At 37.4% G+C, this 510,298-nt stretch overlaps 7 protein-coding genes and 1 long non-coding RNA gene across 25 annotated transcripts in view; 4 read left to right on the top strand and 4 right to left on the bottom strand.

Moving 5' to 3' along the window:
• Nucleotides 1–12,513: 12,513 nt before the first annotated feature.
• Nucleotides 12,514–15,492, top strand: MYF6 (myogenic factor 6). The gene is made up of 3 exons (XM_034402889.2): nucleotides 12,514–13,320; nucleotides 13,590–13,680; nucleotides 14,861–15,492. The coding sequence occupies exons 1-3, from the start codon at nucleotides 12,742–12,744 to the stop codon at nucleotides 14,977–14,979; spliced, it is 789 nt and encodes a 262-aa protein (XP_034258780.1). The 5' UTR covers nucleotides 12,514–12,741; the 3' UTR covers nucleotides 14,980–15,492.
• Nucleotides 15,493–17,027: 1,535 nt separating this feature from the next.
• On the bottom strand, nucleotides 17,028–21,314 carry LOC148112822 (uncharacterized). The gene is made up of 2 exons (XR_015728945.1): nucleotides 20,039–21,314; nucleotides 17,028–18,939 (listed from the first exon to the last, which is right to left on the bottom strand). It is a non-coding gene; the product is annotated as an uncharacterized LOC148112822 (long non-coding RNA).
• A 5,478-nt stretch (nucleotides 21,315–26,792) lies between these two features.
• On the top strand, nucleotides 26,793–34,634 carry MYF5 (myogenic factor 5). Its single transcript, XM_087874067.1, has 3 exons — nucleotides 26,793–27,654; nucleotides 32,337–32,412; nucleotides 33,576–34,634. Exons 1-3 carry the CDS (start codon nucleotides 27,130–27,132, stop codon nucleotides 33,770–33,772), a joined length of 798 nt encoding a protein of 265 aa, XP_087730193.1. The 5' UTR covers nucleotides 26,793–27,129; the 3' UTR covers nucleotides 33,773–34,634.
• Nucleotides 34,635–53,561: 18,927 nt separating this feature from the next.
• LIN7A (lin-7 cell polarity scaffold A) lies at nucleotides 53,562–83,623 on the bottom strand. Of its 5 annotated transcripts, XR_015728942.1 has the most exons (8): nucleotides 83,168–83,623; nucleotides 75,664–75,782; nucleotides 65,319–65,390; nucleotides 65,168–65,244; nucleotides 63,038–63,140; nucleotides 62,236–62,445; nucleotides 57,646–57,861; nucleotides 53,562–56,365 (listed from the first exon to the last, which is right to left on the bottom strand). XR_015728942.1 is itself a non-coding variant. In XM_034403673.3 (6 exons), exons 1-5 carry the CDS (start codon nucleotides 83,211–83,213, stop codon nucleotides 57,646–57,648), a joined length of 663 nt encoding a protein of 220 aa, XP_034259564.1. In that variant the 5' UTR covers nucleotides 83,214–83,455; the 3' UTR covers nucleotides 53,562–56,365. The 5 variants fall into 5 exon arrangements, 2 of the variants coding, with proteins under 2 accessions (XP_034259564.1, XP_034259563.1); XM_034403673.3 differs by lacking the exons at nucleotides 63,038–63,140; nucleotides 65,168–65,244 and having other exon boundaries at nucleotides 83,168–83,455; XM_034403672.3 differs by lacking the exons at nucleotides 63,038–63,140; nucleotides 65,168–65,244; nucleotides 83,168–83,623 and having other exon boundaries at nucleotides 75,690–75,771.
• Nucleotides 83,624–117,505: 33,882 nt separating this feature from the next.
• On the top strand, nucleotides 117,506–168,859 carry ACSS3 (acyl-CoA synthetase short chain family member 3). 2 transcript variants are annotated; one of them, XM_060694647.2, is made up of 17 exons: nucleotides 122,605–122,700; nucleotides 123,718–123,807; nucleotides 131,623–131,767; nucleotides 137,718–137,906; nucleotides 140,348–140,482; nucleotides 140,988–141,128; nucleotides 143,386–143,466; nucleotides 143,547–143,642; nucleotides 145,774–145,925; nucleotides 150,523–150,626; nucleotides 158,898–158,993; nucleotides 160,548–160,611; nucleotides 162,701–162,782; nucleotides 163,429–163,551; nucleotides 166,205–166,304; nucleotides 166,473–166,648; nucleotides 168,772–168,859. In XM_060694647.2, the coding sequence occupies exons 2-17, from the start codon at nucleotides 123,791–123,793 to the stop codon at nucleotides 168,838–168,840; spliced, it is 1,770 nt and encodes a 589-aa protein (XP_060550630.2). In that variant the 5' UTR covers nucleotides 122,605–122,700; nucleotides 123,718–123,790; the 3' UTR covers nucleotides 168,841–168,859. The 2 variants fall into 2 exon arrangements, with proteins under 2 accessions (XP_034259504.2, XP_060550630.2); XM_034403613.3 differs by lacking the exons at nucleotides 122,605–122,700; nucleotides 123,718–123,807 and adding an exon at nucleotides 117,506–117,944.
• Nucleotides 168,860–173,445: 4,586 nt separating this feature from the next.
• PPFIA2 (PPFI scaffold protein A2) lies at nucleotides 173,446–392,348 on the bottom strand. Of its 13 annotated transcripts, none has more exons than XM_034402808.3 (33): nucleotides 391,953–392,314; nucleotides 377,579–377,829; nucleotides 300,383–300,445; nucleotides 269,840–269,941; nucleotides 266,527–266,691; nucleotides 258,541–258,615; nucleotides 246,170–246,286; nucleotides 240,801–241,022; nucleotides 238,967–239,113; nucleotides 237,140–237,274; nucleotides 231,277–231,363; nucleotides 230,773–230,856; nucleotides 229,323–229,454; nucleotides 228,353–228,415; nucleotides 226,963–227,054; nucleotides 224,874–225,009; nucleotides 223,318–223,538; nucleotides 221,576–221,813; nucleotides 220,829–220,858; nucleotides 219,646–219,776; nucleotides 214,176–214,330; nucleotides 210,101–210,194; nucleotides 186,950–187,031; nucleotides 185,577–185,777; nucleotides 184,000–184,062; nucleotides 183,041–183,070; nucleotides 181,436–181,611; nucleotides 181,064–181,161; nucleotides 180,228–180,403; nucleotides 180,067–180,135; nucleotides 178,856–179,015; nucleotides 177,844–177,940; nucleotides 173,446–174,970 (listed from the first exon to the last, which is right to left on the bottom strand). In XM_034402808.3, the coding sequence occupies exons 2-32, from the start codon at nucleotides 377,825–377,827 to the stop codon at nucleotides 177,882–177,884; spliced, it is 3,852 nt and encodes a 1,283-aa protein (XP_034258699.1). In that variant the 5' UTR covers nucleotides 377,828–377,829; nucleotides 391,953–392,314; the 3' UTR covers nucleotides 173,446–174,970; nucleotides 177,844–177,881. The 13 variants fall into 13 exon arrangements, 9 of the variants coding, with proteins under 9 accessions (XP_034258699.1, XP_034258701.1, XP_060550624.1 ...); XR_015728940.1 differs by having other exon boundaries at nucleotides 174,858–174,970; nucleotides 184,000–184,657; XR_015728938.1 differs by having other exon boundaries at nucleotides 174,858–174,970; nucleotides 184,000–184,233.
• Nucleotides 392,349–498,724: 106,376 nt separating this feature from the next.
• On the bottom strand, nucleotides 498,725–505,122 carry CCDC59 (coiled-coil domain containing 59). Its single transcript, XM_034403698.3, has 4 exons — nucleotides 504,848–505,122; nucleotides 503,346–503,568; nucleotides 502,065–502,164; nucleotides 498,725–501,718 (listed from the first exon to the last, which is right to left on the bottom strand). Exons 1-4 carry the CDS (start codon nucleotides 504,984–504,986, stop codon nucleotides 501,557–501,559), a joined length of 624 nt encoding a protein of 207 aa, XP_034259589.1. The 5' UTR covers nucleotides 504,987–505,122; the 3' UTR covers nucleotides 498,725–501,556.
• A 106-nt stretch (nucleotides 505,123–505,228) lies between these two features.
• Nucleotides 505,229–510,298, top strand: part of METTL25 (methyltransferase like 25) — a 32,631-nt gene continuing 27,561 nt past the window's right edge. Inside the window, exons 1-3 of the mRNA XM_034403697.3 lie at nucleotides 505,229–505,534; nucleotides 507,454–507,612; nucleotides 508,700–508,806. Of these exons, the coding sequence (XP_034259588.2) occupies nucleotides 505,243–505,534; nucleotides 507,454–507,612; nucleotides 508,700–508,806 (558 nt within the window). The 5' untranslated portion in view covers nucleotides 505,229–505,242. The remainder of the gene's footprint in view (nucleotides 505,535–507,453; nucleotides 507,613–508,699; nucleotides 508,807–510,298) is intronic.

Below are 510,298 nucleotides of genomic sequence, written 5' to 3'. Positions count from 1 at the left end.
AACAATTGAACTTTCTTAGTTTTTTTTCTTTTAGCTTCTCATCCAAGAAGTGACCTGGATGTTTGAGAATCTCCATGGATATTTACCTCACATTAACCTATTATAGGTAGATATCAGAAGACATATGCTTGATTTATTTTTAAAAACACACACACACAATTTGATGTCCATTAGACAACAGCATTTAATCTTTGTCCTTGATAAAGATTAAATGCTATTATTAAAAATAATTTCAATAATTGTTCCAAATTCTTGTGAAATGACTTAGTTTACTTTACATCATATCCAGGCCTTATACACAGTGATAATAACTGACAGTGACAACTGACTAATGGCAAGAACAATTAATCAATGAAATGGCTTACCTCTGGAAGGTAAGTGGGTGCTCCATCACTGAAGATTTTCAAGAAGAGACTGAGCAGCCATTCAGAATAAGATAAGGTCTCCTATCTTAGGAGAGTGCGGCCGCACGGGTGGTGACGGGAGCGACGTGGCGCTCCCATGTAACACCTCTCCTGCGCGAGCTGCACTGGCTCCCGGTGGTCTTCCGAGTGCGCTTCAAGATTTTGATTATCACCTTTAAAGCGCTCCATGGTTTAGGACCTGGTTATTTAGGGACCGCCTGCTACCACCAATAGCCTCCCATCGACCAGTACACTCCCATAGAGAGGGGCTCCTCCGGGTGCCGTCGGCCAAACAATGTCGACTGGCGACCCCCAGGGGGAGAGCCTTCTCTGTGGGGGCACCTACTATCTGGAACGAGCTCTCCCCGGAGATACGGAGGATCCCGGATCTGCGTACCTTCCGTCGCGCGCTCAAGACTTTCCTATTTCATCAAGCCAGCCTGACCTAAGTCTTTCCCCTTTTAAATGGAAATTTTAAATTTGGTTTTAAATTATTGGGGTTTTAAATTTGTTCAGCCAAATTATTTAATTTGTTTTAGTCTATTTTAAATTTTGTATTTATATGTTTTATTCTATGGCTGTTCACCGCCCTGAGTCCTTTGGGAGTAGGGCGGTATACAAATTCAATAAAATAAAATAAATATTTGAGCAGAGGGTTGGACTAGAAGACCTCCAAGGACCCTTCCAATCCTATTATTCTATTTTCTACGTTCTATACCTTAAAATACTTGTATTCTTGTTATGTGTCCCACTAGCCATAACTTTATATAGAAGATATTCAATTATTTTGCTTTTGTTTTATACATTTATTAAGAGTTTTTCCATACAATAAAAACAGAAAAAAAAGAAAAAAAGAAAAAAGTATAACAAATAAAAATAGAAAAGAACTAAAGTTAAGAAATATTATGACTTCTAACCTTCTTTTAAATGTATAGTTACAATGTTATAATCACTCCTCGTTCTTAGATATTTTACAATAAGTCAATCAGCCCATCAATTAGTCCAAGTCTATCTTAATTTTCTAAATGATAAATCATTTCATTTCTTTCTCTTTCAGCAAAAAGTCCATAAAACTTTCATAAAACTTTTGATCTTTCAAAAAAAAGTTTTTGTTGTTGTTTTCTGACCAAACAAGTTAATGTTGGAATTGCTGCATATTCTAATATTTTCATAATCCATCCCACTGGATTTCATCGTTCTTCCATCATTGTGCATACAGTAATCTTGCTGCAGTTACCATATATAGTATGGTACCTTAACCCACTGAGTTTGATTTCAAATCCTATATTTGGATTTATTTTATTTTATCTAAAAAAGTTTCCTTGTAAAGTAAATACTGAACTCTGACAACTATTTTATTTAGCATCCTTCTTCCGAACCGAACTGAACATTGATATAACATTGGATTTATTTCTTCTACTGGACTAAAAATACCTTGTAAAAAAGTATTTTCTTGCAAGACATGTCATAAATACTGTAACTCTGAATTAGTCCCTGTTAAATTTTCTAGGAAAAAAATATTTTTGAGCAAGATTTTATGAACAAAAGAATTTTTTACAAATAGTAAAGTCACAGACAGTAAGTTTCTTCCCTCCCACCATCTCTCATCCCCATATAAGATGGGTTTTGTCCTTCAAGATGATCACCCTATTCACATAGCACACTATTTAAAAAGGTTAACATGAATGTGTTTGTTGCCATGCTACCTCCGAAGTGGCTCTCTAATTACAGTGGTGGTTTTCAAAGGCTGAGTATATTGTCTGAACCTGGAATAATTTCTTTTCCCATTTAGCAGTGACCAAGATGTGAAATTAAACACTTTTTAATGTTTTAAACTTTTTGTTTTAATATTTTAATGTTTAAAGTTTTAAACTAAAAACCTGAATTTGAATTTGTCCAATCTGAATTGTGACTGCTACTTATCCACTAGCACAAATGCTTTTAACCTAAAATATTTGCCCCATGTTTTATTAAAAACTGTGTGTTTACTTTGTCATGGTATTGTGAGTTAAGAGCGTACTGGAAAAAAAATGATCGATGCATTTTAAATATTCTTCAGATGTTTCTGTCCAGTCTTTTTACCTTTCATAATATTTTATAAGTTATTATTATAGATATAACCCTATTAGGTTACGGTACGTGTTGTATGGTCATGCCCAATTATTAGGGAAAGGCTGCAGTCATATTTCACTGGGACAAATTTCATATCAAAGTCACACATAATAGGAAGCTTGTCCTTACTAGTTACATGCTGGCATGCAAAAAGACAGTATAGATTTGGCAGAGATTCAAACATTTCTGAATAATCTGAAAGAAGAAGCACCATCCTACAATTTGCAATAGAAAGTTATTTTTTATATATATAAACATGAAACTTATGGCATGTTTCAGGTATTTTGTGGGTGCAGAGGTACGTATGTGTGTATGAAAATACAGTATACCTGCTTAAAGAAAATGGTATCCATGTTAACTAGAAAAATAGGTAGGTTCATTTAATAATAACCAAAATAGTTATTTCTAATAACATTGTTAAGTACATTTAATATAATTCTGTGAGGCAATGAAGCTGGGGTTGCTGTCCCCTTTTGGGAAAAGCAGTTGCAGCCAGATGGAAATGCTTCCAACCCATTTACCCACCCGTTCCCCAAGGTTCATGCTTTTTCTCAAAAAGCCATAAATGTTTACAGCTCCAGAAACTAGTGAGAAGATGAATTCATGGATTAGTGAATTCATTCGTTTGTTTGTTTGTTCATTCATTCATTCGTTCATTCCCCACTCACAGTTTACTACCAACCATCCATGCTGGTGTCACAGGTGTCTAGCTAATTGAGTCACACCCCAGCATTTTTAGGAATATGTCAACATCCATAGGTGGCCTCACTTGAGTCAGGCTGTTAGTCTATAAAAGTGTGTGTGAGTTGGAGAGAAAAGCAAGAAGACAACACTTAGCAGCCAAGGAAGCAGGAAGCCACATTTGGATTGTACAACTATTACAAAAATCTAATAGCTATTATCAAGCTATGGTAAGCAGCATATCCTGATGGGATTCCTGCTTAGACCTTAGCAAAGAGCTTGGCCTGGAACAAGGTAGCAACCAGAAAATGGAGCAAACTCATTGAGACAACACCTCATCCCAATCAGAGCAACACATTTTGGAAGAAGACAAAGGCTGCAGCCATTTTATAGACTTTGAGATGTTTATTTGTTATAAAGACTAACCATCAAAGATTTATTTATGTGGCTACATCAGCTTGCAAAGTTTAGGAAGGTTGAGTTAATCCAGAACATCAGGAAAGATATTTGTTACAACAAAGTACTTTGTGGAGAAAATAGGAAGAGAAAGGGGTATTGATACTTCTCTCTGTATATGTGTATATGTATGTATACTGTATGTATATGTACATGTAGGATCATAATAAACAATTATCAATACAATAAAAGTCTGGATAGTGGCAGTACCTGGAGACAGCAGAAGAAAAAAAAAACTGGAGATAATCCCAAAATACAAAGTTCTGCAAATAGGTGTAGAATGATTACTGCAAAAGAAAGCAGATGTTACCAGTAATAATAGGTGCCTTGGGTATAATCCAAAAACATCTGGATCACTGGTTGAACACTATTGGCTTTTGCAATTGCAGTCAATTGCAAAAGGCAGCTTTACTTGGAACAGCTTACATCCTGTGACAATACTTTTAACACCGTCGAACAACATCTGCCTATCCCAGATCCTTGGAAAGAATATGTGGATAAAAATGCCAGTCTAAATATTTGGTTGACAGTGCAACCAAATATAACAATAATGCAATGTTTTAATTCCATTATCTTTAAATAATGCCAATCTCTAGATACTGGTAAGCATTTTCAGCTTAATATCTGTGGTTCAGTCATCCAAGTTATCCTTGTCTCAAAAGTTCTTTTTTTCAAAAGGCAACAGGACTGTTTTTTCCTTGAGAAAGAAGACATTTTTTTGCTTCTCATGCTAGAAGCTTTATCAGTTCTGATAGCGGGTGGATAGAAGGATACGAAAAATAGGAAGGTTAAGTAATTCCTTTACATCTCATATGCAAATTTTATCATTTTCAGATATAAAATATTACAGTATTGTCAAAAACGAATTACCAAATTCCTTAAAATCCCAATATGGTGGTCTTCTAATCCAATCTCCTGCCCAAGGCAGGAGTCCTTATACCATCCCAGACAAATGATTATCCAAAGTTTTCTGGAAAATCTCCAGTGATGAAGCATCACTGAAGTATGAAGATGTTGAAGAGCACTGAGCCCAACACAGAACCTTAAAGTTTCCCACTGCATGCTTCCTCCATGTAGATGGAGATCCATTGAGGACTACACACTAAGACTGACCAACTGCAAATTCATCTGGTGGGGGTACTATCTATTCCACATTGCACTAAGAAATAGGCTGCAGTATAGTTTATCAAATGCCTTACTAAAATCCAAGCATACAATATCCAGAGCATTTCCCTGATCCACTAATTCTTTATCAAAGAATGCAATAAAGTTTGTCTAGTATGTTCCATTTTAATAAACCCATACTGGCTTCCAGTAATCACCTTGTTCATTTCTAGATGCTCACAAATCCATTTGCTTATCTTTTCCAGGATTTTCCCAGGTATTGATTGGTCTTTAGTTTCCTGGAACCACTTTTTAAAATCCTTTTTGAAGACTGGAACTGCATCAGCATTTTTCAATACTCTGGTGGTTCCCCATGCTCCAAGAGCTCTGAAAGATAAGGCAACTTTCTACATCTGCTGTAGTTACATGGTTTTTAATAAGCTTAACAGTCTGGTATAGAGGTTAGGGTGCTGGCCTAGAAATCAAAAGACTGTGAGTTCTAGTCTTACCTTAGGCATGAACGGTGGCTGGGTGTCATACTCTCTCAGCCAATCCACCTCACAGGGTTATTTTGTGAGGGAAAAGAGGGAGAGAAAGAGAAAGAAATATTAAGTATGTTCACTGCCCCATCAGTTATTTATAAAGTAATAAAGTTGGGATAAAAATCTAATAATTGAAGAAATAAACTTATTTTGCACCGACTATATGTCAAAACTCAATTTTATTTGTTTTTTCATTGAATTCACTTTTTAATAACTGACTGAATCAATTAAGAAAATTAAAATAAGGTTCATAGGTCCAAACATATTTATTAGGATTACAAAATTATATTCAAGCTTTAAACTTTTCAAGAATTCATCAGAAAAACTGTACAAAAGTAAGGCAATGGAGAAAATAGCAGGAACAATGCAAACAATGGCTTTTATATGATGGCCATTAAACCAGGGGTGAAATCCAGCAGGTTCTGACAGGTTATGGAGAACCGGTAGCGGAAATTTTGAGTAGATCGGAGAACCAGTAAATACCACCTCTGGCTGGCCCCAGAGTGGGGTGGGAATGGAGATTTTGCAATATCTTTCCCCTAGGGGTGGGGAGGGAATGGGGATTTTGCAGTATCCTTCCCCCAGGAGTGGGGAGGGAATGGGGATTTTGCAGTAATCTTCCTCTGGAGTGGGGTGGGAATGGAGATTTTGCAGTATCCTTCCCCTGCCACGCCCACCAAGCCACGCCTACCAAGCCACACCACATCCACCAAGCCACGCCCACAGAACTGGTAGTAAAAAAAATTAAATTTCACCTCTGCATTAAACCTGTGAGAAAAAAGGAAAAATTAAATTTGAATAACTCATTTGATTTGAAAAATTAATCCAATATAATTCAGATGTTCTAATCAAACTGAATGAGATCAATTCAGTTCACTATTTCTGAATTTCTTTGGAAAATTTATTTCACTGTAAATGCAGGAGCATCAATTCAGTTATTTGATTCAATCTAATAGTAGTTTTGACATTCAAGTTCAATCAGTAATCACTTTATTGCATTGCCTTTAAATCAAAATTCCAACTTTTTTGCACAACCTTAGCGATTGTGTGTGTGTGTAAATATTGGCTTTGGGACTAAACATATTAGTCACCAACAGGCACTGTAAATATATTATACCTGGGGTCTTAAGACTGATAACACTACACCACCACTCTAACACCAGTTCAAAATAAATAAATAAATAAATTGGGTTCCTTGTCTGTTTAAAGAAAGTTGTGTGCATAGAATCTGATTAAGTGAGGAACAAAAATGAAGTGAAATGTCTATTTTTTTCCACTGAATTCCAAAACATTTTGGCCTTTCAAATCCCATAGGATTCTTGATTTGTAGTAGGGTTGGCTGTGAAGTTACTGAACTCTTTAACTCAATGTGTTGGATACTTCCTTGTGAAATTTAATTTTTAGAATCTGTGCCAGGATAGGTCAACTTACTGAAAAGTAATCTACTATCCCATACTGGAAATGTCATCACTCAGTAGTGATGAAAATATAACCTGATCTAATAACCCTTCTCAGATTTCTCCTATCAGACAACAGTATAGTATTTTTTTTTCAAAAGAAACATCTCTTAATTAAACGTATTGGATGGCATATGTGTAATACACAAAACAACCTCAGGTATTATTGGTCCTTCCTTGAACAAGTAATGTGTCCTCTTCTGTTTTAAGAGCTGAGATACAGTTAGCAGTTAAATAATTGTATACAAGTAATAAAACAATGCTCCTATTTAGCCCTTCCTAAACTCTTCTCCAGATATGTTGGATATTAACATCAACAATTCCATGCTAGCAGAAATATTTGGCTGGTTGAAGCAATAGTTCAACATGTATTAAATTCATGCTTATAATTATATAAATTACCTAATATGTTCTTAATAAGTAAGTAAGTAAGTAAACAAACAAACAAACAAACAACTTGAAGAAGATTGCACTCAAAGGTAGAACTGGATGCCAATGTCTCAAGTATATGTTTACATTAGTTATTCTTCTAAATAAATACTGGTGTCAATTTGACATTGATTGATGTGCTCCATCTGCTCAATGAGAGTAGTCTTCATGATTATCATTCTGAAGGATAATTTTTTCTTCCACCTCTGAACTTTTGCTTTCCACGCTGAATTAAATGTTATGTTAGTACATAATAATGTGTGGAGGAAATCAGACCTAAAACTTGTGGGGACCCCAGGGGCAGGAACTGGAGCACAATGTATTTTGGGGGGTGGGATGAGGGAGGCCCTGGGAGGGCCAGGGCAGGTATTTTTCACATTTCTGAACCACCCATTTCCCTCAAAGAGTGACTCTGGGCAATGCACAATAAAATATTATTATTGAGTTTGAAATTTTTCATATGGCTTATGTACTCAGATGGACTTGATTTAAGGGTTTGATGTTGATTGAAAAGATCCACTTGCATGAGAGGAACATTACTCTGTTTATATTCTGAATTGATAAAAAGACTTCAAGATTAGACATTAGAGGGCACCAGATGCCTACTTTAAAAGAAACTTAAGTGACAGAAAGTTTTTGAATTATTTTAACATTTTACTAGCATCTGCTGGTATAACTACAGAAGATTAGGCTCCATTGAATAAAATTGAAATTGATTTATGGGTGAAATTTTAAAAAATTAGCTTACAAGGAGATGGAAATAATGAATTTACAAATGAAGGATGATTCTTATTAATTCCAAAATCTTATTCCAACATGCTATAGCACGTTGGGGGGAAAAAAATTTTCTTTCCTTACTATTGATTTTTTGTATTGATTTTTTTTCCTTTTTGTTATTCTTTAACAATAAAAATATAATAAAAAATTTAAAAAAAAACAAAATCTTATTCCAAATCCATCTAGTCCCTTAGTTTACTTGTAATTTTTCAAAATCAACATTCTAATTGCTCTTTTGCTGTTTATTAAAAAGATTTTTTAAAGTTAAACTTAAACTTGTATTTAAAACTTCTTAGTGAAAGAAAGGAAACCCACTCAGTGCTATAAAACATATTGTTCCAAAATTTCCTAATAACTAAAAAGGAAGTAAAAACCAGTTTCTGAAAGTGACTAACAAATGAGATTCAGGGACTCCTCCCTAAGATGCCTGCTGGACAGTAAGAGGTTTTTTTCTCTTTCTCCTACCAATGATCTGCTAATATTGCTGCCAAAACTGATTCTCTGGCAGTGCTGCTCCCTGAATTTGAGTACTTAGGAATGACTCAAGACAGCTTTTGGATAGTCATGGATCCATCTGGGAAGGAGAGTCTTGAAGATTCCAGTTCCATTTGGGAGCGATCAGAAAGTCATTGGTCATCCATCTTCCTTTCAGCAGTTTATCTTCTTAAGCATACCTGAGTTTTAACTTCAGTTTTTGAATTTTCTGTTTTAATCTGCTTTTTATCTTTCAAAGTTGACCATCTGGCTGAATACTGATTTATTTTAACCCCTTGCTGGACTCTACCTGTTCTCTTTTTTCCTTTGATTTATGCTGTTTTGAATAACTTTCATTTTCTGTAAGGAAACACGGCATATACTTGGATGGTGAAAGTGCTTTCATTTGATTTACATTAATCTTGGACTCTCACCACAGGGCTTTTTCATTTTTTAAACTTGCCAAATACTTACTTTTTCTTTTCATTTAACCTTGGATCAAAATATCCAGAAAACATCTTTCCTGTTTTTTTTCCTGCTTCAGTGTCCTTTGTTTCCTGGCTAAATTACACAGAAAAACAGTGTATCGGATTACAGACAAGCAAGGGCTGATATCCAGAAAAAGTCCTTTAGGTAACATGCAATTTTTAGTTGAAAGCTTTTTTAAAAAAAAGTTTGATGAAATGATAATGGCTGTAGAAAATCTTCAGATGCATGTAGTTCTGGATAAATTAATTCACAAAAGGAATGTGATTAAAAAGCTGCAAACCATTGGAAGGGTGTCAGCAACCCGTGGCTCCTGAGCTGAATGCGGCTCTTTGGGCCCTCTGCTGCGACTCCCTGTCCCATCACTGGCTCGTCCCGCCCTTTGCCTTCCCCTCCCAGTCACTCCTCACCTGGCCCAAACACTTCACCAGGTTTTGTGGCTCCTGGTGGTTTTTTTTCTGTGGGAAATGGGTCCAAATGGCTCTTTGAGTGTTTAAGGTTGCAGACCCCTGCATTGGAAAGTCTGGAAAAAGATATGGACTATTCAGACATAGAACCTACTGAGCAAGTTGCATACCCCTCTCTAAAAGTTCAAGCCTGCATTCTTTTACAATAGCAGAAGCCTGTGTGAATGGAGATGTGATAAATTGGATTTTTGGAGAAGGACTGAAGAATTTTGGGGAATGGATGTGTTATATTTAATCAGAAACCACTTTCATCTGGATTTTGTTGGGAAGATAGACCAATTGTGGAGACTGCATTTGATATTTAATTGGTCAACAATTGATAAGAGATGTTATTAAGAAGCAAACATGGATATTTGTTCCAGTGTTCAGCTAGGGAAGATAGTGTGTGTGTGTGTGTGTGTGTGTGTGTGTGTGTGTGTGCATGTATGTATGTATGTATGTATTGAGGGGGGTGTTAGTACACCTTTTTTCAATGTCGTGTTTATGTTTTTTCTTTTTTATATGTTTATTGAAGTTTTGTATTTTAATTTCTCTCAAAATGAGTTAGAAAACAAATGAGGCTCAGCAAACCTTACCCCCTTATAGGTTGCATTAGGGCTGGGAGCCTGGTTGAAATCCTTCCACTATCAATGTTTAACTCATGAGCTGACAAAACCTCAGTTTTTATAATGCAGTGATGGTGAACCTATGGCACATGTGCTGGAACTGGAACGCAGAACCATCTCTCCGGGCACACTAGCTGTCGCCCGTTGCTCTTCCGGGTTCCGGTACTAACATGCACACAGGCTAGCTGATCTTTGCATGCATGGGAGTGCAGGAAACCAGAAGAGCAAGAGTCTTTGCCATCCAGTATTAGCTACCTAGTCATCAATCTCCATTGCAATGCTGTCCCCATTCCTTCAGGGACATTTAGTTCATCATGAAACCTCACTAAAAAGTCTCCAGTGTAATGTTTTTCAAGCATTTGTTGCTGAAAAAGGCTATATCATTTTAAATAGTTTTGAATTTTTAATCATTCAGGTAGGAAAAAATATCTTTGTATCATATTGAATTAATTTCCATATATGTACACATTTGAAGATAAATATGTATTAATTATAAGATTAATGTGTGTATTACAATCAGTTGATCATAATACCAGACTTCAGGTATATTTCAGCAAGGCTTGTAATTTAGATCTAAGAACCATAAGCAACATTTTGAAAACCAAATTGAGTCCCCAACTATTTGGGTGTGATTAGTATTTCTATGTGGCAGAACAAATTTTCTCTATAACACATACTGCTTTTATGTTTGTTCTTTGCTAGCTTAACATGACTTTTCAACTAGTAGTCTGAATCAGATTTCAAAATACATTTAACAATAAATTTATCTTATCTGTGACCATTCATAATCCAGGAAACTTTAACCTTCTTTTCTAAGAAAAAAAACCATTACTTTTGACTTAATACAATCAATATTGTTATAATTCAGAAGCTGAAAATCCAGGGCCACCTGCATCTCCTAAAACTTTTTGGATTACTGGAGTTGTCTTTGACTGTACCGCCATAATTCAGCATTCAGATGGGCTTAAAAGAAGAAAAGCTAGAGCCCTGTGCATAATAAATAATATGAGGAGGAAAATACTTCTACCGTTTTGTTGTCTTCCGCAACAAGATAATAGAAAAAGTTCAGCCCCCAGTTGCCAACTACAAATTATTAGTTTTCTGATTGCAAGGGCACTACTGTAAAAGCTAGTTACTTCTGCAGGGACATTTTCTGAAGTGTCTTGATCACTTGATCCCTCCCTGATCAAAGAAACCAGACAGACTGTTTGGATTCCAAGCTGTTTCACTGGAATTAATGTTTCTATCTCTATGCAGTAGAGTTATTTGTAACATGTACTTGCAACTCCTTGAAACCAAGTTTATACATTTATCTAAGGAGACCTTTTTTTCATGAAGGTGAACAACAAGGTTATCTTTTACAATGTTTGGTATGTTATAGGCGCTTAATAGGCAAAGTACAGAAATTGGTCATGCAGATTTTGGCTTCAAACCATTGCTTTCACCATTCCATCTTCCTATTCCTAAATTGTTAGGGAAAAAAACGTGGCCATCAGAAACCAATCCAACTAGATGTGTCACTAAGCATATGCATTATGTATATCAAAAACAGGAAGCAGTAATTTTTATTTGGTCTGAATCAGAGTCCAACTGTATTGTTAAAAACTACACGTGCAAACAAGTAATTGCTACTGGCTTCAAACCCGGGGTCTGATTGAAAATCGGGCAATCTGGCATATATGGCACACATATATCTACTGAATGCACATTCACTGTATGCCAACAGAGTCTTATGAATTAGCCCATGGATGGATGGATGGATGGATGGATGGATAGTAGATACTCTTGGACCACGCCTAATTGGTGTGGGTCATAGGAATCCTATGCTGAAAGAAAAAGCCAACAATAATGCTCAGCCCAACAAAGATACTGATTTGCTCCTTTGCTGGTATAATCTTCAGGCCTACTTTGGGGATCTATACTTAGCCCTGGGCCCACAAGGATTCATCCCTGTTTGGGATTGAAATTGATTGCAGGTAGTCCTTGATTTACAATAGTTTGTTTGAAGTTATAAGGGCACTGAAAAAAGTGAGATGGCCATTTTTCACACTTACGATCATTGCAACATGATCAAAATTCAGATGCTCAGCAGCTGACTGATACTTATGATGATTGCAGTGTCCTGAGGTCATGTTATCACCTTTTGCAACTTTCTGACAAACAGTCAATAGGGAAGCCCGACTCACTTAACAACCGTGTCACCAACTTATCAACTTCCGTGATTCACTTAACAAATGGGGCACAAAGGTTGCAAAATGGTGCAACCAATGTCTCACTTAGCGACAGAAATTTGGGGCTCAATTGTGGTCGTAAGGCAAGGATTACCTGTACTCCTTTTTTCCTTCACACCCCACCCCACACTTACACCCAGAAACAAGCAACTCAGCTTTGTCATTCATTCTCTCCCCCCACCCAACCTGGTTTTTGTTTTAATGGCTCTTGAGTTTATAATTTGGGGGAGTGGGGGGTGGGGGAGGGGAGATGTGTCCTTTCTGCTCCTCCTTTCCTCCTGGCCCATCAGAGTCTCCGGCTGGCACCTCGAGCTGGCTTTCTGCTCGGCTCCTAGGAGGGTGATGCGTGGCGACAGCTAAAAGTTGGATAGAGTTTCAGGGGCTACTATATATAAAGCAGCCCAGGGCTCTTATGTCACCGCGCTAATTAAATTCCGTCGGGCCGCTTCGCCGGCGCGCCTTCGGCCAGCCCCGCCCCCACCCCCGGGAGGCCCAGAGGCGACCCGCGAGCCCATCATGATGGACCTTTTCGAATCCGGCTCCTACTTCTTCTACCTGGACGGCGAGAATGGAGCCCTACAGAGCTTGGACATGGCCGAGGGGTCGCCGCTCTACCCGGGCAGCGACAGCACCCTGTCGCCCTCGTCGTGCCAGGACCAGCTGGCCCCGGAGCCCTGCGGCGGAGGCGGCGGCGGCGGCGGCGACAGCAGCGGCGAGGAGCAGCACGTGTTGGCGCCGCCGGGCTTCCAGCCGCTGCACTGCCCGGGCCAGTGCCTGATCTGGGCCTGCAAGACGTGCAAGAAGAAAGCGGCGCCCACCGACCGGCGCAAGGCGGCCACGCTGCGCGAGAGGAGGCGCCTCAAGAAGATCAACGAGGCCTTCGAGGCCCTCAAGAGGCGGACGGTGGCCAACCCCAACCAGCGGCTGCCCAAGGTGGAGATCCTGCGCAGCGCCATCAGCTACATCGAGAGGCTGCAGGAGCTGCTCCAGCGCCTCGACCAGCAGGACAAAGGCCACGACCTGCTCCTGCCCGTTGGCGATGGAAGCGCCGGGGACAACGGCGCTTTCGGCTTCGGCGGCCCCAAGCGCGGAAACGTAAGCGCGGCTCGGCCACAGACACTGCCCGGACACCCTTCTCTCCACTTGGCCTTGGCCAGCCGGGGAAGAGGGCTGGGCGCGGCAGTGGGGCGGGGCGGGGCGCTTGGAAGTGGCTGGTGATCGCCTTCCCCTCTCCCCCACCTTCCTTCCTTCCTTTCCTTCCTTCCTTCCTTCCTTCCTTCCTTTCTTTCTTTCTTTCTCTTTCTTTTTCTTTCTTTCTTTTTCTCTTCCTTCCTTCTCCTTCTCCTTCTCCTTCTCCTTTTCAGATGGCCACCCCCGACTACTTGAGCACCTGCAGCTCCGCCTGGCCGAGCGGCTCTGACCATTCCCGGACGCTGCCGATCAGCGCCAAGGAAGGTAAAGCGCGCTTCAATGCTGGGCTGGCGGGTTGTTCGGAGCGCATTTCTCCGCCTCTGAGTTAGCTGGGGAATCAGGGCCCCGGCCAGACATCTGTCCTTCGCAGGTTTGGCCCGAATTGGCTCCCAGGACAGCCCAAATCCTTACAAATCCTTCGAGGGCCACAATTAATAAAATGGAGTGGCTGTCAGATGACGAAAAGAGCCTCAGCCAAACGGGATTTTCTGTCGCGTCTGAGAGTTGCAATGAGCCATCAGGGAGCAAGTGCTGATTTCAACAGGATAACTAAGCAGCCTAAAATTGTGTCCGGGGTTTTATAGCTAGAATACCGAGCGCCGCATCTGTTTTCCGTGTAGTTCAGGTCCAGAATCAAAACAAGCGTTTTGTACAGCCGGGTCTTCCTTTTTTTAAAGACTCAAGGCAACCGGCATGTTAAAAGCTGGCTTCGAATTTTAGAACTCTTAAGTAAAATGCCTATGGGAACATTTTCCTTCCGAAACAGCTGAGCTTTAGGATCCAGTTTTATCGGTGGAGCTTTACAGACGATTCGGAGATAATAAATCCCACTGAATGAAATGGAAAAACTTGGTTTCAAAGCATAAGTTTAAGTCGCCTATCTGGCCCTAAATTTGATTGAATGAAAATAACCGAAACGTCTCGGACCATTTGCTACGGCACAAGTTTTCCTAGACTCCCGGGGTTTTGTAATTCAACGCAGCGAGTTGCTGGGCCAGCTGCATGTGAGTCACACCGTCACATTGTGCACGTAGGCTCACATTGTGCGCTTACCTTCTTCCTTGAAAGAAACCAAAAACGTTCAGAATTATTAAGGTCAAACTACCTTGGAATCGAACTTGAGCCCCCCGAGGATTTCATAAGGACCTTGAGAACTGCATGGAGGTCATAGAAGCAGCTACCATTTCTTTTTTTGACAACGGCCAATCAGTTCTTGTATCACACCCGACTGGAGGTGCATATGATGGTGAGATTTTTAGATCCCGAAAGCCGGTGCCGTCATAAAAGTCTGGAAGGTGCTAACCAGCAGAATGAGGGTGATTAAAATATGGGGGGGGGTGAGGATAGCTCTTGGGTGACGCGTTACAGTGGAAAGTTGGCTTCCTTGCTGTTGACTCTCACTGGGTCCTGGATCTTAAACGTTTTCCCCTTCTTTCCAAAACAGGAGGGACTCCCGTGGATTCTTCAGCCTCCAGCAGCCTCCGCTGCCTTTCCTCGATCGTGAACAGTATCTCTTCCGAAGATCGCAAAGTACCCAACGGGGAAGAAGTGGTGGAAAAATAGTGGCCCGGTAGTGTTTTTGAAAACGGGGCAGTGGAAGGAACTGCTTGAGTTCGCACTTTGAAGCGAAACCTCGAATTAATTTAATCTTCTGGAAATTCTAGAGGGGAGAAAGGGGGCAACGCAGCTGAATAAATGAATGTGCACCTTCTTCAGAGGAAGCTTTGCCCATCCGATAAAGAAAACCGCCCCTCTCTGATTTAAATTCTATTTTTTATTTATCTCTCAACTGTTTTATAATTAATATATTACTTTGTGTTTGGAGAACAACTTCCTTGAAACCTCGTTCCTGTTGGAAGGACGCTTATGATCCCGAGATCTTGGTTTGTGTGTATGTGGGTGTGAGTGTGTACGTGTGTCTCTCTGTGTGTTATAAAATGACAAGTATATAATTTTAGTACTCCCCCCCTTTTTTTTAAACAGAATATCTATTTAAAATGTGGGATGTGATCTTGTATATAAGAAAATGTAGGTAACATTCCCAAGGCTGTAAAATAAATCTCTTTGTGTACAAAACTCTTATCGCGAATATTTTCATCTTCCTGTGGGATTCAGTTAAAAACTGGAAAGAAAAGAATAAATGAAGGAAAATCCGGAAATCCCTCCTCCTCTCCCTTCCACCAAGATCGACATCTATTTTTCCCTTCAAGTGTTTCTGTTACTAGTAAATGAATAAAAGGAGCCGGAATTCGTAACTCTTCTTGTTCCTCAGCTCAAAGGAATTCCGTCTTTGGAAGTTTCTGAGGCGGCCCTCTCTTCTCTTGGTAGGTACCTGGCTAGTGTTGGATCAGTTGAAATAAATCAGTGTTTCTCAACCTTGGCCGCTGGACGATGTGTGGACTTCAACTCCCAGAATTCCCCAGCCGGGAATGGAGATCGGATGGACCCTGGGCGTTAAACTGGCTGGTTTGATTGCCTTTGGGACCCCTCTTGACAGTCGAGCTTTCGCTTTCCCGCCCCTCCTCCCCCAACGCGACCTTTGTTCGAGACCTCACCTCGTGCGTGTGCCGGAACCGTTTCCAGCAAAACTAAAATATGAACGGCTGGATGAGAGTAACGCCCTATCTATCGCGCGTTGCTGCAGAGTTCCCAAACACCACTTAGGGTTATTTGACTGGGATCGGATATCAGCGCATATGTGCCAAGGTTGAATCACAGCTTTCATTGTCCCACCAGCGCTCAACCTTGTCAAAATGTTTACAGGCGTGCCGCCCCCCCTTCTTTTTAAGGTGGGGGGGGAGGCTTTGGAACGGACTTCCCGTCAGCAAACTTTCTAGCCGGGGATTCCGGAGTGCGACAAAAGTTGGCCAAGTCCCTGGTGATGGGCCCCCGCGGCAGAGGTTAAGGGGCAGCGGTGGGGGGGGAGGAGGGGGAGAGAGAGACCGGGACAAACAAGACTCCCCTTCCCAATTAAAGCTCGTAGAAAAGGCAGCGACTTCTGAGGCTGTGCAAGACGGCGCTCCAAGTTGTCCCAGTTTGTTTATCAAAGGGGGGGGGCAGGGAGGGACGACCACCAAGGAACACTGGCATGGCCGGCGCCTTCCCTCCCCTGGCGCCCCCACCTCCAAGACAGGGGATTTCCATGCTGCAACTACTGGCGACGCTGCTTCGCTCCGGACCCTCAGAGGAACCCCTGGCCCACTTTTCTCCCTCGGGAGTAGCCCCCTTGGAAGGATTCCTTACTTCGGAGATTTTTTTTTTTTAAAAAGGAAAAAGTTATTTTCTTCTCACGACTTATTCAGAGTTAACCAGGGAGAGGGAGGGAAATCCACAGTTGGCAATTTCCTCTACAATAATTCAGATCTGGTTTATTGGTAATGCAGAATAAATCATAATTGTAAAAGGAATGATGACCTATATCAAAGGATTGCACTTGTAGGCTTCTTAGGTGGGGAGAAAATTCAGGGAATACTTCCTAGGAAACGCGTCCCCAACTTCAATGTTCGAGTACCCGCACAAGAGTCCCGAAAGGTTTGCAAAAGTGTCCTGGTCTTTATCTAATATTGTCTCTCTTGGGCGTCCACTTCTCTTCGGAAGAGAGTTACAAAGAGTCTTTTTTTTTTTTGCCCGCCATTCACACAGACTTCTTGGCGATGGTTATTTTGAGGGCGATGCAAAAGCCTTCAACTTATGCACGCCCCAAACACCGAAGACGTTTTGGGTGCCACCGCTTTTGTGGCCTATCCGTGGCTTGCTCTGCAGTCTCCTACATACACCCATTCCTAAAGGCTCCTAAGCCTTTTGAGTTGTATACGCTGTTTTGCCCCGTTAGTAAGCGTGCTTAGGATTCAACTGTGAACGTGTATATACAGAAACCTCTGGTTCTTATCCATTAGCGTTGCTCCTTACAATTCCCAAATGTAAAAAAATTGAACAACTTTGCAGTTGTGCGTTAGAATAAACATACTTGAGGAGGATCGAATGTTTGTATCCTTATGGTGTACTATTTGCTTAAGACTAGTTTTAGGTGATGAAGATTTTTTTCCCCAATAATAAAATATGCATTCAGGAGAAGGCAGAAGCATTCTTTATAAATATTTTTCCTAGGTGAAGGGCCATAGTGGCAGGGCTAGGTGTGAACTAAGAACGCGTAGAAGCAAGAGCTACCATATTGAACGGCTCCTCCTAAGGCAGCTTTCTCTCCCCCGCCCTTCCTCCCAGTCTCCCTGTGTGAGATACGGTCTCCCTCCCCCGCCCTCGTTAGCAAAGCAGGGTAACGTGAGAAATGGTTTGGAATAAGGGATTTCAAGGTTTCTCATTAAGGAGGAAAAATAATTTTTGTTCATTTCTCTCTCCCCCTCATACACCATTGCCCACAGATTGTTGGAGGCAATAAAGAGCCTTAATAGTACAGTGGTCTAAGCACCCTGTTATTAACACAGCTGCCTGCAATTTACTGCTGGTTCGAATCTCTCCAAGGCTCAAGGTTGACTCAGCCTTCCATCCTTTCTAAGGTAGGTGAAATGAGGACCCAGTTTGTGGGGGCAATAAGCTGATTTTGTATAAATATACAAAAGTATGAAGGCTGTTGCTTAACACATTGTAAGCCTCCCTGAGTCTCCGGAGAAGGGCGGCATATAAATCAAATTTAAAAAAAAAATGCTGACCGTAAACCACTGAGAAAGGGCTGTAAAGCACTATAAAGCAGTATATAAGACTAAGTGCTATTGCTGCACCATCATCACCCATCCAAGCCCCCCCCCAACCAGTGGTGAAATTCAATTTTTTTTACTACCGGTTCTGTGGGTGTGGCTTGGTGGGCATGGCAGGGGAAGGATACTGCAAAATCTCCATTTCCACCTCACTCCAGGGAAAAGATACTGCAAAATCCCCATTCCCTCCCCACTCCTGGGGGAAGGATATTGCAATCTCCATTTCCACCTCACTCCAGGGAAAGGATATTGCAAAATCCCCATTCCCTCCCCACTTCTGGGGTAAGGATATTGCAAAATCTCCATTCTTACCCCACTCTGGGACCAGTCAGAGGTGATATTTACCGGTTCTCCAAACTACTCAAAATTTCCACTACTGGTTGTCAGAACCTGCTGGATTTCACCTGCCCGTAACCATCAGGTCCCCCGCCCCTTGAAGCCGAAAGGTTTGGAATGAAAGTGTTTGCATTCAATGTCAATATTTATTCGAGTCTAAAGCCAAAGACCTCACAATGGTGGTGGAAGCACAAAACCCTAGAGGCTGGGGCTGGAGACAGTTAAGTCTGACTTTCACTTGGTTTTTTTTTTCCTGCACTTCCTTCAGGAAGAGGGCGGATGCGGAGGTCTTGCAAAGGGATCCGGGACTTTCTCTGTTGCACTTTCCTTGAAGTGCTCCTGAATCTTCTTTTGGGCAACGGGGACGGAGAGAACAACTGAAGCATAACAGCATCAGGACAGAGGAATCCTGGGCCTTGTAGTTCCGCTGGGGTGGGGGACCGAGGAAGGCAGGTTCCTCATCCCTGGAAGGCTTCTATTAAATTAAAAGTATTCTGTTAAATTTTTCGGGACCTATCCCATTCACTCTGTATAATGGTTAATTTAATGAATTTATTATACTATGAAGTGTGCCTCAGTATCAGTACATACCATTAATTAATGATTTAATTAATTAATTAGTCCCCTCAGAGTCACCCTATTAATGAGATGGCATAAAAATTCAATAAAATTAATTGCTTTCGTTTAATGTCTTTAAAATCTCATTGATTGGCATTTGCCCTAGTCCCACCCCTGCCTTCTTTGCCTCAAAGGAAGCGCTGTTGTGAGGTACCATGAAGAAACCTTTGATTTGGCAGGTGAGCTCACCGGTGGCCCAGCCTTTGGATCCAGAGGTATCTGACAACCTTTCTCCCCGGAAACGCATGGCGGGAGAGAAAGTTGAACACCTTTCATATGCGCTGTCTCTGACGAATTCTTGGCATCACCTGGCAGGACAAAGTTCCAAATAGTGCAGTCTTGGAACGTGCTGGAATTTCTAGCATGTATACACTATTGAAACAATGAAGTCTAAGCTGGCTGGGGCATGTCGTGAGAATGGCTGATGGTCGGATTCCAAAAGATCTCCTGTATGGAGAATTAGTGCAGGGAAAGTACCTCAGACGGAGACCACAGCTGCGATATAAGGATATCTGCAAGAAGGACCTAAAGGCTCTGGGAATGAACATTAACAACTGGGAAAACTTGACCTCCGATCATTCAGCTTGGAGGCTAAAGACGCAGCATGGCCTTCTCCAATTCGAAGAGACACTTGTTGAGCAGGCTGAGGGAAAGAGGCAGTTCTGGAACCAGCGAAATCTGGGGGCTGGGCAGGGGACAGAATGTATCTGCCCTCAGTGTGGAAGGGATTGCCACTCTCGAATTGGCCTTTTTAGACACACCAGATGCTGTTTTAGGGCCTCTTTCCAGAGCACGATACCATATTGTCTCTTGAGACTGAAGGATGCCAACGCTTCTTTCCCCCAGATGAGTATGGCTGAGAGGGGTGGGAAACCCGGTTGATTGGGATAGCGGACAAAAGGAGTCAGAGCAGAGCAAAGGTCTCTGTTCCTATTAGGAAACTCACAAGCACCCACCTTTGTGGATCCGCCCAGCAGGTTCCCATAATTTTCGGCTATCTTCCAAATCTTTCATACTGCAGGTCCGTCGTGAGAGGCGTTCCAGCCCTTAAAACAGCAAGAGAACGCGGAGAAGGAACTCAAGGTCATCAGCTCAGTCCAGCTTTTCCACAAACTGGAGGCCTTTTTTTTGGCTGCAAAGTGGCGTTCCTCGCCGGAGGACTAAGCCCCGGGCCGCTTGACCTCTTCCAGCCGACCGCTTTTGATCTCGCCCAGCCGGAGCCTAAGGCGATGGCTTCTGCAGCTGGTGGCCCAGCCCCAGCCCGAGCCCGCCCTTCCCTGGAGCAGGTAGGGCTGTGTTGACTTAGGTGCGCGAGTTTGGGGAAGGGAGGACCCGGGCGCGCGGGTGGGGGGGGATGCCAAGAAGCTGCGGCCCCTCCCCCGCTTCGCTCATTTGGGTGGCTGAAAACTGAGCTCCAGTGGCAAATGTCCCAGAGGAGAAGGAAACGCAGCTGGAGGTTTCCTTGGCTGCTGGGGAATAGCTTTAAGACCAGCCCGCCTCTCATTTTCCTAAATCTCGCCTCCTCCACTCTTGTCATACTACAATGCCCATCAGGACTGAGTGACGGAAGCTGAGGGCTCCGATCATAGCTTCACACGGGTACACAAGTTGAGACGTACACATTTGGTCTACCACACTTGAACTTCACTTCTCAATTTGACTTTTTTAAAAACAAACAAACAAACACCACCTCCCCTTCTAATTGCCTCCAACAACTGACAGTCTTCAAAGAGCCGCCTCGGAACTCGCGCTCCCTTCGATTCTGCAAAGCTGCACCACCGAGACAGCCGCGGAATCTTCAAGACATGGACTTTACTTTTCATCTGACCCGTGTTTAGAAACAGGGTGAGTTCATACCACTCACTTAACTTTATAGGAAATCAACCGGTTCTCTGGTTCCGTGCATTTGTTTGTAACCCTACACTGACTTAAGGCATACAATAGATTCGCGCAACGAACTTAAAACCACCACCGATCTATCCAAACTTAGGATGTTGTGCGAATACGACCACTAGGCATCCCTTGACCGAGTTAAGTGTGGTTCCGGGGCAACTGCACGTGAAATATTTATGGGAAGGGAGTTTCAATTAACATGTAGTTTAGGAACTACGAGGCGCTCAGTGAAATTGCAAAATCCCCATTCCCTCCCCACTCTTGGGGAAAGGAAATTGCAAAATCTCCAGTGAAACAAGGCGAAGAACTCGCCGCCGGGCGGGAAAGCTTGCTAAGCCCTTCAGTCTTCCAGCCGCCGCCGTGATCAAAAGCTTTCCCTTCTCTGCCCCGCCGCTTGCCCGAAGATCACTTGCCCTCCTTGGCTGGCCCAAGACATTTCTGGCAGCTGGGTCGAAAACCCCCGGCAAGAGAGGCGGCCTTCCTGTCCCACAGATGCATCCGCCGAAGCAGGATCTGGCGAGGATCCTCTATTAGCACGGGAACACGAAGTGGAGGCCCCGCTGGTTGGGGACGATGGGAAATGTACTCAAAGGACATGTCTATGGAGATTCTCAATCATCCAGTTCATGGTTGTCCCAAAGGGGCTTTTTCCAAAAGGCAAGTGGACTTTCTTGGTTCTTTTCTTTTTCTTTGAAAACGTTTCTTCTCATCCAGGAAGCTTCTTCAGTTCTGACTCAGAATATTCTATATTTAGTTATAACTGAAGAAGTTTTATTGGATGAGAAGCGACCCGTTTTCAAAGGGAAAGAAAAAAGAAAACCCTATTGCCTCTTGGAAGAAGCACCTTTACGACTTATTCGAAGGACAAGTGGACACCACCGGAGCAGGGAAAGCTGCCATAAGCAAGCAAAGGGTAAGGCATTGAAGGGGCTTTCTGTTGCATCCAGGGGTGTCCCTAGGGTGTGGGCAAAAAAAGTTAAGGTGGCGGCCATTTGTGTGTGTGTGTGTGTGTGTGCCGTGCCACCTTGACTTTTTTGACCATCCCATGCTGACACGCCTGGATGCAACCGATTCCCATCCCTATGGTTTAAGTGGCGGAAGACGCCAAGTGCCAGAGCAATGCCGGAGTCTCCACTCCCTGGGAGGACTTCGGGATTTCCGGCCTCTCTCGGTTGAAATCCAGCAGGTTCTGACAGATTCTGGAGAACCGGTAGCGGAAATTTTGAGTAGTTCGGAGAACCGGCAAATACCAACTCTGGCTGGCCCCAGAGTGGGGTGGGAATGGAGATTTTTCAATATCCTTCCCCCAAGAGTGGGGAGGGAATGGGGATTTTTCAATATCCTTCCCCCAAGAGTGGGGAGGGAATGGGGATTTTGCAATATCCTTCCCCCAAGAGTGGGGAGGGAATGGGGATTTTACAATATCCTTCCCACAGCAGTGGGGAGGGAACGGGGATTTTGCAGTATCCTTTCCCTGCCCACTAAGCCACGCCTACCATGCAACACCACGCCCACAGAACCGGTAGTAAAAAAAAATGAATTCCACCACTGGTAAGGACCCCAAAACGTTTTCACCCGAATGCTTTCAGCCTATTCGTGGGGCAAAACACACAGCACAAATCTTTACAATGAGCCGGGCTAAAAGTAAAGATACAATGAAAGCATAAACTTTTGGGCGGAACGTGCACAGATAGAGGAAGACGCAGGTCGGCCATTCAACTCACTCCCTTGTTCAACGCTCTCCCCATCTTGAAAATGCTCCCCGGCTTCTTCAGTTTGGAGATCCCGACAAAAGCAGGAGAGCGAGCACCTTCGAAGTCCCATCGGTCCCGGTCAACGTTGCTTTGGAGTTTGCGTCCGGCAGGACCTGAGAAACAGAGGCTCTTCTTGGCCCGTCATCAGGCCATCCAGTGAGGTCACCTAGAACCAAAACGGAATGAAATCGTTTGAGCTCGAAGACGAATTAATTAGCCGGAGAATGAACTGTCAGATTGGAATGCTTGTGAGGCAGAGGATTGGCTTGGCTTAACTTTATTTCTTTTTTATTATTTTTATATGCCGCCCTTCTCTGGAGACTCAGGGCGGCTTACAATGCGTTAAGCAATAGCCTTCATTCTTTTGTATATTTTATACAAAGTCAGCTTATTGCCCCCACAAACTGGGTCCTCATTTTACCCACCTTAGAAAGGATGGAAGGCTGAGTCGACCTTGAGCCTGGTGAGAATTGAACTCGCAGTAATTGCAGGCAGCTGGATGTTAAATGCTGCCTTAGTAGGAGGCATTAGCCTCCTACGCCACTCAGGCTCCTCTGGTTTAACCCTGGTTTAAGGGGAAAATGGCAACTGCAAAGGCGGAGGCACTATCTTAACGTGGGGACTCGCGAATAGCCCTAGCCAACAGGGGTGATGCACCTGATGGGCGGTTGACTTTCAAAAGCAAAGGCGGTTCCTTGGAAGCAAGTTCAGAATAGCGCGATGGTAGATTGACTCAGTGGGTCCCTTTGAATTTAAGGCTGCTTGTTACTGAGTGGACTTCCCTAGCCAGATAACCTGCATAAGGAGCAGACGGAGAGCAAGGAAGCGAGCTTTTATGTCAACTTAGGACAGGGGTCCCCAAACTTGGCAGCTTTAAGACTTGTGGACTTCAACTCCTGGGAGAATTCTGGGAGTTGAAGTCCACAAGTCTTAAAGCTGCCAAGTTTGAAGATTTCTGCCTTAGGAAAAAGTCCCGCTATACAACGAGGGACTTGGGGAGGGGGGGGGGTCGTGTGAACTAGGATTGTTTGGGAATCGGGTATTGTGGGAAGAGACCTGTGATAAGTGTCTGGTAGCCCCAAATTAGAAGGAGCCTGGAAGGCGCATTTCAGTTTCATTACAGAGGATAAACTGGGAAGTGGGAGAGGCCAGAAGAAAAGGCAACGCTGGACAATGTTTTGTGAAAGGCCCTCGTGTAACTGAACTGCCACTGAGGAAGCCCCTCCCCCTGCATTTTCTTTCGCTTTCTCTCTTTTCAGTGCCCCCCCCTCCGCCTCCGCCGCCCGGGCACCCACTCCCCGGATTACGCGACGTTCAGCACAGCAATCTTCCTATTGGGCGCAGTGCCTCCCCCCAACCCAAGACCGTGTGCCATTGGTCAGTCTCGAACGTGCCCCAAGGCTCCTGGTGGTTGTTGTTTTCTGCAACAGATTAGCCCGGCTGCCCCTCTGGCAACCGTAAAGAAACAAAAGCAAATTGCCCCACCGTGGGCTGTCAGGCTTCTGAATGGAAAATAACTTTACAACAACATAGTATGATTAACTTGCGGGCGACGCAAAGTGCAATAAGGTCACATGGTGTGGTAGGGTTGTGTTTGTTAGTAGGATTCATTGGGTTAGGGATTCCCCTCCCCTCCGTCTTTCACTGTGAGTTGTATTGAGTTGGGGGCGGGGTGAAATGCTCCCGTTTCGAGGCAGGTGGTTTGGAGAACCAGTAGCAAAAATCCCTGCCCCTCCCCCCATGCCCGGCTGAACCGCAGGATCATCAGAGGCTTTCTTTTTTCTTTTAAATGCCTCTGCCGATCAGGCAACTCAGCTTGGATTGTCAGAGGCATTTAAAAGAAAAAAAGCCTCTGCCGATCAGGCAACTCAGTTGGGATGGTCAGAGCCTTTTGAAAGCATTTTTTACAACCTCTTCGCTGAAGAGGTAGAAAAAATGGTTTTAAAAGTTTTTTAAAAATTGGCCACGCCCACCCAGTCATATTACCACCTCCCCCCAGAATTAGTAGTAACAAATTTTAGATTTCACCACTGGTTGGGGGTGGGGGTGTGCACGAAGGAGGCTCAGCCAATCTCATTGTACACACGTTGTACTCTGACTTTGCATTGAATTATTTTTTTTTTTATTTTGATTTATATGCCACCGTTCTCCGGAGACTCAGGGCGGCTTACAAGGCCTAAGCAATAGCCTTCATACTTTTGTATATTTTATACAAAGTCAGCTTATTGCCCCCACAAACCGGGTCCTCATTTTACCTACCTTAGAAAGGATGGAAGGCTTGAGCCTGGTGAGAATTGAACTCGCAGTAATTGCAGGCAGCTGGAAGCTAAATAGTAGCATTAGTCTGCTGCGCCACTCAGGCTCTTTGAATTTGAGGGGAAGCCGCTTGTTTTCTTAGGAGGATCCCACGTGACCTTAAGGGCTAAAGGGTCCCGGGACTTTGGCAAGCGCTGCCTGCTAAATGTCTTATCATTACCCACTAATGACCCCCCAACGCCCCCTCCCTCTTCCCTTCATTGCCTGGGCCTCCGGGAAGCTTCTGTAATGTTCCTTAGAGGTTGCGGGACTAGAAATTGCACACCGGGGGCGGAGGCCGCGCCAGCAGCTGGAACACATCGGTAACGGTGCAAATTCAGAGTTTGCGCCTTTTCACAGAACTGCCTCTTGGCAAACTGCGACGGCACAAGAAACGGAGAGCGGACTGTGGGCCGGGGGTGGGAGCGCAGGAGAAGCTTTGGGGTTCCAACGCCTTGTCTCGGAACTAAAGGACCGGGCAGCCCTGTCACTTCCCAGGACTCCGGGGCAGCATGAACTCCGTCCTGGCCTGCTCAGGCTCTGAAAGTCACTTTAGGGCTGAGCAAGTCAGAATGGAAGTTCTCGGAAGTCCTTTTGGGCTGCGGTTCGCACCACCCACCAACTCTGGTTTATTAAGCCAGCTTTGAATTTGCAGTCCAGCCTCTGTTCGACTGCGAGAGGAGCTTCCAGGGATTCGTTTCACTCGTCCGCTGTCCTTAACTTTTCGTTTCGCTCCGCCTCCAGAAAGAACAAAACGTAATTTTTTCCCCTCCTGCTTGGAAAATTGCTAAATGGGTCCAGCAATAGAAAGTTAAACGCGACGTCTACTTCTGTAATAATCTCTATATTAGTCGGGATAATAGTTCTGTCTTTTTTATGGAAGGACCCTGTTCAATTACTAATCAATAGTAATAGAAGGAAAAGAGGAGGGGGGAAAATCATTGCAATTATTTGCTATGGATTAGCCGTTTTTGTTTTTTAATTTTTTTAAATACATTTTATTTCTTTAAAGAAGTACAAACAGATGATTTGTCGACAAATAGATCACGGTGAGAACATTACACAATACATAACATTCAATCTAAATAAACAGATAAAAAATAAAAGTCTAATCTAGCATTGTCCTCTTTTTATTCTGTTATCTAAGCAAACATACCATAGGTCCCAGCATTGGAAATATGCAGTCTTTTTGATCTCTTAAAATTTTAGTTAGCCTATCAGCTTCTGCACATTCCATGATTTTCCATATAATCATATTTTCAGAGGGTAGATCTTTACCCTTCCAGTTTTGGGCGAGGCATATTCTAGCCGCAGTTGTGATATAGACAATCAGATACCATTTGTTAGTGCCTATATTATCTGGCCTGATGTTTAATAAGTAAAATTCAGGTTTCAGTTGTAGTTTGTAACCAGTAATTTCTAACCACCACCTCTGAATGAGTTTCCAAAATTCAGTTACTCTGGGACAGGTCCACCATACATGGAAATAAGTACCGAGCTCCCCACACTTCCAACAATTTGGGAAGAGTCCAGGAAACATTTTGGATAGTCGGGCGGGAGGAAGGTGCCACCTGTATACCATCTTGGATTAGTCTTTTTTGGATAAATTTTGAATTCCTTTCTTTTTAACGGACCGAGGCGATCGCTTGGCTTTGCTCACGGCCGCCAACCAGTTTCTTCCTTTTACCGCGGAGTAGTATAGCCGGGCGCCAGGGAGGAGTTTTCGGCTACTCTTCGGATCGCCTGGCTTTTTTTGGGGGGGGGCGGTGGAGTCGCTTCAGCACGTCGAGCTGCCGGAGTACGACCTCGCCTCTCGGTTGCGCTTTTGTGTTTTTCTTGCTGCTGCTGTTGCTTGTGATCTTTAAAGTGTTACTAATTGCACCTCCTGGATCCGCGCCTTGGCAAAAGGCAGCGGCCAATCCGCGCCAGAGGAGCGCAGGGCCCCTTGAGAGAGAAGCGGGGGGGGGAGAGAGAGGAGGGTCGGGGGACTCCCCTCGAGCAGAGGTCGTGACGGTGCTGCTAGCGAGGCTGCCCACCCGGGATATAAAGAGTGGCGAGCCGCTCGGCCGGTTCCAGAGCGCCGATGCCCCAGCCCAGCGTCGAGGATGGAAGAGAGGATGGACGGCTGTCAGTTTTCGCCCCCCTCGGGCGGCTTCTTCTACGGCAGTTCGCCCTTCGCCCCTTCCCCCGAGGAGGAGGAGGAGGAGGAAGAAGAGGAGGATTTCGCCCAGAGGATGCTCCAAGAGCCCTCGGCGGAGCTTCCCGGGAGCTCGGACGGCGAGGAGCACGTCCGCGCCCCGACGGGCCACTCGCAGGCCGGCCCCTGCCTGCTCTGGGCTTGCAAAGCCTGCAAGAAGAAAGCGAGCCCGGGCGACCGGCGCAAGGCGGCCACGCTGCGGGAAAGGCGGCGGCTGAAAAAGGTCAACCAGGCTTTCGAGGCGCTCAAGCGCTGCACCTCCTCGGCCAACGCCGCCCAGCGCCTGCCCAAAGTGGAGATCCTGCGCAACGCCATCAGCTACATCGAGAGCCTGCAGGAGCTGCTGCGGGAGCAGGTCCAGCAGTTTTACGGCCTGCCCGCGCCCGGTTCCTCCGAGCCCCCCAGTCCCAACTCCAGCTGCTCCGACGGCCTGGTAAGGAAGGTCGGAATCCCGGCCCTCCGGAATGAGAGCAGGGGACCAGGAGCAGGTGAGGCTGCAGCGAACGGCCCGGGGTTCTCTGGGAGGGGCGGAGGGGGCTCCCAGAGAACCCCGGGCCGTTCGCTGCAGCCTCACCTGCTCCTGGTCGCTCTTTTTTAAAATAGTAGTGATTGTTTTCCGTCCCATCCCGGGGCCCAGTCCCAATCGCGGGGTGTTTAGCGAAGCTTTCCCGGGATTGAGGCAGGATTTGACATTCCCATAATGCAACGCAGGGCTGCCTGGTAGGTTGAGGCCGGAGCCCAGAGGCAGATTTGTTTCTGATTCTGGAAGCAGTTCCGAATGTTTGGAGGTTGCAAGGAGGAGTAACCGTGGAGGATGGAGTTGGCCCCTACAGGAGCTCCCATGGGAGGCCAAGCCCTTAGAATTCTGAGTCCAGTGGAAATCGGTGGTGCTGAGTTGCTTTTCTCTGGCTCTGTAGCCACCTTTGCTGATTCCACGGTATGAAAAGCTTTAGTGAGTAGCCTATATGGTAACTTTGATTCTAGTAAGTGGGAATAAGATTGTGCTATTTGTGTGGTAGATGGGCAAGACCACCGTGGTGGATCACAATCTTTTTATTTCGATGACTCTCTTAATGGGAATTTTTTGGGGAAAAAAACATTCTGATATTTCCTTTCGACAATTCTCTGAAATGAATTGTTAGCTGCTGGTCCATGTTCTGCAAATGGAAAATGGAGACAAATTTCCAGAGGACTCTGTTTGTTCTGTGGCTTAGCATGTTAATTGTCCCATTAAATGTCCCATGACATAATATCTCCATATGCTGCATGTTACTACTGCAATGTAAGATTATTCATTCGAAATTTATGGTACAGCAAAATTTTGTTTTCCTATTCTGTTTGCTGGATATATGATCAAAACGTAATTTAGGCATCCTTCCACAATTTAAGACAGCCTTCCTGGATACAAAAAGAAGGAAGAGAACAATTATGAGGTTAACCCGTTACATTTTTTTTTTGAATAGATTGAGTTGTGCACTTGAGTTACAAGTGTACCTTCTGAACATTTATCTAATGCAGGGCTTCTCAAGCTCATCGATTATAGGATGTGTAGACTCCAACGCCAAAGCTGGCAGGGGAATTCTTGGAGTTGGAGGCCACAAATCTTAAAGTTCCTGAAGTTAAGAAACACTATATACGGTAGTCTAGTCTAGCTCATACTCCTGAGGAAGAGCTGTAAGGTTGCAGTGTAAAAAATAATGGTTGGGAGGGCAAGCTGTTATCCTTCAAATTTCCTTGTGAGCAATCTTATCAAATGGCAAAGTCTTCAAGTGACTCTGGGAAATTCTTGTACTAATTTCTCTGGGAGTGAACTGCACCGCACCTCACTGCATACATCAGTTTCCTGTAATTCTGCACTAGATTTCCCTGTTTTCCCAGGGGAGTTCACTGGATGGGGGTAGCTAAGTGATCCAGCCAGATCCATCAAGGATTAGAGTCAGATCTCTTGATTTAATATTCAGGGCCATTGACCATAAACTTGTTTATTTAAATCTCAGAGGTGTTCTGATTCAAAGATGTGTAGGTAGTGATTATTCTAGGCATATTGAGGTTGCAACTGACAGGCTGTGGTGGGATTTTCCTTGGTGGGATTTATTCAGATTGTTCATTGGTAGGATTGTGTTGTTTGCTAAAGTTATAGATCCCTGACGGCAAGAGCTTGACCCTGAGTCTGTTAAAGTGTTTGCTTTGAGGTTCATGACATCACCAGGTTTTCCTGTTTGAGCTTGAGTGAAACACCAGTTGTGTTTCAGTTTAAGTGCTAAGAAGCCGTCTGCTTCAGTTCTAAAGTGCCTCTGATGGGTCTTGCTCTTAACTGTTTCAAAACTCTTCTTCAGAAAACTCATTAGGCCAGGATGAAGCATGTGAAAAATGCAGAGAGCACAAACAAGCCATAGTAAAGTTTACTTGGTGTTCAACCATGAACACCTAATCTGAAGGCAGTTCCCTCACTCCTTTGTAACACCACTTTGGGAAAGTGTCACTTTCTGATCTTAAATGTTTACCCATGTGTATGACCTTTGAGTAGTCCTAGTAACAATATTTTCTTCACATGCATTATTTTTGTGGATGTTTTAGTTATACAGTTGTACGTAGGTGTTGATACATCTGTACATTATTATTTTTCAGAAAATGCAGAAATTACCTTAATAGGAATTTAACATCAGATTATTATAGTCCCAACTTTAGATTTAGACCCTGCCCAAAATTAAGATGATTCTGGCTAGATAATTTAATTTAAAACAAAACAGCAATGCTATATAGAAAATACATGATACAAAATAATGCATATAAGATCAGATAGTCTGAACTCTCATATACCGTGTTTTCCCAAAAATAAGACCCTGTTTTATATTTTTTTGAACCCTGAAATAAGTGCTTAGCCTTATTTTTTTGGGGGGGGTCTTATTATTTTGGGATGCTTGGAGCAAGATGGAGCTCCTCTTGCCATCTTAACCTGATTTCCAGCTCTGTCTGCCTACCCCTAACCAGAGGAAATGGCAAGGACTGTCTGCGCATGCGGTTAAATCCTTTTCAGGGAGGACTTATTTTCGGGGAAACGCGGTATCTGTATCTAACTATTATCATCTATTTGTCATCTATCAACTATCATTTTCGCACTCCCTAGCGAAATGCAATGCATGCAACAGTTTAAAGAGTGAAAAGACTAGGCTTGTCCCAACTTTGATGGACAAAATGTGCATGTAAAAAACAAGATATGGTCTCTATGCCATGTTGTTTTCAATTTTCTCTGGAGATGCCAGAGAAATTGACATGCTTGCATTTAGCAAAAACCCATTTTTTCTTGCTATGCTCCTTTTCTTGCCACAACTCTTGCCAGCCCAGAGTTTGAAAGCATGCAAGTGTGAATAGATAAATAGGTACCACAGTATAGATAAGCTTGGTTTGTTATCTTATTACACAAAGGAGTTTTCTTGGCATGGCTAGGGTAGCTAAATCTTGGGAAGTGGGCACATAAATATATGGGCTCAGATTCCGCTCAGTACAGTTCCTAGCATGTTGTTATATCTGAAATGTAATCATGCAATAGTAATAAGGCTACTACTATTAGTAGTAATTCTTAAGAGGTCTGAGTTCCAGACCTAATCCAGCATTAACAACTCCACTCGTGTGGTTGATAACTGGGTTTATTAAGCCGGACTCAGGCACACAAATGAGTTCCAAAAAGCAATAAGCATGAAACAGATGCAATCCGGAAATAAAGTCAGCGCTGGGAGCATCCACCTCCCAGCGCAGTTATGTCGGTGCAGGCCTTTTCCAGAAGACAGCTGTGTCTCAGATCAGCCATTTGGATCCTCACCTGGCTGATCCACGAGGCTTCACAGCTGATTGTTGGGCCGATACCTTTGCCTCCTCTCACAGCTGATCATCGGGCATTCCAGTTGCCTCGTGCTGCACCGCCACCCAACTACGCAGCTGATTGGCGCTCCAGTGGAGGTTCTCTATAACGCCGCTGCAGCCACTGGCTTCATAAACCCCCCATACATCAGGAGCTTCCCTCCCCCCTCTGATAAGGCAAACCCCCGAGGGAAAATTGGGGTTTGACAGGTGGCTCCCCTCTTACCAGGGCCGCACCTGGAAGATAATAAGCAAACTTAGTGAGGATACATAGCAAAAGAGTACTACACCCGACCTCCCGTATTTCCCCCCCCCCCCGGTTTGTGGAGCTGTTCCCCATGGAACTTCCTGAGCAGATGGGCTGCCCGTATGTCTCCGCTTGCTACCCAGGAGGCTTCTGTATTGGGATATCCCTTCCATCAAACTAGGAACTGCAGTGGACCCCAGTTCGGGAGTCAGGAGTCCAATATCAGTCAATCTCGTAATGGGTCCCCCCTCCCACCTCCATGGGACATGGGAATGGATGTGGTTGAATGGAGGCCTCACCTACTGGTTTTAGCAGATTACTGTGAAATACAGGGTGCACCTTTCCTAACAGTTGGGTAGTGTCAGTTGTTTGATGGGTGTTATTAAAAAAACATACAATTGGTAGAAATTCAATGCAACTGTGAAATGCAATGAACGTATTTTACACAGCGAATCATATCTGATCTGTGATATGAAGCTGTACTCATATAATGATAGCAAAAATAAGAAGCAAAGCATAAGGTATTGAAACTGAACCCTATTATAAGATTTTAGTTGTTCGAATAACACGGCACAGTGGTTAGAATGCAGTACTGCAGGCTCCTTTTGCTGACTGACGGCTGCCTGCAATTTGGCAGTTCAACTCTCACCAGGCTCAAGGTGGACTCAGCCTTCCATCCTTTTGAGGTCAGTAAAATGAGGGGGCAGTAAAATGTTGGGGGCAATATGCTGACTCTGTAAACTGCTTAGAGAGGGCTGTGAAGCACTTATATAAGTGGTATATAAGTCTAGATGCTATTGCTTTGAGCCACAGTACATAAAACAACTGCACAACCAGAAAGCATCCTCTGTGAGACTACATTGGACTACATTCAGCCCTGTACTTAGATCCATCCAGATATTCCTGATATCTGTCCAAGTTCTTTCCAGATATTCTGGCAAGTGAAATCCAATTGACAGTGCCTTTAATGTATAGAAAGCCCCAACCTCATGACTTCTTGTTTATTTCAGACTGAATGCAGCAGTCCCTTGTGGTCCAGAAGGAACAGCACTTATAGCAGGAGTTACTGCTCTGATCTCCAAAATGGTAAGGCTCACAGATCTTCACTCTCCAAGGATGGCATTAAGAGCGTAAAAACGGAGGTACTCAACTAGATAGAATAATCCAGTAGCTGCTCTGGTAATATCTGGCAGCACATGGTAGACTTTGAAAAGAGAAATTCAGTTACCTTAGATTCGAATATCTGTTAGCTATCTTTCTCTTTAAAAGTGTACCGAGTGGAATGCATAAATAATATACAATATTTTATGCAGCTATTTTATGTAATTTCTTGATTACATGCAGCTTGATTTATGCAGCTACAGTATTTTATGTAATTTCTTGATCCAAGTCCCATAAACAAAAATGGAAAGAACTGTGTATGCTTAGGTGGGAGAAGAAATAATTAAAAGACAATGATAGCAGGTTTCATATATATGAAATGTTGACACATTCGGGTTAGGTTTTTCTTTCTAAAGGGTATCTTACAGAATCCCTAATCAGTTGCTGACTCTTCTGACTAATTGTTCCTAGAACTGTAATACAAAACTTTGGAGGATGTTGGAAGAACTGCTCCAGAGGATAGGCCTAACCAGTGGCTTCACATAACAAACAGAACATTGTTTCCTAAACATTAGTCAAATTTGCTCCAATAATCATTGGGTGTTGTAATGTCACCTCAATCATCAGCGTAAATCTAGGCAGTTGAATTGAAATGATCGGAAAGGACATGTTTCCATGCATTAGCAAAAGCTGACAAATAGCTTGAAGGAGAGAAATAATGGATTCTCCCAGTGGTGAAATTCAAATTATTTTACTACCGGTTCTGTGGGCGTGGCTTGGTAGGCATGGTGTGGCCTGGTGGGTGTGGCATGGTGGGCATGGCAGGGGAAGGATATTGCAAAATCTCCATTCCCACCTCACTCCAGGGGAAGGATATTGCAAAATCTCCATTCCTTCCCCACTCTGGGGCCAGCCAGAGGTGGTATTTGCCAGTTCTCCGAACTACTCAAAATTTCCGCTACCGGTTCTCCAGAACCTGTCAGAACCTGCTGGATTTCACCCCTGGATTCTCTTTTATTAATGGAGATGGCAGACTTGAAGGAACACGTGACATCTGCAGTGGCTGGTTTAGACCAACTCAGGAAGTATCATCAAACTTTGACTCTGTATCTCTTTCCACTAAGTGCTGTTTTGTCTTTCCCTCTCAGCCTACCCCTCAGAAGCAGCAAGCACTACCCTCTCCAGCCTGGACTGCTTATCCAGCATAGTGGATAGAATCTCTTCTTCAGATCAGGAAGGATTCTCTCCCCAGGACGCTGTTCCCCTTTCTCCTATTGCCAGCCCTGAATCCCAGCCAGCCTCTCCTGAGGCGCCTCATTCCAACCTCATCTATCATGTACTTTGAACTGCCTGAGATTTGACACCAGCTGGGCCAACGATTGGGTGCTTCTGAGAATTCCCAACATCAACAAGGAGATGCTCTCTTGAAATATGAAGCTCTTGGAATTCTCGTGGACCAAAAGTATGCATACAAAGAAAAAAAAAGTCACTTTATATTGTCCTAGCTTCCCTTTTTAGAAAGCAAATGACATCTTTAATCAAACTGCTTTTTAATACTATGTACTACAATTATATGCTGACCTTTAAATTGTATGACATCACTATCTTAATTATTATAAAGAATAGAAGTCAAATGTGTGGATGTAGATCCATGTTTTGAATTGCTATATGAAAACACAGGATTAGTTAAATTATATTTCATAAAAGTACTTTTAATTAAAAAAAATACATTAGCTACATGATCTCTTGTTTTTATCTATAATATTATAATATGATAGTATCTAAAAATAATAACCTAGGATCAACTCTACAACTAGCTAGGACAAAGCAGCGTAGCTCAAAAGGCAGGTGTTTGGCTTAGGCTACTGTGTATTGCTCTCTGCTTATTTTAATGTTTATTTTACCACTAGGGGGAGACATTTATATTTTCTTAAATAAACCTTGATTCAGGTTTCCAATTGCTACTACCGCTTTAGACCTACAGTATTGACAAAGACCTGTGGAATGCAATAACATCTTATCATGTTTCTGTTACTCTCTTTTTCTCCTGCAGCCAGGGTCTCTCAGCCAGTATTAAGCATTGAGGTGCTTTGGTGAGCCTCTTGTCATTTTAAATTTAGGAAATCAAAGGGGAAGGCAATAAAGTTCTGGTTTTATTTTTTTATAGTTATGCTTTTGATAATAACAATAAAAAGCTTTACTGATTATTTTTATGTGAATTTCTATTCAAAGTATGTAAACCGATCCTTGGCGTAGGATTTGATGATAAGTAATTCTTTAATGTGATATTTCCATTCTTTAAATTCAAAAGACTTGTAGCCTAATGTTTGAAAACACTTTTGATCTCTATGCAGCTCAATGTCTGGAGTTTGCTTTCATGTTTTGTGATGGACAGCTGTTCCTCAGAGGCCAACTGAGCTAGCCTGTGCCAAAAACTGGATGTTATACATACAAACACACATAAACTATGTAGTGCTTAGTTGTTCTAAGTCAGGGGTCCCCAAACTTGGCAGCTTTAAGACTTGTGGACTTCAACTCCCAGAATTCTCCAGCCAGCATAGCTGGGAGTTGAAGTCCACAAGTCTTAAAGCTGCCAAGTTTGAAGACCTCTGTTCTAAGTTATATTGAGCTGTTGATCCTATGTAACACAATAATAATGTTACCTAAGTAACATTTTAATTAAATCTAGTGTTTGATAGAAGAAAAAATAGTTCACATTTCAGCCTGATATATCTGTAGCTCTAGGATTTCCACACTCAAATCCCCTTATTTTGCAGCTGGCTCACTCAGTAGTGAATTTAAGGCATTACTTGACGGTGCGGATTCTTTACTGCAGACAAAAATGAAGTCAACCAAAACTGAACATCTGCCTACTACAAATACGTGTGAGTGTGTGTGTGAGAGGGAGAAAGAGAGAGAAAGAGGGAGGGAGGGAGGGAGAGGGAGAGAATTCCAGATATCAAATTTTGATCTTTTCCATCCTACCTTTGTGGAATAACAAATATTTGACTTTCTCTTCAAGATCATGGAAGGCAGCTGGGATTTGTTAATATAATAGTTTACATTAGGTTAAAACAGCAACACACTAGAAAAAAAATAGGTATTTTCTCAAAACATTCATTATGTAGATCCTTAACAACTTGTTATTTGTAAGCAGTGATAGGAAATCCAGATAGTCAACAAATTTTTTGCAGGATTTAACCAGAAGAACTTATTCTAGCTAGAATTTCTCAAACTTGGCATCTTTAAGAAGTGTGAACCAACTTTCAGGATGGCTGGCTGGGGAATTCTGGGGATTGAAGTTCACATATCCAAAAGTTGCCAAGTTTGAGAAACACCACCCTAGCCTCTAATGTAGCCATTGTGATTTTATTTTACCTACTATGCTGTGATTGCAGATATATTAATGGATTTATGACCTAGTTCCCCAACATCATTTATTATCCCTTTCTTAATTTTTCTTCCTACCACTCAAACAATATATATTTTCCTTCAATCACCTCACCATATAGCATTCAACTATTTAAAAGGACATTCCCAATTTGTACAGATTTCTTGAGTTTATCCTTATCAATTGTTTGAAATACAGTACATGAAATAATGTCACATAGATATTATGTGTCTATGTGATACATAATGTGTCACATTATGTATCACATAGGCACATTCCAGAATGCAGAATATGGAATTTGAGATTTAACTTACAGGAAGACGGGCATGAAACTGAAATGAGACAAAAAACTTGCTAATATTAAGAGCAGTTTGATGTACAAAGGATTAGAGCTGTCAAACTTGCGGTCTGCGGGCCAGATGCGTCACGCACTGGCCACACCCACACCCAATTTAGTGAAGGGGGAAAGTCTCGATACATCACGATGCTGCTGTGACAACGCGAGTTTGACACCCCTGGATTAGAGAGAAGACAGGCTGTCTCTATTTCAGACTGCACAGCTATTTATTGTATTGTTTTAATTTGGATTGTTACTCTAAGTAGGACATAATAATCTCTTCTGGTATTACAATTCTAAGGTAGTGGCATGTTGAAACTGCCACTAAGTCTGTGGAAGGGCCTGTTTAATGAAAATTGGATGCAAATGATTAAGCATTGCAAGAAAGGCATATAAAAGCTTGGGATTTATCTATACTAACCCTGAACAATCAGAAAAATTGTGAGTAGAACTCCAGCTGGATTCTTTCAAAGCCTGATATGTGCACTTTTGGCAATGCAGGAATTTTTTGCATATTTTTTTTTAGAACAATTATAAAAAAGCGTTCAACATTTGAAATTTGAAACTATGATAACAGTATTTTAATGAGTAGTTTTAGCTGTGTGACCAAAGCCTGTGCACCTGGAGATTCTAAAGCAAAGCAAAACACAAATGTGAAGAAATATTGGACAACTCACATTGGTGGTGAATTAACTGATTAATAACAACTTAGTATGACAGTCATTAAAATTAATGTTTTCAATTTGTTCTTTTCTGTTTTTTTCAAGTTTTAGGAGCAGTTGTATTTCATAAGACTGGATGCAACACTGAAAACATTTTTAATAGCCTATTACCTTGTTTAGGTATCATAATGCATGTTTGATATAATCATGACTCTAAAATATCACTGAAATGAACATAGTAGCATTTCAAAAATAAATTCAAAAAAGCTCTAATTTATTTTTAAATGTTGCAATGATTTATAAATATCATTAACTTAATATATAGACTCTCAAGAGCACGGGTGTCAAGCTCACTGCCTGTGGGCCAGATCCGTCATGCGCTGGCCACGGCCACACCCAGTTTAGCGAAGGGGAAAAAAGTCATGATAGTCACATGATGCTGCCGTGACATTTGACACTCCTCAAACACACCCTTCCAGGAAGAGACAAAACTAATTTGGTGTTAAAGACTTGATAACGAAGCTCTAGTCGAGAAAACGACTACAGACTCTATGAAGTATGATCTTCTGTAGCCAAAGCACATATTTAATAATTTTACTAGGGTTGCCAGGTGTCCACTATTTGAGCGGACAGTCCACTTTTTTCACATTATGTTCACTATTTTTTTTCACAAAATAGTGGACATTTTTTTTATTCAAAAGCTTTATGATGAAATTGTACGTAATCTAAAGCTGTAAAGTCTAAGAGAATAAGGATAGGAGAATCGCGTTTTGTCTTTTTTTTCATAAGTTAGAATGAGACAAAGATTGAATGCTCATTGCAATAATCACATTTTACACAACAGCGCAAAAATGCATTAAAGCAGTTATCTTTTGATATCGAAAATGTAGTGCTGAAGGTTTTTGCCGAATTTTCGAATTCTGCAAAGAAACGAGAAGAGTTGAAATCATTTTTTGAGTTTTGCGAGTCAGAATTCCATGAAGTTTTGCGCCATGTTCCAACACGTTGGTTAAGTTTGTTTAAAGCGGTCGAAAGACTTCTTTTAAACTGGATACCTCTAAAATCGTATTTTATTTCTCTTGGATCTGATGAGTGCCATAAGGTTATCTGGAACCTTATTTCGGATCAGGAAAATGAACTCGCAAAGGACGATGAACCAACAATTTCAGAATTGTATTTATATTTCACGCACTTCTTCATGTCAATAATGCAAGACACTCTACTGAAGCTGGAAAGCAAGAAAATTCTTGCATGTGATCTTCACATTATCATGTGTAAGCTGCGTGATTCTTTGCAAAAAAAATACGATGAGCAGTTTTTTGGAATGAAAATTTTATTTGCCTTATGTAAAAAACATTTGCCTGAGAATCCCATGCAAAAGTTCAAGAAAGAAGCCATCAACGTGTATCAAAGAGCCATTGCGTACCTAGAAAAGTGGTATAATTTCACCAATTCAGTATATGAGACGCTAAGTTGTTTCAATCTAATTGATCGCAATAATCCTCCAACTTTAGAAGAAATGACGAACATCTGGTTATTATCACCATGGCGAGAAGAACTTCCACCCAACACTCTCTTCGATGAAATTTCTGCCTTAGAAGAAGTTTATGTTCATCTGCAGGGCGATTCATCCCTTGATAAGTGGACGTACTTTTTCAAGAAAGAGCCAGCTCCGAGTTTACTGAAACTGTTCCAGTATTGTGCATCAATTCCGGTATCAAATGCAAACGTTGAACGAATTTTCACCGTCATGGGAAATTTGTGGACTGACGAACGTAACCAACTGCTTGTACCATCGGTTCAAAGTGAACTTTGTATATTTTTTAATATTTCTCAACGTTGTACTGAAATTAAAGAATTATTCCTTAAACACAAAGAATTGATCAAAGCTGCGCAGTCAAATAAAAAATACACACGACAGCAAAGTAAAATGTAATTTAATATTTTACATATTATTATATTTGATGTTTTGAATTTTAAGTAAAGTTTTGAAGTGATTATTTTAATACGTGTTAAAATGTTTGTAAGAAAATATATAATTTAATTGTAATTTTTTTTATTATTTTTTTACTACTTAACACCCCCCCCACTTGTCCACTATTTTTTGGAAGCAGACCTGGCAACCCTAAATTTTACAAATATTTATATACCCCTCTGCTGCATCCCAAGGGGCTTGTATGACTTACAAAAAATTCTGATCAGCAACAATAAAATTCAGTCTATCAATGGCATCTTAAACACTAGCAATATAGACAATATCACACAAAGGCTTGGATAGCAAGATAACAAATTCATGTTTATTGTTTTATTTTCTCTTACTTTGCTTTTGATTAAGTGTTCTGCATAACCCAGAAGCTTGCTCAATATTTATGTCATTTTGGTTTGTGCTAATAATATATTTCTCCTAACAGGATTTTACTGGTTCAATTGTTTGGAAGTTCCATGATACATTAGGTTAAAAGTTCACTAAAAGTCTTAATGTAAACCCAGCCATTTTCTGGGTGATAGTAAGTAGTTACCAGCAATGTTTAAGACTGCCGATCCCTGTCTTGAAACACCTGGAGAATATTACATTGAAGACTAACATATTTATAGAATGAAAGAAAATACAGAAAAGAAGTTAGCAATTTTAAGACAACGCTGGAATTACTTGGCAGATATTTGTCTCTGCCTTTAAAAAAAAAAAAGATTTCAATCATTAAATTTATACAGGAGGACATCTGCTGGAAAAATCTGGTACTACATTTTATTGCCAAAGAAAAGGCAAAAGATAAATGTAGAATCTATTAACTCTTTGGGTTAATAAGCATTAACCCGGCCTGGAACACATTCTAAATTTTCATTTCTGTAATTTCAAATAGAAACAGAAATGTTTAAATGGAGTTCTGAAGACCACAATTTAAGTTTTATTAATCAAATACTGTCTTCCAATTTCCCCCAACTTTTTCTCCTTTTGTAAAAAAAAAAAAAAAGGCTTTTGTTTTCTATATTATTTTCAGGGCATTTTCTAATGTCTTTCATCTATTAACAATTTTGGGGTTTTACAGTCATTTGAATTTTATGAGAGGATAGAGGAACTATTGTTTTCTCTCAAGCACTCTGAAGCCCTCCCCCAATGCCTGTCAGAGGCGTCCACAAAGAGAGGGTCAAAAAAGTCAAGATGGCCTATGCAACACATTTTAAATGAAGAGAGCTTGTGTCATGTCCTTGTGGCTACCATACTGACTTTTTTGAATTCTGCCCTCTGGTGGCTGTTCTTGCTACTCATCTGCTCTGATTTAAACAAACAAACCAACAAACAAACTTATATGCCGCCCATGTCACTGTCAAAGTGACTCTCAGCAGGTTACCAAATGATAAAAAGGCAATATAAAAACTGTTAAAATTAATAAGGATTAAATAGAAATTAAAAACAAAAAAAAATACTGTGTGCTTTTACAGGGAACCAGGAAGGCTCTAGATCAGCAGAGAGTTGGCTGAGACAAAATGAAGAACACAATATCCACGTACACCTTGTAAATATATTTTGTTTAGGAATTTTATTTTACTTTTTTTTTTAAATGAAGCATGGAACCAAGTAAGAACTCTAAAATGAATAAGGACTTGTTATAATTTATATTATAAATATAAATTATATAGACATTATTAAATTATAATGTCTATAATTTAAAAAGCAACAAGTGCCATGTAAAAAATACAATGTCATTTTAATGTATTAATTGTATGCAAAAATGCAGATGAGCATGGTTATCTTGAAGAGGTAAGAGAATTTCCAGTGACCAAATAAGGCTTGTTTTTAAATTAATAACAGCTGAATTGATGGAAGAACTAACCTCTCTTTTACTTTTAAGGAATAAGTTCGTCTTTATGTCTTCTGGCACACATCATGATAAATTATCATGCTTTAATTATGCATTTCCCTACAAGCTCTATGTTCTTAAAAGATTGATAGAGCTCAAATCTCTCCACAGGTTTGTGTGCTGTGGGCTTTCAACATTTGGAAGCCTTTGTCTCTTAATTTGGGCAATTCCACTGAGCATCCCTCCCAAGTCATGCAGCAACAGGAAGGAAAGCAAAAGTCAGAAGATTTGTGACTTCCAGATAAGAGTCAATTTTTTTTTGAGAGAGAGAGGGAGGGAAGGGGTGGGAGCATTCCTTCAAGTTACGATTAGCAGTATTTTTAAGAAATAAACTTCAGTTCTCAGTTGAAAAATAGATCTGCACATGATAGAAAAGCAAAAATGCTTTATAATTTATAATTCAATAATCTTTCAAGAGCCATCCAGCAACTCATCAATAAACAAAATACCTCAATTATCAATATTGAGGTGACAGACATACAGTATAAGCAGGGTTGATTGCACAAATTTTAGAGTGCTATTTTCTTTTGGAACACTAGATGGCTTTCCTAGTTTTAAATCAGGTGATAACATTTTACAGGGTGCTTGTTATTCTGCCTGCTAAATAGTTCTCATTAAAAGATAAACATGTCTTTTTTTTAAAAAAAGACAATTATAATATTATTTAAAATATTAACTATCCAAAATAAATCTATATCATGATAAGTTGTAAGAAAAAGAAGGAAACAAAGGGGAGAAAATAACATCTTTCTATATAAGCTTTTCATTCATTACTATTATTATTTCAAATCCACATTCTATTGCATCACATAAATAATTGTAGTAATTAAGACAGTTTCAAATATATATTTGTCATTTTGATCGAATTACTTTTAGAAATCAATCAATCCTTTTATTAATAAAATTAATGTAGGTAAGCCACTAATGATGTTATCCATAATAATTTGGTTTTAATACATTCTACTTTTAAAAGTAATTAGGCAACCCATGCCCCATAGGACATCGTTTCAGAGATATTTCCTTGCCTAAACAGAGAAACAGAATTATCATGGGTGGGCAAAAAAGCAGTGGGAGGAGAAGCAGCTTCCGACCTCCTATCAGCTTCCCTATTCAGTTTCCTGTGGGAAGCTGGCAGAAAAAATTAGAAATCTTCCTTCCCTTCCCTTCCCTTCCCTTTAATATATAGTTCCTGCTGGATGTTAGAGGGAGTGAGGGATTGCAAGATTGGCTGGGAAACTGTCATGGAACTTTGAAAATGAAGATCATGTGATGGCAGCAGCAGCTCTACAGCACAGCAGCAGCCAGTAGCATTGAAACAGCACAACTTCCCCAAATTTTATTCCCTGGGAGTCATGGGTCCTGCATTTTGGACACATTCTGTAAATTAGCCCATTTGAGATACTTTGGTTAAAAAATATTGTCCTATGATGCACCATTTTGCCCAGTTAAAGGATATCATGATAATGAGAATTTTGGAAGTATGCATAGATTCAGTATTCCATTTTCTTGAAGAACAATAATTATTCATTTCAGCTCCAATGAGATCGGTCAACATTTAGCAATTGTTTGGTGAGTTGAAACTAAAAAAATTGCACTAAAGACTGGTATTTTTTAAAAAAATTTAAACTCGAATACAAATATAAAAGTGTGATCGATGAGTCCTGTTTATTTGTGATTGGATAGCTCTGAATCTTTAAACGTCCATTGCTTCCAAATGAAATTATATCATGTATATCCCCCTCATTTTGAATCCTTTCCAACATGGTTGAAAGGTGATTTGCTAATGTAGGCAATCCAGACTTTTTGCTGTCAGCAAATGTTCACATTCTGTTAGAAATGTATGTTTCCTCCATATGCCCCGTCCCCAATGATTCCCATGACTTGGAAAAAATGAAATATGTAACTGCATAGCCTTTGATCTTCTATTTCTAACTGGTTGTCTGTCTGTTGAATATTATATTGTTTTATAGGGATAATTTATATCAAGCATGTTATTGTCTTATTTTTTTAAAATGTATTTTTGAGTTTATTTGAATTCCAAATGCCAAAGGAATGGTCAGAATGTAGAATAGTGAGGAAGGTTGATAAATATCACATTTATCTGATTTTTATCACATTTAGCTCACATTTACCTGATCTTGGGGTAATACCACATTTTCAGATCTAGCTCCATTATTCTATATGCTCTCTGCTATGTCAATTAATTGTTATTCCAGATGTTAATTTAATGTCTATAGATTCAGTTTCTTTGCTCCAAGACTGGGTATTTTTTGTTAGATTCTTCTTTAGATCCGGTGCAAGATTTATTCCTTGAATACACTAAATTTTCTTGCTTTCAACATCATTTTTAACAGGTTATATTTCTTTTATTACTCTTTCTAAGGGCCATTGTTACTGCAGATCAATAGTGGCCATATTTTCCATTAGTTTAAAGGATTCTGCAAGTAGATTCTTTTATACGCTTTTAAAGCTTCTGATACATCCTTACTTGACAATTAAATTTGAGGATAATTTATAGCCATGATCAGCTAAAATTATAAATAAATCCAAGAGAAATCATAGTTTTTAAATAGTCCTCTATTCAGTTTTATAGCGGTGATAATGAGGGTATTTTATAATTGTAATTCACATCCTGCTGAAACCAGATTTCAATGAGTTTATACCATAATGTGTGTATGTTAAAATACAACCTCATCATGTATTCTGCAAAATATGCATTTGGATATTGAAAGGGCTTCCCTGTTGATTCCCTTTCATTGTCAGATTATTGACCTTCCCCATAACCTCTGTGCAAGGTACCCTACTCCCCACCTTTCCAGTTTTTATCTTTTTCACCTAGCAAGGTAAGCACATTTCCAGACAAATCGCTGGACTGCGGTCAACCGACCAATTCCCTTTGAAAAATACATCTTGGCATAAAAAATGATGCTAAAGGATGTCAAACGCCCATTTGTTAATTAAAAGAGTTGAAATGTATTATTGAAAAGTGTAGAGGAGCAGGTTGGGAAAAGGGAAGAAGTATATTAGAGACAATGGGTACTATGATACAGACAGGGAGTTAGATTAATCCAATCGTTAATATATTAGTTAAAGATGTCAAGCGAATATGTCATTATTTTCAAAAGAAGAAAAGTGAGGATTAGTTTCAATAGGTTCGTGAGCATTATTAAAATTTCTAGATCAGTACAGGTAGTCCTTGATTTACAACCACTTGTGACTTATGACCATTTTTTGCACTTATGATCATTGCAGCATCCCCATGATCAAGTCATCAAAATCCAGATGCTTGGCAACTGGTTTGTGTTTATGACGGCTGCAGTGTCCCAGGATCATGTGATCACATTTTGTGACCTTCTGACAAGCAAAGTCAATGGGGAAAACCCAGTGGTGGGTTGCTACCGTTTCGCACTGGATCAGGTGAACCGGTGGCAGTGGCAGGATGCAGAAGCGGGAGGCGGCAGGGGGAGGCATGCGCAGAAGTGCTGTGCGCATGCACGAGCAAACCAGTAGCTTAACAATGCATTACTAACTTAACAACCACAGTGATTCACCTAACAACAGTGGCAAGGAAAGTTATAAAATGGGGCAAAACTGAATAATTGTCTTGCTTAGCAACAGAAATTTTGGGTTCAATTGTGGTCATAAATCAAAGAGTACCTGTATTCACTTAGACCAGGCCTGCACAATATACAGCCAATGAGTTTCCTGTGGCCTTCAAAGCTGCCTTGTGCAGCCTGCCAGCATTTTTTTTAAAAAGGTCAATAAATTCACTGCCAATTCTCTGCTAGCCACCAAATAATTAATTGCTGCTCCAAATATTTCTTTGCAGCTTGCAATTATTTTTAATTTATTCATTTGGCCCGTTCATCTCTGCAGTTGTGCAGAACTACTGTAGCCCATCAATTGTTACTTATTTTAAACATCCTGGAGAGGGGGTTGGTATTTGATTATTTAAATATTTGCCACATGTTGAATTGTCTTCATAGATGGAAGATGGAACTAAAGAGAATCCTTCTTAATTTTATTCAGCAAATATATACATATACATAGACATTTACTTATACATATACATATACATACACATACACATACATACACACACACACACCCTATTATTAGAGAGGTTAATTAAGCAGAAAACAATGTTTAGATCAAACAGCTACTCTAATTGCTTAAAAAAGGAAGTTGCTCTGGAAGGTTTGGAAACTGAACCATCCTAGATTCCTAAATTGCCAACTGAATCAGAGTTGGCAAGCTCAATGTAATCCCTTTATGTGTCAAACCATGCTTGTATTCAAACAGCTCTTCTTAATTTTGTACTGAGCTATTTGTGGATCAAATACATTACACAAGTGTACCATAAGTGCAGAAATATGCAAAACTGAAGCTGTGTAATCAGAACTGTCCTGGCAACAAAGTGATGTACCAACATTTCAAGGAATTCTGCATCAGCTATTTAATACCTTGGAGACATTTGTTGTCTAGTCTGTGTGGAAACGAAGCAGTGAAGTAGCTAGCACATTGTTCTGGGACAATCTAGACCAGTGGTTCTCAACCTTCCTAATGCAGCGACCCTTTAATACAGTTCCTCATGTTGTGGTGACCCCCAACCAGGGGTGGGTTCTAAATTTTTTTACTACCGGTTCTGTGGGCGTGGCTTATTTTGTGGGCATGGCTTGGAGGTCATGTGACCGGGTGGCCATGGCTATGTGTATAGGGACTACTCAGAGGGCTGAAAAAAGTCATTTCTGACAGGTCCTCGCACTTTTGACTGGTCCTCACACTTATGACCATCCTCACATTTATGCCCGTGCAGCATTCTTAACAACCATGTCACTCATTTCACAACTGCTTCTTTTCACCATGGTAGTAAGATAGGGCAAAAAACATAAAATGTGAGCATAGTCGTAAATTCGAGATCTGGTCAAAAGTGTGAGGACCAGTCAAAAATAACTTTTTCAGCCCTCTGAGTAGTCCATGTGCACAAAAGGACTACCCAGAGGGTTGAAAAAAGTGATTTCTGACAGGTCCTCACACTTTTGACCGGTCTTCGCACTTATGACTGGTCATTATTTATGCCCATTGTAGCATTCTTAACAACCATGTCACTCATTTCGCAACTGCTTCTCTTCACCATGGTGACAAGATTGGGCAAAAATGTAAAATGTGAGGACAGTCGTAAGTTCGAGGACTGGTCAAAAGTACGAGGACCAGTCAGAAATAACTTTTTCAGCCCTCTGAGTAGTCCATGTGCATAAAAGGATACAGCAATAGAGAGGGATGAAGGAAGGGAAGGGAAATTAGAGCAGGAGTGAGCGTAAGAGAGAGAGGAAGAGAGGAAGAGAAGGAGAAAGGAAGAGGAAGTAGGGAGGAGAAGAAGAGGGGGAGGAAGAGAAAGTAAGAAGGAAAGAAAAGAGAGAGGTGGTAGGTTTGAGGAGAAAGATTGCTGTACAATAAAAAAGATGAAAGGGAAGAAAGCCAACCCCAAACAAATATAAAGATATTAAGATAAAGAATGAATGGTTAAACTTTAAAGAATAAAAGAGAACAAATATGAATAAATAACAATAATTAGAAACACACATACAAACATACAATGTATTTTCTTTGAACAGAGTATTTGGCCGGTTCACAAATTTAAACAGTGTTTAGTCATTTCAATTAAATTTACAATTTCTATATTTCCTTTTTGCCATATTTATTCCTCATCTATTTTTGTAAAAAACCAATATTACCCTTCATTCTCATCTCTAATCTTAATCAAATTCAATTTTTCACTTCTATTCTATATTATACCCCTTCCCATTGTCATCTATTTTTATATCCATCCTCACATTGGTTAATTATGTAATATTACAGTTGTTTAATATAAATTCAACATTTTAATATAAATCAATTAGTTATATAACTACCTTTTTTGTATATTAATTAATATGAACATGAATATTCCAATTATTTCCATGCAATCCAATTTCTTACAAATCAATTAATTATATTTACCAATAATAATAAACCAAATAATTTCCCCCATATATTCCTCCAAATCACAACTTAACCATTTCTGCTTTCAACACAATATACAATTAATAGTATCTTAATTATTACAATTCCCTAGTTAAATAGAGCTTTTTTTCTTTTGTGTTTTAAAATCTTGAACTCTCCTCTTTTCCCCATTGTTTTAAATTTCCCATTGTTTGCACCTACCTTTTTTGGTGAGGAAAAAGAAAAGAAATCTGCCTGCCTAATTTTCCAACTTGCAGCAACAGCAAAGCAGTTTCAGTTTCGTTTGCAGCATAGCTAGGGGAAAAAAAATCTGCTCCAGCAAGCAGCAAGCCCTGAGCAAAACAGCTGAGAGCAAAACAGCTGAGGGTCGGGAGCCGATCTAATCAAGGGCTAATTTGCCTATGCTGAAGCTCCACGGGCCAATAAAATTACAAAAAAACACCGAACCATTTGTTAAATTGCTGGCTCGCCCGCCCCTCACCCACCACTATTTATTGGCAATAAATAGTGGTGCAGAGGGGCGGAGCGAGCCAGCAATTTAACAAAGCCCTGCGGTAAAAATTTAAACAGTTTTTTTTCCTCTAGCCATCAGCTGGGACTCAGGAGGCAGCAATAGATTGGGAGTGGGCGGGATAAGCGAACGGCCGGCGATCCAACAGAGCAGAGAGTGAAGGTGAGTGAAGGCATGGGGGGGCGAGAGAGGGCTTTGGCGACCCCTGTGAAATGGCTGTTCGACCCCCAAAGGGGTCGTGACCCCCAGGTTGAGAACCGCTGATCTAGACATTTCTGATCCCCCTCTGCTCCCTGGCAAACAGATCTCTTTGTAAAGGTAAAGGTTCCCCTCGCACATATGTGCTAGTCGTTCCTGATTCTAGGGAGCAGTGCTCATCTCCATTTCAAAGCCGAAGAGCCAGCGCTGTCCAAAGATGTCTCCATGGTCATGTGGCTGGCATGACTAAACACCAAAGGCGCAGAGCGCCGTTACCGTCCCACCAAAGTGGTCCCTATTTTTCTATTTGCATTTTTTACATGCTTTTGAATTGCTAGGTTGGCAGAAGCTGGGACAAGTAACGGGAGCTCACCCCGTTACGCGGCACTAGGGATTCGAACCACTGAACTGCCGACCTTTCAATCGGCAAGCTCAGCGTCTTAGTCACTGAGCCAACACGTTCCCTTTGTAAAGATAAACATGTAAATATGTGAGATACAACATAAAATAAAACAGAAAAATGATATTTCATAAATCATTAGGAAATTTAACGTATTACTTGTTTCTCATTGTAAAGTAAGATAGAAATACAAGGACAAGAACATAGTCCTTGAATTGGCTCTGCCTGTTTTTGGAACATATTAGAGAATTTATTTGTTAACATTTTGTTAGGTTTTAGGGTTAATATATATATGTGAAATTTGGTAGTACCTGTGCACTGAGATTTAAAAGAGGTATCTGAATTTTGAGCAATTCAGGGTAATGAGGCCCTACACTGATTAGCCTGAGCAAGCAAAGTGTGGCTTTTCACACACTTTCTACAAGAATACATCACATACTAATATTCCAGTTTCAATTTCTTTCTCACATTTTCTTCTAATTGTTATTTTCTAAGTCTGATGTTAGGTTTAAATATGGGTGACATCCAAATGAATGAAGACATTTTTAGTATTTAAGGGCAATATGTCACTCCAGAGTTGAGGTCCAGGTCCAAAGATATGGAAAGAGGAGGCATAATAAGAATAAATACATTTTTATTTCCTATTCCAAATGTTGCTATATCTGAAAGTCAGAATATACAACCAATAAATATGATGTAATATTCTCATTCTATGCAAGTGACTTTAGTTACCTAATTTCTTCCAGTGCTTCATACAAAATCTATTTTCCCCTTTTCCCCTTTCTCTTCAGTGCCGTCATAATTTAACGTTCTTTAGATTTCATACCCAAATTTAATCTGAAAAAGAGGAAGCTTTGAATTTCTACATTTGATCTGAAAGAGAGGTACTCTAAAGATTTCCAAGCACAATGCACAAATTCTTTAAAATACTCTCAGAAGGAAAATGTGCCATGCTTGGATATTTCTGTGTGGTATAAGCGTACTGATCAAAAGCAATTGAAACAGGAGAAGAGTATTCTCTGTAAATAATTTATTAAATCTTATGGTTCAAAAATGTTGATATTCACTATTTAGACAAGTATTTACATACTTTATTTTTTACAACAGCATTTATCTAACTTGTTCTTCTGGTGGAGTTTGAAACTGCATTACAGTATTTTCATAATATAAGAGATTTTTTTTTTTTATACAGAGCAGAAGTTGTATAGTAGTTACGTAATTCATCTGGAAAAGGAAACTAGTTTATATGTTTTCTCTCTCTCTGAATATATCTATGGATGTATATATGATGTATATGTGTACGTGTGTGTGTGTAACACACTTGCAGTGGGTTGATGGAACTAAGCATTAATGTTCTTCCTGAACAAAAAGCTACCCCTAGAAGCCAATTTGGCATTTTTTTTCTTATAGTTTGTTTTAAGTATGATATGCTATAGTGATTTGATTCAGACAACACAAAATAATATCATAGGCTTCAAAAATCATGTTGCTATGCTTTAATCAGAGAAGCCACAGTGTATGAATTCAATCCCAAAACTGAATTGGCTAGGCTAAAATGAAGAGAGAGAAAAAATGAACCAGGATAGGAACCTCTTCTGAGAATGAAACTCTATTCAAGTTAGCAAGATTCCCCAACTCACTATGTACCATTTAAAGGAGGAAGTTGGTAATACAAAGGCAGTGCTAAAGACGAAGGTGGGAAAATATGCTTTCAACAATCGCATTGTATACATCTACAATTTGACTAATCCAATATAGTTCAAATGTTAAATATTTCATGAGGTACAACACAGTTAATAAGTAAATCCAAAATATAACATTACATATTTAAGGCTGGAAAATATAGCTTACTTGTTCAAATACCATTGTAATAATATATAATTTGACACAATCATGAATTTTGTGTTAGATTTTCATAAAGCTAAAACATCTTATTAGTAATAGGATTGTGTATTTGGGTTTTAATAAACATTTCACAGTTTATGTATAAAAATGAGTGAATGAACTTTTTCTTCATATAAAGGAACAGGAAATCCCAATCTTAAAACCTCAATATTAGCTTACCATAACTTCAATTAATTATGGCATTTTATACTTATTAAAATTCCAGCATCAACTTTTAGAAATTATTTTAGGAAAATGATATTTTTAGTAGTCTTTCCACAGGACATTTAATAGTTTTGAATTTATAGGTACAGTAGTGGCCAAAATTGTGGAAACCTTTTGGGAAAAATGTATTTTCTAAAACTAGCTAGTAACACCACTTTTTTTTGGGAATAGTACCATAATGGAAATGGAAAGATAATTTTATCAAGAATGTAATACATCTTTTGGACCCCCATGATAATCTGAAATTAAGAAATGAGTTGGAGTTGCAGGGAAGACAACTGGATTGGTGGGCTTATGCCCAAATTTGCTCGAAATTTAAAAAAGATAGGGAACAAGATGGTATTAATTTGAATCAGCATGATCTGGACAATATCATTCTAGGAAAAGAGGACAAAATGTTATCAAGGATATATAAACTTTTAATAGACTATTGGATAGGGGATGAAATAGTTAAAGACTCTATGATTGCCTGGGGGAGAAATATTGGCTATCCAATTGATATGACAAAATGGGAAGAAATCTGGCTTAAACATATGAAATTCCTGTGGGCAACATCATACAAAGAAAATGTGTACAAGATGCTGTACAGATGGCACCTTCCACCTGCTCATCTTTCTAAAATGTATTCAAATCTTTCACCAAACTGTTGGAAGTGTGGGGAGATTGGCACCTATTTCCACATGTGGTGGACCTGCTCCAGGACGACTGAATTCTGGAAAATTATACAGGCATGGATCATGGAAATCACAGGTTATAACCTAATTCTGAAACCAGAGTACTATCTACTGAACATCAGACCAGGCAACATAGGCACAAATATATGGTGTCTGTGTGTATTTATCACCACGTCAGCAAGAATATGTTTCGCCCAACATTGGAAGGGGAAAGACCTGCTGGCTGAAGATTTGATTTTGGAGAAAATTTTGGATTATGCGGAAGCCGACAGACTAACTAAAGCATTGAGAGATCAAAAGGACTCCATATATTTCCAATGTTGGGACAAATGGTACGTTTGGTTGAACAACAGACGCCCAAAAAGTCAAGTATAACCAGGATTATGTTTAATATATGTTAAATCTGACTGAAGCCTACATACTGTAGAAAGTGTAAATATCATGTAAAGTTCCTGTCGCGATCATTTGTTTGACTATTTCTTTTTTTTGATGTATTGTTTTAAATAAATAATAATAATAATAATAATAATAATAATAATAAAAGAATGTAATGCAATAACTTTTATGAAGTATTTGCTTTTAGAATAGCAGTTACAGTATAAAGAAGAAAAGTGAAACACGTAGAAAAAACGAGATATATAAAAATTATCATGTCAGTTAATTTATTTTATTATTTATTTTATTTTGTCGCATTTCTATGCCGCCCAACTCCCAAGGGACTCTGGGCAGCTTACAACAAAGAATAAAACAATGCGAACAATCCCTTAAAAAATGTTAAAAAGAAAAAAAATTAAAACATTAAAAACTTTAAAAACATTAAAACACATGCATTCCAATTCGTGGCCGGGTCTCGCAAGATCATTATAATGAGATCAACGGCCCCAGGCCTGCCAGAAGAGCCAGGTCTTCACCGCTTTGCGGAAGGCCAATAGGGTGGGGGCGGTCCGGACCTCAGGAGGTAATTGGTTCCAGAGAGCTGGGGCAGCCACAGAGAAGGCCCTCCCCCATGGCCCCGCTAATTAATACTTAGTTGGGTAACCTTTAGCATGAATTACGGCCTTACAACATCTTCCCATGGAGTGAACCAAGTCTTTTAGTTCTGTAACTGTTATAATATGATACCAAGATTGAATGATTGCTTCTATTAACTGGGTTTTATTGCTGGGTCGCTTCTGACTAATAGGTTTCTTTAGTTAACTCCATAGATTTTCAATTGGGTTAAGTTTGGGCTATTCCCAGGCCATTCCAGCAGTGGAATATGATTATCTTGAAACTCCCCCAAGAAGTGGTGTTATTAGCCATCAAACCTCAAAAATACACTTTTCCCAAAAGGTTTCCACAATTTTGGCCGCTATTCAGTGGTGGGTTCCTCCCAGTTAGGCCCAATTCTCCCGAGCTGGTAGCGGTGATGATATGATGTCATTGAACCGATTCTGCCTCCCCGTACCTCCCACCCCCCCATCCCAGTTATTCTTACCTTTTATTTGCCCCACCCCCAATCTATTGCTGCCTCCTGAGTCCCAGCTGATGGCTAGAGGGGAAAAAAACTGTTTAAACTCTTGCCAGGGGGCTTCAAAGGGCCACCCTACAGCTGATCAATGTTAAAACAAATGAGTAGACCAGAGCCTGCAAAAATAAATGGGTAGACCAGTGCCTGCAAAAATGCATGAGTAGATCAGTGCCTGCAAAAATACATGAGTAGATCAGTGCCTGCAAAAATACATAAGTAGATCAGTGCCTACAAAAATAAATGGGTAGACCAGTGCCTGCAAAAAATAAATGGGTAGATCAGTACAGCTCTGCAAGCAGTTAAAAGCCTGGTAGACCAGTACCTCTGCTAAATCCTAAATAATTGTCACATGACCATTAAGCCACGCCCACAGAACCGGTAGTAAAAAATTTTAGAACCCACCCCTTCCGCTATTGTATATATTTTGATTTAAAAAAAAAACTATTACAATTCTATACATAAACACCACAATAAACATACAAAATCATGAACCTGTAAATATAAAACTAAACTTCTAACTTAAAAAACATATAGTCCATTTACGCCGTACACTTTCTTCATGGACCCAGTAACCATTTCTTATTCTTTTATACCATTGTAATTATTTTTTTTGTTATCTCCACTTATTTAATCTATAAAACCCTTTATCATCAAGCTGTTTTTCTCTACTTTTATACTATAATCAATAAATGGACTCATTAAGACACTGTGCTTTTTACTCAATTCTTCTTCTATAAACCCTAATAAATACATCTTCCCTAAAATCCTAAATTAAACTGGAATAGCATGTGAACAGAGGTCAAGCATTCTTTATATGCATAGGCACTACATTCCAAACATCAGGTGGTTGGATGAACAGATAAGCATTTGTCTGAAGCATTTCTTCAGCTTTTCTGCAACCTTACAGAGACGAGCACTTACTAGTTGTTTTATAGTTTTTAAAGCTCTAACCAATGGTGGGTTGCCCCCGGTTCGCACTGGTTCTATAGAACTGGTAGTAAAACTGGCGGGAGACTCCGCCCACCGACCCTGACGTCTTCTTCTTGCGCAGAAGAGTGCGCGCATGCGCGAAGCGAGTATGCATGGCCTGTTTGCGAACCGGTAGTAAAGGTAAGTAAAACCCACCCCTGGCTCTAACCATTATCTAGATGCTGTAAAGCTCAGCGGTTCAGTTGAAATTCCCTTGAATAGCCCCCACATTCCTTATTGTGTAGCAAATGTGATAGATTCTAGAATCTACTTGAGGCATACAGTATATTTGAGATAGGTAGGATTTTGTTGCTGTTGAATTTTTTATTTAAAATGGTCTCACTGAGTATTTAATTTCTATCCACTCTTGTTCTCAGTACAGAATGGCCTAATCTTGAGAAAGAGAAATTGAGCCTGGTGTTCTGAGTTTCCATCTCAACCATTGATTGGCTTAGATCTAAGAGAAAATGTTCAAATCAAACATGAGGTACTGATTTTCAATCAACAAAGGGATGTGAAGGACTTTTTATTCTCACAAACTGACAAATATGATAGTGTTATTAGTTCCTGGGCAACAATAAACACATTGCCCTCCGTGTTATTGTTATTAGAATTAGTTCTCACACAGTCAGTAAAGAATATGGCACCAATTCTGTCCCTACAAAACCCTACAAAAATAAGAGCACATAGAAATTGGCCACCCCAGACAAAACAGGAGTCTATTACATAAGGCAAGAATTAAAAAAAGGTGCAAAAGTATTTGAATGTCACTTCTATGTTCTGTGTAGCCCTCTCTAGAATTGTTGGCCCATGGTTTCCTAACTTTCTTCACTATTTATTAGGCATCTTGAATTCCTGTGAGTTCATTTGTTTAGCTCTGCTGGGTAAACGGGGAGGGGGGATTCTTGTAACATTGCAACAGAGTTAATGTATCCTTTGAAAAAAAAATAGCAATAGCTGACCACATCCTATTTCAATGTTCATTTTATACAGAGTATTGAAATGATTTAATTCAATTGACTTCATGCAAATGATTTAATACCATTGCTGAAAATGTATTGCTACATATCCAAGTAAGTCAGAGACTGTATGCATAAAGTAAATGATCAAATTTTATATGTAGGAATGGAGTCAGATACTGAACTAATCTACTTAACTAAAGATAACATTACATCAAAAACATTTGTGCCTCTTTGGTGCACATAACTTCTCACTTTGACAATAAAATTAGTTAATAATAATGTTTAAATCAATTATCCAGCTATAATCTGCACAAGAGCCCTGTATGCTAAATCACACAAGGTGGTGCCTTCCAGAAAAGGAAATATAGCCATATTAGCCAGAAATTTTGGGACTTGTAATGCAAACACATCTAAAGCATACCACATTGGGAAAGCTGCATTGTTACACAAAAAGAAGTTTCTGCTATATGTTTTAATACTAAATCTAACAACATCAGAAATAAATATATTGGAAAAATAGATAAAATTGTGAAATACCATTAGTTATTTTAACATCATCTCAAAAATGTTTGCAATATACAGAACCTACATCTGAAACAAATATATTATGACAACATATGCATATATATTAGATAATAATATCTCTCTATATATATCTTATCAATATACTGTATACTTAGTTTAGATTCAGGGATATAACTATAATAGATATAATAGGAATGCCTATGTTCAAAAATACAGTTTTCTAATTTTACTGCTCACAAAAGATAGAATTAAACTTGTGCCTGGTATTCTCCAGGAATAAGAATTTTATCTACAAATGGAATGGCATACAAATAAGAACTCCAGCAAATCAAAGACATTTTACTTGATGACTTGATTAATGAATTGATTACATCTGCATAACTTTTGCATATGACTTGCACTCTAATACTATAGGGTGAGGTTGTCCAAGTGTGAAAAGACTGATTAACTTTGTTAGTGTCGTAAGCTTGAAGCAGCCCTTTGAAGCTACTTCACAAAGGAACACGACCCACTTATAAAGAGTGGATTTAGGCCATCACATAGCTTCACTTTGAGTTGCATCTCAAATCCACCATGGTCCATTTATTAGCTGGAAAGATTATTATTCAAGCCTCTTTCTGGTACTGGGCATATAGGAAATCTGTGACAAAAAAATCTTACCTCAAGGCAAAGTGTGATTACCTGGCCTGGCCTGGCCTATTATGTGTATTTATTCAAAAATAAGTCTTCTTGGGTTCAGTAGGATTGTCTCAAAGGTATAGCAGCTATCCCCAATCAAACGCTCACCAAGTGTATTATAACTGAAATTTCCAGAATTTCCAGTCAGAAGGCTAAAGACAATCCTAACTCATCTGATGTGTATGATTCTGACCTCAGACCTACATATTTTTATGTAATACTACGTTTCATGAAAAAAGTCCAAAGCCTAAAGCTAAACAGCTTTTAAAAGAAATCTCATCTGTTTCAGACAGTTTAAACTTGTGACATAGTTTGCACTGAAGCAGAAGCATCATCATTCCTTCTTACTACCGGCATTTCTCCTTTACATATTCTTATGTAAGGGGGAAGATGGATTACTACTTTAGGATAGTGCCTACCACTCATGAGTTGATAAGTAATCACTTTACAAGTAATTAATAATCTCCTTTTCATCCCACACCTCATCAGCTCAATTGACTAATCAACAAAACATTGTAACTTTAGGAAAAAGAGAATTATGCAGAAGGAAAAATGGAAAATTATGTTAATTTGGATGCAACAATGCTATATGATTGTGAAACTATTATGCAAGATAATAACATGCAGATGTGGAATATATTTGTCCATAATGCCTTGCTTTTCATGGGAATGTACAATCTGATGGGCTTTGCTATATATATAGTCTATCACTTATATTTTAAAAGGAAGATTACAACTGCAAAAGGGCTACAAGCCCAGGATAGTCTTCATTCTTGATGGGGCCCATCTTACACTGTTCTGGCAAATTCTCATTTAAGTTTCATTGTAAAGAATACAGAATTGGGCCACACACACACACATACATAATGATTGTGTATTCTTGAATTTTGTTAACAAGTTGTCATCATGAGTACCTTACCATACAAAAGAAGACTCAAATAAACCTTTCATCCTAGGTACAATTCTGAGAAAAATCACACAAAGAGTTGATTATGCTGCTGACTTCCCAAACTGTTCTTATTGTAATTTTGCACAGTTTGCTGGTGAACACAGTTGCTCTTGCTCTTTATTGTAAAGTTGGAATACAAAGCACAGCTTTGCTATTAAGTTGTTACATTCTTGGTTTAGAAAGTCTTTCTTGATAGCCATCTATAATTAAACAACAAAAGTATATAAACCGTCAAAAGCATAAATGGACTGACATTCTCAATTGCTTTAATTTATCATTATTATTTTTTAAATGCATGTATGGGCTTATCTTACAAAACTTCAGGCAGCACTGCAGTAATAATTAAAGCAATTCTTTCTTTGTATTAATTTTAATATATCATATAGTTTGGCGTAGTGATTAAGGCATCAGCCTAGAAACTAGCAGTTCTAGTTCCAGGTTAGGCATAAAAGCCAGTTGGCTGATTTTGAGCCAATCACTCTCTTTCAGACCAATTTACCTAATAGGGTTGTGGTGAAAATAGGAGAAGGAAGAAATATTAGGTTTATTTGCTGCCTTGAGTTGTTTACAAAAATAATAAAGATGGAATAAAAATGGGCATTACACATAATTGAAAATTGTGGTTTAATTTCTAAAAGCCCTTATAATTATAGTTGAGATTGGGAATCTAAAAACAAAATCGATATGCATAAAAATTAGCAATATCAGCTTAATTAATATTAGAAACGATTTAAAAGGTTTTTTAAAGAAATATAATGCCTGGTTTTATGTAATCATATGCATTTATGTTTTGTTTCAATCAAGATTTCTTGAATTAAACTATACCGTCCTTATCTATATACTAGGTGAGAAATAATGCCTTATTAATTACAATAATTGATTATAAAATCATGCTAAAACATTAGGGTTAACACAGTGCATGGAATCAGCTACTGCCTATTTTCAGTTGATGCTTATTTTTTTAGACCGCATAGGCAGCTAATACAAGCCTTCCTATCAAGATGGACATTATGAAATCATTGAACAAATAACATGAATTATTAGGCCAATTATTATGCCAATTATAATCATGCCAATTATAAGTGGCATGAGCTGCATCACTGTATGGACACAAATAACACAATTTGTATCATTTTCACAATAATGTCATAATACATATGATATTATTTGCCCCACTCCCCCTTACAACAAGGAGGGAATGGTTTTTGCGTGCACGTGTCACTTGTGCAAATGGAGCTTCCTATGCTCACCCGCCACTTGTCCGGACTGGTTCCCAATGGGCTGTGGGCCGAGGTTTGGACACCCCTGTTATATACAGCAGAATAAACAATTAAATCAGAAACAGATATTTTAGTCCCTGAATTATTTATTATTTAGGATGTTGTGAAATGGGGGAATATATAAGTCTGTGAGGCAGATCAACATCTGGTAATTCAATTAAAGAAAGATTTAGTTGAAAATAAGAAAGACAAACACTCACCTATGACATATGATTCTGCTGTGCATTTTGCTGCTGCTGCTGTTGCTGCTGAATTAACAACTGTTGCTGTTGCCTACGCCGTGCTGTCCTCAGTTTTTCAAAGCGAGCTTCCATCTCATCTAAAACTTTGGGAGTGTAACGCACCACCAGCTTCACACTGTCCTTAGCAGCCTTCAGAAGTTCCACTGCTTTCTCATGATGTTCTCCTTCCACACTCTGGTTGTGGAATGTTTAAAAATAGCAAAAAGCAAGAGGCTTTCAGCTTTAGAACTATGAGTAAGAAAGAAAAAAACTATACCATGGCTGAACTTGGTCCCACTAGGTCTCCCCAATTATAGCTTTGGAGTCTGTAGTTAGGCCTGTCCCCGTCTAACATTTTAGATCCTAAGGAAGTAGCTACTCTAAAGTGTATCCTTGTTACTCTCCTTCTAACCACTGGTGGTGCAGTGGTTAGAATGCAGTACTGCAGGTTAATTCTGCTAACTGCTGGCCGGCAGCAGTTTGGCAGTTCGAGTCTTACTGGTTCAAGGTTAACTCAGCCTTCCATCCTTCCGAGGTGGGTAAAATGAGGACCCAGATTGTTGGGGGCAATATGCTGACACTGAAAATTGTTTAGAGAGGGCTATAAAGCACTGTAATGTGGTATATAAATCTAAGTGCTACTGCTATTGCTAGTGCTTTTCCAGTGGGAAAGGAAAAAGAAAGGCAAAATCAACTGAGCTGAAACTGCATCATCAAAATCCTCCAAGTAGAAAAAATGTGTGATATATTTACAGTGGGGCAAAAAAGTATTTAGTCAGCCACCTTGTGCAAGTTCTCCCACTTAAAAAGATGAGAGAGGCCTGTAATTGTCATCATAGGTAGACCTCAACTATGAGAGACAAAATGAGAAAACAAATCCAGACAATCACATTGTCTGATTTGGAAAGAATTTATTTGCAAATTATGGTGGGAAATAAGTATTTGGTCAATATCAAAAGTTCATCTCAATACTTTGTTATATATCCTTTGTTGGCAATGACAGAGGTCAAACATTTCCTGTAAGTCTTCACAAGGTTGGCACACACTATTGTTGGTATGTTGGCCCGTTCCTCCATGCAGATCTCCTCTAGAGCAGTGATGTTTTGGGGCTGTTGCTGGGCAACACGGACTTTCAACTCCCTCCAAAGGTTTTCTATGGGGTTGAGATCTGGAGACTGGCTAGGCCACTCCAGGACCTTGAAATGCTTCTTACAAAGCCATTCCTTCGTTGCCCAGGTGATATGTTTGGGATCATTGTCATGCTGAAAGACCCAGCCACGTTTCATCTTCAATGCCCTTGCTGATGGAAGGAGGTTTGCACTCAAAATCTCACGATACATGACCCTATTCATTCCTTCCTGTACACGGATCAGTCGTCCTGGTCCCTTTGCAGAGAAACAGCCGCAAAGCATGATGTTGCCACCCCCATGCTTCACAGTAGGTATGGTGTTCTTTGGATGCAACTCAGCATTCTCTCTCCTCCAAACACCACGAGTTGTGTTTCTACCAAACAGTTCTACTTTGGTTTCATCTGACCATATGACATTCTCCCAATCCTCTTCTGGATCATCCAAATGCTCTCTAGCAAACTTCAGAAGGGCCCAGACATGTACTAGCTTAAGCAGGGAGACACGTCTGGCACTGCAGGATCTGAGTCCCTGGCGGAGTAGTGTGTTACTGATGGTAGCCTTTGTTACGTTGGTCCCAGCTCTCTGCAGGTCATTCACTAGGTCCCCCCGTGTGGTTCTGGGATTTTTGCTCACCATTCTTGTGATCATTTTGACCCCATGGGGTGAGATCTTGCGTGGAACCCCAGATCAAGGGAGATTATCAGTGGTCTTGTATGTCTTCCATTTCTAATTATTGCTCCCACAGTTGGTTTCTTCACACCAAGCTGCTTGCCTATTGCAGATTCAGTCTTCCCAGCTTGGTGCAGGTCTACAATTTTGTTTCTGGTGTCCTTCGACAGCTCTTTGGTCTTCACCATAGTGGAGTTTGGAGTGTGACTGTTTGAGGTTGTGGATAGGTGTCTTTTATACTGATAACAAGTTCAAACAGATGCCATTAATACAGGTAATGAGTGGAGGACAGAGGAGCCTCTTAAAGAAGAAGTTACAGGTCTGTGAGAGCCAGAAATCTTGCTTGTTTGTAGGTGACCAAATACTTATTTTCCACCATAATTTGCAAATAAATTCTTTCCAAATCAGACAATGTGATTGTCTAGATTTGTTTTCTCATTTTGTCTCTCATAGTTGAGGTCTACCTATGATGACAATTACAGGCCTCTCTCATCTTTTTAAGTGGGAGAACTTGCACAATTGGTGGCTGACTAAATACTTTTTTTACCCCACTGTATATGCAGGATCCAATCTGAACTGGTCACCAGGACCAGAGATTTTGTCTTCTGAGCTTTTGGACTTGTCCTGGAGCCCATCTTCAGGAAACATCTCCCTAGCAGAGTGTATGCTAGGTTGTTCTGTGTGTGGTATTTATATGGTACTTGTTGTGTGTGGCTTTTTAGATATTACTTGGGGTATTGACCGCTGGCTATTACGTTGTTGGCTTTTGTTTGCTTGTGCTGTCAATCCCTGACCTCCCAAGTATTGACTGGATCCTGCAACATTATCCTAGGACATGTATATTCACCGTCATTCATGATATATTTATTTACCCTACTTATATGGCCACCTCTCTAGCCAATAAAATCTAAGTAACAAACAAAATAATAACAAAGAATTTCATTACAGCAAAAAGTCAGCTAAAACTGCATTGAAGTTCAGTAAAACCCCAACCATTAAACATTATTACTACTACTTCTACATTTCTGTTGGAAGCACCTACTAAGGCACTTCCAGGTTGAAAGGATTAGCCGGTGACATCACTGTTGCCACGGGGATGCCCGAGAAGGCTCCTTTCATGTCCCTGTTATTTTCCCTCCAACATGGAATCAACTCCCCCTGGGGTTCCGGTTGGCCCCTGACCTTTGCACCTTCTGCCGCGAATTAAAAACATGGCTGTTCAAATTGCCCAGCCTGGACTGATGGGGTTTGGATTATTTTAATATGTTTAACATGTGTTTAATATGTATTTTAACATGTTTTATTTGGTTTGATTTTAATTGTTGTGAGCCGCCCTGAGTCCTATGGAGATAGGGCAGCATACAAATCAAATAAATAAATTAATAAATTAATAATAATAATAATAATAATAATAATAATAATAATAATAATGGTACTGATTTATCTACTTGCATTTGCATGCTTTCGAACTGCTAGGTGGATAGGGGCTAAGGCAAACTGAGGGGGATTCATTCCGTTATGTGGCTTATTCCCAGGTTTCAAACTGCAGAACTGTCAACCTCTTAGTGGTCTTTTGAGCACTAAGCCCCCGTAACCCCAATTAAACAACACACACTCCTGCCAAAGCTCCCCCATTAACAACCTAACTCCAATGCTTGGGGAGGAGCCAGGCTTTCATAACTTTCCAAAAGGCTGGCAGAGTCGGGGTTGTCCATATTTCAGAGGGGACAGTATTCCATAGGACAAGTCATAGAAAAGAAGGTGCAAAATGACAGTGCTTTGCAGTGGCACTGAGAACATGCTCACTCTGGGATAGCATAAATCACTAGGAAGAGATGGTCCCAGAAGTAGCGGAGTGCAATGTTATGTAAAGCTTTAAAGGTGGCAACCAGCATCTAGCACTGCATCTTTGAGCATCATCTCGGTTTATCTTTTGGAATGAAAATGGTGTGAAGGCAGTTCAGTTGTCAATTTGTGATATGTAACTTCAAAATGTTTGAAGCATTGGTATAGGAATATAGATACAAAAGCTCCATGTATGTAAATAAATCAAAATGTGCAGCTGAAGTTTTGAGCTTGAAGCTGAAGCATCAAGCATTTATATCGTCAGAGACTTGTCATGACTTAAAGTCTTTAAGTTTGATGCTTCCTATCTCTCAACATCAATGAACCGAGCCTGGATGAGACTCAAACCATTTGAATTCCAGTACTTGCAAAATCTTTGTGCACAGACTTTGCTTGTTCAGGATCAATGCATTATTGTGAAAAAGGGTAAGGGATGGAGGCATTTAATATTAGTAACAGGGCCAATAGCCATGCTTCACTTTCTGTATGCAAAACATTCTTCTTATATACAATGGATAAAGAAGATTACAGTCTCTGAATTTTGCTATGATACCTTCTGTATTGGAAATAAAAACTCATTTCAACTAAACCATAAATAAAACCATATATTAATATATGCTAGTTGGGCAATTGCAGGATGGAACCGCCCATGGATTTCTTGTTGAATAATAGCCACTTGCAAACTAAGATGTCACGAGGAGACTAAAAAATTCTCCAAAGGTTTCTGAATGTGGTTACTTTGAAACAACACATTTGTGTCCATGTATTCTTTTGTATGCACACTAGAACTACCAGATCTCGGTTGCAAAATTCTGGATATTACTTAGAAGACAGCAAAAATACTGCAGTAGTCATCCAGATTTTTTTTTCAGTCTGAAGCAGTTTAAATAAGCAGAATTAATAAAATCGGAATATGTTCACATACCACTCCATTAACAGAAAGCAGCTGGTCTCCCCGTTTGAGTCCTCCATGCTTCTCAGCTACTCCTCCAGGAATTATGCGAGAAATATAAATAGGAGAATTTTGTTCTTTTCCTCCCATTACGTTAAAGCCAAGGCCTTCATCCGTCTTTGGCAGTTCTACCACTCGGGGATGAGAATGCCCTTCACTAGCTGCAAATGCAGCAACTGTTGCCTGGGGGGTGGAAAATGCAATTTTTATACATATTATGAACACGGTTAGGAGCACTTCTGCTCATTTGTTTCAAATATGTATTCATAAGAACGATGCTTTAAAATTTGTTTCTTTAATTGCTTCATTTAAAAAAAAAACTAATAAAATGTAATACTGCTGTACCCAAGAGAGCTGCGTAAGTTATATCCCAGTGGTGTTATTCTGACGATCGGAATGCTTAAATCTCAAGGTCTCCATTCCATGTACAGTATGCTCAGGTGGAACTCCTACATATGTGGTTATTTGCAATTATGTCAATGCAATTCATATCACACAATGGCTCTATGTTCTATATGTACAAGAATTTTTTGAAAGGGAAACTCAGGGGTAACAGTTCTTATGGAAACGTATGACTAGTTTTTTTCCCCTAACTACTTGATTAAGGATTATTTTTTATATTATTCATGTCGTCTTGTATTCTTGACAATTCTGTATTCTGTACTCTACTGGTGTTGAACTGCACCAGTAGAGGCTAAACCAATTTCGTTGTATACATGATGTACAATGACAATAAAGGCTTTGAACTTGAACTTAAATATTAGATTATTTTTACCTGTAAGTAGCTTTTACAGAGAAATGGAAATAATTCTATGTTCTCTAGGAGGTGATCCCCAATTCAATCTAGACACTAATACTTGCAACATAAATTTCCTTTTCTGAAAAGGGAATGGTATGATTAGTATGTATATATGTACTCAAATCCTTATTGGCTATTTTGAACACATTTCCTTCCAATGTAAGCAGATTTCAAAAGATGCTTTTCTTCTTTCTGATTTTTTTTTTTTACTTTTTATTGAACACTTGGTTAAGCAGAATGATGAGAAGCAAATCAAAGCAATTATTAAGGCTGAAGAGGCATATGCATACTAGAGTCCTTTATATTGCAGTGGAACATGCAGCGATATTATAAAGTTTAATTATCTTTTAAAATATGAAAGCTTTGAACATATAGCCAATATAATGTTAAAGGTTTCTTAAATTCTAATAGTAGCTAAAAGGATCAGTAGAAGCTTAACCTAAATACGGGTTTTAATTTAATTTAACTTTAGGGAGAGGAGTACAATTTTTAAAAACAAATTTAAATTGTGAAAATAGCAACTTTTTATCAGAGTGATCTAAATATCTGAGCACTTATTTGACTTATTGAAACATAAAGCAGAATATACTCAATTAACTCTTCCATTGATTTAAACAGGAGAGAGCATGTATACTGAACTATATGAGACTAGGCAGTATGGGTGTAAAGATAGGCTCTGATCCAATTTGACTAATTAATTGAATTTGATTTGATGATTTGAAAGTCAAATTGGTTCAGTTCAAATTTCTGTATTGAGCTGAATATGTTTTCAGAAAAAAATTGATCATTTTTTTATGATTTATGAACATCAAATTTTATGATTTAGTTCAAATCATGAACTCAGTTCAGAAAGTTCATTTGATTCTGAGAATTGATAAAGTTGCCTTCAAATCAAATGTGCATATAATCCCACTTAATAGTGGTTAATTTCAGCTGCATCATTTCCATGAGTCTTAAATCTCCTAGAGTAAAAGGATAGCTAAATTTCATTAGGATCCCATTTAATGAATGTACACTCTTAGTTACATATACAGTATATATTATCATGCAAAATTTGTCATCATGCATGCCAGACATAAATGCATAAGGAAAATGCAATGCAGACAGCCCAGAAATAACCAGGAAATACTGTAATATTGAAACATTGCTGTACAATCCTCCTGTTCCATATGAATAAGAAATGAGAATGGCAGACCTCCTTGAGAGTTTTAAGTACACCATATGATGACAATTTTTAACTTCACTATATTATATGAAGTTAAGCAATCTAAAAACATCTTTCTAGACTCAAGTAAATTAAAACTTACATATCTGTAGCATTTATATTAAGTCAAACTCAATTCCCTCTAGAATAAAAGTAATCTACCCAATAAGCAAATGAAAGAACATTACTTAAATTATTTTAATTACCTTCAATATATTTAATGTTAAATATACTATATGGCTTCTGTAACGTTCCTCCATAGCTTATCTCAATTTAAAATTAATATAATTCTGTTGCTGGCTGTAGTGTGAAAAGAAGAGTAACATTTATTATTCTGGCTTGCAAATAATGGTTGTTCTCTAGTAGTATGTATTTTATACTCCCCCAGTCCCTCACACAGAGAGCCTATTTGAAATTCATTCAAGTTTTATCAATAGTAAACAAGGGAATTGTTTCCTTGAAGAAATACCTATTTTGTTACTAATTTTTATTTCTGTACAATGCAAACTAGATTTCAGATTTATTTCATAGAATAGTATTTCTTTTGATGCAGAGAGCTTACACTCATTTATAAGGACCTTTACAGTATTTTAACCTAACATCAGATTTTTCAGGAGTTTCTGCTGCTATTCTGTTGAGGAAATACATGTTAAGCACTTCTGAAACTGGCAGCCGTATATTTTTGGCCATACTATATAAGTAGAATCTATTAGAGAAATTAGTCATAAGTGCTAATGGTCAGTATTTAATTGCACGTAAGTGGAAGCTTTGATTGGAAAGTGACTCCAATCCACTCCATTCCCTCACCCATCCCCAATAAGCCTCTTGGCCACATACAGCATTCTCTTTTCTTAAAACTACAGGAGTAGCACAAATGTTGAACTTGCCGGTATGATTGTTACCTGGGAAGTAGCACACTGGTTCTAGACTCTGGGCTGCCACTGATGTCTAAATGTTCTTATAGTGTACACACGAAAACCTGAAACATACACGCGCACAGTCAATTACTGGGCCATGTGGAGAATAGACCTCCTTAAACTACAAGTGTCTTACCTTGGCGGTAGCCCTGGCACGGAATTCGGGGCAGCCACTAACATTTATGGTTTCATGCATGTATTGATATACCTGAAGGTACACAAAGAGAATGATGAAAAGAAAATTAATAATCTGTGCAATCTCCACAAGTCAAAACATTTTAATTCTTCTTTTACCAATCTTTAATGCCCTTGAAGTTTCTCACTGCACTGTACCGTACAACACACCTACCTCCAAGGACCTTTCTGTATCTTTTGCTAATAATTTATTTATTTACCAGATTTCTACACTGTCTATGTCACCTAAGCCTGGGCGATATTTCTCCTGTACTAGATGTCTACCCTTAAGATATGGAAGAATTTCAATTTTCTAAATATTCAAACATTATTTAACTTAGGGAGGAAATACCTTCAAAATCCAATTCCACTGCAATTTTTAATTGCTGTGTGAAATGTACCCAATGAAACCCATTTGGTTCTGTCTTTCATTTTCCTTCATTTCTTATGCCATTCTGGAAACAATCATTTTAGCAACTGGTAAATGTTTGGCTTAGAGTCTCTTATTTTGCAAGGTTCATTAAATTGAAAGGTTAATTAGAGAGCAATTTATGTGGCATCATCCTTTGCTTCCAGGGTTGTCCAGTCCAAATCCATATATGAAAGGGAGAACAAAGCCCATGGACAGTATAAGATAATAAAATATAATCATCTTTATTAAATTTACATATCATCTGACTCCCAGTCAGTAGATCAACAGGCCTGATTTTTCTCATATTTTGATAATAAATATTATTTCCAGTATTTATCTGTATTGTATAAAACCATGGTTGCAAATTTTATGCCAAAAGTTGTCCTCTTTTTTGAGGCTATATTTTTCTGTTTTGGAGATATACAATTACTCACTCATTTTGGAGGCTCATATTTTGATTTATCTGCCAATCTCAGTAAGGGAATAGCTTTTTTTTTTCCAAGACATTTATTTTCTGAATACAGCAGTGGCATTGGATAGAAAGCAAGTCAAGTAAAACACAGACATTTGAAAATACTTCAAATATATCAAAGGCATATAAGTTGTCATTATCAGTGCCACAGGGAATACACAGAATAAACTGTCACAGATTATTTTTAATGCATGCACTATCTGGATGAAAATTTCCCCCATACAGAAAAATTACAAATTCCTATGGCCCAACAGTAACAATAAATCTGTGACTCCATAATGGAACAGTATTGTTTCAGTGCAGGATAATAAAACAGTGCACAAATTATAACCTTATGGAACATAATTGGCTTTTGATAGAGCCCTAAAATTCACCAGCCAGAGAAATGTGTAAAAAGGTGGCCCCAAAATGTTGAATCCAAACTGAAGATTCAGTATCAAGTTTTCAATAAGAAGATATCATACAAATCTTTTCGCAAATGAATCCCTAAATATTTCTTCCTTAAAATGTCCTTCATTTCCAAATATAATTTAGAGGGAAAAAACAAGAGGTGTTTTTGTTACTGCTAAGGTGTGAGATTTACCACTAGATTTATTCAAATCTAGTGTCTGCATATTTTTTGCCGTTATGTGACAAAACAAAAGATCATGATGTTTCTGTTTCTATAAGCTGAATTAATGCATACTGCAAACTATCATTTTGTAGCTGTAATCAAATGTTAAATAATTAATTCAGTCTTAGTAATTTCTGGTTTAATTTAATGTACCATAACTTAGTCATATGATGCATTATGATTGTATATCTTCATTAACTTGAATGTGTGCTTCAGGTAAAACAACATGCTGGTGTTCAGATAATTAGGAAGCCATCAACTAATTTTCAAAACATTTCAAAGTCTGCTTTATTATTCCTCAGTGAAATAGAACAGTAGGTTTGTTTTAGTCCTATAAGACAAAATGAGCCAGAGATTTCATACAGCAAACAGTGAGGACTGATATGGCAGAAACTTTTCTTGTCTCACCTCCCTATGCTATATTCTATATGCTATAAAGGTAATCCTCAATTTACAAGAGTCCATTTAGTGCAGGGGGATTCAAAAATTTTAGCAACCGGTTCTCTGCCTGGTTGCTGGGTGGGCGTGGCCATGGTGGGCATGGCCTACTTGGCCACCTGCACCATGGCAGGGGGCATTTTTGCCCTCCCCAGGCTCCAGAGGCTTTTCTCGGGTCTCCGGGATGGCGAAAATGGCCTCCTGCAGGCTCCAGAGCCACTCTGGAGGCTGGAAATGGCCTTGTTTCTGGACTTCTGGGAGGCCCATTTTTCACCCTCCCCAGGCTCTGGAAGCTTTTCTTGAGCCTCAGGGAGGGCAAAAACGACCTTCCCCGGGTTCCAGAGGCTCTTCGGAGGCCAGAAATGGAGATGTTTCCGGACTTCAAGAACAATCATTTTTCACCCTCCCAGAGCCTCCATGTGGATCCTGTACTTACCTGGCATCCAAAATGGGCCACGTGGAGATTCCTAGGAGGAGTGGGGCAGGGTGAGCAGGGTCAGTCAGTCCTTGCAACTATCGGTTCAGTGAACCAGATGTAAAATTAGCATCCGGTTTTCCCAAACCAGTCTGAACTGGCTGAATCCCACCCCTGATTTAGTGACTGTTTGAAGATACAATGGCATTGAAAAAAGTGACTTTTGACCATTTTTCATACTTATGACCATTGCAGCATCCCCATGGACGTGTGATTTACATCCGGATGCTTGACAACTGGTTCATATTTATGACGGTTGCAGTTCCAAGGGTCATGTGATCCTCTTTTGCAATCTACTGACAAGCAAAGTCAATGGGGAAGCCAGATTCATTTAACAGCCATGTTACTAACTTAACAACTGCAATGGTTCACTTAACATATGCGACCCAAAAAAATGTAAAATGAAGCAAATCTCACTTAAAATGAAAAGCCACCATTTTATGCTTTGCTTCAAACAGCAAAATGTATTGAACCATCCTTAAATGTAGGCAAAGTGTCTATGGAGATTCTCGGTCATTCAAGTCTTGGTTGTCCCAAAGGTGTTTTTTCAAAAGGCAATTGGACTTTGTTTTCTTTGAAGATATTTTGTTGGAACTGTGTCTTTCAGTGTGAAATAACTACTGGGTTATCGAATTTGGGCTAAGAAAATATTCAATGTTGTGAGTGTCATGAAGTTCACTAATTAAACTATGCAATTAATCAAATTATCACATTTTAAGTCCAATGATTTACATCATGCTATTAGTGTGTTTTAAAGCATGCTGACTTTGGCCTATTGTTTTAATAAGCATATTAGGTATGCTGTCTTTAAATCTTGGAAGTTTCATGTTGCTCTTTATTAATTAATAGGATAAATAAATAGCCTTCGTCTGCATACCTATTCTTTTGTTAGTGAATTATATTAGAATGTTCAAAAGGTGAAGCAGATACCATAATGCATCAAGTTTTTTTTTTTTTTTTACTTCAGAACCACTACTGTCCCGAGTATGAAAAAAATAGATATTTCTGAGTTGGATTCTGTGTTTTTTCTAACAGTTGTTATAATGAAGAGGGCAGGAAATAGAACTTGCTTTGAGGCATACAGGCAAGGATGCATTAAAGTAAGGAAGTGCATAATTATTAAAGCTGTGAACCCCAGGAAAATTAAAGTGATTAATCATAGGCACTTTAATAAACTAATGAAACATTACATAATATCTACAAAATAATGACATAATTTCAAAGACCATAAACTCCTTAGTTAATTTCTTAAAGGCTAATCTGCAGACTTTTGTGATATATATGGGTAAGATATGCTCAAAAAGGAATCTGGCACACCAATTATCATTTATTATTGATAATGATATAAAGTAATGATTTTAACAATGATTTTAAAGTATTGAGTATGAGACTTAAATGAAATATGTCCTATAAGAGCAACATAATAAATCAACATAATGAACAAAAAGAAAAGAATAAAGAACAAGAAAAAAATCTACAATAATATCTGTATCATTTTTCCCCCACTACTGGTTAGAAAAATGATAGTCCAATGAAGAACTTACACCTGGCTTGCTGAAGTTCTCCAATTCACTTCCTGATAACTCCAGCTAAAAAGACCACCCGTTTGGAACTCCCAAATAGCAGATATCTTCCAAAGATCTTAATAATAGATTTTATAATAGAAATGGTGCTTTATCTATTTGTGCAACTGTTAATGTTTCATGCATTTAAATATATTTGACCTCCAACCAAAGAAGGATTTATGAATAATAGAACCATCCATAGGCTCTTGATAGTCCACAGTTCAGCCAGAACATTGACAGTATCAACGTAGATGAAAAAATTTTAAGGGCATTGAACTATACAAACATATCTAATCCCTGGATCAAACCATTTTACCAAGTCCTTTGGTCCCTCAGATATTTTTTACCAGCCATCAGCTTTCATGGATAAATCATTCTCTGTTATTTATCCATGAAAAATAAAGTATATAATTTCAAATCATCAACTTCCTTGAAACATATCAAATCCATATTAGCTGGGATAGGATCATCACATATAATTTAATATCCTGTGCTGCTCCTTCTGTGGTATTAGGGTTCAACATATACTAACAGCATTTCTACAATGTCCCAATTACCCAAATGCAGCAGCGAATATGAATGTTAACATCTGATGGGACATCTGATTAGTAAGATGAAATTCCTATTTTAGGAACTCAACCTCCTTGCCATCCAGTCCTAGCCTCCTGATGCATGGACTAGCTCAATGAAGTCAGCTGCAGCAGATAAACCACCCTATTGTCTACCATCCAAACTACATAATACAAATCGAGATTAAGACTCTCCTCTAGGATTAAGATGGGACGTGGTGGCTTAGTGCCTGAGATGCTGATCTTGTCGATCAAAGGTTGGCAGTTCAAATCCCTAGTGCCGTGTATTGGGGTGAGCTCCCATTGTCCCAGCTTCTGCCAACCTAGCAGTTCGAAAGCACGTAAAAAATACAAGTAGAAAAATAGGGACCACCTTTGGTGGGAAGGTAACAGTGTTCCGTGCGCCTTTGGTGTTTAGTCATGCCAGCCACATGACCACCGAGATGTCTTCGGACAACACTGGCTCTTTGGGTTTGCAATGGAGATGAGCACCGCGCCCTAGAGTCGGGAACGACTAGCACATATGTGTGAGGGGAACCTTTACCTTTACTAGGATTAAATCCTAAATAATGGGTGTATTATCATCAACTGACCTAGCATTAAGAGGAGGACTGCTAGATTCAAGGAATTCCTTAGTTAAGCTGTAATGTGAAAAGGGCAGGTGGCTAGGTTTGTTTGTTTTTTTAAACACTTTCCAACTTTGCTGCCCTTTTAGTTTCTGTGTTTTAGGATTTTTCTGGCTTATTTTATCTACATTGCAATTGCTTTTCAATTTTATTTTAGGTACATTGTTCTGGAAATTCTTACCAAAATAAAAGCGAATAATTTTTGCTCAGTGGTAGACTAAGTTTCTTTATCCAAAAATCACCTGTGTCTTCTTTGAAAAGCTTTTACATTATGGCTGATGATTGGGAAGCAGCTCAGCTTGGACAGGGTTGCCAGGAAAAGTAACTAATAAAAAGCAAGACCAACCAAAAGATTGATTACACAGATTCAGGGGGTCTCAAGTTCCTAAAAGCTGTGCTGGAATTGTGGCATTTTTTTTTTCATCTGAAAAAAGTAACATGTTTTATTCAGGATATTGATAGCAGTCACCCCTGGGATGCAAACATCTACATTGTTACAACAGATGTTGGAACAATTGGAAGCTATGCAGTTAAGCTACGTGTCATCTTGCTTCATGCAGTGGTTATAATGACTCATTAACAATCCCAGACTTGCTCATGAACTCATGTAGCTCTTAGGAAGATTGACATTTTTAATTACAGGCCATATAATAGGAACGTATGAAAAATGAGTAAGTTAATACTTTTTTTTTCTGAAGGAATTTATCACTGTGTGTCTATGGGTATAGGTGTGGGCGTGAGTGTTTATGAATATTAGCTTCATTCTGAATTTAATTTCAATCCTTATATTTGGAGTTAAATATCCTGAAGCACTATTGTATCTTAAGAAAGATTACAGTACATTCTAAAACAGGTATAGATACTTTGTTTAAAATATCTCTTTTGACAAGTCGGAGTGTAACATCAGTAAAAGAAACGTGTTTTCCCCTACCACATTTTATACTTCGCCATTTAGCTTCATGAGAGAGAATTAAGTAAAAGTGACATAAAAGATGAACTATAATGGAGCGTTTCACTTAAGAATTATGGTACAGTAGAACCTCTGGTCACGAATGCTTCTGACCACAACCAAATTGCGTTCTGACCAAAAAATTCACATTTTTCCCCCTGCGGCCGATTTCCCCTTCCATGCCATTTTTTTTGTAAGCGCCAAATTTCCAAAATTAGGGTTGGGTCATGACCAAATCGGGTTGCGACCAAAGTTATGGAACGAATTATGGTTGTGTCCAGAGGTTCTACTGTATATAAGTACTGAATAGATACAAGGAAGGATGCCCCTGAACTGATTTTAAACTCTTTAGCCAATTCCTGTTCTCTCACAGAGCATATCTAGTATTCTATTCATCACAAAGTACTTGAACAAAATATTAACAAGGTTAATACAGTCCATTATGTACAATACAGACCAATTCTTAACTCACATTATGGAACATGTTACCCTAATGCAAAATGTACCAAATGAGAACACAACAGTGAATGAGCTAGACTACTTTTTAAACAGGACAAGGATGGGCAAAGAAGAGTTGGTTATATAAAAAACAATTAAATATATGAAGCTATGAGAATGACACCAATATATTTAAAAGATAACAATTGTGTCATTAATGATTACCGTAATAATTGTCAGCTGTGAAGCTGGCAAAGCAGAACATAAAAATAATTTCAATTTCTGGTATTTATCACTAGTAGGGTAATGTACACAATCTTGAAGACCCAGATCAATTCTCCAGATCAGCTTATACCTAGTACAATTAAGGAATTACACAGAGTCAATTTCTTACAGTTTCCTCCCTCCTCTGAACGCATGAATCTCTTCTTTAAGAGACCGGTTTCCTCTTTTAATGGTCTTGCTGTCCCCTCTGTGTTCCCAAGGACTGTTTGGCATTCCATCACAATAAACATTACTATGTATTTGCATTTCTGAATGAGCATATCCACATTCTCATGATAAGAACTTTTTTTTTTTTTTTTTTGCAATTGTCCTATGGAGAACAGCATCATTTATATGATGTAACAACACTACATTCTGGGGCATTACATTTATGCCATGAGTGCCAACAACATGCAAAATGTAATTATAATAGCTGTTTTAGACTTTCTGGACCAGAATATCAGAATATAATATAACCACAAATATTATGAAAAATAAGAAAATAAGAAAAAATAAGATTCCATGCTGTTCTGGTAGTTGCTCTGGAGACCAAAGACAACCCAAAACAGTATGGAGTTTAGAAGAAGAAGAATTTTACTTAGAAATCTCATAAAAAAAGAAACTCATTTTTGGACAGTCTCCAATGTTACTCATAACATGTATTTCACTTGTGGATATCCATCTGTTGCCTGATGTTATGATACCATATGTCTGGAATAAAGACGGGAGAATCAATTATAACTTTGGGGTTCAGAAATCTATCAAGCATGTTATGTACACTTTGTGATGATACTTTCTAAACATTTGTCTATCATGGCTGATGATAAAATGTTGATTAAAATGGATTCGGGTTTTTAAAAGAAAAAATATTTGTTTTCTAAGGAGAGTGCAAACTCTCACCATTTACTTGCACTAAAGTGAGCTTCCAAGTAATGATCTAAAAATTAATCAGTTACAACCATAAACTGATAATACAGTCATATTTAGGCACATTCTAGGTTTTTAAGTGTTTTTTTTTTTAAACCGTGAGCTAGTTATCATTATTCTATGAATACCAGAAAGTTAAGAGCAAAGAAAAATAATCGTGCATGCTGGTATGTTATTTCTATACATAAACTTCTCAGAATGCAATCATATAATATGTCACGCCGGTCCTTGGCAAAGTCTACAATGTTCTAAATAGTTCATAGGCTATATACACTTCCCCACAACATTCATCATTATCCTGGGAATTCCCAGGAGTTGACTGCCTTTTTGTAGGCAGCCATCAACTGAAAAACTATATGTAAGTACAAAATACAAACTGTGGAGTACAAAGCTAGTCCAAACTAACTTACATTTCCTTCCTCCAAACTAATAATCCCCACTGGAAAACCCAGACTGTCCCTTTCAGCAATATCACAGCACCTCCAGCCATCTATTGGAGCAGGGATCTCCAACCTTGGCCTGGAGGACTTCAACTCCCAGAATTCTCCAGCCAGCAAAGTTGGGAGTTGAAATCCTCCAGGCTTAAAGTGGCCAAGGTTGGAGACCCCTATATTGGAGCCTTCAGCTGCTAGTCATCAAAAGCTTACCTCTTACTGCCATAGAATAGAATAGTAATGCTATTCCATCAGCAGAAGTGGATTCTGCTGGTGGAGTAGACTGGGTGCTACTAAGGAATTCCTTAAATCTGTAGAATTCCAAACCCTCGTTGCCTAAACAGGGGAAAATTAGAAATTGATCAATTTCTGTAGTGGGCATTGTGATTTCCTTTCCCACCAACTTTAGAGAAATGGATTAAGAAAGTTAATAAACAGACTGAAGGAAAGGGGGAAAAGAGAATATGCATTTCTATATATATATATATTTGCAGTATTTCTAGTTTTGCAGAGTGTTCTGCAAAGATGCTTTTAGGTTGTTTTATTCCTTATCAGGAACAAAAAAATCAGCAGCCTGTAAAGAACAGTCAATTGTCCAGCTCTAGCTAAATAGCTTTTAGTTCATTCAACCAATAGCGAATATCAATTTAAGTAATTTCTGAGTTTTGCTATATGTTAGCTGCTACTTTTTCACATATAAAAATGAAAAAGTATCTAAGCAATGTCATTGAGATATTAATGCTTTCTGATATAGAGACCAACCTATATACATTCTGTCATCAATTTGAAGTCTTTGGTTGATTCAATTAAGGGCTTTATTATGGAATCTGCTCTAATATATTGAATAGTATTATTTATATTAGAGTTCAATACCTCTTCTATGCATGATGGATCAAAGAAGAATATAAAAAAAAATTACTATAAAAAGCAATGTCAAAATCTCATAAATCCACAAAATTACTTAAGAGTTTTGAAATTTCGCCACGTGATATTATAGGTTTTCAAACAAGAACAATGACATTTCATAAGAAATGTGGAATATAAATTATTTTAAAATGTTTGTTTGAATTTCCATGGATGCTGCTTATGATAGTAAAAAAGTTGTGATGCCCAGGACTACCAATTTTACATTTTCCAAGCTTTGAAGGGTTTTTTAAAGTTGGGAATACAATTTCAATCCATATATTGTATTTGCCTTGATTCCCCAACTTTATTTAAGTGAAAGGAGGGAAATGATTCTGTAATGAGCATGTGAATCATTGAAACCTTAATGCTTTGCCACTGACTACAAGTTGGTAAATTAGTAAAACCATAATTATTTAGTTAAAGCAATCAGTTTTAATTATTTGGGAAAAGAAATAAAAGAAAGTGCCTATATGTAGTAAAATATATCAGCATTGTTTAAAAATAAGGAAGATTACAATCAAAATTATATTTTTCATAGAAAACATTACAAATTTACGTATCAAATTCCTATGGGTTGTAATAGAAGAAACACCCTTGGTCTTAATAAATTCTATTTCCTAGTAAATGTATTTAAGCTTACATTGATAATCAGATTTTTCTGGGTCTATCAATCCAGTGACGTAGCCATCATTGATCTGCAAGCACTAACATAGTCAGTGTGTGCCTACCTTGATATTGAGGCAATGGTTAGGGGATTATTTAATTGGACTGGACTTTCCTGTTTCCCATCTTTAGAGAGCTATCTCCAATAAACACTGTAGGCTCTGCAAATCTCCCAGCATGCTAGAACAAAAGAATGTAGCAAGAAACTAATAATTACTACATCTTCATTGGATTGTTCTCATAATTCCTCTGCCTGCACTCCATGTGTGATGTAATGCTATCCCCTTAATCCCCAGTATAAAATATTTTGGAGGGTGGGTTCTGTTTATGTCAGACCAGACTTTATGTATTTTTATGCAAAAATTTATTTTTATTATTGCAGCATTGATTGTGGACACATGCCAACGATTTCCAGAAACTCCCTAGAGCAGTATTTATTTATTGACATGATACAGAGGTCTTTTCAATGGTATGTTCGCTCTATCTGCATTAACAACAGTGGGCTTTCCACTCACCAACTCCCAGAGAATGTTTTGCCAAAGATTTATTACCATACCTCTTTGATAGCTGTACAAAACTCACTCTGCAGTACTTTTTTAAGTGACTGTAGCTTGTGTCCTGGTAATTCTCCCGATTCTTGAAGTTTCTCTAGTAGTTCAATTGCTCTGGCAATATCTGAACAGATACAAATGAGAGGGAGGGGAGAGAGAGAGAAAGAGAGAGAGAGAAGAAGAGAGAGAGGGGAGAAAGAGGAGAGAGAGAGAGAAGAAGGAGATGGAGAAGGAGAAGGAGAAGAAGAAGAAGAGGGGAGGGAGAGAAGGGTGAGAGAGATATTGTTTCAGCTAAAATAGTATAAAGTGTAACATATAGTGAATTTTTACCATGCAGAATTAGTTTAACTTTTTTACTTTATTATGATACAGTTCAGTTCTGCAATTTTGTTTTTCCTACAGTTGCTTACCTAGATAATTAGTTAATTCTGTGCTGGCAACCTTCAAAATACTAAGCTTCTCAAAATCTAACTCAAGGCTATATATAAAACTATAATCTTCACCTGCATAGGACAAAACCAGGAAATTTATTCAGTGTGAAAAGAGAGTTGAAATACTTGGATGATGGGATATATTTCATTCAATGGGATGCATTACAGTCTTTCAAATATGTCAAGATTATTCTGAATTGTGATTTTTAAATATTTTTAAAAATATTAGCTAATCAGCTACAAATTTAATGAGCATCCCTTTTATTTCATCCTTTGGTTAATTCAAAGATGCCAAAAGGCACTGGGATGAAGAGGGAACCCAGAGTGATTACTTGACATTTCTTTCCCCAATGACCATTATTTGGATGCTATTACTTGTAGCTAGTTCACATATACCTGTCAATAGTAGTTGTAGTCTATATTTAGAAATTATCAAATATTTTACTGTGATCAAATACACTACATCTATAATACAGTATTCCTGTGATCTACTAATCCTGTCATTGTATAAAAATAAATAAGGGTAGACTGTCATGGCTTCTTACTGAGAATCCCACATTAGTTCCTTGTGATGATGGCATTCTTTTTACTCTTTTCTGTTTTGAAGATGTACTGCTTAAAAATCTGCTCTAGAAGCTTGTCCAGAACTAACTGGTCTGTAGTTCTGGATAATTCTGGTTTGCATTTCTAAATATTTGGTTAAAATTTGTTTTCCACAAGCACTCCAGTCACAATTCTAATCCCCTATATTTCCATGATACCTATCAAGTTCTATTTGTATTACTATGTAGGATTTAAGTTCTTCCTGTTTGCCACTATGTTCATTGCTATATAGATAATGAAGATGTGGACCGTTACCCTCTACTGGTCTCCCTAATGTCCTATATTGAGGATTTCTAAGTAATGTTTTCTGCCTTGACCTTCACTATTATGTGCAATCTTTATGTACCTGAATCAGTGCCTCTTTCTTTCATCCTATTTAATTGAAAGCTGTACTGTTCAGGGCGGTTTACAAGGTCCTTCCCTACTCTTGCATTTTCTCTACTTAATACCAGATATTCAGATATAAAACACCAGTCATTTCAGATATAAAACACATATTCAGATTTAAACACTAAATTGAACAATAAACCAAATACTGTAACCCTCCCTAGAACTTAACAGATCAACCTCGTCATTCATTCTTTTTGCAAAAGAAAAAAAAAAAACCCTGTCCTTGTTTGATCCCCTGTTCATTCATGCCGGTTGTAAGCTCTCAGCTGTCTGTTTATTTCTAAAAGATATTGGATAAATGTAATCAGTAATGATGTTGTGCAATATCACTCAAAATGTTCATCTGCTTCATTAAAGCAATGGAGGAAAATAACCATTACTGTCTCAAGCACTCCATGCTCCCTATTTGGATTTGCTCCGAGAAACCATAAGAGAAAAACAAGATTTTTTTTACAAATTCCACTGTCCTACTCCGATGTATTAATGCCTATATGGTTTACAATTCAATTCAATTCAGTTTATCATTTGTCTTTTGTACAAGTTATACATTTGATTAAAAATTAATAGACAACTTGATAAGTAAATAAGTTTAAAAGAAGATACAACTAATACTTGTAATTTGCTGGCATTGCTTTTCTAAGCAGCAATGTGGATGCGTGAAATTTTCACTGTTTTCATTATGTAACTTAAAGCTGATAGATATATATTAATGAACAAATGTATTTTTTCAAAGTAACTATCATTATATTAATTTCTCTGCTTTGTCTAATTTCCAGTTAGCCACGTTCTTTTCCTCCTCTCTTTTCCTGTTCACACTACATCTTAATAGCTAATTTGAAAGTTCAGTTTTAAATTGCATTTATGAAGCCATAACCTTATTCTGTACATAGCTGCACTTAATTATCAATGAAAAGTAGTTATTTTTATAAGGCTTTCTTCATAGTATAGTTTATAGTATGTCTAGAATTTCCCAATAAATCAGTGGTACTGTCAAATTAATGGTTCCTATACATACATTTTAGGACATTATGTTACACTACATTTGGAATGGTTCCAGAATTAGTCATGCTTAGAACAAACCCATTTAAATCAATGAGGCTAAATTATTACTTATTTCACTGACTCTCAACTAACGTAAATAATTTGGACTTAATACATTGATACTTAGTCAATGACTTTGCTGGCTGGATTGTGGCTACTTACATGTTTGCTATTCTCCATTCACAAAGCTCCTCTCTATTCTCAGTTAATGCTTTTTATATTCTATCATTCAGTCTTCTCCACTATTTGTCAGATTATTTTATGTATTCCAAATCCCTTAAACCCTGGAACATCCACAATTCAATCTTCTAGTTAATTGTGTTCTGCACGTTCCCAGTTCTGCCAGAATAGGGCTGTACAGGCTAAATGATAAAGCTTCTCAGATTAAACTGTAAAGTGATTAAATCTTCCATTATTTTGAAAATATATTCTACATAATAAAGAAATAAGTTACTTTGTGCTGCTTTAAGAAGCTCTGTGCTGACAAGAATTGAGAAAAGAAGTTCATGTGCTTGAGATTCAACTTAACCTACCAGTGAAAATTTCTCTAGTTTGAAATAATTTAATGCAAATTTCGGATAACATATATAAAGGTCTCTATTAATGGGAAAAAGGCAGTATAGATTGACAGTATCTTATCACAGGTGAGGAAAAATAGAATTCAAAAGCTTTACAATGCAATCTTATGAAGCTGCAGCTGTAAATAAGGACAAGGATCTTACTACATTTCTTACACCAGAAAAGTTTCCAGTGACGAAGTGACTGTGTTACATCATCACAATCTTAAACCAGTGTTACTATTTTAGTGAGATTCATTATGATATAGGATGTGAAGTAGATAGGTTTTGGAGGTTATGTGGGTTTTTCTCAGAGGCATGGTGACTGGGTTCTAGTCCAGATTTTAAAATATAGATCTTCTCTACATTTATGATAAAGTCTTGCATCCTGTTCTAATAAAACTATGACAGCAAATTATCATTAAAAAATACAAGAGATGATACAAGGCAAGAACATTATTTCCACAAATGAGATCTAAATAATGGTTGATTGCTGTAAAATATTTTGTAGCAAAGAGAAAAATATTCAATTTACTACATACTTGAGCATTCCATATTACAGTATTATATTAATATAATAATATAATATAATATAGCATAATAGAACATAATATAATATAATATAATATAATATAATATAATATAATATATGTGTGGATATATATGTATGTATGTATATGTATGTATATGTATGTAGTTCTACACACACACACAAAAACACACACACACACACATTGTATAATGTATAATATACATAATGCAATAACAGTATTAGTAACAGCTATTGGGAAGATAGCGTTTTGCTAAGTTTTAATCAAAAGCTAAAGTCTCTTAGCACTTAGACTAAATCATGTGCATTGTAAGCTGACTGAAACCTAAAAGTTATCATATTATATGGTTTCCAGTAATTTCTACATCCCCTTGATTAATGTTTGTATGAAAAATCTTGCAAATGATCTATATAAATAGATGATAAAAGAGTGGAAATATTGACATGTCTATAGGGAAAACTGTCAGAAGTTATTGATAACCAACCAAGGAAAGTGGACCAAGTTCAAAAGGAAAGAAAATCATTGCAATTATTTATCTATCACTGGTCCCAGTATCTGCAATTCTGATTAGCCTGGTTCAGTATTGTAGGTTGTCAGTGCAATTTTCCCTGTTCTTTTTTCATAAGAGGTTGTGGGATATAGTGAAACACATGGACTCTTTCCCACTGGGCTTATGTTATTCTACTTATACCATATTTCCATGTAGCTATCTGGTTTGAGTCAAACTCAACTCAACTCTTGGTAACGTCATACGGTAGATACATCCACGTTAGATTTTTTTTTTTTTGGCTGTAGTATGTAAAATGGTTTTCCACTGTCTTCTTCTGGGATGCTTGTTTGACTTAAAGGTACATCCCAGCATTCCTTGTTTGTCTCCTATCCAAGAACAAACAGGATGCTATTTTGTTTAGCATCTGAAGCAAGACAAAATTTGTCAGGTGCTACCACTACTGAAATGTAGTTAAGACAGGCAAAACATTGCTTGAGTAGGATACTGCCATGTATATCTATGAGCAGAAGGGACAGGAAGAGAGAAAGAGTGAGGACAAACAATGTAGAGCCAGGTCTCTTAGAAATTGTCTAAGAAATTGTTTAACTGTGCAAACAAAATGCTACCTCTAAATAAGTTCTTCAAATTCTTTTCCTCTGCCACTCTTCTTGATATTATTTACTTTGAGGAGCAGCATTTTCTCTTTTCTATTTCTTTTATGTTACATAGTTCCCTGTTAGTTTTGTTTTCTAAATACAAGCATCACCGTAACTGCATTGGAGGAATAGTTTGTACTGTACTGGATGTAAATCAGAACTTAACTTTTCCCTGTATATGCACATGATTTACTGGGTACCAAGGATGCTGACAGCATTAACATTAATAACATTTCTAAACACACAAGGAAAAGATCCAGTTGAATCATATGGACATTCTTCAGAAATGTTCTGACCTCTACCTATTAGGACTGTGAAGAGCATTCAGAGAGGGACTTTTCAATGTGTGCTAGTGAGAAGAATAATCTCTTTTTAAATTATTAGGCTACATATTTTGCAAGGTTTGCATGCCTATCTAAAAATTGCTCATAGCTGTTTTCATATATGAATGATTTTGTTTCATTTCACTTATGTGATAATTATTTCATTATGCAAATGCATTTATTAATGAACAATTATCTTCAGCTTCATGTGAAATGTTAAGTAGCTTCTAATTAAGTAATTAATTTTGCTTAATATAACATCGGTATTAAATTCTGACCTAAATAATATGTGAAAAGTTTATGTAATTTAAGGATAGGTTTTCACCCCTAGTATTTTATTTATTAATATTTGTACTCTACTTTTGTGTAGCTGATTATTTACCACTTTTGGTACATTCTCATTAAAGTTGTAGTTGCGAAATAAAAAGTTAAGAGTAATTTCAATTCTATTTAGTTTGTAAATAATAAAAAATATAAGTGCAGAGTGTAATGACTATAGTATGTGGTAGTCATACTTTCCTTGGAAAAAAAGATCCATGGTTCCTAATAAACTGCCATCTGTTCAACCTTTTGCTAAGAAATAATTTGTCTTGCTTTAAAGTAGTTCACTGGAATGAAACTGCAGATTACACACTGAGTTTCTAACTATTTGGAAGCAACAGACATCCTTTTTTGTCAACAAACTGCTACTACTAACACTCTATACTCTTTTCTCTTTGCATTAGCTATCATGATTTGCCCATTTCAGAAGTGAATTTTAAGTAAGGTTTGGCAACATATAAATTCCAGGGTTCTTCATTACACTCCAACGAGCTATTCAAATTTATACCGAGAATCTGAATTTTACACAGAGAATCTGAATTTTACACTGAGGGTAAAGCAGGAAATTGGGGATTTATTGTAATTCTTTAATTATTTAAAATTAAGGACAGTTTTAAGAGTTCCTAAGAAGCTTCAGTTATACTGTTTTTAGATTTTTAAATAAATATTTTGAGGCTCTTGAATATTGATTTATTAAAGTGGCCATATTACAAAGGAGTTCCAGTAAAATCAATAGAATTTACATCCTGGGTCACACAGGTAACAAGTAGTATCAAAAAGCAAATAAGAACGTAAACTTTTTTTTCCCTTTATATTCTAATTAACAAAATGTGATGTTTCATTTGGGCAAACAGAGAATTAGTTTGAATTAGGGGATTTCCGCCCCCCCTTCAAATCCAGTTCTATATTTGAACTGAAATTTCTTTTTCACACCTCTGTCTCTTCCACCTGCTCTTCTTTTCATTCCACTCCACTTGTTAATCTGGTGTTTAGTCTATCTGTCCCTCAATTTCATTATCTTTTGGAATTGTCAATCAACATTTTCTTCTAAAAAAAAGTATGTGAGGATTTAATTACAGCCAAATTGCTGTCTTCTGCTTTCATTCAGAAATATGGACTGCAAACATTCTGCTTTAGAATGTGTACATCTACATCAAGGCATCTGCATTCTGCAATAAACTGGTTATCAGTGGCATGCAATAAGGACTGCACCTCAAATTTTAGTTTTGCAAATCTATGAAATTTTTCTCATCTCAGATTAACATACTGAATGAAAAAGGAAAAGGGGGTTGACTCATGATCTCTCCCAGTCATGGACAAAACATAATCCATAGCATTTCTGCCACAGGGGATAACATATTGATAGAAAGCAGTTATAAATAGCAGTATAGGTGGGGATGCTAGCCCTTAGTGATTGTGTCAAAGTTATGGAAATCAGATTAACAAATATCTTTTTGCTCTACTGGGTGAAACAGTGATAGAAGTCCAAATGCTGTCCTTTCCCAATGTTCCCTTTTCTTTATGCATGGAACAAGCATCTCCCCCACATTACTAACTGCCAGTTGGGAGGGTGGTTGTATTTATTTGTAACTATAGTCCTCTGCCTTTGAAACCTGCCATGTTGGCATAGGCAATTCCAAGGTCTCCAGGAAATCTGATCTTGCTGCTGACTCCCCCCCACCCACCCCCACCCCGATGCCAAACCTCCTCCTCCAAACTGGCACCCGAACACCCAAAGCCTCGGAAATAAAGTTTCCCCGTCCTTCCCTTCTTGTTCACCACCGCGACCCTGAAGGTGGTCCCGTTCCGTTTGCCTCAAGTCCTCCGGGCTGATCCGGAGGCGCAAGAGCGGGTCCCAATCGGCTGGTGGCTTTGCCGCTGCGCTTCTTATAAGGGGCACGGGGCGAGGAAGAGACTCCGGGCAAGCGGCCGGGCGGTTCAACCTCCACATGTTGCCGCCGGCTGGGCAATATATTGCTCCCCCGGGAAATCGTCTCCGGGGAGTCAACCGTAGCGAAGGCTCTTGAGGTTGGCTCTGGGGAGACTAAAACCACATCCAGCCCCTGACTCTCTGCCACCGAAAAGGTGGGGGGAAAGCAAGAGAAGGCGGACGTCAGATCGCGGCGCCGAGCACCGCAGTACTTACCTCGGTCCAGAGTGAGCGGCTGGACCGCTGTCAGCGTCGTCGCCATGTCTGCTGATCGGCTGAAGCTGAAATGACGCCGGGCTCCAGTATCGGGCGGGAGTGTGATTGGGAGCAGGAGTGGGGGGGGGGGAGGGCAAGGAGGGGCTAAGGGGAGGACGGGGAGGGAGAGGGAGGAGGACGGGATGTGGGGGCAAGACCGGGAGATGCGTAAACGGTGTGTATGTGAGTGTGAAAGAGAGAAATGGGGGGGGGAGAGGTGGAAAAAGGGCGCGATCGAGGCTGTGCGCGCCGCCGCGGCACCACAAGGCAGCGGTCTGGCAGTGGGGGAACGGCCTGTTGGTAAAGAGCGGCGGAGGCGAGGCAGGGTCATCGCGAGGTCCTTGGCATCCCTGGGCAACGGCCGAGAGTGCAAAGGCTCAAGGGAACTCCGGGAAACCGAGAAGCTTGGAAAGGTTCTGCGGGTCTCCCTAGACGGAGGCATCCTTATTATGTAGGGCATCGCAGCAGGTGCTTACAAGGCAGAAGAGAAGAAGATCACCCGAGATGAACCAAGGAATTGGCCCAGCAAGCCTGATAAAGTAGCAGGGCAGCTCAGCTGATTGCAACCTGTTGCAACCCATTTCCTTCTATGTGGAGTCCTTGGCGCTCTCTGAGCTTAGTTGGTTGGTATCTTGCAGATGTTTTCCCCTATATTAGCCAGGGCAGGAGATGATGGGAGTCACCTATCATGCCTGAAGGTATCAAGATGATAGAAACTGGGGGAGCAAAAAAGAAGCTACTCACCCACCTCTTCCTGAAGTATTTACTATCCAGTGTGCAAACTAGAAACCCTGGAGACAAGTTATATATTAGAGGGCCTCAAGAGGTTGCTCTTGCCAGCAAGTTCACCTGTGACACTTCAGCACTGAGTGATCAAGTAATTCATTTCATCTGAGCCTGCCAAGAATTACCACAAGCTGAGAGCAGTAATGAACATCACAACTCACTCAATTGGAGGCATAGTCAGAGCAACTAATTCCAGATAACTCAAATTTATCAAGACAAGTGTACGCGCATACGTGCACATGTGTGTGTGTGTGTGCGCGCACACACTGAGGAGGTGGGATAACTCTCCCCATCTTTAAATCATGTAGGGTTTTTTTTAAATTATCTTTTTGGATTTGATATTAACATATATATGCCTATCAGTATGGATGGAATCTATCAGAAAGAAAAAGGATCAGAAGTGATTGGAAGAAGGGGCTAATAAGATATATAACCATACATATCTGAAAACATTAACACTTGACATATGTACCAGAAGAGCTGCAAATAATGAGCTACAACTTGTATTAACATAAAATGATATGGAGCAGGGGTAAAATTCAGCAGGTTCTGACAGGTTCTGGAGAACCGGTAGTGGAAATTTTGAGTAGTTCGGAGAACTGGCAAATACCACCTCTGGCTAGCCCCAGAGTGGGGTGGGAATGGAGATTTTGCAGTATCCTTCCCCTGGAGTGGGGTGGGAATGGAGATTTTGCAATATCCTTCCCCTGCCACGCCCACCAAGCCATGCCCACCAAGCCACACCAAATCACGCCCACAGAACTGGTAGTACAAAAATTTGAATTCCACCACTGATCAAATGTTTGTGTACAAGTACTCATAGATATCTAGACAAAAGTGGTGAGTCATTTTTATAGCTTTGTATTTAGTGTGGTTTGATCATGCAATTTAATCCATAGGTTGCAATGGATGAAGATATAATGCAGCTCATAAACTATAGTTTATAAATCAAATTTGTTGGGTTCAAAGGTTATGTTGCCATAAAAACAAAGACATCATATTGTTTCTCATAGTGTGTGAATCCAGCAACTGATGGAACAGTGAAGAGATTGGTGAAAATGCTTCCAAATGAGTGTATTATGCTGTTGTCCAGCTTTGTTCATCATACTGTAATGGCATCTCCAGTTTTTAACCTTTCCACTTGCTCTCCTCCTGTGTCCCCCTCTTAGTAGAAAATAAAACCTGTTAAGAAGGAAAACGGAATAATTGCAACATGCCCTCCAGCTAGAAGCATGACTGACTGATACCTATAATTAGGATTCTCTGAGTGAAAGAACTCAGCTTTAATGAAGGCAGCAAGCTCTCAGAGATTTCATTGAGACTTAGATCCATTTGTTTGCTTAATTTTTATTAAAGCAGCATAAAAAGACCTGAAAAAGAGCAAGCTTCCCTTTTCAGAGGTTGACTCCCCTAGCGCTACCTAATACTGAAATCCTATACTTATTGCCCAGAATTAGGCTAAGGGAGTTGCAAAGTAAGATTTTTCGAACTTACCAAAAATCAATGGCGTAGTTTCTCACTATTCTGAGGCATGAAATACATGAAAAATATAATACGAGTCCTAAAGTAGACAACATACGGTAAGTTTTAATTTTTTTTAAAAAAAGAGTAGCACGTCAAAATTTCCTCCAAAAACTAGGAAAAAATAGAAAATTCTGGCCCTGCCCATATTTGTGATAGAGTCTTGCCATATTTGTATCACTGCTGTACTTACAAAGGATCTTTGTGTTCCCTAAAATTTTAAATGAGGCATCTAGTTAATCAAAATTTATCAATCCACAATATTATACAATTTCAATTGTATTATATAATTGATATTCTATCAATACTTTTAAGGAGAAAGAATTATGAGGAGGAATTTCTTATTTATTCTAAAAGGGCTAAAGTCCATTTTATGCAAGGCACCAGTTTTGCAGGTCAGGGAAAGATAAAATACAAATTCTGTTTTCTTTAAACTATAATCCTGACTAGGAAAAGCACATTATCACAGAAATCCCCCCTTCTTTCCACCCAGACATTTATATAAGACATGCTGAAAGTACTATTCCTCAGATTGTTGTTCACCTGTTTTGCATTTTTCCCCAATTTAAAAATAATAAGTGCTTAGAACAAGAGGTAGAGTTCTTTGAGAAGATAGTCTTTTCAAACCTTCTATATCTGCTGTTAGTTGTATTTGAATATTATAAAACAAAAACAACCCCCCCCCAGCTGATGCCATTTCACCCTGGATGTATTTTTCTACACAACAGTCATACATTAATAGAAACCATAGTGACAATGTTAAGTGTATTGTATTAAGTTACTTTAAAACCAATGGATCTCATTGGGACAGAAGTTTGCTTAACCCTCATTACTCTGCCATCTGTGTATAAATGTATGTACCAAATAAACATTTGCTTTTGGTCTTTTTATATATCAGTTCTACACTTCTACTTTGGAAGCTGCAACTTTATAATATACAGTACTACAGAAACTGAAGTAGAATTATATGCTTGCCAAGTGAATCAGTCTGTCAAATATGTATCCCTTGCCAACAAAACAATCTTTTACATGAAAGCATCAACCACATTGGTTTATAGCAATCCAGGTTAAGATGAATAAAACCATCAATCCTCCAGAGCTGTCTCAGAACACATCTTTGTTTATTAAAGAAAAGAAATATATTTGTAGTCAGTAAAATGGGCTGCTGTTATACAATTTCAGGTGTCTTTGTGCCCTTGCAGATTTACATCACATTTTTGTGGTACATTTTAAAGGGGTCCAGAGTTGCAAAAGGGCACAGCAGAGATTGTATAATCTGTGTATAATTTGTAGGCCATAGGTTGCTCCCCTGCAATCTGCTAAAAAGACAATAGAATTCCAACAGATTGTTCCAGGTTTCAATGAAGACTGAAGAACGGTATCTATTGCCACTTATGCGACATCACTCTTTAAAAACCATCTGCTTAAGGCTCCTTAAATGCCACCGTTTTGATTAGCTCAAAGTTCACAGTAGAAGTTGTCATTTTTGCTTTTAAGTAGGGCCACATTCTGTTCTGTGTTGGAAAATAAAAATTCTAATGATTGCCAGTTCTGATTTATAATCAGAGGTTTCTCCTGATAGAATGTAGACAGATGAGTTCAAAGACTGCTCTTTATAGCAAATAGCTAGACCAATTTCACTGAGGAAAATGACATTCAGCATGGCAGTTTTAACCGCAACACCTAGTTTAGATATTAAACCTATTTTTAATGCTGCTTTTAAAGAATTAAAACATCAGTCCATTGGGGAACTAAATGCATATCTGTGTAGTTCTGCATTGTGTTGTGATATATGGAGATCTAATCAAGGTCATATTTTGTTTGGAGCAATTCATATATAGTTCATTGGCTAACAAAAAGTATGTTTTACTAATGGGAGATAATAGGAGACATACACCATACAAGTCCTGTACCTCCCCTCTGCATTTTGCATCCTTCAGTCAGTCTTGTCTCATGGTGACTAAAGGACAAGTCCTTGCAGTTTTCTTGGCAAGAGTTTTGGAAGTGGCTTGTTACTGCGTTCTTCCTAGAGATGAGAGAGAATTGTTGACCCCAAATCACCCAGTTGACTTTCTGCCTAATGTAGGATTAGAATTCAGATTTCCCCATTCCGTGTCCACAAGACCAAACTGACTCTCTTACTGAAACAAAAAAGCAGAAAAACGTTTAAGACAATAGCTGGTAAAAGAACAAATTAGGAAACCTCCCATGTCACTGCTGTCTTTACTTATATCCTGTCTAGTTAAATTTATTTAGCTCGTTATCAGTTCTATACATCAGTTCTATACATTCTAATTATGGACCTGCTTTCTGTAAATTATAGGGATCTATTATAGCTGAATTTTATGGAGGAATGGACAGCTTCTTTATTTCATTACTTTCACTTGTGGCTTCATTTGTTAAATTTATAGCCTACCTTTCTTTAAGAAGGCATATATAATATTCTGTTCTCCCATCCCTAAAACAACAACCTTGTGAAATAGATTGAGGTGAAAGAAATAACAAGTCCAAAGTGAGGTTTCACGGTAAAGTGAGAATATATGTATGTATCTATCAGTGGTGGGTTGCCTCTGGTTCGGACCAGTTCGCAAGAACTGGTAGTAAAACCGGCGGGAGGTTCCGCCCACTGATCCGGACGTCATCATAGGTGATCTGTGCATGCGCGCGCGGGCATGATACGAACCGTTAGTAAAGGTAAGTAGAACCCACCCCTGGTATCTATGTATGTTTGTTTATTTGTTTGTTTGTTTGTTCGTTCATTCATTCATTCATTCAGTGATTTGCCACCTACTTGTAGGACTTACCTACAAGTAAGACCTATGGATAATACTGAGTTAATTGGACAATAATCTTCTTTATGCAAGATTGCTTTGTAGTTTACCATATCACATTGTTTACCAGATCACATTGTCTTATAGCTTTGCTCTTCACTAAGACTTTGTATCTAGATGCAGAGATTTGTAACTTATTCGAGTAGCGTAGCCTATTATTATGAGCCTTTGCACAGACTAGTATTTTGGTATAGGGGTAAAGGTATTAATTTAGAAACTGGGAGACAATTAATTCTAATCCTGTTCCAGCTGGTTGGCTTTGGACTAGTTACTCTCTCAGCCATAGAATAGAATAGAATAGAACAGAACAGAACAGAACAGAACAGAACAGAACAGAACAGAACAGAACAGAATAGAATAGAATAGAATAGAATTCTTTATTGACCAAGTGTGATTGGACACACAAGGAATTTGTCTTGGTGCATATGCTTTCAGTGTACATAAAAAGAAAAGATACATTTGTCAAGAATCATAAGGTACAACACTTAATGATAGTCATAGGGAAACAGTCAATATAAATCTTAAGGATACCAGCAACAAGGCTGCAGTCATACAGTCGTAAGTGGGAGGAGGTGGATGATAGGAACAATGAGAAGATTAATAGTAATGCAGACTTAGTAACTAATTTGACAGTGTTGAGGGAATCATTTGTTTAGCAGAGTGATGGCATTCAGAAAGAAGAAAGAAAGCTGTAGAAAGAAGGCTGTGGCAAACCATTCTGAAATTTTGTGAAGAAAACTCCAGGGCCTTGCCAACATTGAGTCAAATGCACAACAAAATCCTAACAAGAATAAAAAACACAGAAGATTGCTGGCTTCATAACTGTTGGCTCCAGATAAACTGATCTCATTAAGCAGGCCTGGGAAGAACCTTAGCCTAATATTCCAGAGAAATCTGACTAATCAGAGGCAGCATATGGGTTAATGGTTTGACTTAGTATCCTTCATTATTTGTTGAATTTATATCCCAGGTTTCTTCTACGAGCATACTTCTTCTTATAGTCTTGAGAATAAAAACGAAATAAAATTCAGTCATAATCTTCATAAGGTCCCATAACTGTGGATTTAACTATAAGTGTTCTCAATCATATTTCAGTATCCTTTCTATGAATACCACACGTAACTTCATAATTTAAACTATGCTCATCTCACATTACACAACCTGAATTTATTCAAAAAAAATACTGTGAAGTTTCAAAGGCACAAGAAAGCTTCCCCCCCCCATCCACTGAGTGTTTCAAAGCCATCTAAAAATAAACTGTAAAAACAACAACATTTGAAACACTATTATGGTAACATCTGGAGCTCCTATGAAATGTTCAATTGATCTGAGAATATGAATATAAATGGTTCTCATCAATACAGAGGCTAATTTTATTTTAATATACAAATGAGATTTGGACCAAGTGCAGATTACAAATATATAACTTCAAAGAGCAGATGGCTTGAGACTTTATTTGTAGCAAATAGGATTTTTTATTCTACTGACTCAAAGTAGATTAAGGAAAGCAACATTATTCTTGTCATTATAGTATCTGAATCTGTAAGAAATTGATGCATTTGTATAAAACAAGGGTGGCAAGATGCAGCCAACTGATTGCACCAGCCTCCAGCTCTATTATTTGTGGTCTTCAGAGCCACACAACACTAAGCTGCCAAAATGCAGTATCAAATTGCTAAATAAATAATGACAGTATAATTTCTAATTTCCTTTTCCCAAAACTAAGTTAAATTAGTGATCTTAACATACTCAGGAGCATTTTTTTAAAAAACCCAAAATTAAAAAAAAACTCCTTAGTTTCATTTCTCCAGTCCTCCCAGTTATATTCTAGGTAGACAGGTAGGCAATAGAGAATAACCTATTCATATAAAAGATTATCTTTATTCCATCATTATCTTTTCTCATCAAGAATGTTCTGAATGACTTAGCTTTTGTTGTACCAATATGGTTTCTTGTGGGGTAATTACATTCTATTCTCATTGTTGTTCTCACTAGCTAACTAAATGTATTGGCCTCATGGGTGGTAATAGAAAGAATATTTTACTATGATGCTTGGTTGATGAACAGCCAATGCCATAAATTTTCAAGGCTGAGTTGATTACATGAACAGACTTCCCAGAAACAGGGGAGGAGATGTACAATACAGTTTATGTATCATGGTTCTGTTGTAGCTTAAGTTAAAAAAAAAGAGATTTCATGGTACACAAAGGCTGATATAAGACCATTTAAATCATGAGCTGGAAACAAGATAAGGCCAGTCCCATGTGCTTAAGGGAGACCATCAATGTAGCCTAGGTTTTCAACTAAGATGAAAACGGCAAGATCTATGTAGCTAAAGAATTAGTATAAACAGTGTTTGTCAAACTAAGTTTTAATATGAGTCCCACTGAATTGATTGAGACATTTTTCTGAATTTATATCCTAATTGATGGGTTAACAGCCAGAGTAATTACACATTGAAGGTGATAGCATAGCAATTGTGTACAACTGGGTGTGGGTACAGGGAAGAACTGACAGGTTACATATGTGAAACCAGACAAAGGATTAAAACCTAGCTTTGTATGTTATTTAACATTATTGTCTATGGAGACAAGATGAAGAATACAGAAAAAGTTGTTCAAGAAACAAGCACAAAAAGAATGGAGACTGGTCAGTGTCTGCTTAGAAAAAATATCTGTTTGTTTAAGCACAGATCACTTGATACATTCAGCTAACAACGGAATGAGTAATGACCTAAAAGCAAGATTAATTGTATTGTTCGTAATGAAAGATTGAGGTAATTATTAAAAATACAAGATTGAGGAGAGTTTCTGAATGTGGGATAAGCCATTTATTGATAGTGTCTCAAGACTGATCTTGAGTAAAAAATATAGACACAGAATAAAAAAAGAAATAAAGGAAATGAGAGTGAAAATAAAACTGCAAAGAGAGGAAGCATGTGTTCTGTATGAAAAATTATTAGAAGGATAATTTCCCCAATCTAATGAAGAAAGAGGGCTGGTATCTTACTGCCTTAGTGAATGGTTCCACACTGAGCAGGTAGTAAGATAAGGCTATCCCTAAGATTACATATATATATGTATATATATATATATATATATATATATATATATATATATATATATACATATATATATATATTATATATTATGTATATATATATATTACAAATAATATATGTAAACTAGGTGCTTCTGGTGATAGTAGGTATGTCTTGGTTGAGGACAGGGATATAGATATAATTTTATATGCAGATGAATTTGTATTGGCCAAGGACCCAATTATTTGCATCAAATATTGAATAGAATGTGTGATGTAAAAATGAACCTAAAATATTGAACATCAAGGTAGTTTTTGCCAGAGAAAATTGAATTAGAAATTATAATTGCTCTCTCTCCCCCCTCCCTCCCTCCCCCTCTCTCTCTCTCTGTAAAGCCTACAGCAGGTATGTAAATTTGTGTACCTTGCTAGAATGTTTAATAAAGCTGGGAAAAATAGAGACTTTTTAAGATATACAAATGCTTGCAGAAAGATGTTTACTGTTTTGATGACTGAAAGGAGTGAAAATCACTACCTAAAAGCGCATGCTTCTTTCCACTTTGTTATATAGAAGTGATGGTTGTGTCTATGAGAAGAAACATAAAAGTAAGTTGAGTACAGTGGGACTGAATTACTAAAAGTGTATGTGATGCTACAAGAAGAGTTAGGGTGAAGAGTGAATGTGTGTAGCATGTGACTATATTAAAATAGAAAAGTGATTATGCTACATTACATAAGCACCTTCCATTAAAAATCCATTTAACTCTTGGACCTAGAGGCAAATATCCATATTAGTAACTATTCCTGTTTTAATATCTCATCTCACCATGGGCGCTTCATAATATTGTAATGCATAGGAAAGGTGGAAGAGAGATGATCAGTTTGTAACCCAAGCAGTAAAGTACGAGAGAGATTCAATTAAAAGGACTTGTAAATCAATCTTGAAATAAACTCAAGAACTCGGATTTCAAAATGAACCAAATGATTTGGATAAAATATTACAAAGTACAGATGAGAAAATGATTACCAAAATTTATAGGTACCTATTAAAATACAAATTAGAAGAGGAAGTTGTCAAAGAGAATATGATAATATGGGCCAAAAATATAGGACATACTATTGAATTGGATAAGTGGGAGAATCTGTGGAAGATAAATTACAAGATGACATTGTCTATACCCTATAAGGAAAACCTTTACAAAATGTTCTACCGATGGCACCTCCCACCGGCGCGCCTAGCCAAGATGTTCCCAAATACATCTCCGATGTGCTGGAAATGTAAATCACAGAAAGGGACATATTATCATCTCTGGTGGCTATGCCGAAGGGCAAAACAATACTGGCAACAAATTAAAACAATGATTGAAGAAATCACGAAACAAAAACTGGAAAAGAGGCCGGAAACCTTTTTATTGGGAATAATCACAACACAATATACCAAAGAAATAAAATATTTGATCATCCATATCCTCACAGCAGCACGTATACTCTTTGCCCAACATTGGAAATCTGAACAGTTACCCACAGAAGACAAAATAATAGCTAAAATTACAGAATGTGCAGAATTGGATAAGCTCACAAAAGAAATACAAGAGAAAGATGATACTGATTACTATTTAATATGGCAAAGATGGTACAACTGGCTGGAGGCAAAAATAGGAATATAAAGATGATTTTCGAGCACTCAATAGAAATGTATAGAAGTAAATAAGGAGTCAATTATATATGTACATATATAACTAAGTAATTAGGTGACTGTAAATATTGATACAAATAGAAATATGAAAAATAACCCACCGTTGTAATATCTTCTAAGAATCAGTCATTGGACTGAATTGATGTGTGTTCGTTTTGTATGTTGTTTCAATGTATCTATGTTGGTTTTGTTTTTTTCTTTTTATTATTAATAAAAACTATTAAAAAAAAGAAAGAAAAGAAATAAACTCAAGAGCTGAGATAAATATTCCCAGTAAGGGCAAAACAGAATGTTAGGCTGGAGCAAATGTGTAATTTCCATCAGCTCTAAAACCAACATCAAGCTTTAAGACCGAAAGCATGCTCCAAAGGGGCTTTTTTGGAGACTTTTCAGAGATCAAATAGTTGCCCTGAACTTTATCACTTCTCCAAATTTAAAATAAAATAAATAAGAGTCACAAAACAGATGCTGATGGGCTGCACTTTTGCTCCCTGAGATAGAATGTATGTGCCTTCTTAGATGACTCCATGCAAACCTACTCTAATTCTAATTCTGGGATTGTTACATTAGTTTTCTCTCCTTTGTTCTGAGAACTCTACTTAGAGTTTACAGTCTTTTCATGCAACCATTTATTTTTTGCTTTCATAAAATGTCTTCATTTTGTTGCTGCTATTGCTACAAGTCAGAAATCCTACTCAAAACTACCCAGAGGTCTCTTTTGTCCACCCTATCTGACATCACCATGGTTTCTAGGTTATAATTTGTAACTCTCTGGTTATAACCAATTAATAATAATTTACATCAAACCGAAGTGTTTACTTTTCACTGGAGGCAATGATTATAAAACTATGCTAGAGTTTCTGAAATTAACTTTTAGAGGAGTTTAGACTCATTACTTTTATTTGACTATTTTCATAATTTTGCTTTTCCATCCTCTAAAACATATGAGTATTAATTCAGACTTTTTATATTTTTCATTTCACTCCCAGGCTGAGACTCTCTTCTATAGGCATCATTATATTTCATATTTCTATTTAGGCACATGGATGGGAATCTCCACTCTCTTCCAATGTATACATCTTATCTCTTGCATGCTAGCTGCCTAATCTCTCATTACAATTGCATTGTTAATATTCTGAAAGATAAATCTTTAAATTTCACTCATATTTGAAAACACGTAAAGCAGAATCTGGCAAGAAATAAGATTTGTTAGAATGCACTGTTATTTTGTATTATACATGGAAAAATATGTTGGAATCATGAGATACAATTTCAAAACTCTTTTTAATAGTGTTGTTTAGCTTACCGTATGATTTGCTAGACTACAAAGAAGCCTTTGTCTTAATGTTATATGTGCCATAAAAAGTTCATAAAATAGCAAAGCTGAAAAGTACAAAATATGCTTACCTTTTTTTTCTTTTTTTCTTTCTTTTTTTTTTGAAATAAGTAATGTGCTAGTTTCCTTGAAAATAAGACTCTGTCTTATATTTTTTTGAACCCTGAAATAAGGCTTGGCCTTATTGCCATGTGCTCAAAAGCCCGATTGGGTTTATTATCAGGGGATGTCTTATTTTGGGGAAAACAGGGTAATAAGATTAATATTTGACTTTAAAAGATAAATGTAGATTGGGGGCACTAAACAGAGCAATGGTTTTCAAACTGTCCGCCTATAGAAAACCATGCAGTATTTAATCTACCATGAACTCCTTGACATCTTTTCAAACAAAGGTTCATTTGATTTCAGTGGAAACCATCTCTCCTCATGCCATTTCCACCAAATAACTCACTCAGAATATAGGCCTCCTCTGTAACACCTTTTTCTGAATATCCTTTAGGCTCTAGCATTCTGATTTAGTACACACTCTGGAAAACACCATTATCCCAATTTGATGACTTTGTAAGTGAGCAATCAGGCCAGCATGACTCTCTAGAATGATTGTTCTTTTAAGGAATTTATGTTGAAGGTTCCTCAGAGTAAAATATTAGTGGTGGTGAGGCAATTAGAGCAATCAGCTTGCCTTGATGTCTCACTAAGTGCTGGCCCTGCTCAACTGCCCTACGCAGTTTGTTACCTCAGACAAATGATTTATACTACATCAGGTGTATGGCAGCTTTGTTTCTGGCCATGAATACTGAACTTTACACCCGTAGTAAAGTGTACTTTTCAATAAAGTATGAACATTGTTGGAAAAGATTTCTAGCTAAGGGGACTTTTTTTTTTCTACCAGGGAAGTTTATTCTGATTCTGCATGCGGGACAACAATCCAATCAACAGCATTTGTTAATGAATAAGATTATTAGGTAAGTGTTTCAGATAATTACATAAGCCAATTAACTTCACCTCATTCTCATTGAAGATTCAAAGCGGATTCTTTTAAATACTCTTTAACACCTGATATAAAGAAGGATTTGCGAGCTTGGATTTTGAAAAAGTCACGGCCAGTGTTATATTACTCTGCATATTATTCAAAATTAATCAGTTGCATTTCTTAAATGAATACTACATTTCACTTTCTAACCTTTTTTCCTCCTTCCCATAGAAGGGAATATGTTTAGCTCAGAGTTGAACTGAGGAATCCTGATGCCGTCTGGGTGTGGGAGAGGCATTTGGGAGTCCCAGGCAAGGCAGGCCTGGGTTTGCACTACAATTTCCAAGGCTTTGCCACCCGAGCAGTAGTGAAATCCTACTGGTGCACACCGGTTCGGGAAAACTGGTACTGATATAATCTACCAGTTCGGTGAACCGGTAGTGAAAAAAGCTACTGGTTGGTCCGAAACAGGATTTCCGATGATCAGCTGTGCCGCACGATTTATAGGATTTCCTGCTTTCTAGCGAATCTAAATCACGCGGCACAGCTGTTCCCCCATCACTGTTCTACTTACCTTCAAATGGCTCCTTTTTCCGTGTGAAGCACACGTTTGGTGTGCACTGCGCATGTGCGTGCAGCATGCATTTGGTGTGCACTGCGCATGTGCATGCAGCATGCATTTGGTGCACACTATGTGCATGTGCACATAGCATGCATCTGCCGTGCACCGTGCGTGTGTGGGCAGTGAACAGGTGGTGACTGGCGGAGGATTTCACCATTGCGCCCAAGGAATCCTGTGCTTCCCTTAATGACCCATGAGGTCACTTAACAAACACATGAGGGAAAGCATTAGGCAGGGCATGTCATTTAATGGAATGAAAATTAATTTTTGCAATTTTGTTCAGTGAGGGGTTCTGTCAGATGTAAATGCCTTATTCTCCAATGTGTAAATAATGTATATATGGAACATCAGAGGTTAACTTATTCTTTGGACTTTAATGTATTCATAACTTACCACTCCCATTCCTAGCTCCACCCCTTGTATATATAAGGAGCCACCCTCACCATTCTCGTTGCTTCTACCTCGAATATTCAGTGAATATAGAATGCCTATCATAATTAAAAAGAAATATATTTAAAGCTTTAACTTCTATTATCTTTATTGAGTCTGATCCTGAAAATATTGCAACAAGCTGGTAGCAGAGGATGGTTAATTGACTCAATAAGTAATTAAAAATGTCCAAGAAAGATAGGCCCAACACCAGGGCCTACAGCAAAGAAATAGAAACTGATCAAGAGATGATCAACGAATCCACCAATGCGATTTCGAGAGAATCCGAAGAATACACCACTGAAGAAGAAGAACTAATGAGTGAAAATAATGACCAGAAAGAAATCGAAATAGAAAATAACGAACTCAGGTCAGAGATATTAAAGATACTAAAAAGCCAAAAGAATGATGAAAGTCTCATCGCGGACCTCCAGGAGATGCTGAAGAACAGCGGAGCAGCGAGAGAGAAAAACGTCATTAAAGAAAAACCCAAAGATCAAAAAATCGTAAGTGAGATGACTACTGAGAAAATAGTTGTTAAAAAGAAAAGATGTGATCCCGCGCGAAATTTTGAATGGCAGCCATCTTGGTTTCAACGAACTTCAAAAGAGAATGGAGCAGAGCCAATCAAAACGCTCAGTTCAAAATTTCTGGCGCGAAAAACACTATCAGACGAAGAAAGTGAGAAAGAAGTCTCAAACTCTTCAGATGATCCAAAATCAGAAAGTGAAGACGATTTAACAAAATCTCAAGTAAAATCAGCAATGAAAACGCTTTTTGCTGCTTTTGGGCCAAGACTGAAAATTACCAAGACATCTACGAAGAAGCAAGAAATCAAACCGGCGACTCAAGACCTGCACGCTCCCATCCTGACTTCGAAAGCGACGACGCCCGAGCCCAGAGAGCCATGCCGATTTCGCCCTACACCACAGACAAAATCGAATACCAACGCACACAAAAAGAAGAAAAGAACCGTCACCACCACCAGAACCCCAAAAACCGAGCCAGAGACCGACTCATCTGAGGAGGAGCGGATCGAGAGAGCTGAAAGGGAGAGAACCTTCCACGACGCCACCAAAGAAGAAATGAACAACGCGCATGTGCGAAACTACGTAGACGACCCAGAAGGACTTGAACTGGCCAGAGAACCGCGCAGACTCATTGCAAGCATCCCAATGCCGTTCTGTAATTTCCTGCACTTGAGAGATCACGGACTGCCCCAGGTTGTAAGTAATGGACAGAATAATGTAGGTAACTTACCCAGTGACTTCCCAAAACTTAGAATTGATGGCATTAATTTACAAGAGTGGTATCAACAGCTTCAGGTTATTTTCATGAAAGAAAATTTACTATTCTTTATAACTAGCCCTCCAAGAAGACCTTGGACTTTAAAAATAGATTGTTTACATCATAGAGCATTTTTCATAATAATATCTAGCGTGTCTCCTGCAATGTATCATAGCATCAAACCAAACCTAACTGTATCAGAAATAATTCAATGCATGTTTAATCTATTTCACAGCGATAGCGTAGCTACAACCACAAGAATGTCTAAGGATTTCTTTTCCTCTAGAGTAAAACCAGGGGTTTCTATAAGTGAGCATTTGATAAATCTAAACAAAATAAGAGCTGAGCTACAATTGAGGGGGGAAGTGATTTCAGATCAAACAATGAAAAGTGTTATTATCAATTCACTTGATCCATCATGGGATAGCTTTATGTCACACTTAGATACCATTAATTTGGGATATTTATCCATAGAAAGTCTATCTAACAAATTGATAGCAGAAGACAATTCAAGAAAAAATCGATCCAGTAACCAAACAGACCACAAACCTTTTAGGAAAGTAGTCTTTCAAGATAAACATAATGAGGCCTTTAGATGCTACAATTGTGGATCCAGGGAACATAGTAGAAGAGACTGCCCCAAAGTCTCAAGAGAGAGACATAGACCAGAATATAGGAACAAATATAATTACAGACAATCTTCCACAGATAGACACAAATATAGAAGCCCACCAAATTACAAAGAAGGTAGAGGGGGTAGAGAAAATTCAAAAGAGAGGAAATCTGGGTCACTGAATGGGCTAAATAAACAAGACAGCACCAGAACACAGCAGGATGAGAATAACAATTGGCTTATTGACTCTGGTGCAACAAATCACACCACCAACAACAAAAGTATATTATCTTCATTTATAGAAGATAAGTTTGTGATAAAGGTAGCTAATCAAGAAAAGGTTCAAGTACTAGGCAAAGGAAATGTGACCTTGCCTGGTCTAGGGAAAATAGAGGGGGTATTATTAATCCCAGAAATACCTCACAACATACTAAGTGCCATAAAATTAAGCAGAGAATCTGATATCAATATAGTTTTCTCAAAGGGGAAAGCAACTATAGAAAAGAACAAAACAAATGTAGGTACTGTAATGATAAAAGGAGGTCTACCCTATCTGATAACTAAAGAAAGATGTTTACATAACATTGATTCAAATATGGAAGATTGTATTGAAGCAGATGATGAAAATGTCAGTAACAGTGACAATGATGAGTGTAGAATAACTCATGATCACAAAAACACATACAAGGAAAAGAAACCAAAAATAGGTAAACCAATTCATGATGAGTGTGCTCACATCTTACACAGGAAGTTAGGACATGCAAGCTTTCCTGTAGTACAAAAAATGACTGAACACGCAGAAGGTGTCAAAATAAAAAATTGTGAAAATTATTTGGAATGCTCAGTATGTAAGTCCACCAAACTAAAAACCAGTCCCAGACCAAAAAAATCTAACAGATCAACTAACAATATTTTTGATTTGGTACATATGGACTTAGTTGGTCCATTAAGTCCCTCAATTACCTATAGAAAACGTTACTTCCTAACAATAGTGGATGACTACAGCCGATATGGTTTTGTTTACACATTAAAGCACAAGGATGAAACATTTCAGAAATTTAAGGAATTCTACAAACGTATAGAAACACAACATAATATCAGAATAAAGCAAATTATGACAGATAGGGGATGTGAGTTCATGTCTAAAGAATTCTCCCAATGGTTAAAGGATAGAGGAATGTTACATTTCACGTCCAATCCTTTTTCTGCATTTCAAAATGGAGTTGTAGAGAGGAAAAATTCCACACTACAAACCATGATTAGGTGCACATTAGAGGATGCTGGTTTAGGCAAACAATTTTGGTCAGAGGCATTACATTATTCGAATTACACTCAAAATAGAACCTGGTCCAGTATTGTGAATAAGACACCATATGAGGTGATGTACAATAGAAAACCCAAATTATCACACATGCACATATTTGGAGTCACTGCAGACGTACACATACCTAAACAATTGAGGAGAAAGGGAGAAAACGTATCCAGGAGATTAAGATTCATGGGATACGAAACTGGAACCAAAGGGTACAGATTTATTGATAGTAATAACAAATTTATAGTATCCAGAACAGCTGTGTTCCATGAACAGGCCAATTGGTCAAAATTGCACCTTAATGAAATATTTCCTAATAAATGTAAAGATACGATATCTTGTGAGGAAGGAACAACAGAAAATCAAAATATTAACAAAAGTAAGAACAAAACCAAAACTTGGACTAATAGTCAGCATAAAATAAAGACAGACACATTAACAAAAAAGGAAGCTAGATATTTGCATGATAACCATAGCAAGCCTGAAAGAACTATTAGAAACAATAGAAACCAAATACCAAATAAATACAAAGATTACATAATGCATATGAATGGAGAACAAGTAACACCTAATACATATGAAGAAGTATTGAAACTTCCACATGAAGAAAGAGAAAAATGGGAACTAGCTATGGAAAAAGAGATGGAAAGTTTACAAGGATTAAATGTATTCACACCTGCGATCGCACCTAAGGATAAAACAATTATAGGTACCAGGTGGATTTATAAAATTAAGAACTTAGAAGGAGGCAATACCTTATACAAGGCTAGACTAGTTGCACAAGGCTATGCACAAAAATATCCAGAAGACTATACTGATACATATTCACCCACAGTGAGAACAGAGAGTGTCAAAACAGCCCTTGTAGTAGCATCTGCACTCAATCTGGACGTATTCCAATATGACATACAGACCGCATACTTACATGCAAAATTAGATAAGGAAATATATGTAAGAGCACCACACAGTCAATACACTAATAAGAACGAAATTTGGTTATTAAATAAGAGTCTGTACGGATTAAAGCAATCCGGCAAAAGATGGTACGATTGCTTGGTAAAAGTACTTAAGACCATGGATTTCAACGCCACCACTGCTGATAACTGTTTCTTTGTAAAAAAGAGTAATGATCATATTGAATTTGTATTAATTTACGTGGACGATATTTTATACATTGGAAAGCATAAAGAGAGCAGGGAAATCTTTGTAAATAAGTTAAATGAACACTTCTCACTGAAATCTCTGGGTAAAGTGAATAAATACCTTGGTGTGCAAATTAACAAAACTAAAAGGGGATTCAAACTTACACAGAAAGATAAAATCATCGAACTCCTAAACAAATGTAACTTAAATAATGCTAAAACCTGTGACACCCCTATGCAAACTGATTTTCTTAGAAACACTGATGAATCTTCCCCTGAGTTTAAAGACAACACATTTTACAGATCAGTTATAGGTTCACTCCTTTATATATCTAATTGGACTAGGCCAGATATTGCATTACCTCTCAATCTATTGTCAAGATATGTTAGTAAACCAACCTTGTATCATTGGGAAGCTGTCAAAAGAATTCTAAGATATCTGAAGGGTACATTAGATTTTTGTTTAATGTTGGAACCCAATAATGACAGAGAACCAAAAATTACTTGTTATGCTGATGCAGATTGGGCTGGTGATACAACATGCAGAAAGAGTACTTCTGGTTATGTTTTTCTATTGAATGATTGTCCAGTTTACTGGTATACTGGTAAACAAGAACTAGTAGCCACTTCTACTACAGAAGCGGAATATGTTTGTTTGTCCAAAGCTGCAAATAACCTTGTATGGTTCAATGATCTGATCACTGATGTTTGGAAGAAACCCACCTTACCATTTATTATGCATGAAGACAATAAAGCGGCCATTGAAATATCCAGATCCGATGCAATTGGACAAAGGTCCAGGCATATTGATATAAAGTTTAAGCATGTGAGACAACTGTCTCAAGACGGATTCATTAAAGCAATACATTGCGATACTTCTGAACAATTAGCTGACATATTAACAAAACCCTTACCTTCTAAACAACACAAATATTTAACTTCTAAATTATATGTATTATATTGTCCTGAATCAGAATGTAATTGGTGTTGTGTAACGAACCGGCATTTAGAGGGGGATTTGTCAGATGTAAATGCCTTATTCTCCAATGTGTAAATAATGTATATATGGAACATCAGAGGTTAACTTATTCTTTGGACTTTAATGTATTCATAACTTACCACTCCCATTCCTAGCTCCACCCCTTGTATATATAAGGAGCCACCCTCACCATTCTCGTTGCTTCTACCTCGAATATTCAGTGAATATAGAATGCCTATCATAATTAAAAAGAAATATATTTAAAGCTTTAACTTCTATTATCTTTATTGAGTCTGATCCTGAAAATATTGCAACAGGTTCTAAAAATGTGTTTTTACACCAAGAATTCAAATCTGCTGTTATTTTTGCAATTGTGCAATGTTTAACTTGGTATGGTAAATACACGTCTGATCATATACCTCAGAAATGCTGTTAACCTTAACTTCTCAAAATTACACCTTGTGCTACAAAAATTAAAGTTTTTTTCCTGCATGAATCTCATCTAGCTAAGCAAAAAATAATCCATGCAATCATATACTAACATCAGAAAGCAATTATCTGAGTTACAAACATGTTTAAGTGAGTTTCATCAAGTCTTGTTTTGATTCATTCTTTGACATCAGCTGCCAAATTGCTTCTTGGCCTCTGATATAAAACCTCACATTTTTCATGTGTATACACTCTTCTTGCTGCCTCTGTGACCTGCTTCACACCTCTCTCTATTGACTAGGCAGGACAGGGCCACTGTGGTACTTGGTTCATCAATGAACTTCTTTATTTCTGTTGTAGTCAATTTGCACATCAAAGGTGGTTCATATACATCTTCAGACCAATCAATCAGCACAATGGATGCTCTGGCTTGCCCTCCACCTAGTGCATGGCACCACCTTCAGAGCCAGTATTAACATTTGTAGAATCTCCTCCAATGGCCTTTAAGTTTTTGTCAATGCCCTTCTTCTTCATGAAATATACGAAATTATTTTCATTCACTTAAGAGCAGGTTTTCTTGTTTTTGAGCCTTTCTCTAGAGTGAAATTATATAGATATCTTCCACTCGGCTCACTGCACACAGAATAACATTCTTTTTCGATGAAACTGGCGAATTGCTGGTCTGAATTGTTTGCTGGGGAATTGCTAATCTGAAAAGTTATTGTATTTATGTAATTATTTACCAAGCACCTCTAAATTATATTAAAGTAACCAAAATATCTTTACATTTTACATTGTAGAATAGAAAGTGGATAATATTTAGATAAAGATATAAATGAGGACAAGGGATATGGTTATAAGATCAAAATAGCAATGTATGATAAGTAGTAATTATATTTGTTGTTATGTTAAAAATATGTATGGAAATGACAAAACCGTGAAGGTCACACTGTGTCCAATGTTTTTAATGTTTATTTAATAAAAAACTTTTTATAAAAAAAAAACCAAAAAACCCCCAAAAATATCTTTACATTCCCCAAGGCATGTCACAACTTTCAAGCACCCCTAATGTTTGGAAATTTGAAACTGAAAAATTTGACATCAGAACTTGTAACCATAACCGATAGGCTCGATTATGGTCCTAACTCGAGGACTACTGTACTTAATTTAGATATACATTTTCATGCAATTTTTGTTGTTGACTTCTGTATACTAAAATGAACATTTAAAAATATACATTAAAAAGACACCATCATTCTATCACAACACTCAAATCCAATGTAAATTTGATAATAATATAGTTTTTAACTGTGTGCTTCTCAAAATCTTAAAAAACTAACCAATCAATAAAAACAGGGATGTCAATATGTCAATATTTTTGAACAGAGTTTTTAAAAAACATTTAGAAGTTAGGTTTCTTAAAAACTTAGGAGGTTAGTTTGATTTTTAAATTTGCTTTTATGACTGATATTGGAGGCTTAACACTATATTGAGTTTTATTTTAAAAAAGAAAACTCATTAAAAACCATATTGCTAAATTCTGATGATACAGTCTGAGAGACCTCTATGGGATTGCTGGAGAATATATGTCATTCAATGGCTGTAGCTTATTCATCTCTGATTTAAATGGATATCAAAACATTTAAAAATCCATTTTTATTAAAAAATTGTAGCACCCAAACAGAGCAAAGCTCCATGAAAATCCTTTCATTACAGAAAATTGATCTACAGGTAGCCCTTGACATATGACCACAATTGAACCCAAAATTTATGTTGTTAAGTAAGACATTTGTTAAGTGAATTTTGCCCCATTTTAAGACCTTTCTTGTCACAGTTGTTATATGAATCACTTCAGTTGATAAGTTATTAACATGGGTGTTAAGTGAATCTGGCTTCCCTATTGACTTTGCTTATCAGAAGGTCACAAACGGTGATCACATGACCCTGGGACACAGCAACAGCCATAAATATGAGTCAGTTGCCAAGCACCTGAATTTTGATCACATGATCATGGGGATGCTACCAATGTTATAACTGTGAAAAACGGACACAAATCACTTTTTTGCAGTACTGTTGTAACTTTGAAGGGTCACTAAATGAACTGTTGTAAGTTGAGGACTCTTTCTATCTATCTATCTATCATCTATCTGTCTGTCTGTCTATCTCTATCATTTATTTCCTATTTATAACTGCTACTTGTTTTTTGATTATGTAGTGAATTTAATTTTATAATTTAATTTTGTTTCTTTAACAGTAATCTTTAGGGTTGTACTTTGGATTCATTCCCCATGCTATATGTTTTATAACACAGTAGCACATAGCACCTATGGCAGTGATGGTGAACCTTTTAGAGACCGAGTGCCCAAACTATAACCCAAAATCCACTTATTTATCGCAAAGAGCCAATAAGGCAATTTAACCTGAATAATGAGGTTTTACTACCTAAAATGATAAACAATGCAGAGTTCAGCTAATTGTTCTAAGAAAAACGTGATAAATGCATTTTTATGCCCCTTCATTTTTTTCCTGCTTTTGAAATATTACGTTTAGTAACAATAAAAAAGAAAAACTCTTGTAATATAATTTCTCTTTTCCCTCTCGCTTTCTCTCTCTTTCCCTCCCCCCTCTCTTTCCCCTGTCTTTCTCTGTCTTTCTCTTTCCCTCTCTCTTTCCCTCCCCCTCTTTCTCTCTCTTTTCCTCCCTCCCTCTCTCTTTCTGTCCCTCTCTCTCTCTTTCCCTCCCTCTCTTTCTACCCATCTCTCTTTCTCTCTTTCCTCCCTCTCTCTTTCTTTCTCTTTCCCTTGCCTCCCTCTTTATCTCTCTCTCTGTCTCATCTATTTATCCCTCCCTCCCTCCCTCCCTCCCTCCCTCCCTCCATCCATCCATCCAATCATCCATCCATCTATCTATCTATCTATCTATCTATCTATCTATCTATCTATCTATCTATCTATGCTCTCCTGTCCAGTTTCACGTATCCTTTGAATCCAACCACTTGGGCTGTGGAAGGGGAGTGGAGGCCAGCAGGCAAAGCAAAACATTAAGAGATCCACACAAAACGAGGCAACTCCAACCTGGATCCTGTCGGGGAGACCCCCCTCCTTCTCCCTCTCTCCCCCAGCAGAGGGGGCCCAGGCAGGGTGCTGGGTGGTGGGAATGACATCCAAAGGCCGACAAGCTCAGGAGCAGCGTGGCCATGTTCAGCTGGCTGGTGGGGAGGCGGGGCATCCCAACACAGGCAGCACTGCGGGAAAAGCAACTGCTTTTTTTTGCTGAGCTGAGACAACGCAGGGTCTCATTGTGGTTCTGCGTCATAGTGGGCTTCATGAGGAGGGGACCCTGTCTCCCCATTGTGAAGTGTGCGAGTGAAAAAGTTCACACAATCAATTCCAACTTCGCGAATTCTTTTTGAAACATGATGGAGAAATGCAATTGGAGCTGGGCTGGGATGACTGCGTGCATGCCCACAGAGAAGGATCTGCATGCCACATCTGGCATGTGTGCCATAGGTTCGCCATCATGGACCTATGACATCTCTTTAAAGCATCAGTGTCATTTCCTGGGCTCACACATGACTTCAGGACATATATAAGTGTTTTAATGAATTACAAGTAGATTCCATATTCATATCCTTCCATTCTCCAAAGGGCCTATTTGGAATTTATTTATTTTATTTATTTATTTCAAATTTATATACCGCACCTTCTCCCGAGGAACTCAGGGCAGTGTACAGCCAGCTAAAAACATACAATACAAACATAAAAACAATTAAAAGGATATATATTAATTTGGCCCCAATTTAAAATGACAAACCAGTTAAAAATGTTTTTAAAAAGTGTTACGTTAAGCCAGCCCGGCTTGCTGGAAAAAGAAAGTTTTAAGGGCACGGCGGAAGGCACAGAGGTCTTGAATTCTCCTTATCTCTGGGGCCCGCTGATTCCAGAGGGTAGGTGCCCCCACAGAGAAGTCCCTCCTCCTGGGGGTCACCAGCCTACATTGTTTGGCTGATGGCACCCCGAGGAGGCCCTCTCTGTGGGAGCGCACAGGTCGGTGGGAGATCATCAGTAGCAGCAGGCGGTCTCGAAGATAACTAGGTCCTATGCCATGGAGCGCTTTAAAGGTGGTGACCAACACCTTGAAGCGCATTGATCTGAAGAATTGAAGAATTGATCTGAATTGATCTTGAAGAATTGATCTGAAGTGCTGCATAGCCCTAACAATTTTATAAAACTCAAGGATTTCTTTGAGAATGGAGTGGTTCAGAGAGATGGATGGATCAATTGATGATAGATAGATAGATAGATAGATAGATAGATAGATAGATAGATAGATAGATCAAGCTTTATTTTTGGCCCAAGCCTAAGATAATATTTGTTTATACTTTATATACGTCCAGAACAAAACCACCAGACATTAATAGTGGGTTTGAATGCCCACTCCTCCTATATCTCCACATTGTTTTCTATATAACAGAAGCCTAATCAATAACATGCTACTCTTCATTTCTTTCCAAAAGATAAACTACGCCTTCCAAATTATAGAGTATTCTTCCTGTAAAGTGTAACATTCCATCTGCAGTTTACTTTTGGTATTTATGCCATTCACTGTAGAATGAATAAGCAATTTGATTCTGATTATTCACTGAAAATAATGACCCTACAGTAACGAAACAGCAGGCCCATATTTCTAACAGAAAGCATACCATGAATCTTCAACTACAAATACAGCATAGTATTTCTTAAACTAATTGTTTTAAAATGCAAATGAGCTGGAGAATAATCAATGATTGCACAAAATAAATGGAACTTAATTAAATAGTCATAGTCAACAAAGATACTTTGTTGGTCTCTTTTTGCTGGCATGGTAGGTTTATCTTCTAACTTTCTTTTAAGAAAATAATTTATATCTTTGATTATAGCTCAGAAAAAGGCCCTGGCAACAATAAATGTACAGTAAGATGTATATGTAAAATAAATGGCAAGAACAAATCTATTTATGGCTTCAATAAAAAAAAATCTACAAATGTTTGATTACTTGTGGACATTTTGTCCCATTGAACAGAAGCACACAATTCAAAGACATGGCATCTGTTGCCAAGCCGAGTTCCAGTTCTACTCTGGAAAGCAGCATCACAGCTAGGAAAACAGCATCATTATACATTGTCGCACATAGCATTACTTGGAAGTCATTTTGCCAATCTGCAGTGTTATTTGTTGCTATTGTTAGTTAGCAAAAATAGCAACACAATGGCTGTTTTGTATTTAGGTAACCTGTGCTATTCATTTGTATTTCAGATTATTGTATTTTGCACATTGAAGAAGAGAACACTATTATTGAGTTATAGTAATTGTGTTCTTGGCACTAGTACTCACTTATTTTGGGGAATGTAAAATATAGGTAAGGCTGCTACTTCTCTGATTACGAATCTGTGGAAAACAGCACAATCCTTTATAAACCAACCTGTCTCACAATGAGATATGTAATGGAGATGCATTTGGTTGTTGTTGAAGAGACAGTGATAAGTTGTTAATGTTGAATATACTTTCTGGGATGAAGGGGGAAATTTCTTTTTATTACTATTTCCTTTTCCGGAGAGGGGATGACTGTTTTTACACTTTTTAATATTTCTCTTTCCTTTTTTAAAATGCATTTTGTATTAGGTTCTTGTGTATTTTATCTGTTTAATATATTTCTTAATAAAATGTATTGAAAAAATAAATACCGTAAACCAGCCTGCCTCTCAAGCAATTTCAGAAAGTACACACAGTCTTGTAGTTCATTATAAGGTAAAGGTAAAGGTTCCCCTCGCACATATGTGCTAATCGTTCCCAACTCTATGGAGCGGTGCTCATCTCCATTTCAAAGCCAAAGAGCCAGCACTGTTCAAAGACGTCTCCGTGGTCATGTGGCTGGCATGACTAAACGCCAAAGGCGCACAGAACGCTGTTACCTTTCCACCAAAGGTGGTCCTATTTTTCTACTTTCATTTTTTATGTGCTTTCAAACTGCTAGGTTGGCAGAAGCTGGGACAAGTAACGGGAGCTCACCCCCTTTCGCAGCACTAGGGATTCAAACCGCTGAACTGCTGACCTTTCGATTGACAAGCTCAGTGTCTTAGCCACTGAGCCACCAGGTCCCTTCCGTAGTTCATTATAGCTGGTAATAAAGTCTTTTGTTAAACCAAGCATGCTCAGCAGGACATTTTTCAAGCTCAGACCAATACACATTTTCTTGAGCCAATCTTGGAACTTGTTTCTCAATGGACAATAGGATTGTGTTGTCAGATTTTTTTAAAGATTGCATTTTTCATACCATGTCCTCTTGAAACTCATTAAACTTCCTCTGTGTTTCAAACTATTTTCTCAGGCAATAATTATCTACAGTATAAGCAGGAATGCTAGTATAAATATGCCAGTAACACTAAAGAGAAACATTATGTTCATAGCTAATTAAAAAGGAAATAAAGAGAACAAGTGCTCTTTTAACTTCTGGCACTATTATATAAAGTGATTTGCTCATATTGTTGAGCATTAATTAGATTTTTTAAAAAGAAGAAACTGTGTTATTAGGACAGGCTGATGGCTAAATAGATTCTCAGCCATTATTTATATAGTTCAAAGTAGGCAACCTATTTGGACCCAATGTCCTACTTTTCTTCTCTAGATGGAGACAATAGAAGTCCTGGCCGTGATTTTGTATCACTGGGATGGGGAGAAAAATGTGGACCTTTTTTTCCTTTGGGTGAAGAGGGGGCCTTAAACCATGCAAGTATTTATTTTATTTCTTGATTTACCCAATGGAAAAAATGGGATGTCTTGTGTGTTAACCCTATGCAAAACTTTAAACAGACATTTGCTCCTAAATATAAATTCTTATTTTTCAGTTTAGAGTTCTTTTTGTATAGACTTTGAAAAATAACTTGATGAACAAAATGTTTGCTGCACTGTAATAGATCATATTTTAGTTATTTTTTTATTTGAAAAGTAGCTAAGACCATTCTTTGTAATAATCTAGTCCTCAGTGGAATTTAAATTCATGCTTTCTTGCTTAAACAATATTTGGTTAGAGAATTTGATATTTGGAATCGATGTGAATGTTATTTATACAATAAACAGACGCTACTCTTTATAAAGTATTTTTGTTTTCAATACTTGTAATTAGTGTTTTTATTATTTTCCATTTCTCAGTGCAATTTACTTTATTTCTGTGTGGATTTGCTAAAGCTTTTGAACATATTATTTCCATGGAAGAAACCCTGAGTTGCTGAAATGTTAGGAACTGATTTCTTCTTCTTAAAGAACAGATACTGTAATCCTGCTTAGGGAACATTGTTCTATTTCTGCTTGGAGTCTTGTCTGTTGTATCTAGTGCAATGGGAGTAAGTGTTCTGCAAGAACCAGTGTGGTGTAATGCAGGGGTGGTATTCATTTACCTTCGCTACTGTTTCACAAATGCGAGAGTCCTCTCTCTCTCTCGCTTCGATTGCACGCCCCACCTCCGTGCATGCGCAGAGCCTTCTGCGCATGCGCAGTGTCAAAAACAGGACGTGATGACGTCTGGGCAGGTGGGCGAAACCTTCCATAGCCACCACTACCGGTTCACCCAAACCGGATAGAACTGGCTGAATACCACTACTTGGTGTAATGGTTATGATGTTGTCCCAAGACCTGGAGACCCAGGTTTGAGTCTTCTTTTAGCTATGAAAACTCACTGGATGGCTTTGAGCCAATCACCCTATCAACTTAACCTATTCATACAACTCTGTTTTGGAGATAAATATGAAGGGAGATGCCAATGCCTTCAGATTCTGTAGAAGGATGGGAAATGTGTCAAATAGAAAGGTAAGCCAAATGTCTAGGAATCCACCTGTTCCTTGACCCACTACGCTATGTGAACTAAGAACGTGGCATAATCATTAGGTATAGTTCTTGGTTTTAAAAAAAACCAATCCTGGGGAAAAAAAAGAGGGTATCTGCAGATGTTCCATTGAATTATATAAGGTTTGCAAATCCTGGCATCTGTCAATCCTGGAGTTACAGTAGTACTTCAAAAGTAGTAAGGTTCTACATTTAGGCAAGGAAAACAAAATGCACAAGTACAGTATACTGTATGTGGTACCTTGCTCAATAGTAGTAACTGTGAGAGGGATTTTGGAGTCCTAGTGGACAACCATTTAAATATAAGCCAGCAGTGTGCAGCAGCTGCCAAAAAAGCCAACACAGTTCTAGGCTGCATAAACAGAGGGATAGAATCAAGACCACGTGAAGTGTTAATACAATTTTATAATGGAATACTGCATTCAGTTTTGGTCATCATAATGTAAAAAAGATGTTGAGACTCTAGAAAGAGTGCAGAGAAGAGCAACAAAGATGATTAGGGGACTGGAGGTTAAAACATATGAAGAACGGTTGCAGGAACTGGGTATGTCTAGTTTAATGAAAAGAAGGACTAGGGGAGACATGATAGCAATGTTCCAATATGTTAGGGGTTGCCACAAAGAAGAAGGAGTCAAACTATTCTCCAAAGCACCTGAGGGTAGAAAAAGAAGCAATGGGTGGAAACTAATCAAGGAGAGAAGCAACTTAGAACTAAGGAGAAATTTCCTGACAGTTAGAACAATAAATCAGTGGAACAACTTGCCTCCAGAAGTTGTGAATGCTCCAACATTGGAAATTTTAAAGATGATTTTGGATAACCACTTGTCTGAAGTGGTGTAGGGTTTGGTAAGCAGGGTTTGGACTAGAAGACCTCCAAGGTCCTTCCAACTCTGTTTATTCTATTCTATTCTGTTCTGTTCTGTTCTGTTCTGTTCTGTTCTGTTCTGTTCTGTTCTGTTCTGCCCTGCCCTGCCCTGCCCTGCCCTGCCCTGCCCTGCCCTGCCCTGCCCTGCCCTGCCCTATTCTATTCTATTCTATTCTATTCTATTCTATTCTATTCTATTCTATTCTATTCTATTCTATTCTATTCTATTCTATTCTATTCTATTCCTTGTTTAGTTACCATTATTGGGACCAGCAGGTCTCTCATTAAGCAAAATGGTCATTAAGTGAGAAGTCATGCGACGATAACTATACTTTTCTTTTTCTTGCTTCCTAATCTTTGAAAAGTTCATCCTGATGGTGTTGGGAAAGCTAGTTTGAAATTGGCAAAACCAATCAGTTTCACAACTTTGTTTTTGTTTGCCTCCTAACCGGTTCTCTGCCCTTTGGAATATTCACCTCTGAGCTGGGATAAATATCAAGAATGGAATTAACATTTGTATTTACATTCACCAGAGGGAAAGGGATTGCAAGACAGCAAAAAGGCATAAAATAGTAGATATACATCAAAAGTAATATGCTGGTGCCAGCAGCTGTAAACATGCTACCCAAATACCCTGGTGTATTTCCCACTGTGTGCCTGCTTATTTTCCTGTAATGCCTTCCTCTCCAATCTTTCTGTATTATAAGACTTGACTATTATAAAGTAAGTTAATTTATCTAATTTGTCCTTGCAATGGAACAATAAACTTGTTGAAGGATTGTAAGATAGGAGTTGAATACATTCTCATGAAACAGATGATCAATGTGAGATAAATTACTTTAGTGTTTAGCATGACATCTAAATCTACTCCCTGGGTGAATATCCGAAAAATAGTTTTTACATGATAGTTATGATATGTAATGCCACTATGATGCAAAAATCTTTCAGACAATTTCTGATTTGGTGGTTGCAAGTAAGAAACTCAAGCAATTGCAAAAGAAAAGTCAACTGTGACCAATATATCTGCAATGCAGGGCAGGGGGGGAAAAAAGCATCAACAGCAGATCTAGATTTTAGTATGAGTTAACTATTTTGCCAGGAAATGAATCTATGCTCCTTAGCTAATTAGCCTTATAACATTTAATAAATATGATAACATCTTTACTTACCTATGCATCTCACAGATTATTTGTGCATACTTGCATACAGGAAATTCCATGAAATAAATGATAATAATTGGAGGAAATTTGAAAGCCACTCTAAATGTTAAAGAGGAGATTAATCTGTTTCAAAGACTGTGGTTTAGTTTTCAATTTAAAATAGCAGTGAACTGATCCTCTAGTCAGTGAACTGTAGGTCACTCACAGCATTACCCTGAGTACAAAAAGAATGGCCATAAGGTCTACAGATACCAATGGAGGACTCTTGACCTCTGAAGAAGAGACATTTTATCCTGTGATAGCTTTAAATTATGAGGTTAATTTAATAAAAATGTAACTGCATCAAAATGCAGATCATTAACAAGAATCTTCAAGGTCTCAAAGCAGATCCAGAGATCCATTGGGGATGTCAACCTTGGGCCACTGCAAGATCAGCCCTTCTTTAACTGAAAGTTATTTTTCAGGGGAATGCACAAGTAACAGTTTCCTTTGGTTTTGTTTTTTCTTTTCTGGCTATGTTATATCACAAAGATGTAGCGAAGATGTGTATTGTTTTTTATTATTATTATTGATATTTTGTCTGGTGTCTAAAGACATTAGATCAGTGTTTCTCAACCTTGGAAGCTTGAAGATGGGTGGACTTCAACTTCCAGAATCACCCAGCCAGCGCTGCTGGCTGGGGGATTCTGAGAGTTGAAGTCCACCCATCTTCAAGCTACCAAGGTTGAGAAACACTGCATTAGATCAATCAATGGTTCCATTGCTACATGTTATCAATAGTGTTTGTATTCATCTGATCTTCTCACTATTTCTTTCCTGTGGCAAAGGAGTTAATTAACCCAGCTTCCAGGGCCACTTCTGTAATCTTACACTGTGTAGCTATTTCTATGGTTATGTAAACTACACCTTGTCAGAAACGATGTCACCATTGAATGCTTGCAGTTATGATCAATTGGCACATTGTCCTCGAAAGGAACAGTCTGGTTTTTTGAGGATAAATAAATTTAAAAAAGTGTTCCCCCCCACAACTGTGAAATAGACAAAGTGGAAATATTTGAAAAATATTCCAAAATGGTTTCATTTTAAATAGCATAGCATGAATTGTATATTAGCATATTCGAAGGTGATTCAGTAATTAATAAATCAATCAATTTATATCAGAAATGGAGATGACTAAAGAATAGAATACTTTATCAACATTCTCTCTCTCTGTGTGTATATGTATATAATATTCTAATAATATGTAAAATAAATTTGAATTATAAGATTATTATTCTTAGGTATCCTATCATTTTAGTTTGAAATATACTGTATGATTATCCATACAGTAGGGATATGCTTACAATGTGTAATGCTGGGGACTCTCTGTACTCAAATATTCCTTTTATGAAGACTGGAATTAGAATATTTGTCCAGCTTTGCACTACATTCTTATGGATATTTAGAATTTCTGCAAATTCTGCTAATTTATCTATGCATTTGAGCAAATGAAAGTCACAGGTCCTTTTATTCATTGAAGTTAAATGCTTGAATATTGAAAATTGAGCTTACAGTCTGTGCAGTCAATAAATGTTTCCTGAATAGATAATCTGTTATATTTTCATTTATGATTTCACATCCTGTCCTCCTTTATAAGAAGTATGTTTGCTAAGGGAACAGCAGCAACTTCATACAGAGAAGCTAGTGAAATTAGAGGTTCATTCTGTTGCTCTAATTCATCCCAATGGGAAGAGGATAACCAGAATATAAATGATATTGCTGCACAGCTGCAGTAAGCTTTGGTCATGTTAAATAGTTATCCAAAATGTAGCTATAATATCATAATATAGAGATTGTATATTTGTTATCCACTCTTGCAACAACTTTACTATCTTGAGTCTGCCTAATGATTTAAGAACAAAGTTCAAAATTAGAGAAGGCAAGAATCTCAGATAGGTATCACAATATCACTTGATAGATTCAGAACTAAATTCTTTTGTAATACTTCTCCTACAAGTAAAATACTAAAATTTAATGCCATGTACAAAAATGGCAGAAAACCATCCTCTTCAAACACACTTTATAAACTCAACCTGGATCTTATCAAATGATTTTATACAATTTAAATTAAAAGATCTAAGTTTAATGTTATATTATACTCATAGAAAAAATCCCCGATAACTTTCCAGTTAAGTACAATACTATGGAACTTTTATAGACCTATTGGCATCTATATTATTGCAGGTTTATAATGAATAATTTAATTTTACTACACTCCTCTGTTCTGTGCCATTTACATTAAAATAATATCAAAGCAGAGAGAGACCTATCAGACGTATAATATGTTGTAACATAATATGCATGCCAAAATATTTATTGTAACATTCACCATCCATATTTTTCCCCAACTCATTTATGAAATATAACCAAGTATCTGGTATTTGTTTGGTGACTGATGTTAGAATTGGATTTTTAATTTAAATCATTAAATATCCTTTGATGTAGTCCATATTGAGTTTATAAAGTGTATTTGAAGAGGATACGTTTCTGCCATTTTTGTGCATACAATGACAATGGTTGTGCTGGTTTATTTTTATATTCTTAGTGATCTCTTCTATTAGAGGACGTGGTGGCACAATGGCTTAATGACACTGGATTTGTTGGTCAGAAATGATCCATGGGATGGAGTGAGCTCCCGTCACTTGTTCCTAGCTCCTGCCCCCCTAGGAGTTTGAAAACATACCCTCTGCAAGTAAATAGGTGCCACCATTTTGATGGTGGGAAATGCATTCTGTGCAGGAACCAGCACTGGATTTGTCTGGATGCGATTGATGGAAGACTGGTGGAAGAAATCCCCAGGCGATCAACTCCCTCAAGAGTGTTGCTGGCCAGCTGGCGCAGAGCTAATTCTCTAACCTCTGGTAGAATGCCAGTGCAATAAAGGCACCAGAGACTGTTGGCTGCCAGAACTTCTGCCTTGTGTAAACATTGTAGACTCTCTGACCTTGTACACCATATGCCAGTGATGGCTAACCTTTTTGCCATCGCGTGCCAGGAGGGGGTGGGGTGGGGGAGATTCGCGCACGTGCATGCCCACACCCATAATTTTATGCGCCCTGCCCTGCGTGCGCAACCCCCCTCCCCCCCGCTCCTGGCACACGATGGCCCGGTAGGCCCGTTTTTCTTTCCCACCTGGCTCCAGATCCTCTCTATGCATCTGGAGAGGGCGAAAACAGCCTTCCCCAACCCCTCGGAGGCCCTCCGGAGGCCTGAAATGGCCCATTTCCCAACTCCTGATTGGACAGGAAGTGACATTTTCTGCTGTCCCCAGCCTCCAGAGTCTCTCTTTTCGCCCTCCCCAGATGCACAGAGAGGCTCTGGAGCCAGGTGAGAAAGAAAAATGGGCCTTCCCCACCCCCACCCAGACCCTCCAGAGGCAGGAAACATCCTGTTTCCCTACTTCTGGTGGGTCCAGAAGGCCCGAAAATCAGGTGACCAGTGGGCACATGCGCGCCAGAGTTGAGCTGGTGTGCCCACTGATATGGCTATGCATGCCACCTGTGGCACACGTGCCATAGGTTCGCCATCACGGCCATATGCTAAATAAATAATAAATAATCTCTTCCATTTGCAGATTTCCAGATGGAAATCCACATTCAAGATTATAGCAAGTGGGAGGAGAGGTTCTATGTCAGTGATGGCTAACCTTTTTGCCGTCGCGTGCCAAAAGCAGGGAAAGCGGGGGGGATCATGGGTGTGGGTACCCACATCCATAATTCAATGTGCCCCGCCCTCCCACACATGTGCACGTGACCCCCCCATACTTCCCCCTGCTTTTGGCATGCGATGGCCCGGTGGGCCCGTTTTTTCCCCTCCCCAGGCTCCATAGGCTTTCTAGGAGCCTGGGGAGGGCAAAAACAGCCTTCCCCATCCTCCCGGAGGCCTTCCAAAGGCCAGAAACAGCCAGTTTCCCAACTTCCGGTAGGACTGGAAGGCCTGAAAATCAATTGGCTGGTGTGCGCATGCGCGCTGGAGCTGAGCTAGGGCAACACTTGCATGCCCACCAGTATGGCTCCGCATGCCACCTGTGGCACCCGTGCCATAGGTTCACCATCACGGTTCTATGTGATAGGGAGAGGAAGAATGGACTGGTATGGTTTTTTGGTGTTGCCAGTCAAAGGGCTTTTCTTATTCCTCTTGTTCAGACCTTTAAGCAATTGTAAGCTCATTTTTTGAGAACTCCCCGCCCTGACACCACCAACATCCACCTAAATAATAAAATCCTTTTTTGTGTGGGTAAAGTCACACATTGTTCTCCACAGAATACTTCAAGCAATTTCAAAGTATTCAGTGTTGGTAATTTGGCCCTGAAAGACCAGTACATATTTCACTTCTCAGCTGCCTACCAATAGGCAAAACTCAGTCTTAAGACTTTGTTTATTCTGAGCAAAGGTTGCTTTGATCTGTGTCCAATGTAAATTGAATCCTAATTATCATTTAATATAGCATAATACTTTGCCCCTGCTTTTCAAATCAGGAAGTATACAGCTTCTTTAAAACGTAATCTGTAGGCATATTCCAGGAATGCTAATGTACTGCTAATAGTAATGTATTTTAAAAAGAATGCAGTAGAAGCTCTTAGTCACTGAAAAACAGAATGACTACAGGTAGTCCTCAATTTACACCACAACTGAGCCCAAAATTTATGTTGCTAAATGAGAAATTTTGCCCCATTTTATGACTTTTCTTGCCACATTTGTTAAGCGAATCACTGCAGTTGTTAAATTAGTAACCCAGTTGTTAAGTGAATCTGGTTTCCCCATTGACTTTGTTTGTCAGAAGATCTCAAAGGATGATCACATGACCCCGGGACACTGCAACCGTCATAAACGTGAGTCAGTTGTCAAGCATCTGAATGTAAATCATGTGACCATGGGGATGCTGCAACAGTCATCAATCAGAAAATTGGTCATGTCACCTTTTTCAGTGCCGTTGTAACTTCGAATGATCACTAAGTGAACTTTTGTAAGTCGAGGACTACCTGTATTCTGAGATTCTTATCCAAATCAGGATTAAAACAGTGGATTTTTCTAAATTAATGGAAGTACAATCTAGATAAACCTGAAGGACAAATAAAAACTAGCAGAATCTGCAACAAGAAAAATCTTGAAGGCTGAAGGATTACAAGCCACATTGGGACCGGCTGAAAGAGGAACGAAGGTGCGAGATTATGCAATGCAACCATTGCCTTTTTTTCAACAAACAAGGGGGAGGATTTGGGAAGTAAGAACAAAGCTCGGACTGGATTTTTGCAAATCACTGTAAATCTGTGATTTGCAAAACTAAGATCAACGAGCGGCTTTCCACGTTCAGCAATCCAGCTCCACTTTTTGTGTTGACTCGGAGAAAAAACTTGTATATTTTTAGTTTTACTGAAGGGGGCGGTCTTCCTTTAGTTGTACACATAGACACCCGCCTGCTGACAGGACGGGACCGGGCGTCTCCAGGGAACATGGTAGTTCAGGGCAAAAGGACTTTGCTGCAGAAAATTGTGCGCTGTAGCCGCCGCGTCTATCGAGGATCGACCGGCGGGCTCGGGTGTGTCACACAGGCAGGCAAAGCGCTTCCTCCGGGGCGTTTTCCGAGCTCCTGGGTAGGGGGGATTCCTCAAACTCGCCCCCTTTACGTAGCCAGCACTTTCGTCTCCCAGGCAGCCGCGCCAGCCGCAGGTGACTATGGCAGAGTTTTCAAGAAGTCGGTGGAGGAGCCGGATCAACTTTGGGCCGAAGCCGCTCAAAGCATCACGTGGCACAAGCCGTGGACTAAAACCATGGAAAGGAAAGATCCCTTTAGCACTTCTTGGTGAGTGGCTGGCGAGGCTGGCTTAACTTTTCCTCTGCCGACGTCATAAAAGTACCCGGGTTTCTTCAGCTCGTTGACCCGGTGAGAAGTTTTGTAACAACTGGGGAACTTTGCTGCGCGCCATTTAGTCCCCGGGTCTTTGGAAAAACGACACTTGCGGAGTTTCTACCGACCATACAGTAGCTAAGGCACGACATTCATGTCAGGAAAAGATGGTCCCATTAAAAAAAAAAAAAGGCAGAATAAGTATCATCCACAGGATTTGTCAGAGTTCAGTTCCGTTTTAAATATTGCTGGGTTCACCAATTGTGAATACATGTCCTATTGAAAAAGCTCTCATGACCGCATTTCCAGTACATATTGCGTTGAAACTTTTCTCCCTTCCCATTATATTATACTGAGGGCAGTATATGAATTAAGTACACCGAATTATTTATGCGCTTGAATAGATAGTTTAATGTGCGTCATAGGCATAAGATTAGACATGTATTTGTGTTGTGATTAGGTGTGAAATGCAAGATTATCTAAACCAATGATTTCCACTATACAGTAATGTTCTCTGGATATGTTTATAACACTTATTATCTACTAGCCAGAAGGTCATCCAAGAAAAGGTTGGTCTGATGTTCCTCTCATGGGGTAGATTCATCATTGGCATCCTTCAGTCTCAAGAGACTATGGTATCGTGCTCTGGAAAGAGGTCCTAAAACAGCATCTAGTGTAGATTGGAGTAGATTGTCCTTATAATATTAGCACAGTGAACATTTGTAATTGTAGGAAACTTGGAAATTAAAAATGGTTACACTGTGGACCAGGGGTCTCCAATTTTGGCAACTTTAAGACTTGTGGACTTCAGCTTTGCTGGCTGAGGAACTCTGGGAGTTGAAGTCCACAAATCTTAAAGTTGCCAAGGTTGGAGAACCCTGCTATGCATGATATCAGTATTTAATTGCCTCTTTTCTTTCTTTTTCTTTCTGCGCTCTAAAAACAGGTTTGTCCTGCTTTCAGTAACACTGTAATGATCGTGCTGATTGGCGAAGGTGGAAAAACCTTAGGCTAGGGAAAGTTATCCTAAAGTTTTGACCTTTCTGATTAGGGACAAGAACAGAGCTTCAGTAACCTGAACAGGTAGTTCCCCTATATTGATACTGAGTAAAATGAGCAAAGCATATTAGCTTGCTGGCATTTTATATTGAATTAATGTGTATTCAGAAATTATTTTTAATATGAGATGATTCACGGAGTATTACTGCCATTAGTTTGCTGTTTCTTGGAAATGCACTTTTCTGTTGACAAATGTAACAACCTAATTGTGTCAATAATTTCTGTGTTGACAGAGATCAAAAGAAAAAAAATGGCACTGCTGACCTGAGACTTTCTGAAAGCCTTATCATATACTCTGTTTTGCCATTTAAATGTGAAGTGAGGAATAATGTACAAAAGTTGTTGTTGCACTAGTTGTTGTTGCACTAGCCCTAAGAGGTTACACTTTCTTTTTTTTTCTGAATCTCTTTAACTCTTTTAGTGCCTTTGAGTCAGTGCTGACTCCTGGTGATTGCCAGGATTAGTCCCCACAATTTTCTTAGGAAGATTTCCAAAGTGATTTGCCATTGCTTCTTCCTAAGGTTGAGAAATAGTGACTGGCTTTGGTGTGGTGATATCAGACTAAAAACTTGTAGACTATGAGTTCTAGTCCCATCTCAGGCACAAAACAAGCTAAGTTGCCTTGGGCCAGTCGCTCAGTCAGTAATTGGGCAGGAAGAGTTGCTGTAGCCTGTACTCTCTCTCTACTCTTTCAATGGTGTTTAATCTTTGGGTGGGGCATATGGACTGGCGATTGTACCCACCCAGCCTGCCTGCCACCAACAGTCTCCCTTTATGAACTGGTGGGGGGTCATCTTCTAAAATGTTAATTCTGGGTAACTTTAGCATCCAGTCTAGGACTGGATGCAGGAATGTTCAAGCTGGTATGTCAATTGTGGGTCACCTGTAGCAGGTCATGTTTTGGACTATTTTTTTCCCCTTACTGGGAATGTCTGAAGATATTGTCTGTTGCATCTGTTGTTTTGTCAATCGTTACATCACTTGTGGTTGAGATTTAAATGATTTGCTGCAACTGTTTCTTTCTGCAATTAAGTGTGTGTATGTATTAGAGTCATCTGCCTATGGAGGATGATTGATTTCAATGGATTCAAGAAGTTCTGGAGCATTTTCCAAAGAGTTTGGTTGAGAACCAGTAGGTATTTATGTTAAACTACATAGCATTTATGTTGTGGAGTTATGCAGAGTTCTGTGTTATCCAGTGGTGGGTTTCAATTTTTTTTACTACCGGTTCTGTGGGTGTGGCTTAGTGGGTGTGGCATGGCTTGGAGGGCATGGCTTGGTGGGCATGGCAGGGGAAGGATACTGCAAAATCCCCATTTCCTCCCCATCAGCTGGGACTTGGGAGGCAGAGAATAGATGGGGCAGGGCCAGTCAGAATTTTTACTACCGGTTCTCCAAACTACTCAAAATTTCCGCTACCAGTTCTCCAGAACTGGTCAGAACCTGCTGAAACCCACCCCTGTTTTATCCCTCATTCTGTCCAACAGCTACATGAAACCACTGAGTGAGATGATTTCAAGATTTAGAGTAAAGTGTTAGTATGATGATGACATCCAGATTGACCTTTTTTTAAAACCTTGGATTTAGATGAGGCAATAAAATTGCTGCACAAGAACCTGGTTTGAGTAATAAGCTAAGTAACTGGCCTCTTTGGCAAGAAACATCTTTATCTAACATAAACTGGTACATCAGCTATGACCTAATTTGAATAAACCCTTCCCCGGTAATTTATTTCAGAATGTTGATCAATGATAGTTCAGAAATTAGTTTGTACAAAAATTGCAAGAATGCAATATGAACTTATATCACTTACTATTTTTACTGACACCCAGTTTTTTTCCAGTCTCAATTCAGAGTGCTGGTATTAATTGTAAAGACCTTGTACTGTGAGGGAGTGGAATTTCTGAAGGTCTGCTATTTTCATATAATCCCACTTATATCTTAAAGTCATCTTTGGAGGGCATTTTCTGAGTATCCTACTATGGAGTATGCCATGAGTGATTCTTCAGTTAATCAGTTAATTAACTGAATGGGTACTCAGGAGCAGACTTTTCAGTGTTGGCTTCCTGACATTGGAATGCTGTCGCCAGTGAGGTACATCTCACATCGTCTTTTTTAAGCCAGGTAAAGCATTTTTATTTTTGGAGACCTTTAAATAATGTATAATGCTGTTCTTATATTTTCAAGTTCTTACTGCTCCTATTATTTTTTAAGTCAGCACTTCTCAAGACTCTCTCTCTCTCCCTCTCTCTCTCTCCTTCCCTTCCCCCCCTCTCTATATATGAATAGAATAGAATAGAATAGAATAGAATAGAATAGAATAGAATAGAATAGAATAGAATAGAATTTTTTATTGGCCAAGTGTGATTGGACACACAAGGAATTTGTCTTTGGTGCATATGCTCTCAGTGTACATAAAAAGACAAAATACATTCGTCAAAAATCATAAGGTACAACACTTAATGATAGTCATGGGGTACAAATAAGCAATCAAATCATACTAGGAAAAAACATCAATATAAATCGTAAGGAGACAAGCAACAAAGTTACAGTCATGCAGTCATAAGTGGGAGGATATGTGTGTGTGTATACACATATGCAGAGTTGCATTTGTATCCCTTCCCATCTCATCAGTTTTAAAAGCCCCTTTAAACTAACCTCAAAATCAAAATGCAATTCCAGATTAAGTATTTATCACTTCAGGTGGGGGCTGAGTCAGCAAATAGGCTCAAGTCAGCCTTTTCTGACCAGACTATTAGATATGCACTAGCACAGGAGTGGACAATTGTGGCTCTTTTACAACCTGTGGACTTCAACTCCCAGAATTCCTGAGACAGCCAAGCTGTCTCTGGAATTCTGGGAGTTGAAGTCCACAGGTTGTAAAAGAGCCATAATTGCCCACCCCTGCACTAGCAGTTCATTGGCCAGAGACCCACTTGCCTTCAGTCCTGCTTTACCATTTCTAGCAACACTCATTTGGAGATGTGCTGAGACAATCTGCTGAGGCTGTTGAATGTGTGAAGTTGTAGCAAATTACCTCTGGAGCATTATGCATCTCCAACAGTCTGCAGACCAAACTTGGAGAATTACTTTGCTATAATATTTTATTATCTGTGTGTATTTTATATAATAATTTTATATATATTTTATATAATATATAAAAATTAATGCATGTTTTATTGATTGCTTTCATCTACCGTTTTTTTTCTTTTGTAAATTGCAATGAGACTTGTAAAATTGGAAAGGGTATGCTAATGTACTACACTATAAATAAACATATAAATAGCAATTGGTTAAGTATTTACTGCACACTTAACCATAAACCACTCCATAGGAGCACACTTTATAGTCATCATGCATGAATCACTTGTTGAAAATTAACTTGACATACATTAGCTTTTTAAACCTATAAATCTATTGACAAAGGGGCTAATGTAGAGAGAGTTTGAGGGATTCTTTCTTTCTCTAGAAAATTGGTTTTCCTAGTCTAAAACATCATGACTCTTATTAATGACACTGAGATTCTGTTGCCTGTCATTTCTTTTTTCTCCTCTAGTTATCTTTTTCTTCTGAGTTTGACTGGCGCTGTTCAGGTTCTTAATTTTTTTCTCTCTCTAATAGAAGAGAACGTGCTACAGATGCTTAGCTATAGGTAAGTGATTTAGGCTTTCTGCTCATGGTGTTGTTTCTTAAATAAAGCTTAGCTTTGTTTTCTTTTATGCAAATGCAGTTTCAAAAATACTTTCTTACAAGTACAAAAGTTGTACTCCTAACTTCAGTTTCTCCATATACCATAAATCTTTTATGCTAAGCAAAACCCTTCCTGACCAATATTCCATTATGTATGTATGTGCAGAAATAAAGAGGGTGGGGTGGGGTGGAGCTGTTTTTCCTTTGTAAGAATGGGAAGTAAATCGTGGGTTGTCCTTGTGCCTTGATATACGTAATTTAGATAATTCTCGAAAGAAGCTTGTGAAGTTTATGTATGTATTGAAGTATTAAAATTGACTAAGAAGGAGTGGGTACACAATAGCCTCTTGTTCAGTAAGCATGTCTGTACAGTCCTGTGAGGGAAGGGATAATTAACTTTTCATGGTGAAATTGAAAATAGATGCAAGGATGAGTGGAAGCTAGGGAGAGAGATATCAAAAGCTCAGAATGGTTCATGGTAAATAATAAAAAAAATGTTATTGATTTCTTTCATCAATTTAAAAGGCCAGCCATCTTGCAAACATGAGTTTAGTCAGTTAACGTTTTTAAATTCCACCCTCCCCCAAAAGCATATTATACTATATAGAAGTATACTATAACAACTAAGGAAATCAGCAATCAATTCAACTAATTTCCTATCCCATGCTTGGGAAAATAGCAAAGTCTCAATGGCTTTTCAAAAGGCCAACAGGGTCGTGGATACCTAATGTCAGGTGTTATGATGTTCCAGAGGGTAGCTGTTGTGAAGACAAGCTTTGCTATACACAGTGGAAGCAAATACCTCAAACACATAGGATAGCTGTCCCACCATCTATGTCATAACATCATTGCACAGATAACATGTAGTTTATGTAGTCAAGGAGATGGCACTGATGTATATTACATAACTGATGTCAGTTGCATTATGATCTCAAAATGAAAGTGACATTATTTGTGCCTCTTGTTGCCCTTATCAAAGTCTTTCAGTACATCAAAGAGCTGTTAAAGCAGTGGGAAGCATTGGGATTTCCTGATTTGGCCCATCTTGTCCTATGTGGAACAATCTAAGGTAAATTAGTTAACCTCTTCCTGTATAGGAAATTATTTGAAGTGTGAATGGTAGTTTTATTCAATTAATTTTAGGTGAATTTATTTTTAATTTTTTAAAATTGTTCTTTCATCTTGTGGTAACTTGGTGCCATTTCAGTTTTAACTTAAAAATTGATATTTTATGTTGTTAATTCTTGTTTTGTAGCGTTCACCTCTTTTGAAGGAAGATAAGGATATAAATATTTTAAGGAAATATTTAGGTGACCTTCCCACTCCAAAGACCTATGAAACAGTTTGTGAAGTTGTTGTTGTTGTTGTGTTTAATTTACCATTGATTCAAGCTGAAAAGGCACTGCTTTGCTTTGCAGATTTTCTGATAAAAATATTTTGATTCAGCTTTTGGTCCATGAATTACATAATTTGGCCACAAAAATACAGTTAGAGGTTTTCAATTTTTGTAGCTCCAAACAAAGGAATGTCTCAGTTGGTGAAAGCATTTTATTCATTGTATTTTGATCCACACAACCTTTCTGCATGATGTTTTATCATTAGTATGTCTTTTAAAGGACACTGCAGTCTTCTCTCCTATCACCAATTTTTTGTAACATGAATACAAATTGCACTTGGATATTAAAGTAAAGATATTTCAGGGATCTGCTATTCTTTTTTCCTTCAGATTTTACTTTCTTTGCAACTTAGGTTATTTAGGCTAAAAGATCCTGATTGTTGAAAAAAAAAACCCAAATCATCTTCAGCCAATAAAAATGAAGACTGTGAACCTTAGAGTTAATTATGGATCTTGAAATCTTTTTCTTCAAGAGCAGAGCTGAATATGCCATGTTTAATGCCGTCACTTATAAATAGATCTCCTACTGGATAACTAGGTTATATCCTGAAATTTTATGCCACAAAGCATAAATTTCTCTGTCACCTGTTACTGTGTCTCAGTGTATCTAAATCAGGATTCCAGGACACTTCCGGTTGGCGAGCTGCAGCGACATGGTGCTGAGTGAGTGATCGCCACTCCTCAACACTGTTTGTCACCGCGTTTTGGGGATCCCTTCGGGGGCGCGGGTCCTGGAGAGCCCCGCGGACAATAGAGAGAGCCGGGTGAGCGAGAAAGTGAAGCGCAAACACTTCTCGCAAAACCGGGCAGCTCTGTCAAACTGCCGCGTGTGAAGTCAGCCTTTCAATGGCTGACCTGAAGCTGTGGTAGCTGACAACTAGATGGGAAGCAAGGAAGATCGGAGGCTGCAGTGCCAAGATTGAAACGTGTCCTCCCTGCATACGTGAGATCGAACATCAGGAAGGGGTTGGCGGAGTCGGGGGAGAAGGGCTTAAATGGAAAAAGGCGGCGACGGAGATCGGAGAACAGTCTGAATGACCACGGAGCTCGACAAGCCGGCGCAGAGAATAAGAAACTGAGGACGCTAAATTGCCTGTGCAAGAAGAGGATCGGTGGGCATAGGGAGCAAGGAAACTAAAAGAACCCAGAAGAACTCTTTTTTACATTTGCTGGTGATAGCAGAAAGGTGAACTAAGTCGGAGATTGGACTCTATCAAATTTGTGCCAGAGAACAGGAAGTGCAGCCATTGAAGAAGCCTGACAGAGCAAACTGAAAAGGACAGGCATAGAGACAATCTAGCCTCGAGGCTTACCATAGAGTTTTGACAGTGGCAAAGTAAACGGAAGAAGAAAGGATTGGAGGAGACCGGTGGCTGAGTGAGAAAGAACATTACCCTTTTGGAAAAACTTTGCTTGTCCCCAACTGAAATTTGGATATTTCCCCCCCACTTTTTTTCCCCTTCTCTTCTGAAAATTCTTTTTATAACATTTTGATCCTTTGCATAATAATACTTTTATTAAGAAGAATTATAAATCTTCATATTAATTAAGTTCTGATCCTTGCCTATATACAAGATATATTTTTATAGAGTTTATTAGATTTATACCCACTTAATTAATTATTTAATTGTATTTAACTATATTCATTTACATCTATCTGTACTGACACTATTCTCATATATTTGACTTATTGACATATTGTTATATTAGAATTACAATATCTACATATATTAATTTATTGGTAAACAGCTATATAGGAATTTGAATTTAAAATCTTTTTAAAGTAGTAATTTAGATATAGGAATTTTAGTTATAGATTATAGATTTACCTAGGAGCTATTGTGTTATTGTGACTTAAACTATTAGGACTTGAATTAATTATTAACAAGTAGAAATAAATTCTTATCAATTAATTACTATCTATTATACCAATTAACTATAAATTAATTACAAACCATAAATTAATTCTTGTTATTTACTTAAATATTGATTGGAAGTGATATAGATTGGAAAATTGATATTGATTGAAAAATTTATCTAAGATACTGTTTGGAAGTGATATAGATTGATAAATTGACATTGATTGATAAATAATTTTCCTCCGTATCCTGAAGAAGTATAAAAAAGAGGTGACAACTAGTGTATGAAAATTTGGAGAAATATCGAGAAAATAATCAGAGAACAAAAAATAATCTTGGAAGAAATGACGAGCATGTCATCAACGATCCTGAAAACAGGAAAAAAGACCCCCTCAAATCCCACTATATTCATGACCTCCCCGGCTACCCAAAAGTCAACGGAAGGACTACCAAAAACAGACAAGGCCATAACAACACCAACATTACTAACAGTGCAGTCAACATTGACATTAATCCAAGAAACGATGATGGCCATGCAGGAAAAAATGTCCAACAACCACACCGAACTTAAAACAGATATCCACCTACTGGATCAGAAAATGAACGAGATTCAAGTCTCAATCTCCAACAACGAACAAAGGATCCAGAAGGCAGAGCAAAAAATAGAACAAAATGAGAAGAAACTGGACATGGTAGACCAGATGTTGACAATGCAAAACAAGGAATTAGAAGATTTATTAATACAATTAGAGATGGATAGGGCGTCGTTCTACCTGCGCTTCCAAAATGTGGAAGAAGATAAAGAGGAGGATTTGGGAGAGAAGATGGCGGAACTAATCGCAGAACTACTCCAACAAGATAAACGTGAGATCATCAGAGAACTGGACGACGTCTATAGAGTCCAAACAAATTATGCGAGGAGGAATAGGCTCCCCAGAGAAGTCCACATTAGGTTCGCGAGAAAAAAAGTAAAAGACATCCTATACAGTATGGCGAGGGACGGACAAATAACATACAGAGGAAAAGAAGTGATAATATTAAAACAGATTCCAAGAAGAGTGAGGGAGGTGAGAAAGGACTACAGATTTTTGGCTGTGCAATTGAACAAAAGAAATATATTATTTAGATGGCTCTTACCAGAGGGGATGTTAATCACCTGGCAGGGGAGAAAAATAAAAATAGATAGCCTGAGCACAGCACAAGACTTTCTTGATCAGTTAAGGGGTGCAGAAGAAGAACAGAGTAGTAAGGAGGAAATAGAGGCGACAAACTTAGAAGAGGAAGGAACCGCGGAGGAGAAGAAGACCGAAGAAGAAGCCAAGGAAAAAAGAACAAGACCAGTAAGAGCCGTAAGACTAAACAAAAACTAAGACCGAGCAAGGAAAACAAGAATGAATGACTTGAAATTAATCTCAGTAAATATCAATGGATTAAACGATAGTAAAAAGAGGAAATTAACACTTACAAAACTAGCAAAACAAAATATGGATATAATTTGCTTACAGGAGGTCCATATAAAAAAGGATGAGGGTAAATGTTTGGAGTATAAAAAATATGGTAAACTACCTCATTAGCAGAAAAAAGAAAGAGAGGGGTAGTAATTTATGTTAAAAAAGGAATTGAAGCAGAATTGAAATATAATGATACAAAGGGAAGAACTCTTATGGTCGAAGTCACGAGAGATAACACTAAAATGTTATTAGTGGGCATTTATGCCCCAAATAAAAAACAAGGAGAATATTTCCAAAAGCTTCGTGAACAATTAGGGAAAATGGAATATAATGAAATTTGCATGATAGGCGATTTCAATGGAATCGTAGACCCAGACAACGATCACAAAAGTAATAAAATGAACAAAAATAAAAGGGCGACTTTACCAAAAGCTTTTTTCGATTTGGTGAAGGAAATGAATTTAATTGACATATGGCGAACGTTACACCCAAGCGAAAGACAGTATACATTCTATTCCAATCCGCAACAGTCATGGTCGAGAATAGATATGGTTTGGGTCACCAGGATGTTGGGGTTAGAAATAGAGACAGCAGAAATTAGCCCAAACATCTGGGCAGATCACAACCCCCTGGAAATAAAATGGAGAAACATAAGGAGAAAGAAACAACAGAGATGGAGGCTCAATGCAAAACTACTATGCGACAAAGAGTGTGTAGAAAAATTGAAAGGAGAAATAAAGACTTTTTTTATAGAAAATGAGAACCAAGGAACATCCCGCGAAATAGTATGGGACACAATGAAGGCCTATCTAAGAGGGGTAATAATATCCTACTCTGCATATAAAAATAAATTAAAAAGGAAATCCCGGGAAGATCTCATTAAACATCTAGATGAAGCAGAAAGGAAACTCCAGAAAATGCCTGGAGATACTGTAGCAAAAGAAAATTGGCTGGTGTGAAGACATAAATTAAACATCCTAGATCAAGAGGAACTAGCCCAAAAAATAAAAAGAACAAAACAGTACTACTTTGAGAACGCCAATAAATCGGGCAGGTGGCTGGCCTATAAATTAAAAAAGGAAAATGAAAAAGGGACAATTCAGACACTAGAAGACGCTGAGGGAAATCTTTTAAATAAAGAAGAAGACAAATTAGAAAGAGCGAGAGAGTATTATGAATCCCTATACAAAGAAGAGGAGGCCTCGGAAGGAAAAATAGACCAAAATCTGGCAAATGCGGAGCTCCCACAAATAACGGAGGAAGAGAAGGAGATGTTAAACGCTAAGATAACAACTGAAGAATTCAAAAAAGCCCTCTCAAAACTCAAAAACAACAAATCGCCAGGCCCAGATGGATTCCCAGGAGAAATATACAAAAAATTGGAAGAAATTCTACAACCCAAATTAATGGAAATTTTCAATGAGGTTCTGACGGGCTCAAAAATCCCTGACTCGTGGAGGGAAGCACATGTTACACTGCTGCCGAAAGAAGGTGCAGACCCAAAAAAAATCCAAAATTACAGACCGATCTCGCTTCTAAACACTGATTACAAACTATTCATGGGTATAATGGCAGAAAGAACCAAAAAAATATTAAACAACTGGATTCATAAAGATCAAAATGGATTTCTCCCGGGGCGACAAATTAGGGATAATTTGAGAATTGTGTTAAATACTCTAGAATATTATGAAGAACACCCAGAAAAGCAGTTGGCCTTAGTTTTTTTGGATGCCCAAAAGGCATTCGACAATTTAAATTGGAACTTTATGATCAAGCAAATTAAAATAATGGGATTCGGGCAAAACTTTGAAAAGTTGATAAAGACTATCTACAACAATCAGAGGGCGAGCATTTTAGTAAATGGAGATAGGACAAGAACATTCCAAATCAAGAAGGGAGTAAGACAGGGCTGTCCCCTGTCACCGTTATTATTCATCCTGGCCCTAGAAGTTTTGCTATGAAAGATTAGAAATAACGAGGAAATCAAAGGCCTAAAAATTAGAAAAGAGATTTATAAAACGCAAGCCTTTGCGGATGACGTGGCGCTAATACTTGAAGACCCATTAATATCTGGACAAAAAGTATTAGAGGAATTGGGTAAATATGGAGAGGTGGCTGGCTTTAAATTGAACAAATCTAAAACCAAAATACTAACTAAGAATGTAACTGAGACCCAGAAGAAAGAGATAGAAGGAGCTTTGGGCCTACAGGTTGTCCCAAAAATAAAATACTTAGGAATCTGGCTAACCAAAAGGTGTTCATCTCTAAAAGAAGATAACTATACCCCATTAATTAAAAAATTAAAACAAGATTTGGATAGATGGAAAAAGATTAAATTGTCACTTATAGGTAAAATTGCGGCAATTAAGATGAACATCCTCCCCAAGATCCTATTTCTATATCAAAATTTACCAGTGACTTTAGAGAAATTTTTTTTTTCAGAATTAAATAAGAACATTAGGGAATTTGTTTGGGAGGGAAAAAAATCGAGGATCTCACTCAAAATCTTACAGGAAAAAAGGAATGTGGAAGGATTTGGACTCCCAAATTGGGAAACGTATTACAGAGCAGCAAAACTGATATGGATAAGGGAATGGATCACTTTGGAGAACAAGAGAACCCTAACATTAGAAGGCCATGACTTACAGAGAGGGTGGCATGCGTATCTATGGGACAAAGACAAGAAAAAGAAAACCTACTTCCACAGGCATAAAATCAGGGACTCCCTAATACAAACGTGGGCGGGGATTAGGCAGAGATATTATTCAAAAGTCCCAAATTGGCTCTCTACGGTAGAGGCATTGATTTACCCCAACAGGTGGGGAATGGAGAAACTGTGCAGATACAAAGACATTGTCGATGGAGGGGGAAACCTTAAATCAAATGATACCCTGAGAGACCAAGGTATAACCTTAGATTGGTGGATTTACCTGCAAATAAAATCAAGATACCAGAAAGATAAGGATGAATATGGCTTAGAATTAGGAAACAACGGATTAGACAAAATTTTGATGGGACCAGGAAAAAAAACATTGGCCAAACTATATAATTACTTATTAGATGAAGACAGAGATGAGGATACAATCAGAAACCAATTGAGAGCATGGGAGAGTAATATTGGGCACAGTTTGAACTTTAATGAATGGGAAGAGGCCTGGAATAAAAACTATAAATTAACTAGAGCAGCCACTTACAAGGAAAATCATTATAAAATGCTCCATAGGTGGCATTTAGCACCTGCAAGATTAGCAAAGATATTCCCCAATGTGCACCCAAATTGTTGGAAATGTGGCCATGGTCAGGGCACCTTCTTTCATATGTGGTGGACATGCCCCGAAGCAAAAAGATACTGGAGCAAAATTCGGAGATGGTTGAAAGACATAATTAAAGAAGAAATCGACTTGAATCCAGAAATATTTCTCCTGGGAATGGTAAAGAAAGGGCATGGAAAGGAAAAGGTCCACCTCCTAATACACATAACTACAGCTGCCAGACTGGCGTACGTTCAATACTGGAAAAAGAAAGACCTACCACCAGACGACCTTATAATCAGCAAAATATTAGAGTGTGCAGAGATAAGTAAATTAACGCATGAGATAAATGATGATGAAAATTCAGATTATGATACTGTGTGGGGAAGATGGTACGAATGGATAAATGATAGAATCAAGGAAGGAGTAAAAGGTGTAGAAATTAATTAGAAATGTATAGTATAAATGACACCAGATTTTTTTTTCATGTATATATGTACAAACACTGCGAATCCGATGTCAAACAGAATTGTTATTATATTTTACTTGTGTTAAAAAAAAACCCAATAAAGTGTAAATAAAAAAAAAAATCAGGATTCCAGGTTAACATCTCCAAAATCAGCTGTGAATCTCAAAATCAAATAATTATTCAAATCTACACCAACATTTTCTGCTTGTGCTTTAGCATAATATATACCTATTTCTGCACAGTAACCTAATTCTAATATAAAATGGGGTTGTTTTTGATATCTACATATTCTTTGGATATTATAAAGGAATTATAATTAGATTTGTTAATACTATATACTTGTAAGTGATGTTACACAAATCGGAAAAAATTAGGAAAGAAAAATCAATTAAAAATGTAATCAGGTGCCCACTATATTGGTATTTAATCTAATTTTCCAGTCCATTTTCCTTTTTTAGGTTTGTTGGAGGAGAGCTGAATATTTGCTATAATGCTCTGGATCGCCATGTTGAGAATGGACACGGGGATCAAATTGCTATTATCTATGACAGTCCTGTAACAAATACGAAAGAGTTTATAACTTACACTGAAGTTCTTGAACAGGTATGTTTTATATGAATATTCAAACTAAATGACAATAATGATAAAACATATCCTATCATAGTTATAACATTTCAAATAGAGAAAGTAGATAATTGCAAATACATACATTCTGTTAGAGTTTATTTGAAACAGATACGGTTGCTCTGTGTTGTCATTGAGTTTGTTCTACCACTGAGCCCCTTCTCTTGTTTGTTTTCTCATAAAATTTCCCTTGAGTTGAGTTTGACTCCTGATAACTGTACAGATACATCCATGTTTTCTTGACTATAGTAAATGTGGTTTCTCAATTTAATTTGCACCCCTTCTATACAAGTGCCCTTCATGTCTGACTTTTCTTAGCTTTTTGAGATTAGCTGAGGTCAGAGAGATGCTGCCCCCTGCTGTGGCTATTTACTATTTTTAATCTTTTCAGTTTAATTACATGTAACGTGATAGTGCAGTAGGTTAACAATTGAAAGTCATTAGAAGATTGTCTTTAATTATAGATTTTTACCAAAGAATAAGAGGATGTATAATTAATTTGTACTGAATATTGAGCTGAATGTCAATGTAATGTTTGTATAACCGAAGAGCTGTATGAGTTGAGATGATCAAACCACAAAGTGGTATACTGGTTTCTTTGTATAGTTTTGTATTATATAGATGAAAGCTTTTGTCTTCTATGAGCAGCTTTAAATGTGTTTTCAGACTGCATCTGTCTTAGTCCTATTTATAAAGATTATTGTTTCAATGAAGATTGACGATTGATACAGTGCAAAGGGTCTACATATTTATGCCAATGTGATATTTCAGTTTTTTCTTTTTAATAAATTTACAGACATTTCTAAAATTCTGTTTTCATTTTGTCATCATGGAGTACCGAATGTAGATTAATGAGGGAAAAAAATGAATTTCAACAACTGTAGAATCAGCTGCAGCACAGCACAAAATTGACAAAAGTGAAGGGGGTCTGAATACTTTTGAATGCACTGTAGACTGTAGGTAAGATTTGGAAAACTATAGGAATAGTTCTGTATAATAATCAGGTTTAGATCTAAATCCGGCAGATTGTTGATGTCTTCCAGATCTTCCAGTTCAGATAGCTCAATTTTGAAATTATTTGTGGTGTAGCAAATGCCATGTTAGTAAAATAACAAAGCAACAACCATCCATGAACTGATTCTGAATGAGTACTGATCTGGCCCATATCACAGAGGACTTATTTAAAGAAGATTGAGAAAGTGCATTTATGTAGTACAAAAATGTGGGGAAATTTCTAAGAAAAAAGCAGTTACCAAGTATAACTAATATTTGCTCTTCAGGCTCTTATGAATGGAACTTGGCTAAAAATAGTAACAGAAGTACCTTCTCAATAAATTGTGATTTTGTCATTCTTAAAAGAGTATTGTTCTCGCATTCCTAAAAGTGAGTTGTAAGAACTTTGTTTTAAAAGCCTGTTTGCTCTGCCGGGTTACATAATTTCAAAAGTCTCCAATTTTCCATTTTTGAATTAAATACATGATCATGTGCAGCATACCACTATATATGCAAGATAGAATCTCTTCCAAGTCAACATTTTGCCCATATGACACCAAGCAAAAGGTACCTGTAATGAATATTTTGATGCTTGATATTTCCTTAATTTATAATTATCACTATTTAAAGTGGTTTACTTTGTTATGCTGGTTTAGATGCCATTAGCTTACTGATATACAGATACAAAGATTAAAAACCCATTAAGATGAGACAATTTATTATTATTTTGTCCGGTTGTACTGAATTATTGGCTAACATATGTTATGAAATACTTTTTTTGAATGATATATTTTTTAGACCAGGTACAGAGTCAATTTAATCTGATTTTGAAAGGTAAGCAGGGATAAACCTGTTTAATATCTGGATGTGAGATCAAAAATTCCAGTGCATTAGGACGGGGGAATATATTCTAGAAGATGACAATGATAGAACACTTCTATATTATTTTCCAGAAAACAATCTGAATGTATTTATGAAATGAACAAATCAAGGTTGAAATCAGTTTTACAGGCAAGCTCCACAATAAATAAAATGGCATTCTTCTGTTTTTAATGTAGTGTAAGTAGACCAACAGTTCCTTTAATTCCTCTCTATTCCACAAATGCAGTGGAATTTGATTATTTTGGTGATTTCTTCAGTTTGGATTTTCACTCTTTATCCCCTAAATTGCCTTTTCCACTTTAATATTCTAACATAGATAAACCATTTATTCAAATTTATCTCCCAGGGCACCTATGAGGCACAGTGATATGCCTATTAATTGGGTTTATGTCTTTTCCTCAAGTCAATAGTTAGGATAAATTTTTGCTGTATTTTCTTAATAGAAGAATGCTATCCGCATCCCCCAGACAAGTAATTAAGTGAGCATTCTGTATGGCTTCACTTCTCAAAAGGATTTATTTTTCTTCTTCCTTCCTTCCCTTGCTTATATAATATACATCTAGAATGTACTTTCAGAGGAGGATAAAAATAAGCCTCTCTATTGCTTATGTCATGCCGAGCCAGTGGCTTGATTTCATGGAGTAATGCCAGCTACCTGAACTATTTGAAGAAGAATGGGGTGTTAACTCCTATGAGCAAGCAATCCAAATTAGGACTAGGGAAATAAAACTCCAGTCTCCTTCTTCAATCTACCTTTGAAACTTCACTGGCTACAGGCCAACTCTGTGAAAGAAGTTATTTTAGCTGGGATTCATAGGAGGAGAAACCAAAGTAACTACTTCACGAGCATTGCTTACCTGAAAGCTACAAGAAGAAAATGTTCCCATGGAAGAATCAGACTTAATAGAAAATAGGATGTTCCTCTAAATTATAATGATTGAATCCAAAGGTTAAAAGTTCCATCATTTTTTTAAAAAAGAGAGCAATTTTTTTTAAACAATGTCTTGTACCTACAAGGCAAGATATTGGATAGCTTGAGGGTTTTGTTTGAAATGGTGATGTTTGTACTCCAGAAGTAGGCAGGCTAGGACCGGGGCCAAGACCCATTCTGGAAGAAGTTTCAGTAATTATGCAGAGTGAAATAAATGTATTAAGTGTCTGCAAAGCCTTAGGTACCCATTTTGCCCGTTATTATCTCAACTTCTGATACTGGAAAAAAGTCAAAATGTTTGCTGAAATCCACCAGCATTCTGGGGGTCTTTGGGCCACAGAAGAAAAATTAGTGGATATATTTCTTATGCCCTTGCTATAAAACTTGGATAGGTTAAGAGAATTCTGGGGATTTAAGTCTAAATGAAAACATCCTGTGAAATATATAATAATAATAAAAAAATCAAACATACTGTTCTTGTAAAGACAGGCATGTTGCTGACCTCTGACTTAAAAGATTTCTAAGAATATTGTACTGCTTTTACTCATTATCTAAGTATTTATGTGGTTCTCAGCTTTTTTCATTTTACAGGTAAGTCTTTGAGTCTTAGTTTAGTGACTGTTCACAGTTACAATGGCACTGAAAAAAAACTTATGACCCCATCCCCATAGTCATGTGATCATAATTCGGATGCTTGGCAACTGGTTCATATTTATGACAGTTAAGTGTCCCAGAGTCATGTAATCACATTTTATGACCTTCTGACAAGCGAAGTCAATGGGGAAATCAGATTCCTTTAACAACCGGCTTACTAACTTAACAACTGCAATGATTCACTTAACAACTGTGACAAGAAAAGTGGTAAAATGGGGCAAAATTCACATAACAAATGTCTCATCAACATAAATTTTGGGTTCAATTGTGGTCATAAGTCGAGGACTACCTGTACAGGCCATTATACAGCTATAATATTATACAGATAAAAGCTACTGAACTATCTTCTTAGTCAAATGTGTGAAAAATGTTGGTTCACCCTGATGCCATACTGAAATCCTTCTGTTCAGAAAACGGTGTATAAAAGTTTATGTGAAGTTGAATTAAATTGCAAACAAAAATGCAACATTGAATATGATATACGGGTGTTATTGTTACTACATTCTCCTAGCTACCGGCATTAAGGTCTACAAATAGTTGGACCATTATTTGAGATACATTGAGTGATAGATATTAGAATGCCTTCTGGGCAAGTTACACAACTCCCTCCTTCTTTCCCCATTAGGTAGGATTTGAAAAGAACAATCTATTTCTTCAACCCATGCTTTGTGATTTTGAAAGGAATAAGTTCTATTGCACTCACTGCACATTTAAGGACTTCTTTCTTTCTGAAAGTATGTTGCAACTAATATTTTAAAACAGGAATAGCACATTTACTGTTGATCGGTTGCTTTTTTTCTGATATTGGATAGGGATATTTCGTTTTTCCGACAAGTGTTTAGAGACTCAGGGAGATAAAAAGTCAATTGCCTACATAAAATGCAAGTTGATTGCCTACAATAGAAATACAAGGGACTATATCAAAGGACAGATGAATTGAAATGCCTTTGGCCCTTGAAATATTTTTGTGTATTTGTTTGATCTTTTTTTTTCTACAGGAGCTCCGCATGAAAACCCTTGCATATTTAATATATAATATCATGAAATGCAAATTCTGTATTCTATATTGATGCTCATTCAGTTTTATTTGTAAGTAATACAAATTGAGAATATAGCCAAATACTGTCTTTTCTATGTATTTATAATGTGAATCATGTTTATGTGAATTCTTTTCAAATAATAATATTTTGTAGTATAAATAACAATCTTAGTGTTGTAAGAGTAGAGATACCAGAAATATATTTTAAGAGGTAAATTGGTCTGCATCAAGGAAATAAGCACATACATTATTGCAACTGGATTCATTTTTATTTTGGTCTAGTTGTAGCATAAAAATTTTTGGGATTACTCATAAATTACAAATTGTTAGTAGCATTTGAAAACAATCTAATCTAAATATCATATAATAATATTAATAAAACACACCTGTAATAATACCTTAAACCAGGGGTGGGCAATTGTGGCCCTTTTACAACCTGTGGACTTCAACTCCCAGAATTCCTGAGACAGCCAAGCTGTCTCAGAAATTCTGGGAGTTGAAGTCCACAGGTTGTGAAAGGGCCACAGTTGCCCACCCCTGCCTTAAAGTAATACTTCAACTACACACACACACACACACACACACACACACACACACACACACACAAATATGAGATTGAATGTGTAAAGATACAAGCTTATTACAATTCTTTATAAAGTTACAAAGAATGAATACTAAATACAGAAGCAAATTAAAATGAACCTCTAAGTATTAAACAACGTAAACCACGGGTGTCAAACTCGCAGCATCATATTGCTATCACGTAACGTTTCGTGATGTTTTTCCCCTTCGCGGAGCTGGGTTGGGCATGTCCTGCGTGTGACATATGTGGTCCACGGGCCGCCATTTTGACACCTCTGAGTCCTAAACTCTCCTGTTTAATTTTTCAGAATACATATTTTGCAGCAAATTTTAGTATAGTATGTACCTCTATATTCACTCCACCTTTTATATGAAAGGATGTGAAATGGCGGCAAATCAGGGGTGATTTGCTTCTGACAGGTTCTAGAAAACCGGTAACAGAAATTTTGAGTATTTCGGAGAACTGGCAAATGCCACCTCTGGCTGGCCCCTGAGGGGTGGGAATGGACATTTTGCAGTATCCTTACCCTGCCATGCCCACCAAGCCACACCCACCACACCACACCACGCCCACCAAGCCACACCCACAGAACTGGTAGTAAAAAAAATTGGATTTCTGCGGCAAATGGCATATACTCTATATTCTGGAAAGCTTGTGAAAAGTTTAGGTGGCTTTTACTATATGATTTTGTATCAAAGTGAAATTTACTCTGTACTAATATATACTGTAAACCCAACCTTATGGAATTACCTCTTTATCATATGGGTTCTTTTAATAAAGTCTAAACAATAGTTAATTCCAGATACTTTAAGTTCATATCAATAATTGTAAATTGCTACTTTTACAGGTTTCCAAGTTGGCTGGTGTTATGCTGAGTCATGGTGTGAAGAAAGGAGATTGTGTTGTCATCTACATGCCAATGATACCACAGACAATGTACACTATGTTGGCTTGTGCAAGAATAGGAGCTATACATAGTCTTATTTTTGGTGGATTTGCTTCGAAAGAGCTTTCTAGTCGCATTGATCATGCCAAGGTAATAAACATGTCTTTTATTCTGAGAGGAATACTTTAAAAATGAACTTTTCTTTCACAGATCTCTGCCAGCTTAATTGTGTGAGAAGATCAGAACTGATGCCATTTACATTGTTTATATATCATAAATAGCCAATACTGATAGGTATTTTATTACTCAGCCATGAAAAAAATGCTTACACTTGCTTTGAAGTAATTTCATATCTTAAATTTGCGCCTAAAAGAGCAACTTTCTTATAAGTAAGCTGACCTAGGCTTGAAGCAGAAGGATAATACGTGCATTCTTAATTCAGGCTATGTCTTGATTTTTCTGAATTCATGAGAACTTAGCACATAGCATGAATTTAGACAGAATTTAAATTTAGGACAGCATGCTCCTTTAGCAGAAGCTTAACTGATCAATATAACCTTTCAATCAAGAGTTCATTTTTTTTAGCATTGGACACGTTTGAACTATAGAGTGCATACTGTGACAATGCATAAAACATATATTTATTGAAAGGATACTCTCTATCGTTCCTTACCACCTCCAGCTTTCATGTCTTCTTCACTCAAAACTATTCTGAAGAAGTCACGTGAGACAAGAAGCCTATTAGATGCTAGATACTCTGACATATGCACACCATGTTGAATAAACTTGCTTTGAATGATGCTAGCTGGTTATTTTGTATGCTTTTGTCATCACATTGGTTCATTTTTTTAAAAAGTTATAATAGCAATGAATGGTGGGTTTTATCAGTAATGTTGTTAATAAGATTTCCTTTGATCTTCTAGCAATAAGTTTATTAAAGATAATTCCTCCATGCGTTCACTACAATGAACTTGTCATGTTCAGAGGCCATAGATAATTTGTTTCTTATCTTTTTTACAGGTAATATTCATCAATTACAGTGTTGAAAAGAAAGAATTCCAACTGCTTCTGCACTAGTGCTTGTCTGCTTTGCAGATGATTATGTTGTGGTTAATTCTTGTTTTTCTCTAGACTAAGAGTATTCCAAAAGTATAGTTTAAAGGTAGGAGTAAAAATGAATGAAATTTCTTTCAGATTCCAGAGAGGATTATTTGTTTGGGTATTCACTGCAGAACAAAATTAAACTTGGTTTCTTCATATTGTCGGTTTTTGTTTTTTCTAATCCAGTGAAATGTTGGAAAGAAAGGATGTAATAAAGCTTTTTTGCATCATTACTTTAATTTTATTACGTTTTACAAGCTCACTAAATGAAAGAAAACAAAAAAACCCCACCAACTTGATAGCGATCATGTAACACACTGACAAATGTCCTCCTCTCAGCTTCAGTACATGACATCAATTACTGAATCCTACTGTGATCTGATTGGCTCATTGCCAAAACAAGATGACACCTGATTGGTTCTCTAAACACTCATGCTCATTGGCTACAATCAAATGAAGGAAAGCTACCTGATATCAACCTAAGCAAGTTGTGCTTCCTTTTTCTGGTTATTTGGCTATAATTCTTCATAGAATACAGATAATAGAACAAACTTTCTTGCATTACATTCTTGATTAAATTATCTTTCCATTGATATATAATTTTATGGTACTACTCCCAAAAACAATGGTGTTATTAGCCATGAAACCTCAAAAATACACTTTTCCCAAAAGATTTCCACAATTTTGGCCGCTACTGTATATGTAGCCCATGCTGTATTTCTCTGTGCAGACTTGCAAAGGCAGTTTGAAGGGAAATACAGAGATACAACCAATATGCAATTACCCAGACTTTACATATACAGGCAACATGTATATATGCAACATTTTCACTGTAATAATATTTTTTGGGGGGGAACCATTTATACAGGGTAAGTTAGTCTTTAATCTTTCAGACCTTTTGGACTAACCTAAAGAAAGACTCAATGGTTGGTGAACTTCTGCATTAGAGGGTATGCCTAATAAGGAAGTTTCAAATTGTGATTAATATGGCATTACTGATTGAACAATCTAAATCTGTATTTGATGTATTGAGCAAAACTCCTAGGTTAGGCAAAAGATACATTGAGTTCAGACTTTGCATCAGGCTAAGAATCATTTAGTATTTTTAGTGTGTGGGGTTGCACTAAATATTGGGGGGAAATAAAAGTTTGTAATTTAAATTTAAAAACATATTTATGCCACAGGATGATGAATCCAAGACTTGAAACAACTTGTAAGTCTAAACATGAAAACAAGTCATTCTTTTGTCTTGCTGCAAATGCATACACATCATTTTTCTATTTAAACAAGCATTTGTGCATGTAATTATGGGGGAAAGATCCTGGGATTCTTTGCTGAGTGGATTCTTTGCTTGTGGAGAAGGAGGTATGATCTTGGTGCTTAATATGATTTGAGTTTGTATGTATATGCATGTATATGTATGTATGTATACGTATATTCATATGTATGTATGTATATATGTATATATAATATACTCTCTTTTTTTTTAGCCAAAACTGGTTGTAACATCCACATTTGGAATAGAACCTGGAAGAAAAGTGGAATATGTGCCACTTCTAGAGAAAGCATTGGAGATGATCAGTCATCAACCAGAAAGAGTTCTGATTTATAGCCGCCCTAATATGGTAATTATAGCAATTTATGTTCCTCATTTCTCTAGTCTTTTAAATCATATTTCTGTAGTTTAATTGCAATATCTCATTTCATTGGATTCTGGCATTTCATCATTTTAGTCTGAATTTCCTGTTCTTTACAGCCTTGATATGCACTGCTCAAAAAAATAAAGGGAACACAAGCAGAAGACATCCGAGATCTGAATGAATGAAATAGCCTTATTAAATACTTTGTTCGTTACATACAGTAATTTTGTGTTCCCTTTAGTTGTTTGAGCTGTGTATAAACTACTATATGTAAAGAACAAAGTATTTAATAAGGCTATTTCATTCATTCAGATCTCGGATGTCTTCTGCTTGTGTTCCTTTTATTTTTTTGAGCAGTGTACATTTATATGTGCTATTATATCTACTAAAATTCTTGCATAAAGAAGATTTTATTATTATTTTATTCTTTTCTCTGTGCGTGTACATAAATATGGTTTTGCAAGACATAATGTTAGTACCTTCTATACAGGGAGCTGTTCCTCTTAAGCCAGGACGTGATTTGGACTGGAATGAAGAAGTAGCCAAAGCAAAGCCATGTGAGGCTATTCCAGTAGATTCAGAACATCCACTTTATATTCTTTATACATCAGGAACTACTGGTACACCCAAGGTAGGTGTGTATTTCAATGGAAATACTTGTGATCAAGTTAAGTTCTACTCCAGATCAGGCAATATTTAATTAATTTCATTTTTTTTAAAAATTCCTCTTTAGTTTTCCCCTAGTTTTTTACAGGGGGTGGGTAGGTGTTGATGTTCAAATTCTGTTCATCCTCCTAACTTATTTGGCACAACTTTGCTTCTGTATGGAGTGCGGGACACAGGTGGGTTTCAGCAGGTTCTGACCAGTTCTGGAGAACCGGTAGCAGAAATTTTGAGTAGTTCGGAGAACCGGTAGTAAAAATTCTGACTGGCCCCGCCCCCATCTATTCTCTGCCTTCCAAGTCCCAGCTGATTGGGAGGAAATGGGGATTTTGCAGTAACCTTCTCCTGGATTGGGGAGGGAATGGAGATTATACAGCATCTTTCCCCTGCCATGCCCACCAAGCCACACCCACCAAGCCATGCCACGCCCACCAAGCCACACCCACAGAACTGGTAGTAAAAAATTTGGAAACCCACCACTGGTGCGGGATAAGATTAAAGGCCTGAGCTTGTGTATATTAGTGACATATGGTCAAAATCAGTGGAATATTACTCTGTGTGTAAAGAAGTAGCAACAAAAGTTTAAAAATTCCCATAAGAACAAGAGGAGAGATCATAGCAACGCAGCCACCTTCTGTAACAGAGATGAGAATGTAGAAAGGAAAGGTACATTGAGCTCTAAATCTAAGAGATAGAAAATGCTTATGCATCATAAAAAGCACAGGCTTTTCTACATATTTCCTAGTTGCCTAAAAAGATGTAGGCAGGCCCAGATGACCTCTAAAATCCATTTGTTATTTTATGATATATTCAGTCTTGGTGTAAATGGGTTGTTTGCGGAAAGATAGGAGACAAGTAGGAATAGGCTGAGTTTTTCAAACTTATCAGGTTAGGGATTTTTCAACATTTGGGAATGGGGAAGGAAGAATGCACTCCTGACTCAATTATTTCAGCTCTTATTCCAGTTATTGTTGAAATACACCTTGATAGACATTGTTGCTGTTCAACCTGTTCCAGAACCTTCTCTCCCTTTGTGAACATAGCTGCCTTTTTTGGGGGGGGGGAGGTGTCTTCTGCCCTTTTATACTTTCCCTTCAACTAGCCTATCCCTTTCTGTTAAGGAGCAAGGTAGGGCTCCCAGAGCAGTTATAGACACACATCCCTTAAGAAACAGTATGTTGTGAAACTAGCCAGCTGCAGACTCAGATCTGTGATTGAGCTGGGCCAGTCAGTCACTGAGTTGACTCTGAAGATTTGTAAGGGTGATTGGCTAATGCCAGGCAAGATTATCCATGCTGTTCTAAATATCTGGGGGAGAAAAGAAACTAACTGCTGGGATGTGCTGCTCCAGCATGCATTTTGGAAAGTGCAGGGAAGGCCAGTTTTTTAAAGCTAGAGTTCAACCTGTGCCTAAGCAACACTGACCTGGTCTTCTCCAGTGTTGTTCTGTGTTAAGTCTATTAAGCCATTGTAGCAGTTTCTCTGGCCGTGGGAGGAGCTGGTAAGCCAACAGTGCTAAGCTATGGGTGGCCTCTTTGAAATTGGAAGGGTATATGTGGGTTGGAAGCAACAGCTGTCTCATTGCATTGAATTGCATTCCTTTTCTGCCTCACATGCACACACTAAATTGAACAATGATTTGAACCATAAAATGTCCCTCCAAAAGATGCTTTCATCAATAAAATACCAGAAATGATGACTATGCCCATTCAAATGTGTGGATTTTCCAGCCTGTACCATTTCCATATTAAAATGGTATGGATTAGAAAATGGAAGCTATAAACCTCCAAAATACTAACTATATTTTGTAGTGATTCAACTGAGAACAGCTTATTTTCTTTCAATTACCTGAAGTTCTTCCTACATCTATTCATGGTCCGAAACAGGGATGTGACTTTCCACATGTTATTGAATTATATATCCATCTATTATGATCTTGTTAAAGTTCAGAAGTATCTGGAAGACTGCAGAATATTCACCATTCTTTAAAAAATGCATTTGGATTAACAACTGCAGAATCTCAATTTTTCTCCTGCCATTGTAGAATTGCACATTCCCCATATTGCATGTAAGAACTAGATTCTGAATAAAGAACAAATTCATGTAACTTGTAACCTATGCTTGGAAATCTGAAAGCTCTTAGAATTAAGTAGACAATATTAATTTCCTGCAAGTGTTCATTTAATTCTAATTAATTATTTAAACATCAAATTTCTTTCATTCAGGGTGTTGTCAGACCAACAGGTGGCTATGCAGTTATGCTAAACTGGACTATGTCAGCTGTATATGGACTTAAATCTAAAGAGGTAATTTCAGTTTATATAATATGTTTCAATTAAGAAAATATGTACCTATATTTTAATTACATTTTATATCTCATTTTTAGGTCTGGTGGGCTGCATCTGATTTAGGCTGGGTGGTTGGTCATTCTTACATTTGCTATGGACCTCTTCTGCATGGGAATACAACAATTTTATATGAGGTGATTATTTTTAAATTTTTAATTATTTAACTTATTTGAGTTGCTCTTCAGCAAACAGCAAATAGACACATACATTTCTGTTAATTAATGTGTTATCACTATTACTACTTTTAGTAATAGTGCTTTTCACCAGTCTCATATAGAATGTCTGGTTATGATGTGATTAGGAAGGCTCTGTCTTCCTTGGAGAAACATAATTTGTAGAGCCCTCTCATCTCTTTAGCAGCTAATGTTAGTCTAAGATAATAAAAGTTTCCTGCTATGTAAGCAAGCTACAGCAAGCCTGAAGTTTGCATGTTCCACATCTCTATATACTAGAGGTGAAGACTGGAAGCTTTTTCCTCTGATTTTAAATACAGTACTTTTTCCACATTATATGCCATCTGGAGAACTATATTTTATTCAATTTCTAAGTAGTGAGTTTTAAAAACACCTTTTTTTAAAGTACATGATGTGCGCTTTTTCTTTGATAATGTATATAGAAATCTTACCAAAGATGCCTGCAAGGCCCAGGCAGGTTAATAAGATAGTGATTTTCTCGAAAATATTAGCACCAAGTTATTAAGGAATTTAAAAACTTAGTTTTGAAACAGAAAGCATACCCAAAGTCAGCCTCTGAGCCACTGAGATAGCTTTATATTTGTAAAAGGAACAAAAAAAAAAAAAAAAAAAAACCCATTCATGGAAAGAGGAGAAGCTCCTTCCTCCCCAACTCAGGTGTTCATCATCACCCCATCCACCATGGTCTTCATTTGCAAAAAAAAAAAAAGGTATAGTCTCCATTGACTAAAAGCCTGCTCATACCTGGGTTTAAAAACTGTACAGGATTATGAACATAAATCAACCAAAACATATGAGAGAATGAATATGTCAATGTTCCAGAAAACCCGATCTCCAATTAAAAACTCCAAAGCAGGGGTGAAATCCAGCAGGTTCTGACAGGTTCTGGAGAACCGGTAGTGGAAATTTTGAGCAGTTCAGAGAACCGGAAAATACCACCTCTGGCTGGCCCCAGAGTGGGGTGGGAATGGAGAGTTTGCAGTATCCTTCCCCTGCCATGCCTGCCAAGCCACGCCTACCAAGTCACACCCACAGAACCGGTAGTAAAAAAATGTGGATTTCACCACTGTTCTGAAGCAAACATTTTCTCAAAGTTCCATTTATTAGAATAGGTATACTGGCATATCTGGGAAACCCCAAATCTGATAGTTCCAGGTTTTCCCTCAGTAAATCAAAACCCCCCAAACCATCCCCTCATTCATCAGTCGATCACATGCTCCAATCACCATCCGTCCCATCTTGAGACAGCACTCCAACCACTCATTCTCCAGATGCAGGATCGTCTTGACCTTGACCGAAAGGAAGAATGCTATTTTGTCTAAATACATTCCCTCTACTAAATCCCCCCTCCTACTTTCCCACACATGAGAAGGTGGCAGCGTGGAAGCTTCCGGCCTAATATGGCTTCCAAAACTGACAGAATAAGTGAGGCTCTGAGTTGAGTTCAATTTCAATAATTTTCATGGATACTTGCATGGAGTTTTCTTGATAACAATTTGGAAGGAGTTTAGTTTAGTGTATAGGTCTGGGATTTCCAAATAGTGCAGTGGTGGGTTGCCCCTGGTTCTCACCAGATCTATAGAATTGGTAGTAAAACTGGCGGGAGACTCCGCCCATCGACCCCGATGTCATCAAAATGCGCTTCTGTGTATGTGCAGAAGAACGTGTGTGGCCTCATTGCGAACGGGTAATAAAGGTAAGTAGAACCCACCCCTGAAATAATGGTATCTAGGCATGAGTCTGCTTGAAATCCAAAGAAGGTCAGCCTGGTTTTGTACCTACTGAGATGTGTATGCAATGTGTTAATAATTACCTGGTAACAATTTGATGCAGTACTTGCAAGACATGTTTTTTTTGTACCTCAGTAATTTATTCAGTGCATCACCAGACAGCTTTGACACACTAATGTGGCTGCATATGAATAATTTCCTCATGTTCGTACAAATGCATTTTAATCATTGTTTCAGTATTCTGCTGACAAGTTGATGCCATGTTGCAGTGAGCCCTTAAACTGAAAGAATTATGGAATACCTTTTACCCAATTACATTTTTAAAACTAATCTCTTTATAGGGAAAACCTGTAGGAACTCCAGATGCAGGTGCTTTTTTCCGTGTGCTGTCAGAATATGGAGTAGTGGCTCTTTTTACTGCACCAACTGCAATTAGAGCAATCCGTCAACAGGACCCTGAGGCTGTCCTGGGGAAACAGTACAATTTGACAAGGTGAATTTTGGTCTTTTTGCTTATCCTATTTGCAGATGATGCAAAATTGGGTATGATAGCAAAGCCCTAGAAAAGAGAAATAACATTAAAATGGGCCTTGATTGGACAAATGGCTTTAATAAGCTCCACAAACTAGGACAGCAAGAACAACGCTCTCTGAATGTGGCTTTGATCTCATTAAACTTGTTTTGTATTTATTTCTTCCAAATACTTCATCTGTGGCAGATGCACTTCTAATCTCATTTCTTTTATTCAGGAATCTATTTGAAAGATATTGTCAGATAACTTCAGTTACCTGATACCTTTAATTCTCTTTGTCTTTAGAAAACATCATCTTCTAAAACTATTGCCACTTCTCATTATTGTTAGGCCTATTCATATTATTTCATTCCTGAACTCTACCATATTAGAATTTGTTGGTGAAAAAAATATTATTTTCTATACTTCTACCTTTACACCAGATAGAACTGGACAATGAACTGGAGTGAATGTATTTTTAATTGAACAGGATAATTATCTTCTGCGATAATCCACTTTACTATTCTATTGTTTTGGCACAGTGGCTTGTTCTGAGTTTAAGAAGCTGATTCCACATGGAATCTCTCAGCAGGATCACCTTCTATCTAATTCACATTAAAGAAATCTGCTGCCAAGTCTTCTAGTCAGCAGGAGGGCTCTAAAGGATGATTTTCTCCTTCCCTCCTGGGACACCCAATAAGAAAAAATATATATAAACCTTTAGTTATGTAAAAAAGAAAAAGTGTACTACTTGCTTTAACCAAACAGATACACAGATACACAGAGACAAGAATCACTTGAGGAAACAGTTACGAAGTTCACTGGGAATGTGAGGCTTGCCTAGAGATAGCAGTTCATCCTCTCAATAGTCTGAGCACTCTCCTAAACAGTACATTTCAAAAGCACAATGCCTACTGAAAGTGCTCCCATAATAAAAATATAGCCACAAGCTGCTTTTGCAAAAATCTTTCAGAGTTGTGTCATTCTTCTCTTGGTTGCTTGATCACTCCTGGATCTTCCTCTTTGGCCAGTTTAAATCCTGTTTGCTTTGAACTGAAACTTGGCAGCTTCTATATTTCCCTCACTGGTTGATTGTGCTAATTAATCTGAATCTCATGCACTTAACCACAGCATTATGTGGCTGCAGGGAGTTGTGAGCCCTTTGAAATTGGTCAAGACGCAGTACAAAGACCACAGGAATGCCACATTATTGTTTGATGATATAATAATAAAAACTAGAAAGCCTGTCAAGTTTCCTTTTGCCTCCTAGTATGCCAGACAGAATTAAGGTGGAATTATTTTGCGTTTGTTTCTTATGCTTTATTTAATTTCCCAGGACTGTCTCTTACTTTTGATGAACTGTTACTGCATACTTTCTTCAAAATTATCTCAGCACATCTCTAAAGGAATGGAGTCCCAGCAGGGCACAGTACTGCAAGAAGAGAAACATTGTCCCTTGTTCCCTTTATCTCCCAGGCTGCCTCTTACAATCATTTCTTTTTACTAGCTATTGTTCTTCAAGATGAATTCCTTCTGCTCCTCTCTTTTGTCTTTATAGGTCTCTGTATGTGTGTCTATCTTTCACAGACACAACAGCATTTTTTTCTTTTCTTAATGAACAAATCTAACCTTTGGTTCTTCTCTCTCTATTTATTTTAAGCTCTCCATTCTGGAAAGTCACCTGTTCTGTTTTTCATCTGGATCAGTGGTGGGTTGCTCCCGGTTCGCACCAGTTCGCAAGAACCGGTAGTAAAAATTTGTAGTAGTTCAGAGAACCAGTAATAACATTGGCTGGCCATGCCTCCGAACTGGTCCCGGACCAGTCGCCACTCACTTACCCCACCCACCTCATCAGAGAGTTTTTTTTTTTTAACTTTTAAAACCATTTTTTCTACAACCTCTTCGGCCAAAAAAATGCTTTTAAAAGTAAAAAAAAAAGCCTCTGATGATCGCGCGGCTCAGCTGGGATTGTCAAAGGCTTCTAAAAGCCGAAGAGGTTGTAGGAAAAAAAATGCCTTTAAAAGCCTCTGGTGATCCCAGCTGAGTTGCCTGATAGTCAGAGGCTTCTAAAAGCATTTTTTTCTGCAACCTCTTAAGGTTGAAGAAAAAATGCTTTTAAAAGTAAAAAAAAAAAAAAAAAGTTGGCCATGCCCATCCAGTCACATTACCCCCCACCAAGCCACACCCACAAAATAAACCATGCCCACAGAACTGGTAGTAAAAAATTTTAGAACCCACCCCTGATCTGGATGTCATGCTGTCAAGCAAGAAATCTTTTATCACTTCTGCATACTTTACTATCTGATGGTTCTATTGCCTTTGATTCCAACTTCCATCCACTACAGACTACAGATCCCTAGCACTCAAGTTAATTTCCTTACTCTTCCTTGCAAACCTCTACACATTTGCATAAATTTACTTATTGTTCAGTATGTAAGTCTATTGTAAATCAGTACCACTATAATTGTAACAGCTGTAATAACAGAATCCTGCAAGTCTGAATCCTTCCTTTATCTTTGTGCTATCTAGGGAGGCACCTGTCTGAGCCATTTACTCATTTTACTATATTGGCTGAGACTTGCGCCCCTCTTATCTGACTACTGTGTTTCCCCGAAAATAAGACCCTGTCTTATATTTTTTTGAACCCCGAAATAAGCACTTGGCCTTATTTTTAGGGAGGTCTTATTATTTTGGGACGCGTGGAGCAAGATGGGGCTCCCTTGCTGTCTTACCTGATTTCCAGCTCTGTCTCCCCAACCCTAAGGTATTTTTGGGGAGGGCTTATTTTCGGGGGGGGGGCTTATTTTAGTGCATGCACTCAAAAGCCCGATTGGGCTTATTATCCAGGGAGGTCTTATTTTCGAGGAAACAGGGTACTGCCTTGGTAGCAGCTCTTCTTCAGAGCCATTCTTTTTGCTCTCTACATCTACACAAGAAATTTCCTTCATCTAACAATGTGCTGTATGTGTGTAATGATAGAAGAATCTTGTTTCAGTAGCATGTCATCAGCTACTTGAAAATTATGTACGTTTGCTGTGCAAAAGGAAAATGTAATAATCTTTGAACGAACAATAAACAATCAATCCAATTTACAGACATTATGCTAAAATAAACGTGTTTGTCTCAGGTTCTTTTGTTAGTAAACTAACACGATTACTTATTTGGAAATCCTTGTAAGATAGAGAATCTGAGGCTCTACGGCAGAGGTGAAATGCTCCCGGTTTGGACCGGCTCGGGCGAGTAGGTAGCGATGGCGGCGGGCAGTTCGGAGAACCAGTAGCAAAAATCCTTGCCCCTGCCCCCCATGCCCAGCTGTGCCCCGCGATCATCAGAGCCTTTTTTTCCTTTTAAATGGCTCTGACCAGCCAAGCTCTGACATCCCAGCTGAGTTGCCTGCTAATCAGGCAACTCAGCTTGGATCACCAGAGCCATGTAAAAGAAAAAAAGTTTCTTTTTTTCTCCCCCCCCCTCCCAGCCTCCAGCTTGCTTACCTTAGCTGCTGATCGCAAGACGATTGCAATCCATGCATCAGCAAGCAACTGGATCTCCCTGCCTGCAATCAAGCTCATTGGTGAGCAGCTCTTTCTGCCTGCCTGCCTAGACTTGTGGACTTCAACTCCCAGCAAAGCTGGCTGAGGAATTCTGGGAGTTGAAATCCACAAGTCTTAAAGTTGCCAAGGTTGGAGACCCCTGTTCTATTTGGTAAGTTTTTTTCCCCTTTGGGAGCTTTAAAAAAAATAGTTAATTGGAGTTTTTTTTAGTTGTTCTTTTTTTAGACCTAGACATTTAAAGTTTAGGAAGTTTTAAATTTAGCTGCTTTTATATAAAAATAAAAATAAATTAAAATAAAATAATATTTGTGCAGCTTTCTGAGATTTAGTGTGTTTCTGTAGTGTTTCACTCTAACTACACAAACACACAAAATCTCACAAAGCTGTATGTGGAATTTTGTGTGTGTAAAGTGTGAAAGTTGTTTTTTGGGGCTTTTTGTGGCTGTGTGAGGTTCCTGCTTGTTGCGGGGCCATTTTGAGTCTAGCACAGCTGCTTTTACATTGTGGGTGAGCCAGTTGTGTTGTGTTGTGTTTTGTAGGTTAAAAAAGGGCAAAGAAGTGACATTGACTTGGCCAGACCCACCCAGTCACCTTACCACCAAGCCACGCCCACTAATTAAGCCAAACCCACAGAACCGGTAGCAAAAAAATTTAGATTTCACCCCTGCTCTACGGGTTATCAGTGATCCTTAAAAATCATATTTATGAATTTGGAAACCTCCAAAAGTTGTTACAAATCATACTTCTTAAAGTGACAGGAGGATAATTGATAGTAATTGATAGTAAATAAATTCACTATAATTATTTTTCATTACCTTAAAATGTGAATATAATAAAGTCAGCTTGAGTTTTTATCCTGCCCTCACTGCTGGTGTAGCATTCAAATATAAAATGTAAAAAAAGTGAGTATCCCTGCTTTATAACTTTTCTGTAAGTAGGAAACAATACCATTCATAAATGCATCTGTTGTTATATTTTTATATTTCTTGGTAGGAAAATAATGTTGAAATTAATCCTATTTAATGTAGGTTTCGAACATTATTTGTAGCTGGTGAACGCTGTGATGTGGATACATTAGAATGGTGCAAAAAAATTTTCAAGGTACCAGTTTTGGATCATTGGTGGCAAACTGGTGAGTTGATTATACCTGTCTGAAAACAAATTCACATAAACAGTTTTACCTCTTTTCTGATTGAAGTTTGTATTTCAGATTAGTTCACATGTGGGGCAGCTTAAATAAGTTTGTATTTTTTCATTAATTTGGATTCCTTTTTATAGCTACTGTACTGTCTTCCCACTTTATTTTGATTTCTTTTACTATATTGGTACTTTTTATTGTTTTTTTAAAAAAATTTGATTTATATGCCGCCCTTCTCCGGAGACTCAGGGCGGCTTACAATGGGCTCAGCAATAGCCTTCATCCTTTTGTATATTTATACAAAGTCAGCTTATTGCCCCCACAACTGGGTCCTCAATTTACCTACCTTAGAAAGGATGGAAGGCTGAGTCAACCTTGAGCCTTGGCGAGATTCGAACCTGCAGTAATTGCAGGCAGCTGGTCTTAATAACCAGCTTAATAACAGGGTGCCTTAGACCACTGTACTACCAAGGCTCTTTGAGCTATTGTGTTTATCTAAGAATCATGAATTAACTGAATACTATTGTCTTGGGAAAACAAAAGACTGATATGCAGTTATCTATTAGAAAAAATATTTTTCTAATCTGTATGTAAAATGGGAAGGAATAGAGTAAGAAAACTCCAGCTATGTAAAAATTACATACAGTAGAAAAAAAATTTTTTTTTTTACTCTTAGATCAGTTGTAAGCAAGCAAGAGTTGCACATGAACCACACCCTCAAAACTGGTAGCAAAAGTTGGGAGAAAATAGCCACCATTTGCAATCTGATAGGTATTTGAAAAAAAAGTAGGGTTTTAAATGGGGAGAGCACTGACCTTGGAGAAAGTGTGTCTGCTGGTTACATCTCATTTATTTAACCCTACTCATCAATAGCCATTTGGATTGTTTGAGGGGTTGCAGAGAGCAAATTCATCATTCTTTGCCTTTGGTCCCAATATTGCCATGAGGTTGAACATATGGAGAATATAGAAGTGATGCAGTTTCCCTCATGCATTGAATCTTAAGTACTTCTTGAATAGCTTTGTTGTCATAGCTGTTTTCAAAGTCCACCCTGAAAGACATGGAGGCTAGACAGCCATTGTTGCAGCTGTTCTTTTGCTTCATACTGGAAAGGCCAGCTCAAATCGGAAAAAAAGCCCTGTCAATCAAACTCCAGCCATGTGTTTACTAATGATTTATCTATCTTCACTGGCTAGAGTGTTGATTTAACAGTAATGTACAGAAGCTTTATGTTGTCACGTTGACGACTGGACGATGCTAGAATAGGTTGTAACTCACCACTGAGAAATGACTATTGAGAGTCTCTTGTGAGATTGGCTTCATGGAGATGTTGCTGTCACAAATAAACAAGCTGGATGAAACTGAGTAGCAGCTGAAGTGCCAGTTATGTCTCGAATGGACTGGGTGGAGTCCCTCTGCTCTATCCAGTTATTCTCAGCTTATAAAATAAGTTTGGAAGTGGTTCAAAACTGCTGCTCAGGGCAGAGATACCTGGACCATCCCAGACTCATGGCTGTCCAATCTTTATTTGAAAACTTCCAATGATGGACCACCTATGATTCCAAGAAACAGGCTGTGGTACTGATTAATAGCTGCCATGATCAAGAAATTCATCCTGGTTTTAAGTTTAAATCTTTCTAAAGCTTTCACCCCTTGGTTCTTGTCCTGGTCCTCAGGCACTATAGAGAATAAATCCACATCCTCTTAAATAGATGAGCCATAACAACTGTCTCTAGAGCCATCTAAAATACCAAATGATCCCAATAAATAGGTATTATATTCTCTATATTTCTTCAATATATTAAAGTTCTTCCTTCCCTTCAGTTAAGTCAAAGCTTTCTTACTGCTATACCCATTATTATTGGTCACTGTAACTAATTTTATAGCATTCCTCAATGTACTATTAGCAGACAGAGGACAGTTCAAATGCTATTTATTAAAGCTGAAGTATCTGAAGGAGCTGCAGCTGACATTGAGATGTGAACAAGAATGTATAACAAATGGCAGAACTGGGGATTTTTTCCCATAGAGCCTAGGACAGTGTTTCCCAAACTTGGCTATTTTAAGATGCATGGACTTCAACTCCCAGAATTCCCCAGCCAGTATGCCTGGTTGAGGAATTCTGGGAGTTGAAGTCCATACATCTTCAAAGTGTCAAGTTTGGGAAACACTGGCCTAGGACATGAGAGGCAGATATGTGTGTAGTCTCACTAAGTGGAGGATTAAGTGAGATTACACTTAATTAAGTAGAGATGTTTAAGAATTGGAACTAATTAAGTAGAGATTAATTAGTATAAATTCTTAAATGTAGCAGATAGTGGGGAATAGCCAAGTCAAAGTGATGTTCAGGTTGGGAGTCAATCAATGTACAAATTGAATAAAACTGAATTAATAAAATAAAGACACATACATGCTACACTGCTATCATGTGTCATGCAGAAGAAATAAAAGGCATTTAATTTGAATCCCACTTTAAAAATAAAAGTGATGAAAAGGTTTGGCTAAATATAGAGTTAAAGGAGAAATTATGGAAATCATAGGGTTGGGTGGTTTTCATTTCTCAATTGCCCAAAGAAGATGGCATTTAATCAGCGAGAGAGGTCAGACTATTTTGAAAAAAGTACTACTAATGTCTTCATTTTTCTTCCTTTCTTCTGAAATTTTTAATAGTGATGATACAAATCTTACCTGTGAATCATCATTTACTTGAACCAGCTTTTCAAAATGCTGTCAAAATTAGAAAGATACATGTTCCTACCCCACCCCAAATTCAATACCTCTGTTGGTAGCCCAGCTTTATCCCTCTGAAAGTATCCCCACATGCATTTTCTCTCATTTCTTCTAATTTTGGAACTGCATATGTATGGCATCTCACTTTCTTCTGAAATTGTATGTGTTAAGCATGAATCCAGTGTTTCTTTTCAGGCTCCTTCCTTGCCTTGCGCAGTCCCTTGCTGATTGCAGTAAAAGAAAGACTAATCGAAGTCTTTGAGATTAGACATGGATCTAATCTCAAAGTAATTTTAAGGTGTGCTAAAGGGGAGAGAGAGAGATGATGGGGAAGTTTTTCCATCTCATTTGCATAAATGAGAGAAGCTCTGACTGCCATTAGCTTTATATGTTTCTCTGAAAATGTTACAGGTTGCTGATGTCATTTCTGTTGCCTAGCAACGGCTTTTTCCCTTGTTCTGTGACTAGGGTCTTCATTAGGTAACGTAGATATTTTTACTGATGGTTTGTGAATAGGGAACCGAGAGTTAAACTCCATGATTTTCTCTTATAGAAAGAATAATCCTTTGGTAGATTTAAGACAGCCCTGATGGATCTTTTCTTGGAGAAAGAGTACAAAAGGTTATGAAACACTAATCCCTGCTGTAGATGGTTTTTCTCATATTTAAAAATAGCAGCTGTCTGATATGTTCTCTTTTGACTGTGGTGGGCTACTGACATTAAAGCAGACACCATGCTTTTTTGGAAGCAGTTACATTATAAATGTTTAACACTGATATATGAGATTCTTTTGTGTTAATCATCTGCGTCTTGTCCGTTGAACCAGTACTTAACCAGTTGTTAAGTACCTTAAAGGTGGAGATGAGTAAGATGTTTTGATTCTATTCAAAAGTGGAAAAAATAAAGATTTTCATTAAAATGCCGTGATGTCCTGGTACACAAGAGAGTAAAAAGTACTGACAATAGTCTTCAAGTTTTTTCTGCCACTTTGCCTTAACAAGTTACATCTGTTTATCTTCTCCTTTCCAAAATACAATTGCCATTGTGATCCTTATTGCTTTCTTCTTCCTTCTGTAGGATGTGCTATGAAAGAAAAGTTTCTTTTTCAAAGTGGGAAATTAAATAAGTAAAATAACCATTTCAGCTATCTGAATTTTAAGAAGTAAATAATTCAATGACGCCACTCATTGTATGAAAAGCAAGACAAAATATCTTGATTGCCATTATTCCTATGAGTGCAGATTGTCCATCTTAATTAATAGAAATATGGTTCCAGATCCTTAAAAATTATATTCTTTAATGTTTTTCTAGATTAGCTACCATTAATAATAGAGTCTGTAATTTAGTCAACAGATATTCCTTTGGCTTGACCTTACTCTTCTACTTTTTCATATATTTCATTTAGTCCGTGGACCTGCTTGATATTAACTTCCAAGAATACAGCTGGATTTTTTGAGGGGGAAAGAGCATATGGCCCTCTGCTGGCCCTAACTCATGAAATTGCACAAATGCTCAAGTATTATGATATGTGGAGATGGGCATGTGCTTTCCTGCTAGGAATTATTTTAACACAGGGGATGAAGTTTGGATGTTTTTAATCATTGAATCTCTCTCTCTCTCTCTGCATGAGGGAGAGAGAGAGAGACTGAAATTTGTGTCCATGTGGCAAATTAAACGTGTTGCTTTTTATATATATATTATCTTTAAAAAGCATTTTCTCTGTTCAGAACATCATGTCCTTTTTACAAGAAATCTTCACGTATGCATTAGCTACAAGATGCTTAAAGAAATGTGTTAATACTTTGGCTGGTGGGTCAGTCAGGAGCCAATAGGTTCTTTAAGATTCAGTAGGTTCAAACCAGGCCAAAGAGGATTTGATTGAATAAATAGAAGAAAGTGAATATAGAAAGATGTAACAATCTACATCCCTTCAATATGCCAGGAACTCCAGGAATGGCAATGACAGATCCTTTGGAACTGACTGTCATGCAGGACCTTCCTGGGACTTTGGGTCCTTGTCAGGGTTCAAACTCTTTATGGGCTTTTGCCACCTTTCAGTAACTTTCTTAAGAGATGGGAAGTATAAACAATAAAATCTGGAGATGTCTTGGCAGCCCTTCTTGATCATAACTAGAGGAATCATTGCCAAGAATATTTTCAACAAAAAACAGATTCTTAGCCGATAGCACTTTTGGGCTGCCTGATTATGGGTTTCCTAATTACATATCTTGTCAATACCCTGAAAACCTTGCTGACTGACCTTATGAAAGCATTGTTTTTAGTTATTGTTCCCTTTTTTATTGGCAGATGTCTTCATTTAGGGATTAGATTAGGGAGCTGGTGTTGTCTTCTTTATCATAATAGTTACAGATATGGGGTAAACAAGATTAACAAGAATGGAATTGGCAAACATGTTAAATAACTTCTGAATTCATGTATGGGGGAATTTGTAACTCAAAGTTTGCCAAGTTTTATATAAAGTCATTGGCTGGCCAAAAAACCCTTTCTGAACATATCTTATATGTTCAAAGGGAAAAACTTGTCTACAACACTAACTGTTCACCAATCTTGTATGGAGCCTATGGAAGAAGCTGTCTACTAAGAAGAATGAATCATTGTACTTTTAAAAAATGATTCCGTCTGCTTATTTTTTTTGCAACTGTCTTCTGTTGTGCTTTGTTAAAGCGTGATAATGTATGAGAAATATGCAAATGAGCCAAAGTTCAAGGTTGTAAAGTGCAGATGTAATTTAATTCACTGAAAAATTAAATATATGCTTGGTTTAGCTATGGTAGCAGAGTCATAATAATAAATACCATGTTTCCCTGAAAATAAGACCCTGTTATATTTTTTTAAACCCTGAAATAAGCACTTAGCCTTATTGCCATGCGCTCAAAAGCCTAATTGGGCTTATTATCAGGGGATGTATTATTTTGGAGAAAACAGGGTACTATATAATTAGTGTGGTTGTTTTTGAATATTTGAACTTTTTTACCTTGACTACAACTGTTTTATACTATAATGCATTCAACTGCATATCTTAGTCATTCGTATTTTCATTACTGTGGCATGGCAGCTTAACTCCAGAATGTTCCATTTGTAGACTCTCAGATTATCTTCAGTGTTCATGTTTCAAAATTGCCCCCCAAATTCTGGGAAGATGTTGAGCATCCCTGCTTTGTAGCTCATGTGCTGAAGGATGTTCTAAATCTGGATTTATCTCCTCAGATGTAATCCGATAGAATGATTTTCATTATGTTTTATTTTCCTCTTTTTTTCTGAAGCTGAGGACTAACCTGGATCTGTTTGCTTCTGATTAGATTTTATCTATTTATAAACTTAATTTATGGCTTGTTTTGTGTTTGTTTGCCCTACTCCTAGACAGCTGGCTTAAAAAGATTTGCTGCATAAAGAAATATCAACTTAAATGTGCTCTTTTCTATACTTCTGGTGTTTGCTTTGGTAACAAGGCCAGTGAATAATTGTGAAAAAAAAACCCCATCAGTCACTGCCACTAACATGGGCTGATTGTAAAAGACAGGCACATTTTGACAGCTGGAGTTGTGAGTTTAGCTATGCAGTAAAATTTTAAAGTTTGCTTTAGAGAGGTCCAGGTCTACTTTATTTGGTGGTCTTAATGCTGCTGTTATTAGTGTAGGTAGAACAGAGCTCTTGAAATATTTAGAGAGTCCTTGTCCTACTTTTCTAGCAATAGCAATACCAGGATTGCTGGAGGAAGCACTAAGAATGCTCGAGTGATAATTTTCTCTTGTTATGTTGGTGCTTCTTTTCCTTTGGGTATTATTTCAGTCCAGTAGGAGAAAGCAGAAAGGCCATGAAGAAAAGTTAGCTATGGTGTTAATAGGTTTGCCTGCTGCAATCAAAAGCAACTGGTAGAGCAGGGCACATTCCATGCAGTGACATCACACATCATGGAAATAGCAAGGTTTGTTTTAGGAGGAGATGAAAAACATTACTTTTCTACCAGATTAGAAAAACTTGCCAGATGGCCTTGGCAATACGCATGGGTCATGCTGACATATCTTTTAAGAATAGTAAAAGTTATGAAATTGTGTTAGTGTGCCTCTGTTCTTGTCTTCTGGAGATTAAAGAAAAAAAGGTAAAGGAGTCCCTGTGGATTTTACTCTGTTAGTTGTTGCCAACTATAGGGGGCAGTGCTCATTCTGTTTAAAGGCCAGCGATGTCTGAAGACATTTCCGCAGTCATGAGGCCAGCATGACATCATGGAGTACTGTTATCTTCCCACCAAGTGGTACCTGTTTATCTACTCGCATTTGCATGCTTTTGAACAGCTAGGTACGCAGGAGCTGGGGTGACAATGGGAGTCCACTTGGTCGCATTGTGCTCAGGTGTAGAACCTGGTCTGCCTGCTTTCCAGCCGACAAGCCCAAGGTTTTAACCCCTGAGCCATTGCACCACCCCTGTCTTCTGGAGGTACAAGTTTCATTTTTATTGAAGTAGAATCAGCCTTATTTGAAGCAGTATCTTAAAAACTGCTTTCACCTGCATTATTTCTGCCGGGATATAACTGGTAGCACATATGAACTGAGTTTATTTATGTGATTTTTATCCTGCCTTTATTATTTTTATAGATAACTCAAGGGGTGAATATACATGATATTCTTTCCTTCTCCTATTTTCTCCAAAACAGCCCAGTGAAGTGAGTTGTGTTAAGAAAGAGAGAGACTGGCCCAAAGTCACCCAGCTGGATTTTCATGATCATTTTTGTTATTGGATCCATCATTCAAAGCATTTAGATAGCATTTTCTGAGAGCATTTTCCAAAAAAAACGGGCTGAAAAAAGCCTCGCAGGAGCCAAAATAGCCTCGAAAATGGCCTGAAAAAACCCTTGAAAATGGACCAACCCCCCCCCCAAAATGGCCTGAAAAAAGGCCTGAAAACGGGGCATGAAGAGGACAAAAAACAGCTGGTGGATGGGCATGCTTTCTGTACCAATTCTAACATTAGCAGAAGTGCCATATAAGGGACTGGACAGAATGTTCTTCAGTTCATTTTTTTCTCAGATACACTCAGTTAAGTAGGTTATGTTGAGCTATAATAACTGGCTCCACATCACCTAATGAGCTCAATGCTCTATTAAGGACATCTACCGAAGTTTGTTTAGTGCCAGTTCAAGAGTGCTTATTAAGTTTTCTTAGGTCAGTGCTTCCCAAACCTAATGGGAAGCACTTAAAACCTAAAGAAAATTACCCAAGATTGGGAAAAGTGGTTTTTCTTTGGGTAAATGACAGATGAATCCATTACCCAATCATAAAAGGGACATTTAAAGAAGGATTTTCAGATAAGCAGTAAAAAGTAAAAAGGACTTATTGGTATAAGCAGTTTTGGGGAAATGAAGGGAAATGTTTATGAAGCACTGTCTTAGGCTATTTAAATTCTAAAAAAAGAAAGTTTTTTTAATGTGAACCTCAAAGTCAATTAATTTACACATGAAAATAACTTTTAATTATAACATTACAAAAAATATTTAAAAACATTTTTTCTTAATTACAGAAACAGGCTCTCCAATAACAGCATCTTGCATTGGCTTAGGAAACTCTCTAACTCCTCCTCCAGGACAGACAGGAAAGTTGGTACCAGGATACAATGGTAAACTTGCAAAGTAGATGTTGTTAAAATTGTGTGTGTGTGTGTGTGTGAGAGAGAGAGGGGGGGGATTATAACAATTATAACAATTACATTCCTGACAAAAAGTAACAGGCAAACGATCTTTAAAGCTTAAAAATTGCTCTTTTGACAATTTAGAACCAACTTAACTTTGATCTTTTTTTAAACTACTTCAAAATTCCTGTTATCTCCAGGATGAAAGAAACCCTGCGAAATATATCTTTATGCGATATATTTATGAAATTGTACCATGGATCAATTGCTTTTTAAAGCTACAATAACTGTTTTCACTCTGACATCAAGGCACAACATAGTATAATGTGGCCTGTTATTGCTTCATCTTTTGCTTGGATTCTTTAGAGCAGAGTGTCTAATTCTGGCAACTTTTAAGACTTGTGGACTTCAACTCCCAGAGTTCTCCTGCCAGCCATCTTGAAGTCCACGAGTCTTAAAGTTTTGCCAAATTTGGACACCTCTGCTTTAGAGTATCCCAACCCATATAGGTTTTCACATGGGGCTTTCTTTCAGCACAAATGCCCAGGAGAATCGCTTACATAATGAATTGTATGGGGCAGAATGAATAATAAGTCAAAAATTAACTTATATGAAAACTGCCTCACAGAGATTAAATTCCTTGTGGGCTAGGAAACATATCTATCTCTGTCATAGCAATTTAGGCGAGAGCTGCTGATATTTCTTGAAGATCTATTTGGGAGAATGAATTTTGTAGGTTATAATGAAATCATGGCAATTGCCCTGCATTCCATGGGTCTTCCTGACATGTTCTGAACAAGATACTTTATATTGTTGCATTTTTTATATGTATATTACAGTATCTGCACTAACATGAAAGAAATCTTAAATCGAGGAGCTTTTGAGCTTGGTATTTGCATATTCACAATGTATCAATTTGGTAACCTCCATAAATATGTTTCACGATTCAGAAAATCTCTAGATAGAGTTCAACTTTATCAGGAAGGCTTTTATGAACTAGACATAAAAAGGCAATAGCTGTTTCTAATTTGAATGACAATTGAAAGAATAGAACAGGTGCAATCAAAATTAAAGGAGTAACAGTTTTCATAATGTGATTTAACTTTGAACAGCAAGGGATATTTTCTCTTAAAATATAATTAAAGCTAAAATTGTAAAATGAAATTATGAAATGTAGTGCAAGCTATTTTAATTATTTTATTAAAAATAATATTTTTTTATATAAAGGACGCATGGAAGGAAATGCTTTAAAATTTTTATATTCTCTTTTCTAATTTTGATAAGATGCATGGTGATGATGAAGCAAAGGAAAATTCAGATAATTATGACAAATGACTCATGTTTATTAACCTAGGAATAGATATTGGCTTGTCCATTTCTACTTCATCTTTCATTATTCTCAAGACTGTAAAATTTGAAAACAACGAGAATTTTCATTCCAGTTAACTTTCTGAAGTTGGTTAATGTTGAAATACTTGTATTTTAATTAAAATTGAAACTATTGTCTTTGTTTTTATGACTTGTGATGCTTTTTTGTTTTAGTTGTGATTCTGGATGACAACAAGCAACCTGTAAAAGTGAAGACTCTAGGAAACATAGTGGTGAAGTAAGCAATTCATGACTTCCTAAAAATTTACAACTGAGCAAAGTAAATAGAGATGGAGGGAAAGAGAATATATTCAAAATGGACAATTGAAGAATAATTTATATTGTTGTTATGGGAGATCCAGGTCTGTTGATAGGATATTGTAATTTTGATCTGCTACAATGTCTGTTTGCCAAGAAAATATTTGAAAGATAATCTCCATTTATGGAAAAAACCTTAATTGAAATAAATTAGGTTCATATACTGAAAGATAGAACTGTAGTCTGAAAAATATTAATTGCTACAGGTAAAAGTAGCTTCTGATCATAACATCTAGGTTATCATGTTGATTTAAAGATGGACACATGTAGCTAGCACAAAAAATGTTTTGTTGAATTACTTCTAAATATTGTAGGCCAGAATACCTTCCTGTTTATTTATGACAATGCATCAAGTACAGTCTATAGGACTTACTGCTTTCTCTGTGCATTATATATGATGTTGTCCAATAATCAAACCAGCTCATTTGTTAAATGCCTTAGAAAAGTTAACAATGAAGAGCCATAAATATTTGGTGAATAATCTCAAAATAGAATAAGAGACATCATTATGATGGAAACTTCACTGAGAAATCTGGATTTTCATATGACTTTTAGCAGATGTTGTATGCCAATCTATATATATAAAAGTGAAAACCACTCACGCCGTAATCACGAAATCTCCAGAACCGTAGAGCCTACAAACTTGAAATTTGCCACGTATGTTCCTCTTGGCTTCTAGGTGCTCACTAAGAAAGGATTTTTCAAAATGACCATCAGAGCTTTGGTATTTCCTATATTATTATTAACACGGTCTGATGCTAAGGACTTCTACTTCCCCTCCCCACCTGAAAAAAAATCTGTTCCAAATGCAAAACACAAGCAGAGGAGAGGAGTTTCACTTTCAGTTTTACTTTCACAGCAGGAAGCAGCTTTAATACAGAACACTTGAGCTAAGCCACGGCCAGGCTCCTTCCTGTCTCCTTCTAGCTCACACAGCAAATACTGTTTCACTTTCCAGACAGCCCTCTGATGCTAAGGAATTCTACTCCCCCTCCCCACCTGAAAATAAATCTGTTCCATGCTCTGATGCTAAGGAGTTCTATTCCCCCTCCCCACCTGAAAAGAAATATGTTCCAAATGCAAAACACAAACAGAGGAGAGGAGTTTCATTTTCAGTTTTACTTTCACAGCAGCAACCAGGGGATAGGATAGGGGAGGCTTCTGTGGAGCAAGCCTGAGGGAGAGAAGGGGATAGGATACGGGAGCCTTCTGTGGGGCAAGCCTGAGAAGGGGATAGGATAGGAGATGTTTCTGTTGGGCAAGCTGAGGGAAAGAAGGGGATAGGATAGGATAGGGTTCTGTGGGGCAAGGCTGAGGGAGAGAAGGGGAGAGGAGAGGCCAATCGTAACTACTCATTTTCAAGCTGTAAGTGTCGATTTATCAAGCCTGATCACATAGTTTTGTAGTGAAGCACAGGTATTCAGCTAGTTCCAGATACTGTAAAATCCCATCACAAATTCTTACATTTTCCATTTATTATTGCCTAAGCATATCTGTTGCAAGTCACCATTATGGTGACTTGCAACACCTGTTATGCTGTTCTATATATATTGTCTAGACACCTGTTGTTCTATATATATTGTCTAGACAAGCATAGAGATAGAAGCAAAGAAGAAAATAATACCTAGAATAAGAATCCATGGCCCAAGATATAGAGGTTGATTTACTTGCATAACACTTCACAATGTGCAGCATTACTCTCAGATGTTTACATTATGAATCATTTTCTGTTGCTATTTTGTGTTATCTCTTAGTCACTCTATAAGAGATAATTTTTTGTGTGAAATGACTAAAGATAAATTATCTTAAGGATAAGACTGTTATGATTAGAGGACCAGAGGTGGAAGTTCCTATGCTCAAAGTTGAGGAAAAAGTAACTATTCTAGCCCTGTATTTAGAAGCATTTTGAGTTTAGAAGAACATACTGTATTCAACTATTTTTGAGTTTTCTGTATTAATGTATTATGCAGTTATATAACCGCCCCACTCCCTTTTAAAATATACAACAGGTTGCCTTTGCCACCAGGAGTCTTTTTAGGTCTTTGGAAAAATGAAGAGCTTTATAAAGAATTATATTTCCAAAAATTTCCGGTAAGAAGTGATTAAATATATAAAAGTATACATTATTTAAAATGATATGAAATTCTCTATATTTTTCCTTTAATTTTGAACAGTGGCTATCCTCACATCCCTTATACTTCTTGTAAGAACATTTTTCATTTGGCTTTTGAATCCTAAAAGTTTTTCTTAGCATATGGAAATGTTTAATTTTCAATCTTTAAACTTGCTGACTGGTTTAATTTTAGTTAAAATATATCATCTTATATTAAAATATTTTACATGCTAAAAAAATCCTCTGAACTGACACACGCATGCACACACATACACACATATGTGGCATATTTAGTACAGCAAAAGGTTCAGTTATCCCAAATGTGCATTTTTCTTCCTCTTCCAAAAGTTTTTATTCAATAGGATCACATATAAGGTGAACAGCACCCATGGTAAATGCTTTTTCTGTGTGTTCCATATTGAGTTTATGTGGAAACTACTTTAATGATGTGTCAACCTGTCAACCTCCATGAACAGAACCATAAATTCTAGATTGGAACTTAGAACAAATGCCAGGGATCAAATGAGATACTTCTTTGGTAATGCATTGATTTAGGAGCAAAAATGTAATATTGTTGTATTTAATATTCTGAAGCATTTTTCATTTATCTACTTTCCTTCCTAGGGATATTATGATACTATGGATGCAGGTTATATGGATGAAGAAGGCTATCTATATGTCATGTCTCGTGTGGATGATGTGATAAATGTTGCAGGCCATAGAATTTCAGCAGGTGCAATTGAAGAGGTAAGGATAAAACAACCAGGAAAAATGGTACCTCAGTTTCAAACGCAGAGAAAGAGTGGAGGGGCTCTGTCTCAAAATTAAGGGGCAAAGATTTTCCTGGTGAGCCTCTTCTTTAGCAAAGTTTTCTCCATGAAGACTTAATGAATGAGTGGAGCAACAGGAGTAGTGCTCTTATCATTAACTAGGCTGCTCCTCTTACATACTCACTGAAAACCATTATACTGTATTAATGTCTGACAATATTCTAGAGTAGACTACTGCTTTATTCGAGACACTGAAGAAAAAATAAATGATGGCTTCCTGACAGCATTGATTGTAATGCAGGAAAAAGAAATAATTGTTTTTAAGACAGGGTAGAGAGGATGCATTGTTTAGCCTGGTAAGGGTATAGTGAAGCGTATCACTAAATTGTCATTCAGTATTCTAAGAAGGCATGATTTGATTTGAATTCAAGACAAATCAAGAAAAGAAAGCATGATTTGATGCAAAAACATCATCCATGGAACGAGGAAGCATTAAAATTCCTGCAGCACTCCACTTAGAGGCAGGCAGTAATGGATGAGAATAGCAAATCTAACCTCTGTGAAGGATATGAATCTGCCAAGGTTTATTGGATCTCATTGTAAATATTTGTTTGAAGTATTTCTCCACATCTTTTTAAAAATGAAGCAGTAAACATGAGGAAAGGCCTATATCATTGACTAGAGCCTATAGAGACTCAGTGAATTAATTTAGAAATCGTTCAAGTTCAAATTAAAAATATTTTAAAAAACATTTAAGGTTTAAAACTATTTTAAAATGAACTCATGCCAGATGTGATAGCCCCCCAAAACTCAGTGCCTTGACCTTTTGGATCAGGTAGTTTTGTCACCTCTGATCACTTGGCTTTCTAAGGTGCCAGAAAGAATGCCAAAACTGGTTGGCAAGTTTGCTTGTCCTGGAAAATATCTCCTCAGCATTGTGGGTAAGTTGGACAGGGCATATAAGCAAGGTTTGGCATTTCCTGAGCAGGACCTGGTTGCACCTTTCATTGCAAGTTGTATGGGCAGGACAAGGCATAGAAGTCTTATCGTTCCATTAACACAAGAAAGAACTAAATGAAAGTTTAGCACATTAAAAAAGCTGAGAATTGGGCAGATCAAAGCAACTCAAACTAAGGTTTTGCCACCCAAAGGAGCTCTTATCAGAGAATTTAACCAAATGAGAAAACAGATTGGTTATATAACTTAGTCCCTTGCATTCTCTTTCTGTAGAACTGATAATGCATCATATATTTTCTATAGCAGCTCCAGAGGCAGTAGATCATATATAGAGTTTATGAAATGTTTTACAGATAGTCCTCAACTTACAACCATTCATTCAGCATAGCATTTGAACTTTAACAATACTGAAAAAAATGATTTATGATCAGTTTTCACACAACTGTTGCAACATTCCCATGGCCACATGATTTAAAATTTGGGCACTTGGAAACTGGGATGCATTTATGACAGTTACCTGTCCTAGGGTCATGTGAGCACCATTTGTAACCTTAATTCACTTAATGACCACATGATTCACTTAACAACTATGCAAAATATTTCCTAAAATGGGGCAAAACTCACAACAGCTGCCTTGCTTAGCAACTGAAATTTTGGGCACAATTGTGGTCGTAAGTCAGGATTACATGTACAAGGCTAAACAGTGCTTTCATCCATGCATTTTGATTGAATGGATTACAGCAGGTCTCAGATTTAATTTGTGAATATGATTTGTTAGAGTGATTTGATCAAAGCTTCAAACTGAAATATCCTTGTGAGGTTTGGAGTATGATCTAACTCAAAGCCATGCACCTATTTCACTGAAATTAGACAAGCTTCTTCCCCACACAAATGCTTGGAAATTTATTCCTTGCTGTTTAACGAAAAGTTATATGTTATAACTATTATTTTTTTTTCCCATGCTAATCTTAAATTTAGGAGTTTTAATCATCTATTTTAGTGTTGAGGTCCAAGTGGAAATGAGCAGTCTACTCATATGTTGTGACTCCTGCACACTCCTTTTTCTACACATCGGAGCCAACCACCACATAAATTACCTTACCACAAATTCATTTATAATCACATACGATTTAGCACATATTAACTCCTAATCTCAGTCAAGCATAGCTGGGAAGCAGAGAGTTTTTCAGGCTACAGATTAAAAAGTTCCCATTAATGTTTGAAAGAGCCACCATATAATATGCAAATTAGTTTCTATTGCTACAGATTAATGAATGGACCATGACATCTAGATGTTCACATTCTCCAAGTTGGACCTTGAATATTTGTTCTGTTTTAAATGAATTCCTGAGCAAATTTCTCCTCAGAATACTTCCATTGGTAAAAAGAACATTCATTTATGGCCTAATTCTAAGCTACTTCCCCCATGTTCCTGAGAGATCTCAAAACTGCATAGAATAGTTTTTTAGGGGTTTGTATGCAAAGGAGATGACAAAGATGGTCAGTTGCATCTGGCCAAAGGGAATGCTTGCTGGTCACAAACCGCCTATTAATGGAGAGCGCCATCTTATTCTCCATAGGCTGCTGTTGCTGGACATACTTTGTCAGATAAGTAATGGACATGCAATCTTATATTTGTCTAATATAGTATTTTTATTCTGTCCCCTCTTCAGGCTGTTCTCTCCCATATGGCTGTGGCAGATTGTGCAGTTGTTGGCCAAGAGGATCGACTAAAGGGCCATGTTCCCTTAGCATTGTGTGTCCTGAGAAATGGTGAGAACTGTTCATTTACAAAGCTAAATCTATCTTTGGAGTTTTGAAGTGAATGATTGGTTTGAGATTGTTGTCTTGATTTGGCTGTGATAGCCAGTGATAAACAAAATTGTACCCATACAAAGCAATAAAGCCACTTATGACACTTGTGCTATTATGTGCTATTAGGGATTGATACTGAAGAGGAACAACTTTTAGAAGAAATTGTTGCACGAGTTAGAGAAGATATCGGTCCTGTAGCAGCATTTCGGAAAGTAGTATTTGTGAAACAAATACCAAAAACCCGTTCTGGCAAGATACCACGATCAGCTCTTGCTTCTCTTGTGAATGGGAAACCATACAAGGTAAGTGCCAGTAATAGAGTATATAATAAGACACTAGACAACCTGTGACTCGACATGTCATTGTTTCAGAGATATTTCCTAACCCAAATAGAGAAACAGAATGACCATGGATGGGCAAAAATTCAGTGAGAGAAGGAGCAACTTATTTATTTATCATGTCCCTCACAGAGACTCTGGGCAGTGTACAATTAGATATTAAAAGCATAAAAAACAGCATGTAAAAATTTTATAGAGGCAAGGAATGTTAACAATTGATTTAAAAAGAGGAGAAGGGCTTTCAGGACACCAACCAGCCCCATGGCTGCATGTTCAACTGTGCACCCCAAGCCATGTTTTTATGCCTTTACAGAAAGGCAAGAGTAGGGGCCCACTTCATCCCCAGGCAGAGTCATACATAGGACGGGGACAGTGACAAAGAAGGCTCTCTTCCTGGACCCCACCAGTTGGAATTCTTCAACTGATGGAATCTGCAACATACCTTCCCTGTGGGACTGACTGATGGGATAAAGTTCCATAGTTAACCTGACCCCTTGCCATGTAGGGCTTTAAAGTTTATAATCAACACCTTGAACTGGGCCTGGAAGCAGATAGGCACCCAGTGCAGCTTGCTCAGCAGAAATGTTACTGCACCATTCTTTGGATGCCCAGAATTGCCTGCATGCCTGCATTTTATACTAGCTGAAGCTTCTGGATACTTTTCAAGGGTAGTCCTACATAGAGCGCATTGCAATACTCCAAATGATTGACTGAGCAGAGTTCCCTATCCAGAAAAAGGCATAACTGGCACACAACACAAATTTGCGCAAAGGCTGTCCTAGCCACACAATTGTCACTGCTCTTTGAGCAGGAGCCGTGAATCTTGGAAGACCTCCAGACTACACATCAGGTCTATCTGGGGTAGTGCAACCCCATCCAAGTCCAAAGATGCAAAACTGGATGCAGAGGAGCTCCCTTCCCACGGTCACTGTATCTTACTAGGGGTTCAGTTGAAGACTGTTGTCCCGTTATCTAGGTCCCTGCAGCCTCTAGGCACTGTGAAAGGACACCCACAGCATCACCCACTTTACCCAGGATGGAGCTGTATAAATGGAAATCATCAGCATACTGGTGATACTTCATCTCATAGTGATAGATGATCCTGCCCAGCAATTTCATATAGATTTTAAAAAGGATGGAGAAAGCAGCAAGCCCTGTGGCACGCTGCAAAGCAGGTTGCTAGAGTTGGACCTGTCACTCCCTATCAACATATAAGAAAGAGGGAGGGAGCCAGGGGTTCAAGTCAGAAATGGTATGTGGGGATGCATGAGAGATGCCTTAAGGGTTGAGAAGGCTGTGTGGGCATGTGCAAAAAATGCCATCTGGGTCAGGGAAGGCATTGCAGGTCAGTGGTATAAGATGGAAAAGGTGCCTGGGAGTCATGTGAGAGGTGCTGTGTGGGTTGGTTTGGGCATGTGGTAGGGCAGCACGGGGCAAGAATAATGCATGAGAGTTGCAGGGATGTGTGAGAAATACTGTGCCAGTGGGACACAGCATTGTGAGGTTGGGAAGGGTGCCTGGAGGTACAAAAGAGCTGCCACACAGGTCAGGAAAGGTGTGTGAGGTGGCAGTGTCTATTGGGAAGGGGACATGGGAGTGCACAGGAGGCACTGCATGTTATCAAGGAAGGTGCCCGGGAAGGTTCAGAAAAGTCTATGCAGGTGTGCAAGAGGAGCTGCATGGAGTAGGAAGATTGCATGGGGATTCCTTCCTCCCTGTTCCTTTCTCCTAGCAACAGCCAGGTAAGTGGCTCCTGCTGGATGTGGGAAGGAACAAGGGGTTGAAAGACTGGGAAACTGTTACAGAACATTGTAAACGAAGATCATGTGACTGTAGCAGCAGTCTGGTATTGCAACAGCAGCCAGTATAACAGAAGCTGCATAACTTCCCCAAATTTCATTCCCTTAGAAGTCATGGGTCCTTATTTTGGACACATTCTGTAACTTGGCTCATCTGAAGTATCTTTAATTGTTGCCCTATGATGCATTGTATTTTAATGGGCAAATACTGACTAATATATGATTTACACAAAATGAAAACATTAATTTTAATTTGCCATATTAAGAGTCTTGAGTTTTTTTTTCCAGATAACCCCAACTATTGAGGATCCTGCTGCATTTAAACATGTAGAAGAAGTGTTAAAAGAATTAAAATAAGATTTAACAGCCACTAAAATGTAAGGAAGACCTGCATTTGTTGAGTTTTGCCCCATTTATGATCTTTCTTGCCACAGTTGTTAAGTGAACCATTGCAGTTATTAAGATTGTTGTTATGTGAATCTGGCTTCCCCATTGACTTTGCTTGTCAGGTTGCAAAAGCTGATCACATGACCCCTGGACACTGCAAATGTCACAAATATGAACCAGCTAATAAGCATCCGGATTTTGATCATGTGACCATGAGGATGCTGCAATGATCGTAACTGAAACATGGTCATAAGTCACTATTTTCAGTGCCATTGCAACTTCAAATGGTCACTAAATGAACTGTTGTTAAGTCGAGGACTACCTATATTCCTACCTCCCACTGTCCTTTTCCATGGTAACTTTCTCATTCGGTTCTAATTTAATCAGCAACTCGGTAACTTGGCAGAGAAATTGGGGCACATAAAATGCCAGGAAGAATTAGGCTGCTCAAGTATGTTCTTTGTGAGTGCTGAACCAGCCCAATTGATATTTAAAAAAGTTTCTGTAATCTGATTTATGACGTTACATGGTAGAACCCTTTAAGAAATCCTTTAGAGAAGGATTTGAGTGTCAGTCTGTGAAGTTAGTCCAGACAGAAAACTAAAACAAGAACCTTGCAAGTCTGAATATGTCCCCCCCCCAATTGGCTTACTTTTATGTTTCAGAGAATTAGGGAGGGTCAATTTTGAGATGCTTTCTCTGCCCTCCATTCCTGCTTTGGACTCAGATTCCTTGTCAGACCATTGTCTAGGCTCATGATGATGAACCTATGGCACACTTGCCAGAGGTGGCACACAGAGCCCACTCTGTGGGCATGCGCACCGTCGCCCCAGCTGTCGGATTTCTGATGTGCACATGCGTTCTTGCTAGATGGTTTCTGAGGCGTGCATACGCGCCAGCCAGCTAATCGTTGAGTTTCTGGTGCTCTGGCGCGTGCGCCTTCCAGTTTGGATACTCTGTGCCTAAAATGTTCGCCATCACTGGTCTAGGCTGTTCTTCTTCCTCTTCTCTCTCAAAGTTTTTCTCATAGCCGTTATGGTAATTGTGGCTGTGTACTTTGCCACAAGTGATGAATATTAATTTAAGGAAGAAAAAGAAAATCTCATATTCAGAATGGCAGATATTCAAAGTGAATAATAATTTGTAGCCACATAACAATTCCCAGTTAGGAACCAGGCCAAAAAGGATCATATAGTTCACAAAGATTGCCCCCTAGTGTTAAAACATTGAGAAATGTAGTCTCTAAAATTTTGCTGTGTTTTCTAAAATACCCAAATTATTTTAAAACACTGTTATACCTTTTTATAAACAGGTATTTGGGGCTTTACCACTTGGCAGTCATGGGAATAATCTTTGTATATGTTTGATCATCCTAACAGGGTTGTTACCCATATGCGCTCACATAGGGCTGCCCTCCTCCGGGTCCCCTTGGCCAGACAGTGTCAGCTGGCGGTCCCCAGGATGAGGGCGTTCTCTGTGGTTGCACCGACCCTCTGGAATGGGTTGCCCATCGGGCTCCGGATGGCCCCCGACCTCCGTACCTTCCACGCTGACCTAAAGATATAGCTCTTTCAGCAACTTCCCTGATCTGCTGTGGATTTTAACTTGGGATTTGGGGATTTTAAATTGGTTTTTAATATTATTTAATCTTTATCTATTGTCGGGTTGTTTTATTGTTGTGAGCTGCCCCGAGTCCTACGGGAGAAGGGCGGCATATAAATCTGACAAACAAACAAACAAATAAATAAGATAATGAATTTGGGTAAGGCTCTTTTATTATGAGAGCAGGGTGGCCAGGGGGAGTATTTAATGTAGTTGAAGTGTTCTGTTGCTATAATACCTGAAAGCATTTTTTGTACCTATCTGAACACCTACCTGTAGCCTGAAATGTGAAAGGCAGAGAAACACCCCAAAAGTGTTTATTTGGGGAGGAGGGTCAAGCAAGCACCATATCCCTTTATGAGTAATTTGTTGGGGGCTTTCATGTAATGAGGGTATTTGGGAGGGGATGAAAATAGCTTCCTCTTTCATTCTAACATCCTCTTTTGCTTTATCCTTATCTTACTTAGAAAGGTGCTAGAAAACAGATGGCGTTTATGAATTGTCTATTTGCTTGCAAAGAATTTTGAAATAAATTGAGGGTTGTTCAACCTGCTTGTATGGAAGTCAGTAAAAATGCTTAATTGAAAATAAATTTGAGTAAATCTTGAATTTGGATGGCATGCCTACTTATTTTATGAGAACAAAGTGGATAAAGTATTTAAAAGCCATATACTTAGAGACTCTTTGATGAGGGTTTGGAACAAGCACCGACTCAAATGGGATTATAAAATACCGCTATGGCTGGATCTTGGTCATATTATTTGGAATACAAATATAATGTCACTCGGGGGGTTTTTATATAAAGAGGTTCTTTTTACAGATGCGGGCAGATGGCAGTTGAAGACATTAGAGACACTGCAGGACGAAGGGATTAACTTAACTTGGTTACAATACAATCAACTTCAACTGAGATGGAAAGAGGACCAAAAAACTGGTATTATGTTGCATGAGGAAGAATTGGTTAGACATATAAAAGAGAAAGGTCCAATGCATATTAAAAGGCTTTATAATGTTTTGTTAGAAAGGGATTCAGAAACTGAATTGGTTAAAGATTGTATGATTAAGTGGGCCCAAAATTTTGAAGAACCAGTGATGTTGGAAACGTGGGAAAAAATTTGGGTTCAGAACGTTAAATTCACACAGTTGCAGAATTTGAGGGAAAATTTCTATAAAATGTTTTAGAGATGGCATTTAGACCCCAAAAAATTGTCGTGTATGTACCCTAATGTTCAGCCAAAATGTTGAAGATGTGATTGTTTAGATGCTACATATTATCATGTTTGGTGGACTTGTAAGAAAGTTAAGGCTTTTTGGATAAAAATTTGGTGGGTTATGCAGAATGTTTTGAAGAAAAAAATTCAATTTTCTCCACAACTGTTTTTATTGGGTATAGTTAAGGGTTTTACATTGGGTGAATCAAAGCTGATATTGTACATGATAACAGCAGCGAGATTATTGATAGGTAAATACTGGAAAAATGAAGCTTTGCCCACTATCGAGGAATGGACTTTGAAGATGGCCAGCTTTGCAGAGATGGCGAAGATTTCAGCATATTTAAAAGATTGTTCACAAGAGACTTATGAATGGGAATGGAAAAAGTGGATAGATTATGTTCAGAACAAATATCAAACTAGGAAGTATCAAATAGCTTTTATTTGAAAATGTTATAGTAAGATAGAAATATTTTAATGTAATGAAGATGAAAAACTATAAGGGGGAGGGAGGGGTTCATGTTTTATATAAAGGGGGTTTTTTCTCTTGATCTGAGTATATTGTATGGAAGTCTGGGGGGAGGGGAGGGTTAGGGAGGGTGAGATTGGGAAGTTTGGGATGGGTTGAGGGGGGGAAAGGGGTGAAAATGTAATTGTAAAACTTTTGTAATAATAAAAAAAAGAAAATAAATTTGAGTAAATCTTTTGTCTCTCTTATCCTCTCTCTCGCCCTCCTTTAATCTAACATGTGCTGAGAACTCTTGCAGTCAAATTTCAATTCTCTGGAATGAGTCCAGTTGCTTTCAATGGAAGTTACTGATTAATACAGTACAATTTCAAACTAAGGAATCCCCCTTTGATTAAAAGGAGAGGCCAAGTTTTCTTATGTGTTAAGCAAAGATGGGTTTGGACAAGGTAGCTGTGGGCAAGTACAGTAATCCTTTTTGGGGGGTTGAGTGGGTAGTGGGATGAGTTTTAATCCAAAGGCTACGTGGTCTCTGGCTTCCTATATAGACCCCACCACTATGTTTTCTTAGGAAATAATGCTCTTTTTCTTCTGCTCTTCGCTCAGCAGCCTAATGACGCAGAGCACTGAATAGTATTTACTGACAGGGGAAAAAAGATCAAGCCAACATGAAAAAAAAATGTAATTCACAAAACACTTGGAACAGAAGTGTAGAGCTGTAGCTCCAGGCTGGTAGATTGTAGGTTATGAATTCGTCATTTCAGCTTTAGAAAAAACATGCCCTCTTCTGTGCCTCCACAAGGATCATAAAGGTAAGGCAGAGAACAAATTAAAAATTAACATGTATTTTCTATCTGGAAGATGTTCAGCTGGAAAAGACACAGTAGTGAAATGAAAAGAAACATTTTGCAATATAACTAGAACGAGTTGAAATTGGTGTATTTCATAGTACTGTGTGCAAACCACTTTAAATTCAGATACTTTTGAGTAAATCAAGTTATTCAATTTTAAAACATTGTATTTCAAATAAGAAGCTAATATTTTGAACATTTTAGAAATGTATTGATCTCTGATACAATCTGTGATATGTAATAATCATTTTGAACTCCAAACAACTGCTTCAAACTCAAAATGGGGTCTCTCAAATTTCCAAATCATTGGAATGGGAAACATTCTGTTCTTTAATAACCTGATAAATAAGAATGTCTTGATTATATTTGTCACTTAAACAATGTTTGTCTTTCAAAATTAAGGTTGGAACCATGATATATGCAACTCTACCACAGACAGAACACATAAAAGAGTACTGATTTTATTTTATTGACAAGGGGGAGAGAAAAAAAATCGGTCACCATTTAGTTAACTGAAATCTGTTTAAAATTTTTAAAATGCAGTAAAACAAATGCACGTGCAGATGTTTTGCAGATAAGCCTGCTGAAGGACAGGACTTAAGCTACAATAAGATCAACCAGGCAGCAAGATTATTAGCAAATAGAGTAGTTAAATTACATTATTAAATAGTTCTTACTTTGAAACTTCCAATATAACAAAGGGCAAACATCAATAACATCATCAAATAAAACCACAGCAGATAATAGTTTCTCCTCTAAACTTCTATACAGTATATAATAACTGTTTTGTCTTTTAGTTATTTCCTCTGATAAAGTTGACTTCAGTGAAGTCTCAGCAAGGCCACTTTTGAATGAAAGCCTAATATTAGACAAGCAGCTGTTCAATACCCTATTAAAATGAAGACATGGAGGGTATTGTTATACAACTGAAACGTTGAAAATTAGATTTATTTTCTTTTCATCATTTTGTTTAAGGCCAATTTTAGCTAGCATGTGAAGAATTTTGGGAAAAAAATACTAGCAAAGCTAGCTGCTTCTTGGTAATTGCGTCTTCGTAGCCATTGAGGAAAATGTCTCTTGCTTTTGTTCTGATTTTTGCAGTTTTTCTTAATGTTGGTTTTAGAAAAAAAGAGCAGTCACAGTGCTTTTCTACAATTTTGTATGCATTTCTGTGTGTATGTATATGTGTTTGAGAGTTCTGTTTTGCCTTTATAGGTCCATTTTTGGCTCAAGTTTCATGTTTAAATCTTTTCCCTCTTGATCATTAGAGGCAAGAATTTACTTTAAATAATGGTATTTTTTTTTGAAAAAGTAGGAACATGATGAAGCATCTAATAACTTTTTGCTATTCAATATCCAATTGACTTTGCTACAATTCAAAATTGTAAAAAATAGTGGAATGAAAAGATACAAACAGTATACCTGACAATGTATTTGTCAAGTGTTTGCACTAAGACCCCATGTACCACATATTTTTTAAAAAAATCATATTTATATCCATTTACATGAGACACATATTAAAAGAAATTCCACCATAAATACATGTAATTCTAGTATATTACAATAAAACAGATGGAACACGTTTAAAAATGAAGGCCCCCTTTTGATAAAAGCATTATTTCTGCACATTGGCCAAATTTGTCATGATGTATAATTTTAAAAATTACTAATTATTATTAATTAAACTACATTAGATGTGCAATCTGGACAATATTGTTGCTACACACTATTCAGTCATTTCAGTGGAGTTTGTGACCAACTTTTGTGTCAACTCCACAGAAAGGATGAAAAAATTGTGCGACAGTGTATTTGGCAGGTTGCACATTACAACTAAATATGTAAAAAGATGACCACGCATTTTAGTTGAATAAACATTTATATTTTCTTCCCTATTACCCTGTTCTTGGAATAAAAAGCTTCTTAAGATGGTGGTAGTGCACTTCAGGTAAAATAGAAGAAAGAGGTGGCATCTAGAAGTAAGGAAAAACAGTTCATTTAATAATAACATTTACACTGATATAGATTCTTTTACAGTAATAATCTCTGGCTAGCAATTGTAAAATAAAACTTAATTGAGGTGGGAAAGAAGTAAGGCAGAGTGAAGATGGGATATCAGTATAAGTACATGGTAGAAGATTCATTGGTTGCATTTAAACTCATCTCTAAGAATAGCTAAAATAGCTTGAAGAAATCTTGTAATTTGTTATTTGGTTCAAAAACTAATCTTAGAATAACATGAAGTAGAAATGCTTATGCTATATATTGAGGATGTAGATACAGTTAGATTATCTGGAAAAAATCTCAGTAAAACCAATGGAGTTTATTTATTAAAACAGTTGTAAGGGATTCCAGTTTCTTTGTGTCTTATTTTTTCTTTTAAACACCACTACCTTATTTTGAAAAAAAAAATAAGGAAAATTATTTTGTTTTGTGAGAGTACAAATTTATTTTAATGAATAGCATGTTTTAATAAAAATATTGAGATTACTGTTCTCTAGTAGGAAGATTATAATGTTTAAGAAGTATTTTAGAAAATATACGCATTTTGAAAGATGATGTTTTCATGATTATAGGATTTGTGTAGTCATTGCTGGACAAAATATCATCATGGTTCTAATGAACACAGGTGCTACTGCACTGGACTGTGAGTAACATCACAATTTGAACAGTAATTATAAATTACATGGATAAAAGTTAATTTTTGCCTACATTTCCAAAACTAATTATTATTTTTTTATAGCAAATCAAGTTCTTTATTCCTCAACCCCATGCTATACTGTTTACTGTGAACAGCATCTGGGTGCAGGGGTTAATATCAGGTAGGAAGAAAGCAGCATTCAGCAAGTGAGCAATTAGTATAGAGGAAGATACAATCAGTATTTGTTAGTTTTTTTTTTAAAAGATTATAAACATTATACCAACTCATAGAAGAGAATGTGGGGTGAGAGGCAAGAAAAATAATTTATAATTTTCAGAAGACAGCTTTAGTTTGGCCAGAGACATTATTGGAAGAACAAGACACACACTTAGGAGATAATTTTAAGAACATAAAATATTATTGGATCCTGATTTTTTCCAGCTTTCAAGAAGCCTAGTGGGCCTACACAATGAACATCAAATTTTGTATTGAAAGAAATGATTGCCATATAACGTGTTTTCTAGAGAAGCATTATTATCAAATATCTTCAATGTTATGACCAAGAGTTTGTGTAGTTCTTAGTGCTCTCTGAACTTTGTTGTTTGCTTGCAAATGTTTCATTACTCAAATAGGTAACATTATCAGTATGAGTATGAAGTCTGCTCTCTGAGTGGGAGGTCTGCTCTCGTGTGTGTGTGTGTGTGTGTGTAAATTTACTCTGCCAGTTTTGATGGGGATATATTTTCCTCTATTGGAACAATAGTTTGTTTTCCCAATTTGGCCATCAATATATATACAGTATCAGGTATATCAGAAAATAAATAAGAATTGTCTGTTATTTTCTGAAGAAATACAAACAGGACAGGGGTGGGTTCTAAATTTTTTTACTATTGGTTCTGTGGGCATGGCTTGATGGTCATGTGACAATTCTTTAGGATTTAGCAGAGGTACTGGTCTACCAGGCTTTTAACTGCTTGCAGAGCTGTACTGGTCTACTCATTTGTTTTTGGAGGCACCAGTCTACCCATTTGTTTTTGGAGGCACCGGTCTACTCATTTGTTTTTGGAGGCACCACTCTACCACTACATTGCCTTTTAACACTGATCAGCTGTAGGGCGGCCCTTTGAAGCCCCGCGGCAAGAGTTTAAAGTTTTTTTCCTTCTAGCCGATCTGCCGGGACTCAGGAGGCAGCAATAGATTGGGGGTGGGACCAAATAAAAGGTAAGAATAACACGGATGGGGGTGGGGCAGAACCGGTTCAGTGACATCATATTGTCACCGCTACCAGCTCGGCGGAACCCACCACTGAAACAGGATCTATTATTGGGTCCAGAGGTAGCATCAGAAATGTAGCTGCTACAAAATGACTGAAACTGGCCTCCGCTCCCCTCTTCCATTCAATCATGTTCCATTCTCTGTGGCTCTAGAACATGGCTGAAACTGCCCTAAAGTGTGGCAAATTTTGTATATCCTTCTAAATATTTGCAGTAATCCTTTGGATGTCAGCGTGAAACAAGCAGGCACAACAAAAAAGTATGAAAGCTGTATCTTAAGGAAATTAAGATTGAAGAGCCCACCTAGGATATGAGATATCAAAAAAGTTCTTGGCATGGAGGAATAGTTTATCATATGTATCTTGTCCATCTCAACCTGAAATATTACAGCCAGTGATGGGATTCAAATAATTTAACAACCGGTTCGCCCAGGGTCAGGTTGGCTGTCATGGGAGGCGTGGCCCGTCCCCGTCCTCCAGCTCCACCACACATGCTGGATGAGCCTCCCACGATGGCCAACCTGATCCTGGGTGAACCGGTTGTTAAATTACACCGCCCCAACTATCAAAGTGGATCCTGGGTGCTGTGGTGCAATAGAGAAACAGGCAACAGAGCAGCCGGCACGAGGGAAGGAAAAGGAGCAGGGAGAAGAAAGAGGGCAAATGGCCTTCTTCCCTTGTGCCGGCTGCTCTGTTGCCCGTTTCTCCATTGCAGTACAGTGCAGTGCTCAGGATCCACTTTGATAGCGAGGGATGGGTAATTTAATGACTGGTTTGCCTGAACCGGTGAAAACCGGCTGAACCCCACTACTGGTTACAGCCCAGGTCACAGGTTTGCCATGCACAAGTCTCCAGCAGTAACCTAAAGTATCCCTGTTATTTCATTTCCATAAAGAATGCAAACTTTCATGTATTTTTGTCTGAATACTCACTTCAGTTCAGTTCGGAGCTCTTTTTCATGCTAGATATGTCAACATGAATATGTGCGAACTGTAGAACTGTCTAACCTCTGTAACCGAGATGAAGCAACTGCAAATAGAGATCCAATAATATCAAGAAACTTGAAAGAAGGTGAAAAACATCATTAATGGAGGTTTTTCTAATATCATAAATCGCTGTGAATTATTTTATTTTACCTTTAAGATTATTTAGTTCCAATTGCTTTGTTTCCTCTTTTAGTCTTTTGCCTAAAATAATGTTATTTCATCATATATATTAACAAACGTATTTGCCTCCATGATATATAAAATCAAGATCAAACAATATATTTCATATTACTCTTTGAATGGAAGGCAGGTAGGGTATATTTGTTCTACTGCAGATATTTATCTGTAGGCTAAATGTTCAAGTGGAGCTTATGTTCATATGTCCAAACTGCATAGCCCATATAAACTCCAAACCTGAATATGTAATTAGAATTTTTATTTAATACCTTGTGTGACCTACAGACATCCAGTGGAGCTGGAGACAGGGAGAACAGTCCACCTGTGTCAGGTGAGAAGGCTCCCTTGGGATTTCCAATAATGCATTAATCCAGTAATGAAACAAATCCAGTATCGGATAATGTGCTTTAATTTAGAAATATGAATTAAATCATTAATAATATTTAATCAGCAACTGAAACACTTAATTTTGGGTCAAGTGTCTTGAATGGGAGATCTATATTGTTTTTTTGTATTCACACATATCTTGCATATTTTCTTCATAACAGACATTTTGCTAATAATCAAACATTTTACAAGCAGAATGTTAATAGTTTAAAACATTATTTGAAAACTTAACTCCATTTTCCCATTGCCTTTTCCCTGCCTCTCAAAGATGTATTTCTTTTACTTTATTAGCTGTGAAATAGATGTAATTGATTTGAATATTTTACATTAAACGTAACTAACAGCCATGCAAAGCTGGAACATTCATTTTGAAAGTAGCTGTTAATTGGCTTACCATCAGTTGCCATTTTTCGTGACTGTCCTGATGTTGTAGTTAACCTAAACCCAGCTGGCAGTGTTTCTGAAGAGCCAGGCATCATGCTGATTCCATGAACTTCACGTGGAGGAAACTGTCTTCGCCAGGAAGAACCCTGCCTAAAATTCTTGTCATCACTCTGCAACATACAATATTTAATTTTAGTAAAGCTGAAATCTTTTCCTTGGACTATCTGTCATTTTGAAATGTTATAATCAGGAAAGTAGATTATTGCCTATTAAAAAAGGTTTTTGCAAACATGTACAGTATACTATGTAAATTTTTATTTCGTTTCTTTTTGAAAACAGGTTAAAAATTTGTGCACTCGTTACATCTGTAATGACATAGCAGAGTACACTGACAATTACAAAAGCTTCAGAATATAACAAAAGTAATGACAGAAATATTAAACAATTAAAAATGGTTTTCATTTGATTTAGCAGTTGTGGCTAAGAGGGCCTTTGCACAGCTTTGTGCACTATCAAGAGACTCTGTTCAGTCACCCATACCCTAGTCATCCCAGATTGAAATACTGTTAACGCACTGCATATGGAACTGCCCAACTAATGGAAATGCAATGGTGCAGGCAAGTTACGTGTGCTCCCAAAACAACACATCGTACTTCTGTTCCATGAACTGCATTGGCTGCCAGTTTGCTTCTGGATTTAATTCAAGGTGCTGGTTTTAATTACTGTTGTAGTCTCATAACTAAGGAAAATTATATGGCTAAAAGAAACTGGTAGTATATCGTATTACTAATTGCAGGTATATGTCTTAATGTACATATTGGCAATTTGGACTATTTCTGCAAAAATATCATGTATTAAGTATCATAAGGCTTCATTCTGTCAAAGGACTACACTATAGGAATTTTGCAGAAATAAGCTAGTGACCTGTTTTCTCGTTGGATACACAACGTATTCTGAATTAATGTGACTACATTCTTCTTTTCTAATAAAACCAGCATAGCCATAATATCTAATTCCTTCCTTTCTCTATTTTCTCATCTATGTATAAATAAATTTGCAATGGTAATAATGTTCAACCATCTATTTTAAGGTATTTAAAATATGAACAGAGAATAATAGATGTTTGTTGTTTCTATAAAATATATGAAATTTTATAGAAACAACAAACATCTATTATTTTTTGTTGTTCATAATTCATTATATAAAAATAAGACTACTTACTTCATCAAGGCGTCTACCTGTTCCTAGTGCCAATAAATTGTTGTATTCCCTCTCGAGAATCTGCCGTGCCTATGGTTAAACAAATCACTCAGTAGAGTAATCTAAAAAATACTTCAAATCCTATGGAAATTGAACAGGTTTTAAATAGTTAATTTATGTACCTGGGTATTCTGTGTTGGAATCTGTAACAATAAGGCTAAACTGCTATAATCAAAGTTATCATCTAAGGCTATGAGTGACCCATGCACACCACTTTCTAGCACATTGTTTGCATAATCTCGTAATCCAATTGCTTGTATCCAGCGTATAACTCTGTCATTGCTCCACACCAACACATCTGTAAAAAAGACAAAAAGGATTAGGGTTAAGGTTAGGGTTATAGGGTTAGGCTAATAACCAAATTTTTAAAACATAAGAAAAAAAGATCTGAGCTAAGTCAAATATAGCTATTTAAAATTATATTGTAGTCCCATAATACTGTTAGACCTGTTCCAAAATGTAAAGCATTTTTTCCATAAAATGGATACATGAAATTTCTAGTGACAAATTCATCTGATGTAGCAACAAAAATTTATGTTGTTTATATTCTCTAATAATGTAATTGAAAAATACTTCAGTACAAATCTAATTATGAAGCTGGATGCCATTTTTAATGTTTTCCCTTTTATATTGTCACACATATGAAAAGTTACAAGGATGAGTTTACACTGATAAAGCACATAGACACCAAAAGCCTATCCAATGTTAATCATCTCTAGATTAACAATGTTAGCTGTTTAATGTAATGCCATCTATTAGTAGTTTTCCATTACAGATTGATAACTATTGCTAACAGATAGATATTACTTGCAAACATAAACCTCTTACTACTTACTTATTGTTTTAGTTACCATTTTGTCACCTGCACTTCAATGTACTTTTATGAGATTGTTTCTGTTTGGAATATTTTATAGGATAAGCATTCAGAAAAAACTATGTTATGTTAGTAAAGCATTACCTTTTATTTCATGCTGACTTGCTTCCCTTCTCCTTTCTAATTCTTGTCTATCATAATTCAGTTTCTTTAAACACATGATTCCATATTGCAGACTTGTTCTGTTATTTAAAAAAAAGTAACATAACATAAGGCAATTGGAAAGTTTTATTATTGAAAATTCGTATCTGGTTCCATAAACACTGGAACTATTTTGGAGCAAATAATTTAGAGTGAGAGAAGAATGCAGAAATCATAACATTAATATGTTGACTATTAGGGTGATTGATTATGTTTTTATTCTCTCATATAAATATATATCATTCATTTAGGAGTTGTACAGACCTCTATGAGTGAAGATTATGCATGGCCATTATTAAAAATATTATAACTTACCGATGAAAGCTATCCACCATTTTTAAATGTACACGGAGATCTTTTTTTGTTAGATGATCTAACATCCTTGCATCCACCAAACATTCCATGAAGTAACTTCGGTACTGTGGTAACCCTAGACTGGGAAGCCATTCATTACCAATCCATTCATGGTTCATATCACCATAAGCTAGGGTCTATGGGGGGAAAAATAGGAAAACATAATTGTTACCTTATTACACCAAACACTATGCACACACACACACACACACACACACACAAAGTTCAGTTCTTGGATGAGAAATGTTTTCAAAGAAAAAAAACTAGATTTGAAATGTCTGTGGAGATTCTCAATCAATTCCTGAAAGTCTCTAAGCAGCTTACAATTTAAAAACAAGAATAGCAAAGGAAGAATCTGCCATACCTTACATGACTTCATAGCTAAAACTACCGCAAAGTTTAGAAGAACACATTTTAGAATTCCTAGCCAATTCCTAGCCTAGACATCAGGTTAAAGAAGTGCATTATAGGTGAACAGCTCTAATTACATGGCATTCCAATATGTCACCAGGTAGCAACATCTAATCAACTTTCGCAGATCTAAGAAATGAAGTGGGGTTGGTCCTAGTAAATACTTGGATGGGGAGCTGGCTAGGAATTGTGAAATAATAAGCATTTTGGAATAAGCAAAGGTAGCTTACTTCTACAATATACAAAGAATACTGTATGGATGCCATGCAACAAAGGGAATAGAAGGAAACAAACAGGAAACCTATCTAGAAAAAGTGATTCTGGATATGGGAAGAAAAAGATAATATACAACATCTATTTAGGGACATGTATTTCTGCCAAAATGAAGCTGTTCATGCAAGCAGTATGAAGATAAGATTTATTAGCTGTATTCATTTACAGTATAATGCTAAAAGCAAATTTAAAAGGGGTACATTTTTTGTGGTGGTTGGTTTATTTCATAGTTGTGGAATCATTTGTGAAATAACTAGCATAATTAGCACAATCATTACTTAGTGTAATTATGTTGCAAGGTATTGTTAAAGCACTTATGCAAAGAACTGCATAAATGGAAAGTATTGATATTCATGTGAAAAGGGGTTTTTTACCAGAGTAAAAAAATTGTGCTAGCTTTGGGATCATAGAACACAATTCAATGACTTATACCTCAATCCAATAAAATTATCATTATAGGTATTGTTGTAGGTATACTAATTTTGTCAAGCTATAACAGAATACTGATTGAGTTGACCCTGTAGCTGCTGTAATATGTAAACTTTCCTACTTGCAAATTATAGACATACAGAATTACAGATCCTTTTAGTATACGGCCATTCAGAGAAACAAAGGAAATAAATTTTGCAGTAGAGCTGTGCCAATTCATCAGCTAATTTCTCATCTTCAGCTCCTAAACTTCTTGGTTTAAGACTAGACCAATGTAAAAAGTACCACATTGGTGAACTCCCCCAACTTGTCTATTGCTTGTCTATTAACTGCACTCTATAGTTTATAATCAATGTGCTCTCATCTATACAAGGGCTGATCATTCCTATTTCCAGAAAATGAACCACTGTTTGTCATGTTAAAAGAAAAAACATGAAAGGAAAAGGATCATACCTGAGCCCAGCTGCCTTCCTCGCTGTCTTTCTGCAAGTTGAACAGAACCATTAGCAATGTTAATTAAGAACAAAAAACAGAACATTTAGAAACCAATAAATAAAGATATAAATAGAGCAATACAATATATCTTTATAATCCCATATTCTTTTCCAGGTTGTCATAAAATTTGGTCAGGAGGAGACGAAAAAAGACAGCAAACAAGCCTCTTTTCAGCCCAGATTTTTCAGGATGCGTCAGGAATTCTGGGAGTTGAAGTCCACAGGTTGTAAAAGAGCCACATTTGCCCACTCCTGCCTCAGGCTGAAAAATTACTAGTTGGTGAGTCGGCTGACAATCATGGGCACCAACTGATTAAAGCTTTTGCACCATGCCTCTTTCTCTGGGAGGTACTGGTCAAGAGCTCTGACTAGCCAAGAAAGAAGAGCCATGACATCACTGGCTTTTGAATTGTCCGCAAGCTTTTGTAAAGCTTGAACAGGAAAGGTAGCCTCAATATATATGCATTGTGGACAATCCCATGGCAATCATCCAAACTATCTAGCAGCTGGGCCAGCAAGCTACTGACTGCTGTCCCCAAGATATCCTGGCCAGACCTCTTCCCTGGTTGTCAAAGGAATAGGTTTGGGAAGTGCAATGTCAGAGCAACTTGTTATGATAGCTTTCTCCTGAAGTTTTCTAAACAAGGTGGGATTTACACATAAATATGCACTAAATAACTGAGGATTGATTTGATTTCTCAATTTTAATGCATTTGTATTTATTTTGATACAAATTATTTAATTATTTTATAATTGTTTACAACACATTTCAGACATTTCCATAAAATAGCCTACACATATGGAGCTTATTGTGTAAAACAAAGATCGCTTTGTAAAATTACCATATTATATTTAGTAGTCCTAAAGATTTCCTATGATGACACTACAATAACAATAATAGGCAATATTAGAACTAACCGTTTTGGTTGGAGCTGCAAGATTTTCCATTTCTTCATGGGTTACCCAGACGTTGCCTGAGGGCTATTGTCCATGCCCACAGGGTCAGGCAAAATCCATATTAGGTAAGCAGTGTTAAAGAAGAAAGGCAGCAACACTGTAAGTTAACAGCATACAGCATCAAAATGAGCACAACCACATTCTTGTCTCAGATGAGGTACAGCTAGAAAGCACTGTTAAATAGCTGCTTTCCCCCTGCAATTTGAAAAAAACCCCTCAGTTGAATTATTCTGATATGGAAGGGAGCATCTGCATTCTATTAAAAAAATGTGAGCAAATAATCCCTACACACTTCTATTATTGTCTTCATAAGCATTATTAATTTAAAGCAGTTTTATCTGATTTCATCCAGATACACCGGAACTGTAATATCTTTAATTTCTATTCAGCATAGACAACACTTCGAAATGTTAGATTTTGCAATCTCAACAAATCTGGATCTCATTAGATTGAAGAATACTGGTTTTTATGGAAATAACATTTCACTGAATCTAAGGATATACTGTACATATTTTAAAACACAGAAATTGCCCTAGAAATATGTAGTCCTGCATATGGGAAAATCATCTGTGAAGTTGATGCAAGAGATACTGTACTTTCAACTGTTGTTACACATGACCTGAAAAGTAATATAATGGAAGAAATGAGGTTTTAAGAAAACAATGCTTTAATTGGGCATCATATTTTTTAATCAATAAATATATTTGAAGTGATATTAGCCATAATTTAGGAGTATAAAAACCTGGGTGAACCATCTGAAGGATTACAATTCAATCAGTAATTCTGTATCCTAGATAAAGTGCAAAGAAACCTTATTAAAGATTAAAAAAATAACAAGAAATAAATAAGGAACATCTGACCTGAAGTCCTAACCTGGTCTACTAAGCTGGCCTATTTGGCTTCTGCATTTTAAAGCCACCTCTTACTAATTCCCAAATGTCCCATATGATTTTCAGTTTGATGGTTGTAATCCAGAAAAATAAACGGTGATCAATAGGTCTGGGAGCTTTCCCATATTTTCCCTGACAAGGAAAGGAATTGAGGAGGAGCTCCAGGAAGTTGAGCTGCGATGGGTTTCCATGTATCAGAAAAGTGCACAGCAGCCATCTTAGTTCTTGTGGGAAACACAGATAGCACCCTGCTTCAGGGGTGCATTTTCTGCATGAGAGGAAAATACAGCCTTCTGCTAACACCATAGAAAAATGGATAACATCAAGATGACTCTTTTATATAGGCTGAATTTTAGTCCATTTTCCCCACACTCTAATGTTATCCAGTTTATCATCTGAATCTAACTTCTGGACTAGAACGGTTTCACCCTTCTACAAGAGAAGATAGGACATACTGAGAAAAGATATATTTATCAATACCTATCATCTAGAATGACAAAATGGCTTTTTTCTTCAGAAGTCACTCACAGGAGAACACAAGTAGGAATAAGCTATTATCCTCTTCATTACTTGGTTGCCCAGAGGTACCTACATGTACTGACCTTTTGACAGATCCAGCAAAGTTTTTTTTTATGCTTGATGACTCACCGTTCTAGAAGTTGGAGGGGCTGATGGGCTTGTGAGTGACACCATCTCCTGGATTGCCAGACGGAGCTTCAGGCGATGGAGAGGATTGCTGATTCCAATTTCTCTCTGGATTTCTGTATCTGACAGTGCAGACATGATGGCACCACTTTTCACATTTGCACGGCAAGCAGCAACATACCATGCAGGCATTCCTAGCCAAAGCTGTTGGGGATGGAGAATCAGTAGTTAAGAGCAATAGGGTTATTCTCGTTACCGTGGCTGAATTAAATGGGGAGACTGCATTGAATACACATAATAATGATTGGGTAAGCAAGATCAGGCTTAGGTATTGGGGTTTAGAAGGCAGTACACCATTCTGACATTAGATTTCTTATAAAGTTTTTCTTTCAAAAAAATATTAAATGACCAGAGCTTTTTCCCCAAACATAGGAATATAATTGTGTCATCCCATAATCAGCTTTGGTTCCATTGTAACACCTCTATCAGAAAAACTATTTTTTTTCTAAAACAAACAATAATCTAAATATAATAGTCTGAAAAAAATAATAATCCTGACAGGAATGATGAATGGATATGAACTAATACAAAGAAGATACAATTTTTAAAAATCTGCCTTTCATGTTGAAAGCCCTCATGAAAAATGCCTGCCTTCTGACTAATTTAATGTGCTTTAATTAATAATTATTGATTAAATGACATTATAATTATCTGGGGATCTAGTAATTGGTTACTGAAGCAAAGCTCAAAACCAGGATTATTACTCGAGTTAAAATTAAAGTAACATTCAAACATAACAACACATAACACTCATGTCTACAAATGCTTTCTTGTATTAATTTACTTCTAGATTGCAGATTTTAAATTTATTTTATAGTAGTATAATTTTAAAAAATGAAGACCCTGCTTCTGGATTCTATGTAAGTTTTTTTTTACAAATGCTATGTAGTTTTCTCTCTCATATATATTTCACATACATCACATGATGAACATTATACCTTATTTAAACTATTTTAAAGTTCCCACTTCCTCAAGAATATTTTTTTCATTCTCTCTCAGATTATAAAAATATAATTTACATTTCAACTTCCAAATATGAGTGGACTTTCACTTTATCATTCCTACAGATTTTGGTTGAAATATGCTGATCTTTTTTTTTAACTGGGTCATTTTTCAGTTAAAGTTCTAGTATGAGATGTCTTATTTGTAATTCTATGTAAGAATGAACTGCTTACAGACATTATTTCAAGAGGGAAATGAGAATTAACAGTTGTAACACGGTCTTTATTTCTGTTTTCAACCTAAATTATAAACTGCTGATGTAGAAGGTACAATCAGGTATACTAATATTTTTAGAAGATTTTCCTAAAGCTTACCTCTAGCCAGGCAACTACTGTTGGCCCATCCCATTGTGCAAAGGGTAACCCCTTCCTCCGAGCTTCCTCCAGAAGTTCATGCCTAAAAGTGCATTAGAGATAGTTAAAGCAGGAGCTAAGACCTAACAACATCACAAATGGAATTCAGTATGGATGAAATAAAATTGTAATGCACCATGCCACTGATAATACATATTAAAGTTTTTCACTTGTTTGCTATTATTCTCTTTGAACTTTAGAAAGCAACCCTCTATTTTTGTTCCCCACTTTGCAAGAGTATTTACCTTCCTTGGAGAAAACATAGTTTTCATAGATGAATTTCATTTTGCCCATTAAAAATAATAATAAACCAATTTTCCTAACTTCATCTTACAACTTTTACAAACTGATTTATGAAACAATCATTCTGTTTTCTTAGAAGCTGCACCTAAGCACCTCAACATATTTATGCTCTAATCATAAAGTAGAAAACAATCAGACATTAATGCAAGAAAATGCCCAGTTGTTTAACAAACAAGATTTTCAAAGCTTCTTCAATATATGTCAGCTGTAGTTTTCCACGTAGTCTTGTCTGCAATAGATTTTTGTTTCAAAAGACTGCAGATATTTTTTTTTAAAGCAAATGTTTCCTATAGCTTAACAAAAGTATGATTTGTCAAATAGTTTGTAATTTGACAAGGCTGTAAATGCACAAGTGTATGTTCTATACACTGGAGATGTGTACCTGTGGCCCTCCAAATATTGGTGGACTTTTAACTCCAATCAGTTTGCCCTGTGATGAAAGAACTAGGTCTTGTAGATGGGCAACATCTCAGGGCCTTTAGTTGTTCATCCCTGCTATAAATCTTCCTACTTCTGAAATGGTTTCTGCAGAGATGAAAAGTGATCATATCATCTAGGTGGTTCAGGATATTAAACTATGACTTTTGGAGAAGAAATGGTAAACTAAACACCATAGCATAATGATGACCCAGTGAGTAGATAAATTTGTTGTAATTCCTTGCCAGATCATCCACAAATGCTGGATGGCTATTCCTCATGAGGAGACTGCAAGACAACGGTCTCTGATGGGTTTAGAACTATGGCAGATGAGGGAATAGCTATCTTACTCAAACCATGAATGGCACCTATAAAAGGACACTGGGTTCATATATTCAGAAATTGCTTGTTAATTACTTTTCAGTTACTAATAATCTACTGAGTCTGAAAAGACCAGATTAAGTTACTTCAATCCTTATTGAAATAAATTTTAAATACTAGTTTAAGGACCTTTATTAAAAAAAGAGCAAAAGGGTGGTTAAAATTTTGATTCTGGCAAGATAAAAATGGGCTAATGGCCTAGATACATTTGAGTAAGATTTTGGAATTATTTACAAGAATCATTACTGTGGGAAATTGCTTTTGGTTTGAATTCTTAAAAAAATGATAGGATGGGGCTTTGAAGATTGGATACTAGAAGGAACTAAATATTACAATTAAAGGAGAAGAACACTTACAATACATTTGATTTACTGACTTATTAATACAGAATGGAGCAACATATTTTAATTTTGGATATACTGAAGGATATTTTTGAACAAAGGACTCAGAAGTTAATTTTAAGAGTGTTTGTCTCTATAGATAGACTGTCTTTAAAAGGTGTTATGGAAGAGAACAAGTTTTACCGGAGCTTATAATTTGAGACTGAGACTGATCTGAAAGTGGATTTAAAAATGACAGGCTACAAGAGTGATATGGAAAAAGGTAGTATGCTGGACATACAAAAGATGTTTTGTATTTTTTAATATTTAGAATATATGAGTAACAAACTAATGTAACAAATCTCTATAATTTTCCTATATTGAATTTACAAGAGGCTTGTTCAAGCTTTCAAGAATTTTATGAGACGGGACTTCGGGCTAAGTTTAGAGCTAGAGAGAAAAAAAAAGCGGAACGGAGTCTTTTTGAAGCCGCGTGAGTGACAGCCAAGTCAGGCTTGAATAATAACAAGAGAAACATCTTACAACTATAAGACCCCTAATGTGTAATAGCGGCTAAGGAGCATGGGGGCATAGAGGATTTTGAAATGTAATTTGGAAGAGACAAAAACCCAATTGAAAATTGATTTCTGAACAAACTAATTGGAAACTTTAAACAATTAGATACTGTCAAAGGATTGGAAAGAAATAAATACATCCTTTTTTTCCATTTTTTTTTTAAATGGCAAGAAAAATAAAAAGAATGGATAATAAGCTTTAAGAAAAAAAAGGGATGTATAAATAAAAGGGGAAAAAAGAAAAAAAGAAGTGAGAACAGCTATTTAAATTTGGACTGGACTTTAAATATGTTTGATATTTTTAAATTGAAAAAGAAAAAAGAGAAGTCAAGTAAGATCATGATGTAATGGATACAAAATGGATACTTATTAAGCAATTGGAAATTGTGGATTGCAGAGAGACACCATCTGGAGTAAAAAGAAACATTGCAACTTGGTTCTTTGTTTTGGAAAATTGTGAACTTCATAGATAATAACCATGAGAACTTGTGGAGAAGGATTTTCTTGTCTACAAGAGGCTTGACTTTTGGAGGAATAAAAAAAGAAATAGAAGGGAATACAATGGAACTTTCATAATTGGAGCAATTATTTGATTTGGAGAATGGAAATAAAAGAAATAACTATAATGTTGCACAGAGGACAAAATTTGATGATATAAAAATCGAAATGGAGTATACATGTGTGGACAAGAAAATGAAGATGGAGAAATAAGGCATAGAAGTGGAAAATAAAGAAGATAAAGATATTGTGATTAAATATGAAAAAATAATTGAACATGTGAATACTAATAATAAAAAGGAGGTCTCTAGAAATTATATTGAGATTAACAATAACACAATGATGACTATACTGAGATTAATAATGATATAATTAGGATTATATGGAGATTAATACTGAATGATAAAGGAATAAAAGGCTGGAAAATATTAAGAAATTTAAGAAGTCCAGGACCTGGATTTATAAATGACTATATTGAGATAAACAAATATGAGAAGAATTATGTTACAGATATTTAGAAATGAAATAGGGATTGAAGCTAAAATATATGGAAAATAGATTACATTAAAAGAAATATAGCAATGGATATAATGAACCAATTTTTTATTAAGATGTTAAAAGATACTACTTGAGGAAATTGATGGTTATAATAACTGGGATATTGTTTAAATACCTATAACAATTGTTATAATTTGAATATTTTAAATCATATAACTACAAAAGTAAAAGATAATTATGTTGGGAGTACAGTGAGAAAAATAAAGATAATTATAATGGGATTAACAGTAACTAAAATGATTACACTGGGATTAACAGTGGGAAATATAAAGATGATTACATTGGGATTAACAGTGGAATAAATGATTTCACTGGGATTAATTGAGAAATGTAAAGATGATTACACTGGGATTAACAGTGGAATAAAGATGATTACACTGAGATTAACAGTGAGAAAAATAAAGATGACTACGCTGGAATTAACAGTGAATAAAAATGATTACACTGAGATTAACAATGAGAAAAATAAAGATGATTACGCTGGGATTAACAGTGGAATAAAGATGTATTTTGTACATTGGGATTAACAGTGGAAGGATAAAAGAAAAGCTTAAATTAGAAAATTGATAGCTATAATTGGAATATTATTTAAATATGTATAGCAATTGTGATAATTTGAACATTTATTACTTAAGTGAAAAAGAAAAGAAAACAAACAATATATGATTATGATTTATAAATAAAAATTACTTAATTGGTGTTATATAAATGGTATGGCTTGATAGATAGAATTTAGGATAATTGAGAAATTGTGTTAAAGAGTATTATTTGAACTAAACTATGTTTAAATGTTAAATTGCTATATTTCTAAAATTAAAAACATAAGATTTAAATTTGATAAAGTAATAATGGAATAAAGATTTAATGAGCATAATGAAGTATAAATATGTTCGAGTTGTATTGTTAGTAGTGAGGATTTAGGGTAAGAATTGTTGTATTATGAGTTATTAATTGAATTAAGAATTAAGGTGGGTTAATAGAAGAGTAATTGTAATATGTGTTAATTTTTTAAAGATGGTATTAATTGAATATGTGATCTAAGATTTAGAAATAAGTGCTATGGCAAAATAGAATAGATAAAATTTTGTTAAAGATTTTGTTAAAAATTGAACAAAGTGATGACCGGATCAAAGCTCTCTTCTGAAAGGATGTAATTTGTATGTTTGGAAAAAAATAAAAAAAACTTTTTGCACCAAAAAAAAAAAAAAAAAAGAATTTTATGAGACGGGACAAAGAAAATAATGAAAAGAAAGTTCTGGGACATTATATAATGAACAAAAATCAAGATTGTTAAAAGTACAAGGGAAGAATATAAAGATGGATTTTTTGATCAAAGTTAAAATAGATATGCGCTCTCCCTGGATATGGAGTTTTGCTGATTAGGATTGAAATGACAAAATTGTATTTTTGTATTTTAATAGAAGGTGATTAAGTTGTTAAAACTGTTATTACTTGTGATAACGGGAGTCACTTCTTTAAATATTTTTCTTTTAGTTTAATATTCAGGTAATTCTTGACTTATGACCACAACTAAGTCCAAAATTTCTGTTGCTAGCACAATAATTACTAAGAGAGTTTTGTCCTATTTTACAATCTTTCTTGCCAACGCTGTTAAGTAAATTACTGCAATTGTTAAGTTAGTAACAAGATTGTTAAGGCTACCATCTTAACGGCTTCCCCATTGACTTTCCCTGTCAGAAGATCATAAAAAGCGATCACATGAACTAGGGACCTTGCAAGTGTCATAAATACATGCCAGTTGCCAAGTGTCCAAATTGTGATCACATGACGACGGGGCTGTTCCAACAGTCATAAGTGTAAAAAATGGTCATAAGTCACTTTTTTCAGTGCCACTGTAATGTCAAATGGTCATTAAATGAATGGTTGTAAGTTAAGAACTACTTGTACTTATTTTTCCTTTCTATTGTCTTTTCTGAATCTTTTATTTTTTTAGTTTGTGTTAGTTTTTATCATTGTGATTGTACTTTTTAATAAAATTACCATTAAAAAGATATTTTGCTACAATTGTCTGTTAGCTTTGTTTGCAACTATAAATAACTTACATCCAGGGGTAAATAATGTTTTGATTCAAGGGCCATAACAATTTTCTTTTCTGGGGCAGGAGGATACAGGTCTCAAAGTGTGTGACCTGATCAATTATGTGGGTAGTGTTAGGGGGATTGTTTTTAACTATGCAGTGTCAGGGCGTATACAGAACTTTTCATATATTTCTCAGAATAACAGGAAACCTACAGTTTTCAATTATAGTGAGATTACTCCCTCTTATTGCAACTCTGTAAGACACATTCTAATATGCAGTCTAATATAACAGCTTCCCTGTTCAGACACTCCACAGCAGTTTTCTGGGAGTTTCAGAAAGGAAAAAAATGCATGCACCTCTGGCTTTTATTTGACATTGTTAAACACTGAGGAGCACAGCACAAGATTAACTCAGTCTTTTAATAATGATTCTCAAAAGTATCTAATCATATTTGCAAATTGAAATGTATGCTTATATTTGAAGGCAGGAAAAGCTTGGAAAAACCTTCCATCATTCCCTTAGGATGGTTAAGAGATAAATGCTGAAAAATTAATTCATCACCTATGTTTAGGTATTACTTCAGTATTTCTGAGTGATATAAAATTAATTCCAAAAAATTAAAACCAAGCACTATGCATTTTCAATTATGTTAAAGTATCTGGACTTTCTTACAATATACTTCCTTGATTGTTCCCTCTATTGTATCAGTCATATTTTAAAAAAGAAATACAATAATATTCCAAATTATAATAACATAGGAGTGCTATTATAACTGTCCCAAAGAAAATCAAAATCTAAATGCATAGTCTGTAGCTTCCCTGCCATGCAGAGCAGATGTCACTAGGTGCAACTTTAGTTGAGAATTGCATTTATAGCATTCTGAGCCCCCAATTCTACACAGCCTCTGCCACCCATATATCTGCTGTGACATGCAGCAGATTTATTATATTTTATATATATGATACATATGTTTATAACTTGATCAGCAATATCCCAACCAAGGCTGAGAATAATTTGTGTACTAATGCAATAAGTGAATAAGGCTAACACACACAATTGAATCAGAACAGCATGTTTGAGAGAGAGATAATGAACAAAAATAACTAGGCTTGGGAAAATATATGGAACAATTTTGTCCTACTTGGATTTTGCCACAAGCTTCAAGTGTCTCAATTAGGGCCAGCTTTGCTTAGTATATATCATGAAAACAGGGAGATTTTCTGTTGTGCAATAAAATAATATACTGTAAGTGTGTGCACGTATATATGGTTAAGGCATCAGTCTAGAAACCCAGAAACTGCCTTAGGCACAAAACCAGCTGGGTAACTTTGGGGCCAGTCACTTTCCCTTAGCCCTAGGAAGGAGGCAATGGCAAATCAGTTGTGAAATTTTTTTTAGCAAACAAACTGCAGGGAATTATTGAGGGTAGTCTCTGAGAAACAGACACGACTGAATGAAAGAAAAATAAAAAATGTATAGAAACTTTTGTGCTCTATGCCAGAGTTTCTCAACCTAATTCTCTTCATCTTCTACAGTTCTCAACCAAATTGGGGCAAGTTGCCTTAAAGTGATATTTTGAACAACATCCAATGGTAAGTATTTGAAATTTTTCATACATCTCCTAGAATTAAAATAGGATACGTTATTGCACTGTGCAAATAATACTTTATAATTAATCTTAGCCATTTAGTAGTATACCCATAAATATTTGAAAATTATAAGGCTGATTAGTAATAAATAGAGTCCATTTTATTTGCAAATCCAGAAGTTTAAAAATTGTCAATATTAATTTGCTTTCCATGGAATGTCAAGCATATTTTCTTGTGATGTCAGATGAGAGTGAATGGCATTGTAACTTTAAGAACTCAAGCCAGTTCAGACATAGATAGGAAATATAACCTAAATACGGAGTTTATGATCATTTTTCTTCTAAATATTATAGGAATGTGGCCTAACTTAGCACATAAAACATTAATTCATTGAGCTTAATTTATACAATAATATTCATATTTATTTTAGAAAAAAAGTTCTAATCTAGAGTGCCAATGAAGAAAGGTAGAATCCAACAAGAATATTCCATGCTTCGTTAAACTAGATCAGCTTTCCCAACTTGGCATTTGCCAGATATACTGAAATATAACTTTCATTCTCCCCAGTCAACATGGCCAACAACTGTAGTCCAAAATTCTTGAAAGATACCAGATTGGAGAAAGGTGATCTAGATGAAAACTGAATTTTAATGTAGAGCATAGGGGGGGAAAATTAGTCATCTACACATAAATTTATTTATTAATGAAAGATAGGAATGAAATTAGTTGGTAAAAAATTTAGAATAATGATCAATCTTATGTGTGTTATTGTGTAATTTTAATTTTTTAAAATACTTTTTGGTTCATAAAGTGCAGTGCAGTAACCACATGCATTTTCTTTTTAAACCACATACTATGTTAGCGCAAATTTATAATAGAATAAAAAATGTGAAAAGCAAAATAAAAATAAGTTTAAATGATTGTTTAGATCTAATGACAGAAAAAATAATATAGTCTATAGTAACAAAATGTAATATAGTTTTAATAAAAGCTCAGCTTGCTAATACTGTTGTTACCTTGTTTTAATATATAATGAACATTATCACTTTCTTAAACATCAATATTATGTAAATGCAAACAGTTTAGAATGCAAGGTAATCAGTATTTAACATCTATAAATAATAATGCTACTAATATACCACCATTATGATGAATTGATCAAACTATCTAAATGCGTAATTTCATCTTATTGTACATGATGAAAAAAATTACAGACACTGTAAATTTAAGGTACATTAAAACTATAATTTAGGTAGTCCATGACTTATGACTGTAATGGAGTGCTACTATTGTAAGTTGTGGTAGTCATAAAGTGGATCATCAACATGATCAATCTGATGTTACAAACATTTTTGCAGTGTTCATTAAGTGAACATAGCAGTCATAAAGTGAACACTTGGTTGACAAGTGAACCCATTGTTCACTACGGGGTGCTTTTGCTGAAAATTGAAAAAAACAACAAACCAACTTTCAGCAAAAACATTATAAATTGTAGTCTTGTGACTATGGGATGTTGCAAACCAGTTGTGTGTTGCTACTGGTTCACCCCAGATTGGGCGAACCGGTGGCAGTGGCGGGAGGCTCTGCACATCCAGATGCTTCTGCGCATGTGCAGAAGCATTGCACGCAAGCGCCCACAAGCAAACCGGTGGCGATGGGTTTTGAAACCCACCCCTGCTGCAAATGGCCAGAAATGTGGGTTGCCAAGTGCCCAAAATTTGGTCATGTGACTGTGGCGAGACAGCTGTTGGAACTTCACAGCAGGGTCATAGGTAGGTCTTAGGGGGTCTGTTGTAACTTCAAACCATCATTAAGTGACTGGTAGTAAGTCAAGAACTAGTATATCTAAATGTATCTATTTGTCTGTATGCCTCTGTATGTGTACAATCCCAGTTTAGACATGACATCAGAGTGTGACCTTGGTTCAGTCATTCTCCCTCAGCCCAATCCAACTCACAGGGTTGTCATTGTGATGAAAATAAAAGGAAAAAGGAGTATTCTGTATGTTCGCCACCTGGAGTTATTTATAAAAAAATAAATAAAGGCGGGATAAAAATAACTAAATAAATATTCAACGGTAACCAGAATAGTAATACCCTTTTCTGAACAATTTTAAATGAATAAGATTCTGATGTTCAGCAAGACAACTTTGTGTAAATCTCCAAAACCAATTCTATTTACATTATATTAATTCTTACAAGTAGTTTTGTTTTCCTTCTAGATTTTCTGATTTTTTTATAAGAGAAAAAAGTGCAATTCTATGCATATTGGCTAGGAATGGGGGCTGTTTATTTCAGTGAGTCTTTCACCTAGGTAAGTAAGCTAGTTTTTCATTTTACTGTTTTAACCAAAATCTCAAGAGCAATAAAACATATTTGCAAATTTGCAAATTAACTGAATTGCTAAGAGAAGAAATCAAGAGTGAAAGAAATCAAAATATTGTTGTTCTATATAACGTTCATATAGAACAAGTAAATGAATCAAATGACTGAGTGCAACCTAAGCCATATACAATATTTAGAACATTTTGATAATTTATTTAAAAACCTTTAGAGTTGCACTCAGTTCATTAAAAAAAAAAAATCGGTATATCCATAAACTAAATGCATAATTTGAAAGGGTGTCAAATGTTGCCAATTTATAATATTTTAGTATTTAAATTTAGTTCAATTCTCAAGATCATCAATTCAAAATAGTAAGTTAAATAAATAAAAAATGAAATAAAGGAGGAAATTTAAACATGGTGCTGAAAATGAATATGACCAGCATCATTGTGGTTTAACTTACCCTGATGTGCTTTTCATGAGATGGAGAGAGATGGATGGAAAAGAAAAGCACATAAATATTAATGAATATACGTCAATTCATAAAATAAATCATATGATAGAGTAAGAAAATTAAAAAGCAGCATAGCGAATAGGATTAAAATGATTAAAACTCATCTTTCTCTCCTGAAACAGAATGCAAGCAGTAATTATTTAAAAACAATATATCTCTTTGATAAAGATACAAATCATCCCAAATTAATTCTGAATTGAAGACACCAGTGTAGAAAAGAGAAAAATAGTTACAACAGACAAAGCCTCAGGTCCCAATTAAGCATTTGACTTTCCAACAGTTAAGATTTGCAACAGTTCCTGAACTATTATTTTAAATATTCATTTTTCAACTTGTCATTGATAAAAAAAATGTTTTGCTTCTAGGAGTCACAGGTGGTTTTTACTAACAGTACTTTGCTCCAAACATAAGAATATTTATTGTTTTTCTTATATATTTATTGCTTTACAGTGAGAAGCAAATCTGTACATAACGTAGAGGGAGGGAGGAAATAGCATTTTGGCAAAATAATAGATATTCCTGGACTTCCCAAAACATCTAAAAAGTTTCCTAGCAGACGTTTTATGAACCAGCTATCACTGGCACATTTTTCAGCTCCAGCTGAGATTTGTAATCACTGCTGGGGATAGATTTGGATCACCTGTGCATTGCACTAGTCCAAAATCAGCCGCAGACTAGTGATTCTGGGAAAAGTAGTCCTTGCACTGTTAGTATAAACCACATGTGATTCCTAGAAAAACAAAGGAGAGATGCAAAACAGATCAGTCTCCTCTGAAGTTTGTGTGTCTGTGTCTCTGTGTTTGTGTGTATGGGGGTGGGGGACAGTTATTCTCTTGTGCAGGACAGGAAAAAAAAGTAGGGTGAATTCTTGAATCTTTACAGTTGCTGATTTTTGTTTCTTTTGCAAAGAAGATGCTGTTGGAACAATACCCTTCTTTATGCTTCTTTACCATCAAGTTTATCACAAGTTGCAGCACAAATGAATACACCTTTATTAACTCAATATCCAAACTGCATTGTCTTTTTACCTTATTATCTTTTAGCTGATCAGCGTGATATACTCACTCAGTGTCACTGATTTGTTTTTAATAGCCAGCAAGATTCAGCAGAACCTCATTAGGACAAATTTGATTTGTTCTAATTACACTTACCCCAATTTAGTTACAAATATTTATTCTTCAATATTTTCTTTTTTGTTATAATTAAAATAAAATAGTTTAATTTGCTGTCTCATGTTTTCTTTCCCTTATCAAATGGGTTAGGGTTTTTGATCAATGGTTGACAGTATCCATGCTATGATTCACAGGGATATTGCACCAATCAATTATATCCACAGCAGACAAAAGCACTTTGGACATGAAATATTACTAGTGGCTAACAAAAAGAGAAAACAAGCTTTTTATTTTTATTTTATTTGTAAACAGTTGTATGCACATTTATTTGCTTGCTTGTTTACTGCCGAAATCACAGCTAAAAAAAACTTGAATGGGGATTACTGAAGGAAAGCTCTTTCTTCTTCTTTTTTACAAGTTTCTAGAGGTTGACTGGAGTGACAGCATTGATTGACTGATTGTTTTCAGTATTACAAGACAAGTAACTGTGAAGATGATCAACAGGTCAATTTCAAACTGCTGAGAAGAGAATGGGAAGCAGAAAAATAAAAAGGTCATGTAAAAGTGCCCTTTGGCTTGAGGCCACAAAAAAAAATCCTTTTCTACTCTTATTAGGGTCCTAATTTCTCTTGAACCCCTTAAAGTCCCCTGAACCACTTTGGCTTGAATTCCTTTTTTCTTTCCCCCTTTTAAAAACCAGCTATGTAAACCTAAGCCACGTGATTAGTGTTTCATCCTCTTTGGTTCTCAGTGAGTGGACATTTTCCAAACGAATGCAGGAGGCAACAAGAAGGTCCTGCATATAAGCATAGATTCTATGGAATGGCATAGTTTAGAAATACTTTTTTTTGGTCTATGCCAACATTTCAAATTGTAAACAAACAAACTTCCCAGTCTGGTTGGTGTAATGGAAATGGGTGGTTGGACAAGAAATGCTGCAATGCTATTTTCATGCTTTTTAGCAGTTCCTAAGCATTACCATACTAGAAGAAGACTCTGATCTGAATACATCTTAATTGGCCAGGATGGGGGGAGTTAGAGGGAGGTTAGGCAAGATGAATATACCAAATGTTTCAAAACTTACTCATACATTTTGAATAGAATAGAATAGAATAGAATAGAATAGAATAGAATAGAATAGAATAGAATAGAATAGAATAGAATAGAATAGAATAACAGAGTTGGAAGGGACCTTGGAGATCTTCTAGTCCAACCCCCTGCCTAGGCAGGAAACCCTACACCACTTCATACAAATGGTTATCCAACATCTTCTTAAAAACTTCCAGTGTTGGAGCATTTAAAACTTCTGGAGGCAAGTTGTTCCACTGATTAATTGTTCTGTCAGGAAATTTCTCCTTAGTTCTAAGTTGCTTCTCTCCTTGATTAGTTTCCACCCATTGCTTCTTGTACTGCCCTGAGGTGCTTTGGAGAATAGCTTGACTCTCTCTTCTTTGTGGCAACCCCTGAGATATTGGAACACTGCTATCATGTCTCCCCTAATCCTTCTTTTCATTAAGCTAGACATACCCAGTTCCTGCAACCGTTCTTCACATGTTTTAGCCTCCAGTCTCCTAATCATCTTTGTTGCTCTTCTCTGCACTCTTTCCAGAGTCGCCACATCTTTTTTACATCATGGCGACCAAAATCGGATGCAGTATTTCAAGTGTGGCCTTACCATGGCATAATAAAGTGGTATTAACACTTCACGCGATCTTGATTCTATCCCTCTGTTTATGCAGCCTAGAACTGTGTTGGTTTTTTTGGCAGCTGCTGCACACCGCTGGCTCATATTTAAACGATTGACCACTAGGACTCCAAGATCCCTCTCACAGTTACTACTATTGAGCAAGGAACCACATATACTGTACCTGTGCAGTATATGTGGTATTTAGAAAATCTATATTTGATTTTTTTTTAAAAAAAGGTATACTTAACCTGTCCCAAACAGCATATTAGGTTTACCTAGCTGTAGCAAGATAAGTATGCCCTGCTCATTTTTGCAGGTATGAAGGGCTAAAGCAGTGGGGGCTCAAAATAGTCAAGATGGCGGCATGCCATCATGACTGAAGTCCTACCTGCTTCTACATTCCTGTAAAGTCAGCATGAAGAGCAGGGCTTCCCTCGTATAGTCTTGCCTACCACACTGGTCTTCTGACTCTCCCACCTGCAGATGCACCCAGCACTGATGTATATACAATGCTCTACTGAGTGAGTTGTGTGTTCAGAAGAGAACAGTATTAACCATAATGATTCTAATGATCATTATACAATTAGGACACAAATAATATTTCACATTCTAATCAACTTTAACAAACATTGATTATTAAAAATAATTAAAGAGATAGTAAAAGTGTAATTATTCTTCTGAGTTGAACAAAAATAAACTCTACTGGCACTGCAAATGGATTATTGCAGCAATAAGAATGAGGGGACATTTAGACTGCTCATTATTATACATAGCTTAATGCAATTGCTTAAGTTTGCTTTTAATTACTAAGCTTATTAAAAGCCATATTTTATTTATGACAACAGTAAAATTGTTATTTTAGCTAAAGATGAATAGGGCAAGCCTGTGTAATTAAAACTTAACTAAAATTTAAAAGGAACTCTGACACAATAATAGATGATCCAATTTACTGAAACTATGGAAAAGGCCTTTGTACACAAATTGCTCTCTGTGTCTGCACAAAGATGCTGCAGAGGTTAGGTTGTAATCTTCCTGCATTTAACCTTCCTCCTAGACTTAGATAGTGTGCTGGGTCCTTCAACCCAACCCCATTTTGGGAAGAGGTATAGTCCTGACATTACCTTTGATGCAAAGTGATTTGGAAGGAGTAAGAGCACCACTTCATTCATAAAATTATGATTTGAGGCTATGAAGCTGAATAGTTTTTAAAACTCCATGATTTTCAGATTTTTCTTTAAATTTATTACAGAAAAAATTAAATAGGCAAAGGAGAGCAACTGTATTACTTCCTCTCTTATTTGGAAGAATTTATGCCTATGTTACTCAAATTAAATCAAATAAAATTATATGTATTTCAGGTAATTACAATTTTTTTTCCTATTTAGCTGTGTCTCCTTTTCCCCTTTTTACAGCCTATTCTTTGAAGTGCCCACATATTTACATACAGCTACTTCAACTAAGAACTGCTCTATATACAAATCTAAATCTAAGGTTACACTCATCAAGTTATTATTAGCTATATTCATCAAGAATATAGTGAGATATCTACTGTAAATATAGATATTTATAGATAGATTCGCATAGTCACGCACACCCAGAAAGTACAAGTGACATATTTTATGTTGCCAAAAATAGCTTATTTTTTCTAATTATACCAGTGAAGTATATTCTATCACCAAAATTAATTAGCAATCAAATGAGTGTTAAGATTTTAGTTTCCTTGTTGTGAGGTATTATCTTCTTCCTTTTATATAAGTAATTGACAGGAATTAAGGGACAAAGAAGGCTATAATTATTTCTGCTGTATTAAGTATTTCTCCTAAGATTCAACAATTGGATCTTCATAGAAATTGCTTTGATAAACTAATAATGTCTTTCTTTGCATATTCCATGTGAACTTAATAGGATAGTCCCTTAAGCTAATGTCACATAATATATTTGTCTGTAAAGATGCCCCAAAGTTTTCTTTTTCATGATGACCAGATTAGTATCGTTATATAGCATTCTAAGATATTGGGCAAGTTTTAAGAAGGAAAACAGGAGGAAAAAAATATGATCCATATTTCTGAAAGGGAGCTTTTCCACTTCCTCTCCCATGCCTATTTTAAGTCAGTTGAGCTGTTTCTGGAAACAGATATAGCACTTTTAAAAAAGTGCTAAAATGATGTTACCAAAAAAAGAAAAGAAAAAAAGCCTGACAGGATTAGCTAGACGGAGCAATCCAGCAAGTGAGCTCCATTTTCAAAAGATTTTCAAGGAGTTTAGTGTTCAACAAATCCAGTTTTGACCTTGTGAAGGGCAATGCACAGAAAGGTATTGGAAAGGCCATGGAAAATGTGCACACAATATGGGCTTCTGGATTTTGCAGCTGTTATTAGCCTAGGCACAATATTAACAGTCATTATCATGTCCTCTGCTGCATTTTTTTTCAGTCAGTATTCCATACTAAGCTTAATGCTGAGGCAGAGATTTGGAATCAATGAAATGATGGGCACAAGAAAGAGCAATTGTATAAACTATGCTCTGTTTTGTTGCATTACAACTAAATTCATGTGATATCATGGTGTGCCATGTTTGGATAAAATACACAAGTACAGTAGAACCTCTGGTCATGACCATAATTCGTTCCATAACTTTGGTCGCAAACTGATTTGGTCGTGACCTGAACCTAATTTTGGAAATTTGGCGCTTATAAAAAAATGGCGGAAAAGTGGAAATCGGCCGTGAAAAAAAAAAGTGAATTTTTTGGTTGGAACCCGATTTGGTTGTGGTCAGAAGTGTTCGTGAACAGAGGTTCTACTGTACTATAGATTAGTAATTTTCTTTTGACATATCAGAAGGCAACTATTATGAACAGAAATTGGTGTTTACATTAACAATAAAGAAAACAGGAACTATTGTTTTTGTTGCAGTAGAAAATTGTCTCTACGGTATTTGTTCTACAGGTGGTCCTCAATTAATGACCATTTGTTCAGTTCAGTGACTGGTCAAAGGTACAATGGTTCTGAAAGAGGCGGCTATGGCCAATCCTCGAAGTTATGGCTGTTGCAGTGTTTTAGAACAGCACACTATTCAGGCAATCTTTATTTTTTTTCACTTACTGCACATTTATCTTGTAAAAGGGGTTGGATGAAATATGTGAAAATTGAGGTTTTATTTTCATTTAAGCTTTCCTATAGCCTAAAATCCATGAAATTACCAAAATATGAATATCGTAAGGACAGCAGTTTACTTGGCATGAACATAAAATATATGTATAATCTTCATTAAAAAAATAAATAAATCAAAGCAATATTTACAGTTATGGATACTGTACATCAACAATAGTAAATCCAATATAATTAATATTTCCATTTGATATACATGTATACCTATTGTATTACTGAATCAGTATTCATTCAGAGAACATAATCATCCAGATCAAATGGATAATTAGCAGAAAGATAAGAATGCATTTTTCATATTAGGTGATAATAAGGTTTTATACTTCTGCACTTTTATTCAGAAGAGTGCAGATGAGTAAATTTGATGGCATGGGTAGGGAAAATGGTACTTCAAATTTCATCAGTCCCAGGAGCCAGCATGATTAAGAACAAGAATTTATTGGAGTTGTAGTCATAACTCAATCCATATGTATTTAATTGGATTGAAATGTTAGAATAATTTGAATTGAATTCTAATATGAGCAAGAGACAATTAACTAGCAGCAAATTATTCCTGGAATAGGTCTTAAATACAAAATCCATAGTATCCAGACATCCAAAACTTCTTGTGTGTCAGATCTTTTTTTGGCAGCAGAATACCGTATTTTCCGGCGTATAAGACGACTGGGCGTATAAGACGACCCCCACATTTTCCTGTTAAAATATAGGGTTTGGGCTATACTCGCCGTATAAGACTACCCCTCTTCCAACGCACACCAAATAAAAATTAAAAAAACATCAACTGGCTCACCCACAATGTAAAAGCAGCTGTGCTAGACCCAAAATGGCCCCTGAAACAAGCAGGAACCTCACACAGCCACAAAAAGCCACAAAAACAACTTTCACACTTTACACACACACAACACAACACAACACAACTGGCTCATCCACAATGTAAAAGCAGCTGTGCTAGATCCAAAATGGCCCCTGCAACAAGCAGGAACCTCACACAGCCACAAAAAGCCCAAAAACCCAACTTTCACACTTTACACACACAAAATTCCACATACAGCTTTGTGAGATTTTGTGTGTTTGTGTAGTTAGAGTGAAACACTACAGAAACACACTAAATCTCAGAAAGCTGCACAAATATTATTTTATTTTATTTTATTTTTATTTTTATATGAAAGCTAAATTTAAAACTTCCTAAACTTTAAATGGCTAGGTCTAAAAAAGAACAACTAAAAAAAACCCCAATTAACTATTTTTTTTTTAAAGATCCCAAAGGGGAAAAAAACTTACCCAATAGAACAGGGGTCTCCAACCTTGGCAACTTTAAGACTTGTAGACTTCAACTCCCAGAATTCCTCAGCCAGCTTTGTTTTGCTGGCTGAGGAATTCTGGGAGTTGAAGTCCACAACTCCCTGCCTGCTTGATTGCAGGCAGGGAGTTGCTTGCTGATGGAATGGATTCAGGCAAGCGAAGCAAGGCAAGCAGCTAAGGCAGTGGTTCTCAACCTTCCTAATGCCGCGACCCTTTAATACAGTTCCTCATGTTGTGGTGATCCCCAACAATAAAGTTATTCCTAAAACCATCAAAAATATGTGTTTTCCTATGGTCTTAGGCCAGGGGTCCCCAACCTTTTGGACCTCAGGGACCACCAACTTCATAATTTTAAATTTTGCGGACCACTAATACGAATCCAGTGCACCGCTTGCTGAAGCACCTGGACTCCCAGTACGGGATGGGGTCCTTCAGGCACTCTCCCTCCTGTCTGTCTCTCTCTCTCTGTCTCCCACTCTTTCTCTCTCATTCTCTCTTTCTCTCTCTCTCATTTTCGCGCTCTCTCTCTCCCTCTCTTTCTTTCTCTCCCACTCTTTCTCATTCTCTCTTTCTCTCTCCCCCTCTCTTATTCTCTTTCTCTCTCCCCCTCTCTCATTCTTTCTTTCCCCCACTCTTTCTCTCTCTCCCCCATCATTCTCTTTCTCCCCCCTCTTTCTCATTTTCTCTCTCTCTCTCTCATTCTCTCTCTGATTCTTTGATTCTCTTTGATTCTCTGTCTCTTTCTCTGTCTCTCATTCTCTCTCTCTCTCTCTCTGATTCTCTCTGTCTCTGTCTCTTTCTCTCATTCTCTTTCATTCTGTCTTTTTCTCTCTTTCTCTCTCTGTCTCACTCTGATTCTCTCTCTCTCATTCTCTCTCTGATTCTTTGATTCTCTTTGATTCTGTCTCTTTCTCTGTCTCTCATTCTCTCTCTCTCACTCTCTCTGATTCTCTCTGTCTCTTTCTCTCATTCTCTTTCATTCTGTCTTTCTCTCTCTTTCTCTCTCTGTCTCACTCTGATTCTCTCTCTCTCATTCTCTCTCTGATTCTTTGATTCTCTTTGATTCTGTCTCTTTCTCTGTCTCTCATTCTCTCTCTCTCACTCTCTCTGATTCTCTCTGTCTCTTTCTCTCATTCTCTTTCATTCTGTCTTTTTCTCTCTTTCTCTCTCTGTCTCACTCTGATTCTCTCTCTCTCATTCTCTCTCTGATTCTTTGATTCTCTTTGATTCTGTCTCTTTCTCTGTCTCTCATTCTCTCTCTCTCACTCTCTCTGATTCTCTCTGTCTCTTTCTCTCATTCTCTTTCATTCTGTCTTTCTCTCTCTTTCTCTCTCTGTCTCACTCTGATTCTCTCTCTCTCATTCTCCCTTTCATTCTTTGTCTCTTTCTCTCTGTGTGTCATTCTGATTCTCTCTCTTTCTCTCTCATTCTCTCTCTCTCTCATCTCATGGGCCAGCCAGTGTCTTGGGGCTGAGAGGAAGTCAAGCATCTCCCTGAGAGACTGAGGGCCGAAAGAAGTGTGGGAGCGAAGCACTACTTGAACTTGTGCGGCATGAGCATTCGCCTTGGTATATTTGCGCCAGCCGATGGCCAAGGCAGCCCTCATCTGTCTGCTGAAAGTGCAGCATCAGGATTCTGCCTTGCTATATTTGCGGCGCAAGGCAGCCTTTGTTTCCTGCTGCTTGGGACTCAGAGCGGTAAATAGCGTCTGATCTGGAGAGCAGCTGGATTTTGCTCTCTAATCCGGATGCCAAATCGGCCCTCTGCAAACTCTCGTCTCTCGAGGAGCGCTCCCTGAAGCGGGGCTGGAAACTTTGGTTGGACTGCTTGAGAGGAGAGCTTGCAGGGGGGCGATTTGGTGTCTGCAATGGAGAGCGGCATCCGGCTTTTTCTCTCCGCTGTAAGAGCGCTGTAAGAGTGGCAGCCCTCATCTCCTAATGCTTGGGACTCGGAGCGGTAAATGGTGACTGGTCCGGGAAGCAGCTGGATTTTGCAGTCCCAAGCATTAGGAGATGAGGGCTGCCACTCTTACAGCGCTCTTACAGCGGAGAGAAAAAGCCGGATGCCGCTCTCCGTTGCAGACATCAGATCGCCCCCCTGCAAGCTCTCCTCTCTCAAGCAGTCCAACCAAAGTTTCCAGCCCCGCTTCAGGGAGCGCTCCTCGAGAGACGAGAGTTTGCAGGGGGCCGATTTGGCATCTGGATTAGAGAGCAAAATCCAGCTGCTCTCCGGATCAGGAGCCATTTACCACTCCGAGTCCCAAGCATTAGGAGATGAGGGCTGCCACTCTTACAGCGCTCTTACAGCGGAGAGAAAAAGCCGGATGCCGCTCTCCATTGCAGACATCAGATCGCCCCCCTGCAAGCTCTCCTCTCTCAAGCAGTCCAACCAAAGTTTCCAGCCCCGCTTCAGGGAGCGCTCCTCTAGAGACGAGAGTTTGCAGGGGGCCGATTTGGCATCTGGATTAGAGAGCAAAATCCAGCTGCTCTCCGGATCAGGAGCCATTTACCACTCTGAGTCCCAGGCAACAGAAGAGGAGGGCTGCCTTGCGCCACTCCTGACACAAATATACCAAGGCGGAATGCTGTTGCCGTACAAATGAAAGTAGTGCTTCACTCCCACAGCTTCCAGCCATCGCAAACGCCGCTTCTTCCCGCTTCTGCCGCCCCCTCCCCCACCGCCACAACAGCACCATTCATTCCGGATGGCGAGGGCTGCGCTTGTTTTTCTGTATTGCACCACCTGCAAAACCCCTGTGAAAGGGTTGTTTGACCCCCAACCACTGAGCTAAGGTAAGCAAGCCGGAGGGGGAAAAGTTTTTCCCTTCTCCGTGGCTCTGGCGGTCCCAGCTGAATTGCCTGATTAGCAGGCAAAGCTGGGATCGTCAGAGCTTAGATCGCCAGAGCCATTTAAGGCTCGTCAGAGTCTTTCGGGCTGGTCTGCCTGGTTACAGGAGAACGACACCCGGCGTATAAGACGACCCCCGACTTTTGAGAAGATTTTCATGTGTAAAAAAGTCGTCTTATACGCCGGAAAATACGGTATATTTGGGCATTAAAATTAAGTGAAACAAATTATGGAGTGTTATTTCTATTTACCAGCTTGGTTGATTTTATAAAATAGAAAGATATTTTAAATGTTTCAAAATAAGCAAATAGTGTGAAGCTACTGTGTGTGTGTTCGTGTATCTATGAAGATACAGGATGGACAAAGCATTTGGATATGTTTGCTCTTTTGAATTATTTGTAAAAACAATAAAGGTGAGATATAAACAAACAAACAAATAAATACTCCTAATAGAAAGTATTGTCCAAGGACATAAAAGCACAGGGACAATGGAGCAGTTGCATCAGCATATAGATGCAAATACAGCCTCAGATTATAAAACTAACATTTTTAATAATAATAAAATGCCAAATATAGTCTAAACATCTGGCTGATTGTGCAATGAAACACAACAACAATAACAAACATCTGTCAGACAACACCGCAAACTTAGCAATTATTGATAAGACAAAAAAATTTGAATAGTTGACATTGCAATATTGTGAGACAGCAGAATAGAAGAGAAAGAAGGGGGGGTGGTGGTCACAAAATGTAAAGACCTGCAAATAGAAGTAGAATGACTGTGGCAAAAGAAAGCAAAGATATCAACAATAATAAGGGTCTTGGGTGCAACTCGAAAACATCTGGAGCACCACTGCAACACCATTGGCATTGACAAAATAACCATCAGTCAATTGCAAAGGCAGCTTCACTTGGAACATGCTATGACATTTTTAACATCATCAAACAACAATATCTATCTTGGGAGGGACTTGACAGGTAAGTGCCATATCCAATATCAACATCTGGTTGACTGTGTGACAAACCATAACAACAATAATTTAGGAGCATAGAAAGGTGAAAATGCAGTAAAAAAACACCCACTAAACAAGGTTTTTTTAAAAAAGAAAAAAGGCATTTCCTGCCTTTCGGATTTTTATTTAACCTGAGCAGTCTTTCTTTGTTTCCTTCATTTAGTCATGATTATTCTGCCTAGCAATGAGTAGTATGCAGAACTTTCTTGGAGCCTTCTAGTACATTCATATGGTAATTATAAGTTTTACATTCCACAAGTTTTTTTCTTTCAGAACTAATGAATCAATGCAATTAGCACCAAAGAACACAGAAATATTTTCTAATATTTTATCATGATCATGTAATCATATAATTTCCCTACTGGGAAGTCAACTGTCTTCAGAATTACATCTGAGATGATAAACTGTAATAAGGATGCCTTTGGATTTGCTTTGTTAATAAACATGAAACTTTCATTCCTTTTGCCTCCACAAATCTGTTAAAACTTGGATTTTTTTAATTTAGATAGATAATTAGAAGGAGTTATGGAAAACAACTTACATAGTGATATACAATATTATAATTTTAAGCAACTGAAGATGGGATTTCCCTAATACACATATTTTGAATGTAAACATGTTTATGAAAACTGTTCTGTAATTTGTGCTTTTAGTACCAACAAAGTTGGGCTTATTTAATGAAAAAATACAGTAAATCACCTTGACTAAACTTTGATACCAGGGTCAATGTAGTGGTAAATTGCTTTGGAAACCCCCCCACCCTCCCCACACAAACATAACTTCTTCATTCATAACCCAGATTTAGCTCAGAGTAATTTACATAAAGAATGCTCCAAATAGGTTGAAGTCATTATATGCTTGAAGGGTGCTACCAGTATCTAGAGATTTCAAGCATCTTTTCCACAAAGATTTCTTGTCAAAGCTATGACTATAACTGATCATAATCTCATTTACATGACTTTTCCCCATGGAATTGTCTGTTGAAAACTGATAACAGAAAAAGTAATTAGGAAGTGGATAATGAAATACGATTTCTATTAGACTATTAAGGAAAATATGTCAACAACTACTATCATATTTTGAAAGAAAATTAAATGCTCATTATTGTATCTAAAATATGTATCTGCCAGCAGAAAATAAATGAAAACTATTAGGCAGAGAGAAAGTGAAGTATAGAAAGACCAAGGTCTTTCGAAAAATATTATTTAAATTATCACATTATTATTAACAAATATCAAAATGCATCTAACTATTTAGTACTTAGGTTGTATAAAAATATTTAGTGATGATATTTTTTTTTCGAAAGATGCTATTTTTTTTTGCATGGAGTGCCAGTAGAAACAAAAAAGACCTTACAAGATTTATACCTTCCAACTCCTATAAAGAAACAACAGTAGAAAAAAGTAAAATAAAATAAAATGTAGAAGTTACATTTATGATGCATAAGAGGGAATTTACATTATTAAATGTAATAAATTGTTTATCTAATACTTCTATATTATTTTTAGAATAAAATGTTTCTGATTGAAATATATTTATTAACTGTATTGTTAATAAATAAGTATAACTAAGGAAAAATGCTTCTCTTTTTGGAGTGCTAATTTAAGTGGCTGTTCTGACAGCATGAAATAATCTTGTTTGATATTACCAGTGTTTTCTATATAGTCACAAATCAATTATGCATTGTGATAATCAAAGTAATCTTTTATCTGAGAGTGCTACATTATAATGTAGAATATTCAAGCTAAGCAATGAACAGTGTATTACCATAATATGTTTTCCCACACAAGATACAAATAAACATTGCCAAATGCTGGAAAGATTTTGGGTAAAGCAAGCATAAAAAATTCAAAAAAATCAGCAGAATTTAAGTTCTAAAGATAAGTATTTCCACAGTTTTTCTCCAAAGGCATCTTTTGTGATTTTGTAAAACATTTATTTTCTTTAGGGAACATGATACTGTGTTTCCCTGAAAATAAGACCCTATCTTATATTTTTTTGAACCCTAAAATAAACGCTTGGCCTTATTGCCATGCACTCAAAAGCCCAATTGGGCTTATTATCAGGGGATGTCTTATTTTGGAGGAAACAGGGTAGGTATCAAAAAATAATAGCACTTTATCATAACCTTTGTACACAACAAATGAATTAGGGTTTCAAGGAAATGCAATGGGAAGCAGTGAGTTCAATAACTCACTGACCAAGTTGATACATAAGAGTGACAGGTTGAATTGAAAATAAATACTACTCCCAGTAGAAAATATCTGCATTTTAAAATAGGCTACCAGTAGGCAAATCCAAAGAATCCTCCTGCTATGTTTCTTTAATGGAATCCATATTGAAAAGTAGAAATTAACTTCCATTGTGTTTGGCTTTTTAAAAATGCACTCAGAATGAGTACTAATACATTGATTTTTCTTCAACAAGCAAATGTACTTGGTGTTTTATTCAAAGTATTCCAACCTACTTTTTCTTTAGTCTTCGGTCTTTTTCTGCCTGGGTTCCAAGTTTGCTTAACCCCAGAGATTCTTGTGCTGCAGCTTCGGTTTCCATATAGCCTCCTGTGTTTAAAAGAGCAAAGAAATTTTCTCTTTTTAGTTTTTTAATAATGTTCCATTAGTTTCCAGAAGTGTTTTTGATTTGTTTTCTGAGACACACATACCGGTATACAGATAAAAATGGTGTAGTAACCTTAAATCTATGAAAAATAAAACTTAAAAATGTAGATTCCACTAATAACTTTTTAAAGTGCCCAGCTAAAGGTGATTTCCCCGCTCCTTGTTTTCCTGTAAGGAGCAAGGCTCAAATATTTTCTCCTTAGTCAAGCTTTCTCATGTCCTAATTTGACTTTCTAAAAAGGCAAGAAGCCCTTTCAAGCCAAAATGGCTGTTCTTGGCAGAAGGATTATTAAAATAGCATTGTTTATGCTCAATTTCACCTAAATTAGCTTCTTTTTAAGGGATTCCTCTGTATGACATCCTAGACTTGTAACTTTGTTGAGATTTTGTTCTGGTTCATTTTAGAATAAGGCACTAACAACTTCACTAGATAGGAGAGAGAAAAGCTTGGCTGTATCTTATATTTTGGTCATTCAGATTTTGCAAATAAACCATACAAAATCAGCTTTTAAGCAGGAATGCATAGGTAACTCATGTTGTAAATAGTAATTTTCTATCAATTATTATCTAGTTTACTTTCCCAAGCAATAAAAACTGTTGGCACAAGTACATGCTAGTTCATTTTTTTGTAGATTGTCTTTACTACAGATCAAATGTTAGTTTAAAGATGGCATTATCATTATATTTGGCTTTACAACCGTTAGGCATATACATTTAAGAATTCTGTTTGTTGTGTTATACTTTATCAGTGTGTTATTTTAAATTTAAAGCAATACTCCAATCTAGCATTTAGAGACTTTAGTATTATTAGTATCCAACTGGAAACCATGATATTGTTTGTATCTATTTTGAACAGTTTAATACATTATTTGAAATGCAGGAAATATATTATAGAAGATCAATGTGTATTAAAAATGAAACAATCCAAGACAAGACAGTAAAACTCTTCTCAAAAATATGCTGAGATACTGCAAAAAAAGAGAGACAAATATAATGAATGAAAAGATCAATGGTTCAAATGTAGGAGAAACATAGAGAAACATGGAGGAGAATAGTGAAGAGAACTGGTTTAAACCAGATTTAATTAGACTTCCTTTTTATTCAATTTTTTTTTAGGTAGGGAGATCTATTTTTTCCCTGCTTCTCCTTAAATATTTTCATATGCACTATATAATGTTGTATACTCCAAAAGGGAACATGATGGCTATGCATATATGTACAATGTTAAAGGCACTTAAAGCAATGATCATTTTGTCAATAATTTGGTTCTTTATCCATCTTCTTTTTCTCCAAAATTCCAGTTCTTTCTTCCTGCCAGCTAATCAGTCTGTTCTTGCTTCCTTTTTTCTCCCCACCCCTTGTAAAAAACTCTTTGTTCATGAAATTGCTTAGGTAAAATATTTCTTAAAAAACAAAAAACAATTTTTGATTGTTTTGCTATTCATTGAGAAAAAAGTTGGGAGGTATTGATCCTACTACTACTAATCCACAGAATCATAAAGTGTAATGAAGCTGTAATGAAGGGATAGAGCTGAAGAGCAAACCAGTGCAATCAGATGGTTTAGTTAAGCACAACCTGCCATCCTCTGAGTTCATGTCATGTGACCCGGAGAGACCAGCTGTACTTGGAGATGAAAAAGTCAGTTTGGGAAAATCATGGGGAGTGGAAAAGGTAAGCAATTTCTAGAAAAAGGAGTTTTTCACAAGGGGTGGGGGACAAAAAGGAAGCAAAGGCTGATAAACTGGCAGGAAGAAAGAGCTGGAATTTTAGAGAAAAAGAAGATGGATAAAGAACCAGGAAAGATTTAGTGGTTTGACAGTTATCATGGTCACTAAAGTGTTCCAGGATGGAAGCAAGATCATTAAAAATGAGCGAGGAGCAGACTTTGAGAGATTATTACCACTATATTACAGAAAGAATACCAAAGGAAGTAAGAAGCTCAAAATGCCTCTAAAGATTCTGGATGGCAGAGATTAAGAGTAGCTGTACAGAGAGCTATATGCTTAATTGTCTCATTAGATAGGGGAATCTTCAACCTCCCAATGCTAGAGCAAGCAGCAGATCTTTTTCTGTTGACTTTACTTCCTACCATAATCTTTATAGCTAAAACTATAACAAGGAACTGAGAGAAAGACATATCTTTTGTATGTTTGCTTAAGTTAAAATGCTGTTTTCAGGATTAGTCTGAGATGGCTGAAAGAAAAACAACAACAATGTTTTTTATTTGTGTTATGAATAAAGCAATTTTAAAAAATCAGAAGAAAGTTTTGTGCCCAGGGCTCTGTCTGATTGATCTTGAGAATCCATCCCCCTATAGTCTCATGGCTGTTATGAATCAAGCATACAGGCTAACATTCCCCTATCCTTTCCATAGAAGCTGCCCAGGTAGATGCATCATATACACTAAATAGACAAGAATATAAAAAGTTACATGAACAGGAACTTCAGATATTAGAAAATAAATCATAATTTTACATCACTCCATATAGATATTGTTGTTAAATGATAATTACATTCATCTCTGCTCTCAGTGTTTATTTAATGGCACTGTAGAACATTCTATTTTATTATTTTACAAATGAGAATGCATTCTAACTAATTTATTCTTTGGTTTTCCTCTGCAACTTTTTTTTAGGTTCTGAGTAATTAATTGATACTGGGGCCATTAAATTGTATTGTATTGTACTGTACTACACTGTACTATAACTAATAAAACTATATATTCATGTGAGATGGACAGCTATACAAACTTGATAAAGGTTTATGCTGGGGTTATGCAAATTCTTCAAGAAAGCTATAAAGTAGCCAATTCTTTTTCCAAGTTGTTTTTAATATAAGAAGAATGAAAAATTTGACAAAAGAAAAATATTGCCAAATAAGTGATGGGTGAAATCTATTTTCTATCATAATTCTTTATAAGCTAGAGTCATAGAAGGATAGCTATGATTATGTGCAGTTGGTAGCCTTGTCTCATGTCACACTTGTAACATATTTTTTGGTAATTGCTATCCAAGTTTTACTGTCTGTGATTTTTAAAGCTCAGGAGATTTACCTGTGAATGGAATCTTTTCACAAAATGTGACAAACACTAGCAAAGGAAGCTTAATTTTTGGAATTCTTGCTGCTCTCTGAGCTTGGTTATTTGCTTGCAGCCATTTCACTACCTAGGTAACTAGGTAACATCTTCAGTGCTAGCATCAGGTTAGTATTGATTACAAGTAGTTTTGACTTACAACAGTTCATTTAGTGACTGTTCAAATTACAATGGCACTGCAAAAAGTGACTCGTGACCATTTTTCACACTTACGACCATTGTAGCATCCCTACGGTCACGTGATTAAAATTTAGACTCTTGGCAATCGACTCATATTTATGACGGTTGCAGTGCCCCAGGATCATGTGATCACCTATTGCAACCTTCTGATAAGCAAAATCAATGGGGAAGTCAGATTTACTTAACAACAGTGTCACTAAGTTAACAACTGCAGTGATTCACTTAAGAACCGTAGCAAGAAGGGTTGTAAAATGTGGCAAAATTCACTTAACAAATGTCTCACTTAGCAACAGAATTTTTTACTTCAATTATAGTCATAAATTGAAGTCTATCTGTACATTGCCTAGTTGGGTAATGAAACAATCAAGTTCAGGGAGCGCCAACGACTCACAGCTCAACCCTGAGCTACATGTATTATCTTCTATTGGAAGCTTAATCTATATCCTTTAATCACGTAAGAAAATATAATTCTATGACAGTAAATATGATTGATGATAGCGGAATGACATCAAAAAAACGTAATCATTTTGAAAGGCAGAATAGCAAAATGAAGCTGAAAGAGAAGCTAAAGTATCTATAAAAGAGTAAAAAAATAATTCTTTTAAAAAAATGACAGGAAAGCTATGATCTGAAAGTGGAGAAGTCTTACTTAGCTGTCCAAGTCGTGCCTTCTCTTTTTTACCAAACAAGCGTCCAATTGAAGACTTTATTCCTTTCTTCTTGGGAGCTTTGTGCAAGGAATCCTGGCTGCTATTGACACTGCCAAAGCCAATACTTTCTGGTTCCAAAGATGCAATCAAACTACTAAAAAAAACACACACAAAAAATAGAGAAACTATTATTGTCTTGACGAATTCCCATAATGAAGTCCACAACTTGTCTGCTGTGGAAACAAGTTTTATGAAATCTAATGAGAGTGTCTTAGTAATTGGAAACAATAATCAAATTAATTTCTGATATATAATGTGATAATACCAGAATTTTTCTGGTATTATTGTAATATTTAGAACTGCATATTTTTCATGTTTTAATCTTGATTGAAATAATTGAATGAAAAGACTTATATCTGTATAATTCATCAAAACTCTGTTAATATAAGCATGGCTAGAAAGATTTAAAAAGGCTTTTGATGAGAACCAAATGTTGAATTAAATGGTATCTAAGCTATGATTACCATTATTACTACTGTTTTGATCTTATCTATCCTAAATAGGTGAAGTAATTCTAACACATTTTCTCCAGTAGTTTTGAGGTAAAATAAGTTTCTGATGTAATTATATTACCCTTCAAAAATAAGTTGATGTTCTTCAATGACTATAATGCTTCCTAAGAGTAGCAATGTCAATTTTTCAGAGAGTCCTATTTAAGAATTGTACTTATTTTAACAGTAGATATTGTGTATTGTAAGTCAAAGCTTGACTTCTATTTTAATCCTTTATTAATTAGGCAGATGTGTCAGAAGAACATTCAACAGTATTGCTTTGTTTATTTACTCATCCTGCTTATCATAATCTATCCATTTTTTACTTGAGAGCAATAGTATGATTCTTACTAGAGCATTTCTTCTTTCAATAAAATATGGAAATGAATCTATCTATCTATCTATCTATCTATCTATCTATCTATCTATCTATCTATCTATCTATCTATCTTCCACCCATCTACATGGAAGGTATTACTATGTATAGGCATGATATCAGATTCTTAACTCAAAACACAAATCATATGTACACTATTTCTCACTTATGACAAGCTCAGAGATATGACAGTTATAATTTACATGACTGACTTACAAATTACTCTTATTGAATATGAGTAATTATGAAACACTAATAAATATATATTGGGATAAGTTTTCCTTTCCAGTTGTCCTCCATATATATTGGGACTTCCATTTCTTGATTCCACTGGTTAGAATGGAAATAGACCTACTTCAAGTAGGAGAAGCAGTTCTAGGAGTTATGGTGAGCTGTGGTGGAACAGTGGTTAGAATGTAGTATTGCAGGCTAATTTTGCCTACTACCAGGAGTTCGATCCCAACCAAGGTTGACTAAGCCTTCCATCCTTCCAAGGTCAATGAAAAGAGGACCCAGATTATTAGTGACAATATGTTGACATTTGTAAACTGCTCAGAGAATGCTGTAAGGCACTATGGAGTATAATATTGCTATCTTCTAAGATCTACTAACATTTTGGTTTTTTATGTTTTATTGATTGAAGTTGATAAGGGTAACTATTTGTAGAACATCCTTAGAGCTGCCAATTCTCAGACGCTCAACTTCCCTTTTTCTTTTTACTGCTTATAAAATCTTTCTTCCTTAGTCATCCTTTAATTTATCTTTCTTAGTGGCAAGGATATACCACCCGCTGTCTTCAAGCGGTAGCGTGCTCCGGCCCCCAAGGCTCCACTCGTTCTCCAGGTTGCACAGACCCTCAGGGTCCGGGCCTTCGACTGATGTTGTGCAATGCCAGGTCCATAGTAAATAAAGCCTCCCTCATCTGTGACCTTGTTCAGGAGGGGGGAGTGGACCTGGCGGGTATTACGGAGACCTGGTTGGGCCTGGAGGGAGGGGTCCCTCTGGTAGAAATGTGCCCACCAAGCTTCCAGGCATTCCATCAGCCGAGGTCACAGGGGAGGGGTGGGGAAGTAGCGGTTATTATTAGAGAAGGCCTTAGGCCGAGGGAGGCCACTGTTCCTCAGACGGCCGGCTGTGAGACCCTCCTTGTGAAGTGGGGGCATGGGGTTCAGATGGGTTTGCTGATCACGTGGCTCCCTGCCACGTGGCAGCAGCCCTGCCCGAGCTACTCAACGTTATCGCCGCGGTGGCGGTTGATACCCCCAGACTTATGGTCATGGGGGATTTTAACTTGCCATCCTTGGGTGAGGCATCTGAAGTGGTTCGGGAGTTCATGGCTTCCATGATGGCTATGGACCTGACCCAGCTAATTCATGGCCCTACGCACATGGGGGGAAACACACTGGACTTGGTTTTTGTCTCTGGACAGTGGCTGAGTGATCTCGAGATAGGGGATATAGTCATTGAGCTCTTGTCATGGTCGGATCACTCTCTCCTTCGCCTTGACCTTCGAACCGTTGCACCTCGCCGCAGGGAGGCGGAACTGATAAGATGGTACCGCCCCAGGTGCCTGATGGAACCTGATAGGTTCCAGATGGAGCTTGGGCCAATCCCCGAGGTTCTGGCTCACGCCTCGACTGGAGACCTAGTGGCCGCCTGGGATAGGGTGGCCACTGGAGCTCTGGATCGAGTTGTGCCTTTGCGGCCTCTGACCCGGTGCCAATCTCACCTGGCTCCTTGGTTCACCGAGGAGCTGAGTGAGATGAAGCGCCGGAAAAGACGCCTAGAGAGTAGTTGGAGGGCCAGTCGTGCTGAATCTGACTGGACACAGGTAAGATCTCATATTAAGAATTACCTAGTGATGATAAAAGCAGCAAAATGTACCCATTTTGCTGCTCTTATTGCGTCATCAGATAATCGCCCGGCCGCCCTGTTTAGGGTGACCCGCTCCTTGCTCCATCAGGAAGCGAGGGAGGACCCCTTGGAGGGAAGAGCCGAGGATTTTGTTCAGTATCTGTATGACAAAATCACTCAGATTCGGGAAGATCTGGACTCCGACTGGGTAGATCCAGCGGGGATGACGGAGGCAGGTCCTGAGAATATTATCTGGGATGAGTTTGATCCTGTGACCCCTGAGGACGTGGACAGGATTCTGGGTAGACTGAACGCGACCACATGTTTGTTGGACCTGTGCCCCTCCTGGTTAGTGCTGGCTTCCCGGGAGGTGACGCGAGGCTGGCTCCAGGGGATTATAAATGCTTCATTGGGCGAGGGTGTCTTTCCCACCGCCTTGAAAGAGGCGGTGGTGAGACCTCTCCTCAAGAAGCCTTCCCTGGACCTGGCAGTATTGGCTAACTATCGTCCAGTCTCCAACCTTCGCTTTGTGGCGAAGATTGTTGAGAGTGTGGTTGCGCGACAGCTCCCCCAGTACCTGGATGAAACGATGTATCTAGATCCGTTCCAGTCGGGCTTCAGGCCTGGGTACAGCAGGGAAACGGCATTGGTCGCGTTGGTGGATGATCTCTGGAGGGCTCGGGACAGGGGGTGCTCCTCTGTCCTGGTCCTGTTAGATCTCTCAGCGGCTTTTGATACCATCGACCATGGTATCATGCTGCACTGGTTGGAAGAGTTGGGGGTGGGAGGCACCGTACTACGGTGGTTCTCCTCCTTTCTCTCCGACCGGTCACAGTCTATGTTGACAGGGGGGCAGAAGTCGACCCCGAGGCCCCTTATATGTGGGGTGCCACACAGATTGGTCCTCTCGCCCCTTTTGTTCAACATTTATGTAAAGCCACTGGGCGAGATCATCCGTGGTTTCGGGGTGGAGTACCACCAGTATGCTGATGACACCCAGCTGTACATCTCTACCCCAGACCACCCCAACGATGCCCTTGAAGTGATGTCCCAGTGCCTGGAGGCTGTACGGATCTGGATGGGGAGAAACAGGCTCAGGCTCAACCCATCCAAGACCAAATGGCTGTGGTTTCCGATGTCCCAATATAGTCAACTGGTGCCATCACTGACTATTGGGGGTGAATCATTGGCCCCCATGGAAAGGGCTCGCAACTTGGGTGTCCTCCTGGATTCACGGCTGTCTTTAGAAGAGCACCTGACGGCCGTGACCGGGAGGATTTTTCATCAGGTTCGCCTGATCCGCCAGTTGCGTCCCTTTCTGGATCGGGACTCCTTACGTACGGTCACTCATGCCCTCGTCACCTCCCGTCTGGACTATTGTAACACTCTCTACATGAGGCTCCCCTTGAGGAGCACTCGGAGGCTCCAACTGGCGCAGAGTGCGGCCACGCGGGTGGTGATGGGAGCGACGTGGCGCTCCCATGTAACGCCTCTCCTGCACTGGTTCCCGGTGGTCTTCTGAATGCGCTTCAAGGTTTTGGTTATCACCTTTAGAGCGCTCCATGGCTTAGGACCTCGTTATTTACGGGACCGCCTGCTACCACCAATAGCCACCCACCGATCAGTACGCTCCCATAGAGAGGGGCTCCTCCGGGTGCCGTCCGCGAAACAATGTCGACTAGCGGCCCCCAGGGGGAGAGCCTTCTCTGTGGGGGCACCTACTATCTGGAACGAGCTTCCCCCGGAGATACGGAGGATCCTGGATCTGCGCACCTTCCGTCGCACGCTCAAGACATTCTTATTTCATCAAGCTGGCCTGACCTAAGGTTTTTTTTTTTTCCCCCTTTTTAAATGGAAATTTTAAATTTGGTTTTAAATTATTGGGGTTTTAAAATTCAGCCAAATTATTTAATTTGTTTTATTCTATTTTAAATTTTGTATTTATATGTTTTATTCTATGGCTGTTCACCGCCCTGAGTCCTTCGGGAATAGGGCGGTATACAAATTTAATAAAATGAAAAAAAAATGAAAATACAGATACATGAGCACTAGACAGCAAAATCTCCAAACTTAGCCTTGCCAATACGCAATATTTACTGATTCAATTAGGGTGAAAGTGAAAATAATTATAGTATTTTTTACAGTCAAACATAAGTTCTTATACAAAACTCTCCTTCTATGGATTTTTGTTATAAATTATAAAAGAACAAAAAAGTTTAAATCAATTTTATTATTATTATTTTTCAAATGCTATTTTTTAAAATTATTCCTTCTGCTTTCTGAATTAGGCATCTCTCTACTTCCTCCAGAGCCTGCCTGCATTGGCTACAATACAGTATCCAAATATTAAAACCCTATCATTTAACTAACTTCATAACATGGGTAGCTAGCACATTGAATTTTAATTACACTCTGAGTTGTTCATTTATAATCCATGACAAGAAAATATCAGAAAATGATCATGCCTCACTTGATTAACCAAAAAGAGCATGAAATTAAAGGCCAGTTATTCAAATGGAATTGGAAAATGGAAAGCATATCTGAAAAACTGATCTAAATAAATTTCAGGACAACTGCGTTTAACTAGCACATAGCAAAAGTGATGTGAAACTCAACTTGAAATTTAAATAGATGAATCTGCTTAAAAGATACACGACACATGGCTATGCCAAACAAACTAATTCCTACCTTCTGGCATCATTGTGGTATGAAGAAGGTAGAGTGTGAGTCATTCTAATGGCTCTAGGTGTAGGTGGAGGAGAAGTTTCACATTTTATTGTGGCCTTGTCTTCATGTCCATCTTCTTCAACTACTGCAATCTACAAGTAAACAGTTTTATAAAATGCAGGTGAAAACCCTTTAAAGGGGTTGGGAGGAAAAAAAACCTATTGGAAAGCCAACTCCTTTCCAAGTAAGGAAATCAATCAACCAAACACACAAATAGCATTCCATTCCTAGAACAAGATATAGAATAAAAGTGCTAAGTACAAGTTATACAATGATAGTCATATAGTTCCAATTTCCAGGACAGAATATGACATCAGGCACACATTTAACTTTTGTCGTGGTTGCTATTATTACATATTGTTCTTTAATTCAGAAAATTAAAGAACTGGTTTCCTGAGCTGGAGAAGATATGCAAAGCAGGATATAAGTGGAAATAAAGTTTATTTAACTTTTTCTCATTTTTAAATCCTAATAAAGGACCACAGAACAAGATTCAAAGGAGTTATTGATGTATTTTCATTGCTATTCAGATAAATAACGTTTGAAGTAAAATGGACATGTTGGTAGATAAAATTGGTCCCTCACATACTTGGACTTTTCTATATTCTGTGAATCCAATATAGATTGTCCTTTAGTTACAACTATAACAGAGCCTGCCTATTATGGTTGCAAATGGTGATGGTCATTTAGTGAGATGGCCTCACTTAACACTATTTCTCAGAGCAATATACCTCACAAAGTATAAATAGGAAAAAGACATTTCCAGAGAAAAGGTGAGATATGTTTAATAAATACAGTATAAACCATATCAAAGGTATACTTTTTTTATTCTGTCACATAATTAATTCCTAATAGAGGTGACATAGAGTCCCTTCTTAAACATTTAGATAGGGCTCCATTTTGTCCAATGTTAGTTTCCTGAGAAGGTGCTGTCTGCCTCACAGGAATGCAATGATCTCTTCTTAGATCATCCAAATTAGCTGCTTCAACTACAATGAAGCAAATGGGTTGAGACTTGAAGGATTTCAACATCCTCAGAAAATTGTATCTTGGGGAAATTGTTTCTAAAGATCTGAATTTGAAAGTGCTAGAAATAATTAACCCTTGTCAGAGAAAAAACAAACTTTTTTTAAAAAAAATGTACCTTTCTTCGATGTTTCCTGAGATCACTTGGCTAGAGTTGATAATGAAGAAAAGAAAAACAGAGTATTTCAGAAATATTATATATATTTTATAAATCTTGTGTTCCTTTTTATTAAGATTGATTCTGAGATTCTCAAAGCCAAAAGAACTATTGGCTCTTATGATGAAATTTCCTTCCATTATACCAGCCCAACTGCCATTGAATCCAAAACAAAATTTGGCTGGAACTCAAAGAGGGTGACCAGACTGGGTTTTCACTTACATCAGGGGTGTCAAACTCACGTCATGGTGGCATCACATGACATATTGGGACTTTCCCCCCCTTTGCTAAACTGAGTGTGGGCGTGGCCAGTGTGTGATGCATCCAGCCCGCAGGCCGGGAGCTTGACAGCCCTGACATACATGTATAGTTTTAATAAATATCATTAACATTTTAAAAATCAGATATTGTCTTACAAATGCACAAATGATAACAAGTGTCTATGTCAACAGTTTATTAACACATTCTATTTTTAGAATTTTACTTTTACTTTTTCTTGTATTAACACTAGGAATTGGTCCAAATCAAAAATTTATAATGCCTTGTGTTAACAGTTAATAAGAAATTATCATAAGCGCGCGCACACACACACACACAAACAAAAAATAATAAAAAAGAAATAAACAATACATTAAAAAATAACCCTACATAGATGATTCCTTAAATATTAAATAAATGTAGTGATCAAGAGAAAGCTATACTTCTTACCAGTGTCATGATACCCATCCGATCCATCTCCCTAGCTGGGCTGCGTGGAGTGAGTTTAGGAGTTGAGTGGCCACTGGGAGGAGAGGAACTTGCTAATGAAGATGCAGTTATTGAGCCCGTAATAGATGTTCCAGGATGAACCCTGGCCAGATTTAAGCCTTCTAGACTCACACTAGCAACTCTGTTTTCTATTTCTTCAGCACGTAGTTCTGTGGATTCTTTTTCTTCCTGGATTAACCTGTAATAGTGAACAAGACAAAGGTAAATCATTTTCATGAGAATATTGTTTTAATATGAGTGTTAATAGGAGCTAGGAATGTTCTCCATGGCCACTACTCAGAATGCTTTACAGGAATGGCATACTTTCAAAGTGAATTGGAGTAATTACCATAAGTGGCAGATATCAGAAAATGATTGCAAGATGTTGGAGCAGAGAGCTGCATATTGTTTCTCCCACCCTTTGTCCTCTGAACTAACATGCTATCATCAAAAACAGCGGAGATGGAGATTCAATGTCAGTGCACAAAATTTAATTGCCATTTTAAAAAACAAATTTGTTTAATAAGTTTAAGTAGTGTCCAGCAAGAAATATTCATATTTAAATTTTTTATCTTTTAACAATTTTTTTTAAAAGTAGCCATGAAGACTATAAATTGCATCAGGAGTTGATTGAGCTGCTGGAATGATAGTTTACTTTTTAAATTTCATATCATTTCCAATTACAATCGCCAATTGTTATTGCCCCTTTCAGAAAATATGCTGTACTCATGCTTTTACTAGAGGGGCTCAACAGGCTTTCAAAGTAATAAGTTTAGTTCAAGAAACTAGCATGAGTAAAAGGATACTATTTTCCCCTCTCTACTCCACATCATAACTAGATAGTTATTACGGTTTTGTAACAACATAGCAAAGAATAGTATGGCATATTCAATTTTTACCAATGGGTATCTCTTTTTCAATGTATTAAATATATTGTTCATCCAGAGTAAACAAAATATTAATACTGCTCTAACTTTCATCTCTGATTTCTGCTTGCCTAGAATTTTCTAAGAACATCCAGAGACTAAGAAAGACTTAAAAACAAACAAAGAATTCAGAAAGTTTTCTGAGGTCATATTCTATCATTAGGTTTCCTCTTCATTTTAATGTCAGCATTTCCCAGATATTTTAGCTCTGAGAAACTCTGACTATAATCTGGTGTACAGAAAGCTACCATAATATCTTTTAATTTGGGGCGTTTGCAAAAATATAACTTATATTAATAATTTTTAAAAATCCAGAAGAAGGCAAATAACAAGCCACTTTTATATTGTTTCAAAGAAAATCAGATGTCCATAAAGAAACCAGAAATCATGTGTGTGTGTGTGTGTGTGTGTGTGTGTGTGTGTGTGTCTGTCTGTCTGTCTGTCTGTGTATCTCTGTCAGAGGTGGTATTCAGCAGGTTCTGACCAGTTCTGGAGAACCGGTAGCAGAAATTTTGAGTAGTTTGGAAAATTGGTAAATACCACCTCTGACTGGCCCTGCCACCATCTATTCTCTGGCTCCCAATTCCTTCCCCTGGAGTGGGAGGGAATGGAGATTTTATAGCATCCTTCCCCTGGAGTAGAGCGGGAATGGAGATTTTACAGTATCCTTTCCTTGCTACGCCCACCAAGCCCTGCCCACCAAGCCACGCCCACAAAACCGGTAATAAAAAAATTTGAATCCCACCACTGGTCTCTGTGTGTGTGAAATAAGCACACCTGATTTCTTTATTGATTGCATCTAGTTGTTCCTGAAGCATCATAGCAAGGGTCTGAGCATCTGAATGTCCACTTGGTGACAAAAGATCCATTGAACTGAAAAGTGTATCTCTATCATCATCATCTATATCAGACATTTCAGTATCACTCTCAAAATGATGGCTGCTTAGAACTCCAACTGGCTGACTTCTATTCCACTCGTGATCTCCAAGGGATTTTACCTAATTACAAATTGTAGAAATGCATATAGATCAGACTGATTCTAAATGTTTTCACAGTAAAGCTTATATTTTAAAACACCATTGCAATTATTAACACTTTTCAATTTTCTCAGCCATTTGTACACTTAAACCATTCTTGTTAATTTCTAACAGCTGCATTGTGATATCACACTGATCTTAATTTCAGTCTGTTAATAAAATAACAAGATTTATCTTACAAAAGGCCTGAAATAGTTTAAGGCAGGAAATGTGAAGTTTTTTTCTGTATTAGTGACCACTATCACTGGAAGTCAGTTTAAATTCATAGTACAATATTACAGATATCCCAGGATGATTTAATATTAAAGGCAATATTTATGGACACTATACTTTTATAATGAGCCACGGTGGGGCAGTGGTTAGAACACAGTATTGCAAGCTAATTCTTCTGACTGCGGCTGCCAGGAGTTTGGCAGTTTGATTCTCACCTGCTCAAGGTTGACTCAGCCTTCCATCCTTCTGAGGTCAGTAAAATGAGGACCCAGATTGTTGGTGGCAATATGTTGACTTAGACAGGGCTGTAAAGCACTGTGAAGCAGTATATAAATCTAAGTACTGTTACAATTGCTTTTTTTTTTTTTTTGGCTTCAATAAAATGGAACTATACTGGAAAACTGAACTTCCATTAAGTCCTGTCTATGGATTCCAATCCAGTAATAGAAGAAATAGAGTAATAGAAGCTGAAAAAACTTAGCCTGAAAAAATTGCGTAGAGCAATATTATTTGGATGTAATAAGTAGCAAATAGCTCTGTCTCATTTCTTATTATTGTACTCTGATTTGTAATTGCATTTTATGTTTAATACCATATCAGAATTGTATTATTAGTGTAATTCAATTTTTTAAATAGCCTTTAGACAATATATACTTTACCCAGTGAGAGTTATCATAGAGATAATTTCAGACAGGGACGGATTATTCACTGAGCACAATACAGTGCCTAAGTATATGAAGCTTTTGGGGTTTTCAAAAAGTTTTAGGCCCAAAGATGACTAAAAAATTAGAAGTGTGTGTGGGCACATGCACATGCACATGCAGAAACACATACTTTTCTACATTTTAAATATATGAATGGCAGAGCCAATGTTTAAGAAATGTGGCCTTACCAACTGAATGAATAAACAAATCTATGATCCAATTGTAGAATCCACATAATGTATATAATTAAAGCTATTATCGATAGAAGTATGCAAGGATGATGGAAAGTTAATTCCAGTCCTGGCCTTGGCAAAATGTCTTAAGTCAGCTGTCCTTATGATTGCAATCTTATTAAAGGAAAAATGATTAAAATATAAACCTTGGGTTCATCTCTTCGGATTCCCATACGACCTCTTCTAGGTCTTCTTATCACTTTAGTAGATCTATAATCTGGTTGACTATCAACTAGTGAGCCCACAGAGTACCTCAGTTCTGCTGATGAATCAAGATGTGTCCTGAAAAACAATTGTGGCACAGGATTTAGATTTAAGAAAAACCCTCAAATTTCACTTAAAATATATTTATTTTTACCACATGCAGAGGATATCATTCTACACTTTGCTACCAACAGAGCAATAAAAAGAGAGTATGCTTCCTTGCATACTGAAGGGAATTTCTAAGGTTTGCACTTTAATAAAAAAGGAAAAGCTAATATATATATTTGATCAATCAATATATTTTTATGTAGGAGTATGGTTTTTATTGTCAGAAAAATGAGATTGGAATGATAGAGTCAAGGGCTAAAAGCTCAAACTTCAATTCATCAGCAACTTGAGTTCTCTCTCTGAGGGAGAGGGAGGGAGGGAGGGAGAGAGGGAGGGAGAGAGAGAGAGAGAGAGAGAGAAGGAGAGAGAGACTTAAAAGAGAAGCCATTAGGATTATACTTAGGTCATACCAACATAAACTAAAAATGTTCCTTTCTTACTTCCAAGATTAACATGCAGAGTTATTTGTTTCTTTGTCAAATATCTAGGCGGCCCAACTCTAACAAGGTGACAGCCATACAGATTTCAAATGACAGATGTAGTGACACAGAAGGATCATTTACTTAGCTCCAATAGATGACACAGTTTAATCAACCAGACCCAAAACAACCCAACGAATTTTGCACTGTACCTCTCAATTAAAAAATTATTTAAGAACAATATATGTTCAGAAATATGCATTTAAAAAGAAATCAATTATAGAAGTTTATATTTAATGGTAAAATATCATCAAAAGAATGTACTTAATGAAGTTGTGAAGTAACAAATTAGTATAAAATTTAATAGTTTATGAAACAACTCATCTGAAAATGAATAGACCACAAATGATTTTACTGATCAATGACATTTATATTTTAATTCCCTGAAAAAAAAATAGGAATACACATGTAATTAATAAGTAAAATTCATTTATTATCTAATTCATTTCCTATTAAAATGTTCCAAGAACTGAAAAATAAAATAAAATCACCAAAAATAAATCCAGAAACAATAAGGTAAATAATAATCTTAGATTCCTTCCAACCTATGATTCTATAATCTCATGATTCATTTTTATTATTGATTTAGTTGATAGTTCTTGATTTCCACAGCTATTAGAACTATATGGTGATAGGGGCAGCCATATAAATTTGATTGATTAAATGAATACTTTTGTGTCATAAGGATATAAACAGCCACAGTTCTGTTCTACTGTGGCTTCCAACCTGCTGATATTTAAGACATCTGCTACCAAGTTTGGAGATAATGACTAACTAAATAATAGTCATGATATTTCTATTCCCTATCTACATAGAAGTAATCCTTTTAATGCCTGTGCTGTTACAGATAGTGAGTCATAGTGAATTAGTTACTTTAAGAATTAAGAGCTGTCTCCTTAAGAGACTGCATTGTGGGAGATGTAGAGAGAGATTGCATTATGGGGAAATGTAGTCCATGACATGTGACCACATCTGTGTGTCTGATTGGCCACTGAGGCTCTCTGCCTGGCTGCAGAACAAAGACCCGGCCATTTTGAACTACCACAGAAGAGAGAAGCATGCTTTCTGAACAGGGGGACAGAACTACCATCATTTTACACTAGGAAATGGGACAGGTTATGAAATAAGGATGAATCTCAACATGACTCACCATGACTCATCACGATTGTAAGTCTATGTTAGAGGATACCCTAATAAATGAGCTGTATGAAAACCTGTTTGCTAGAGTTTATCTGCCTGTTCGCAGTGGAGCCAGATGCCTGGGGAACAGAACAATGCCATTTAAATTAGTGCCTTTATCATATCTGGTGACAGTAAATTTCAACTTTCACAATCCTGTAAACAGCAATCACTATTATGGATGATGAAGAGTGTTTTAAATATATGATGACTGAAACTTCAAAATAATGCTGTTAAAGAAAATGTCATTGTTTTCTTGTGCTACCTTGACAATGTGGGCTCAATTAAAGAACCTGCTCGTATTTTCAACTGATCAAGTTCAACTCTCAGCTTGTCTATCTCTTCTGCTAATCTTTCCTGAAAATTGAAACAAATAATAATAATTGATTAATATAGATACATGGTAGTTCAAAATTATTTATCAATTATTTATCTCTGAATAGTTGAACCATATGCTAGAAAACTCTACATGAGTTCTCTAGCTTTCCTCCATTATGACACCTGGATGATCTTTTCTGGGCTTGGAAGCTAAGCATATCCGAGTCTTGTTAGTATTTAGGATGGAAGGGAATCTCACAGCAGTACACTAATCTTCATGAGAAGCTGTAAACATCCCAGAAGGTGCCAATAATTAAACTAGTTCCCTACTGTAATACCTTGCAGATATATTGTTAACTCCCACAATCACTATCTAGCATATTGCCTTGGGAATTATGTGAGGCAGAGGTCAGAAGGGTGAATTAGATTAAATCTCTATAGCTGGATATTTGTTAGTAAACTATATGTGTGCAAGAACCATTAAAACCATCTGATAAAACATGCCTACAGATCTACAGATTTAACTGGCTAAGAGTATTCTTCACCTGTGTTACTTTCAAAATGCATTGTAAACAGAAAGAATTGATACAGCAGGTGGTCAACATGTTATACTAGAACTGCACAGGGCCCTAGTTAAATTCAAATTGAACTAAGAAGTCTAGTATGTCACCTTGGGCCAATAACTCCCTTTGGGCCCATTCACATCATAAGGAGCAGTTCTGGGGAATAAAATGTATATTGCCACAAAATCCTTGACTACGTTAGAGCAAATGTAGCTTAGTGGTACAGTAAAGGAACAAATAGTAGAAATATGTTTGTTAACCATACACATGTATAGCAGTTTTGTACTTTTCATGTGGGTGGATAGAAGCTCTAATCATACTTCTATTCCAAACTCTTCACCCTTAAAAACTCTGCTCCTGAAACCTAAGGGATTTTATACAAAAGAGGAAAGGTAATCACCAAAACTAGGAATGTTGGTGGCTGTTTTGTACAAGCCAAAGTTTCTTGAATAAAGAAATCTAATTTAAACTTTTATTAGAAAAAGAAACCTGTCTTGAAAAAAACAGTTTAACTGGTGCAGATAAGCATCAATAGAAGAAAAGACAATGCTTTATTTTGTTTGGATGAGCACATTAACTAATAACATTATAATGTTATCATTAATTTTATCTGGACAGATGTTGAATCAATCTATCAGTGTAGAATATTTGTATAAAGACAATGGTCTTACTCTCAAATATATATGCATATAATTGCAGTCTGGAATTAATTCTTATGACTGTATTTTTTTTAAAAAAACATTATTAATAAAGGCTGTAATTAATCTAGGGTACCTTATCATGTAAAGATTCTTCCAAATTCTTTCTGAAGTTTTCTGATTCTTGTATTAAAACATTCTAAGAGATAGAAATAAAAGCTAAAATAAGGTCTAGTGAAATAATTATTACCCAATCAAGGTTAACAAACAAATCAAACACATATCAATAATATTTAACTCATTTTTTTTTCTCTAACATATAGGTATATTGTTAAAAATATTTCATTAATTCAATCTAAGACTGAATATGTTAAAAGATATTATCACTAATACAAATATAAAATTGATATCATCATATGATTAATAACATAAAATTAAGACACTGTTTTCATTTGTCAGCTGCAGGCATTGCCGGTTACATTCAGAGCTCGTGTAAGGGGACATTTGCAAAAGAGTGACAATACTGAATAGAAAGCAGGAATCATTGAACCTCCTGATTCCATTAGCAATTCCATTAGTGATTCTCCACTTTGGCAACTTTAAGATGTGTGGATTTGCAGAATTTCCCAGCCATCCATGTCTGGGGAATGCCAACCATTGACCCTGTCCACTAACACTACAGAATGTAGACAAATGATAGTTTCATATTCTAATAAGCACTGTACAATGGATAAGCATATCTCAGATAAGTACTAAGTGTTTGTAGTGATGGCAAACTGCTATGACTGTACCATAAGGCTGGGACTCTACCCAAAGGTTGATGGAAGTGAAAGTAGTGACAACGAGAGACAGTAGAAATGGGCAAGGACCCACTAGCACCATGCTGTAAACTTTATAAATTCTGGTGTGCCATTATGAGAAGTTGAAGGAGGAAGAAAGTCAGTGGGAACTGCAGAAACACAACAAAAAGAATTTCTTATTGAGACCATGGATTGTGCCTCAGATTTTTTAATGCCTTCATTCCACAGGATCAAGTGAAGAAGCAAAATAACTATGAATATATACCTAAATGAAGCAAAAAGTATGCCCATTATTTGCTTGTTTACCTTCTCTTCCAATGCTGCCATTCTCTCTTTCAAATGTAGTTGCAAACGTTCATTAGATTCTGTCAAAAGTCTGTCCACAGTATCAGACAATCTTTTGTTGTGCTCTTCATTCATTTTTTCTCTTTGTCTTGCCTTTCAATAAAGTTCAAAGGAAATAAAGCAAGCAGGTTCAACATTAATTAAATTCAAAATACTGGTCAAAGATTCACACTGGTTTGTTTGATCTGAAGTTGTAATATTAATACCACGATCAAATGGCAAGTAGAAAAACATTCAAAGATGAGAATAAAATTGAGCAGCTGCACAGAGAAACAAATAAATGTATTAGTTGAAAGATTTAGTCATAGATTCAAATATAGATGTAAGGAGTAATCATTCTGATTTTTTTTCTTCTAATAGAGATATGTGGTCTTCATTTATTAGTCATATTCAAAAGGTCACTGTAATTTTAAATCAAATATTTAGAAGTGCCACAGATAAATCATATGTTGCACTTGAACTGAAGAAGTTTCTCAGATGAGAAGCTAAATGTTTTCATAGAAAAAGCAAAGAAAGTCCAGTTGCTTTTGAAAAGTATCTTTGGAACTCACTTTTTCATGTTCACTTCTCATGAAAATACAGTAAAATTTTAGGTAACCAATGACTAATTTATTAAGCTATTATTAGTTCTGTGTATTTATATACTTCAATCTATTGCATTTAAATTGTTTAATATTGTTTTAATAATAATTGTTTTATATATTAACTGTTTTATAGATTTATTGTATGCTGCCCAGAAACACTTTTGCATGAGATGGGTGGCATACTGTACAAATTTGATGAACAAATAAATGAATCTACAATTTGGGGCTAGTGCATATAGCTGGTAACCTACAGGCTTTCATAAGAATTACCCCTGTGATCAACAACAATAGTGATATTTTAAATAGGGGCATCTTGAAGCATCTTCTATCCCATCCACAAAATTCCATATAATTGTGGCTGGCTAAATGAACCAACTGGTCTTATTTTCTTCAAAATAAACCTACCTTTGTCCTTTGTTTAAAAAGTTCATTATTTCTTCTGTGTATTCCACTTATCATCCAATATTGCTTCCCATTCCTATCTAACATTCTCAAGAGACTATCTTCCTTTCAATTTCTTTTTACGGTCAGTAGTTCACATAGACCGTTTCAACTGGAAACTGTGTGAAACATTTAACTGAGTAAACTGCTTTTGTCATTGGGACAAAACCAGAAACTTCTGCTGATACCCACGGTGGAGTTTTATCATTTTATTATGATTTTAAACTGGACTGTAGTATGTTATTCCATCAATATCCTGATATTGTACTGCACCAAGCTATAGGTTCATGAAAAATAACAATAACAATGACTGCTATTATAATTTTACAGGCTTATGTGACATGGAATAAACAGTTGAATTCAAACTATAATGTAAGCATGTATACCCTTTGAAGTTCTTGATTCTTCTCTTCCAACTGACCCTCTAGGTGCTGCATGCGTTCTTCAATATTGCCATGTCTTTCTTCTGCCTATAAAAATAATATAATTTGGTGTGAAACATTAAATAGCTTTTTAAATCAAAGTGGTCATTTTCAAAAAAGGAAATATAAAGCAAGCTACTACTAACTGCAAAACTTAATTTTATTCAAACAGGCAGCTGAACAGCATCGCTTGAAATGTGTCAGCTACAAAGGCCTGTTACATCCAAGCATCCAGCAAAACATTGGAGTTATTCATGAGCAATGAAATCAGCCAAATGTAACATGCAGACTGTGCATGGTTTGAACACAAACCTGCCATCATAAAATTGTAAGCTCTTTAAGCATTGAACTGCACAATGGTTGATTATCAATAAAATAAAAACAGAAATTAAAAGAGTTCTTAAAAATATAAAAACAAAATCAGATGGATTCTATTTAGCAATAGAAAGTAAAGTCCTGTAGGACTACCTTCCTACGTATGGAGATCATTTCTTGTAGTTTAGCTTCCATAACATATTGATAATCATCAGATGAGGTAGAAGAGGTTGGATCAGACTAACATCAAGGAAAAGGAGAGGGACAAAATTGAAAAATCAGAACTAAAGACACCACACTGAACAGAATACAGCACAGAATGCTTAAAAGAAAAGTGTGATTGCAAATTTAATATTTTAACTGACAAAATTTATGTAGAATAAACCACACTTACAATAGGGTGATATGAGGCAGTTGATGCAGATGGAGTGAAAACAATGGAATGCTAAAAAAGCCAACAACCTAAGTATGGAAATTCCAGGTTAGTGATGGCTGGCTGATGAGAATTATTCTTCCTCCATAGAGGGGTACTCAAAGTAACTATGAGAAATACCAGGTCTGATTGGAATTTGGGTAAACTCATAATTAGAGCGTGATAACTCAGTGCCAGAATGTGTTTTTGAAGGTTATCCTACAATCATAATGAAAACAGGGTATACAGTGTTACAGATTGTATTAAATAAATGGATTAAACATTTTTAGAACAATGTCACGTAGATTTCCTTTGAGGTATAAAAGCAAATAACTAAATGATACTGAATTTCTAGGTAAAAGAACAAAGTCCTCTTACAATGAAAAGTACTGAATAGGAATGAATATAAAGCAAATGTCTAATTGCTTTACCAAGAGCACAGATCATGTCTGAATATGCTACAGCGTTTTGTTGTGGTGCACTAAACTACAATCTGGGGAAATACATTATCGTAAACTCTATGCTGACTATAAACACTCAGTAAAACTCTAAAATGTATTGTGAGTTTTGTCTTTACCTTAGCAAGCAATGCGATTTTAAGTGAATCTATTAAAATATATCTCACATTAAATTCAATCAGGTTTATTTCTAGGTACGTGAACACATGATTGTGGCCTAAATTTATAATATTAGATTTGCACTTTTGAGTCAGCTCTTTTCACTTCTGTAAAAACATGTACATTGTTTGAAAGCAATCTGTGATTATCCAGCTAAATGCAGCTGTGTATGAGGGCCAGTGTTGTTTTTACTATCCATGCCAGGTCCTAAAATCAGAAAATTGTATTGAGCTTTTGGCAGATATCAGAGATGACCAGTGAGAAGCATTTGAACCTGATGGCACAAAATTAAGAGAAGACACTAATGATAGTCATTGCAAAGCATAAAACTGATGTATTGCTTCAATCTATGTTTTTTAAAAATGGCTATTTTATTTAAAGGGAAACATTTTTATTACCAAAAATTCCATGAACATAAGGAGGATGTTCTCATACCCTTCACTGATAGTCCCTTCTGTTGACTACAAAAAGGATCAAATTGATAAAATTATCACATAGTGGCCTTATCTGAAACAAAGCTAAACTCTCAACTTTCAAACGATAAAGAAAGTATTATTTCCAAAGAACAGGACATATCTCAGAGGTCAAACTTTCTAAATACATAATAATCTTAGAATCAAGCTGTATGATCTGGGCAAATGACTCCACTGTTCTGTCAGAAAAAAGATTTTACAGGTTTTCTTTTTCTTCCAGTATCCCAGAAAAGGTAATTAGAATACCTAGAAAAAAACCTCAGCAGTCCCCAAAGACAATAACTGCATTACTCATTTCAGATCTAAAAAAAAAACTATTATAAGACAGAAATACAAAAAGAGTCCAGCTGAATCATGCCAAAGAACATTCTAGTCTAGCATTATGTATCACACAGTAGCCCACTAAAATATGTGAGAAGTCCACAAGGCACATTAACTCCTTTTCCTGTTACTTCTGAGCAAAGCATGTTCCTCCATGATTCAGGAGATAGTAAATATCAATATTATTTGGCATGGATAGTTTAAACTTACTACCAAGAGCCTTGGTAGTACAGTGGTCTAAAGCACCCTGTTATTAAGACCAGCTGCCTGCAATTACTGCAGGTTCGAATCTCGCCAAGACTCAAGGTTGACTCAGCCTTCCATCCTTTCTAAGGTAGGTAAATTGAGGACCCAGTTGTGGGGGCAATAAGCTGACTTTGTATAAATATACAAAAGGATGAAGGCTATTGCTTAGCGCATTGTAAGCCGCCCCGAGTCTCCGGAGAAGGGCGGCATATAAATCAAATTAAAAAAAAAAAAACAACTTCCATGACACATTCAGAACCCTTTGATAACTACTGTACCTTAACTGGCTGCCATTATTACATCTCCTGACAGCAAATTCCTCAATTATATGTGCTGTGTGAAAAAATACTTTGTACTATCAGATCATAATTCTTCCTACATTTTATCTGAGTGGATAAACTAAAATTCTATTATTATGAAATGGTAAAAAAACTTTTCTGCATACAGATTAGCTATACATGAAAGTATTAAACACTTCTGTCTCCCATTACTCTAATCAGACTCAGTTATTTTCCTTAGGAGTCAACAATATACCTCAGAATCACCCTGATATCGGTCAATTCAGTCTACGCCACATTAATGGATTTGGAAGGAGTTAAGATATGAAATGGAGTAGAAGGCATCTGGAAAACTAAACTGTTCCCATTCTCATCCTGAAAATCCTTCCTCAAAGACATCAAATTATCAGTCTTAACTTTTATCCTTTTCCCCTCCAAAAGTCCTAATGTTGCACTTCAACCATTTTGGTACCAAATTTCAGTGACGTGGTCTTGGGAAACCCTTGCTTTAATTTATGATTCTTACACTTCTTGCCCAGACCAGACCAAATAGATTTTGTCCTTACCAAATGATCTCATAAAGATAACCTATCAATTATGGCTATAGGTTTAGTCAAAAACCTTTACTGCATACGCAGAAAAGTAGCTTCTACAGTATCAATTGGGATTTTTTTTTAGTCATATATAAGTCATGTAATTCTCAGTTCTTTGAAATTAAAAATTGATGAAGCATTAAATCTATATATTACTAAAACTCTTATATTTGTAACCATTAATTAGATGAAATGGTGTATCATAGGGCAAAACTGTTTGGACTACTTTGTAGGACATCAAACCAAACCTATAATCTACACACTGTCCTATTACTAAATCATAGTTAAGACTGCCCACTTTTAGGCTTACTCAGAGCTAAAATTGCCCATTGGCTTCGGCTCTCTTAACAATTAATAATTCAGTCAGTCTGGAAAAAAGCTTAATCAGACAAATTGGTGTAACATGACATTTCATCAGAGTTCTTGTTATTAATACTATATACTTTAAAGAGACATTAAAAGAAAATAAGGACAAAGTGATCTTATTTCCAATGGTTCTCAAAATTGGATATTAATATGGAGCCATTAAACTGTCTTCCTTTTTTGGTGATTGAATTTGGATGGGTTAGATGAAGTGGACTGATGCTCCTTATCCTCAACATTTGTCCCTCTGCCCACAGAACCTTTATTTATTTATTTCTAATCTGCCATTATTATTTTAAAAAATAACTCAAGGTGACAAACATATCCAACATACCTTCCTCATACTGGATCTCTGAGCAAACTGCCAACTAAGTATTATATTATGGAAGATTAAAGGCTGTGCCTTAGCTGTATTTGTAAGAACTATTGTCTACCACTCCTCACAGTTCAAAGAAGATTTCTGCTGAGTTTTTGCTTGGTGTTTCTGATACTTTGCTTAGTAGAAGGGTCAACTACTAAATATATATTTTGAACCAGTTTTAGCTATCTCATGTATAATGTAATTACCATATTTTTCAGAGTATAAGACGCTCCAGACTATAAGACACACCTACCTTTTTTGGTGAGGAAAACAAGAAAAAGAAATCTGTCTCTGCCTCCCAGCAATTTTGCCTCATTGCAGCAAACAGCAAATAGCCTGCTTTACTTTCATTTTTGTTTTCAGCATAACTTGATTAGCACAAGAAAAAAAATTTTGCTCCCAGCAATTTACCTCCTTGCAGCAAGCAGCAGAGGCCCATGAAAAACAGCTGAGACCAAAACAGCTGAGAGTCGGGAGGCCGATCCAATCAACTTGTGTTAATTAGGCTGTGCTGAAGCTGAAACGAGCCATTTCTTCTTGCTGCTTGCTGCAAGGAGGTAAACTGCTGGGGGGCAGAGGCCAAAGGGTGGGGGCCAATGGGTGAGCGGGGCTACATTTGGTGTATGATGCACATACATTTTCACCCCCTTTTGGGGGGGGCGTGCGTCTTATACTCCAAAAAATATGGTATCTAATTTGGGACCCTCTAACTTAGACACCTTTTAGTTGTTCCAACTGGTTAGGAAGTTTTGAGAGTTGAAATCTCTATATCAAGAAAGAACATACACTGAATTGGCTGGTTGAAATAATAGCTTCCCCCACCTCCTTCAATTAAAGTCATTTAAACTACATACAAATCTAATTTACCCGACCAAATCTAAATGAAATATATAAACCATGAATATTATTGAACAACAGACCTGAAAAGATTGGAAACAGCTAATATGTTTATAGCTCAGCAAAAATAGCTTTTAAGTAATATCACCGCAAATATTAATATTACCCTTCCTCATCAACATAGAGACAGTAGAGAAGATAGATAAAGCTGAACCAATTTGGTAAACTATACATTGAAAAACAAAACTTATACTTATTTTCACTTGACTGCATAGTAGAGAACTCTAAATTAGAGAACTCTAAATTGGAATAATAAATGTTGCTTTATAGAGCATTAATATATGCATTTGTCTTCATTTGTTCAGTTAGAAGATATATAAGATATATAAAAGCATTCATCTACTCTCTCTGTAGAAAATAATGTAGAAACATTCATGTGTATTGAGGTTTCCTTTTCAACACATCACTTTGCAGATTAGATGATTTTTTTGTGTATTACCAGAAATCCTAACAGAGCAGGAAAATATTGTCTCATTAATTGGTTGCATGAGCAATTGAAAAATATTTGAATAGATACCAAATAGGAATAATCCATTAATATTTTGAAATGGAAGCAGGGAAACAAGAAATCATTTTTGTACCATTTGATATTGTTCTGAGGTTTTAATATAATATTTTAATTGAAAAGGGCTTTCTTTGTACTGAATATCATTCATATATGTTTTTATAGACTTATAGAAATCAAATATACCATTTCTCTGCATCTTTATTGAGGACGTAAATATTGAGAAGACAAACTGAAGATTGTGGCACAATAAGATATGTAAAGGAAATTCCACAGTACAAACCAAAATTGGTTTGAAAGCTAATAAAGAGGAACTGCAAAGGATTTACAAGTGTGCCTTTACTTTTTAGAAGTTGTTCTTTCATAACAACTAAGTTGGCAACTTGCACATTTTACCATGGAGCAGATATGCAAATTCCAGAGATGTGGACTGCATATTACTGGAATAGTTTATCAGACACTTGTCCTATCCAAGCTCTTAATGCTCTCATGCAACACAGAATCCTTCACGTATGGCCAAGAAAAAAAAAATGAACCTTGAAATTTATTTTAATGAAAGTGATCTCTGTGTTTTGCTGAATCAATGTGATGTAGAAAATCATGAAGAAAATTCAATGACAAATAAATTTCATGATGTTTAGCTGAACTGGGTTAATCATAATTCTTTTATAATACAATGTATTATAAAATAAATTCCTCTGGTATATTGGCAGAAATATATCAAGCCATAAAAGAAACACAAAGCAATACCTCTGCCATTAAATTAAATTAAACTAAAGCAAGTAATTTTGTCTAATTAATATTTATTTACGGTGCCATTAAGAAGAATCATCTTGTCCATTCCAAAAGTCTTTTATTGCTGCTGACGGTGCTGGAGGAGAAAGGGATGAAAAATCAATGTTAAAAGAAGTCAATTTTCAGATACTAACCTATTCTTAAATTTACATTACCTTAGTCAGTGCTGCAATTCTCTGGGCCAATTCTGCCTCCACCTCTGGCAAAGTCTCAGCTTTTCTCATTGTTTGTTGTAGCTTTTGCTCAGCTAACTCAAGGCGTTCTTGCAGCTGCCTGTTTTTTTCCTCCATCTGAAATCCAGAAATTGTAAGATCAAAGGTTAGTTTAGGAACTGGGCAATGGAGGGAAGGATAAGGGAAAAAAATACAGATTCATAGAAACAACTGGAGATTAAAACTTTCCCAAACCAACATGGTTCATTGTATAATTAAATTGTTACTAGGTTAAGTAAATCTCCTGCTTCTGCAAATAGTACATGCATACACTGGTGCAAACCGCTGATCCTTTCCCATCATATGCCTCTAAAATATAGTTGAAAAGTCAGAATGGAATGCTGCAGTTTTCTTTACTATCAATTTAGGAATTAAAAGAAATACAGCAAAACAAACCCAATTTAAATCTAAAAAGATGTCTATGCTTTATAATAATCTGATTCTCAGAATTGCCCCCAATGAAACTGAATTTTTTTTGGTGTTATTTATTTCCAATAAATATATCGTTCAAATATTAAAAAAATAATAATAATAAAAAGAGGCATATCTTGGTGGGAAAATTTAGTAAGTTAACCCAGCTTTCATTGCCATTCTATCCCACCTACATCAACCAAATATTATATCTCTCTCTAAAGTATGCTAGTAATATGATAGGAAAAAGGAAGAAATTATAAATAGCACCTATGGATCTACTGTACAAGGAAATTCCAAATTAGGGTAATAAAATCTCACACTGAATTTTAATATATTATACAACACATGTACTTTCTCTCTCTCTCTCTCTCTCTCTCTCTCTCTCTCTCTCTCTCTCTCTCTCTCTCTCTCTCTCTCTCTCATTCCCTCCCTCCCTCCACATACATATACACACCACCATTTCCTATATTATCATCGTTTTGGAAACTTTAATTTCTATTCTTCAATTCTATATCTCAGCTAGTATTCTTTGCCAGCTGCTTAAGAACAGGTATTTTCTTGTTCCTAAACTGCAATTGGTAAAGCAAGGTAAATAATTATATAGAAATAAACTAAATAAAAGTTCACATGATTGAATGCCATTTTCAGATTATAAAGTTCAAAAAGTGTAGCAGGGAGTGCAATTAATAGTTTAGTTTACCTCTTTCATATACCAAGAGGAGAATATCCTGCCTTATTTTTTCTTCCTTTTTGTGCAAAGTGCAATCCCTTTGCCATAGTTTTTACTAGTCTCATTGAAAAGGTGAACATTTTTTATGTTTAATTGTGTTTACTACGATTTAATTCTTAATTAAATCAAAATTGGATTGTTTTGTATCTTACCATTAAGTTATGTTTATTAGCATAAAATAGTGATGTAGAATACTGTCAGTCCTTACAACTACCTGTACAGTTAATCTGTGTCTACATTTGCTGCTATGTTCCTGCCACTCTTTTCATTTGGTTTGCCTCTGGAATACCTTACGATATTCTTAAAGATTTGCCATCCTAACTTGGCAGATACCTGGTCTTACAACCCAACAAGTTCCAAAACAATACCTTCTCACAATAGCAGGTTATTTAAAAAAAGGTCTAATCCTACACATGATTTATGTTAGCCTCTCAACTTGACTGTATGAAAATCCAAATTCATTCCTGACTTTAATCTATGAATGAATGAATGAATCAATCAATGAATCTAAACAAGTGTGTCATAATTTAAAACAAATGTAATGAATAAATAGGGGAGGAGGGAGCTTATCTGAATAGTTTCTCCTACAATTCATTTGAGCTGTAGCAGGAATCCCAATACAGAACCTGACGTAGGATGGCTTCCTTGTTTGCAAGTTCATTTTCCAGTTTGTCATTCATGTCATGTATGGAAGTAGATTCCCTCTGTGCACTTAGGTAACGTTTCTCCAGGGTAGTTATTCTTTCTTCCATATCTTCTTTCTGGGCCATAGCCTTGAAAGAATAAGCAGCAGGTCAAAATACAACTTTGGAGTGGCTAGCAATAGATGTCCTATTCAACACTGTGGGAAAAGTTTGCAATGAAATTTACTCACCTAGAAATAGACAAACTGAAAAGCAGGTTCAGCATTAAACCTAAAGGACAAATTATTAAAAGTGCAGATTCTAAGATCCTGATGCAGATCCAAATATTGCATATTGCAGACAAGGAATATCCTAATCTGATATTGCTTGTCTGTCTACTATTGCATCCATTCATTATAAATGGACTTTATTTACAAAAACGTTGTCAAATGACTAGTTCTGTCATTTTTGCCTCTATATCATTTCTTACATGCATTGTGACCAAAAAATTAGTAAACATGCACAGATACATCCTTCTAATATAACGAAGTTAAAGGGGAAAAAAAGAAATACAATTGATAATTTTGACAGACAGAAACTTTATTTGATCATTGATCAACAAAAATACATTCAATAAAATAAATAAAGCAAGGTTAACCCCTAAATCAGCGAGTACTGGCACCATTTGTAGGCGAAGCTGTTACATAATGTAACAAAATTAGAATAATAAAATATTATTAGACCAATTTTATTTGATAATTGAACAATAAAATACAGAGAGATAGATTTATCCTGGTTATCTAACAGAAAATGCAAGTAAAAATAGGGTGCCCTGGAAATTTAGATAAGAAAGGGCTAAACAGCTGGTGGTGAATGTGCCTGTAAAACTGGGCTTACAAAAAAAACCATGGACTTTAGTAAGGATAATTAGTTTTTTTCTATCTTATTTTCCTATTTTTCATAGTTCAAAACCATGATTTGGATATGAGGAAAATTCATATTATCTTATGATAATAAAGTTGTTTCCTGACAAATGTGGACATATTTTAAAATGCAAAATAACTCTTCAAATCATCTATTCAGTTTACTTTTCTAGATAATTTATATTTCTATAAACATGCTTTATAAATATTCTACAATTATATTTTATAAACATTTGGAATGTTTCCTGCTTTTTCGTCAACATTCTATCCTATTGTAATTCTTCACAGTGTGAAAATCATGAAAATTAAAGAGATATTTTAAATGCAAATAATCACGTTATTTTTAATAGAAAAAGAAAGAGCATTATGGTAATGTAAATTAGCAAAATTAGGACAAAATAAAGTTCTGTTCAACATGTTATCATTTTGGAGTGAGCAGTTAGCAGGAGAATTTAGAAACTTACATTTAGTTTTGCCAACAGATATCACAGAAACAATGTATTAAAAACAATTTTATAGTGGCTAGTACTATTTTTGATGATTAACCTACCCTTTTTGACTAATCCTGCACTGCAAATTATGTTTCTACAGTGTATCACAAGTTTATTAATTTTGTGTCAGACCCACAGATCTATCTCTCCCTCCCTCCCTCCCCACCCTCTCTCTCTGATGTTTCATAAAACAAACTCTTTATTTTCCCTGGTAAGTCATAGCAAAACACATGGTTGCAAAAATACAAGTGCTATCAGAATATTCACCTACAATTAAACATCTTAAACTTAAATGTTTAAATGGTTAAATGTTAAAGGCAAATTTATTTTTCACCAATTGGCTGTGGAAGAACTCCATTTCCCTAAATAAAATTATTCTCAAACTTGAACAGATGACCGGATGAACATCCAAAAGACATTTACCTCTCTAATATCTCTCTGATATTTGCTGTTTAGTTCTTCGGTTTTAATGAGGTCCTTCCTAGCAGTCTCTGCATCTTGCTCCACCTCTCCAACTCTGGAAGACAGGGCAGCCAAGCGATCCTTCATCTGTGCCATTTCATAATTTTGTTTTTCGAGAAGTTCTTGCAGTTCTACCAACTGAGCAGTTTCATCATTTGAGTCTATAGAGCCATTTGATAGACGCTGTTCAAAAAACCCCACAAACATATCAAACACTGATAGCAATGCATTTAAGAACCAGAGCAAGAAGGATCATAAGGATCAGAACTACATAGATATGTAGATTGTATTTTCTTACTAATTCTGAACTCTGCATTGGTTATGCTTACAAAAGACTAGGTACCTACGCAGAAGTACTCTAAGAGCATTAAACTATATTTAACCTGTAAAATCAGCCACTCATTTGGAAGAATTTAGAATTTTAGAATTTTTTCCGAAGTTATTTTTGTAGAAGTCTATATTCTTTTCATGCCTCCTTCTTCCACAAATTGAATATATAAATATTTTCTCTTATCATTTAATTGATTAAATAATGCTAGATTTATTACACTGGCTGTATGTGCATGCTGTATTTCTTCTTCTTTGTTTTGTTTTTCATTTGATTTACTCTTCAAATATTTTGTAATATATGTATGTGGTAAGCTGAATTATTATTTTTAAAAAAATGTTTTACCTTGGAAAAAATGATAAAACAAACTATGCCTAATAAACATTATTATTATAACTAATTTTTAGTGTGAAATTCATTTGCTCAAACATGGAAGCATTGGAACTGCAAAATAACACATATTTAATGTTAATATAATAGGAATATTATTGTGAAATACTGATAGGTGATACTAAAATATTACCTTTAATTTTAAAGCCTTGGAATTGATACCTAGTTTACATATCATTCAGCTTATTTTTATAAGTAATTCCTTGAATGAATAATTCTACTTTATTTATAAAATATATAGATTGCTTCAAAGATTCTAAGTATTTCTATTCCTTTGAGCTCTAATAGGAGATAAATATATTTAGAAATTATAACAATAGCTTTATGGGAAAGGATTCCAACCTTCAGAAGAGATAATAGGTACCTCTATATAAATATTTACCTGATGTTAAGATTATAATACTTTGTGCTAGCAGGATCTCATTTTGGTCAACTTCTGTATGTGCTTATTGACTCATGCAGTTATTTTTTTGGCTCAAAACCAGCAATTCTTGATATTTATAAATGACTAACATTAACAGTTTTATTCAAATCATAAAAGCTACCTAAATAATTTGTCTCCTGCTGATTTCCACAGAGTCAATGAATCACACTTGAACTTCCTGACATACAAAAATTTCAGAGAACCTCAGCAACGTGTTCTGAGAAACATATATTCTCTAAAGAGTGTGACATTATTAGCAAACGCCTAATTGGTTTTGTATGAGTCAGAAATGCACAAGTGTTATATGATTTGAAGCTTGTGTTCTACTTGAACCAGAAACTCCAATCCTGGAGGTTTTTAAGAAGAGATTGGATAAGCGTTTGTCTGAAATGGTATAGGGCTTCTTGTTTGGGCAGAGGGTTGGACTAGAAGACCTCCAAGGTCCCTTCCAACTCTTTTATTCTGTTCTATTTCTTGCTTGTGCACTGAAATCAGTATGTTCCTGCTGCAAGGACAACGGAACATTCTCTGAAGGCATATTTCAGACATGAAGAATATTTGGAAAGATGTTAGCTAATTAATCATTTAAAAAACTATAACCTGATTAAGTGCTACTAGTTTTATTAAACTAAAAAAAATCTGCCTAGTATTTTCTTGCTTTAATATATTGGCATTTTCAAAATCATAAGTATGCAGTTTATTAGGTATTGTGAATAGCCATATAAAATAATACATTACCTCATCAAGATATTAGCAATTGTCAGCATATCATTTAACATTCTATACTAAATTTTGTACAATATATTTACAAAGATATGGCAGGTTTGTGTTTAAAAAATTCTCTAGCTATAGTAACAAATGCTGAACTAACCCTTTATAGAAACTTGATTAGCTAAGACATGTCAAATTGAGTGAAACCACATCCATTTACTGATGAAACTCTAAATTTATTCTTTCTTAGTATATTTGTTTACTAGTGGATCTCTAGCTTATTCTTCGTTAAAGATTGTGTTAAAGATTCAGTTTGTAGAACTTAATCTTGTGGAGGGGAACTAATGGTGCTGAATATAAGTGGTCTTCATAATCATAATGGAGCCTGTCCATCACGGTTGCAAATCAAGACAACTGTAAAATGTATCACCAATGTGACTGACCCAATTTTACATCCTGTTTTGAGCATTCTTTAAGTGAATGTTATAATTGTTAAGGGAAACTATGGTTTCCTATAAGCCAGTTTAAATGAAAACTGGAAATAAGTGCCAGTTTTTGGCAAAACTATTAAAAAATGCAGTCATGTGATTGTGGGATGCTGCAAATGGGCATAAATGCAGGCTCCTGTTGTGCCTAACATGCAGTCATAGGACTGGGGTGGTGATGGTGGAGGTGGCTATTGGATCTTTGAAACTGGGTTGTCTGCCATAAATTTGAACAGCCTCTAAGACATCACTCATAAGTCGAGCACTGTCTGCATTGCTGAACTACAGTTCCTACTTGAGCCATTTAAGCAGCCTCATCTAAGTAGCAACAAAATGAAGCAGGAAAACGACTGACGCAATCCAGTCTTCAGATCCTGACTGGGATCTCTGTTTATTGAAAATGACACATGAAAATGCAGGATTCTGGTTAGCATTCTCCTTTTTTTGCCTGTTGTCTCCTTTAAGAAATTGTTTTATGTAAGGAAACTTTTTTTAAAAAATAATAATGTTATCCCCTGGTTATCAAATCACATTATGAACCTTCCACGGATCTATGGAATGTTTCACATTTTATTACTAGTAGAATTTTAGAAATAACATCCTTGTAGCAAAAATAAAAATAGAATTCTAACCCAAAGTCCTAATAGCATCAGACACCCGATAGTTTTATGGTTTGCTAGCATTGTAAGGACTGTGCAGTTAACAGCAAAAAGCCTGACATCCTTACACAAATGAGAAAAATTAAACAAAAAACTTTTTATATGTTGCCTTCCAATATGAGACATGCTAATTAAGATTTCAGATAAATATTGCATCTGATATACATTATTTTATATATTCAAATCAAACAAAATCCAATAATGATCAGATCCTGCACACATATTTTCAAGTTGATATAAATTAGTATATGATAATCTAGTCTAAAAATTAGACTAATTTTTCAAAATTACAAAGCAAATTTATCTCAGAATTAAGGAGACTGCTTTGTTCCAATTAAGGTACAGCAATACATTTTTATTCTTTAATCTTACAGGTCATGAGACAAAATTTGATCATCTTTTTATTTATCTTCAGATCTGAATTAGCAAAAAATAGATACATTGTAGATACAATGGGAAGATCATAAAATCAGAACAATAAGAAGTGCTGCCTAATTTTACAGAATGTACAATTTAGGACATTATTTTCTGTTGATTCAACCTCTTCAGAACTTCAAGGGCAAACTCTCATTATACAGAACTTTCATACGTGTTCCAAATAAAACCACCATACATATGGCATTGTACTTGGCCAATATGCTAGTTCTTCTGCAACTGAGAATTATTATACTGAATAAGCAACTGCTTTCAAGGAACAATTATTTCTATCCAGATTAAAGTGATTTAGAACAACAGCAGTGACAAATCCATTTGGCAATTCATTTCTGTTGTTTGCTCCAACACATTCCAACTGTAGGGCCACAGGTACCTCTGGAGAAAACACATCTGAAGCCTAGTCTCCAAGAGGAAATTTATAAATTGAAACCAGCATAAGCAAAACAAACCTATGGATGTCAAATTTCATTTTAATCTATAATTTAACATTATAATCCAAATCTTTCCCTCTGTTTTGAAAAGTTCAGCCTTGACTTTCAAACTGATGCTGGAGATACAGTTGGCAACTGGAAAATTTTCCTTGAAGCACTTTAATTGGTTTAGTTCCTAAGAGGGATAATTAGGGAGTGACAAATTGGACTTAGCATAACAATGGTGCTAAGGTTTGTGGCTCTTTTTTTTAAAAAAAAAAAACGCAGTGGAATAAAATAGGCATCTCTGTAAAGTGAAAAAAATCCTAGATTACAGCAACTGTGTCTTACATATTTTGGCCTATGAATTTGGCATGTTTTATTGTGGGACCTAGTACAGTGGAAAATAATCCCAAGGTATTCAAAAGCCTGAGCTTCAAACTTATTCAGTTTTGATGCCATTAATACATTATATTTCACTCAAAGGTCAAATGCTGCACATCATCTGAAAAATGTATTGCAACCAGAAGCATTCATAAAATTTACAGGCTTCATCAGAACAATGAAATGGGTCTCATAATACAAGCTCTGTTTCTTACATGCATGCAACATCACAATGTCCATCCAAAATGGATTGAATGCGGAGCCTGGTGCATGTGTCATCATTTCTCAACCTGTTCCCAAAACAGGTCCCCCCCCCCAGTTGTATCTGTTCTTCAGCTTTATGCAGGATAAATATGCTTTACAGTGGTGGGCTGCTGCTGGTTCAGACCAGTTTGGGTGAACCAATAGTTCCGACAATCAGCTGGCTCTGCCCACCCGCCCCCACCCTATCCTGTCCTATGTTTCCTTCTTTTTGGCTCAGCTGATTTGTGTGGCACAGCTGATTTCCATGCCTCCACTGTTCTACTTACCGGGGCTGCCTTAGAAGGTAAGCAGCTGAGTTTCAAATTGCTGTATTTTGAACACTGCGCACAAACACGTTAGGTGCATGTGCGTACACGAAGCCCGTGCTCACAGAATCGGTTGTTAAACTGGTATCATCCCACCACTGATGCTTTACCATTCCCTTAGTTAAAAACAGGAAAATGTTATATTTGTCTAAAAAATAAAGGAGATTTGTTGAAGCAATACTACTACTACTACTACTACTACTACTACTATTACTACTACTACTACTACTAATACCATGTTTTCCCCAAAATAAGATATCCCCTGATAATAAGCCCAATCGGGCTTTTGAGCACATGGCAATAAGGCCAAGCATTTCAGGGTTCAAAAATATATAAGACAGGGTCTTATTTTCGAGAAAACACGGGACTACTACTACTAAAATGTACATGCTACCAAGCTTCCAGCTATTCTGTGCAATTTATACTATTATATATAATTCTACTATTTGATAACTTAATAAACATAAAGAGATTTTAGTTTTTCAAACCCTGACGACTCTAAAAAAAAAAAAAGAGAAAAAAATAAAAGTTATACCTTTTCATGAATTTTTTGTCCAGGCTCCATTCCTTTGATATGCTCTGTATCAGGTGGACCCTCTCCTGATGTAATTTTTCTTTGAATGTGTGCATTTTGTTCACGTAAAGCTATAATCTAGAAAAGAATTTAGAATAAATTCTTAATGTAAAATCCAAACTGTGAACACCATAAATTTACAATATATCTTATAAATTAGTATATAACAACTAGATGATGTGATCAAAAATGGTAAACAAAACATGATTTGAACTATTTTTATACTTTCCATATATGATGTTTTATTGTAAAGAAATGAGAATGTTGTACAACAGTGGCAAGAATTCCAAAAGTTGATGATCTAGTAATTCCTAGCATTCCTCAACAGTAGCCTTTGTAGCTTGCTGTTGGGGTAACAATTCACTAACATAAAGAGGGTCAGATGTTTTTCTCATTGCAAAAAGATATAAAAACACATTAAATTGTATTATATTCTATGACACAGTGCAATGAGAACAGTAAAATTCGTGAAGCCATGAATTAGGATATGCCAGCACATTGAATTTAGGACTTAGAATACTAAATTTTATAGTTATAATGCAATTTATGTAAGTATTTCAGAACATAAATGTGCATAATTTTAAATAAGTGCAACTTAAATGATGCATTACAAGATGGAGATTTAATGTGCTTGGCACGTTTCTTAAACTAGAATCTAACCAACTGCCCAGTTAATTAACATTATAGATAACGGAACTGCCTTATAACATATTTAATATTTGACAGATTTCTGCTATGTTATAAATGTGAATTAAATGTGATTTAATTCAGATTTCAGTAACACATGTTATTTGTGTGAAAGTTAAATCAAGAGCGAGAGGTTTTAAAGGCAAAGATGACAGTTATGTCACAATCCAAAGTCTTCGGATTCAATGTCATGAAGTGCACTGTGAGAAGTCCAATGAAAAGTGGGACAGGCAGGGGAAAAAAGCAACAAGTGGTGGAGATGAGATGGCAAGCAACTATTTAATATGGCTTCATCTAATCAGCAAAAAAGTTCTTATTTAACTGGGCTATCCAAGAGACTAAAGCCAAGTTCAATTTAATTAAGATGTTTAAAGTCCAGGGCCTGTGATTTACAGTTGAATCCAGGTCCAGACAGCTTGACAATTTATTCTAAAATAGAAATTGCCACAACAATTAATCCTTGGAAAAGGTCATATTCATTTTGCATGCAAAATACAGGGGATTTTTTTTTTTAATGTAGAGGTCTACAAAATATTTCAAGCTGAAAGGAATTATAAATGTCTTGAACACAGAAGGCCACATTCTGGACACATTCTCAAGCTTTGTTTCAAAATTCTTGCAAACTCAAATTCAGCTAAAGTCTCTCACTTGATGTGGCAGAGCTAAATAAGACTGCAGAATCTGCCAATTTAGTTTTGTTAGTTTTATTTCACATCTATGACTTAAGAATACAAGTAGAGTAATAATGAGACCAAGGCTTATCAATATCAGAATGTTTTCACATAGGAACCAAAAGGGAACCTGCAAGTACAATATGAATGCAACAGCATTCTGAGTTATGTTCCCTAGAAACCGGCAATGAGAAATATAATGTATATATACATATTATTTTGCACATAAACATATTTTTGAGTCAGTGTTGACTCCTGGCAACTACATAGATAAATCTTTTACCCAGCTGGACAAGAAAGGTCTAGAACTTGTATTTCTCTGCTCCTAGTTCAGTGCCTTACTAATAGACCAAACTGATTGTCAGTTTTAATATCCTTATGAAATCAAGGAGTTCAAATGAGACTCAGAAGTCATCTAAATCAATCCTTGCTTAGTGCAGGAACAGCTAAAGCATTTTGGACAGATGGTCATCTAATCTCTGTTTAAAGACACTCAATAAAAGCAATCTATTCTGGCTGGCAGCTCTTTTTGTAAAAAAGTTTCTCCTAATCTGAATTTTCTTACCTATAGTTTCAACCAATGATTCTACAGATGCCCTTTGGGGCAACAGAAAAGTCAGTAGCTCCTCTCTCTGTCTAATGATAGATTAGATACAGTATCTGAAAAGTGCTATCTTTTCTCCTTCAGTTTAGAACTTGGATTGTAGGCCCCCTCACCATCTGCAGAAATTGCTTTACTTCTCAATGTCGTTTTAGACTTGTGTGTTCAGCATCTCCATGGTCACATGATCAAAATTTAGATGCTTGACAACTGGCATGTATTTATGACGGTTGCAGTGTCCAGGGATCATGTAGCAGAAGTCTGTAAAGTTACCACACTTAGCTACCAGAACAACATTAACTTGCTGAGATGTTTTCAAGATTGGACTTATTTCATCACCAGGCTTTAGAACAGTGAAATAACAAGGGGAAAAATGAACCTGTTGGAGTGGAACCAGTTTAATTGTGACTTTGTGCAAGAGAGCTTCAGACTTTTACAACAGCAATCGCACTAAACGGGAGATGCAATATAGATGCAATAAAATCAGTAAAGGAATTGAATAGAACTCAATTGCTTGTCTAGTAGGTCAGGGGTTCCCAACCTGTGGACCATGGCCCAGCCTACTCACAACTGGGCCACATCAGGATATTCAAGCCCAGTTTATACTTTCAAATTTTGCCTTATTGTAGCAGGGATTCCTGAAGAGAAAATTCAGAAACTTTCCCTGCAGGCAATAATTATAGCACTAAGTGTTACGCTGTCTGCGATGGCTATAGATGATGCTTTGGTGCCTTTGAGATACTACAGGAGACCGTCTCTTATCCATTTAAAAAAGCACGAATAGTAGGTGAATTTTGAGGAACAATACAAATTATATACTTCTTAATATTCTTGATACAGAACATATGGTGGACAGGATTAGGCAATACAGGTAGTCCTCAACTTTCAACCATTAATTTCGTGACCCTTTGATGTTATAACAGCACTGAAATAAGTTACTTATGGCTGTTTTTCACATTTACGACTCTTGCAGGGTGCCCATGATGACGTGATCAAAATTCGGATACTTGGCAACTGGCATGTGTTTGTGATGGTTGAAGTGCCGTAGGGTCATATGATCACTTTTTGCGACCTTCTGACAAGCAAAGTCAATGGGGAAGCCAGATTCATTTAACAACCATGTTACTAACTTAACAACTGCAGTGATTCACATAACAATTGTAGCAAGAATGGTGGTAAAATGAGGCAAAACTCACTTAATAACTGTCTTGGTTAGCAATGCAAATGTTGGGCTCAATTATAGTTGTAAGTTGAGGACTACTTGTAATTACTTCCCAAGATCTGGACTCTGTACTCCTGTTAATATTCTCCAAATCTGGCAAATATTACTATTACTGCTAATTAATTACACTAAGTTTTCTCTTATTGGGGGAACATCAACTGCCAGTAGCAGGGAAAAATTGCAAACTCATATTTTTAAGCTCATTATTTTCTCCACCATGGCTTTTAGCACTATAAGAAGAGACAGGTGGATAAACCCACTCATCTAAAGTATGTAAAAATGAGTTAAATCTTCAGTAAACTCTACATATAATCTCAGTCCAAAAAATGAAATACTATAACAGATTTTAAAGAAAGAACAATTTGTGATGAGATCTAAATACAAAGATGCAACACAATATATAATGTGGCTCTGAAATACTGTAAGATTACTTCTCACAGTTTTCTTTTTATGTTTCTTAGCAAATGAATAGTTAACATTTTTTCTGCCATTCATTATAACAAATCATTCAATTCATAACCTGTAATCACATATTTACCTTACAGAACAGAAAATTCTATAAGCTAAGACAAATTAAATTACTTTATTTATTTTGTATACTTGGAAACTGCTCATCTCCTCATTGAATGACTCTGGACAGTGTACAAAGAGACATAACAACACAAAAGCCATAATATAGATATGCATAATATAGAATGCAATCTATTGGTTGTTGTTTTTTTAAAGCACAGGGGCCAAAAATGATGCCTGCCTTCTTGTATTAGGAAAATCCAGCACTCTACTATTTCCTCTAGCAGAAGTGTTATTCTTCTTCTTCACTTAATAGACTAATGCTCTTTTCATTAATTACAGCATATTTAAAATCATATGTAAAAAACATTAAATTATGTCAGTCTAATTATACTGAGTGAAATTTGCTTCCAGTTAAATTGTCTAGTACATGCTACAATGATTTAATTTGATTTTTAATATAATTAAAAGATTTTAGTAGATGTTTATAATATTTATAATTGATTTAATTTTAAAACACCCAATTTCCCTTTCCTCCCAATTAACAGATTCGCCTTTTACTGTGGGCAAAATAATTATGCTTGTTCTTCATCAAGATGTAGCTTTCCTGTATTTTTTCATTTTGCTTTTTATCTCCCACAAATTCTGTTCACCTTCACTCATTCAGCTTGCTACATAATTGTACATAGATGTAGAGCATGTAGTTCATAGATGTACAGTACACAGTACATCTACATAGAGGATAAAGGCTGAATAAAATGTCTTAGGTCAGACCTCCACCTTGTGTTTAATATCTTGAAGATGCCAATAACTGAGACAACATTGTGTTCTTTATATAGATTTTCAATTTCATAAAGTTCAAAGTCATACTCACTTTGATTTTCGAAATAGTGTTTGTAAGCTATAGACATATTATCAAGACTGTACCAAAGGGCTTTTGAAATTGCCATTTGCTTCTAATTTGATTTGACTGCTCCTGTGAATTACTTAATATGGATAAAGGGATCAAGGATTGTTGCCCAAGTGAAAGGGATCAAGGATTGTTGGCCAAATATGTCACATTCAAATGAACATATTTAGTTGCAGATCTTTACTCTGCTATTGTAATGGAATGTGTGAATGACCTTGTGGGAGGAGGGCAAGAGGTGCTGCCTAGGAAACAATCAGACAAGAGAGACAGGAGCCCGCAGTGGCTTAATGGTCCGAGAAAGAAACTTAGGAAGGACCCACCCTAATGGATCAAAAGCGATAGTGGGAAGTTTGTACTTTCAGATTTGCTAGATCTTGTTAAGGTATCCTTACAATAAAGTAGAATTAGCTCATTTAGTCATGTTTTCTGTCTAATTTACTTTGGAAGTCTGACAGCAACTAATCCTATAATGCTATTCACATATTCTTTATTTTTCTACATGAAGATAAGGCTTTGCAATGAAATAAATGTCGGGGGCACCATGGACAAAACAGCTTCATATAGTCAAAGAATTCTTGAAACAGAATATATTTTACATGAAAAAAATCTATGAACAACATATGGGATATTAATGTTTACATTTTGAAATTTGAGGTATTTTAAATGGGAATAATATTTCTTGTCAGTTTCAATAAGGAAAAAATAACGAGATATATTTCTGTTTGTAATTTAATTAACATGATCTGCCTTGGGCAAAACTTCTCCAAGCTTCTTAAAGAAGACTTGTAACAATTGATTTGAATATGTGGCAAAAAATTAACAAGCTTTAATTTAAATTACTCCAGCAAGAAAATGCCTTCTCTGGCATTTCATTAATAAATATCATTAATATACACTCATACAGTGTTCTATATTTCTTATTGTGCTACCTGAAAAAATTGTTAGAGGAAAGCTAAAATCTTTATAAGAACTGTCAAACGTATAACTTGATTCAGTATCTAGGTTTAGACTCTGTGTATTTCTAAACCATTAATTTTTCATTAGCAGACAAATTTGCTGTATTTTAAATAGTTATGTGTTTATTAAGCAATGTCTGACAGATTAGTTTACTGAAGTTGTATTGCAGAGTTTCTGTGTGTTATATCTAAACCCAAAAAGCTTTTTTATATCATATTATGTGAAAAAGTACTTGAGTGAACCTAATAATATAGTTCATGTTTGGAGTATTGCTTAACATATCAACACTTCTCTAAGCCATCAACACCTTACTATATTTCATTTATTTTTAGAGGCTTAAGTCCCCTAACACAAGACTGTAGTCACATCAGATCCCCAGAGGTGTGACAATTTTAAAATTAGCAATTTAAATTATTAGGAATTTGGCATAGTGATACTGAAGGTCCAGAGGACACAAAATTCAGGAAGATAATTTAAAAGGAAACATAAACTTTCCATACCACCATGCAGGAAATTCCAATAACACTATAGGCATTTTAGTACTGATACATACATACCCCTGTGGCATTGTGTTGTATTTTTTCTCATATAATATATATGTTTGCAGATAGCGCAAGAATTTTAGGGGACAAAATACTTCCCCAAAATTGGGTTCAGTTTATCCATGTAAGGGTCTATCCACATGTATATGCAGTAATATTTTTAAAATATCCATACATCCTATATATCTTGTAAATAAGGCCCCAAAATATCATCTGATCCTCAAATTTTTAACCAAAAAATTACTAAAATTTTGCCTGTTTGACCAATGGATGTCAATTGTGATAACTGAAGCATACAAAGCATAAGGCCACCTGACATATCTCTAGGTAGCCTTATATTCAGTATATATAAACCAGACAATGTACATCTATTTAAATCCCAGATTCAGGCATCTTTCCTCATTAATAGGGCACTTTTCCCAGAAATGTTAAAGTAATCTTGGGAGTGGCTAGCTTCTAATAAGAGAATGACTAATTTAATTTTTCATCAAAACAAATAAACAATTAGAATAATTGGTCAAACAGCTACTCAATCATATGCAAAGGGAATAATTTCATACAACGTTCATATTATAGAAGAACGTAGAATGAAAATTCCCACCATATATGGATTGCCATAGTACTGCTATAGCCCAAACTATACTCTCTCTCTCTCTCTCTCTCTCTCTCTCTCTCTCTCTCTCTCTCTCTCTCTCTCTCACACACACACACACACACACACACACACACACACACACAAGCGAAGAGAAAGAGGAGAATAATTGTTGAACAATGGAAGAATCTGTACCCCTTCAGATTTTGTTAGATTACAAAACCCATCAACTCTAAACAGAGTTACAAATGCCAGGGATGATAGGAATTCATTCCAACAACAACTGAAGAGCAAAGGTTTCCTACCTTTGCTTTACAATCTCATCTTCTGAAACATTTAAATTATTTTCAAAAATGTTTATCTTGGAATAGCCTAGAATAATATTCTCTAGGGAAAAAAAATCAAGAAGTGGTTCTTAGAGCCTTGATAGTAAAATTGAATTGAAGTTTAAATATTATTAGTAATTTTAATACTACTATTTGTTTTTAAAACAATAAAAGGTGGAAAAATCTTTGACATGCTCATGGATGACTTGCTTTCCTTCTGAGGTAAATGAATGAAACCACTGGACTCCTCCCACTTCTCACCGCTAAATGGTTTAATAAATCACAAGTATTGTATACCAATGGAAATATTGATTTTCTAGAAAACATCTGCCTTAGTCTAACATGGAGCTGATATTCCCACTCCAAAAATTAGTTATAAAAGAGAAGTGTCCACAACATGAATAGTCATGAAGGGTCAGAGGCCAGCAGTCAGTCATAAGGGATATGTCTCATAGCAGACATTCCAGGCTAAGTGAATCCCAGAAGATCACCAATCTGTGAAGTTCCACCTCCATGCGTCATGGATGGTGTGCAAGGGTGGAATGGCATCATCATAAAACAATATTACTCTCATTCTGGAACAAGATTCTTCATGGTTCAACACATTAAAGAAAATGTCCTGTTTCAAAAAACGCTTCAATAAAATCCTTGCTAACTAATATATGGAGTAAAATAATTTAAATTAAGAATTTTCTATGCAGCTGTTTTATAAAAGGAACTGTCTTTTGGAAAACTGCTTTGCAAATCTTGGTAAAGTTAATTTATAAATTAGCATTAAGTTCAACGTTGGCACTATTTTCTGCAAGATAAATTCCCCTGAATGATTTCTATGACTGCTATTATAGCTTTATTCCCTACAGAAACAAAGAAGTGTTTTGAGGAAATGACTGTTTAGGGAAAGAAGCTGCATGTGAAAATTAATGTTCAAACAGAGCTTTCCTCCTGTGTTACATTTCTTGCACTGATCCTAGGACAATTCTATGGGCAACCTAAGCAAATTCCTACATGTTGCTACTTTTTTCTTTTACAAGTGAAGGAGATGATCTTGAATTATGATCAATAAGCCTGTTTTTGGAGGATTTATTTTTCCCTTGTTTGGGACAGACCAATTATTTCTTTATTCTCTGACCAATTCTGAGCTCAGTGCTGGAATTATGAAGTTCTTTTTAGCCTCTGTCTAAAAGCCTATAATTGCATCAATTGCCCAGCCTTGATGCCAGATAGCTGCATTACCTGGGTGGGCAACTAATCAATAGTTTATTTCATGGATGAGAGTAATGCTGCAGAAAATATACAAAATTTTGAACATAACAACTTACATTTTTAAAAAACATTAGAGTCAAAATTATTCCTTTGACTCCTGTATGTTATAAAGACACATAATTACTTCAACTCATGGCAAATATACAATATACACATAGTTATAGTGTATAATATAGTATATAGGCCATAGTACATTACCATTATGGTGTTTCTTTCTGAGGTAAGCAACATTATACCAAGTACAGAAAAGGAATAAATAATAATAAAAAAAGAAATTAAAGGCATAAAATAAGAGAAAGGGAAAAGAAATATAATCTATGACAACACAATTCACTATAGTTATACCTTTCAACATTTGCAAACTATCCTTGCTTCTACCATGTTCTTACACCGATTCATTTGTTCCTTCTCTGCCCTTTAAACTTTTCACCTGCCTGTTTTTCAGAATTTTGTTCACTCCACTAACCACTACTTTCAGATCTCCCTTCCTCTTAATACATTGATTCTTCCTTCAGACACTTGTTCTGTGATTTGATCCTTGTTCATTCTCTTTATGACATACAATGATCAAACTAATGAACCCATTCATTTTACCCTGTTCTTTCTTGAGTCACCTCACTGAGCTAAGTATTCAGAATTATACATTTAATTTGCATTTATCTTTCTCCTGACAAACCCAGTTCTTCGATACAATAAATTGGCTAGAAGCATGCTATTTTCTACTTTCAACATTTATTCCTCAGAACAAACTACATTCTGCTCACCATCAATCTACCAGCATTTGACTGATTGTTATATATAGCAATCCAGTGTTGTCTCCTAGTGTCCAGATAGTTGTCTTTCTCTCCAGTCTGGTTCTTTAGGTATCTATCTACCCATTGCTGCTATAACTGAGTCCATCCACTTTGCTGCTGGTCATCCTCTTTTTCTTCCCTTTCCTTCCATATTTCCCAGATTTATGGACTTCTCAAAAGATCTGAGTCTTCACATAATGTGTCCAAAGTGATTTGAGCTGGTCATTTATGATTCAAGTAAAATCTCTTAGTGGATTTGTTTGATGTTCCATTTTTTAAAAACATTTTCATGTCGTACATTTCTCCATTTTTTCATGTTCAGTAAACATTCTACCAAGGTGTCATGATTCATCTACTTGCTCTATTTTTTCTTGCCACTTATTTATTATTATTCAGTCCATTTTCAAACAAAGTTATCTTGACCAATAATATATTAGTTTGTAATTCATATTCACAGTTACATCAATCTACTTAACATTTATTAAAAATAGTTTGAATTCTTGAGCATGACATAATCTGCAATAAAAAAATACAAGGACATTTTCATTCTTTAAACATGCTTCTAAGGTCACCACCAAGTATTCCTTATGGAGCTTTTTTTGCTCGCTCTAATCTCTTGTACTCTTTTGAACAACATACAAGAGTTATTGAAATGTGTTGCATTTTCTTTACCTCTTTTAATTAACTATTCTGTCCTTTTCCATGTGTACACATGGATAATCATAAACTGAAAACACATATTCAGAACAAACCTTTTCCTAAGCAGAGTATTAACAAATGCTGCTTTAATTCATTATTGAATTTTTAAATGGCCCAATCACTCTTTTAAGTATGGTTGATCATGCTTTCATCTAGCTATTTATGTCACCTAATATTCGAGATTCCATTCATTCAGAATTGTCAGAGTATGAATATAATGAGGGCTGTTTGGGAGCTGAGACAGACTGGAGCCAGAGCGTGTCTTAGTCTGCAGGTTCTGAGTCTGTGCAGAGAAACTGAAACTACTGTATTTTCCGGCGTATAAGACGACTGGCGTATAAGAAGACCCCCGACTTTTCCTGTTAAAATATAGGGTTTGGGCTATACTCGCCATATAAGACTACCCCTCTTCCAATGCACACCAAATAAAAATTAAAAAACATCAACTGGCTCACCCACAATGTAAAAGCAGCTATGCTAGACCCAAAATGGCCCCTGCAACAAGCAGGAACCTCACACAGCCACAAAAAGCCCCCCCAAAAAAACTTTCACACTTTACACACACAAAATTCCACATACACCTTTGTGAGATTTTGTGTGTTTGTGTAGTTAGAGTGAAACACTACAGAAACACTAAATCTCAGAAAGCTGCACAAATATTATTTTATTTTATTTTATTTTAATTTTTATATGAAAGCTAAATTTAAAACTTCCTAAAGTTTAAATGGCTAGGTCTAAAAAAGAACAACTAAAAAAAAACCCAATTAACTATTTTTTTAAAAGCTCCTAAAGGGGAAAAAAACTTACCCAATAGAGCAGGGGTCTCCAACCTTGGCAACTTTAAGACTTGTAGTCTTCAACTCCCAGAATTCCTTAGCCAGCTTTGCTTTGCTGGCTGAGGAATTCTGGGAGTTGAAGTCCACAACTCCCTGCCTGCTTGATTGCAGGCAGGGAGTTGCTTGCTGATGGAATGGATTCAGGCAAGCGAAGCAAGGCAAGCGTTGCGACTAGCAGCTAAGGTAAGCAAGCTGGAGGGGAAAAACTTTTTTCCTTTTACATAGCTCTGGCGATCCAAACTGAGTTGCCTGATTAGCAGGCAACTCAGCTGGGATGGTCAGAGCTTGGCTCGTCAGAGCCTTTCGGGCTGGTCTGCCTGGTTACAGGAAAACGACACCTGGCGTATAAGACGACCCCTGACTTTTGAGAAGATTTTCATGTGTAAAAAAGTCGTCTTATATGCCAGAAAATACGGTAGTTTGTTCTGCTGAAATGAAACTAACTGTTCTCTCCTGCCTTATGTTTTGCTTGTAACTGCTACATTGGATGAATCTGTTATTGGTATTGTAAATTTACTTCATGTTTTATTATGTATATAAAGAAGTTAATGAATCCTGCTGCATCAATCTGCCTGTGTATGCTTTCTGGATTTGATTTTTGCAACGAACTCTGACAAGAATGTTGCACAGTTTATTCTCCAAATTCATCTATGGCTCTCCCATTAACATTATTACTGGAGTATAACATGTAACTACCACCATCCTAGTGGAATTCCTGAGCCAGACAGCCAAACTGGGTCAGGAATTCTGGGAATTGAAGTTCACAGGTTGTAAAAGGGCCACAATTGCCCACCCCTGGTCTAGAGGACACCAATGGATACATACATTCAGTACTGTTCTTATGAATGGGTTACATTCCAATATATTGTTTGTAAGTCAGTTTTGTTTGCAAGTCCAACAAATGTAAAAATCTTGTGCCCTAACCCTTATGCCCTCTGAATAGTAGTGAGTGCATTGACTTTCTCTTGCCCCTTACTCCCATGCCAGGCCAGTTGTCTGATGGCCCATTGTGACTCTTACTAGAGAGGGGCCACTGGCAAGACAACCAGGCATCACTGCCCCATGTGACCACAGGCAGAGGAAGGAGGTATATATGGTGGTCCTAACAGCCAATCTTATTTTCCTAGTGCAAACCTCTCTGAGGATGTTCAGGGAGAGATGGATGTGGACTGTCTTTCTTAGGGTTCCCAGGCTCATGTGTGGCTTGACATATTTTTTTTTCTTGTCTACCAAATCAATGGAAACTGGAGGCTTGGTATATATTGCTGCCAAGCAGTGTGCAGTATACCATAAACTTACCCTTTCCTGCCTTTTTCTGACTTCCAGAACCTTCTAGGTTGGAATTGCAAACAGGTTTGTTTATATTGGTGAAAGTTCACAATCTGAAAGTTCATAAGTAATTTTGGCACATGCTAGCTTGTATACCAAGAATCAAAGCCAAATTTTGCTCCAATGATGCTCACATTGCTCTAGAATCTCTAAACTTTCAATTAGTTTAGTTTTCCAAGTCAATATCCTGTTATCCAGACTCCACCCACTAGAAAGTTCATCCCATAGCACAATTGCTTGTACTTAGATGATCTCAATAAAAAAAGTATTCCTATAAATTAATTTATTCATTATAAATTACATTTATATATTAAGTTCAAATTAAAATAATTTTAACCCAGAGAATTATTTCTTTTTGTTTGATCCCATTTAGAATAAAAAAAAATTTCTTACCTCCTGATTAGCAGCTGCTAGTTCCTCTTCAAGTGTGGAGACCCTTTCTAAGGAAACCCTTAGTCGTTCCCTTACCTAGAAGAAAAATATATTATGTAGCAATTTGTTTTTGATGTTGCAGTTTACAGATTCCATCATTAAAGCGACAAGATGCTATATACATGGAATCTAGATATTACCAACTCTTCCCCATCAACAATCAACAATTAAAATATCTTGGCAACAAGAGTCTTACATTTCATCTATGGTGGGTCTATAAATTTCTGATCTGGTAAATAATTGCTCAGTTAAGCATTGGCTAAGAAATGTTTACTGCTTATATCTTCTTTTAATTTAATGAACCCTTGCTTTTCTTCTCTTTCACACTGGATAGCTCATAGGTAAAGATACAACTATTTCAACCAAGTCATTCTTCATCACATAGCCATTCTGAATTTGCTATTTCTTCTTTATCCATCTTCCTCTTCTCCAGAATAAATTTTCAATAATTTACTTTGCAATTTATATCTTATTTTATTATTTCAGTACAACATCCTTTCTCCAGGAAATCTTTCTATTCATCTCTATTTCTACCTCCGAGGTAGATTTTGCAAATACATTACTAGTATTCTAGAAGACCTTATTCCCAATAGAAGGAAAAGCAGGACTGTGATAAGTGAAAAGAGACAAGTCATAAAAAACATGGTAACAATGAAATGGCCACTCTGTATCTTTGGATGAGATATATACTCTTTGTAACTAACCATAAAAGATATTGTTGTAGGGTAAAATTGAAGAAAGGAATGTGTATAGGAGATCCTGGAGGAAAAGCAGAACAAAAGGTGACCAATACATAGAAAGACTGTTGATTTCCACTATAGTGGACCATCAATCTATATCCAGGTGCCTTAAGATGTAGTTTTAAAAAAATTTCTGTTACCAGTCCACATCACAGAAATAGGCAGAACCAAAAGTTTCTCTTTTTTTCCTTCCATAAATTTGGTGGGATTATTTTCTTTTTTTAAAAAAAAAAAAACAATTTAAGACTATTTTAGAATTTATTGAATAATTTTCATTTGTCTCCATAAAAACTGTATTATTACTTTTGAGGAATGCTGTATTTGGAACAAGCTTTTTTTTTTTTAAATTGCAAAAGTTTTACAATTACATTTTCACCCCTTTTCCCCCCCCACCCCCCCAAACTTCCCAACCTCCCTAACCCTCCCTAACCCTCCCCTCCCCCCCAGACTTCCCTATAATATACTCATAACTCGTAAAAAAAAAACACAAAAAACCCCCTTAATATGACACTTATGTGTAAACTTGAACCCCTCCCTCCCCTGTATAATTTTTCTTTTTACCTCATTACATTAAAATATTTCTAAAACATTACTTTCAAATAAAAGCTATTTGATACTTTCTAGTTTGATATTTGTTCTGAACATATTCTATCCATCTTTCCCATTCCCATTCATAAGTCTCTTGTGAGCAATCTTTTAAGTATGCTGAAATCTTCGCCATCTCTGCAAAACTGGCCATCTTCAAAGTCCATTCCTCAATAGTGGGCAAAGCTTCATTTTTCCAATATTTACCTATCAACAATCTTGCTGCTGTTATCATATACAATATCAGTTTTGTTTCACCCGATGTAAAACCCTTAACTATACCCAATAAAAACAATTGTGGAGAGAATTGAATTTTTTTCTTCAAAACATTCTGCATGACCCACCAAATTTTTATCCAAAAAGCCTTAACTTTCCTACAGGTCCACCAAACATGATAATACGTACCATCCAAACATTCACATCTCCAACATTTTGGCTGAACATTAGGGTACATACATGACAACTTTTTGGGATCTAAATGCCATCTATAAAACATTTTATAGAAATTTTCCCTCAGGTTCTGCGACTGTGTAAATTTAACTTTCTGAACCCAAATTTTTTCCCATGTTTCCAACATCACTGGTTCTTCAAAATTTTGTGCCCACTTAATCATACAATCTTTAACTAATTCGGTTTCTGAATCCCTTTCTAGCAAAACATTATAAAGCCTTTTGATATGCATTGGACCTTTCTCTTTTATATGTCTAACCAATTCTTCCTCATGCAACATAATACCAGTTTTTTGGTCCTCTTTCCATCTCAATTGTAATTGATTATATTGTAACCATGTTAGATTAATCCCTTCGTCCAACAGTGTCTGCAATGTCTTCAGCTGCCATCTGCCCGCATCTGTAAAAAGAACCTCTTTGTATAACCCCCCCCGAGTGACATTATATTTGTATTCCACAAAGTATGACCAAGATCCAGCCATAGCGGTATTTTATAATCCCATTTGAGTCGGTGCTTCTTCCAAACTCTCATCAACGAGTCTCTAAGTATATGACTTTTAAATACTTTATCAACTTTGTCATCATAAAATAAGTAAGCATGCCATCCAAATTCAAGATCAAAACTTTCTACATTCAATATTCCAGCCTTTTTACTTCCAAACCAATCACTTGTTAAAGTTAAAGCTGCTGCATCATAATATAACTGTAGGTTTGGAAGTTTAAGACCTCCTCTTTCTGGAACCTCTTGCATAATTTTCAATTTCACTCTCGGCTTTTTCTCGTTCCAGACAAACTTATTGAGTCCAGTTTGCCAGACTTTCAATTGTTTATCACTTTTAAGCACCGGAATCATTTGAAACAAAAAAAGAAATCTTGGCAAAATGTTCATCTTAACTGCTGCTATTCTTCCAAGTAGAGACAGCTGCAGTTTTTTCCAAGTCTCCATGTCTTTCTGCACCTCTCGCCACAACACCTCATAATTATTTTGAAACAATTTCATGTTTGATTCTGCAACCTGAACTCCTAGATATTTTACCTTAGGTACAGTCTCAAAACCTGCCCTCCTTTCAAGCTCATGTTTACGATCTTGTGTCATGTTTTTAGCTATCATTTTAGTCTTTTTTGGATTCAGTCTAAAACCTGAAACTTTACCATAGTCTTGTATAATGTCCTTCATCAAGATTATTGATTCCATTGGTTGTGATAGGGTAACAACCAGACCATCTGCAAATGCCTTTATTCTGTAATCCTCTTGCCTAATCATTATACCTTTCAAGATATTAGAGTCCCGTATTGTATTTAGCAAGACTTCTAGTGTTAGAATAAATAAAAGTGGGGACAACGGACATCCCTGTCTTGTTCCTTTTTCAATTTTAAACTCTGTTGTCAAACTTCCATTAATAATGATCTGTGCCTTTTGCTCTTGGTAAATTGCTGAAATCGCCTGTATAAATTGATCCCCAAAATCCATCTTTTTTAAAGTCTTTAGTAGAAAATTCCAATCCACTCTATCAAAGGCCTTCTCTGCATCCAAAAAGACCAGAACTGCAGGAATCTGTTTATTCTTCTCAAGATATTCCAATAAATCTATTACTTGCCTTACATTATCCTTCATGTGTCTGCCCTCGATAAATCCCGCTTGATCATCATGAATAACCTTTTGGATTACTGGCATCAACCTGTTGGCTAATACTTTCGCATAGATTTTATAATCTGTATTCAAAAGAGATATTGGTCTATAGTTCTCTGGTTTTTTAGGACCGACTTGTTCTTTTGGTATCAAAGATATATAAGCAGTTGTCCATGATGGGGGTATTTTACCCCCTTGTTGAATATTGCAAAATAAATCTCTGAGTTGTCCCGCCATTTCAGCTTGCAAAGTTTTGTAATACACTGCGGTCAAACCATCCGTGCCAGGAGCTTTGGCTATTTTTAACTGTTTAATTGCTACTATTATCTCCTCCTCTGTTATAGGATAATTCATTCTTTCCTTTTGTTGATCAGTAATTTTTGTAACTCTTTTATCGTTTAAATATTTTTCTATAAATCCATTCTGCACCTCCTCTTTGGCATATAGTTTGGTATAATAGTCCACAAAAGCTTCTTTAATTAATTTTTGTTGAAAGATTTCTTTCCCTCCAATATCAATACTATCAATAGTCCGTATACTTTGTTTTTTCCTCAATGTGTAAGCCAACCATCTGCCCAGTTTATTAGCGTTACAAAATGTATTATGCTTCGCATATTGTAAGTTTGTTGCAACTTGTTCCGCCATAAGCATTTGAAATTGGTCTTTCAAAAGTTTTATAGCACTGCATATTCTTTCATCTGTTGGATTTTTAATAAGTAACTGTTCTTTATTCTTTATTTCTATTTCCAATTCAGATCTTTTCTTTTGTCGAAACAGTCTATGTTTAGAGTTCATGTAGATAAGTACCCCTCTCATATAAGCTTTACTTGCGTCCCACACAATTTCAATTGGGGTACCTTTATTCAAATTTATTTCAAAAAATTCTTTCAAATGCTTTTTAAGTTCTGTTGTATTTTTTTCGTATCTAAACAAGTTCTCATTTAATCTCCAAGAACGTCTCTCAACCTTATCCATCTCAATTTCTATCCATACTGGGCTATGGTCAGTCAAAGTTCTTGGAAAAATCTTTGTTCTTTTTGTCTTGACAAGTAAGTCATCTGACAACAAAATGAAGTCAATCCTAGAGAAGGATCTGTGTCTGTCAGAAAAAAAAGTGTAGTCCAATTCTTTTGGATTATGTATTCTCCAAACATCTTTTAGTTCCATATCTTCTTTCATGTCAAAAAAGGTCTGTGGTAATCTGATCCTAGACTTTGCCAAACTCTTTTTATCTAATTTAGAATCAATTACTCCATTCCAGTCTCCCATAATTAAAATAGATCTGTAGTCCCATTGCAGTATTTTAGTATGTAACATCTTATAGAAATGGTCCTGTTGTTGATTGGGACCATAAATTCCAATCAGAAGAATTTGGCCATTTGCTGTAAGCAATTCAATTGCTACAAACCTACCATCTTCATCTGCTTCTATAACTTTAGCTGTTAACTTTTTATTTACATAAATAACCACACCATTCTTTTTTTGCGAAGTTGAACAAGCTTTTAAAATTACAGAAATTGGCTTGTTTTTGCCTGTGACTTTGAATTGTTCACACCATTATACCACAATATACCATTGTTTTTTGAAGCACAATTACCCTCTTCTCTCCTCTTCTATTGTGACTATAAGGAGATTGGAAGTATTTGCTTCTATTTTCAATTAATGGTTTTTCAAAATGTCAAATTGGAAAAAGATGTTCATTTCAAACATGACTTCTCAGAAGAAACAACTTCAGCACTGGATAATGATAGTTGACTTATTCAGAAAAGAGAACTGGCTAGAATCCCAGCTGAGATACAGTAATAGCAATAGCATTTAGATTTATATGCCATTCCATAATGCTTTACAGCCCTCTCTAAGCAGTTTACAGTCAGCATATTGTCCCCAACAATCTGGGTCCTCATTTTACTGAAGGATGGAAGGCTGAGTCAACCTTGAGCTGGTGAGGATCAAACTCCTGGCAGTGAGTTGAATTAGCCTGCAATACTACACTCTAACTACCGCACCATTACAGTTCTTACAATCAAGTAAATTACAATGTTGTTCAAAATAGAAGCAAATGTTTCTGATCTATCTCCAATCAAGCTAGGAAAGGCAAATGGAGAGGGAAGTGCTAAACTCTGATGCTTACACATGCCCAGATCAGATTAATTTAACCCAAATCAATGTCAAAGAGAATGAGCAAAATAGTTTTTTTAATATGCATTTTTATCCTTAGACATAGACATAGACATTTCATTTTCATCTAACAAAAATTACATATTCTAGCTTTTCTATGAAGACCAGGGACTACTTTGTCTTGACAGTAATAAGCATTTCATTTCCATAATCTCAGAAGTATCCTTTTCTATAAAAAATTATAAATTGCAAATTGAGCTTCCTATCAAATTTTATGAATTTTATTTAACTGACAGTATAACAACAAAAGAATGTCTTTTTTCTTAAATCTTTATGTGAAATAATGACAAATCAATTTAGCTTTTGTTTATGTAGCTTGATATATTATTGGGCATCATCAAGCAATTCAGTCTGCTAAACCCAGTCTATTTGTAGGAGGGTGGAACATATAGAATTAACTAAGCAATCAATATACTAAAGATACAATAATTGTCACTTATTAAAAAGAATGCTGAAAGGTTATTATATAATTTGGGGGAGGGAGATATTTTTATTTACTAAGATAAATTCTTTGTTGAATGTTCAGACTAGTGGTTTATTCATTAAAATGCTACAAGAACATACTACGTTGCTATCTTTCTAATGGTGGGTGGCTTTGTGGGGGGAGTCTCTGGTTTTGCAAAGTGAAATTAAATTATGAAAAAATATTGGCCTTCAAAGCCATTTCCAGCAGTGTGCAAATTCTGACTACATAGTTTAAATTTAATCACTATGGAAACTTAAAGGTTTCCTGGGACTTTGTAATATTGTTTGAATGGCAGAATAAAATTATTTTCAATAGTTTATTAGTCCTCTAATAATCTAATAGTCCTCTGCGAGACTGGCTGGGAAACTGTCGTGGACTGTTGAAAATAAAGATCATATGACTGCAGCAATAGCCCAGCAGCAGTCAACATACCGAAACAACTATCATTTCCCCAAATTTCATTCTCCAGATTTTGGACAAATTCTGTAAATTAGTCCATTTGAAGTGATTATCTTGATTCAACAATTGGTACCTGTATTGTGCACTGTTTTGCCCAGTCTTGTCATAACAAGAGTTTGACAAGTATATAGTTATGTTTTCTACTAATTAATTGTTGTTAATTGACTCATTTGGAAATACCTACAAACTCAGACAGTTTTATCCAGCTTGAACACTACATGAGTGGAATCACCTCTATGGATATTGCATTTAGGGCTCAGAGCTTTGGACATTTTTTTCATATGAAGATTAGTTTTATTGGTTAGGATTCCCCAGATTGTTAAGAATTTAGTTTTCTGTGCATGTGATGAATCTGCTATCTGCAATGCACATTGGAAGCGGGAAGCAAAATTTATTTTAATCAATGCTACAGTATGCAAAATGGAGAAATACTATCCTACCATTTACTTTTTTTATTGTGACTCTTTTATAATAAATTAGCATTAAAAATAAGGCATTTCAACTAGATACTGTAGATCTGATAGTCATACTATTAAAGTTAAAATCTAATTTCCTCACTAGGCACAAGGCAATCTTTAATCTGATATTTCATTTACTGCAACCATTGAAGGTATATTTTAAATTGTTGATAATAAACTGACAACTTGATATTCCTCATTAATCCTTTGATTTTAGGTCAGTGGAAGGCAGGTTCTTAATAAATTAAATTAATACAGAAGAACAAAGCGCTTAAAGCAATGTTTAATTAAGTGGAATTTAGTTTAGGGTGACATAGTCTTTCTCAGATCAGCCTACCTCACAGGATTGTTGTCAGAGAAATACAATGAACACAGATCCTCACATATGCAATATTAAGATCCTGGAGAAAAAGGTTGGATTTTAATTCTTTTCCTCATCATTATCATGAAAATAAAAATGTTTCAAACATCTGAAATGTTGGAAAGTATGGACTTTCTTTCAAAAACCTGGGAAAAGAAATACATGCCCTTCTGATAATCTGAAAAGACTCCACTCCACCCTTGTATGTTGGTGAAATCTGATATCTGCTCTGGAAATTAATAAATGAATTTCAAAAGTCATAAAATGTAGCAATAGTTCAATGTTTCCTTTTTGAGACAGGAAAAAAAAAGAAATGAGGAATATACAAATACTCAGTAAAGCTAGTTCTTCTGAATGGTCTGGCAGTGACTTCACTGAAGGGCACATCACATCCGTTCAATATAAAGGCTTGTCATGATCAGCAGAACATTTTGGCATATAGTTTTTTCCTCTGTTGCTATTTCAAGAAGAACAGCAACAAAAAAGACAAGGTGGGGAATAACATCCTGAAATGATCATCATCACATATGTCAACAGGATGAGGAACAAATCTTCAGTCTGGGGCGGGGGGGGGGAGCAAAGAAAAAATATGCAAAGTAAGCATTTAGTTCCATACTGTACCTTTTCATCTAAAGCCTTATGATGCTCAAACAAAGATTTCAATGCTTTCAGAACTTCAACTTCACTGGAAACTCCCGAGGGAGACTGTGCTTGGCGTTTCACCACTGTCATTCTCAGTGACCTTTCATGTCTTGAAACAAGGCACTCCAAATGTTCCAATAACAGCTGTTTCAACATGAAAAAGGTAGCTCATTAGTACCTAAAGTTCAGTGCCACTGTATTTCTAAAGCCTAAAACAAAATCATAACAAAAGTGGCAAGTTTTCCAATACTGGAAATCTTATAACACTTCCCCCCCCCCAAGCTTCTGTGTAGACAAGATGGCAGGAAATAAACTGTACATAATAATTATTGGAACTCTTGGAATAAAGTGCTTCATTTTCACTTGCTATTTATTTATTCATTAGTTAGAACTAAGGAGAAATTTAGAACTGAGGAGAAATGAGTTAGAACTCAGAAAAAAAATTCCTAATGGTGAGAGCAATCAGTCAGTGGAATAGCTTGCCTTCAGAAACTGTGGGTACTCCATCACTGGACAATCATTTGTCTGAAATAGTATAGGATCTCCTGCTCGAGCAGGGGATTGGATTAGAAGTCCTCTAAGGTCCCTTCCAACTCTATTATTCTATGTTCTAGATTTATATCCCATCTTTCCTGCAGGAGCTCAAGCGATGTACCTGACACTTCTTCTTCCTACTTTCCCTCATAATCATCTTATGAGGTAGGTTGGATTGAGAGAGAATGACTTGCCTGGGCGGATGGACCATCCATGGCGGATGGAGGACTTGAATCTGAGTCTCTCTGGTCCTAGTCCAGTTCACTATATCACAGTACCAGTAGTAGTAAACTAAGAAAATCTAATAATATGAATATATTGCTAATTGAGACAGAATTGAAATAAACTAAAAAAAACCCCAATCCGTATATAAATAGTATATTATGATTAAGTTAACATTTAACTGACAAGCATCAGCTTGAATCAAAATCAGCAGGAGCCTCAAAAAGAAAGGACTCTTTACTGATGGGAATGCATCATGATCTACTATGCTGGCCCAGTGAAGGATGATAGATAGACTTCACAGTCAAAGTCATCCATATGTCTTCCATTCTTATGGGAAGATTAGCACCTGAGTTTCCCTTCAGCTAGTTAAGCACTTCAGCCACTTCTCAATTAGCAACTCCCTTGTTTCGTGACCATTCACAAATACAACAGTAATAAATGGAAATTAAAAAAATATTTTCTGACCTGTGCACACATTTAGGACTAAATTTTGTGTACCTGACAATAAAAGCCTTCAGTGAGAAACTGATTAAGATATGGTTAAGTTCAGGCAACAATACCGGCCAGCTGGAACATTTTTAATCAACTAATTAAGGTCAGTGAGCTTGACTTCAGCACTTTTTAGGGATAAGTTAAGCAATGGAAAAAAACAGCTCAGGAAGATTGCTTGTCTAAGTAATCTTTTAGTCTCAGGAGAAGGGTCAAACAAAAAGAAAAATAAAACAAGTTAGGCACAGGCCACCATATGAGAAAACTTTATCTGACTGAAACTTTGCAATCTCTTTCTCTTTTTCTCTCTCTCTCCCACTCTCTCTCTCTTTCAAATAGTGACAATTTCGCTTAATAGCTGAGTTGTTAGAATAGAAGATATCTATTTATTACTTGATATGATTCTCTGTTGTCACCAGGGGTGGGTTCTAAATTTTTTTACTACTGGTTCTGTGGGCGTGGCTTATTTTGTGGGCATGGCTTGATGGTCATGTGACAATTATTTAGGATTTAGCAGAGTACTTGTCTTCCAGGCTTTTAACTGCTTGCAGAGCTGTATCGATCTACCCATTTATTTTTGCAGGCACTGGTCTACTCATGTATTTTTGTAGGCACTACTCATTTATTTTTTCAGGCACCAGTCTACTCATGTATTTTTGCAGGCACTGGTCTACCCATTTATTTTTGTAGGTACTGATCTACTCATGTATTTTTGCAGGCACTGGTCTACCCATTTATTTTTGTAGGTACTGATCTACTCATGTATTTTTGCAGGCACTGGTCTACCCATTTATTTTTGCAGGCACCGGTCTACTCATGTATTTTTGCAGGCACTACTCATTTATTTTTTCAGGCACCGGTCTACTCATGTATTTTTGCAGGCACTGGTCTACCCATTTATTTTTGTAGGTACTGATCTACTCATGTATTTTTGCAGGCACTGGTCTACCCATTTATTTTTGCAGGCACCGGTCTACTCATGTATTTTTGCAGGCACTACTCATTTATTTTTTCAGGCCCCGGTCTACTCATGTATTTTTGCAGGCACTGGTCTACCCATTTATTTTTGTAGGTACTGATCTACTCATGTATTTTTGCAGGCACTGGTCTACCCATTTATTTTTGCAGGCACCGGTCTACTCATTTGTTTTCTTTTAACACTGATTAGCTGTAGGGCGGCCCTTTGAAGCCCCACGGCAAGAGTTTAAACAGTTTTTTTTCCTCTGGTCATCAGCTGAGACTCAGGAGGCAGCAATAGATTGGGGGTGGGGCCAAATAAAAGGTAAGAATAACGCAGGAGGTGGGTGGGTGGGGGCGGGGGGGAACCGATTCGGTGACATCATATCGTCAGCCCGAACCGGGAGGAACCCACCACTGGTTGTCACTATTCCCACAAACGGGTTTCATAATCCTATTCATGACAATTTGATTCTAAATTTCATATAGAATTCTGGCATATTGAATACAAAATGAGCAAAAAGGAAGGAAATGTTAATTTTGTAGCACTGCTTTTGAAAGATTTCTGGAAGATAAGCCATTGTATACAAGCATTTTCTGGAACTTACCTGCTATGAACAGTTGGATTTCTTAAGAATTATCTGGGAACACTCATCACTTCATGAGTTCAAAATGTTTCATAATCAATGATCACTAAAAGGTTGTGTGACATCAGTAAATTAACAGCCATAATTTTCTCAATCATTGTTTAGGTGTCAGCTATTCAATTTCATATGTGGGTCAAAAACTAGACTGAGCAATTTCTGGGCAACTATTAAAAGCCAGGTGATCTTAAAACTGTTCAGTAAAATCTATTTTAAAAATGACTCAAAAAGATACACCTGAAAATAGAATTAATCTCAAAAATATAAAAATCTGAATTTTCAAAAAGAGAGTACAAAAGAATGCAATGCCATTAACTTAGAATATGATGTTTGCTCTGACAAGACCTGTACAGATCTAATACAGCTGTCATTACATTTCTTCAATAACTTCAGCTCTATTAGTAAAAGTCTTCTGTTAATGCTGTAAGTAGTTTTCTACTTACTCTTGTATTATTCCTTTCAGCTTTCAATTCTGAAATTTCTTCTTCTTTTTCCAGTAGTTGTTCCCTGCATGCATTTAGTTCTTTTGTAAGTGCAGCAAATTCCTGTAAAGTTAAAAAAAATGCATTATTTCAAAAAATTTCATAAACATTTTTCAATTTCTCATTAAAATGATAAATTTAATATAATGAAATGCTTTTGAAATCTTTCTTTAGATTAAAAAAATGCAGACAGCTTTAAGAATCATTTTGTTAGACACTTTGAAATTAAATAAAATATAAAAAAACACCGTAACTATTTCTTAGCTTTTCCCAAAAAGTAAAAGGTAAAGGACCAGGCAAACCTCCCCGTGGCTGTTATTCTGTTAAATCATTCACCAATTTTATTCTCAAATTTATAAACATGGTTACTGGCTCCAAAACATTGCTGAGCAATGTCATAGTTTCAACTAATGGTTACCAAAGAGAAATTTTAAAAATAATACTGATAATTGAGAAGTTATTAAATAGTGCACCATGATCAGTGGTGGGTTGCCCCCGGTTCACACCAGTTCTATAGAACCGGTAGTAAAACTGGCAGGAGGCTCTACCCACCGATCCCGATGTCATCAAAACGCTTCTGCACATGCGCAGAAGAGCACGTGTGTGCACTTGCTTCGCTCACATGCACATGTGGCCCCACTGCAAACCGGTAGTAAAGGTAAGTAGAACCCACCCCTGACCATGATGTATGATTGGTATGGCTAAGATTTATACCTAGTAAATGAGAAAGTTAGTGACTATATTTGTGGTTTTCAAGTGGTCATCCATGGGTGTGTGCAGTCATACATACATACATACATACATACATACATACATACATACATACATTCTACGAGTGCATAATAGTTCCATCAGAAATCTGCTATAGAATAGGTGATTTGGGGCAAGAAACAGACCTACATAACATATTCACAAAGAAAATCCTATGACTTACTCATAGCTCTCCAGCTATGAGTAAATATTTTGGAACAAGAAATATTACCAACATACATATATAAAGATGGGCAAGAAGGTGGTTTATATGAGTGCACAAATTACAACTCAAAGAGCAATAGTTATAGATGAACAACTTTTTCTTTTTCATGGCTGTCTCTGTATATCACAAATCTGACTGAATAGCAAGTATACCTGATGGTGGTGACAGTTGTTTTCTGGGAGACAGTAATGCTCTATTAAAGTGAGCATTTATTCTGGCCCTGACTGTAAATATGACAATACTAGAAACAATTTAAAAGGTTTGAACAAAGAGGATAATAATAGTTTTTACAAATGCCCCCTAGATGAAGATAGGATGAGCTAAGAGTAGACCCTCAGGGCACTAGATAGGTTGAAACTTAAGATGTAAAATAGGTAAGAAGCATTACCTGGAGCAGAGATACAAAAGTACCCATCTTAGAGATCTAATGAGCCAAAGCAATTTCCTTGCTGTAGAAGCCCTGTAAAGTTACCATACTTAACTACCAGAACAACATTAAGTTGCCAAAACTGCAACATTTCCAAGATTGGTCTTATTTCATCATCAGGCTTTAGAACAGGGAAATAACAAGGAAAAAAGTAAATTTGTTGGAGTGGAACCAGTTTAATTGTGCCTTTGTGCAAGAGAGCTGCAGACTTTTATAACAGCAATCGCGCTAAATGGGAGATGCAATATAGATGCAATAAAGTCAACAAAGGGAACAGAACTGTACTGCTTGTCTAATAGGTAGTATTGTCAGCACCTAATAATTGATGGTTAGAATTTTCTCCCGCAATGAGAAAATGAGCCACCTCTGCATGGATAGGGGAAGAAAAGAGATGAAGTTTCCAAACTCATTATCACTCTAAGGTCTAATTTTCAGTATGACTGGCATATTGACTGATTTGTTACCCATTGTTTTTGTCACAGGATAGTCAAGCCCAGATTATACTTTCAAATTCTATCTTACTATAGCAGGGATTCCTGAAGAGAAGGTTCGGAAACATTTCCTGCAGGCAATAATCATATCACTAAGAGTTCAACTTTCAGGGTCTGTGTAATTGCTGTAAATGGTGCTTTGGGGGCTTTGAGATACTACAGGAGACTGTCAGGTTTCGATGCTATCTCAAAATAAATGAATTTCCAAACCGCCGATCTTTGAGGAAATTTTCTCTTTATTGAGCACAGCAATCTGATCCTGGCTCTTTTTGCGGTCAGTACTGACCTTTACCCCCAATCCCTCCCTTTCCGATCCCCAATTCTCTGCTTCTCATTGGCTATCTTCCAAGCCACTTTCCTCATCTCTTCTTCGTCAGATCACAGGAATGTCTCCCCCCCTCCCATCTCTGAGGAGACAGAATCTTCAAAGGGATTTAGTAGGCAAAAATTCAAGCTTCTCCTCTCTTTATATATGTCAGTGCTGGGACGCTGACATCCGGCCCCTCTCCCTTCACTCTCCCAGCGAGGCCTGCACGAGACAAACAACAAGTTTAGTACCATTACCCCCTCTGAGGTGTGTCCCACCCCTCCCGCCTTGTTCGGGTGATCTGCATGGAATTTAGCTATAAGGCGGTCAGCTTGAATGTTCATGCTCTTCACCCAGGAAGCTTCTGACAAGGGGTAACCCTTCCACTTAATTAAGTATTGGAGGCGCCCTCTGTGTCACCTCGAATCAAGAATTCACTGTACTTCATAGTGAGTGTGGCCTCCAATAATCAAGGGTCCTGGGGGATCACGTGGCACCGGCCTTAAAGTTGACCCTATCACAGGCTTCAGGAGGCTACTGTGAAAAATGGGTTGTATCCTCCCTAGTAACTGGGGCAACTGCAATTGTACTGTAACCGGGTTGATTATTTTTACTATCGGGAATAGTCCTATAAATTTTGGGCCCAGTTTCCTGGTCGGGAGTCTGAGTCTTAAATACTTGGTGGAGAGGTAGATCTTCTTCCCTACTCGGAACGGCCTTTGGGGGGCTCGGTGCTTATCTGCTTGTTTCTTATAAGACCGTGCCGCCTTGTCTAATGCCTTCTTGACGTTCTCCCAGGTTTCTCTCAGCATTGCCATCCAGTCGGTCAAGCTAACTGAGAAAGGAGGTTCCCTTGGGTATTCTGGCATAGGGACGAAATCCATGCCGCTCACTATCTTAAATGGGGTTAGTCCTGTACTACTGCGGACAGCATTGTTATATGCGACCTCCACAAATGATAAGAGGTCCGCCCAGTTCGATTGTTGGTAGTCAACGTAGCACCTCAGGTACTGCTCTATCATGGCATTCAATCTCTCCACCCTCCCATTGGTGCTCAGGTGAAACGCTGATCTGAGGCCTTGGGATGATCCTATGGATCGAAGGAATTCCCTCCAGAATTTCGCTGTAAACTGGACCCCTCAATCGGAGATGATTCTTCTGGGTACTCCGTGCAGGCGGTAGATGTGTTTCACAAACAGTTAAGCCAATTGGCGGGCTGAGGGTAGTCCGCTGCAGGTTATGAAATGTGCCTGTTTGGAGAATAAGTCTATTACAGTCCAGATCACTGTGTTTCCGCCGCTCCTTGGCAGTTCAACTATGAAGTCCATAGCAATCTCCTCCCATGGCGTTGATGGTTCAGCTACTGGCTGCAGCAGCCCGGGAGGTCTTCCTGGTCGGGTTTTCATCGTGGCACAGATGGTACAACTTTTTACATAGCTGTCTACGTCTTTTCTCATGTGGGGCCACCAAAACTGTCTCCGTGCTAAAAGCAGAGTCTTTAGGAAATCAAAATGCCCTGCTGGTTTAACGTCATGACTCCTCTTGAGGACCAGGGATCTGTCAGGTTTCGATGCTATCTCAAAATAAATGAATTTCCAAACTGCCGATTTTTGAGGAAATTTTCTCTTTATTGAGCACAGCAATCTGATCCTGGCTCTTTTCGCGTACTGACCTTTACCCCTCAATCCCTCCCTTTCTGATCCCCAATTCTCTGCTTCTCATTGGCTATCTTCCAAGCCACTTTCCTCATCTCTTCTTCATCAGATCATAGGAATGTCTCCCCCCCTCCCATCTCAAAGAGACAGAATCTTCAAAGGGATTCAGTAGGCAAAAGTTCAAGCTTCTCCTCTCTTTATATGGGATGCTGGGACGCTGACAGAGACCTTCTCTTACCCATTTTAAAAAGTACAAATGGTAGGGGAATTTTGAGGAACAGTGGAAATTATATACCTCTTGATATTCTTGATAGAGAGCATGATATGGTGGACATGATGAGGGTAATATAGGTAATCCTCAATTTTGTTGTTGTTGTTAGTTGTAAAGTCATGTCCGACCTATTGCGACCCCATGGACGACGTTCCTCCAGGCCTTCCTATCCTCTACCATCCTCTGGAGTCCATTTAAGCTCACACCTACTGCTTCAGTGACTCCATCAGCCATCTCATTCTCTGTCGTCTCATTCTTCTTTTGCCCTCAATCTTTCCCAGCATTAGGCTCTTCTCCAGTGGGTCCTTCCTTCTCATTAGGTGGCCAAAGTATTTGAATTTCATCTTCAGGATCTGGCCTTCTAAAGAGCAGTCAGTGTTGATCTCCTCTAGGACTGACCGGTTTGATTGTCTTACAATCCAAGGGACTCACAGGAGTCTTCTCCAGCACCATAGTTCAAAGGCCTCAATTTTTTGGTGCTCAGCCTTTCTTATGGTCCAATGCGCTCTACATGGGGCTACCCTTGAAAAGTGTTCGGAGACTACAGTTGGTCCAGAATGCAGCCGCGCGAGTTATAGTGGATGCGCCTAGATACACCCACATTACACCAATTCTCCACGAGCTGCACTGGCTCCCTATTGGTCTCCGGGTGCAATTCAAGGTGTTGGTCATTACCTTTAAAGCCGTATATGGCTTTAAAGGTAATGGCTTTAAAGGCCCTGAGCCGTATATGGCTCAGGGCCAGGACCGCCTTCTACCACATAGCTCCCAGCGACCGGTAAGATCTCACAAAGTCAGTCTCCTCCTGGTCCCATCAGCTAAACAATGTCGGCTGGCGGGCCCAGGGGGGAGGGCCTTCTCTGTGGCTGCCCTGGCTCTCTGGAACCAATTACCTCCTGAGGTCCGAACCACTCCCACCCTATTGGCCTTCCGCAAAGCGGTGAAGACCTGGCTCTTCCGGCAGGCCTGGGGCCGTTGTTCTCGTTATAATGATCTTGCAAGACCCGGCCACGAATTGGAATGCACGTGTTTTAATGTTTTTAAAGTTTTTAATATTTTAATGTTTTTCTTTTTCTTTATGGGATTGTTCGCATTGTTTTATTCTTTGTTGTAAGCCGCCCAGAGTCCCTTGGGAGTTGGGCGGCATGCAACAAAATAAATAAATAAATAAATAAATAAATAAATAAACTTTCAGCCATACACTGCAACTGGGAAAACCATAGCCTTGACTATATACACTTTTGTTGGCAGGGTGATGTCTCTGCTTTTTAGTATGCTGTCTAGATTTTCCATAGCTTTCCTCCCCAGGAGCAAGTGTCTTTTATTTGTTTGTTTGTTTGTTTGTTTGTTTGTTTGTTTGTTTATTATTTATTTATTTAATTAATTAATTAATTAATTAATTCAATTTGTATCCCGCCCTTCTCCTAGTGGACTCAGGGCGGTGCACAGCCAGAACTAAAACACATACCAATACAAAATTTAAAATTTTTAAAAGAATTATATGACTTTGGCCCAAAATTTAAAACATTCAAACTAAAACCCATTTGACAATTTAAAAGGCTAAAAAAAAAAAAAAAGGGAGGGGGGTTTTCACGCCAGCCCTGCTTGATGGAAAAGAAAAGTTTTTAGGGCACGGCGAAAGACTCGGAGATCCGATATCCTTCGTATCTCTGGGGGCAAATTGTTCCATAGGGCAGGAGCTGCCACAGAGAAGGCCCTCCCCTTGGAGGTCACCAGCCGACATTGCCTGGCTGACGGCATCCTGAGGAGTCCCTCTCTGTGGGAGCGTACTGGTTGGTGGGAGGCTATCGGCAGCAGAAGGCGGTCCCGCAAATACCTAGGTCCTATGCCATGGAGTGCTGGCGAATCAGGCGAACCTGATAAAAAGCCCCCTGGCCACGGCCGTCATATGCTCTTCTGAAGACAGCCGTGCATCCAGGAGGACGCCCTAGTTGTGAGCCCTGTCCGTGGGGGCCAATAACTCGCCCCCAATAGCCAGCGATGGCACCAGCTGGCTATATCGGGACGCCGGAAGCCACAGCCACTCGGTCTTGGAAGGGTTGAGTCGAAGCCTGTTACTCCCCATCCAGATCCGCACGGCCTCCAGGCACTGGGACATCACTTCAAGGGCATCGTTGGGATGGCCTGGGGTGGAGATTTACAGCTGAGTATCATCAGCATACTGATGGAACTCCACCCCAAAGCCACGGATGATCTCACCCAGGGGCTTCACATAAATGTTGAACAGAAGGGGCGAGAGGACCGACCCCTGCGGCACCCCACAAAAAAGGCGCCTCGGGGTTGACCTCTGCCCCCTTGCCAACACCGACTGCGACCGGTCGGAAAGATAGGAGGAGAACCACCGCAGAATGGTGCCCCCCACTCCCAATCCCTCCAACCGGCGCAGCAGGATACCATGGTTGATGGTATCAAAAGCCACTGAGAGATCTAACAGGACCAGGATAGAGGAGCAACCCCTATCCCGAGCCTTCCAGAGATCATCCATCAACGCGACCAATGCCGTTTCCGTGCATTTATTGGCTGCAATCCCCATTTGTGGTAATCTTGGAGCCCAGGAAAATAAAATTTGTCACTACCTCCATTTCCTCCCCATCTATTTGCCAGGAATTGAGAGGGCCGGATGCCATGATCTTAGTTTTCTTAATGTTGAGTTTCAAGCCAACTTTTACATCTCCTTCTTCACCTGCATCAAGAGGCTCTTTAGTTCCTCTTTGCTTTCTGCCATTAGAGTGGTATCATCTGCATATCTGAGGTTGTTGATATTTCTCCCGGCAATTTTAATTCCAACTTTTGATTCATCTAGCCGCGACTTTCTCATGATGTGCTCTGCATATAAGTTAAATAGGCAGGGTGAGTATACAGCCTTGCCGGACTCCTTTCCCAATTTTGAACCATTCAGTGGTTCCGTGTCCAGTTCTCACTGTTGCTTTTTTTTTTTTTTTTAATTTGATTTATATGCCGCCCTTCTCCGGAGACTCAGGGTGGCTTACAATGCGTTTAGCAATAGCCTTCATACTTTTGTATTTTTATACAAAATCAGCTTATTGCCCCCACAAACTGGGTCCTCAATTTACCTACCTTAGAAAGGATGGAAGGCTGAGTCAACCTTGAGCCTGGTGAGATTTGAACTCGCACTAATTGCAGACAGCTGGTGTTAATCACTGTGCTATTAGTCTGCTGAGCCACCAGGGCCGTTTCTTGACCCACATATAGGTTTCTCAAGAGACATATAAGATGGTCTGGTACTCCCATCTCTTTAAGAACTTGCCACAATTACAACCATTTATTTAGTGACATTTTGAAGTTACAATGGCACTGAAAGAAGCATCTCATGACTGTTTTTCACATGTATGACCATTGCAGGATCCCCATGATCACGTGATCAAAATTTGGATGCTTGGCAACTGGCACTTATTTAAGATGGTCACAATATCCTGGGGTCACGTGATCACATTTGCAAATTTATGACAAGCAAAGTCAATGGGGAAGCCAGATTCACTTAACAACCATGTAACTAACTTAACGACTACAGAAATTTACTTAACAACTGTAGCAAGAATGGTCATAAAATGGGGCAAAACTCACTTAACAACTGTCTTGCTTAGCAATGGAAACTCGATAGTGGTCATAACTCAAGGACTATCTATATTTATACTAACAGTATACATGAAATGGTGGAAGGAGCAATAGCCATGTCATCGGCCAATCTTGATCTTATGTGGGGAAGATGCACATTTTCTTATTGGTAAAGAGATCTACCTAATCTCAGCCACAAAAAGAGTCACTGTTAGAAAGAAAATTAGAGTGTTTTATGTAATGTAATATACTAGAGATACATTGGTTCTAGATTCTAACTTGTTCAGTTGCTTGAGTTCTTACAACCCATTCTATTATCTCAATATTCTTCCTAAAGAGAAATTTTATGAGAATTGAAAAAAAAAAAGAAGAAAAAAGAAGAAACATTTTTTTCATTCAGGAAGCTGCTAAAAAGTGTAAGAGATCTCTCTTTCAAATGTTCCACAATTTATTTTGGCTTCCTTTGATAAGATGGAAGGAGTGTTACTGAAATCTTCAGAATTAGAAATATTTACCAACCTTCTAGAGCCCTGGCTGATCCAATTAAACCAAAGGAATGGTTTAATGGAAATCAGCTTTCAATGGAGTTAGGCAGAACTGCTCTACAAGAGGATTGAAACAGACAGAAATGAGGTCAGAGCATATTTTGATAGATCCAGACATCTAGCAGCCCTAAAACACCACTTCTAGATAGAAGCTATAAACCTATAAACATTTAGATTGATGTTTTTTTCCACAGTTCTTACTTTATAAAACTTTGACAGGGGATATCTATATGTTCAAACATAACAAACACAAATTCATTTCAATAGGATGCAATGTGCATTTTACAGACTTATCTGGGACAAAACCAATGATCCCTGATGTTGGCAGCAAAGCCATAGGCTAAAATAAAATAACTGCAGATAATAAGTGTATGCACAGAAACACACATATAAACATAAACAAAGCATGAAGGACATTAACTTCTTGCATTTCTCAACTTAAATTACCATCCTTCCATTGAAAAGCAAAGCAGATTATGGACAGGTATTTATTCTTAGTGAGATATCTTCACAATAATTTGACACAAAAAAGTTATTCCATAAAATGATTTTGGCAATTCATTTTTAGTGTATTACATGACAAACAAAATAATAAAATAATTATAAATAACTGCTAAAATAATTATAAATAACTCATATGCAATTAAAGCAGCCCAGTAGTTCCATTTTACTTGTGCTGTGCATTTTAAAAGGACAGAAAACTATACAATATTACTTTAGGTGTCCCTTCTCAGTCTCATATGCATAACAGTTGGTTTCTTTGATCTCTGTGCTGGCAGGGAGACCTTGGAGCCCCAAACCTGTTTTCTCAGTATTCAACCTGTCAACTATCTGAACATTGGGAAACAAATGGTGCCAACCAGGGGTGAAATCTACTTACTTTCCCTACTGGTTCGGAAGCACGTGCTCTACATCTGCACGCTCTGTGTGTGCACACTCACTCCGCTCTCACACATGCATCACGTGTGATTTTGGATTTTGCATGCGCAGAAGGTCAAAAACAGGATACTTCCTGGTTAAAACCAGGAAGTAATGACATCCGAGCAAGTGGGTGGAGCTTCACACTGCTGCCACTACCGGTTCGCCGAACCACGCACCGTTGTCGCTACCAATTCACCCGAACCGGTATCATATCACCCCTGATGCCGATATGGTCCCAATTACCTAGCAGGATTGTTGGAGTAGAAAACTAGCCTCTTTTTGAGGGTTAACTAAAATGGCCAGAAGCCAAAGTGGCTTTTGGGCCATTTCTCCCTTATTATCCTGAACTTAATCTCAATAGTCGGAAGGATGAGGTTACAGGCAAGATTGCAGTTTCTAATCTATGGCCATAGGATAAGGTAAAAGCCTCTCTCTTCCAATAGTCTTGTTTGCTTGTTTCTTTGGTTTCAATGTGTGTGTGTGTGAGAGAGAGATGGGGGGGGGAGAGGTAATGTGGTAGCAAAATGGAGATAAATCTGTGTATTGTGATCCCACCTATCGGTTTTATACAGCTTCTAAAGGATTATGGGAGAACCAATATGCATTCTCACTTTAAAAGAAGATCAGAATTTCCATGGGTCTTCTAGTAGTTTTTTAGCAAGAGGAATATCAGCCTCACTGAGATTCCTCAACATACAAGAATATAGCCAGAGCATTCTTTTTCTCACTTCCTAAAGATATAGTTTCCATTGAACAGAATTTTGTTAAATGGATCAGTTAACAAAGCAAAGGGCAGTACAGTAAAACAAATAAACAAACCTAACATATTTCCAAGAGAAAATATACTTTAGTTTTCAAAGTTGGCCTCAAAATTGCAGTTAAGCTTGGATCAAATGCAGATAGATTAAAATTAATTAAAATGTATGTGAGAATTCTAGCAAGTTTTCTATAATTTTTGAGGACTGCCTTTTTTCGATTACAGCTACTCAGGTTCAACAAGAAGGGCATGTTATGGGTCTTGACTGCTATAGAGGTCCATTTGATAGGACCAGGAGGAGAGTCTTTTCTGCCATAGCACCTGCTCTTTGGAAAACCATCTCCTTGAGGTCAGATTGGCCCTGACTCTATGGCCTTCTAGATCTAGGGATCTTTTGCAAACAGGGAGCCTGCAACATGGCTTTATTAGATATGAGTTTTTAGATACTCTCCCATATTATACATAAATTATACAAGCTTATGACCACAATTGGAATCTTAAAGGTTAAGCAAACTACCATGTGACTGCTTCAGTCAATGACTACAATCCCTGCATTCCCAGTTGTGATTGTTAAGTGATCTCACAGGTTGTTAAGCAGAGTCCCAGGTAAAAAGCGTGAAGTGCTTCAGGGGGAATGTGGAAATCCTGGGAGACCTGTCATAGCACATGTGTGGGCTTTACTACATCAAATGGACAACCCTTAGAGTTGAGCTAAGCATTTTGGCTTTTCTCTTGTGCAAAGAAACAAATGAACCTTACCTTTCACATTTAAAATGAGATTATTCTATCAGACTTGGATCTTGAGATACACAAAATAATAGAAGGCAGGGCTGGGTTCTAAAAATTCGGCAGAACCAGGCCAAACTGGGAGGAACCCACCAGTGATAGAAGGAAATAATTCTTTTTTAAACACATTTGTTGGTCTAGACATTATCTTAAAAATGATCATGTAGCTTGTCATTAGGAAGTGTGTAATAGCAGAATCTTCTAACAAATATTTAAATTAAAATTTTAAAATGCAAACTTTAGTTCTACCTTGTTATGTAACAGCTTTTGATGATAATAATCTTTGCTGTATATTTACTTCACAGATGCACAGAAAAAGGGATGTTGTCATGCAGAATTATTTTTTCTTCTAGATATATTGCATGGTCAGTCATAGTTTAAGAAGCCTCAAGACAGAAGCTGCTGCAGAACTAATACTGTTTGACAGACAGAACTACACCATTAAATTCATAAAGAAACTGCAGGGTTGCAACAACAATTACAAAACAACACCAATAATCTAAGCATTAAATTAATCAGCAGTAATAATTCCAGCAATACATAAAACAGCAAAAGACAGGAACGGCTGAAATGCATAATTTTCCATTTTAAAATCTCAGATTAGATCCTGGCCACCAGAATACTAATTCCTCCAATGAGAATATTCCTGTCCTGTTCAGTCAAATTGGGAAGGAATATTATGGGTCCCTTGGGGGAACAGCCTGTCTCTGTAATAGCCCATCTTTCTAGAACAATGTTGCCACAGAAATTCTGCTAGTTTGTATAACTGTAACATTCCAGAAAGTGGTAAAAATTGAGTCTGAGTTGGGATTGTTATTTTTTTAATTAGGGCAATTAAATTTATCATTTCAGCTTTTAATTACTGGTTTAAGATATTTATACAGTACCAAAAATGTCACTCAAACAATGCCCTCCACTTATCTTCCTACTCCTTGTGAACATAAAATAAAATTCCCAATCCATATTCCCAGAACATATGGCATGTCTTTATCTGCTTATTTATTAAAGCAAATCTAAATGATTATTTGCCAAAACATGAAGCCTTTCAGTTAAAAGCTTATTGCTAGCTGTAACAGTGAAAACATTCAGAACTTAGATGTAACATAAAAGCAGGTTTATGTAAAGAATTTTCTTATGATATGCCACATGCAAAATAATTGAATAAATTATGTTTTATAGATTTCTAAACCAGATGCTTTAATTGCACAAGAAAGGCAAGTTCACAAATTCATTATTCACAATGAGGCTTTCAAGAAAAGGGTTGAACTGAAAGGTAAAGGATCATAATTTGACAACCATCACTTTTAAGGCCCAGTACAAAAATGAAGATGAGACAAGAATGTACCTAAAGCACTTTAATATGCTTCGGTTAAGGCAGGAGTGAGCAATGATAATCCCTTCCAGTTTTGTTAAATTAACATGCACCATTCTTCATCATTGGCTAGGGGCTGATAAGAATGGGGCTTCAACATCTAGAGGAGTCTGTTGCTTTTTCTTGTCTTGAAGGATGGAAAAACATGGAAATCTTGGCTGTATATAACCAATATGTTTTGCCTACTTAAGGCTAAGCCTGGAGAATGAAATTAAATAGTGTGGACAGTCATTATTTTCAAAAAGTGTCTATACAGAAAAACAGAACCTAATTCAAGGAGAATTTATTTTTCTAAAGGAGAAAAATCAGGTAAAGTGTTTTCTTCAGCACATATACTAATATTTGGTCCTCAGAGGATGAAATGGTTCTTGTCTCCACTAATCTAGTTACAATGTTTTTTTTGTTTTTTTTGAAAAACATATTTCTTTCAATAATTTTAAGTATTACTCTGGAACTACAGACCAAACATCAGAATACTTAGGCTCATTCAAGTCCAGTTTATTTATCTATTTTTATTTCTTTATAGGGTTATAGTTAATTGTATATGACAAACTATTCCTGTAGAAAATTTCAAAGCAGCTTGCTAAGAAAAATTGAAAAATCAAATTTCAGACAAAATCTTTTTTTTTAAAAAGAGTTTTTATTTTTTAAGACAAACAAACATTTAGTACATCATTCATTTCTTCCATGTGATATTTCGGTGTTATCTTCGAAGGTTTCTTCTCTTCTCTATCTCTTCTGTCTTCAATCTTACCAAGTCCATTAATGGAAATGTCAGACAAAATCTTGTTGGCTCACAGAGTTATATAGGTCCAAACTAGTTTAATGTTTTTTTCTGCACAATATGAGTTTTATCTTTTATTTTTTAATTATTTAATTTTGAATAAGGAGCAAATATTAGATATTACAAAACATTTTCAAGCAACACAATTGTGTATCATAGACAAGTAATCTTCCACAAATTTTTTAAACAATGCAGTGCAGTGTAAAATTTGTTATCATCATTCACACTATGTTACAAAGATTGAGACTAAGGAATTTGACAGCTTTTATACAGGGTAAAATTAAAGTGAAAAGTTATAAATGGCTTTCTTAGTTAATACGTTGCTGAATAAAAACACAAAAAAAACCCTGAAAAGCTGGCAAAGTAGCAAAAACTGCAATTCCAAATTTAAACTTGTTCCAAATGTCATAAATAGGCATTAGAAGTGAGAATTTCAACAAAACATTGAAGCTCAAATATGCAGCATTTCATTACTCCCTTTTCTTTCAGCTTTGAATAGTCTCTCTCAACTCCAACATTTACTTATCTATTGCAACTAAGGATATTTCAGTCCTCACTGAATTGTTAGCTGGGAATCGGTGATATACTGCATACCTATCCTCAGGATTTCCTCTCAATATTTTGTTTTTGTGCATGGCATAGTCATCAACCAATGACTTGCTGAATTGGACTGAATTGATCACAGTACTCTCAAATACTGAATTAATTTTAACACAAGTTCCAATCAATAAATATATATATATTTAGCAAAGTATTATACAGTATAATGCTAAAAGTATATCAACATTTGTTTCAAAAGAAATGCAATAATTATTATAACTATTCCAACCCACAATAAGATTGCTGGGATTTCTATAGCCTGATGATAACCTTTCACCAAAGCTATAAACTCAACTGAAACCTTCACTCTCAAAAACTTCAACCCATTTCTGCCAAGAGCACATCGATAATTAATATCAAGCAGAAAAAATAGTGGTTTTTGAAAAAAAAATGGAAGATTTAAATAGGCCCTTGAAGGGAAGGAAACTGAGCAGCCTAAAAGACTGAGCAGTCAAGCATTTGGTGGTAGAGTTCCAGCCTACAGGTCCCTGGAAGATACAGATTGTGCTGTTTCAAAAGCAGAAATGAGCAGAAACTATTATGAATTTTATTTGGAAAAAGGGTAATAAATGCATATAAGCAACTACAAAATATTTTATAGCAAAACCCTTGGCTCAACTGTCCTCTGATATTCAGTTGGGATAATTCTCTCAGTATATATCACTTGAATCCATATAAAATTTTGTGAGCTATTTTTTGAGTGCCTAGAATAGGGCTGTCAAACTCGTGGCCCCAGATGTGTCACATTCTGGCCATGCCCACACTTGGTTTAGCGAAGGGGGAAAAAGTTGTGTTATGTCATGTGACAGTGCTGTGACGACACGAGTTTGACACCTCTGGCCTAGAACTATATCCAATGTAATGCTCAGAAAGAAATTAAAGCAACAAAAAGCAAAGGTTTTAGCATGGCTGCTAATAACTGACCTATTGGTTCAAAGGCCACTTCTTCTGTCAAGACTGATTTCATTAGTCCTGTTAGGCCCTTTTCAATCCTTGTGGCAACATGCAGTTCTGGGGAAACTTACGTCTTCTGATTCCACCTAAGACACCACCTAAGTACCTTTTGGAATACCCTCAGAGCAAAAAAATAATTAGAGAAAAGATCCTAGGTACAGATATAGAATTCCAGAATGAAATTAGCTATATTCCAGCCCACACTACAGCCAGCACTATTATTCTAGATGGAAATTCAGCCCAGCAAAGAGCCTTCCTCAAAGTTAGGTTTTATGTTTTACCTTCCTCACTTCTGGATCAGAGATTCACCCAAATCCCCACATTTATGAGAACTTATCCACACAACGTAAACACTCTGACAACCATCACACAAGCTCTTTTACATTACCCATACGACTAATATAGTTGAGAAACTGTCATTCTTCCTGTATTGACATGTTAGAGGTTGGAATGAAAGTATCCTTGTTGATTTTTTTTTGCATATAGTCAATCCATCTTCTCCATTCTGATATGTATCTTTCATTTGAATGATCTTTAAGATATGATGAAATTTTTGCCATCTCAGCCAGATGCACAACTTTTAATGTCCATTCCTCAATAGTAGGTGGATCTTCCTTCTTCCAGTACTGTGCCACCAGTAACCTGGCAGCTGTTATTAAATTCAAAACCAACTTAGTCTCTATTACAGTACAATCCGTGACTATTCCCAACAAAAAAAAACTGTGCTGTAAATTTAATTTTTTTCCTTAAAATATTTTGAATAATCCACCATATTTTTATCCAAAAAGCCTTAATTTTTTTACATGTCCACCATATATGAAAATATGTAGCATCTTCACACTCACATCGCCAACACTTGGGTTGTAAATTTGGATACATGCAGGCTAGTTTTTTTGGGTCTAAATGCCATCTATAAAACATTTTGTAAAAGTTCTCTCTTAAATTTTGAGCTTGTGTGAATCTTACATTTCTAACCCATATCTTTTCCCATGTATCCAACATTATTGGTTCACCTATGTTTTGTGCCCATTTTATCATACAATCCTTGACTAGTTCTGTTTCCGAATCTATTTCCACTAATACATTATACAACCTTTTAATATGCATTTGACCTTTATCTCTTATTTGCTTTATCAAATTCTCATCCTGCTGCAAAATACCAGTTTTTTGATCCTCTCTCCATCTGGCCTGCAGCTGACCATACTGATAATAATTCCTTCTTCTCTTAATTGCTCCATAGATTTTAATTGTAATCTAACTCCTTCTTTATAAAGGAGTTCCTTATATGTAAACTTATCTTGCTTTTGCTCCAAATTTATATTCTCTATCGCGTGTCTGGGTACTGTCCATATTGGTAACTTATCCTTTAATTTATATTTATACTTTTTCCAGACACGCAGTAGAGCATTTCTTAATATGTGACTTTTAAAAGTCTTATCTACTTTCTTGTCATACAATAGATAAGCATGCCAGCCATAAACCAGACCATATCCTTCAATATTCAGTATCTCTTCCTCCGTTAAATTTATCCAATCTGTAATTGCTGAGAGGGTAGCAGCTTCATAATACAGTCTTAAATTGGGCATTTTAAGACCACCTCTTTCTCGGGTGTCTTGCATTATCTTTTGATTAACTCTATAAATATTTTTGATATTAACACAATATTGGTTAAGAGGGAAAGATGTATAGACAAATAATGTTTAAAAACTGAAAAGGATTCTCAGTTAATTTATCCATGCTCACTATCCTTATTTATCTGTTTATAAATTTTAATTGTTGCTGAACAAAATATAGTATGTAATAAACAGTTCCTTTTCTGAGAGGAGAAAATCAAAAAGAAAAGAAAAGAAAAGAAAGAAAAGAAAAGAAAAGAAGAAGAAGAAAAAACCAGACGGATTATAAGTGTCAGAACATTTTGGGAAGAAGGAGAATTACAATACTCTAATAATTCATGTTTCCCAGGCTTGCTGGAAGATGATCAGAATCATAACTGACTTCTAAATAGAAAAGCAATACTTTCTTTTCAGTTTTTCCCCTTCTATGTCTATTGCTAGATACGTTACTTAGGCAGCATCACATGTAGAAACCTATCTTTGTTATAAATAAAGGAAAATGCCTTATAATGGATAAAATTGTTTTTATTTTATTTTATCTAGTGCAAATAATGTACTGCATTATCTGCACTAGTGATGTCCCTCCATTTCAGATATCACTTGGTTGATGGGATCTGGAACTTTCTGCATGGAAGTTCTCTACCATTAAGCTATGCAGTTTCTTCCTTTAGTAACCAAGACAGATGAAGAAAACATGTCTTAGGTAAACTGATTTAATGACTTAACTATAAATGCATTTTGCCCTTAATGCATTTGTTAAAGTAAGCATAAGGTCATTTTGTTAATTTTTGTCTTGTTAAAATAGATCAACACCTACATGATATAAACAGAATCTCACTTTTGGATGTATTGCAGCTGGTTTACAAGTTTTCCTGAATGATACGTTGGAAATTACCTATGTACATGTGTTGATTTTACTTCATTAGAATTGCTTCTTGTAGGGCAGAAATGGGATAATAATAGTTATAAATGGATAGTTAATCACAGCAAATATGACTTGGCTTTTCAAATAACATACAAGTGACACATTCAAAGATCCAGCAGAGAAAAGAGGAACACGGGGTCTGATTTCAACAGATGTTCCTAATCAAGGATAGTGAAGAAACTGAGATTAGTGACATCCTGCAGAAACAAACATAGCCGCAACCTGCCTAAAGTGCTGTGATCATCTCATTAGAAAAGTGTTAAAAGCATAGCAGAGAAACATAAACATTCTAGCCATTAATGAAACACCTTGGCCATCAATCAGTGCAAAAAATCATGCTAATAGCAAAACTGCCAGTAATCTAAATTAATCTACTACCTATAATAAAACTTTTTTTCCTTCAGATTTCAAGTGATAAAAAGAACTGTTAAAAGTAATTATTGTAATGTCCCAGATGTACAGTATACATGTCTTAAAAAGGCTATATATTCACAGTCCAGAAAGTAAACTGAAAGATCCCCAGAGTCTTCAAATTCAACAGCAAGTGGAGTTGGCAGAAAACAGATTTCCGTGCTTTAAAAATTCCTCCCTTCAAAATAATGAAAGAAATAGAGGGGACATATATGTAGGATTCACTAACTCAAGCAAAATAATGCAGTGTCAAAGGAAAGCAATTACTGCTTATTAAGCGCATTGAAATGCCATATGTAATACTACACAACACAAGTAAAATGTCTGCAAAACACCTAATCAAAATTTTCTCTTGCTTTCAGCAACTGATGCATGCAGAAGAGTTCACTAGCTATGCTCAGTATATGCAATTAAACCTTGATTATATCCATCATGCACAATAATTATTAGTTCCTCTTATATAATTTAGTTTACATATTGAATTTTTTAAAGGTAGTATGTAAGTATGCATGTACTCATACACCCTTACTATTTAAAAAAGAGCAGAGGCACACCTGGGACCTTCTCCCAGATAAAAAGAATCTTTTTTCTCCACACCCCCAGCAATAATTATTTTTTCTCGCTTTCAACCTCCAAACAAATGCTGAAGAAATAGTTGAGCTGATGAGGTGCATTGGTAAAATTGATGGTAGAATTAGTGCATGGTGATTTATTACATCAGAATAAGAACTATTACACCATCCATACATTAAGACACCGAATGTAGGCAGAATTGATGTCAAAGTGGTGTGAATGAAAATTAAATGAACTTTTGCACTACACTCTTTGAAGAAATAAAAACTTCACTCCATGGTCATTTAATACTATATTTGTGGAAAGTATTGAAATAGTGGATTGAAATAAAGGTAATATGCTAGAAGATGCTCCTGCTGGAAAAGGAGCATTCTACATCACATTGTTTATTGCACATTGTCTTTGTATCCCCATATAAGCACATTCAAAACCCTCCTGAAAAGCTCAGAAACAACATTCAGCTGACTTCTTATGCCAGGGCTGTCAAACTCACAGCCCGCCGGCTGGATGCATCACACACTGGCCACGCCGATGCCTGGTTTAGCGAAGGGAAAAAAATCATGATACGTTACGTGATGCCGCCATGACGTGAGTTTGACACCGCTGTCTTACACTTTTTTCTTTCAGTACATTCTGCATATTTTTTCTATTCATGGCCACTGAAATCAATCATCCAGTAAGATAACAGTGAAATTTTTAGTACTCTTCTGTAAATGACAGGAGTCATCTACAACATACAGAACAAGGACTGTAATAGTCACTATGTAGGACAGACAAACAGAAGACTAACAGAGCGCATCCATGAACACCAACTAACAGTCAGAAGACATAACAAAACCCCTTAAACTCAGAACACATGGACAGATTCAACAACAGTTTTAATTGGAAAACTATTAGCATCTTAGACCAATCCAAAATTCAAAAATAGTAGGGACTTCCTTGCCATTCAGAAAAATAAGCCATCAATAGACATACAGAGATAAACCACATATGCATTATTATATTATTCAGAAGACAATACAAATCCATGAAGGAAGCAAAAGGACTAGAACATATCCTCTCTAGCAGCCATCACTCAGATAAACAAGGATCAATGTCACACAAACAGGCAGAAAACAATACTGTAATTGAAGAACCACGAAGGAGGAAATAACAGCCCCACCAAAAATGGCATGGCAGGCTACTATATTTAAGTAGGCAACAAGCTCCACATTCACTCACACTGATGTTACCTAGTTAGTTAGTTAGTTTAGTTAGTTTATTATATTTATATATCGCCCTTCTCCCGAGGGACTCAGGGCAGTGAACAGCCATGGTAAAAACAATAATGAAAGTTTAATAATGAAACATCCACAAACCAACCATCAAGCTCAGAGAGCATCAAGAATTTTACAGTTCAACACTGAACTACATGGGGAAAGGTCAAAATAATCCAGAGTGAGTATTGAGTAGTGAGTATTTTCATAGCACCTCAAGATTATTAAATTGCCCTATAAGCGTACATGTCAATGACACTTTGAAAGACTATAGAAAGCATATGTATGTTATAAATTAATGCAAACTTCCAGTTAGACTGGTAACTTACTATAGCTCTCTCCACATCTTTTAAATACCTACTAATTTTGCCAACAGTTCTGTACACCAAATGAAAAAGATGTGGTAAAATATTTTAATCCTTTAAGAGACCATTAGGATATATGAATTAGATAGATATCTAAAACTTTATAAAATTATAAAATTAAATAAATTGATGGATTCTAAATGAATTTAAATGGATTCTTAAAGAGTAATATTAACCTTGCCTTACATATCTACTCTTGATCAGGGGTGGGTTCTGCGCATGTGCAGATTGTCTATTATGAAATCTGGGCAGGTGGGCGGAGCCTCCTGCCATTTTTACTATCGGTTCGCAAGAACCGGACAGAACCGGGAGCAACCCACCACTGCTCTTGATCCATACTCAACTTACATGTATTGTATACTTCTACATAATTAGAAATGGAGAATACTCTAGGGCATGAATAAAGTTCTATATACACAATTCTCTGTATGTAGGATCTGTGCATAAATTGAGTTGTCTTGTTTTGTTTATGAGAGGGATACTGTATTACAGAATATGACATATTTGAAAATAGACAACTCACAGGTAAAAGAAATTTGGGTTGGAACTTTTGATCTTTAGTTGCAAATTGTAAGTAGCCAACTCTAGATTTTTAGTCCTGTTGAAACAGATAAAATGGCAGAACCATCTTCTAGGAGAAGGGAAATTCTGATTACAAACCTCTACTGCCTTGTGGCTATATCTACTCCTGGAAAAGGCTTTAGGAGTCAACCTCGAAGCAAAATCTGGAGCCGGAGTCCCGAAAGCAGTTCATGACTGTGTACAATCAAGCTAAATACTACCTTTAACAGTAGCATTAGTCTGCTGCGCCACTCAGGCTCAGTATCAGCTTTGCCGTTCCATTGGACTATTTCAGCGACGTGGAGAGGGGGGATCTGCTGCTTGGGTAACAGGCTATCTTCCATATTAATCTACCCAGGCCTTATGCTCTGGAGAGAACACTCCAGGTTTGTATGCAGCATTGAAACAACACAGGAAGTAGCAGTTACCAGTTATAAGTCTTTGCTTGATTGGCGTAGAGCGTGACGCCAGGGGCCACTTTTGTTGGTGGGAGAGGTCATTGTACCTCATTGGGCAGCTACTGCCCACCTTAAGCTGGGTAGCCCCCAGCCAGTAAGGTGCTGCCCCGCCATGGTCTGTTAACCTCACAGGGTGCGTTGGGTTTAGGGTCAAAGCCGACAAGCAGATTGATAACTTTGCACCATGCAACAAATGTAAGAAACCTTTAGCCCTAAAGTTGGGTACCTGAAATTTTCGGACAATGACCCCCGGCCTTTCTGATGATTTACAAGAGATAGATGACGTACGTAAGACAGCTGCCATTGACATGGAGTTGAGCAGACTGCAGATGGACATCATTGCCCTTCAAGAGACAAGACTGTTAGACTCGGGATCTATTAAGGAGAAAAACTTCTCGTTCTTCTGGCAGGAAAACCATCAAATGAGTCTAGGGAATATGGGGTTGGCTTCGCAGTCAGAAACACCCTACTAGGATCCATTAGTCCACTTGCTGCAGGAAGCGAAAGAATTTTGTCCTTGCAGCTCCACTCATCAGCAGAGCTGGTTACTTTTATTAGTGCATATGCTCCGACATTATTATCTTCAGTAGAATCCAAAGACAAATTCCATGATGATCTGGCTGCTACTATCAAGAAAATCCCTGAGAAAGAACCACTGTTTATCCTTGGTGATTTTAATGCCAGAGTTCAAGCTGATTGTAGTTCTTGGCCCACTTGTTTAGGTCAGTTTGGCGTCAGTTTGGCGTCAGTAAGATGAATGAAAATGGCCAATGACCGCTGGAGTTTTGCTGCTATGGTCTATGGTCTTTGCAATACATACTTTAAAACAAAGCCTCAACACAGAGTCTCTTGGAGACATTCAAGATTGAAGCATTGGCACCAGCTCGACTTGATTCTTATCACGTGCTCCAACCTCCCCAATATGACAATCATATGCAGCTATCAGAGTGCTGATTGCGATACAGACCACTCCTTGGTGTGCAGCAGAATAAAACTGCAAACAAAAAGATTGCATCACTTGAAGAAAGAAGACCACGAATTGACATCAACAAGACCTGCAATCAGGGCAAAGTGGAGGAATTTGCACAAGCACTCAAGGAAACTTTCCCAGGCCCGGCTGAAGTAAATGCATCTGAATGATGGGAATATTTCAAGAATGCTATTTATAACACTGTCTTGTCAGTATTTGGTAAGGAGATCAGAAAAACAGCAGATTGGTTTGAAGCCCATTCGGAGGAGTTAACGCCAGCCATCGAGGAAAAAAGGACAGCTCTAATTGCATATAAAGCCTGTTCCAGTGAGCGCAACCTACAGGTTCTGCGAGCTGCTCGTAGCAAAGTCCAACAGACTGCCAGGAGATGTGCTAACGATTATTGGCTGCAGCTTTGTTCTCGGATCCATAGAGCAGCTGACGCAGGCAACATCAAGGGGATGTATGATGGCATCAAGCAGGCCTTAGGTCCAACACAGAAGAAATCTGCCCCTCTGAAGTCTGCTACAGGTGAGGTTATCCAGGACCGAGCACAGCAGATGGCATGCTGGGTGCAACACTACTCTGAGTTATATTCCAGGGAAAATGTGGTAACTGAAGAAGCATTAAATAACATTGAGTGCCTGCCTGTTTTGGAGGAGCTTGACAGTGAACCAACTTTAGAAGAACTAAATGCGGCCCTGGACTCCCTTGCCTCTGATAAGGCACCCGGGAAAGATAACATTCCTGCCGAAGTTCTGAAGTGCTGCAAAGAGAACATCTCCACTGAACTCCATGAAATCTTCTGTCTTTGTTGGAGGGAAGGTGGAGTACCACAGGACATGAAGGATGCAAATATTGTCACACTGCACAAGAACAAATGTGACAGGAGTGACTGTAACAACTACCGTGGCATCTCTATCTCTGACACTCTCTCTTTAGTTACTGAGCTGAATAAACGTATTGGTAAAGTGGCCACCACATTTTCCAGACTTACAAAGAGAGTATGGCTTAATAAGAAGCTGACGGAACATACAAAGATCCAGGTCTATAGAGCCTGCATCCTGAGCACAGTCTTGTACTGCAGTGAGTCTTGGACCCTCTACACACGGCAGGAGAGAAAGTTGAACACCTTTCATATGCGCTGCCTCCAACAAATTCTTCGCATCACCTGGCAGGACAAAGTTCCAAATAGCGCAGTCTTGGAACGTGCTGGAATTTCTAGCATGTATACACTATTGAAACAGCGACGTCTACGCTGGCTGAGGCATGTCGTGAGAATGGCTGATGGTCGGATTCCGAAAGATCTCCTGTATGGAGAATTAGTGCAGGGAAAGCGCCTCAGAAGGAGACCACAGCTGCAATATAAGGATATCTGCAAGAGGGACCTAAAGGCCCTGGGAATGGACATTAACAACTGGGAAACCTTGACCTCCGATCGTTCAGCTTGGAGGCTAAAGACGCAGCATAGCCTTCTCCAATTCGAAGAGACACTTGTTCGGCAGGCAAAGAGGCAGTCCCAGAACCAGCAAAATCTGGGGGCTGGGCAGGGGACAGAATGTATCTGCCCTCAGTGTGGAAGGGACTGCCTTTCTCAAATTGGCCTTTTTAGACACACTAGATGCTGTTTTAGGACCTCTTTCCAGAGCACAATACCATAGTCTCTTGAGACTGAAGGATGCCAATGAATGATGAAACAGTACTCAGGAATCTTTTAAAAGGTACAATGAAGTAAGCTTTTATTACAGTACTTGTCTTTGAAGAGACATATAATATTAAAAGAAGGAAATGTGATTGGGAATACACTTACAGAAACTGATACCAGTCTTTTTAAGATTTATAAATTCAACATGACACCAATTTCAAAGCAATCTGGATGCGTCACACACTGGCCACGCCCACCCATTTTAGCGAAGGGGGAAAAGTCATGATACATCACATGACAATGTGACACTGCGAGTTTGACACCCCTGTTCTAACATAATAAATCTATACTGCTGTGAAGTTGGGGAAAATAACATAGGTTTTTTTATATTTGTGCCTACACAGAGCTCTCTATTACAACCTCTAGTGAAATTAAAGTATAGTAGACAACCCATGATCCCTTGGCTCATCCTTTTAGAGATAGTTCCTGATCAGATTCCTCAATGCCTTTAAAACTGGCAGAGCTTTAATGTATTTGAAAAGTTCTTAAAAAGTCAGGGAGGTATTCAAACATGTATCTGAGTTGAAAGTAGTCCATCTTGAACTATAGAGCCTATTCAAAAATTAGCAGTTGATCACAGGAAATGTTTTATGCCATTTTGTCGAATGTCATTAAATGCTTTATGATAATTTTTATGCCATAAAATGTTTTATAAAGTATGTCAAATTTCAACTCCAAAGGGCGTCATGGGTCCTGGATTTTGGGCACTTTCTGTAAGTTAGTCCATTTAGGATACCTTGGTTGAAAAAGGTTTTGCCTATGATGCATCTTTTCATCCAGTTAAAGGTTACAGACACAAGAGTTTTAGTAATATATAGATATTTTAAAATAAATAAACATCACAATGTATCATTGCCAAAACTATATGAAAAGCTGTATGCTTTTCTAATTTTCTAAAAAGCTCAAATGGCGTAAATCATAGAACACTATCAGCACTTTCTCATTATTATTTTTAATTTACAGCAACTTTTACACTTTCAATGTGACTTCTAGTCACATAACTGTGAGACTGTCAAAACATGAAAATGAAGTTGGGATTTAAACAAACAGCAACACCAAAAATTTACTATTAACAAAGCAAAGGTTTGAGATGAGTGGATGATAATAACAATTTTAACCATAAAACTACAGCAATGATATTTTGGTAGTAATCAAATATCATTCGTTCATTAAACTAGCTGTGTGGTTTCTGTTTCTAATACCAAATGGGAGTTCCACAGAAAATCAAAATCTATATTTAAAAATTACTATTCTGAGAAAATAGTAGCTTGGTTCAAGTCTGTTTATTTATCCTCTCATGCCCTATTCTGCTATCTTTTATCAATTTCATTTGATTTGTTTAATGTTTGTCAGTCAATTGCATTTCTTCTGTACTTAACTCTTTCATTCTCCTTACTCCTCCCCATTCCTCAGTTTTTTTCATTGTTATCAAGATGATTTGGAGGTTACTTTGTCTTGTAGAACAAGGGTTCCCAACCCCAGGGCCACAGTTCACTAGTGGGCCGTGGTCTATTCAGAACCAGGCCACACAAGTGGCAAGCAAGCATGAGATGAGCCAGGGCATGGCACGAACGCAACACAGCCAGAGAACCGGTATGAGTCTTTATTGGCACCAACTTTGCTCCTAACGTCCCGTTTACTCTCCGGCCTGGAGAAAAGGTCTCCCACAAACCTGCAACAGATTTTGTCCACAGATACTCCAGTCCAAAAGCTGTAATCAGAATGACTGCAAATCAATCATTCCAGCAGGGTAAGATAATGAGTCCCAAAAGCGAAGAATTCATGGCAATAATTCCAGCAAGACAAGATAAGCACACAGAAGCACAACTATAATTCAAAGTCAGGAGGAATGCCAGAAATGCAGGCCCCACTCTCAACACTAGATGAATTCAGCGTTTGTTCCTGACAAACGCCCCTCCCAACTGCCTCTCTTTTAAACTCCATCCCCAGCTGTGCCCTGTGAAGGGAATCAGGGCCCTTTCCTTCCTCATAAGCCATGCAACCCACATTGCCTTCTTCTGCGTTCTTCCCTGCGTGCCCTAGAATGAGGAGGGGGTAGGCCTTGGTTTTCATCTGAACACTCTCTCCCTTGTTCTACCTCTCCCCTGCTCTGCCCAGCCTGATTTTGCCCCTCCCCCATTTCCTCCACAGCCAACAGAGCCATTCTCTCACTCTCTGTCAGCTGTTCGTCTTGCATCTCAGATTCCGATTCCGATGGGGGCATGACAAAGCACATGTGCAATAGTCTTTTATCTCATAGTGAGCAGCAGGTGCTTGCACTCAAGCACGAAGCTCCATTTTTGTGAACAGCGGGTACATGTGCCTGCCACTTGCACGAATGGAGTTGTGTGTGCTTGCACATGTAGAATAGAATAGAGCTGGGAGGGACCTTGGAGATCTTCAAGTCCAGCCCCCTGTTCAAGCAGGAGAACCTATACCATCATCTCAGACAAGTGACTGTCCAGTCTCTTCTTAAAAACCTCCAGTTGGAACACCCATGATGGAGGGCCCATAATTTCTGAAGGCAAGCTGTTCCACAGGTTAATTGTCCTCACTGTTAGGAAGTTTCTTCTTAATTCCAGGTTGCTTCTCTCTTTGTTTAGTTTCCAACCATTATTTCTTGCCCTGCCCTCTGGTGCTTTGGAGAATAATTTGACCCCCTCTTCTTTGTGGCAGCCTCTCAAATACTGAAATACTGGTATCATATCACCCGTAATTCTTCTTTTCTTTAGACTAGCCAGACTCAAAACCAACAGCTGTTCTTCATATGGTTTAGTTTCCAGTCCTTTGATCATCTTAGTTGCCTTTCTCTGAACTTTTTCCAAAGTCTCAACATCTTTTAAGTAGTACAATGACCAAAATTGGTTGCAGTATTCCAGGTGTGGTCTTACTAGGTTTTTGTAACGTGGCACTAATTCTTCATGTGATCGTGATTCTATGCCTCTGTTTATACAACCCAGGATTGTAGTAGCCTTTTTGGCTGCTGCTGCACATTGCTGGCTCATATTCAAGTGATCATCCACTAGGACTCCAAGGTCCCTCTCACAGTTACTGTTTTTGAGCCAGGTCTCACCTAATCTGTACTTATACCTTGATTTTTCCTGCCTAAATTTAAAGTTTTGCTTTTCTCCACATTAAAATTCATTTTGTTGAATAGGGCCCATTGTTCAACTTTGTCAAGATCTTTTTTGATCCTGAGTTGTCTTCTGGGGTGTTAACTATATCATCTGCACATTTGATGAGTTACGCTTCTATTCCCTCATCTAAATCATTTATAAAGATATTGAAGAATACTGGGCCTAAGACTGAGCCTTGTGATACTTCATTGCTTACTTCTCTCCATGTAGATGTAGTACCATTAAGAACTACTCGTTGAGTACGGTTTGTCAGGCAGTTATAAATCCATCTGGTGATGAGGTTGTCTAGTCCACATTTTTTAAGCTTACCAAGAAGTAAATTGCGGTCTACTTTGTCAATGCCTTACTGAAATTAAGTATACTATATCCACAGCATTTCGCTGGTCTACTAATTTAGTAACTTCATCAAAGAATGAAATAAGATTGGTTTGGCATGATCTGTTTTTAACAAACCCATGCTGGTACTAGTTATGACTTTACTTGCTTCCAGTTGTTCGCAGATCTGTTTTTTGATTATTTGTGCACACTTACCACTCACATGGAACCAACCCCTCCACTCCTCTGCTGGAACACAAAGCTAGAAAGGTTTTGGACCGCTGTTCTAGAATATGAGCTATTCCATTCAATTTTTGCAACATGAGAAAACTATATAAGAATTCCCTTAATTTCTTTATCCAAACATTAATGAAAATACTGAAGATTAGAATGCATATGATTGTATATTTCTACACTCAATATCTTTTTCATTCTGATCAAGCATTATGAACCCTAAGTATGATGTTTCAGGCCAGCCAGCTTTTTATCTCCTTAACTATCATGCTACCAGGTTTGACAAATAATTCATTGTCTCTGACTTGTTTTGTGACCAATTCCTAAGAGAATAATTAGGTCTGAAATAGTGTGCTTGTTCTAAGTCTATAGTATTTTTGCAATAATCTTTTATCTCATAGTGCATCATGTATTTAAATATTCAAACAGATGCTCACTTTTCTTTTTTCAAAAAATCTGTTATGGGAATACATCAAAAATGCTAAAATTTCCAGAGGGCCTTTCCATCAAACTATAGTTAAAATATTGAATAGTCAATTGGTAGTAGACTTACTGAACTTTCATAAGAATTTACTTTCTAAACAATTTTTGAATATTTTTAGTTTCAAATTTAGTATGAATTATTGGAGCTCTTGACTGATAACTTTCAAGAAGTAATGTCCTGCTCCTTTCAGCCTATTCTGTAAAAAATGATGCAGCTGTAAGTGTTTTGATATTTCTTGGCTATAACCTATCATCCAACCTTTTGTCTAGAGCCAATTGGTCTAATGTCTAAAGCACCAGGTTACAAATCAAGAAACTGTGAGTTATAGTCCTGTCTTGGGATGAAGCCAACTGGGTGATCTTGGGCAAGACAATTTCTTTCAGCATTAGGAAGGAGGCAATGGCAAACTAATTTTAAAAAATCTTGCCAAGAAATTGTAGTCCAGACAGTTTCTGAGAATTGGACACAATGGAAGAAAAAATATGGAAATGTCTATACAGAGGCATATGGTAGGAGAAAAATTCATAAAACTATTCATTTTCAACTAATAATTATGGATGGAACTTCCAATTAATAAATATGGATGGAACAAATTAATGCTTGAATGTCAAAGATTAGCCTGTATCCTCATATCCCGTAGAGCAAGGGTGTTAAACTCCCAGCCTGGGGGCCGGATACATCATGCACTGGCCATGCCCACACCCGGTTTAGGGGAAAAAAGTTCCGATATGTCACATGATGATGCCATGACAACGTGAGTTTTGCACCCCTGCCATAGAGGAACATTATAACAAATTACATAATCTGATGAGGAATTTTACTATAGATATATAAGAGCAAATGCACAACTGTATCAGTAATATTCAATATAGACCTTATCTATGATCCCAGATATACAAATCAAACAGTCCTAGATACTTCATAGTTCACAGCTGTAGACATTAAGCATTACAGATGTTTGGTTACAATAAATACATGTACAATCACTCTAGATGGACAGTTTCTAAATTTTATAAATAAATAAACAACCATTTTTGTGTGATGTTATTGATTTTCTCAGGAAAGAAATACTTTGACAATATTCCAGAAAATATTCCTGGCAACCATGGATGTTGAAGCTTTCCTTACCAACCTCCATTTATTACGTTCACTTTCTGGATGGCAAATGATGAAATATACCAGACACTTTATTCTGGAAGTCCAGATTATTAAGCATATCTGCACAAAACTGGGATCCATCCAATATATATTATACAATCAACAGTTGGAGCCTAATGCTACAGTAGTCATATATTTTCTGATCTGCCCAAATGAGCATATATACGGTGGGCATTTCAGACATATATCCTCCCAACGAAGCAAAGCATAGATCAACAAAGCTAGCACCAAAGAATGAATTGCTATAGAAGAGAAAGTAGTAGTTTCTGATCAGCTTTTGTTTACAGTTAAAGCCAAAGTAATTTGTAGTAAAATGCATCCTGGGTAATGATACGATTGCTATTGGAAGCCACAGTGATCTGTGAGTTTTTTTTTTTTTAAAGAAGGATGGCCATTGAAGTCTTTTAAATGAAATAAATAACTAACCTTCTTTCTTACTAGCCTTGTGGGATAGTTTTACTTATAGCTAATTTTAAAAAAGCTTTACAGTAGTCCTTGCTTAATGACCACAGTTGGGAGCAGCAACTCCTTTGCTATCCATCACAATTGCTGTGCAGACTTATGTCATTTCCCATTTGGTTGTTAAATGAAGCATTGTGGTTACAGCAATTTACAATTTGACTCCATTAACTCTGCTTCTTGCAAGCCAGTTGAGAAGCACACAAATGGCAACCACATGACAGTGGAATACTGTGATGGTTGTAAATGCATGCTTTTTTTTGAAGTGCCTGAGTGTCAATTCTGGGACTGTCTTAAATGAAATGATTCATTGCAAAGTTTTTTTTTACACCATTGTAACTTTGAATGGTCACTAAATGAGGCAGTTGCTAAGCAAGGACTTCCTGTATGACAATAAAACAGCCTAACAGAGGCAATTTAATAAAAAAAAGGGAGGATGGATGGCTCTGGACTTTGCAATTAATAAACAAATAAATAAAACAATTTTTCTATTATCATAATGATTCTGGTAAAATTATAAAAATATAACAAAATACATACTGTGAAATAAGGTATATGTGTGTATATACTTTTTGTCTCTCTCTCTCTCTCTCTCTGTGTAAATACATATGTGTGTGTACATGTATATATGACTGTGTAACTATACATACATCTGTGTAACTATACAAATTGCTTGATAGGTAAATTTTAGCCATTTTCAGTATCTTTATTTTTAAAATGTTATATTGGTATGTTAGACATCAGTATTTTCATTAGATCAATCAGTATTCCTGTGCCTTTTCATCATCATGCTATTTTATTTCAGATCTCAGAATCACTTATGCTGTATTCTTGTATCAATTTATATGAGCATAAACTCTATCTAACCCAACTGAACTGATTTCTATGTTGACTCAAATAAAATTGTATTGTCAATTAAGACAATACAGCTGCACAGTTAGGAGAAGCACACATGGCTGTCTCAAAACATTTTTTAAAGGACTGCCTTATACATATATAGTTTGTGAGGAGTATATGGCTACATTTTTTTCTTTTGTTCTTTTTAATTTACTTTCCAGATTTGACCAATTTGTAATTCTTGTTGCAAAGTGTAAATGTAAGTGTAGGAGGATGTTTCTTGAGTAGTAGTGAACTGTGGGGAAGACATATTGTACTATAAGCATATGATTCAGGGTTAATAACATTAGCTCTTTGAATAATCTGGCCCATTAGGATAGGTAAACCACTATTTGAAATAACACAGAACCGGGAGAAAGCAACTTAGAACTATGGTGTGTAACCAGAGATTCTTCTTGTAAGTCATAATGAAACCTTACTTGTAGTAAAATATGTAACATATGTTGGAAATGAATATAATGTTGTGGTGACAACAGCAAATTCACATAAATGAAATTTTGCATTAAAAGAAGACAAGAATCCAAGATATGCAAAACATACATTAGGGCAGGATATGGTCCTTTGAATGTTATTCTCAATGCTCGTACCAGCCGCAACCGTCATCTGAAAAAGTGTGCAACAAAGAGTGTACTGAATACAAAAGTTTTCTTTGTAAAATAACAGATATATTCAAATATTTAATGTCTTTGATTTCACACAATTGTAACTCTTAATTTATTAGATGTCACAGCTTAGAATATCTCTAATCTTAAACATAATTCTAGAAGGTAAAATAATAGTAAAATAATTATCGAATATTGGTTAAAATACAGTGAAACATTAGCCAACTATATAAAAAAATAAATATAAAAGTCATGCATACAATTTGAATAACCTCAGTTTATAGGCAGCAAATATTTCTGTTGAATGGTATGAATTTACAGAGCAGATCTGTTTTAGGTCTATTGAAATGAAATGATAAGCAGTACAGTATTGTGCTTATACAAAGATTCTGTTTAATTAAATGAAGTTTCCACAAGAGAAATCATGTCTCATTTGTGTCTCACATTTTTATCCCAGTATGTTGCTATTTACACTTAGAAAGTTCAGAAAGTGCTACTTGTTTCACATTTTTATAACTATTATGAATGTAGAGCCTTACAAATAGATTATACCGAAACTTGTTACACAATTATTTTATTAGGTAAGCTATGTCTTTTAGTCATCTGTTACACACAGGCACACACACAGGCGGAGTGAGGGAGGGTGAGAGAGAGAATATTAGAGAGTGAAGATTTTCATCACTTCTTGGCAATACCATGTAAGGCAATGAATATATGTTGACATTTTGCTAGTCATGCAGTTAGCTTCTTCAAACAGGTCTAAAACTGAACTTGGCAAAACATCATATTTTGTCTATATTTAGTGGTGTAGAATACCCACAACCAGTCTTTAACTGATTGTTGTAATTCTGTCATCTATATAGTGAGTAGCAATTGGTTGTGGGCATTCTATTCCATTGAATAAAATATGGCATCTTTTACCAAGTTCACTTTTAGTTGTGCTCTGAAGAAACTAGGAGTATGACTGGAAAACCATCAATGTATACACGTCGTTTCACCTGAAAGTCATTTCACCAATTGATAAATTATTTCAACATTCTAGACACCATATAAAAGTAATAGTTTATACTACACTCTTGATTATGCATTCTCTGGTCTGTAAGATATATTTTGGCAAATCACAACCATTATTTTTATTTGATATGAGTAGGGCATTTCTGTTACCTTATAGCTTTTGTTCTCACATATTTTAAAATGTTCTGGAGTTTCTTTTTCTGTCAAAGATAAATTGCATGTGGCATTAAATTAAAATGTTTTGGTATAGCTATTTCCAACTGTTTGCAAATGTTTATAAACACAGGCAGGGAACCAGATGAATTTACTCTATTTTGATCCCTTGTATCCCCAGGAAAGTTTCCATCACAAAAAGTGTCTCTGTAGAGCATTCAAAATGTTTCTAAACTCTTAGGTTCAAAGAAAATATTCAGGATCTCACAGAAGATCTTATTACAGGGGAAATAACAAAAGAAAAGAGCAGCATTTGCACTTTTTTCTTTTAAAACTGTAGGACTAAACAAAGGTATTTCCAGTTAAAACAGGAGTTGGCAACTGATGGGATGGATGGTGAAAGTTAGGAGTTGGTTACAGCCATTACACACGTTGGTGGAAACTGCCTACTCTGAATTTATGGGAAGAGTTTAAAAACATCTCTCTTGTTTTCATTTATGTCTATAGCAAATCTATTTTATGTGTTACTTTAATTTTTTTTCCTTTTGTGTTCTATGCTTCAAAATTGTGAGATATTAAAAGTACAAATTTTAGGCAGCTAGATCAGGAGGAACTTTGGGGGCTATAAAAATGTATTTAAGGGCTGGAATTTCAGGTTGACAACCTTGAGTTCAAAGGAACTTTGGGACCAGAGGAGGAAGAAATACTAATACCAGAGATTTTGACATTGGTGTCAGATGGTCTGAGGCACTATAATCTATATTCATGATTTTAGAAGGGCAATGCTCAAATCGGTATCAGTGACTTACCACATTATGTGTAGAACAACATCCAGAATTCCAAATTCTGAATCTCTGTATCCGAGCAACTAGACACAGTGAACATATTTGACTTGCCATGTGGCATGCAGTCATTTCTCTGCTCCAGCCTTGGCACTCAACTTTATCCAGGCTTCCATTAATAGTGCTTAAAATAAAACAGTGGCATAGATGATAACCCAGAGCCTAAAGGCCCTTCAAGGCACAGAGCCACAGCTGTCAACCCTTCCCTTCCACCATCCAGGGACCAAAGACAGCTTGACAGCTTCAATTAAAGGCAGATATGGCATCAGTGCTGCAGCTTCAGTGAGATCACAAAGTGATTGCAAGGAGACCATTTTGACAACATAGTCATCATGTATCTGATTCTGTGAAGGTCTATCTCAGCAAAATGTCTACATTTATACTGCCATTGCTTCATTTTTTTGGTATTGCTTCTTTTCAAGAGAAGCCCTTCATGATTACTGGAAGCTGAACAGATTTTATTCACACCATAATTTAAATTGGATGTTTTCTCTAAATCAAGTTAGCCTGTGAATTCACTGGTACTATTATTAGAAGCACTGATTCCTTTATAACACACAATCTTTATTTATTATTATTATTTATTTATTATTTAATAGTGCTATTTTGTTAAAATCACAATTGGTATTTTAATTGTTGATCTTATAGTTCATGTCCAAGCACCATTTCAGACATATGTAAAAAACAATAGTGATTCTGTGACCAAGAAAGCAGAAAACAACTGAATGTTGCCCACAACTGATACCGTGTTTCTCCAAAAATAAGATCCTGTCTTATATTTTTTTGAACCCCGAAATAAGCGCTTGGCCTTATTTTCAGAGAGGTCTTATTATTTTGGGACACGTGGAGCAAGACGGGGCTCCTCTTGCCATCTTACCTGATTTCCAGCTCTGTCTCTCTAACCCTAACCAGAGGAAATGGCGGGGACTGGCTGTGCATGCATTTAAATATTTTCAGGGAGGGCTTATTTTCAGGGTGCCTTATTTTAGAACATGCGCTCAAAAGCCCAATTGGGTTTATTATTAGAGGATGTCTTATTTTTGGTGAAACAAAGTACTATGTCTTTATTTAAATTGGCCTGTTTTTTTTAAAGTAATGATGCCAAAGAATTCCAGATTTGAACTAAGTACAAAGTGATTTTCAATACTTGTAATACAATAAAATACTTTATGTAATACTTGTATGTATCTTTCTCCAGTGCAACTTTAGGAAAGAGCAACTTTAAGAAAGAGACTATATTTTCAGCAGAAAATCCAGTCTCCTTAAATTGTCCATTCATTACATCTACTCTTTCTAGTAAACTAAATAAGCAAGGATGAGTATCAGAAGTAAAAGAAAACTAATCAAACAATTTAAAATACATAAAAATATCAAACATCACAATACAAGTCAAAAGACTTGTTTGAAGAGGTAGTAGTTCAAAAGCCATTCACATTTAACATACAAGGCTCAATGGCTGCTGACCTTTATACTATCTAGTTTACTTATTTACTAGGTTTATATACTATTCTGACAACCCTTTTAAATCAGATTAAATAAGACAAAGTTACAACATGAAAACCAACGTCCATCTACACACACAAAACAGTAATAAGATGTATAATATATTCCAATGGCAGAAATAACACTATAAAAGATCACAACTCCAAAAACTTATTGACATATCCAAGTTCTAATGGACTTCGTAAAAACACAAAAGGCTTTTCAGATTTCTGGTAAATGCTGGTCCATAGAAGAAATGGGAGAAGAATTGAGAAGATTCATTCCTAAAATCCATGTTAGTGACATCCATAAAGGTAAGGGATATGGAAAAAAGCCTACATTAGCAGAATTTACTGTGCAGGCACATACAATTGGGATTAGTCAATCTCAAAGATATCCAGGTATTGGGACATGTAAGGCTTTTAAGTCAACAGCCTAAGTCAACTAGAAATAAATGCACCTCAGAGTAGATAGGCAAATCAAAATCTGACTATGATTACTTGAATTGTTACATCTAGGATTAGTGGTAGCTTCAAATGTTCCCTGCACCATGAGATTAAGCTATTTTCTTTATTTGGCTGCTATCAGCAAGTTAAGGCTATTCTTTTTAAACCACCATTTTTTCTCTTAAGTCTAAGTGAATTTATTGTTTGCGAATATGGCATCTGCCTTGGTTTTCAGATGTTGCTTTTAATTTGAAAAATTTTGTTTATGGATTCTTGTTGAGTTTATGCTTATTTTTACATTTTAAAAATGCTCCTTTTTGGTGGGGAAAAAGGAATTATAATTTTACAGAAATAAAAATAAACAACTATTAGTGTATGAAGACGACTACACAGATGACTTCCAAATGCACATGACTCATTATGTATTCTATTCTCTTAATTAATATGTTAAAAATCTGAGCACTTGAAGTTGGATTTATATGTTCTTTATATAATAATCAGAACTGCCCTTCATCTGGTGAATTATATCACCCATTTTTTTTAGTTCCATCAAAGTTGTTTTTATGATGTCATCTTATCTATAACATTCACCTTGTTCTACTGGCATTGATCTTTTGTTATTAAGGGTATTAAATCAAACATACTGTTTTTGTTGACTCCACAAAAATAAATCACTAATTGATTCAGCTTTTGGGTTTGTTCCTATCACACTCAGCCAGCTAATTTCACTTTATAATCAATATCCTCAAACCATTTACTAGGGAGGAATGTCACCAGATTATTCACAAAGGGGCTGTGGCCATATTCCTGTGCACATAACTTCATAATGATTTTACTATCATACTATTACTATGCATAATCTTTGCTTGTTCACTTCTATTATATTCTACCCTTTTTTCTCTTGATGATAATTTTCACATGAAGAGTAATAGTTAAAATTAATAGTTTGTATTTTGAATTGATTATTCTGAAGAATACTGACTCGTAATGTAAACACACACAGAGATGTCAGTGGTAGCTAAACTCATGGTTAACTTAAAGAATTAATTCAGAAGAAAGGCTTTAAAAAAAAAAAGAACAGTGCTTCATCTATCCCACAGGTGTCAAACTTGCAGCGTCACGTTGCTGTCACATGATGTTTCATGACATTTTTCCCATTTATGGAGCTAGGGTGGGCGTGGCCTGTGTGTGACGCATCTGGCCGGTGGATCACCAGTTTCACACCACTGACTATCATATTTTAAGGCTAATGCCTCACAAAAGTCTTTTTGAAAGCTTCACTGTCAATGGAGATCCATTGGATGGATCTAAGATCCATTCTCTTAGGCCAGCAAGAGTGTAATTTATTTATTTGTTTGTTTGTTTGTTTGTTCGATTTATATGCTGCCCTTCTGTGGAGATCCAGGGCGGCTTACAATGCATTAAGCAATAGCCTTCATACTTTTTGTATATACCTGCTTAGTAGGGCTTTTTTGCCCCCCCCCAAGCGGTGTTCTATTTTATACAAAGTCAGCTTATTGCCCCCACAAACCGGGTCCTCATTTTACCTACCTTGGAAGGATGGAAGGCTGAGTCAACCTTGAGCCTGGTGAGAATTGAACTTGTAGTAATTGCAGGCAGCTGGCAGCTAAGTGCTACTTTAACAGCAGTTTAGTCCGCTGCGCCACCAAGGCTCCTTGGCAAAATTCCGAAAGACTAAATATTAAACCTCAATTAAAAAAGAGGTCCTTTTATCCTACAGTGGACAATTCAGCTACTAGCAGTATCTTATCTAATTTTCAGAGTTTTGTTCTCATACTTGCTGTCACCCAAACTGCTTAGAAGTCTTGGACTATAGAGAACAATACAAAGAATACCTTTTCTAATTATTGTAAAACACTACTAACCTCTTACTGCCTAATATTCACAGTAAACATATTTATGAAATTCACATCAATATTGTAATAGTATGTCTGAGTCTGAGAGAAATTCACAAATTGATAACTTGGATATTCCTTACTTACTGGTTAAAAGAACAGCTACCTTATCATCTCACAAAGAAATAATGAGTCAAAGACTGAAAAAAATATCTTATCAATCCAGTGATAAATTTAGATGAATTCTAAACTGCCAACAATCATATTGCTGAGATTTCTGTAATTTAGTCCTGTCCTTCCTCAGTAAATCTTGTTAAAAGAAACTCTAAAAGAATCTTGTTTTTTGTTGAAGTAAACTGCCAAAATTTGCTATGTTCTTCCAGCTACATTTAGTGGATTGGGGATTGGTCTACAATACCTTCATTTCTGAAGACAAATGGTTATCAGAAGCAATGGATTTTGTTTTACTAAAACAAAATCTCAATTACTCTGAGGTTATTCCACACATGGAATGACTTCAGTGTTAAAAAAGCAGCTCAGTCTCTCCCTCTCTCTCCCTCTCTCTCTCTCTCTGACTGCAGTAGGACTTCTAAGATCAAAGTCTGTTTCAGTCTGGCTAATTCTTAGATTTCCTCTCTCCTCCTTGTGCTTTTGGGACAATATTTCAGATGGTGACATGTCTTAGTATTTTTATTTTGCTTTATGATTATCTATATCCATGATGGCGAACCTATGGCATGCATGCCAGAGGTGGCATACAGCACCATCTCTGATGGCCCATGAGCTGTTGCTCCAGTTCAGCTTTGCTGCGCATGTGCGCACACCACCTGCCGGCCATCTGCTCTTCGGGTCTCTGTGCATGCGTGGGGGACATGTGTGGCATGCATGGGGGCAGGGCATGTGGGGGGGCTGCACATGCATTGCATTTTGGGGGTTCAGGAGCACACACGTGCATTCACGTGCTTTGGGCGCTCGGTCCAGAAAAGGTTATGATCTCTCTCTCTATATATAATGTATGATATTATATATAGATATATAGATCATATGATATATGATCTATATATCTATATATACTGATCTATAAATAAGGAAAATGTAGCATACAACTGGCTCTGAATAATATACCCACTGTTTCCAGTGCCCTCGAAAGTTTCTGTAATGCATGTGGTGAAGGAATTTTCACAGGAGGAAAAATCAAACTACCAAATCTGAGAGAGACAGCTGTTTTCAAGAACCTCTGAAAGGAGCTAGGTTCACGGGCCTTTAGGTCTAGGGGTAAGATCTGAAATTAGGCAACATTGTCATGCTTGATTCTAAGAATTTAGATTAGAGCAGGACTCTGCTCTAGCAAATCCAGGCACCTGAAAATTCAAGAACTGGCCACAGGAATGCTTGCGATCACCAAGTTACTTTTCTTGCAAGTAATGAATCCATTCAGAAATAATATTTTATTCCTGAATGGTCACTAGTCTTATATTTGGGGCAGAGTGAGTCTTTGTAGAGAAAAAGCATTCAAGCATTCAGCTGAGAACTGACCAATGTTGGGAAATCTGATATCCTGCTGCTCAGTAAATGCCTCCCAGTAACAGCTCACTGATGTGTTGGATTACAGTCCTTTACCCACAGTGCGGTATCATCTGTCTAGTTTTAGCCCTTTATTTCTGACCTTTTAGATGTTCTCCTGGTGTTGCCTTTGTTCTTTTGGCTCTGGCATTGGATGATTACTGCCTGTGGGAAATGACTCATAGACTATTTTGCCTCTGATTGCTGCCCTGAACAACCCTCAAACATGACAGTAACCCCCTTTTCCTCTCTCTCTCTCTCTGTCTCTCCCTCCCTCCCTCTCTCTCTCTCTCTCTCTCACACACACACACATATTTACAATTTCACTGATAAAATGTCATGTTCAGGGCTTTGGAATCAAAAGTCTTCAAAAAAGAATTTTGACAGAAATAAGAATGTATTTATTTGAATCCTCAACATCAGCCCTGTAAAGAAACAGGTTGTTTTGGAGGGCTTCCAGGAAACCATCAGCACTTATGCCAACATAGAAATTGATTTATGAAAGGATATTCTGCATTAATTAGGAAATGTTACCATACAAAATTCTTTTTTAAAAAAATTGAATTTTTACTTCTGAGTTTTTGAAGAAAGCTCTTTTGAAAAAGATAAAGAAAACCATAACATGGAATTTATTTAATATAATTTGGGTTGAACACACAGGCATTTTCAAATCATTAGCTTAGTGCTCTGTTCAGGGAACTTACGATGGTAACAATCTACATTATTATACAGCCCACAAAAGCAGAATACCCCTTCTCAAAAGGCCAGTTGTGTGGATATCTCTGTGAAAAAAATATTAAACATCCTCCCTTTGCAAATGGAGAACAAAGGCTGAGGACTCCATTTAGAGGGAAAGTCTCACAGTATGATTATAATAAGATACAAATATTCTAACTCTTCTTTTTCTCTATTTAAATATGTCTATAGCCAAGAACTGAAAAGAAAGCACAAACAGGCTGGATTGTGAATTATTATCCTATCACCTATAGAAAATAATTCTACCTTATTCATTTATTTTCTAAGTAAAAAGTTGAGCTTCATTCTTTCCTGTCTGTCTCCTCCAGGGCTCCTTCTCCAATTTACTAATGGAAGAGTGGCATTGTAAATCTATTTTATTTTTAAGCGGCTGAAATTCATAAGAGTTATGTCAGTTTCCCTTCCAGCTCTTGACAGGAAAAATATTTTTTCTTTTATAGTAGCGTTGATTCCTGGCAACTGCCTGGATTAGTTCTTGACAAGATTTTCAGAACTGGTTTGCCATTGCTTTTTTCCTAAGACTGAGCAAAAGCAATTAGATCAGGGGTCTCCAAACCTAGCAACTTTAAGAGTTGTGAACTTCAACTCTTAGAATTCCTCAGACAGCTTTTCTGGCTGAAGAACTCTGGGAGCTGAAGTCCACAAGTCTTAAAGTTGCCAAGTTTGGAGACCACTGAATTAGACTAGTCATCAAAGCTGCCTTACTTCTTTTTCAAAATGTTTTCCTTTTAATCTGTGTATTAGATACAAAAGTGTTTTTTATTTAGCCATACCCCCAAAAAGGGCCTATGACATTCTCAAGGACTGCTTCAATGACTCAGATCCTAAAAATTGTGATTATTCAAGAAGCCAGTCAAATTAAACGAACCTTGATTCAAAGAAACACACAACTAGATCAGTGGTGGGTTGCCCCTGGTTCACACCAGTTCTATAGAACTGGTAGTAAAACTGGCGGGAGCTCCACCCACCGACCCCGACGTCATCAGAATGCTTCTGTGCATGTACAGAAGAGTGCACGCACGCACAAATGAAGTGAGCACGCATGCACATCCCCGTTGCGAACCAGTAGTAAAGGTAAGTAGACCCCACCCCTGAACTAGATCCATAATGTCAGAAGCATTCTTGCTCTCTTTCTCCTCTTCCCAGTATCAGTTCTTTCACAGAACATAAACTTCTTCTCACAAATTTGGGAGAAGCTTCCAAAGTCATTGCAGTTTGTTACTGGAGGATGGTAGATGACACCTAATGCTTTCTAAACAAAGAAAAAAAACCCCAGTGGGATGATTCTGAAATAAAAACAATAACTGTCCACAACACACAATATAATTGCTAACTTAATAGTTTTCTTGGATAGGAAAGAACAAAATGTGAGCTTAGTGGATATTTAAAAGCAACAACAACAACAGAAGATTTGGGTACAAACACATACACACTTGCATTTTAATTAATTAAAATATTAAGAATTGCTTTCCTGTCCCTATTTCTTTCCTTTCATTATATAGGGCAATAAATGACAATTTGCAGATTTCAAGTTCCATTTGAGCAACAATGCAAGGGGAAGGGAATGTTGTTCCCATCATTCAAGTGCCATACAATTTCAGCAGTAAGCTGGTAAGAGTCACAGAATCAAACCACTTTCTGTTATGTTGGCTGAGTAATAATCTAGGGCTGTTACCTCAACTCTGAAATATTATTGGCTGTGTGCTGTTGTATCATGCTCCTTAGGGAAGCAACAGCAGAATGGTGACAAAGAAGGCTCACCATGGACAATTTCCATCTGCTGCTTCAGCAAGAGCTGGGTATCCAAAAGGATCCCCAAGTCACAAACCTTTCTTTTTTTGTGGGTGTACAATCTCATCCCCATCTAGGAGACCCATGTATAAAATCATCTAGATGTTTATGGATAACTAGAACCTCTTTTCTGCAAGGATTTAATCTGGGCTGTTTTCATCCCATCCAGATTCTCACAATCTCCAGGCATCATTTTAAGGCTACCATCGCCACTTTTGCTCAATTTAGAGTGGTAAATCTTAGCCTCATACTGGACTAACCTCAACCAAAGTGATTGATGGCCCCTTTCAACCACTTGCATTACTTTTAGATCATTTTTTTAAAGTTCTCCTTTGCACTAAACTTATTCTAACTTTTTGTTTGTGTTCTCATCATTTTATTTACAGACAGTCTGATCAAATAAACTGTCCCAAACTGAATTGTTAAAAAAAATCCTCATCTCAAAGATAGTGGAATGGATTATGATATTACCTTTATAATTATGTTATCCCCTCCCCCTGAAAAATTAATTAGATGATAATATGGTGCTACTCAGTGAATTTAACTGAATTAAAATAACTAAATGCTCTATTCAACTTAATTATTATTTTAAACCAGGACTGAGTATACTGATCCACATACTGAGCTCACTTTAATTATTTCTTTAAGAAGTGCAGAATCAGACACAAAATAACCTTAAGCCTATTCCAGTTTAAGCTATTTTGCAGTATCACTGCATCTTGTTAACCAAGAATACATCTTGTGCAGAAGTAACTGTTTCCTACAGCTGGCAATATTAAAGCACGACACAGAGGAGTTACTATTTCTTAGAAAAAAAATATGCACAATTAAAAAGCTGAACTGAACTGTGGCTGCTTTATATACACCCCCATACAGCTGGCATACAGAGCCCACTCTCCCATCTGTACTAAGTCATATATTTAGCACACTGGTGTTGTCATGATAGTTATTATCTATGCCTGTTTAATCAGATCGTTGTGTTGATTTTATCAGAGGCCTTTTTGTGTCTCAACCAGATTTTTCTTTAAACTAAAATATTTTATTTTAAGGTAAGAAATTGAATAGCTGGCAAGTCTGTGACAAGTTGTAATGCTTTGTAGCAATAACATTTTCAGTGACTTTCACATTACATAAACACACAGAATATATACTATTTTTATAATTTGCATCACATGCTGCATTCACTGGAATTTCAAAATTGTCTGGGTATATCTATATGTTTAACCACACCATACAATGTCACACAGTACCCTGACTAGCAAAGTCATAAAAATTTTGGGCTGTAATCTTTCTATCCCAATGTTATATATATTTTTGCATTGCCTGGAAAGCTGAAGTTAGTCTCAGACATAGCCTAGCTGAAATAGTAGAGAGGAAGATTTGACCATCTCTCCATTAAAAGGCAAACATAGCCTATCACCCAAATCTCTGAACACAGAGCAGTGTTTTTCAGCCTTATGATATATGGACTTCAGTCCTCAGAATTTCTTAGCCAGGATGCTGATTTGGGAATTCGGGGAGTTTGTTTATTTATTTATTCAATTTTTATACCTACCCATCTCAATCAATGACTCTGGGCAACTTACAATTCAGAAAAAAGATACAATTAAAATAATAAAAACAATTTAAAACAATAAAAACTATAAAAAGCACCCAAGTTAAATATATACAGCAGCCTAAATACAGCCTTAATTGGTCAGTTAACAATGAAGCCGGAAAGTGGGGCCCTCAGCACATTCACCACCTCAGGCTTGGCTACACAGAGCTATATGAAAGGCTAACAGCATTGGGGCTACTGTAATCTCTGAGGGGAGGATATTCCACAGAGCAGGGGCTACTGCTGAAAAAGCCCATCTTCTGGTCCCTGACAGACGACATTCCTTGGCTGCCAATTGCTAGACTGAAATGAGTGGGTAGAGAAACTTGGAAAATGGCAGTCCTTAGCATAACCTGTTGAAATCTACATACCTTAAACTTGTCAAGGCTGAGAAACACTGGCAGAAAATGACAAGCTACTTTTAACAACCCATTCAATGCCATGCCAGGCAACAAGTCTATAATTTGAAAATTATAGGATAATATATATTAAAGGATAGATGATACATAGAGTGGATTAATAGGCCTGCCAGAAAACCTGGCCTTAATTGTGGGAGAGGCTGTTAGTTTACATAGTTTAGCATTTCAAGAATATGTTTCATTTACACCTTACATCTCTTTCTGGGATTAGCCCAGATTTATTGGGATGGGATGGTGGCTTTCTGTGCATTCCAACATTCATGGTCGCTACTCATTGCTTTATTTTACTTTAGGTCCTTTTCCAAAGGCAGTTCTACTTCATTCATTTCTTCCACTGTTGCCTCCATTCTGCAGTATTATTTCTACTGGAATTAGAATATTCCACTGGCTTATTTAATTTCATCATTTTCCATACAAAAGGTTTATTCCATCTCATTTTTTAAAAAATGAACAAAAGTTCAAGAACACAGATTGCATACATGCAAAATGTATGCATTTTGTACACTTTTCTTTGTGCATGGATTTTCAAGGTACTGACCCTAACATATATATTTTTACTCAGTTTTCACTATTGTAACTTTTAGTACAACATTTAGAAAAGGGTGGAAAATAGCATATAGATAAGTTCAAAGAGATATAATAGATTATCCAAAATATTGCCAATTGCACTTTATTACTACTACTACAGTACATCATGGTAGTATGTTTATTTAAAGGAACATATTCTACTTTTTCTGTATGTGTTTGGTATTGTGATAAAATCCAATAGTATGTTATTATATTATCATTTAATAATTATAAACCAAGCAGAAAGATGTTTCATTGTAGTATCAAGTGATACTTAATAGAGTACTCTTCTTTTTTCTTGAATCACATTGCTTTGGGAGCTATTTTATAATCTAAAAATTCTATTTAAAGGTTATTTTAAAATATTGTGACTGAAACATGCACTGATTAAATGAATTTTAATTAAATATAAAAGAGCAGTAATTAATGCAAATATTCTGGTTCAACAATAATGTGGGCTAATGATACAGTACAGATTTGATATAAAAGAACACAACAAAGCAAAAATGTTAGTTACATAATGTTGTAACTAAGCCAGTTTATTTCATGATCAAGCAACTGTTTACAGATCTACTATTCATATTTGATGCTATAAAATACTTAATATTTCTAATGTGAAACATGGAAAAAATGTGGATCCTTTATAGAAGTGTACACTCTTTGCTTGGGATCAATGTATGCAGTCCCAAAAAGTAACTGACAAATTGGAGGATTATTAAATACAAAATAAATAACTGCATTTATTTATTTTCATTTATTTAATTTAGTTTAATTTAGTCTTCATTCTGGCCCTACCTACTTTTTGCAACGTTGTCTTAGTGTACCATTCATTGGCAAATGAATGGTACACTAAGTTGTTTTAAACTAAAAACATTACACACCTGTTCATTTTAAGTCAACTTTTCTGTTTCATGGCCTTTGATCAAACTGTTGAAGGTCTATTCACAATAATTAACTAAATTTGCATAACATGAATCCTTATAATCTTCACCCATTATAGCATTTCATAAATCTCAAGGAAAGTTCAAATGTTATGAATTTCATTTCCCTATTTTTCAGTATGTGGTCCAAACTTCAATTCAATTAATTCAATTTCATTCTGGCAAGAATGAATATATAAAATGAACAAAATTTAAGACAGAATTCAAGTATATTTGTAAAATAATCTAACTAGGATCTAATAAGTGAAATTATATGAAATTTTAATTTTAACACTAAAATTATATTGATATCTAAAATTACCACAAAGTAAAGGTAACTAAACTATTAATACCAACGAAGTGACAATATCTAAAATTTAAATGAATTACAGTTACAGGGCATGCATTGAGAGATATTGGCCTATCAGAGTTCAGTAGATATTCTGTGCAGCTGTATAAAACCTAGCTACATGTGCTATAACAAGGAATACTTTGTATGAGCAGCATCTGGGCATAGGCTGAATCTGAGTGATCAGGATATCTACTAATTAGAAGAAGCATAAATGTAGTTCAGATGTCTCCTTGAAGAGAAATACAAAGAAGGTTGCATTCTGTAGTTTCTACCTCTCCAGAATCATAGGCACAAAGCCTTTCAGCCAATGGATTTTTTTAATATTTACTATCCAATACTACAGAGGGGAGAACGTGGTATCAGGCAAGAGAAAAAGCTTTGTGATGGCTAGAGGTTTCTAGCTGTGTAAGGTAGTTGGTAGCAGTGATAATATACCTGTTGTGTACTGGTGACATGAAGATTGGAGGTTCCTCTAGATCTGCTTGCCTCTCTGAATGTTTTATCCTTTGCTTCAGTCATGCTCTGGAGAAGCTGAACTTCCAGGTTCTGGCATGCATGCGCACTTGACAATTAGCTGGCCGGCGCTCATGCGCACATTGGTTTTTGGCACAGCCACACGTGCAAAGGACAGCTGATCATCGCATGCACATGCACACCTGAAACCCAGAAGACAAATAGGCAGCGCCACGTGTGCCGGGCAACATGGCTTCACGTACCACTTTGGACATGTGTGCCATAGGTTCGTCATCATGATGATAGTATGTCACTTATACCTGGCTCTAAAGAACTGATTGTGGTTTCTATGAAAAGCAAAGTAGATAGAAACTGAAATTCACCCATTCGAGTTTTATCCCACTAATGAATAAACATGGCATCAATCCCTCCTACTTATAATTTAAATAATTCTACCGTGTATATTTTTTTATAATGTTTTTATTACGGAAATTTTCTCGAACTTCTTCACTGGAAATATATATCTAAAAATATTTGACTAAATATCTTAAAACTTTAAAAAAATGAAATAAAATGATAGTGTTTAACAATACAACAATTAAAACAAGAAATAAGTCATTTGAAGTCATCCTGGATTGGATGTCAACCTGTATAACTCCTGAGAGGCTAAAGAATCTGTGACATTGGATTTGGGCGTCCAACAACACCAAAGGATTGTGAGGGGTAAGTGTCCCATTATCAAGAGTAATGTGGATTCTATTATTGGTAAAAACAGCTAAAAATTATCAAGTAATATCCATGAGTCATATCTGCAGCTGATTTGATATGGTGTGAAATACAAGTAGTCCTCAATTTACGACCGTAATGGAGCCCTAGATTTATGTTGCTAAGTGAGAAATTTGTTAAGTGAGTTTTGCCCCATTTTAGGACTTTTCTTGCCACAATTGTTCAGTGAATCATTGCAGTTGCTAAGTTAGTAACATGGTTGTTAAGTGAATCTGGCTTCCCCATTGACTTTGCTCATCTGAAGGTTGCAAAAGCATGACTCCAGGACACTGCATCTGTCATAAATGTGAGTCAGTTGCCAAGCATCTGAATTTTGATCATGTGATCATGGGGATGCTGCAATGGTCATAAGGCACTGCCATTGTAACTTTGAATGGTCACTAAATGAACTGTTGTAAGTTGAGGACTATCTCAACTTACAACAGTACTTTGCCCCTACTTTACCTGTACCACAAAATCAAATCACTAACCCAAATTTTGTATCTATATCTCAATAATGTAAGTTATGTGACACACAAAAATTAAAAAGCAAATTGCCTTGCTAATTTGAACCAGAACCTAATATAAATTTAATTAGTAAAATACAGGTAGTCCTTGACTTACAACAGCTCATTTAGCGACCATCTGAAGTTACAATGGAACTGAAAAAGATTACTTATAACCACTTTTCACACTTACAACCATTGTAGCATCCCCATAATTACATGATCAAAATTCAAATGCATGGCAACTGACTCACATTTATAACCGCTGCAATGTCCTGGGTCATGTGATCTCCTTTTGTGACCTTCTGACAAGCAAAGTCAATGGGGAAGTCAGATTCGTTTAGCAACCGTGTTACTAATTTAACAATTGCCGTGATTCACTTAACAACTGTGGCAAGAAAGATTGTAAAATGGGAAAAAATTCTTAACAAATGTCTCACTAAGCAACAAAAATTTTGGGCTCAATTGTAATTTGAGGATTACCTGTTCTAAAAACCCATCAAAAACACAAAGCTAGAAATCTAAATTACTATTCCTACTAACGAAATTATGTAGCATTATGGATCTATTAGCTGAGCTACCAAGCAGACACCTCATAAAAGAACCCTGAATAAGTTTCTTTTGCACATTGACTTCATGTATGATGCTGAATGTGCATAAAGCCATAAAGTCATAAATTTATTTTGCATCTCTCGAAGATGGAATTTCATCTTAGCTTATTATGGTCAGTACCCACCATTGTTACAGATGAAAGAACTAGCACAGTCCTCTTTACTAATCCCGCCTATTAGAGAATAATTTAATATGAGAAAAAGCTCCTAAATTTCCAGTGAGCTTATTTGTGCCATCAGAGATATCTCCAAAGAGCAGAAAATACATTTGGAAAGTTTATCTCCAAGTTCATCTATGTAGAAAGACATCATATATATAGAATTAAAATGATGAATTTCCCCTAGAGCAGTGATTCCCAGCGTGGGGCCCATGCCCCACAGGGGAGCAATTTGATTTTTAATGGGGGCAATATGAAAATGAGTTATTAACTGAATTTTTGAAAGCCTGTTAATATGATTTGAAACTTTATTTGCTGTTTTTTCATATTCCTTCATACTATTATTTTTTAAGTTCCTCAGTACTTCTACTTTCATTCTTCTATTTTTCTTTCATGGATGCCATGTTCTTTGGAACCTTGTTTAAACCAACTTAACGGCCTTTTAGGCTTCCTCCGCATGAGTAGGAGTTTATTTTTGAATAGTAAGAATTATATGTCACGGGGGGGGGGGGGATCAGGATTTTAGAGATGCTTAGGTGGGGGTATGGCCAAAAAAAGGTTGGGAACCACTGCCCTAGAGCAATGATGGCTAACCTTTTCCAGACTGAGTGCCCAAAGTGTGCACCCCCGAATGCATGCACGTATGCCCCCATGCATGTCCCCTGCCCTGTGCATACAGCCCCCATGCATGTCCCCACCCTTGCGCAGCAGAGACCCAAAGACCAGCTGACTGGTGGGAGGCATGTGCGCATGAGCGATGGAGCTAAACTGAGGCGATGGCTCATGTGCCATCAGACAGCGCGCTGCACGCCATCTCTGGCATGCGTGCCATAGGTTCACCATCACGGCCCTAGAATATTTTCATTCAAGCTAGACATTAAAAAGTTTGAGCACGCAATGACTTTTAGCATACACATTTATTCAAAACTTCTTTCTAATGATAATTCAAAGTTCAGATATATTAGAAAACTACTTTACAGTAAGTATATACATATATAAAAAGCAAGGTACAAAATAGTAATAATCATGTTTGGTTTTGAAGGAAAAATGCTAAAATTTACTTAAACATATAATGAAAAAAATTGCTAGAGTCCGACATAATTCAAAGAATTAGAACCTTTTACAAAAGCTGCAGTTATTTTAAATTATTATTTCAATGTAAATTCAAGCCATATGGATATTTTTATGCAATGGTTATAAATCTGTTTTTTTCTGATTGCTTTGGACAGATTTAGCTTTTCTCTTTCAACAATATTGATATTTCCATATCAAATTATTCCCTGCACTCACTACTAAGCTACTTGTGCTGAATAATTTTTAATTTTATATTAGGTCTAATTACCCACTTAGATTTGTTGCACAGAATAAAGCAATAATTCACAACTCTTCTTATGAAAATAGAAAAAAAAGCACAAACTCCTATTTCTATGTCTTTATTTGTTTTAAGGCATTAAATTTAAGAAAATCCAGGTTGGGGGGGGGAGAGAAGGAGAGAAAAAGAATTCTTAGATGCCAAATACAAGACAAGATTACACTTCATAAAATGGCTTTACAAAGGATTGAGAATGCTCCTTTTACAGTGTTAATTAATCCAGATTATTTATATCCTCAATGTTATAAGCAGTCAATTTATAACAATTGGAACACTGTGAAAAAAAATCAGCATGCATTTGTTGAGGCTTAACCTAGTTCTACTTTAATTATTATTTCCATCATTCATTTTCTTCATATGCTTAATCCTTTTCTGATTCAGAACAAAAATGGTTGACATTAATTTTTGGGGAGACACTGACTGCAATTTTAAATTTAAGCTTCTTTCTCATTTTCAAAGGCAGAAGACATAAACAAATCTAATTACGGCTGGTTGCAATCAGTTTTCATTGCAAAGGGAATTCTTACTCCTCATTTGACATCTTGCATTCTGACAAGCAGAACTTTCCCTGCAGTGTGGCCTTCAACAAGGAAATAGTCTTGCATTCTGGAGGGATGAAATTCAAGATTGTTCTGGATCACTAATCTCATCCCCTAGGCATCTGTTCATGGCAAAGGAGAAAGTTTACTTTAGGACTATAAGTAGCAAAATAATTATATCACCCATTAGATCTCTATGTAAAGATCCAAGGCCTCTAGAAGAGTTGTGGGTAGATATGTAAAATGAAAAACAGTATGAATATTGTTTTTTGCAACATCAGGTTTCTGTATAGTCTGACATATTATGCAATTATTCTAAAACAGTGGTACTACCAATTATTTAGATGAAAATGGCAAGTGTCCTAAGAATAAATCTGAATTCCTTTTTGCAGGGGAGGGGGGACCCCTGAAAATGTGCAAGATAGATTTCAGAATAAAACTAACTTGAATGAGTATTTCAATTAAACAGGAGGAAGTACTGTTCATATTTTCCCAGTTTCAGTAATAATGTGAAATAATAATTATTTCAATGTGAAATAATCTTAAACTTTGACTGACAATGTGAAAATCACTCAGGGATAGGAAATATGCCAAAACTAAGTACAACAAAAGGTAAAGTCAAATATCTATTTTCAATGACGCCAATATAATTATGCTGTATAAAACAGATGCAGTTTTATCTTTTTGCATCTAGCTTACTAACCTACTTCCAAAGCTGTTACTGAATTCTGAGTCATAAAGTTGTATCCAAAAGCATTTCAGTGCACTTATTTTTCAAACACATTGTAATTATATTCAGAAAGAAATAATTTGAACAGTCTCCTACACTGGAAAATATGCAAAGTTTATTGTGTCATAGTAATAATAAGACTGATAACTAATATCTCAAACATAAAGGATTTATAGCCAATTTAAAATATATTTGTACACATGCAGAGATAGTTGCTGACCTAAACAACGGGTCCTGTTTATCAGTTATCTGTTGCTGTGCATGTAATGAAAAACTGAAATGACACCTATTGTACTTCTTTTCTTCGGGTATGGGAACAAAGGAAAATAAAGCAATCTGGCAATAACAAAAGGGAGGAGGTTCACCATTAGCATTGGATATCCTTCTTTATCTGCTGGGATTATAGGGAAAAGAGGAAGGGCTGATGGAAACACCATTGATTGGGCAGCTGTTTGAGTGACAAGAGAAAACAAAAGGAGGAAGTAAAAGGCAGTTTGAGAAGAAAGAAGAGGCAACTATAGAGCCTCACATTTTAAGGTGGTTACTGTAAATGCTACTCATTTCCCTCTCGGGAATGAAACTGAGAAAATTGAGGGAATAAAGATGATGTCCAAAGCAGTAGTTATATACAACTGTGAACCATCATTTCATTTCTGTCAGTTCAGTTATGGAGTCTCTGTTATACAGCAACTTGAGCATTTTGCATACATGGCTTCTTGTTTTGGCAAAATATAGCAATTTCTTGGGTGGAAATATAATAAAGTAAATGCATCAAGGGATTATTTCAGTGAGTCGAGTTTGCTTTTCTTTCTGCTAAATAATTGAAAATTGATAATATGGTCCATGCAGTCAGCAAGCTTTACCTACGGTAGATACCAGGGGTGAAATCCAGCAGGTTCTAGGTTCTGGAGAACCAGTAGTGGAAATTTTGAGTAGTTCGGAGAACTGGCAAATACCACTTCTGGCTGGCCCCAGAGTGGGGTGGGAATGGAGATTTTGCAATATCCTTCCCCCAGGAGTGGGGAGGGAATGGGGATTTTGCAGTATCCTTCCTTTGCCACGCCCACCAAGTCATGGCCAGAGAACTGGTAGAGAAAAAATTTGAATTTCACTCCTGGGTAGATATAAATTCTGTGGTCTCATTTTTAGAAATCTCTTCCTGGAAGCTTTTTGGAGTAAATGCTAAAGTTGAGTATGTAGCTGCCCCGGGGTGGATAGGATGGGGTCGGATTAGCTATTATTATTCTTATAAGTGGCATTCTCCTCTGTACTACCCTCTTCTAAGGTCCAATTCAACATATGCCCATGGCTTGGTATAGTAATAATGCAAATGTTAATGCTGTCATTACTTATATTTTTGTTTTCAGACACCTTTAAAAAAAATGTCCAGTAGGTCATCTATTTTGGTTGCCTGGGCAGTTTGTCAGGATTCATTCTTCCTGTTTCTCATGCTATAATCTTCTCTTGCTGATAGCATTTAAACAGTTCTTTATTCTTGACCAGTTGCTTGGGAGTTAGTCAAATACAGTTATGCACAGGGACCAATAATTAAAAAGGGGATTAGTCTGGTAATATAAGGCAAAATTGATCATTTACGAGAGCCGTCTGATTGCTAGATGCTTTCATATCATCATCGTGGTAGAAGAGAACTTGTTTTTCTATTTCAAACTTCAACAAAAGTTTATGCGTTTTAGCAATCACATGTTCATTATGTGTACACAAGTATTTCAAAATCACTTCTAACAATGTTCAGTACAATAAAAAAAACATTGACAAGCATGTTCCTCTTCCATCAAATCTTACCTTGATTTTATTTATTATGACCCTTGACAAAATGTTAGCATCTCATGGTATGTTAGCCATTTGTGTTTGTATTTCTGGTCTATAATCTTAGAATACCTCTTGTACTGAGAGCCACATAGGGTTTTTGGGGACAGCCTGGATTTGTATCTGTTCCATATTTTCAATATGGCCTGAAAGACATCCATTTTTGAAGCAGAAAACTTAAACACTGGAAGAGCTGGATCAGTGCTTGTTTACCTTTCTTAGGGTTGCCAGATGTTCTATTTCATACAATCTGCCACTCAATTGCAAAGAAGTGGTTTAAAACTAAATGGGACAAGCACTGTCTGGAATTTAATAATGCTTATAAACCTTCAACGCAGTAGTCAGGAAAAGAACATGAACTTGCATGTGATTTTTACAGTAAATGTGATGTGTTGAATTTGTTTCTTTAGATTAGTTGGCTGAAATAAAAATAGAAACGTACAGTCATATAAGATCTGTTTTCTCTATTAATGTAAAGTCTTTCATCAGAATCCCTGCAGAGAGGAAGAAAAAGTGATGTTTACAGTCAGCCAAAACCTTTAAGCTATTTTTTCTGGCTCTCTCTATTTCTAGTTATAGAATATGAGATAGAAGAGCGTACAGTACTTGTCATTCCTGCTTCCTGATATGTCCATTCAGTCTGTTTCTTTTAGCTTCAACTTAAAATCCAGATATTACTAAGTTATACATATTTCTCAGATATACTTTAAGGGCAAAATAATTGGTATATGAGCAGTTACATGTACTATTCAGCATATACAAGAATATGTACAAGGGGCACAGAGATGGATTCATGGAATGATGTAGTGCTAATTCATGGTGAGAGTACAGTACATAAATAATACGTCACTACAAGTCTTTAATTGTACAAAGGATACACACACTAAATGAGGTTATATCAAGGCTTTTTACCCCATCTTATAACTCTTTATGAATCAATAAATGCATATATGCATTTGTGCATTTGCAAATAATGATTCCTCTATTTTTCTTTTTATTAATGTTTGGATCCTTATTTATTCTGGGCTATTTAAATTCCATAAAACGAAATGCTCAAATAGCTCAAACTGTTAGTTCTAAAGAATGCACCATTTGAGGGGTGCTTGGTGCTCTCTGTATCGTTTGTACACTCAGATATTTTTCCATTATAAAATCAGGAGACCACAGGAAAAAGAAAAGAAACATTACAGATTTTTAAAATCTTGTCTAATAACAAGAAATGAAACAAAACAATATCATCATACAATGCTAGTTGCATAACATTTTAGCCAGTTTCTTAAAATGGCAAGTTATGCAAAAGATATTATTTTAGTTCTCAAACTACTTTCACTGGGGTCTCAGTCTTTTCAGCTCAAATAAAAAAATATTTGATCTTTACAACACTTCTAAGCAATCGTGATCATCTAGAGGAGATCAACTTATTTTAAAAGGCTTGCTTGGAAACTGTTCTGATTCTCTCTAGAGAGAGCCAGAAAGTAACTCTCTCTCTGGACTACAGAGGTGGTCACGAATGCCAGAGCTTTTCTCAAATAATGCCAACTTATTTCCATACCTCGTCCATTTTCATCTTATTTTAAGGTAAAATGTGAAAAAATGTGATTCCAAGTTGCAGATGGATTGCAAACAGACATGACTTTAATTTTTTTTTCTTGGATCTCTTTATTCTGATGTACCTGGTTGGTGCCTTTATCTTTTTTTTTAATCATTACAAAATTTGGAGCAGAGATTTCTGAAATCAATGAATTATGTGAAAGGGGTAAAGCAAAACACTCTGATGGATTTTGATGATCAATCTGCTGGCAAGCAATTAGTTAATAAGGTAATCAAAAATCTGAAAGGCAGAAAAGGAGACAAGGAAGTAAGTCAAAGAAAAGTTGTTTTTACTGAAGACAAATTATTCAGACTAAGGATCCAGAAAAGAATTTTGACAGCCTTAGGGTAGCACCCTGCTGATCTTTCATCATTTGGGTTAAACTAGTAGCTACCCTAATATTTTCTGCAGTGGATACCTAGCCAATATTGCCCTCTTCTGGCATACTGCACAGAAAAGGAGGCCCAGCAGACAGACCAGTTATCTAATTAATAGGAAATAACATTGATGATGACAAGTCCGGAAATTCAAGGCATAAAGTGTGGTATTCCTAGAAAGGTTTGTTTGTTGGGATGGTGGCCTTGGACTATACTCATCCATTAAATATTCCTTGACTAGATGCCGGTTTTACCATTTATTTGCCACTTGGATGGATAACTCACCACACAGTTTTCCATGCTGAAGATACTTTAATCATTTAAACCCATTATCCTTTTATCGTGCTATATCACTTACTTAGCAAACACAAAGTCCTTATGGTATTGCTTAATAAAAAATGCACTGAATGCAAGTTCACGAACCTTCCTCTCTAATTTGTGAGCTCTAGAAAGGCTACTGTTCATTGGCACCATTGTTTGGTTTAGATTTTGTTTAGTTGCCAAACTCTGTGAGAAACTTTTATCAAATTATGGAGAAAAAGCTTTGTTCCTTTTGCCACATCCCATGATGACATTTCTCAATATTAGTCATCCTATCCCTAAATTCTCTTGAAATACTGATATTACATGCTGGATTTAAGAAACAATTTATTTTTGTTTGTTTGTTTGTTTGTTTGTTTGTTTTACAAAATGTAATGAATTATATTGTACAGTATTGTGTGTGGTCGCTGCCTTGAATAATATATAAAAATAATTAATGCAGGAGATAGATAGATGGATGGATGGATGGATGGATGGATGGATCTTATATATCCTCAAAATAAAGGACATATTTAGGACAAAAAAGTATTCTGTCCTCACTTTGTATTCATACATTATTTTTAATATGCAAACATACATGGCTGTGGTTCATTTAGTGGCATTATTCTATTAAAGATTTTAGAAAATGTCAAAATATTTTCAGTTTTATCTGAGTTCAGAAGCTGAGTAGAGTTCGGTAATTATGTTCAAAATTTTGAGTACACCTTATGGACAAAAAATATCTCTTAGTTTTCTAAGAGGTTACCTTATATCAGTTGTATCAATTATGTAAGCTCAGCATTTGTACTAAAGCAAAGTATTCAGATAAATGTGCATATATTGATATATAGGTTTAATCTAGCAAAATATTCTTTGCTTTAATGTCAACAAAGAGAGGGAAAATTACATATGTGCAAAACTTTTATGGGGACACATTTTTTGCTCCTGCCTATATTGATCCAGCCATTCTGAGAGTACTCAGTTTTCTGCAAGTCAGTTTTCCAAAACTGAAGCAGTTTCTGACATTTTGAACATAATCTATTTTCAAAACAGGCCTGTTGAGTCCAGAACACTGTATCAGAGCATCATAACCATTTTCATACTATTCCTCATTCAGACTCCCCCAAAGCTGATATTTCCTCCCTTCATCCAAAGCAGAAAATAGCTGCTAGATTAGTTGCTGCAACAGAAATGAGCATCAAGGAATGAAGCACAATAGCTACTTGGTGGGTGGGTAAGGAACGGAAAGTCCTGCAAAGGGCAACTGGAACCCCCCAGGTTGCCAACCTCCAAAGAATTCTTCCTGCAACCCAATAGGAACTTTGTCCAGTTTCAACATTTTTCCCACAGAAAACACAACTTTCCTGCCAGATCACTATGATCTGATTTCATCTGGCTGGGAATGAAATTGAGATTCAATTGTGAAGATTGATACCTGTACAAAAGGTAAAGGACACCTTTCAGCTGATAAAAGGAGAGAATGTGGATGTGTTCTAGATCTGTAATTTATTTATGCATTTATTTACCAATGGAATTAATAATTACTACTTAGGAATTACTGTTTTTTGTCTACTGTTTTTCCATCCTTGGTATTTTTGATATTTTTTAAGTGGAAGAAAAAGCTACAACTGTTTCTTGATGGCTCAGTTCACAAAGACAAAACTGAGAGGACTTGCACACCATTATTTCCATTCCCCAATTCCTCATAAATCAGTTCAAAGCCGACTTGCTGTTTTCCTCAGTTCTGCCAACCTCAACCTCAAAATGCTGGGAACACTAAGCACACGCTAACAGCCAATCAATGCTTGCCCTCCAGCTGACTAATAGCACATTGCAAAACACTTTATTGAGACCAATGAATGGCTGCAGATCCTGGAGCAACACTATTCTCCTTACAAAATAAATTGCTACTTCCCAACCAGATTTTCAATTCAAGATGCATGTATTTGCTTGGCCATTTGTAAAAAGAAAGAAAATTCTCAGTGTTTGTATAAAAAGAAGCTGGCTGCAAACATGACATTTTTGGGTTTTTTTTTTTTTTTAAATTTAAGCCTCTTAAACTGTGAAGGTAAAAGGATAGTAAGGGATCATTTTTGCAGCTGGGTATTTTTTCCAATAACTATAACTATGGTTGCGTATGACTGGAGTGTGGGAGGTATTTTCTAAACAACATCTACAGAGAGAACACTGACACGGGGAGATGGTTATGTCTGCCTTGGATACAGGACCTGGAGCAAGGCAAGCATTCCCAGAAGTTCTTCAGAGCTGCAGCATTATAAAAAGAAATAGCATTGTTTTAGTTTCAATTAAGTTAGCAAAGAATCACTCAGCTTCCCAAACCATCCATGTGTGAAGCTGAACATATCTCAAACAGTTTCAAAACTGCAATTAAGCCATTATATAGAGGCTCTCTAAAATTGACAAAGGAGGTGACTGACAGCCTGGAAAACTAATGATTAATCAGGAAACTGACCAAGAATCTGGAGAAGCCTGTGGTTGTGCTGGGCGGTGTTTCCTCTGTCATTCTCACACCTGCATTGTAGAAGGAGGAGTGAGGCTGAACCAGGAAGTTCAGTACCTGAATCTTGAAGTTTATTTTCAGGCGTGCGCATGCGCCCTGGGCAGCTCCTCTTCCGGATTGCAGCCCAGACATGTGCGCGCTCCCTTTTCGGCACTCGGTGCCGAAAAGGTTTGCCATCACTGGGCTATAGCATGAATCCCAAAACCTAGTCCTAATCAGTTTTTTGTCTATTCATAATTCTAACCAATCTTTACATTTGCTCTCTTCATATTTCTCACATGAACAGAAGAGGGTCTGTGTATTTCTGTTACTAAAGTCATGTGATTCTTCCCAATATATTGTGGGGGCAGGTTTTGCAGTTGAAAGAATTAACCAAGCATTTCCAGGTTTTAATCTATGAGGTAAGTGGAGATTCCATTATTTGATAAGGATATGTTCTGTTCTCCTTTTAGCACTTGCAAGGTTAGTTACTAAATTGATTAACAATGGCTTAATTTAAATCCATTAAAATCAGGTTAAGCAGGTATTTCTTTTTTAGAAATGTGCTTTTTTACTAACTTTTTTTGGTAGGCTGAATTAAGATTCCTTGAAGTTAATGCGGCATGAAGCTGTAATGTAACACAAAAGTGCAGAACTTTTCTAATTCTTAATTCTAAGTCTCAAGGGTTTTGAGAACAATTGCAAATTTCATTTTGTTTTGCTTTGCATTCTTTGCAGATCAACACTAATTTCTTCTACTATGTTGACAGTTTTTACCTTTAAGAACCACCGCCTGCATAAGATAATCCTGTTTCTTATTCAAGAATATTGAAGTGACTCTTTACTATAAATATCAATTTCATTTCACGTTTTGGAATAATATGTTCAAGAGAGGCAACCAAATTGTCCTTGTTTTTAATTGGCTTCTTTTCTTTTTTTCCCTAATTCTGTTGCTAGCATAAATACTTTTATATTATCAAACCACCCACACGCAGACTAACATGTTCTTCATAATAACTGAAGCCATCACTGGGATTAAAAAAAGTATCATTGCAGAAAATAGGCATAAATCAAAAGACTATAGGCAAGGACAGATCCTTGGGAGCTGCATTTTAAAAATAGCATCTTATATTATGGAGAAACCTGGAAGCTCATCTCACAAGATTAGAAGAATTATCTCAGAATGCAAGGACATCTTGAACTATGATGAATTTAAATTACTTTAATTTTATCTCAACTGATTGAGAGGAGATAAATTAGCAATATCTGGAAATTCTAAACCACATTGAGTTTAAGCTGATGGTTAAAATCCTGAAAAATCTGAAGCAAAAACCATTGGAATAGCTTTACAGATCCTTGGATCATCTGAGAGGTTTAGTGATTCCCACTTTACTGTCCCTGGACAGAATCACAGGGTGAATGATCTTTACGAATCTATTAAAAGAAGAAATGTTTATTTTCAGAACAGGGTGTTAGTGCCTTAAGAATTTACCTTCTTCAAGCAAAGAACCAGAACTCAGAGTATTAGGCTAAGTGCAAAGACTTTAACCTCATTTTACCTACAGCCTACAGCAGAACAATCTGCTCTCTGAAAGCTTTCCTTGCTACCTCGGTTTCTAGCACCAGCCACAGATGGATCATAAAATAGAAGTAAAGCATCAGAACGCAGCCTGTATTGCAGCATGGAGATGGTTTTGAAGCTCACAGAAAAATCATTTCAAACATAAATGAATTTCATATCCTGAAGAGAAACAAACCCAGATTGCTTCTCATATTTAAATGTTTTACATATATACACAAACACAGAGATATATGTGTATGTGTGTGTGTGTGTGTGTGTGTGTGTGTGTGTGTGTTATACACACACACTACAGATATAGCAAATTTTATATCACAAGAAGCTGGGTTATGTTCACTAAATCAGTGACATAAAGCATTCCATAATATTACCATACTCTATAAATAAAACTATCAGGAACAAATTGAATCATTGGATGTCAAAAGCCATTTTAAAATTAAAAAAGAAAAAAAATTCAGTGCCTTCCTGAACTTCAAGAACCAAGACACATCTAAGGCAGCCTATTCCATGATGCGGGGCATGGAACAACAAGAGAGAAGGCTTGTCCTCACAGAAGTGCTATCTTAAGCAGATCTTCTGTAGATATACTAATTTTACCAAGTAAGACAGTCTCTCGTATAATTCACTGCTACACAAATACAGTTTGATTAAAAAAAACCAATTAAAACTTTGAATTGAGCCTTCAGACCTACTGGAACTAGTACAGCAACCACAATATATATATATATATATATATGTATGTATATATATATATATATATATATTATTCTTCAGTAGCAGATTTTCCCTACTAACTCCTCTGTTTCAGATCACTTGTACCTTAAATTCATCTTCATAAGAGGCCCAACTTAATCCACATAGTAAAAGTCCAGCTGCAAAACAACCAGGTTTCCTGCATAGAGTTACTGAAGACTAATCACATATATTCTGAAAATTCTTGTCCGTTAATAAATGAATAAATGTGAATGATACATTTTCCCATTTATTTACATGTCTGTATTTGTATGTCTACTGTCAAAAGCCAGAAATAGTATGGAAGACCGATTAAGAAAGAGTATCCTCAATGAATATTCTGAGAAAGATTATTCCACTCATAGAAACTTCTACAAAACTCAGAAAGCTCCCACTTTCTTACCATTAAATACATCTCCCAAGTATGATTCACTATATCAATAAAAATTAATACTAAGTACTCTGAAAATATATTACTAATCTGAGTTAACATCTGTCTACCCACAAATACATATACTCTTTTTTCTTGCTACTTACAAATAATGAAAACTGTAGATGAAAAAACATTAATTTACAGAATGCTAAATTCCCATTCCTAACAGTTTAATATATTTATTTGTAATAATGGTTACAAGACCAATGTGAAATGCATAATCATTTATTTATATTGCCAAGTTCATTATTCACATGATAATTATTATTAACAACTCACGATTTACTAACAGTATCCTGAAGAACCATATAAAAGCAGGACAAGAAGCAATGGATGGAAACTAATTAAGGAGAGAAGCAACCTAGAACTAAGGACAAACTTCCTAATAGTTAGAACAATTAATTAGTGGAATGACTTGCTTCCAGAAGTTGTGACTGCTCCAACAGTGGAGTTTTTAAGAAGAGATTGGAGAACCATTTGTCTGAAATGATATAGGGTTTCATCTATTATTCTGTTACATATTTCTCCTACAATTTCATTTGTCAATATTTTTTCAGATAAAAGGGTGTTCTTTTCACCCACTGCCATCAACATTTTTTAACTCAAATGAGAATTCAGTTTCCCTGCTAACTTACTACTTTAATGTGGTTGCATTAGAAACAAAAGCACAAAAGCAAATTGAGCTTCACCATGCTGAAAAGCTACTTTAATTAAGAGAATTGACACACTTACAATTTCTCAATATCAACATTCTTTTTATATGGACTTACTGATCTGTGAATGAAACTATAATTTACCTGTTTTAATACTTATTTCATTAAGTTACAAAACAAAATATTGTATTCTCTTGTGGCTTTAACATTTCCTTTTCCTAGGCTAGCTTCATTGTATGAAAATTGTTAAAATTTTCTAGTATCTTTCTGAAAACCAGTTTACCTATGTGTCAGTTGAATGGTTGTTCTGGAAACAGAAAACAACCACAAATGCAGTGAAGGCCTGAAACAAAATCAATATCCTTCTAAAAATCTAAATCGGCTTTTTTCTGTCTAAATATGACAGAAAAGTTAAGTTACTGGTACTTAATTCTGCTTGTATTCTTCTGATGAATCCAGCACTGATTCTATCTATTTATCTATATGTCTGTCTGCCTATCTGTCTCAGCACAGACTGGTGTTTTGTATCAAATATTAAAACCTGTCAATCATTCAAAACTAGGACTCTGATTCCTTCACAATTATTGTTGTGAATTTAAGGGGATATACTCAGTGTACACAAAATACAAAATACGTCAGACTATTATTTTCCCAGAAAAAGAAAAAGAATCAGTTTTTATTTTTCAGAGGTAGATGGAAATCATATTGTATGTACTTAGAAGGAACATGTATAGTCCATTGGCCCAATTTAATTGGATTATATTTAAAATTTCCAAGCTTTGAATTGTTAATTTCATTCCTCCAAGGATTTCATGGTTCCCTTTGTCAATTAATTATGGCTTATAAATGATTTTAATTTCTGAATGTTGTACCATTAAATTGATGCTTATTTGCTTTAATTTTTGTGAATTTCTGATTTATTCATTTTGTTACTGCACCTTGAAAATAGAGACAATCATGTTGGATTAATGCATGTTACACTCTAGCAAATGGTTCAGTAAGCACTGCCTCATAATCTGAGTTTTTCTGGGATGAATTCAGACTAATTCTGAGACTTAATAAATCACCATTCTTCTACTATTAATAAAAATGCATTTGAAGTCCTGTAGTATTGGGAGATATGGTGTTTTCTGAGTAATAGGGCAAGCACTGTGTTTCCTTTTAATATTTTAATAACTAATTTTAAATCATATGATATCCAATGAAGAATATTAATACATCTTTATTATGTGCTATGAATAGATCTCATTTGCTCTATATATTTCAAATTGTAGCAATTATATTACTAGCATTCAATTTTAGAAGCAATACATAGCTTATCATTTTAACCTAGTTTTATCTACACAGCTTGAATTAGTTTATGGTATGAAATTTAAAATGAAACAATGAATTTTTAAATCACAAATTAACATTTAATGACCTGGCTTTTTCCCAGGCCTAGACTTGGGACGTGTTTATATGTGTTTTGAATGTTGTTAGTCAGATTCTCCATCTTGTTCTTTATTTATATTTTTTCTTCCTTATCTTGTCTTTTTCTTATTCATATTGTATTTTAATTTGTCTGTTATTATATGAGCTTCCCAGAGTTGTTCTGAAGTAAGGTAGTGCCTAAATGAATTAAATTAATTCTATTTTAGTTACCATATAACAGTTAGAACACAGAATAGGTAACAATGTTCCATGTGTTTGGGCATATAGTCATGCTGGGCCACAGAAATTTCTTCAGACAATGCTAGCGCCCTCAGCTAAAAAAATGGGGATGAGCCCTCCCAAAGTTGAAAATGACTGGACCCGGGAAACCTTTACCTTTTACTTGCAGCTAAATGGAGAGTTTTATGTGCCAAAATATTCCCCAAAATTGGGTTTGTCTTATCTGTGGGTGGGCTTATTCACAAGTATAGAGTACCCATATACTCCTTTTATACCGATGTATAAGATCATTCATAGATAAGCAGAGCACTGAATTTTTAATTCAATTCCATGCCACCCGCGGAAAATGAAAATTGATAAAAATTTTGTGGGCTGGATTATTATTAATTATTAATGGTGGTACAATTTTCAAGGTATTAGGGTTAGAAATTTGACAGTTGGCTTATCTGCAATGTACTTATAAGTGAGTATATATGGCAGTTTAAATTAGAAGCCAAGTCTTTTCAAAGGAGAATGTGATTTGTGAATCTTTATCATCTGCCCTTGGAAGGTAAGCATAGTTATTTAGACTATTTGTTCTTTAGGTTAAATGCACAAAATGTTAAAATGGCAAACTCAGGTTGTCCTTCCCATAGCTTCAAAATATGTCTATAATCAAAATACATTCCTAGGCTACAGCCTGAATGTTTATATATTCAACGAGAATTTTCCATACAACTTAACCTTCCAGGTATATACAGAAATCCCTGGAGGAATTGTTTCCTGCATAGGCCCACCAAAGATGTATTTATTTTAGTTGTATGGGAAATCTTGCCTTTAAATTGTGTCAGAACAGTCTTGTAGAGGTCTTGCTATACTGTGGGGTCCCAGCAAGCTTCTTTTGTTAAGCCATCCTGAAATTTCTAGGTTCCTGATAAATTTGATAGGTTTTGTCACTTTAATTTTAAAAGTACTTTTAATTTTAAAAGTAATTAACTGAAGCAAACCGCTCCAAACTTGATTGCAGAACATACAACTTTAGCAACAGAGTGGACAATGCCTGGAATGCACTACCTGACTCTGTGATTTCTTCCCCAAATTCCCAAAACTTTAACCTTAGACTGTCTACTGTTGACCTCACCACATTCCTAAGTGGTCTGTAAGGGGCTTGCATAAGCGCACCAACGTGCCTACCATCCCTGTCCTAATGTCCCTTTTTATTTGTATCCATTTCATATATTCATAATCATGTTTATACTTATATCTGTTATCTAATACATGCTTGACAAATAAAATAAATAAATAAATAAAGCAAATTAGTATCACACATAATTATGTATGGTTTCCTAGAGAAAGGGTATGTCTAAATGAAGACTGAGGACAACTGAAGACAGTGCTAGTAAAAGACTTTACTAAGCTGTTACTGAGGTGCCATTACCATCCTCTTTGGGGGGGTAATGGGATTTGTAAATCAGAGGACAGTTGTGTAATTCCAAGAAAATTCCTAACTTCTTTAAAAAGAAGTTTAACAGAAGCTATATTTATGTGCTCTCTGTTTTTTTTTTTCCTTTGAAATCTGACATTCTACACAGACTTAGTATTTAGTTAAAATCTGGAATATAGTTTACAACGTGATTGGATGCTACTGATTATTTGGGAGTAAGTTGTCATTCAAGAATGAGAAATAATCACCAGGCTGAGCATGGGCTAAGCCTCTTTCTATCCTCCACATTCACTATTTTGTATGTGGCTTTAGATGGCAAGCCTAAGGATTCTATTGAAAAATGAATTTTATTAAAAGTAATTTATTTGTGGTGAAATTGAACTGACAGAACACTAGAAAAAGTATTTTAAGAAACTCTATGAGAATGAAAATTAAATGCTGAAGATTGGAACTCAAATGAATGTTCCGCAACATTGGTGAAAAGAAAACATCAAAAAAGAAGAGTGATTCTAGGTAACGGTAGTGATAATAACAAATCCTGATTGTAAGGTGTGATTGTAAGGGGTGAAATCCAGCAGGTTCTGAAAGGTTCTGAAGAACTGGTTGCAGAAATTTTGAGTAGTTTGGAGAACCTGTAGCAGAAATTTTGAGTAGTTCAGAGAACCGGCAAATACCACCTCTGGCTGGCCCCAGAATGGGGTGGGAATGGAGATTTTGCAATATCCTTCCCCCAGGAGTGGGGAAGGAATGGGGATTTTGCAGTATCCTTCCCCTGGAGTGGGGTGGGAATGGAGATTTTGCAGTATCCTTCCCCTGCCATGCCCACAAAGCCACATCCACAGAACCGGTAGTAAAAAAATTTGGATTTCACCACTGCACCAAAACTAATTAACAACCAGTAGGTATAGCAATCTGGACAAAAAAAATACCCAAGAAATTAGCATTACTATCATCAAACATATATGGTGGAACTTGAGAAATCTTAAAACATGAATGTGGAAGTGGCTGCGTAAATTGTTTAAGATGACGTCTGCATCTATGTCTGAAAATTGAAAGAATGTTGATGGAGGTATTCATCTACAGAGGGGGGATAGTTTGAATAAATTCGAAACTATCGGGATTAACTTGTTAAGTGTGTCTGGAGAGGTATTTGGTGATTTTCAGCAGATCACTGGATATATAAAGTGAGAAAGCTAGTTTACTGTATATTTACTGATGTAGAGAACAAATAAGTTTCAATTATGGAATCTTTCCACAAATTTGGAGTTGAATATTTTTTTTTCTGAATGTAGTAAGCACTGGAGAAATAAAGAATCCATGAGAATAAATGGAATGATCTGGAAATAGTTCAGCACTGAATAGTGACAAAGATGGCTGGTGTCACCTTGTTTAATGTATTTATAGATAAATACGAAATAAATGCTGGCGATGACAGTGGAAGTGTGTGGCTTGAGGATGTGAATGTCTATTTTCTATGCTAGCTTATTAACTGAGAATCCAAAGGATTTGGAATAAATGTTAGAGGAAATGGATTGAACAAGTTATACATAAATGGTGAAAACTCAAGGGTATACATGAATTTGTGTGTTTTCTGAAGATGGAAACATGATTGAACAAACTTTAAGATGTATGTATGCTGATAAAAAGAGAATATACTATGTGGTTTGTTTTGAGTAATGACTGCAGAAGAGGGGCATGTTTCAGCTCACTTTAGCACGAAGAAGTGAGAGTTAGGTATGTCAGATAGATTTATAATTAAATACTGGGGGAATGTGCCAAATTTTCAAAATTAGACTTAAGTTTTAAAACTGAAAAATTAATTCTGCTTGCAAGTCCCACAATTCTATTGTCTTCTAAGAAGAAAATACTCATAAAAGGAGGTAATTTGGGCTTCATAGTAACACACATTTAACCATGTTTCATTATCTATGCTGTGATTGACTGGGTATCCACCCTCTGCTATATTATAAACCACAAGTCATGGTGCTTGATTTTACATCACACACTCCAAAACCCAAACAAACTGCAAAAAGGTTTAACAGCATATATAAACCACAAGAAGAGAAATGTTTCCTTTGACGTACTTGTTAAGGACATATTTGGAATGCAGATATTCTGGGGGTGGGGAAGAGATGAGTATATTGTATAGGAAACATATTGTACATGGAAATGTATGGGAATCTAATTGGAAGACTGCAAGAAGTATTTAACCCAGTTCCTGCACAGGTAGGAAGAAATAAGCTGTAAATAACCAGTCCTGGAATATTCATGTCTCTGAATCACTGCCAGCATCAGCAGAATATTACTGTGAGAAAGATAACACATTGTTTCAGCACAGCCTGCAGCTATTGGTAGAAAGGGACAGGACGGCAGGATTAAAAATAGAATCCTAATTTGGGGGTGGGGGGGGGGATATGACCTGAAACCAATAGAAGAATCAATTGGTGAAGTGGATTATTCTGAAGTTCATAGGTTTTGTATAACCTGTTTGTTTATCATTTTTTATTTGGGAGAATATATTCATATTCTATACAACATATTCTATTATGACAGACATACTTTGGATCATTACTTTGTAAATGCCACAACAGAAATGGATTAAAAAAAGAAACACAGGAAGGTTTATTTTTATGCCAAACGTATTAAGGTGATGATAAAATTAAAAGGGCATTGTTATTTTAAGTAAAGATAAAAGTAGCTTGGTGTGCAGGGATAGATAGCTGCAGAATTTACTCATGGTTATTTCCTGCTGGATAATCAAGAAGCTGGGGAAAAACTGGTGTTTATGCATCTGTGTGAGTGCACTGAGGCAAAATCACATATTTCTCTTAAACCGATCATTAAGGGATCTGTTTATTCAGACAGTGGAAGAGAGTTGAGAAAATAACACATTGGCATCTCAGCAGGAAAATACAATTTTTTTTGTTATTCTTCTTATAGCTCAGAAGCACCTTTATTTGAGCTGAACTTAGCTGCAGGTTAGAAAGCAAGATCTTCATGGGTGAGGTGGGGGGGATGCATATTACACTTTTGCAGGTTTGTTCCTGCCTTCCAAATCCCCCCAAATAAAAAAAATCAGGCAAAATTAACTGAGAAAGGAGGGAAGTAAATATTGCAACAATCTTACTTTCTTTTCTTAGTATGTGACATGAAAACTTTCAATGAAGATAGTTTGCTTTATTAGAACTCTATTCCCATTTCCTAAACATTCTTACCACTCAACATAAAAAATGCATTTTTTTCATAAAACAGTAACACCAAATGATATCAGTAGCATCAAGTGGTCCAATGCATCCTGCAAACTGAATCTGATTTCTCACTATTTGTTGCCGAGTCTTTTAAAATATCTGATTTAATTTATAGCCTCTTCTGAACTTTTTAGCAGCAATTAACTTCCTTACGTCAGTAATAAAACGTTAACCACTTACCTGGAAAGTATAAAACCGAGTTCCATTAATAGGATGCAACTTAGGAGACCCAGAAAGTGTGCTCATCTCAGAGAATATCATTTCTGGTTCTAGACACAATATAATCCACAAGAAGCTATAGGAAAAAGCAGAGAACAGCAGCACCCTGCTTGCAAGAGGAAGCCTTCCATAGGTTTCAGGGAGGTACTGTATAATATGACATCTGCTCCATCCGTTCAGAGAGACGAGTGACAGTATGCAAACACACCATGTCTACATTTGTAAGCTCAGCTTAGTTTAGCAGACTCATCGGTCAAAAACCTTTAGTTCAACCAGCTTTTAAAGTGTCATAGGAATAACACCAAGACTTTGTTTTAAAAAGAAAGAAAGAAATGCTAGAGCAAAACCTACAGTAAAATGTAGCTGGTGCAGGATCTGGCAATGCTTCGAACTCTGCCCATCTGTTCCTAGTGATAATCACCTCCCTCATCTACAGCCTTGCAGAATGATTATGCTGACATCCCTGTTAACCATTACCACACAGCTTGATTACAAGCAAGCATGCAAAGCTGAGTAGAGAGGACCTCTTCTGACTAAACCAATCCATTGTTATTATATATAATGCTCAATAATGTGGGTTATGTGCACAGGTACATAAAAATTGTCTTCGTTCCACTGTTGATTGCTGAAATGTAATACTTTAAAATTAGGATGCAGACACTTTGTGCCCCACTAATTGCACAAATCTATTAAAATTGTGTCTGATAAACACTGTGATCTACAAATAAAAATGAGGGGAAGTTTGAAAGTAATGCAGCCAGGTTTTCAGGCTTCAAAATGAGGTGTTGCTTGTTAAATAAAATGATGAGAAACATTATGACTTTGGAGAAACATTATGACTTTGTTATATATTTGCAACTTTGGCTTTGTTTTCTTTCCCCAGAGAAACATTCATATGAAAAGCAATACTGTCGGTAATAACATCATTGGATAATTTTGATTACTGAAATGTTTATAACCATTCTTGTTTTAAAAGAACTCATCCAAGCATTAAACTGAACAAGCAGAAAAGATTTTTATGCTGTAATGCATCTGACTTTCACACACTTTCAGTTTGTTCTGAGAACAGGAAAAAATTAACACTACTCTGACACCTTATAGGCAGCAAAAATAAATGGTTTCATCTGCACTTCAGGAGAAGTTGGTATTTCTAGATATACAAAACCTGAAGCTTAAATGATGCTTGAATGTTAAAAGCAGTTTTGGGGATGGTTAAAGGTGTGTTTTGACATTTACAAAGACTATTGTTTTCACAGAACATCAACGGTTCTCAAACTATGCACTATGGTGCCCTGGGATACCCAGCAAACTCAGAAGCACGCAGCAGAGTATTTTGTTACTTAATCAATGTGAACTACAGGTAGTTCTTGATTTACAACCATAAGTAAGTCTAGAGTTATAGTAATAAGTTGTTTGGTCCTAAGTCAAGTCATCATGTGAGCGGATTTGAAGTTATGGCTGTTTTTTATGATAGTTAAGTAAAGGCAACAGTCATTGAACAAATCCATTTTCTCCAATCGGCATTTTTGCCATAACCTGGGGGGGTGGTGGTGGTCACAAATCCTGATCAGGTGACAGCAGAATGCTGCAACTTACTGTATAGATGAGCTATTTGCCAAGTGCTCAAAATGAGATCATGTGACCATCGGTGTGTGTGTCCATCTTATCTTCATTAAGATACTGGTGTCAGCTTTGGAAGCCATATTAGGCCGGAAGCTTCCATGCTGCTGCCTTCTCATGTGTGGGAAAGTAGGAGGGGGGATTTAGTAGAGGGGTTGTCTGGAGACATAATACCATTCTTCCTGTCAGTCAAGGTCAGGGCGATCCTGCATCTGGAGAAGGAGTGGTCGGCGTGATGTCTCCAGATGGGATGGTGGTTGATTGGAGCATGTGATCGATTGAGGAGTGAGGGGATAGTTTTGGGGTTTTTTGATTTACAGAAGGAAACCTGGACCTCTCAGATTCGGGTTTTCCCAGATGTGCCAGTTTACCTATTCTAGTAAATAGAACTTTGAAAAATGCTTGCTTCAGAGTTTTACTTGGAGTTGGGAGGTTTTCTGGAATGCTGACAACTGTTAGTAAATTGAGGAGTACCTGTATCAATGAGTTCTCTGCAGCATAGTTTAGAAATTACTGAGGGCATGTGAAAAAAATATTGTGACACTAAGGATGCTGAACCCAGAAAAATTTGGGAAATTCTATAGAATATAAATTATTGGGGGGTGGGGGAACCACTGTATTACCAAGAGAAATTTGAAAAGAAAAAATCCTAAGCATTCTGACAATAAGTCAGTAAACAGAAATCTCTTTCACTGGAAAAGAAAACTAAGAAACTGGAAACAAATTTTAGTACTGCATTCATTCTAAAAATATTAGTTTGCTGGCATTAAGTATAAGACAGTCACACCCACATCCACACATACTTATAGAATCTATCAAGGAAATTCTTTTAAGTCACGATTTTGACATCAGTTTTCAGATGAAATGTAACATAATACTTCATGCAAGTCTTCCAAAGCATATTCCTACATGAACAGGTAAACATATTCTCAACACATTCTGAGTTTTAATAATTTATATGATGGACTTCCAGTAATTCAGAATATAGATAGTAGAGTGCTGATAAGAGTCAAAGCCTACTTTAGTATTTCAATTTAGCCTGTCCAACAGAGCATCAAAATTTATCCTAGACAAGAAAAAAGCACAGAACCAGGAATCCCTATTTAAAAGTACTGTACTTCCAGGACTTTTAAGACTATACAGTACCAGACTGTATTCTTTCTTCTGCAAGCAGAATAGTCTCCAACCATAGATCATTCTTCCTTTGCTCCTGAAGCAAATCCCTACAAATCCCCACAAATTGGTTCAGGTCAGAGGGAGTATAATGGCTTTCAACAATTATGGAAACTCTTGTTGCACAAGAATCTCAATAAACAAGACAACCTATTTCCCATCTCCAGAATAGAGAGCACAAATAAGAAACTAAAAATATAATCTACGAAAGAAATCTTGCACATATTAGATAACAATGTCCAGAAGTGTATGATAATCTCTGTTTGGAAGCCTCATAGCTAACTGCTTATCGCTTGATGTGAAATGCCATTACTTGTTATATTACAGTATGTTAGATTTGAACATTGAAAAACGGTATATAAAGGAGAGAGCATTGCCCAGCTAAGATTATTGTGCATCAGCCTTTCTCAAGCAACATGGATTTGATCTTTGTAACACCTACCTTGGTTGTATCAGAACCGGATTACTGCAATGTTCTCTACATAGGGTGCACTTTGAAGAAGACTCAGAAAGTTGGCCAGAAAGGTATAACATGTTATCATGTGCAGCAAATAGATGGTGCCTTTATTAAAACAGGTGCAGTTCCCAGATATTCCCTTACTGCATTAGATTACTAGTGAAGACTTTAGAACTCTGATACATTTGAGAGAAGGATGTCTAAAAAAACTGCCTTCTCTTTTATTATGTTCTTTGCCTTCTAAAAGAATTCTTAAATCACCAGGAATAAAATAGAATTGAAACTGCAGAAAGAGAGTTGTTTAGGCTCTAGTATTTCCTTCCAAAAGAGTAAATTTAGGTCAATTAAATTAATTGCCTTTAGAGTGATCTGGATTTTAAATTTTTCTCCTTTGTTTCGGTGTTTTATTAGTTGTCCTGTGTTTTTCTAAGGCAATTGTTTTTAAGACGAGTAACTGTACTACCACGAGCCTTGGTAGTACAGTGGTCTGTACTGTACCACTGTACTGCTCTAAGGCACCCTGTTATTAAGCTGGTTATTGAGACCAGCTGCCTGCAATTACTGCAGGTTTGAATCTCGCCAAGGCTCAAGGTTGACTCAGCCTTCCATCCTTTCTGAGGTAGGTAAATTGAGGACCCAGTTGTGGGAGCAATAAGCTGACTTTGTATAAATATGCAAAAGGATGAAGGCTATTGCTGAGCACATTGTAAGCCGCCCTGAATCTCCAGAGAAGGGCAGCATATAAATCAAATTAAAAAAAAAAAAAAAAGACGCAGGTTTTCAACTGTGGCTCACAATCCACTAAACCAGGGGTCTCTAAACTTGGCAACTTTAAGACTTGTGGACTTCAACTCCCAGAGTTCCTCAGCCAGCAAACCTGACTGAGGAATTCTGGGAGTTGAAGTCCACAAGTCTTAAAGTTGTCAAGTTTGGAGACCCCTGTACTAAACAAACAAATTTGAAAGGAATTACAGCCTGTGCAGGTGGCAGAGTGTAGTTTTACATCCTTAGATTGTTGCTCTGCCAGCGATTCAGCTTTCCAAGGACAAGCTAGGGACTTAATAAAAACTCAGCCCTGCTTTGCCTGAATAAGGTTAGTGCTTGCACATATAAAGCCAGAGCCTAGAAGAACTGGTAGCTTGTTAAAATTTAGATTACTGCCAGAATTCAATTCTTTTCTCCCTGCACAAGCTGGCAGCAAGACCAAATGCTGGCAGGGCTACAATTTGAATGGCATGTAGATTTAGCATTTGTTGCTAAACAGATAGTTGGCATGTTTCTTACTACTAAACTCATAATTTATTCACAGGGAGGTCACACAAATTCAGAGGTCATGGCCTTTCAAATATATTTAGTTTGAGCTTTCCTTTTTTTAAAAAAAAAGTTACTTTAAATATTTCATTCTATTATCAGTATCAAATTTTCATCAGATAACTTCTCACGAATAAAGACAAAGATAACTTCTGGCAATGAAGTTAATTTTACAAGCTAAATGACATGGAATTAAAAACAAACGGTACACATCTAGGGCAGTGTGCTCTGCAAAGCCTTAAACTATCTGCCAGATGGGCAACAAGAGCAAAAGGCTAAAATAGAAGTTATGCACCAGCAGCCAGATGGTTGAGGATGTCGCCTTATATAACTTCATATGTATGTGCATTCCTCTAAATACCATGTTGTTCAAGAAAATGTATTTAAGTAACAAAATAAGTCAGACTTTAACACTAAGTTCAAATATTCAAAAAGATCTCTTACATCCCTTTCCTAATTTTGAAAATAACTTAATATATTTTGCTTTGTATGGCTAATTTTTCATCAACAATATCCTAAGCAGTAACTGTAAAACTTCTATAATATTTTTGTCCATTTATTATACTGTATCTTTATATCAACTATTTTCTGTCTGTCTGTCTGACTTTTTCTTTTTCTTTCTTTCTCTCTCTCTCTCTCTCTCTCCGATTAATAAAAAATGATTAAAAGAAGAAAATGCATCTCTTCCAAGTATGTAGACACTGGTATGTGTTTATTTAACATATTGCACCTCAACAAACCCACTACAGGATAACATAATGAAATATGTAACTTAATGATCATAATCATTAAGGGGGGGGGGAGGAAGCCCTACTAAGCAGGTATATACAAAAGTATGAAGGCTATTGCTTAACGCATTGTCTGGAAAAGGGCGGCATATAAATCAAACCAATAAATAAAATTTATAAGCCATGACTTAGGGTTGTGTGGATCCATTCAGCTGTCATTCATCAGAATTTAGTATAATTGTAGTTTGACTTGTTAAAATGTATCAATTTAGTCTCTGGGTCTCTGCCTCATATTTTTATAGAGCAGCTTTCTCAAATCTCTGCTGCGCCCTCCAGATATGCAAACTTCTACAATTCCTAAATAGTGTGTCCAGAACTGAAAATTGTGAGAATTCACTTATACATTTGGAAATGCCCTGTTGGGAATAACTGTTCAAGAGCCTAAGATAATAATTCCCTGGCTTGGAAAAGTCTGCAAAACTATGAAAATTGCAGGCATGCAATTTCTATATTAACACCATGTAACTTCCTTCTTGGGCAATATAGGAAATATCTGAAGTTAGTCTACTACAAATTCATTTTAGTTACACTTTTGCTAAAGGCAGGGGCTTAAGGTTGTTTTTTTCAACTACATTTCTCATATTATTATTTATTTATTTATTAGTCATATTTCTATGCCGCCCACTCTCCAAGGACTCTGGGCGGCTTACACCAAAGACAGTATACTAAATAGCATATTGCCCCCAACAATCTGGGTCCTCATTTTACCCACCTCGGAAGTTTAGTTTTTTTAGTTTAGTTTATTTTGGATTTATATACCGTCCTTCTCCCGAAGGACTCAGGGCGGTGAACAGCCAAAAATAAAACACATACAATATAAAATTTAAAAAACAATTAAAAACATATTAAACAAATTTGGCCCATACTAATTAAAACACCCCTTTTTAAAAAGCAAATTAAAATTGAACAATTAAAAAGAGTTAAGCCAGCCCAGCTTGTTGGAATAAAAAAGTTTTGAGGGCACGGCGGAAAGTGCGTAAATCCGGGATCCTTCGTATCTCCGGGGGGAGCTCGTTCCAAAGGGCAGGTGCCCCCACAGAGAAGGATCTCCCCCTGGGGGCCGCCAGTCGACAACTGTTTGACCGATGGCACCCTGAGGAGCCCCTCTCTGTGGGAGTGTACTGGCTGGTGAGAGGCTACCAGTGGCAGAAGGCAGTCTTGTAGGTACCCAGGTCCTAAGCCATGGAGCACTCTAAAGGTGGTAACCAATACCTTGAAGTGCACCCGGAAGACCACCGGGAGCCAGTGCAGCTCGCGCAGGAGAGGTGTTCCATGGGAGCACCATGTCGCTCCCATAACCACCCACGCAGCCGCATTCTGGACCAGTTGGAGCCTCCAGGTGCTCCTCAAGGGGAGCCCCATGTAGAGAGCATTACAGTAGTCCAGGCGAGAAGTGACGAGGGCATGAGTGACCATGCATAAGGAGTTGCGATCCAGAAAGGGACGCAACTGGCGAATCAGGCGAACCTGATAGAAAGTCCTCCTGGCCACAGCCGTCAGGTGTTCTTCTAAAGACAGCCATGTATCCAGGAGGACACCCAAGTTGCGAGCCCTCTCCGTGGGGGCCAGCGATTCGCCCCCAATAGTCAATGATGGCACCAACTGGCTATATCGGGACGCCGGAAACCACAGCCACTCGGTCTTGGATGGGTTGAGCCTGAGTCTGTTTCTCCCCATCCAGATCCGCACGGCCTCCAGGCACCAGGACATCACTTCAAGGGCATCACTGGGGTGGCCCGGGGTGGAGATGTACAGCTGAGTGTCATCAGCGTACTGATGGTACTTCACCCCGAAACCGGATGATCTCGCCCAGCGGCTTCACATAAATGTTGAACAGAAGGGGCAAGAGGACCGACCCTTGTGGCACCCCACACACAAGGCGCCTCAGGGTTGACCTCTGCCCCCCTGCCAACACGGTCAGAGAGAAAGGAGAAGAACCACTGCAACACGGTGCCTCCCACCCCCAACTCTTCCAACTGGTGCAGCATGATACCATGGTCGATGGTATCAAAAGTCGCTGAGAGGTCTAATAGGACCAGGACAGAGGAACAACCCCTGTCCCGAGCCCTCCAGAGATCATCAACCAACGTGATCAATGCTGTTTCCGTGCTGTACCCAGGTCTGAAACCCGACTGGAACGGATCTTGATAAACCGTTTCATCCAGGTACTGGGGAAGCTGTCACGCCACCACACTCTCAACAACCTTCACCACAAAGCAGAGGTTGGAGACTGGACGATAATTTACTAATGCTGTTGGGTCCAGGGAAAGCTTCTTAAGGAGAGGCCTCACCACCACCTCTTTCAAGGTGGCAGGAAAGTCACCCTCACTCAATGAAGCATTAATAATCCCCTGGAGGCATCCTCGTGTAACCTCCCGAGAAGCCAGCACCAACCAGGAGGGACATGGGTCCAATAAACATGTGGCCGCGCTAAGTCTACTCAGAATCCTGTCCACGTCTTCGGGAGTCACAGTTTCAAACTCCTCCCATATAACATTCTCAAGACCTGCCTCCATCACCCCTCCTGAATCTACCCAGTCAGAGTCCAAGTCTTCCCGAATTTGAGCAATTTTGTCATACAAATACTGCACAAAGTCCTCAGCTCTATCCTCCAAGGGGTCTTCCTTGCTCCCAAATGGAGCAGGAAACGGGTCACCCTAAACAGGGCGGCTGTTTGATGCAATAAGAGCGGAAAAATAGTTAAATTTTGCCGCTTTTATCGCCACTAGGTAGGTCTTAATATGAGACCTCACCAGTGTTCGATCGGATTCAAAAAGGCTGGCCCTCCAACCGCTTCCAGGCATCTTTTCCAGCGCTTCATCTCCCTCAGCTCCTCAGTAAACCAGGGAGCCAAGTGGGATCAGTGCCAAGTCAGAGGCCGCAAAGGCACGACCCGATCCAAAGCTCCAGTGGCCGCCCTATCCCAGGCAGCCACCAGGTCTTCAGTCGAGTCGTGAGCCAGAGCCTCAGGGAATGGCCCAAGCTCCGTCTGGAACCTATCCGGATCCATCAGGCGCCTCGGGTGGAACCACCTCATCGGTTCCACCTCCCTGCGGCGGGGTGTAGCAGTTCAAAGGTCAAAGCGAAGGAGAAAGTGATCTGACCATGACAAGGGCTCAATCACTGTATCCCCTATATCCCCGAAAACCAAGTCCAGAGTGTTTCCCCCCATGTGAATAGGGCCATGAGCTAACTGGGTCAGGTCCATAGCCGTCATGGAAGCCATGAACTCCCGAGCTGTCTCAGACGTTTGACCGACGGATGGCAGGTTAAAATCCCCCATGACCATAAGCCTGGGGGTATCAACCGCCACCCCGGCTATAACGTTGAGCAATTCAGGCAGGGCTGCTGCCACGTGGCAGGGAGCCAGGTACATAATCAGCAAGCCCATCTGTACCCCATGACCCCACTTCACAAGGAGGGACTCACATCCGGCAATCTGAGGAACAGTAGCCTCCCTCGGACCAAGACCTTCTTTTATAACAACCACCACGCCCCTGCCCCTACCCTGTGACCTCGGCTGAAGGATGGAAGGCTGAGTCAACCTTGAGCCAGTGAGATTTGATCCGCTGATCCACTGAACTAGCAGTCAGCTGAAATAGCTGCAGTACTGCACTCTAACCACTGTGCCACCTCGGCTCATAGGTATGCTTTCTCAAGCAGGACAATGCACAAGACAACTAGAATGATTATCCTTGCTGATTTCTACTAGTACTGTAGAAGTCCCTGAGAGACAATGACAACATCTGACATAGTACAAGACCAGATTAGCATCATTCACATGTACTTGCATATCTATTAGCATATAAGCTTAAGAGTTATATTTTCTCACTGTTTTCTGCTAATATTTAAAATTTAATATTTTCTGCTAATATCTAGAAAGAAATACAAGTGGTCCTCATGTAATGACCACTTGTTCAATGACTGATCAAATCTGCCAACAGTGCTGAACAAGTGGTACTTATGACTGGTCTTTGAAGTTCTAGTCATTGTAGCACCCCTGAAATCACACAATCACAATCTGGGCGCTGGATAACCACTTTGGATTTCTGACTATTGCAGTGTCCTGCAGTGACATGATCATGATTTGCAGTGAAGTCCTTGCTTAATTATTATAACTGGGAACTGCTAAAAGGGCTGTCACTAAGCCGTATGGTCACGTGATGTCACACTTTATGACCACATCACTTAGTAAGATAAATTCTGGTTCCAATTACTATCATTAAATGAGTATCTGTATTCTATTTAAGCAACAAAATATTACAACAAATACATTTATTTTTCAATGACACAATTAAGCAGAAAGAACACCACTGGACAACGTAGTGTGCATCTGAACTGATAACTCTCTGAAAAATAAGATATACTGTGATTTTCTAAAACAGAAGAAGTTTGTGAACAAGCCAATATGTTCCTTTTTCATATACTGAGTATTTTGATAACACATTATATTTAATAACTGATTAATTCAAATAGTTATAAAATAACATTAAGTTTCTAGAAAACTACTACACTAAAAGGAGCATTTCTTATAATTACATTCTCTCTTTTAAATTGATGTTTGTGTATACATACCTTCAAGTTAGTTTTTGACTCCTAGTGACTGCTTGGACAAGTCTATGGAGTTTCTTGGTAAGATTTTTTCAGAAGTGGTTTGCCATTATTTGCTTTCTAAGAATGAGATAGTGTCACTCTAGATGGACTAGAACCTATGGTCTCCTGGTTTATAGGATGATGCCCTAACCACTACACCAAACTGGCTCTTTTTAAAAGAATACATTAATTTAATTAGTAATTTAATTAATTTAATTACTAATTTTAAATTAATACTGAATTGGAATGTTCAAGTGCCATACAAAATATTTGCAGTGCATTAAAATTCACTTATTTATATGACTGCTCATCTCAATGAATATGAGTCTGGTCAGCACACAACCAACAATTAAAAGTTGTTTACTTTACTTTAACAATTAAAAATTGTTTACACTCTCAAAAGTTTACTTTATGCAACTTTCCAATCAAGAGTTAGATGAAAACAGATTAAAATAAATCCATTTCCTCTAGTACATTAAGGCTTCTCAAATTCAGATTCGTAAGACAGGAATGACAATAACATAGCTTTCATTGCCTCAATAGAGAACAGAAGTACAATAAAAAGACAGAAATGTTACACCATCATTTGTGAGTATTTTTCTTCAGAACATGAGATAGACTGACCTTTGAAAGCCCAGCTTGGAATCTGAAATCCAGAGAGGAAGCCAAAACCATCATCATCATGAAAAAGTACCTAATACAATCCTATCTCAGCACACGTATCAGCAAGGTGACTGCATTTGTACATATGCAGAGGCAGCCAGGAAGAAATGCTATTGATTCTATTCAGAATAGCATCTGGAAACTGTAGCCCAGAAGGCTTTTGGTCTGTTTTGGCTAGTTCACCAGTTATGACTTATCCTGGAATGAAGTGTAGCAGCCAAGATCTCTTATGTTCTTATCAACTCATGTTTAGATTACAGTACTGCAATTTTCTCTAAGTGGAGCTGGCCCTTAAAACACTTGGAATCTTCAACTGGGAGAGAATCCAGCTCCTTGTCTGCTCTCTGGTGGAAGTTGGCATAATCATGTAATAATCCCCAATTACAGTAGTTGAATTGTTTGTTAATTTGCTTCTGGTGTAGTTCAAGAACCTGTTAAAAGATTATATGGCTTAAGTCCAGGAGATCTTCATCTGTTCCAAACTATCCAATTCAGAAAGAGGACATGCTGCAGGTCCCCACCCTAACAGAGATAGATGGAGTGGTGTCCCAAAAGTTTGTTTCTTTGTTACGCTCTCTTCCTCTGAAAGAGTTTGCTGCTGAAGTCTGTTAATATTCAGAAAGCAGTTAAAACACTGCTTTTTCACCAAGCCCCTCAAGGAATAATATTTTATCCTGCTCTGTCGAAGTACCTGGTCAACCCCAATACGGGAGGGAGCATACTGCTCCCCTTTTGCCTTTCAGCTCCAATCCAGGAGCCTCAAGCAGTCGCATTCACGACAAACCATTTTATACCAAATTTATATTCACTGATTGTGGCTCAGAAGTTAATACAACTGCCTAATATGCAGGCAGCCCAAGTTCAAATCCGAGTAAGGGTATGGCTAACTGATGAGAGCTAAATAGCTTGAAATAGATCTATACTAGTCTCCCTTTATTTCTTTATCAGCCAATATAAATTATATATCTACATCTACACTTATTGTACTAGCTACATCGAGTAGTTCTTACATTGAAGGAAATATTAAAATAAATTTGTATATTTTAATATGCTCAACTACTAGTGAAGTAGGTCATAATGTAACTTAACAAAGGCTGTTTGGGTTTATAGTACAATTCTATGCAAGTTTATTCAGAATAAAGACTCTGAGCAACAAGTAGAAGAAATTAATAAAAATTGGAAGACCATTGGTTTTATGATTGTACAAACACCTAGAAGTTGTATGAAAAGAGAGACTAGGGAGAAAATATTCAAAATAATGAAGGAATATATTCTCCTTTTCTCATTTTTAATGTTGGTCTTCATTTCAGATTTTGGTTAAAATTTTAATAAATTGTTTTATTATTTGATATTATGAAATTACATTATTCCCAATGTTCTTAGCATTCTTATACCTGAAAATGGTTGATCACACTGAAATATTTGCACAATGTTGGCATCATTTGCATTCTGAAGAAGTAATGAGGGATTTTCAGGCAATGGTGTGAATGGTATTCTGGTAAGGCATACACATTTATCCAGTGGTGGGATTCAGCCAGTTCGCACCGATTCAACCGAACCAGTTGTTAACTTTGTGTGCAGTTTGGTCAACTGGCTGAATCACCATGCCTGGCCTCATGACTCGCCCCTCTCCTCCCTTCTTGCCTTGCCCGGCCTCTCCTAACCCTAACCCTAACCCTAACCCTAATCCTAATCCTAACCCTTATTTCTTATTTCAGCAAGCTGGGCTGGCTTAAAATTTTTAATTGGTTAATTTTATGGGTAAGGGGTTTTAAATTGGGGAAGCCAAATTGATTTAATTATTTTTAAAATTATTTTAATTTTCATATTGTATGTATTTTAATCCTGGCTGTTCACCGCCCTGAGTCCTTCGGGAGAAGGGCGGTATAAAAATTTAATAAATAAATAAATAAATAACCCGGCCTCTTCTAACCCTAACCCTAACCCTAACCCTCATCAAGTGACATTGGTGCAGGCAAAAGCCGAAGGCAGCTCTGACAAGGCACCCAGACGGAGGGGCTGGAGATACTAAATAGGCAGCCAAGCTAAGTGCCTGAAGGACCCCATCCATCACCAGGAGTCCAGGCGCCTCAGCAGGTGGCGAACGAGGCCTTGGCTGGAATCCTTGGCAGACAATGGGCTTCACAGGGAGCCAATCTAGCGCCTGGAGCCTGCTCTGCCCTAAGGAGACTGGGGGTGTTGTTGGGGTGCCTGCAAAAAGGGGCTCAGGCCTGGTCCCCATGCGGCACCATGATGCACGAGCTGCTACTGGAACTGTGAGGCTATCCAGGTGGCTTCTTTGTGGATGGCAGCCTGCAGGTGGGCATGGTGGCAGGGTTATCCTCCTTCCGTGGGCCCAACCCAGCATCCTTCTTTCTCCTCCCCCCCCACAGGTGTCCCCAGAGATGCCGCTCTTCCTGCACCTGAGCGAGGCTGCCCTCCTGGCCCATGTCTGCCTCCTGGGCATGCTCTACATCCACCTGCATGAGTTCATCAAGCAGTTCACTGAGCACGTCCAGCCGCCGCCAGCTGCTCCACCGCAGGTGCGCCCTTCCCGGCCTGTGTGGTGGACTGTGGCACTGGGTGAGCCCAGAGACACACACAGAGAGAGGGATGTAAATGTACGGTTGACAGTTGGCTTCCAATGCCAGAGAAGGCAGGGAAGGGAAGCGGTTGGGCTGTCACTGCCTTTCATTGGGGCATGTGGAGTGAGATGGAGCTCCTCTTGCCATCTCTTCTCCACCCCTGGCCAGGCATTGCAGGGCTTCCTGCCCCTCACATAGCCACCAGCCCCCTTTATCGATGCAATTTGGGGGTGGCAGGTGGGGCAGGGTAGAAAGGGTATTCCCAACTCCCGGGCCAACTGGCTTCTTGCCAGTAGCTCTTTCTCTGCCTTTCAGCATCAGCCGTCAAAGACAAGGTTTTTGTGTGCAGAAGAGCTTGCCCCACACACTACCGCCCAGTTGCCCTCGCTTTTCTGAAGCATTCCTTTGCCTACCTGATTTCCAGCTCTGTCGCATTTCTCCATCACTTTTTTCGCCATCATGTGCAAAAAAAAAAAAAAAAAGTTCAACTAATTAATTCCAACTTCTCATGAAAAATAAAAAATCTCTCAAAATTGGAATTGATTGAGTGAACTTTTTTTTTTAGTCCTACAAACTTTTGTTTCCTTGCACACGATTGTGAAAAACGCAATGGAGCTGGAAATCAGGTAGGCAAAGAAATGCTTGGGGGAAGCAAGGGTACCTGGCAGTGGTGGGTAGGGCAAATTCCGTGGTGTGGTGGGGCAATAGAGAAACGGACAACGGAGCAGCTGGTATGAGGGAAGGAGAAGGCCACATTCCCTCTTTTTACTCCCTGCTCCTCCTTTCCTCATGCCAGTCACTCTGTTGTCCATTTCTCCATTGCAGTGCAGCACCCAGGATCCACTTTGATAGTGGGGTGGGGGGAATAATTTGTCTGGCAAAACTAACCCCGCAGTCTCCCCTACATTGGGCTCAGTTTCTATCGTGCTGCCAACTTAATTCCTCACCCCTCTCACTTTTGCTTGCAGACTGACCAAAACCACCTGTACGCAGCTCCACGGGAAGGGGGGAATCTCTCCCAATTTTTCGTCTTCCTGTGCAAGCTCTCAGGAGCATTAGCTCTTTGTGTCTATGGTAAGCCCCCTCATACCTCAGAAACCTCACCTCTTAAAGGAGCTGGGTCCAGAAGGCTGAAACAGCAGCGAAACCAACATGAAGACAAGCACCCTTGGAAACAGCCTTTTGGCAAAGGGTGGAAATTTAACAACCAGTTCGCCCAGGTTCAGGTTGGCCGTCACAGGAGGTTCGTCACACATTTGCGGTGGAGCTGGAGGGCCACACCTCCCACGACGGCCATCCTGACCCTGGGCAAACTGGTTGTTAAATTATTTGAATCCCACCACTGCATTTATCTAAGAGAAATATATTTAGTAGGAATTTTCAAGTTAATAAGAGAGCAGCTTTGTAGTTATATGTTTATGGGTATAACTAAAAAAATCACAGTGGCTCAAAGATGAAACTAACTAAAATGTAGCTAAATATTTGCAATATTTAAATGCTTACTCTTGACCATTTATTTATGTAGCTAGCTTAGAAGATAATGTGACCCACACTTCTAATCCTAATGAGAAAAATGCTGCATGTTTTTAGCCAAAGAGCAGATAATGGTCTTTAAGTTCACAGAAATACGATACAATTCTGAGATTTGTACTCTTTCAAGGACTAGATCTATAAGGCTTATAGTGAGGATGATATAAACAAATTGGTTAGATTCATTTGTTCTATTTATAAATATTTTAGCTCTTTTCTGTGGAAACTTGGTTACAACAGTTTACTATTTTTAAGATGCATACGAATAGAAGATAAATTTAAAATAATCCTATTGGTCAACAAAATAGAAGCAGAGCAGTTAACTATTTTTAAAAGCCTTTAATAACAATATCTACAGGATCACTGTAATATAACCATATTCAGCATATTTATAATAATGGAGTCAGGTGGCCCTTCTTCAAACCTGCTAATATTTAAAGTCAGACTGTACAAACCTTGCTGCTGTTATTTATCAACTGTATTGCTGATGTGAAAAGCAGAAATTCACTGGCTATTTTGAGTGTCTTGATGGAGAAGAATCATTTCTAGTTTTTTTTTCTATAGTCATGTTCTCAACCAGACTGAGGGAGGGCTTCTCTCAACTAATAAAAATAAGTGAATTTTGTTATCTCTCACAGAAAATTGAACTTTCAAAGGAATATAGAAACTGGGAAAGACAGAGGCCTTTATTCCAAACTCTCTCTTCTATTATTCCTTTCTGCTTACCTCTCTGCAAAATTTACAGCAATTATTAAAAGCACAGATCAAAGTGCACAAATATTTACCATTTGAGTAAATTTGGTTAATTTCTTAAAACTGCATTTTTTCTCTTGAGCTATTAAATAAATAAATCTTAAATGATCACACAACCATAGTGTGAAAATACCCAACAGACAGAAGGAAAAAAAATGTCACTAATGACTCAGCAATTTAAATAAAATCTGTGATGCTAATATAAGGCTGTAGTGACTCACCAATTTATCTGTGACAGAGTCACTTGCTTTACTCAGAATATATACTGAAGAAATGAATTTAGGTTCAAATTAATTAGCAGCTTCTTTAGCTAACTTAAAGTAACCAGTTAAACTTTTTTTCTTCTACCACTCAGTTGGTACAATACTGATATACTGTAACTCAGTGGTCCCCAACCCCCGGTCCGTGGACCGGTGCCGGGCCGTGGAGTACCTGGCACCGGGCCGCGCAGCGGCCGGGGGACATGAACGCTGCAGCGCAAAGGCTCCTGGGCCGTGCGCAATGGGCCGTGCGCAAAAGCTCCTGGGCCGTGCCCCCACCCCTGCGCGCACTCAGCGGGCCGCGGCGATAAAAAGGTTGGGGACCACTGCTGTAACTAGCATAGTTGCCATACATCTTAATGCTTAATATTTGAATTGGATGGTTTTATCTTTGCATATTTACAGATGTATAATAAATAGCTGATATTATTAGTGATGAGAATATAAAATGTACGCAATAAAAGAAAGCATATCCCCAATTATAACAGATATGATCTGCAGTTGTCAATCCTTCAAAGTAATCCAGTCAGGGAAACCAAAACTAATACTAATACGGTACTATCATGTAAGGTTATAATAGCAGAGTCACTCTTTCCCTGCCTTTAATTTTCCAATCCAGTACGGTGACTTGGTTCATTAGTTTTAATATGACTTTAATAATTCTGAATATCTAAAATTATAATAACATTTAATGAAGCATTATTCTGTTCATATGTATATATACCGTATTTTTTGGAGTATAAGACACAGTTTAGTTTTTGGGGAGGAAAATAGGAAAAAAAAAATCTGCCTACCAGGTATTCATCTGGCAGCGTCCTTAGTCTGGTCAGCTTCAGCACATTAGTTTGCTGGTTTTTATCCTCTGCTTGGGGATAAAAAACAGCTTCTAAAGCACAACTGATCTTTGGAGAGAGAAGCAATGAGAAAAGCAGGCAAACCACAGAGATCACTTCACTCACTAGCGCCTCGTTAGGGCTGAAAAAAAGCTTTACAGCTGAGAGTCGGAGGGAGTAAGGGAAGATCGCTTCACTGAAAAAAAGCTTCTAAAGCACAGCTCAGAGTCGGAGGTAGATCGCTTCACTCACAAGCACCTCATTAGGGCTGAAAAAAGCTTCAAAAAAGATCCATTTGGAGTATAAGATACACCCAAATTTTCAGCCTCTTTTAGGAGGGAAAAAAGTGTGCCTTATACACGGTATGTATATACCGTGTTTCCCCGAAAATGAGACCCTGTCTTATATTTTTTTGAACCTCTTGGCCTTATTGCCATGCACTCAAAAGCCCGATTGGGCTTATTATCAGGGGATGTCTTATTTTGGGGGAAACCGTGTGTGTGTGTGTGGGTGGGTGGGTGTGTCTGGAGGTTTTAAAAAATAAACCGGGCAACCATTTGAATGGGGTAGTATAAGGTTCCTGCCTTGAGCAGGAGGCTGGACTAGAAGATCTCTCAGCTCCATTCCAGTCCTATGATTCAATATAACAGTTACATTTTGAAGATCATGCTATAATTAACTTTCACCTTCTTAATCCACTTTCTATTCTTGCTTATGCAGTACAAATGGGCAATACAGACAAAAAATATAGACAAAAAATATAGACCACATAGGTCATTCCTTATGTTCATGTATGTACCAATATCAACTTTATTTAAATATCAGAAGTCTGCAATCAATCCATATCTGGAATTCTTCCCTCCAGCCATCTTCTTGCAGGGCTTCTGCCTTCTCTTTTTCCCCCTTGAACAGTCTGAATATTCACTAACATCCACTTTCAGATTATTTAATCAGTTTTAACAGACAGCACAATGCAAAAAAAGACAAATGACTATAAAGTGCTTCATCACATATTATCATAACTTTAGTTATTAAGAAATTGCTCTGCAGTGCCAGAAAGGTTCCCATTATTCTTCAGTGAAATAACAAAGCACATATACTTAAAACAATAAACAATGTCAAGTATTTATAGATTCAGCCTTCCCCTTTCATTATGACCCTTCTTAAACAAAATTATGCCCTACTGGACTTGCAGTCAAATGTACAAAAGGACTGAATTGAGATTCTGTAATTCATGCACAAGTAATCTATGATTCATCCCATAGAAGGTCAATTAAATGCACGCCTCTTGGACACACACATACACAGAGGCACACAAACACACAATATTTAAAGCTAATGAACCAAGCCACTACAATGGCTTAGAAAATTACAAAAATTACAAAAGCGACAAATATTGCTTTTTCCTTAAGCAATGACTGCTCTTTCCAAATCAGTATATTTTTAACAGTATGCAGGTTATACTGAAGCAATTCACTCACTATCCAGAGTTATTAATGTGCGCTTATTTACATATGTGTATGTGCATGTATATTTTACATTTGAAAGGAGTTTCACCCAATTGTGTGATCTAAAATATTTTCAACTAATGATCCCATCACCTAAATTCCCTGTGACTTATTTTCCCAGAAGAATATTCTTCCTCTTGGTAACGTTGCTATGGTTGGATCACTGGACACAAGTTCAGAATGCACATCCCAAGTGACCCCCTCTCCATGCAGTTGTTCATGTTTCTGTCATCCCAGATCTCAGTTTCCTTTGCCCCAATTTGTTTTATTATCAGCCAAGATCCTGAGAAGATGGGAGAATAAAAAGGAGAAGGAAAGGAGAAGAGGTGAGAAAGAAAAGTGCTGGGCAATAGGACAGTTTTTTAGAAGAGCATGGTGGAACTGCAGAGACAGAGAAGGTGGAATTTATCCAGAAATAACATGAGTCATGAAATTCTAAACAGTTCTCTCCACATCAGAGTACGTATACATCATCCAATTCTTGTTCACAGAGCAATATATCAGACAGTAAAAAGTAAAGGTTCCCCTCGCACATACATGCTAGTCTTTCCCGACTCTAGGGGGCAGTGCTCATCTCCATTTCTAAGATGAAGAGCCAGCGCTGTCTGATGACAATTCCGTGGTCATGTGGCCGGCATGACTAAACGCCAAAGGCGCATAGAACCCTGTTAGCTTCCCACCAAGGTGGTTCCTATGTTTCTATTTGCATTTTTACATGCTTTCGAATTGCTACCGGTAGGTTGGCAGAGACAGAGAAGGTGGAATTTATCCAGAAATAACATGGGTCATGAAATTCTAAACAATTCTCTCCACATTAGTTAAAGTTAAAGAAATGAAAAACTAAATTATGATGTGGTGATGAATGAAATTGAGAAAAAGATAGATAAATATAAAATGATAAAGTTGTCTTGGTTTGGTAGAATTGCAATGTGTAAGATGATGTTGTTGCCAAAGTTTAATTTTTTATTTGAGATGTTACCGTTAAACTTGACAGAGAAAGATATTGAAGGATATCAGAAGAAATTGGATAAATTTTGCAATGGTGGGAAAAGACCTAGATTAGTGAAGAAAATGTGGTATCAAAATCAAAAGGAAGGTGGATTAAGAATCCCCAAACTATTCAATTATTATTGGGCTTATGCTATTCGGACTGTGGTAAAAATATTTAAAGGTGAAGATAGTCATTGGAGAGATTTAGAATTAAAAGACATCAAGAGATTTGGCTCAACATGGTTTTTCGATAAAGCAAAATCAAAATGTGTAATTAATAGCTATCGGTTAAAGGGACTGAGTAAAATTTGGAATAAATTTGTTAAAATTTTAATTCCAGATATAATTTTCTTAGGGAAGACAATTGAAAATTGGCCGATTAAAACTAATATAAGTCGTGATAGGGTAATGGAAGATGAAAATATACAAACTATAATAGATTGGTTAAAAACTTCAGAAAATGAAAGGAGGAAAAAAGAAATCATTGAAAAATTGGGTTTAGGCTGGTTTGAAAAAATACAGATAGAAAAATGGACTAAGAAGGTAAGGGACAATTGTTCGATAAGTAGAAGTAAAACTGAATTTGAACATTTAGTATTCCAAATTATGAAAGATGAAATTGGGCTAAAGGGACTCGTTAGTAAGATATATAAGATTATAAATTTTGATGGAAAACCACAAAGGGTGATGAAGATGAATTGGGAAAAAGAACTTAATATTAAAATATCAGATTTAGATTGGAATGTGAATTGGAAGAGTAGAATTATGAAGACTTTATCTGTAAGGATTAAAGAGCATAATTATAAGGTTGTTTGGAAATGGTATTTGACTCCATTAAGATTGTCATTGATGGATAACAAAATTAGTAAACAATGTTGGAGATGTGATATGGAATTAGGGACTTATGAACATATGTGGTACAAATGTGATAAAGTTAAAAAGTTTTGGCAACAATTGGAGGAAATGATATTTGAAATGATGGGGAAAGCAATAATATTGAGACCAGAAACTATATTACTGTTGATAATTAAGGAAATAGAACCAACAAAATATGAGAAAGAATTGATTAGAATTATGATTATAATGGGTAGAATTATAATAGCCAGATATTGGAAATTAGATGTGAATTTTAGAATAGAAGAATGGTATTGTGAAATGTGGAAATTAGCTTTAAACGATAAAATGACATGTGATATTAAAATTAGAAATGGTGACTATAAAGAAGATATTTTCTGGAAAATTTGGAAACCATTCGTGGACTATGCGCTAGGAAAATTGGATGCTTCGGTACCTGTACCCCGAGAACGTGGATTTTGGCGATCATGAGGATATATCCGTAGAACCAAATCTTCCTTTCTTATGTATAGCACAGGGTGAAATATTGTATATGTTGTTTGTAATGTTAGTAATTAAAAAAATTAAAAAAATTTAATAAAAAAAATAGAGTACGTATACATCATCCAATTCTTGTTCACAGAGACAATACATCAGACAATAAAAAATAAAGGTTCCCCTCGCACATACGTGCTAGTCTTTCCCGACTTTAGGGGGCGGTGCTCATCTCCGTTGCTAAGATGAAGAGCCAGCACTGTCTGATGACAATTCTGTGGTCATGTGGCCGGCATGACTAAACGCCAAAGGCACACAGAACCCTGTTAGCTTCCCACCAAGGTGGTCCCTATTTTTCTACTTGCATTTTTACATGCTTTCGAACTGCTACCGGTAGGTTGGCAGAAATCAGACAGTAACTGAATGATAAATGAACATTAAGTTCTCTTCGATATTATATTGTTACATTATCCTTCCCAATGTCATTTGCTCCCCAAACGCCTTTGTGTAAATCTAACATTTTTTTCAAATCAAGGATTCAGAATAATCAGATATTATTCTGACTTTGACTGATAGTAATTGAGAGTCCAACAATATTATTCCCAATGTTATTTCTCTCTCTCTCTCTCTCTCTCTCTCTCCCCCTCCACCCGTCTCTCTCGATTATAATTAGAAGAACTCAGAACCTAAATTAACAGCTTAGTTATTGACTATAGTATATACAAATATAGGAAGTTACATGATCATATTCATCATAGCCTCCCTGATTCCAAGACAGCTTACAATTATGATACATAATTGCACCAAATGAAGATTTGCAGTTTCATCACTGAAATAAATTGCATTCCTCAGTGGATTTTCTCTGCATGTCTAATTTTAACAAGCAACATGATGTTAATGTTTTAGGTTATCAGAATATTCTGCATATACAAGGGCTTATTTTCCTCTTATAATCACATATATTTTAGTATAATTGATACAGCTCTCAATGTCTTTATAAATGTTTCCATTTGAATTAAACTTTCTAGTGACTGCCATCTTGTGGCGGATGTGAAAGTAGCATTTTTTCATTTCCTTAACTTTATATAAATAATCTGTGACATTGGCCTCGAATAAAATGCAAACTGTAAATTTCACCTATTTTTATTTCCAGTTATTTCCAAATTTTACTTTAACTAGATTCAGAAAAACTGCAGATTGTACTGCTTCATGTATTATATTGTTATGATGCAATCACTGATTTTTTCCACTTTTTTTATTTGGAGGGAGATTAAAAAAAAACAATAGGCATTTTAGGGTTTAAGACATCTATTTTAACATCCCCAAGAGAAAAATGGGAAGAGGTATTTGCCCTTTAACATCCCCTCCCCAAATAATAAGTCTACATTTTGTTTTTGTCCATTCTGGAAATCTCTGGGAGATGCAAAAGTTGAAGGAGTGCCAAGCAATATAAAAATCAGCAGGCACATAATGGAAGTGTGAACTTTTCTTTTTTTAAAGGAATTAAAACATAAGCACAAGTAGCGTATATGTCAAAAAATAACTCCTAACTATCATAGATATTCAGTGGTTATCCAGTGTCAAAGAGGCTAATTTAGGCTAATGAGGGACAGTCAATTCAACAAACCTCATAAGGTGGCTTTTGTAGAGGTAAAATGAAAATATATCTCCAAGTAAGCTACCTGGAGCTCCTGAAAGAAAGGCAGGATAGAAATATAACAGATTCATTTTTAAAATGAGGAGGACTGTAAGCTATGGAACTGCTTTTTAAAGGAAACGTCAGAGCATACAAAACAAGCATATTTTAAAAGCTTTAGAAAATACATTTCTTCTAAGACTTCCTGGAACTGAAATGCCATTATCTTCATCACCGTCTGGATTAAATATGGAATATTGGACATCAGAATAGTTCAAAAGGGAGGGGAAAAAAGCTGGGTCCAGCATATCTTCTTAAGCAACAGCATCTCTACTTCTTCCTTTAAACTGTTTGAAAATTCCTCCTATTTCAAAGGAAGAATTTAATCATCTCCTAAATCACTGGCAAAATAAGAGCCATTATAAGTCAAGCTGTTGACAGCTCTAGTAAACATGAATTTGCATGAACTGTCTAAAAACCTCTCCAGTTTTTTGAGAGACAAGCAATATGACAAAAGAAGGCCCCAAGTTGTTATAGACTAGTCAAATTAATGTCAAAATCAGGCAATCTTTTTGGAACAAATTCTAAGCAGTCACTTGTGAGGACTTAGAAAAGAAGATATTGCTTGGCAAAAGCCAGCTTGAGTTTATGAAGAATAAACCATGCCAAACCAGCACAATTTCCTTTTTTGAAGGAGTGACCACTTTAGTGGACTATGGGAATGCAGTGGACATAGTCCAGATCAATTCTTTCTGGAAGAGAATAAGGGAAAATTAAGGTTGAGCAATGCTACCATTATAAGATGATATAGCTGCTTGAGTACATAGTAAATGTACATCAATAGCTCTATGTCAATCTAGAAAGAAGTGCCAAGGGGGAAACCTCTGGGCTCCATTTTAGGCCCTGTGCTGTCCAACATTCTTGGATAAAAGGTTTGACTATATGGTTACCATATCTGCAGATGATCCAAAGATGAGGGAGACAGCAAATATCTTAAGAGAATGATATCAAAATTCAAGATGAACTTGACAAGCTGAAACATTGGGTAAAAAACAGCTACACAAATCTCAGAAAAGACAAATACAGAGTCCTTCATTTAGATATGAAAAACCAAAGATGTAAATACAGAAGTGGTAAAAAAATGGTAAAAATACACAGCAATTTTTAGCCTGGATTGAAACACAGAACTACACCACTATTTTGCAATGCAGGGTGAGTCTTCTTGCTATCTCAACATACAACCTCCAACTGCACAATTATTAGCTTGTTTTATATAGGCAATGAGGGTGACCCTGTTCTGTTCTGTTCTGTTCTGTTCTATTCTAAATGAAAGATGGAAATATAGGACAAGTACTATATTTCATGGTATGCATATTTTTCATCTTGCACGTGATATAAATGAATATTATTTGATGAAAGCAAACTTAAGTGATAAATTTTAAAACTAATATATAAACATTTTACTTCTTAAAATGACATTCTAAATACAATTCCTTCCTTTAATTAAACGAATTTACACATTTTGATAGAAATGAAATATACTTAAGATGTAGAAGAATCACATTATGTAAAATGTATATATAAACCGAATCTTGTAAATATAATCTTGTCTTTCTATACAGATATTTGATAAATAATGTCAGCTAGGCCACTGATTTCCCCCCCCCCCATTAAGTTACACTTCATACCCATTAATGCTAGAGGTGTCCCACTGTCTTATTACTTGTGAATGTAAAAAATTGTCCCCACAAGGTGGTGCTAATTCTTTTAAAATCATTTGCAAGATAGGAAGAAAAAACTTTAGCGGGAAATGTAGAAAAGCCAGTATGTTTAATATATCTACAGGTTATTTGCAAGATTAAAGACAATAAAATGTTACATTGTGGCATAAAAATTGGTAATAGTGTGAGACTGATGAATTTTGTAAAAGAAACATTTTAACAGAAAAACTACCAATTATTTATGGGGATTTGTGTGATTATGTATTCAGTCATACTAAACTGTTATCTATGCAGTGATCATAATCACCATGGGACATTTTTCTAATCTGATCTGCATTTTTCTAATTCTGGGACTGCAATACCAGAGTTTTCATCTGCTAGTCTGAATAAGCATGCATTAAGCTTTGACTCTTAAGGAACAACTCTGATAACACTGATAACACTCCACATAAACTTCCAACAAGCATACCTCAATGTGTAGCACACCAATTTATAAAGCACCAGAACAACACTTCTCCAAATTTGCTGGAATCAACTAAATGATGGTCCTTCTGGAGACTTCTGAAGACTATTTTCATTATCTAGGAAGAAAAACATCCCAGATCTTTGCCTTCTTGAAGCTCTTTCAGCTAAGCTTCTCAGCCTGGTTGAGATTTCAAAAGTTTTGACATTTAGATTTGATGGCCAAGGGTGGGAATGAAAGACCTCATTTTATACTGGTTGGTTGGAGAAGTTGGAAAAAGTAGCCTGGAAATATTGTGTATTTCCACTGTGATTAACATGCATTTTTATTCCATCTAAACAGCTGGAAGCAGTTTCTTTTATCTTGAAAGTAGAACATACTGACCAGAACTTTCTAAGTATTCAATTTCTTTATGGTCAGATGCTCCATTGCTCTGCTTCCCCCCCTCCCCCCAATGATGAAGTTTATTTCAATATATAACCTGCCTGGTCTCAAGTCACTCAAGGAGACACATAAAGGTTTTTTGAAAACCCCATCAAAAATGGGATGAAAAATACAACAACAAACCACATTAGGGAAATATGAAGAGAATTAACATATAAAGTTGCTTATGAAGATTCCAAAATCACCCTGACCCAGGGCTCAGCTAAAAAAGCCAGTTTTTAAAAACATCCTAAAAGGCAGGATTGAGCCCACAAATACAGGGTTAGACGAGCAAAATGGTGTCCCAGAAGGTACGAGCAGTGACAAATAAGACATTCTTCAAGGTCCCATGACACTATTTGGTTGAGAGGCTTGAAACATGTTAATCCTGCCAGATTTTATAGGATAAGCATCTATATACATATTAAAAAGATCCAAGGTTTGTTTTGTGATGAAAGTCTACACTGTAGACTCCTTCCTGAACCCCAGTGAGCCATTCTTTTCACAAGAGGTTTCAATCTGAAAAATTTATTTTATAGAGTAACAATAGTGTTTTTTTTCTCTCCGTGGATATCGATTCATTTTAAATGAGTATAGAATAGAATATATTGAATTTTTATTTGAATTTGCACGTGTATCATAGTTACTATTTTAATTAAATAGTATAGATTAGGTTTCATGTATGTTTTTATAAATATAATTATAATTTCAGCATTCTTCTATGACTATATGAACAGTAGCCATGAACAATTACTGAAAACCCTTCTCCATCCTAGGCAGTCCCATACTGCTACGAATATAGAGCAATAACAACACATCCTCTCTGCCTATTGGGAAAATAGTAATACATTTTAAGGCTAAAATGACTGAGTTTTAATATTAGCTAGATTCAGTTACTGTTAGCTTGAGCTAGCTTGGGATGAAAAAAGATTGCTTAGAGCCATGAACTGAACTAAATATTACTTTAAAAGACCCTAAAATTTGTCTTTTGTGGAATTATGGTCCAAACAGAAGTTTGTTTAATGAATGCACATTCAACTAAGAAATGAGGTACAGTACTGTTGGATGCAACTATGTTCATGGAAGGTTTCCTGGACAATACATTAAGGATACCGCATTGTAAGCCACCCTGAGTCTCCGGAGAAGGGCGGCATATAAAAATAAAAATAAAATAAAATAAATACTCTATTGTGAGAGATTACTCTGAAATTCAGAAAACTGAAGAATCTGCTATTCATAATTAAATGAGCAATTAAAATAATGAAAACAATAATGTTTATACTATTCCCATCTGACTTAGAATACAGAATATGATGGAATGTAAATCGCAAATAAACAGAAATAACATTCAGAAGAATTTATATTGCAATACCTTAAAATTCATTTACTTGTGTTTAACCCTTTCAGTCTTACTAATATTCTCACATAGCTCTGTTAGTGCTTCAAAACAAACAAGTTAGTTTTAAAAAATGAAAGTGTAATTTGATCTAGCTTCACTAATTTGATGCATTAACTACAATGAGGTTTGCGATCAGTAACAAGTGATTACATACAACTGTGTGTATATGACTTTGAAATGGCTTTCAAAAACTTTTGAAATGGTGTAGGAATTAATGTTCACATGTTTCTGTATATGCACAAATATGCCCATTTATTTTTAACTATAAACATCACAGCCTCTTCTGACTTGCTTAAATATTATAGTAATCTAATCCTCCCACTTAGAAAATATATAATGCATTATATGTAATTTTACAAATCTATTCAAAGGTGTTTTCAATCTTTTTTTCTGATAGTAGACTAGTACTTCTGTGAATTGGAAGAATATTAAACTGTTCACACAATTCACTAAGCCAATTTACTTACTTCAATTATAAATTTATTTGCCTTTTACAAAGCTGTTTAAAGTGCACCATGCTTTCATTCTACCTTAATTAGGAATGACAAATTTTATACACACAAAAAATATTATATAACATGAGTGCCACAGGGTAAACACCTACCTAAAAATGGTCTTTTTGCAAAAAAGAAAAATGTATCATATTAGGCATGTTATTTGTATAGAAGACCCACTTTACCAAAAACACCCCCCTAAAATAATTCTACAGGATATGAAATACAAGTATAAAAGATTTAGTACATTGAAATGTTTCAGAAAGTTTGGGGAGGAAGAAGAATAAATGTAATCCAGTCCTGTACTATGAAATTGAATCTTCTCTGAGAACAAGCGTCTGGTTCAAAAAAATTTACTCCCAAGTGAACAAAGCACATATTGCACTGCAATATATTTTTAAAAGTTATTTTAACTGATTTCAACAGAATCTAAAATCATGTTTCATTTCCTTTGCTTTACATTCAGTGAGAATTAAATCTATACAGCAGCAAATACGATTGTCAATCCAAATTAATATAAATATGCACTACTAATAAATTACTTGTGCATAATAAATATGTTGAGATGGTTGGACATAAAGACAGAATGAATGATGATCAAATTGCAAAACTATGAAAGAAGAGTGAATGGTTTGAGAGGAAGGGGAAGTCTGAGGAAGTTATGATTGGACGGAATTATTGAGATCCTGAAAAAGAGGTGAGGAGTTAAAGGATAAAAAGGTGGTATTTGAATCAATGTACAGACATGGTGGAAGCAAGGATGTTTTGCAAGGGTAGAATAGAATGGGGATGTACAGTGTTTTAGTATAAGCTAGTTTTATCTATATATTTTTTTCTCATCTCATGTCCTGAATTTTCCCCCCTTCTATTTCATACACTTTCTTGGCATAGTGCAAAGTACCATGATAGATATGTCCATATGTATATACATACGTTCAGAAGTGAATCCTACCTATGGTTATGATATTAAATTGAGATATCAACAATTTTGAGAAGGCCCATCACAGGAGACTTTGTGATAGTTCAATATCTAATTATATTTAAACAATATTCTTTAGAATACAGAGTAGCCATCCCATTCTCAGCAAATTATAAATAACTATGTTAGCAGTATTATCATGTTATTTATTCCTTTACATTTTTAAATACAGTCACATAAGAATATGTAATTGTTTATTTAAAAAAAATTACCTCACAGGATAAAAATATTTTATGAATATTTGCAGTGTATTCTTACAACACAGAATGGAATCTTATGCCAACATGAAAGATTCCTTAATACTGTATGTCAACCATTTAAGCCTCTGCAGTTCATTTTGTCATCAAAGTTATCTGATTAATTTATAGGGTAACCACTGTAGAAAGCAAATGTTCTGTCAGAACCATTTTTAAATTACTATTATTAGTGTTCTCTGATAATTGAAACAGTATTTCTCCACACAAACTTCATTTGTTGAAGTGAAACTGGGTGGAATGAGTGATCTGAATTCTAGTATTGGCTATGAATCAAATCATAATATGAGTCCAAGAAAGCTATCTTTACCTGTGGATATATTGCATCAGTGAACTGAACAAGAAATTTGGAGCAATAATGCTGAAAGAAATGTATCAGCTTTTGCTATTTATACTTTACAAAAAGCAAGCATAGAATAGAACATTAACAGTAATCAGAAAAAGCTATTCAAATTCACAGAGGTTGATATGCTCACTGGGTGTAATGGAGGATAAGGGAATTGAACAAGTCAAAATCCTTCAAATAAGAAATAGTGGTGTTCTACTACCTCTGTTTCCTCACTGCTGCAACAGTGTAGTCCTTGCTCAAGTGGAATTTTCCTGTACGTACCTATCAAAGGTAAAGCATCTAATCTAGCCATTGAGAAAAAACTAACCTATTAATAGTGAACACACAAGTTAAAAAAAAAAGAACTGTCCACATTAACAAAGAATATTAAGGATAAATTTAAGGATCTAAAATATGTTTGGAATCTGAAATCCCACATTTGTTTCTTTACCATTTGTTCCACTGGGACCAAGTGAAATTAAACAATTCAAAAGAAAGCCATATATATAAAGTTTACCTGACAACTTCTTTTTTGGAGTTGAAACTATCAACCAAAATTAAGAGATAATAAATCAGACAGTTGATGTTGTCTACAGGCTAAATAGTAAAGTAAGCTGCAGCTTCTATTAAGGTACTCTAAACTGGAAGATCATCTTCCCGGCCTGTGCATGCACACTGGGCGGCTGATCTTCCAGTTTCCGGCATGTGCACACGCGCACTCCCATTTCAGCACTCGATGCCGAAAAGATTCACCAACACTGCACTAGAAGATTCTTTTATATTCAAGAGTAACTGATTCTGTCATAGAACTCATGGATCAGATGGAATGTTTTATGTAGCATCGGAAGAAACTAAATGCTCCAAAGCTTTTTTCTTCTTTTTGAGAACCCCATCCACAGCTCCTTCCAAAGAGAAAACAACATCGACCCAGTTATGAGGGCCAAAGTGAGCATCTTTTTCTCCTCTTGTTGCAAGAAATATTTGCATTAGTGTTAAACCAATTCAAAAACATATTTTTTTCAATCTTAAGTCAAGTGGATTCCAGAATTTAATATAAATGGCTTAATTATATGGCACCTTATTGATTGATTGATTGATTGACTGACTGACTGACTTATCTTGGAGACAACTTTAAATGAACTGGAATTACAGTATGACATGTGAGCTCAATAAGATACACAGTATAATGCTTCCAGATGAACTGATTTTTGTACTCTTGATCAAAAGACACTGCAGTGATAAGTGTTTTTTTTCTTTTCTCATAAGAAGAAAATATGAAAGTAGAGATCATAAAACAAGAGGATTACTGCATGCATACTTATTTAAACATAAGTGAAGAGATTGCTCTTGTTTAAAAGAGCTCCTAGATTGTTCAGAAAGTTGGTTTATCAGCAAATGAGCAGAATCATAAGTACAACTTTGATTCCTCTTGACAGTAGATGTGGTAAACTATAGCAACATCACTGGGTTTTTTTAAATTGTGCTATTTAAACCGGAGACTTTGAAACAAACAAGGTTTGTTCCTCCAATCTGTTCCCCAAAAAACCCAAACCAGATTTTTTGTTTACTGACATAGTAATTAAAACTTCAAAACCTATCAACTACATCTGCTGACAGGATGGGATGAATTGGTGGGCTTTAGAATAGTACTCAATTTGCTGGCCAAGTAGAAATCAGCTGAACCAAATGAACATTCTGGCTTATAACTTGCAGAAAATAACAAAATGATATTATGGTTTACTGTATTTAAATATCAGCATTTATACTTTGTCCAAAATATTTTCTTTCCATTTACCAATATTTGCATTGCACCACATTAAATTTTTAAAAGATGCTAATATTTCTTTTGGAAGGAAAATGTCTGCTATGAGGCCTGTCAAAATCGTTGTGATAAGAGAACATGAGGATTTCTGTATCTTCTCTTCTCTTTTTAAATGTTTATGTAGCACTTTTTTTTCTCAGTGCTTGTCAGGAAAATCAGTCTGACCCTACAAAGATGGATGATCTGCTAGCAAATAGAGAGCAGAAAGTATGAAGTAAGCCAGAGACATACAGTACCTCAGATTTATGCAAACCTAATGCTGCTTTAATTGAATTCTTCTGATAAACTGCTAGCATGGATCAAAACACAAGCAGAAGAAGGGGACATAAATTAAATTCTGTGAACTAGTAATAAAAACTAATCCTGGTTAAACATCATTTGTCCATTGTAAGAAAAGATTCTGTGAACAGTTTTAAATATTGTATATTAGCACTATTACTATGGCTTATGAACAATGTGAAAATAAAACTAAACTTGCCTGATTAAAATGCTACCCTAGAGGAGTGTTTCTTAAGCATTTTGCTCTAAGGATCCTTTTCTTCTTTTTAAAAATTATGGAAAACCCCAAAAGAGCTTTTTTTTGTATATTTATCTAAGTTTAGCATGTAAAAAAATTAAAATTGATACTACATAGAATACTTTATTTAAAATAACAACATTTATTTAAAATAATGGTATTAAACCCAAGGTATTAACATAAACAAAATATTTTTCATGAAAAAACCTCTAATTTTTAACAAATATAACACTGAAAAGAGTGACAATTCTTAAAATTCATTGCAAATCTCTTCAATATATGGAAAATAGTTTTTACTTTTTAAATCCCTGAGGGAATCTCAGTGGGGTGAGGCGGCAGGGGTCCTTGGACAACTTTTTTAAGAAACACCATCCTGGAGCATTTGATAGACTTCATAAAAAAAAATGTTAAAAGAGTCTGGCAAGGGAGTGAAAGATTAATGGTCATCGCAATTATGCCATAGCGAGTTCCCTATATGCTGTATAATACATTTGAAACATACAATATACAGTTTCATTTATATAAATGAGCTTTTTATTCTTCATAGACTTAAATGTGCATTATTTTAAAACAGAAACCAAATAGCAACTTGGCAATGTTAAAATGCTGTTTTACCTAAGCTCCTTGATTCCTTCCTAATTTCAATCTTCATCCACTATGAGGGATCTATGTTTCTACTCATTTACTCTCTAAAAGAAGGCTGGAATCCAAGTTGGGAGACAAACTCTCAACCTGTATCCAGCATGCTCACTTTTTTGAAGATGGAGCATTACTATGTTAGTGCAGCTGGAGTCTTCCAAATTATAGTTAGCCCAGTGGATGTAGACAACTCTTCCTGCTGCTACAATATGTTACTTTGTGTGTGGGGGGGTGGTGGTGGTGGCAGGGGGTCACAGTGCTTAAAGTGAAATTCTGTGTCCCATCTGCCTGCCATATTTTCCATGGATCAAAACTCAGAAGGAGACATAGGACGTAAAGCCAGCAAATGCCTGCTAGCTTTGAAGTGATACCAGCTCTTTGAGGGTGGGCAGAATATGAGCAGACTTCACTGCACAGGGATATTTGAGGTTAGAAGTGGAGCAACCAAACAAAATGTTGAGAAGAACAAGCAGTAGATTATTTTGAGACCTCTCAAATCATACACATAGGTAATAGTTAAATAAGCCCTTTGCAATACTGTTGTTGATTTAGGAAAAGTACAAGCATAGAGAAAATATGGTCATTACTGAATATACATCTCTGATATTTTTTTAAAAGAACCCTAGCAACCCCCTCCTCAGTCTGCATGTCATTCATGTCACTGAATCAGGAAAACTATCCCCGCTCTTTAGCAATGAAGAAAATGTAAGGCTATTGTGAATGTTTCTAATATTTTTATTTATTTATTTATTTAATTTGTCAAACATATATATTAACAGATAAAAGTATAAACATAATTTGAATACAGGAAATGGATACAAATAAATGGGGGACAGTAGGACAGGGATGGTAGGCACGCTGGTGCTCTTATGCATGCCCCTTACAGACCTCTTAGGAATGGGGTGAGGTCAAAGTAGACAGTTTTAGGATTTAGGGGAAGAAACCACAGTCAGGTAGTGCATTCCAGGCACTGACCACTCTGTTACTGAAGTCATATTTTTTGCAATGGAGTTTGGAGCGATTCACTTTAAGTTTGTATCTATTGTTTGCTCGTGTATTGTTGTGGTTGAAGCTGAAGTAGTCATTGACAGGTAGGACATTGTGGCAGATAATTTTATGTACTACTCTTAGGTCAGACCGAATTTGGCGTAGTTCTAAGTTGTATAAGCCCAAAATTTCAAGTCTGGTGGCATAAGGTATGCCTTATTAATAATATTAATAATTATTAATACCTCTATTAAAATTTGATATTGATCAAATTGCATGTCCTGGGTCAATGGAGCAATGTTTTGCAGTGGTTCTCCTCCTATCTCTCTGACCGGTCGCAGTCGGTGTTGGCAGGGGGGCAGAGGTTGACCCCGAGGCGCCTTGTTTGTGGGGTGCCTCAGGAGTCGGTCCTCTCGCCCCTTCTGTTCAACATTTATGTGAAGCCGCTGGGTGAGATCATCCGTGGCTTTGGGGTGGAGTTCCATCAGTACACTGATGATACTCAGCTGTACATCTCCACCCCGGGCCATCCCAACGATGCCTTTGAAGTGATGTCCCAGTGCCTGGAGGCCGTGCGGATCTGGATGGGGAGTAACAGGCTCCGACTCAACCCTTCCAAGACCGAGTGGCTGTGGCTTCCGGCGTCCCAATATAGCCAGCTGGTACCATCGCTGGCTATTGGGGGCGAGTTATTGGCCCCCACGGATAGGGCTCGCAACTTGGGCATCCTCCTGGATGCACGGCTGTCTTTAGAAGAGCATATGACGGCCGTGGCCAGGGGGGCTTTTTATCAGGTCCGCCTGATTCGCCAGTTGCGTCCCTTTCTAGATCGGGATTCCTTACGCACAGTCACTCAGGCACTCGTCACTTCCCGCCTGGATTACTGCAATGCTCTCTACATGGGGCTCCCCTTGAGGAGTACCCGGAGGCTCCAACTGGTGCAGAATGCGGCCGCGCGGGGGATTATGGGAGCGGGGGGTCGCTCCCATGTGACACCTCTCCTGCGTGAGCTGCATTGGCTTCCAGTGGTCTTCTGGGTGCGCTTCAAGGTGTTGGTTAACACGTTTAAAGCGCTCCATGGCATAGGACCTGGGTACTTGCGGGACCGCCTTCTGCCGCCGATAGCCTCCCACCGTCCAGTACGCTCCCACAGAGAGGGACTCCTCAGGGTGCCGTCGGCCAGGCAATGTCGGCTGGCGACCCCCAGGGGGAGGGCCTTCTCTGTGGCAGCCCCCGCCCTCTGGAACGATTTGCCCCCGGAGATAAGAAGAATATCGGATCTTCGGGTCTTTCGCCGAGCCCTGAAAACTCTTCTTTTCCAGCAAGCAGGGCTGGCGTGAACCCTTTTTTAGTTTTAATGGTTATTAATTGTTTAGTTTTAATTTGTTAATGGGTTTTAATTCGCACTGTTTTAATTCGGGCCAAAGTATATAATTCTTTTAATTAATTTTAAATTTTGTATTGTTATGTATTTTAGTTTTGGCTGTGCACCGCCCTGAGTCCACTAGGAGAAGGGCGGTATATAAATTGAATAAATAAAAAAAAATAATAAAATAAAATGCCATACAAATTTCCTTTGTATGCTACCTCCAAAGTCTGCCAAAACTTTTTTCTTCCAAAAAGAAAACAGTATTTCTTCCATTTAATATTTCTTCCAGTTTAGAAGAGGAGAGTTTAGAAGAGAAGAGGAGAGGATTGGTAGTTTTAAATTTCTGGGCATTTATATCTCGAAGGACCTCTCATGGACTATGAATGTTAACATGCTTGTGAAGAAGGCACAGAAGAGGCTGTACTTCCTGAGAATACTCAGGAAGATAAATCTATCTCAGCATCTACTTCTGTCCTACTATCGTAGCACCATTGAGAGTGTCCTGACATATGGCATTCTTGCATGGTATGGGAACAGCTCTGTACTGGACAAAAAAGCTCTACAGAGAATCATTAAAACTGCCCAGACTATCATTGGACTCCAGCTACCAGCCCTGGATGACATCTTCGAATCTCGCTGTTTGAGAAAGTTGCATAACATTCTCAGAGACTCTTCCCATCCTGCTTACAATCTTTTTGGACTTTTGCCTTCTGGCAGAAGATACAGAACAATTAAAACTCGGACCACACGTTTTCTGAATAGTTTTTATCCCAGAGCTATAATTGCACTCAATAATGAACTAAAGGGACACCATCAGTGAGCTGTTGGACAGCATTACTTGGTCTGTTGTGTGGATGTTTGGGTGGTTTAGGGGTGGGGAATTGTGGTGGGTAGGAGTGTGTTTGGGGTTGTTATGTGTGTTGGACCTGGTCTTTGGGTGGTTAAGTGAATTTTGTTGTACGGGCATACCATGTATACATGTACAATGACAATAAAGTTATCATTATTAATATCAAAGTAACAGACTTTAAGTTAACTTTGAAACAGCTGAACAAGTTATTTCAAAAAAACTGCAGCAGCTGCTGCCCTAAATGTGTCTTTCCCCACCTTGGAACTACTTAATGGATTTGTGATGTGACACATTATGCTATGAGTTAGAACACAGGAAACAAATGCACTGGAACAGAATTGGTTTAATAGTATAGTGAATGTGACAATTGCAAGCAAAATGCTTCTACAAACTCAAAACAGAGTAGAAAAGAACAAACACTACCTGTACTTAACATCTCAATCATATGACACACTGTGCTCTGTGCATTTAACAATCTTAGTGCTGATCCACACAACCAGCTTGCTCCAATGTAATTTCTTACAGGCACAGGCAGAAATACAAAGGTTATTATTATACAAGGACAAGCAGTGTTGCCCAGTTAACTGCTTTGCTTCATTTCATTACAAGCAAACATCTCCATTCTAATTGGTTGCTATACAAATGCTCATCTCTCTGGTTAGCAGTCACTGCTCTCCAGGGCTACTGTTTTTAATAGTTCACCAGTACAATAATGAAATCCTGGCCTTCCCTTCTTTTTAAAAAGGATAACAATTAAACAGTGAAATGGCAGATCTCTCCTTTAAAAAAAACACACCTAAAACCCAAAAACAAAAAGCAAAAAGCAAAACCAAGTGAACTTGAAAACACTTCTTTTCCTTTCCAGCCCATTTGACAGCCAAAATTCTTAAACTTAAACTCTTTTCATTTCTTATTGGTCTACTGGGTAGATGCACTAGATGAGAAAGTATAAGGTCAGAGAGGAAATTCACACAAAAGGTATATAGATCTGCTAATGCACCAGTTAGCCTGATTAAACATCCTACATTCATGTTTTCCAATAAATTTGAATAAATAATTATATCTCTGAAAATATGCAATAATGCCTTTTTTTTTACCAGTATACAGCAACTGTAAATCTAAGAGTTTTCTATTTCTGGAATTATAGATGGCTGAACTGCTTCTCAGATTAAAAAGTGACCCTAAGGCAATTTACAAATTCCATTTTAAAATTTTACTGTATGTTGAGTTGATTTCTTTTCATTAAATATTTTATATAGCCTGTTTTTATGATTTTGTGTTATTCCAAGAATTGTTCAAAACTCAGTCCAGATTAATAAAGTAGTTTTAAAAAATCTTGTTGATATATGTATAGACAATACATAGGTAGTCCTCGATTAACAACTGTAATTGGGTTCAGGAACTAGTGAAGTGGTCATAAAGGAAAAGAATCACATGAGCATACTGACTTACAATGACAGTTCTGGTTGTGGTTGTTGAGCAAATCCTGCACAGTTAAGCATGATGAGACATAAATGTGATTTGTGACTTCCTGACAACATTCCCATTGACTTTGCTTGTCAGAAGTCAGCAATGAAGGCTGCAAATGGCAATTACATGTGGGACATTGTGAACATTGTAAATACGAGTTGGTTGCCAACGCTCAAATCTCAAACACATGATGCAGGGATGCTGCTAATGTCAAATGATGGCTAAACAAGTGGTTGCTACGTGGTTGCTATATGGTATATAATAACATTCACATTAAAAAAATCATTGCATCAAATTCTGAATAGATATGTACCAGAATTATGTTTTTACATGAGGCAAGAACTATTAACCATGGTTCTTGAAAACTGTTATTTCAAATAAAACCTATTATACAATTAAGCGACTTTTTATACTCACTCTATAAAAAGTATAGCTACTATTTTATATATTATATAAATTTTTAAAAATGAACTAGAAATGAACTTGTATGGGTTGCATTTCCACCTCAATTAAAGTTTAATTTAATTGTTTGCTTAATCCACTATAATATGAACTCCAGTGTATGAATGTATCCATTTGAGTAATTTTTGGTAGACTTCTAAGTCTGATTCTATGGTTTGCTTCAGCTGCTGGTTAACAAGCGTGTGGATGAATAAACATCTCAAGAACAAATATCTTTCCGGGAAAAACTAGATACAGCTGCTACTTGGTCTCAACTTGTTTTGCTAACCTACTTATTATTGCTTATTGCTATGTCATGATAATAGTGTTGTTTTTCATCCAGTTTGCCTCTACTTTCTTCTTACTAATTCTTATATGCTTGCCACATCACATCTTCATTGTACTTCCAGAGAAGAATTCTGTCAATGGTTATAAGAAGCATTTTTGGTTTCTGCAGTTATTGTTTTATATGTTTATTTTTTGCAATATGTCAGTATCATCCATTACTGAAAACTCTGAGTAGCTAACAATAAAAAAAACATTGTTAAAAGTCCTCAGAAACATTCACTCACCCACCCTAAAGAGTAATTAAAAACCCAACAACATTGAATGGGACAAAGAAAAACAGACCATGTAAGGTTTCTATCAATGCAACCTAATTTCTTAACATGTTTTTCTCTTGGACTAGATGGAAAAGCAAGGTATTAACTGGTCTTCTAAAACCCAAGAGCAAAAAGAGTGAAAGAGCTCCAAAAGCTTTGGAGTAGCGGTTGAAAATAGCCACTTATAGGTCCTGTCACATGGCATTCTCAAAGAGATTGGACCTGGATAAAATTAGCTTTGAGAAGAGGAAAACCAGATATGGAGCCATGTAAGGCTTCAAAGAAAACCATCAATGCCTTTAATTGCAATCTAGAAGCCAACTGGCAACCAATAAGTATAAGTATAAGTATAATTTTATTTCTATACCGCCCTTCTCCCGAAGGACTCAGGGCGGTGTACAGCCTATTTAAAAACACAAGACAAACATCAATTAAAAATTTAAAATTATTAAATAAATTCGGCTCAATTTAAAACCCCAAAAAATTTAAAATACCCCAATTTAAAATATTACATTGATAGCCCAGCCTGGCGGAACAGCAGGGTCTTCAATGCCCAGCGAAATACCCGGAGGTCGGAGATCTTATGTATTTCCGGGGCCAGTTCATTCCACAGGGCTGGGGCTCCACAGAGAAGGCCATCCCCCTGGGTGTCACCAGCTGACATAACTTGGCCGATGGCACCCTGAGGAGACCCTCTCTGTGGGAGCGAACTGGCCAGTGGGAGGCTATTGGTAGCAGAAGTCGGTCTCGAAGGTACCAATGCAGTCAGCGGTGGGCTGCTGCCAGTTATAACAACCGGTTCGCCCAGCACCGAAAATGTGAGCGAGCACAGCCTTCCGCGCATGTGCGCAGCTTCAAAAACACGGCAATATAGTATGGAATAGAGCTGGGGCAAGTGGGCGGTCGCCTGCAGGTCGCAAGTACCGGTTCGCCTGAACCGGTCTGAACTGGCAGCAGCCCACCTCTGAATGCAGTGCCCAAAGCAATGGGTTCACCTGAATGTAACAAGAAACTATCATTACTGCCTGGTCTACTACACTTTCTACTAGCTGTTGCTTCATAATGCTTTTCCAGGGTAGCCCAATATACAGCATGTTACAGTACTCCAGAGAGCAAGTCCTGACTGCATCAGCAAGGCTACCTGCTCTTGTGTAGTCTTCAGTAATAGCACCACTTTATTATTTATAGGGCCTGATCTAAGAAAGTTCGGGCCCTATTCTTAACTGATTCTATGACTGAACCAAGTAGGCAGCCAGTTTGCTGTAGAGTTTAAGACATCAGGCTAGTAACTGGGAGACCATGGCTTCTAGATCTGCCATAGGTACAAAGCCAACTGGGTAACCTTGGGCCAGTCACTCTTTCTCAGTCTTATGAAGGAAGCAATGGCCAACTACTTCTGAAATCTTATCAAGAAAACTACAGGGACTTGCCCGGGCAATTGCCAGTAATCAATGCTGATTCAAAGGCACAAACAAATGAAGATTGAACCTAAAGTATTCTCTCAAAGCACTACCTACCATTCATGGTGCCAGTTTAAATCAATCACTTGGAAACAGCTCTATAATTTATTTCATAGCAACTACCAAAGCCACCACTAACTCTCTAAAGGTCCAAGCAATCCTGTTAACAGCTGCACTTAAACAACAATAGTAAGACAAGAATGCAACACTCATTGTGAGACAAAAATACAGGTAACAAATGCTAAAGCTTGCCCTCTGTGATCTCTTACATCAGAAATAGGCAATCCTCTTGCTCTTGAACCATTAACAACATCAGACTATTTTCAAAAGCTCTTTAAATGTATGTTTCTATACCATTTAGCACAGACTATGTACTTTTCATAATTACAAGAGTTATATAAAAAGATAAACCATATTCTAGTTTGAGATTAGGGTGGAGAGTACAATTTAGGCTAGTTTAATTTCAAATTCAAATAAAACCCACAATTTTAAGTACAATACCATTCTAATGCAGAATTTTGATCCTAGAAGATAGAGGCCACTATGGTGGGATATATATGTCAGGTGATCAATGAACAGACCTAAAGTAGGGCTACTGACCTAGTATCATCCAGATATTAGTAGCTTTCCTACCGAGCAGCTGAGTACTGAGTACCTATTGAGATTACATCAGTGGTGAAATCTGAACCAATTTGTTACTGGTTCGCTGGCCACCCATGCGCACGTGCATGCACAACAAATGTGCGCTGGGTGCGCATACGCAGTGCGCACCAAACATGTGCTGCCCACTTCGGGCAAACTGGTAGTTAGCTACCAGTTCATTTGAACTGATAGTTTAAAAAGCTGCCGGTCCGGTCGAACTGGTAGTTTAAAAAAGCTATGATCCGACAATCAGCTGTGCTGTGCGGTTTAGCTTTGCTAGAAAGCAAGATTTCCTGCTTTCTAGCAAAGCTAAATCGCGCGGCACAGCTGATCGTCAGATCGTAGCTTTTTTAAACTACCGATTCACCCGAACCGGTAGCTAACTACCAGTTTGCCCGAACTGGTAGCTTTTTTTTTCTACCGGTCCACCCGAACTGGTAGTTTTTATCACTACCGGTTTACCCGAACTGGAGCAAACTGGTTGTATTTCACCCCTGGATTACATACATGAGATACTGAATAGTGCTATATGAACATGAAACAATATTATTTCCTATATACAATATATTCCCTTTTTGCTGTTTTTTTTAAATAAATAATTGGGGAGGAGGGGCAGAAAACCTTGCACAAATTCATTAAAAATAACATAACTTACAGCCAGTTTCCCGGCTTTTACCCCATATATTCCATCCTGTAGAATTTTCTTCATTAGGTATCTAACAGAATTTCATTGACAAGACAATTTTCTCTAGCTTTCTTCACACTATTCTTAATTTATTTTTCCTTCAAACCAACTATCTATAAATGGAAGACAGTTTTTACTTTTACAGTAAAGTGCAGGATTAAATTAATAAGATCTTTTCACACTTAGGGAAAAATTGAAAATGCTATCAAACATGACACAAACACTTTTAATATTTACAGGAACACTTATTTTATTATTTTGTTATGTCTTTTTAAGTCTACTGAATAGAGCACAGGAAAGACTCTAATCTGCACATGCCAAGAAATCTGCTTCTGTTTTTAAATAAATTGAAATTGAATGACAAAGGCTATAAAGCAGGAGTGAAATGCTTCCGGTTCGGTCCGGTTTGCCTGAACTGGTAGTAAAAAAGGCTATTGGTTTGCCAAACTGGTAGTAAAAAATGAAAAAAAAAAGTTATGACGATCAGCTGAATGATGCGCAATCATCAGAACTTTTTTAAAACCTTTTTTAGCATTTTTTTACTACCCCATGCCTCCTTTTGGTGTGCACTGTGCGTGTGTGTGCACCTCACATTTGGTGCATGGTGCCCACTGTGCATGCGCGCATGCACTGCACGTTTGGCACGCAGCATGCATGCACAACCAGCGAACTGGTAGTAAACCAGTTCAGATTTTACCACTGATATAAAGAGTCACTTGGTTGAGTTGGGCAGCAATAGAAATAAATCAATGAGGAAGGATGTGACCATTTTACAATACTGTACCATACATCATCACATTTTCAAGTCATTCTTCCTGTGCAAATGCAGCACAAAAATTATCTCTATTTATTGAAATATCTCTGCTTCCAAGTATTATTATACCACCATTTTAATTACACCTTGTCAACTTGGTGTTCTCTGACACAGAGGGGGCAAGTGGTGGAGTGATTGAAACTGACAAAACTTTATACTCCTTGAAGTATAAATGTTTGAAACTAGCAGACTTTATACTCCTTGAAGCTGACATGGAATAGTGTTGATTTACGCAATAAAATACTGGAGTAAAACTGGTACATCTGATGACAAATTAAAAAGTGTTTCTGACATAGTCTGGGGCTAATATCAGGACAACACTATGGAACCAAGAAAAAGACTAGCATCGCCAAGGCATGACTGTGATAAAATGCACATACGAACAAGGTCATCACACATAGGGCCAGTCCTACTGCAGTAGTAAAATGAAATATTCATCTCAGGCAGTTGTTTCTGCGAGATGGCTGCAAGTTGGTGAAGAAGAAAGTTGTGTAACATGCCTTGCCTGCAGCTTTCTCATGTGGTCATACTGCTGCTGTTCCATTTTCAGTAATAAATGCAGATTCAGCTATCAGTCCAGTCAGATTATACGTGGTATGGCACTTGAGCCATCATCTTGTTGATTGCAAAATATAGATCAGACTGCTCACATACACTGTAGTTTGTAAAGCATGACAGAATAGCTCTAACTCCTTCTGGTATTTCCCTCTAATTGCACTAATAAGGCACCCTTCTGTGGTCAATCAAACTTTATACTTTTGGCTTTACCTTTCTGTCCCTTGTAAATGCTATTAATTTATTGGATGGATTTATGCACCATCACTCTACTTCAAACAGTAACTAAGTGGTTAACAAAACTAAAAATGGGAAAGAAGGATCTTTCTGGAATGTACTATGGGCGATTCAATGAAATCCAAGTTATGCTGAAATGTCTTAGCAAACAAACAAACAAAAAAAACAAGGGGGGTGTAGTTTGGTTTTAAAGTGAACCTAATAATTCTGGAGATGAGGAAAAATCCAAGTTTCAGCTTAATCTCATCCATCAGGCCATCTTCTTACTAAAATGAATAAGAGTATTCAATTGGAGTGTGCAAAACATAGCTGCTTCACAACATACTTTAGTACGAATGAGGCATCTCTCTTTGAATCATTAAGGCAGCCTCCTCTTTTGCAAACAGGATTAAATATTTATGGCACTGTACTTCTAATTGTTAAGAAATATGTATGTGTGAGTGTGTGTGTATCTGCGTGCACACACATAAGATTAAATGAAGAGGAAATAATGTTTATAAATTAAGATTATAGCGAATGAATATACATACCTGGGGCAGTGCAGAATTCAGTTGTCGTTGCAGAGAATCTCTATCATAAATTACATCTTGAAGTCGTTGCTGTGCCAGAGATAAACTTTCTTGGGTCTCCCGAAGAGTATCTAGAAGACGATCTCTTTCATCCAGCATATTCACCATTAGCTGTTCAAAATGAGAATCAGAGTCCGAGCCACTGCTCTGGGACCCCCTTTGACTCATTGGGGTGTCCTCGTTTATCGTAGGCATCACTTCGCACATCATTTCTTAAAATAAAGAGAGGGAGGAAAGAAGAAAACTTTCAGTAAAAGGTAGCCAAAAGTTTTTGTTTATGACAGAGAGGGGGGGAGAGAGAGAAGGAGGGAGGGAGGAAGGAAGGAAGGAAGGGAAGGAGGGAGAGGGAGATTGGTCCCATATTATTCAGTTGCCTCATATTGTTTTGTTTTTGACTATTAGGCCAAAAGCTGCCCAGCAGCTATTTAAAAAATGTATTATAATGCCATGATATCTCTATGCATCTCTCTCTCTCGGGGCAATTCAATGCTTAAGTCTCAACTAGCACAGAATACAGTGTATTTTGAAAACATGGCAGATTTTGTTTGTTTACTTAAGATTGGCTCTCCACTTATTACTTTGTATATATTTTGTGCTATCATGAACAACTCTGCTTAGGACCTCTATACAAAAGAATCCATTGTCAACGTTCACTAAAGAAAATCAAGATTCCCTTCAGGGCAGTTTGGCTAGGATAGAGGATAACCCTTCAACTAGGAGAGATTTCCCAAGAAAGCTAATTTATTTATTCAATTTGATTATTTGTCAAATTTATTTGTCACCTATCTCATGGGACTATTCTAGGTGGCTTCCAATATAAAAAAGCAAAATGAAAGGAATGTAAACAGAATTAAAATAATAGAACCATAAAATAAACAATGTAAGGAACACTATGAGAATACACCAATAGGATAACCAAAAATATGTTAACTGCCTACTTAGATTCTTCTTAATAAGCATTTATGTTTAATATCATAGATATTCTATATTAGTTATGCAGATTAAATGAAAATAAACAATCACTATATTTAATCTTAGCTATCATTATTAAAATAGTTAAAACATATTTAAATATGAGTGGGACTCACAAAAGCTAAAACAATTATATAACCAAAAAGAAGCAAAATATCTGTCCCTCTCTGTAAACAGCCACGTCAAGAACAACTGGAGTTCTTCAAACCATAATTTTTGGTTTGAAATATTGTACATTCTTTGCTGGCTGGATTCCCAAACTGTGGATCATGATCCTTTATGAGTTGTAAAGAATTGGAGGAGGTAAACGCCCAAAGCAGAATTACTGTCAGAATCTATTCCTAATCTGCCTAGATAAGCTGGCAGCTGGCTCTTCCAAACAGAAGAATTCTGATAGGACTTCAGTTTTATGCACAGAGAATCTGTTAAGAACTGAACGTAACAAGGTGAAAGCCCAACAGTTGCCAAGCTGGAGAGAACCATAATATAGACATGCCTAATTACCAAAGGCCACCAAACCTTCAGGTAACTTAGAAATAGGGCAATGCCCACTATTTAAACTCTATGCATTTAAACTTTATTTTATACTGGAAGCCGTACGGCTCTGAATGGGGAGGAACAAGCTCAGACTTAACCCTTCCAAGACCGAGTGGCTGTGGTTTCCGGCATCCCATCATAGTCAGTTGACCCCATCACTAACTATTGGGGGTGAGATCTTGACCCCCTCAGAGAGGGCTTGCAACTTGGTGTCCTCCTGGACTCGCAGCTGTCCTTAGAAGACCATCTGATGGCTGTGGCCAGGGGGGCTTTTTATCAGGTTCGCCTGATTTACCAGTTGCGTCCCTTTCTGAATCGGGACTCCTTACGCACAGTCACTCACGCCCTCGTCACTTCCCGTCTGGACTATTGTAACGCTCTCTACATGGGGCTCCCCTTGAAGAGCACCCGGAGGCTCCAACTGATCCAGAATGCGGCCGCGCGGGTAATTATGGGAGCGACCCGACGCTCCCATTTAACACTGCTCCTGCGCAAGCTGCACTGGCTCCCGGTGGTCTTCCGGGTGCGATTCAAGGTGTTGGTTGCCACCTTTAAAGCGCTCCATGGCATGGGCCCTGGGTATCTATGAGACCGCCTTCTGCCATCGATAGCCTCCCATCGACCGGTACGCTCCCACAGAGAGGGGCTCCTCCGGGTGCTGTCAGCTAGACAATGCCGGCTGACGACCCCCAGGGGGACAGCATTCTCTGTGGGGGCCCCTACTCTCTGGAATGAGCTGCCCCCAGAGATTTGTAGGATTACCGACCTGCGTACCTTTCGCCGTGCTCTAAAAATATTACTATTCCAACAAGCAGGGCTGGCCTAAATAATAATAATATTTTTACTATTTTAATGGGTTGTTTTATTAGAATTTTCGGCCAATTGATTTAATTGTTTTAACTTGTTTTTAATTTTTCTATTGTCATGGTTTTATTTCTGGCTGTACACCGCCCTGAGTCCTTCAGGAGAAGGGCGGTATAGAAATTTAATAAAAATAAATAAATAAAATAAATACAGAAATGCATAAAATCGCCCACTTTTTTGCATTTCAGAGAACAAACCGTAAATCTGTATAAGGCTACAGTTTCCCTGTATTCTAGTATCTAATGAAGTTGTGGCCGAGGATTCTCTATATCTAAATTAGGGTTTAAATGTCTGGAGAAGTGAGATTTACTGCCAAGCCCTGCTGTGAAGCTTTGCAAAATTGATATCAAAACTTATTCGAAGAATAGAACAAGTTCTGAAACAGGGTTTGACTCATAAATTGCTTGGCTTTCAGATTCTTACAAATGTTTATGGTACCCAAAGTGAGTGGGATTCTAAAACCCTTTCCAGATACCTTGGATGAATGCTTTAAAAAGGGATATAAGGTCCTTAAAAGATGCACCAAGTAAATGTAAATTACGGTATATATCTGAACTTTAGTACAAAGAATTGGATGGGCCAATTTTGGAGAATAAATGTGTCCAGCTGTTAAGAAACATAAAATATACTTCTAGGTTTTAAAGATGAAATTAACCCATCAGAAGATATTCTTTAATGCTTATTATAGCACCTCAAAACATAATTAGATTTGCTGGCATATTAAAAAAATGTGAAATTCATATGATTTGGCCTTATTCAATTATAGTTTTGGTTTCGTTTCAAATTATTATATACATCAATAATAATGTATATAATACTAATACTAATACTAATAATAATGTTAAGTTTCTCAATGTGATGCTGAACTATATTTTTAAAACATGAAATTTACCTTCTAATGAAGAGCTTTAGTCTACGAATCCTGGGGCACAATAAAGAGGATAATTTTATAAAATTGGAAAGAAACTTACTCTCTTAATTTTAAGGAACAGATCCAGGATATCAGTTTATTATCAGTTTTTGAAAAATCTCTTGTTCTAAAAATTAAAAGGTGACAAATATGTTGTTAGATGTAGTTTTAAAGATTGACTTAACTGCTTTTAGTTGTAGAAGTTTTTCCCTCTTAATTATTATTTTCTTTTATCACATTTAGTTTAATTCACTATATTATGCCTGCCTACTCTTTTACTCACTGTCTGATAATGTCTTTTCTTTTGATAATGTAGCTTTTAAAATTTATTTCACTATTTAAAGATAAGGACCACCATGAAAATTTTGTTTAAAATCTACAAACTTCAAAATTCTAAGAATGTGCTGATTTTTTTTTTTTTAGTAAAGTCATTTTTACTGTAATACTATATTATCCAGCTTTAACCTTGGTATGCTTATTTTGCCTGAGGACAGAAACAGATTTAGCTTTAGAGTAAGATGACCAGATTTTAACATTGGTAAAAAGGGACACCATTGACAAGGGGGGGGGGGGCGCTAGTCAAAAATAACTTTTTCAGCCCTCTGAGTAGTCCATGTGCACAAAAGGACTACCCCGAGGGCTGAAAAAAGTGATTTCTGACAGGTCCTCACACTTTTGATCGGTCTTCGCACTTATGACTGGTCATCATTTATGCCCATTGTAGCATTCTTAACAACTGTGTCACAACTGCTTCTCTTCACCATGGTGACAAGATAGGGCAAAAACATAAAATGTGAGGACAGTCGTAAGTTCGAAAACTGGTCAAAAGTGCGAGGACCAGTCAAAAATAACTTTTTCAGCCCTCTGAGTAGTCCATATGCACAAAAGGATACAGCAATAGAGAGGGATGAAGGAAGGGAAGGGAAATTAGAGTAGGAGTGAGGGTAAGAGAGGGAGGAAGAGAGGAGAAGGAGAAAGGAAGAGGAAGTAGGGAGGAGAAGAAGAGGGGGGAAGAGAAAGTAAGAAGGAAAGAAAAGAGAGAGGTGGTAGGCTTGAGGAGAAAGATTGCTGTACAATAAAAAAGATGAAAGGGAAGAAAACCAACCCCAAACAAATATAAAGATATTAAGATAAAGAATGAATTGTTAAACTTTAAAGAATAAAAAAGAACAAATATGAATAAATAGCAATAATTAGAAACACACATACAAACATACAATGTATTTTCTTTGAATAGAGTATTTGGCCGGTTCACAAATTTAAACAGTGTTTAGTCATTTCAATTAAATTTACAATTTCTATATTTCCTTTTTGCCATATTTATTCCTCATCTATTTTTTAAAAAAACCAATATTACCCTTCATCCTCATTTCTAATCTTAATCAAATTCAATTTTTCTCTTCTATTCTATATTATACCCCTTCCCATTGTCATCTATTTTTATATCCATCCTCACATTGGTTAAGCATGTAATTATATAATACAGTTGCTTAATACAAATTCAACATTTTAATATAAATCAATTAGTTATATAACTATCTTTTTTTGTATATTAATCAATATGAACATGAATATTCCAATTATTTCCATGCAATCCAATTTCTTACAAATTAATTATATTTACCAATAATAATAAACCAAATAATTTCCCCCATATATTCCTCCAAACCACAACTTAACCATTTCTGCTTTCAACACAATATACAATTAATAGTATCTCAATTATTACAATTCCCTAGTTAAATAGAGCTTTTTTCCTTTTGTGTTTTAAAATCTTGAACCTCCTCTTTTGCCCTAAATTTCCCATTGTTTGCAGTTTTGCACCTACCTTTTTTGGTGAGGAGAAAGAAAAAGAAAAAGAAATCTCTCTGCCTCATTTTGTCACGTTGCAGCAAAGACCCTACTTTACTTTCACTTTCGCTTTTTCAGCATAGCTAGGGGGAAAAAACATTTGCTCCAGCAATTTACCTCTTTGCAGCTAGCTAGCAACAGAGCCCTCTGCAAAACAGCTGAAAGCAAATCAGCGGAGAGTCGGGAGGCTGATCAAATCAACTTATGGTAATTAACCTATGCTGAAACTGAAAGGGGCTGTTTTTTCTATTTTTGCAGGCACCAGTCTACTCATTTGTTTTCTTTTAACACTGATCAGCTGTAGGGTGGCCCTTTGAAGCCCGTCCGCAAGAATTTAAACAGTTTTTTTCCCTCTAGCCATCAGCTGGGACTCAGCAATAGATTGGGAGTGGGCGGGGTAAGTGAATGGGGACCAGCGATCCAACAGAGGCAGAGGGTGAGGGTGAGTGAAAACTGTATATTCCCTTCCCGTTCTCCCGCCGTTCCCTAGCTTTCCAAAAATCGGGACTTTTTTAAAACGCCGCGGGACACGGGACAAATTGTTAAAAATCGGGACTGTCCCGCCAAAAGCGGGACGTCTGGTCACCTTACTTTAGAGCTGGTATTTCCAAAAATAGAGAACTAACAACCATTTCCTTAATTTTTCATACCAACAAGCTCTGCACCAAATAAAGCTTATGAAGCAATATAGAAGCAGCTTAGACATTTTTCTCTTTTTTTGCTTCCCATATCATGATCATGATCACTGGTGCAATCATTTCGAAAACTCAAAAACAGGTACAGGTACAGGTTGTCTCAACTTACAACAGTTCATTTAGGGACCGTTTGAGGTTACAACGGCACTGAAAAAAGTGACTTATGACCGTTTTTCACATGACCATTGCAGCATTATGATCAAATGTGATCATGTGATCAAAGTTCAGACACGTGGCAATTAACTTATATTTATCACAATTGCAGTGTCCCGGGGTCATGTGATCACCTTTTGCGATCTTTTGACAAGCAAAAGTCAATGGGAAAGCCATATTCACTTAACAACTATCTTACTAATGTAACAAATGTAGTATTTCATTTAACAACTGTGGCAAGAAAGGTTATAAAATGGTGCAAAATTCACTTAACTGTCCCACTTAGCAACAAAAATTTTGGGCTCAATTGTGGTAGTAAGTCAAAGACTATGATATATGTGTGTATGTGTGTATAATTTGGTATATCATTTTATAAACTTGACTTAATAAAATTATTGTCTTAATTGATTTTTTAATTTGATTTTTTTTATTGATGGCTACTTTTACCTTTACAAATGGAAAAGCTGATGGTTAATTTTATTTATTTATTGTTACTACACACAATCACTCACACACTCCCTCCAAAGCATTTTCCCAGGGCATTTTATTCATTATTTTAATATGGTCAGAAATATGGTATTTCTCATAACAGTCAAGAAGATCAAAGGCATTTTTAAAACCCATTGGCACCCTGGATTTTTTTTTTAATTGCAATATATTATAATGATTAATATTTTTATATAGCAATAGCAATAGGACTTAGACTTATATACTGCTTCATAGTGCTTTACAGCCCTCTCTAAGCGGTTTACAGAGTCAGCATATTGCCCCCAACAATCTGGGTCCTCATTTTACCGACCTCGGAAAGATGGAAGGCTGAGTCAACCTTGAGCCTGGTGAGATTCGATCTGCCAAACTGCTGGCAGCCGGTGATCAGCAGAAGTAGCCTGCAGTACTGCACTCTAACCACTGCGGCTCATGGTCAATGAGAAATGGATTTTTATAAGGTATTCACATTTTAACAAAGCCTATCTCAATATAGTAAATAAAGATTTTATAAAATATAGTTTGATAGGCTTCAAGACAAAGACACCATTTTGGGGTACCTTCATTTTAATCTGTTTTTCAATGAGCGGATCAACTTTTAGAACTATGGACAAAGAAAATAATATTTATTTATCTGACATGTACTTCTTTTCTTCTATGCATTAAGGCAGGGGCATCAAACACAATTTCATTGAGGGCCACATCAGGGTTGTGTTTGACCTTGGGGGGCCAGGGAGAACATGGCCAGCTCGACAACACTGTCAGGGGCTCCTGTGATGGCCTGAGCGCTCTGCCACCAAAAATGGAGCTCAGAGGGCCCCGTGCAGCCTCCCAAGTGCCATTTTTGCTGGCAGAGGGTTGCAGGAGGCCGAGCTCCATTTTCTCTGGCAGAGGCACCGTGGGCCCGTCCTCCACTGTTTCCAGGGCAGCCCCACAGGTCAGATCCAAGCACCCCGCGAGTCAAATCCGGCCCACAGGCCTTGAGTTTGACACTCCTGCATTAAGGTCTCCATGACCACAAAAGTTATTTGTCAACACTTTCTGTGAAAATCATGAAAACCTGTACTCTCTCTCAAACATCTCCCAGATATTTCCTATGTATGCCTAAAATGTTACATGTATGTCTTAAAGTCAAGCTGGAGTAACCTAATGCAGACATATAGAAACACAAAAGTCACAAAACATCCTATTCGAATGACCCTCTGAACGCTGAAAATGTACATGTCCTGCCCTCACTCGGGGTGAATGCAGCAAGCAGTAGTTTTTTGCGTGCAATAAATTTTACAGCCACTACTGCAAAAACATTATTCATGAATTAGAGATCACTCAGATATAGAGACCTGACTGTAATATGATTCCTCCCCAGTAATAACCTCTTATTAAAATGTGATCATTGGATACAAAATTTCCTTTTTATGTGATTAGCACACTCACATTTTTTATGAGATAACTGATTAGTACACTCTCATTAAAAAGGGTGTGGATGAAGGATGTGGCTTTTAAAAACAGCTTTGTCCAGAGCTAATGGAGGACAGGGCTCTGTATTTCCTGATATAAAATCAGTTTAATCCTATCGCTTGTTTTTTTTAATACAAAAATATTTAATACAAAAACAACCACCTCCAAGTAGTTTGACAAAGTATTTTATGTTCAAAAATAAAATTACAAAATAAATCATGAAATTAAGTCTGGCAAAAGGAAAAAAATAGTTTGAACATTTGCAAGACTACACCGATGAACTATCTATAAGAATTCAGGGTTTTTCATATTAATTTGAGTGTCTAATCCTACTTTACAGAAATCTTCATTGAAGGAAGAGCTCATGTAAATAATGTTTCATTCACAATATTCAACCTTCACAAAAGAGATATCAATAGATTGAGGGTAATTTGGAGATTTGAATGAAGACAGATTGAGTTTTTTGTTTTCATGGGAAAACAAATTGTGAGAGAAAAAGAGAAAACCATCAAATGATTCTTCTTCACAGCCATTATTAGCCATTTTGGTCTAGTGGTTAAGGCACCAGGGTAGAAGCCAGGAAACTGTGAGTTCTAGTCCTGCCTTAGATATGAAAGCTGGCTAGGTGGTTTTGAGTCTGTCACTCTCTCTCAGTCCACCCCACCACACAAGGCCTTGTTGGTGGTATTAGATATATCTGCCACCCTGAGTTACTAAAAAGTACTAATAAACCTGGGATATAAATAAATATAAATTTCTTCCATGCTTGAATTATCAGAAAAGTATGGTTATATAAATTGTCTGGGTCCATGTCTGATGCTTAATGTGTCTTAACAGCAATGTAAGCTAATAATGCTCTCCTGAGAAAGTTAATGCAAAGAGTTTTAAGACAGTGATTGGGGCATTTCCAAGCTACTTTTTCCATTCCACTCAGCAACACCTGACTCACCTCCCCCCCCAAAAAACCCCAAAATCCCCACCAATAACTTTCCATAACATGGAGAGGACCCCACCCAAGTGCCTGAATTAGGGTTTAACCATCATTCAAGTTGTCTGAAAGAACCCAAGTCTTTCTATTTTATGTTAGGTCACTGTCAGTCTATTTTATTTTAGGACAGAATTCTACTGTCAGTACTAAAAATATATCCCAGCTACCAATCAATATGATAGAATCGGTTGGAATGGGAGTGAGCTCATAAAGACATTGACACAATTTCCTGACCATTATGTGCCCCTCCCAAATCTCATTGACATGTCAGGTGGCTAGTTTTTCTTTTCCTCTGATAAGGGAATATTGATTTTTTGGAAGACTGGTATTTCCATGTCAAGATTTTTTTTAAAAAAATCCTGGCTTACAGTTCATAGGAGGACTGTGGGATGAACCAGGATATGATTTCCATCCTAACTGATAGGTCAGTTTTATTCATTTTAGTTTGATATGGAAGTAGCTGACTTTCCTAAAACTAGCATTTCTATGAGCAACAGTAAATAAACCAATAAACCCAACTGACAGCTCATTAAGGCAAAGGAAGAGTGCCAGGGCCAGTGGTGTGCTGTGAGCTCCATACTGATTGACAGATCAGTTTTATTTATTTATATTTTGACACAGGAATTATTGATATTATAGAAAACCAGCATTACAGTGTAGTGTGTCCAGGAGAGGTAGTCCTCAACTTATGATCACAACTGGGACCAGAATTTCAGTCACAAATTAGGGTAGTCTGACTGGATCTGATTTTATGACCATTTTGACAATGGTCATAAAGCAAGTCACCATGTTTCTTAAGCAAACCACATGATTGTTGTGCAAATCTTGTGGCAACCAGCAAAAAGCCACATACCATAATCACATGAGTGCAGGATGCTGCATTTGGTTGTAAAAATGAGCTGGTTATCAAGTGTCTGATTTAAATCACATAACCACAGGAGTGGTGTGATGGTTTGTGACGGTTGTAAGTGCAAATATAGATCATAAGGCTGTCATAAATGGACCATTGTTAAATGAACGGTTGTTAAGTTGTGAACACACAAACAAATATATATTACACCTTGAGTGGCACTGGAGGAGGTTTTGGGATAGAATAAAAATGAATTCATAGAGACATCAATAGCAGTCTCTCTTGCTTGGTCCTAAATTCCTCGCATCTGTCAGATATTGTTTTGTTTTTTTATAAGGGGGTGGGGGTTTGCAAAGGAGAAGTAGCAACATAGAGTCCCCCAAAAAGGGAATGCCTATTTTTCTGCAACCCAGGTAAAAAGTCCTGCACTTTTGCATTTTTTTTTCTGACTGTTTCTTGAATAAAATGCCCAACATAATGAAGCTCTGCTACCCATGTGGTCTAATCACATACTCCAGTAGGCAATGAAAGGATAACACGTCTCTCAGCCCAGCAATCCTGGATTTTCTTTAAAGTAGAAGTGCCAAGGATTGAGCGTAATACTTTCTTTCCACAAACATATGTTCTGTTCATCAAGGATAGTTACCAAATATTTGTTGTATCAAAATACAGCTTGATAAGATTATAAAAGTCTAACTTTATAAACAAACTCTACTTCACTGTGAAAATTATTTTTAGTCCAGAGCTTAAGCAGTAACATTAATTTGTTGTAGCAAACTTTTAAGTGACTTGTTTTGGAATAGCAAAGATCTAAATAAACACAGAACAACTTGTGTTGTCCATGGTTACTCTTAGAAACCAAATGAACAGTATGCGTTTTATGTCTTTTTACAGCATTATTTATTTATTTAATTGCTGTAACTGCCTATCTCAACTCTGGGAAGGTTATCGTTCTAAAAATATGAAAGCAATTAAAACATTTAAAACAATTTTAAAAATCCAAAATAAATATATAAAGCAGCCGAGATAATTAACCAATTAACAGTAAAGTCAAGAAATTGGGCTCTTGATACTTTTAGAGTCCCAGACTTGGGGATTCTAGCCTAGGCTTTAAAGCCTTATGAAATGTTGTCCATTCTAATCTTCAAAGAGAGAATGTCCACAGAGCAGGGGCTATCGGTAGATCAAATTGGATTGATAGAGACTTTTAGAAAAGGGCAGTTCCTTAGGTAATCTGGTCCTAAGCCATGTAGGGCTTTAAAGATGAAAACCAGCACCTTGAATTGCACCCAGAAACAAATCAGCTGAAGTTTCCAAATTTATTTATTTAGAAAATTTATATTGCCTCCTATTCACACATGGCGACTCAAGGTGGTTTACAGGACTATCATCTATAAAAAATAAAATAGAAGAAAATAATAAAATAATAGCCTCCCACCCCCCCAGCCCGGCCACAACATATCACACAAGCCATTTAATGGGCTCCACCCCTTTCTGGGTTCCTCAGGCCCACTGGCAGAACCAGATCTTCAGTGTGTTCTGGAAGAGTGTTGGAGTGGCGGCCATTCTAATCTCTGGGGAATGATGTTCCAGAAAGAGGGAGCCATCATGGAGAAGACCCTTCTTCTGAGTCCCACCAGGTGGGATGGGAGTCGCAACATTCCTTGCCTCTCAGCTCTAGTGGGTCAGGTAGATGTGAGAGGCAAGAGATGGTCCTTCAGATAATCTGTCCCTCAAATGCTCTTCAGGGGCAGCCCCATGTAGACTACATTGTAGTAATCTAAGTGAAGGGTTACAAGAGCACAGCTGATGGTGAGCAAGGTCTCCTAGTCCAGGAATTGGTTCAACTGGCACATCACCCAAAGGAGTGTAAAGGCACTCCTAGTCACAGCTACCACTTGTTCATCAAGCAGGAGTAGTAGTGGCAGAACCTGGGGATAGAGCTAAAACAGGGATCAGACTAGAATCCCTATGTAGCTACAGCAAAGTCCAACCTCCCTTGAATTCTGTTGGTCTTTATCTAACCCCAAGCAGGTATAAACCATTAGCTGAGAAAATTCCCAGACCCAATCTCTCCTGTGCAGCTTTGTTAAGCCAAGAGGGGCATGGATCTAAAACAGACAAGTGGCCGAACAAGCAACTTGGAGGGCCCTATCCATTCCCTCTGGTTCCATGGGCTCAAACTGCTCCCAGATTGTGTAGCCACCTCCACCTCCACCTTCATCAATTCTATTTTAAGGTTGGTGTCTTATATAGAACAAATGTGAGCGACACTGTTTGCCAGATATACAGCATATTCCCTGCGGCAACCTTATAGGTGAACTTCAGTATTACTCTCTCTAAGGAGTCATCCGAAACAGGGCTGTGAGTTGCTATCAGCAAATGCATTAAGGGTGGAAAAATGATTACATTTTGCAGCCCTCGCCACCATCAGGTAGGCTCTAATAGCAGCTCTAGCTCATGTCATCTTTACTCCTTCTTTCACCACGGTGTTCCATGCATCTCTTAGCCTATTTCTATTCTATTCCTCTTGCTTGTGCAATATTGTCCTTTTGGTAAGCTGCCAAGAGTCACATTAGATTGCAGTGGGATGCAAATTTAACAAATAAATACTGTATTTTTCGGACTATAAAATGTATAAGACCCACCAAGATTTCAAAGAAGTAAGCAAGAAAAAAAAAAGTTTTTGCCCTCCCCAGTCCCCTGGAGCACTCTGCAAGCCTCCCAAAGCCTCTACACACCCCGCTTTTCGCAAAAAAGGGTTGCACAGGGTGGAGCTTCAGGAGGTCAAAAATGGCTGTATTCGGTGTATAAGATGCACCAACATTTTCACCCTCTTTTAGGGGGGGGAGTGCGTCTTATACTGTGTTTTGCCAAAAATAAGACTGTCTTATATTTTTTTGAACCCTGAAATAAGCGCTTAACCTTATTGCCATGCGCTCAAAAGCCCGATTGGGCTTATTATCAGGGGATGTCTTATTTTGGGGGAAACAGTACTCCGAAAAGTACGGTAATTATTCCAAAACTGTTTGATCCTGCTGATTTTTTTTTTTTTTAATTTCTAAATGCACATCACCCTGAATTGGACATTTTACTAAATCTAAATCAACTTGTATTCAGTTTGAGCCTGGAAATGAAGAGAGAAAAACCTTAGCTAACTTCTACAAGTAGTCCTTGACTTATGACCACAATTGAGCCCAACATGTTAAGTGAGACATTTGTTAATTGAGTTTTGCCCCATTTTAAAACCTTCCTTGACACAGTTGTTAAGCGAATCACCATAGTTGATAACTTTAGTTACATGGTTGGTAAGTGAATCCAGCATCTCCATTTACTTTGCTTGTCAAAAGATTGCAAAAGGGGATCACGTGACCTTGGGACACAGCAACGATCATGAATCAGTTGTCAAGCGTCTGAATTTTGATCAATTTTGAATGGGGATGCTACAAAGATTGTAAGTGTGAAAAACAGTCGTAAGTTACTTTTTCAGTGCCATTGTAACTTTGAATGGTCACTAAATGAGGGATTGTAAATCAAGGACTTCCTGTATAGTACTCCTTATGTTTTGACTCCACCCATCAGATTCTCTTGAACTCTTGATACTAAGCACTTCAAGTCAAAACTTCCAAATCTGAATATTAATTCAATTCATGCAAATTAATACCAATTTTCTCCACAGGTCTCTTTCATTGATTCTCCATTTGCTCATCAGAATTCTTTTTTATTGTACGGAGGAGCTACACACACAGTATTTGTAGATGTGTACATAGTTACTGCTAATAGTGGATTTTCCTTTCATTTTTCAATCCTCAAATCTATAAAGTGTTTACCTCTATATTCCTAGGAAAGAAAACTTAATTACACACCTTGGCAACATCATTGTCATCACCACCCCTTTTATGGCCTGATCTGTACCAGCTGTGACATCAGCTGTTAGACCCATCCCATCCCACCTTCCTGTACTTCATTCCAGCCACTCCTATTTAAAACCACTAAGCAGCTCCTTGGGTGATGCCCCTGAAGCTACCAGCCCATCTTTTACAAAGGCACCCCTCCTGAGTTGGCGGCTGCACCTCACTTCACCCAGGAAAAATGATACCACCGTAAGGAGAATCTGTGCCATTGTCTGACTCGCACTCACTGCATGCGTATTCCTCCTCCTAGTTAACTCCTTCCCTTCCAGGAGCTTTCAGTTGAGCTGTGAGATCACCTTTAAAAAAAGGGGGGGGAGTATGGTGCCTTGGGGGAAGCAATTTCACTCTCTTCTCCATCCCAAATAAGGAGCAGCAGCTCTTGGTATAAAGAGCCGAGTCTTCCTCCTGGCATTTGCTTCCTTCAGCATCCAGAAACCCAACCCATCACCCAAAGAAGGGAAAAAACCCTAACTAACTTGGTTTATTAGATATTACACGCAGGGTAAACCCGTTCTCAACCCCCACCCACCCACCCAAAGAACCTGTGCAAGATCTTCCTCCCGCAAAATAACCCTCGCCCAAGCGGCGACGTTTGCATTCGCCCCACCGGCTTTCCCCCGCGGAGGGCTGTGCCGCCGGCAGGGCAGGTTGCAATACCTAATGCTCGTTCTTCTTCCCGGGTCTTCAGGGAATCGGGGCCAACGGCCGCTTCGGTCTCTCCCCCTTTGCCTCTGATGGGCGCTCATTCACCCGCAGCCGGGCGCCGTTCAACTCGCCTCCCTCGCAAGGCTACTGCAGACGCCGCCACTCCTGCTCCGAGAAGACGCCGGAAGCCCACCCAGCCCCCTTCGGCCGGCAGCAGGAGCAGTTTGGCGGCACCTCAGCATTTTCTCCTGTCACTTGGTTGGCAGCAGCAAAGGGGAAACGTCCATGAGAAAAAAATGGCATATTACAATTTTTGCTTTGGGAAGCAGAGCTCGGTTGAGACCATTGTTAGGAGGACCAGAGGGGGGGAAAGCGGCTCTTAAAGCTCCAGCAGCCCTTTTTCTTGCCTGGGATGGAAAGTCGCCGGATTAAGAAGGGAGGGGCGCCTAAACCACGGGGAAAGAATAGGAAGGTTGCTTTTCTTGGAATACAACTTTACGGAAGGGCTCGTTCTTTCGCACGTCTTGCTAAAGGGAATCCAAGCTGATTTTTTTTTAAAAAAATAATTTGAATTGTTTAATAATTTAACGATGAATATGAACCGGTTTTAAAAATGGAATAAAGGTGTGATTGATGATTGTTTAAAAAGAAGATAAAGCTATTCTACACGCTCACGCACCATAACTTTATGCAGGCGTGCTGAGAAATAAGCCTCATTTGGCCCTTATTTTCACATTACTCCTTCTGTTCAGCAGCTGCACTGCTACCGTGCACACACCTGCTCAGAAGCAGATCCTAACTGAATTCAGCGAGATTTTCTTTTTTCCTCTAGTTTCTGTTAAACATAGGATGGCCTTGACTCCCAAGGTAGCCGGAGAAACCGATTTACCAATAAAAGTGCAGAGAATGGTGGCTCGGCAACGCAATCCTGCGCGTGTTGAGAGAGAAACCCACGCGCCGGTTCACGGGAGTTATTCAAAGCGCGAGGACTGCCTTGCGGGCGGACTGCGTCATTCCAAAGAGTACCGGTTGAGCATCCTCATTGGCCTGAGGCGCCTTCGTCGAGGACGGACCGGTCCCCTTGGGAAATCATTCCCTTCCCCAAAAGGAATCGCGATCTTTTTTTCCTCCAGGTTGCCGGCGAAGGGCAGCAAAGTCGGACCGGAGCGCCTCGTGCTAAAGAGAGAAGCGACACCCCTCAAGAGTTGCCTTTTCTCATTTTACCCCGAAGCTGATTTCTCCTCCTTCCCGCGCATTCTCCAATTCTGATCTTTGTGTGTCTTTAACCCTAAGTGAATAAACCTTCCCCGAGAGGGGTTTAGAACAGTAGGCGATCGCGTCGGTCTTTTCTGAGATTTGCTAAAGGGAGGATCCTCCGCTCCCGGGTGAAATCCTTCTCTACCTAACCTCTGAGTGGGAACTTGCTGGGAAGGCGGCAGGTGCGCCGCGCCGCGCCCACGCAACGAACAAGGGCGTCCTGAGAAGGGAAAATGAACCTCGAACAGCAGGGAGGCAGGTGTCTTGCTCTCCCCTTCTCGGACCTGGATTTCCCCCAAAAGCAGCCGCAGTGGTTTCCCCCAGCTCCGAAATAAATTCTGAAGTAATCGCCTCGGTTTCTCTCCTGCCTTACGCACGTGAACTGTTCCCCAGATGCTGTTGATGCTGCCGTTTTGTACAGCTCTTCCCAGCCTTAATTCTCTGCCGTCCACCTTCTCTGTCCCAAAGGACAAGAGCGCGCACACTGTTACTGTGTGGCTGTTACTAGAGAACAGACGCCTAGCTCAAAAAAGGGCGGCAGCAACTGATCATAATACACTTTCCCTTGTTCTTCCGATGGCGGGAATAGAAGATGCGGAGAAGACGCCCTTATTTTGGATTGCTGGCTGGCGGCTTGATCCATGAAGTAGATTTGGTTCAGTTTCTTGTTGGAAACTCTTTGCTGCTCGCCGCCAAGTTATTTGGCATCCTCCAGATACATTCGACTCCAACTCTTATTACCTGAGGGTGTCCCATAAATTTGGTCACTAGTAGTGATGGGGAGACAATATTTTGGACATTGGATTGGTCATTGGTGTAGTTATTTGAAAAGAGGAGGGGCTCAAAATATTCTTTTGAAGGTATAGGATGGACATTTGATACACAATAAAAGCCACTACATATTGCATTGTAAGATCTGATATACCTAGCCTGTTAAGTTATAGTTTTTGCTGAATCATAATTGTTGAATATGCTCAATTGGCTAGGTTCATATTCATATTATTATGAATTATCAATCATAGTTTATAGATCACCATGTTTCGATTTGGAGAACTCCAAACATTGCAGTTTAGCACAGCCCTATCTGCCAAATGTGTCAAACGTCTGTGGGCCACCAAGGTTTTCTTTAGCTATATTGAGATTACCAGCTGAGGAAGGTACCCTCAATCTACCCAATTCCCAAAAATATAATTGAGCTTATATTTTATAAGCCATTGATATGTAGATGGATAAATAAAACTGTCCTTTATGGGTTATGTAAGAAAGCTATTTTTTATGTTTGTAGAAAAACATTAGAAAAGATGTTTTTTTCCAAGAATGCTGGCAGTAAGAAAACGTGGGGTCATGTTGGGATACAGATTGGGTTAGATAACAAAACCCATGCCTATTTAATTCTTTGGAAAAAAATCTGCTCTGAAAATAGATGATAAATGTTGTACTGGAAAGTAGTCTAAACCAATTATTATGTAATGAATGTTTGACTGAATTGAATTTGTATTTTCCAGTTCACAACAATAGCCATATCTTTAACTAAAGCATGGTTTAAAACATCAATATGAGCCAGATGCATTGGCCACTTGATAATCCTTATCAAGGCCACACTAACTAAAGAAGTACAAATGTTGAAGACCAAGGCAACTGGAAAACACAAAGCTAAGAAACGCTAAGTATCTGGTGTTTCAACCAAATTTAGTGCACATTGGTCCAGAAGAAAATCCCAAAAGACTGAAGATTGATAATTCAACTGTTGTTCGGTTTCTAAGTCGTTTCTGACTCTTTGTGAGCCCATGTATCGTAGTACTATCTCTGTCTGCCTCCTGGAATTTCCCCAAATTCATCTTCATGAATTTGAATTGGATAAATGATATTAAATAAAAGTATGTTAGGTTTCCATATTGGATGCTTGTTTTGGAGTTGCATCTCATCACTTTACCATGTTATTTGCACAAGGACATCAAGGGCATGTTGTGCTTGCTATTCTATTTCTGTGGGTATTCACAAAACTTATACCCTTGGAAGCAATTGAAAATGTAATCTTTTTATTGTTTTTAAAAAATATGGTTTAGATCTGGGAAATTGTCCCATATGTCTTCTCTTTGAACCATCTCCTGAGTTATTTTTAAGTTATTGCCAGAGAGAATTTTAAAATAGTTGATCTGCATTTAATAAGGTAAATAATAAATAATTTAATAAGTAGATACATGCAAACATATGTAGATGCATAGGGGTGTGTGTAAACATCCTTGTGAGAATGTAGATGTATAGGTGTGCATGTAAGCATTCCTTTCCTTTTTACTCGTAAAAATGCTTCATTCTCAAGTGATTTAATATACAAAAGGCCCTGTATTCATTGAAGAATGGAAAGATAGTTGTAACTCCCATGGTGAAAATCAATTGAGTGAATTGCATGAAGTAAACCATATTCCACAATGCAGGGAAGTACAGACATTCTCCTTTAAAATGAAATGCTTTAGAAAAGTGCTGTGCTTACAAAGACAGAAGCAGTCAGTATCGAGTAATGATATTGTTCCCTTAAAGAAATTGGGGTCAGCCACAAATTATTCCTAGTGACTTTATGGTTGATATGACAGGATGGCTCTATTCTCTTGTTCACAGAATAAGTAGGCTCAGCCTTTGGTCTGATGCTGTAGGCATTATCTTTTCTAAACACTGATCAAATAGTGGCTAATAATAATAATAGTGGCTCAACCAATCTCATTGCACATATGTTGTGCACTGACAATAAAGATTTGAATTTGAATTGAATTTGAATTTATATTGTTAGAGAGACTAGGTTTCATTGACAGGACCAATTTGACTAACTTTTTACCAAACTTTTTACCAAATTATGTTTGTGTTTACTGAAATTCTCCAAAGTGTTAGGAAAAATATATCCATCAAAAATGACTAAGTGGTTTATTTTCTCTTAGAAATTTGGCAGATGTTCCTTTTGCTAGGAATATAATTCATGAAGTTCCATGCCATTCAAACATTTGGAATACTTGCATCCATAGAATTGTTTTAATAAATAAACATCTTCTTTGGAAGGCATCCCAGTAAGAATTAAGAGCTGATGCCACTTTTGCTCATCTGTGGTTCCAGTAAAGGTGTTGTTCAGTCTTTTCTTGACCAGGGTGCTGCCCTATGTTCCCTACAACATTAGTCATCCATTCACCAGATCCATTTAAATATCTCTGGACAAAACAGAAAAAAAAGAGTTTTTACCAAATGTCTCTCTCTCTTTATATAAAGCCACCATCACCAAGTTCATTCAGAAGTGTATTAGTATACCTGATCTGCCTGCATCCAAATATGGGAAAAAAGCATATTTCCATGACTTTTTCTTCTTTTGTGCAGATAGCTGAAAATTAGTCTTTTAATATTCCTTCCACTTATTAAAATTAAAAAAATTCATAGTGGCTCTTCTTTCCCATTGCTAACATCCATCCTTGACATTCTTGAGAAACAGCCAGGGCTACAGCCCTTAGAAAAAGTAATTGAAGATACCTATTCTATTCTTATTTCTTTTCCTAACACAATACTCTGGACTGGCCTAGTGCATAATGGTAACTTTCAGTTGCAGATGTCAAGTAGCACAGAAAAAAAGCAGTAAAAATCCAAAATTTAGTATTAAAACAATCCATAGGTAGTACTACATTCCACTAAAGTTTCAAATTGTAAAGCATAATTCCTCTAGAATGATTGTGCTGGTGGGTTTGTCAATAAACTGATACTTCAGTGGTAATGGTCAAATAATCAGTGGTTACCATCGAAGTAGATTTGAATGAAACTTGGGAAAATCTTCACTATCTTTTACAGCATAGTGAATCAGAAGTTGGTTTCCTGTTTAGATTGTCTAATGCCGTGTTGGCGAACCTATGGCACGTGTGCCGGAAGTGGCACGCAGAGCCATGTTGCCTGGCACGCATGGTGTCACCCATTCCTCTTCCGTGTTTCCAGGGTACGCATGCGCACCAACCAGCTAGTCTGCGGGTTACTGGTGCGCATGCATGCATGACAATCAGCTGGCCTTTAGTGCGGGTGCGCACCGGCCATGACATCATTGCCCGCATTCAGCCCCAGGATATCCACCCCTTGCCAGCCAGGAGCACTGCCACCAGTCACTCCCCTATGCCCGGCTGCCTGCTTGCCTCATCACCGCCACCGCCACTGCGAGGAAAGGCCCTGCAGCTGCGCTGCCTGGAATCCACGTTGGCTGGTGCAGGGGGAGGACAGATATGGCTGCCTGGACGCTGCCTGGAGCACGAGGGTGGCAGGAGGAGGAGCCGCTGCTGCCTTGTAGCCAGCGCGACCAGCCTGCTGCTGCAGCCTGCCACCACCCTCTCTTCCCTGCCAGCTGCTCCTGCCACTGCTGGGGAAGGGAAGTGCAAAAACCGCTGCCGACAGGTGCAAGGGGGTGATGGGAAGGATCTGCAGTCTGGGGCTTCCCTGTCTCCGCACGCGAGCAGGCTGTTCAGGTGAAGGAAAAAGCTGCTGCCAGCTCCAGACCTGGCGGCCCGCAGGCTCCATTTTTCATTAGTTGTGGTGCGAAGGGAGAAAAAACCCACAGGAAGTCCTGCTCCTGGTGCTGCCAGGGAAGAGGCACCGCAAGAACCGGTGTTGCCGGGGATGAGGGAGTGCCAGCACTAGAAACAACGGGCTGGGGCTTCAATCCCTTTCCCTGGACAGCCTGCTCGGGTGCGGAGACAGGGAAGCCGCAGACAGCGGATCCTTCCCACCACCCCCTTGCACCCGGCAACAGCGGTTCTTGTGGTGAATGAATGGGGGGGCGGTGGGAACGACCCGCTTAGCCCTTTTCTGGAGGAGGTGGAAAGGGGGGTGGGGGTGGCATTGTCTTCGTTATTCCGAGCAGGGCTGTTTGGGCCAGCCGATTCTTGTTGTGCCACAATGGCTTGTAAAGCTCAGGCTGAGCCTGCAGGCTGCCAGGTCTGGTGCCGGCAGCAGCTTTTTCCTTCTCCTGGACAGCCTGGACAGGTCTGGAGCTCAGATGGGGAGACAGGGAAGCTCCAAAAGCAGATCTTTCCCCCACCCCCTTGTACCCAGCGGAGCCAGTCATTGTGCTGCCAGAAGCAGCAAGTGGGGGCTTCAATCCCTGCCCCTGGACAGTTTGCTCAAGTGGGGAGACAGGGAAGCTCCAAAAGCAGATCTTTCCCCCACCCCGTTGTACCCAACGGAGCTGGTTCCTGCGCTGCCAGAAGCAGCAAGTGGGGGCTTCAATCCCTGCCCCTGGACAGTCTGCTCAGGTGGGGAGACAGGGAGGCTCCGAAAGCAGATCTTTCCCCCACCCCCTTGTACCCAGCAGAGCTGGTTCTTGCACTGCCAGAAGCAGCAAGTGAGGGCTTCAATCCCTGCTCCCGAAAGCCCAAAACAAGTCGCAGTTGGGGGGGGGCACGAAGTGCATGTGGGAGACTGCGCATGCGCAATGCAGAACGTATGCATAGGGGAGTGTGTGCAATGTGGGGCGCATGCGTGGGGGTGTCACGTGCGCATGCGCATGTGTGTGGGGTCACATTGCATTATGGGTGCTGGCACGCGCGGGTGTTATCGTGTGCACACACACACACTTCCGGCATGCAGCGAGAAAACGGTTCGCCATCACTGGTCTAATGTATAAAAACTGATCCAGCATAACAAATTGGTTCAGTTTTTACTGTTAGCCACTAAGTTTATTATGGCAAACCCTGAAAATCTATGCCATTTTGACAAAAAATTAACATAATGCAAAAGAGGTTTTAAAAAACCCTTATCTATAGGGTAAATAAATAGATAGGCATCTATAGGGTAAGGACCCAAAAAGTCAAGATGCAGGCCCATAGCTATGCAATTGAAGCATATCATTTCAATTCCATGACTCTGGCTGCTATCTTGACATTTTGGAATCATTTCTCCCTCCCTCTGGGACAGCTCTGTATTACAACTTCCTCTCTTTTTCTTTCTATTCCTACATAGTTGGTCCCTCCCTCAAGATGCACTTTGGGATTCTTGTAAGTTTTAAAAATGTTTTTACTTCTGTCCAGTTATGTACATTTCTTGTTCCAGTGGCTTGCCTTCCAAAAATTAAATTAAAACAGGTCTGTTGGAGGAAAGAACTATATGTTTCAGGCAACCGCTCTTGCCTGTAATTAGCTTGCTGCCCTCTGGCAAGATGAAGAGTTCTGTCTTGTCACCAGGCCAAAGAAAGATTTACCAATCACCACAAATTGCAGGAGGAAGAGATCATGTTGGTCTCTCAAAGTAGCAAAAAGTCTAAGCCCCTCTTGCTCCAAAATATATGAGTGTTTCCTACAATGCCAGTAATCTAACAATGCAATGATATTGTGAGAAATTAAAAAACCCTCTTTTTTAAAGTTGTGTACAAAAATTTACAGGAAAATGATTCTTGGGAGATTTCTCCTGTTTATTAGCTGTGGCATCTCAAATATGCCAATATTTTTTCCACCTTTCCCCACTCTTAATTTCACCCAGTAGTTCGAAACTATGTATTAACCCAGGGGAGTTTAGAAAGTATATTATTACGGTTGATGTTTTGGGGGAACTATCTCATTTTCTTTATTATATGGTATATAGGCAGAGAAAAGCAGGGCTTCAGTCTTTTATTGACATGATTATGGAATTTTCAGAAAAAGAACGTGGACATTTTCAGATCGTCACATTTTTAATCATGAAGAAATGAAATACAATGAGTTGCGCAGTTGCTTCAAGATTTCCCGCTGGAATCTAATTTCCGTAAGAACACTGGAGAAATCTAGCTAAGCTTTTGGTGATAGTTATTTGTTTGCCCTTAGATCAAAATGCAATCTTAGATATAACCTTAATTCTCATACATGGAAGTGAATTCTGAACATATGAGCATTTACAGTACTTTCAAATAAATATATTTTTGGATTGGACTACTTTCTTCCATAAAAAATTCTGACTAATGTAAGATATAACTTTTATAATTACTTTTGAAATAAACTTGAAAACAGAATGAAACATCATTAAGCAACCCTTTATCTTTCTTTTATTAAAAAAGACCCACCTATGGCAAGAAAAAAAGATTCATAACATGAATGAATTATTTTCTGATTTCTGTAAGGAATAAAAAAAAATTCAGCCATGCTGTCGGAAGAGGGGGGAAGTCTCTAAGTCTGCCTATTGATTTTTCTTCCCAATACATAGAACAATTAAAATGGGCTATTTTGGGATTTGTGCATTGAGAAGAAGGTAAAACCATTTCTGCAAACATCTCATATGTTTGCTATTTTCACTTCTAAAAATATATGCCAAGGACTATGAGCCACTTCTACAAATATCTTAACATTAATTAAAGACTCATATATATTTGCAGAATCATGGGATTAGTCTGCAGATTTGGAAGGCACACAGTTGGGAAACCTGCAGCTGGATGACTAACCATGGATACAATAAGGATGTGAAAATACTGGTGCTACCCCACTCTTATTAGCCATTATAATTTTATATCAGTGAGACTTTGTCCAACTCTGAATACACAAGCAAGCATCTTTTCAGAGAAAGGCCTTAAAAACAATATAGGCTTTCTCAAGCTCTTCCCGTTGCTCTTTCAAATGATTACAATAAACAATATCTATAATACAGATAGCAATGATTTAAAAATGTATGACTACACAGACTTAATTATTAAATTCATAGAAAAATAGGGAAGTCAAAGGATTTATTCATTAACAATGGATGATAGAACTTTCCCTTAGCATATTACTGTACAAATGAAATTTGCAAACAAAATGTTCCAGATATACTGGAAGATGCCAGCTGCCAACTCTATCTGTTCCCAGAATATCCCAGCCTTTCTGAAGTGTCAAGGAAGAGGGGTTTTTTATACATGAAAGAAAGAATTTTGTGAGCCACCAGTGGTCAGATGGAATGAGAGACTGGGGCCTTTCTGGTTTCCACACAGCAAGCTTGATCAGGTTCCATGGCAAAAAAAGCTCTTTCTGGATGACTATCTACCTCTGGTGGGAAGAGTTACTTAGAAGAAGGCCCCTGAAGCAGTGGTAGATTTCAACCAGTGTTACCACTGGTTCGCTTCATGCACACACTTTGCGCGTGCTTCACTCTGTGCAAGGGCAGTGTATTAAGGAACAGCTGAGATGGGGCAATCCGCTCTGCCACACGTTTCAGCTGGGCTAAAAATGACCAAATATAAGGTATGTATAACGCAGGGGCAGGTGAGAGGGCCAAACTAACCATCAGAGTGAAAGGGTTCACTCTCACCTCACCAACTCCGCTATCGGCTCACACGAACTGGGGAGAACCAGTAGCAACCCACCACTGCCCTGAAGACTTCCAGTGAGGGCACATGTAAGATAATAATTTGACCAATTTACTGTTTTAAATATAAAAAGACAGCAGTTCGATTTTAATTTGTATTATTTCTTAAACTAATAGCTCACACTTTCCTCTAAGAAGTTCAGTGAGATATACATCGGGGGTGAGTCCTCATTTTGTACTTCACGAGGTGTGAATAAAATAGGGAAGAGAGATCGTGATTGGCCATAACCCAGTGGAAACTCTGACCATTAGAGATAGTCAGGGGTGAAATGCTCCCGTTTCGGACCGGATCGCCTGATCTGGTAACGATGGAGGCGGGTGGTTCAGAGAACTGATAGCAAAAATCCCTGTTCCACCCCCCCATACCCAGCTGAGCCGCACAATCATCAGAGGCTTTTTTTATACTTTTAAAAGCATTTTTTCTACAACCTCTGAAGAGGTTGTAGAAAAAATGCTTTTAGAAGCCTCTGACGATCCAAGCTGAGTTGCCTGATTGGCAGAGACATTTAAAAGAAAAAAAGCCTCTGCCGATCAGGCAACTCAGCTGGGATTGTCAGAACCTTTTGAAAGCATTCAACCTCTTCACCGAAGAGGTTGTAGAAAAAATGGTTTTAAAAGAAAAAAAAATTGGCCATGCCCACCCAGTCACATTACCCCCCCCAAGCCACGCCCACGGAACTGGTAGTAACAAATTTTAGATTTCACCACTGGCGATAGTCCTTGACATTCAACCACAGTTGAGTCCAAATTTCTGTTGCTAAATGAGACATTTGTTAGATGAGTTTTGCCCCATTTTACTACCTTTCTTGCCACAGTTGTTAAATGAATCACTGCAGTTGTTAAGATAATAACACAGTTGTGAATCTGCCTTCCCCACTGACGAGTTGGCAGAAAGTAACAAAAGATGCTCCCATGACCTCAGGATGCTGCAATCGTCATAAATACGAGCCAGTTGCCAAGCATCTGAATTTTGATCACATGACTATGGGGATGCTACAATGGTTTTAAGTGTTAAAAATGGTCATAAGTTGCTTTTTTCAATGATGTTTTAACTTCAAACAGTCACTAAATGACTGTTGTAAAGTTGAAGACTACTGGTATCATAAATTGGCTTTCTTAATTTGGACTTAAAAAGAAGCTGGGAACTATTAAAGCTAGCAAAATACAAGAGCAATATGACAAAACACATTATGTCCGCTTAATCGTCTTGAGCCCTATTCCAGATGAACTGTAGTTTTCAACCCATTGTTAAAAACATTTCCATTTTTATATTGTAAAAGCCCAAAGAACAGACACTAGTAGATAATTGTAGCCAACCTTTTTTCAATCCAGGTAGGATTGCGAATATTGTGTCAAAAAATATGCTAAGAAGTGCTTCAAACAACAGAGATCATTGAACTTCCTATCCTTTAGCCCAAGATATGGAATTTGTAGTACTTGAGCTGTTGCTAAACCATAATTCTCAACATCCTGAGACATTGTGTTCAGTAGTAATAAATGTTGGGAACTGTAGATCCACTAGATAGAAAGAATGAGAACAGAAACACGCGAAATGGGCGTGTTATACATAAACAGTTATTTACATTTAGTGTTTTGGATTCTGTGACCCACTGTGCAAATTTACTGAAAATAGTTTTGCTTTCCCCATTTGTTTCTTAGCACATGAAATTATAGTTCAGCTCTATAATTAGACCAGGCTAAATATTATTACCCAGAAAATAATGAATGTAGGGTTTAAAATAAAATAAATCATCTACCTCCAATTTTGTGTTGCTGTTGTGATGTCATGATATTTTGAAGTTTGATATAAGAATATCTGATGTTGCCATTCATGGGGGATGGGGAGAAAAGCAATCTAAGAAGGGAGGAATAAAAGATGAGAGGCTAATCATTTATGATTTATATTGACACTAGCTACTTAACAGATCCATTTCCAGCTTAAGAGAACAAAGAGGAAATCTAAAATTGCACAGGAAATGATTAAATATTTAGACTATGCTCTCCGTAAAGGGGGATTCAGATAACTTCAATGGGAAGTATCTGAATGGAAATGTAAATAAACTATTCATTCTTAAATATTACCCTCATAATGGAAGGGAACAGCTTATTGCTGGAGTCAAGAGAAATATTATCAGCAAATAGTGGGTTAGAGTTTCATTATGTTATCTCTTTGTCTCTGCAGCTCTGATCAGGGTTCATATTCCATACATACTGTTTTAATCCTTTTGAGGCTTTATTTTTTTATTTTCAAAAGTGCAAAAAAGGAGTAAAAAATAAAAACAAAAATTAATAAAAGAGGTGGAAGTGGAAATCAGGAGATATGGGGAAATTTAAAAATGGTACCAATATCAATCTTTTTACATCTTTATATCTATCCTCTCAAAATATATTTATATCACATCTATGCACTAACTCATCATAGGCTTTATACTTCTAATCTCTCTCTTTCATGATCTCCAGTATTCCATTTTTCCACAATATTCTCAATCTTTCTCTACCTTTCAACATATTCATTTTTTGTCTTCATGTATTTGCTTTACAGCTCAGATGAACTTCATTTTCTCCAAGGGACCAAACTACGTCAAGTGTCTTATAGGTTATTTGCCTTGTATTCAGTCTATATCCATTCAGTATCAATTTATTCTTGACCCTATCTTTTCTTATTTTATAGTGCATGGTTCTTAAATAATCCCTTTTCGTTATGTTCACATTATTTTTATGATTTTGATACAGCCATCTCTCTCTTTCACAAGACAAAGTAAATTATGATAAGTCATTTTCACTTATTTTGACAAACATCTATTACTTGCAACAAAATATATACTGCCCACTATCTTTCTACTTGAATTTGTGTGTCTTAAAATTTCATTGGTTCCCCATCTTCAGCAAATGTTCTATTAAGAGAGTAATGTGTTTGCTATAATTTTTTACCACTTACATATAACTTGCTTTCATTCACCCCATCAGACCCAACCATCTTGGCATGTGATGGATTATTTTTTATAGCCAAACTCTTTTAGTATTATAAAAGAACTAATATTCACTGCAAATAATTTTGCTATAATCTAGAATTATCTTTATGAAAAAATGCATGTACATCCTCTAACATCCCCAACCAAAGTCTAACATCCCCAAGCATTTTTCCATTAAGGAATGGAGTGTAATAGCAACTGAAGCTTAGAATCTGAGGAAATAGTGAATATTCTAAATTCAGAAACATCTCCAAATTGTGTATCAGCTCCTTCTTGGAAAGTATAAAAAGAATAAAGAAATTTCCTGCTTCTCCAGAACTGTATGGTTTGTCTGGATTCAGTTCATTTATTTTTCTCCATTCAGTTCTTATGCAGATAGGCATTGAAGGGAGCTGTGACATTACCTGAACATATTACAGAGCAATAAGTATAAGTGTTGTCTGCATAAATAGTGTCACTTCCAGATTTACTGATGATCTCATCAGCAGTTCCATGCAGATAGTGAAAGACTGGAGTCTTCGGGGATACCACATAATAGCTCCCATGTTGAGGAGCAACTGTTTCCAAGCAATTGAATCTACAATTTACCTGTGAGATAGGAGTGGAAAAACAGCTCCTTTTATTCTCAAATCCCCCAGGTGATTCAGAAATACAGACCAAAAGCTGCAAAGAATTTGAGAAGAATCCACAGAATTCCACTATTTCTGTTGATCTACAAACATCCATCAGGCCAACCAGTGAAGTCCCAATTCATAGCCTGCAATTTCCCCAAAGAAAGAAAACAGAGATGTAGATTCACACATTTTGTTAGCACATTGGAAACAAATATGCAGTGAAGCTTATCTGCTGTGAAGGTATGGACTGCTACATGCTTTCTTCTTTCCTCAGTGTTCTGGGATGGCCATATTTTGTCCCATGAAAAAAAAGTATTCTACCTACTTTGCGTCTGGCTGGTTCCCCAGACTCAAAAGTATAGAATTATAAATGTGCAAGCCTAGTGAATTTCTTTTTACTCTAGAATGCATTTTAAATTTAGCTTCATGAATGATTTTAATATGATTGCAGTTATTTAAAGTTGTGCATCTGTAGTCATTGGATAATGTTTCCAATAATAGCTTGAATATTTTTTTTATTTTACCTTTTTTATTAGTCATTTTGAATAGCATTTTATTTGAAATGTCTGTTGGTTTCCTGTGAAATGGCCTGTTTGAAATTAATGCCAAGCTATTGGCTGTAGGAACCAACTCCTACAGAGTAGGTGAATTAATCCTATATACAAATCATTAGTCAGTAACCAATTTGACTACCTTAATTTTTATGTAGTATTCGATTAACAGAATCACAGGCAAAGGCAACACATGTTTTGTCACACTAATTGCCAAGCCCTTCTCCTATTCTTATTAAAAGCAGCCCTTGACTCATTTGATGCAGTCTTTGAGATGACATACACTCCAAACATCCATAATTTAGCAAAAAGATGCTATCTTTATCTATATTCTTTACCTTGTGTGGCTATAAGGTAATATTATTTTGACAGTTTTATTGAACTTGATCACCTAACTGTACAGACAAGCCAGCTTTAAATAGAAAACATTTTTCTTGTGTATGATATTGATGAGAGCCAGCTTGATATAGTGGTTTAGGTATCAGGCTAGAAACTGGGAGACTGTGAGTTCTAATCCCACTTTAGGGACACCCACCTTGGATGACTTTGGTCAGTTGTTTTCTTTCAGCCCTGAGAAAAAGGCAATGGTAAACTACTTCCAAAATCATACCAGGAAAACTGCAAATTTCATTTCTACAACTAAGTTGTCATTCATTCTAACCTGTCTTTCTGTCACAACAGTTGAAGTTGTGTTTTATGAGAAGCTGTTGAGATAAATTGTTTGACTCTATGTCATTTTTCTCCAAATAGAAATTGTAATCACTAAGTGTATATGTGTTGTTCTCTCTGTATCTTCAATTTAATTTCTTCACTGGTTGCTGAAAATTATTCTTTCTGGGGTCATTTATTCTTTCATTCAGAGATGGACCAATGTTTCCTGTGAAGACTGCATAACAGTATTGTGTTGTCAGCGGATCAATTTGTAAATTTGTTGTGGGTGGTAATGTTTAGTTATTTGTTTATCATATTTAGGAACCACTCATCTCCCTCATAGAGTGACAATGTAATACAAGAGCCAGTTTTGTTCCATGGTTAAGCTGCTGCCCTAGAAAGCAAAAGACTATGAGTTCTAGGCTTCCTTAAGTCATGAAAGCCAGCTGAGTGACCTTGGGCCACTCATTCTCTCTTGGTCCATCCCACCTCACAGGGATGTGGTTAAGGGGAAAGTAGGAAGCAGGAGTATTAGGTTTCTTCCCCACTTATATATAAAAATATCGGATAAACATATATAAAAATTATGACAATAGTTGTAATAATGGCTTACAATTGCAATATTAAAAAAGAAACCGAAGGCTTGATTTTGGCTGCTCAAGAGCAAGCTATTCAAACTAATGCTATCAAGATGAGAAATGAAAAATTATCTAATTATTTGAAGTGCAGATTATGCAAAGAAGCAGAAGAGACAGTAAATCATATACTCAGTTTGTGAAAGAAAATTGCCAAAACTGATGATAAATATCAATGTAACACAGTCCCCAATGATTCACTGAAACATCTGAAATTTTTTTCACGTGCCAGTAACAAAATGTTGGTGGGATCATAGAGTTCAATAAGTAGTTTTAAAAGGTGTAAATTTTAATTTTATATTTAGGATGCCTCCACTTATCCCCCCCACCCCGGTTTCCTTTCCTCTGTATGGTCTTAAATGGTAAATTTCATTATAGTTTTGAATTGTTTTTATGCAGATTAGCTATGAAAAGCAAAATATTCATAATTAATTTATTTTTTTGCACTTGCTATTAAGAGGTGCTATACAAAAGGATTTTGTTTCTGTTGTTACTGACAAAAGTGTGGTGCATATGAAAAGACTCAACTGAATATTACCTGGTTTGCCCTGTTCTAGTTTTCTTGTCTTTCTTCTAGAGGTCTTTTGAAGAAATGTAGATGACTACCTGCACAGAAGCTTTGCTCTGCAGAATACCTTAAAGCTTTCAAAAGTTAGAGAAGACAGAGAAAATGTGTGCTGGAGGGAGAGCCTGAAAGAGCACAGGAATGGCAAAAGAGAAGAAAGGAAATAAGGAAAGTAGAGCATGGGGTATAAGAAAACCAGGGAAGATGAATGTGGGAAGGTGGAAAAGCCATGGACATCAAGCCTAGAGTCCCCTCAGTCTTGGAGTCACCATCACTTTTTCCAATTGTTTACAACAAATATTGCTGAGCTAGAGATATATAACAATTCTACTTCATATTTTTTTTTCTTTTAATGACCCTGTAATCCCTTGCATTAGGGTAGAGTCGGAGCAACTGAATGGAGCTTGAGCATTTATTGGCCAGATCCCCTTCCTGACGCCTACACAGAGTTTGCACCAGACAATTACTCATTATGCACAAAGAAAGAAATATCTACCGCTACCTAGGATCAAACTTACAGCCTCCTGATTGTGTGGTGAGAACTTCACCTCTAGGCCACTGCACTGCTCAACAGTTCTACTTTGTATTGTATGTGGTATTTGCATTCAATTTATTTTAGATAATTTTATTGAAGGTTTATTTTGTAGGCGAACTATGTCTTATACCAGCCACATGAGCGCCTGAAATGTTCACTAATCATCACTAATTTTATGTCTAGGAACTTATCCATGTATAAATTGGCCACATTTGTAGAAACTGCTGTAGCTGCTTTTTCTCTAAGTAATGATAAAACAATATAATGTAAGCCCTGTGTTTTCTGCTGTTTTGCAGCGTTCTATTGCAAAAGGTGTAGTATATGTATTTGAATGTGAACTATCTTCTACATTGTCATGTATCTTTACCATTTACCATCTCTACTATCTTTACCATTGTCATGTAAAATACCATCAAACTAAAGTGAAATATGTGGGAGTACCATTTGGACTGAAGATCCAGACTGCCTTTAAAAACACAAAGAAATGGTATGACTCACTGCAGTATTTTTTTTTTATTTTCTTCAGAATGTGATAGGAGTTGAATAAGGAATCTTGCTCTGATTTATTCTTTAAAAAACAGTAGCTTTTGCCAGGATTGTTGTTAAACTTTGGGGGTCTTGGGGGGGGAAGAATATTTTCATGTCCTCTTTCTATTTGTCAAGGTGTCTTATTATACTCCAGGTCATACTGGATTTTTGTACTAGGAAAAACGCATGTCTCCTACTGTACTGATTTCAGTGGAATTATCTATTTATCCTACATTTGGCATCAGTTTGAAAGAAACCACTAAATACTGCAGAGTGAGTCAACTTGTAGCAGTTTCCATTATTGAAAAGGTACTTTGCAAATGTAGAGACAAATGGCTGTGTATAGAAAGCCAAGGTACCAAATCAAAAACTGCAGCAAACCCAGTTTTTGCCTGGGGCTTAAGATGACTAGGAGAAATAAAGTAGATTCAATGCTAGTAATTTTCCAGAACTCTTCCCTGGTACTAAGAGTGATAAAGCAGGACTACAAGATCAGCAAAGCTTGTACAAAGAAGTAGGTGAACTATAGCGATCTGAGCTATAAAGGACATTTTTCAAAAGTAGAAAATTCATGTACTTACTCATTTTAGAAAACAATGCTAATTCTCATCTGACACTGAAGAGAATTAATTTGGTAACAATCAAGTCCAGACATAGAACATCCATTAATGTCAGGACTGCTATCCAGCTACCCCAGCCATGCTTCGCCAGATGCCAATCTGCCATTAACTGTGGATCAAGGGAGAGCTGTGGGGAGGAGAGGGCAATAGAGAAAGGGGGGAAATGAATCCACTCTTTGTGCTATCCCGTGAGAGGGATCTGCTGCTCCAAGGTCAAGCATCTGGAAAGGGAATGAAACACCTCCTAGCCTGCCAAGACAGGGACTGTTACTAAAACAATTTATTTGAAAGCAATTGGACACTTTGAGATAATTGTGGGGGGGAGGTTGGGAAAAGGGAAAATTAACCAGGGAGCCTGTACACGGGAAACCCCAGTTCTGACTTTGCTACACTATAACCACTTGGTTTTAGTAACTTTTGCTAATCGTGGCATCGACAGTCTTTCTTTTCTAAGAAAGACCAAGTTGGGATGGCTGACAATTAAATTATATTCCTATTATAAGGTAATGCCAGACCCATCAGATAGACCAACTCTGGAATCGGCACCACAGGAAGGCTCTTAATCTACTTTTATTGAGAGTGACTACAATGACAGAATCTAGCAAGTCTAATTGTTCCCTACAGTCTCCCTACAGTTTCTTAAACCCATGTGAATTAGGAAAATATCTGAATATCAAAATTGACTTTTAATGTTTTCTTAGGAGAAAATGCAAAAGTAATCACACTTGGCTAAATTGAAGATCAAGTTTGATTAAAACACCAAGGTCATACTTCAAAAAGGAGGCTAGATTAAAATTAAAATTTAATATAAATTTAAAATGATATTAAAGTAATATGATTATTCTTCATCTACTTAAAGATTTTCTCTTTCTGCTGCATTAAAAGCTACAATCTCAAGGTAACATTTGGAATGCAGTGGTGATGAACTTCCAGGCCTTAGTCTAATTACTAGGTATACTTACATTTTGCCAGCTACTGTGGCTGGCATCTTCGAAGATAAAGTGATGTGTTTTTTGAACCATCAAGAAGCATGCTACTGAGCAGATCACTTTATTTCTTAAATATGAGCCACAGTTGCTCCAAAAATGTTAAAATATCAGATAATGAGACCAGTTTATTAACCGAGAAGTGTATCACAACTGGATTGACACTGGCTGTGAAAGCCTGCATCAACATAATATTTGAAATGCTTCTGGGGCTGCAATCAAGATTATCACATCTATGCCCACTGTAGTATCAACATCAGTCTTATATATTTCAATATGGATAGGGGTCTTTTTGACTTCATAAAAATTAAGGAGCAACAGACCCACTGCATGTATATATATAAAAAGAAAAAAGTCCTGTAAAGGAACTGCTTTCTTCGAAAGAAAGCAGCATTTTGCAGTTACAAAAAACATCTTGAAATTGAAGAAAATCCTTGCCCAAAGCTTGCATAGTCTCAAATAGGAGTATATTTTATTAAAATCAAGACACAATTATTAGATGACTTTACTAGGCAACAAGATGAAGCTTTAATGTGTGGTCCATTATTTAATATATAGCTTTGATTAACTAACTTATTATATTGAGTCATTTCTTCCTGTACAAACAAATTAGTCACAAGTAGAACAAAATGCCAAAATGTGTAGGTGTACCATCGTCAATAAGCCATGAAAAATGAAAATATGCTTTTCACAGTTTTGGAGTATACCGCCTTACATATTTCTCCTCCAGCTGTCAAAAGATTAACAACAGAGAGTCCATGAACTTACAATTAAATGAAAAGACTGTTCTCACTTTCGACAACTCTCTTGGATAATCTGTAATTACATAAAATGCAAAATGTTAATATACATTCCATTTGTTAAACAGATATAAAAAAATGGGTCTTTTAAGTCAATTAAAATTACTAAAATTATTAATGAAGATTAATGTTATTAATGAAGATTAATGTTATTGTTATTTATATTGTTGAAATTTGTTGATAATACAGGTAGTCCTCGACCACAATTGAGCCCAATATTTCTGTTGCTAAGTGTGACATTTATTAAGTGAATTTTGCCATGTTTTATGACCTTTCTTGCCACAATAGCTAAGTGAATCACTGCAGATGTTAAGTTAGTAATACAGTTGTTAAATGAATTGGCTTCCCCATTGGAAAGAAGGTAGCAAAAGGTGATCACATAACCCCAGGACATTGCAACCATCATAAACATGAGTCAGTTGCCAAGTATCTGAATTCTGATCATGTAACCATGGGGATGCTGCAAAGCTCATAAGTGTGAAAAATGATCATAAGTCACTTTTTTCAGTGCTGTTGTATCTTTGAACAGTCACTAAATAACCTGTTGCAAGACTAGGACTAGCTGTATCTTATTGTGTTGGATACGTGTTTGAAAACCAATTCTGTAAAACAACAATTTCTTCTATAAGATTATACATTTCCATAAGCCACTTTATTTATTACTAATTCAATTATTTATTAATTCAATTTGTATGCTGCCCTTCTCCGAAGACTCAGGGCGGCTCACAATGCATTTAAAATCATTATAAAAAACATTTTAAAATTAAAAATATTAAAACTCATTCACACTATTCATGGCCAGATCTCGCTGGATCACAAGAGCAAGATCAACGGCCCCAGGCCTGCCGGAAAAGCCAGGTCTTTACCGCTTTTCGGAAGGCCAATAGGGTGGGGATGGTCCAGACTTCAGGAGATAATTACTTCCAGAGAGCTGGAGCAGCCACAGAGAAGGCCCTCCCCCACGGGCCCGCCAGCCGGCATTGTTTAGCTGACGGGACCTGGAGGAGACCAACTCTGTGGGATCTTACCGGTCATTGGGAGTTATGCGGTAGAAGGCGGTCTTGAAGATACCCTGGCCCTGAGCCATATAGGGCTTTAAAGGTAATAACCAACACCTTGAATTGTGACCAGAGACCAATAGGGAGCCAGTGCAGCTCGTGGAGAATTGGTGTAATGTGGGTGTACCTAAGTGCACCCACGACATCTTGCGCAGCTGCGTTCTGGACCAACTGTAGTCTCCGAACACTTTTCAAGGGTAGCCCCATGTAGAGCGCGTTGCAATAATCTAACCGTGAGGTGACAAGGGCATGAGTGACCGTGAGGAGAGCCTCCCGATCCAAGTACATCGCAATTGATGTACCAGGCGAACCTGTGCAAAGGTCCCCCTAGCCACAGCTGTCAGATGTTGCTCTAATCTTAGCTGTGAGTCTAGGATGACACCCAAATTGCGAACCCGTTCTGAGGGGGACAATTTCTCCCCCCCCCCACCCAGAACCAAGGATGGACAATCAACATAGTCTTTAGGAGACAATACCCATAGCCACTCGGTCTTGTCTGGGTTAAATCTGAACCTGTTTACTCCCATCAAAACCCTCACAGACTCCAGGCACTGGCACATCACATCCACTGCATCACTGAATTGATGCGGGGTAGAGATATACAGCTCCAAGCCATGGTTGTTTATCCATGGTTTGTTAACTGGCTGCCTTCCCAAGTCACATTAAGCCATAAACCACGATTCACAAAAGATAGGGGCTGGTTTACATATGATGCTAAACCAAAACCAGTATGAAGATAAACAGGTTAGGAAAGGTTGATATAATAATTACCACAACAAAGCAAATGTTATTCAGATAATAATAGGGGAAGAACACTGCAACAGTGTGATTCGTGTTTTGTGAATTACATTTTGTGAATTTCATGTTTTGTGAAAATGCAATTACATTTTCATGTCACTGAGAAAGAGTTGCTATCAGAAAAGTATAACACAAAAATCAGTTTAGTGTTTTAATCCTTCCAAAGTGGATATGTTCCAATAAATTTTTATAGAGGTAATATTTATTATAAAACCAGTAATCTGAGTTGCATTCAGTCTTACTAAATTCATTAATATGGGAAATATTTTTTTATACACTACATTTGTAGATTCACACATTGCACAAAACTGTAATTTATTTCACTAAGTTATATTTAAAAATCACAATTAATTGGGTATGAATAACACACTAAGGCATGAACTGTATTTTGCCTACTATGGTTGCTGAATTCACACATGCTAGAGCAAAACCAAATGAACTCATCAATGGCTTAGTATATTATATGAACCAGCCCAGGCTCAAGGCCCAGTATGGAAATACCGTTTTTCAGGATGAACTATGTGGTAACAAGGTAATGAACAAATTAAATAGGGCAGAACACAGTGGTTCATTATGCTTTTAAAAGGATTTGTAGAGGTTACTCCTAAGCCGCTATAGAGATATTTGTATTCAGAAAGGCAGGATCTGAATTTGCCATAATTAATGGGGGGGGAGGTGTTTTTGTTCCAAAATATTACAATTTAACACTTCTATAATATACAGTGATAGGAAGTAATCAATTGTAAATTATTGTAAGAATCTGCTTGTGTTAACTTCTTTCAGAATCTCAACATTGCTTTTATTAAATATTAGTCACATATTACTTATTCTGGATTAAGGTAATTTCGGCTTTTTTCAAGCATTGATATTCTTTCAGCCTGCAATATTAGCCAAGAGTTGACAAGATATGTTATTTGAGACAGAGACAGAGATGGGTTTCCCCAGGTTCTGACCAGTTCTAGAGAACTGGTAGCGGAAATTTTGAGTAGTTTGGAGAACTGGTTGATCTGTCCCCGTCCACACACACACACAAACACAGCCAGCCGAGGGTTAAGGAAACACTTTGGCACACACCCAGGTCTTTATCTCCAACTTGGCAGCGATTTACACACTGTCTGCCAAGTGCATTTATTTCCACAAAACAGAAAGATAAGATACTTAGCGTACAAAAGTCCAATCAGAATAATATTCCTCTCAGCAGTTTCCGGACAAGGCTTTAGTGACTATCCAAGGTTTACTTTTGTTTGTCACAGGGATTGCTGGCCACCACCCTCTATTATATAGTCTCTGGGGTGTGGTCCAGTGACTCAGTTCTAATCCCTAGCACGCCTCCTGAGCTGCTGCAATCGTTTATCACGCCTTCGGAGGCGTGCGTCCAGGAATGATGTCTCTCCCTCGCTCTCATCTGAGCCACCTGTCTCCCTGCTAATCTCCTCTCCCTCGGCCGGCACCTGAGACAGTGCCAGAGGGGAGGGGCCTGGAGAGGGAGGCCTGGCTGACTCCTCTTCCTCATGCTCAGAGCTTTCTTCCTCCGATGGGACAGGCTCAGAGGGCGGGGCCACAACACTGGTAGTAAAAATTCTGACTGGCCCCACCCCCATCTAATCGGTAGGAAATAGGGATTTTGCAGTAACCTTCCCCTGCCACGCCCACCAAACCATGCCACGCCCACCAAGCCACACCCACAGAACTGGTAGTAAAAAATTTGGAAACCCACCACTGGACAGAGAGGTTGCAATTCAGTGACATCTGGTTACAGATTTGAACCCATGTTCCAGGATAAATTCTCTAAATTGAGATGTGAGTTAGCTTCTGTCTTTGATTCAGACAGAGAATTGCTGGCTACTGGTAAACTAATGAGCTTATTTCAAAGGCAACACTGAAGGCTGGTCAAATAAAGTACATTCTGGGATGCAAGGCTCTCATTGATTTCATAAATATAAGGACTGTGGATCAATGGATTAAAAGTTAATACAATAGAATGAATGTGTAATAATATAGTTAAATTATCACAATTTCCAATTGTGCTTTTCCTTGAATCACTGCTTCTAAATAACAAATATATGCAAGAATCTAACAGCAATAAGTGAAATGTATATACAGAGATATATGAAATATATATGTCTCATAATTTTTAAACTGAGCAATGAATATTTCTAAAAATACTTGATAATTAAAATAGTTAAATAGGATTAAATAGAAACTGAAAACTAATTTATCTGTCACTAAAGTAGAAGGAAAATTAAATAATATTTTAAATAATTAAAACATTCTGTGTACATTATTTTTGCTATTGGTCTCAAAAGTCATTACATAAAGAATCTAGCTAACACTAGAAACCACAATTCCAGTTTTTTAATTAAGAAAATTATTAATGAATTCCTCTTTCTTTAATTGCTATCTTATACTCTGCTCTTTTCAAAATTGTGTTTTGTAATTAGAGATGGTTTTCCTTTTGCTTCTATTTTAACATATTCAAGACTTGGGAAGACTTTAACTGCACATGCACAAAACATGTGATGAAGATAATCAGTCAGAATATCCATATTGGGATTTTTATTTATGTCACCTTAATGACTCTCTTAGGGATGCGGTGGCTCAGTGGCTAAGGTGCTAAGCTTGTCGATTGAAAGGTCAGCAGTTCAGAGGTTTGAATCCCTAGTGCTGTGTAACGGGGTGAGCTCCCGTTACTTGTCCCAGCTTCTGCCAACCTAGCAGTTCGAAAGCACATAAAAAATGCAAGTAGAAAAATAGGGACCACCTTTGGTGGGTTGGTAACAGTGTTCTGTGCACCTTTGGTGTTTAGATATGCCAGCCACATGACCATGGAGACGTCTTCAGACAGCGCTGGCTCTTCAGCTTTGAAATGGAGATGAGCACCGCCCCCTAGAGTCAGGAACGACTAGCACATATGTGCGAGGGGAACCTTTACCTTTACCTAATGACTCTCTTATGACTTATTTTAACTTGCCTAACTTATCCTAGTGAGACTGAACAACTATTTCATTTTGTTGCCTTGTATTTTTAAATATATTGATTTTGAAATATATGTCATTCTGATTTGATGGGCATATAAACTGTTGTATCATCATCATTATTGCCCCCTCTCTTGTACCGCTTAGATGTCATTAGTGAAACTACATGAACACTTGCTTTCCCCATTTAACATACACAAAGCTGTTCACATTCTTAGAATGATTCCAAATGTCTGCAAAAATGGTTACAACCAGCGACCTACTGAAAGAGGAAGAAGGAGAGAGAAGCAAACAAACAAGAAGAAAAGCTTTCATATTTGCAAATATTTATGTTTCACTTTCAGCTACTGAATATCACATCTAATGAACATAAGTGGCAGAACCTTCTGAATTGCCATCAGACATATAGTGAATGCTGCTAATTACTGTATCTGTTAAATTCTTGTGAAAGTGAAATCTGAAAGTACTGCAAAGTTGTTTCACTGAATAGTTCATAAACGTAAAAAATAAAGGTTTCCCCTGCCCAGTCATGTTTGATTTTAGGGGGCAGTGCTCATTTTAGTTTCTTAGCCAAGGGAGCCAGCATTTTCCGAAGATGCTTCTGTGGTCATGTGACCAGCATGACTATATGCTACAGCATACAGAATGCTGTTACCGAATACTTTCCCACTAATACATATTGATCTACTTACATTTGCGTGTTTTCAAATTGCTAGGTTGGAAGAGCTGGGGCAAGAATGGGAGCTCACTCTGTCACATGGTAATTGGGTCCTGAATTGCCAACCTTCCAGTCAAGAAGCCCAGCATCTTAACTCCAAATGTCATACTGGAACAATATAATTTGTTCCACAACTCATTTTAGCTATAACATTTAATCCCATAAAATGAATCTGAATAAATACTATGCCATATGTACATTTTGTCTAAGTGACTCTTAAATTATGTCCTACTTAAACATTTTAATGTTTCACATTACTATATCCAAACTGTATTTATCTAGGCAATCTAAATTGAAAATGGTTCAGCATTGAAAAGCCACAATTTGTAACTGGCATAATAAATAAAGTGTAGGAAAGATGTGATTCCTTTGCCTTCCCACTATTAGCTCTGCAGAATTAAAGGGTACTTTCCAGGAAAGAAAAAAGAATAGTAACATACTGCCTTTTCTTTAAAAGCTCAAGAATGTATTCCTTCACATATCTGTTGATATCTTTAGGCATAAGATATCTCTAAAAGAAAGTATGCCTCAAGCAAGCTGTATCCTATAGTAGCATTTGAACATTTTATAAATACATTGAATGGGATTTCAAGCAACGAATATGGCTTCATTGTTCTTAGAATGTCATACAGTATGAGCTATAGTTGATGTGTTTAAAATTCTCCTTCTTGAAGCAGTAATATAACCCAAAGCACTCTACAGATTGTATATTGAAATCCTATTTAGGACTATTGTTGCTATATTTCTAGACCCTATATCACATAAGCATCCTTGTATTGCCAAGTCAAAGACGGATGGCCCCTCAATGTCTATGAATGTAGAGTTCAGTAGAGTTATAAAAATGTGCCTTGTGAATGTATAGGTACTACTATACTGACCACTGGCTCAATCCAGGAAGAATTATTGTATCACCAAATTAATGGTTTTTTTAAAAAAACAAAGTAGTGGACATTTATATAGTTTGCATTTTTTTGTTAGCTCTGCACTAAGTAAATCTTAAATTATTTTTATGGAAACAGGATGGAAGATTGAATTTCCTGATGATGAAAAATGGTTGATAAGTAAGTGAATCCCTCTATTTCTGAATATTTTCAGTAACCATTTACTGTCTGACTATCAGAAGAAAAGTTGGGGGAAACAAATCTAATTTTAGCCTTCACTTGAAAGACTTGAGAGTTGAAAAAATCACTGTAATCTCGGCATACTACCACAATAGTTTATTCCAATAATTGATGATCAAATTAATTTGTACTGGTCTAAGACTGCAATAAATTGGCTGACTGGCTGATTGATTGAATCAATTCACAAAATAGGTAGACATAAGCTGTGTTGCCATGATATGCTAAATTAAAGCTAGTTAATAAAAATGTGGGGGACTTCCTGTTTGCTGCTGGCCGCCGCCAGACGTTCCTTTGGGATCGTCAGCTTCCACTGCCTGTCAGAGCCGCCTTCACAACGGAACGGCGGCTCGAAAAAACTCCGTTCCCATGAGGAAACGGAGATAGAGCCGGCAGGGGTGGGTAGAACTCTCTGCAGAGTCCCAAAAGTTTTTCTTTTACTTTTGGGATGGAGCGGATGAGATGCCCCATATCCCCAGCCGCTGCTCCGGGCTTTGGGAGACCTCTGCTAATGCAGAGCCAGGCGTCAAAAGCAAGCCTGCGAATTTGACAGATTACTCAAAGAAAATGTGAGCTGGACCTGTAATACTGAAGCGCAAGTATTTTACTTATCTTTTAAAAATTACTTAAGAGAATAGAGGAAGAGAAAGAGGAAAAAAGTTTCTTTTTAAAATGGCGTCTGCCGCGGCTGGAGAAGAGTTTGAGAGGGAAAGTTCTTCCGTTTTTTATTATTACAATGTAGCGGAATAAATACCACTGGCTACATTTGTAGACAAAACTCCGCTCCTGTTTTTGTTTTTCTCTTTTTTCCCTGGAGGCTTGAGTGTTGCTGGCTGGAAGTCTTTTGTCTTGTTTTTTTTTTTTTTCTTCTTCTAACAAAGCCTGCTTAGGCGGAAACATGGCACTGAAGCTTGTGAAGTCAGACAAACAAATAGGTGGGGGGGATTCCCCCACTAAGAATTTAAAGCAACAAGTTTTAACTCTTCAGTCCCAGAAACCTGATTTTAATATAATAGAATTTCTCTTAGAGGAGATTGAAAGAAGGGATGAGATTGTGAATCAGCAACTTGAAAAATTTAAGCAGGAAACTAAGGAATTGGTGAAATCCAAGTTTGACTTTTTGCAGCAAAAAATTTTAAAATTGTCAGAATTCATGATTCGGTTGGATACAAATACTAATTTACTAGAGTCAAAAATGGATGAAATTCAAGATAAATTGGACAAGTCTGGTAATGTAGAATATCTGGAACAGAGGATTCAAAAAGAGGTTCTAAAGATACAATATAATTTCACAGAATATGCAATAAGACTTAGAGGTTTGCAGGAAAATAACAGAGATGACTTAAGGAAAATATCTTCTGAATTTCTAGCTGGGATTTTAAAGATTCAACCTGAGGAAGTGTTTTGTAGGATTGACAGAGCTTATCGAATAAACTCCTGGACTGCCAAGCAAAGGCAATTGCCTAGAGATGTGGTAATCTATTTTTCAGATAAAGAAATTAGGAATAAAATTGTGCAAAATTCCTTCAATTCTAATTTGCAATTGTATGGAAGAAAGATTTGGATTTACAAGGAACTCCCACCTAAGATACTAATGGAAAGGAAGAAATTTGGCTTTCTGGTGTCTGAGTTAAAAAGGAGAAATATTCAATTCCGGTGGGACGTCCCAGTTGGTATTATACTGAGATATCAAGGAGAAAGATACCAGTTAAATACTGTTGAAAGGGCGGAAGAATTTTATCAAAATAGGTTGAAAATGAATTTAACGTCTTCAGATATAATACAGGATAAGCAGAAGGAGCTGGAACTAAAGACAGAGACTGTACTAGATAAATTGCCTTTGGATTTATCGGATACCCCAGCTGGATTATCTACAAATTTGAGAGAAGTGCCATCTGATTTTAATGTGATGACTTATCAAGGCAAGGACAAGCATGGAAACCAATTAGAGGATATACAAGGGATAAAAAAGAAATGCGAGACACAAAAAATTAGGATGGAGGTCAAACCCACAAAAAGAAAACAAAAAAAGAAATAGGTTGTACAAAAATAGAAATTTCTAACCCAAGCAACAGTGAAGCCAGTGATTTTAAAATATGAATGATTATGTGAAAACATAGAGGAGGCGACATATTGGTCAATATCATCCTGAGGATAGTGGCAGATCTCTGCATTGCCGTAATTTTGGGACATGGAAAGAGCCTCAAATTGATGGTTTTGAATTATCTACTTTGAAACTTCTTTTTGTGTTGATAAATATATTATAATTATCTTGAATTATAAGGCAAGAGAATCACATTGGGACATGCAGAAGATCGGGTTGTTACCCAATACGATGATGGAAATTAATAATCCTGATGAAACCCACAATTATTATTATATGGAATACAATTATAATGTCACTCGGGTGGTTGTTTTTACTTTTATATATATAAGAAGATGTTTACTACTGATGGGGGCAGATATGATTGGAGATCTTGAATAAACTGTTGCATCCGCAAGCTATGTCACCCTATTATGGATGTTGGTTTTAATAATCCAGTGGAAAGACTTCAAGAAGATATTATATGGACTATAAATTTAAAGTTATTGTCTTTTCTTTTTTTATTTAGATATAATGGAATATATATATATATATATTTTTAAGTAGTGTGGGCAGTGAATTAAAGATATCAAGAATTGTTGTGTATGGTAAATTTGTAAGACAGTGGGTGAATAAGCTAGCTATAGACTGATTAGTTTAAGAAAAGGGATTTTTAAGTGATACATTTAGGGGAGTGGAGGAAATGGATAGAGTGGAATAAATGTTAAATTAGATTTTATGGGGAGCCCGCTTTGAAATGTTATTAAAGTAGGACTTATTGTATAGTTTTAAAGTGGAAGGTGGTTTTGAATTGTTGCAATAATGCATAGATATAAAACACTATTATGCTAAATTAGAGTTATTTTATAATAGTTATAGTATAATGTGTTTGTTTTTTTTTGTTTTTTTTTTTCTCTTCTTCTTTTCTGAAATGTATGGATAAAGGGGGATTTATAATACTTTTAGTAAGTAAAGGTCAGTATTTTGAGGAGGGAGTAAGTAATCTGTTATGAATTAGGGTTTTTTTTTGTTACGAAGAAGTCACAGGGGGGGAAGGGTGGGGAGGGGGGGTTAGGGAGGGGGGGAGGGGGGGGGGGAAAGGGGGAAAAATTTGTATTTGAAAACCTTTTCAATAAAAAAAAAAAATAAAAGATAAAAAATATATAAAAAAAATAAAAAATAAAAATGTGTAAATTAAAATAAAAATGAATTCACTTTAATATTAATTTGACAAAATTCTTGTAATTTTGTAAGCAAAGGGAATTATAGAAAACTTTACAGATAAAATCAGTGTTATTATTTGAATCAGAGAAAAATTGAATATTTCACAAAAGCATAGTATGTTTATTTGATTGAATTCATGCAATATGCTAAGCCACAGATCTTATTTAAAAACTACAGTGATTGGGCTCAGAATGCAAAGGCATATATTTTGGCTTATGTGATACATGGGACCAGACAAGATATATATAAGTTTTATGCAAGAAATCTGACTTCTGATACATTTGAAGTTAAGCAAATTTTTATAGCTTGTATAATGTGGTATGTATTAAAATTGTGTAAAGTGTCAGAGTCAAATGGGAGAAAATGTGTCAGAGTGCTGAAGAGTGTTTACATTCTACCTGTCAAGAACTTCTTAATACAACAGATCTTTTTTCCAGGATTATACAACAGTCATGGATGTTCCCATGGAGCCACATGTTCCCCAGATGAGACACAGCTGTTTAAGGTTTATGAACTTGTATTTGATACAAGTTTAAATAACTTAAACAGAATGAAAACTTGTCTTTTGCATACACATTTGCAAATAATTCAGATACATAAATAACATACAGTATGTCTACATATAGCCCAACAGACAATAAATTTTGAAAGTCACTGTGATAGAGATACTCAGAGACAATCTTCTGCAAAATACTGAAAATTCAACATTGCTAATTAATAACAATAAAATTACAGTCAGTTCTCAATCCTGCCAGACTTTAAAAGAATCAATGTCCTCATGCTATCTGAATCTATCTGATAATTTTAACACCATAGAAACCACAATGTAGTATGTGAATTTTTTTAACATAGCCTAGATGAAAACCAATGGTGTAAATACTCTGATCCCCAAACTGTTTTTACTCCACTCATATACGGTTTTAGTTGTATGTTTCAGTACACTAGAGCAGAATATTGTACAATGGGAATATTTCCTTTATAAGTATTGCATGAATATGAGATAGAAAATCCTGTAAAACACATCCAGATTCACAAATAGCATATATATGCATAGCCAATTGAAATATGGAATTCATCTTTTCCATTATGAAGTCCTAGTTTTTCTCCTTAAAAAGCTTCTATTCTAAAAAGCACACCATGATTTTGATTTTACAAGACAGGATTAGCCAAGTATTCCTCTCATTCCCATTGTTCTGTGCAAATTGCTCTCTAGACTAGATAAAACTGCTGTTCTGTAATGGGTGAATTGATTTCTAGGTTAATAAGGCATACTGAAAATTATTGGTCTGGAAACTTACAAAAATATAAGAAGAGAAAAACCTAATTCCACTGAAATAAATACCTGATCTTGCTTGCTCCTTTGATTTTACTTTAGATTGCTAGAGAGTAATAACACTAATTATCCTGCCCAACTGAGGGGCCAGTCAGGGAATGGTTAAAAAGATTTTGCTGCCTGAAGCAAAAAAAGATTCTATTTCAATTACAAAACTAGACCGCACTTGAGCTGGACCTTCCTTCAACACTGGCAGGCATAGTTTGTCCATTACACTGAAGGCAGCCTTGTGGAAACCAGGCTACATGTTAAACAGTTCTTTTCACCAACACATTACTAATGCTCCCCAAAAACTGTAATGTGAAGCAATTGCTTCCTTTTGCCTAAGTGCCTAGCTAGTTATGGGCCTCATTTATAAATTAGTATGAGCTTGGTTGTTTTCTTGCAGACATTTTATTACAAACTAGGTAACATCAATCAGTGCTCATGATGATGATATTATCTAGTTTGGAATAAAATGTCTGCAAGAAAACAATCAAATTTGGGGAGTATAAAACCCCCCATAGTTCATCCCTGAGCTACAAATATTCTCTTCTATTGGTATAAGTTAATAAAGGCATCAAAAGTCACTTTATAAAGAAAAACCCAGCAATTGCTTTCAAAGAATATTAAAATTAATAAAATGATGCTCTATATAATCAGATTGCCAATTTAAGCCCCAATGAGAATTTTATGTAATTCTATCTACACTGTTTCTTGTCAATTATACAATAAGATTGCAATGGCTGTTTTTCTAGCTAAATCTAGCATATTCTGTGATGAAGGAAAATCCCTTTCAAAATCTAAGAAAGTGGTGGAAAACTTAAGCCAATGACACAAAACAACTATGCCTATGTATTTAATAAGGCAAGAAGACCACAAGAAACAATTTCTAAAGATCCTTGAAAATATATAATGCAGAAGGAAATTTAGAATATTTTTCCATAAATATCGAGCTTAGATTTGAATGTTTAGAAAATGTTTGGGGGGAAAACACCAAACCTGAGTCAAGATCTGGTGATTATCTTGACAAGTCTGTTGGTTTTTTGTTCACAACCATACTAACGTGATTTGTCAATGCCTTTTTCTAGGATATTTTTTTTCCTTTCTAGACTGCTTTACAGCCTTGATAGTTCTTCATTGTTTTCCATCTAAGCAAAACCAGAACTGGCCATCTGTAGTTTTAGAATACAATAACAGAGTTAGAAGGGACTTTGGAGTTCTTTTAGTCCAACCCCCTGCTCAGGCAGGAAACCCTATACTATTTCAGACAAACAGTTGTCCAATCTCTTCTTAAAAATTTCCAGTGTTGGAGCACTCACAATTTCTGGAGGCAAGTTGTTCCACTGATTAATTGCTCAAACCATCTGTCACAAAATTTCATCTTACTTGTAGGTTGTTTCTCTCCTTGATTAGTTTCCATCCAATGCTTCTTGTTCTACCCTCAGTGCTTTGGAGAATACTTGACTCCCTTTTCTTTGTGGCAGCCCCTGAGACATTGGAACACTGCTACCATGTCACCCCTTCTCCTTCTTTTCATTAAACTAGACATACCCAATTCCAGTAACCATTTTTTATATGTTTTAGCCTCTAGTCCCCTAATCATCTTTGCTGCTCTTCTGTGCACTCTTTCGGCACTCATCAAGTGCCGAAACAGGAGTGCATGCATATGCGCACACGCATGCCAGAAACTGGAAGTGCAGCTGCCCAGTGCGCATGCATGTGCCAGGAAGATGATCTTCCAGTTTCCAATGCACACATGTGCACTGACCACCTGGTCTTCCAGTTTCTGGCATGCATGCGCGCATGAAGACGACATGGCCAGCATGCCGGAAACCGGAAGAGCAACGGGCGACGGCTCACATGCCCGGAGAGATGGTTGTGTGTGCCCCTTCTGGACCACATGCCATAGGTTCACCATCATGGTTCTAAAGTCTCAACATCTTATTTACATTGTGATGACCAAAACTGGATGTAGTATTCCAAGTGTGGTCTTACCAAGGCATTATAAAGTGGTATTAACACTTCACATGATCTTGATTCTATCCCTCCGTTAATGCAGCCTAGAACTGTGTTGGCTTTTTTGGCAGCTGCAGCACACTGCTGGCTCATATTTAAATGATTGTCCAGTAGGACTCCAAAATCTCTCTCATAGTTACTACTATTGAGCCAGGTACCACCTACTATACCTGTGCACTTAGGTTTTTGGGTTTTTTTGCCTAAATGTAAAATCTTGTTGTTGTTTTTTGCCATTGCATTTCATTTTGAATTTCATTTTCTCAAGAACATCCAAAGTTGATTGGTCAAATTGAGTAATAAATGACATTCATCATGGACTACCACTCTACTTACTCTTGTTGGTTTAGACAGAAAATAAAAGTTTCTGATCATAACAGCTTTTTACTAACTGGTGAATAATATGTAGTTAAGGATCATATGTTAAGAAGTAATAGTGGAAGAGTTAAAATATTTAAAAAGAGCCAAATTGTTCTGTTTCAATAACAGAAACAGAGACTGGAATAAAAGACTTTTCCTTTTATTTTCTAAGTAAGCCTTTGCAAACCCATCTGCAGATCATGTTCTGAACAAGCAAAGTTTAATCTCTGTCAAGAATGTTTCAATTAGCATAAAACCCAGTCAAATCTAATTAGAGCATAACCAATTATTCTGTTTTTACTTGATTTACTAGTCATGATCACACATGGAATATCTGAAGCATGAACGAAGAAAACTGGCAGATATGAATTACATTGTTTAAATATTTGTTTAAAAGTTGGCAGCTTTATAGAAAATAAAGATGAATATAAACTGGAACAAGAAAATAAAAAATGATGTATATGCTTTCATTTGAATACATTTTACGTTTTATATTTTATGTATTTATCACATTTCTGAACCACACTTCTCCCTCAAGGAGAGACTTATTAATTTATAAGGAAAATATTCCACTGTGAACAGTTTCTGATATTTTCTAATACAGAACAAGAAAATAATATTTAATGTACTAATTTTAATAAGTGTGATTCTCTTTCTCTCTCTTGTTCTGCAATTTTTGTAATGCTATTTCAATACTACATATAATTATCAAAATAATGACTGCTTCTTGAAAAACACAGTGGCGTAAAGAAGCTTACTTGTAAATAAAGAATTGAACTGGAAGAGTATTTGTTCAGTGCTATCACATCTAGTAAATAGAACAACAAATCAACATTTAGGAAGGACATTGACAAACCAATGTGTCTCCAGAGGAAAACAACAAAGATGATAAGGAGCCTAGAAAGAAAAATTTATGAAGGAAGGTTGGAGCGTTAGGTATGTTTGGCATAGGGAAGAGAAAACTCTAGAGAGATATGATAGCTGTCTTCAAGTATCTGAAAGCTTGTCCTGTGCAGTGGAATTGTTCCAGAAGGCAGGAGAATAAACTATAGGTGTAAATTGCAAGGAAGCAGATTTCTTCTTTTTCTAATCCTTTTCTGTTAACATCTTCTTTTAGATGAAACAAATGTTTTTTGCCATAAGTGCAGCACTTACTGAGACACAAATGATTCTATTAAAATATAAATGTATGCTAAAGATAGGAGGTTGGACTTTAAATAATGGGACAGTTGTTGCCATAATTCCCATAGCTATTGTAAAGTCCAGTTGATAAAAGGAAATTTCTTGCACTAGGACATGCATGCCTACAAATTATTAATGTACCAATCACTCCTATGATTCTCGTCAATATGCCCTCATTAAAAAACAATTAAAGTCCTTGTATTTTTTCTCCCAAAAGAATCTTACATTTATGGCAGAGCACTTAAGAGCTAATGCTTTGAATGCATTCTTTTTCTGCTAAGAATAGGTAATTATACATTTTCCAATTTTATTTATTTATTCAATTTTTATGACTGCCCATCTCAAACAAGTGAGATGTGCAGTGAGATTATTCACTAAGCAGTGAATAATCATGAACTCAAATAAAACCAAATACCAATATAATGCAAAAAGTCAAGAAAAAACATAACTATAGATTTTAATATTGATTGCTAATTAAGTTTGCCAATTGATGTATTAAAAATAATTTATTGATTTATTGCCAATAGTGTTGCTACTACTTGTTCATAGGGCAAAAAAATGGGGCCTGATAGTCTGGAGGTCCTACATGTGGCAGACAGAATATTCATTGGACAATCATGATAACTTATCAAATATGCATTTTTCTTCCTTAGGAAAAGACAATTATATTATCTTAATAGGGAAGGAAGGAAGGGGGAGAGGGAGGGAGGTGGGGAGGAAATTCATTTTACTTTAAAGTTAGTGCACTGTATTGTACTCTGTGGGAGGAAGGAGAGGAAGCAAGTATTGAAGAATAATGATTACTACTATGAAAAAGAGGAAACTTTGAAGAAATTAAGAAAAGTCACCAGAAGAAAAGAAAAGATATGAAATTATAGTATGACAGCTCTGTTTAAATCTGAAATAATTATCATACTCAAAGGATAAGGTTAGAGTGAATGATCGTAAATTTGACATTTGTCAATGGAAGCAATAGCTTAGTACAGTGATGGCAAAACTTTTGGGCACTGAGTGCCCAAACCGGAACGCATACACATGCCGGAGCACCCAAAACCTGAAGACCAGCTGGCCAGTGTGCATACATGTGCCAGCCACCTGGTCTTTGGGTTTCCGATGTGCATGATCTTTGCACGTGCCGGAGCACCGGAAACCCGAAGACCAGGTGACCAGCTGGAAAACCAGGTGGCCAGCTGGTCTCTGGGTTTCCGGCGATCCGGCGCACACAAAGACCAGCTGGCCGGTGTGCATGCATGCGCCAGAAACCAGAAAAGCAGCTGGCGATGGTGCGTGTGCCCACAGAGAGGCCTCTGTGTGCCACCTCTGGCATGCGTGCCATAGGTTCGCCATCACGGGCTTAGTAGAATGAAGGAGTGTCCCCTTGTGGAACTCTCCAATAAATCATTGTATAAAATAGCTTGCAAACTCATTCTCAGTTCACCACAATAAGTGAATGGTAATCAATACATACATCTCTTTATTTAATTCAACTTCAAAAAACAAATGCCCTATTGTATAGTCTAGTCCAGGCATCCTCAAACTACGGCCCACGGGCCGGATATGGCCAGCCAATGCAAAGTATTCAGCCCATGGAGTGGTGTGATTAAACCCCACCCCTTGCCCTGTTCCTCACCATGAGGGCCAGCTGAGGGGTCATCTCACGGTGCAGCTTTGAAAAGCAGCTCTGGGCTTGTAAAGTACTGCTTTAAATTAAAAGTCTTTGAAAACAATTTAAACAGGAACGTAGGAAGGAGAAAGGGAAAAAAATGGATTATTAAATTGGCCACGCCCACCCAGTCACATGACCAAGTAGCCACGCCCACCCAATCACATGACCACCTAGCCATGCCTGCCCATCCAGTCTGCCCCCCCAACATTTTATTGTCAATTTAAAAAATAAAATGATACATTTAATTTACGAGTGTAATGGCTTGATTACTTAGAAATATATTATCTGAAAATGTAACTGTTGCCAAAAAAATCAGTGATTTAAGTGGTCAAATGAAAAACAAATTTGATTAGAATTAATGTAACTAATATCTCCACTTTGAGTTTCCCTGAGCGTTTCACAGATGGCTGTTTCAATCCAAGATCTTTAAAATATGCTAATTTTATTGGTTCCTAGTAATTCTCTTTCAAGTTGAGCTCAGCTCATGGTGTCTTCATGGACAAATCCATATAATATCTTTGGCAGTAATATGGAAGTAGCTTGTCATTGTCTTTTCCCATGCTGTGTTTTTAACTTTTAACTAGATTATAAATTTTTGAATCCTTTTTTTTGAAAAAGCAATTTTGAACTTTTTGAGTTAAAGTTTTGGTTATAATTTCAAATCAGAATTTACAGATGTGTATTGGAGCCAATTTTTAAAATATTTTTGGATTTGAAATTAACTAAAATGGGGCTATTTTTGTATTGCATATTTTCACCACTTTCATTTGTGTTGACTTTCCCAGTTTAAAGGCATCTGATATTTATCAGATCTATTTTCTAGAAAAAATGAGTTTATTTTATAAAAGAAATAAAACAAAAACTCATTGATGTGTATTCATTTGGGCAAACAATTCAGTTCAAGAAATTTGTATAGATACTCCTTCTCCACATATTTTAAATAAAAGAATGAATTCTTTAAACTAACACCCCCTACCACCTAATTTTAGACTCAGCTTTAACTGCTGTGGAAGAAATAAAGGATTGTATCACAAAGTGCAGAGAGTAGAATATATAAAGTCAATATGTTAACAGTTGTCCAGGTTTGTCTAGCTTGCTTCTGCCGCTAATATATTTAATATATTTATCCATAATCAGATCAATTAATATAAGTTTAGTTCTGTATTAAGCTTGTGGCTATCTCAAAAAATTAAAAACATGAGGGAAAGCAAGGAATTATCTAATGGCTACCTACATATTCCAAGGCAATTAGCTTTGTTTCATGTTCTCCTGTCTCCCATAGATATCTTTTCCAGCTTCTCCCCACATCTTAATTACAGGAAATTACTGTAATTAATTTAATGGAGCATTTGAACAAAAGGGGATCCATTAAACCCAAATGTTTGTTAAATCCAAATTTACATAATTGAAGTAATGGGTGTTTGCATAATGACATAATTGATGTTTTTATGTCATTTGCATCAATTTATGAAAATTGACACAAATGATTTTAAAACACAAGTTGCATTATTATAAGTAAGACACAAATTTGTTCATTCTTCAGATTTCAAAAACAACACACTTACCTGTTGTTACAGGGTTGAAGTAGAAATGTTGAATCTGAAGTTTCTTAAGCAGAAGTGTGTTAAATTGAGGTTTCACTATACTACTTGGCATCTCTGTTATCTTTGGCTAATTCCACAATCTATAGTTATAAAGCTACTATTCTAGATGCAAAATAAATAACCAAGCACTGAAGAAGTTCTTTAAGTTTATGAATAATTTTTCCTAAAATGGGTTTTTCTTATGTAGTTGCCTTTTAACAAGTTTTAAAAGAAGTAATTTAATCTAAATTTGATTTTTCTTAAAATTAAAAGAGAATTGGATTGTCAAATTCATACAAATATCAGAATTACTACTAGTGTGGATCCTCGCTAATTGTGTTCATTTGCCATGATTACATATTAACCAAAAGTCTTGCTGTACATTCAGGCAATGTGGGATATTGGTTAAGGTTTGGACTAAGATAAGGAGATTCAGATTCAAGTTCACTTCAGCCATGGAACCTCACTGATTTTGTGCCAGTCTTTCTCTCTTAGACCAACCTATTTACTTCACAGGGTGATTGCTCTTATGAAAAAATGGTGAGAGAATTCTCTGTTTTAAGCTGGAGGAAAGATAAAATATAAATCTAACAATTAAATACACAAATATATGAAACAGAACTTCAACCATTAGAGATAACTGTGAAAATGATAGGCTTTTTTTCTACACACTTCCAGTTTATTTGCTACTCTGCTTTTGAAATTCTGAGCCATGGCAGATGTTTAAGGAAGCGAAGACTAACCTTTTCCAACTTGATTAGCTACCAGATTTCCGTGAAGTGGTAGATGTTAATATAAGAAGTATAAGAGAGTGAAATGTTTCTGCTTTTTGTGGAAGGAGTCCAGTTTACTACTACACAGAGGTTGAAAATAAATATCAGCTATTTCTTCAAAATCTTCAAAATGTGTATCTTTAAAGCTGTTAAAATGCTACTAATATTCAAAATCATCACACAGTAGACAGGTAGGAAGGGAGTAAATGATGAAATATGTATCATGATGTCATGACACATTCCCCAGACTATGGACTCTCATTATATGTAGTATACATGTAAGGGCGGGGTTCATTCCATATGTATCATCTCTTTTTTTTTGTCATTGTGGTTTTGTAAGTGCCTATGATATTCAGAATGTTACCATTGTTAGAGATATCAATTGTAATAATTTTTTCATAATAATTGAAATAATATCAATTTTTTAAAAAAATCTCACTTAAGCGTGCAAAGAGCATAGCATGTCCTTTGCTAAATGTTGCTTGGTGTGTGCATGAAGCTTTGCTTTGCTTATAAAACAGCTGAAATAAAGCTACTGTAGTTATTATTATAACAGAATGCTTCACGGATCCCTGCTGTGATTTTCTGCTATGGGCATAATTTCAGCTCCTTTCTTGTCAGACTGCTCCTTTTTCCAGATTGCAAGATAAGAATCTAAATTATTTAAAAATGTGCAGTTCTAAAATATTAATCAGGATGTAATTGTGTCCTTATTGATTATAAAGTGTTGATCGGATTATCACATAATTCAGAAAAATATATATTTCTTATACTTTAATTTTAAAACCTTATCCCCCTTTTACCTATTTATTCTACACACAAGCTGTGGACAGATTTAATATATAAACTTCCACCTTTTGAAATGCTTTAATAAAATAATGTGCCTTATTCTAGGATCTTTTAGGCCAGAAAATACAGAAGTATTTTCAAAGGACAGTTTAAAAATCTTTTCACAGAAACGGTAGTACATCAGTCAAAGGAGGAGCAGTAGCAGCAATAACAGCACAATGGTTGAAAAGTTACAAAATGAGAAGAGAAATTAGACTAAATAAAGTAATTATAGTTCAAGATGCCAGAAGGTCAGGAGCTGGACAATTAGAATAAATTAGAGCTGTAAGGCACGTCCAACCTTACATCATTCTGATAAAACAGAGCAAATATGGTAAAATAGAAGAATTTTTCATACTCCTGCAGTATGAGCCACATTCAGACTCAACTGCTTCCCACTAGAAATATTTATTTATTTATTTATTTTTATTTCATCTTTATTATTTTTATAAATAACTTATGTGAGGAACATATAGCACAGTGATGGCTAACCTTTTTGCCATCGCATGCCAAAAGCGTGGGGAGGGTGGGGGGGTTGCACGCATGCGTGCCCACACCCATAATTCTATGCACCTCACCCCCATGCATGTGTGCGTGACCCCCCCCTGTGCTTCCCTCGCTTTTGGCATGTGATGGCATGGCGGGCCCGGTAGGCCCATTTTTCACCCTCCCCAGGCTCCAGAGCCTTTCTAGGAGCCTGGGGAGAGCAAAAATGGTCTTTCCCCACTTTCCCTGGAGGCCCTCCGGAGGCTGGAAATGGCCTATTTGCCAACTTCCAGTGGGCCCTGAAGGACTGAAAATCAGCTGGCCGGTGCATGCATGTGTGCCAGAACTGAGCTTGAGTGCCCACCATATGGCTCCGTGTGCCACCTGTGGCACACGTGCCATAGGTTTGCCATCATGGATATAGTATCTAGTATGCTTTCCTCCTGTTTCCCTCACAACATCAACCCTGTGAATTGGGCTGAGAGAAGGTGACTGGCTGAAAGTCCACCAGTCAGCTTTCATGCCTAAAGTGGGACTAGAATTCACCGTCCACTGGTTTTTAACCTGGGTGCTTTAATCCCTAGACCATACAGGCTTGCCTAGCAAAACAAGATTTCACATGTGCAAGGATTTATTCTTGATTATGCCAAGTCATCCTAAGCAGATTTTTCCTGCAAGTTAGCATTTTTGAATTTGATTCCTTTGGATCAATCACATTAGATACTCAGCTTCTGGAGTGGGTGAATGGAACTGCATTGAGGTAGTCCTAGACTTAACAATTCATTTAGTGACCATTCAAAGCTACAATGGCACTGCACAAAGTGATTTATGACCATTTTTCACACTTACAACCGTTGCAGCATCCCCATGGTCACATGATCAAAATTCAGATGCTTGGCAACTGACTCATATTTATGAGGGTTGCAGTGTCCTGGGGTCTCTCACTTAGCAATAGAAATTGTGGGCTCAGTTGTGGTTGTAAGTTGAGGACTACTTGTAGTCTTTCATCTTATACTTCCCTTCCCATTGTACCAGATTTTTAATTTAATTCATGGTCAAATTCAGCAGCTTCAAGTGGTTCAAACAAATGACATCAGATAAGCACCAAATAAGCTTCTGATTTATTGACTCTCAAGTGGTACAAAATGAGATAATAGTCCATAAAGTCATTTTCTATCGTACATCTCATTAATCAACTGCAAAAACTTAGTACGTGCACTTCGATTAGTCAAGGCAAAGTGATGTAGCTACTCTGCTGCTTGAAATTGGAGACTGCTTTACATAACAGTAAGCCCTGAAGAATAGAAAAGATATGTGCTTTGACAAAATTTCTGTGGGTTATAAAAGGCCACATTGCTTGGATTCGTACATATACTATACTGGTACATTACAACATCAAATGAAATCAAATCTACTTTAATCTAATGAACACACCAAAGTATGGAGGGCATTGAACAAAAAAGCATACTTGTTCCTTTTGGCAATGTATATGCAACACCATTGTATCAGCTGTACTTTGTTGAATAAACCACAGCATGCTGGTTCATACATAACACTAAGCCATAGACCAGAGATGGGGAATATAAAAACTCTCTGCCTCATTTTTTTTAAATTTAAGGCCTATACTGATGTTTTTCCATTTCTTCTGCTCTGCAAATTGCATAACATATCATATAATAAATATGCTTGCCTCAGGGATCAGCAGCAGTTGAAACCATGTATTTCTTTCTTTTGAGGCTTTTTTCTAAATAACTTATTTCATTTTTCCTCCTATGACTTCCAAAGAAGCATGTTATGATCCTTTTAGTGACAAGCACCTCAGCTATATAGTTACTCCTATTCTACTAAGCAAAAAATCAAATGAAATATGTGGCATGTTGTGTGAACTTGGCTGATAATATATAAAGAAATGAGATCACACAGATAAACTAACTGCATGACTATATTCTGTCTGTTGCTTCCATCAGCGTGCCCATGTTTGTTTTGAATTCTTTGCATGAACTGTATTTCTGAATGCTTAAGACCAGTTTATAAACAAAATAAAACATGGTAAGCATTTATGTAAGGAAATGTTCATCTCAGCTTCCATTACATTAAAAAAAAACATATTTGTGTTGTTTAGTATAGCCCTGGCCGGTATGTTAGTGTTGGTCTCAACACAGCCTTGCATGTGTGGAATATATATACATATAAATGCTTTAGCCCTACAATATCTCCTATCACATCTGACTTGCCTTTCTTCTTTTTCAAAGTTTCAAAGAAACACTGAATCTTGTTTCTTCCTTGACGTTGTGTAACTCCCCCCCAAAAAAGGGGGGGGTTTAAAGGTTTCCACTGCCAGTTGTGTCTGTGTCTAGGGGGCAGTGGTAATCTCCATTTCCTAGCTGAGGGAGCCAGCATTGTCCAAAGATGCCACTGTGGTCATCTGGCTGGCATGACATGCCAAAGGTGTATGGAACACTACTTGTATAACTCAAAGCAATTAGCTATTGTCTGCAGAAATGTAGAAATATTCTTCCAGCTAAATAGATTGTAGAAAATACGACTTTAGCAATAGAGTAGTAAATGTCTGGAACACTCTATCTGATCCTCTTGTTAGTTTCTCTAACCCCCATACCTTTTACCTTAAACTGTCTACAGTGGACCTTACACGTTTCTTAAGAGGTCCCTAAGGGGGCGTGCATAAATGCACCAGCGTGCCTGCCATCCCTGTCCTACTGTCCCTATTTATATGTACTCATTTTATGTGTTTATGGCTATGTTTTGCTTATTTATATCCATTTATTTGTGCCATTTTTTCATGTGTCCATGTCTATGTCTATACTGATACTGTTTCCTTGTACTTGTTGACAAATTAATTAAATAAATAAATGCATATAAATAATAGATCTCAGAATAAACTTTGCAAGTGTTTCAGTTTTGAAAGATTGCAGATAACAAACAAAACAACAGAACTTCACCCAAGTTAGAATATTTCTTTCAATGTCCAATTAATTCTTATTGCTAAGTAGCTTGAGAGTAAATTCTGAACAAAATCACCACCTGAAGTGTGATTCTGTGTGCCAAGAGGTATGATTAAATGATTTAAGACAAGTAAATTATGAATACTCCAAAAAGCAATTTTTAAAATGCTGACAGGCTATTAAAAAACAATGGTGCAACCAGATGCTCGTAATGGCCTCATAATAATGTTTAGTGCATTTAAAGTAAGGCAAAACTTTTTTATGTTGTGTTGAAATTCAACATTCCTAGCACATTTACATTTCTGTTGTTTGCTCTACTCACTGTCCTAAAATAATCATTTCTTTGTTTCTGTATAGGTTTGTATAAAATGTTTGACTGACGTAATTGTGGGGTTTTTTTAAATGGCTAAATTCACACATCATATATATCAAGCCATTAAATACAGTTTTACATTTTACAGTTTTTAAAATCTGACCCAAAACTAAGCTTCAAACAAGCCTTCCCAGTGATGGCTCAGTGCAGTGAAGTACAATTTCTTTTAGCTTTAAGGTCACAATCACTGAACTCCCAAAGCATTCCTAGTGAATAAAATGTTTGCACAGATCTGCAAGGTTTAATATATCCATTTTGAAGAATCGATCATCCACTACTACATCATCAATTATTTTATATTATCTATGCATGTGATTTTCTTGATGAAATACAGGTGTGGTTTAATGTTGCCTTCTCTTATGCAGTATATAATGAAGTATTTGCAACTGTCATTAAAGTAATCATATTCTACTTCCAGCATCCTCCTATATTGCTCCCTGATTATGTAGCTGGGGAGATGGGATGACATTTACATCTTGGATGATCCTCTTTATTCTCTTTCTATGTATTCCCAGAATTTTTCATTTGTCCATCCCAGGAAAGTCTCCCTGCTGCCCCCCACCAATAAGGTCTTTTGATGATTAGATAGGATAGATTATAGAAAGAAGATTAATATGATGCAACTTTAGAGAGAGGGGGGGTCAAAATATATTTGAACTAGTGGGAATAGTATTGGAAAGCATTTCCTTATATTTTTCTTTCTTTTCTATTTTTCTTTAACTTTTTTCTTTTATTGCTCTTTGTTCTTTCTTTGTTTTTTCTTTCTTACTGTAGCGCTACCCCCGAAAAGATCACTGGAGTCCAGGTTCCCCTGGCCCTCTTTTCCAACCATCTGGATGATTTCCCCTGCTGCAGTCCATTGTTACAGCTGCCAGTCCACTCTGATCCCTCACTCAGGCATTTCCACTTGCCTGGATCAGCTGAACTTTGCTGTCTTGTTGCTCCAGTCAGTCCCTTATGCAGTCTCCTCCCATCAGGCAGGTCACATGGTGGTGTGATGGCCAGGTGGCTGGTTGGCCCTTCTTCCTCTCTCTCTTCTCCCTCTCCATCCCCTCCTGCTGCTTGCAGGTTTCTCTTTCCACTGCCTCTTCTCCTTTGTTGATTCCTCTGCATGCCTACCTTTTTATCAATCTCTCTCTTTCATGTTCCTCCTCCTCTTTTCTCAACCTTTCCTCACACACTTTTCCATACCTTTCCCCACACTCCTTTCCTCACCTTCCCTCAACCTATCCTCATGCATTGTTTCCCACCTCACTCAGTGGGGTGGAAGCCAGGTGAGCTGGTTGGCCCTGCTTCTCTTCTCTCTCTTTTCCCTCAGGCCTGTCCCCCAAAGAGACTCACCTATCTCTATTGCCCCCCCCCTCTCTTGCTCTCCCCCGTTTCCTGCCAAACCCTCCTCCTTTCATTCTCTTTTCCCTCTTCCCTCATGCTACATTACCTTCTAATAATTTGGGTTAGCTTTTATCTTCTTTTTGAAAAGTTTTAATGAAATTATTTAAAAAGATAAAGCAGCAAGACTTTTGGGAGATGGGAATTTGTCACTGGAATTATTATTTTAGCTATTATTATCAATTAAAACACCTATGCCTGCTTATGATTTGTTGCATTGAAGTCTTAGGATCTTCCAGTGGACTCCTTACAAATGCTGCTCAGGACAGGACCATAAAGTAGTGATATCCAGCAGATTTTAAAGCTCTGGAAATTGGAAGAAACATATTTTCCCAAGCTGCAGTCAGAGTCTTTCATAAGGACACTGAGTTCGTTTCACCCACCCTCTTAATCCCTTTTATTAGGAATGGTTTATAAATTGCCTTTTGACATTAAGAACCTCCAGAAGGAAAGGTTTCCTTACACTAGGTGACTTTCCTCCAACCTGCAGCGAACAAAGATTTATATAACTAAAACTGAAAGAAAATATTTTTTTAAAATTTGGAAATGTGCAGTGAAATGGCAATTAAAATGTTAATTTTGGAAAGTTTTTAAATGTACCAAGGGGCAATATTAACTGGAAACAAGACTTTACAAGAGCATTTCTTGTTGTTTGTTCAAAATATTATTTAAAATATATGAAAAACTGAATTTAAGTGTAAGACAACTCTTCCTGGGAAATGTTCTGGATGAGAGAAAAATGTGATAAGAGGAGACCTTGAAGGCACTAGAGGCAACCAGAAATAATTAAAGATTTTAATTAAAGGAGAACTCCCACTAATACAAAATGGAGAAAAATATTTTAAGTTTGGAAGAATTTAAGGATATTTAACAGAATAACAGAGTTGGGAGGGACTTTGGAGCTCTTCTAGTCCAACCCTCTGTTCAAACAAGAAATCCTATGCCATTTCAGACAAATGGTTGTCCAATCTGTTCTTAAAAACCTCCGGTGTTGGAGCACCCATAACTTCTGGAGGCAAGTCATTCCACTGATTCTTTGTTCTGTCAGGAAATTACTCCTTTGTTCTAAGTTGGTTCTCTCCTTGATTAATTTCCATCCATTGCTTCTTGTCCTGCCTTCAGGTGTTTTGGTGATAGGGTTGATCCCCTCTTCTTTGGCAACGATGTACCCAGAATTTATTTCTTAGATTGCCTGATTCAATAAAAATGGGCTTAAAAGAGGAGTTAGAAGAATATGTAACTTCAAATCAGTCTGTTTCAGGTATGGATTTAAAACTGACAGGATTTAAGTATGATATTGACAAAGATACTATACAAGACCAAGAAATGAGATTTCAGATGTTAAAAGGGACACACAAATATTAAACCAGAAGAATGACCTGAATACAGGAATCTTAATACAGAAAAGTGACGGAGACAATTTTCTTACTTCAAATTTACAAAAGAGATCTGTTATACCTATGAAAGAATTCCTGAGAGAATAAAAAAAGAGAAGAAATCAGCCTTTTGGAACATTGTCTAAAAGGAATAATCAAGACTATTAAACCTAAAGCCAAGGTTTACAAAGTGGGCTTCTTTGATCAAGGTTAAATTGTATATGATTCTCTCCTTTTAAACAGCTTTTAATTAATTTTTTTTTGACTAGGACTGAATGATGAGGCTGTAAAGATTTGTTTATGGATAAAGTATGAGAAGATGAAAGTTTTGTTGTACTTTAAAGAAATTGATACATGATATAATTCAGAGGAAACGAAGAAAAGAGATTAATTTATGGGACATCATTTGAAGGGATTAAAGATTAGTATTTTCAATTTGTTGAAAATGTTTTATTTTGAGCTACTTTTAATTGATTTTTTTTCTTAATCAAGTTTGAACGATGAGATGTTAAATATTTGTGTATACATATAAGATATGGGAAGCGTGTTGGAGGAAATGAGGTATTGTGTAAAGTACAGGAAAGAATTATGAAATTCATTTACTTGTTTAAAATTAATATACACATGCACATGTTATTTCTGGTAGCTCTTAATAGATTTTTTTTCTAATTATGATTGAAAGATGACATTTAATTATTTGTCGATAGATAAAAGATTAAATAAGAAATGAAGAGAGTTTTGGTTGAAATATTAAACAAAGTATTAAACTTAAAAATATTTATCCTTGTCTCTATTTTCTTCTTTTTCTCTATCCCTTTTTTCTCTCCTTCTTTTTATCTTTCCTTGTTTATCTTTTCTTTAGTTTGTATCAGGTTTATTATCTTCGTAATCTTAAACTTCAATAAAATTATTATTTAAAAAATATTTAGACTTGGTTCACATGTTATATTACCACTGTTTGTTGAATCAGATAATACAGTATATTTAGATATTGCCCAAGGTTTACAAACTCTAGTTGTGGGCTCATACAGTATAAAAACCCAAAGCCAAATCAGATTATGGCTTAATTTGGTGCATTTCTTTGTTTCTGGGTCTTATTACTTAAAACCATGTATCTACAATATACTCTGGACATTTCAATGTATTCTTTATTTATTTTCCTTTTAAAAACAAATATTTCTGGCTAATATTTGACTAAAAGTGCTAAAAGTCCAATCCAAGCATTTCATTTTAACAGAAATTTAACAGAGCCTTGGTAGTACAGTGGTTTAATGCACCCTGTTATTAACACAGCTGCCTGCAATTTCTGCAGGTTTGAATCTTACCAGGCTCAAGGTTGACTCAGCCTTCCATCCTTTCTAAGGTAGGTTAAATGAGGACCCAGTTTGTGGGGGCAATAAGCTGACTTTGTATAAATTGTATATTTATGTATGAAGGCTATTGCTTAACGCATTGTAAGCCGCCCTGAGTCTCCGGAGAAGGGCGGCATATAAATCAAATTAAAAAAAAAATATTGTATTATACTTTCATTTATTTATTTATTGGTTCGATTTATATGCTGCCCTTCTCTGAAGACTCAGGGCGGCTTACAATGCGTTAAGCAATAGCCTTCATACTTTTGTATATACCTGCTTAGTAGGGCTTTCGGCCCCCCTAAGCGGTGTTCTTTTTTATACAAAGTCAGCTTATTGCCCCCACAATCCGGGTCCTCAATTTACCTACCTCAAAAGGATGGAAGACTGAGTCAACCTTGAGCCTGGTGAGATTTAAACTTTGCAGTAATTGCAGGCAGCTGGTGCTACTTAACAGCACTTTAGTCTGCTGCGCCACCAAGGCAGATATAATGCAGATAACAGTTTATACTCTGGAATGCCTGAGGTCTTAGACATGACATACATTTCAGCTTCGCCCGGCTGTCAGGGTAGTTCCAGGATGAATAAATCATCCAGCTGAAGAGAACTTTCCCTTCCAGGATTTTCTTCAGCTTAAAAAAAAAATGTTTGATAGCACAAAGCAGGGTAAGAGATGCAATTCATAAAATACCATCATATTTGGCAATTACCTTTATCTATTATCTTCCCTTTCCCATTAAGGTCAAGGCGCCTTTTAAATGCTTCAAAGCAAACCAACAAAGAGAATCACTGCAGCATGATCTCCAAATAACATAAAAAGCCTGCTAAAATAATAAAGCAGTAAGAAGCATTGCCTCTCTTATAAAACATCTTTGAAATGTTATTAATAAAGTTCAGCTGCCATTGTGGTTCTCAGAGCTCAGGCCCTTACCTTTCTCAATCTGCCTGAATCTCAAAAGTTGTTCTGTGATCTTTTTGTCAAAGAATTTAGAAGGTCTCTGTAATGGCCTTGGTTTCATGAAACTTCCACCCAAAGGATAGTTGAAAATCCCTTTTAAGTTGAACATTTTAAAATATTTCCAGAACAATCTGTTTCAAAAGCCCTTTAAATCTATTTTGTTGAGTTAGTTTTTAAGTTTCAAATTTAACTTTATTGTCATTGTACGTATATACACAGTATACCCGTACAATGAAATTCACTTAACACCCAGAGACCAGGCCCAACAAAGATAACAATCTCCAAACACACCCTAAATGTTAAATAAATGTTGTATTACTGTAGCTTTCAAAATATGTTTATAGACTGGAGTTTAAATGTCTATTAGTCCTTGAGCTATAACTATTAGTTTAGTGAACGTTCAAAGTTATAATGACATTGGAAAAAGTGACTTATGACCGTTATTCACACTTAATAACCACTGCAGTATACCCATGGTCATGTGATCAAAATTATGATGCTTGGCAATTGGTTCAAATTTATGAAGGTTGTAGTGTCTCAGGATCATGTCATCACCTTTTGGACCTTCTGACAAGCAAAGTCAATGGGGAAGCCAGATTCACTTAACAAACGTGTTACTAACTTAACAACGGCTGTGATTCACTTAACAACCATGGGAAGAAAAGTCATAAAATGGCTCTAAACTCATTTAACAACTTCCTCGTTTAGCAACAGAAATTTTGCACTCAACTGTGAGGATAAGTTGAGGACTACTTGTAACTTATGGTTGTATACAATATTAGGGTTTTCTCTATTACTGAATTTTTCATTTGCCTCCTTGGGTGGACATGGCCTAGAAAGATGGTGTATAAATATTTAAATAAATTTCATATATATTTTTAAATGATAGATGTCTAGGGAAATGATGAAAGTATAGGATGATGTGAGAAAACAAATACATACTGCTTCACCTTATTTTGAAGTGGTGATCTTTGTAGAAAGAATTTCATAATTTTATTAATACACAGTGCAGCGATCTCACACTTCTTTAGGTCGTAGACTTTATTTTCTGTAAACAGAATATTTTTCGATGAACTTTTTTCTATTCAAGGAAACCATTTTTAATTTCACCAATTATGTCACCATGTCTCCAACTTCTGTGCAGTAAAAATGATAATGATGCAACTGTAAATTATTGCCGATCTAACAGCATTTTTTCACTTTCTTTTCATTGGGCCACAATGGATAATTTTGACATTATAATGAATACAAATTTACTCTAGCAGTAGGGAACCTGTGGCAGACCAGATGTTGCCCAGCTATAATTCCCAGCCAACTCAGCATGATGACGGAGTTTGTGGGAACTTTATATCAGCAATAAAATCTGTGGATTCATTACTTTCTGCTTACAGCATTATCTTAATGATACAATAAAGGTTTCCCTGTCCAGTTGTATCTGACTCTAGGGAATGGTGTTATCTCCATTGTCCAAAGATATTTTCCAATGTTATGTGGTCAGAATGCCTATATGCCAAAAGCGCACAGAATACTGTTACCTTCCACCAGTTAATCTACTTGCATTTGCATGCTTTTGAACTGCTAGGTGGGCAGGAGCTGGGTCAGGAACAGGAGCTCATCCTATTGTGAGGCACTTGAATCTCAAACCTGGGCTGTCAGCTTTTTAACTGACAAGCTCAGTGTCTTTAACCATTGAGCCATCACATCAGTGGTCAGTTTCAAAATTTTTTACTATCGGTTCTGTGGGCGTGGCTTGGTGGGCATGGCATGGCTTGGTGTGTGTGGCAGGGGAAGGATACTGTAAAATCTCCATTTCCTTCCCAATCCAGGGGAAGGTTACTGCAAAATCCCCATTTCCTCCTGATCAGCTGGGATTTGGAAGGCAGAAAATAGATGGGGGCTGGGCCAGTCAGAATTTTTACTACCAGTTCTCCGAACTACTCAAAATTTCCACTACCGGTTCTCCAGAACTGGTTAGAACCTGCTGAAACCCACTTCTGCATCACATCCCTTATAATACTACAATAGCAAACTATTGTAAATTTTTAAAGGCGGATCCCAAAGCCTGGCTGGCACTAGGCTGATGTTCACTCATCATATGAAGAGAAAATGTTAATCATTTTCTTTAGATTTGGCATGATGTGTAAAAATAGCCATACTGTTTTGTAAACCATAGTTTATGGTATGAACGAACATATTTTTGAAGAACCATGGTTAAGCAAACCATGGCTTAGTGCAATGTATAAAATGAGTTTATAAATTAGTCAATAAATTATAATTTCTAAACTCATGTTACTGTTAAATTTAAACCAGGTTGAAATTCAGAAGATTTGGCCACAGAGATAAAAGGGCTATCAAATTACTTTGTTTCTACTGGGGAAATCAGTGTGAAATCAAGTGGTATGGGATTAGTTTATTCATGGGCTTTCCTCCTACTTTAATTAACATTACTAGCTTTCAAGTAGTTTGTTGATTGTACAAGTTAATATCATTTTCAATAATAAAACATAACTATAACACAAAAGGGGGACATAAATGCCAACAAATTTAAATAAATTATGAAATCTGGAGAAGTATAAGTACCATATAAGCTGTAAAATCAATAACAATAGTTTTTAAAATAATTACCATTCGTTTTTGGGATTATTTTTAAAAATCAATCAATGTCATTAATACTAGATTACACAATATCCTTCAACATTGTTATTCTTTTAAAAAAACATAAATGCAGTTTAGAAGATTATGGGTAAAATTCCCAAAATCAGTAGTGATAAAATGAAATTCTGCAAGAGAAATTTTATAAGCAATGGCATCCATATTTCTTCCTGGACCATCATTAGTATTGTCTTTAATCTACAAAGTGGCTTAAATTTTATTATTTTGTCAAATGGAAGAAGCTGACCAATGACTATTTTTTGTAATTACCCACTGAAAGTTAACAATTAAATTAAAGATTAGCAAACATCTGTAACAACCTAAAAGAAGATTCTACACATAAACATCACTGGATAGATAACATCAAATTGACTATATACTTTACAAGCAAAGCTGGAATAGTTCTACTCAGGCAACATAAACTAGACCTGAAGCTGACTTCAACTCAGAACATAAAATAAAGATGGAAAACAAAATAATCAAGCCAATAAAATATAATCTCATCAATATACCAGGTGAGTATGCAGTGAAGGTAGATGACAGATTAAATTGAGTAGATTTCATAAACCTGTCGCAAGATTTATATTATTAAGGATAATGTAGTTAAAAATATTCTGCATTGTAAAAAGCAAAAGAAAATGAAATTGCCACCTAATATTTTCAAAGTAGTTTGAACAAAGATTTAAGTTATAAAGGAAAATTTTCCCAACTAAATTCTAGGGGAGAGCTAGAAGGAATAAGAATATAATTCTAAATATGCAATGCACTCTATTGAATGAGAAAGTAGAGAGTTTTATTTAAGAAAATCACAGGCAACTTTTTTAAAAAAATGAACATTATAAAAATCAAAGAAAATAAAGATCACCTGAATAAAAGTGCAAACAAGTGATAATACCAATATACAAAATTAGTATGCAAAGGTGAGCTAAAAATACTACTACTGCCCTGATATGTATAAAGATATGAACACTACGTTAAAGTAGGATTTGGGAAATGAAATAAGTCTTATAAAAACTGCTAATATCAAAGCTATAGAAGTTAATGAAATATCAACAGAACTGTTATAATTGTACACAATGATGCCCTTAAATGGCTACTTGCAGTTATAAGCAGACAGTAAAAACAGCAGTATCCCAAAAAAAAAAAATGAAAAAAAAAATTATCTACATTCTAATGCCAGAAAAAAAGAGTACAGTGGAATGTTTAATCTTCTGAACTGCTGCATTTATCTCACATGCTAGTAAGATAATTCTCATGATTTTGTATTCCAGACTTCAACAATACATGAGGTGAGAATTATTAGAAGTACATGCTAGCTGCAGAAGTTGAAAAAGCTTCTGGACTTTGACTGAAGACATCTGATGAATAGAAGAAAAAACAAGTGTTCCAATCATATATTTATGTTGTGCTTTATGGTTCACTCTAGGTCTTTTAAAACTATGTCCTTAAATGTGCAAAACCCTTAAAATCATGCATTTATAAGACGAATTCATCTGCACATTGAAGAGTTTTTAGGCCTATTAGAGAGCAAATAGAGCAGAATATAGAATAATTGGTTGGTTCAAAATTGGAAAAGAGGTACATCAAGTTTGCATAGTATCATATCTTTATACAGTATTTATAGAACATATATACATGCCATGAGAAATGCTGAATTAGAAAAAACAGAAGCTCAAATTAAAGATGCTGGAAGAAATATTAACCACATATATGGTTTGGTAGTTAAAAATAAGGAATACTTAAGTAATCTCTGGTTGAAGGTGAGATAAAAGCAAGCAAAAATATTTTTGAAGATCAAGTTTAGCTCAGCTATATGCCAATGATATTAAATAGGTGAGTTTCACCAAGCATGTCTAAATCTTTTGAAGAATTTGACTGAAAACACAAATGTAAAACAGCACTGCAGATTTTTTTTTTAATTTAACAATAAAAGGAGTTTCCTTTCTCAAGCCTTGGTTTAAACTTTGCAAGTATAATTTATAATCACCTAATTGCTCTGCAAAACAAAGCTTCTAACCCTTCAGATAACAGTGTTTCAAAGGTACAAATGGGATCAATACTTTTTTCCTAAATGTCAGCATTCAGCTCTAGTCAACTCTAGCATGTACATTTGTATAGATTATGATACAAGCTTAATATTATGTGCACTTTTTGAATTCCATCCCTATTTATTCTTTCTATTCTTGAGTTAGAAAGTCTTACAGATATTAGTAACATCGTTCTTTCCTCTCTCACTCATGGGCAAATAAACCATTGATAATCTTTTCTTTCATCACCTTCAAGCCCAATGAGGTTCTCTACCTCTTCAGCACTCTTTTTACAGATCATTTCTTTTGCTGAATCACCTATGAATTAATGAGTCTTCAACAGTGCAAGCTCTGCCTAATCCTTTTTAGGATCACTAACCACATTTCCTCTGGATTCAAATCAACAGTCTATCTTCAATATTAACTGCAGCAGTATAAATCCATTGTAGCATTGTAGCTCCTTCATTTGCAAATTTCTTTTTCTTGGACTTCTTTTTGAGGGTATTTTAAAATTTTGCCAATGTGTCAGATGCTGATACCAGCCCATTTGCCACCCTTCTTTTACTATCAGAACAATGTTCTTGGAGGATGTCAGTGAATATTTACTCTCAACTCTGGCATAAATTACTTTGTAAAGTGACTACAAACTACTTTCTTGGATGTCTACATGGATACATGTGAACTATCAGCAAGAATCCATGGCTGAAGATAGACTCATCATAGATAGAAAGTTGAGAGAGATTTTGTGTCTGAGCTAAAAAAGTCTGATCCACAAAGTCTGTGAATATAACTATGAAATAAAGAGATGTATTTCTTGAGAAAACCACTGTGAAACCACTATCAAAGTGTAAAGATATTGTTAAATTGACGGTCTTCCTATAATAATCTTATAATTGTGAAAGCTTTACTAAGAAGGCTTAAGCTTTCCAGTTGTGTGCATACACAAACACAAGACTCTTCATAGAAATCATATTAATATATTTTTCTCCAATCCTAGTATACTGCAATTGTCCCAGGGGTGAAATCCAGCAGATTCTGACAGGTTCTGGCGAATCAGTAGCGGAAATGTTGAGTAGTTCGGAGAACCGGCAAATGCCACCTCTGGCTGGCCCCAGAGTGGGGTGGGAATGGAGATTTTGCAGTATCCTTCTCCTGCCATGCCCACCAAGCCACGCCCACCAAGCCATGTCCACAGAACCGGTAGTAAAAAAATTTGGATTTCACCACTGCATTGTTCCTATACTCAAGCTCTATTTGGACTAGGAACAAAGTAGAAGTCTGACGCTGTCCTTCAGATTTAATTCAGGACAAATTAGGGAATGTGATTGAAACAGCTAATAGTAAATTTAGGCTGCTTCCAAGGCAGGGTTTGAGAGAAAGGCATCATGGGGATATGATCTTTTAAAATGTTTACAAGGCATCATGAGAAGCAAAACATGAGAATGAACCCATAAATAAGGTAATTTTAAATTATTTCTCTAGAAGGAAGTGAGATGCCTGATGACTTTCCATTGCTCTCAGAAAAATTGGCAGCCAGTAGCTCACAAAGCAGCATATAGTCTGAAAATTACAGATTGTTCTTTCCATCAACATAAAATATAATGGATACCCATTCCATTTAGGAGACAGAACTTTGCCTTGTCCTTGCACTTTTCTTTCCTCACTGGATCATACTGCTCATCCTCACAGCTGAAAATATGACTGTATTGATCTTTGGAACAATTTAGTATGCTTTCATGGTTGATTTGCTCAACATCATCCAACTGCCTTAAAGTATGAATAGAATTTAATTTTAGTGCACCTGCAGTCCTTGGTAGATAAATTGACTGAATCCTGCTAAGTCAAGAAAAGGTTAGACTGAGAGAAAGAGATAATTTTTCTTTCTATCCATTCTGCCAAACATTTCCCAACAAATAAGAATATACCTTCAATAAATAAATAGGTGTAGAGATGTGCAATTTAAAGCCCTTCAGGTTACCAAAATCCCTCAAATTCCTCCTCCATGTGACAAAGAAAGTTCCTATGGAGAGGGGCTTATTCAATTTTCAGTGGAAAGGCTATTTTCCTACTAGTTCATTGATTTGGCTTACGCCTTCCTCAGTACAAGGCTGAATACAAAAATGTGAGTATATATCTTCAACAAATGGTAAGTAGAAAATCTGGGTCCCAAAGCAAGGAAGGAACATGGATGGCTGTTAGTGAACACATTTCTGAATGCTGAATTTTGTAACCAAGATGGTATCGTCTGTTGCCAGGGAAATATCAGAAGACTTTTGAAAAGATCATAAGATGCAGAACTACAATTGTCTAAAATAAACCCTGGGTAGTCCAACAAGTCCAACAAGGACTAGGAAGTTAAAAAAATACAAAATTATGAATATCTACCTGATGATATTGGTAATGTTAGGGCAAAATCAGTGTAAGTTTCCAGGGGAAAAAATCCCCACAAGCTAAAATTGAATTTCCTGGAAAAAAGTTATAAACATTATTTGTAATTATTAATTTGTTCTAGTTTAACTACAGAAAAATCAGGAAGCCAAAGATTTATGTGCTCCTAAAAGAAATCAGAGCTGTCTTTCATTTTTCTACTGATATCAACTCTTTTGGTTTACAATCCTTCTGCCAAGTTATTTTGGAGCATGTCACCATACAATTCACCAGAGAGTCTTTCTGAATAATATTTTTTTCTAAAAGCTTTATAAGCTGCCTTTTACATTAAATTTTCCCAAGGTGGTATGTAGCAAAATTAAAGCCATTTAAAAAGTCATACAAAATAAAAGAATGGTACAAATAACAATAAAATCACATGAATATTTAAAACCAAAGTAACATGCCAGTGCATAAAATGCTGTCTTAGTTAAAAGGTAAAGTTATCATTTAGCATATTCTTGGAGGACTATAATAGTGGTGTGTAATAGATGTCCTTTGAATAAAAGTATATACAGAACTTGAGATATTCATATTGCTTAACATACAATAGCTCAAGAAAAATGAATATCATTTAAATGAGTATACCAGTTAGCCACCTCTTAACTGTAACATTTAAAAAATAATATTAGTAATAACAATACAAGAAGAAGTTGGGTTTAATATGAGCTTAGATCAGCACAATATTTGAAGTTTGTTATCTCTACTCCTGCAGCCCCACAAAGGGTTTCCCCAAACCTCCATGCATGGAGGGGAAATCCTTTGGTTGGCTGCAGATGCCTGAAGAAGGATTTCAGCTCTCTTCTGTTCCCTCTGCTTGCAACCTTTCCTGCCAGCTTCCCCATTTACTTTCTGGGGAAGCCAGAAGAGAAGATTGCAAATATCAATCATATGGTTGTCGGGCGCTTGGCAACCATCATAAATGAAAACAGGTTGCCAATCACCCAGATCAGGACCACATAATTGCAGGGGTATGTGAGTACAACATTTTGCAACAGTCGGAAGTAATTTACAGGTCATAAAGCAGTATTTCTGAAGCCATTGTTAATTCAAACATTCATTAAGTGAATAGTCATTAGGCTAGAACTACTTCTATACTATCTTCCCTACCCACAGAAAAATGCACAGAATATGAAATGTTAATAGGGCTTTGTAAACATATTTTGTAATAACATAAACATAAAAGATAAATACACAAGCTTATTATAATGCTGAATAATGTAGCATCTTGCCCACACGTATTACAGCTAATCTAGCTCATAGTATAGGAGAAGACACTATAGGATTCCAATCACCAGAAGAAAATGCTGTCTGGGAAAATCAGTAGCATGCTATTACAGCAACTCTGTTCTATTTATAGAAAGCCTTTCAAAGCAATCTCTGCTATTGCCTATATCAAGTAGCACAATTACATCTGCAGGACAAGCATTTTATAGCATCTATGGCACTTGGCAGTGAATCTTAGTTCTAAGCCAGGAAGACAAAAGAAGTGATAGGGATGACAAAGATTGAGGGCTGAATAGAATTGTGCAAAGGTGCCAAATAGAGCAACCTTGAATAAATACTAATTATGATATTTGTAATGTGCTTGGGGTTATGATGGCAGAACTCTCAAATATTTAATGGCAACATTATATGATTAGACCTGTATTATCATCAAGTTGAATGCAGTCCACTGACTATATTTTCTGGCTATGAAGAGCCTAGTAACCCTTTTTTTAAAAAAATAGCAAAACTGGAAAGTGATCCAGTATTTTGGGGCCAACTTTCCCAATGAGTGTTCTTCAGTCTGAAAGTCCGCTGCATATTTCACCGTGGCTATGTCTGACCTTAGCCAGAATATGCAGATGAGAAGGCAGGACCTGTGCACATTTGCTGGCTCTGTCCAATCCAGTGGTAGGTTTCAAAATTTTTTACTACCGGTTCTGTGGGTATGGCTTGGTGAGTGTGGCATGGCTTGGTGGGTGTGGCTTGCTGGGCGTGGCAGGGAAAGGATACTGCAAAAATTCCCATTTCCTCCCGATCAGCTGGGACTCGGGAGGCAGAGAATATATGGGGACAGGGGCAGTCAGAATTTTTTTTTTGAAATTTTTTTTTTATTTTATGATCAAACAAATATACAATATAGGCAATCATTCAATATATCATCAATATAAACCCAGCCTTCAACCCCCCCTTCCCACCCCCACCCCCGACTTCCCAGAACAAAAACAGGGTATAAATTTTACCAAACATACGCTAAAATATACTAACTTATTGCAAGATTTATAACTCCCTAGACCCCTTAACTCCCCTTCTACAGATTATTCATCAGCCTCCCTTTTTTATAAACTCAAAATAACATATCTTAATTCATTTACTTAATCATTTTATTCTTCCTCCTACTTTTATTCTCAAAATTCAAATATTTTAAAAATCTTAATACAACAATAAGTAAACCTTAATTAATCATTAATTGAATTTCTATATTTTCTTAATTCATTTACTTAATCATTGTAATTAATCATTAATACATCAATAGTTAGACCAGAAAAAGTTAATCTTCCATTCTTCCTTTCTTTCTGTATTTTTTCCAGTCTTTCTTCCTCCCTCCTACTTTTATTTTGAGGAGGTTTTGAATTTTAACTTGAGGTTGATGTATCTTTAAAACTTGTCCCTTTCTTGGAACCATTTCCTCTGATTTAGAGCCCCCATATCGACTCTTCTTGCTTATATAATCAGCCAGTTCATAGAATGAAGAATTGACTCGATAAGATTTATCAGTTTGCAAAGAAAAGTCCAGTTGTTGGTTTTCAATTAATTGTGTGAAAGCCTCTGCCAAATCTTCTTTGTCGTCCAAAATCTCGGAAGGTTGGTCAGTTTCTACTTCTTTCTGCTCCAAATTATATTTTTGAAAAGTTCTGTCAGTTAATTCCAAAAGAGCAGGAAGAAAGTTTGAAGATTCTTGAGAACCAGCCAGTTCCAGCTTCTCTGTTTTGGTCAAAATGTCTCCTGCATTGTCATTGTGCTTTCCTTCAAGAATATCCTCAATTGCTTTTATATCCTCCACCCGTTCTGTAAGTTTTTGTTCCATGATTGCTGTTTGGTTATTAATAATTGCAATTTGGTTATTCATGGCTTCCTTTATAAATTCTGTAAGTTCTCTAAAAAAATCCTCCTGGCTCTGTGAATCAATTCTCTGTGTCATTTCTGACACCGTTAGAGAGCCTCCAGCACTTTCAAGAACTCCTTGCTTGGAAGCCATATTATTTTAAAAGAATTTTTCTTTTCACAGCCATAAAGTCTCTTGAACAGCTTTCTCAAATTTATTTATGATTTATCAAGCAAGATAGTCTTTTCTACACCAAAGCTCTCAAATCCCAGCAATTTAGATCCAGTCTCTGAGCACAAATCTGTTAACAAGCACTTTCATTTCTAACTTTCACTTTTACACCCACAGCGAGGATGCCATTTCCACCTCCAGCTCAGAAAAATCAAGTAGAAACAATGTATCCCAGGAGTTAAGCATAATACTTGCAAAAGCTTGTTCTCCTGCTTCCGTTCTGTCTGCTTTTGAATTCAATTAATCTCCTTTTTGAAAGCAGAGTTGGTCGCGACGTCTGGCTCCATTTAAAACGAAGTCGCCTCAGATCCGGAGCTTCAGTGGGCTGACCGGGGAGCTCTCCCCTTCCAAGCCCCTGGAGTTGTTCCAGGGGTTCCGGGGAGCTCTACCCTCGCCCACCGGCTCTCCTCTCCTTCTTCTCCTGAAGGAGAGATTTTCAAGCCGTCTGACAGCTGATTAGCGCTGTCAGAACAGCTCCAATAGAATCGCGGGGCTGGCAGTCCGAAAAGACCGTCCGCGATGCCGGCGGTGCCAACCGGAAGCTAGGCAGTCAGAATTTTTACTACCGGTTCTCTGAACTACTCAAAATTCCCACTACCGGTTCTCCAGAACTGGTCAGAACCTGCTGAAACTCACCTCTGGTCCAATCCTAATTATAAAAATTATAGTTAGTTTTATAATTATATGCCAGCTCAATCATAATAATAGTTTCCAGACCATTATAGTTTGTAGGCCACCATAGCTAGGTGGTCACTCTGATCTAAAATCAGAGAGGTGACATAAATGTATAATGTAATGTATGAACCCACAAATAATCCATATTTTTATTGCATTTTAACCAAATAATTCAAATACATTTGCAAATGGCAGATTGGTAAGGACTATATAATAGCAAATGGGGTCCATTGAGGCTGCTCAGCACAAGAATGTTTTACACTCCAGGAATGTGTGCTTAGGCACATTCGTTCATAGCACAAATGTTCACTTTAATATGTTTACATTCAATTTTTTCTTTAAAAAAAGATTATTGCCATGGGATGATTGTTTGTAGCCTTTAAACATCTGTTTTATATAAACATCACTCTGTTTTATGAAACCAGATCTAAGCTAAACTGCTGGTTCTTCATGGGACTTTTTTTTGGAAGAATTTCCAGATTGCACCTATCCAACAAGTCTACTTTGGGGACACAATGTATTTTTGGACACAACTCAAAATACTGCTCACAGTCTTTAAAGCACTAAATATCTGAGGGCCAGCATTGTTTTGGGACTGCTTTCTCTCTTTCCAACCTACTTCTATCATCTTTGTTACCTGTTTCCAGTTTTCATAATCACCTTTATTGTTGATTTCAATTGTTACTTGTATTCTGAGTTGCTGTAATTACTGAAAATATAATTTATAAATAAATTATTTCAGCAGAAAATTTGTTTCAGAAACATTTGTATCAGGAAAGTTTCCAGGCAACTTCAAAATTAATTTGAAGGCAATTATTTTCCAGTCAACATGACATTTAGCCTTCTACAACAAGAGAAAGGATTGGCAGATTGCCAGGATGAGTGTAGAATGTCAGTTTTATGACTATTGTTTCTTGTAGGAACATTCCAACTGAACAGTGCTCTTTATTGGATGTATTGGGAACTCTCCCTAAAACGTTTGTATTGAGTGAATGATTGAGTGTTTATGTGCAACTAAGTTATTGTGGACATTCAGCAACCAAATAAGTAGACTTTCTCTGTGCAATTTGTCCCTAACCTGGTCTTTTGTGTCTTCTAATGATGCACCCATAGCATTTGTAAACTGAAGTCTATCTGACTTGCAGGTGGTCAATCCTGAAATGTTATAGTGTTTCTGCCTAAGCAGAGGGTTGGACTAGAATAACTCCAAGGTCCCCTCTAACTCTGTTATTCTGTTAACCCCTTCTTTTCTTTCCTTCCATGCTTACACGAAACTTCTCATTATTTACACTTAGCAATATGCAGTCTTATTACAAAGATCAGACTCCTTTTCTCCCTTCTCAAACCTGAGTCAAAACACATGATCATACATCTACAAAAATTGAAATTAAAAAAAATAAGTAGATCTGTTCCAGAATTTGGTAAAGTTTACTTGGATATAAAGCTATCCATAAGTTTTACATTACACAATTGTAAGAATTTTTCATTTGTAAACTTCTTTTTTCTAATGTTTATCCTTTCATATAACCACCACTGAAAATTATATGGAAATAAACTAATGCCAAGTAGTTTGTACCTTTTAGTGGCAAATAAGGAGTGGATTTCAAGGGCCTGGAGATCCAGAGTATATTCAGAAAGATTTTTAAAACAAATAAATATTGAAAAAAGATAAAAACCATATTGAAAACAAAAGAAAAATATTAATTTTTGTGATATGAACATACACATGAATATTTAGGCAACCGAATCAAGACATCATACTAATCCATGCTTTACCTACATTTATTAAATCATGAGGTCCATATACATCTGCTTGTTAGCAAAGCAAAGCAGAATTCTTAGAGCACAATTACTTCCCTTTTCCTATCGTGACATTGATGTGATTATGTAACACTAAATTGATATCTGAAGAAACCAAAAACAAAATCTATTATATATTTCATGAAAAAGATTATGGCTAAGATTAAGATCAGGGAGATTAAGTTTTCATTCTTAACCAAAAAAGCTCACTTAATGACCATCAATAGACAAATCTACTCATAGGATTGTTGTTCTTGGAAAATATTGGAGGAGGAAATCCCTCCTTTTTGTTCTTAAAGAAGGACAATGATACATGCATACCCACAAACATACCTGTAGACATAGATCTACAAACATATACACACACATTACATTAAAGCACTGGTAATTGACTTCAAAGCAACTGAATAATTTCACAGCTACTGTAGTTTAAATCCCTTTGTCACTGGCAATTTAAAATTAAAACCTTATTATTATGTTTCAGTCTAGTATATTGCCTAGTGTGTCTTGAGACTGAGTTAGTTAATACACTTATAAACAAACAAATGAACCAATAAATCCTTAAAAACAGGCATTGCCAGTCCTAGGGATGTAGCCATTAATTCATAATAATGGTACAACAATGGTATGGGCAGGGTATCAGCGTTTCAAAAAAGCCCCAACTCCAAGTAAAGACTCTGAAGCAAGCATTTTTCAAAGTTCTATTTACTAGAATAGATAAACTGGCACATCTGGGAAAACCCGAATCTGAGAGGTCCGGGTTTTCCTTCTGTAAATCAAAAAACCCCAAAACCATCCCCTCACTCCTCAATCGATCACATGCTCCAATCAACCGCCGTCACATCTGGAGACATCACGCCGACCACTCCTTCTCCAGATGCAGGATCGCCCTGACCTTGACTGACAGGAAGAATGATATTATGTCTCCAGACAACCCCTCTACTAAATCCCCCCTCCTACTTTCCCACACATGAGAAGGTGACAGCATGGAAGCTTCCGGCCTAATATGGCTTCTGTTATGTATGTAGATTTGGGTGGGCAGTTTGAATTAACTGACCGTCAGCTGATTGGCTGACCACAACAGCTGCAAGGTATATAAAGGGAGCTATTTTCCCTGGTCAGTTGCTGGGGTTCTCACCCTACAATAAAGAGCTGTTGTCACTCACTGCCTGGCTTGCTGCGTCCTCATTCACCCAATTTAACATTGGCGACGAAGGTGGGATTTTGAGGCCAGAAGCCACGGAAAGAGCTGAAGCCACGAGCCGACAAGAGAGCTGCAAACCCGAATCCAGCCAGGTGAGTGAGCGGAGCACGGGGAGAATCTACCGAAGATGTCCGCCTATGTGCCGCCAGAGCCTTTCAACCCCACGGAAGAGAAGTGGGGATCCTACATGTCCCGCTTCGAATGCTTCTTGGTGGCCAGCGACCAACAGGGGCTGCCCGACGTACGGAAGAAAGCCCTGTTCCTGAGCCATTGTGGAGCCAAGGTGTTTGATATGGCCGAGCCCCTGTCGGAACCGAATTTGGTCCACACCATCTCGTGGCAGACACTGCTGAAGAACCACTATGCCCCAACGCCATCGAAGTACATCCAATGGTTCGACTTCCAGCAACGGCTGCAGCAGGAGGGAGAATCGATCAGCAAGTACATCGCTGCCCTGCGTAAGGCCGCAAACCAGTGCGAATACAGAGACCTCGATGAGATGCTGCTAGAGCAACTAATCTGCGGAGTGAGAGATATTCGCTTGCAGAGGAGGTTGCTCGCAAAGACAAATCTTACACTACCTATCGCACTGGACGAGGCGAGGGCTCAAGAATCCTCATCCAAGGCAGCCGAGTGACTACAGGAGACGGCGCAGAGCAGAACGGCAGAGAAGTCAGCCCTGGTTCACCACGAAACCGTGGGAACGGAGACCGAGGGAGAGTCAGTCGAAGAGGTCTACAGGACCAAACAGTACCGGCAGAACCGGCGAGGTCAGCGAGATGCCTGTGCGAGTTGTGAGGGACCCCATCCGCGCCAGACCTGCAAGTTCCAAGATGCCATTTGCCGGCAATGCGAGCGGAAGGGGCACATCGCCAGAGTCTGCAGAGCCAAGCAAAACCACCACTACAAGCCGCGGAGCAACGCTAGCCAATCAGAGACGGCGCAGCGAACAAGAACCAATCCGAAGGGCGGCTACCGGAAAAGTGCAAAATCTGAGGATCTCGAGGCCTGCATCATCCGAATCAGCCGGACCTGCACATCCCCCGGGGAGAAGACCTACACGATGGTCGGCATCGAGGGGCAGAAGTGTGTAATGGAGATCGATACCGGATCCCCCATTACCATCATGTCCTGGGACAAGATAAAGAAGACCGTCCCCAGTATCCAGAGACAGCAACTACGGCACCAGCGGCTAGGTCTGCGCGATTACCAGGGGAACCGCATCCCCGTGGAAGGAATCAGCGAGTTCCAGGTGGAGTATGGGGAATTCCGGGAGAAGCTTCCCCTCATCGTCGTCAGCGGAAAGCTCCCAAGCCTCCTGGGCATGGACTGGTTCAGAGCCCTGGGCATGGGATTCACCTGAGTCCGCAACGTGCGAAGCACCCTGAAGGACAACCTGATGCAGGAATTTCAGGACGTGTTCGACGAGCGGCTCGGCAAGTATGTGGGGACCCCTATCTCATTCAACCTCAACCCCAACATTGCCCCCATCAGGCTAAAACCCAGGAGGGTACCCTTCGCCCTAAAGCCCAAGATAGACATGGAATTGGACAAATTGATAAAGCAGGGGGTGTTAGTGCCAGTCGATCGTGCTCAGTGGGAGACCCCAATTGTGACCCCCATTAAGCCGGATGGGTCTGTGTGCATCTGCGCTGACTACAAATATACGATCAACAAGGCCCTGCAGCAGAGCGCCTATCCAGTTACGATCGTACATCACCTTCTGCATTCCCTAGGGCCAGGCAAGATCTTTGTGAAACTTGATCTTGCTCAGGCGTACCAGCAGCTGCCGGTAGATGGCGCTACCGCAGAGGCACAAACTATAGTAACACATAGAGGTGCCTTCAAGTGTACCAGACTCCAATTCGGAGTCAGCATAGCTCCAGGACTATTCCAGAGCACCATGGAGCAACTGTTACAGGGGATCCCTGGGGTGGTCCCGTATTTCGATGACGTGCTCGTCACTGCAGAAGACGAACAGCAGCTAGGGGAGAGCTGAGACAAGTCCTAGGGAAGTTCAGGAGTGCAGGACTCAGGGTCAAACGCAACAAGTGCATGATCACAGTCCCTTCTGTCGAGTTCTTGGGGTACTGGGTAGATGGAGCCAGCATACACCCCACCGAAAGCAAGATTAGGGCGATCCGAGAGGCCCTCACCCCCAAAGATAAGGCAGAACTACAAGCGTTCCTGGGACTATTGAATTTTTACACAATTTTTCTAAGGGACAAGGCAACAGTAGCGGATCCCCTACACAGACTGTTGGCCAAAAAGTCCAAATGGGTTTGAGGGAAGGCTGCTGTAAAGAAACTCTTGTCAGCCGAGAGTTTCCTAATTCAATACAATTCTACGCTTCCCTTAGTGCTAGTCTGTTACGCGTCCCCTTTTGGCGTGGGGGTTGTCCTGAGCCATAGACTACCGAACGGTCTAGAGGCACCCATCGCCTACTACTCCCGGACTCTTTCAAGTGCTGAATGGAACTACAGTCAACTTGACAAAGAGGCCCTGGCAGCTGTCTCAGGAGTCAAGAAGTTCCACGAATACCTATTCGGCAGAGATTTCAAGCTCATCACAGACCATCGCCCCCTTCTGGGTCTCATCGCAGGGGACCGACCCACCCTGGCAGCCCTATCTCCCAGAATGACACGCTGGGCCATCTTCCTGGCAGCATACTCCTATCGCCTGGTACATTGACCAGGGGTGAGCATGGGCAATGCCGATGCCCTCAGCCATTGCCCATTACCGAACAAGATAGAGGACCCCACACCCAGAGTTCCAGTCCTGCTGATTGATGTCTTGGACTCGGGGCCCATCACTTCAGCAGAAGTAGCGAGAGCCTCAACCAGAGACCACATGATTAGGAAAGTCACGAGTTGGGTCACGAGGGGGTGGCCAGAAAAGTCTGAGGGTGGGGAATTCAAATACTTCACTAACAAAAAGGGCGAGCTGACAATGCAAGCGATTGGGTTATTGTTCTCTTGTGCCTAAGGGAAAAAGTTTTAAAGGTATTGCATGAAGGGCACCCCGGGATTGTAAGGATGAAGGGGTTAGCTAGGAGTTACGTATGGTGGCCCCTAATGGATAAAGACATCACTGAGTGGGTGGGGAAGTGCCAACCCTGCCAAGAGTCTAGGCCAGACCCCCCACAGCACCGGTCAGGGAATGGGAATGGCCCCAGGGTCCCTGGTCCAGGATCCACATAGACTTTGCTGGCCCATTCCATGGGCAGGTATTTATGGTTGTAGTGGACACCTTCTCGAAGTGGTTGGAGATCAGACTCATGAAAACCACTACCACCGACGCCGTATTAGGGAGCTAAGACAGTTGTTTGCCACCCATGGCCTACCGGACACCTTAGTCTCAGATAATGGGCCCCAGTTCACGGCCACGCAGTTTGAGGGGTACCTAGCAGAGTTGGGGATCAGACACGTCCTCTCCGCCCCATTTCATCCGGCTAGTAATGGATTGGCGGAGAGATTTGTGAGAATGGCTAAGGAAGCCATCTCACGCCTAGGCCCCGGGGACTGGCAGGAGAGGATAGATAAATTCTTAATGGCCCAACACACCACACCATGTACCACCACAGGCAGGAGCCCGGCGGAACTTCTGATGGGGAGGAAACTCCAAGGAGTCCTAGACAGACTACACCCCAGTTCTTCCCCAGACAGCTTCAGAGGGACAGAGAAAAGGCTGAGGGAGTTCACAATAGGGATACCAGTATTCGCTAGGAATTACGGGAACGGGCCCCTCTGGGAAACTGGGACAATCACGGAGGTAACAGGGCCCAAGTCATATAGGATAGACATGGGAGATGGGAGGATTTGGCGCCGACACATTGACCAGCTACGGAAGTGGTGGGCCGCTGACACAGAAGACGCATTCGACAAACCGCTCCCTAACTACCAACAGGACTCTCGAACTAACTCAACACCGAGTCTAGCGGAGGACTTGGCTGTCGGCCCCAAGATCCAGCACCACCCCACCGCGGAAGATCGACCGGCCGCAGAAGTCGCCGCCCACAACGAATTCTCGAAGGTTCCATTGGCAGAGCAGGGAGAAACAGGGAGTTCCTCCGACCTGCTCGATGCCACACCTCCAACTGAACTGCACAGGTCAACTAGGGTGCGGACACGCCCTGGTCACCTGAGAGACTTTGTATGCTAATATCCACCCCAAGTGACTTCTTGGAGGGGAGGAGTGTTATGTATGTAGATTTGGGTGGGCAGTTTGAATTAACTGACCATCAGCTGATTGGCTGACCACCACAGCTGCAAGGTATATAAAGGGAGCTGTTTTCCCTGGTCAGTTGCTGGGGTTCTCACCCTACAATAAAGAGCTGTTGTCACTCACTGCCTGGCTTGCTGCGTCCTCATTCACCCAACTTAATAGCTTCCAAAGCTGACACAGGGTGGCTAAAAATCAAGATTTGAGAAATGTATATTTCATCAATGAAAGAGAGTGCTATATGTCAAGTAGTTCATGAAAAATACTTTTACATACTCCGCACAATGTATAACAGTATCTGCAGTATGAGATCAGAATGTTTCTATGGCAACTGTTAGAACATATAAAAACAGGTGAATAAAATATTAATTGTGATAGTAGTCAGATAACTAATGCTTTCCAAATTGTATGCTCAAATTTAAAGGAATTCCCATATCTATAATTTTTGAAGTGGATAAATCACAATCATAAATCTATTTTATCCTGAAATAAGAGTGATTGCTTAAGAGCAAATGCTACTTAAGGTTAACCAACAGTAAAATATTTCAATAAGGTTACAATTTTCTCTGCTCTACTTCATTAGTTATAATAGATCTGGGGTAGGTTTGGTTTTTATATAGATCTCTCTTGAGTTCAATAAACAAATTTGCCATCCTTATCATTTTCTCACTCTTTGGACTTGATAGCATATCAGTCAGTCTTTGGAGGTCTTCAGGATAGCTTGTATTACCAAATGAAACATGACGGAGAAAAAAATCTTCCTAATCATATTATAAAAATTGTCATCTTGACACTGTCATGGTCTAAGGGAATATGACATCAAATTTCTTTCTAGAGTAGAAAGTTGTAATAAAAATGGATTTTGTGCTTAAACTGTAGGTTCTTAGTTCAAAGAAATGAGAATGTTGCTTGTTATCCCATCAACTTCATGAATAAAAATACACACATTTAATTATGAAAAATATATATGGGAATGTACTCCCTCTTTAAAGGCATTAAATTACACTTGGCTTCTTGAAACGAGGACATTATAGAGAGCACTAAGCCTCACATGTTGGGAATATAAGATAAATACATTATTGGAACTGCCTTTCCTTGGTTCAGACTGACTTGATCAACAGAGAAATAATTCATTAACTGAAAACTTAGATGGGTATTCTCTGGGTTGGCAAGAGTAACAGAGGAGGTATAAAAACTAGTGATGATGCAAAATAAATGATACTGGTATCATAAAAGGTGAAGGTAAAGGTTCTCCTTGCACATATGTGCTAGTCATTCCTGACTCTAGGGGACGCTGCTCATCTCCAAAGCTGAAGAGCCAGCGCTATCCAAAGATATCTCCGTGGTCATGTGGCTGGCATGACTAAATGCCAAAGGCAGGGGTGGGTTCTACTTACCTTTACTATCAGTCCGCATGGCGTGTGCACACTTCTGCGCATGCACAAATCACCTTTGATCACGTCTGGGTCAGTGGGCAGAGATTCCCGCCGGTTTTACTACTGGTTCTTGCGAACCAGTCTGAACCAGGGTAACCCACCACTGGCCAAAGGCACATGGAAGGCTGTTACCTTCCCACCAAAGGTGGTCCCTATTTTTCTACTTGCATTTTTTATGTGCTTTTGAACTGCTAGGTTGGCAGAAGCTGAGACAAGTAACGGGAGCTCACCCCGTTATGCAGCACTAGGGATTCGAACCGCTGAACTGCCGAACTTTTGATCAACAAGCTCAGAGTCTTAGCCACTGAGCCACCGCATCTCCTACTGGTATCATAAAGTCCAGTGGTGGGATTCAAAAATTTTTTACTACCAGTTCTGTGGCCGTGGCTTGGTGGGTATGGCATGGCTTGGTGGGCGTGGCAGGGGAAGGATACTGTAAAATCTCCATTCCTACCCCACTCCAGGGGAAGGTTACTGCAAAATCTCCATTTCCTCTTGATCAGCTGGGACTCGGGAGGCAGAGAATAGATGGGGGCAGGGTCAGTCAGAGGTGGTTTTTACTGGTTCTCTGAACTACTCAAAATTTCCACTACCAGTTCTCCAGAACTGATCAGAACCTGCTGAATACCACCTCTGATAAGGTCCTATATTTTTAACATTTGGATTTTCTTTTCTTTTTAATTGTGTTAAAAACTTTTTTAGGGCCTATTGTATACCTATCAAATTTTTGTACCTCAAAAAGATAAGAAGCTGATCCCATTTGTCAGCATTTAAGTTTGGAAGTGGGTTGGGGAGGCTTATAGTAAAGGCTATGGTTTTCCCAGTTGCAATGTATGGCTGTGAAAGTTGGACCATAAGAAAGGCTGAGTGCCAAAGAATTGAGGCCTTTGAACTATGGTGCTGGAGAAGACTCCTGCGAGTCCCTTGGACTGCAAGGCAATCAAACTGGTCAGTCCTAGAGGAGATCAACCCTAACTGCTCTTTAGAAGGCCAGATCCTGAAGATGAAATTCAAATACTTTGGCCACCAAATAAGAAGGAAGGACTTACTGGAGAAGAGCCTAATGCTGGGAACGATTGAGGGCAAAAGAAGAACGGGACGACAGACAATGAGGTGGCTGGATGGAGTCACTGAAGCAGTAGGTGTGAGCTTAAATGGACTACAGAGGATGGTAGAGGACACGAAGGCCTGGAGGAACGTTGTCCATGGGGTTGCGATGGATCAGACAGGACTTCGCAACTACTAACAACAACAACAATGGGTCATATCTAATTACGGATATGGACTTGGAACAATAGCTGTAGTACTAATGGGATGAATAAAATGTTTATGCTTTGCAAATCCTCCATCAATGGCTTTCAGAGAAATAAGGACCTTTATTTAGCTTTCATTCATGTTAGCCGTCAGTATTGCTCATCTTGGCCAGGCTCTGAGAATACTTCAGGGGATGTACCTTCAGTGTTTAACATTTTTTATTAGGTTATAAGTTAAAATACAAAAGCAAATAGGGAGACACGGGGGGTGGGGGGAGATAAAAGTGAGGGGAAACTGGGGAAAAGGGAAAAAAAAGGAAACATTGACTTCCGACTCCCTCTGTTGCAGTAAAAAAAAACATTAACATCAAACCACAACTTTTTGTTTTTTCATAATAATATAAACTAGCCATTTCTATAAAAACATATCAATCTAATCGGTAAAACCCAAAATCAAAGTTTCATTTTTTCCACTTTAAGCACAAAATTCAGAAGCATTCTCCATGTGGAAACAAAGGTACTTATATTCTTTACTTCAGGGCCTGTACCTTGAGATGGAGATGTACAAGATGGAGATGAGTTGTACCAAGTTGTGACATTCATTATCTTTATCACAAACAGTGAGACCAAAGCTCTGGACTGAGAAAAAAACATTACTCCATCCCTGAGGAGAGCCTGCCTGATACCTTCCAACTCTGCATCAAGGTATCATCACAGCCAGGCAAGAAAGGAGAAGGAGGGGGTCTTAATTGCTCTCCCTCCCCCAATCCCTACCATCAGCATGGTTTCTCTACTCTGTGCTGCCAGTTACATACACAATTTCTGCTTTAAACTCAAGGTATTTAATGCAGTCATAAATCTTCAACTGAAATAACACAAAAACAATTTTTAAACTAAAGATTCTGCTTTAAGCATTCAGAAAAGCAAGGCCACAGAGCTTCCCCCACCCCCAGAACCATTTGTGAGGGACAATTCAGGGAGAATCTTTCAGTCCACATACCAGGCAGATATTCTAACCGCCCAGAAAGAATTTCAAAAAGGCAAATTATTTGTCACAAAGCCAGTCAGACAGATATCCTGTTTTATAGCCATGATTGCTAGCTTGTCTAATTTATTGAATCATATATCTTTCTTTTAGGTAGACAATTCAACTCCTGCTGCTTTATCTTTTTTGTAATCTGTGATATGTTCTATGATCTGGCACCTTGCTTAACATGGTTCCTGGGTCAGTTGGCCCATCCTGCATCTGTATTTCCTCAACTATCCATACACTGTGTTTTGGTCATTCTTATGGTGCAAAATGAAAGTTTACCTGACCAAGTCCTCAGCTTTTGAATCTGAAGAATCAGACTGAGTCCTAACTGCTACAAACAGCTGTCTGATGTCTGCTTCAGATAGGAAGCCATGACAACATTTCAACATCCTCCAGGTGCATCAAACAAAAACCCAACTAGGATGGAAATGGCAGGATCCACAGATCCAGCATGCAGAATGGCCTGGGCTTGGCTCTGACAGAATGAGGGGTCTTTGGAGTATCAAAGAAATACTACACAAAATATTTTCTGCCACTTAAAAATTTTACTATATATTTTTTAATCATTTTCTTCATCATCATCTTTTCTTTTAACCAATAATATGCAAAAGAATTACAAAACTTTCCTGTATCTTATACTGAAGAACTGCTTCATTTTTGTCACTATTCAGTAACAATGGGTTATCCAGAAAGTATAGTATATAAGGGGACCTTACCATGTAAGCTAAGAAGAAAAAAGACCAAAACATATCCTCTCTAGCAACCAACACCCAGATAAGCAGAGATTAATTGCAGACAAACTGCCAAGCAGAAAACATTGCTATACCAGTGATGGGTTGCTACCGGTTCAACCTGGAAACGGCTCTGCCCACCCGCCCGGACGTCTCTGCGCATGCACAGAAGCATCGCGCCTGCGCGCCTGCAAGCAAACCGGTAGCGACCGAAATTGAAACCCATACTGTACTATACTCATGGAATTGTTAAGGAGAAAACTATACCCCCACCAACATTGGCAGGATAAGCTACTATATATAAATAGGAAGCAAAATTTACCACTGATAATGTTATCTAGTTAGGTAATGAAACAACTGCAAGCAAAGAGAGCACCAAGGATTTTCTCCCTTCAGTTTTTAAAACTCAAAGTATAACTATCACTATTTTCTCTGCATATGGCAATTAAAGCAAGGTTTATTTACCATGCTACTAGTTTATAGATTTCTACTGACAATATGTTTAGACAAACATTTTATTTTCTTGTCCTTCACTTTTTCAATCTGAAAATGTTATGAATGTAATGTGTCTATTGTATGCTTTTCAGTTCCTTTGTGGTTGTCATGGCATTGGAAATGCATAATACTGAAGAGAATGTGGTCACACAATATCTCTCAAGGATTTTTTATAGCCATTCTGAGACTGATTTCTCTTTGTACTTTCATGGCTAAGAAAAAAAAAACCACCTTGATAATTCATTATGTTGAGAAGGCTTTATAAAACTTGTGCTATAATTACAAGCGTAAGGCCTTGAGACAGAAGAAAAAGGGAATAATGTTTCCACTATAGGGAAAGAAAAAAACCTAGTACTTTGTGACGAATAGAATAGAATAGAATAGAATAGAATAGAATAGAATAGAATAGAATAGAATAGAATAGAATAGAATAGAATTTTTTATTGGCCAAGTGTGATTGGACACACAAGGAATTTGCCATGGCATTCTAGAACACCCCAGTGGTTTTCAGATGTGGCCTTTTTCACCTGAGTTTTATTTGCATCTTTAACCTTCTATCCCTTAAACAGTAGCACCAAAAACTGAAAATGTCAGCTGTGTCCTCTGAGTGACATCACTGAATCTGTAGATATGCCTCCTCTGCAGAATCAGTTCAGAAAAGTTATGTCAGTTTGTATTCTCCCCTCTGTATAAGAAGAGATAACTGTTGGTATGCTTGGGAGAAATATATAGAAAATCACTGAGAAGACCAAGGAAGAAAGTGAAGTTAGTAGATAAGGATTTCTGAGGCAGTGGCAGAAAGAATGGTTGTGGATTGCAGTTAACTGATTGAAAATGATCTATCTAAACAGAGCTCATTGCCGTATGACCTCCTCAAGGCCTTAAAATGAATGAAACCACAACATTTGAAAATAAATCCTTTTTTGGGGGGAGGGTTGAATATAGCCAAAAGGAAGATATGAATCTTTAACGAACAGCAAAGAATCCAGAGTGATATTAATAATCCTGTTGATGTCAAACAATAGGTGATAATATTAGGACAAAATGAAACCACTGGTTAATGTTCCAAACCCTGATTTGGAAAAACAGCAGCGTGATTAGCATTAAGCATTTAATGATGAATTTTAGATTCTAATATTTTGAAATATTATTTTAAAAATAAAGCTTATAAAAATAGTCTGCATTCATGCATGTTAAACCACTTCAGTATAGTTCTGTATTTTTCCTCCTAAAGGTCACTGAATGCTCACAATTTTTGGCACATTTTCAGCAAGAAAATAATTCTTAAATGCCAAAAGCCAGAATGACTGATTTGCAATAGCTAAAGACATTACTTCTCATACTGATTAAATTAAGGCTAACCTTACAGGTATTTCATCTTTGTTTTATAATTCATTAGCCCAGAAAAGAATTACGAGTTCTCTTTCAAGGAAAAATGAATATGTAAATTATTTAATTGTGGCTTCTATAAAGAAACTGTTTGGGAAAGACAAAACTATGGTTCATCTAACATGCCTAAACATTGAAAATCAGTAGTTCAGGAAGTTATATCCAAATTTACGAAAAACATAAAGAAGTTTTCCTGTTCTTGGAGTTATTGTCTTTTACTTTTCTGTTTTCAAACCTAAGGTTTTCCGATGCAGATTGCAAAATTTCAGTCAATCATAAAATGGCAGCAGGATGATATAAATTAGCCTAAATCCTGACTGCCATCCAATGTCAATTTAGAGTTTTGCATATGATGCCTACAGCTTTTAGAATAGGTTTCAAATATCAAAGAAGCATCTCTGAGTTTTGTGACAAGAGAATAGGCAAACCCCAAAGAATTTTATGGTTGCAGATGATAGGAGATAAAATAAAAGCAATTTCAAATATAATCTCACACAGTTTGATTGAAAGAAATGTGAATGTGCTGAACACCAATTCAATTACAACTCATAGCAGAACCACAGCAACCAGGGAAACACTTCCTATTAGAGTAAAAAAAGCTGTTTTATATGATGTCAAATATGGATCTACTTGACATATTGTACTAAAGTACAAGTCACAAAATCAGACAAAATCATATGATTCAGTTCTTCCCACTACTGCTCACTCACCAAAGTCTCTTGAGTAGTCTTTTCTATGCCACCTATTTCACCAGACTGCTTTAATGAGAACTTCTACGGGATCATTTCTATGGAACACATGTGGTATCTTTGAGTTATGGCTGCACTCATAATTAGAAAACAGATGCCATAGAAAATTGTACATAGTTTGTGGTGGGAATAGGCAATTATCATCACTCTTGTAAGTCAGATTCTCATGATTCTCAAAGAGGAGTTAAACTGACGTATGCTAAACTAACCAAACCTTCAAATAAAATTTGCCCCAGATTAAAGCAAGTGAAGCCCTGCTCTGCAGAGAAATTAGGAAAAGGACAAGATCAAGAACAATAATTTAAGAGTCAAGAAAGCTAACAATTAATATAGTATTGGAGTAAATGCTTCAACACTGAAAGTTTTTAAGTTTTTAAGAAGAGATTGGATAACCATTTGTCTGAAATGGTATAGGGTTTCCTGCCTAAGCAGGGGGTTGGACTAGAAGACCTCCAAGGTCCCTTCCAACTCTGTTATTCCATTCTATTCTAATATTGGTGGCAATGCATCTACATGACCTGTATATATGCACATATATATTCAGTATAATATATAAAATATATTCAAGAGTTACATATTCATTTGAAAAACAAAGGGAGTCGTATTTTAGTTAACTGATCCATCCAGCAATTTAGTGAATACAATAGAAAATGTATAAGACTATTTCAATTTTGCTAAAGAAAATTATCCCTATCTAATAAAGGTCAGTTCAGCTGTATTTATCTTTTTACAATCATCACTTGAAGAGACAACAAGGCAGCTGCTGAAGATGAAATCATGTAGATATAACAAAATATGAAGCGTCTGCTATTTTTGCTGAACAAAAGAAAACTCCATACATCTGTTAACATCATGCATATATTAACATTTATTATTTTTGATGATCATGAATAATCTAGAAATTGTAGAAATTGCTAGGAGGGCAAGCCCAATTATTTCTACTCGGTGTATATAAAATTTGTTCTTTAGAATAATTTTTGAAGTCACGTAGAAATAGCTCTATTCCAGATCCATAGTTATGTTTCCTAGAAAAGATGTGGTAAAAGCAATTGCACAACATCATTCCAAAGAGTTGTCCACTCTAGTTCTCTGCTATTGTATTTTTTTAGTGGTTCTATATCCCATGCTATCCAAATCCAGGCCTACTTGGCTTGTCAACATAACAAAAGATCACCTACACATAGCCATCTAGTCTTACTAGGCTCATATTGCCATTTATAAATCAGTAAGATTTTGACATTTTTCATCTTATTTGCCAAAAAAAATTAATAAAATGATTTTTTTAAAAAAATACATTCTCAAAATGAATGTGCAACTAATTCATAGGGCATGTTTACAAAAAGCAAGAAGGAATGAAACTGTGATAATCAAAAATATTTCAATCATCTAAAATCCCACTTTTTCTATTCATCTGAAAACAGGACCAGAAATACTTAGCCTTTTCAGAAAGGAGCTATAAACACAACAAATTGCTCTTACAAAAACATATGAGGGAGTTTAAAATATGGGTGCATATATTTTAATAGAGAGGAATACAGCAAAATGTCAACAGAAAACCAAAATGTCTCTATTCTCTGTTACCACTGACAAAGAAAAAGTGTAAGAGTCCCACTGCAGCAATATAATAAAGGAAAACCATGAAAAAAAAAATACTGCATATTTCTCCTGCTTGTAGTAATAAAGACCGAAGGTAGGGTTTTTAAAAAATATTTAGGAGGTTCAATAATGCAGCATATTCATATGTATGTATGTATGATTTGGTGAAGGCAAAATGTATATCTGAATTATTCCTGGCTTTTTTTGACATGGAAAAATATTGGGGCATTCACTGTTTCTTTATCCCAGTTCGTAAGATCTAATCCTGCTATGTATTGCTAGATGTAAAATTATTAGGGAGCACTTCATTCAGTCTCCATTTTAAAATGAAGTCCTATCTGCAGATCTCATAACCTCATTGTCTAGCATAATCTTTGGATGCTCTTTTTCTTTTCTTTTCTTTTCTTTTCTTTTCTTTTCTTTTCTTTTCTTTTCTTCTTCTCTTCTCTTCTCTTCTCTTCTCTTCTCTTCTCTTCTCTTCTCCTCTCCTCTCCTCTCCTCTCCTCTTCTCTTCTTTTCTTTTCTTTTATTCTCTTTTCTCTTTTCTTTTCCTAACCTGATGAATTCTACAAAATTCAAATGTTTATTAAGCCATCACACTGAGGTGAATAGATGTACAAACATATTCACCTCTACTTTTCAAAAATGTTTAGAATATGTGCTAAGATAATGACAGTCTTCAAAATGACAGCATTTAAGAAAAAAAAAAGCATCAGGAATAATTGTGTGCAATGTGCATATATATGATTTGGTGAAGGCAAAAGGTGTATCTGAATTATTCCTGGCCATTTTGCATATGACAAATGATGTAGCACTTGATTCACAGGTGAACTTCAAAAGTGTGCTGAATCGAACTTTTCATGATCATACTTATTGATTACTTTTGGCGGATAGAATGGATTTCTGTTTTATAATATACATACATGCTATGGGGCTTCCATCCAGCCTGTAAGATTTTGCTAAAACTGTTTGTCTCCAGAATGATAAATATAAATAAGAATTCATCTCTAACCAACTGTTGCCAAACAAAATAGCCAGTAAAGATCTTTCACTAATGTTTGTAGAGCATCTTTTAAAATATTGTTGCTGAATGAGGTATTATTTTCTTGCCAAATGAGAGAAATGACTAACCTATATCTCTTCCAAAGAGAGCCTTCCTCAAAAATCAATTCATATATATCAGTTGGCACAAAAATAGCCCCATTGGATGTCATCATCATGTGAAACATTTTGGAGGAAAATTTTGGCTTTAGCAATCCCAGCCACTATAGTTTGTTTGTTCACTGCAGTTAAGTGTATTGTCTTTACTAAGCTATAGTTGAATAAATATGGTTTGAAGTTATATATATTACTCAAGTGTTTACCAAAATGGTTGTTGCCATTTATTTATCATCCCACCCTCTGTTTTTGTTGTTCTGAAAGGTGATGTTACTGTAATTATGCTCATGGTGCATAAGCAGAAAAAGAAAACCAATTACCTTTTGTTTCAGGATCCTTAATTCTTATTTACATGTATTGACTAACATGTTTTTGTTTATACTTGGCTAATTCTAGGAATGTGTGTTGGGTAACAGATTCCTTCAAAACCCCAGAAAGCCCAACACCAAACAGGAAAAAAGTACACCATCTTATCACAATTATTTTTTAGTTTGTGTGAGTCATAGTAAAACTGTCTTCTTTTTAAAATACCTTAAATGTTATGACATCCACTTCTCCACCATACAGCTATTATACTGAGTAGTTGCCAAAGTTTTTCCATCTTCATAAATTTGGAAAAGCTTACTTTTTATATTAAAATCAAATGGACTTGAAAGGATGTTATATTTTTGGAACATGCCCAATAAATTAATTCCAGTATACAACCTGTTTTGCCAATAATGTTTAACCATGGTTTATTGAAGGGAGGTGAAGCCTGTGGCCATCTAGAAGTTAAGATTAACAGCACCTCACAGCATTAGCCTTTTAGCTGGGACTGTCTAGATTTGTACCTCAGAAACAAGCAGAGGACCATAGGTTTCCAAATAGCAGGAGGAGGAGGAGGAGGAGGAGGAAGAGGAGGAAGAGGAAATACTACCTGATTCCCAGTGATTTTGAGTGGTTTCTGTCAGAAAAGAAGATCATTACTGGTCCAGATTCTTGTTTATAGGCTTGAGAAATAAATGAACTGGAATTTACATGTGATCTGATTCCACCTGACATTTTTCAAAGTAAAAACACAGAAAAAATAACTATAAACATATAGCAATAAATACAATGGAAAAAATATGGCAACAAAAAACTAGGCAACAAAAGGCAAAACATACATACTACTCAAAATCCCTAACCAAAAGCCTGGATGAAGAGCCACATTTTCTAGTTCCTCTGAAATGTTTCAGTAGCTGTGAGCAATGCTATTGTCAATAGAGATATTAAATGGCAGTTAAATTCTGGTTAATCTTAAATAAAATCTTGAGAAATTAAATATTTTAAATGGAAGCTTTTCTTATTTACTTGAAATACTTTTCTTTTTTAAGAAAAACAAAACTAAATTTGGGGTCTGTAACAGCCTCATCCTGCAATTCTTCAAATATGTTGTACAAAGTATAGCCAAGGGGTAGACATGCTGTGGTATAATAATCCCAATTCATCCAGAATACCAAAATGGAAGTGAAAGACAATTCAGAATACCTAACATATTCATGTAAAATGTCATACATATAATACTTTTCCATATCTACTGATATATTCATACTTCGTGATGGCTACAGATTATTTCAGCATACATATTATTTGACTTTTTCTCCCCTTCCAAGTTCTTGTACCTTCAGCACGATGGGAAAAAATGATTGGTGTTTTGCCATTATTGTAGCAAGTGGCCTATGCAAATTGAGCTACAATTGAAATGTTGACTCAAAGGTTAGATATCAAAAAGCTGATCTATATATATAATTTGAGTCCTTGGTATTTCAGCAATATACTCCAGAGGGTTTGAATACATTTCTGGATCACTGTACAGTAAGTGGCACAGATAGCAGCAGATTAGAATCTATATAATCCTTTGCTGGATCACCGTGTCTCCTGTGGGTAGAAGGACTTATTGGTTCATGGGAAAGAATTTAGAACATAACCCAAAAAATCCTGGGATTATATAATGCAATAAATTATTACTAATATTTATCTAATAAATATACTCATAAGTGAATAGTAATATTAATATTTTGTTCATATCTTTATAACACAGATGACATTAATTTTTGTTTTAGTATATTATGCTTTATTTCTTTTAATTTTTTTTAAAATTTGATTTATATGCCGCCCTTCTCCGGAGACTCAGGGCGTCTTACAATGCGTTAAGCAACAGCCTTCATACTTTTATATATTTATACAAAGTCAGCTTATTGCCCCCACAAACTGGGTCCTCATTTCACCTACCTTAGAAAGGATGGATGGCTGAGTCAACCTTGAGCCTTGGAGAGATTCGAACCAGCAGTAAATTGCAGGCAGCTGTGTTAATAACAGGGTGTGTAGACCAAATTGTTTTTTAAATAGTAATGTTAAAAATAAATAATAACAGAAAAACTGCTTAGGATGGCAAAGAATACTGCAATATCTGCAAACAAAAAAAATGCATAGATTTGTACAAAATTTACCTTAGTTTTCCTCACTCTTCCAAGTTTTCTGGGGCAACTTCCCAGCATGTGAGGATTTCTCTCCCATAATTCCCAACCAACTGGGGAAGATTTTGGAAACTGTAGCCTCCATTTGAAGAATCCTTTGAGAATCCCATTGTCACAATAATTTTCTGAGAAACATGTACCACATGTATTAGATATATAGTAGCAGATATATAAACCTAGAAAATGCAACAGAAAATCCTAGCATATGTTTTAGACAGATTTATCACCTAATATGTATTTCTCAATGCTGCTGCTTTCTGTGCAACTATCTAATTTTATAGGCCGTTGATGATACTTCATGGTCACAATAAAGGCAGGAAAAAAATAAAGTTGATGGATTCCACTTAACTGTAAATCTAGGCACTATAAAAATGGGATAGCAGCTAATTTTTAAAAATATTTCATTTACTGTTTACTCATTCAAATAATATCATTTTAAGAATCTCTCTTCTCTGCTGTAGTGAATCATAATTTCCTAGGAGGCTGTGAATAACAGCTGGTATGGTCATTCAGAAGCATTCTGAATTTTTACAACATGTCTTCCTTAATGGATTTCAAAAAGACTGTCAACCAATAAATTAATGATGAGACTTTTCTTCTGAGAGTAAGATCTAAAATTTCTTGCACTATCAGGAGCCATCAAGAAGTCCATTGAGCACATAATCTTTTTTGTTCCTCAGGACTAGCACTTTGAGGAAAGAGTGGAATGGCCAGTGGCAATTTGTCCTACCCTCTGAGAAAATGGTCCTCAGTTACGCTTCCAGTCTTCCCTCTCACCAAGTACAAAAGAAAATTGTTATATCAGATGAAATCTAGAAGCAATATAGATCCCAGGATGACAAATAATATGGAGTAGATTGACTTAGAACGGGGGCCTGCAACCTTAAACACTCAAAGAGCCATTTGGACCCATTTCCCACAGAAAAGAGATCACCGGGAGCCACAAAACTTGGGTGGGCGTGGCGAATTCGACATCACTCACTCCCACCCAGTCACATGACACCTTTCTCATCTTGAGATGGAAAATGCATAAAACCTATAGCCTTAAATGAGTGGTGGGATTCAAATTTTTTTACTACCAGTTCTGTGGCATGGCTTGGTGGGAAGGATACTGTAAAATCTCCATTCCCTCCCTACTCCAGGGGAAGATTCAGGGGTGAAATCCAGCAGGTTCTGACAGGTTCTGGAGAACCGGTAGTGGAAATTTTGAGCAGTTCGGAGAACCGGTAGCGGAAATTTTGAGTAGTTCAGAGAACCAGCAAATACCCCCTCTGCCTGGCCCCAGAGTGGAGTGGGAATGGAGATTTTGCAATATCCTTACCCCAGGGGTGGGGAGGGAATGGGGATTTTGCAGTATCCTTCCCCTGGAGTGGGGTGGGAATAGAGATTTTGTAGTATCCTTCCCCTGCCACGCTCACCAAGTTACACCACGCCCACCAAGCCACACCCACAGAACCAGTAGTAAAAAAAAATTGGATTTCACCACTGGGAAGGTACTGCAAAATCCCCATTTCCTCCCAATCAGCTGGGACTCAGGAGGCAGAGAATAGATGGGGGCAGGGTCAGTCTGAGGTGGTATTTACCAGTTCCGAACTACTCAAAATTTCCATTACCGGTTCTCCAGAACTGGTCACAACCTGCTGAATGCCACGTCTGATATATGTATATGTATATGTATATGTACATGTACATGTACATGTACATGTATAAGTATTTCAAATTTAGAAACCACCCATCTCACTCTTAAAGCCCTTTTAGGGCAGTATACAATTCAAAATATAAAAATGTAAAAAAACATGAAATGAATAAAAGGAGCCAAGTAAAGCAAGGATAGAATAAACTAACAATTTAAAAGATGGGGGGTGGGAACCTTAAAGACACTAACCAACCCCAAGGTTACATGCCCTCAGTGAGCCTCATGTGAATCAGTACAGCCAGATCATCAAACTGTTTCAAAAGGCCAGGAGTGTGGGGACTGCCTCACCTCTGGGGGGAGGATATTCCAAAGGGTGGGTGTGATGGCAGAAAAGGCTCTCTTCCAGGACTCCGCCAGTCAAAATTCTTTAACTGATGTGGTCTGTAATGTATCTTCTCTGCCTGACCGAGTGAGAAAGGCTGATGCAATGGGGGATAAGGCAGTTTCTGAGGTAATATGGCCCCATGATTTGTAGAGCTTTAAAGATTATAACCAACACCTTGAATTAGACACAGAAGCAAACCAGAACCCAAAATGGTTTGCACAGGTGAGTGTTCCATGCACCATTTTTGGGGCATCCAAAATTGCTCACACAACCATATTCTGTACCAGCTGAAGGTTCAAGATTGTCTTCAAGAGTAGTCCCACCATGTAAAAAACATTATAGTAGTCAAATGGCATGACCAGGACATGAATGCCTGAGAGATGGGTAATTGGCACACAACAGCAAGTTCAGCAAAGACCCTCCTAGCCACAATTGCCATCTGCTCCTTGAGCAGGAGCCATGAACCCTGGAGGACTCCAAGCTGTTGGTTTCTTCTAGGGTAATGTAACTTCATACAAGACCATAGATGATAACCTCACAGATACAAAGGTGGTCCCATCCACAGCCACTCCATCTGATCAAGGTTCAGCTAAGAATTCCCAGCTTCCCTCAATACAAGGTGGGAAATTATTGTTTCTATCATGCACCATAAAAAAGACTACCAAAGAAATAATAAAAGTTGCTTACCCCCCAAATATGCCCCCATATTTTGAAAAACGAGGGCAAGGCTATGACCAGGACAGCCTTTGTCTAGTTTGTTGCCCTGGATCAGTGCTTACACACTTATCCTTTCTAGTGTTTCTTCATGCTTACCATTGTGGCTTTTGAACTGCTAAATTTGGCATGCTCTTTATTTTGCATGTGAGCTCCTTATGTAATCATGAATGATGGATTCCCAGGAATTTGGTGGTTAGATGAACAAAGAATTTAGTGAGAGCATAGATTGTATCTTCAAATGCAAGTCATAGGTATGTTGCCATTTTTGAAGCAGCATTCTTTGGCCTGAACCTACAATCCATATCACTGCAACCCATCCACCAATATTATGTAACAAATGACTCATATCACCACTAGTAGTAATGCATTTCATCTGGACTGCCTCTGGAAGAGACTGCTGTAAAAGAGAGAGAGAGAGAGAGAGAGAGAGAGAGAGAGAGAGAGAGAGAGAGAGAGAGAGAGAGAGAGAGAGAGAGGGAATTGGGAAAGACAAAGCTAGTGAATCAGAAAAAGGGAAATCAACATGCAAAACAGCCAATTGTTTGGATTGCTTCTGTTGGGGTGTGTGTGAAGGGTTGAATTAGTAGCTTAATTGCAGTACAGAACAATGGATTACACTTTAAGGTTTGGCTAGAAAGGAACTAATTACACACCAACAGGGTTCCTTTGAATTCAACACATGGGTCTTGCAATGGCATCTGTTTCTTTCTTTCTTCGCAATCCTTGTTCTTTAGAGAGAACAAACTGCAATAAAACTTCAAATGAAAAACCAAAAGTTTAATAACAATTCCAATGCTGCATTTTTAGGGGGGAAATTGCACTTAAAGCTACCAGAAAGTTGTATAGGAAATCAGTGTTAAAATATACTACTCTTAGTAATTTGTGTGAGTGTATACTTAGATGATCAGGGATTAATTAATTTTTAGCAAGCAGGATGTTATGTCCTTATATGGGCATCCGCCGGGGATTGGCTAATCCTCCGGTGGGGAATTCAAAGAGCTGTCATTGGGCGGCTGAGCCAGCCGGAGCGTATTTAAAGAGGCCCGGCAGCCCAGCCGCTCGTCTTTTTCTTGTGCTTAAATAAAGTACTGAATTGGACCAGAGCTGGTCGCGTCTTGCTTCCCTGCGCCAATCTAACACTGGCGACGAAGGACTAGAACCAAGTGACGAACCTCGTGGCGCGAAGCCAACCTCAAGAGCTAAGTCACTTAGCAGCTGAGTCACTTTGTAGGAATTTCCAGAGGCATGGCATCAGCTGAAGTCACATTGCCAGCCCTTGCTCCTTTCCGCCCAGGGAAGGACAAGTGGAAATCCTACGTGGTCAAATTCTGGCAATACCTGAGAGGCAACAACATCAGGGATGCCGACAATGACCGCAAGAAGGGCATTTTTCTGGCCAACTGTGGCTCAGAAGTCCTCGACATGGCCATCGACCTGGTGGCTCCATGGGACATCGAGGAAGTGCCATGGACCGATCTGCTGCAGATCCTGCAGGACCACTACGCCCCGACGGGAACACCAGTGGCAAACCGGTTCACCTTCCACCAGAGAGACCAGATGGAAGGGGAAACCATCAAGGAGTTCATGGCTGCCCTGCGCCAAATCGCAGCCAGCTGTGAGTTTGACCATGTGGACAACGCCATCTCTGACCGCGTGGTTTTCGGCATGAGGGACAGAGGCCTGCAGAAGAAGTTCCTGAGCCGGAAAACGCTCATGCTCAAGGATGTGGTGGAGGAAGCTACAGCAGCCAAAATCTCGGAAAAAGCAGCAGCCGCAGTGATCCGGGCCAAAGGAATCCATAAGATTCACAGAGCTGTCCAATCATCATCCGAGGGTTCCACAGCTGGATCGGAAACTGAAGAAGAGTCGGCCGTGCACAAGGTCTCCAGGCCTCCCAAGCGAGACACCGCTCGGAGAAGCGATCGGGGAGAGCGCTGTGCCAGCTGTAGAGGGGACCACGCCAGAGCCAGCTGCAAATGGAGAGACACAACCTGCAGGCGTTGTAACAGAAGGGGGCACATCGCAGAGACGTGCAGAGCCTAGGAACCAGCCCCAGAGCCCTCCAGCCACCGACCTCACGAAAATCGGGAGGACAACGCGAGGGCATCCAAACGGTCCTCCTACCAATCCAGACGGGGTGAGAGCAACGGAAACCGGAGGAGAGCAGTGCACCAAACTACAATACACCTCTCTGACGACGATGACACCGCCACCAAGTGCCACATGACCGTGCTGCTGGATGGAACCCCATGTTCCATGGAAGTAGACTCTGGCTCCATCTACTCCATCATGGACTGGAAAAATTTAAAGCGCATCAAGCCAGATGTCCGCAAGAAGGACCTGAAACCCCTGCGCTCCAGGCTGGTGGATTTCGGAGGGAACCACATCGGAGTCCTGGGAAGAGCCTCACTCCACGTGTCTTACCGAAAATTCCAAGGCGACCTCCCCATCACCATCGTCGAGCACAGCTGCCCGACCCTGCTAGGCATGGAGTGGTTCAAGCCACTAGGGCTCGGGATAGTAGGGGTTAACCAAATTCGTCAGGACGAACTTGACACTCTCCTCGAAGAGTTCAAGGAAGTCTTCGACGGTAAGCTGGGGAAATTTGTGGGAAAGCCCATTTCCTTTAATCTTGATAAGACAATTACCCCCATTAGGCTTAAGCCCCGCAGAGTTCCGTTTGCCCTGAGGCCCAAAGTAGATGCTCAGCTAGATAAGCTGATAGCCCAGGGCGTGTTGGAACTGATCGATCATGCAGCATGGGAGACGCCCATTGTGACCCCCATGAAGCATGATGGATCTGTGCGCATCTGCGCCGACTATAAATGTTCAATCAATAAGGCCCTTTCGCAGAGCGCATACCCAGTTCCAGTGGTGCAACATCTGCTGCATTCACTTGGGAGTGGGACAATATTTGCAAAACTGGACCTGGCCCAGGCTTACCAGCAATTGCCAGTGGATGAAAAAACTGCGGAGGCACAAACTATTGTCACCCATAGAGACGCATTTAAGTGCAACCGCCTCCAATTTGGAGTCAGCGCAGCCCCAGGCATTTTCCAATCGATGATGGAACGCCTTCTCCAAGGCATTCCAGGGGTGGTGCCGTACTTTGATGATGTGTTGATCTCCGGGCACTCTAAAACCCAGCTGCTTGAGCGACTTAAACAAGTTTTGCAGCGCTTCAAGGAGAAGGGTTTGAGAGTTAGGAGGGACAAATGCATCATTGGGGTCCAGGAGGTCGAGTTCCTGGGCTATCTCATAGATGGCACAGGCATCCACTCCACCAAAGCTAAAGTCAGGGCAATCCACGAAGCTCCAGCCCCCAAAAACAAAGCTGAGCTTCAAGCATTTTTGGGATTGCTAAATTTTTATGCGGTGTTCCTTAAACAGAAGGCAACAGCCGCTGAGCCACTCCATTGATTGCTGGGGAAAGCGGTTCCGTGGAGATGGGGGACAGAAGAGGAAACCGCCTTCAAGACCATCAAGGGGCTCCTATCATCCGACAGCATGCTGATCCAGTACCACGAGACGCTTCCCCTGCTGCTGACCTGCGACGCTTCACCATACGGGATTGGCGCAGTCCTCAGCCACCAGCTCCCCAACGGATCAGAGGCACCCATCGCCTACTTCTCTAAAACGATGTCCAGCACCGAAAGGAATTACAGCCAGCTGGACAAGGAAGCCTTGGCCATTGTGGCTGGAGTCAAGCATTTCCATGAGTACCTATATGGCCGGAACTTCACGGTCATCACAGACCATAAGCCACTATTGGGACTGTTAGCGGGTGACAAGCCCACACCCGGTTACATGTCGCCCAGGATGACACGCTGGGCCATCTTCCTTGCCGGGTATTCGTACAGACTCATTCACAAGCCCGGCAAAACCATCGGGAACGCAGATGCCCTGAGCAGGTGCCAATCCAAGGAGCCAGTAGAAGACCCCGCACCCACCATTTTTTTTTAAAATTTGATTTATATGCCGCCCTTCTCCGGAGACTCAGGGCGGCTTACAATGCGTTAAGCAATAGCCTTCATTCTTTTGTATGTTTTATACAAAGTCAGCTTATTGCCCCGACAAACTGGGTCCTCATTTCACCTACCTTAGAAAGGATGGAAGGCTGAGTCAACCTTGAGCCTTGGAGAGATTCGAACCAGCAGAAATTGCAGGCAGCTGTGTTAATTACAGGGTGCACTAAACCCCTGTACTATCAAGGCTCTTCCATAAGCCTCCTCCACATCGACGCCGACAGGGATTGCCCAGTGATGTCAGCAGATGTGGCCACCCACACCCAGAGGGACCCCATACTCAGGCAAGTGAGATCCTGGGTCCTGCGAGGCTGGCCAGCAGAGAAACCGGCAGAAAAGTTCAGCCCTTTCGTACGGAAGCAGCAGGAGCTGTCCCCCTTGAAAGGCTGTATCCTATGGGGAGACCGGGTGCTGATTCCCAGCGCTTTACAGAAGAAGATGCTCGAAACGCTCCACAACGGACACCCTGGCATTGTAAGAATGAAAGGACTGGCACGGAGTTACGTCTGGTGGCCATCCCTGGACAAGGACATTGAAGAGTGAGTCGCCAGATGTGACCCGTGCCAAGAGGTACGTCCCGCCCCTGCCCAAGCCCCAGTGTCAGAGTGGGAGATGCCCAGCAGCCCATGGGCGCGGATCCACATTGACTTCGCGGGTCCGATGCAGGGGCACTACCTCCTAATTGTCGTGGACGCTTTCTCCAAGTGGCTAGAGGTCATCCCCATGGCATCTACCACTTCCGAAGCCACCATCAGGGCACTCAGGCGCCTATTTGTAACACACGGGCTGCCAGATGTCCTAGTCTCAGACAATGGCCCACAACTAACTTCCAAGGCCATGGAAGAGTTCCTGGCGGGACAGGGCATCCGCCACGCCCTCACCGCATTTTACAGGCCAGCCGGAAATGGTCAAGCGGAACGCATGGTGAGACTCACCAAGGAGACGCTCACCAAGATGGGTCCGGGCGACTGGCAAGAGAGGATCGACAACTTCCTCCTAACACAGCACATCACCCCGCATGCCACCACCAGGAAGAGTCCAGCTGAGCTACTGATGGGTAGACGCCTGAGGTCACCCCTGGACCGGCTGCACCCCCAGTACAACCCCGAGGTGACAGCAACGGCCAGCCGGCCACTCCGCGCCTTCGCCATAGGAGACTCGGTGTTTGCACTTAACTTCAATGGCTCTCCGAAGTGGCTAAAGGGGAGAATAGAAAGCACAACCAGCCTGAAGTCCTACCGAGTCGAGCTGGAAGATGGACAGGTCTGTAGACGTCACATCGACCAGCTCCGGAAAAGGTGGAGGGGATCGGAAGGAAACCAGCCTGACGAGGTAGGCCTGCAACACCCCGGCGAGGTAGGCCTGCAACACCCCGACGAGGTAGGCCTGCAACACCCCGACGAGGTAGGCCTGCAACACCCCGACGAGGTGGGCCTACCACACCCAGGCGAAGCAGACCACCAACACCCCGACGAGGCCGGCCAAGCACATTACCATGCACTAACCCATCGGCGATCCAGAGCGGTAGACCGGGACCGGTGGCATGAGGGATGGCAACACCAACCCGGCGAGGTGGGCACCCATCACTCCAGGGAGAGGGACCGCCACAACAGCCAAGGGGTAGACAGGAACCAGCGACCGATCGGTGAGGGAGACCCCAACCAGCATCCGGGCCGGGTCGACCTGCACCAACCCTGCAAGGTTGGCCAGCACCACTCCGGCAGAGGAGGCGCGCACCACCCAGACCAGGTCGAACAGCACCACCCCGGCGAGGTTGGCCAGCACCAACCCTGCGAAGCCGACCGGCACCAACCCAGCCGCGGAGACGAACACCACCCTGGCGAGGTTGACCACACCGGACAGCGACAGCAATGGGAGCCACAGAAGTCCAAAGAAATACCAACAGACTTACCGGGCTCCGGATGGCACCCACCGGACAGCAGCGATATCCAGCCGTGAGGTTCCAGAGATTCCGGGCGAGGGAAGGACCGGCGACTCCAGCACGAACTTCCAGATGTTGTGGCTGGAGGTGCTGGGACGGATCCCGCACACTCGACGGCTGGGGCCCCGGCCACCCCTACCGGGGAGCCAGGAGAGACAGGAGCTTCGCCTGCACAGGCCGGCGGCAAAGCTCAGACTGAACTGCGCAGGTCATCTCGGGCAAGCAGGCGTCCCGCCTACTTGCGTGACTTCATCACGTACATCGATTGTGATGGACATTTTTCGGACTAAGGGGGGAGGAGTGTTATGTCCTTATATGGGCATCCGCCGGGGATTGGCTAATCCTCCGGCGGGGAATTCAAAGAGCTGTCATTGGGCGGCTGAGCCAGCTGGAGCGTATTTAAAGAGCCCCGGCAGCCCAGCCGCTCGTCTTTTTCTTGTGCTTAAATAAAGTACTGAATTGGACCAGAGCTGGTCGTGTCTTGCTTCCCTGCGCTGATCTAACACAGGATATATTTCATTTTTTCTGTAACTTGAAGGTAACGTTATGCAAAGATTAACAGCCTTTTCACTCCAAATTTCACAGTGGTGTATAGCAAAGTTAGTTTGCTATTACCCTTAAAATATGATAGTTGCATTTCAATAGTCAGGATGTAAATTATACCCTATGGATTACAAAGTATAATGTATTTCTAAAATAAAAATATTCCACCATCACGAAGCATATCCTGGTAACTTGGTGACAAATTCAGTAAATATCACTTGTTTCCTGGTTTCTGACACTATGCGTGTTATGATTAAAAGGTGGATGATAATGACACCACCAGCAACACCCTCTGGTTAGTCTATCCACTAACAAACAACATATCTAGAATGTCTTATATGGGTCATTGCCCTTTTGCAGGAATTAATTTTTATATTTATTTCAATGTATGACATTGCAAGGTAGAGGGAGAAATAAAGAAAGATGGTGCTGAGCGATAAAGAGATTTGTTTGGTTTGAACTTCATATGATTAGCCTCATATGATATATGAGGCTAATCATTATATTTGTGGCTTATTCAGTGTACATAAATCTATACATTTATGTTATTAATTTTATTTCATTAATTATAATTTATTAATTGTGATTTATTCAATGTGCATAAATCAATTTCATTGGATATATTTGGTCTCTGGATATGTGGAAGTCCAACTCTCAGAAGTAGACACCTGGAGAATACCATTCATTCATTCATTCATTCATTCATTCATTCATTCATTCATTCATCTATCACATACCCAAAGCAATTCCAAATTGAGGAAGATTACAATAGATGTAGTGTGGCTTTTTCAAACACTGATTTGGTGTGAAAAGTTGACATCTGGGTCACCACTCTTACATATTTACTGTGTTTACTTGACCCAGTGCAGACCTGCTTCTTTGTTCCAAATTCTTTAACTGACATGAGAATTCCTTTACATTTTCCATACTGTAGATGATCACCAATTACCTCTACTCCCTCATGTAAGGAAATTATATATGGGAGTAGTTTGAAATGTTGTGGAGTTGTATGTAACTTCCTAAACCAGCAGGTATGCTCAGTGGAAGGTTTTATGGGTTTCTACAATTCATTTTTACAAATTTATTTTTTCGTCACAACCGTTGACTTTTCCCCAAACCCACCTTTTATATGGATGATGCCTTTGGATTATATAAATACAGTTCTTAATTTCTTACTATATAACAGTTCAGCTATGATGGCTGAGAATTGCAGACCCAGTATATCTGAAAGATACCAAGAAAATATAAAAACTAAACTGAAAGCATATTGCTGTGATTTCATGTTTCAAAAACATATTTCCAAACAAAGTGTTTAAGATCACTTTCATTCTCATGCCATGTTTAATTTTAATATTACGTTTAATGGAGTAGTGATTGACAACAATTAGGTCAACTAACAAGTAGTTTTATATCTTGGCTGCAAAATAATCTGTGTTTTCTGATAATTAAAAAGGGAGGCTGCATTTATCCCATTCTAATTTTCACGCTTATAGGCATTAGTGCTTAATTAACAGTGTTATGTGTTTGAACAGATGAATTTATTCCCCCAGTATTAAATAAACAGAGCTTTTAAAATATCATAAATTGGAATATTGGAAACATTCAAGTAAAATGAAAGAAGAAATGTTTGATGAATTTTTTCACAACAGCAGTAAATAGATTCCTACTTTTTTGGGAGTTGGGTCCTTATATAGGTGTGAAAAAAAATGTTGTGATGTCAACTTGCTGATTAAGAGTTGCTCTTCTTCCAGGCAAGAATGGTTATAATGATCTACTTGGCACTGTATCTGACATGCTTCTATCAAAATAAGATATTGCAAACTATTTATTTTTATAACCAGTCACCCACACCTAGAGCTAATTCTGGAACTTTTAGTCCCAGAATGGTAGCTAATGCAAAGATACATACATTTTAAAACAGCAGGTGTTTGTTCCATTAGATGGTAACAGATGTGAAACTATGAACATTTTAGTGCTCTCATAAAAAGAAGCAGACTTAGTGAAAATGGAACTCTCTAGAACTGTGATGGCGAACCTATGGCATGTGTGCCGGAAATGCCACAAAGAGCCATTTCTCCGGGCATTGCTCTTCTGGCGTGCCGGTCAGCTGGTCTTCATTCGCACGGGAGTGCCGGAAAGTGGAAGAGCAGCCACCCGGTACACATGTGCGTGTCGGGTGGCTGCTTTTTTGGTTTCCAGCACGCGCATAAGCACTGACTACCTGGTCTTCCGGTTTCTGGCACGCATACGTGTGCAAAGACCAGCTGGACCAGTGCGCATGTGTGCATTGGAAACCGGAAGATCATCTTACTGGCACATGCATGCACACCGGGTGGCTGCTCTTCCAGTTTCCGGCACTTGCATGCACACTGGCCACCTGGTCTTTGTGCGTGTATGCGTGCCAGAAACCGGAAGAAGAGCTGCCTAGCATGCACATGCACAAGGGGAGGCTGCCCTTCTGGTTTCCGGTATGGGTGCGCATGCACGCACACTCCTGTTTCAGCACTTGCTGCCGAAACGTTTCGCCAAAACTGCTCTAAATCATCCATCAATATAGACTTCAATTATTAAGATGATTTCTGAGGACATTTTGTGAAAAACTCTTTCATTCTTGATCAGATAAACCATTTTCTCCTTTAATTGTCTCCTTTGGTTTTGCAAACACAAAATGTTTCCATTCAGGTGAGCATCTGTATAATATACTGGACAAATATGTCAGCAGCTTTAGAGGTGTAAAACATCATAAAATAGTATTCTATAGACTTCAAGAAAACATGTTTTTGCTTTTTGAAATCTGTCAGGCTCAACTAACTGGTCTTAGCAGTAAATTATGCATCTCCAGACATTTCATAGCTTAACTGAACCTCTTGGCTTGACTAGTTTGAATTCTCAGCTCGATCGTACAACAATGTCAGGAGCCTTTATTTTTCTTGAAATCAAACTCTAGGTTTCTTCTTTCTGCTCAATCTTTACAAATGCTTTTATTAATGAAAAAGTATGGGAAAAGCCTTGATGACTGAGGCCAGTGCTCTCTGGGAGGCCCATTTTGAAGGAACACATCTCCTCCTTCTCTTTCTCCTTCTCCTCCTGCTCCTCCTCTTCTTTTTCTGTGTCCATGACATAAGTTGAGCAGCAGAGACTTATTTTACAGTTGAAACATTCAGGGAAATGTCTTCTAAAGCTACAGTACCTAGAAAGACAACTCAAGTAGTATCTCTTTAGACCAGGGCTGTCAAACTCACAGCCCATAGGCTGGATGTGTCACACACTGGCCACGTCCACACCCGGTTTAGAGAAGGGGGAAAAAATCCCGATACATTTATTTATTTATTTATTTTATTATATTTCTATACCGCCCTTCTCCTGCGGGACTCAGGGCGGTGCACAGCCGAGATAAAACATAACATATAAAATTTAAAAACAGTTTAAAAACAATTAAATAATTTCGGCCCAGTAATTAAAATAACCCAATTAAAACCAAATTCAATTAAAACTGAGAGGATGGGATCAAGCCAGCCCAGCTAGATGGAACAAGTGTGTCTTCAGGGCCCGACGAAAAGTCCGGAGGTCTGATATCGTGCGTATCTCAGGGGGCAGGTCATTCCAGAGGGCAGGCGCTGCCACAGAGAAGGCTCTCCCCCTGGGGGTCGCCAGCCGGCACTGCCTGGCCGACAGTACCCTGAGGAGGCCCTCTCTGTGTGAGCGAACCGGTCGGTGGGAGGCAATTGGTGGCAGAAGGTGGTCTCGCAAATACCCCAGCCCTAAGCCATGGAGCGCTTTAAAAGTGGTCACCAACATCACGTGATACCACTGTAAGGATGCGAGTTTGACACTCCTGCCTTAGACCAAAGATCTCAATGCCACCTGTTCCTCCCCAGCATTCCAGAGTACCCTTCATCTCTAATGCATATAATCACCTTTCTCAAGTCCATCACTTTATTCTTTTTTTCTCTGATTTCCATATCTTTTTCTTGAAATTGTATCTCCCCCCCCCAAACGGCATGCTATCAAACCAACAGGTGATGTCCTACATGAGACTGAGTGAAACATAGAGGAGCTATTTTAAAGCATTGCTTTAAGCAGCAAAAGATCTTGGATTGGCCCTGCAAGCTACATTACACTTATCCTTTAATTATATCTGCCAAGCATAAACCTCTCCATTGTGACCAGGGACTAATCCTAGAACAGATTGTGGAAAAACAAGGGAGTAAATATTTAGTTTGTCTAAGAAGAAGCAATACAGTTCAGATGTCAGATCTGGGAAGAAAGAGGCTCTCTATAACAAAGGCTGTCAATTTACTCGCAGTTACCCTCAGTTTTCAAATCTGCTTTAACTCCAAAGAAGGATTAAAGATATTTTATAACATCTTGTTCTTTCTTTCTTGGCCTTGCCAGCAAAGTGAAGCTTCAAACCACCTTTCCATTGGCTAATTTTCAATTCTATCATTTTTGGTGTTCCTTGGTCAGGCTTTGGATCAACTTTACCCTCAGTCATACAACTTTGACAAAAATGGCTTCATATTCTAATTGCTAACGTTACTATTAAAGATATTAATATTAAAGATAAATTGCACATCTAATCAAAATTGTTTCTGGGGAACTCAGGTCTCCTTGAGAGCAAACAGCAGTTTGGTTCAAACATCATGGTTTGCTTAATTACAATTATTAAATAAACCACAAGAGGCTGAATTCAAACAATACGTTAAAAACCAGAAAAGCAAGCCATATTATGATTTGCTGCACTGAGAAAACCCAATTAGAGATCTAGTTTACATAACATACTATTGTGTGGTTTGCTTTTTGATACATGAAGTCAGCCAATGCTAGGTTAAAATGCTCTTGTTAAACACACCATGATCTATTACAGTGTATCAACCCAGTCAATGAAATAAATGATATATATTTCACAGTCATATCTCTCAAAGATATATTTCTCTAAGATTGGATTTGCAACCTGTAAGTTTTATGTAATGTACACTGCAATAGAAATAAAAGGATTAATGTCATCACCATTAAGTGCTAATAGGAAAAATCACATCAGTAACATCATTAAGGGTAAGGCAACTGTTCTGGCTTGCATTTGGTTATGTACTTTTTGTAAAGTGGTTATTTTCTCCCAGAGAACAGAGCACAAACACAGCACTCTAGGTGATTTCTCAGTATTTCATAAAGACCAGTTAAATACATATGCAATTTTCCGTGACTTGCTCAGTGGGACTGAGCCTATCACTTAGCAACATTCACTAGGGAGCTTGTTGTAAAGATAGCTTTGGTTTCTCCTTTTTCTGCTAACAATGACATAATTCACTTGGAGGAAATATAACCAGCTAGATTTTCATTGCTAGATTTTAAAGGGAGGTTTATGTTATGATGCTATGATTAGAAAATCACTGAAGTAGAAGTCCATTTTTAACTCCTTAATGCTGGCAGAAAAAGTTTGCAGTATGGAATTAGCAGGATTTGTTCTGGTAGGTTGTATTTTCTGCACATGTGCAAAATGCATTTTTTTAGGCAAGGGAAAAAGTAAAGCGTTGTTAGATAAGTCTTTGGACTACTGAAGGTGTGCTATGAGATATTAAGTTTCCAACTATAGCTGTGTTGACATAACAAATAATGGTTTGCTTAAGTGTGGTTTATTTAATAAACTAGAAATGACTAGGTTCATACAATATGCTAATCAGTGGTGGGATTCAAATAATTCAACAACCGGTTCTCTGCACTAATGACTGGCTGGGTAGGCATGGCCGGGTGGTCATGTGACTGGGTGGGCATGGCCACCTCGATGTCACTCATCACACCTATCCCCACCTCCCGGCCACTCGCCTCAAAGGCCTCAACAAGATACAATTTCCCTCTCTATTTATTTACCACTACTGAACATCCAAAATACACTATTTAATCCTATGTATATATGCCATATGTGTACATGCACTTTACATAGCATAGAGTGTGTATAGGCACACAAAAAGATACATTAGGTACTATATATACTATATATGTATGTACACACACACACACACACACACACACACAAAGCTCTTCTAAATCTATACACATTCAACCTCACACACCAGTCTTAAAAGTGATCCTACACTGGATGCTGAAATGAAGTTGCCTAGACAGGAAGTTGTGTCCCTTTTTGTTAATATTTTTATATGCCTGGCTACCTCTAAGGCAGCCTTCTCCAATCAGGAACCTCAAGCTGTGTTAGGATTGCAACACTTGTGGCCAGCATCATCTCATAGAGAATTTTTAGCTAGCGGCAATTACGGAAATACATTTCTTGCTAGAAATTATAAAGATATAAATCAAACAAAAACCAATTCAAATCATTGGTTCAAATCAGATTTGTGACCTAATTCAGTGCAAATTTCAGTTCAGGTTAGAAAGTTAATCCAATTCAATCCACATTGATTCAGGGGGGAAATTGTATTTCCTGGACTGGATATAAGTGTCCAACTTAACTTGGAAACATATTATTTGATTTAATGATTCAAACTGACTTGCTGATTTGATCTGGAAAACCAATCTCATACAGGCAGTTAAATCAAATAGTCTCAAATGAAACTCCAAATTGAATCTTAACTTAGTCCTTAATTATTAAAAAAATTAAAAAGCAGTAATTTTGCTTAACTAGAAGAAATGAAACCAGGGACAGCCAAAATTTAATTATTTGAAAACCGTGATGCCAAACTCTGTTTCAGTTTGGCTAGGAATGTTAGAAATGGTTACTAGAAATTGCTATCAAGAGTAGAAATATAAATCGTTAGGTTTTTCTAAAAAATAAAAATAGCATGAGATAAGAATACACTGAAAAGATTTCCAGGCAAAATTAGAAATAAATAGTTGAAATGGCAAGGAATTGAATTTTTTAAAAGCTTAATAAAGAAACTTCTCATGTTTCAAATGGATTTAAGAACACACTAAGCTAAATATGTCTTAATATATAGTTTGAAGCTTGCCAATAAAATTTAATGTACGGTTTAGTGACTGTGCATAACCAGAAACCATGGTTATATTTACCATAAACACAGCTTACTTTAGGCAGATGCTTCAACAGCAATGTTGTACTTACAAGATGTTGAAGTGGATCAGGAAGCTTTATTAAATAACAGAAGTTCATATTCCAATTCTAAAATGTTATGATTAAAATAAAATCATCGTTGTTACCAGATGTTCAGATATTTATAGTGCATGGGTATATACACATATACATTACAGTATATTTTGCTTCAGCAATATAAGCTTACATTTAAAGTACATTATGAATCAGAGAACAAGAGATTGGAGATACTTCTTTCATCTTGTCACAACTGGCAATACTTCTGCAGGTTGTCAGTTTTGGGGGCTGAATGTTCCCTAATGCTTTGCTGTACAAATACAATGAGAAAATTAACCATAAAGAGCTCATAAAATAAATATTTTTTTAAAAAAAATTGATAGTGTGGCCTCTATAAAGCCTATGCTTTTTGGGGGGCGGGGGACAGGAAATTGAGAATTATATGAAAAGAATTAAAGATAGGCTAAAAGATAAAAGTCTATTCACAGACTACAGAATCTTTAAATGGACAGATTGGATAAGACTTCATTTTAAGTCCTTTTTTCCAGTTTTAGATGGATTTGTAAATATAAATAAAATGCACTAGCTCTGCTGTGAAAATGTTTATCCTAATATGGATTTTTCTATTTAATAAGCCATAAATTTAGATAAGAGCTGAAGCACCAGGAGTTCAAAGCATTCTTCCACAATCAGATTCTGTTTTGTCATAGAGACCTGATAGAATAGAGAAAGTAAAAATACTGTGACGTGATCTTCCAGACGTACATTATTCCTGCCTTGTGATAAACACAGTCTGGAGAACTGGCCTAGTCAAGCAGCGAGCTATTGAGACAAGCAATTACATTAAATTTCTCAGGGGAGAAGTTAAAAGAGGCTGATATGCTGGCAGCAAGTTAGTTCGGCATCAGGTTGTTGGAATTTTGGAGGAAAGAAAAATTATGGATAGAGAACCATTATGGATTTAGGCAATGATCCTATCATAGATAGGCAAGTTTACTGAAGTGTTACAGAATTGCCTGAAAAAAGGTGAACATCAACATTGCTAGCTGAGAAACTGCCAGTGAAGGGTAATTAATGCCCTTGATTTATTCTAAGTGGGATTTAGAAATACTGTAACTCCATACTAAAGACTTAAGATCCATATAAGCATTAGAATATTTATAAACTTGGTAATAATTATCCTAGAAAGACTAGCACAAGTAGCCATATTTTTGCTACTTGATTTATGGCAGAGGCTATAAAAAAGGACAGAGAAGGGAGAAATATTTGTGTGTGTTATAACTCTTGCATGTGCAGTTTTTCATGGCTAAATTGACTTTCTAATGTAATGCAATGTTACGTGCAAATAAGGAAAAGTAAGTTAACCAGAAAGTTTGTATTGGAATTGCCTAATCATTTTCTCAAAATCCAAAGATTGATGACAGACAGAGAGCTATTCCAACCTTTTACTGGAACTTTGGAATGGAAAAATGCTATTGGTAGCAGATCAGCATTGTATTGTAATCTGTATGGAACATTACCTTGTCTGTTGCATTTTTTAAAATGAATCTCCTCTTTTATTATAAACAGAAGAGCTCTGTAGATATTCTTTTCCTGATTGTGAATATTTCATTGACATTTAAAGTTAAAAAGTGAGTTTTCTTTTCTTTAAAATAAACTTCCATTTATTTGTCTTTTGTAAGATTGGTTTACTTGCCAAAGTAGGAGGCAGTGGGATGAAAGTGTGATTGTTCTAGTAATATGGCTTAACATTATAGGACCAGTAAGTGGTGCTATAGAAATTAATCCACTTCTTGCTTTCAGGCCTTTTCATTAACAGAAAGATACTGAAGGCCACACAGTATGGACTTTGTAGTATTGTTTACTTGCTAGTTATTTTATACTTTAACTTATTTTTCTCTCCTTTAAATGATATTTGTTAGATATTGACAACTCAGGTTTTCCCTCTGGTCCGTTGTTTGAGCGGGAAGAATGCTCAAATGTGATTGGTTGGAATCCCTGACAGCTCCCTATAAAAGGGCTAGCTATCAGAGAGGCAAGCTGCTGGATTGTATATAGTTGCCAAATAAAGAGCTGTTGTCTAAGCCTGTTCCCAGTCTCTATCTACACAACAATATTAATGGTTTACAACAGGGGTCTCGAACCTTGGCAACTTTAAGACTTGTGGACTTCAACTCCCAGAATTCCTAATCCAGCAAAGATGGCTGAGGAATTCTGGGAGTTGAAGCCCACAAGTCTTAAAGTTGCCAAGGTTCGAGACCCCTGGTTTACAAAACCATTGCAGACTGAAACGTAGAAAGCTCCTTATTCTGTTGCCATAGTATATGGATTGATTGATAACTTCTAATATTCCTAACCTGCAAGATAAAAAGTGTCTTTGCTCAACAAGTCAGAATAGGATAAAACTGTGTTAATTTTTTTTTTTTAATTTGATTTATATGCCGCCCTTCTCCGGAGACTCAGGGCGGCTTACAATGAGTTAAGCAATAGCCTTCATTCTTTTGTATATTTTATACAAAGTCAGCTTATTGCCCCCACAAACTGGGTCCTCATTTCACCTACCTTAGAAAGGATGGAAGGCTGAGTCAACCTTGAGCCTTGGAGAGATTCGAACCAGCAGAAATTGCAGGCAGCTGTGTTAATAACAGGGTTATTGTGTTAATAACAATTTTAACAAAATGTCTGGAGTTTGTTTTCTGATAAGTGAGAGAAAGGGATTCATAGTGGTAATTGGGATCTGGTCCATCTCTCCGTGAACTCCAAACAACCTTCTGATGTTTTTCCTCATTAACATCTTAAATTTTTATGCCCCTGCTTCCATCAGAGCTCATTTAAATGGACGTACATGTAACATATTTAACTCCATATAACAGATTTCCTATGCAAAGGGGAAGTTAGTTTTGTCCTATCCAATCAACTTTTCTTTTGCATTTTTCTTTAATGTGTTAACTATAAAAGAGAATGGAAGCTGAGGATCTAGGTTCCCTCTTTGAATGAGAGGAATCCTTTTTCATCAGAACATTCTAAATAAATTGTAATAAATGATCTTCCTGTCTCAGTCTGTTTCATTGGAAAAATACAGGTAGGCCTCAACTTACCACCACATTTGAGCCCAAAATTTCAATTGTTAAATGAGACATTTATTAAGTGAATTTTGCCCCATTTTAGGACTTTTCTTGTGAATCATTGCAGTTGATAAGTTAGCAACCTGGTTGTTAACTGAATCGGGCTTCCCCATTGACTTTGCTTGTCAGAAGGTTGCAAAAGAGGATCACATGACTCTACAATACAGCAAAGGTCATAAATATGAACCAGTTGTGAAGCATCTACATTTTGATCACATGACCATGGGAATGCTGCAAAGGTCGTAACTGTGGTCATAAATCATGTTTTCATTGCTGTTGTAACTTTGAATTTTTACTAAATGGACTGTTGTAAGTTGAGGACTACCTGTCCTCTGAAGCCCATGCCTGAGATACGTGCCTAGAGCCATATTTGGCCCTCATAAATTGGCGACATGCCACCCAGGAGAACTTTAGCCTTGGAGCAATACAGATAAAAACAGAGAACCGTCTTGGTGCACCCTGAAGTTTTCTTCAGAGCCATTTTTTTTCTTGCCTTGAACTGGAAGGATTCCCTCAAGTATGCTTAAAAAGGAAGATCAATGCCTCATCTGAGAGGGAAAAAAGGCGTCAATTTCCACAGGACAGAATAAATTTTTTTGTGAGTTTTGATTTTGCCTTTTCTTCTAAGAAGCATCCAACCCCCCCTCCCCCATGTAATGTAAAGCAAGAAATAAAGATTCTTATATAAATGCTTTCTTTTGAAAGTGAGGATGGCAATGAAAGTGTGAAAAGTCCTATAAAAGGGCTAAGTAAGTGAGGTACAAGCTCTTTATTGTTCCCTCAGGCAATTTACAAGACAGAAAATGTAAGCCTGACTAAAATGGGGAACTTGAAAGGAAAAGGCACTATGAATGTGGCTGGTGGGAGGGACTTCTGGTCCTCTTGATATCTCTTTAATTTTACCAAACCCAGCAAGGACGAAAAGAAGAAGAGTAAATGAAAAGCACAAATTAATTACAAATGCAAATTTAAAGAGACAGGCTTCTAGTTACTACAGCAGTTATTTCTGCCCCCCCCCGAAAAGTGGGGTATGATCTAATCTTGAAATATATGTTTGCATAGCCTAGATCTGTTTATCCTATGAAGCTACTCTGTTTTTTTAACCTTTCCCCTGTCCTTGCTCATCATTTATCTATTTATTAATTCAATAGACCAGTTAATAGGACTAAAGCTTTGCAGAATGAATGAATGAATGAATGAATGAATCATATCCCAAGATGATGTCAGCATAAGAGAGGCTGATATTAATTCATATTTTCCTTTTCATAGCTGGCACAGTTTCGGCTTATGTGCCAGGGCCATCTTAAAAATTACCTGCTTTATTTTTAATGAGTGGGATCCTTGACATATCTGGCAAGCTCTGGAAGCAAAAGTCTGTTCATTGTGATTATCAATATAGAACTTCTATTAAGCATCTCCAAATCTGTAATGTACATCCTTTTAAAAAAATATTATTTTATTAAGAAAATAAGATAGGCTTATTGTGTGGTACAGCTAGTTCTGCATTTACAGCTCAAAAGAAAAGTGTGGTGTAAACTAATTGCTATATTTTGCATTTTTCATATTTGTTCTGTTTCATATTTTTCATATTTCCTCTTGTGGCTTTTTTATGAGGCACCAGTTTCAGCCTACAAGATGGATTCACAATAGAGTTTTTCTTTCTTTTTTTCTCTCACAACAAAACTACCTACTGTTAACTCAGAAATTTCCATCTAAGCTGCATCACAAGTTGTTTTGTAAGTTCTGATTTAAAAGCTTGCTGCAGTGCAGTACTGGAATATGATGATAGCTGCTTTTCAGGAAAAGAAAGCCATGCACAATGTGAACATTTTTCTCATAGAAGTATATTAAGTTATCTTTTTAACACTATTCAGTTCTTTTTAAGATTTTCTCTTGTTTGACGTATTTCTTACTTGTGTCTATGTATATGTATTCAGTTTGCACAATCACATACAATAGCTAAGTACAAATAGATTAAGCTATAAGACACTTGGGAGTAGGACTATAAAAGTTACCATGTACCAAATTGAATGTTACCTGGACCACATGCTATACTAAACCAAAATTTATCTTTGCTTTTTTAAACTAACTAACTAACTAACTAACTAACTAACTAACTAACTAACTAACTAACTAAACCCTAAGGAAATAAACCATATTAGAGTGTAACATAATATGTGAGCTATGCTTGATATTTCATCTTATTCAAAGTTGTATATTGTGGTTGTAAGTGCAGTAATCCATGGTCTCAGGCAGAGACTGATCATAGCAAATGTTTTCATCGGTGACAGGAGTGAACGAACCAAAATGTTACTGAATCCAGAACTTCTGCTTTATAATCAATTCCAACTAAAGTTTTAACTTACATATGACTCTGTATATGTGCAGAGTAATAACTCTGTAGAGAGAAGGTTGGTAAAGAGATATAGAGAGAGTAAATATGCAGAGAGTAAGTACCGTACTTGTACCAAATAAGACCTTGAGAGAAATACCCAAGAAACATTACCTAGGTAAAAGAGGCTGAAGCATTTTTAAGTCCTGCCAAGTAAGATAATATTCAGAAGTGATTCAGGCATAGACATTTCCCTAATTCACTGGAGTATAAGAAATGGGAGGAGGTACAAAATGATCAAACTAATAAGATTCAGTTAGATCAGATTGTCCTCATTGTTGGCCCCTTCTCTATGGGACATCTTTCTCCTAGAGCAGGCCTGTCAAACTGGTGGCCTGTGGGCCAGATGTGTCACATGCAGGCCATGACAACTGCGGCACTGTAAAGGCAAAAAACATCGCAATACATTACCATATGTCACATGATGTGATTGAATTTGACACCCATGTCCTAGAGGCACAATTGGCCTCCAGCTTGTTGCTTTTTTGAAAGGCCCTAAAGACATGATTTTGTAAGTGGGTGTGGGTACAAGGAATGAAAATAGAGTCCATCAAATGATTGATCTGATTGTGTTGTTGCTACAACGGTTTTTTTTTTTTTAATGTTGTAAGCTTCCTGGAGTCACCTGTTTGTGAGTTGGGTGGCCATATAAATTTGTTTAACAAATAAAAATAGTCTTAATAAAAGTAGTTTTTACTAAATGCCTCCTCTGTGACCCCTTCATATCCATAAAATCTACACTAGGACAGTTTATCTGCTTTAATGGTTGTGCTCCTATTCATAAAAAAAAAGCCTCCAAGAACCGACCATGAAATGACTTCCATGATGCATCATTTTCACAAAATAATTAGTCATCTCCTCTCCTTGTACAGATGCTCACTATCACTCCTCATATAGATGCTCACTATTGCTGTTGTATTATATTTACAAAAAAATAGATTTATTGTTTTATTTTCTAATAATAACTTTGAGGTCTACAGGAATCAAAAACCATTTTTGAATATCAAGATTGAGCTGGAGGCTTATGCTGCATTTTGTCATTTCCCTCAAGGTTTTTTTCTAACACTAAAGCATTTTTAAGGTCAAATATGGCAAGAAACCTAAACATTACCATGACTGTTACGTTGTGCCTCTCTGAAATGTTCTTCAAGCAGCTAACACCTGAAGGCAAAAAAGGGGAGAGGAGGAGGAGGAGGTGGAGGAGACTAGTTGCTGTTGTTAAATAAATATTACTGGATTTCTCCTAGCTTTCTGTTTGTGTGACTCAGAATCTCCATGCTTTACTCTATAATTTGTTCCTCATCAAATTTTGCATATGCTCTAATTATGTAAGTCATCATGCTTAGTTAGTAAACAGTAAAGAACAGTGAGTAAAATGGTTTTCCTTCAGTGTCACTCTTGTTTTTAATCCATACATACATGCTATAAATGTTTAACTGTAGGGGCAAATGCTGTTGCCCAGCAACAAAGACTTGGCAAGAGCTCAGAAGCAGCTCCACATTACTAACAGACAATGGAGCACACTGTTCAGCGATCAATAACTTTTGATTTAAAGACAATGCCCAGTTTATCAGCCTTTCTATCTACAACTCCCAAGTGTATTAAGTGAGCAATGAATATAAGAAATCTATGGAAAGCATAGCTTTGTTTCAAATTTTGTCAAACAATTTATCACAAATATGCTCCATTCTGCTCAAGTGATTACAGTTTTACTGTAAATTATACTACATATATACAATACGTACTGCCCTTGAAGAGCATTCAGAAGCATCCTGGTATAGAAAGTGGCAGCATGGGTAGTTAATAATATATTTTATTTGGCACATATAAACACCATGTGTGGGAATGACCATGGGAGACAGTGGGAAGAGTTGCAACCAGGGCAATAGTCAAATATGAGATCAATTTAACTACAGAAGAAATGTGAGCATGGCAAACATCTCAAAAGGGACTCTCCCTAGTTATGGCTATAAAGGCAAGGGGGAGAAATGTATATCAGGCTTGCAAGATTATGTTAATACAACCCTACAATGAAGCAGAGTTAATAGTTCTGGGGGTACTTTTGTCTGTACTACCTTGCAAGGTTGACAAAACACAACTTCATGAGTGGCATTGATTGCCAATGATGAGGGATGTGGTCAGTTACAAAATACCTATTTTTCAAAAGATAATCTGGTGAGATTAATCTTCCACACATTGCTTGGTGTGTGTGTGTGTATATATATATATATCACAAGAACTTGGGATAACAGCTCACAATATTATATACGCTAACTGCCTCTGTGTCTACGTGGTAGTCTAGAGGCAGTCCTGGAAATAAAGATACTGCAGGCTAATACTTTTCTTTGAATTATTTATAGTTTATTTCTATTCTATTTATTTCTATTGTAAAGCAAGATAAATCAGTTAGGAAGGCTGGTGGAGATCGCAGTATGATTATTGGCCTTGTACTCCTTATTCTACTAACTGGAATATTCTCAAAAAGAAACATTTTAATGTTGAATAAATTGTCTGATGCAATGCAGATCATGATCAATGTGAAAACCAATATATTGGGAGTCCAAAATAAGTATATTTGACAGGGAAAATGAAGTGAATGATTGCAAATTATACATAAATATGTAAAATTGCAGCAAATAGGTAAATTGGTGGAATATTTACCATAGATTGAAAAATCAACAGGCAACATATATAATTGTACATTTGTTATATTTTAGTTGCATGGTCCATGAAGAGGTACAGTATAACTTTTCAAAGATAAATTATGAGAGGGTAACCTGCATCCAGTTTTTAATTTTCTTACAGGCTTTTCCACAGATATTTATCATTCTTTCCTTTTTGTCTATTATGGCAATAATCAAATACACACATATTTTATTAAAGATATTGTAGTTATAAAAGCTAATGTAAACTAAGCTCAGAAAGTAAAAAGAGAGTAAAATGCAAAGGACATTTTTAGTAGTGAAATAAAGAAAAAGAAAAGAAATACACAAAAAAGTTACTTTCATCTTCATCACAACAAATATAAACAAGTTTGTTAACTCTTCACTTTCTATAAGGTTAAAAATAGGCATTACTTCCCATATCTCATTGTTTATCTGTAAGCAAATCCATAACATTTCAATTTGAAGCCAGCAAAAACTCTACAAAGGATTGCTGGAATTGCATTAAAATGTGTCTGATTTTAGCCTTGATTAACCTCTATCAACTTGATCAATATAAACCAACTTAAATTATTTCCTTTTATTTCTGAAAATTTTAATCTTTAATTTATTCAAATAATGTTAAAGGATTTGATTTCTCCTCAATTCTTTGTCCCATTCTTGTCCCTTCTTCTTTGAGGCTTTTTTCAGGCTTTTACAAGTTTCTTTCTTAAATCCAATAAAAAAGAGATTATTCAGATCATTTTCTTAGTTTATCATTTGTACTGTATTTCCCCTTTAATTTGTAAAACTTTAATCATCTTCTTTTGTATATCCAATAAAGTTTCCTTGTCTTGGTTGTTCTCTTGGTCTGTCACTTTGTATTTCCACTTAAAACCTTGTTTGTCTTTTAATCCACACTTTTAAAAAAATCAAATATTTATGAATCTACTAGTTTTGCATCAAGCAAGATTTGTTTCATGTCTGTCATTCCTTCATTAATATCCTTTAGGCAAATCCTATCCATAGAAACAGACATTGTTAATGATATTGTGGCTACTTATTCCTGCCCCCATTCTTTGAAGACCTTTAATATTTCAAATGTTACAGAGTTTGATATCATTTTGTAAATTTCAATCCTAATCGAAACCAAACGCAATTTGTTTTCTTTTTGCCTGAAATCTTTAGTCCCCTTGAGTGTCCAATTTAAATCAGAAAGTCTGTTTTGACTTAGAGTGGATAAAATAATTTTGGTTCCCAAGAAAAGTTGTTTAATTTATATAGTTCCAAAATCTTATAATAAAAGATTCAACATTCCAAACTTATCTGGACCTTTAATTTGTTTATAACTCTCTTGGTTCAAAAACACACTTAGCTTTTGGCAATTTATTTCAAATTCTTTAAATGCTTAAACTTATAATTTATTTTTCTTTTGTTCAAAAATGAAGATAGGTAGTTTTTTGAATTTGTCATTCCAAAGATTTCTAATAGCTTTAAGATGGTTAGATGATTAACTGCATTTAATCTGAAAGTGATTAAAAGTAAGATGAGCAACCTAGTGTCCTTTAAAAACTCCTGTTGCCGTTGTGAGCTTGATTGATCCCTTTATGTTGGGGCACTCAAATTGAGGAAAACAGCTATCCTGTGATGTCCTCATAAGAAGCAGCTATCTAGAGCACATGTGGATGATCTTCCATCCTCTCCTCTCCTCTCCAGGGACATTTCAAAGAACCAGTGTAGTCATTTGTTTTTCATTCTTTGGGTCTTTTCTTGTCTTTCCTCTCCAGTTAAGTCCTCCAGTAATGATAGGTTACTTTATTTTGCCATGGCTACTGTGAAAAGGCAATTGCTAAAAGGGCCATTCAGGCCTTGAATATAATAAAAAATGTTGTGGCAATCACAGAATTCCATGATTGATCAACTAAGATACTTATCATCTAATACACTTGGTATGGTGTATTAGTTGATGAAAATGACTCAATTATTAGAAAGCATTTATATGACAAAAATAATTATGCAATTTCTTGAACAGAGCAATGCATCAGTGTAAACACAGAATAGAATGAAAGTAAACTGCTCCCAGTATCATTTCTTATATTATTTTGTTACTGTAAATTAGGTTTAAGATGGCTGTAGAATACTTCTAGGTATGATTCCTAGAAAATGTTTCAGGGCACGTGGGTGTGCAAATATAGGACTTGTTTGGAGTTCTTTTAAAATGTAGCTGCTTTTTAAAAATTGTGCAATCATGCTCCAAGCACATTTTTGACATCAAATCAAAAGCATTGCATAGCTCTAATGATTTCCCTAACAGCATAAAGCATCTGAAGAAGAAACACCTCTTTGATATGCCTGTTTTAGGCAGTCTTTTAAAAATTTATCGTGTTTATTAAATGGAAGCTCCTCAAAAATTCCTATACTGTATTTTAACACAACAAGTGAATATTTTTATCTGATTTCATCGGTTCTATTGAACTATTGAGTGCAAACACATTTTTCCTGGTGAAATTCAGCTCCATGCTTCCACCCAGTGGGGTTTTCTTGATAAAAATTGAAGTACATTTTTAACAGGAGTAAGATGAAGTAATTTTTTCCCGCTGCATTGGGGTAAATAGTGTTACATTTATACTATTTTTATGAAGTGTTACTAAAATTAAATAACTATCTAGTAATGCCTTTAGTCATTTTACATCGCAACAAGTGAATCTTATAATAAAAGATTCAATATTCCAAACTTATCTGGACCTTAATTTGTTTATAACTCTCTTGGTTCAAAAATACACTTAGCTTTTGGTACTCACAATACATAAACCATGTATTTGGCAGTAACAGTAGAAATTACAACCCTTACAGTACAAATTTACAGACCAACATGTCAACTCAGCCAATCCATATTACATACTATAGCCAGTGAATATTGAAACATTCCACGGGTTTATAAAAAGCCTACAAAAATAGGTAGTTGTTGTATTGTATAGATATAGTATGCTGATGGACTGGGCTAATCTTCTGATTTATTTGTACTTTTATATTGCATGTTAGTATAGAAGTTAGCACCCACCCCTCGTAGAAGAATGAAATATTTTAGGAAATATTAAAAAGGCAGAATATTATATTTTCCCTAAAGGATAAACATATTGCTAAAGACAGAAATTCAGAACCACAGTTCCCTGCCCCCAAGCAGATACTTAGCTGAGGCCAGCTTTTAGAAATGCAGATTTGGTAATCCATTCAAGACAGGATATTTTGAACAAAGGTAGAATGGTAGGATTAGCCCTCACTCAAGACCCAAACCAGGACAAGGCCATTAAGACACAATAGGAATTGCCCACAGAATACAAGCCTCTTCATTACATTATCACCCTTCAAGTTTCAACCAAACTTAACTCGGACAACCTCAGCTATGACTCCTGCATAGCCCATAGGAGTCTGACAGCAACCAGTAGAATACATGCTTTTGCCACAGGAACAGGAAGCTCAAGTTCAAAGCCCAAGAGAGGATATAAACAACTCTCTCTCTACTTCATGTGGTCAGCTGCCCAGGACCTCAAACCCATGTGGTCCTGTCAATCAATAAACCATCTTTCCAATCAGCCTCCATGTTTCCTTTCTCCCCACTTGGAACTGAATCAGATGGATATTTCTTCCAACATTAGTGAAGATAGCAAACAGATAAAAACATATCTCTGAATCTTTTTAAATTAGGTGAAATAAAGCAAGCTTGGCCTAGGAAGGAAGGGATTGTTGTGTAAAAGGGCTTTGGGCTCTAGGTAAAATTCTTGGCTCAGAATTTATAGACACATTCTGTTGTTTCATCCTAAGCGTGTGTATGCTGTACCTGGTTTTGTTTACGTGATTTAACAACTGGACACTGTTGATTCCTGCATAGATGTCCCATAATAAAAGATGGATTAATTTCTTGAAATGCTTGTATAGTTATATTGCAATAGTTGAAGCATTGCTTCCAAATGCAAATATTTTTTGTTCTCTTATTATTCAGAGGCAATAAACAAAAAGAAATTAAGCAAATGTATTATTACTCAGAATGTTCCACCTAAAGAACTTTTTATTTTATATTTACTTATTCATATCCCAACACTGTCATTTTTATAAATAACTCAAGGCAGCAAACATGTAGTCAGTAAATAACTCAAGGCAACAAACAGGTAGTCAGTGACTAACAACCACAATTGGGCCCAGAACATCTGTTACTGAAGCAGTCATTAAATGAGTTGCACCCAATTTTACAATCATTTTTGCCATGGTTAACTGTATCACAGTTAAGTAAATCCACCTTCTCCCATTGACTTTGTCATAAATTGGCTAAGAAAGTTGCAAATAATGATCACGTGATCTCAGGATGCTGCTGCCATTGTAAATATATGCCAATTGACAAGTGCCTGAATTTTCATGAGGTGATCCTGGGGATGCTGTGATGGTTGTAAGCACAAGGTCTGGTCATAATTTTTTTCAGTGCCATTGTAAATTAGAATGGTCATTAAATGAATGGTTCTAAGTTAAGACTATCTGTATCTAATACTGCTTCCTCCTATTTGCCACAACTAGACTGTGAGGTGATTGGGTTGAGAGAGACTGACTAGCCACCTAACTAGCTTTCATGCCCAAGGCAGGACTAGAACCTAGAACTCACAGTCTCCTGGTTTCTAGCCTGGTGTCTTAACCACTAAATCAAGCTGCTTCTGCAAGTCCAAGAACATAGGGCCTTACTTCATACATGCTATATTTGTTCATGTTAAGTTGTTATATTTTAGATTTAGCACTGTTATACTGACTTAGATCGTGAGAAAAACTGTTGTCAAAGCAGAACATCAGAATGCTAGATGTGATGGGTACGTTAACATAGGATTACCTATGTTAACGTACCGTACTATCACATCTAGCATCTAGATTACTAGTCGATATATACTTCATCTCACTGGACAGCATTCTGCGAGTCTGTTTTCCAAAGCCATGTGAGGCAACTGTAGCTGAAACCTATCATTCTATATCCTATATAGAATGATATCCCTATATCCCATCATGGCATATAGCATACTGTGCTATTTATAGAGACTAAAGTGAAATGAATGACTTGTCTAAAGAAAATCTGAGAGAATTAGAGAGAGTAAGATGATGTTTCCTTTTGGTTTTGGATATACTTCCAATTCAGAATAGGAAAGCTCTGGTGCTAGAACAAGTGTGGATGATGAACAGCCCTGCACCTGGTAGTAACTTCCTTCTAGTGCAAAGGGATGGGGAAAAATTGCAATCACAGCTCTAGCTTCTTCCTATCTATGGAAACAGTAAGGGTGTACTTTTCACACATGGCTTCTCAATTTTGGCTTTTTGTAAAAACATGATCTAGTGCAATACACGGGTGTCAAACTCGTGGCGTCATGTTGCCATATTGCGACGTTTTACCCTTTTGTGGAGCTGGGGTGTGCGTGGCCTGCACCTGATGCATCTGGCCTGCAGGCCGCCTGTTTTGACACCTCTGGTGTAATATATCATGAGCTGTTGGTGTTCATCTGGGGTTGTATTTACCTACTTTTAAGAACTGCTAAGGACCAGATGATTTTTACTATGTCCTCATACATAAAGCCATGGAACTCAGAGGCTTTCTTTTTCACATGACTGTATGTTAAATTATTGCAATTCATTACAGAATTCTTGAGCAAAATATTAGAAAAATGCCTCAGCTAGTACTGTGGATTGCTTATGAAATATTTAATAGTATTGACCTACTAGTATGCAGGCATCTGGTTGCTAACGGTACTACTAAACTATTTATTATAATTTTCAGTGTTGAATGTTATCTATACCTAGATATACATTGCATACACAAAATTTTCCTACCCTGTTCCAACTAGATCCCATTAATCCCATATATTCTTATGTTTTTTTAAAAATAATTCTATTATATTTCTGTAAGCAATTTTTCTCTAAATACATTTATATGCTCAGGTTTATCATAGTAATAATTACACTATATTTGGCAAACATTTACAAACTCTATTTCTGTATTTTATCAAGTTATGCCAAGAACACTTTGTTCATAGTCAGTTAAAGTGAATTTTTGAATGTATGTATGCAAAAGAAAACAAAGAACAGAGGAAAACTAAGTACTGCAAACTTTAAACTAAACCAAAGACCAGTTGTATTGAAAACAGCAATGCGATTCTATGCATGCCCACATAGAAACTGTGCAGGTAATCCTCAATTTACAACTACAATGAAGCCTAACATTTCTGTTAATGCCCCATTTAATGACCTTTCTTGCCACAGTTGTTAAATGAATCACTGTAAATGTTAAGGTAGTGACACAGTTAAGTGAATCTGACATCCCCATTGATTTTCCTTGTCAGATTGCAAAAGGTGATCACATGACCCTGGGACACTGCAACCATCAAAAATATGAGTCAGTTGCCAAGCATCTGAATTTTGATCATGTGATCATTGGGATGCTGCAACGGTTGTAAGTGTGAAAACCGGTCATAAGTCATTTTTTTTCAGTACTAATGTAACTCTGCAAGGTCACTAAATGAACAGTTGTATGTTGAGGGTTACCTGTATTAAGGCAAAAGGATCTGTTTTTAAGTCACAGTACAAACGCACCACATACATTCAGAAAGTTTAGCTGTATTTCTTAAAAATACAAAGAACATTTTAATATAGTCAGCCTATTCAAATTAAACTTTAAAAGTCCTTGCAAGTAGATTTCCATTTGCAAAAATATTTTCATTATAACTTAACAGACTTTAAAAAGAGCTGACACTACAAAATTTAAAGGCCATAGGGAAAAAAAGTCCATAACCAGTTCATATTATCATTTTTTTGTGTCTATAATTTAAAACAATATGACAAGTTATGCTTTTTCCTCAATTTTTTGAAGTAAATATTCCATTTGTAAATTTAGATTTGGTTGTCCTTTTCTAGTCCTTTTACTTAATATTTTGTATGTTTCCATTTTCTTCTGTTTATAAAGTTTTTGAGCTTTCTCTCTTTCTTCTCTTCTTTTTTTGGCTGTCTGAAATAAAAGAAACTAGAATCATTAACACACGTACTTATTTCATTTCTTTAGAGTTATTTCATACTATGCATGCTGCATCAATCTTAGCAACTATATACTGTATATAACAAAAAAGAGCATACATTCTGAATGCTCTTCTCATTTTACTCACAAGACAGAGCATGCAAGTATTGACATAAGTTTCTTCTACTGATGAAACATAAACATACGCTTTTAAGACTATATAAGACATACTCAAGAGATCAACATTATTGAAATCAGTAAATAACTGCCTATATAAAACTTAAAACCAAACCAAGATATATAGCCCTAAAACCAATGACTTTATTTAAAAGTTACATACTTCTTTTTTCTCGTTTCGTTCAGTCTTTATTTTTTCATAATCCTCATTTGCTTTCTGGTTTGAAGTTTTTGCTTTAGGTTTTCTCTGAATCACATTGGTCCTGTGTTAAACAAGAATACTGGCAATTAAAATATAACTTTGGTTAAGCAGAACTATATTCTCTAAGCAGTTGGAAACTTGATTCAATGACTGAAAACTGTGGAATGGATGAATGGCAAAGATCTTTAGATTATTATTTTTGTTAACAGCACTAGAAATAATTTTATCATTGGTCTCTGGGGAACAAATGGTGAAGTAAAAATGGCTTGCTAAAAGCAGAGCTAATGATTGTAGAATGAAGAGCCGGCAAATAGACTGGCTCTTTATAATATCTCTTGGGAGCATGAGATTGCTCAAGAGTACTCTAGGCAATTGCTTTTTGCAAGGAAACCAAAGACACCAGTCTGTAGCAGGTATCCATGGGTGATGAGGGAATCTTGCTCAAACCACGGTTGATACCTTTTAAAAGGTCACTGGCTTTACATACTTCCTTTTCTAATCACTTTCACAAATTGTTAACTGCTTTTCAATTATTAGGAACTTTTGGATCAACAAATCTGGGTGAATTTTCTCCAAGTCTTAGCACTGGAAGTTTTAAATATAAGTTAAATGACTTTTTTTCAATAAACAGCAAAGAAATGATTATAACTTTGATTTTGGAAAGTTACAAATAGACTAAGGGTCCAGATAAACTTGAAATAAGATTTTGGAATTACTTATACAAATCCTCTGTGGAAAATATTTTTGTTTTAAATTCTTTAAAAACAATAGAATGGAATATACTCTAGAAGGATTGTATTAAAGAACAATTATAAATTCAGAATGAAAAAGATTGCTAGGAAATATAAAGTTGATTATTTGAGCAAGATTAAAATAGCTGTTGTTCTACCAACCCTTAATAGACTTTTGCTGAAATCAGAACTGAATGACAAGGCTTTAAAGATTTGTTTATAGGTAAGAGATGGTATATTCGAAAATAAGATAATTTATTTTATTTTAAGAGGCGATGAGTAACTAAAATTGTTTATACTTGTGATGAAGTCATTACTTTATATATTTTTCTTTATTATATTCTTATTTTTCTTTCTTTTCTATTTATCTCTATTTGTATTTCTTTTCTGCACTTTCAATTTTGGTTTATTTTATTTTTCAGTTTGTATTATTTTTATTGTTGCAATTGTAATTTTTAATAACATTACTATAAAGAAACCATTTTACTACTAAGAACACTAGCATTCTTACTCTGAAATTACAGTCTCCTTCTCTTTAAGTATTACTGGTTTATGTTTAGGTTTCTGATGTTTCCGAAGCATTTCCTCTTCAGCTAAGTAAAGATGTTTCAGATGTTCTGGATAATCTTCAGTATACCCAACATTCTTCTGAGGATTCACATGTCTTTCCTTTTTAAGTAACTTTTTGTAGGCACGTTGAATCTTTTGTTTTCTCCAAATGGCAAAGCCTTGACCTAAAAGTATAGGACAAAAAGATTACTTATTTTTAATGAATGTATTTCTTTTATAACATGTACTCACCAATCTGATATTTAAAACTGAAATTCTATTACTATACCAATCTGTATCTATAGTGATTAATTGGTTACAAAGTGTACACCTTGAGATGGGACAAGATTCAAGGATTCATATTACGATACCCCTTTATCTGTTCCATCTGTAAATTCAATGTGAGTTGAAGCTCTAACAAATAGAGCTTTAGCTAAGTCAGCAGTCCCAAAATTTCTGGCTCTGCAGACTGGCAGTGGCAGGCAGGGGGAAGGGGATGGTTTTGCTTGCCACTTGTGCAAATGGAGCTTTGTGCACTTGTCCACCTCTTGTGCGGCTCAGTACTCAACAGGCTGCGGACTGGGGGTTGGGGACTCCTGGCTAAGTTATATATATATATAAAAACTGCTAGTCATATGAAAAAGTAAAGCCCATGTAAAGTTTTTCCTTTAACATATGATAATCAAATCATATTTATTCAAATAGAATATAACTGTCTTCCTCTGTGGCTGTTCTTTCCCTCATTAATTTCCTCATCAGTAAAGTGATTTTTTTTAATGTAATAGGGATTCTTTGCATGTGTGTGTGTGTGAGCGCACATACACTCAGAATTATCTATTTTATGTAACCTTGTGGTTCTTGCTCTTTCTTGGGATGCAAGACATCACCAAATCACTGTAATAGGCAGCGGTGGGTTTCAATTTTTTTTACTACTGGTTCTGTGGGCGTGGCATGGCTTGGTGGGCATGGCAGGGGAAGGCTACTGTAAAATCTCCATTCCCACCCCACTCCAGGGGAAGGTTACTGCAAAATCCCCATTTCCTCTCAATCAGCTGGGACTCGGGAGGCAGAGAATAGATGGGGGCCTGGCCAGTCAGCATTTTTACTACCGGTTCTCTGAACTGCTCAAAATTTCCGCTACCGGTTCTCCAGAACTGGTCAGAACCTGCTGAAACCCACTTCTGGTAATAGGTTAGTCTTGTATTAATAAAACGATCTCCCAACTATTGATATTACTTTTTTGCCACAATAATAAAAATACAGAAGCGATATATTCTCTTCCAGGTTAGGCGTCCTTAATTTCAGTCTGGCCCGTTTCTGCTTTCTTTTGAGACCAGTCAAGATCGGCTACCTTTGTTACCTAGCTTGGCGCCACGGAAAAAAGTAAGAGAGCAAGAGACCATACTGCAGAGAAACCATAACATCTTTTCCCCTTTGGCTCGCCCAGCGCGGCGAAGTCCATACCCTCCTGGAGGCTTCCCCTAAACGGACGCGCGTCCCATCGCCGGGGCTGCTTCCGACTCAGACCAGCCGGATCTTTTTCTTTTCCTCCTTTGCTATTGAAGCTTTGAGTCGCTCTATTCTTCCCAACTGGCGCCATCATGCAATCTATTCGATTTTGTCGCACGTTGCGTATGTCATCAATAGGTGTCACCGTCGTCTTTTCAGCCTCAGGGGTATCCGATTGGGAACAACGTAGATATGGCTTCGCTCGGCACTTGATTCACTTTGCCTGGGAAGAAAGGTGGGGGGGGAAAGGAGGAGGCGAAAACCAGCCCCATCGATGCTTGAGCTATCGGTACTCCATCCCAGCGTTTTCTCTTCGGTGATTGGCTCGCCGTTTCTGTGCGGGGCTCACCATGTCGAGGTGTCCTCGGGAGCCCTCGCCGGCCGCCTCCCGAGAGAATCACCCTTTGCCTCCGGAGCCTTCCGCGGAGACAGTAACCGAGCGACTACGGGCAGTCGCAGAGTTCCTCCGGTGGGGACTTCCGCTGTGTCAGATCCACACGGTGGAGTTCTACACCAGGGGGCTCTGGGAGAAGTTCGTAGCTCTCCCTCCCGAGACGGTGCTGGGCGCGCTAAGCGGAGACAGGTTGCAGCATCTCCTCCTGGAAGAGCCGACTCCGCAGCGCCCCTTAGAGGACGTCGCCGGTAAGAGCCACCATCTGGAAAGGCCGCCGACGCTGGCTTTTCAGCTCTTCGAGTAGAACTCTGCCCTCTCCAGCCTCTTGCGACTGTTGCCGCCAACTTCATCGTTTCTTTCTTCGCCGTCTGGAATCAGGATGTGCTTGCTCGGTCGACGAAGATTGGATGAAAATGTTACTGCTGTCACAACGTTCATCCTTTAGTGCAGGGGTCTCCACCCTTGGCAACTTTTAAGACTTGTGGACTTCAACTCCCACAGTTCCTCAGCCAGCAAAGCTGGCTGAGGAACTCTGGGAGTTGAAGTCCACAAGTCTTAAAGTTGCCAAGGTTGGAGACCCCTGCTTTAGTGCAGTATTTTTCAACCTTGGCAACTTTAAAAGGCGGGCCTGAATTGCCCTCGTTGCCCAGGTTGAACAAGATTGCTTTGGCGAACTCTGGAGATTCCCTGGGCAATCTATCTCCCCCCCCCCCACCATCCTTTTCCTCCCTCTTCCTCAGCCCTTAGACCTGCTTAGTTTCAGAATGCCCTCAGTAATAATTCATACAGTTCCTTTTCCTCAACCCAGAGTGCATTACAAGCTATTCACATAATACATTGAATAGAATAAGAATAAGGACTAGACTAGACGAATAGAATAGAATAGAATAGAATAGAATAGAATAGAATAATAGGATAGAATAGAATTGAGTAGAGTAGAATAGAATAGAATAGAATAGAATAGAATAGAATAGAATAGAATTCTTTATTGGCCAAGTGTGATTGGACACACAAGGAATTTGTCTTTGGTGTATATGCTCTCAGTGTACATAAGGAGAATAAAATACATTCATCAAAAATAAAAAGATATTTTTATTTCACTTGGTGATGGTCAAGATTACTAATACGCTATCAAATCGTACTAGGAGACAAATAAAAACAATATAAATTGAAAGATACAAGCAATGTGGTTATAGTAATAAGTGGGAAGAGATAGATACTAGTAAGGAAGAGAAGAATAATAGTAATACAGTATTAGTACATTATTTGATAGTGTTGTGGGAATTAATTGTTAAGCAGAGTGATTACATTCGGGGAAAAACTGTCCTTGGTGTGCAGTGCCCTATAGTGTTGTTTTGAGGGTAGAAGTTGAAACAGTTTTATGTCCAGGATGTGGACATTATATGAGTAGATATTTTCACAGCCCACTTTTTGACTTGTGCAGTATACAGGTCCTCAATGGAAGGCAGGTTGGTAGCAATTGTTTTTTCTGCTGAAAAACGACGCTTTCTGAGGCAGACTTATGGGCACTGTTGGAGGAAATCTTTGGGCCAGTCGCTTGTTCTCAGTCCTACCCATCTCAGATGATTATGGTTGTCGGGAAAATAGGAGGAATCAGCTTTATGTGTCTTGTCTTGAGATGAAAAAAAAAATAAAGGGAATACATAAATTAATACACATAAATAAGAGCTAATACTTCATGATACTCTCTCTGCTTTATTTAGCGTATTAGTATTGTTTGCAATTCAGGAACTGATCTTCGGCTCTTCCAAGCTTCTGGAAAGTATTTTAGGTTTTAAATATTACTGAGATAGTTTGATTTCTCTTTGAATGGTATTGATAATTTTATCTAATTGATTTATGTTAATTGTTGAAGCCAACACTTTTTTCTCTTTTTACAGCTGAAAAATAAAACATTTCCATATCATTAAGAGATTATTATCAGTATGGTTCCTAGATTAGATTTCAGTTTTAGTCTAGAAGGTGTTATAGATAGTAGGTTTCTGTTGTGTGTTGAATCCAAAAGGAAAAATGGGTTTGGTTTAATTGCAGATTAAGAACAGATGCTTTAAGTTAGCCTATTTCGGGTACCTGGATTAAAAAGTTTTGCTTTGAGATACCTTGTTTCATCCATTATTATAAACTCTTTCCTGTTCTTTCCACACAGATAACTCTGGATTTTACAACATTTTTTGTAAAAATACTCAGAGGCTGATTAATATCCAGGCTTTTGTATTAGCTGCTAAATACTATTCAATGCCAAATCTTGGAGTATGCACCTCATTAGAACAGATACTCGAAGCAATGGACAGAAAACAGCAATCCAGTAAGTTAATGTTATATTGTTTTTAATATCTGCAAAACTTTTTCTTTAAAATTCAGTTATTAGGAGCCATGGTGGCATAGTGGTTAGAATGCACTTTTGCAGGCTAATTCTGCCAATTGTCAGCAATTCAAACCTCATTGGGTCAAGGTTGACTCGACCTTTCATCCTTCTGAGGTCGGTAAAATGAGGACAGAGATTGTTGGACGCAATATGTTGACTCTTCCAAATCAAATCCCGCCTTAGCCATGAGAGTGAGTTGAGTGACTTTGGGCCAGTCATTCTCTCTCAGCCCAACCCACCTCACAGGGTTGTTGTGGAGAAAATAGGAGGAGGAAGGAGTATTAAGTCTTTTTGCCACCATGAGTTATTCTTTTCAATTTCAAATCTTTATTGTCAGTGCACAACATATGTACAATGAGATTGGTTGAGCTCCCTCAATCAAACAGACAGACAGAATAAGAGCTGTTTCTGAATCACATGGATTTTCAGCTTGTGGTTTCCATGTGAAGTAGTTTTAATGCCTGATTAAAGAAACAGTTTTCCTTATTTTGGAAAGAATTTCCTTTTCCCAAAAATATTCAATATTCCCTGAATATTCTTGCTCTAAGCAAGTACAGAAATATTTTGCATATACTTCAAATGGGAGGGAACAATCTCAGCACTTGGATCATTCTGTTTCTTTTGCCTCTGTTTTCTTCCTGGCTCTCCAATGACCTTCCCTTACATAGGACAAAAGGAACAATATGGTATTTATATGAGTTGACATCTGTTTGATTGTTCTAGTATATAAAGGCAAATCAAGCGATGATATGTAATTTTATCTCTGGACTGGCTCACAAATAGATTTTAAACATGACATTTGTGAGCCTGCATTATTATTTAAGATCTTTGGAAACTTTTGTCAGAAAGTCAGAATCAGAAACCATTGCATAGCAAATATATTGTAATATTGGTTCAGAGCATTTTTACTTACCAGTATTTATTGGAGCATAGCCATAGTTTGTAAATAAGGTGCACATATAACAATATTTTAGTAATATACGTTTCCCCAAACTCTTAAGCTAAATGTGTATTTCTTTTTGATCAGAGGTAGAAATGAAAACAGATAATTTTATGAATGATAAGAAATCACATGAAGTAAAACTGATGTCCGATTTAGTAGATGGCATTGCAAAATATTATGGCTTAAACCAGGTAAGAATTTTTATTTCTTTATCCCTTTGGGATTGGGTTGAATTCCTTTCAAAGGCTTGGATGTGCTAGAGGAGATGCTATTGCCTGTTGAGGAAGATTATAATATCAAATTAGACTTTGTTCTAGGTTTGCTTTTCTCCATTTAAGAAGCCCAATTAAAGAGTCAGAAGCTAGAAATGGGATATGTTTTTATTAAATGTGAATTGAATTTAAATTAAACTAAAGAAAATTATATTTGGCTTAATTTTCTGTGGTTATGAAGGAAGTTAAGATAAAGAGTAAATATAAGTGTGTTTCTATGTATAGGCTGTCTTCATTTAACAACCACAGTTGGAGCCAGCAGCTTGGTCATTCAGCAGTGTGGTTGCTAATTGAAACCATGACTGTGTGGATGATCTTGCTTCAGCTTTCCTTTGCGTTATAGACCTGCAAAGGTTATAAATGTGAAGATTGATATCAAAGTACCTTTTTCATCATTGTCATAACTGAATGATCACTGTCTGAGGCAGTCACAATTTCTTTAATTTTACTAATTACTGTTTTTGTTTTAATAAACTGTGAAGGGCATCTTTATATTAGATTTTTTTTAGTCCTTCTTATAAGAATATGCCAAATGTAAACAGCTTTGATCTGTAAAATGAAGTACACTGTTTATAGCAATAGTAATCTCAAGGGTGCTTTCTAAAAGTTTCTAATTCAGCAAAAGAATTTATACTATCCTTAGCTTTATCTTTCTACTCAGACTGTACAATGGTATATGATTAGATGATAAAAATTAAACCTCATACAATAGCACTATTTTGCTTTTCTGATTTCTGTGTGAAAGATGACTGTAATCATCTTTAGCACAATTGGGTAGGTCTGAAATGCAACATAATCCAATCAGCTGATGAGGAAAAACCTTGATAAAAATAATGTTTCATTCTTCTTGTGCATATGCTCTACTGAACATATTTCAAATCACATTTAAGAATATCAGCAGAAACCCCAGTTAAAATACGCTTCAAATACAATAGAATATATTTAGGATGTAAGAAAGGTTTGTTAAATCAAAACCATCTTTACCAAGTGGCAAAAAAACCCTCCCTAGAATAAGATCCATTGGGGCTTTACTAGTAAAGTATTTCATAATACAGATAGTCCTCGACTTACAACAGTTCATTTAGTGACCGTTCGAAGTTACAATGGCATTGAAAAAAATAAATTATGACAATTTTTCATATTTACGACCATTTCAGCATGCCATGGTCACATGATCAAAATTCAGACATTTGGCAACTGATTCGTTTTTATGATGGTTGCATTGTCCCAGTGTCATAAGATTTCCTTTTTGCAACTTTTTGACAAACAAAGTCAATGGGGAAGCCAGATTCACTTAACAACCTTATTACCAATTTAACTACTGCAATGATTTGCTTAACAAACATGGCAAGAAAAGTTGTAAAGTAGGGCAAAACTCACTTAACAAATGTCTTACTTAGCAACATAAATT

Source organism: Pantherophis guttatus, chromosome 7 (genome assembly GCF_059756535.1).
Source record: "Pantherophis guttatus breed Tessera chromosome 7, ASM5975653v1, whole genome shotgun sequence".
Taxonomy (NCBI): Eukaryota; Metazoa; Chordata; class Lepidosauria; order Squamata; family Colubridae; genus Pantherophis; species Pantherophis guttatus.
The sequence above is the reverse complement of the archived record's forward strand: the minus strand, read 5'-3'. Positions and strand labels throughout refer to the sequence as shown.

Bases quoted from the DNA above. Each gene is read 5' to 3' on its own strand.
- MYF5 (XM_087874067.1), top strand. From the start codon at position 27,130: ATGGAAGAGAGGATGGACGGCTGTCAGTTTTCGCCCCCCTCGGGCGGC. The intron at 27,655-32,336 runs GTAAGGAAGGTC...TGTTTATTTCAG, and splicing joins CCAGCTGCTCCGACGGCCTG to ACTGAATGCAGCAGTCCCTT. The intron at 32,413-33,575 runs GTAAGGCTCACA...TTTCCCTCTCAG, and splicing joins CTGCTCTGATCTCCAAAATG to CCTACCCCTCAGAAGCAGCA.
- MYF6 (XM_034402889.2), top strand. From the start codon at position 12,742: ATGATGGACCTTTTCGAATCCGGCTCCTACTTCTTCTACCTGGACGGC. The intron at 13,321-13,589 runs GTAAGCGCGGCT...TCTCCTTTTCAG, and splicing joins GCGGCCCCAAGCGCGGAAAC to ATGGCCACCCCCGACTACTT. The intron at 13,681-14,860 runs GTAAAGCGCGCT...TTTCCAAAACAG, and splicing joins GCCGATCAGCGCCAAGGAAG to GAGGGACTCCCGTGGATTCT.
- ACSS3 (XM_034403613.3), top strand. From the start codon at position 117,595: ATGGTAGTTCAGGGCAAAAGGACTTTGCTGCAGAAAATTGTGCGCTGT. The intron at 131,768-137,717 runs GTATGTTTTATA...CTACTTTTACAG, and splicing joins ACACTGAAGTTCTTGAACAG to GTTTCCAAGTTGGCTGGTGT. The intron at 160,612-162,700 runs GTAAGCAATTCA...AATATACAACAG, and splicing joins CTAGGAAACATAGTGGTGAA to GTTGCCTTTGCCACCAGGAG.
- CCDC59 (XM_034403698.3), bottom strand. From the start codon at position 504,986: ATGATGGCGCCAGTTGGGAAGAATAGAGCGACTCAAAGCTTCAATAGC. The intron at 503,569-504,847 runs GTATGGACTTCG...CTATACTTTTAG, and splicing joins TAGGGGAAGCCTCCAGGAGG to GTCAAGGCTTTGCCATTTGG. The intron at 501,719-502,064 runs GTATGTAACTTT...CTTTTATTTCAG, and splicing joins AACGAAACGAGAAAAAAGAA to ACAGCCAAAAAAAGAAGAGA.
- PPFIA2 (XM_034402808.3), bottom strand. From the start codon at position 377,827: ATGATGTGCGAAGTGATGCCTACGATAAACGAGGACACCCCAATGAGT. The intron at 210,195-214,175 runs GTAAGACTTCTC...TTTTAAACACAG, and splicing joins GGCACGACTTGGACAGCTAA to GAGGCTATATGGAAACCGAA. The intron at 185,778-186,949 runs GTAAGCTTTAGG...CATCCCCAACAG, and splicing joins CAGTAGTTGCCTGGCTAGAG to CTTTGGCTAGGAATGCCTGC.
- LIN7A (XM_034403673.3), bottom strand. From the start codon at position 83,213: ATGGCGACGACGCTGACAGCGGTCCAGCCGCTCACTCTGGACCGAG. The intron at 65,391-75,663 runs GTATGGTAATAA...GTGTACCTTCAG, and splicing joins TTTGTACAGCTATCAAAGAG to GTATATCAATACATGCATGA. The intron at 57,862-62,235 runs GTATGTGAACAT...TTCCACAACCAG, and splicing joins TGCTTTCTGTTAATGGAGTG to AGTGTGGAAGGAGAACATCA.